Below are 551,535 nucleotides of genomic sequence, written 5' to 3'. Positions count from 1 at the left end.
TTCTAAAGTTTTCCTTCTGGTTGAATCATTGTGAAAACAGTACTGCTTCTTCCTAATAAATCATCTTGGAAGGGCCCAGTGTTTCGGCTCTATTACATGTTAGATGTTTGTGTAGAAGAGAAAAGCCATGTTCCAAACTGGTTTTCAAATAAGCATTGTTTTTCTTTTATCTTTTTGTTTTGACATATTTCAGAATTATAGAAACATTGCAAGGATTGTATAAATTCCCATTACCTTTTACCCAGATTCCCCGAGTGAACATTTGAGAGAGTAAGTTGCAGACATGATGCCATATAGGCCTTGCATTATTCAAGATTCTCCAGAGAAACAAACCAATAGAAGATATATATACAAATCTTAAGAGAGAGAGAATTACTTTAAGGAATTGGCTAATGCAATTGTGGGGTCTGGCAAGTCTGAAATTTGTAGAGCAGGCTGGCAGCCTGGAAATTTAGGTAAGAGTTGATGTTGATGTTGTCTTGAATCTGAATTCCTCAGGGAAGCAGGCTGCAAATTTAGACAGACTTTCTATGTTGCAGTCTTGAGAGAATTCCTTCTTTGGGAAGCCTAAATCTTTTCTCTGGTCAACTGATTGGGTGAGGCTCATCCATAGTATGGATGATAATCTGGTTTACTCAAAGTCTACTGATTTAAATGTTAATCACATCAGGGTGCCTGGGTGGCTCAGTCAGAGCTCATCTGACTCGATTTCAGCTCAGGTCGTGACCTTAGGGTCCTGAGATCAAGCCCCACGTCAGGCTCTGTGCTCAGCAGGGTGTCTGCTTGGATTCTCTCTCCCCCTCTTCCCAATCTCTCCCCTCCTCTAAAAATAAATCAATCAATCTTTTAAAAAATTTATTAATGAGAGAGAGAGACAGAGAGAGTGTTTATGAGCAAGGGGCAGGGGGAGAGGGAGAAGCAGCCTCCCCGCTGAGCAGGAAGCCTGGTGTGGGACTTGGTTCCAGGACCCTGGGATCATGACCTGAGCCAAAGGCAGATGCCACCCAGGTGCCCAAATAAATAAATCTTTTCAAAAAAATAAATGTTAGTCACATCTTAAAAATATCTTCACACCAACATCCAGACAGATGTTTGGCCAAATAACTGGGCATCATAACCTTCATAACCCCTAAAATGGTCCTTTCAAAAAGGCTGCCCAGAAGCTCAGGCTAGGATTTTTCAGCAAAGATAGCAATAGTATTTACAACAGAAAAACTTCTAAAATTCAGAAATCATTTCCAGGAAAGTGACTTTAATGAGGTGGTTTAGAAGTTACCATTATCACAGAACGCTGATCTGGACAACACTTTAGGGGAAAAAAGAATTGTCAAAATACCTTAAAGGCTATAGGCTCAGGAGACCCTTGGTTTAGAGTTCCATTTTACCAGTAGATGTCGCTATAGTCAGACATTATTTTAGAAAAACAAAGAAGTGACCTCATTAGTGTTTAAAGGATATGGGGCTGCGGGGAGCCAACAAACCCTACTGTTTCTAAACATGTGCTCTTCTTTTTTTTTTTTAAGATTTTATTTATTTATTTGACAGAGAGATAGAGAGCACAAGTAGGCAGAGAGGCAGGCAGAGGGAGAGGGAGAAGCAGGCCTCCTGCTGAGCAGGGAGCCCGATGTGGGGCTCGATCCCAGGACCCCAGGATCATGACCTGAGCCGAAGGCAGACGCTTAACCGACTGAGCCACTCAGGTGCCCCGTGCTCTTCTTTTTAAGAAAACACAATAGGCATCTAATCATCATTTGCTGAGTGAATTAATGAGCAAAAAATGTATATTAATTATTCTACCTTGAAATTTTTGTGATTGAGTTATGCTCTGATAGGTGAAAAGGAGAATTTGTCACCCCAAGATGTGGCTTTTCAGTGTAAGGATTATTTTAGGCTGATTCTTTTTAAGAAATTGCAGATTCAGGAAGAGCTCTTTACCTTCCTTTCAACTGCCTAAATTTACATTGGAAAAGGGGCCTGTACCAGGAAGAGAGCTATTATCAGAGATACCTTTTTACCAAAGAAACTTACCTGTAACACAAAGCAACTTTTGTTCTCCAAACATCATCTCGCCCTTCCTGTCAATGGCCTTCCTTCCCTCTGTACCCCCAGACTCCTCCCCCTTTCCTTAGCTCAAGATGTTATATAAGTTTCAACTACCTGGCTGCCCTTTGAGTGTCATATTTTTATAGGGTTCCTATAGATACATTAAATTTTAAATTGAATTTGTTTTTCTCCTGTTAATCTGTTTTATGTTAATTGAATTATTTGACCAGCCAAAGAACCTATAAGGGAAGTGTTAACAAGAAATAGACCAAAAATGGAGCCACTTATGCTAAACCCCAACAAGACTTAACATGCAACCTAACTGCATTTTCAGCCTCTGGGCAGGAGTGGAATTTTAAACCAATCAGTCTGTAATTTCCTGATCCCACTAGAGGTCATCTGCATAATAAGACTTCTGCACTTGCCCTAAGGGAAAGTAACCTTGTCTGAAACAATCCACTCTTATAACTTCCTTGTCACACTTGCTAGATAAGATGCTGCTGATAGACTCAGTTGAATTCTGTCTTTTAACAGAAGAAAGGAAAACTTTTCCAACCCTACATAGGAATGTCAGAGGGAAAGCTTTAGAAATTATATAATGAAACTGATCTCTAAGATACAAGTAGACATGTTTAGAAGAAAACAATTTGTCTAGAGTCCATTCATGAGAAGAAGCAAGAAAATTTAAGCAATTCAATTTCACAGATATTAAATGCACCCACCCCATGTCCACACTGAACTCAGTTCTACTTAAGAGAGAGACATTTTACATGGGAGAGAGTGAAGCACAGGACACTGTTCTGTCTTTCATCCAAGAGATGGGGAAGGGGCAGATCTTCCTGGCACCAGGGAGAGACAAGTTCTAAAATCTGGGAGAAGGAACCAAGAAACAATTCCCACTAGTTCTCCTTCAATACCCACTATCCTTTTTTAAACTGAAGTTTGCCTGCATAAAACAAAGAGATTAGTAAACAGTTTACAATGCTGGCCAATGATTCAGAGGTTTGCTGCTGATTACATATGAGAATATGCATTATATCCATTTTGAACTCTTGCTAAGTAGCACACTCTGTGCCAAGTCCTTTATCTGATTCAATCCTCTCGGAAGCTCTATAAGGCAGGAATTTTTATTGTCCTGACTCTTAGAGATGAAATATCTGAAAAATAATAGCCGGTGGAGAGTGAGGGGTTAAACAACTTGTCCAGGACCACCCAGTTAATGAGCAGTAGAATCAGATCCAAACCCAGCCCTGGGTGAAGCACTCTGCCATGCCCCCTTAGGTCATTATTCCCAGGTAACAGCCTCTAGGCAGAGTCTGACCACAGATAACATACTCTATGTTATGTTTATTTTGCCCCATTCATTTAAAAAATCTTAATTACTGAACTGTGCCTCTGAAGAAGACACTGCTTTGTGCTAGAAGAATGGAAATTTAAAGGAAAGAAGCAGAGTGCCCATATAATTGAGTGGCGGGTGGGGGGGGGAGGGGGGTCTGGAGATGAGGAGGGACTTGAATGAGGAAGGTCACCCAGCCTCTGTTTTCTCCCTATAGCCTAGAGAGTTTGGGGGAAAGTTGAGAAGATTTAGAGCAGCTGCTATGAGGAATGTGTTAGGTTAAATAATATGTCTGGAGAAGAGAAGGATATTTAAGGATCTTTCTCTCCACTCCTTAGAATTAGTTGAGCTTATTTTCTCAGATTTTCCAAGATAAAGTTCACCTCTAGCTTGAGTACAAGTTCAAAGAATTTCAGTACAGAATCTAGTCTTGTCTCTCTCTCTCTCTCTCTTTTTTTAGAGAGTTGGCATTGCTTTACACTTTTTTTAAATTTATTTTAAATTTATTATTTTTTTAAGATTTTATTTATTTATTTGACAGAGAGAGACACAGCAAGAGAAGGAACACAAGCAGGGGGAGTGGGAGAGGGAGAAGCAGGCTTCCTGCCGAGCAGGGAGCCCGATGTGGGGCTCGATCCCAGGACCCTAGGATCATGACCTGAGCCGAAGGCAGACGCTTAACGACTGAGCCACCCAGGCGCCTCTACACTTTTTTTTTTAAATACCCCATTTATTTATTTGAGAGAAAGTGAGTGAGAGAGCAGGAGCAAAGGAAAAGGCGGAGAGAGGAAGAAGCAGACTCCCCACCCAGTGGGGCTCAATCCCAGGACCCCGATATCATGATCTAAGCCAAAGGCAGACACTTAACCCACTGAGCCACCCAGGTGCCCCTCTAGTCTTGTCTCTTGAAAACTTGTCGGTGCTTAAATTTTTTATCACAAAAATAGATCATTGATAATACATAAAGGAGGAGGCTGACTCAAAATGCTTACTCGACTTTCACTGTTGATTATCCATTCAACTTTTTTTTTCTTAATGTCACCCCACTTCTGGAATAAGGAAACAGCCAAGTAAGAAACAGTTTCAAAGTCACACGTTGAAATCACTAGACAAACTTCTGTGTTTGTTAGTATCTTCAAGGCCCATGGGTTGTATTACCTTCCTCCTGATGTTCTGAACAGTGTCATCTGCCTGCTGTGTGTTTCTGCCTCAATGTGGACACATTTTCTGGCCCCACCAAGATGTTGTCATTTCTGCCTCCATTCCACTTAAAATAGTTTGTTAAATTATCTCACTGCATTTTATGTTTAGAAATCTTCTCTTTGAGACCCTCCATCCTGCTTCTAGCAAGGGAGGGAAATCTGCTGGAGTGTTAATCACTAATGGCCTTTCCTCAGACTCAAATCTTCCCTCATACACTGCTTCAGAGCAAGTAGAAAATGTTGCTCTGGAGAAATTACAAGATAAAAACCTCTAAACTGAGGGTTTAATAACCAAGCCCATAACCAGTATATTTTTTCCAGAGTCGCCTTCAAAAAGTGTATAAATTGGTTTTTAAGGCCCCAGAGAAGGGCGGAGCTCCCAAAACAGGAAACACAAATGGCTAATAAATATGTGAAAAAATTTCAACTTTTCTACAAATAAAGTACATTAACACAGCAGTGAGTTCTTTTCACTTTAAGAGTTTTGTTTTTGTTTTAGTAATACTCAATATTGGCAAGAGGGTGCAAATTGCCCGATGGCACTATGGTTTGGCAATATAAACTGTAAAATCTTTCTGAAAATAAATTTGCAATACATGTCACACCCTGTGGCCCAGGAATTCCATTTCTAGGACTTTTTCCTAAGACAACAATTTGAACACAGGGAAAAAAAACCCTTTACATAAAGATAATCCTTTTTATAATTTATAATAATAAAATATAAAGAACTATTCCCCTATTCGAGTCTATTAGATTGGTTTTTTAAAGCTACATCCATAGATTAGGATTTTTTTAATTTAAATTTAATTAATTAACATATAATGTATTATTGGTTTCAGAGGTAGAAGTCAGTGATTCATCAGTCTTATATAACACCCAGTGCTCATTACATCAAGTACCCTCCTTAATGCCCATCACCCAGTTGCCCCATCACCCCACCCCTCACCCTTCCAGCAACCCTCGGTTTGTTTCCTATAGTTAAGAGTCTCTTATGGTTTGCCTCCTTCTCTGTTTTTATCTTATTTTATTTTTCCTTCCCTTCCCCTATGTTCATCTGTTTTGTTTCTTAAATTCCACATATGAGTGAAATCATGGTACTTGTCTTTCTCTGACTGACTTATTTCGCTTAGCATAATACCCTCTAGTGCCATTCATGTCATTGCAAATGGCAAGATTTCATTCTTTCTGATGACTGAGTAATATTCCATTGTGTGTGGGTGTATATATATACACATATATATACACACCACATCTTCTTTATCCATTCATCTGTCGATGGACATCTGGGCTCTTTCCACAGTTTGGCTATTGTGGACATTGCTGCTATAAACATTGGGGTGCACGTGTCCCTTCAGATCCCTACATTTGTATCTTGGGGTAAATACCCAGTGGTGCAATTGCTGGGTCATAGGGCAGCTCTATTTTTATCTTTTTGAGGAACCGCCATACTGTTTTCCAGAGTGGCTGCACCAGCTTGCATTCCCACCAACAGTTTAGGAGGGTTCCCCTTTCTCCGCATCCCTGCCAACATCTGTCATTTCCTGATTTTTTTTTAAGATTTTATTTATCTATTTGACAGAGAGAGACACAGCGAGACAGGGAACACAAGCAGGGGGAGTGGGAGAGGGAGAAGCAGGCTTCTGGCAGAGCAGGGAGCCCGATGCGGGGCTTGATCCCAGGACCCTGGGATCATGACCTGAGCCGCAGGCAGACGCTTAACGACTGAGCCACCCAGGTGCCCCCGGAATTACTAATTTTAGCCATTCTGACTGGTGTGACTTGGTCATAGATTAGGATCTTAAGCATCCTTTTACAATTATGTTTCTAAAGATAGAACTAAAGAGAAAAAGTTGTGATATGACATTAAGTGGAAAAATCAGAATAAAGATGTATAAGCAAATATATATATAGCACATATTAAGTACATATGTACATATATGTATATATTCATACATGTTCTCTTGTAAAATAACTAGAGGCTCTCTGAGGTTCCAAGTATGATTCTACAAGAGATTAGTTCAGAACCTTACCAATGTATTGTCCTCATACAGGTCATTATTCTCTGGAAACCACAAAATGTCAGTGACACTTAGCACTTGTATTAGCTCAGATGCCCTAGAAGCAGAGCTTGAGAATGGGATTTGGGTTTATATGATTTGCGAGGGTGTGCTCTTCAGGAAGAGCCTGTGAAAGCTGAAAAAAACAGACTAGGGAGAGAAAGATGCAAGGATGTGGTTTCAGGTAAAGTCTCATCCTACCTGATCCTGGGAGTGCTCTGGAGCATAAATACCATAGCATTATTGGTAGTTCCCACCCCAGGGCAGTTCTGGGGAAGTGGGGTGGGGAGAGAAGGGTAGAATCTGTGAGTCATGAACAGGCAAGTTCAGAGCAGCAGGGCACAGGGTGCAACAGCAGAGGAGATCCACACTGGTCCTGTTGTCTCAACTAAGCCGTTGTGAGGATTAAATGAAGTCACTTTGTAGGCCTATGAGAACCATCAAGAAACTTAGCTTTGTATACTCTTAATGTTAACTAGCTACTGATTTTCTTTCTTTCCTTCCTTCTTTCTTTCTTTCTTTTCTTTTCCTTAAAGATTTTATCTATTTATTTGAGAGGGTGAGAGAGAGCGCACATGAGAGCATGGAAGAGCAGAGGGGGAGGAAGAGGGACAAGCAGACTCCGCACTGAGCATGGAGCCTGAGGCAGGACTCCATCCCAGGACCCTGAGATCATGACCTGAGTTGAAACCAAGAGTCTGAAGCTTAACAGACTGAGCCACCCAGGTGCCCCACTAGCTACCAATTTTCAAAGACCACACCTAAATTTAATTATGCAACATGGACGCTCAGCCTAGAGAGTGTCCCTTCCCCTGGCATGGGCACCATCCACTGTATCCAAAAGCTTTGGTCACCTTCCTTTCTAGTGGTTGCAGATATGGGGCGGGGGTGGTGGTGGTGGTGGTAGGAGTGAGGAAATGGGGCTGAGCCCTCCCTATCAGCTAATGTGGTGATTTCTCTGGATGGTGTTTTCCTCCTGGGTAAAATAAAGTAACTGAACTAAATCAATAAAGCATCCTTAATCTGGGCCTGGAAATCCCCAGGAATTGTGTCCAAAATTCAGTCTTCCTTGCAATTTTCTGGGATTCGGGTGCCTAACTTTCATCAGATTCTTTAAGGAGACTTTCAGCTGACTTCCAAGCTTCCTTCCACTCCAGCACTCTGATAATGAGTGTGAGAAGAGACTTAGGTCAAGGGAAGAAATCAAGCATTGAATTCTTTGTTCTGGTTTTATAAATATCTTGGATTAGCAGAAGGATTCTTTGTTCTCACTTTCCCTTAACCCCTATTCTGCTTTAGGAAAATTAAATGCAGGCTCCCAAGGCACATCAAATAACTTTCAGGGCTACATTTTCGATGCTCCCCACCCTGGTGAGAGGTGGGTGTTATCTTCATTTTACAGAGCAAGAAACTGAGGTGCCTGGGAAGTGACTCATCCAAAGTCCAACAGCACCCCCTTGTGGTTTGGATCCAGGTGGCAAAGACTTGTGGAATCTAGTGGCTTTCAAACGTCCTGGGGAACATACTTTGAAATATTTTTAAATATATTTTTTTAAGATTTTATTTATTTATCAGAGAGACAGAGGCAGGCAGAGGGAGAAGCAGGCCCCTTGCTGAGCAAGGAGCCTGATGTGGGACTTGATCCCAGAACCCTGGGATCATGACCTGAGCGAAGGCAGATGCTTAACCGACTGAGGCACCCAGGCGTCTCTGAAATATTTTTATTTAAAAAATATATAGGGCGCCTGGGTGGCTCAGTTGTTCAGCGACTGCCTTCGGCTCGGGTCGTGGTCCCGGAGTCCTGGGATCGAGTCCCGCATCGGGCTCCCTGCTCGGCAGGGAGTCTGCTTCTCCCTCTGACCTTCCCCCGTCTCATGCACTCTCTCTCTCTCTCATTCTCTCTCTCAAATAAATAAATAAATAAATAAATAAATAAAATCTTAAAAAAAAAATATATATATATATACTTTTTCTTCCCCACTCTTTTAAAAATGATACTTTAGAAATTCAACAACATGGATGTATAAAATATAAGTGGAAGGCTCAACTCCTCAGTCTGCCTCCCTAAGTGCTAAGTAGTAGAGTGATTGTTTTTTACATATATGTAGTATTCGTTTGATTGATTTTTACAAAAATGGCATTATATTATACACTCTGTTCTGCAACTTCTGTCCAGACACTATATCATGAGCATTTTCCATGTTAGAACATAAAGATGTATCTCACTCATTTAAAAACTATACAAAAAACATCTTATATGTATTTAAGATCCATAACAAGTTCATTTGAATCACGAGGTTAAATTGTGAACAATGTGGAATGAAGCTTCTACCATGGAGAAATTATTCGAACTTCTTATAAACTACTTATGGAGGTTGAGGTTCTGCACTGTTCCAAAAAAAAAAAAAATTGGGGAACCGTTCAGGACCACTCACAGAAATCACCCAAGGAACCATGTACCAACAGCTCCAGCAAGCTGCCCTCTATGAAATGTCAGACAAAGTTCAGGTCCACCTGTTTTGTGCAGGTGCTTATCACATCATCATTATAAATTGTGCAATAGCAAGAGAACAAATCAGATGTTTTATCATGATTATACTGTATTATACATAGTTTGAGCTCTTCCAATTTTGGTATCCTGCCTGTCTAACCAACTATAGTTGTAATATTTATAAGTTTTGGACACTTATGGCTTAGCTTTTAATTTTATAAATGTCATTATATTTTGAAATGAGTAACCTAAAAACTAAAAGTCAAATGATTGATAGATGAATATGGATGTATAGTTATTTAACAAATCTTATTCAAAGAAGGAAATTCAAATAGCTTCAAGTTGAGCTACCTCAGCTCAATTTGACAATGCAGAAATACAACTGTACCAATCTTACAATGCAGACAAAATTCCAGGGTGAAATTTTAAACATAACATTCTTTTATGCAATCTATAAAGCACATAAAATGTGAAGGTTTTATTTATTTATTTATTATTATTTTTTTAAAGATTTTATTTATTTGAGAAAGCGAGAATGAGAGAGAGAGAGAGAGCACATGAGAGGGGGAAGGGTCAGAGGGAGAAGCAGACTCCCTGCTGAGCACGGAGCCAGATGTGGGACTCGATCCAGGGACTCCAGGATCATGACCTGAGCTGACGGCAGTCGCTTAACCAACTGAGCCACCCAGGCGCCCAAAATGTGAAGATTTTAAAACTTGAAGTAAATGCTTCACTGACACAGGAACTGAACATCTGAGTATTTTCAAAATGGTTTTGTTGAACATCTCATAATGTTACAATACACACCTGAAAATATGTTATGCCAAAAGAACAGTATAGCATGATAGTTAATGGTTCCAGCTCTGGAGTCTGATGAACCTGAGTCTAAATCCTACCTTCATCACTAGCAAGATGACCTTAAGCCAGTAACATCACCTTCCTAACCTTTATCTGTGCAGCAGGTTTATTAGTCCCCAAATAACAGAGATGCTGCAAGAATTACGCAAGATCCTGACAATAAGGAGTTTAGCACAATGCCTAATGCTGAATAACCTTTAAGGATTATTATTGTGTTTTTTTTTTTAAGATTTTATTTATTTGAGAGAGAGAGCACATGAGAGGGGGGAGGGTCAGAGGGAGAAGCAGACTCCCCGCTGAGCAGGGAGCCCGATGCAGGACTCGATCCTGGGACTCCAGGATCATGACCTGAGCCGAAGGCAGTCGCTTAACCAACTGAGCCACCCAGGCGCCCAGGATTATTATTGTTTTAAGCAAAGCCTCAAAGAGCCAAGTGAGGGGCGCCTGGGTAGCTCAGTCGTTAAGCGTCTGCCTTCAGCTCAGGTCATGATCCCAGGGTCCTGGGATCAAGCCCTGCATCAGGCTCTCTGCTCCATGGGAAGCCTGCTTCTCCCTCTCCCACCCCCCGTGCTTGTGTTCCCTCTCTCGCTGTGTGTCTCTCTGTCAAATAAATAAATAAAATCTTAAAAAAAAAAAGAGCCAAGTGAAGGATGCTCTTTGAGGTCTCACTGAGCCACACGTAGCTTGTCCGGACTCCCTTGTCTCACGGTCTAACCCCTCACACATGGTATTCTTAACCACTTCACTGCATTATCTCACAATGAGCGTCTGTTCCTAGCAGGGAGATGTCCTTTGCTAAATCTATTTTTCTTCTTTTTCGACATCTTCTGGAAAATGGAAAGAAGATGTTAAAGTTCAGTACGAGAAAAGGCACACGTCAAAAGTCAGAGAAAAGCCTCTTGCTGCTGGCCTCTGAGAAAAGTCACCCAGAGGCATTTTGATGCCAACCTGATCTGAAGGCAAAAATCGCTTCCAGGCTAGAATTCACAGTGCATTTACTTTGTCTTCTTTTTCATGAAGGTAATATGTATAGTTGGTAAAGAAAAAAATTACTTACTATAGAGGAATTAAGCATTATGTTTCCTATCCCCAAACACCTGCAGTCCTGGTCCTTTGCTCCGTGTTAACTATTGGTTTTGGGGTCTTTTGAGGTCACCTCCATTGGAAATGGATTTCAATAGAACAATCTTGTCCAAGCATTTATAAAGTTTGAGGTCAGGATATGGTGAACCAAAGGAAACAAAAAGATTCTGTGTTCTTCTGGTTGAGGCCAGTGTCAGCATTAGGAATTAGCAGACATCATCCTAGCAGAATTTGAAAATGGAATAAATGGGTGGATCATGGTCAAAAGGGCCAGCAGGGTCCAGAGGGACTATGGCTGTCTTTCCTGTTTACCTCTTACCTCACCCATCCCCAGAGCCCCTGGGTAGAGCCAAGCAGAGGACCATCATAAACTGGACAAATGCCCACAGCTGGTCCAAAGAGCAAGGCTTGGAAACCAGATGAGGTACCAGATCTCTTCCTGTAGCAATGAGACACCTAGGATGGTGACAGAATGAACTCGACCCTGGATGGTCCAGTTCTGGCACCCAGACAGATCCCTTGTGAAGAAAGATAGGAGAGTGCCCACCTGGTGGGATGCAGTATTCTCTTAGCCAAGCCAGCCACATGTAAACTCCACTTTTCTTCCCATAGACAGGCTAGCCAATGTGTCACTTACCTAGCAGGAATTTGGAAGCTGATTAAGAAAATGAAAGCGATCCAAGTTCGTTTTATTTTGGTCAGATGCCAGCAAAATAAATCTAGATTATCATTTTGCATTTATACCCATGAAGGCAACAACTTGGCATGGATTGCAAAGTATTTAATTCTAATTTAGACATGTCATGGCATTCAGTGTTTTGTTTCATTATGCCTTTATTTACTGACACACAAACATGACCACATAAAATGCTAAGTTCCTGCCAGTACTTCACTGACCTCCTGTATTGTTAAGAAAAATTAAAATTTGCTGTACAGGAAGAAAAAAAGATTCATTTTCATAAGTAGATTATGGGTGATGTAGTAAGATCAGTGAAGCTCTTTGAAGCTTCTCTGCCTTTTCAAAGGCTATTCTCCCACCTCCACGTTATCCTTCCAGGCTCACCCTCCTTTAGGATTTTCACTTCCCAGTTAGAATGAGTTTCTCCCTCTTTTCTACTTCTGGGGTGCCCTGTTCTTGCTTAAATAATTGTACTAGCAATGTATTTTAAGAATTAAATTAATAGTCTGTCTCTCCTCCTGGTCAGTGAACTCCCAAGAGGGCACAAAACTGCAAGAAATTGCCTTGCTCATTATGGTACATCACCATGCTGCAGTCAAAGACAGTAAGGAACCATCAGGCATCAGGGGTATGAAATCCAAAGTCACAGTGAGATACCACTTCACACCCACTAGTCAAAAAGTCAGATAACAGCAAGTTTTGGCAAGAATGTGGAGAAATCGAAACCCTCATGTCTTACTGGTGGGATTGTAAAATGGTGCAGTCACTGTGGAAAACAGTCTGGCAGTTCCTCAAAAAATTAAACATAGAGTTACCATGAGATCCAGCAATTCCATTCCTAGGCATATAGGCGAGGGAACTGAAAACATTTGTCCATACAAAAACTCGTCCATGAATGTTCATAGCAGCATTATTCATAATAGCCAAAAAGTGGAAACTTAAGTGTCCATCAGCTGAAGAACGGAGGAACAAAATGTGGCATATCTATATAATGGAGAAGTAGGCAATAAAAAGAAAGTACTGATACATAACACAACATGGATGAACCCTGAAAGCATTGTGATAAGTTAGAGAAGCCAGACACAAAGGACTACACATTGTATGATTCCATTTACATGAAAGGTCAGGATAAGCAAAGCTAGAGACAGAAAATAGTTCGGCGGTTTCTTAGGATTGGTGGAACTGGGGGGAATGATCAGTGACTGCTAACGGGTACGAGGTTTCTTTTGAGGGTGATGGTCAAACAACTCTGTGAATATACCAAAGCCATTAAATCATATACTTTAAATGGGTGAACTACATAGTACATGAGTTATATCTCAGTAAAGCTGTTACTAAAAAAAAAAAATAAGGAAGAACTCTAATACTACAAGGTATGATTTCTAAGATAAAGCTAACCAAAAACAGAAACAAAAACCAAGGTGCAAATTTATAATATATGTGTAAGAAACAACGTAAATAGGAATAATGCACGCAACAGCTTATTTTTGCAAAAGGAATCACAAGAAGGATAAACCAGGTATTAATGTTAATGTTCCCTACCAAGGAAGAGTGGGAAAGTGGGGGATAGGAAGTAGAGATAGTGTCACTTCTGTCAGTAAACTTTTGAGTATTATTTGACTTTTGGAACCATGTTAATGTTTTTACATATTCAAAAAATTAAATCAAGTTAGCACAAAAACTAAAATTGAATATAAACAAAACCAAATATATTGGGAGCTCTATGTCAAATGGGTAATATAAGCACATTGGGGAAACTAATTCAGGACTCTGAACATATAAACATATTCTAAAGACAAAAAGAACTACAAATACATTTTGAATTTTGCTCAGTAAATTTGTTATCAGCAGCAATATGAGTGTATTCTCAGAGCATTTTGTGACTATTGTAGGATAGAGCAAAGGATTAACCTTATATTGAAGATTTTGGAAATCAGAGCTTTTGCTGTTGGAAAACAAATGTGTAAATATAAAATGGGCATGGACATGTAGAACTCTGTGCTGCTGGACTGGAATTAGGGAATCATTATAAAGTCATGATTTAAAAATACATAGGTACAGATTTGCTATTTATATTGGCTGAAAGGGTCTAGAAGCAATCACAACCCAGAAGCAATAAGCACACTAAGTGCCCAGATCTTGGTTTCTAAATTCCATTTCCCACTAATGAAAACCAGAGCTTCTTGGAAAAAATGGCTGATTCTAGCACTGTGCCATAGAAAACACAAAATGATTACCTTGTTGTGTAAAGAAGAGTTCAAAGAATATGAGGACATGTCAAAAGTTTCCAAGAATTTCATGTTCAAATCAGGGACAATTTGAGCAATAAAATAAATATCATTGGTAGCAGATTGTAACATGTGAAACAAAATAAGAATCCATGAGCCCATACCGATATAAATAGAGGAAAGATAGAGGATGGATGGATGGATGACAGATAGATAGATAGATAGATAGATAGATAGATAGATAGATAGAAAACCTCCTTACACTGGAAAATCAATTGATGAATGTAGATAAAAAATGGAATTAGAAAATCACTATTTGGCAACCATCATGGTAATAAATTCAGCCAAGAAATATCAGTGAATGTTGAAATTAGTGGGTGAATTTTAATGAGGAACAGAATACTTCCATGATCTCAAAATAACTATAAAATATTTGTTGAGTATCGAGTGAGAGAAAGTAACTATAGTAGAGAAACCTTGCAGCAGATACCGCTTTAATCAAGTCATGAAAGTTAACATCACCATGATAGGACAAACTGAAATTGTATGCTACCTCATAGGATATACTGAAGATACACAGCCTCACTTTTGAGATATCCCTCTCAAAACACGAAACTTGAATCTATCATCACAAGGAAACATAAAGCAAAGTCAAATTGAGGGACAGTCTACAAAATGACTGAACTTTGAGAGTGTTAAAGTCATAAAAGTCAAGGAAAGATACACAGGTAGCAATTAAATGCAATGTGTATTCCCAGATTGGATCTTTTTGTGACAAAGGGCATTCATGGAACAAATGAAGAAATACAAATTGGGTCTATAGATTAGATAGTAATTATCAATGTTAATTTCCTGATTTTAAAGGTTGTATTGTGGTTATATAGGAGAATGTCCTTGTTTAAAAGAATTCTAAAGTATTTAGCAGTAATGGATATTATGTCAACTTTTCCTCAGATGGTTGTGTGATGGGGAACTCTTTGTTCTATATCTGCAACTTTTCTTTAAGTTTGAATTTGTTTCAAAAAGAAAAGGAAAAGTTTCCATAAGTCCATACTTCTGCTAAAAACAGACATAAATAAAGGAATAGGGGGAAAGATAAAGTTTCTATTTATAGGAAAATGTCAACTGCATAATGTATGAGGAATAATAGTTTTTTGAATCACCATTTTGAACCACCATTTTATTAATTGATTCAGGCAAGAATCATCAACAGATGCTAAAATTATTGGTCAAAAATTTGTTGGGGACCAGAATATGTATACAGACTCAAAGCATTTTCTTAAAGATTACTTATTAATTATAGAAGAAGAAATGGTACCTTTACCAAAATACCATAAATAACACTGTAGCCAAGTGATCAAAATTAACATCACTCAAGGTGGGAGGAAGGCACATGAGGTGATCCCTGCTGTGATGCACTGGAGAGATGTATACCATGTTATATTCTTCCCAAGAATGCATCTTCATAATGAAGTCACAGAAGGCACTCAGACACACCAAAGTGAGGGACAGTCTATAAAATAATAGGCAAGCATTCTTTAAAAATGTTAATGTCATGAAAAACAGTGAAAGGCTGACAAGCCATTGCAGATTGAAAGACACTGAAGAGATACGGGAACTAAATGGAATGTGTGTGTGGTCTTGGATTAAATCCTGGATTGGTAAAAAAAGTATTGTTATATTCAATATTGAGACAGTCAGCAAAATTTGAATATAAATTGTATTTTATATACTAATATTTATTGTATCATCATTGTTAATTTTCCCAAATTTGATAATAACAGACAGTCCTAGGGAACCACAAATGACCCTGAATAGCCAAAAAAGTCTTGAGAAAGAAGAACAAAGCTGGAGGTATCACAATTCCTGATTTCAAGATATACTACAAAGCTGTAATAATCAAAACAGTATGGTACTGGCACAAAAATAGACACATAAATCAACAGAACAGAATAGAGTCCAGAAATAAACACACTAATATGGTCAATTAATCTATGACAAAGGCGACAAGACTATACAATGCAGAAAATATAGTCTCAGTGCTGGGAAAACTGGGCAGCTATGCAAAAGAATGAAACTGGACCACTTTCTAACACTATACACAAAAATAAACTCAAAGTGGATTAGAAACCTAAATGTGAGACCTAAAGCTGTAAAAATCATAGATGAGAACACAAGCAGTAGTTTCTTTGACATCAGCTATAGCAACATTTTTTTAGATATGTTGCTAGATATGCCTCCTGAGGCAAGGAAAATAAAAGCAAAAATAAACCACTGGGACTACATCAGAATAAAAAGCTTTTGCATAGTGAAAGAAGCCATCAACAAAACAAAACGGCAATCTACTGAATGGGAGGAGATATTTGCAAGTGATATATCTGATAAAGAGTTAATATCCAAAAATATACAAAGAACTTATACAGTTCAACACCTCCCCCCAAAAAAAGTTCGATTAAAAAATGGGCAAAGAACCTGAAGACGTATTTTTCCAGAGAAGACATACTGATGGCCAACAGATTTTTATTTTTATTTATTTTATTTTTTTTTAAGATTTTATTTATTTATTTGAGAGAGAATGAGATAGAGAGAGAGAGCATGAGAGGGGGGAGGGTCCGAGGGAGAAGCAGACTCACTGCTGAGCAGGGAGCCCGATGTGGGACTTGATCCTGGGACTCCAGGATCATGACCTGAGCTGAAGGCAGTCACTTAACCAACTGAGCCACCCAGGCACCCGGCCAACAGATTTTTAAAAAGATGTTCAGCATCAGTAATCAGGGATATGTAAATCAAAACCATAATGAGATATCACCTTACACCTGTCAGAATGGCTAGTATCAGAGAAGAGGGTGCCTGGGTGGCTCAGTTGGTTAAGAGGCTGACTGGATTTGGGCTCAGGTCATGATCTCAGGGTCCTGGGATCAAGCCCCATGTTGGGCTCCACTCAGCATGGAGTCAGCTTGAGATTCTCTCTCCCTCTCCTGCTGTCCTTCCCCCTACTCTCTTTCTCTCAAATAGATAATTTAAAAAAAAAAAAAAAGAAGAAATAAGTGTTGGAGAAGATGTGGTGAAAAGGGAAACTCATGCACTATTGGTGGGAATGTAAATTGGTACAGCCACTGTGGAAAATGGTATAGAGGTTCCTCAAAAAATTAAAAATAGAAATACTATATGATCCAACAAATCCACGACTATTTACTCAAAGAAAATGAAAACACTAATTCAAAAAGATATATGCAAAAAAAGATATATGAACCCTCATGTTTATTGCATCATTATTTACAGTAGCCAAGATATGGAAGCAACCTAAGTGTCCATCAATAGATGAGTGGATGAAGAAGATGTGGTACACACACACACACACACACACACACACACACACACACACACACAAGAATATTATATAGCCATAAAAAAGGATGAGATCTGGGGCACTTGGGTGGCTCAGTTGGTTAAGTGACTGCCTTCAGCTCAGGTCATGATCCTGGAGTCCTGGGATCGAGTCCCACATCGGGCTCCCTGCTCAGCAGGGAGTCTGCTTCTCCCTCCGACCCTCCCCCCTCATGTGCTCTCTCTCTCTCAAATGAATAAATAAATAAAATCTTAAAAAAAAAAGGATGAGATCTGGCCATTTGTGACTTGGGTGAACCTAGAGGGTATTATGTTAAGTGAAATAAGTCAGTCAGAGAAAGATAAATACCATATGATTTCATTCATATGTAGAATATAACAAACAAAACAAATAAAATAAGAAATAGTTATAATTCTAAGGAGATATCTATTATAGTAAAGGGTCTTAATCTCTTCATCTTACTCTAAAAAATGTCTAATTTGAAAAAAAGAATATGTGTGTGTGTGTGTTTAAGAGAGAAAGACAAATGTATCAAATTGCTAATAAAAAGTCAAGTTTTCAAAATTTTAATTTATAAAGAAATCATCTTGCTCAACTCTGTATCTCTAGCACTTCCTCGTATAACCTTTAGAACATAATAGATGCTTATTAAATGCTTAAATTAAATGACAAAGTCCAATCAGGACTCTTTTAATTGGAGGTGGTAAGATAGCCTATTCAAAAGGCTTAAGTGATGAAGGAAGTCAGTACATTTAACTGTAAAGTCAGAGGGTATATTTGTTTCAGGCATAGCTAGATCCAGGGGTTCAGTCAATGTCATTAAGGTCTGGACTTTTCGCACGTGCTCTCTCTCTTGCTCTTGCTCTCACTCTCGCTCTCCCCTTTGGCCTTATTTTCCTATGTTGGAAATAGTTTTCTCTGTTTCCTTTACTCACTTTCTTAAGCTGACTCTCCATATGGTAGCCCCACACAACTCTCTAATTCAGCAGAAATAAAGATATTTCTGTCCAACTGTTCCATACACTTCCACTACTAAATCTCAGTGAGCTGACTCGAGTAGTCAGAGGATGAAAAATGCTGATGGGCAGATATGAGACTTGTGTTCTCAAGTGTGACCTACATGCCTTGTGGAATGAGCAGCCTCAAAGCTTTCAAAACACAAAGTCATGCAGAGTCTTAGAACATCATCACTAGGATGAGAAGTGCAGCCACGTTCTCCCTTCTCCCCTGGTCCCTTTTGATTAGCTTCTCTATGAGCCCCGTGGCACAAAATGATCAGATAGATACTACAAAGTCCCCAAAGTGAATCTCCAAAGTCCAAGATATTTGCTCTCAGAGTTTAATCAACCTATGCTTTAAAATAAAATGCTGTAATTCTAAAGTTAAAGGAAAGAAAGTTCCATTAAATCTCCCTTTTAAAGAACAGTGATAAGAGGTGCCTGGGCGGCTCAGTCAGTTAAGCATCTGACTCTTGATTTCATCTCAGGTCACAATCTCAGGGTTGTGAGATTGAGCCCCAAGTCTGGCTCTGCACTCAGCATGGAGCCTGCTTAAGAGTCTCTCTCTCCCTTTCCCCCTGCTCTCTCTCTCTCTCTCCCCAATAAACACACAAAACAACAAAAACAGTGATGAGATGCGATTACCTGCTCTAATATGCTCCATTCCATCAGTTATAATGAAATCGGTTCAATCAATCAAACAGTGGATGTTTTTAGACACTTGGGTCAAGATGATTTGGGGGAGGGGCACCTGGGTGGCTCAGTCGTTAATTGTCTGCCTTCGGCTCAGGTCATGATCCCAGGGTCCTGGGATCGAGCCTCGCATCGGGCTCCCTGCTCCACGGGAAGCCTGCTTCTCCCTCTCCCACTCGACCTGCTTGTGTTCCCTCTCTCGCTGTGTCTTTCTCTGTCAAATAAATAAAATCTTAAAAGAAAAAAAAGATGATTTGGGGGAGTGCTATGAGATTCCAAGAAGTAGAAACCATGGTCTCTGCTGTCAAAAAGCTTTCATATCAGTCGGGGGAGAATTTACACACTAGAGACATTCACTGGAGATCTAAATAGTCCCTAGTTGCCAGATGTGGTGAAACTTTGAGTTCCTGCGAGTTCTGTGGGTTCAAGGGCAAAGAGAGCTCAAGAGAGATTAGAAGGTGACATCAATGATGATACAGCTTTTTGCCTATCCTATTCACTGATATGACCCTATGCCCAGAAGGGTGCCTGGCCCATAATAAGCACCAGTAAATATGTGTTAAATGAAAGAATGGACTGAGGATGCCCAAAAAGCCATCAGAGAAAGTGGGAGGGAAAGTAAAGGCTAACACTTAACAGGGAGGGTTGGGGACACACTTGGCCTGAGAAGACATAGGCAGATGGGGCAAAGCCAGGCCGCATTGGAACCAATGATTCACACTGGCGCAGAAGGGGAGTTTGGTGAGCAGCAGATGGTACAGAGGCACAGAGCTGTGCAGGGCAGGGGTCACTAAGCAGCAGCCCCCAGCTACATAAGCTGGCAGATGTGTTTTGTTTGACCTCCCCGGTGTTTTAAAGATTTATTTATTTATGAGAGAGAGAGAGAGGAAGAGAATCTCAAGCAGACTCCCCACTGAGTGCAGAGCCCAATGTGGGGCTTGATCTCACAATCCTGAGATCATGACCTGAGTCAAAACCAAGAGTTGGACGCTCAACCGACCGAGCCACCCAGGTGCCCCAAGACCTCCCCAGTGTTTTAAAAATTGAGAAATCTTATACAGCATCCAGATTTCTGGCTTCTGTTGAACACTCAGAAGATCTGGTGGCCACGAGCCATGTGGTCACACGGGTACAGCTGGTGGAGCTAAGTGTGGTTCCTGGGTGGAACCACACAGGCCTTGCGTCCCCTACTCCCCGTTTCATTACCCCTGGGCCAAGTCTCTCCTTGACGTGACCCACAGACTCTAGGCATTTGAGTTTGTAGCGGCATAGGTGGACTGTGAATTGTCCTCAGTTATCTCTGAAAACCCACTTAGCACTTTCACCTTCCTCTTTGCACTTTTTGCATTATATTCTGTTCTCAGCAAAATTTCACAATATTTTAAAAATAAGTAAAAGGCACTCAGAAGTTTGGCAAAACTAAGCTAATGCTTGAAAACTGTAAAATAAAGAGGCGTAAACAAATGTTTTACCACGATTTGGTTCAAAGGGTTCCCATAGTCTTGCATTCATTTAAAGACTTGAGAAACAAAGTCATTGATGATTTCTACTCCCTTCCCGCACCCCCACCCGTGCATTGTCCCAGAGCTACCGTCTCTTTAAGGACATTGGTATGAATATTTTTGCCATCTTCCCTCTCTAGTATTTTCAGAAACTTAACATATGCTCAATGTGGCAGGTGCTATTCTAATTTTAATATGGGTGGGAGTCCATCCAGCCAACTATTTGAGAAGGGCTTTGGGAATTGTATCAGAGCATCAAGCTGGTTAGAGCATATTGTGCTGCCTGAACAACATCCCGTTTGGGCTCAGGTCCATTGAGTGGGGGCCTTCTTCCAGTCAGCTAAACCCCTGTGAGTTATGAGTATTAAAAAAAGAAAAAAAGTCAGCACCTGTTTCAGCTCTGGCAAGAACCCTAAAATAGAGCAACCATTTCTCACGAAAGCTGAACTTCAGTATTTGCAGCTGCTTACTTCCTTATCAAAAATCAACTTCTGTCTATTATATAACATACAGAAATAGGATGACCCCCCTCATACACCTTTCTAATCCACTGCTTTTCTTCTTGACCAAAGGAACCTTTTTGAATACTTTTGTGTAGATTTGGAGTCAACGGGGAAGGCTTTTTTTCCCCCTATGAAAAGCCATTGACCTACTAAAAAGAAGAAAACCACTTATTAAAAAAAAAAAAATTCTTTTTTGCTTTCTGCTTACTGTTCTTTGTTTGTTTGTTTGTTTGTTTTCCTTTCTCAAGCAACCTGCAAGAGGATGAATGAAAAAATAAAAACAGGAATATAAAACTTTATTCAGTAAATACGACAATCCATAAAACATCCCTCAGTGTGTATCATAATATCCATGGAGGGAGACAGAGCAAATGGGATGGCAGGGAAAGGGTAAGAGAGAAGTAAGGAGGAACAGAGTGGTAATGAGAGAGACAAATGGCCTCAAAGATAGGAAGGGAAAAGCCTATAGCTGACTGCCACTTTCCAGGCTCCCAACCTTAGTCCCAAAACTCATCTTACACCCTCACTGTGCAAATACTACACCTCCTCAGCCTGTCTCCACAAGCCTCCAACACTTCCATCTCGTCTATTCAGTTTGGTCCCTTATGCCTTGGATCCAACCCCTGGGTCACGCTGATGAAACCAGCCACAGAATCTTCTTTCCCCAAACATGTCTGAATCCCCTCGATAATAATGAGCACACTCACAGTAGAAATAGTCCTCTGATAGGTTATTCATCTTAATTACCCAGAGCTTTTCTGAGAGTGGGCATAGTTTTATCGACTACATTTTGGATAGCTCATTTTTAGGAGTGGAGAAAAAAATACATGCCTAACTCTTTATAAAATCAGCATTGCCTCGGGGCGCCTGGGTGGCTCAGTCGTTAAGCGTCTGCCTTCGGCTCAGGTCATGATCCCAGGGTTCTGGGATTGAGCCCCGCATCGGGCTCCCTGCTCGGCGGGGAGTCTGCTTCTCCCTCTCCCACTCCCCCTGCTTGTGTTCCCTCTCTCGCTGTGTCTCTCTCTGTCAAATAAATAAATAAAATCTTTAAAAAAAAAATCAGCATTGCCTGATTTTCTGTTCAGCGCCATCACCATCTGAGATATTGAGAATGACTAATTCAAAAAGGCATTTCTCACCTCCTAAAACATAATTCTCTAGTATTCACACCGCTAGCGATTCTGTCAAAATATCTTATATGCAGCCCTGTTACTTATTTTTTTTAAGATTTTATTTATTTATTTGAGAGAGAAAATGAGAGATGGAGAGCACGAGAGGGAAGAGGGTCAGAGGGAGAAGCAGACTCCCCGCTGAGCAGGGAGCCCAACATGGGACTCGATCCCGGGACTCCTGGATCATGACCTGAGCCGAAGGTAGTCGCTTAACCAACTGAGCCACCCAGGCGCCCCCTGTTCCTTATTTTATTTACATAAATGCAGGTTGTCAATAGTGAAATTAGCTAAGCAAGGTAAAAATCTTAAGAGGAAAAAAAAAATATTCCTTAAACCTCATCTACAGAAATAGGATGCTTTCAAATACGCACGTTAAAAAAATAGTTTAATGTAAAATGTATAGGAAGAAGAAAAAATACAAAAAAATTGTTCTGAAAAACCATAAGGAATTATAAGTCATCAGTAAAGTAAACACATCTCATCACTTCCTTCCTCCCACCACGCCTTCTGGCCCCGTTGATTCTGCGGCCTTTCTTGGTAAAAAGCACACAGAGAGCGGAAGTTAAGGACAGATAAATGGATTCTAAAGTCTGTGAACTCAGTAATTTTATCTTCCTTCAGCCTATCCTTTGACTTAGACAAGGACTCAGAAGTCAGCTTCCACTGCTCATCCCTATCCCTGGCCTCACAGTTATATCAGATAATCATTTTAAGGCTTGGCATTCTCATTGTCAAACACAATTGCTGGTTAATCTGATCACTGTCCCCTCTCCTAAAGAAAGTCTTTCTAAAACCAGATGAAATTGTGTCAGATCTAGCCTCAGAGCTCCAAGATTCTCCCTAGCCCCTGGTTCCAATGGCGAAGACTGAGCGATGTTCTCAGCAGGCCTGGGTATGGGATACCCCTGACCCAGTTCCACCTGTGTTCTGAATTTATGTTAAGCCCAGGAGTGAAGCCAGAAGTTCATTTGAACACTACTATGAAATCAGTTAATTTTCTTCTTTTATTTTTCTTTAAAGGATTTTATTGATTTATTTGACACAGAGAGAGAGCACAAGCAGGAAGAACAGGAGAGGGAGAGGGAGAAGCAGACTCCCCACTGAGCAGGGAGCCCGACTCTGGGGCTCCATCATGATTTGAGCCGAAGGCAGACGCTTAACCAACTGAACCACCCAGGCGCCCCGAAATCAGTTAATTTTCTGATCTACTGTAAGGGTAGCAGAGTGATTTGTCTAAAAACCATGTCATGCCTCTGCTCAAAAGCCTCCAGTGGTTGCCCATCTCACTCAGAGAGAAGCCATAGTTCTTCAGCCAACAAATTCTGCCAACATGTCCCTACCCTATCCTGTTAACTGTCTAACCTCCTCTTCTACTACCTCCCCCATGCTCACACACCAGTCACATGATCTTGCTGTTCCTTTAAAATCCTAATCTTTTACTCACCACAGGGCATTTGCTTTTGCTGTCCCTTCTGCCTGAAATATTCTTCCTCTAGATATCCACAGGCTCACTCTCTCAATTCCTGGAAGACTCTGCTCAAACATCACATTATCTACAAGGCCTTCCTTGACCACCCTTCCTAAAAAAGCAGCAGCCCCCTCCTGCCCCAGTATCCTCCATCATTTATTGAGAAATAGTTCACACCACCATGCACTTTATCCATTTAAAGTGTACAATTACATAACTTCTAGTGTATTCATATAGTTGTGCATCCAACTCCCTATCAATTCTAAAACATTTTAATTGCCCCCAAAAGAAATTCTGCACCTTTTAGTCATGAATCCCAATTACTCCAACTCCCTAGCCCTAGGCAATCACTTTTCTACTTTCTGTCTCCATACATTTGTCTACTCTGGACTTTTCATACAGATGGAATTGCACAATATGTAGTCCTTTGTGACTGGTTTCTTAGTGTCATGTTTTCAAGGTTCATCCATGGTGTACCATGAATCGGCACCTCATTCCTTTTTATTGCTGGATAATACTCCATTTTATTGCTCCAGTCTTCAGTTGATGGATATTTGGGTTGTTTCCACTTCTTGACTATTAAGAGTAGCACTGTTAAGAACATGTGTGTACAAGTTTTTGTGTAGACATATGTTATAATTTTTCTTGAGTATATACCTAAGAGTGGATCCCCATTATTTTTATCCTGCTTTATTTTGAGCACTTTTTACCATCTGATATATGATATATTTACTTTCTTTTCTTTTGCCTGCTCTTTTCCTCCTAGAATATAAGCTCCCCAAAGATGAGATTTTGGTCTGTTTTGTTCACTGCTTAGACTAGGACAGGCACATAGTAGCAGGCAATAAATGTGCACTGCATGAATGAAAGAAAGCTGCTGTCATTAGAGAAAACTGAGTGAGGAAAATCTATTACATCGGCAAGCTGACTGTGTACACATTATAAGTTAATTTGTCAAGAGGATTGGAATGACAGCTTGAGGGATGTAAGAATACTTTCAAAGTTGTCACCAGCCTGCTCCTTAGTCAAATGACTGCTCTGGGGCCTCAGTTCCTCCTGTGTAAAATGTCGGGATTGGACCAGTGTCCCTGACTCCTTGCTGCTCCATATTCCATAATCCAGAATAAAAATTAATAGTTGACTTGATTTGCCCATGCACGTGTTTATCTTTCACTCATTCATTCATTCATTCAATGAATATTTGTTAAGTGCCTTCGTGAATCAGAAAGTATGCAGGTGCCTTATTTGGCATATCAACATTCATAATCTATTTGGATGGTAATTACACCCTTGCTGGTTTAATTTTTTTTCATTTTTTAAAAAAATATTTTTATTTATTTATTTGAGAGAGCGAAAGTGAAAGAGATCACAGAAGGAGAGGGAGAAGCAGACTCCCCGCTGAGCAGGGAACCCAATGTGGGGCTCGATCCCAGGACCCTGAGATCATGACCTGAGCCAAAGGCAGACGCTTAACCAACTGAGCCACCCAGGTGCCCAATTTTTTTTTTCATTTTTTGTGTATCAACAAATATAGCTGAGTTGGGCTTTAAAAAATAAATGCTATCCCTTAACTATTTTAAGTTTCTAAGACATAGGCAGAAAATGGAAGGCTGAAAAAAATCAATATCCAACGTAAGTTTATTATTATTTATTTTAGTGTCTTCCAGTTTCACACAGACAAAAAGTGCACCCATTATCAGGAACAGAGAGGGAGTAAAAGGAAAAAAACACCTCTGTCAGACTCACTGGCTGTGGCTTTTGCTCTGTGGAAAACCACAGAACATTCACCATCAGCAGTCCCTACCTCTTTTCGTGCTTTTCATGGTGGTCATAGACTGAAGCGCTGCCTGAAATGAGACAAGTTTCTCTATCATTTTTTTATCCAGGTAGTTTACTCCTGACTTAGCATAATTCCTCAAATGTCGGGGGGCAGAGAGAGTAAGAGAGTCAAAAGCCTTTTCTAGGAGCACCTCGGTGGCTCAGTTGGTTAAGTGTCCAACGCTTGATTTCAGGTAAGGTCATGATCTCAGGGTCAGGGATGGAGAATCTGGGGACATCACATTGGCCTCCATGCTCAGCGGGGAGTCTGTTTGAGATTCTCTCTCTCTCCTCTCCCTCTGCCCCTTCCCTGCTTGCCTGCACGTGTGCTCTCTCTAAAATAATAAATAAAATTTTTAAAAAAGCCTTTTTACTCCTATTGACATTGTATCAATGAATAAGCCACACAGTTTTTTTCCTTTGTACCTTGGTTTCCTCCTCAGTAAGACTGTGGGCTTAGCCTTTAGACACCAGTCTCTTTCAGGTTAAACACAACTATCTGTAGAAGGAGAGCACTCTAAAGTAGACAAAAAGCCCAAGTAGTAAGATGTCCTATTGTCCAAAGGCCTCGTTTTTGCTGGAGAGATACACTTGCAAAATCACTGGCTAGGTTCCCAGACCAAATACCCCAAAATGTACTTTGTCAGGAATATTTTCTATGATTAAGTCCCAGGGACAGTTTTTCATCATCTGCCTACTGCATAATTTTAAGAAAGTGTCTCCGGAGAGTAAAGTGGACTTGGGAGGTAATACACAAATGCTTCATTCAACAAATGTTTATTTGCCTGTGATGTCCCAGCCTGCAAACAGAAGGTGGTTAATACTTTCTCATCAAACCTGCATTGGGTTTCCCTAAGACAGGTATCACTGGCACACTGTTTTATAAATGAGGAGAACTGAAGCTCTGAGATGTAAAAAAAACTTACCTTTGCTAGGATTATACAAGTCATGGACAAAGTGTATGGGCCCCCAAAGACTGGACACTCTTTCACCCTGTAAATACCACTCCAATTGCATCTTTTGCATTTACTGATGGAGCTAAAGGGTTATCTCTGCATAGGAAGTGGATAATATGAATTGGAGACAGTAGGTGGTAATAATTACAATTCTTTTCCAAAAAAAAGGATATTTTATCCTGTAACTGGAGAGTTTTATGGAAAATTGAAAAATCTGACCAAATGTAAATCATAAGGTACCTCTCTAAAAGGAAAAAAGACTCTAGTGAAGTGTGGAAGCTCTGAAGTGCAGTTTTCAAGAAAATTTAGGTGAATGAATTATTCACATGTTGTATGGGGGAGGGCTCCCTCCCCATCTATCAGAAGTGGTTAATAGATACCTCTCCTAATATGAACTCAATAAGTAGACGACAAGGACACTACATGTTACCTCAATTCCTAAAATATCAGTTTCCTTATCTGCACAGTATGAGGGCTGTATGGGAAGATCTGCAATCTAGTTCTGCTTTACAGTCCTTTCATGCAATCTGGGATATAAATCACATTTTCAGGGTACCTGGGTGGCTCAGTTGGTTATGCGTCCAACTCTTTTTTTTTTTTTAATTAATTAATTTATTTGACAGTGAGAGACAGAGCAAGAGAGGCAACACAAGCAGGGAGAGTGGGAGAGGGAGAAGCAGGCATCCCACAGAGCAGGGAGCCCGACGCGGGGCTCAATCCCAGGACCCTGGGATCATGACCTGAGCCGAAGGCAGACACTTAACGACTGAGCCACCCAGGTGCCCCTTCGCGTCTGACTCTTGATTTCAGCTCAGGCCATGATCTCAGGGCTGGAGGATCGAGTCTACTTGAGATTCTCTCTCCCTCTCGCTCTGCCCCTCCCTCTGTTCACCCTCTCTCTCAAAAAATAAATAAACAAAATCTTTAATATAAATAAATAAAACACACTTTCCAAATAATTCTGTAAAATTGTAAAAAAAAAAAGTTGGCTGTAAACTAGTTGTACCTACTGGTCACAAACAATAGAACCATCTCTTGCTATTGTAAAACAAACACTAAAATAAAGAAACTGGAAATTGAGGTAAAAGCAATAGAATGAAGCTTAGAAAGGGGAATGAACTAGGAAGGTCAGAGACTGTAGGTGTAGAAACAAAAAAGCATCATTTTCCTGCTCAGTAGGCTTGACCAGGGCCACTGTCAAGTTTCAGAGAGACAGCATCTGAATGAGTTAGCTTGGGACTTCTGCCCCGGCTTGGCCAAGGGAGGGACACTTTTCATGCACGGTGGATCTCTGTTATTTCTGATTTGAGGCGACCATAGAATTCCCCAAGCAAAAGTTGGGTGCTGTTCCCAGAAGAAGAGAGAGGAGGCTGGGTAGGAAAAACAACAAATGTCCATGAACCTGATGTCAGGAATTTGGCTTCTCTGTCCCCTTGGAGGGATCTGTGACACGGGTTTGGGGCTAGGGACAAATACAAGCCATGAATAGACATCAGGATAAACCCTGGATCAAAGCTATGGTCCAGGCCAGGAAGGGGCAGGCCGGAGCTGGGGAAGGCAGATGACAAGAGAAGGCACTTGGAGCTCTGAGGGGTGAGCAGCTGTATTTTCTGATACACACTTCATCCAGCCGCCTGCACCGAGAATGCACCACATGGTCAGTGGAATGGAATGCAGGGCAGACACCAGCCCCTCCAAAGCACAGAAATCTGATACAATGCTTTCAGCCTAATGCACGTCCGGGCATTTTCTCTCATTTAATTCCAATTCTTTGTGATGTCCAAGAAAATAAAGATGGCCAGGCTGGGTCAAAGGGTCAAACCAGCCAAGTGAGAGTGGTCAGGTCCAAACTGCACATTTAGGTGAGACCAGGGACCTTAGCTGAGGCAGCTTAAAACTGCCCTCTCCCCTTTTGTAAGCTGAGGAGAGGGGTGCTGGTTTGCTTTGGAGGGTGCTGGCACCCCAGGGGAGGAGGAGACTGCTGTGATAGAGGCGTAGGGCACAGCAGGTTTTGGAGCCAAGGACTGGAGCCAAAGGAGCAATATCAGCTGCCAGATCCAAGAGGTCAGTTTGAGACTGTGGTCAAGAATGAGGCAAGAGACCAGGAGCTGGGATTTAAAAGGTCTGGAAACACAGTGGGAAGTGAGATGGTTTTAAAAAGTTCAGGCTATAGACTATACAGCCCAAGGGCCAAAGCCTTGTTTTCCCTGTGTGCTGGCCACACGGCAGGGGGCCTGGCAGGAGCCAATCAGAATCATTTAGTAGCACAGAGCTGGGCTGGAGGAAGATGGGCAAATACCTGAGGTGACCATGCACCTGATCCCGAGCAGGCAGGGATTGGGGGTCTACAGGCTGGAATCCAGAGTCCCCGAGGTCAAAAAGGTGGCACTAGCCAGTAAGACAGACCTCTGCTTCCAGTGATACCCTCCAAGTGATGACACCAGGTCCTTGGACTTGGTGGTGATGCCATCTTCTAAGTGGGCAAGTTTTTACAAAAAACATGCTGCTTCTGTAAGATCGTGGTTCTCAACCATGGCAGCACACTGGAATCACCCAGGAATAGGTTGATGCCAAGGCTTCACCAGCATCTAGTTTAGTTAGTTTGGGGCATAGCCTGGACTTTAGGGGTTTAGAACTATTTTTAATTAGGCTTAAAAACATAAATATTCAAAACTTGGAAAACTATGAAATGTCAACTAATACTTCTACAAACCAACTAGCTTCTGATCAATAACTCAAATGCCCTCTTCGTGAGTCCTAGGGAAGAAAGAACCATGCCTCATTCATCTCTTTTTCTCTCAGCACCCGAAACAGTTCTGAGCATACATTAAACATTTATTAAAAATATTTCCAATTGAAATATAATATTTCTCAAAGGATATACAACAAAACGTTAAGTGGTTCTTTTGGTAGTGAGACTACAGGTGACTTTTTTCTTCATTTTTTGTCTTCATTTTTGTGTTTTTCAACAGTGAACACGAGCTACTTTTAAAGTTAAAAAATACATATTTTTAAAAACAATCATTGGGAAGGACTATTAAGTCTCCATTAGGAGAAAAGAAGGAATGTTTAATGTCATCATTGCTTAAATATTTCCCAATTAAGTAGTTTAACATTCATACCAAGACCACGAATATTCAGTTTGAGTTCGAGAAACTAATAACTGATGGGACCAAGTGACAGGAGTAATTATGTACATTTTGCAAATGTTTGCAGGCAGCAACAGGAAATAAGAAAATATGTAACTAAATGCTTTACCAAACAGGCCTGAGGTACTGATCACTGCTGGATGAGAACATGTGAACATTTGGTTTGCTTCTTCAATATCTAATTTACTTTCAAAGATCAAATATTCAGTTTCTAAGTTGATGTTTATAGAATACTAATAGAAGTGTCACATTAAGATTCTTCCACCTCAAAGGATTCCTTAAAAAAGCTGAGTTTTGTCTTTTTTTTTTTTAATAATCTGTAGTGGCTCTAATCAAGGATGACTAAACCTTGGGTCAGTGTATTCATTGTGTTTAATCTATTAATGGAACAGTTGTATCTTGTAAACTATTTCAAATATTATTAGATTTGTATTTGCCTGTTTTAAAAAATTCTTTTTTTTTTAAAGATTTTATTTGTTTATTTGAGAACAAGTGAGAGAGAGAGAGAGAGCATGAGAGCACAGGGGGAGGGGGAGAGGCCGAGGGAGAAGCAGATCCCCCGCTGAGCAGGGGGCCCAGAGAACCCTGGGATCGTGACCTCAGCAAAAAGCAGACACTTAACTGAGGGAGCCACCCAGACGCCCCTAAAAGTCCTTCTTTTTCTTTTTAAGGCACTTTATACTCTACTTGCACTAACTATAGAACCCTACCCTGACAGATAGTGGAATCTACAGAGGGCGACCCCAGCAAACCTTCATCTGTAAGGTTGTTATGATGCAGGACAACTCATCACCATAAATGAACACTTTACAGCCACATGTGAGAGCTTTTCTTTCCCCCTGAGAATGGTAAGCAGTTTCCCCTCTTTCTTATAAAGAAGGCACACTTTAAAAACTAAAATTAAAAAAAAAAAGATACAGAATACAGCAAACTGACATTTGTCTATTGTTCTGTTTTGCAGACTATATGTGGTAAGGCACTGTTGGAATACCTAAGTGATGGCTGTTCATTGTTCTGATTAACATGAAATATAAAAAGAGAAGATACTTTAAGAGTACTGAAAGGAGTATTGTCAATGACAGACTTCGGTAATGGCTCCCGCAGACCACAAAGGCTTAGTTTTACAGCAAGAAACTTGGGGTAACCTAGCTAAATATTTCACTCATGTGATGGAGCAGGTTGGGGGGCAAAGGCTGGGATTTGCTTAGCAGTGCTGGTGACTGTGGCTTGGCCAGGCTTGGGGTTAATTTCTCACTCATTGCTTCGGATTGTACAAAACATCCTGCTTATGCCCTGTGTTCTACTATGGAACTTGTCTCACCCCTCGAGGCTATCTTAAAATGGCAAGATTAACAGCACACTGGAGCCAGCCATTTAAAAGGAGGAGGGCTGGCTGGCTCAGGCTGCTGGGTGTGAGAGAGATGACAATGTTCTTGTCAAAAGCCCAGCCAGGATCCTTTCAAATTTCATTGTTATAAATGCTCTGCTTTTAGCCAGCATTTCCTACATTCATCCAATGGAGTAGGTGCTGAGGAGAGGCACAGGAGGAAATGAGAATGCTTAGGACCTGGAGAGTAAGGAGAGGTTTTACACAGGATATGATTTCTCTGGACCCCAGGTGAGTTCTCACTGGGGTTCAACAAACTGACCTGAGGCATCAGAGCTGTTTCCACATTCATTTGAATATTTTTCTCAGTGATGGAACATTTATGCTTTCAGTGGTTACATCTGAATTTTGGAAATAGCTGAGCCCATTCAATTATAATCAAGCTGGGCCAATAATAACCTACATTTTCATTGCACAAGGTACTGTAACAATGCCTTGTTTCATTTAATCTCCAGGACAACCCTGGTGTAGGCATTGTTACTCTCAAGTTGCAGAGGAGGAAAGTGAGTTTGGAGAAGTTAAGGGATGTGCAGAGTTACAAAACAGAGTTGGACTTGAATACAGATATGATTCCAAATCCGTTGCTTTTTATCCCACATCAGAGGTTCTACTTTTAATTTAAAACATATGAAGCAGTGTTATGGGACAACCTAACTAATTTTAATTCACACTTCATAATCTTGTGCTAAAGACAATTCAACAAGAGGATTTCCAAAATATTTTGAGCAGTGGCGTTCTCATCAGAATGAGCATGTGTTTTCCTAAGAAAATAAATGTATGGTTTTCCTATCTTTCCAAATACATGGTTAGATTTTAAAAGTCCCATTATTTTATTGTCACAACTGGTAAGACTTTAAAATGCATACTATATTCACTTCCATAAAAATCATTATGCAGGAAAAAGTACTGGAGGAAAAAGCTATTTAACATCTGGGAAAGGGAAAATTGCAAAGGGCCTTTAATAGAACATAAAACCAGACTTGTGGGCTACTTTTTATCGGGGAAAAGAAAAAAATGCTAGCATAATAATATTTATACCTATACATCTAACAGAAGAACCTCATTATACTTGGAGGTTTTTATTCTAGAAATTCCAAGCAAATAAGGAAATTTGAGAGGGGGTGTTCCCCTAATTCATTTTTTTCCTCCCATCTTTGGTTTTTGGTCATTTGTTCCATTAAACCCGCTTTTCTTTTAGGTGCAGTGACTCTATGTAGGAAATCAGCCTGAAATAGTGTTATATCAAGATAAAAGTCTCCTATATGTGCCATAATTGATCATTGAGTGGCTGGACACTGGTGTGTTCCAGCAGCTCAGACCTGAATGTTAAATATTCACGAATTTTGGGAGCCAACTGTTAAACTGCTGGTACTTCAAACTATAGTGGGAGTATTTACAACGTGGAAATCAATAAACCTGCTACAAATTAGGGTTCCCTCTCCACCCAGAGCCAGTTTGCCAGCACACTGCTGACAGGAGGTATGAGGAACTAGGGAGGGGGGTTTGCTACCCTACAAATATTGAAAGTCAGAGAAGAACAAAGAATGTGCCATCTTGTCCAGTGACTTTGGGCTTGATTTATAAATAGAGTTTTAATAAAGCTGAGAGAGTTGGACTGCATTTAGGGACATTTCTATAATGTCAAACAAACATTTGGCACCACACAAGTAATTCAACGTGCTTACAGTGAGTTGTTTAATTTGCCTTCAGGTTAAAATAATGTAAGATGGTCACTATATATTGTTAAATGGAAAAAAGCAAGTTACAAACTGCACACATATGAGCCAAGAAAAATCACTGTAGACATGTATATTCTGGAAAAATATATACCAAACTGATTATCTCTTACAAGAGCGGGGAAGAAGATTAATGTTTACCCTTTTTATTTCTGAATTCTTTTTCTTTCTTTCTTTCTTTTTCTTTTCTTTCTTTCTTTCTTTCTTTCTTTCTTTCTTTCTTTCTTTCTTTCTTTCTTTCTTTCTTTCTTTCTTCTTTCTTTCTTTCTTTCTTTCTTTCTTCCTTCCTTCCTTCCTTCCTTCCTTCCTTCCTTCCTTCCTTCCTTTCTTCTTTCTTTCTTTCAAGATTTTATTTATCTGACAGAGAGACACATCGAGAGAGGGAACACAAGCAGCGGGAGTGGGAGAGGGAGAAGCAGGCTTCCCGCTGAGCAGGGAGCCCGACGCAGGGCTCGATCCCAAGACCCTGGGATCATGACCCCAGCCAAAGGCAGATGTTTAACCAACTGAGCCACCCAGGTGCCCGTTGCTTTCTTTTTTTTAACGAACATTTAATTTCCTTATAACTAAATAGTAATTTTAAAAGAAAGAAAAGAACCATACAATGTCAGATAAATTTGGTCATGCTGACGATTTGATAATGATCTATTCAAAGCATAAAACTGATCCAACTGACCATTTTCTTCCTCATTCTTCTAGTCTCATTCTACTTTTCCTTCTTTAATCATCTTGACTTTTTAAATTATTGTTTTCAAAGATAAATGCATTTATATCTTTTTGGGCTCCAAATTTTCAGTTTAAAATACTTTAAAATTGTATCTGCTTTAAAATACTTTAAAATTAATTCCTGCATTGCATTGAAAGACATACCAACTCCACCCTTGGGATCAGTTAGGTCTTAAAAGCCCGCCACAGTGTCCGTTAGCAAGCCCAAGGGGACTCCTAATTCCAACTGCTGGCTGTAGGCAGAGCTGACAAAATTTTGTTTTGGCAAATTGCTTTGTTCTTGTCAAGGAAAGTTTGTAAATGGAAAGTTCGTTCGTAGAGGAGTTTCTGGAGAACTCTAACTAAGTTGTATTTCTGGATTGGCCGTATAATGAACTATATTACTTTGGGTTAGTCATTTAATCTTCTAGAACCTCATCTGAAAATAGGGATAGCACCATATTTCCATCACTCTAAGATATACATTTCCCCCCATACTTTATTACCTCTGAAATGGGATGTGTCTAAATAAATTTGCCAGGCCCAGTATGAGATATAACTGTCATTTGTGAGTGTAGGACAACTTCGCAGTTTCCATAAAGGTATCTGTTTAGTTCATATCACTTTAGATGAGTCATTTGCATTTGATAGCATCACATGTGTCTAATTGCATTTCATCTTAAGTAACTCTACATTTACATTACTCTACATTTGGGCCCCGGCACTTGTATTAATAAAACCTCCCTAGTGATTCTAATGAGCATTATGTTAAGTTAGTGGTTCTCAAATTCAGCTGCACATCAGGGTCTCCCACAGCTCAGTTCAGTGCATGAACATCTCAAGGTGGAGATCTAGGTATCAGGTTTTCTTTCCTAAGTGGTAAAGCCCAAACATCAGAATCATCTGGGGCCCTTGTAATTGAATCCAGACTCACATACACCACAGTCCCCAAGTTCTTATTTAGGTCTCAGTGGGAGCCTTGTGATCTGTATTTTTTTTTAAAGTAAGATAAAGGTTTTTTCTATATGTGACAGTGTCTGCTGGTTTATATTTTGTTTTAAAGATTTTATTTATTTATTTATTTATTTGAGAGGGGTGGGGAGAGAGAGAGAATGAATGAGAGCAGAGGGAGAGAGAATCTGAAGCAGACTCCGCACTAAGCACAGCCCAATGCAGGGCTCCATCCCACAACCATGAGATGATGACCTGAGCCAAAACTAAGAGTCAAGAGTCAGATGCTTAACCAACTGAGCCACGCAGGTGCTCCAGCAGTCTGTATTCTTAATAAGTTCCCCAGTTTATGCTGTGGTATGGATTTGAGAATCATCAACTTATGGTCATTCACTGAGTTGGCAGTTAAAAATCTAGTCTTGGTTCTGCTAACTAGTTCTCTGAACTGACCTTCCTCCTCTATGAAATAAGGAGGTTGGATGAGATGGACATCTGAAGTCCGTTCTGACTCCAACATGGGGAAGCCTGGGTCATTGGTCTAGTGTGGGACATCTGTTGTTTTGTCTGGTGAAGGCAGCCTTCTGCCAACCTCTTTTGGGAAGTGCACCTCTACTGTGTGATTCTAATGGGAGCTGCCAATCTTCCTGTAGAAGTCATCTTTGAGGCCACTGTGATGGGTCTAAGTTTGCATATTTTACCCAAATTGAGTCAAATGGAGCAACTGCGCAGTAGTGTTGAGCTTCAGGCCAGAGAACCAAAGACTCAGACTTCGCTGGTGACAAAATGGAAGTTGCCAGTCAGGCAGCCACGATACCCATGTTCTGGCCACAACTGAGGGAATGAAGGTGATGTTCAGAAAAGCTAAGGTGAGAGGCGGAGAGAATGTGGCCCACTTGGAATCTCTAATTTTAGCGCCTGCAGTTTGGTTACATGGGTCAGTAAAGTCTCTATCAATCGCAACCCAAACAAAGAAACAACAACAAAAAACTCCCAACTAATACAACTGATCCTCACTAAAAACGACACATTAAGAGTTTTACAGAGGTTTTGTGTGTACTTTCTCTCTGCCTCCTAATGATAGCCCCGTGAAGTAGCACATGTATTTTCTTTAAAATCTAAGATATAATAGACATACCATAAAATTCACTATTTTAAAGTGTACTATGGTTTTTAGTATATTCACAAGGTGTGCAACCACGATCACTGTCTAGTTCCAGAACATTTCATCATCCCAACAGAGCAACCCCATCTCCATTAGAGGTCTCTCCCCATTTCTTCCTAGTCCCAGCCCTTAGTAACCATGAATCTACTTTCAGCTCTTACATTCCCCATTGGAAGGTAAGGACAAGGAGATCTAGAGATTCTAGTGGCTTTCTTAAGCTTTTCTGAAGATGCTAGAGCCAAGATTAGAGCCTGTTAAACCACTCTGCCTCCTTCTGTGGACATATTTATGCCCAGTTTACTTCCTCAACTTATTATATTTGTTTTCTATTGTAGATGGGGAAGGGGGTTAAAACAACAACGTGTAAATTGTTGCGGTCATTTAGAAATGGTGCCGGTTTGTTCTGAGAGGTCAATTCACTCTGACATGGCTTGTTTTAATTTTGTTAACGTTATGCTTTCTTAATGAAAGAGATCAGTACGCTTCTTTGCAACTGAAACCCACTTGACCTCCCCAGGAAGGAAAACATGGTTATTGAAGTTAAGTCAATTGAGCTGAAATTGACTTTCTTGTAAATCTAAGGAAGAAAACAAGTTTTAGTCTCCTTCAGAACCATATGTCTTAAGTATAGTAATTCCATTTTAGTCTACTAAGCTTCTGAACAGGACAAATAAACCTTATACAAAATTCAGAGTTCAATAGGATTAGGAAAGAGACATCAGAGAGAAGATGGGGATATTATATTTTGATTCATTTGGAGTTCAAACCAGCTTGGAGCCTTTCATTTTGGCAGATATTATTTTAGTAAGAGTTTTGCCTACCGACTACTTTAATCTAATTCTAGAAACCAATAAACAGCAATCTAATTGGGAAATGATGAAAGACAGTGATTCGGAGAAACAAATTTGTTTACATGCAGTTTTGTCCAAGTTCAGCTTTGTAGAAGAGTCAGAAATATCCAATCTCTACTTTGGGGGTAAAAAACACATCTAGGGGTACACACCCATGTAGCCTAGTATGTATCTCCCTTTGTGTGCTTGCTTTCCATTCATGGGAGTCTATTTCTGTCAATGGGATAATACCAGGCCTGCACATCCCAGCCTCCAGGGCCCCTCAGGGTAAAGGGCTGGAGAACAGCAAGTCCCTAGAACAATTGGGGAGCCTGTTCAGTTTTGGCTGCCTGTGTCACTGCTTTGCCAGTCTGTTGAAGCATTTGGGGAACACCCAGTCTTCGCAGAAGCTTGAAATTGGCTCTAGAGAACAAAAATGAATAAAGAATAAATTTTCCCCAAAGCTGAGAACAGGGGCCTTCACTCTCTTGTCTAATTTTCTTGCCACTCAGCCACATCTGTATCAGAAAACTCAGGGCACATGCATGCCAGGAGGAGGGAGCACATATACTTTCCCACCCCACCCTGGACATGCTGGGTTAATGGTCTCTCTAACAACCAACCGTTAAAAGATGTTCATCTTCTCTGATAGACACATGAAAAGATGCTCAACCTCACTAATCATCAGGGAGATGCAAATCAAAATCACAATGAGATATCACCTCACACCTGTCAGAAGGGATAGTATCGAAAAGACAAGAAATAACAAGTGTTGGCGAGGTAGTGGAGCAAAGGGAACCCCTGTGGAAATGCACACCTGAAACTAATATAACACTGTATGTCAACTCTACTTCAATAAAATAGAGATGTTCACCTTCTATTTGTTTCACAAAGCCATGGTGGTTTCATGCCTCTGTCCTTGGTCCATACCGTCGCTCTACGAGGACGTCACACCTCACTTCTCTCAAGACAGTCTCCTAGATTCGGCTTGTGTTGTCCTCCTGGGAAGCCTTTCCTGATCCCTCTCATCTGCAGTCCCAGTTAGGTCCTTCCTCTAGTATCCACCCAGTCTCATTCTGCATTCTCCTATCATGATCACTGTTGTACCCTGTTATTATCTTTTCTTTAAAAATATCCCCTATTTGACTGTTTCTACAGGGTCTGGCTTATCCTGCTTATTCCTGTATTCGCAAGATCTGATATAACACTTGGCTTATAGCAGGCATTTCATTCATTCAAAAACATGTATTGGACACCTACTGTGTGCTAGTACTGCGTAGCGTGCGGCAGCTAATCAGCGTACAATGCTTGCTGAATGAATAGTCTCCCATCCCTTGGTTCTCTACCAACTTTTGCAGTGCGGTGGGAAAGAGAGCTTGCCAGGGGGGTTGGGTACCAAGGTGTGAATGGAAAGGACAAGAGTGATATCCCGCATTATTTCTGTTTACATGTATTGACTGCTTACTGTGTGCCAGGCACTGTGGCTAGGGCTTCACGTACATTCACACACCTAATCCTTTGGTACCATCTTTATCCCCACTCTATAAATAAGGAAACTGAGGTGTAGAGGATGGAGTTTGCTCAAGGTCACAAGGCTAGTAAGTGCAGCTAGAATTCAAAGTCAGGCCATCATCACTGTATTATAGTATACTACTACACTATACTATATTATAATCGGTGGGAGATGAAAGAGAGGTTGTTTTTTTCTGATCTCTGTGAATGGAACTTCTTTTCAACCCCAAGAACATATCCCTCAGATGGAGGCAGACTCAGGATCTGGGCTCTGAAAAGCCAGCTCCAGCTGACCACCACTATGCCACAGAGCAGTGAGTAGCTGTGGTTTTGACCCATGGAGTAGTAGGCAGTGTAGCATGATGATAAAAACCCAGTCTCTCAACTCTCATCTCTACAATATCCCAGCTCTAGGCCTTTAGGTGAGTCCCTTAACTTCTGTTTCCTCATCTGTAAAATGGGACATACAGACTGGAAGAGGGTGATCCAGCCATACTAGCTTGCCTGGGACTGCCCAGTTTTAGCTGAAAGTTCTGCATCCTAGAAAATTTATTAGTCTCAGACAAACCAGGATGGCTGGTCACTCTCAGACAACTGTTTTGCTGCAGGATTCATGGCTTTTAAGGGAACTGTTTGAGCTCAATATTATCAAGCATGGCCACTGAAGAGTCTCTGTAGCAGCTCTCACCCTTAGTCTCTATCAGAAGCACCTGGGGAGCTTGTTAAAGTGCTTATTGCTGGGCCCCACCCCTAGAGTTTCCAATTCAGTAGGTCTGAGGTAGGGCCTGAGAATTTGCATTTTTAACAAGTTCCCCAGTCCTGCTGATGCTGCTGGTCCCAGGACCACACCTTGAGAATTACTGCTCTGCACATTTAAAAATCAGCGCCCGGGTGGCTCAGTTGGTTAAGCGACTGCCTTCAGCTCGGGTCATGACCCTGGAGTCCCGGGATCGAGGCCCGCATCGGGCTCCCTGCTCGGCGGGGAGTCTGCTTCTCCCTCTGACCCTCGTCCCTCTTGTGCTCTCTATCTCTCATTCTCTCTCTCAAATAAATGGAATCTTTAAAAAAATAAAAATCAGTTTTTTATTAGCAAAGAAAGAAAATTGTGTTTGAACTTAAATTTCAGCTGCCAGGATAAGAAAAGGTGAAGTTTCATAAGTATCTTGGTTTATATGTGTATTACCTTGGAGCTACCCAAACTGGCGTTAAGATGAAAATACTGCAGGGGAGGATGTGTTAATAGTTGTGCTAAGAAAATAGGTTTGTTGGTTTAACCAATGAACAGAGTAAAACAGGTTTCTTTGAATTAATCTTTAATATACTAACATGAGATGTAAATCTCTGAGGAAGATATCACATTTCTCAAACTTTTTGACCACAGAAAACTTTGTCTCCAGTATTTGGAAACTGTTGATTGATTTACAACGGAATAATAAATCATCCCATCAGTTTTAAAGTAACATTTAAGCCCCAATTTCTTACTCACTAATTGGCCAATTGCTAAATCAGATTATGTAGTATTGAAGGTAGTGAAAACATTATTTGTCTATGAATTTCCACAGATCACTGTATGTGTCAAATTTAACTTAGGTTATTCATATATATTTTTCTTTATTACCAAAGGTCTCGGGAGCATCTCTACTCTTGCCATGGACACTTTTGGAGATGGCTGTATGGCTCATACAAATTCTTTCTCTGAGCATGGCACCCAATGGCTATGTCAGGGCCGCCAGACCCTCTCAGCAGCTATAGTCCAGGGTGTTCTCCTGACCCAAGCTGGCTGATCTGTCCTGGGAATTTGGAATTGTGAACTAAAAGACAGACTCGAAAGCCTTTGGAGCTTCTTCATATCACTGGCATAGCACTAGTGAGAAGGTCTTTCTGCCTCAGTTTCCCCATGTGTAAAATGAAGCAGATGATAGTATCTACCACACACAACTGATACCAGGATTGAGTGAGTTAATACACATGGAATTCTTCGGGCAGTGCCCGATGCATAGTAAAAGCTTTTTAAGTGTGACTATTTATTAATGCTGTTATTAATTACCACTGCTCAAATCCTTTAAGATGACAAGGCTCCTGCCCTCCCTAAACCTCGGTGGTTCAAATACTCCTTAATTTTCACGAGATAATGCAGTATCCTTCCAAAATATTCCTCTATGGAATATGGTAGGAGGAATAATAGTCACCCAAATAAATATATCCAAGTTCTAATCCCTGGAACCTAATGAACCTTACATACTAAAAGGGACTTTGCAGATGTAATTAAATAAAGGATTTTTACAATTGGGAGGTAGTCCTGGATTCTCTGGGTAGGCCAGAGAAGAGATATGATAATGGAGCAGAGTCAGTGAGATCTGAAGATGCAGCATGGCTGGCTCTGAAGATGGAGGAAGGAGCCATGAGCAAAGGAAGGAAGGCAGCCTCTAGAATCCCAAGAGCCTTGAGAAGGGATGCAGCACTGCCAACACCTTATTTTTAGCCCAGTGAGACCTATTTTGGATGTCTGACTTTCAGAACTACAAGATAATAAAGTTGTGTTGTTTTAAGTCACTAAGTCAGCTGTTACAGCAGCAAGAAGAAACTAATACATGGCATAAGTTAGCCAAAGCTGGATTCTGTTGCTCACGACCAACTGACCAACCAACTAACTAACCAACTAACAAACACTAACCACAGCAACTCTACAATCATTAGAAGAGTTTGAAACATGGGGAGGTCTCTGCTGGGTGATTTTTCAGCTTCCTTTGGCATCTAATACAATCCCTAGGTGGTATTCTACTTATAACTGGATTGGGCTGGCGGGGGGTTGGTAGTCCATGATGGCTTTACTCATATGCCTGGCACCCTAGTGGGGACAGTTGGAAGGCTAGGCCTTTCTCTCTCATCATGTAGTCTCAGGCACTCTCCACATGATCTTTCTAGCAGAATAGCTGGACTTCACACATGGCAGCTCAGAGCTCCAAGAGCAAGTATTCCAAGAGAACCAAGCAAAAGCTGGAAGGCTTCTTATGAGCTTGACTTGGAAGTCCCAGAAAGTCACTTTCACCACATATGATTGGTTAAGGAGCAAGGTATGGAATTAGCTCCACCAAGAAAAGCACATAGCTAACACAGAGAGAGGGATGATTTCTCCAAAGCAAGACTGGAGGTATGATTACCAGTGGAGGGAGAAAGGAAGCTAGAAATAAAACAGGGTCTCCTAATGAAGGTATGGAAGCCAGCCAGTTGAGAGATGAGAGAAAAGCAACCCCCATAGTCAACCTACATTAAAGAGGGCATCTATAGCTTAAAAGAGATAAAACATGTAAAGCAAGTGTTGAATGACTGGTAACTATGAGTTTCATTCTTTGTTTCTCATTTAAATCACTTTTTAATGTACTGATAAAATAACAATATCAAGAGAAATAATAGCATTCAGGATTCTACCACCTTGGCACATAGTTTGGGTTTTCTCCTTTCCTCCCAGTCCATACCCTTCCATACATAGTTTTTGCAAGGTTAATTAATTTGTCACTTGGTCTTTAGAATACGCACAGGGTACACTAAAGTATGGGGCTTTTATCTACCATTCCATGAAAGTTTGTATAGAAATAAATTTAACTGTTGAGAGTTTTTTTCTTTATTGCATAAACTTCAACGGTTTTAAATGACTTTAAAGAAAGAAATTCATCCATAATTCTGACACTGTAATACAATAAATTTAATGTTCGTATATTACCTGTTAGTCTTGGTTCATACCCATTCATGCTTTTTTTTTTAAAGATTTTATTTATTTATTTGAGAGACAGTGAGAGAGAGAGAGAGAGCACATGAGAGGGGGGAGGGTCAGAGGGAGAAGCAGACTCCCTGCCGAGCAGGGAGCCCAATGCGGGACTTGATCCCGGGACTCCAGGATCATGACCTGAGCCGAAGGCAGTCAATCAATCAACTGAGCCACCCAGGCGCCCCCATGCTTTTTTTTTTTCAAAGTTGGAATCACAATGGTTTTGCATTCTTTTTTTTTTTTTTTTTTAAGAACTAAATGCTAACCGTAATCATTTGGTTTTCATTTTAGGAAGCCTTAAAATCGATGTTTAATACTTGCATAATATTCCATCTAGTGGCAGAGCATAATATCCTAAAGCTAACCCTTATTGTTAGAAATTAAAGTTGTTTCCATTTCCAATTTTCAGGCCTAGCATTTTACTTTTGCCAACCTAATTTCTGGAAATGAATCCTCAGGGCAATAACTGCCTCCCCCAGTATAAATGTGCCTCAGTGCTTAGTAAGCACTGCTCCATTCTAGTCCACATAGGCTGAGCCTATGGTCATGCCACTGGCAGTTCGACTATAGCTTCCCACAACCTTGCCAGTACTGGGTATTATCTTAAAAAACAAAGCACAGTGAAGTGGGAGGAACTGGTCTAATAGGCATAAAATGGTATTTGTTTTTCTTGAACTGTTTATTTTGCTATTGCTATTTTACCCAACTTTTTATTTTGAAAATTTTTAAACTTACAGAGGTTGACAGAATAATACAGTGAGCCTCATATTTCCTGTACATATATTCAACTGTTGTCAATATTTTGCCACATTTGCTTTTTCTCCTTCTTTCTCAACACACACACACACACAAATTTTTGCTGAGCCATTTGAAAGCTGTAGACATCACTGATATTGTATTCCTAAATACTCAATCATGTTTTTCCTACATAACCAAAATGCCATTATCATTCACAGGAAATTTAACTGTGATACAAATCAGTGTCTAATGTATAGTATAGAAGAAAATTTCCCCAATAATTACAAAATGCCTTTTTTTTTTTTTAAGTAGGCTCTATGCCCAGTGCAGAGCCCAACATGGGGCTTGAATTCACAACCCTGAGATCAAGATGTGGGCTGAAATCAAGAGTTGGATGTTTAACCAACTGAGCTACCCAGGTGCCCCACAAGATGCCTTTTAAAGCTGTTTTTTAAAATCCAGGATTCAATCAAGGTTCACACATTGCATTTTTTTTTATCACATCTGTTAGCTTTCTTTTGGTCTAGAGAAGTATGCTGCCATATTTTTAACTCTTTAGGAGATTGACTTTTTTTTTTTTAATAGTCCTGACCAACAGTTTCATAGTATATCCCACATTCTGGATTTGCCACATTGTATTCTTCATGATTAAATTCAGGTCAAACATTGTGGTCAAGAACATTATACATGTGATGATGCATGTGCTTCCCATTGCATCCCATCAGGAAGCACATTATATCTATCAGGTCACACAATTATTGCCTATGCTAAGTTTTATCACTGGACTGTCTGTTGTAAAAGGACCTTATCCCTCCCTCTGATACTCAGAGACCTTATGAATATCATGTTTTCCAGCATTTCACCCAGAGTGTTTGGGATCCACTGACAATGCTTCCTAATTAGTTATATTGGTGACCCCAAAATGATTTCTAATTCTTCCTTTTTAACACAATTCTTATGTATAAATGAGCTACAACTCTTTTAAAATACTAATATGAACTCATGAGTTCTTTTTTCAATACAGTGTTAAAATCTATTGTATTGCTACTGCTTTTGAAGCTCAAATTGCCCCAAATTTGATTCGATAAGAGTTTCTCAAGCTAATTCCTGTGTCCTTTTGACATGTCCCCAGTGGTCTTTCTGCACTTGTTTGCATTTTGGCACAAGAAGGCATTATAAGCTCACCTTGTGCTTTCATTACCCCAGACCTGGAATAAGTAATTTCTCTAAGGAAACTTGGTTCCTTTTAGGAGGAAATGTTATGTAGTAACCAAGATCTGGGTGGTAGTTATGCTCATTGCTACTGTGGTTTCATTGTTTCTAGGCCCTGTCTGTGGAAAGGCTAACGTGTGTATTTGTATGTGTGTGTATCTATTTGAAATCATGATTTCACACTGATACCTCCAATTCAAACATATCATCACAAGATTTTTCCTCAGCTTCCGCTACTCCACATTTGTATTTCCCTTCTACCATAGTGAAAATCCTGGTTCCCAAATATATCAATATATTACTCTATTATACAATATGGAAAAAATAGTTTCTGAATTACTATGTCAATATCATTACCAAAATAAACCCTCAAAGTAAAATTCAAGATTTTCTTGAAGATTTTTTTGTTCGTTTGTCCTTTGACTATATCCCATAAGGATGTACTATTAGAATATCATGCTCAAAATTTTCTTAGATTAATTTATTACTTTTTTGTGGGGCTTCTTTCACTTAGTATAATTATTTTGAGATTCATTCATTTTGTTGCATGTATCAGCAGTTTATTCCTTTTTATTGCCGAGCAGTATTTCATTGTAAGGATATATCACAATTTGTTTATCCATTCATCTGTTGATGGGTATTTGGGTTTTTTCCAGTTTGGGGCTTCTCCTAGTCTGTTAAGGCTTCTATTGCACAATACTGTAGACTGGGGGGCCTAAACAACAAACATTTATTTCTCATAGATCTGGAGACTAGGAAGTCCAAGATCAAGGTATCAGCTGATCCACCTCCTGATGAAGGCCTTCTTCCTGGCTTGCAGACAGCCACTTGCTCATATGTCCTCACGTGGTAGAGAGAGAGCAAGCTGGGTTCTCTTCCTCTTCTTTTAAGAACACTAAGCCCATCATGGAGGTCCTACTCTCATGACCCCACCTAAACTTAATGACCTCCCACAGGCTCCAACTCCAAATACCATTACATTGGGGCTAGGGCTCCAACATAGGAATATGGGGGAAGAGAACACAAATATACCGTCCATAACAAGGCTATTACAAGTAAATCTTTTTTTAAGATTTTATTTATTTCTTTGTCAGAGAGAGAGGGAGAGAGCACAAGCAGGGGGAGTGGCAGGCAGAGGGAGAAGCCGGCTCCCCGCTGAGCAAGGAGCCTATCTGGGGCTCGATCCCAGGACCCTGGGATCATGACCTGAGCCAAAGGCAGACGCTTAACCGACTGAGCCACCCTGGCGTCCCAAAAATGAAGCTCCTATGACCATTCATGTAAAGTCTTTGGATATTTGCTTTCCTTTCTCTTGGGTAAACACTTGAAAGTGAGATTGCTGAGTCCATATAGTAGGGGTGTATGTTAACTTTTTAAGAAACCGCCAGAGTTTGGTGTGCCTGAGTGGTGCAGTCGGTGAAGCCTCCATCTCTCGGTTTTGGCTCAGGTCCTGATCTCACGGTCTTGAGATCAAGCTGTGCGTTGGTCTCTGCACTCAGCATGGCGTCTGCTTGATATTCTCTTCCCTCTGCCCCTCTCACTCATGCTCTCTCTCTCTCTAAAATAAATAAACCTTAAAAAAAAAAGAAAGTGCCAGAGTTTATATACGATTTTTCATTCTTACCTATAATGTGTGAGTTTCAACTGTTTCCTATCTTTACCAATAAATTACAACACTTGTATTATCAGTCTTTTTAACCTTAACCATTCTATTAGATGAGTATTGGTATTTCATTGCGATTTTAATTAACTAACATAACTAACGAAATTCATGCAATAACTTGCCACTTATATATCTTCTTTGGATAAGTCTCCATACAAATCTTTTACCCGTTTTTAAAATTGGGTTCTTTGTTCTCTTATTAGAGTGTTTTCAGAGTTCTTCATATATATATATTCTGAATTCAAGTCCTTTATCAGACATGTAATTTCCAAATTTTCTCCCAGTCTTCAGCTTTTCTTTTCATTCCTTCACAGTGTCCTTTGAAGAGTAGAATTTCTTTTTTTTAAATTTTTTATTGTTATGTTAATCACCATACATTACATCATTAGTTTTTGATGTAGCGTTCCATGATTCATTGTTTGTGCATAACACCCAGTGCTCCACGCAGAATGTGCCCTCTTTAATACCCATCACCAGGCTAACATATCCCTCCACCCCCCCTCCCCTCTAGAACCCTCAGTTTGTTTTTCAGAGTCCATTGTCTCTCATGGTTCGTCTCCCCCTCTCACTTATTCCCCTTCATTCTTCCCCTCCTGCTATCTTTTTTTTTCTTAACATATATTGCATTATTTGTTTCAGAAGTACAGATCTGTGATTCAACAGTCTTGCACAATTCACAGCGCTCACCATAGCACATGCCCTCCCCAATGTCTATCACCCAGCCACCCCATCCCTCCCACCCCCCATCACTCCAGCAATCCTCAGTTTGTTTCCTGAGATTAAGAATTCCTCATATCAGTGAGGTCATATGGTACATGTCTTTCTCTGATTGACTTATTTCACTCAGCATAACACCCTCCAGTTCCATCCACATCGTTGCAAATGGCAAGATCTCATTCCTTTTTATGGCTGCATAATATTCCATTGTGTATATATACCACATCTTCTTTATCCATTCATCTGTCGATGGACATCTTGGTGAAGAGTAGAATTTCTTAATTTTGTTAAAGTTCAATTGTAAGTTTTTTCTTATGTGGATCAAGTGTTAAGTGCTGAATCTAAAAAAAATCTTTGCCTAATCCAAAGTCACAAACATTTCTCCAGTAAGTTTTATATTTTAGGCTTTGAATTTAGATCTGTGATCCATTTTGAGTTAATTTTTTATATGGTATATGATTGAGGCTTTTTTTTTGCATATGGATATCCAGTTATTCCATTTTTTTGAAAAATACCTTGTTTTTTTTTAACTTAATACATCCTAGAAATCACTTGATATTTGTTGATAGAAATGTTTAACATTCTTTATTATGTCCACATGGTATTCGGTTATATGAATGTGCCATAATTTTTTCAACCAGCCTCCTAAATAGGACTTACTTTTTTTCAAAATTTTAAATTTGAGAATTACAAATAATTTTATGATGGATAATCTTGTGCATATTTTGTGTCTTATTCATTTTATTTACTTTTATCTTTGAGTGAAATTTAGACTGCCTATTTTTCAGATATTTTCAGATAGAGTTATGTTGATGTTTTGAGGCCTACGCTAAACTCTTGGCCATATTAATTAGTCAAGAACTTACCACTTGCTAGTAAGTGTACTAGGTGCTTTACACATGCAATCTAATTTCATTCTCCCACTCTCTGATTATTATTCCCATTTTAAAGGTGAGAACTCTGGGATATTAATCCAGCAGTTCTGAAATGCTATTGGGTCTGGGCCATTTTAAGAATCTGAAAAAAGCTGGAAAACTTTTGCAGAGAAATTCATCTGCATGACATTTGGCCTCCCATTCCTAGGAACTCACAGACTCACCTACCCTGTCTTGTACGTGCCCACATCCACAGGTAGATTAATAACAGTAGCTGTACTTCAAACTTTTCCTTCAATCCTCTTGCCATGCAGATTTTACATTTTTCTGATAACCAAGTGGTCAGCAGGGGAAGGAAGATAGAGGGTACAGCCTTATTTGTCCCTGAGAAAGCAGTTGCAGAAGCTACAGTAGGGGCTGGGATTGGGGGATGGTCCCAGGTAGATTAATTAAAGTGATTTGATGCTAGCAAAACACTTGCTTAAGCCAGGTCATCTCACTGAGAAGTCCGGGCCATCTGACTCCCTCACAATACTTACAGTCTACAGACACAAGGCTTTGGTGCAAGAGTGTTGAATTAACTAAATGGATTCTAATATTCTAAAGTGGTGTTGGGGAGAACTGTCTAGAACTATGCCATGTACATGCATTGGCTCAGTCAATGAATAATGCTAATTTTTATCAAGTACCTCCATCTTTGCAGCACATAACTGAGCTTCATTACTGGTTCTCGATTCTCAGAAACCTGGTGGCTCTTGATTCTCAGAAACCCATCACTGACCAACAGGTGCATCCACAAGCTACTTGAAGTGTCCATGGTCTCAGATTAGGAATTCTTGGGCTAAGGAAAGTATCTAATCAGAGTCACAGCTCTATGTTGTCTGACTTACCAGAATGCATGTAGCTTAATATAGCTGAAAAATGAAAAACTTTAATGAACTATGGCAGAGCTTCCAGCCTCTAATAAATCTGAGTATGACTGCTCCTCCAATAGTGGAATTATGCTCAGAGTTCAGACCAAATTGCATTAACTGTTGCTTCCATGTACTCAATAAAAAATAGAAGCATGAGTCACATTCCCAATTCTAAAAGTAATACTTTTCAATACTGTAGTAAAGGCTGCAGAAATGAATCTGGTTGGATCTTAAGTACTGAACCCCTGTGGAGTTACCATGATCAGAGCTGGTCATTACCTTTGAGGGGCCAGAGATTTCATTTGGTTGTTGACCCAAACCTGCTTAGGGGCTAAAGGAGGCCCCTGGCCTGTCCGAGGATGCATGTGGCTCAAACCAGAGGCCATGTTGGTGTATCCTTGTGGGTGGGAGCCACAGTCTGAGAAAGATGTCATGAGATGTCAAATGGCTCAAGTGAGATATCACATTCAGCACCAGGGTGTTCAGGAGGAAGATGGGTCATCGAAGATCAAGACGGCAGAATCACTAACTTTAGGGAACAATTGCCTTGGTTCAAATCCTGATTCTCCTACTTAATTTACTTAATCTTCTTCCTATATTATACTAAATGAGTTAAAAATGTATGATATCCATAAATAGTGCCTGACATATTGTGTTATTATATAATATCATAGCTAAGGGGAGGACAAAGATAAGTCAGGACAGCAACCAAGAGATCAGATTAGAAAAGAACCTGGTATTTTACAAGGTAAAGCCCTAAGACTAATTTTCTCTGGTTAAAATCTGCCTGAATAATGGGCTCCCAACAACATCTGCATCCAAATCCCCAGAACCTGTGAATATGTTACCTTATATGGCAACAGGGATTTTGTGGATGTGATTAAGTTAAGGATCTTGAGATGGGAAGATTATCCTAGATTGTCGGGGTCATCCAAGATCATCAGAAGGATTCTTAGAAGAGGGAGATAAGACATCAGAGAAGGACATGTCACAGCAGAAGCAAAGATGGAGATCGTGGGCCAAGGAAGACAGTCAGCTCTTGGAAGCTGGAAAAGGCAAGAAAGATCCTCCCCTAGAGCCTCCGAAGGGACCAGCCCTGCTGACACTCTGACTGTAGCCCAGTGAGACTGAATTTGGACTTCCAACCTCTAGAACTATAACATAATAAACCTGTGTTGTATTAAGACTAAATCTGTGGTAATTTGTTACATCAGCAATAGGAATGAATACAGTCTTCATCACTCAATGAGGTATCGATACTTCCATTTTACCTCTGGGATGATACTTCCTGAGATTATGCTCCCAAATCTCTCCTGTAAGTTGTACCTAGAGAACACTGTCAGATGGCTCTTTCAGGTAGTTTTCCACAAGCATTATTGCCCTGCCTGGTGCATGTTTCTGGCCATTTCAGTCACAGAGGGTGGTGCTTGTTTTACTTTATCCATTGATTGGATCATATAGTGAGGGATTTATATTCTGGATAACATATTTAAGGGTGTTGTAGTTTATACAGTAGCTGTATTCCATGAAAAAGAAAGCATACACCAATACTTTGTGAAATAAGTCATTTTGGGGGTACTTAAGTCATGGTTTTAGGTATTAGTGGGACTATTTAAAAAATCCTACAACGACTCCTTTGGAAATGATTTTGTTTAATTGGAAGCATATCTTTATGAGCAGTATCTTTAAATTATAGATCTCACTTCTGGTTTTTGCTCATTTATACACTCATCCTTTCAACCAGTATCTACTGAGATGCCATTTAGTGCTGGCCTATATCATAGGAGCTGGGAAATGATAATGAGTGGAGTCAGACAATAAACAAATAAATAGGAAAATATATTGGGCTGTTAAAAAAAAAAACCCAGCTACATAGAGACTAAAATAAGGTGATGTGGTAAAATTGAAATAAGTTTAAAAACTCACTACTGATCACCCTGTGGAACGATTACCTCCCATGTATGGGAAGGTGTCTTGAGAAATGCCTTTCCATCTATGAAGCTTTGGCATAGCTCAAAGAGAGGACCTAGGTGGAAGCTGGAGTGTGTTTCCTCTGTAAGTTTGAAGATGAACTTATTTGTTCTTTCTAGGGCAAAATAAGAGAATGTGTTAAAAGACCTTCACACAGGAGACACGCAATAAATATGTATTAATATTATTCATCATTTGTCAATGCCCAGACCTCTATAGTGTTCTAAGTTCACTGGGCAAGTGAAGTTACAAATACACAGCAATTGGTTTCACTTGGGCAATGGTCTATTCCAAGTATTCATGGTTAGAGGATGGGTTACTGGAAAGGTCATCTGTGTCCCATGTTGGGTGCCCACAGCAATGACAACGGCAGCATTCCTTCTTCAGAGGAATGTTCCTGTACACTGTCACCTGCCTGGTCCCCGGGTGTCTGCTTGGTAGAAACCAAGCTGCTGCTCCCCCAGTGAGGCACAGAGGAGACAGTGCCCCATGACTTCTGACAACCTTCAAGTCCCTTGTCCCCAAGTACAAGCAAGAGCTTCCCATACTTGAGTCTGTTGTTTGCTGCCTTAGTTCTGAACCACCTTCTCCCAACTGCTCACTGTTCCATTTTGGTTCTTGTCTTTAATTTTTTAATTTTTTATTTTTTTTAAAGATTTTATTTATTCATTTGAGACACAGAGATACAGAGAGAGAAAGCATGAGCAGGGAGAGAGGCAGAGGGAGAGGAAGAAGCAGGCTCCTCGCTGAGCCAGGAGCCCGATGTGGGGCTCGATCCCAGAACCCTGGGATAATGACCTGAGCCGAAGGCAGATGCTTAATGATCTGAGCCACCCAGGCGCCCCGTATTTAATTCTAGATTCAATGTTCAGGATCATTTTCCCATCACTGACCCTATATCTTCCAAGAATTATTCTCTATCTCAGCTGTGCTGCTGCCTCACATCAGATCAGATAACAGCCCCCCCCCCCCCCCCAGGTTCACTTCAACCCTCTGAAGCAGCTTTTCCTAATACACTTCCCAGGTGAACAGCCCCCCTAGCCCTCAAGCCTTCCCTACTCCATTTCATGAACTTGAAAACTAAGCAGCCAGAGAGTGTTTTTCAGAGACATTAGCCTAAAGGCAGTATAATAATAGGGGTTAACAAAACAGGTTCTGGAAAAACACAGCCTGGCTTTGAAAAGTAGACCTTCCACTTATTAGCTATGCAAACTTGGGCAAATTTAACTTGCAGATTTCTCATCTATAAAATGGGGCCAATGATTCACTGAGGTTACGCCTGTAAAGAGCTTAGCTCAGAGCCTGGCTCATAGTAAGTAAATGTTAGTTACTATGGGTGCCACTCTTGGTCCTTTATCACAGATTTACTCAACAGCATAGTGACCTGAAAGTGTCAAAGGGTGCCTAACTTTCCACCAAAGTATAATCCAATATAAAGACATGCATTTTATAAATCTTAAGAATGGATCCTCCTTCTCTAAAATCAAAACGGAGAAATGTGTGGTTGTATATGGCTCATGTAAGAGATGAGAGGATGATTCTCTGGAGGTTTTTTCACCCAGTAAATGTGACAAGTTACCAATGGCAGAAACCGTTTGATCTGAGGCTTAACCATAGAACATCCTGAGAAAATGTGGGAAAATGGTAGCCCGTGGCTGGGTGAAAAGAAGTGGAGAGTAAGGCTGAAAAGACAGGAAAGGGAAGGTAATGGAGAACCTCAAATGTCAGATTGAACAGTAAGCAGTAACATAGCCAGACTATAGGCATAAGAGACCCACACCCTGGATATGAATACTGGCGCTCTTCATACTAAGTAAGACAGTAGCATTCAAACTTTTCTGAATATGACACACAGCATAACAAATGTTTACATGGTGTTCTAGGACACACACTGTCTCTCTCTCTCTCTCACAGTCCTAAATCAAAGGTTAATAAAACAGTTCTTACCTTTAGTATGCATGATGTATTTTGATATTTTCTCTTCTATTTTATTTCATATTTTTAAAGCTGCTAGCCATGGCCACTAAATCGATCTCATGACCCATTAATGAGTTGCAGCCCACAGTTGAACTAGGAAAATTACTTTCATATCTCTGAACTTTAGATTCCTCATCTATGAAAAGGAGATAATGCTGGTGCTGTAGAGTGGGGAAAGAAGGTAAAGTATGAAGAGTACCTGACAGGGTGCTTGATACATACTGCACACTCAGTAAGTGACAGTTGAAAATATGGTTGCCAATGTATTGATGGAGTTAGAGAAATTCTGAGCAGCTAAAGCTGGTATAAAAAACTATCTCAATTTAAAATATTTTAGTTTTTCCGAGATTATAAATGAGGTTTAGCATGCTTTCATATGCTTATTGTCCTTTCTGTTTATTTTTTTCCTATCAATTACTGGTTCATATCATTTGCCCATTTTCTATTTTTCCTACTGATTTCAAGACAGTCTTTATGTTACAATTTTCCTCTTCCAATCTTTGTATTTTAACTTTGTTAACAATGCCTATGGTTATACAGGTTAGATTAGCCAAATTTACCAATTTTCTCTTATTATTTAGCTTTTTAAAGAACTTTATAAAAAAAACTCCTTTTCTGCTCTGGGAATGCAGACCTTTATCCTACGTTCTTGTCTAAAAGTTATAAAGTTCTTATGTTTGGGAGGGTATGCCTCCTTCCTTTATCCACTATCACAGAGTCACCCTGGCTCGTCTATGTCATATGCCAGAGAAAACAAAACAGTCCTTTGGGCACTGAGGAAAGTGATCACATCATCTAAAAAAAAGAAATTAAGTGAAGATTGGCCTCAGACACCTCTTAAATACATGAAGAAAGGATGCCACAAGCAGAGAAGGCTAAGCAGGTGTGGGAAGATCTCTAAGGAAGATACCCAAGGCTGCAAACATCCCACAAAGGAGGCAAGATGCCAAAGAAAATGACACACCCTGAAGGGAAATCCTATAATTCCATGTTGGAAGAAGCTCAAGAAGTTTGAAAAGCACTTTATTGGAAGAGGTGAGAAAACAAGCACTCACATACATTGCCAGTGGAAATATAAATTGTTACAACCCCTATCATGGTCAGTCCTGCAGCAGTTATTAAATTGGAAACTTCTGAAACCTTTCGAAACCTAGCAGTTCAACTTAGAGCAATTTCTCCTGGAGAAATACTACTCATGAGTGAGTCAAATGATGTGTATACAAGGCTGTTCATTGCAGCAGACCTTTTTGTAACTGCAAAAGGATAGAAACAACTTAGATGTCCATCAAGGGAGGACTGGATACGTAAACAATGGGATGGCTACATACTGGGGTGCAACTGTTAATAAAGGAAACAGTACTCTGTACTATTATGGGAAAATCTCTAAGGCACCCTGGTAGGTGAAAATATTCAAGGTGCATAAAACATAGTGGGTTATTGATACATTTTTTAAAGATTTTATTTATTTATTCATGAGATACAGAGGCAGAGGGAGAAGCAGGCTCCCCGTGGAGCAGAGAGACCGATGTGGGACTCCATCCCAGGACCCTGGGATCATGACCTGAGCAGAAGGCAGATGCTTAACTGACTGAGCCACCCAGGCGTCCCTGATACGTTTTTTTAAAAGAAGGTACAAATAAATGTTTGAATCTGCACAGACCAGCCCTGGGAGTATACCTAACTGGTTGTGTGTGAGTGAGTGAGATGGAGAGAGAGAAACTTACTTTTTGCACTTTTTGAATTCTTGTCTGTGTTCCTTAATCTACAGATATAAAATGATTCAAATTGATCTACAGATTCAATCCCTACCAAAATCCCAGCTGTCTTTTTTGTAGAAATTGGCAAGCCAATCTTAAAAGTCATATGGAAATGCAAGGGACCCAGAATAGCTAAAACAACCTTGAAAAAGAAAAAAAGTCAGAGGAATCACACTGCCCGTGATAGCTATTAAGTAAATAAATTTGTTTTAAAAACTAACAAGAACCAAGGTGCCTAGGTGGTATAGTAGACTAACCATCCAATTCTTGGTTTTGGCTCGGTCCTGACCTCAGGGCCCTAGGATCGAGCCCTGCCTCAGGCTCCACACTGAGCATGGAATCTGCTTGGGTTTCTCTCTCCCCTTCCCTCTGCTCCTCTGCCCTGTGCACGCACATGCTCGTGTTCTCTTTCTCTCTCTTTCAAATAAATAAATAAATCTTAAAAAAAAAAAAAACACAAGAACCTAACATGTTAAAAATTGTCCATTTAATTTCTTTTTAAAATTAATGGCACAAGATTTTTCATAGGGTTGTCATGTGAACTTTTACTCTCTACTATAATTCTACTTATGTCCAACTTCTTTGGAGCCAGACTGCCTACGGTCTTTTTACAACTGGCCGTGAAACTTTAGCAAATTACTTACCTCCTCTGTGCCTCAGTTTCCTATTATGTAAATAAGAATTATAATTGCATTTTTTTAATGGGCCTATTGTGAGGATTAATGCTTCATCTGACACTATGTCACCTTTCAATAAATATAAACTTCACAACTATTCTCACACTATATATTTATGTATTTTTGCTTTTATCTTAATTATTCTTGCTAAAAGCTTACCTAGCTTATTAGTGTTTTTAAAAATCCATTTTTTTTTGGTTTTCTATTTAAATAATGTATTATTTCTCTTTTAGGCTTTAGTCTGTTGTTCTCTGACTAGTTTCTTTGCTGAATGCTTACACAGTTTTTTTACACTTTTCTCTTTTTATTTATTTATTTACTTATTTTAAAGATTTTATTATTTGACAGAGAGGGACACAGCAAGAGAGGGACCGCAAGCAGGGGGAGTGGGAGAGGGAGAAGCAGGCTTCCCGCTGAGCAGGGAGCCCGATGTGGGACTCAATCCCAGGACCCTGGGATCATGACCGGAGCCGAAGGCAGAAGCTTAACGACTGAGCCACCCAGCGCCCTACATCTTTCTCTTTTTAAATAAATGCTTTTTTAAAGATTTATTTATTTTAGAGAGAGAGAAGTGGGGGGAGAGGCAGAGGGAGAGAGAGAGAGAGAATCCTCAAGCAGACTCCCTGTTGAGTGTGGAGCCCGATGTGGGGCTCGATCCTGGGACCCTGAGATCATGACCTAAGCTGAAATCAAGAGCCAGATGCTCAAATGACTGAGCTACCCAGGTGCCCCTTGAATAAATGCATTTGAAAGTTATAAATTTCCCTTCAGTACTTCTTTAGGTATAGCCAACAAGTTTGGGTATGCAGTTTGTTATTTTTTAAAAACTGTCATTCAGTTCTAAATATTTCAGAATTTCTGTTATGATTTTTTCCTTTAGCCTATATATTATTTGGAAATATGTTTTTTCTTTTCTAAACTGTTCAAGTCAGATTTCTTGGTTGCAAACAACAAAAACCAATTCTTGAGAGCTTAAGTGGAAAAAGAATATATTATACCAGAATCACTGGGAAGCCTGGAGAATCAGGCTCAGAAAATGGCTGGAACCAAGAAAGGAAAGACATAGCCATGCTCATATGACAGGAACAGCCAGCTTAGGACCAGCTGCTGGTGCTTCTCCACTGGACACTCACTGCTACCCCATGACTTCTGAAGCCTGTGGACAGTCACTACTGATGTTGAAATGTCACCTTTGCTCTCCACCTAATGTCTTTCCTTTACAACATTCTTTAGCTAATAATTTATTTTTTTTAACGATTTTTTGAAATTTTCAGTCAAGTTTTTTAAAACTTCTCAATATGGACAATTTTATTTTATTTTGTTTTTAAAGATTTTATTTATTTATTTGAGAGAGAGAATGAGATAGAGAGAGAGAGCATGAGAGGGGGGAGGGTCAGAGGGAGAAGCAGACTCCCTGCTGAGCAGGAAGCCTGATGCGGGACTCGATTCAGGGACTCCAGGATCACGACCTGAGCCGAAGGCAGTCGCTTAACCAACTAAGCCACCCAGGTGCCCCTCAATATGGAAAATTTTAAAGGTAAAAAGAGGAAGAATATTATAATGAAATCCAATGTGATGATCACCTTAGTTTCAGCAATATCAGCATTTTCTGGCAAGTTTTTTAAAAAAACCCTAGAGGGATTTTATTAAATATTAAATATTAACTTAGTAGAAATTGACAATTTTTAATCTTTAAGTCTCCCCATGAATGAATAGCATGTCTCTCTTTACTTATCCAAGTCTAATTTCTCCAAAATGATTAGAGACGTGTGTGTGCACACACATGTATATATATGTATTTATATCATCATGATTATCCCTAATTTCCATATTTTAATGCTTTTGTTGCTATTATGAATGAGATCATCCCAATATATCTCTAAGTAGATATTAGTGTTATATAGAAAAGCTGTTGATTTTTTAATATTTCACTTATATCCAGTGACTCTAGTAAGTTCTCATTAATTCTAAGTATTTTGCAGTTTTGTCTTGTATTATCTAGAAACATAATCACATTTTTTCTGCAGGTAGTCATAATTTTACCTCTTCTTTTTCAGGAGGTATATTTTTCCTTCCATGTATCCATGTGGTTAAACCTCTGAAGAAAAATGTAACATCACAATGACTGAGCTCACTTCACATTTATGACCACAATTGAACACTTAGTGCCTGGCATTATATTTCATTATTACAATCGCTCTCCCACTTTCCTAAAGGAGTATTTCATACCTTCCCTCTCAAACTTTTTGCACCTCCGACCATATTTTTACTCTTACCTGAGGACATCGTTTGTCATTTAATTGAGAACATAGAAGAAAGCAGTAAAAAACTTTCATAAGCTTCTAAAAACTCTACCTACCTCCCAACATCCACACCTGTTTTTCCAATTCCTAAAGCTATATAGCAAATTATCCCAAAACTTGTGGCTTAAAAGACTGAAAACATTTGTTTTGCGTACAAACCTACAATTTGGGCAGGGATTGGCAAGGATAGCTTTTGTCTGCTCTACTTGTTAGAGCTAGGATAGCTTGCTCGAAGGCTAGGGCCCCAGAATCCTCCTGAAGGCATACTCACTCACATGTCCAGGGTTAATGCTGGTTGTCAGCCGGGACCCTAGCCGGGACCATCAGCTGGAACCCCTCCTATTTTCTAAGCGCTTCACATAGATGAATTCGTTTCAATCCTCCCAACAGGATTGGGGAGTAGGTATAGTATACAGAAGAGGAAAATGAGGCACAGATAGGCAGGTAACTTGCTTGAGGGGTCCCACCAAGGGGGTAGACAGAGGATTTCAACTCAAGTGGTCCTACACCAGAGTCTGTACCCCTAATGCCGGCTATGCTGAGAGATAACGTTTAGAACTGTCCCTCCCTGCTTGGCCCACTGTTCCCACTATCACTCCTAAGCACCTCAGAAAAGTAGAACTCTCTACTACTTTAACAAACAGGTTGTTTTTCACCAACCTCAAACTGCCTTAACACATCACCATCACATATGAGATAACTCTAAAAAGCTTGTTTCTGGCTCTCTCCCCACTATCTGAACTCACAAGCCTATTTGCAGACCGTTGGTAAACCCAGTACAATCTGATGAAGTGACTTCAAAGGGGAGAAGATGGTGATTCTTTTTTTTTTTTTTTTTTTTAACTGGGGCTGGATTGTTCCTTCGGCTCTTGGTTTTCAAGGCTACCAAGATGTCTGTTGGCAAATACCTCTGCCTGGCAATTAGCTACTGTTTAGCAAAGATCGATACATTTGTCAGTGATGCCTGTGCAGACCTCAGGGCTTGTTTATAAATGGGTTAACCGATGGCTGTCTTGTTGAGTGTGGCAAAGGGCCAATCTTTTTCCTGTAATATGTGCAGTCGGGAGTGTGGGGCCTCCCGTTGGCAGCAAGAACCATGAAGTCAGAGACTTTGCCCCCCCCGCCCCCAATCTGAAAAATTACAGGATGGGAGAGGAAGAAAATAGGGAGATGATTCCATTTCTTAAAATGGCTTTACGACTTAAATTCCCTAGTCCCAACATTTATAACTTATTTAAATCCATTTCCATTGAATGGAGACCATTATGTACCAAGTTCAAAAAAGATGTGTGCTTTCTTCTGAAATTTCAAACACAGACACTATATTTAAATAAAGTTTCCATAGCATTATTTCTTGGACCTTTTGTTTTTGTTGCTTTTGACTATGCAGAATCATCTCGTATACAAAGATGAATAACTTAGTTTATTGAAGCTGAATTTTCCATGGAAATTATCCAGTGCTCCCCCAATTCCCCCACTTTATCTGACATTCTTTCTTCCTCCAGATAATGGCTGGCAGTAACCCACAGCATGGAGGTTATATGCTGCACTTTTGAAAAAGTCTTGAATGGAGCCATTGTTCCCCTGAGATGGTCTGCATGTTTCACTGAAAAGAGAGCAGGGTGTAAAAAAGGCACCTTGTGTGCAACTGTTGGCGAGGTTGGGAAGTGAATTAAAATCTCCAGAAAGTCTGGGCAGTGCTGTTCAGAGGAGCAATGAACCCTCTGGAAGCACTGTTAGCTCAGACATTCCAATGCGGTGAGGCAGCCTCAGGGACATGGCTCCCTCCAGTCTCATTTAGAGAGGGAGTGAGGGGGCGAGCAAAGGACTTTGATTTGGACATGCTCTCTTTGCAAAGATTTGGGGAAGGTGCTCTTTTCCAGGCATGGGATGATGTTGATTATCACACTCAGGTAACTTTCCCCGTCCAATAGACCTAGATTTGCCTTGGTTACTAATGATGCAATGACTCATTTGGAGAATTCAAGGTTAACTGCTTGTGCATCCACCAGTTTGTAGCAATCTAATTCCCATGTGCCTCATTTAAAATAGCAACAACAACAACAAAACACAAGTGTTTGGGGGCTCCAGGTGACTGATGATGTTTGACATTACTAGATTCATTAAATGATATTTAAAACCATAACAGAAAACAATATATTAAATAAACAGTGTACCTTGTTTACTGTCAGTGATGTTTCCTTTTTCCTGGCTCCTGCATTCACCTGCCCAGAGCAGACTCAGGCACTGCAGTAAATGACCACTCTCTATTGCTCTAGTGCTGAGATCTCAAGCTCTTAATGAACAAAGAGTTTCCTCATCGTCCTCTGCAGAGACCTTTCCAAAATCAGCTCTCAAGGGAAGCAGTAATGTTGATTTTTATTAAAATCCTAGTGGTGAGAAAACAGCAAAACAGTTAAGGACCAGGCTGTCATATTTTTCTTATAGGCAGAAATTCTTTGGTGTCCTCCTATGCATCCTTGATCTAACCTCTCCTGTGCCCTGGAGGCTCAAAGGAGGGGAGGTCACTTTTAAGAGCAACCTGAAATAAAGGGTCAAACTTGAGCAGGAAGATAGTGTGTGGGCAGAGATGGTGATTGTCCAGGTAGAGGCTCAGCCTAAATACGGGTACAGAGTTGGAGTGGGAGAGACATTATGGCGGTGGTCCATATTAGCCAGGATGAGGTGGGTCCCTACAGTCGTGGGGAGTTAGTTTGGAAGGCAGTGGGGAGCCTAAGGAGGTTTCTGCACAGATTTAAGTTGTAGAAGAGGGAAAATAATATGGCTGTCGCGTGAGGGACGATTGGGTCCAAGAAGAGGACAGATGGGAGGGGTTATGGGCCACAGGAATTGGTCCTGTTTGAATGTATGAGGAGGTGTCAGACCTCTGGAAAGGTTATTTGTCCATCAAAATAGGTAAAGAGGAACAGGTTTAGGGGAAAGGGGGAGGAATGATAAATTTAACTTTTCTTCAGGTCCGTGGCTCTCCTGTCAACGGGGTATACAAATCTCCCAGCGCCTAGGGAAGGCTCTGCGCAGAGCCTGTAGTTTCTGGTGGTGGTTGAATATCCCCATCATGTTTGCTTCAGTAATGACAGAGCACTGGATTTGGAGTCCACAGATCTGAACGGCCACTATTAGCAGCAAAAAGCGTGCTTCCAGAGCTTGGCACAGCGCCAGGCACGGTATGGCGCTCAATAAAATTTATTAAATTAAGGACTGACCGAATGGGTTCGAGACTTGGTGCTGCCATTTACCAGAGTAACCTTGGTCAAGAGACCTATCTGCCACGAGCCTCAATTTCCCTAAGGGTGAAGCAGGGCTGGTCCCCGGGGAGAAGGTGTGCGCAAAACTTCCCGCGGCCTGAGGTGCCCAGAGTTCCCGCCTCCCCGGAGCCCGGTGGTCCGGCAGCGCTCCCGTGGGCCCGGGCCGCGCCCGGCCGGCGGAGCCCGAGGCCGAGCGGGGGTCGCGCGGCTGGCCGCCCGGGCGGTGGTGGCGGCGGGGTCCGCCCCTCGCCCCCGTATGCTCCGCGCGGCCCGAGCCGGGGGCGGGACCGCCTCAGGCCGCTCCCCCGGCCGCCCGGGGGCCCGCGGCTGCGCTCGCGGCCTCTCACCCGGGGCGGGCGAGTTCTGGGAAAGGCCGGCCCAGGGCGGGGGCCCCGCTGCCGCCCGCGCCGCCGTCCCGTCCCGGCAGCGCGCAGAGTCCAGGGGCGCGGAGCGAGGGAGCGACGCCCGCGGGGGCGCACACGCTAGCGCGGCGGGTGGGGGTGGGGGCGGGGGCGGGGGGGCCCCCGGCGGGCGAGCGGGCGGCGCGCCCCGGGCTCTGCCTCCGGGGCACTTGCCTGGCCGTGGCGCGCTGCTGGCACCCGCTCTGCCGCTGACACACGGTAGCGGGGACACCCGACGCCGCTAGCGACAGGCGCGTCCCAGAGGACGCACTTGGGGACTCCGGAGCGACTGGCCCGAAGAGGAGAGGTGAGAAGGCGACTGTGTGGCTCGGTTCCTGAGGTGGGCGCAGGGGAGAGGTGGGCTCTTTCTGTGAGACTCCCGCGGCTCCGCGAGGGCAGCCGCCTCGGTCCGTACCTGGCGCGGGGCCCCGCCCCCACCCGGAGGAACCGAGGCCCGGCCGTGGGGTGTTGGGAGGGGGCACAGGCCGGCCTCCGCTCCGGCTCCAGGGCACCCCGAGTGCATGCCTCACTCCCGCACGCGTCTGCCTCAGTTTTCGCGGCATTTTCTGTGTACTTGTGGAGGCGGCCAGGACAGAGAGGGAAAACATAAGCTCTTTTTGAGGCGGCACCTAGCAACTGTATTTCAAGAAAGGTGCCCAGGAGATTGTTCTTGGAGAGATCGATCTACATCAAGTCCTAGAAAATACCATATTGGACCTGGGCTCACTTTAGTGACTAGAAGAATGGCCACGTCTTTTTTAATGTTCTCTGGTGCTATGATAATGAGTAACGAGAGCCAGAAGTCCTCCGTTGTGGCTAATGTTAAATGCACAGTATAAATGTATGGGGTTCTCCCCCGCCCCTGTGCCTAGTATTTAAGCCCTGAGACAGTTGGTTCAACCGACTCAACTAGTTGTTCCGTGTATGAAACAGTCTACATATAAAGATTTATCGGCGTCATTTTCGATAGTGAGTTCCCTGAAGAGATGTGATGGGGGATTCACTTATTTAAAAAGTTTTGTTTGCACACTGTTCATAACTGTAGTTGCATTTTGCAGAATTTGCCAGTGGGTCATTTAGATCCCTGCAAGATTAGATACTTTTCCTTGTGTTCCTTGTCGGAACCCCTGGTGGGATTGGGTGGGGCCGCTACCGCAGAATGGGCACAGCGGCCGCTACCGCAGAATGGGCACAGCGGCCGCCAAGAATGCTGGACCCACCAGGGAGAATTTTTGAGAGCCTGTCTTGGGAGGTGGATGCAGGTGGCCCCGTGGATACCCGTACAGTGCGTCACTGCGGGAGATGGGGAGTTGAACTGTCTCTGGATGCTGTCTGTATGCAGCCATGTCTTCACAGATACTTTCTAAAGAATGCCTGAGGATGCTGTCATCTAGAACATCCTTTCCCCTTTCCTCTTCCTGAATGCCCTTCCTGCCCATTTCACCAGTGTAAATCCTAACCATCCTTCAAGCTGAATTTTGTTACTGCTGTGAGGCCCTCCCTGATAAGCCCAGTCCCAAAAAGTCAACCTTCCCCTGCTGGGATTCCTGCAGCATTTTACCTTCCCTACCTTTCTCCATTCTCCTTCTTTGAGAGTTATTTCTGTGCATGTCTCGTTTTCCCTACTGAAGGCATTAACTGTGGCTTTCTTAGCACAGTGTTTGCAGCTATAAGGCCCTCTGAAATAATTGTGGGCTGCTATTAAATGTTAAGACTTTTGTTCTTCAACACAAATCTTTACTTGGGAGGAGATACTATAATTGAAAGTATTTATTGAAAAACATAATATTTACCATTTACATTGTCCTCCATTTACAGGCCCATAGAGGAAATTTTCTTTATATCCAGGAGCCATGCATAATAATTATCTGTGGTCCATGCTCTGGGACCAAGTGAGAGGTGAGAGTAAGCTGAGGGACGTTCTTCCAGTCCTTCTAGTAACATAAGCTCCTTGGATGTGCTCCAAGGTTGACCTGTGTCATTAAAAATTCCATGCTCAAGTGAGTTGTGGTAAAGCTAGATTCCAGTGAAGGTGCTTGGTTTTCTTTTTCTGTTTGCAACTTTTGTTAGTCACAGTCCCTTCTGGGCTTTTGTTGTATACCTTAAAAATGAATTTAATGTGCAACTTGTTACTTATACATTTCCAAATGAATAAAGAATGATTAATGTTTTTATTTATTTATTTATTTTAAAGATTTTTATTTATTTATTTGAGAGAGCAACAATGAGAGAGGGAGAGAGAGCGCGAGGGGGGGTCAAAGGGAGAAGCAGACTCCCTGCGGAGCAGGGACCCCCCCCCCCCGATGCGGGACTTGATCCCGGGACTCCAGGATCATGACCTGAGCCGAAGGCAGTCGCTTAACCAACTGAGCCACCGGCAGGGAATGTTTCCCATGCTTGGGCAAGAGGAGATATTTGCATGGAGCGAGGCTGCTCTGCACGTGTGTGTGTGTGTGTGTGTGTGTGTGTGTGTGTGTGTGTGTGTATGCGCACGTTGACAGTCCTGCCTTCCACACACCTGGCTGGCAAGCAGCCTATGTAGGACAACAGCTGCTTCAGTCCAGACTCCTTCTCTCTGGGCCTGGGCCTACCTCTGCTGGGGGTGGGGGGTGGGGAGAGAAGGGGGTTCCCCGGGGAACACAACAATTTAGAGTTTCTGGATTTAGAAGGAAACGTGGAGAAAAAGCTAGAAAAAGCAGTAGCAGCTTGTTTAATCAAGTGGCTTTCCTGCTGACATTTGGTTGAGATCTTGGCATTGAGCAAGCAGAATTAGGTTGGGGAGAGGAAAGGCAGGTGTTGGGGAGCATGGTACTTTGGGAGAAGGGCTGGGAGGTATTGATGGGGCTTAGGGAAACATGTGGTCCAGATATGTGGGATCCCCACAAAGGAAGTTGGAGAAGCAGGGTGTAGAGAAAAGATGATATCAAAGATGTACTTTGCCATGGACCAACCATGCTGTCTAGGGGCCTAGAAAGGAAGAGAAAACTCTTTCCAGCATCATGTGGTCTTCTCTGCTCTCAGGGTACAGAATTCAGGCTTATTTTTGTTAAAGCAATAATTCATCTGTGTTATGGCTTAAATAGATTTTCATGGGCCAGATCAGAACCTAGCCCTCTGTAGCTGTGCTTTCAGTATGGTAGCCACAAGCCACATACGGTTATTTGCTTTAACTTTAAATTAGAATTAAGTGAAATTAATGAACCACATTTCAAGGGCTCAATAGTTGTGTGTGGCTAGTTGCTACCCTACCAGACAATGAAGATGCAGAGTATTTCCATCATTTCAGAAATCCTGTCCTGGAATATTGTTCTAAATAAAGGGTTCATGCCTGTTAATTGCCAAGATAGTGATGTCAAAACCTAATTCAGTCATAAATTAAAATGTTCCTGTTTATAATCCTCTAGCAAATCTATTTAGATGCAAGTAATAGTAGCAGTTGTTGTTCGTAGTGCTTACTGCAAGCCAGGCAATGTTCTAAGTACTCTACATCTATTAACTCATTTCATTCTAACATGAGGCAGCAAGTGCCAGAGACCTGTTATCCCTTACCTGCAATTCCAAAATCAAAACAAGCTCTCAAAATTGGCTTTCATAAATTCGCTACAAAATTTGGTCTGAGTTGACATGAGGTTATCATAATGTTTATTTTTCTCACCTGGTGAGAACTATTCATACATTTTTATTTCAGAAAGAACGGACGTGTTTGCTGTGGATCCTCCCAACAGTGTTATGTAATATATGGCCTATGGCACTGTCTTACCATCATAAAAGCCAAAAAAAATTATGATTTTGGATAAAGGAGTACGGGCCTCCATTATCATGTCCATTTTGAAGATGGGAAAACTGAGGAACTAAAAGGTTAAGCAACTTGTGTGGAGTCATAGCAAGAAAGTCCCAGAGCCAGGAGTCAGTCAGAGCAGGCTGGCTTCAAAATCTGTTGCCTTGACCAGTGTGCTACCCTGCATCAGCCTCTGGTCTCATCACCCAGAACAAATGACTGGCCACTTTTTTTGGCTTGGTGAAGCCAGATAGCTTTAATTCAACTCATTAGAAAGTTTCAGGTAGGGCTCTGGCTGAACTGTTTAGCAGTTGAGGGTGAAATGCTGTGGATGGTTACACCACCACAATGGGCATTCTTCGCAGCTGTTTAGCTTGCTCCTTTCCACCTTGTGCCAATCACAGTTTATTTTGAGCCATTTGCTGTGTAAGAACCTATAGAAAAAGAGGCCATTCATTGTGGCATTGGTAAAGCTACTGGGCCCTTATTGAAATCATTGGCACATGGGGGTTTATATACTCATAACGATTATGAGGTAGAAGGCAGGGAATGGTTTGGTCCTGGTGTATATTGACTGCTGAGCACTGGTGGGGCCATTCTGGTGGCCTGCAGGGGTTCTGAGACTTCTGGTATGGTTTCAGAGGATCTGGATCCATCTGACTCAGTTGGTTGTCTCTCCAGAGGAGACTGTAAGTTCCTCTCTTCTTTTGGAGGTTGACTAGAACTGCAGAGCTGGTCTGGGGTCAGGAATGGACTTTTCCCTTTCCCTCCAAGTGGTGGCAGGAATAGGTGGTCCCTTGATTTGTAGAAATTCTTTTTTTTTAAGATTTTATTTATTAATTTGAGAGAGAGAGACAGAGAAAGTGTGAGCAGAGTGAGGGGCAGAGGGAGAGGGACAAGCAGCTCATTGGGGAGCTGGATATGGGGGCTCGATCCCAGGACCCTAAGATCATGACCTGAGCCGAAATCAAGAGTGGGACACTGAGCCACCCAGGCACCCACATTTGAAGAAATCCTTAATTACCCCCAAGGTTTCTCCTTTGAGTATAAGAAAATGTTCTGAGTGCTCCACTATCTGTGTGGATCTTTTAGTATGGGCTCCACAGGACCCCTGTCTCTCTGTATCTGGGGAGCATTTTACCTTTTATGGTACAGCCTCCAAGTCTCCTCCTAGTGATCATGGTGCCACCCTTCCCCCCACCTCCCCAAGTTATAATGATTTAAGGTGTAGGGACAAGGCACCCTTGGTGAAATACAAGGGCACTAGAAATCAAACTTACCTGGTTTACACAGGCTTTACCACCTACTAGCTGTACAACCTTAGACAAGTAATTAACTTTTCTGTAGGATAGTAATTTTACAGGGTTGCTGTGAGACCTAAGCAAGATACTCAAAGCACTTTGCATAGTGCCAGGTACATAGTGAGTGCTCACAAAGTTAGCTGGTAATGTTGTTCTGGGCCTACCTACATCTTGCCAGTCTGCAGTTTTACGCTTTGGAGAGATGTGTGTGGTAAACTGACTAATGCCAATAGCCTCCTAAATGTATCCGAGTCTTAATCCCAGGAACGTATAAATATGTTACTTTATATGACAAAAGGGACTCAGCAGATGTGATTAAAGATTTTGAGATGAGAAATAGCTGGATGGGCCTAGTCTGGTCAAGAGGGTCCTTATAAAAGAGAGGCAAGAGGATCAGAATCCCTAGCAGGAGGTAGGAGTAATGAGCCAAGGAATGCAGGCCGCCTAAAAGCTGGGAAAGGCGAGGAAATGGATTCTTCCCTAGAGCCTCTGAAGGAATGCAGCCCTACCAACCCGTTTTAGACTTCTGACCTCCAAAACTGTAAGATAACAAATTTGAGTTGTTGAAGGTACCGAGACTGAGGCAATTTATCACAGCAGCAATACAAAACTAAGAGGGCACGGAAGAGAAACCAGAAAGTGGTCAGGGGTGAAACAAAAGCTCTCACAATGAGGGAACAAGAACAGGCAATGGGTAGTGCAAACCTTGCTGGGTAGTGTACTAAGTACTTCATACCTAGGAAGCCTTCATCCTCACAGCAACCTTCTGAGATAGGTACTTTTGCTATCTGCATCTCAGAGAAGAGAAAACAGAGGCGCGGAGAGGTTGAGTAACTTGCCCGAGGTTACAGAGCTAGTTGTGGTAGAGCTAGGATATGAATCCAAGCAGTCTGGCACTCTTAAGTGTTACCCACCCTGCTCCCCAAAGCAGGCATTTCTGTCGGCTAAGTCTGACAGTATCAGCCACTGAATGGTATGTTACTGTATGGAAGGAAGAGAGTATTTGGATCAGTGAGAAGGAGGGCAGTGTCGTCCCCCCAATGTCCCCCCCGCCCAAGAAAGCCTGGTATTGAAGTGCTTGGTAAGGTTTTGCCATTCCTATCTCATATGATATGTGCAGACAGTCTGAAGCTAGAGGACGCTGGCTCTGGGAGCAGTTCCTGTGCTGGCCTCCCTCTTGTGCTCCCACCTCTGTGCTTACAGCAGCCTCGCTCTCTCACCACAGACCGCTGGCCCAGGCATCCCGTTGGCTTTGCTTCCCACCTCTGCCTGTTTATTGGATTTGCCTCATTCCTGACTCTCTGCTCCAGCCCTGAATTCCACCTCCTTCTGGCCCCTCAAATGCTCAAACTTTAGATGGTTAGTGTCAGGAACCGTATTGTGAGCTACCTTTGTGACTTAAGGCTGCAGGGGGAGGTGATTTTTGCCCTTTTCCTTTGGTTTATCTGGCTCCTGTTGGTTTTCTGGCTGTGCGGTTTTGTCTCTCAAGCACATAATTCCGAGTGGTATTGGTTTTCAAACTGTGTTCTAAGAGTGTTTGGGGCCTCTACCAGGTGAGGGGTATGGTAGGAGAAGACCCCAGCCCTTCACCCTGCTTCTATTGCTAGAGAGACAGAGAAGTTTGAGAGGAACTAAACCGCATGTTAAGGCACTCTGCGTTAAGACCTTTAGCCCAGAGACTGGGGTGTGCAAGATACATAACGCTGTGTTTTCTCTAATTGCATTTTACAAGTTTGGAGTCTGGATGCATGTTGCTTAGCTTTGTTTACATCCTGGCTCCACTACTTATATACAGTCTCCACAACCTTGAGCAAAAGACTTGGCCTGTTGGGGCCCAAACTTCCTCATGTATGTAATGGGAGAGGCAGTAGTAGAACCTACTTAATAAATGAGATAATCCATGTAAAGGGCTTAGATCAGTGCCTGATCACAATAAAAATTCAATGAACACTAGCTCTCAGGATCGTTTTTCTTATTACTAAGTCTCCCAGTGCCGTGGCTGAAGAAGCAGGTAGCCTCATGTCTTCGCGGGGTTCTGCTCTCCGGTGGTGCTGCAGCCAGGGGTCCCCTGTTACTCCTCTCTCTTCCAGGTTGCCCTTGAAATTTCCATAGTCTCTGACTGCAGATGACTACAGGTGCAGTGACACGAGGCTGTCTCTCATGGGTATAGCAGCTGCATCCCCCAAGGCCTCTGAGGCTTCATTGCCTTCTGCCAAGAAGCAGGGTCTCTGCTACTTTTAGGATTTGTAGGACATTTCTTCTTTTCTCTCCCCTGCCTGCCAGATGTAGGGGCTGGGATGGGAGGGGCAGAATGAAACTCCGGTCTCCTCCCTGCTTCTTCTCCAAGGCATTTGGTCTATAATAGACTGAATACTGTTGAATCCTTACCCCTCCCCTTAGGACTTAACAAAATACAAACATAAACAGGGTGGCTAAGCTTGACAGGGTTATTGGTCAGACGGGGCTGGTCAGTGCCATTATCTGCTCAGTACACATTGGTGTGTACTCTATGGCATGATCTGCTAGGTGGTGGCCCCAACAAAATGTGCTCCATTTATAAAAATAAACTGGAAAGTCTCCTTTAGAGGGGCTGATGATTTGTGCTCACAAGTCCAGAGGTATAAAAAAACATGATGATCATCTATATATTTTTAATGCCTTGTTGGAACAGCTACATTATAATAGTAAAACAGTAAGCCTGCAATATGCAGAATTAAGGAAGAGGTAGAAGAAAGGACTCTGTTTTGATGACTTCATTTTAGGTTTAAACTATATAGTATCACTGACTATGGAAAATCCAGGGAATGGAAAAAAATCATTGGGAAAAAACACATGTGACCAAGTGCATACTATACACATCTGGGATTAAAATATCATATAACACAGTTTAATTTGGATATCACTGGATTTGGTTCAAGTTACTGTCATTTCTAAAGAAGTTTTGAATCATTTGTTATTATTAATAACACAAACTCAGATTTCATTGATGAACATATTTTCACCTATGTTATGTTTGCCTGGAAGAATTGAAGCCCTCTCTGGTAGTCTGGTTTGTTAATCTCAGAGAGGTGGATACAATTCACAGAAGTTAAATACTTTTGGCGTGAAATTGTATTCCCTTTCCCCCCCAAAGACAGAATGAATTTGGATGACAGGGCAGCACATAAACCTCATTCTTTCTGCAGTTTGTTAACTGCTGGGTTCTGAGCCGATTCCGATTCACTTCTTTGCCACTCAGCAGGCTCAATAGTCCCTAACTCAGCCTGTGCTTGAGGCTTATTCTTTCATCATGCCTCCGTGTGGTTTTAAAATTCACAGTGGGAGGGATTGGTAAAGCTCCAGGCAGTGGTGAAAGAAATATGCTCAATTAATATTTGAATGTAACAGAAGAAGGTAAGAACTTCTTGAGCTATTATACATTGAAGCTATAGAAATTTACAAAAAGAACTCCAAAAAGTGACCTTTCTGGGCCATCAGTGCAACACAGCAGTCAGCCAGCCCTGTGGGTTCTCCCATGACATCTCTTGGATCTAGGATTTTGACTATCCTTTGCTGACTGAGAAGGGGCCGGGCCTCACCAATGCTGGGTCATGGGATGGCTGACAACAGGTGAAGTGTGTTCCCGACCCAGGCAGGCCAAGCCCAGATCAAATTACTTACAGAGGATAAGAGAGTGTGTTTATTTCTAACCATGCTATATAGTTCTAATGAATTATCACTATCTAAGCAGTCACACCTAAAATATGTCACCTATTTAGGAGGATACTAGTTAAAAAAGAGAGAATTTTTAGTCCAAACAATTTTATTTTAACAACTAAAATTTTATCTTTTACTTATTAATGCAGACATTACATATCCATTTGTGATTTATTTATTACTTATTATATGCTATGTCATCCAACAGTGAGGATTGAGGGCTAGAAAGGAGGGGTCCGAGTGTCCCCCCTCACTTTTAAAGTTGAAAGAACTGGTCTCTTGAGAGACTCAGATTTGACTGAAGCCACCTAGCTGGGCAGTGGCAAAACTGAGACCTTTGTTTCAAACAGGATTAAGACCATACTGTAGAGGTGCGCCTGGGTGGCTCAGTCGTTAAGTGTCTGCCTTTGGCTCAGGTCATGATCCCTGGGGTCCTGGGATCGAGCCCCGCATTGGGCTCCCTGCTCCACGGGAAGCCTGCTTCTCCCTCTCCCTCTTCCCCTGTTTGTGTTCCCTCTCTCGCTGTGTCTCTCTCTGTCAAATAAATAAATAAAATCTTAAAAAAAAAAGACCATACTGTAGATACATAATACACAGTTTTAAATTCTGGATTCTTTTGCCTGACATTCCATCATTAAGATGTTTCCAAACCTTGATTTCAGTGGCTGGGTCTCATTGTATTGTGTGGTCCCGTGGAGGACTTATTTATCACCCTATTGCTGGACATTTAGCTGTTGATCCCTGGTTCTTTTTTTCTATTTAAATACCTCTCCATTGCCCAGATCTCTGATTCTTTCTTTAGCACAGAGTCCCTAGAAGTGGAATTACCAGATCAAAGTGTAGAAGTTTTTTATTTTTTTTATTTTTTATTATTATTTTTTTAATGTTTTATTTATTTATTCATGAGAGAGAGAGAGAGAGAGAGAGGCAGAGGCAGAGGGAGAGGGAGAAGCAGGCTCCTCGCAGAGCAGGGAGCCTGATGTGGGACTCGATCCCAGGACCCTGGGGCCATGACCTGAGCCGAAGGCAGACGCTTAACCATCCGAGCCACCCAGGTGCCCCAAAGTGTAGAAGTTTTTTAGAGACTCCAGATACATACTGCCAAAATGCTCTCCAAAAAGGCTGTACCAATTTGCACTTCTACTAATGATATACTAGGGTGGTTTTTCCAGTGGATGTCAGTGAAAGATACCAGACTTGGTATTTCATAGGTTGAATGTGCATTTCTTTGATTACTAGAAATAATATATCATCATGGTGCTTTCTCTTGGTTATTTAATAGTAGTTTTTTCCATTTGTCTTTTTTTTCTTTTTACGTGAGACTTCTTAATGAATTAAGAATGTAACATCCCTGCATTCTGTATTTTTGCAAGTATTTTCCTATCTTTGTCACTTGATGCTGTTTTTCTCAACTAGTATTTTTTTTCCTGGTTGCAAAATAATACATGTTTATTTTGGATAATTTGGGAACTAGAGAAAAGTACAATAAAGAAGAAGTCCAAAAATCACCCACAATTCTACCATCCAGAGTAATTAATAACATTTGGTTCATGGCTTTCTAGGTTTTTGTCCTTGTTCTTCCCCCCCAAATTGAGATCATGTTTTCATGTTTTATAAGTTTCACCTAACTTTGTTAATCATAATTAAGCAGATTGTGCTTATCTCTGCTATGGGATACTATATAGAAATATTAATGAAATATTATATTTTTGAAATGTTTAGCATATTTTTTAATGTATAGAAAATTTAATTTCTATATGACCATAGATCTATATCCTCCCTGGTAATTACTTCCATGGCCTTTAAATTTGTAGTTTTTATCTATTTTCTATGATTAACTATATTTTTTAGATTTTCAGGCTTTTAGTTACATTCAGCTTTTCATTTGGAATTTGTCCATATTATGAGTTGAAGACCTAAACTGTTTTCTAAATACTTAATTTTCCTTAATAATATATTTATTTCCTCATATATATGTTTATATTTCTTATATAATTTCCTTGAATAATATATTTATTGGATAATCCTAGGCAATTCCTAATCTCATCTTGTATATTCTAAAGTCAGTTTTAGGCCTTAGATAATCTATCTGCAAATGCTTGAGTACCTCACTGTTTTAGTTATGTTAGCTTTATAATGTATATTTGTATCACATAGAGGCACTTCTCTCTCATAATTATTCAAATTTTCTATATTATTTTTTTGCTTATTCTTGCAAATTAAATTTTGAGACATTGTGTCAGATCTCAAAAATCCACTGAGATTCTGATTGGGATTATAATAAACTTGTATATTAATTCAGAAAGAATGAATATGTTTATAGAATTAGTCTTTATATACTTCTCTGTTTCTTTTTCTTTTAAAAAATTTATTGAAGTATAATTGACATACAATGTTGTATTAGTTTCAGGTGTACAACATATTGACGTTTCAATTCTATACATTACTGAGTGCTCACCACAGTAAGTGTAGTCACCATCTGTCACCATACCACGTAATTACAATATTATTCACTATATTCCCTATACCATAATTTTCCGCCCACCCACCTGCCTTCTGGCAACCACCAGTTCTCTGTATTTAAGGGTTTGTTTTGTTTGTTCATTTGTTTTGTTTTTTAGATTCCACATATAAGTGAAATCATATGGTATTTGTCTTTCTCCATCAGACTTATTTCATTTAGCATAATACCCTCTAGCTCCATCCATATTGGTTGGCCAGATTTCATTCTTCTTTATGGCTGAGTAATAGTCCATTGTGTGTGTGTATATGTGTGGGTGTGTATATATGTGTATATGCATATATATACATCACATCTTCTTTATCCTTTCAGAATGTTTCTTAATCTACTCAAATATTTTTATGTCTGTCAGTTAAATTTTATAGTACCCTTCATATTAATCATATTTTTCTTATTTAAAAAATGTTTTGTGTGTTTTGAGACACCTCGGTGGCTCAGTTGGTGTTAAGTGTCTGGTTTCAGCTCAGGTCATGATCCCAGGATCCTGGGATCAAGTCCCACATCGGGCTCCTTGCTCAGAGGGAGCCTGCTTCTCCCTCTGTCTGTCATTCCCCCTGCCTGTGCACATGTGCGCTCTCTCTCTCTGACAAATAAATAAATAATATCTTTAAAAAATGTTTTGTTTTTTTTATTAATCAACTTAATTTTTTAGCTGATTCTCTTGAGCTTTCTGGGTAGAGAATTGTATTATCTGCAAATAATGATTATTTCTCTTTTGAATAAAAAATTCCAGAACATTAATAACTAAGAATAAGGATAATAGACTTTTAATTTAATCCTGATTTTAATGGAAATGCTCTTCATATTCATTAAGAAATATAATGTTGTCTTTGGTTTTAAAAAGTTTAAATCACTTTGAGAAAGTAGTTTCATATTCACAGATTTAAAAAAGAAATAAAAGAGAATTGACTTATGTCACATGCCAAAGAGTTAATCTTTGAAGTGATTATATGCTTTTTTCCACATTTGACTACTAATGTGTTATATTATGTTAACAAATTTCCTATCATTAAACCATACTTGCAGTCTCATTGTGGCAGTTTATTATCATGGTGTTAATGAATTATATCTCTAAGATAGAGAAAAATCTGGAATCCATTTAGATTTTACTTTGGAATTTTTTTTAGTTAGCTTTATTTTAGCTTTGGTCATCAAAGGCTGGTGTTAAAATTAGCTTGCTACTCCTGAGTATGCATAGATTGGATTCCAGGAGACCCCCATGCCTTCCTGAGAGTGACAGGGGCAGCTTCCCATGTGGTGAGGAGCTGGAGATGCTGTTTGTGTGGCAGAGAGTAAGGAGGATAAAGCGCATATCAGAGATTGGTTAACTGAGGCGCTTCCTGTGTCGTGAAAATGCAGTCAGTACCTTTGTTTTGTTTTGTTTTGTTTTTAACACTTTTAACACAAAGAAGCGCTCTTACTTCTTTATGTCTCTCATAACATAGGCAGAATTAGAATTCTGCTATTAACAGATTCCAGGTACCGAATGCAGACCTCCTTTTCTGGAGCAATGGGGTGTTAAGTAACACATCAGCAAACCCACAGGACAGGCATGAGCTGCTGCATCATTGCCTAAGAACCTAGTAGTTGTCAAATTCAGTGTCAAGGCTTAGTTTAAGTGAAAGGTTAAGAAAAAGTGTTCCTGGGGCACCTGGGTGGCTCAGTCAGTTAAGCGTCTGCCTTCTGCTCAGGTCATGATCTCAGGTCCTGGGATCAAGCCCCATATGGAGCCCCGCATGGGGATCCTTGCTCAGTGGGGAGTCTGCTTCTCCCTCTCCCTCTTGCCCCTCCCCCCACTCCTGCATGCTTTTCCTCTCTCAACTAAATAAATAAAATCTGTTAAAAAAAAAAGTGTTCCTAAGGCACATAAAAAGGAAGAAAGAAGGCAGTTACAAAACTTAAAAATATTAAATGGTGAATACTATACGTGTGCATTTGTTAGGTATAGGATTGAGAAGCTGACCCCCAAATGTAGCTACTGTGTGGGTGTCTTTGTGGAGAAGCTGAGGAGAATCTGAGCTTCAGATGTAGGAGATGGTTGGTTATCTCTTCAGCTTTGCCTTCTTCACACTCTTGCTACTTATATGTCACCCTTCATTCCCTGTCTCTTCATTTTTTTCTACAATTTTGTTTTTTCACAACCTTCTTTGCTCATCCATTTGTTGCTCATACATGCCGAGGTCATTTTGAGTCACTCCAGTGTGTCAGGCACTGCATGGGCTGGTGGGATGAGCAAGACCCCCACAGCCACTGCCTCCCTGGGCTTGCTGAGCCACACGGTAATGCAGGTAAGAACCCAAATTTCTGTGATTTGTGAAACAAGATGTTATTAACTCTCTCCCTTTCACTCTATCTCATTTATTTATTTATGGAAAGGTAGTATATAACATCATGAATGAGGAATAATTTATAAGCCATAAAATAAGACAATATTTTGTCAAAGGGGCTTGGTTAAAAGTGTGGCTCAATTCATGGGACTCTTATGCTGCTACTTGGTGGTTTCTTTTTTTTTAATATTTTATTTATTTATTTGAGAGAGAGAATGAGAGATAGAAAGCACGAGAGGAAAGAGGGTCAGAGGGAGAAGCAGACTCCCTGCTGAGCAGGAAGCCCGATGTGGGACTCGATCCCGGGACTCCAGGATCATGACCTGAGCCGAAGGCAGTCACTTAACCAACTGAGCCACCCAGGCGCCCTACTTGGTGTTTTCTTGAGCAAAACATTTTCATCCTCATGTCTTCCCTTTTGAAGACATTTCTTTTCAACTTGAAGAATTCTGGAAGCAAAGGCTGCCAAGATAAAGAACGTGGCCCATTCCACAGAATAGACTAGAATGGGTAAGAAGAAGCAGCAAATAGTCACCCTGTGACTGGTTCTGTTCAGTGCAGAGGCTCAGGGGAAAGCTTGGGAGAATGCCCAGGATATTGGTTGCTGTTGTATTGAGGAAGACACTCAGGTCCTTCTGGAGTATCTAGTTTACATAAATTCTTGGCTATTGATTTAGTTTTGCTTTTTCCTTTTTGAAATAGACTGTTATTGGTTGGTTCTGTAAAGAGAATTTACAAAAAGTAAATTTACTTTTACTTTTCGAAATAGACTGCTATTAGTTGGTTCTGTAAAGAGAATGTTGACTGTATTCCTAATTTTATACCTAGGATTTGCCATCAAAGATCTTTCAGTCAAGTTAGGGAGACAGGACACAAATACTTGAAATTTTCAGTGTCCTTGCAAAGAAACGGCTGAGTCTCTGGCCATTTGTTAAATGGCATGAGTCCAGGAGAGGGAGCTCTGGGTTGGAGTTTTCTGGGGCTTGACTGAGGCAGGGTATGGCTTGATAGAAAGAATGGAAAGGTGTTCTTGCTTGGGAAGAGGTGAAGCAGTCTCAGAAGGTCTGTTCACAGGAGACCATGGCCAGGGTTTCCTTTGAGGCCTTCTTTCTCCTTGTTTGCTCTGCATAAATGTTGGGGTTCCTTAGGATAAATCTACCTCCATGAGTTGAGTTTCACCTTTACATCAGTGGCTCCAGATCTTTTTGTGGCCCATTCCTCACTCTTGAGCTCCAGACCTGCATATCCAACTGCCTGTGTGACATCTTCCCAAAACTCGTGTCTCAAATTGGACTTAGTCTTTTCCCAAACCTATTTTTCCTGTGTTCCTTATTGCAGTGACTAGAACGCTTATCGACCCATTTACCGAGACCAGAAACCTTAACTCTCCAAGGCTATCCCTTCTGAGTCCATGGTCTCGTAGTACTGGGGGCTTCTCCTTCCCATTTCAGTGTCTGTCTTTCCCAATAAAGCATATGCTCCATGAAGCCAGGGGCAGGGACTACTATCAGTGTTCACTTCTCTTATCTCCAGCCTCAGCACAATATTGAACCAGTGACAAATGTTGATTGACTGACTATATTAATTGAATTTCCTGTCCGTTCTGCCTTCTAAATATTTCCCTGGCTAAGCAGACCTCAGTTCTAAATCCAGCTTCGCTGTTTACTAGCTGGATAATGTTGATATTTTTAAAATTTTATTTTGAGATAATTTTTGGTTTATAGAACAAGCTACTTTTAATTTCACTTTACATCATTTTCTAAATCTGTAAAATGAACATAATCATAGTACCTACCTGATTTGTGGTGGATTAAATGAAATAAAGCACATGAAACATTATTACTCTGTTGGACAGGTGCATATACTGTTATAAAGTTAGGTTTGAAGCTAGAATATTGAAGGCCTTTAATGCAGGTTAAGGGGTGTGTGTTTTATCTTTTAGAAGGTAAGAATCCATGAAGTTTCCAGCTGTGTGGTGGAAAAACCATGAGCTCTGGAATTAACAGACATGGGTTCAGATCAGAACTCTACCACTTAATAGCTCTGAGGCTTTTCACACCTTAGTTTTAAAACCTCTAAAATTAGGGGGTGCCTAGGTGGCTCAGTCGGTTAGGTGTCTGCCTTTGGCTCAGGTCATGATCCCCAGGTGCTAGGATCAAGCTTCGCATTGAGCTCCCTCCCCAGCAGGGAGCCTGCTTTTCCCTCTGTCCCTGCCCCTGCTGCGGCTCCCCCGCTCATGCTCTGTCTCAAATAAATAAAATCTTTCAAAAAAAATAAAACCTCTAAAATTAGGACAATAATACCTTGTATCAGGAATTGTTGTAAGGTATAAGTGAGATGGTATTTGAAAAGTGACACTGATCTGTTTTAAAGTTACTTTCTTTCATCCAGTGACAAGCTCTGGGTTCCCTTGGAAAGAGATCTGTGGTACAGAGGCTTGTCTTTGGCTCAGCCCAGTCTAACATTTTTGTCAGATACTTACATGAAGCCTGATTTCCTAAATTTGCAGACGATTCAGCGTTGGAATAGCTGATACAGTAGGTGATGGAATGGAAGCTCAAAATGACCTCAACAGGCTGACATGGGAAGTCAGGCATCTAGCAGGTGGATCAAAGTAGTCAGGAGCAAGGATACCACTTGGAAGGTGATTCCACGGTCCAGGTCATGGATGGAAAGGACCTGACTGAACTGGGGTGGTGTCAGTGACAACAGAAAGGAGTTAACAGTTGGGAAGAACTTTTTTGAAAAATCACTAGAATGTTGCAGTTAACTGGGTGAATATGTGGATAAAGAGGGCTAGAGATGAATGGGAAGCTTCCTTTCTTGGTTCCTGGGGAAAAGAAGGTGCCAGTTAATAGAAAGGAGGAAGTTAGGCAAAAGAATTGAATTAGGGAGAGGAGGGGGGCAGGAGTGTGGTTTTGTACATGGGGTGTTTGCTCTACCCAACAGGAAGTTGGAAAGTCAGGACTGTAGCTTGTGGGAGAGAGGCTGTGTGAGGAAAGAGGCGTTTGGGAGTCATTCACGGAGGTGATAGTTGAAGTCGTGGGTGGGAGGGAATGGGATGGCCAAGGAGTGGCCAGTGCTATTCAGAATCATTAGCGTTGTTGGCTCTAACTTGAGATAAGCAGGATAAACAAACCCTTGCCCAAGTGGGAACTAGTTCTACTGCCTTCCTCAGGCTCTTTAACTCATTCAAGCAAAGTTTTACAGGATGGTAAAAAAATCACATACAATAATTTCAGATTTAAAAAATTGTATTTTTGATTTGTGTATTATTATTCATTTTTAATTATACAAGTAATACATTCTTGATTGGAAAGAATGTAAACATTGTGTAAACACAGATAAAGTAAAAGCCCCCATTAACATTAACCCTTGTCCAACTTTACTTTCTTTTTCAGAAGCAATCACTGTTACAAGTTCAGTGGGTCTTCTTACAAACTTTTTTTTATGCATTTATACATACACACACATACACATAAAGATATGCCTTTGTTTTTGTGTGTGTGGTTTGGTTTTGTTTTATATAAGTGAGCTCATAAAATGTTTTATTCTTTAATTTTTACTTTATTTTTCTTAAAAGTATTTTAATTAATTAATTTTTAAAGATTTATTTATCCATTTGAGAGAGACAGAGAGAGTAGGGGGAGGGGTAGAGGGAGAGAGAGAGCATCCCAAGCAGAGGGGCCCGACGTGGATCTTGATCCCACAACCGTGAGATCACAACCGGAGCCAAAATCAAGAGTCAGACACTTAACCAACTGAGCCATCCGGGTGTCCCAATTTTTACTTTAAAAAATGAAACAATATGCTCTGAAACTCTTTCCAGGTAAATTTATCTAGATCTGAGTCATAAAAACAGAAAAATCTGTTTTCCTGAGTTTGAATATACTATGTTTTATTTAATCATTCCCTTATTGATGGAATATGCCATGTTTCCAACTTTTGCATCTGTTTGTCCTGCAGACACTGATTGCTTGTACTGTGTAGGAGACTGCCCAGTAGATACTAGGATATGTTGGTCCATAGTAAGCCAGGGGTTTGCAAGCTGTTGGGGTCAATGAGAAGCACATCGTCCAGGGTCAACTATGAAGATGCTATTAACCTTATGACAGGGAATTTCTTTGTCAGACTCAGCCACTTGCTGTGTTCAGCTGTGCCAGGGCCTTCTTGGTGCCTTAAGCTGAAGGAGCTGGAAGGAGTGGGAAGAAGGGGAAAGGATGAACCCATGCTAACGAGATGAGGACTTTCACCTCTCTCCCCAAGCCAAAGTTGGAGTGACTGATTTGGGGAGGGGTAGGTTGGGTTTGAGAACGTTTTTCTTTTTACAAATATTATCAAAATGAATATATAAAGTTTTAAATTCCCCCTTGGGAGCTTCTGAAAATATATCCCCCTGTGAGAAACCAATTCGTTGTTCCCTTTTATCTCGAGTGCAGGGGCCTGAGGCAGCTCCAGTGTAAGGACAGCAGGGAAAGGAAAGGAAGAATCCCCTTCTGACCTCCTTTATCCCAACCCACCCATTCTCTTCCTTCTCCCTCCCTCTCTTTTTCTGGTTTTCTTGTCTTTGATGCTCTGAATCATACCACATCTAGTGAGAAGATTTGGGGCAAAAGTGTTTTATGCAAAAAGACCAGGGCCATCATTTTCTTTCTCTTCATTTTTGCTGCCTTCACTCAGGACTCAGAGGAGGGTCCACTTTGGGCTACAACGCAGGGAATCATGCTGGTTCTTCTTTCTCCTCTTCCCTCTGTTCAGGACTGACTCAGCAGCTGGGAGGCTCTGCCAGGCTGTCAGGAAGCACCATACCAAGGCAAGACTGCCAAGAGCCGGGCTTCACAGGCAGCCCTGATTCAATGACCTAGGCAGCCGTGTCCTCTAGCATTTGTGACAAGTCTGGCCGGGAAATTTCTTGGGATCTCTCCAATTCCCCAAGCCAGGCCCCTCCCAACTCGAGTCCTCAGCACAGTGAAGACCAGGGGATCTTTTTCATTTCACCTCTTTCTGCTCCAGGCCAAGCCGAACTGGCCCTTGGCGCTGTTGGACCAATGAGTGGGCTCATCTCCACACCGCTTCCACGGGCATATGTCTGCAATTTAGCTCTGATCTGCTACCTGCAGGAAAGTGGTTGCTACCCACTTCTTTGGGTACATGTCCCAGCCTCCTTTTCCACTTCTGACCCCCACTTGTCCCCTGGCACCCCAGACACCCTGGCAGTAAATACCTAATGCTTTCACTACTTAGAGCTCCCTAAACGCAACACATGGTCTTCCCATTCTGTGCCTTACCTTGGGCTGCTCACTCTTCCCCGCCCGTCTTTCCTCTGTACTTTAAATTCAGTTTAGGCGTCAGTCATTCTAGAAAGCCTTCCCCGACACACACACACACACACACACACATACACACACACACACACCTCCAGTGCCATATTCACCTCATTGACCTTGAGTTTTTCATTTAGTATCTGTGTCTCCCACTCCAGTATGGCAGTCTGAGTCACCTCTCTGCCCCCGGGTCTGAGCCCAGGACCTGGAATATACTGTGACCTCAGTTTATGCTTGTTGAACTCAAATGACCTGGGGCAGGGACTATCTTTGTGGTTCTAGAAGGTTTGCCCACCTGACAGACTCCTGACTTCCTAAGTCACATCTTGTTATTTGAGAAATAATGCCTTATTAGTGAGAAAACTCACTGAGAGGGCTTGCCTTATAATAAATAATTGTGTTGCATTCTATTTGGACAGTTTGCAGGGTGGAGCATCATCGTTTTTAGATTCCAGACAAGTCTCTGCCTAGGAAGAGTGTGGGGAGTAAGGAGGAGCCACATAACGTGTCAAGGTCACAGAGGAGGCTCCTTGAGGTGCTCAGGGTGTCATGAACTGCCCTCTCCCCCACCCTCCCACAATAACCCCACCTAGCGTGTGGAGTCTTTCCTTTTACAAAGCACCTTGGCCACAGCTGATCTCCTATAAATCATCTTGGGAGGTAGAAGGAACCAATTTATACATAATTTAACAAATGAGGCTGATTCATTTATTTATTTTACAAATATTTATTGAGTTCCTACTATGTCTCTGCTTTGGGAACATGGCAGTAGACAAAACTGATTTTGCAGCTCTCAGGAAGCTCTGGTCCTAGTCTCAGGATGCCAACAAGTAACTAGCATACAAATAAGTAATACATATAATTTGCAGTGGTGGTAAATGCTCAGAAGACAATCAGGCAGTGTAATATGACAGAAAGCAGTGGGTGTGGTGGGGAGAGGGGTTGCTTTAGGACTTCAAAGCCTTTCTGAGGTGATGACAGTTGAGATGAAGTCTGAAAGGTGAGAAGGAGCTGGCTAGGTGATGTCTGAGGGAAGTGGGGTGACTTGCTGAAAGTCCCAGGCTGGAGCCGGCGCTGAAGCCGTGAAGCGAGCTTGCTCCCCGATGTCCCTTGAGTACCTCTCTCCTCTCTCTACCATGTCCAGGGACCCCCATGAGTATGTCGGGGACAAGCTGTGGGCAGGAAGGGGATGAGCCATGCTAATGTGCGCCAGGAACTCTCACCAAGCATGGACCCTGTCAGCTCGCCTTGGAGTGTGCACAGCCAGTCCAGAGCTGATGAGGGGTCACCTGGGGGCCAGATGTCTTCACCATTTGTCTCTCAGTAGGTCCCTTTCACAAGGGATCCCTTAAGAGTAAACCTCACCTCTTTCCAGATCAGCAGGAAAGGGGTATGACAAACTCCTCTACAAGGCAGCTAAGAGGTTAGCATCCTGCCCTGCTTTTTTTTTCATTGTTATAAAGTATACATAACATAAAATTGGCCATTTTAACCATTTTTTAAGTGTACAGTTCACATTCTTTTGCAGCCATCAATACCATCCATCACCAGAACTAGTTCATCGTCCCAAACTGACACTGTACCATTTCAGCACGAACTCCCTGCCACCTTTTTTAAGGCCCTGGTGGATCCTGGGTAATGAAATGAATCCCATTTTACAAAAGCCTCTTCCCCGGTAAGTTTAGCCTCCTTGTGTTTAATGCAGTATCATCAATGTAGTCTGAAGACAACTGGCGCCAGAGTCACCCGGTTGGTGGGGAGAAGAAGGGGAAATGCCTGTTGAAATTTAGATCTCCCTTCTCCTTCCTGAATCAGAATCTCTCATCCAAACTTGTGTATTTGTACCAAGTCCCCCACATGGTTATGATGCTGACATAAATGTGAAAATCACTGGTTTCAGCCTCATGGGAAAAACACGTGAGGAAGAATATTAGCTAGGGCATAGAATGCTTGCTGTGGGGAAGTAGCTACTTTGAATTTGATATTTGAATATCTGCTTCCCCAGTGGCTAGCTGAATAATTCTGGGCAAGTTGCTTTGCTTAATCTCTAAACCTGTTTTCTTATCTCTAAGTTGGAAATTGTGGTCTTAGTACATACCTCACGAGAGCTGCTGTGATGATTGAATAAGACACGAGATGCTCAGATGGGTGCCTCGCATGGATGTCCTCAGGTCTTGATGTGGCCCAGAGGTGATGAGGTGACCCAGGAGACTGCTTTACACAGGGTAGTTCTATTTTCTTGAGGAGTTATGGCTAAACTGGATGAAAATTTGCTATTCCAAAAGTGTTTTGTCTTTTGCTGTCATCCCCCTGTAGGAAAGCAACCAACGTTATTAGTCAGGATAGGAAATATATAGATATGCCTGCAGCAATTGATAGGGTAAAATATTTTTCTTGAAAAATCCTTTCAGAGATGGGTTCATGTGGAGAAATTCCTGAGAGGAATGGTTAGGTGATTACTAGTAATGCATGTAGTGCTTAGCTGTGGGAAATAATTAAGAAAATGAGGCTCTGGCACCTGTCCCAGATACTTACCACCACCCCATTTTGGAACAAGGGCAATTAAGTTTGTGTAAAGATGTTCTGGATGGCTGGTGCAATAGTAGTTTGAGAGTGTGTCTCATAGTCATTGGTCAGAGAAGCTTTCTGAATAGAATGTGGCTCTGCAAAAAGGAAGGTAGAGGGAGCTCAGGAGTGATGAACAGGACACAAAAGTGGGGATGAATAGGTAGGTTCAGGGAGCAGCAGACCAGACCACTCTGGCTGAGGAGAGTGTCAAATTGGTGGGTTGGAGAGTCTGTTTTTTTGTTTTGTTTTTGTTTTTTTGTTTTTTAAAGATTTTATTTATTTGAGAGAGAGAATGAGAGAGAAAGAGCACATGAGAGGGGGAGGGTCAGAGGGAGAAGCAGACTCCCTGCTGAGCAGGGAGCCCGATGCGGGACTCGATCCTGGGACTCCAGGATCATGACCTGAGCTGAAGGCAGTCGCCCAACCAACTGAGCCACCCAGGCGCCTGAGTCTGGTTCTTATTAGATCACCTTCAAACTTGGCTCTGTTTGGCCTGGTTTAAATAAAATATCACCTGAACCTAGTATATATCTCCTTGATAAATTTCGATTAGAATCAGTAGTTTTATGGACCATTTGTACTTAGTGCTTAGCATAGGATTTGGCACATAGTTAGGTGCTCAAAAATTTTTTGTTGAATAAGTGAATGAATGAATCATACCCTTTGGTTGACCAGCCCTTGCAAGAAAGATTGGAACAATCTGGAAGTTATTGTACTTCAAGGACAGTATTACAAATATATTGAACAGGTGAGATTAGGCATGATTTCAGGGGGGCATTTTCCATGATTTCCTCCTTTGTAAAATAATGTTTAGAATGTTGGGAAAGGGAGTGTTGATGTTTATATAGATTTCATTATGTCCAAAAATTATTCCTTTGGACAATATAATACTAAAAGCAGGATAAAAATGGAGAATACAGTATAGTTTCAGTTCTGTAAAAGATGTATGTTCATGGGGAAAAACTGGAAGGAAGTTATAAGAAAATTAGGACTTACCTAATAACCTTACCTCATGTTTTCTATTTTATGCTTATCAGAATTTTTTCAAATTTTCTACAGTAAATCTGTTACTTTTATAATCAGAAAAATATAACGTGTTATTTGTTAAACAGTATAGAACGTGGTACAACAGTCTTGCCAAAACTTGCTTTGTTTTTTTAGCCCTGGAAATCATAACAATCATAACTGATACTTGGAATAATGACATAGTGGTAACAAAAATGAACTCTACCTTACCAAGTGTCATATGACATCATTGATTTGCTGAGGAGCCCATACCATCCAGGTCCTGAGATTGGCCATCTCATGGCTCCTTGCTTCCACCTGCATATCCTCACCCTCCCTGGATACCCCCTGCCCTCCATCACCTGTTAGAGGCTCATGAATGTCCCAAAAACTGGTAATGCAGGTCAGAGCAACCTTGCTTGCTTCAAATTGTGGACTCTGCAAACAGCTCTGTACTTTGGGTTACACTGTCCTGAAAAATAGCATAAGTGCCAAGGTATTGGCCTACAGACTAAAAAAAATTAACAACAACAGCAAAACCCAAAAAACTTGTTTGCTTCATTTTCTTTTCAATTAGGTAAAAAGTATTAAATAATATTTCTTCTCCCTTTTGGATGAAGACTTCTTAGTGATAAATCAGGGGCACAGCTAAAATGAACTTTGAGTGTTAAGGAGGCCGTTTGCATTTTTAACCCTACTGAAAACAAGCCATTAGAATAATATCAGCTGTTTGTCGGCTGTTGGCTTGGGCTTTCACCCAGAATTTGATGTCATTGGTGAGCATCCATAGAGAATAGGAATTATTTTTAAGCTTGTTGACCAGAGGACCTCTGAAGACCTTTATTGATATGGTGTTAAATATAATGCAAATATAGGGGCGCCTGGGTGGCTCAGTTGGTTAAGCGACTGCCTTCGGCTCAGGTCATGATCCTGGAGTCCCAGGATCGAGTCCCGCATCGGGCTCCCTGCTCAGCGGGGAGTCTGCTTCTCCCTCTGACCCTCTCCCCTCTCATGCTCTCTCTCTATCTCATTCTCTCTCTCAAATAAATAAATAAATAAAATCTTTAAAAAAAATATAATGCAAATATAAAGAAGAAAATGGCTAGAAATGGTTTTCTTATGCATTAAGTATGTGGATTTAAAATGCTTTCCATCTGTTAGGGCTTTATGGGAGAGCCTCTATGAAACTGGAGAGTTATTTAGTCTGGAAAATGTTTTACTCCATGAGATGATGAAATGTAGGCTAGGTATCAGATGTGGGGTAGCAAGGTAGGAGGGAGATCAAGAAGCCCAGGCATGAAGAAAAGAGTTTGCAGGAGCTGAATCATATCCTATTTTGATTAAATCAGGATCATTTTACTGAGAGACTGTAATGTGAGAATGTGCTAGTATAGTAGAGCAGTTCTATTATGTTTATCTCATCCAGAGTGAGTTAGTTAGTTTTCATCACATGTATTTTTAATTCTTTGGAAAGACAATTACATTAATTGAGGAATGACTTATAGAATACCAGTTTGGAAAAAATAACATTTGGTGAACGGGTGTGTTGATATTACAAACTATTAAAATTGCTTGTAATATGAGCTATAGGTATCCCAGCTGAATGGTGGCAGTTGGCTGTTTAGGGAAGCCTGTTTTATTTTTAATGCATAGGGTAGGTAATACAAGGGCTTCAAGGAAGCAGCTCTGGGTTCTTCCCATTTTTCTCTTCCCCTTCATTGCAAGCCTTCCAAAATGTCTGCCTTGACCTGATATGAGAACTTTTCAGCACCTATCCAGGATGGTTCTACTGCCTCTGCTGCCATTATGCTTAGCGAGGACAGGGTAACCTCCACATGCCAGTCAACCTACAACCTCCCATCCCATCTCCAAGACATGGCCAAAATTCGTTCTCATCTCCATTTTCTCCCTGGCTTCACTTCCCAGGCCAGAGTCCTCTTTTAAAGCCTATGACATTCTCTGGGAAGTCTTTGCTGGTAAGACTTGAGTGCATGCTGATTTCTGCCATCTCATATCTTCACTTTTTATCAGTTGCACAATTAGTACACACACTGTTGAATGATTCTGTCACTTTTTAACTGCCTACCTGGATTATTCAGGATTTTATGATATTAGCTCATATCCTAAGTTTTTTCTTTATGGTTCTGTAACAGTGAATGATTTTCCTGTGTGCAGGGATTGTGCCTTTCTCTTCTTGTGAAGTCAGGTAGTCCCTTGCGCATATGTGCAACACCCAGTAAACTTGTAGAGCTCAACTTAACAAATAATTCAGCTGCTTGCACTGGATGCGATAAAAAATCACCACCTACAAACATAAAAATAGTATTCTACACAGAACTATCATTAGCAAGTATTTATTGAGCCTTTATTTTTATAGTCCTGGGAGGTGATTTAAAAGAAATAAACATGGTTCTACATCAGGAAGGAGTATGTGATGACTCTGGATATAATAATAAGAATAAGGGGTACGTGCACCCCAATGTTTATAGCAGCAATGTCCACAATAGCCAAACTGTGGAAAGAGCCAAGATGTCCATCAACAGATGAATGGATAAAGAAGATGTGGTATATATATATACAATGGAATATTATGCAGCCATCAAAAGGAATGAGATCTTGCCATTTGCAACGACATGGATGGAACTGGAGGGTGTTATGCTGAGTGAAATAAGTCAATCAGAGAAAGACATGTATCATATGACCTCACTGATATGAGGAATTCTTAATCTCAGGAAACAAACTGAGTGTTGCTGGAGTGGTGGGGGGTGGGAGGGATGCGGTGGCTGGGTGATAGACATTGGGTAGGGTATGTGCTATGGTGAGCGCTGTGAATTGTGCAAGACTGTTGAATCACAGATCCGTACTTCTGAAACAAATAATGCAACATATGTTAAGAAAAAAGAAAAAGAAGAAGATAGCAGGAGGGGAAGAATGAAGGGGAGTAAATCAGAGGGGAAGATGAACCATGAGAGACGATGGACTCTGAAAAACAAACTGAGCGTTCTAGAGGGGAGGGGGGTGGGGGGATGGGTTAGCCTGGTGATGGGTATTAAAGAGGGCACGTTCTGCATGGAGCACTGGGTGTTATGAACAAACAATGAATCATGGAACACTACACCAAAACAAATTATGTAATATATGGTGATTAACATAACAATAAAAAATTTTAAAAAAAGTTAAAAAAACTAATGGTGTAATGTATGGTGATTAACATAACAATAAAAAAATTAAAGATTGAAAAAAATAAGAATAGAGGGTATTATATTTTGAGGGATTACCACTTCGTAGGGTTATTGTGAGGGTTATAAGAGAAACTATTATTCCCCCCCATGTTACAGATATAAAAACTAAGCCTTAGCAAAGTTAAATGGAGATGGATCCAAACTCAGATCGAATGATTCCACAGCCCTGGTGTTATGTCAACACCATATTGTACAGTTGAGCAGGTTGTTCCGTGCTTGGAGGTGCCTGGCCAAGGGCACAAGTGGGATTGAAATGCAGCCTGTAGTCCACTTGAAAAGCTAATGGGGGGGGAAGTATACAGTTGGGGAAGTGTACAGTGTGTATACTACCTCTTTGTGCCATTTTATAGTCTTATCGGTGCTGTTTTATACAGTTGCCATGAGCCACATATGACTATTGAGCACGTGAAATGTGGCTAGTGCAGCTTGGGAGCTGAATGTTTAATTCTACTTAATTTAAATTAATGTTTTTACTTAAACTTAAATGGCCACATATGGCTAGAAGCTACTACATTAGCACAGGTCTAAAACTTCAAATAAATGCAATCATTCAGTGCCTGGCTTCTTTCACACAACCTAATGTTTTTAAGATTCATCCACGTATGTTACATAATCGGGAGATCATTCCTTTTACTGCTGAGCAGTTCTTCGATTGCATGAATATGCCACAGGTGGTTTATTTATCTGTTGATAGACTTTTGGGTCATTTCCCAACAGTTTGGGCTGTTATGAATAAAGCTGCTAAAGACATTTGCATACAAGTCTATTTGTGGATGTATGCTTTTATTTTTCTTCTATCAGTGGAATTTTTGGGTCATCTGGTAAATGTATATTTAACTTTATAAGAAGCTGCCAAACTGTTTCGAAAGTGGCTGTACCAATTTGTATTCCCATCACAATATTCCAGTTTCTCCAAGTTTGCACCACCTTTGGTATGGCCGGTCATTTTATTTTATTTTATTTTATTTTATTTTATTTTATTTTATTTATTTATTTAAAAAGATTTTATTTATTTGGCAGAGAGAGACACAGTGAGAGAGGGAACACAAGCAGGGGGAGCGGGAGAGGGAGAAGCAGGCTTCCCACTGAGCGGGGAGCCCTATGCGGGGCTCGATCCCAGGACCCTGGGACCATGACCCGAGCCAAAGGCAGACGCCTAATGCCTGAGCCACCCAGGCGCCCCTGGCCAGTCATTTTAATGTAAGCTATTCTAGTAGGTATGAAGTTCTATCTCACTGTGAACTTAATTGATATTTCCCTGATGAATAATAACATTGGACATCTTTTCATGTGCTTGTAGGTCATTTGTATTCTTTTGTAAGGTGCTTATTCAAACTTTTGTGCATTTTTTAAAATACTGTTGTCTACTTATTATTGAGTTGTAGGTGTTTTTTATGTATTCTGGATGCAGATTCTTTATTAGATATTTATCTTACAAATATCTTCTACCATACAATAATGGCTTGTCTTTTGAAGAGCAGATGTTTTTAATTGTGTTGCAATTTATCTATTGTTTTTTTATTTTGTGGTTTGTGCTTTTGTGTTCAGTCTAAGAAATTTCTGCTTGCTCCAGTGGTTGTAAAAATTTTCTCTTATGTTTCCTGTTAGAAGTTTTATAATTTTAGCTTTTACATTTAGGATCTTCTTTGTGATCCGTTTTGAGTTAACTTTTCTGTGTGGTGTGAGGAGGGGATTGAACTTCACATTTATTTCATACAGAGATTTTGTTGATCTGTCAATTTGTTTATAGGCTATTCATATATGTTATTTTATGAAGTATCTGTTCAAGTCTCTTGCCTATTTCAAAAAACTTATGTTGTTAACTACTTATTACTGAGTTATAAGAGTTTTATGTGTATTCTAGATACAGGAACTTTTTCACATGTATGTTTTGTGAATATTTTCTCCCAATCTGTGGTCGGTCTTTCTAGAGCAGAAGTTTTAATTTTTTAAAAATTTTGATTAAGTCCATTTTACCTTTTTTTTCCCCTTTGTGGTTAGTGCTTTTTGTGTCCTAAGAAATTTTTCTGTATCCAAAGTCATGAAGATTTTTCCTGTTTTCTTCTAGATGTTTTACAGTTTTAGGTTTTAGTTTTAGCTTTGTAATCCATATTGAATTAATTACTGTGTATGGTGTGATATTAGGGGTTGATGTTCATAATTTTTCTATTTGGATCCAGTACCATTTATTGACTATCATTTTTCCACTGGATTACCTCTATCTTTGTTTAAAAGCCAATTGACTGTATATGAAATAGGTGTATTTCTGGATATTCTAGTCCATTGATCTAAATTTCTGTCCTTATGCCAGTAACACACTGTTCAGATTACTGTGGCTTTGTAGTATGTTGAAATTAGATTGTGTAAGTCCTCCAACTTGTTCTCCCTTTAACTATTTTGCTACTCTAGGTCCTTTCCATTTTCCATGAATTTGTAAGATTGTTTCAATACTTGAAAATCAATCGATAAAATTTACCAAGGAGAAAAATCATAAAGTCATCTTCATAAATAGAGAAAAAGCACTGGGCAAAACTCTTTTGTGATAAAAACTTCCAGCAAACAAGGGATGCAAGGGAACATCCTGAGTTTAATAAAGGGCATTTATAAGACACAGCTAACATCATATTAAATAGTGATGTATTGAATATTCTCCCTCAAAGACTGAGAAAAAAGCAGGATATATGGTCTTCATACTTAATTTGGTATCATAATTGGAGATCCTCTCCAGTGCAATAAGGCAAGAATAAAAGGTATGCATTTTGGAAAGAAATAAGTAAAACTTTCTTTATATGAAAATGACATGGATATCTGTGTAGAAAATTCTAAGTCATCTACAAATTATCTACAGAAGTAATAGTTGAATTTAGCAAGGGTATGAGTTATATTGTCTAGACACAATAATTACTTGTATTTCTGCATACTAGCAGCAAACAACTGGAAACTGAAACATAAAATAATTCTGTTTATAATAGCCAACACTAACATAGGGACAAATTTAACAAAAGATGTACAAGACCTCTGTATAGATAAATACAAAATGCTACTGAGATAAATTAAAGAAAAAATATATGGAGCTCCCAGGTTGGTGAACATGTGGAGATTTGGGGAGGGTGGTGTGCTCGGAGAGGGCATGGATGCTATTTGTTATTTTCCCATATCTTGCCCTACGCATCTCTTCCATCTGGCTGTTCCTGAGTTATACGTTTATAATAAACCAGTTATCTTTGTCTCAGCCTCTCAGCCATCACTTTAAAAGCAGCAAATTCATTGTGGAACAAAGTGGCAACAAATGTCAGATTGTCTTCTCTGCACTTCCCTGTCTAACTGCCTTGGTAGCTCTTCAGCACCTTCATGAAAGGTTCCAGTTGAACCAAAGGTTGTTGAGGGACCATGAGATAATCCTTTGTTTTAATAATTTATTAAGAGTTCATATTCAGGGGCGCCTGGGTGGCTCAGTTGGTTAAGTGACTGCCTTCGGCTCAGGTCATGATCCTGGAGTCCCGGGATCGAGTCCCACATCGGGCTCCTTGCTCAGCAGGGAGTCTGCTTCTCCCTCTGACCCTCTTCCCTCTCATGCTCTCTATCTCTCATTCTCTCTCTCTCAAAATAAATAAATAAAATCTTTTAAAAAAGTTCATATTCAGACAATACCATGCATGACTTGATTTTCTTGTGTAGGCTCCACAGAGCTATGTGGTTGACTCTGCTACCACTTCTACACAACCTACAAATTTACTCACCCAGTGTCCTCTGCCTCCTGTGAGCAAACGCAGATCATCTGTGTGACATTCCGTAAGCAGCACACACATTGTAAAAACAGCCTGGCCATGCAGCAGCTCTTTTATCCATGAAATGCAAAAAATAGTCAAGAAGTGCTCTCATCCCCCCAGGATCTACAGAATCCTTTTTTTAATTTTGCTCTGATGTAAATATCACTCATAACTGAGACAACTGCTAGACCCAGCTATCACACAACATGTCATATTAATAAAAACAAGAAACATGCGGGAGTTAATTTACCTAAACACAGTTTAAAGCCAGTTTAATTCTAGGGCATATTTTGTTCCCAGTATTTTGTTTTAAAAATACTATTAGATGTCCATGGTAGTTTTAATATAAAGGTATTTCAACTTAAATATTAGCTCTGAGGATATCAGATATTGTTTTTATACAAAGCTTTTAAATCACAATAAAATAGCAAATGGCAAAGAGATATATGTATATATACATAGATGTGGGTATGCATGTCTGTACGTATATTCTTCATATATATATATATACACACACACACACACATATATGTGGGGAGAAATAGAGCTCTAGTGTTAGCTAGCTATGTCATGTTTATGGATTAGAAACCTCAATATTGTTAAAATATTATTTCTCTCCAAATTGATAAATTAATTTACATTACCAAAGCCCCTGCAGGAATTTTTTTCTTTTTTTTAGTTTATTAATATGATAATTTACATTGATTTTTGAATGTTAAACCAAACTTTCATTCCAGGGATTAAACCCCACTTGGTACTGATGTATTAACCTTTTTATATATTGGTACACTTAATTTATAAATACTTCTTTAAAATTTTTATGTCTATGCTCATGAGGGACATTGGTCTATATTTTTTTGTGTGTGTAATGTCTTTGTCTACTTTTGATCTCAGGGCAAAGATTTACCCTCACAGAATGAGTTGGAAAGTATTTCCTCCTCTTCAATTTTCTGGAAGAGTTTGGGTAGAATTGGTATTATATTTTCTTTAAATATTTGGTAAAATTCACCAGTGAAACCATCTTGGCCTGGAATTTTGTTGTTTGGGTTTTTTTTTTTTTTTTAGGTAAGATTTGAACTGCAAATTCAATTTCTTCAGTAAATTAAAAGCTGTTCAGTTTGTCTGTTTCTTCTTTTTTTTAAAGACTTTATCAGAGAATAAGCAGTAGTCAGAGGGAAAAGCAGGCTCCCCACTGAGCAAGGAGCCCAATGCAGGACTCTATCCCAGGATCCTAGAATCATGACCTAAGCCAATGGCAGATGCTTAACCGACTGAGCCACCCAGGCATCCCTGTCTGTTTCTTCTTGAATAAATTTTCATAGTTTGTGACTTTCAAGGAATTTGTCTATTTCATCTGAGTGGTAAAATTTTGGGGTATAATGTTCATAACATTCCTTTATTGTCCTTTTATTATCTATAAAATTTATAGTGATATCACTTTTCTCATTCCTGAATATTGATCATCTGTGACTTCTCTCTTTCTTCCTGTTCTGTCTAGCAGAAGTTTTATCAAGTTCATTGATCTTGTCAAAGAACCAGCTTTTTATTTTATTGATGTTCTCTATGGTTTTCATTTCAATCTCTCTATATCATTTATTTCCTTTCTTCTCTTACTTCAGATTTCATTTGTTCTTTCTCTAGTTTCTTAAGATGGAAGAAGAGGTCGTTGATTTTTATGTATGTATATACTGCTTTAGCAAATTCTGATATTAACAACTTCATTCAGTTCAAATACTTTTTTCTTGATTTTTATTTTTTAAATTTTTTATTTAAATTCAATTTGTCAACATATACTGTATTATTAGTTTCAGGGGTAGAACTTAGTGATTCATCAGTTGCATAGAACACCCAGTGCTCATTATATCAAGTGCCCTCCTTAATGCTCATCATCCAGTTACCCCATCCCCCACCCACCTTCCTTCCAGCAAGCCTCAGTTTGTTTCCTATAGTTAAAAGTCTCTTATGGTTTGCCTCTCTCTCTGTTTTTATTGTATTTTAATTTTCCTTCCCTTCCACTATGTTCATCTGTTTTGTTTCTTAAATTCCACATAAGAGTGAAATCATATGGTATTTGTCTTTCTCTGACTACCTTATTTTGCTTAGCATAATACTGTCTAGTTCCATCTACATTGTTGCAAATGGCAAGATTTCATTCTTTTTGATGGCTGGGTAATAGCCCATCATATAGTGTGTGTGTGTGTGTGTGTGTGTGTGTGTGTGTGTGTGTGTGTGTGTGTGTATACCACATCATCTTTATCCATTCAGCAGTTGATGGGCTCTTTCCATATTTAGGCTACTGCGGACATTGTTGCTATAGGAATAGGAAATTTTTTAATTGATGATATTCTTAAGGATTAGGGTAAGGTGTGTTGGGGTGCCTGGGTGGCTCAGTCAGTTAAGTGTCTGCCTTCAGCTCGGGTCATAATCCCGGGGTCCTGGGATTGAGTCCTGCATTGGGCTCCCTGCTCAGGGGGGACTCTGCTTCTTCCTCTACTCTTCCACCTGCTTGTGATCTCTCTCTCTCTCTCTAATAAATAAGATCTTAAAAAAATAAATAAAATCTTTAAAAAAAGGGATTAGGGTAGGTTTTTTCTCAAGTTAAGGAATGATATGATTAAAATAATGTTTGGAGAATATTTTTTTGTGCTTGAACCTAGCCAAAGTCCAAGAAGTGATGGGGAATATTTTTCTGAAAATCATATGGGAGGGATTGAAACAGGAGGAGGTTGGGAATTTAGGAGACTGAAAGTTCTTAAGGATCCAGGTCTTAATGAACAAGGATTGGGCTCAAAGAGCCATGGAAAAGAAGGAGAGAATAAAATGTCTATTGAGACTATATACCTTGATACTGTACCAGGAATGTAAGGCGCAGAGTATCTATAAACCTCCTTAAGTTAAAGATGCAAGGTCTCTGTTCTTCACAAGCTTTCAATCCATGCAGGGTTCCTATATAATCAATTGCTGCAGTATAGTGTTTCATGACATGTTGTACTGGTGAAGTGTAGAAAGAACTGTGGGAAACAGGTAAGAGCAATTAATGCTGTCAAGTGGGTTTCAGGTAGGGCTACAGAGGGGAGGTGCCATTTAAGCTGGGTGAAGGAGTCTTAGCAGAGAGAGAAAACAGTGGGAAGGAAAATGCACAGAGACATTAATGCTAGGCTGGTTCAATACATGGCAAAAAGACCAGTGTGACAGGATATCTTCTCCTTGGGGGTATTCGTCATTGATGGAGCTGGAAAAAATAGACTGGGACTGAATCATGGAGGGTTCTATTACCACCTTCTGCTGCTCACTTTTCTCCCTTCTCATCTCTCTTATCAAAAACATGCATCTTTGTGTGTGTGTGTGCATGTGTGTACATACGCATAACTCCAGAATTTCTTGACATGATTGTACTTCAGCAAAGGAGGGGGAGTCCTGTGAGTGTCACAACACTGCAATCCTATCTGCCTCCACTCTTGGATTAAAGTTCTAATATCATCTATGACTCCACATTTCTGGGAGAGCAATAGAGTGAGAGGGGTGATTTGCAGGCTGATCAGAGACCATGTTTACAGTGAGGATTTCCTTTCTTTGTGAGTTTTATAATTGAGAATTAACAGGTTATGAGGAAACTTCTTTTGTGATCCTCCATTTTACTATATTAGCAACCTTATCAATGTATTAGTTCAAAAATATTTGTATAACTTTGGCATTTACCTATCGTTTAACTCCTATTTAATATACACAGAGTTTAAAGATTAGGGTATCTCTGGGTTCTCTGTGTCAACAGTCTAGCATCACAGACTTTGAAACTTTTCTGATAAAGGGAGTGGAAGTCACAATGGGTTAAGTCCGTGGGGTTTTGGAAAAGGACCCAGATTAGTACACCAGTGCCTTTGGGGAATGTTTTAAAAGCTTTGTTTCTTTGTAAGTTATGGGGTTTCCATCATAATAGTTCAGAGAAAGGAGGTCAGGAGGGAGTGGAGCAGCAAACATTCAGTGGAGAAGAAAGAGTGAAGACTGACTCATCATGTAGGGTTTGGATGTGGGTGTGCCTGTAGAAGAGAGAAAGGGAGGAAGGGTTGTGTAGGCAAAATATTTTCTTTAATGTCTTTGCAGAGTGGCCTTTGCGGAAGAGAATGCATAAGTGAATAACTGTGGCATGGTTGTTTATCTGTCATATACATGGTACTATAAGTGAATCTATAAAACCCTTTAAGTTTAAAGATGAAATAGGACTATTACATCCTGTTACCAACTTTGACAGTTGCCCTAGTGTTTCTTCCCATGATGGTGAAATTACAACTTTCACTTTCTTTGATTGAATTAAATGTTCTCCTAAGAACTTCAGATAAATTCATAGTTATGCATTGTATTTTCCTTCTTCTTTATCTTCCTTTATGCTGTTCCTTTTACCCAAGGTCTCTTTTTTGGTTATGGATACAAGTAATTGCTACCTCTCTGTAAAGTTCCAGGTGAAATCCCCCTGCGTCAGAGCTTTACTGATCTCCTGGTCCTTACTTCTGAACTTGGAATGTAACAAGTGCTTAATAAATAATTGATAGTTGTCTGATAGTTTTTGTTGTTGTTGTTGTTAAATCCCACCTCCTCTGACATTTACAATCATAAAAACAATGGGCTTGTATTTAATATTTTTCTCATTTAACTGTTCTTTATGACACAAAGGATTTCATCTGGCCTAGAAACATAAAAGTGGAGACATATTGCCAATTAGTGAATATAACTTTCCCTCCGATGCAGGAATTCTCTCTACAGATTCCTTGTTATATTACATCTCTACTTTTAGATAAGCCATTCAAATACTCTGAGCATAATCCATAAAATGGGAGTGATAATAGTATTTACCTTTATTAGTTAGGAAAAGGTTTGGATGTAAGTGACAGAAAACCTAAAATAGTAGTTGCTTAAACAACATAACATTTTTTTTCTTTCCCCCAAATCCAGGAAACAAGCACCCAGGCTTCTATCTCATTTCTTTACTATGAAAGTTTATGTTTACCTCATGGTCTAATATGGCTGCTTCAGCTCTAGTCATCATGCCTTCCCTCCAGCCAGCAGAAAGGAGAAAGGGGGAGGAGAAAGGCATACCTTTCTGTTCAAAGACTTCCCAGAAAGAGCAAACCACTTCTGTTTATTTCTAGTGATATGACTACATCTAGCTAATAGTGAGGCTGATAGAGGGATGGCCATATGCTTGGCTAAAATTCAGAGGTTCTATTACTGAGAAAAATGAGAACAGATTTCTGGGGACAATTAGTAGTTTCTGCCACCCTACTGATAATGTCATTATAAAGATTAAATGAGATATTATATACACTGTGCTTGGAACATGCCTGACACAAGATACATGCTCAATAAGTATGAGCCATTATTTTTATAATTAACCATTATAGACAGTGTTCATTCACTCTATTATTTGTTCAACATCTATTGAACACCTGCTATGCTGAACACTGTGCCTCTCTATTTAAATCCCTGTATCAACAATGAGGAGAAGACTGCCATCCAAGATAGCTTCTCCTTTGTTAAACAGATCTAAAAGAGAATACTTTATCACAGTAAGCCAAAGCATACCTCCCCAATAATTCATTTGTTTTGGCCCTGATCCTACCTTTTGAAACAATATGTAACCAGCCTATTTCCTCATCTCAGTTCTTCAAATATATGAAGATGGCTTTTAAGCCCCCCACTTAGTTTTCGGGCTCTAACCAGGCATTTTATTAACTCATTTATCTAGCACATGGTTTGGTAAACTTTTTGTAAAGGGCTAGGTGGTGAATATTTCTGGCTTTGTAGGCTGCATGGTTTCTGTCACAGTTTCTCAACTCTTATCATTGTAATGCAAAAGCAACCATAGACATTACATAAATGAATGGCCATGGCTGTGTTCCAATAAAATTTTATTTATAAAAACAGATAACAGGTCAGATTTGGACTTCTGTCTGTAGTTTGCCAGCCCCTGATTTAGCCCATGGAAATTTGTCAACAAGGTTATTTGTGACAGATATTTCTCTATCCTGAAGCTGAAAACTTACTCTATGTCACTCCTGATTCTTCTTAAACCTTTCATTTCTTTTTCTTGTCTTACCATTTTGTCTAGGATTTCCAGCACCCTGGCATCTCCATAGCCATACTTCATGGCCATTCATTTCCCTAAACATATTGCCCATCCCAATTCATCTCTAGTTTGGAAATGCTACCTTGACAAGTTCCCTCTTATTCTTCCATATTCTTAACCCACATATCCTTTGATCTCTCCCGGGCTGGTCCTTCTCTAGTTTTCCCTACAAACCACATTAAGAAAAGAAGCTTTTTCTCCATCTCTTTCTTCTTCAGAACTCTTTGGCTGTGATCTTTATTCAGTGCTTCAGGTTTTCTTCAGCCAACTGTCTAGTGCTAGCTATAACTTTAACCTAACCCATCTTCCTTCACAGACCACCTAGGGCTAACCAAGAGGAGGTAGGTAGAAAAATACGTGTGTTTCATTTTAATGTTATAGAAATGGGAAGTATAATTCAAGATTGATCATATAACCAGCTCATGGTCATGCAGCTGGGATTCAGGGAGTCAGTCCCAGGTATAGAATTAAAATTTAAATTTGAGTGAACCTGCTGAGTGGAGTGGGTGCATCTGACAAAAGTAAATTCAACACTATGTCACCAACAGAACTGCTGAACTTTACAAGGCATAGAATAACAAACATTTGCCCTTAACTTTTGATTCCCAAAGCATTTTCTTTTTTCTTTTTTTTTTCAAGATTTTATTTATTTATTTGAGTGAGAGAGATAGCGAGAGAGAGCACAGGCAGGGGGGAGAGGAAGAAGCAGACTCCCTGACATGAGGCTCGATCCCAGGGTCCTGGGATCATGACCTGAGAGCTGAAGGCAGATGCTCAACTGACTGAGCTACCCAGGCACTCTCCAAAGCATTTTCTTCATAATCTGATGGAATAGGTGATTTTATTTCTCTTACAAGAGAGGAAATCAACCCAAACCCAAAGTGGTTAAAATATTTGCCTGAAGTGCCAGGTGCCAATGTCTTATTGTTTTTTTCCATGAGAATCTTTTCTGAAAAGTCCACAACACCTCTTTATCTAGTGAATTCCTTCTTGTCTTTCAAAACTCAGCTTGATCATCATCTCCTCCAGAAAACCTCCCTGGCAGTCACTCCCACCTTGTCCCCACTATCTGATTTAGAGGCTCTTTCTCTGTGTTAACCCAGATTATAGCCCTACTTGCACTGTACCTTACCTGATGATTTATTAGCTTATGAAGAAATCAAGGACAGATTATTGCCTCATTTAATGTCGTACTCAATAAGAATTTGTTGAATAAAAGAATGACCTGAGATGGAGTCTCCAGTCCTCGGCCGTGATTACAGCTGGAGGCAAAACAAAGATCTCAGCCTTCCAGAGACAAACTCAAATAAAAGAGGATCCTCTCGGAAGCCATGGATCTCTTCAGCTAGCAGACATCAAGAATTCAAACCCATGAGGTTTCAAACTAGGTAGCAAGAAAGCAGCATAACTATGGTGAAGAGCATAGATTCTGGAGTCAGGTTCTTGGTTTTGAATCCTGACTTCACCATTTTCCAGTAGTGTGATCTTTGGCAAGCGACTTAGCTTCTCTGTGCTTTGGTTTCTAATCTGTCAAATGTGGATAACGATAGAACTGATCTGTATTAGTTCTCTCTTGCTGTGCAACAAATTACCTCAAAACAGTGTCTCAAAACAATAAACACTTCTTATCTCATATTTTCTGTGGTTCAGAAATTTGGGAGCTGAGTGCTTCTGGTTCAGCCTTGCTCATGAGGTTAGAATCAATATGTAGAATGTAGACCATGGCTACAGTCATGTGAAGCCTTGACTGGTGTTGGAGAATCCCTTTCCAAGATGGCTCACACCAGTGGCTGTTGGCAGGAGGCCTCGGTTCTTGCCACATGGAACTCTCCTTATGACATGGCAGCTGATTTCGCCCAGAGCAAACAAGAGGAAGAGCAAGGAGGAAACCCCAAGATTTTATGACCTTTTGTGATCTATTCTCAGAAGTCATAAAATTTAACTTCCAACATATTCTGTGTGTTGGAAGGAAGTCACTGAGTACAGCAAGGGGAAGGCAGTTAGGCTCCAGCTTTTGAAAGGAGGAGTATCAGAGAATTTGTGGACATATTTTTTTTGTGTGTGTGGACATATTTTAAAACCATCATGCTATCTTGTAGGGTTGAGTAAGAATTATATGAATTAATAATTTCAAAGTGCTTAGAACAGGAGTTAAGCAGCACTTGCCTTGAATTACCTTCCTCCCATAGGTGAGAAAAGATACATTAATAGTCAATCTGGAGGTTTTGGCTTTAAAAGTTACTCTAAATAATAAAGCAAAGATACTGAAACCAAGTTACTGCCATAAGCCATTAAAATTATCTATATAGTTCTTGACATGAAAAGCTATTCATGAATTGAATTTGTTAAAAAAAAGTAGATGTAAATCAGGATGTACAGCATGATCAGGTGCTTTTGTAATTATATACATATACCTATGTGTGTTGGTGCATAGGGAGCCTTCTGGAAGGAGTTTTCTCAAAGTATTAATAGTGGTTATCTCTGGATAGTGGGATTTATATGTTAAGTTGAAAATTTTTTTCTTTGTGTTTTTCTGCATTGTTTGAATTGTTTTACACTGAGCATATAGCTCCAAAAATAAGAGAGACATTTCCCCAAAGAAAATAAAAAAGAAACCAAGTTGGAAGGAGGATGTGAAAGGTAGAAGGATTAGGTTGAACCAGGACCTTGTTGCTCTTTGTGGGCTTACTGACTCCTTGTGAAGTATCTGATTGATAGGGTGTCCTCTGATTTTTTAAGGTAGTTGTGAAGACTGCATGTGCTGGGAGCAGGTGAGAGTTTGTGATTGCACTTGAGTGGCATATATGTAAGGGAAGAGTAGTTGCTACTTCTTTGGGACAAGAAGAAAAGGAAGAAATGAGGGGAAGAGGGACACCTGTGAGGCAAAGGGCAAAGATAGGTCAAATCTGCTGTTGACAGCAGAGCATGAATGCTCATCCTTTGTCTTGGAAACATCTTTATCTACAAAGGAATAGTATACATGTGATGGGAACCCACGGTCTCATAGTGCCTTATATATCCTTGATAATTACACTTGCCACACTGGATTGAAATTTGTTCAATTTTCCCTCTCTCAATAGACTTGCAAGCAGGTCCTGGATATCTAGCCCATTACACAGTTCCCAACATAGAACAGGGTTCAATAATTTGGAGAATAAAGATAAGCTGAATTATTTTTTTAATAATGCTTTTCATAAATTGAAAATTTTTATGTCCACTGACATTCATCTGAAAAATTTCTTATTCAAATAAAACAGAGGGAGGGACGTCTGAGTGGCTCAGTTGGTTAAGTGTCTGCCTTCAGCTCAGGTCATGATCTCAGGGTTCTGGGATTGAGCCCCGCATTGGGCTCCTTGCTCAGCAGGAAGCCTGCTTCTCCTCTGCCTGCTGCTCCCCCTGCTTTACTCTCTCTCTCTCTCTCTCTCTCTCCCCCAATTAAATAAATAAAATATTAAAAAAAAAATAAAACAGAGGGAGTACACACACACAGTCACATTTGCCACATCTGTTCTTTGTTCATCTTTTCCCTTTTTTTTGCCTTTTGATTCTTTGAAATTTTTTATGATTCTAATATTTTGACTTATTACCTATATCTTTTCTTAAAGTGGTTGCATTGGGGCTTATAGTATACATCTTTAACTTATGACAGCCTGCCTTTAAGTAATATTATACCACTTCATGTAGAAAATAATCTTATAACAATATACTTCCATTTCTCTTCTCTTGACCTTGCATTTTTATTGTCATATATTTTTCTTCTGCATTTGTTAGAAACCCCATAATACATTGCTATTATTTTTGCTTCAAAAGATCAACTATCTTAAGTGATTTACAATAAGAAAATTTGTATTTACCCACATATTTAACATTTTCCATACTCTATTCTTTTGCATTGATCCAAATTTCTATCTGGTAATCATTTTCCTTCTGCCTAAAGGACTTCCTTTAACAGTTCTTATATGCAAGTTTGCTGGTGATGACTTCTTTCAGCTTTTATATGTCTAGAAAGTTTTTATTTTATTTTTGTTTACAAAAGATATTTTTGCTGGGTATAGAATTCTAAGTTGGCAGTATTTTTTCTTTTTTTTCCTTTTAAAGTATTAAAAGAAATAAAGTACTTTATTTTTTAAATTTTTTATTGTTATGTTAATCACCATACATTACATCATTAGTTCTTGATGTAGTGTTCCATGATTCATTGTTTGTGCATAACACCCAGTGCTCCACGCAGAATGTGCCCTCCTTAATACCCATCACCAGGCTAACCCATCCCTCCACCCCCCTCCCAGAAATAAAGTACTTTAGTACTTTCAAGATTTACTCCACTCTCTGGCTTGTATTGTTTCTTATTTTATTTTATTTGTTCATCACGATAAGTGTACTCTTTAATTCTCATCCCCTATTTCACCCATCCCCCCACCCACCTCCCCATGGCTTGCATTGTTCCTCATGAGAAGCCTGCTACCATTCTTATCTTTGCTCCTCTCCACTTAATTTGTCTTCTTTCTCAGTTTTTGTGGCCTTACTGAACTTTCAACTTTTTTTTCTTTAAATCAGCACTCTTTTGGGTTCAACCTGAGTTCCTCTTTCCTCCCCTGTAGCATAGCTCTCAAGCTGTAAGCTAGGGCATTTAGAGCGCTCACCTCATTTGTTTGCTTTTTCTTATTTCAGGAATCACTATTCTGTGTTACCTCTTGTTCAATATCTAAAAACCATTATATCATTTTTTTTTTCTGATTTTTTCAGTTGTTTAAGATGGGGGGATAATTCTGGTCTCTGTTATTACTCTACTTCAGCTGGAAACAGAATTTCTGAAATATTAAATCAGAAAAACAAATACCTAAAACATTGAAAGTAGCTATCAATTGCAAAACTCCTTCCTCAAAATTGGTTCATATTTTGCATTAGCTTAGGATTATTATGAAGTTCATTTAAAAAAATCTATTTAGTGTCACAGCATTGACATCATGTCTTTTTCTTTCAGGAAACATTGAAACTGGATTTTTAAATCATTAGTAAGTCAGTAATGGATCAGAATTTGCAGAATGCAATCCCAAGTAAAAATCTCCAAAAGAATTACTTCAAATAATAGAGGAAAGAAAGTTGAACTGCCACCTTAAAACCCTGGTCTAGAAAAACATACTGCAGATGACAGGAAGTGATAACTGGGGAAATTTATTTGGCTTTTAATGCACCTGAATCAAAGAAATTGTCACACTGTTTCTCAGAGGACTTGTATATCTAAGATTATTATAATAATAAGTTGTTTTATAAACATCTTGACATGATCACCAGAGAGGAGAAAGAGCAATAGCTAAAACCTGTGTGTGCGTCAAGATGACGTCTGAAGAAATGGCAGCTTCTGTTCTCACACCTGTGACTCAGAGAAAAGTGACGTCCACTCCATCGGCTGTAGATGAAAGTAGTGAAAAGGTCTCGGATGTCAGTGTTCCAAGGGCACATAGTGTCAGGCAGAGCGGGCAGACTTCTACCATCCCACGGATGAACAAGCTTAAAGAAGAACCTTCTGGAAGCAACTTGCCCAAGATTCTCTCCATAGCAAGGGAGAAAATAGTGAGCGATGAGAACAGCAATGAAAAGTGCTGGGCAGAAAGCACACCAGTTTCTGTGAAAAACCTTAACATTAACCACAACAACATACTGACAAACCGCCAGTGCATCCTTCCTCAGAGCCAGTGTTATGACACGTGCAATTCTGTCATGGAGGAAGACCCATGTTTGGAAACTGGAATCCCATCCTCACTGGAAAGAAAGGCATTTCCTGGAATTCAACTGGAAATCGATGGACCTCCCATGGACATTAGTCCCTTAGGAAGTCAGTCAGCCGCTGTAGAGACTGGCCAGGCAGACCCTGACAGTAACATGGCAGCATTTCACTTTCATTATGAAGTTGAGAGAAGAGTGTCAGATGCTTTCTGTACCCTGTCAGGCAACTTGATTTTGGATGATTGTGGAAACTGTGTACCACTGCCTGGTATTGGTGGGGAGCAAAAGAAAAATTATGTGGCATATACTTGTAAACTCATGGAATTGGCTGAAAACTGTGATAATAAGAATGGGCAGCTGCAGTGTGATCATTGTGACACCTTGGATGACAAATACTTGTGCTTTGAAGGCTCTTGCCAAAGGGCCAGTGTGGTATGTTCAAGTGACAGCTTTTGCAGGGAGGACTTGACTAACAGTCCACCTGCCAAGACCTTTCTGAGCCATTTTGAGGACTTCCCTGATAATTGTGAAGATGTAGAAGAAGATTTTTTTAAGAGCAAAAAGGAGAGGTCCACTTTGTTAGTGAGGAGATTTTGTAAAAATGACAGGGAAGTAAAGAAATCTGTGTATACCGGGACAAGGGCAATCATGAGAACTCTGCCTTCTGGTCACATTGGGCTGGAAGCTTACAGTTACATCGATCAGAAGAGAAGTGGTCTCTTATTGCCCAGTGGGAGAATTCTGGAAAGGCTGTCAGTGGTGGCGATTAGGCAGGACGGGAGCCGGTGCCTATCAGAAGCCCAGTGGTATCGGGTAAGAGTTAAAGTTTCATTTTTGACCACTTCTCTAAACTTGATCTTTGAAAATCCAGTTTTCCATTGTTTTAATTCATGGAAAGCTTTAAGTTCTGTCAAATTGTGATTCTCAGGGGAAGCATTTTGTAGTTATTGGAAACTAGTAGACCTAACAGATGATACTCCAATCGGTAGCTGTCAAGATTGAGTTAACTTTGCAACGAGGTAAGTATATATGTAAAATACACATATATATGCCATCAGGAGTGCAGAAATTAGGGAGACTCCCTGGTTACTATTTGTAGGATTATAAGACAGACTGCTGATAGTGGGAAAGCAGCTCCATTGACTGATTATCTAGTCGTGTCCTTTGGAGGTACATGCTTATGTCTTCCTTCTGCCCTATTTTTAGGTTGCAGGGCCTAAAAGCACTTAAAATCTGGTTTCCCCCATTTTCCAACCAATGTTCCCAGTTTCTTCCCTTTTCATCTTTTTTGTGCCATGGACCCCTTTGGCCATTTGGTGATGCCTGTGGACTCAGAACAATGCTTTGAAATGCATCAAATGAAATACAAAGTGTTATAAAGGACACACATTATGTGGCCATATGTACGCTTACCAAGATATTGTTTGAAATTGTGATATATAGCAGGGTAGGTGCTTCTTTATTAACACATTAAACAGTGGCATTCAGTGAGGCGATAACTACTGTAATTTCTAAGTAGTGAGGAATGTCAGTAGGGAACAGTTTCCCTGAGACTTTCCCAGTTTAGCCCTGCAAATCCTACATCTAGGGAAACCCCCTCAGTCCTAAGCAGACCAGGGCAGTTGGTCAACCTAAATATAAATACTCTTTTAGGGTTTTGCCATGACTGTAATATATGGAAATATCTGTGATTTCTATCAGTGACAAGATCATAGGTGCTGCTCCTACTACTGAGTCTTATTGCCTATATTCATAACTGAAAGACATGCCATATGTCTCTCACATTCCAGTGTTTCACAATTCCTTAAGACCTGGCCTTGTGAATAAATACCCAGCCTAGAAAAACATCCCTTTTATTGAAACATAACTGGTGTATTTTTACTGTCACCATCATCAGTCACGGGAGCTGATACTGTGCATTTTACACGTACTAGACATTGGCTCACATGATTTACATACTTGATTTCATGCAGTCCTTTCAACTACCCTCTAATACTGGTATGATTATTAACCCCATTGTATTGCTAAGAAAACAGAGTCTCAGGGAAGTCATGTACCTGTCCAAGGTCACTTAACTGCTAAGTGGTATAGCTGGGATTGAACAGAAGAATTATGTTCATTTCAGAGTCTGTTGATTGAGTAACCACACTCATTGATGCTTCTGGACTTGGCTTTGTTCAGTGCGGCAGTTCTAACCTTGGTTCTGTGTTAGAACCACAGTGTCCAGGCCCCACTCCTGACCCTCTGAATCAGAATCGTTAGGGTCGAGCTCAGTATGAATGTTTTTTCAGAGATCCCCTGGGAATTCTGTGATTCTGTGGAGTTGAGAACCAGTGTCCAGGAGCTTTAACTGAGCTCTTTGTTCTTTGGTCGGGACATTTAAGGAATATTTGCTCTCTCCTAAAGACCCTGACCCTGCTTGGGCTGTCAGGAGTGGCAGGGCTGAGCTGAAAGCCTGCCTGAAAAGGGATGACCCACAGGCCCTTCTTTCTGTGCATTCAACCTACCATTCATCCAGCAAGTGTTTGCAGATTTGTTTTTGCCACCTCATCTGATTCTTCATAAAACCTGAGTCACAAGCAAGGTGATGTCAGCAACACACAGGTTCCCCAGCTCTTACAACTGAATTTTGTCCATGCAGGGAGAAAGGACCTCATCACAGTAATGTGTCTTTCCAATTAAAAAGGCAGGGATTTAAAAAATTCATGCACACCTGAAGTTGAATGTTAAGAATGCCACAGAAATTTAAATGCAGCAAAGGGAATGGGAACCGATTGGTTGAGAACCATTATCATAGGCCACCCCCCCACACACACACACGCACTTACACAGGCATGAAGGTCATGCGTCTGCTGTAAATAATTGCAGAATAATTTCTGGCATGACCATACTCGCTCTTCCAAATTCTGGAGCACTGCCCCTTCTCCTGAGAATGTTCATGGGTCCCAGGTCCCTAGTTCCAGTCTGCCCCTTTCTGTCAGTCGGAGGCCCTGGGATGGGTAGTTTCCAGTGAAAAGACCAAAGAGATGACGCAAATCATATCCTCCCTTCTTAGTCTCTGGAGGCTGGGAGAGGTTGCTACACCTCGGTCAGAGTGAACTCCAAGAAGTCCTCTCTCTTCTCTGACTGGGTTTCCAGGAGGCTGTGGGCATATTTATGAACCATTAAGATGAAGCTGGGGAAGGGGCTGACTGTCCTGTCCTTTCTGAAGGGAGAGTTCTGAAAGGGAGAGCCCTTTTTGAATAGTCAAACCATACCATGGCAGGAATGAATCAGTATTTTCTAAAGTATAGTATTCTTTCAGTGTCTCAGTTTTTAGTTTAGAGTCTGGTAGAAATCCTTCTCATTGGCACAGATGAATTTTAGCCCCTTCCCCCAACTCCCCTAAGTGGCTTCCTTCACCAGAACAATGCAGACCCTAATGTAATGCTCCTGTCCCTGACCATTTCACACATATCCATCCTGGTTCCCCAATCAGATAAGTTGATTAAGGGCAAGAAGTGGCCCTACCTTTTTTCTACTCTCCAAGATGCAAGCCTAATGCCAAGTATATAGAAAACAGGACAGTGTCATCTTAGGAACATGGTCTCTGGAGTCAGTCGGCCTGAATTGAAAGTCAACCGCTGTGAGTCCTCCATTTACTGCTGGTGTGACCTCCAGCAAGTTCTTTGACTTCTTTGTTTCTAATTACCTCATAAGTAAATTGGAGGTAATTGTATTATTAGGGGGTTAAATGGAATGGCCCTGTGAAGTTGACAGCACAGCATCTGGCAAGGAGTGGGAACCACTGTTCTCACTCTGGCAGTTTATCATATGCTTTGTCATGAACATGTCCCCACCTCCTTCTGCTTTTTGGAGCTTCTCCCATAGGGGAGTTTATGGTGGTGTGAATTTGAATGTCTGTCTCCCAGCCTATGATGTGGTAGCTTGTACAATCCTTCCTGCACATTTGAAGAATGTGTTGTGTGTCCAGTTAGTTCCTCTGCCTCCCATTGAAATTTTTTTCTTGTATGCCTTCGTCAGAATGACCCAATTAATTTATGTTTGCACAGCTGTGCAGAGAAGAATGGGAGACATTAATGAGGATTAATGCTTGCTGACTGACTAACCATATTGGTATCCTCCTCCCCTTGCATTGTGAGAAATGAAAACCCTAGCCCTTGTCCAGTTACAGCCACGCTCCTCCTGCTCTCCTGCTCTCCATTTATTGGCTTCACAAGATGGCAGATTTGGGCAAGTGGCTGAAGTCTCCAGGTTGAAAGTTGGTTAAGGGTGTTTTTCCTTTTAAAAAATCCTCTCCCTGCCTGAATTTTGCGGGGGAGTTTGGAGTACTCAGAGTTATTCTGAATATGAAGGACAAGAAGTTTCTGCCTGTCCTGGAATCATTCATGTAACCTGAGTTCCGTGTGCCTTGAAGGATGGAACGTGGAGGACGGGAGGGTGGCCGGGGCAGACGGGCCACAAGCTCCCATAACATCCCTTCATTTATGTCCCTGCCATGGTCTGCAAGAGGATTTACTGTCTAAGAATATGTACAGCAAAATAGAAAATAATGAAGTTTTATTTTTTTAAAAAATAAACTAAAGACTAGAAAAACTAAATTAAGAAGGAAATCAAACCAACCTCTGTGTTGCTAGTTCTTACTCTTCTTTCTCCCTTATAAAATATATCTTTCTTATTTACATTTTATTCTTCTCTTTAGCAGAGAGAGTTAAACTTAGGAGGCAATGAAAAATTTTTGAGTGTTTAACATAAATACCTTTGTCAGTATATATGTCTTTGAGTCCATATTTTCTCTGCTAGGTGTCAAGGCACCAACCAATAATAAATTCATCTTCCAAGCTGTAACTTTTAGGGATGATCAGATATCCATTGAGCCCTGCTGTCCAGTGTGGTAACAGATGGCTGCTGAAATAGCAACATGTTTTATTTTCTCCTCCAGAAATTTGGTCTCCCTACAGGTTGGGTACAGTGTGGACCTTGAAATAATTAAAATTTCACAGGGTGTGCAGGCTAAGCTAAAAGGCTGAGCTTGGTGGCATGCCAGGCCTCTTCTTCCATTACTAAGGGTTATGTCAAGTTCATGACATGGGTATAGGACGATGCTGGCCCCTTCCTGCTGAGCACAGTGAAAGGGAATCCAGATCCCGGACGGACAGCCCCTGCACAGTTTAGTCACGTCTGGTGCATCAGTGGAAAATGTGACAGGCTGTCAGAGGCCGACTCTGTGATGATTGGACGACTTTCCCTTATTAGCTGCATCGGGGCAGTTTAGGCTAAATTCATTTCCACATCTCTGTAGTTACACCAGCTCTTTGGCTAGGATTTTGCAAAAAAAAAAAAAAAAAAAAAAAAAAAGTAGTGAACATGAATAATGCTGACCCTGGACACTAATTTAAGGTGAATATATTCATGGCCACTGGTATTAAGATGGTAGCCTTGGGACAGTATCAGCACTAGGATTTTTTTTTTTCCTTTTCCCCAGATGTCCTGCGTAATAGGAATTAGCAGCTGGAAAGGCCTCATCCCTGGAAATGGGCCATGGTTAAAATGCGGTCTGAAAAGAATCGGAACCCATAGGCAAGGATAAGACCATCAGATGGAGTCCTGATCTAACGCACACCCTGTATTTTTACACAAGCTACCCATAGAATGGCCTCCTGTAGTCATGAGTGATAATACTGTCCCTCTTCCGTTGGTCCCTTCCCTGGGTGCTGATTCAAGTATAACAGTCCCCTTAGGGCTTATAGGCCTCCTGGAGTAGTGTGGAGGTTTCTTCCCCAGTGGCCACAGGATTTAGCATCAAGGACTGAAACATCATTGGGTGTGAGGGGTGACCATCCCCTGACCCTTACATGACTAGACTAACTCATGGCTCAGTCAGGGCCCTCCCTGGAAAACCTGTTCTGACAGTGGTACTGGGTCATTTTCTGGTCTTGATGAGCCTTATGACACCAGTATGGTGTTCTCTCTATTGGTTATTTTTTCTAGCAGCTGGCCTGGATGCATGTAGAGCCTCAGATTAAATACGGGTCCTGCAGAGCTCAGGCATCCAAATCCCTACCCTAACCAACATTCAGCCCCTGAGCCCGTGCCCCGTCCCTGTCATTTAGGCCATCACCCCTCAAACGCTCAGTCTTCAGCAACCCAGAGACATCATCATCTTTCAAGGGTAAGGAGAACCCATACTTTGAATCCCAATAGCAGAGCTCTTTGGAGGCAAGGAGAACTTCTTTGATTTCTTCTGTTTTTAATAGATTTATTGAGATATAATTTATATACCATACAGTTCACCTATGTAAAATGCAAAATCCAATTTTTTTTATATATTCACAGATATGTGCAACCATCACCACAATTTTAGAACATTTTCATCACCTCAGAAGGAAATCCTATACCCTCTACCTATCACCCTCCATTCTCCTCATCCCATCTCCCCTCCCCCACCCAGAAGCATCCACTAATCTACTTTGTGTATCTATAAATTTCCCTATTCTGGACCATCATATGAATGGACTCATATGGTATGCACACTTTTTTGACTGGCTTCTTTCACTTTGCATAATACATTTTACAATTTTAATGCCAGTGTAGTTAACATGACAGTATTTTTAAGATTCAAGGTACATCTGTACTGTAGCATGGATAAGTACTTTTTTTTTTTTTTTTACCTCTGAATAACACTCCATTCGTCTGAACATGTAACATTTTATTTATCCATTCATCAGTTGTTGGACATCAGATTCTTTCCACTTTTTGTCTGTTACAAATAATGCTGCTATGCACATCTATGTGCAAGTGTTTGTGTGGATATATGTCTTCATTTCTCTTGGGTACATATCCAGGAGTGGAATTACTGAGTTATATAACTGTGTTTAACCTTTTGAAGAACTGCCAGACTGTTTTCCAAAGCAGCCGCACCTTTTTGCATTCCCACTAGCAGTGTTTGAGTGTTCCAGTGTTTCTACATCCTGACCAATATTTCTTAGTGTCTGCCTTTTTGCTTATAGCCGTCCTAGTTGATATGAGGTGATATCTTATTGTACTTTTGATTTGCATTTTCCTGATAGCTAATGATGTTGAGCATCTTTTCATGTGCTTTTTGGCCATTTGTACCTCTTTGGAGAAATGTCTATTCAAATCCTTTGCCTATTTTCAAATTTCTTTTATTATTGAGTTATTTACATTACTGGATGTAAGTCCATTATCACATATATGATTTGCAATATGTGTCTGCGTGTGTGTGTGTGTGTGCGCGTGTGCGTGTGTGTATAGGTATAGGTATGAATGTGGATATAATAAATGCAAGTCAAGAAAGTAGCAAAGAAGGCTTATAATTTTAATGCACAGTGAAACTTGTTAAATATTTTCTTTGGACATTGATCTCATTCTCAGTCTTTTTCAAACTTATCCCACCAGCAACAACGGTTAAGTCAAATTTTTTATCTTCCTTCTCCCCCAAATTCTTTCCAAACTCCAGTCTGCATAGTTTCTCCCTCCTCTTCTGCCTAAGCTTGTATTATATAGGCCATTTTTCTATTTATCTAAATTCTGTGCCTCAGAGCGGTGGCTGGGAATCAGATTGTCATCTGCAAACTTGTGCATTACATGGAAGGCATCCAAGGCAGGACTGGTTGAGGAGGTCACCACTTTATAGTAATGTACTTCATTATGCACATGTGGTGGGACCAGGCCTAGGCAGAGGCAAGCAAGGTGCCTGGATGGCAACTTTTAAGGAGGCACTCAATCTCAGGGTCTCACAAGTGCCAACTGTCTACTTATCAGGGAGTACCTCCTTAAATTTTGAGCCCTAGGCAGCTCACTTGTCTCACCTTAGTCCTAGCCCTGGGTAGAAGATCTAAGAGAATCTGTGGTTTAGAAATGCCTGTCATCTTCTTAGCTCAGGAATGGCATTGACTAACCCCCCCCCCATACATTCATGCAGATATTGTTAAAATACTAGCTAAGAATGGTTCCTCATTTTTAAAGCATTAAAAAAAATCAAGAGAAGAATAATATTTCCTGGCACATAAAAATTATATGGAATTGAAATTTCAGTGTTCACATATGAAGGTTATTGGAACACAGCTGCATTCATTCTTTTTAATACTCGTATTTTCTGTAGCTGCTTTCTCCTTGTAACAGCAGAGTTGAGGAGCTATAATTGAGACTATATGGCTTGGAAAGACTAAAATATATTTATTATCTGGTTTAGAACATCCCTGTCTACCTGGCTAGTTTCTACCCATCCTTTAGTCCTGAGCTAAGATTTCACATCCTCTTGGTGGTCTTCCCTGCAGGCCCCTCCGCCACCACAGACCCCAGTCTAGAGTTTCACTGACAGTCAGTACTAACACATATTTCTTGAATGACTCCTTGACTTATAAATAAAGAAAGGCAGTTTGCACCCACTGCTGATTTCTCCTCTCCTTCCCCAGACCCAGTTCAGGCTTATTAGCTGGCTTCCCCCTGACCATCGAAGCTTGGAAACACTTCCTTTGAGCAATACCTAGGACAGAATCAGAATTTTTCATTGATATTCAGTCTTTTTCAGTCCTGTGAACCTAGAGACCCATGCCTGTCGCTTCCACAGACTTGGCCTGCAAGACAGAGAGGAGACATTTTTCCATCTCCTTGCCCCTGGCCCTCCATTCCAATTGGCTGCAAAAACCTCTGGGAAAGTTTCCAAATGTTTTGTGTTTACAAGGGGGGCATCTGAGACTGCTGTTATCTACAATGGGCCAGAAAGGAAAGAAGCCCCCTCCTCTCAAGATCCAGGAGCTCTGTCCCTGTCCTTCAGAACCCCCAGTCCTTACAGGCAGAGATTTCCACCAGGAACCAGAGGGAATCTAGCTTCTGTTTCTCAGTGGTGGTCGGGGATGGGGTTGGTGGTGAAGGGATAGGGGCAACATGCTGCACTGAGGAGATCATTCTTGAGTTTGGGAAGTATTTGGTCAGTTTCTTCAAGCCATTTGACCTCCAGTACTCTCAATAATAAACCTGAGGCAGCCCCCTCTCACACACCCCCCCCCAAAATAAGACCTAAGTATCAGTTCCCACTCTCCCATTAATTGGTTGTATGACCTTAAGCAAGCACTTCAGGACCTGAAATTTTTAGTTCCTTTGGGTATAAAACAAAGTGAGGGTAGGGGCGCCTGTTTGGCCAGTTGGTTAAGCATTTGAGTCTTGATTTCAACTCAGGCCATGATCTTGGGTCGTGGGATCCAGCCCTGCATCAGTCTCTGCGCTCAGCACAGAATCTGCTGGAGAGTCTTTCTCTCCCTCTCCCTTGGTCCCTCCCCCTGCTCATGCTCTCTAAATAAATAAATAAATACTTTAAAAAAAAAAAGCGAGGGCAGACTTGTATTCACTAACTGCTATGTGTCAGACATTGTTATTTGCATATATTAGTACATTTTAAGTTACACGTTTCTTCTTAACTCTGAAAGCCCAACAGTCTGTGATTTTCCTGATTTAAGTCTTGACTCTGGACTTATGGTTGAGTAAATATTCTACCTCCCCTCAGCAGTGCCTCCTGGAGATTTGATTTGGAGGGAACGTTGTCACTCTCCAGCATTTGCAGCAGTGGATGGGCATAGGAGAGATGCTTCTTCATCAGTGGCTGAGCCCTGAAATGCCTGTAGCAGTAAAACAGCAAGCACTTGGTGGGCTCTTACTGTGTGCCAGGCACTGGCTTTCCAGACATGACCAAGGTCACACAGTGTGAGGACTCCAACCTGGGTTGGGCTGCCTCCAAAGCCCATACTCATAACCACTCCTCAGAGGTCCTCTGGAAGATTCTGATGTAACTTATCCCTATAACTTGGCAGAGGTTCTGTTCCCTTATTACAGTGTGCAAATGTTGAGCTGGATGAGCCCTTAAGCTGTTTCTGTCTTCAAATGTGATCTGGGTGTGACCTTTGGATGAAATGGGAGACATGGGGAACAATACCAAATCTTAATGTGAGGGGTGTGTTGGCTATTGAAATGGCTAAGATTTATTTTTATGACTCAGCCTGCTAGGGGGAGGAAACCAAGCCCAAAGGTTTGAATTTTTTACTGAATTGCTGTAATTTAGAAGTACATTTTGAAAGTTTTATAAGTAAGCAAGAACAAAGTCCAAAGCAAACTGCACACATCTGACTCAGAATCTATAGCTTATTCATGATCATGCTGAAATGACCCAAACTGGTGGGAACGTAATTTAGTACTTTTCCATTTTATTCTAAAGTTTTCTGTGATCTTCAAGGGTTCTGACCAACTGACCTGAGTATGAAAAACATTACTCAGGAACATTTCTTTCCATAGTCACACCATTAAAATGAAGTTTTCACCTTCTTCACAGGGTTATGAGGCTGGAGAAAAAAATAGGACTGGTTGTGTAGTCAGATGCTTGGCAAACATTATAAAATGTCCCTGCAATTGTAACTTTTCTCCTCTTACTCCAGGCTCTGAGGCTTCAGCGTGAGGTACCTGGGGGAAAAGGGGATTCCGAAACTATTCTGGAGGCAGCAAAACAAAGCCGGAGTCAGCTGTTTCCTTTCTCAAATGTTGCAAGCATCCAGGGGAACCTGCTTACTGAAACCTGACCTTTTGGTTTCCCCATTGTGATGCTGGCCTAGTTTTCGTAACTTTATTTTCAACTTGAGATTAGGTGACTTTTATCACCGACACCTACTTCATCTTATCCCTGTGTTTTAATAAAATAAGGAATCAATTTGTCTGTATACCGTGGTGAGTAGCTTAACTGCAGAAAATTTAGCACCAAATTATAAACAGTGACACTTTAATAGTGAGTGTGGATGTGTCTCGAGAGCCAGCATGTGGGAGTTTGGCAGTTGGAAAACCCCATGGCTTCAGTTTTTCCAGATTGTGTACCCTTCCATCAAATAGTAATTTCTTAGCCTTGAAAAATTCTTCTAGAACAAGGGGAATGTTCATTTGAGCTCTAAATTGGTGAATCCAAAACTTGTTTAGTAGCAAATTCATTATTTTTCTCTTTAATGGGGCCAAATAAAATGGTCTCAGGCCCTGGATGGACCAGCAAGTTCTCCTTTTGATGGCCACATACCAAATAAGGGCACCATAATGTGGGTATGACTCTGCCATGACTAATATTTTGTGAGGGTAATGCCATTATTGTGGCAACCATATTTTCCAAATAAAAAGTTGGGAACTTTTTATTGAGAGGAGAAAGGGGCAGAATATTTGAAATTGAGACTGACTCAGGAAATCCAGAATGATTGGTCTTGGAGTTGCTGTTGATCACAATATAAAGGAAAAAGAATATGAGTGAATTAGAGCACATCTACTTTGTTGCTAGAAAAATCAGGGAGCTTCAAAATGAATGAGTTGGTAGTGGTAGTAAGTGTAAAGACAACACATTAGAAGCCCAGAACAGAATCCAGCAAATGTTTTCCTCAAAGTTTTTTGTTTTTCTGTATTTTTTCCAAGTATTTGGTAGCTACTGGGTTTTGGAAGTATATAGGTAGTAAATGGATTTCTTTGAGACATTAGGATATGCTCAGTTAAATAAGGGTTGTCCCTTTCTAAGAAATCACCTTGAAAGGCAGACTCCATTTTCCACTTGTGCCTCCATTATGCAAAAGGTCTTAATCCTTTGAGCTTGGATTGACATTTTAGAAACAGTCCTTTCAAGCATCCTAGCTAATGCTGGTTTAGGTCAATGTTGATGTATGACTTTGAAGGATAGGGTTGGTTTTATTAGGGGTCCTATAAATAGACTGGAGGTGAAAGCGGGTATCTGGAAATGTTTTGAGCAAAAGTAAAATTGTAAGTTCTACATACGACACAAACTAGAACACAAACTTAGTCATTGCTTCACGGTCTTGCTCAGTGTCAAGGGATGGTTCAGAGGTACCCATAAACCCATAATGCCCCTTTGGTTTGGACTCAGCCTTATGGGCACGAAGCTCATGCCAGAGGTGAGACTGAAATTTAGCTCCATCTCCCCAACCCTTTTTGGCCAGGTGCCCTGGTATAGATCACACCATGCCCAACCATACAAGGTGATCCTGGGGAGTTCCACGTGGAAGACAATCAGAAGAGCTACTGAAGACCAAAGCTACTAATGGATTTTTTCTTGGATTCATGTATAATGTACTCAGCACAGGGGAGTCCATTAAGTTCCAGTGGTCTGAAAGATAAACAAATAGTGTGAATGCTTTTTTAGGTAAATATAAACTAAGTATTTGGTAACTTCATGAACTACAGAATTCTCGAGCTAGAAGGCCCATCTTCTATAACCTTATTCACTCCCTCATTTTATGGATAAAGTAGCCACGTCCTTACACGGTGGAGATTACTTGACCAGATTCACATAGCTAATGATGGAAGACACAGAACTAGAATCTGGATCTTCATCTCTCAAATAAGTTAAAAATATATGATACAGCCTTTCACAAAGTAAGTGCTCTTATTACTGTCAGCTGATTCTGAACCCCAGTGCCTTTGGGGTTCCTGGGAGACATGGATTCCTGATATGGCACCTGCCCTGGCAGAGTTCATGGTGAATGGTGGAGGCCGATGTGCCTGTGCTGTCTTCCGTTTGTTCCACGGTTTTCCCGGATTGTAAATGACCACGGTTGGTGCATAGTTTATCAGCTTTTTTCTGTGTTCTCTAGTCCATTCCAGTTTTCACAGCTTATCCTATCTTCAGTTCTTTAAAAAGCTGGCTCATCTTGTTGCAATAACGTTGTCAGTTCTTTAAGTACTCCAAAGTGCCCTTTAAATTTGAATGTAGCCAAATTTTGTTGAGTTCATTTCTCCCCTTAGTCTAGTTTCTTTCCATCCTTCACTTGGCAGGTAGCTCCCTCTGGTTAATGACCAGTTCTTCAAAGCACATGGAGCAGCCGTGGGATCCCTCCCAGTCTCCCAGGAGGATATTTTCCCGTGTTCTTTTTCTCTTATTTATGGGAAGCAGAGCCAGTGAGAGACACTGAGCCCAGCAGGAGGGGCCAGACCGGCCCAAGGAATTGAGCCAGCAATCCCAGGCTCATAAAACATTAGCGGTGGAAGGGCTTTGGAGACTGTCAAGTCCAACTCTTCATTTTACAGAGAAGGAAACTGAGGCTCAAAGGAAGGCAGTGACTTTGCCCAGGTCTGCTCAGGCATCAGTTTCACAGCCAGACCTGGAGTCTGGGCTGCTCTCAAGCCAACTCTCCTGCCTTGTGACAGATGCCAAACACTATTTCTGACCCATAGGCAAGAAGCTGAATTGATTGTCTTATAACAGTTAAGTTATTCAAGGTATAAGGCTCCATAGTGGTTAAGTGAGCTTGGGAGCCAGATTGCCTATGTTCAAATCTGACTGTACTTAATCGCGTTGTGACCTCATGAAAGTTAATTAACTTCTCTGTGCTTCTATTTCCTTACCTCTAAAGTGGGGGTAATAATTTAACTTACTTCTTGGGATTGGTAGAAAGATTAATAGGTGGTTATATGTTAAATGTTAACATATGTTAACAAAAATGTTCTTAATTTTAAAGCATTTAGAACAGTACTTGGCACTGCTGTTATTTACATTTTGATTCTTTTTTAAGATTTTATTTATTTATTTGACAGAAAGAGAGCACAAGTGGGCAGAGCAGCAGGCAGAGGGAGAGGAGAGGCAGGCTCCTGCTGAGCAGGGAGCCCGACGCGGGGCTCGATCCCAGGACCCTGGGATCATGACCTGAGTCGAAGGCAGCCACTTAACCGACTGAGCCACTCAGGTGCCCCTTCTTTTTGATTCTTAAGCCTCAGTTTTTAACCAAAATTCTGTGTTATCTTCCCTATAAATACAAAGTTTTCTCTAGGAACCCTGATGTAATAAGTCTAAATTGTGGGATATAGTCTCCAAGTGCTGTGAGAGTGGCAGGAGGGTTTGTGTAGTCTGAGAAGGCTTCCTGGAGGAGGTGGGATATCATTTGACTTCTGTCAGGAGTTAGGATTCTTCTGCCTGCAGTGGGCAAAATGTTCCATCATAAAAAAATTGACCACCTGTCTCCCTTGCAGAAGTCCACCTTTGGTTTACTCCAAATGTAATGTTGATTTCAGAGGCCTTCTGCCATCTTGCCTTAGCCATTTTTCCCAAAGGAAATTGCTTCATATAAAATTTAAAGTGACATAATTTCTCTCAATACAATAGGAATTTTCCTGTTTTATTTTCAAAGCACCTTTTGTGAAAATTGCCTTCTACACTTTGCAAAAGGTTGTTGGCAACATCTGTTGATGTAAAGCAAAAAGGACTGCTTTGTTTGTTTGTTCATTTGGCTTTTAGTAATGAAATAAACACCCATCTAACTTACCATCTAAAACTAAAGCTAGGAAAACCCTACATCTAGCCTATGAGTCCCCTCTCTTGGCTCTCCCAACCTCAGTCTGTCCAGGCACCATCACCTGAATCCTGTTTCCATCATTCCCTTACTTTCCTTTGTTTGCAATGTTGTTGCAGCTACATGTATGCTTAAGAACTATATATTAATACTAAATGTCACCGCATTTTATACTTTAAAATTGTTAATTATTGTATGTCACATGATCTTTACCTTAATATAAAAAAACTATGCATTTTTTAAAAAACAAAACAAGCAATCATGGGGGAAAAAGAGGCAAACCAAAAACAGACTCTTAACTATAGAGAACAAATTGATGGTTAGCAGAGGGGAAGGTGGGTGGGGGGGTGGATGAAATAGGTGATGGGGATTAAGGAGTGCATTTGTTGTGATGAGCACCAGGTGTTGTATGGAAGTGTTGGATCACTTTATTATACACCTGAAACTAATATTGCACTATGTTAACTAACTGGAATTTAAACAAAAACTAAAATAAAATAATAAAAAAATTTTTAAATTTAAAAAATAACAAAACTATACATTTTAGTTTTAGTTGTTTTGAACTTTTCATAAAGGCACAGTATGTGTAAGTTTACTTTTTATGCAATATTATATTTCGGAAGTTTTATTTATACTGTTGAATGTTGTTTTAGATTGTTTTGATTCCTGTATAACATTCCTCTGTGTACATGTAGCATAGCTTCCTCATGCATTCTCCAGTTGATACACATTTAGATTGTTTTTATGTTTGTACTATTTTAAACAGTCCTTCCATGACTGTTTTTGTCTATGTTGCCTGTTATACATGTCCAAAATTTTCTCTTGGAAATATACCGAGGAATAGAATTGCTGAAACATAGGGTATGTGAATATTCAATTTGGAAGATAGTGGTAAACTATTTCCTAAAGTGGCTGCACCAATTTAGACTATATGCCCTGCCCCTCCCCCACACCCCCTTGACATATAAAAGATTCTCTGAATCTGCATCCTCTCTAATACTTGATATATTCCAACTTATTTTTGCACAATCAAGCAGGTTTAAAAACATTTCTCTGGGGTTAATTTGGCATTTTCCTGATCACTAGTAATGTTAATCATATCTTTACATTGTCATTGTTTTTTTGTTTGTTTGTGTTTTTTTTAAAGTAGCCTCTACACCTAGCATGGAGCCCAACAGGGGGCTTGAACTCACGACCCTAGATCGAGAACTGAGCTGAGATCAAGAATCAGACACTTAATCAACTGAGCTACCCAGGCACCCCATCATTGTTTCTTTTTCTATGAAATGTCTTAGATCTTTTGCCCATTTTCTGTTGGGTTACTTGTGCTTCTGATTGATTTGTAGTTCTTTATATATTCTTGATACCTGTTTTTGTTTGTATTGCTGATATTTTTTCCCAGTTTTAAATTTTTTTTGTAAAATTAATTTTGATAAAATTTTTAATTTTAATAGTCAAATTTATTGAAGTTTTATGGTTGGTGCCTTTTGTTTTTAAGAAACTTTTCTCTACCTGTAGTCTAAAAGATATTCATTTGTATTTTCTACTAGGAGGTTTTTTTTTTTTTTTGACAATTTAATTCCCTAGTCTGTTTAAACCCTTGATTTTGTATGTGGTGTGAGGCAGAGATCTCACTTTATCTGTTTTCATATCAATATCCATTTCCAGCTCTAATCTGACATGCCTCTCTTGTATATCAAAGTTCCATACGTGCATCAGTCTTCTCTCAGCTCCTAACCTAGTTCTTCGGTTAGTTTATCCATCACTGTGCTAATAACTTTAGGATGTATAACAGCTTCTTTTCAGAATCCTTAGTATTCTTGGCCCTTTACTTTTTTCTATCATGATGATGATGATGATGGTGATGATGATGATGATGATGACTGATGACTGAAGCATCACATGCTTACAGAGAAATATGCAAACAATACAAAGTGAAACACAGTGATGTAATTGGTACCAAAATCAGCAAATGGAACGTTAGCACCCCAGAAGTCTTCCTTGTATCCTCCTTCAGTCTCTCTTTCTCTGTCCCCCCAAAGTAACCAGTCTTGTCTTCTAATGGGATACATTTATTTGGCCTATTTTTGAACTTCATATAAATGAATTCATAATAGGTACTATTTTGTATGTTTTCTTCCCCCAGCATTATATCTGTGAAATTCATCCATGCAGTCATAGTTTGTGCATTCTCATTGCTACTTACTATTCCGTTCCATTTCATAAATATCCTACTCTTTATCCTATTCTTTATCCACTCTCCTGTAAGGATCATTTGAGTTGTTCCCAGTTTGAAGCTATTATGAATAGTACTATTCTCTTCCCTGCCAGCCTCCAAGCCCTTGCCTGGGTTGATTCCGTCTTCCTGTCATTCTTCCATTCCCTCCACTACTTAAGACCCTGGCCATTTTACAAAATCTTGGTAAGTATTGCCCATCCCTTTTGTGAATCTTTCGTAGACCATTCCAGTATACCAAATTATTCTCTGTCAGGGCATCTAACTTTGCAGCCCATGAGTTGAACCCTAAGTGCAATACTTGGAAGGTTTTTTGCAAAAGAGGAAGAAGGAGGAGGAGGAGGGGAAGAGAAAGGAGTTTTACAAAGCAATTAGTATCTAGCAGATAGGAACTAATTGGGTCTAACTACTTGCCAAGGAGGAATTTGAAGAATTTTTTCCTAAACATGTAAACATTGAGTTCACTTGTAGTTGTATGCAAGGAAAGGATGGAGTAGAAGGCTTCCAAGAGTTTGCGTAAGTCAAAGAGATAATTGGATAACCAATTTCCATTTCATCCTTCTTCAGAAGAAAGTGTAGGCCAGGTTCATAGCATGATGTAATGGAGAAAATGACCAAGGTTGTTAATGACTTATATGCTTCTACCCTTAACTATTGCCAGTTTATGGGATAGGATACTTAGAAGAAGTTGAAACAGATTATTAATATTTAGTTGACTTTAATGCTGTCAGATGACTAGGTAATGGAAACTTGTTGAAAAGATTTCCTCAACTACTTTTTCAGATTAGGGACTTTGGGGAAAAAAGGCTCTGTGAATTAGTAGTGGCTTGAAATGTGTCATTTTCTTACTAATGGGACAAGGATCTGAATACATTTAATTAGAATATGCAAAACAAAATCCAAACCAAACAAATAAAAATAATGTGATGCTGATTTGTTCAAACAAGTAAGGATGTTCACACTCAAATTGGATATGGCATTTGAACAGTCTTACGTTCATTCATTTATTCAACAACTATTTATCAAGCACCTGCTACTATGTGCAAGCTATTGTTAAGGAGCTAGAGAAACAGTGAACAAAACAGAAACATCTCTGCACTGTTGAAATGTGTTAGTTGGGACATAGGTTCTCTGTCTTTAACAGTGACCAAAAATAAAAGTGACTTAAGTAAAATAGACGTATTTTTTTTAATCACTTAGGAATGATCTGTAGTTATTTGGAAATTTTATCCTACAACATCACCCAGGGACCCAGGCCCCTTCTGGTATATTTCTCTTATCCACATGGTCTGGATGGCTCAACATTGCATCCATGTTCTCAATGGCAGGAAGAAGAAAAGGAGGAAAAAATGTCATGCCTAGTCCTTTTAGAGGATACACGCCAGAGGTTGTCCACATCACTTTCTAAAGCATTCCATTGGCCGGAATTTTGTTACATGGTCACTTCATAGCTCCAAGGGAAGCTGGAAAATAGAGTCTGGTTCTGAAAGATCATAGACACAGATAAATTCAAGGGCGTTATGTCTATGGGAGAATGTATACTGGAGGAATAGTAGTCTCTGCTACATTCTAGTACAGGGAAAAACACATTAGACAAAAAACAAATATAGTTAGATGATATATGATAAAATCAACATATAGAAATAGAGGATAAGGGAGAAGGAAAGAGATGCTAATATGTAATTCTCACATTTCTAAATGTTTCTAAGCTCACAGACTTACAAAGTTACTTAGAAGAAATTGAAATCATAATTGCAGTAGAGAATCACAGTTTTTCATGAGTAAGAATCATGCTTTAAGATTTTGCTAGCTGCCTTGGCTTATCCGGGTAATCGAACTTCTGCTCCATCGTTGTAGCTCATTGTAAAAGAACCTGATCCTTCCGAAAAACAACTGTGTTCATCAGAAGGATATGTCATTCCATAAATCTTGGAGATGAGCATATGCATCCCAGAACAAGCCAGAAATTTCTGACTATATGGTGAAACGTTGGGCAGTGCTAGAGATCAGTGGGCATTATGAAAGTATATTCTTCATCATGAGACCACTAAAATGAAACTTAAAGTCACCATTAGTAAAATAAACCTGGATAGAGAAATTGAAATGTGCTGGGACTGAATGGAGTCCATAGTGCTTGAAGATCTCTCAGCGTGTCAAACATCATTATTCTCATCAACATGACAAAAATTGAACAGTGACAAGCAAACCACCAGTCACTAGTAGGCTTATGGTCATCTGACTCACTTCTTGAATGCCTTTGTTTATATTTTTATATATTATCTCCCTGACTAAGGCATTAAATTAAAAAAAAAAGGTAATACACATTTCTTATAAAGAAAAAATGGTGTGTAAAATCTTAAACGTGATGGATTTTTCCTTCCCCAACCTCCCCCACCCGTTTTACCCCCAAATTAACAGTTTGTTAACTGCTCCAGACCTTTTCCTAAGAATTCTATATAGATTTTAAGCTTCTTGTTTAACTCTGTAACTCTTTCTACCTGGAAGAGTGCTTTGCTCAGAACGGGTTCTCTGTACATATTGACTGATTTGATTAGTGATTGATTGAATAGAGTTCAGGAGGGAAAATGCCCAAATGGAAACCTAGAGGCTTGTGGGAAACCAAGAGCAATATTTTCAAAGTTGCCTTTAACAAGAAATATTGCTAATAACCTTTTAAGGAACACTCTGAATGCTATTTTTCTACTCCCTCCTTCCCCCTTAGCACAAAATCATGAAGACATCATAAACAAAAGCTTGAGAAAAGCAATGTGTGATTCCCTTCCCACATCCTCCCTGTTAGTGAAGAGCGTGTGGAAGGAGGAGGTGGGCACGGCGGGAGAGGGGCCCTAGCAGAAGATAAATCTCTAACTCTGTACCGGCTGACTCTAAAATTTGCTGTGGGGTGTTTTTATTGGCAATCTCTTTTACAGATGTTTTCAGAGAAAGTTGAAATTATGCTGGTAAAAACACATCTACACTCTACATTGCAATTTAAACATATTGTATTTTATGTCCTCAAGCAAAAGGGCTGGGAACTCTTCCTCCTCCTCCTCCTCCTCCTCCTCTTCTTCTTCTTCTTCTTCTTCTTCTTCTTCTTCTTCTTCTTCTTCTTCTTCTTCTTTTCTTTTCCTCCCTCTCTCTTTTTCTTTTTAATTAAAAAAGGAAATGGACCAAAGAAAGTTCAAAGAGTCTTTTCCTATCTGGACTGAAATATTAGTTATTGCTTTGGGAATAAAGGTAGTGAGCATGATGTCTCATTTCTAGTTAACTAGTAGTTGCCTTTAAATATAAAAAACAATGACTTTGGAAGACTAAAAAATATATAGTTTTAAGGTGTGATTCATATTATTTCCCCAAGGTTTCATTTTTATTTTATTATCCTCCAACTCCATGACTAAACATTTATTTGGCACTTGCAAACTGAAGAAGTCTGGGCTGCAATAAGCCATTTGCTGTATCTGATTAATTGCCATGGATATGCCTTTCATTCCTCCCAGTGAACCTGAAGTGTACTTTCTTGAGGAGTGCTTTCTGAAGGGAAAACTTTTGGAAGGCCCTCCATTTCTCTGAGTTTTCATAATAGTGGAATGTGTTATACAGGCAGCTGAGTGAGCAGTTAAGAGCGAGGCTCTGGAAGCAGGCCCTGTTCCACCGTTAACTCACAGTGGAGCCTTCAGCAATTTACTTGATCTCCTTAAGACTTAGTTTGTCTCACCTGTAAAATGAGAATAATGGAAATACCACTTAATTCAGAGAGTCATGAGGTTGGATATCTGAAAAAGCACTAAACATAGCACGTGGTAATTGTCCCAACAGATTTCAGTGGCTGCTATTGTGATTATGACCTCTCTTTCTGACTGTCACTGCTACTCCTAATGGACTGTGAAGCCCCGTGGTAGAGGAATATGCTGTGTCTGAGGAAATAGTGTGCACATTACTGGTATCTTACGTAGCGCATGTGACATTTTTACCCTGTTAAATGGGAGTCATTTATAGCCTGTTGCTGATCCTAGATTGTAGCCCTCCTGACCCGCTCCTACGCACTAGCTTTTGCATTGCATCTATCAGTAGACCCTCAGGATGGCTTGCACTGAGCAGGTCCTCAAGAAGGATCTATCTATCTATCTTTCTTTCTTTCTTTCTGCCTGCCTTCCTGCCTTCCTTCCTTCCTTCCTTCCTTCCTTCCTTCCTTCCTTCCTTCCTTCCTTTTTGAGAGGGAGAGAGTGGGTGGGGGGTGAGGAGCAGAGGGAGAGGGAAAGCGAGAATCTTAAGCAGGCTCCACACCCAGCATGGAGCCCAGTGCAGGGCTCAGTCTCACAACCCTGAGATCATGACCTGAGCAGAAATCAAGAGTTGGACACATAACTGACTGAGCCATCTAGGCACACCTCAAGAAGAGTTTCTTGAATTGCACTGGGAAATTCTAGGTGGAAGCTGGGCTCCAGCCTGCACCAGAGTAGAGGCTCTGTCTTAGAAATATCCTTACAACTGTTGAATGAAGGCCGGGGATAGGGCTTTAGAATTTCACATTCCAACCCGGAACTGGGGCTGCCAAGGTGCTAGTCACCGTAGTAAGAGCCAGCCTTCCAGTCTCTGAGTAAAGTGAAAAGTAGAGCAGATTTGGGAAGCAGAAGTTAGTCTCTTTTACAGGATGGCCAGATTGGTTTGTTTGTTTGTTTCTTTCTTTCTCTTTCTTTCTTTCTTTCTTTCTTTCTCTTTCTTTCTTTCTTTCTTTCTTTCTTTCTTTCTTTCTTTCTTTCTTTCTTTCTTTCTTTCTTTCTTTCTTTCTCTTTCTTCCTTCCTTCCTTCCTTCCTTCCTTTCTTTTTCTTGCTTTTTTTTAACTAAATATTTTTAATTCAAAAAGTAAATGGACAGAACTTGAGATTCAGATTTATAAGTTGCCATAATCCAGGTTGAAGAAACAGGCAGTAGGAGTGTCCATACAAATGATCAAATCATCAAGGGAAAAATGCAAGTCTGAGAGTCTCAGGATATAATTAAGAAAGTCTTAGAACATGAGGGGTGGGAATGGTCAGCTCCAAGGACTTCAACTGTAGATGATGTCAACCTTGCTGATCTTTCCAGCCAACAAGGATGAAATCAAATCTAAGTAAAATGAAAAATGCAAAATCTCTGTCCAGTCTATAAATGAAGAGGTGGCAGATCCTCCCTGCTAACCCTGGGCTCCAGGAAGCGTTTGGGGAGAAAGAGACCATGCTAAATCCAACAAATTGTTCCCTTCTGCTGGCCAGTGCTCCTTCCCCCAACTCATCTCCACTAAATCTTTGATTTCCTTCTTCCCCTCAGACCTCTGCTATTCTGGGATTTCAGTTAACAACTCCAAATATCCTCAGAGAGGAGTTAATATGGTGAAGTAGTAGGGGGACCCTGAGCTTGCCTCATCCCTCCAACACAGCTAGATCAACATCCAGCTATTTTGAACAACTAGAAATGCAATCTGAGGATTAAGAAAACAGTCTGTGTAGTTGAAAGGAGAGAACATGGCAGATGTGAGGCTTATCTTAACAAATCAAAGCACACCTAGTTAAAGGTCCAAACACTCCCCACTACAAACAAGGAGGACCTCTGTAGAGGACAGAGCAGTGGGAAAGAGCAGCCAAAACACAACAGCGGAGTGTACAGAGCATACACCAGAAACACTTCCTGAAGTTTTTGTTGTTGTTTTTTCTTTTTCTTTCTTCTTTTCAGGACAAAATGATGAGACAGAGAAATTCACCCCAAAAGAAAGAACAGAAGGTAGTACTCACAGGCAGGGATTTAATCAATACAGATATAAGTAAGATGTTTGAACTAGAATTTTAAAAAATGGTTATAAAGATACTAGCTGGGCTTGAAAAAAACATGGAAGACTCTAGAGAATCCCTTATTGTAGAGATTAAAATCTAGTCAGGCTGAAATTAATAATGCTAAAACTGGGATGCAGTCCCAAGTGGAGGCCGTAAAAATGAAGATGATTGAAGCAGAAGAGCAAATCAGTGATATAGAAGATAAAACTATGGGGAAAAAAGTGAAGCTGAGAAGAGGGAAAGAAAACTATTAGATCATGAAGGTAGACTTAGGGAACTGAGTGGTTCTGTAAAGTGCAATAATATCCAATATAGGAGTCCCTGTAGAAGAGCGGGAACAAGAGGCAGAAGGTTTCTTTGACAAAATTATAGCTGAGAAATTCCCTAATCTGGGGAAGGAAACAGGCATTCAAGTCCAAGAGGCAGAGAGAATTCCCTTCAAAATCAACAAAAATAGATCAACACCTGGACATATTACAGTGAAACTTGCAAATTACAAAGATAAAGAGAAAATCCCAAAAGCAGCTTGGGACAAGAGGCCCTTAACCTACAAGGGTAGACACATAAGGCTGGCAGCAGACCTGTCCACAGAGACCTGGCAGGCCAGAAAGGACTGGCATGATATATTCAACATGCTAAATGGGAAAAATATGCAGACAAGAATACTTTATCCAGCAAGGCTGTCATTCAGAATAGAAGGAGAGATAAAGAGTTTCCAGGACAAACAAAAACTAAAGGAATCTGTGAACACTAAACCAGCCCTGCAAGAAATTTTAAAGGGGACCTTTGAGTGGAGAGAGAGACCAAAAAGGAACAAAAACCAGAAAGGAACAGAGACAATCTACAGGCAATACAATGGCACTAAATTCATATCTTTCAGTAATTACTCTGAAAGTAAATGGAGTAAATGCTCCAATAAAAGACATAAGGTATCAGAATGGATTAAAAAACAAGACCCATTGATATGCTGCTTATGAGAGACTCATTTTAGACCCAAAGACACCTGCAGATTGAAAGTGAGGACATGGAGACCATTTATCATGCTAATTGACATCAAAAGAAAGCTGGAGTAGCCATCCTTATATCATACAAACTAGATTTTAAACCAAAAACTGTAATCAGAGATGAAGAAGGACACTGTATTATAATAAAGGGGTCTATCCAATAAGAAGATATAACAATTATAAATATTTATGCCCCTAACATGGGAGCAGCCAAATATATAAATCAATAACAAAATTAAAGAACTCATTGATAATAATACAATAATAGTAGGGGACTTTAACACCCCACTCACAGCAATGAACAAATCATCTAAGCAGAAGATCAACGAGGAAACAAGGGCTTTGAATGATACACTGGACCAGATGGACTTCACAGATATACTCAGAGCATTTCATCCTAAAGCAGAATACACATTCTTTTCAAGTGCACATGTAAATTCTCCAGAATAGGTCACATACTGGGTCACAAATCAGGTTTCAACTGGTACAAAAAGATTGAGATCATACCATGCATATTTTCAGACCACAGTGCTATGAAGCTTGAAGTCAACCACAAGAAATTTGGAATGACCACAAATACATGAGGTTAAATAACATCCTACTAAAGAATGAATGGGTCAACCGGGAAATTAAAGAAGAATTAAAAAAAAAAATACATTGAAGCAAATGAAAATGAAAACACAACAGTTAAAAACCTTTGGGATGCAGCAGAGGTGGTCCTAAGAGGGAAGTATACAGCAATAACAGGCCTTCCTCGAGAAGGAAGAAAAGTCTCAAATACACAACCTAACCTTACATCTAAAGGAGCTGGAAAAAGAACAGCAAATAAAACCTAAATCCAGCAGAAGAGAAAATAAAGATTAGAACAGAAATCAATGATATAGAAATTTAAAACAACAACAAAATAGAACAGAGCAACAAAAGTAGGAGCTTGTTCTTTGAAAGGATTAATAAGATTGATAAACCCCTAGCCAGATTTATCAAAAAGAAAAGAGAAAGGACCCAAATAAATAAAATCATGAATGAAAGAGGAGATAATCACAATTAACACTGAAGAAATACAATTATATGAAAATATTATGAGCAATTATATGCCAACAAATTAGGTAATCTGGAAGAAATGGATAAATTCCTAGAAACATATCAATGACCAAAACTGAAACAGGAAGAAATAGAAAACCTGAACAGACCCATAACCAACAAAGAAATTGAATCAGTCATCAAAAATCTCCCAACGAACAAGAGTCCAGGGCCAGTTGGCTTCCCAGGGGAATTCTACCAATCATTTAAAGAAGAATTAATACCTATTCTTCTGAAACTGTTCCAAAAAATAGAAATGGAAGGAAAACTTCCAAACTCATTTTATGAGGCCAGCATTACCTTGATCCCTAAAACCAGACAAAGACCCCACCAAAAAGAATTACACACCAATATTCCTGATGAACATGGATGCAAAAATTCTCACCAAGATACTAGCCAGTAGGATCCAACAGTATATTAAAAGGATTATTCACCACGACCAAGTGGGATTTATTCCTGGGCTACAGGTGTGGTTCAACATCTGCAAATCAATCAATGTTATACATCAGATTAATAAAAGAAAGGATAGGAACCATATGATCCTCTCAATAGATGCAGAAAAAACATTTGACAAAATACAACATCCTTTCTTGATAAAGACCTTCTACCATGTAGGGATAGAGGGAACATACTTCAACATCATAAAAGCCATATACAAAAGACCCACAGCAAATATCATCCTCAACAGGGAAAAACTGAGAACTTTTCCCCTGAGGTCAAGAACACAACAGGGATGTCCACTCTCACGACTATTGTTCAACATAGTACTGGAAATCCTGGCCTCAGCAATCAGACAAAAAGAAATAAAAGGCATCCAAATTGGCAAAGAAGAAGTCAAACTTTCACTCTTCACAGACGACATGATACTCTATGTAGAAAACCCAGAAGACTCCACCAAAAAATTGCTAGAACTGATAACAGGAATCCAGCAAAGTCACAGGATACAAAATCAACACATGGAAGTCTGTTGCATTTCTATACACTAACAATGAACCAGCAGAAAGAGAAATTAAGGAATCAATCCCATTTACAATTGCACCAAAAACCATAAGATACCTAGTAATAAACCTAACCCAAAGAGGTAAAAGGTTTGTACTCTGAAAACTATAGAACACTGATGAAAGAAATGGAGGAAGACACAAAGAAATGGAAAAACATTCCATGCTCATGGATTGGAAAAACAAATATTGTTAAAATGTCTGTGCTACCCAAAGCAATCTACACATTCAGTGTAATCCCTATCAAAATACCACCAGCATTTTTCACAGAGCTGGAACAAACAATCCTAAAATTTATATGGAACTGGAAAAGACCCTGAATAGCCAAAGTAATGTTGATAAAGAAAACCAAAGCTGGAGATTTCACAATTCTGGAATCAAGCTGTATTACAAAGCTGTAATAATCAAGATAGTATGGTACCAGCACAAAAACAGACACATAGATCAATGAAACAGAACAGAAAATCCAGAAGTGGACCCTCAACTCTATGGTCAACTAATCTTTGACAAAGCAGTAAAGAATACCCAATGGGGGGAATAAAACCAGTCTCTTCAGCAAATGGTGTTGGGAAAATTGGACAACCACATGCAGAAGAATGAAACTGGACCACTTTCTTACACCATACACAAAAATAAACTCAAAATGAATGAACGACCTAAATGTAAGATAGGAATCCATCAAAATCCTAGAGGAGAACACAGGCAGCAACCTCTTTGACCTCAGCCAGAGCATCTCTCTTTTTGAATCCACCTGCTGGAGATAAAGGAGTAGAGACCCAGGAGAGGTGGAAGGCGAAAGGCAAGGAACTTGCTTCCTGAATTGCTACGTAGAAATCTTGCTGAGTGCTTGCAGCTGACTGTGTGGGCATGAGATAAACTATTTTGTGAAGCCTTTGAGGGTTCATGGGTTCAGGGTTTATCTCTTACAGCAGTCAGAATTACCTTAGCCATTAATAGCATCCCCTTATAGTGCTTTAGTCTATTGGAGCAAACAGATGAAAATTAAATGACCCCACAAATTATCCAGGTGGAATTAAAATGCCCTGCTCAGTCAGAGAATATGAGGGCAAACCTAAATAAATGACAGATTCACTTTTGAATAGCTGAAATTTGAGAGCTATGATGTGATGTGGCTTTATTATGGAAGGAGTCTGCATAATGGGATAACATTTGGTCCTATATCATACGGTTGTTCTGAGGACTAAGTTAGTGTTGTGTTGTAAATAAGGAAATAATTACATTTCGTATAAGCAGAATCACACAATAAGCAGAATATGTACTGGCCTTTAGTGACTGGCTTTCTTCACGCAGAACCATGTTTCCAAGGTTCCTCCATGTGTAGCATGTGTGTCACTATTTTGTTCCTTTTTTAGCTGAATAATATTTTATTGTATGGATATACCACCTTTTACTTATCCATTCAGTAATTTTTGGACATTTAGATTGTTCCAACCTTTTGATATTATGAATAATGCTGCTGTGAATATTTATGTACAAGTTGTTGTGTAGACATGTTTTCAGTTCCTTTGTGTATACACCCAGGAGTAGAAATGCTGGGTCATATGGGGATTCTATGTTTAAAAATTTTGAGAAATCACCAAACTGTTTTAAAAAATGACTGCACATTTTCATAACGTTTTATAGACTGCTTTTTCATGTAGCATTATATCACAATCATTTGTGTGTGTCACTAAATTGTCTTTGAAAATGTTATTTTTAATAGCTGATATATACACCATCTTGTGGTTACACAATAATGAAGTCAACTATTTTCCTAATGCTGGACATCTATGATGATGGTGATGATGCAGTGACTTCATTTGCATCTCTACTCCTTTTTATTTTATTTATTTATTTTTAGTAGGCTGTACACCCAACATGGTGCTTGAAGAGTTGCATCAAGAGGTGCATGCATCAAGAAGCATGCATCAAGAGTTGCATGCTCTACTGGCTAAGCCAGCCAGGTGCCCCCATCCCTCTTCCTTTTAGAGTAAATTCCTAGAAGTAGAGTGTTTGGGTCAAAGAGTATAGACATATTTAAGACCCTTATTACTTAGTGTGACATTTTCCTCTAAGAAGGATTAACAACCTACACTCTCACCAAACTGTGTGCATGGCCCTGTCATGTCCTTTGCCCATTTTTCTCATGAGAACCTAGCAAAAATCTGTATTAGTTTTCTGTGCTGCATAGCAAATTGCTACGAGTGTATTGCCTTTAAGCAACACGAATTTATCATCTCAGTTTTTGTAGAGCAGATGTCTGGTGTGGTGTGGCTGGATCCTCTGCTCAGGTTTTCACCTGTCTAAACTCAAGGTGTTAGCCAGGGCTGCCATTCTCATTTGGGGCTCGGGGGTCTTCTTCCAAGCTCACTGGTTGTTGTTAGAATTCATTTCCTTCTCATACTTTCTATTCATTAATTACTTTTTCTTTGAATTAGGATAAGACACACTCTTACTCATCTTTAGCAGTTGAATATCTGTGTTCTGCAGGTACATGTTTGAGAACCAGTGGACTAGATTAATTTTAAGACCCTTCTAATTATAAGATTTTACCATTTGTTATCTATCTGGCCATCTTTCTGCAACAAAAACCTAACTGTAACTGAACTCATATAACACAGCCTTTCAGGGGTACCACTCCAATTAAACAAAGTGACAAAGAAACATTTTTTCAATGGAGAATTTATGCTTCTTCTGCTTGTGACTGCATGTCAAAATGCATTTTAAAATTTCAAGGGCTACATAAACATTAGCTGTTATTATTGTTATTGGTGTGTAAATTTGGGGGGAACTTGGTGCAGTCTCTTGGTTCTCTCCTTTTTTGAGAATTGTGCCTGTCTCTGGAATCAGAAACATCAATGGCAAAGATGTCAAAAACTCTGATGTCCTTTTTTGCAAATGTGTTCTGTAAAGTATTTTTTTGAGCCAAGCATTCCATAATAACCAAGTTTGGGAACAAATGCATTTCCTATTTCTACTCCCCTTTGTGCTCCTCTGGAAAGTCATAGTACACATGAACACTTGAAAAGTCCTTCAATAAAGAGCTTGTTTGAATTACTAGACCAGATTTTCCTTGGCCCTGGAATGAGTATGCTATGGGCAATGTTGCTTTATGCATCTCTTTCTATTCATTAATCAGGTTAAGTAGAGTTCAGTGGGTTATCTAAAACTTGGGTGATGACCAGGGGATTTAGAACGAATAAGCTAACTTGTCTAGGATGCTAGTTCCTCCTTGGTAAAGTGAGGACCGGGGGATTATTTATACTTTAAAGTCTCTGCTCTAACATTATGGGATTCCATCATTTACTTTATTATAAATGTATAAAGGAAAAACTTCTCATAAACATAGCTTTGCCAAAAATAAAATAAAAAAGCCAAAACCAAAAAATTAAAGTCATCCACTGGCCCTCTGAGAAGCAATTGGATCATGGAAATCTTTCCTCATGAATTTTTGAATAGTCCCATAACATAAACATGTGCACATATCAGCATAGCTTGCATTGATTTGTCTAAATGACAAGTTCGGTATGCTCTCATATACCAAACCACAGGGTGGTGACGGTATGAAAGGGGAAGGGAGAGAAGTTTGGCTGAACAGACACAGTCGTGGTGAAAAGCAAGAAAATAGTTGTGTGGAAAGGAATGTGTTGAGAGCCTTGAAAGTCGTGGGGCTGATAGGAGGTACTTCCTGAGCATAGAAATAACATCAGGACAGGTGTAGTTTGGCTGAATTTCTCAGGCTGTGATGCATAGGATAGATCAGGAGAGAGAATTGTTACACAGACCAGGATGGAGGCCATGGCAGCAACCTGCTGGGCAGAGATGGGGCTGTGCCAGGTGAGGGCTAGAGCAATGTGGGGAAAGGGTTGTTGGAACGTGGTGACTCATGAGCTCCGACTCTTGGGGGAGAAGGAGGAGCCAGTGGTGACTCCAGGGTGGAGATCTCAAAAGAGGAAGTGGTACCATTGGTGGTGACAAGGAAGGTATGCAGGAATGGTGACTCAGAGGTAAAATGGCACTTTTTACTAGATATGTTGAGATCTGGAGGGGTACCAAAGCAGCCCATAAAGTTGGCCAGTAAGCAGGGTAGGCAAGTGTTTGGGAAGTATGACAGAAAAAATAGCTCTGTGGCTTCTCTTATTAGATATTTGTGTTACATGCTAATCTTATTTGCTCAGGTACTGTTGCACTGGGAAGGTACCTTTGTACTCCATTTAACATTGTTTGAGGGTGTATTTATTACAGTGCTTCAAAACATTGGACACTTATGCTGCTTTTTGAGCTCCATTTTATTTCTTTATGCTTTGGTGAAATTAGTAAGTGGTCCCTGTTTCAACTCAAGTACTGGGCATGCTCTTCCAGCTCCTGATGGCTTTTTCTGTTTGTTCCCATCGGGTTCTTGAAGGAGTGCCTGTGTTTGATTAAATTTGGCATACTGTTAATTTGCATCAAGTTATAGTGGAAGCATTCTTTGTGTTTTTTGTTTGCCTTCTTAAAATAAAAAGGCAGCTAAAAACAATATCCATATGGAGACTTCTTTAATGTTCATGACTTTAATGGCATGTGGTATGTAAGTCAGGGCTTGGACAATGTGAGAGACCAAGTGGCTTTGAAATGCAGATTTACCACAAGCCTGGTCTCCATCAAGTTATTTTCTCTCATTAGGCTTCAGTTTTCTCAGCTCTAAAATGGAGATAACCATACTCCTTATTTCCTAATATGGTTGTAAGAATGGTGTGAGTTGATATATATAAGGCTTAGCACGGTGCTTGGCACCTAGTAAGTTTTCAATAAATGGGCACTATTATTATCATCATCATCACCATCATCATTATTCCTAGCAATGGAACTGTGTGAGGTCTACAGCTGATAGAACTAGGTAGAAGTTTTAATTATATAGAAGAGAATAAAGACATATAAAAATAAAGGAGAATATGGGAAATAAGATTAGCTTGCTTTTGATGTCTGTTTCTTAGTTTTGTGAGCTTGGCAAAACTTTACTTCCCTGCGCCTTGAAGAAATGAGTACTCTTGTGGCTGGCCTTACAAGAAAATTATAAGGATTAGTGCATTTATGTTGAACTTCTGGATTCTCTGATTGCAAAGTAGGAAATATTTTTTACAGCTGTGATACATTAATGTTAGCATGGACCCAGGCACTTTAACTGGACTTAGATGTTTTTCTTGCCCTTTTTCAACTTTTATGAACCCTTTCTGTGTTTCTCAGTTATGAGACTAAGGAAATGGCAGAAAACATGGCTCCAAGGGTTCAGCGAGGAGGAAGCCATGGGACAAGGGCACACTGGATGCTCCGTGTGGCAAGTTTCAAGCAAAACCTGTTTTGTTTTTTTCTGGTCTGAGAAAACTTTACACAAAACATGTTTCTCACTGAGACAAGCTGGAGAAACCAGTTGTGTAGGAAGATTAGAACAGATTGTGGTGAAAATGAAGTTCCTTTATTGGAGATCAAAAGATTAGCTTGAGCAGACAATCTCTAACTGGTAGTTCTCCCGGAGTCCATGAAAATGGAAGAGACCATAGCAAACCAACACCATGTTTCTGTAGATGGGAATTGAGGTGGACTAAGGACCTCGCCCTTAAGTAAGGCACCCAGGACAAATGAAAAGCAGTGATTAACATCACCCAAAAGAATAGCTGGATTTCTTACGATGTGCATGCCATTAGCCAAAGAAAAATTGCCTCTTATGCTTATGTGATCAAGAAATTATACCCCAAGATTTTCTATCTATTTTTTGTTCAGGCAAGTAATGAAGAAAAGTTTAACCAGTAGTATCTAAATTGTAGCACAATAAAACTCAAGTACAAAAGTTAGTCTTTGTTTTTACATGCCTCCTGTGATGCCATTTGGAGGGACTGCTTATATGAGGAGCCAGTATAGTGATGGAGAGCAAAGACTCTTGAGTCAGCCTACCTGAGATTGAATCCAGGCTCCACCTCTTCGTAGCTGTGTGCCTTCAGGCAAGTTTCTAGACCTCTCTGTGCCTCCATTTCCTCATGGTTGAATAGCAGTATCGACCTCAGGTTGTAAGAATTGAAAAGAGGTAATAAATGTATAATGTTAAGGACAGTACGTGACATACAGAGTCAGCATTAAGTATGAGTTAGCTATTATTATTTTGATAACTTGGTGGTTAAGAGTGTGGGTTCTGGACTCAGATGGTCTGAGTTTATGTTCCAGCTCTCCTACTTGTGAGCTTGACTTTTGACATGTTACCTAACTTCTCATAGTCTTTACATTTGTCAAATGATTATACTAATGGTACCTACTCTATAGGTTTGATGTGACAAGTTTACAAAGCACTTTATAATTCACGCTGTGCCCAGTATGTAGTAAATTCACAAATAAGTGTTAGCTATTGTCAATTTTTTAAAATTTTTTCTTGTCTTCAGATTTTAAACACACCATTTTTAGCCCTCGAGCAGAAAATTGGAAAATCTGAAGGTGACAGCTATGGGGGCTTATCTCTACCTTCCATTGCTGGAAGATCCTTTCCAGATTTTTTGTTGGCCACTGAGCAACAGAGTCAATTATTGTCTTTCTGAATTAACTTTCCAGACCACAGTGTTCTATAGCCAATCTTGGCAATACATCAGGTTCCAGGAAAGTACGTGAATCATCACAGGATGCCCAACTCTGTTCTTCTGAACTTCATAAAAACATGTGATTCTATTAGCAGATCTCCTGAGTCTCCTTCTTCCCTGATATTCTCACTTCCTTTCATCCTCTGCTGGCTCGATCACTGGTTTCACACCCACCACACCATGCTCTCTCCCCTCCTGCTGCCTTTGGCCCAATCCCAAAAACATATGCAGCCCTTTCTCACCTGGTCTCTTTTCCCACCCACTAATTTTCTACCACCTTTCCTCCTGCTCTCTTCTGTGAGCAGACCCTTTATCTCCCTCTACCTTACTCATTGCTCTCGCTCCTTGTCCAATGGGAATGCAGTGGTGAACAAGATGTTCTATCCTTGAGAATAGAAAAGGGAATGAGAAAAAAAGTCCTTCGGTCATACTGTGGAAAAGCAGATGCAGAACAAGTATCAAAAACACTAAACTCTTACCACAGTTATTGCTCAGTGCTCTGCTGAGAAAAGTCAAGAAGAGGCAGAAAAAGGTCTGGGTTACTGTTTATTATAGCATAGTGGCTTTAAATGCTCCTCAACCTTTAAGAAGCCTGGCCATCTAATGAACAGTTAATATGACGCAAGTTCTGTGTTCATTGCTTTTACTGCATTCATTTATTTAATCTTTACCAAGTCGGCAAAGTAATGATTATTATGCTCACTTTCAGATGAGAGAATTTAAGCTCAGAGAGGTTAAGTAAATTGTCCAAGATTACCCAGCTAGGTGATGAAGCTAGGAAGGATCTGAAGCACAGCTCTGCCAGAATGCAAGCCTCATGCTCTTAGTCGTCCAGTCAGCCTGATTTACTATGATAAATCTAAGTATGGTCATTGTGATCACCCTGGGTTGGAGATAAGACAGAAAGTTCTTATAGGGTTAAAAATATATAATGTGTAGGAACTTGTAGAGCAATGAAGCACTCATACAAAGCTGATGGCTATGATGTTAAGGATTATGAAGTGTTATCAAAATGAATGCTGAAGCCGCCAGGCTTGGCCCTTGGCCACGTGTCACAATCTGCAGTCATCACCCCTGCTGCCACACCTCTGGTCTTCCTTCAGCACCTTCACTGCGTGCTACACTCCTTGCTACCTCAGGGCTTTTGCACATACTATTTACTCTGCCTGGAATACTCTTCCCTCCTTCTCGCCCCCGCCTTGACCTACTCAATTACTATTCCCCCTCCTAGTACACAACTGAACCCCACTTCCTTACAAAAGCCCTTACTGACAACCTCGTTCCCCACTAGGTTAGACCCCATAGAACCCTGCACTTTTCTTCATATGTTTATACAATTCTGATTAATTTAAGCAGTATATCTTCTTCTCACTAAATGGCATGTCTCAGGAGAAGAGCACACTCTGATTGGTGAACCACTCCTAGCATCTCTCTTAATATCTACTGAGTAGCTGAATAAATAATGATAAGTAAATGGGGTCAAGGTAGGCAAAAAATGTGCCAATTGATTAAACTCCTTACGGAGAATCATTCACTTATTGATTCTGTTCACTCAACACATATTAGAAGAATGCTTACTATGGCCAGGCTCTGTTCCAGATGTTCAGTCTGGGATTATGGAAATGAGATGTGGCAATACTATGGCAAGGACCTCAGACTGATGACGTGAATATCCTGTAGGAGTTGGGGAGAAGGTGGCAGTTCAATGCCTACTCCCAGCACAGGGCAGTGAGAAAGGCAGATCTCCTCCTTCCCCACCAAGAAGGTGAGGCTTCTATAAGTGAAGCCTGCAGAGTATGTGACATCTTCAGTTAAGAATGAAATAGCCATAAAGGAAAAGATGGGAGGGAAAGAGGTGAGTAAGTTGATGTCCGTGTTTAGTCCTAGCCTCTGATTTTCACTCAGCACTCCTTAGGGAAACTGTTCTTAGGTCTTCTACTAGCTTGTCTCTGTCACTCCCCATGTTTATATTTCCCACTCCAGCTGCTCACTCAACAGCTGCCTCTACCTGTCCTGGGTTCTGGACTTTTGTTTGTCCTAGTCATTGAGATCTGCTTGTCTCTGTCTCAGTGATCCATTATTCTGGTCTCATACTCTTTGATTGCACTGGAAAGGTGATACAATGTATTCTTTTCCCTTCCTTTGGCCTACTGGTTCAGGAGCCAAAGCTTGCCTGTGATACCTGCCATCTGGGGAAATTTAACCCCTGTTTTCCAGTCTTACACCCAGACTCATGTCCAGCCTTCTCTTGGCCTTACTCCCTATGAGTAAGGCCTTATACTGTTGCTGCCTTTATTTCTTCCTAGATAGGAGACAGACCTTTGGATTCCCATCACCAGTTTTGGTTCAACATAACCTAAAAGGGAATTTACGTCCATTTGCCTCATTCTTTCTGTACTTTGGTCAGGTTGCAGACACAGAATTTATTGCATCATATTTGCCTGCCCCATTAAATTATGAAATCTCTGAAGACAGCAATTGTCCTTAATTATCTCTGTGTTCCAGCATTTAGTTCAAGCCCTGAAAAATAAAAGAAGACCTTTAATAAATGATGTTTTCAAAATTAATTGGAAATTGCCACCCTGCCAGAAAATCTAGGGTCAGCCTGCACCATCAGGGAGGAGTAGGATCATTGGCTGCTAGAGGGCAGCAGGGACTATGGAATAACTCCAGAGATGGCACTGTCATCTTCGGATTATTCAGGGGAAGGTTCCATGGTCAGTTAATAGGGTCAGTGACATGGCCTCTTTCTCTGCTTGGAGAGGACTTTCTAGATACCAACATGTACAAAAGTTAGTGTATTGATTTTCACGTCTCCCCCTCCTCTAGCCTGCTAAAGATAAGTTTGTGTTTGTTTTTTTGGTATTGCATTTTCTCTCCCTTCCAAAAGAGGTAGTATTCTGGGTGGTTGAGAGAAAAGCTAAGTTCATCTATAGAATAATGGACATCCAGGGGAAGGAAGACAAGGACAGAAATCACGGCGATCTATGTGGAGAGAAAGGGAACTTGGTGGGGGAGGTCATGTTGCAGAGAGAGCTCTGTAGCTGCTAAAAGGTGAAAAGGAATTGGAGAGAAAAGAGGTGAATAGGCCCCTCTGGTGTTCTTTAAGAAAAACAAATGAAAGATTTGACTTAGGAAGAAACTTTATCTGTATTTTTTATTGCTCTATCCCTTGCCTAGAACATGGAAAGTTCCCAATAAACATTTATTGAATTAATTCCTTAAATATTGGAACCGTATCTTCAACAAATAATGGTGCCCAGACTGTAGGCCCTGTATTCACACCAGTCACAGTAGTGTGGGGCTGGGGGCACAGTCTTTTGATACCATGAATCTTGTATGGTGGGGTGTATGGAGGAGCAGGATAGCGTATACCAGCCCACCCCCAAGTTCACAGTGACATGGCCATGCTTTGGTGTGCAGCGCTAGGTCAGGACCAAGGACAGCATCCATTGGACGCTCCCCCTCATGTTTTACTGCTGCTACTCCCATGCTTGTATGTGATTTAACATCCTGGGCCCCCTGTCTTTCCATTACACCTGTTCTGAAACCCTCCCAACTGGAATCAATCCAACTACTGCCTTCCCCATTTCTAGACATGGACTACCAAGTACCGCCAGAGAGAAATGACAAAACTAAGCCCTCAGATGACACACGAATTCATGGTCTCAGGTCTTAGCTTCACCAAGCAGTCTTAAAATGTTAATCATCACTCTGCCCCATGCCCCACAATGGCTATTCCAAGCCTGCGTCACTGTAGCCCCTCACTTTTGCCTGCCCTTTCAGTCATAGTGTATGATTCCATAGGAAATTGACGTTACAAGGCAAGAATTTCTTTAACTGTTTACACTCTGTTTTGCCAGCTCTCAAAAGAAAAGGTGTCCTTTGGCCTTCTCAAAACAAATTCCCGTATCTTTGCTTCTGATTTTCCTCCCCATCCCTTCAGGCCCTCTAGGACCAGATGGTGTTCCATCAGCTAACCTCTCCCCTCCTCTAGTTCTCTCTGGATCCTGCCCAAAATACTGGTTGGTGTTCCTAGACAACTCTGAGATTCCATCATAGTCATGTAGATTTGAGCACCCTATTCCAGGCCTACTGAATCAGAGTCTTGGGTGGGGTGGGGGGCTGTAATCTATATTTGTAACAATCTATATTTGTATTCTTGGGTTGGGAAGCTCTGCCTTCTTTTACTCTTGTGGCCCGCAAACCATGCTCCACTCAGGAGCCAGAAAGACCTCTCTGAAGTGCAAATTTGCTCACATCATTCTCTGTAAAAAGCCCTTTAGCAGTTTTTTGTTTTTGTTTTTGTTTACAAGTCAGGGTCAAGGCAGGATACACATGGCACCCTCAGAATGGGTAATTTGAAGACTTTGGTGAAGGTGATATTTTAAAGGTATGGCAGAGAGAGGCATCTAAATGAGGGCTAGTCTAAGGCCCCAGGGCTAGCAGTAGGGGCCCTGAAAGGGTAAAGGGAGGGAGTGGTTATTTGTTTAGAGAAAGAGGGCTGGCTGACTTGAGCTGTGTTTAGTGGAAAGATGCATCTAACCTGCAGCAGTGACAGGAAAGGGGAGATGAAAATAAATACTCCTCTCTTCTTCCTCCCTCTGAATTCTTGCCAGCACTCCCAATTGGATAAGGGAAAGAGCCAGTGGCACAGTCTATATTGGTCAACCTCCAGGGCATGGACCATAGTGGAGAAGGGAAGAGTGGGACTTGGGGAAGTAGGGGAGAGAGGTGAGGCACATAAACAGAATTTATCTAGCATGTGTTTCTAACCAGTGCTCACAAGATAGGGACCAAACCTTCGTGGTGGCACATAATGTCCTCTTCTTGTCAGGCTGCCTCCCATCCTCCTTTGTAGCCACTGTAGGTTCCTGGGGCTCTGGAGCAGTCCCAGGCTGTTCCTTTAGTCGTGCATCTGCTCCTATTACCTCCTTTGCCTGGAATGCCCACTCTGTTCTTATCCACTTAACAACTGCCAAACTTTCTGCAAAACTAACTTGAATGACACCATCTTTTTGAAATCTTTCTTCAGCCTCCTCACCAAGTAGAACTGACCACATTCCTTTTTGCTTCCGTAGTACCCCACACTTATTTCATCATCACAATAATAGTTAACATGTATGGAGTGCTTACTAGGTGCTAGGCACTGAGAAGTTTGTATGTGTTAACTAATTAAATCCTCATAACAAATTTATTATCCCCATTTTACAAATAAGTCAACTGAGACACAGAGTGGTTAGGTAAAATTTCAATAGATCACCTAGCTAATAATTCACAAAGCCAGGGTTTGAAGTCAGGCAATCTGGCTCTAACTTCTAATCACTCTGTCATAGAAACTCATCGCACCAGTACCATTTGACTCGATTAAATTAATTTACTTATGTGTCTGTCTTCCTTTACTGAAATATTAACTCACCAAGGATAGGATGGTGTTTTATTTATTTTTTCCTCACTACCACCCTGCCCTCCCCCAATGCTTAGCATAGAACTTGGCAAATAGGAGTTATTTAATAGATGATGAATGAAAGGAATGAGTGAGGAGTGAAGGAAAAGGAATCTTTTGCAAACATTCTGTCTTTACAGTTGAGAAGACTGCAACTCTGAGAAGCTAAATAACTTTCACTGGCATAGCCTATGCTATAATGTCAATCCAGGTCTGCTTGACTGCAAAGACTATGTCCCCCACCCCCCATGATATCAGGTTACTTCCAAGAGGAATACAAAACTTATTAACACAGTACTGTTGTCCCCAAACAAAAACATGGAAAGCCACCTGGTTCATTTTATGGAACTAGCATAACTCAGATAATTCAAAGGAGATTGAGTGCTGTTTGAAGTCAAGACCCAAAGCAGAAACTACTCAGGAATAACAAATTTGTGCTGGAGGGGTGGGAATGGAGGTATGGGACAGGGAGAAAGTTCTGAGCATTCAGGGTACTATCCAAAGAGTTAGAATTTAAGAACCACCATTCTGGAACCGTAGGACAGGCATCTGACCCAAACCTGCCTCTTTTTGAAGCCACAATTTGAATAAACAGAGGGTAGCCATGATTTAAGGAATGTGCCTTCCAAGGAGTGGGGAGGGATTTGACCAAAGTCAGTCCTACAGGATAGCTCTCTGCAGCTCCTGTTCTATAAGGGGTTATTAAAATATTACTAGAAGATATTGGAAATAACATGCCAGTTAATTCAGCTTTTCCATAGTCAACTCCTAAAATGATTAGGGAAAGAGGACTTTGTCTTTTCCCATGGAAGTCTCTTTCCATCAAGTAAAAACTGTTTTAAAGCATGCCCACCAATGCTGGCCACTCCAAAAAGTAAGCAGGTGGGGCGTGTGGGTGGCTCAGTTGGTTAAGAGGCCGACTCTTGATTTCCGCTCAGGTCATGATCTCAGGGTTGTGAGATTGAGCCCGTATCATGCTCCATGCTCAGCTTGGAATGTGCTTGAGATTCTCTCCCTCTCCCTCTGGCCCCGCTCCGCCCCCTGTCAAATAAAATAAATAAATAAATAAATATTTTTTAAAAATGAGCAGGCTGTAACTACAGCCATTGACATCAGCATCAATCCAGCCAATGGCCAACTGTCATCAGCAGGTGCCACCAACCAATTCCAAAACTGAATAATGCATGGCATAATACTTACCTAAATTTTAAGCAGTTAAGATTCCTGGTTTCAAAAAATACACATGCCAGCAATCAGTATAATAAATCCCTTCTTTAAGCATAAAGAATGAGATGTGGGGGCGCCTGGGTGGCTCAGTCGTTAATGTCTGCCTTCGGCTCAGGTCATGATCCCAGGGTACTGGGATCGAGTCCCACATTGGGCTCCATGCTCAGCGGGAAGCCTGCTTCTCCCTGTCTCGCTCCCCCTGCTTGTGTTCCCTCTCTTTCTGTGTCTCTCTCTGTCAAATAAATAAATAAAATCTTAAAAAAAAAAGAATGAGGTGTGAATTTTCTTATTAATAGAAGATCAATTTTGTCTTTGGTCCAACAAATAAGTGTTGAGCAAATGTGTTAAGAACATCAACGTTAGGGCTGTCCAAATGTCTGATATTCCTCCTCTGCACCCACACCCTCTGTCAGTGCCTCATCCTAAAGAGCAGGAGCTGATTCTCTCCCCTCACCAGGAACGATGATCCCCCCAGACCAGGCCAGTGTGTTCTCCTCCTGGTGCCCCTCACTCCTCTCCTTCTCTTTCTTCTCTTTATCTCAGTCCAGGCTCTAATTGCCCAATTACTAGGTCATTTACTTCTAAGACATTTTAACAGGTTGTTCCTTGGCATGGAGATAGCTTTTTTTTGAGCAAAACTTCCTAGCCTTTCCACAGTATGATGCTCATACACATTAGGCATTTTCCCCTAATATTCTTGCTGTTCCTTTTAACTGGGAAAGTTTCTACCCTGAACCTCAAAGACAGAAAATCTGGGCTCATTGCTGCATCTGTGCCTTCAAGCTCTGTCTCCCCAATTCCCACCACTTCCCCATCTTCCCCATTCCTACCATCCCCTAGCACCACAACCTCAATTCTCTTTTCTTATTCCTCTTCAAATCCTACCCACTTTTTAGGACCCTCCCTTTCGATAGTTTTCCTTGACTATACTGCCAATGTTAATCCTTCCTTCCTGACGTAACCTTGTACATGCTATGTGCCAGGCACTGGGCTAAACACTTCATACCCATTGGCATAATCTTGCTAACAATGGGGGAGGAGAGGAGACATTACTATTCCCATTTCAGAGATAAAGAGAAGTTCGTGAGGCTAAGCAGCTTGCTCAAGATCAGTTAACTACGAAGTGGTGGAGCTGGTATGAAGGCCCAAGTCTTGGAATTACTGTCGTTCTATGAAACTAACACTTCTTCTCTTAGGGCAGGTCTGTTCAACTTGGGCATGTCCCATGCAGACTCCAAGGGCTGGAAGGGAGGGCTGTCAGTGGCTGCCTCCTGCTTACATGCTCCTTTCACACCTTGAGGCCATCTTGGCTTGGGATAGTCTCCTCTGTGCCAGGAGCACCACCTGGAGCCTAGCTCCTGGCTCTTCTTTCTCTCCCCTCTAGGGAAAGGCATCCATTACACAATTCCTTCTCACAGCTCAGCAGTCTGCCCTGGGGTGTATATGCATCCTCTTCTTAACTCCGGTCCCTCTCTCCCTACTCTCTTCCAGCCCTTGGCTGGTTACATCTTGCTCTTTCTTCACCACTTCATTACTCCCCTTCCTTTCTGCTTTTTATTGCTCCTGAGTTTGCCCTCTCCCCCCACCCCCTTATATTAACTCTTCTCTTCCTGGTTCTGTCCCCGCTTTTACCTCTCTCTCTTTCACCTGTTTCATTCCATGGAGGAGCTAAGACAATACCTGGATGGTGGCCGAGTAAGAGAGTTGTGCTCCAGACACTAATTAGGGTGGTACGAGTCCATCTGCCTGGATTTGACTCCTACCTCCACCACTCTCTTACCTCAGACAGATGGCTGAATCTCTCCTCCTCAATTTTTTTCATCTATAAAATGGGCATGATAGAAGTTACTGAGGCTGAAATGTGGTAACACCTTCGATGTTTGGCGATTATTGCCATTATTATTTGAGTGTAAATTTGAATTTGAATGTTCTTCAATGGGGCACATTGTTTCTACCTTTTACCTTCCCTGTTTCCACCATTTCACTTAGGTTACCCATTTTGCTTACCTGCTTGGCTCCTAGGTATTTGAGTTTGTGATCCATACAGACCAAAGCTTGGAAGCTACTCAGAATGTCTCCATTTATTTCTTTATTTGAAAATTTCCATTTATTTCTCTATTCTCCAACAAAGAAGCCAATTTTCTATCAAGCATCAAGAGTGACACATTTAATTACACTTAATCCCTAGAATTGCACTAAGAGTTTTCTGTTTTCATTTTTTCATGTAATAAGGGTTAAATTAATGTCATCTGATGTCATTAGTGGCACTCCTCTCTGAGTTTCCCCAGAAGTGACGACTCCGGACACAGAAGCATTGGTGGGCGATGTGGGGGTTTACTGAGGAGAGGGTTGACATCACCTTCCCCTCAGCAACAACTCCGACTTCCCCTCTGGTATCTGCAACTGCAGAGGTGATGCCAGGAGTTCTTTTTCTCCTCCCTGCCCCTCATCGCCCGCCCAGGGAGTACCCAGCTCTCCTGGCTCCTGTCTTCATCCTTCCATACCCAACTTCCCACCTCAAGTTTTGGGCATTTTCTTAGAGTATAACCCCCTGGCCCCGAGCAGCTTAGTACAGTTTATCTTTTTTTTTTAAAGGTTTTATTTATTTATTTGACAGAGACATAGAGAGGGAACACAAGCAGGGGGAGTGGGAGAGGGAGAAGCAGGGGGAATGGGAGAGGGAGAAGCAGGCTCCCAGCCGAGCAGGGAGCCCGATGCAGGGCTCGACCCCAGGACCCTGGGATCATGACCTGAGCCGAAGGCAGATGCCCAATGACTGAGCCACCCAGCTGCCCCTACAGTTTATCTTTAAATGAACATTCTGGCAAATGCATTTTTCCCCCATGTTATTACTTAGATTTTTATAGACTAGCTTAGGATACTAATCAACATTTATCTACCTTTTCATAGGTGAACAGTTTCTGAATTCCAAAACAACTGACTTATAAACTTGTAACTGATATAACTATAATCACATGGAGCTCAGTGAAGGCTGAAAATCATCAGGAATGGTTTCACAGAAAGTGGGTCTTGAGTAAGATTTTGAGGGATGTGCAAGAAGAGTTCAGAAAGGGAGATGTTCCAGATGAGGGAGTGAAGAAACAGAAGCAGAACTGATAAGGGACAGTGAAGAGAAATACAGAGGAGCAAACATGTTGAGAGCGTTTTACCTAATAAATAGTTTCAATAAATTGACCCCAGTTGAATGATTTGTTTCTCCTCCTTTCAGCTTTCTTTAATTTTTAAGTCAGGGATGACAGTGCTGGGCACATATGTTGCTATTTACCCACCCCACCCAGGGCAGAACTTACTAGTCATCATGACACTTTTTTGGGGGGTGGAGTCCAGATATAGCCTAAAAATCCTTCATAATGAAACATCCCAAGCACTTCTACCAGTTGATTAGAGTTGGCATGCAATATGAAATTCATGTTGCTGTTCATGGCCTGCATTTAGTCAACTCGATGATTTTTATCTCTACATGGAAATGTATCATTACTAACTTATTGAAAAATCTAAATATCCGCTTATAACAACTTTAATATAATTGTTCAGATACATTAGGATACTATTTGGCTGAGATATAAATTTCATAGTGATACACCAAATCCCTTTTAACTGGTACATGAATCTATTTGCTTTTAGAAGGGAACATTCAGTCCAGTTACTGATGTTAATGGTTACTGTTCCTCAGATTTCAGTTTTACATTGATCCATTTCCCAGAACTTGGTATTGATTTTTCTTAAGGGTAATTTTTATAATACCAAGTAGAATAGCTATATTAATAAGTTTTACTCCTCTCTTATCAAACAGATCATTTATGCCTGGACAACCTAGGTCTACACATCATGTTTTGCACAAAGGCAGTAGGATTTTAAGTGACTGGGCTTCTGTGGATTCCCTTCATTGCCTCCCTTCTCTCTCTCCTCACATTTAATTCTTACCTTTCAAGAACTGGCTCAAGCGTTATCTTCCCTGGGAGAACTTTCCTCAATCTCCACATCCACCATCAGAATTAGTGTCTCTCTTCTCTGTTCTCTAGCTCTTGGTATTTGCAACATTAACAGAATGGCTAGTTAGCGGGGTACATTCCTGCCTCCTCCAGCTGGGCTAGGAGCTTTTTGAGGACAATCATGTGCCTCACCTTCCCATCACCCAACCCAGTGTAGGGACCAGATGCATCCTTTATATTTGGTGACAGTAATGAATCATTTATTTATTTATTTATTTTTAAAGATTTTTGTTTATTTCAGAGAGAGAGAGCACAAGCAGGGGGAGCAGGAGAGGGAGAAGCAGACTCCCCGCCGAGCAGGGAGCCCGATGTGGGGCTCGATCCCAGGACACAGAGATCATGACCTGAGCTGAAGGCAGATGCTCAACCCATTGAGCCACCCAGGCGCCCCAGTAACGAATCATTTAAAAATACTAGGCTAGTAAGGGCACCTGGGTGGCTCAGTTGTTAAGCGTATGACTCTTGATCTCAGCTCAGGTCTTGGTCTCAGGGTTGTGGACTCGGGCCCTGCACTGGGTTCCACACTGGGTATGGAGCCTACTTAAAAAAAAAATACTAGGCTAGTAGAATTTTCATTTTGTTTGAATGTATCAATGTTTATGCCGTTTTACCTGAGCAGGCCAAATTGATGTAAAATTAGGTGACAAATCCATATATGTGGGCTTCAGGAGTCATTCCTTTTGGAAGACTGAATAGTTTTTGCACGGACTAAATTGCTGGCATTCTGTTTTTTACAATAAAAGTGCCATGGGGTGAAAACATTGGTGTTGGTGTCTGTCTCAAGCTGAGCCTACCTTTGTTTGAGTGAAGGGAAGGTATTTGGATCATATGACTGGAAACATGCATGTCATGAGACAAATATGCAGACATTTCTATCAGGGCAACAGATGATATCCTCTTCCTGAGTACAATGGGAAAAGCAGGGAGTGTGAGGAGGCCTGCATTATGACCTGGATGAGGGAGTAACATTCAGAATGTTCAAAGTTCCTTTCCTCTTGAGCATCACCCTTTGCCTCAGTTTTCCATATGGGAAATGGGTGGAAGTCAGTGGAATTATTGCATAATAAAAATAGCTAGTGTTTATTTCCTGTGAGTCAAGGACTGTGCTGAATCCATGAGCTCATGTAATCCTAACAACAGCCCTATACAGTGGTAACATTAGGATTCCCTCTTCACGGGAGAGAAAATAGCACCTTGGTGGTGAAGTGAGTCGCTCAAGGTTAGCTGCAAAAACATGGGAAAGTCTGTGGCTTGAATCCAGGACTTTCTAACTATAAAGCCTTTCTTTTTTACTTCCATGCTAAGCTGCCTCTGTGGGAAATCTGGAGAGTTTCATAAAAGAGTTCTACGTAGAATGGGAATCCTTATTAGAGTGTTCAGTGGGAAATTAAGATAGTATTCTGTATTTTCTTGAGAGAGCTCCTATCTGTTATGAAACTGTACAGTGCTTGATTTGATCAATCACGTGATCTTTTGAATCTGGTGAAGCCGATATTCCTGCCAGGTGATTTCTGAGATTTTGGTCTGTTGTAGTAGGAGTTCAGAGGACAAAGGTCTTTGCTAGGACTGGAGGGGGGACAGTGCGAATTGTTTGATTGTGGCCCTGCCTCTCCTCAACTGGGCCTTGTTGTCTTCTTTCCTACCAGTAGGTGGAAATAGAACTGAATCTTCTAGCCCTTGCTCTTCCAGCTGAGTCCTGGCAGGATTCCTTTAATTTCTGCCTCAAAAGAACATCAGCAAAAAAAAAAAAAAAAAAATGCCCTCAGGACAGGTTTGGAGTGTGCAGTTAGGGGACTGTTATTCTGCATATTCTGCAAAAAGACTGGAGGATTTCCAGGGTGATGGTCAAATAATGGGTTTAGCCTCTTACAAGGCCAGGGTGCTGGAGGTGGCTGCTGGCAGTCTTGGGCATCCTGTGAGCCTTGCTGGACACCCACCTCGAGTGGGTTTTTTTCCCCCTTTCCTGACCACATGTCCTTTTCCGAGATTTTTATTCCCAGTCTTAAACCTTTGTACTTGCTTTCAATTTGTACATCATTTTATTTCAGAAACACATTTCTGAAATAACTTATCAAATTGAAGTGCATAAAAGGATGAATAAAAGGGGAAAGTCTCCCACTCATGGTCCCCCTCACCTCCTCAGGGTATTCACTAACAGTTTGTGGCTTCGCTATCCAGACGTTTTTCTATACGTCTACCATTATAGATCTCCATTTAAATAAAATTAGAATCATGTCATAAGCATTATTCTGCATCTTGCTTTTGCCGCTCATCAGTGGTTTAGAGCTGCTCATGTATGTGATTGTCTCTAGAACAGTGGTTCTCAACTGGGGCAGTTTTGCCTCCCCCCACTGCCCCACACACATACACACCACATACTACAAAGAATGATCCGGCCCCCAATGTCAATAGTGATGAGGTTGAGAAGCCCTTCTCTAGAGAGCCTCATTCTTTGTAATGGGTGCATAGTATTCTACAGTGTGGATTTTCCATCCTGTATTAATCCATCTTCCTAAAAGCAGACCTGTAAGGCTGTTTCCAACACTTTCCCATTAAAAGCAATATTGCTTTGTGCACTGTGAGATTTTATTTCTACAAGACAAAGACATAAAAGTAAAATGTCTTGAGTATGGGAACTTTATTTTTTTTCTTAGAAAATTTTTTTAGATTTTATTTTATTGTGGGAACTTTATTTTAAAAGTAAAAGAACTAAAAGCAAAACATTGTTTCTTAAGTTCCTAGCCAGCTCATTTGGTGGCAAAACCTGACTTGAACTAGCATGAGGTTAGATACCGTATTTATTCCATTTAATGTGAATATTTAGACATTTATTTTGTGATTAGGGAATGCTGCCTCTGTCTCTGATGGGAATGTTACATAATATATAGCATAAGTACCTCACTGATTTTTTAAAATCTTAAAAATAATTGAATTCCAGAGTTTTCTAAACTTTTAGTATTGTAGTGATGTGCTGCATTTAGTCCCTATAATCCTCATGTGTTAGAATGAGTAGATAGGGATGATTTTGATGATTTTGTATTCAACATCTAAAACCCCCTTTTAAAGGTAATTTGGTCCTATCAAGAAATGCTGCGCATATTCAGGTCCTAACTACTGCCAGTGCCTTGTGGTTTTCCACCCAAATTAGCCCATCAGAAAACAACAAGCATGACCTTGAGAAGCACTTTTTGCCTTGATATTTATGAGTATCATTTAAAATATTAAGCAATAACTACAACTATTGCTTACTGTACTTCATGTTTAAAAAACATTACCAAGTCTGACTTTTACAGTGGTGTCCCAAAGAGGTGTGTTTTTAGCTTCCTTTATACTTGAGGGAATGGGCTCCAGCAGTTGATGACTTGGGCAAAATAACATATCTGGCAAGAAGCAGAACCCAGGCCTGCAGTAGTGTGGAGTGCATCCCTCCCCAGTGTTAGTCCAATTCACTTTCCCCCGTGTGGACAGTTTTAATATTTCTACATTGGTGGCCATTAGAATTTTCTGAGAAAGAAAATTAGTCTCAAGATGCTTTTTGTCTCAAGGGGTTGCACTTGGACTCGAGGGCAAATAGGTGAATGTCACTCGAGTCAAGTGGATATTTTCATCCCAATGTTAAGAGAAAGTCGTTGGAGCAAATCTGAGGTCACATGCTCTCCCACGAAAGGACTCCAGCACCAAGTGTTGTTTGAAATGAGAAAATGTTAATTTCTTCCTTGGAGCCTGGATTTGATATGATATTAGGGGAAAGCTTTCAGTTATATTTATTTCTCTTGGTTTAATCCCAAGAAGATGTCACTTTCCATTATGAAAATTGCAGGTGTAAAATATATTATCTTTTGTTTTCTATAGCAGAGCCAATCTAAGAACCCTCAGGAGAAATTCCTACCCCAAGCCAATTGGAATTTCTGATTCCTAAATTTTTTGTGTGTGACCAGTTTCAGCTGAGGTCACATCCAAGAAGGATGCTGCTAGATTTTTTTTTTTTTTAACTGTGCTGACATAATCCACTTTGCTGCCTTCTGGCTGTAGGAGTTTCTCCAAATATCAGTGGGCAAGGAAACTTCCCATTCCTCAGCAGATCCCCATTCCTCCATGTACCCTTCCCATGCTGTCCTCTGCAGTTCAAACTACTGACTTGTTTTCAAGTTTCAAGTTTATAATTGATTTTATATCAGTGAAAGGGAATATCACAGTATGAACTATATGCAGACCAGTTAAGTACTCCTGTTAATCCTTTTCCTGCCCAGCTTTTATTATTGCTTTTAGATGTCTTTCAACTTTTTACACATGGTCCTTCACCCTGGGTGGGTTCTCTCTGGTTCTTTGATCTTTGAGAAAGACAAAGATAGACTCTCCTCAGTTCCCTGTGCAGTGCCCGTCCTCACAGCACCCCAGAACCTTTCATAGAGGTTTCTATAGATTCTGCACCAACACCCTCACAGCCCTAGGCTCCTTTCTGCCTCAGGGCCTTTGCACATGCTGCTTTCACTGCCTAGGACGCACAATCTACTTACTACCTCTTTGTTCCTGGTGGTTAACTTCAGTTCATGTCCTCAGAAAAGTCTTTCTAAAATCATACCCTTTCCCCTTGCCAGGACCAGCCTTTAGTTTATCTCATAAGTTTGTCTCTACCATAAGACTGGACATTGTGTTAGGCCAGAAACTAGGTAAAATACTCTAATGTAATAAATATTCATGCCCTGAGTGGACAAGCAAGACCTGTACTTCTCTGTGTTTCCAGCGAAGTAGCTCCTCTGCTTTTAGACTTTATTTTCTAGACCAGTGTTTTCTCTAAAATATGCCTCTTTCTTCAAGTCTCTCACCTGCCCTTTCTGCTGCCCCGGCCTGCCAGCCTTTGCACCGTCCCTCTCCAGGACATCCTGGTTCCCATTCTGGACCTAGTCAGCATGTTCGAAAAACTGGCTTATTTAGGCATTTTTCTATTATGTCATTCTTCCCCAATATCAACAGTGTTGTTTTAGATATAGTTCGTTTACTTGTGCTCACTTATTACTGTTATTTCAAGCATATAGGAAAGCACAGAGAAGCTTATGACAAATAGTCATGTATCCACTGCCCAGAGTTGCAAATCCTATTTGCCTCAGATTTTTTTAAAGAAATGAAATGTTAAAGAGACCTACTCCCTATTCTCTCCTCCTTCTTCAGAGATAACCACTATGGGGACAGTTGTCAGACTAGTTATTGGAAAATCTATAAGTGAGGGAGGTGGAGCAAGATGGTGGAGGTAGGAGACCTGGATTTCGTCTGGTCTCAGGAATTCAGCTGAATAGGGATCAAACCATTCTGAACACCTACGAACTCAACAGGAGATCAAAGAAGAGAGTAGCAACAACTCTGAACAGAGAAGCGACCACTTACTGGAAGGTAGGACGTGCGGAGAAGTGAATCCGAGGCGATATTCGGGAGGAGAGATGGCGGGGGAGGGGGCCTCCGCCACTTCTGGCAAGTGATAGAGCCGCGGAGCATAAAATGGGAACTTTTAGAAGTCGGCTCCACTGAGGGACGTCGCTCCAGTAGCTAAGCGGGGGGTGGAACCCTCGTGGGACAGTGTGGTCTCAGAACCCTCGGGGTCACAGAAAGACCGGGGGTGCCTGAGTGCAGCAGAGCTCCCAGGTATCGGAGCGGGGAAGCCGGCTGCAGAGACGGAGCCGAGGCACGGGCTCTCAGCTTGGGGTTGCCATAAACTGTGATCCGCAGCCCAGTTGGGCCACTGCTCCTCCAGCAGGGACCCAACAAGCGGCAGATCCGGGGAGACTCCCCTTCCTCCCCGGGAGGAGCGGCACGGGAGCGCACCGCAGGGATCTGCTGGGTTTGGAGACTCCACACGGGGTCGGGTGCCAGAGATAGAAACACTCAGTCACAGGCCGGGTGAGCACAGAGTGTGGCTGGAGACTGGGAGATGGGAGCAATTGACTGCTTTTCTCTGGGGGCGCACTGAGGAATGGGGCTCGGAGTTCTCGGCTCCTCCGGGCAGAGATTGGGAGGCCACCATTTTCACGGTCATCCTCCAAAGCTGTACCGAGAGCTTGCAGGGAACAAAAGCTCCTGAGAGCAACCCCGAGCAGCTTGCTTAGCCTCGATCGGCAAGGGTGGGGCAATTCTGCCTCGGGCAAAGACATTTGGGAACCATGGCAACAGGCCCCTCCCCCAGAAGATCAGCACCAACAGCCAGCCAAGACCAAGTTTACCGATCAAGGAGAACGGGAGAACTCCAGCGTTAGGGGAATATTGCACATAGAATTCATGGCTTTTTTACCATGATTCATTAGTTTTTCAAAGTTAATTTTTTAACTGTTTTTTTTTTTAATTTTTCTTTTTCCCTTTTTGAACCAACATCTTATCAATCCCTTTTTTTAAAAAAATTTATTTTTCATTTTTAGAGTCATATTTTATCCCTTCATAGTAGTTACCCTTATTTTTGGCATATATATATAAGTTGTTCACTCTTTAAAATTTTGAGATACAGTTTCTTCTAACAGATCAAAATATACCCTAAATCTCTAGTGTATGGCTTTGTTCTAGTCTCCTGCCTGATCACATTCTCTCCCTTTTTTTTAAATCTTCTTCTTTCTTTTTTCAAACAACTTATCAATTCCTTTTATAAAATCTTTTATAATTTTCATCTTTACAGTCATCTTCCATCCCTTCATTGTATCAACCCTTATTTTGTACATATATAAGTCTTTCTTTCTTTACAATTTTAGGAGGCACTATCTTCTAACAGACCAAAATACACCCAAAATCTAGTCTGTGGCACTGATCTATGCACTAGCCTGATCATATTTGATCATATTCTGTTTTTTTTGTTTTGTTTTGTTCTGTTTTTGTTTGTTTGTTTTCTTTTTCTTTTTTTTCCTCTCTTTTTTTTTTTCTTTCTTTCCCTTTCTTTTCCCCTGGTTTCAGGTCTTTTCTGATTTGTTTAGAGTATATTTTCTGGGGATGTTGTTAACCTGTTAGCATTTTGTTCTCTCATTCATCTATTCTCCTCTGGACAAAATGACAAGATGAAAGAAATCACCTCAGCAAAAGGAACAAGAGGTAGTACTGTCTGCCAGGCACCAACTCAATACGGACATTAGAACGATGTCAGACCTAGAGTTCAGAATCATGATTTTAAAGATACTAGCTGGGCTTGAAAAAAGCATAGAAGTTATTAGAGACACCCTTCCTGGAGAAATAAAAGAACTAAAATCTAACCAAATCGAAATCAAAAAGGCTATTAATGAGGTGCAATCAAAAATGGGGGCACTAACTGCTAGGATAAATGAGGCAGAAGAGAGAATCAGCGATCTAGAAGACCAAATGATGGAAAATAAAGAAGCTGAGAAAAAAGGAGATAAACAACTACAGGATCACGAGGGCAGAATTTGAGAGATAAATGATACCATAAGATGAAACAACATTAGAATAATTGGGATCCCAGAAGAAGAAGAAAGAGAGAGGGGGGCAGAAGGTATATTGGAGCAAATTATAGCAGAGAACTTCCCTAATGTGGGGAAGGAAATAGGCATCAAAATCCAGGAGGCACAGAGAATCCCTCTCAAAATCAATAAAAATAGGTCAACACCCCGATATCTAATAGTAAAACTTACGAGTCTCAGAGACAAAGAGAAAATCTTGAAAGCAGCTCGGGAGAAGGGATATGTAACCTATAAAGGTAGAAACATTAGATTGGCAACAGACCTATCCACAGAGACCTGGCAGGCCAGAAAGGACTGGCATGATATCTTCAGAGCACTAAATGAGAAAAATATGCAGCTAAGAATACTATATCCAGCTAGGCTCTCACTGAAAATTGAAGGAGACATAAAAAGCTTCCAGGACAAACAAAAACTAAAGGAATTTGCAAACATGAAACCAGCCCTCCAAGAAATATTGAAAGGGGTCCTCTAAGCAAAGAGAGAGCCTAAAAGCAACATAGACCAGAAAGGAACACAGACAATATACAGTAACAGTCACCTTACAGGCAATACAATGGCACTAAATTCATATCTTTCAATAGTTACCCTGAATGTAATGGGCTAAATGCCCCAATCAAAGACAAGGCTATCAGATTGGATTAAAAAACAAGACCCATCGATATACTGTCTGCAAGAGACTCATTTTAGACCCAAAGACACCCCCACATTGAAAGTGAAGGGGTGGAAAACCATTTACCATGCTAATGGACACCAAAAGAAAGCTGGGGTGGCAATCGTTATATCAGACAAATTAGATTTTAAACCAAAGACTGTAATAAGAGATGAGGAAGGACACTCTATCCTACTTAAAGGGTCTATCCAACAAGAAGATCTAACAATTGTAAATATCTATGCCCCTAACATGGGAGCAGCCAATTATATAAGGCAATTAATAATAAAAGCAAAGAAACACATTGACAACAATACAATAATAGTGGGGAACTTAACACCCCTCTGACTGAAATGGACAGATCATCTAAGCAAAAGATCAACAAGGAAATAAAGACTTTAAATGACACACTGGACCAAATGGACTTCACAGACATATTCAGAACATTCCATCCCAAAGCAACGGAATACACATTCTTCTCTAGTGCCCATGGAACATTCTCCAGAATAGATCACATCCTAAGTCACAAATCAGGTCTCAACCGGTACCAAAAGATTGGGATTATTCCCTGCATATTTTCAGACCACAATGCTTTGAAACTAGAACTCAATCACAAGAGGAAAGTCGGAAAGAACTCAAATACATGAAGGCTAAAGAGCATCCTACTAAAGAATGAATGGGTCAACTAGGAAATTAAAGAAGAATTAAAAAAAATCATGGAAACCAATGAAAATGAAAACACAGCTGTTCAAAATCTTTGGGATACAGCAAAGGCAGTCCTGAGAGGAAAGTATATAGCAATAGAAGCCTTTCTCAAGAAACAAGAAAGGTCTCAAATACACAACCTAACCCTACACCTAAAGGAGCTAGAGAAAAAACAGCAAATAAAGCCTAAACCCAGCAGGAGAAGAGAAATAATAAAGATCAGAGCAGAAATCAATGAAATAGAAACCAAAAGAACAGTAGAACAGATCCACGAAACTAGGAGCTGGTTCTTTGAAAGAATTAACAAGATTGATAAACCCCTGGCCAGACTTATCAAAAAGAAAAGAGAAATGACCCAAATCAACAAACTCATGAATGAAAGAGGAGAGATCACAACCAATGCCAAAGAAATACAAGCAATTTTAAGAACATATTATGAGCAACTCTATGCCAGCAAATTAGATAACCTGGAAGAAATGGGTGCATTCCGGGAGATGTATCAACTACCAAAACTGAACCAGGAAGAAATAGAAAACCTGAACAGACCTATAACCACTAGGGAAATTGAAGCAGTCATCAAAAATCTCCCAACAAACAAAAGCCCAGGGCCAGATGGCTTCCCAGGGGAATTCTACCAAACATTTAAAGAAGAATTAATATGTATTCTCCTGAAACTGTTCCAAAAAGAAATGGAAGGAAAACTTCCAAACTCATTTTATGAGGCCAGCATTACCTTGATCCCAAAACCAGACAAAGACCACATCAAAAAGGAGAATTACAGACCAATATCCTTGATGAACATGGATGCAAAAATTCTCACCAAAATACTAGCCAATAGGATCCAACAGTCCATTAAAAGGATTATTCACCACGACCAAGTGGGATTTATCCCTGGGCTGCAAGGTTGGTTCAACATCCGCAAATCAATCAACGTGATACAATACATTAACAAAAGAAAGAACAAGAATCATATGATCCTCTCAATAGATGCAGAAAAGCATTTGACAAAGTACAGCATCCTTTCTTGATCAAAACTCTTCAGAGTATAGGGATAGAGGGTACATACCTCAATATCCTAAAAGCCATCTATGAAAAACCTACAGCAAATATCATTCTCAATGGGGAAAAGCTGAGAGCTTTCTCCCTAAGGTCAGGAACGCGGCAGGGATGTCCACTATCACCACTGCTATTCAACATAGTATTAGAAGTCCTAGCCACAGCAATCAGACAACAAAAAGAAATCAAAGACGTCCAAATCGGCAAAGAGGAAGTCAAACTCTCACTCTTTGCAGATGATATGATACTTTATGTGGAAAACCCAAAAGACTCCACCCCAAAACTGCTAGAACTCATACAGGAATTCAGTAAAGTGGCAGGATATAAAATCAATGCACAGAAATCAGTGGCATTCCTATACACCAACAACAAGACAGAAGAGAGACAAATTAAGGAGTCGATCCCATTTACAATTGCACCCCAAACCATAAGATACCTAGGAATAAATCTAACCAAAGAGGCAAAGGATCTGTACTCAGAAAACTATAAAATACTCATGAAAGAAATTGAGGAAGACACAAAGAAATGGAAAAACGTTCCATGCTCATGGATTGGAAGAACAAACATTGTGAAGATGTCAATGCTACCCAGAGCAATCTACACATTCAGTGCAATCCCCATCAAAATAGCATCCATTTTTTTCGAAGAAATGGAACAAATAATCCTAAAATTTGTATGGAACCAGAAAAGACCCCGAATAGCCAGAGGAATGTTAAAAAAGAAAAGCAAAGCTGGCGGCATCACAATTCTGGACTTCCAGCTCTATTACAAAGCTGTCATCATCAAGACAGTATGGTACTGGCACAAAAACAGACACATAGATCAATGGAACAGAATCGAGAGCCCAGAAATGGACCCTCAACTCTATGGTCAACTCATCTTTGACAAAGCAGGAAAGAATGTCCAGTGGAAAAAAGACAGTCTCTTCAACAAATGGTGTTGGGAAAATTGGACAGCCACATGCAGAAGAATGAAACTGGACCATTTCCTTACACCACACACAAAAATAGACTCCAAATGGTTGAAAGACCTAAACGTGAGACAGGAGTCCATCAACATCCTAAAGGAGAACACAGGCAGCAACCTCTTTGACCTCAGCCGCAGCAACTTCTTCCTAGAAACATGGCCAAAGACAAGGGAAGCAAGGGCAAAAATGAACTCTTGGGATTTCATGAAGATAAAAAGCTTTTGCACAGCAAAAGAAACAGTCCACAAAACCAAAAGACAACTGACAGAATGGGAGAAAATATTTGCAAATGACATATCAGATAAAGGGCTAGTATCCAAAATCTATAAAGAACTTAATCAAACTCAACACCCAAAGAACAAATGATCCAATCAAGAAATGGGCAGACGACATGAACAGACATTTTTCCAAAGAAGACATCCAAATGGCCAACAGACACATGAAAAAGTGCTCAACATCGCTTGGCATCAGGGAAATCCAAATCAAAACCTCAATGAGATACCACCTCACACCATTCAGAATGGCTAAAATTAACAAGTCAGGAAACGACAGATGTTGGTGGGGATGCGGAGAAAGGGGAACCCTCCTACACTGTTGGTGGGAATGCAAGCTGGTGCAACCCCTCTGGAAAACAGTATGGAGGTTCCTCAAACAGTTGAAAATAGAGCTACCATACGATCCAGCAATTGCACTACTGGGTATTTACCACAAAGAAACAAATGTAGGGATCCGAAGGGGTACGTGCACCCCAATGTTTATAGCAGCAATATCCACAATAGCCAAACCATGGAAGGAGCCAAGATTGTCCATCGACAGATGAATGGATAAAGAAGATGTGGTATATATACACAATGGAATATTATGCACCCATCAAAAGGAGTGAGATCTTGCCATTTGCAACGATGTGGATGGAACTGGAGGGTGTTATGCTGAGTGAAATAAGTCAATCAGAGAAAGACATGTATCATATGACTTCACTGATAGGAGGAATTCTTAATCTCAGGAAACAAACTGAGGGTTGCTGGAGTGGTGGGGGTGTGGGAGGGATGGGGTGGCTGGGTGATAGACATTGGGGAGGGTACGTGCTATGGTGAGTGCTGTGAATTGTGCAAGGCTGTTGAATCACAGATCTGTACCTCTGAAACAAATAATGCAGTATATGTTAAGAAAAAAAAAAAGATAGCAGGAGGGGAAGAATGAAGGGGAGTAAATCAGAGGGGGAGACGAACCATGAGAGACGGTGGACTCTGAAAAACAAACTGAGGGTTCTAGAGGGGAGGGGGGTGGGGGGATGGGTTAGCCTGGTGATGGGTATTAAAGAGGCACGTTCTTCAAGGAGCACTGGGTGTTATGCACAAACAATGAATCATGGAACACTACATCAAAAACTAATGATGTAATGTATGGTGATTAACATAACAATAAAAAATTTTTAAAAAGCGAAAAAAAATCTGTAAGTGAAAGAAAATAGAAAATTTGACATTTTGGCTAGCCTGATGGATAGCAATTTTATCTCACTCTTGTTTTCATTTATATTTTCCTGATTACTAGTAAGGTTGAACATTTTTCAGTTTATTGGCTACTTAGGCTGCTTCTGGAAATTACCTATTAATATCTTTTGCCATTTATATGTTTGGTTATTTGTATTTTTCTAATTGGTTTGTAAAGTTCTCTGTATAGTTGGATTATTCCTCTGCTTTACATATGTTGCAAATACCTTCTTCTACTCCACAACTTTTATCTCTTTTGTCTCTGTTCAAATGATCATATGTTGTATAGAAATTTTAGATTTGAATGCAGTCTAACATTTTCCTTTTTAATTTCTGTTTTTTGTATTTTTATTATATTCCCTGCCCCATGATTATAAAGATATTCTCAAAATGTTAAATATTTTGCTTTTCACATTTGAATTTTCATTCATCTGGAATTTATTTTTGTAATTAGGTAGAAATCTAATTGATTTTTACCAAGCTGCCACGTACAGTTGGGTGTATTTTTTCCTTTGCCATCTTTATACTTTTTGTTTGTTTTTCTTGTCTTATCACACTGCCTAGTACTTTCAGTGCAGTATTAAATTGGTGTGTCCTCACCCCTATGCTAAATCTCATTTAATTTGATTACACTAATAGCCAATAATGCAGGTATTATCTCAACTTTATAGATGAAGTAAATGAAACTTGGAGAGGATAAATAATCTTCCCAGAGTCACACAGTAGTTTAAAGTAAGTAACAGAGTCAGTATTCAAATTGAATTCTTAGTGACTACAAAGTTGAACTGCTTATACTGCCTCTTGTCACAAATGACTTGGGGAAAAGATATTCCTTCTACCTTGCCTGCTCTTGCCCAGATTCTCTATGTATAATGAGGAAAGGAGATTTTGTTGAAGTCATGCCAGAAAAGCACTTCCAATGTGTCTGAACAAAACCAATAGACTTTGTTTAATTTAGACCTGCCAAAAGCAGATTAAAGAACCTTATAAGTATGGAACAGGTCTTATTCCAGATGGTATAAGCATTCACTCAGGTAAAACAAAACAAAACAAAACAAAAAAAAGTCACATCTTGGTGGAACTTCAGAAAGAAGTATATCTTCATAGTAAGTTAACATTCTCAGGAATATTAACAAGTAACTGGAATTTCCTTCCTTCCTTTCTCCTTTTCTTCCTCCCTTCCTCCATTCCTTCCTTCCCTCCCAGCCTCTATGCATAAAAGATTTGAGGCAGCTTGCACATATCTACCCAAAACAAAATAAAATAATAAGATGAGAAAAACAGGAAAAAAAGGAAAAATAAATATGGTGAAATTAATGCTTGCCTTAGCGTCATTTGCAAGAATTTGGCCACAACATAGCCCTAAGCATCCTAGCAACTAAAGCAAAGAAAATCTGTCCAGCTACACAATTCATAGTGACCATGGGATCAAAATAGAACCGTTGCTACGGGGATACATAGCATTTCCTAATTCTACCATGGCCCTCATACAGGGACCCTCTGTGATGATGTGGGCAGTGTTCACCAACATCTTCTCAGTGATGGGGAAGTACACCTCACCTGTACCCGTTCTCCTACTCAACGCCAAGCTCTTGCAGGCACCATATCTATTTAATTCTTCCTTTTATACCAGAGCCCAGCACAGAGCCTGATACCATAGCAGGTGCTCAGGATATATTTTTTGAATGAATGAATATTATTTGTAACATCCACCAATAAAAGCCAATGGCTGGATACAAGATCAATGTGCAGAAATCAATTCTATTTCTTTAGCAATGAACAATTCCAAAATGAAATTAAGAAAACCACTCCATTTATAATATCATCAAAAAGAATGAAATACTTAGGAATAAATTTAACAGAAGAGGTACAAGACTTGTACACTGAAAACTACAGAACAGCGTTGAAAAGTCAATGGCAAAACGTTGGAGCAAATTTATTAAAAGCAATTTTATGTGAAGTAAAAATATTGATATTTTTAGGTATGTAGCTTTCCAATGATTTGATTTGATCAAAGACTATAATTTAAATTTTTTATGGGAATAGATAGGCCAAACATACTTCTGGCAATTCTGTATGATCATTACTTTTTACATCCAAGCTCCTGGTAAGAAGGAACAGGAGAGAATTGGGATTTTCATTCTTCGTCAAGAATCTGAAGGGTAAATAATACATGTTGCCAATAAAGGGTATTGCTAGAAACTTAGATGAATCTATAATATACCATAATTGCTTTGTGAGTTGGGAAAGGGTATATTAGGTAAAATAAAATCAGGATGTATGGGGGAAATGAGAAACTGCCTCAAATGTTTAGCAGCGTCTAATTCATACTAAGGATCCTTGTATTAATTACTGAGTTCAGCCATTAATCTGTATTCTGATACCTGCCTTAAATGTGTCTGCTGTCATTAGCTGATTTTTACTGAGCCCACAATGTGGGCCTACTACTTTTGCAAACAACTTCACTGATGTTCTTGCATGTAATGCCCTCAGCTCTATAAAAGGGGCGCTAAAGAGGAAACTGGGGCTTAGAGAAGTTAAGCCACTTGCCCAGGGTCACACAGGAGACGTGGCAGTGCCAGAAACCACACCCACACCCTGGCCCAGGAACCACACAGCCTGTGCACCCAACCACCTCGCCGTGTTGCCCCCACTTATTTCTAGCCCAGTAAGAGCAAACACGTGTTTCCTGTGATTGGCCAGAAGTGATTTTCCCTGTTAGATATGGCGTGTTGGATGTACTCTTGGGGCCTTGTTTTGGTTTTGTCCTCAGGACACCATGGTTAAAGAATCGCCCAGATTTTAAGACCATCTTTCCAGAGTCTCCTAGAATTTTAGGATAAGCAGCTACAGTTTGTATGGCATTTGCCAAGTGCTGGACTCAGAAACGTTACTGCTCCAGCAGGGGCCTTGACGTGGGCACGATTCCCAGGCTTAGTTCCTGCCTCACAAGGATTCTCATTCTGTCAAGGGAACAGAGTTTGTAGTGAAGACCTTGGGCTCTTAAGTTAACCGATACAGTTCAAATCCTGGTTTAATCATGGAAACTTCCCCACGGTGGTGTTGGAAGGAATAACTAGGCCTGTCATTTAGGGCACTTTGCACACTGTGGGGGCACTTAGCTTCTCAGAATGGTAGTGGCTAAAACACACCACCTTTTACAAAACTGGACATCGGTGTGGGGAGTGCATCTTGACAACAGGCAGACGCGACCGAAGATGGTCCAGAGCCGACAGCCGCTTTGTGCTGCAGACTGAGAAGGCCGCTTGGACACTCGCCAGCCCGGACTTTGAAAATTTAAACATTTTCAAAATTATTTTTAACCAAACTTAAAGAACAGGGATTCCCACAGTGTGAAGGAGGCTGCCGCAGCTTTGCCATTTCCCATGGGGAAAGGGACCAAGGGAAGCTTCCTTTTGTTGGTGGAAGAAAGGAGGGAGAGGGCCACAGTGCAGGGTGGGGACAAGCACAGGACTGGGAGCTCCATGCCCGGGTCCTCAGCCAGCTACCCCTTGAGCTCCTGGCGCTCTTTCCGCCTCCATAAAACCAGGGAGCTGGACTACAGACCCTCCTGATGCTGACATTCTGTGAAACCATAAACGCCTCCGTTGAGCTGCAGTTTAATGTGGGCCCCCAGCTTTTATGGAGGGGGCGTCTGAGCCCTTGCAAAGATGTCTCTGTATCTTTTACGCAAGTCCCAGGGAAGGCATTGTCCTTCCTATTACCCAGTGCCCTATATCCCAGCTTATAAACTACTCTTGAAATTTGGAGCCAGGAAAAAGTTTGTTTCTCAGCTTGTACCCTTAAGTTTTTTTTTGGATTGGATGACATCTGTGCTACCCCCTCAGTGTGTTTCTCTTGTGACTCCCTTTGCCAAGAAGCTCAAGAGCTACATACAGTGGTTAACAATAGTTAACCTCAGACAACTCGGGGCTCTAAATCCTCAGAGCTGGATACTGTTGTTGTTTGACTTTATGTACTATAATATAGAAACCACACCAAATCCTTCTGCAGCATTCAACAGGGCATCAGTCGCTGACGCAGAATGACATAGTGACTAGATGCGGACATACACGAATGCTGTTCCTATCAGTGGCCTCTATTGTCCTGCTCTTTCCCCACACCCAGCGAGCATGAAACAGTAGCAGCACCTGGTACTCGGTAAGGGCCCACTCTGGACCTGGCACGAAGTGCTTTATATGTGTTTTCTCATTCAACAACTTTGTGTTTGCGGCTATTATTATTTTCTTTATTTAAGGGTGAAGAAAGACACTAGAAAGTTAAGTAGCTGGACAAGGTCTCAAGTGAGTGAGAGACCACCCCTTTCCTTCACTGGTGGTGGACAGGCAGGCCAAGGGGGTCCCATTAGACCCAAAGAAGTCCTTTGGCCCTGGGAGGCCTAGTGGCAGAGAGGCTTTGGCCCATCTAGTATTAGCTTGTTTATGTGGACAATTAGTAAGCCAAGCACAGGCAAACAAAAACCAGGAGTAAACACAAGGACGGGAAGGGGAGAATGGATGACCACAGAAGATGGGAGAAACCTCTGGGTTCTGACTCTCCTGAGATCTATTCTGAACTCCCACTGAGCCTATTTGTTTGGGGAACCCTGTGGAGTCTCAGAAATGTCAACTCATTTTTTTGGAATGTGTACGGAGTCAGGCTGTGGTTGGGGGATGGTTCCTGGGACTGCCTGCGTTGCCCCAGACTTGGATCTACTCTGAGTCCAGCTTGGCTGCAGGTCACAAACCCTGCCCACCCCTAACAGGGTTGTAGAAACATTTCCCAGTTTTGCCTGGCTTCCAGGGCTGGCACTAATGGAGGAAACTGTCAGCCTATTCGGTCACCAGCCCTAAGCCGATCCTGCATGGTGGCATCTTTAGCGCCTGTCCTCACTCCTCTTCCCACTGAATACAGGACTGGCCATGAGTAGGGACAGAATGGGAAGTTGTCACCAGGCCTCGTAGATAGACTAGGTTTAAGTACAGCCTTCTTTGGCCATTGGACTCAGCTGGGAATGTGTCCACAGTCTGTATGCAGACATGTAAGTGTGACCAAATAATAAGACAACTTTTAACATTTCACATTCAAAAGTATCTTGCATTCAGTCAACAAATATTCATTGAGTATCCCCTGTGCCGAGCATGATTCCACATGCTGGGGGCACAGCAGCAAGCAAGCTAATCTGGGCCTGCTGATAGGGAGCTTGCCACAAATGATTCTGCAGGCTTTTGTCTCCGGTGTGGTCAGGTGCTGTGCTTGAGAAGCCTTGTCTTTTGGAATCCCTTTGGTTGGCTCTGCCTTTAATCTGGAGATGGTATCATTGCTCGAAACATTTTTGGAACTGCCCTTTAGGAATCGCCTTCAGAGCTAGTCTGGGCCACAAAGGAAAATCCATCTCACTATTTTATAGCCACACCTAGCTTGTGACCAAAAATGGTATTGCCCTGCTTGATGACCCACTTTATTTCCCAGACTTGGCTCTGATTGACTTGCCTGTAAGCCAAAATTACATCCACCCTCTGAGGATGGATATTTACCACCACTGAGCATATTAGCCGTCATTTGGATAATTTTGAAATAATTTCTCGCTTGCCCCAACTCCCATCACCCTTGGCTCTATAGCCACCACTTAGCCCAGGCTCCCTTATGGTGGAATAACCTCCTTCTGCCTCCACTTTCCCTACCAGGTAGGGAGCCCTTGGAAAACAGGACCATATAGTTATACCCTCTGCAGTGCCCAACATGGAACAGATATTCAAAAATGTGTATTTACTAAAATGGAATGTACAGCCTCTGAAGGAAGTTTCCAAAGAGGTGTTCCAGAATTGCTCTGAGTGACAAGAGTGTCACTGGAAGAACGGGTAGTGTTAGCATCATATATGGAGCTCTGGAATCTGTTGGGCCTGGCTCCAGTCCCTATTTGCCCCCTTAACTAGCTGTGTGGCTGACTGCATAAGGCCTTCATTCCCTCTGAGCCTTCATTTCTGCATCTGTGGAATAGGAATGATAATACTGCCTCTTAGGGGCTTTTATAGGGCAAGTGAGAATATTCATGTAATGCCCTTAGCACAGGGCCTATTGCATAGTACACTCACTCAGTAAATGGGAGTGATATTATTATTGTTATTATTACTATGGTGGTGGTGGTGGTGGTGATGGCTCGTGAAGCTGGCAGGAGCAATAGACTGGTGGTTAAGGAGCATACCAGACAACTCTGGTACCATTGCTTACCAGCTCACCACCACCTCACTCCTCTGTGCTTCGGGGGTCTCTTCATCTATAGAACAGGAACCATAGTAGTATCTACGTTGCAGGGTTGTTGTGAGGGCTCTGTGAGGTGTGCCAGTAAAGTGTTAGCACAGTGCCTACCACATGATAAATACTTTGTAAAGTTTCACATTGTGATCAGTAACACATCCAAAGACAAATGATCTGCCTCTGGCGTCCCCACCAGTCTCAAGCCAGCCAGTGAGCAGTTATGAAACCTTAGCTGGTCTCTTCCCCCAAGCAAGGGCTTTCCCTTTTCCCCTCTCTTAATCCCCTTCTCATCCAGCAGCAATGTGGCCTGTCACATCTTCCTGTCCCACCTGATTCAGGGACCGTAAGATCCTGAAGTAATCACTTGTGGTTGCCCGTTGGGAACCCCTGGGCTTTCTTGTTCATCAAAAGTTATAGGAAGACAAATGGACTTCTGGCTTAAAACAACACTGCTTTTCCTGGGAGTTACCTTTACTTTGAAGGCATCTGCACCTTTGGGAGGCTCTCATATCCTGCAGCATGGCAGGCTCCCACATCCCTGGATTGGTGCCTTCCACCATTACCCCCTTGATACAAGATTTTTTGCACGCAGATTCACCTTGGGTTGTTTGCTACCTTTTATTCTCTTGAATAAAACTGTGAGTAATTAAAAAATTCTGAATTTCTATTTGGAAAACATCCTACTCTTGATGAGACCAGAACAATCCAAATAACTCTACGTTTACACCAGAGGCCAGATTAACAAAACCCAAAGATGAATATTTTTTTTTCTCTCCATCTAAAAAAGTTGTATTTCACAGCGGTTCTTACAATACCCTGACTCTGGATCAGGGCCCTCCCCTGATTCTGGATATTACATCATTTTATTTCAGCTAATGTAAACACTCATCACCCTGTGTGTTGCAGGATTTTTCAGTACGGTTTGAGATTGGCCTTCATTCGGTGGGTCTGGGTTGTTGCAGTGATTAATGGTTTCAGAAGGAAGTGCAGCAGGAAGAGGCTTTGCAGGAATGGAAGAGGTGAGGCAGCTCCATGTGAGATCCTGCAAAGGGATTAAGATTTGGCACCGACTTGGTTTCTGTGCAGCCTCTTAGGCAGAGAGCCTGGGGAGAGGGAAGCAGGCTGTCAGCTGGGGCTTTGCACGCTCTCAGCCTGCCTTGAGGGTTGGTTGGCTCTTCCCTCTCTCTGCAGTACCTAATTTTACCTTATTAAAGGATGGATGTGGATGCTGGAGGCTTAAGGAAGACCAGGTAAGGGCTCCCATTGTCCACAAATCCCCCATTGTCCTTAATGCATGGGATCCTGGGGACCATTCCTTCACTCACACCGCTGTGCAGTGTTGGCCAAAACACAATTCCTGTGAGACATTTCACAGAGAAGATCAGGGAAGTTTCTTTCCTAGTTAAGAAAATTTCTAAAATGTTTTAGCCCCAAGTACTTAACTGTAGAGATACAATTTTTTTCTTTGAAATCAGAGCTTTAAGATTACTTATTTGCATTTTAATCTACTAGATTTTGAAAAGAATCCTGATGGTTTATTAGATGTTTGTTTTCCTTCCTTTTATAATGACCTGTGATGTATTATATATCAATATCTAGTTTAATGAAAACGAATGATTCGTTATTCTTTGAATAAGTTGATCTTTTTGCAGATTTGATTTGTTTTTCTCTTTTTTAATCTTTTGACTGTGCATATGGTAATGGTAAGGAATATCCTTAAGTATAGCTAATTTTTAAGAGGAAAAAGTATATACTTAGGAGTTCAATTCCATCATATTTGATAGGATCCCTGTTTGAAATGAGCTACGTGTTTTTTGATGCTTCATATAGAGTTTATTAAAATAATATTTTTCTCAGTGTAAATGTCCATAGCTGGTGGGAAAGGTGATGCAGCTTGTCTGTGTTAAGCTATTTATTTACAAACATTAAAAGCAAGTTAGACCTTTGATAAGATTAGCTCAAGAAGAGATAGTTGGAAGAGTAGTTTTCTGCTCACCACCAACTTAATTCCAAATTCTGTTCCTTTTCTTAAAAAAAAAAAAAATCTGGAGTTAAAAATAACCCAGAATAAAACTTGAAAACTGTTTTGTTTCTCTGTATTTGGCTAACTTCATTGCAAAGTGCTGTGTTTAAGGAATTCAAACTATGAGGACTACTCTTGAAATGGTTCACGCAATTCTATCTATGAGTTTCTATAACCTTTTTCAAGAGCATATGCTGTTTTGTGAGTATTAGGATTAAACTTTTCAGTGAGTCTTCATTCCTTCTACAGCCCTAGGAGATGGATAACAACTCTAAGAAAATAACATGAAAAATTGTGTCAGTTTCCTGACACAAGCTCAGTTTTCCGGTGTCCACCATAGTGTAGAGTTGCCAAAGTGAGGAAAGGGGGGGCATTTGGCACCCCTCATTACAATGAGTGACTGCCTCGGACTGTTGTGGCTGACAGAGGCAAGGACCCGTGATCCCTATTATTTATTGTAAGTGAAATGTTTTTGTTAAATGTAGGAGACTCTGACCCAAAAAACTTTGTTTGGGTGAGAGGAGGTCTGTACATCCAGTTGTTTTTACTGTTTTTGTTTGATGAGCCCTTTAGTTCATGTAGTCCTCTGGTTTTTCCTTTGGAAACAGACTTGCAGTAGACCCTTAGCATCGTGTAGTACTTTAACTTAGCATGCTAGCCACTGTGTTTTTTATTTTAGCGGGATCGCTAAAAATAAGGCACTCTTAAAGCAATTTGAGAAGGTGTGAGAGCAGCTATTATCTTTAAGAAAATAAAATCATGCTGAGGGTTAAAACATGCATGCAAACTCTTAATTGTGCTGTGTACATTCTCTTCTGATTATTGAAGAATCTAGGCAAGCTATCGCTACAAATGCTTTCCCTAATTGAGCTTTAAAAAAAACTGTGCTGTATAGTGTGGAAATGGTATATTGTCCTGGCTTTCCTTTGTCACATTGATATCTTCTTAAGGGACATCCTTAGTCCTCTAATATTTTTAGAAATCTCAAACAAAATATGTTTTGTTAACAGAATATAACTTTGCCAATGTCTTACCTTATCCTCATTCTATCTTCTTCCTCCTTACTTGTCATTTAGGAGAGAGGGGGAAATAGTCCAGCTAAACAGTTGAGGAATGATTACCAGGAACATCCTAGAGTAATTGCTGTGAGTTATCTTTTCCTTTTCAATGTGCTCTTGACAGAGGTGCGATTTATTTGTTTCTTGTTTTTATTTCTATTGAAATAGCAAGATAATCACGTGGCTGAAAAAAAATTTTAAGTACAAAAAGGTAAATAAATAATGAAAAGCCTCCTCCATGGGTTCCAGGCACCCAGTTTCCCCCGTAGGTAATGCCTGAGAGAATTCTGAAAAGGAGTAACAGCACTTTAGATCCATGCTTCTCAAATTTTAGTATGCCTTGGCAAACACCTGCAGAGTTGGTGAAAACACAGCTTTCTGGGCTCCCCTGCCATGTGCCCCTGAGATTCTGACTCTGGAACACTGGGATTGGGCCCCAGAATTTGCATTTCCAGCAGTTTCCCAGGTGCTGACGCAGCTTGGTGGGACCACGCTTTGAACAGAGCCAGTTCAAAGTGAAAGCCTCCTTTTCCTGTGTCCATTTTCCACTGTCTCTCCTCCACTTTTCAGAAGGGCTGCTATTGAAATTAATAGCCACAGTAAACCCCTGGGAGAAAACTGGGGTGGCAAATAAATCCCATGTCTGTAATTAGAATTTGGGTGGAGAGGGGGGTGGTGAAGGGTGAGGGCATTGTGTGTGATGCCCACACACTGGGTAAAGGGCATTGCCTTATACCTGTAAATTCATATCTCGATTACAAACTGAAATGGTGCCATCAACTCAAGTGAGCACCACCTCCATGAAAAATCTCTTTCTAGGTCGTGATTTTGAGAACATTTGGCATAATTGTATGTATACACACACATACACACACACACACACACACACATATGCTGGGAAAATGACCCTGCCTCTGCCCCCTTTCACCTCTGCTTCCCTATGAGTGTCACCACATCTCCTCTGTCCCATGGCAAATGACATACATGAATGTGTTTGACACAAATGAACACAGGTCACACTTTGGTACTGGGCAGTATTTTCCATGAAACTAGCCCAAGTTGGAAAGAGATTTGTTTTCATTTATTTATTGGCTCCATAAATGTTTAGTAGGGGCCTTATGTGCCACACAATGCCAGGCCCTGAGATGCAGCAGTGAGGTGGATGACATGGTCCCAGCCCATGAAGCTTCGGGTATAATAGAGATTCTTGGAAAGGGAGGCAAGTAGCCCAGCATAGAGATGGAGAAGGGAGAGAAAGGGAGAACGGTAATGTATGATGCACGGGCTTTGTAAATGACTGGTTATATGGATGGAGCCCTTCTAGTTCATGTTCAGTTCAATTAAACAGTTACTCAGGGCAGGTCATCTCACATTAGGACGACTAGGGACACCCATGAAAGTAAAACATAGTTCTTGCCTTCAAGAAATTTGCTATTTAGGGGCCTGTGATGCAACTCCCAATTGTTCAGCCCTGTACCATTTTCAAAGAGCTTCTCCATATAGTGTGGTCCCTCAGTGCTAGTGTGATGTGGATTGGATAACAAAATATAATTATTTGTTTCTGGCACCCTCTTCTGCCCCTTCCCAAAGCATCTGTTGCTGCCAGAAGAACAAAAAGGTAAAACACCTACTGAGTTTTATTTAATGCTCATTGCATATGCTGACATGCTCTGCCGCAAGAAGCCATTTGAATTCAAATGGCTTAGACATTAAAACTAATAATCTCCATGTTCTCACCTGCAGCATGGAGACATACAGAGAAACAGCATGTGCGTGTGTGTTGTGGGGTAGAGAGGGGTTTTGCCAGAGGATCTGTATGTTGAATGATTTCTCCATTGGGGTCAGTCCAGTTTAGGAATCCAGTGGGATCAACAGGTTGCACCCATGAGGAAAGAACCATGGCAACCACTGCAAGCTGAGGCAGGTGTGGATGCGGGGAAGAGCCTTGGGGCATTCCAGAGCAGTGACTCCATTTTTGCAACAATTGGCAGAGGGAGTTGTACGCTGGCACTAGCTGGGTAAAGACAATCTGATGAAAATGAAGAGAGCAGAGGTAGGAAATCAATAGGATGGAAACTGTCCTGTGCATGTCTCAGAAGTCACATGCCTTTAGTCCCAGGACTGTGACTTGGGAGTAAAAAATAAGAGGGTTCTGAAGGCTAATTTAGGAAGCTGAGAAAGAGCTGAAGATCAGAACCTTTTGTGGCCATTGCTGAGCCATATATATATGTATATATGGCTGTAGTCCATTGATGGCTATCATACATAGCACAGGTGGAAATGGGTGGAATTTGAAGGTCCTAGTGAGAACAGATATAGGGCTATTGTGTTTCTTAGTCAGGAATCAAAGGTTCTTGTGAGATAGCTGGCAAAGAAGGGTAAAAACCAGAGTCATGAAACAGATTGTCAGAGTAGTAGAGAAATCCGAGGAGCCTCAACGTAAAAATGGCATCAGGAAATGCCCAGTGGGTGGAAATAGCCAACAGTTCATGAAAATATGGCAGTAGAAAAGGGGTTATGAGCCACCTGACAAGGATAATGAGATTGAGCTGGAAACTGCAATAGGACTGGATAAGCTAAAGACTCGGGCCAATTAGTAATAATGAGGGTGTTTACTCATTTGTAAATTGGCAAAATATCTCCCTGGGATGAATTAGGACAAATGATCATTTCCTGCCCTAATGATTTTACAGAAGAAAAGGAAGAGAAGCACCATAGAAAGTGCAGAGAATATCTGTGTGTGACCACTGTGATTTAATAACTCTAATAAGTTTAAGTCGAACAGTCTGGTGTAAGAACGGAAAACCGAGATAATGTATACATAACAAGAGAAGAAAAGCATGTATATTGTAATAGAGTAGGAATTATGAAAAAAAAATGTTAATCAGCCTCAAGAATCTTGCCAGCTAACTTTTAGAAAACACTACCAAACATGTTTTAGGAAGCACAGGATTTGAAAAACCATTTTGGCGGGTGGAGTTGAAAAGAATCAGCTTTTTTCCTATCTCCCCTTCTTTGGCCAACATGGTAAGAATAAATAAGTGTTGGAACTGGAGCGTATTATGCTGAGCAAAATAAGTCAATCAGAGAAAGACATGTATCATATGATCTCACTGATATGAGGAATTCTTAATCTCAGGAAACAAACTGAGGGTTGCTGGAGTGGTGGGGGGTGGGAGGGATGGGGTGGCTGGGTGATAGACATTGGGGAGGGTATGTGCTATGGTGAGCGCTGTGAATTGTGCAAGACTGTTGAATCACAGACCTGTACCTCTGAAGCAAATAATACATTATATGTTAAAAAAAAAAAAAAAGAAGAAGAAGAAGAAGATAGCAGGAGGGGGAGAATGAAGGGGGTAATCGGAGGGGGAGACGAACCGTGAGAGATCATGGACTCTGAAAAACAAACTGAGGGTTCTAGAGGGGAGGAGGTGGGGGGATGGGTTAGCCTGGTGATGGGTATTAAAGAGGGCACGTTCTGCATGGAGAACTGGGTGTTATATGCAAACAATGAATCATGGAACACTACATCAAAAACTAATAATGTAATGTATGGTGATTAACATAATATAAAAAAAATAAATAAGTGTTTGCTAAACACTTACTTTGTGCCAGGCATCAGGCACAACCCTGGATGGCCTTACTGCATTTGATTCTCATGGCCCTGGAGGTTGGGATAATAATCATGATTTACAGAATCAGCCCAAATAGGATTGCTCAAGACAAAGGCACATTCATAAGAAAGAGATATGTTCTGAAAAAATAGAAAGTTAATTCAGTTGGAAAAACAGGGGAACCCACCTAGGAAACCCGCAGAAGGGATCCACACATCATTTAAGGAGCATCCTATAAGGATCAGACATTAGAACAGAAACAAGAGGGTCTTTTAAAGTAATTGAAGTGAAGAAACCAGCCAAAGACCTCGTAGAAACTTTGTAGATGATCAGAACACTCCTCTTGAAATATGAAAAGGAGCCAGTAGACATAATAAATTATTTGCCCTGAAATTTTCAGAAAAACATATCAAAATGAATATCATTCTTCAAGTATCTTTAGAAGCAGAGGTACTAGATCGAGTAGTAGCCAATGCACAGAATGTTCTAGACCTAGTTGACAAATTGGATGTGGATAAATCACGGGGACAGGCTGGCATTCATCCAAGAGTTCTGAAGGAATTCAAGGGTGAAATCGTGGGACTGCTGGTCAAAGCATCTAATATTTAGCTTCCAAAATCCAGCAATCCCCTAACTTTCTTTGTCTCATAAAATTGCCTGGCTCCATCTCTCTGCACTATGTTTTTTGAACATAAATTATAATATATATGTAAAACATGAAATATGGTAAACCAAATAAGGAAATATCTTTTAAACAGCAATGATTTTGAATTGCCAAACCCTGTTGTGTCACAGTCTTGAAAGTCTTTGTGAACGTTTCATTCTTGAAATTGCTGAGAATTACCCAGCCCCTTACGATCATGTAAAATAAGCTTATAATTATTCATGTGAACTCAGTAGCAAATGCACAAAGTAAGAAATGGGCAGTGACTCAGTGTTTTGAGAAAATATTTAGCATACAGAGCTGCATCGCTAAAGGGAGAGAAGAATCCTGCAGCCTCGGAAACGGACGCTCAATGTCCATTAATTACATAAAAGGCATGTGGAGGATTTGAAAACTAATCAGCTTTTGAGCCCCTAACTGCACAGTCCAGCTGCCCCATTTGCCCGGTGGTCTGGCCCTGCTCCCAGCTGGCTCAGGCCTTCTTCCTTTTCTCATGGCCTTCACTTTGTGTAGCCCGGCTCGACTCTGTCCAGACACCCTGTTCTCTGAGTTGTTACAGGCAGACCTAGCTCTCTGTCACCCATGGCCTGCAGTGCACAGAGCACGAGTAGGACGGGGGTCCTGGTCAGAGTCAGAATAGGGTTTGTGCGGACATGGAGAGGCCAGTACAGGGAGTTGGTCAGGGGCAAAACAAGCAGAAGCAAACTAGAGATGGGAGCTGGGGTGAAGGTCATTCAGCCACTTAAAGGGTCTTTTCCTGAGCACCTGGAATGGGCCAGGCATCATACTGGGATACAGATATGAATGAAATAGCCGCTGTGAAAAAGATAAAGAAGTGAACAATTACACTAGGGCAGGATTTCGCAACCTCAGCACTGGCGGCATTTGGGGCTGGATAATTCGTCATTGTGGGGGGTGTCCTGTGCATTACAGGCTGTTTAGCAGCATACCTGGCCTCTACCCACGAGGTGCCAAGAGTATCCTCTCACACACACCATTGTGACAACCAAAAATGTCTCCAGATAATGCCAAATGTCCAAATGTCCACTGGAGGCAAATTGTCCCCAGTGGTTAATTGCTGTGGTAAGGTATGATAAGTGCCTGAATGGAGAAAGAACAGGCAATTAATTATCGGAGCTCCTGGTGGGGAAGGGAGGCTCCTGGAGCAACTCATAGGTAAGGGGAGACCTACAGAACAAGTAGTCCTCAAGGGCAAATTTGCAGGAGGAGTGTCAGGAAGGGAGGTGCTCCCGGATGAGGGAGAGCCAGGCCTGGAGACAGGGGGAGGAAGACCTTGGCCTGCTGGGTAGTGACTCACGGGTGGGGGACACTCTTTTTGGTGCACAACCTTATCCCCAAGAGGCAGCATTTTACTCTCGGGATCAGCCAGCAGGTTAATGCGTTTGGATGCTGTGCTTATACCCAAGGACCTGCCACTGGATGAGGAGCGACATTGGTTAGAAATGTTTAGCCCCATGGTCAGAAGTACAGGGTAAGAAATGGGTAGCCAGTTCCTTTGGTGAAGTTTCCATGAAACTCTGACTAATTGCCCCTTTCAGCTCTAATGTCTACTTTAGATTAGCTAATCTAATCAAATTAGAGCAAGTTTCAAAACTTGTTCACAAAAAACTTTTCTCACAAGGCTACCCCAGGAATTGCTTCCAGTTGCTGGGACTACACACTGTTTCAGGAGCTAACAAAGAATATATTTTAACCACCTTTAAAATGCCTCCCTCTTTAACCAACTCTTTTCTAGAGAGACTGGTTTTATTTCTGCCAGGAAAGGGGCTGTGAGCCACGTGCTAGGTCTACCTCAGGGCTCACACAGCGATGAACACATTTGGGAAAGACAGCACTCTGAGTAACAGGCCTGATTTCATATAGCTACTAAGGGATACCGGTGGGATTTGAGCCCACCTGTTAAACTCTGATCCCATGTGCCTTCCACTTCCATATTCTGGAGGAACCACCTAGGCCCATGGTCCTTGCTAGAGCCCAGCTCCATGCCATGAGGACAGGCTGGTCGGGGGGTCTTCTCGGGATGCATGGCAGATCTGAACTTGAAAGACCTCCAGGACTAAAAAGTGAGGATGTCATCTCCAGCTGTTCTTGGGGATTTCCCGTGATCCAGATATATCCTTATTTGGGCCATCAGTTCATTGATCATTGCTGAGAAGACTTCACAAGGCTAGACCTCAGTTCTCTTCAGCTGTCCTGCTGCTTCCATGGGGCAGTATGGAATGATGCTCAAGAGTCCTGGACCAGGATTTGGGAGACCTAGATTCTAGGTACCCCTGCCTTTTACTTGCTTTTTGGTCTTGAGTGTGTTGCTTATCCAGCTGACTCATTTGTGAAATGATGAGCCAACCATAAACTCTACCCAGTTGTCTCCACTGGTTGCCCTGGGTATGGAATAACATAATGGTTATAAAAGCAGACTGAAAAGATGCATAACTTAACAATTGTCAAGAGGTACAGTGTCAGCAATGGGAGGGACAAATTGAATTGGCGTACAGTAGGAACTTAATACATGTGTATTGAACAAAGGAATGAAAGAAACTCTATCAGGAGGTAAGTCCCAGAAAGGAACTTCATATCAGAGAGTCTCATTTCCCTGTCAGGCAAATAGCTGGAACTTACAATAAAGAGGAAGCTCTCCTAACACTTAGGTAACCTAACATGTTAGGCATAGGGTATGATAGCTTCTGTGAAAGAAAGTACAAGAAGATCATAACTGACAGGATCCCACCAATTACCTTTGACAGATAATGAAACTGAGGATCAGGGAGACATTGGTGGCTAGATCAAGTTCACATGCAGTATCACTGGCTGCCCGGGATAGAGGATGAAGGGGGGAAGAAAGAGACAAAGGTGATGCTGAGGTTTCTAGCCAAAGAGTGGAAGGAGATACAAACAGTCGAGCTGGGGTAGGGGGGACAGTGAGCTTCTTTGTGGAAGGTGACAAGGTCAGTAAGGAGAGGGCTGATGGGGAAGTGGGGACAGAATGGTCCAGGTGAGCGATCATCACAACAGGCACTTTAACCTCACTTGGATGAGTACATTTGGGAAGCTTTTCACATCAAGGAAACTGATCTCTCTTGGAAGAAAAGTAGTTGCAGAACAAAAGAGAAGATTTCTGGGGACTCATACCATTCATTCTTTCTTTAAACAAACAAAAAACGATAAGTGTAGGTTTTTGAACAAACACAAAAATACTGAGACTAGTATAACAAATCCCCTGGGGCCCATTACCTTGCTTCACCATTTAGCAACACTTGCCAGTATTGTTTCATCAGTCACCTCCCAGGAGTATCTAAAATAGACCACAGAATTATATCATTTCATCCATAAATACTTCATTGTATATTTTTTAGAAATAAAGACTTTTTTTTAGAAACAACTGCAGTATTATCCATACCTAAACAAACAAATAAATCCAAATTACAATTTAATAATGAGCCTATATTCACATTTCCCTGATTGTTCCCAAAATGACTTTTTAAAAACGATTTTATTTATTTGTCAGAGAGAGCAGCAGGCAAAGGCAGAGGGAGAAGCAGGCTCCCCCCTGATCAGGGAGCCCGACATTGGGGCTCAATCCCAGGACCCTGGGATCATGACCTGAGCTGAAGGCAGACACTTAACCAACTGAGCCACCCAAGGGTCCCTGAAAAATGGCTTTTAATATTTGATTTTTGGAACCAGGGATCAGATAAGAAATATTACATTTGAATGATATGTCTCTTAAGTCTTTCAATCTAACAAATTCCTCTTCTTGTAGACACCATTTCCTTGTTGAAGAAGCTGTGGCCATTGTCCCATGGAACATTCAGTCTTTTTTAGAGCATTTTCAACTCCCCTTTGAAATTTACTTCTTAGAAGTACAATGGGTGTACGATTGTTAGGTGACTCTGGAATTATCTCTCTTGTATTCCTTCTGTCTCAGGAGTCTCCATCATCATGGTTGATGCTACTTATGTTTGTGAAGAGCAAGCTGGGGACCAGGGTGAGCAAAGGCAGCCGTATTTGCTTTACCAGTGGTGCAGTGAGAACACAGCATGTGTAATGCTGTGTCAGGCCATTTGGGAAACGCAGGGAAAGGGTACTGCCTTTGCATGGCTCCGAGGAGCTTATCACTCAGTTGGAAGGAAGAAGATGACACACACCTAACAGATTAACACAGGCAGCACAGTGTTGGGAAGTCAAATAAAGCTGCACTTGGCTCCATCTTCAGCCCTGACACGTAACAGCTGTGTGATCGCAAACCAGTCACTTCACCTTTCTGAACCTAACCCCTCATCTTTAAAATAGGGATGGTAAACTCTGCCTACCTCAGGATTATATAAGAAGCAGGGAGCATGGGCCCTTCAGTAAGACAATCAGGAGCTGACTCTAAGCTCTGCTTCTTCCTAACAGTATTAAGTACTCACATTTCACTCTGTGCCAGTCCTGTCCCTACCACTGTATGATCCATTTTAGAGATGGCAAGACTGAGGCTTAGAGGAGCAGTCTATGCACATTTACCTACTTAGTGAACTGGGATTGAACCCAGGCAGACGAAATCAGAGCTCACACAAAGTGCTGGGATATATTACTTTTCCCCTCCGGGTTTGTCAAAACTCAATACCCTTGTTTGTGAGGAGGGAGATGTTATATCCATTTAATGAAACTATTATGAAAATTAGACAAGAAAAATATATCCAATGTATAGCAAATGCTCAAAAGTATTTGTTTTCATGGTTGTTATAAAATAATAAATTATTATGCCAGTTGTTGGACAGTGCTGTAGAATATTACATTATGCAGAGCCATCTGTAAATGTATTAGGAGTATGGAGAAAGGAAGCTTTAACTTGGGTTGAAGCCCTATGGCAGGGGAGGAGGCAGGTAGGACCCAGGGGTATTTCACTATCACAGGAGCTAAAGGTGCATTCCAGGAAGGGAGAACAGCCCAAGCAGGGAGACTTGGTAGAAAAGAATATTAAAAATACCTGCTTTAGGCTTCCTAATTGTCTTATGAGTGCAAGTGAGTGTTTAAATGGTCAGGGAGAACACACATAGACACCCCTGGCCCCTTTCAGAAGGCTCTGTAGGAAATTAGAGAAAGAGGTGGTGATAAGGAGCCTGCTGTTCTGCATGTGGCTCAGCACAACTTCCAACCAGTGTGTCTGTGATCTCAGTGAGTCACTGAATTTTGCATTCCATTGTTTCTTCCTAGGTAAAATGGAGATCATAAAGGGCTGACATCTTAGGGTTGCTTGGGGGATTATATGAGATCATGTGGGGAAAGAATCCAGAGAAGTCACGACCCGGAGTTTTTCCTTTCTGGCCTCCATATCACCCTTCCTGCCTCTACTGTGGCCCAGCCTTCCCCTCCCCTCACTCCTTAAAGGGCAACCAGGACTCTGGGTCACCCTGGGTCAAAGGCTAGACTACTAAAGCACCAGGATCGTGCACCAGGAGGATGCTCTCAAAGGCTTATTCTTTTCTGTAGAAACACAGCCCCGGATGAGAAAAGATGTGAATCAAGAGGAGGGATTGGGTGTGCCAATCTGGACCTGGTTAATTGCTCTGCTCCCCAAACCCTGCCCCTGCCCCCAGTATTTGCTTGGGTAAGAAGTCTATCCCCAATTTCTTGAAAAATTTAGAGGAAACTCCTTCAGTCTGAAATTGTGAAATCATTTGTCTGTGGGCTTTTGACTACCCTTGGGACTCTTCCTTTCTTCACGTGCTTAGCACCTGAGTCTCTGCAGTTAGGAGAGATTTTAAAGGTCATTAACACTTTGTTTTGTATGAGTCAACTGCGTCTGCTCTGCCATCATGCTTCGGGCAGACCTCTAAGGGAAGATGGATGCAAACAGGTTAAGGATCTGTTGCAAGACTGGTGAGCAAAACCACCAGAGAGGGCATACAGTTCACTGCCGGGGAAACATAGGAGGGCTCCCTGCCTTTGTGGAGTTGGAGGCTCAGGTGGGCTTTCTGGGGAAAGCACCTGGAGAATGAATGCGACTTAGCCAGAGTTAGCAGGAAGAGGAAACGGCATTGACAAAAGCCGGGCAGTAAGAGAGGAGGAATGAGTCTACAATGGATTTGGGACGCCTGGAGGGAGCTACTTCTGCAGACCTACCAGGCCCGGCGGCGGCGGATCACTCCATAGAAGGAAGTGCAGTCATTGTCGGAAGCCCTGGCATGCGGAACCTGGACCTGGTTTAACAAGGAAATAGGGCATATGATAGGCTGAGAGGCACCAGGAACGTAGGTGTGCATGGTCTGTTTCCTTCCCCTAAGTGCCTTCCCACAGTGTGACCACCACAAAGCTCACCCCCAGGGGCCTGTTTTTTCATGAATGAAACAAGGACTGGATGAGCTCCTTTCAATTCCTCAGTTCCATGGCTCTCTGAAATTATTTTTAAAGCTGAGGAAAAAAAAATCAAGTAACTACTGAAAACAGATTTCAGTCCTTATTAGGTTGCAAAATGGGAACAGAAACAGAACCTGGTATTGAGAAAGAATTAAAAAAAAAACATTTGAGAAGAGACATCTTTGATATTGAGTAGATAAAGATTCCATGGCAATTCAAGTCAGTGCTAAGCTTGAATTACCAAAAAACAAGAGATGAATCACAGGAGAAAGAGGAAGAAAAGAAAAACCCTCCTCAGAAGCACAGGGGCATTTGAAAACAAGGGACCGAGGGCCTCCCCAGGGTGGAATGAGTTACTTGGTGAATATGGTGGCCAGTGGCTGGTGCAGAGGTGCAGTGCTTGGGTGGCAGCAGACGTTATGTCAAAGAGCTTGTGCTCTGCAGGGGGAGGAGGCTGGCTTGTGTTTGCTTGCAGGGAGATGCAGGCCGAAGCTGTGGGCCACAGGGAGGATGTCTCTCCTTGCTCTGTGCTCAGGCACTGGAGGACTCTGGCTCTGGAGGCCAGAAGGCCATTTGCAGAGCTGAGTGAGTGCCAGCAGGCCGGACGGGGCAGGGCAGGACGGGCATCTGACACGTAGTGTGTGTGTGTGTGTGTGTGTGTGTGTGTGTGTGTGTGTGTGTGCGCGTGCGCGCACGTGCGCACACAGTAGATGATGTCTGTGTGGGGCACATACTTGGAGTTGCCCAGGGACCTCTGAGGCCATGGGTCAGGATCCCCTAGGAAACTGGATGTGTGGGGCCACCGCAGCTGAGCAGCTGTCTGCTCTGCCTGCCGAGAAGCCAGATTCTGACAAGGAATCTGAGAAAGGAGAGGAGAATGGGTTTTCTTTCCAGCAGCATTATAATATTATAGAACCAGTGAGAGTCATCATCATCTTTCTCCTGGCAACAACAGGCATCTGGTAGGTGCCAAATGTTAGGCTAGCTCCATTACCTACATTACTTCCAGGCCTCCCAACAACCCATCAAATGGGCATTATTTTTACTATCTCCATTTTACCCATTTTTCCTCCAGTGAGGAAATGGAGTCCCAAAAAGGTTGGGCCTCGAAACTAGTGAGCCACACCAAGTTTACCTCCTTCTCTTTCATGAGACACAATATGAATTGTGGTTTCTAGCCCCACACAGTTATGCCAGTTTGCCAGTGCTCCCAGGAATGCAGAAAAGTGACCTTGTATTCAAATTTATATTTTAATAAATGTAAACATTGTTTTCATTTAATACATAACATAATGTCTGTACCATAATTTGCATTTTTTTGATAACTGGGGAAGGGAACAAAATTGCCTGTCTGTCCTCCCGGGTGATTTGTCTTCCTGGTTTTTGCCCATTGCTGGCCCTCTCATGTCACGAGTAAAGACAATATAGTCTGATAAGTTTAAGTGGCCTGTGACAGCTCTTTGGACCGGCCAAGGCCAGAGCTCCCCAGCTGACTCAGCCCCCGCCTCATGCTCAGCTTCCAGCACCCTCCAACCCACCACCTTGACGAGAGGTGCTTCGAAGCTCTCCTCATTCCAGGGTCTGTCCCAGGGGAAGAAAGAACAGGACAGGCAGCTCCTTGACCAAAGCATCCTGACATGAAATCCTTCCTGCAAAAAGCTTTGGAATCTCTTCTGATGAGTAATAGGCAACCATTCAGACACACTTTAAAATAGCTGGTTTGTTTTGAAATAATAATTTTAAAAAATGCAAAGAAGCAGATGGCATGTTTTTTAAAAGAGTTCTCACTGAAGATTTTAAAAGCTAATATAAAAACCAGCTAATAAACTGCCCATCATCATCCAAAGAAGAAGATACCTAAGATCTCCCTGGGGCACTCAGAGACAGGAACAGCCATTGTTGTGAAATCTGCCATTTAATGAGCACTAATTGTCAGGCATCATGCTGAGTGCTTCTTGAGTACTCTTACTTATTCTTTACAGCCACCTGATGAGATAGACACTGTTATTACCATTATCACCATTTTATAGATAAGCAAACTGAGGCTTAGGGAGGTTCAGTATTTTTTTTCAAGGTCACAAGATAATGAGTGGCAAAATTGGGGCTTGAACTCTTAATTCAAGGTTTGTGCTCTTAATTACTCACGTCTACCAGACACCCTCAGGTCTCAGCCCATGGAGCGGCTGCAGCCCTCTGGCTGACCTGTGGGGGGGGGCAATTGTTATGAAACAAACCATCCCAGCCACTTTGAATAATAGGTCTAGAAAAGATCACCCAAAGGACCACTTGTCAAGAACATTTTTCAGTTCCAGTAATTAAGGCTCAAGAAGTTAGGTAATTTGCTCTAGGCGACAACTCTACGTTTTGGACCTGAACTGATCCAGACTCAAGCATTCAAGCATCAAGTCTCCACCTGGGCTGTTTCCCTTCTCCCTACCAAGCATTTGTGCGTGCATGCATGGGAGCTTGCGCGTGCACACGCACACACACGCACACACACGCACATACACACGCTTATTCAAAAGCCAGAACAGCCAAGAATAAAACGGGTTCAGATAACTCAAGCAAATGGTTCAAATTACAGACTCTGAGGCTGGTGGGCACCGTGCCAGGGCATTCTAATTTCATCTCTATCAACAAAGTTGTATCTCTTTTATAAAGAGAAGAGTCATTTTGATTTCAGCAATCCTGGCAGGAGGTTTTTTAGTGTACATTCTTCCTAGCTCTTCCTAAGTACACATGAAGAACAGCTGATCCTTGTCTAACCTATGGTTTTCCATGGTACTCCTGTGAGTGAGTAGGATGAGCAGAGAGGAAGTATCCTTTAAGAGAATCAATATGCAGCTGCTCTCAGCTGCCTTGTGTTACCTCTAGCAACTAAGATTGATCTTATAAACACATAGCGCTTACTGTACAGCAGGCACTGTTCAAAACAATGTAGAAATAGTAACTTCTCATCACAACCCTGTGAGGGGGGAACTGAGGCAGAGAGGAGGTACGTAACTTGCCTAAAGTCACACAGGTGGTGCGTGGCAGAGTGGGGCTCAGGGCTCAGGCCACCTGGCTTCAGGACCAGCTCCTTGTGGGTAGTGGAAAGTTGCAATTTCTCCTAACATAGAGTTGATTGTCATCGTGCGGGGCTTTTTCTCACGCAGAGAGTAAGTCTGAAGTTCATGTATTCCATGACCCTGTGTGGGGAAAAAGAACCAAACTCCAGCAAGCAATGGGAAGTGAGTCAGAGTCTGTTTATTTTAGTGGTTTACTTTGTGAGAGAGATTTGTTGAATGAAGGAACAAAGGAAAACGTAGGCTTTTTGCAACTACTGTCTGCCACCCTGATATTCCATGATTTCCTTCTTTTCATCTTCTAAGACATCTAATTTAAATACCCCCAAATTCAGATATTATGATTTATAATTGGCCCTCAGCCCCCTGGCTGCATCTGGCACATTGGGCTTGACTACATCTCACCCCTTGTGTCTTTGACCTCTTACTCTAAAAATAAGGGTCAGATGAATGCTCATATTCTTTATAGAACAGATGATGGTTTTACTGGGAGAGTGGCTTATGCTTTAGAACAGCTGCATGTATGGAAGGAAATTATTTGAGTAACCCATTTTCAGACCTTGACACATACATTTGTCTTAAATTTCAATATGTGCTTTCTCAAAAAGGAAGTGAATGTAAACAGTCTTCTCATACATGATCCTGCACATCTGAATCCTATGTCTCGATGGTTTCTCTTTTGACTCTAGTATATAATATGTTGGTAATGGGAAAGGAAGTCCCATTTAGTCGCCACTTTGTAATGACATGAGAATTATAGAATGTTAGAGCGAAAAGGGGCCCTGGAGATCATCAGGAGTGACCCTGTCATCTTATAAAAGGATTTTGAGACTCAGAGAAACTCGATTCTCCAGGGACCCTCACATCAGTGATGGTGGACATGGAACTAGAGCCAGGTCCAGGCCAACTGAGTTGACTGATGCTGGGATGAACTTTGAAAAGCTGGTGTTCAGAGGTTCTCTGGTCCCTACCTGCACCCTCTCCTCAGCTGCCTCACCAACACTGGGGATTGCCTGTCTGTTATCTCTGGCCTCAGGCACCTCTTCTGCACCAGGCCTGGAGTCCCCTTCATGTACCCGGCCTTGGTCACTGGAACAATGCGATGGCCTCCTGACTGACAACCCCCAGTCTTCCAGATCATCTGCCCCCAAGCACACACAGCACACTTTTAAGACGTATAACCATCATGCCCAAAAGGCCAGTCTGGATTACATTGGTCCTTTTCCAAATATGCTGTTGTCTGTTTCCTTCACTGATGCGTCCCAGTCATCTAGAATGGTGCCTGGCACATAGAAGGTGTTCAATAAATATTTATGGAATGACTACTGGACTCTTTATTTCCTACTGAATAAGTTAATTCTCACTCCTTTGCCTGGCGTGCAAGACCTTTTATCATCTGGCGCTAATCTTTTTTTTTAAATTTTTTTAAAATTGAGGTATAATCGACATGTAACATTTTATTAGCTTTAGGTGTACAACATAATGGCTCAATATTTGTATACATTGTAAAATGATCACCACTATAAGTATAGTTATGATTCATCACCATATGAAGTTATACATTTTTTTCTTGTGATGAGAACTTTTACAATTTACCCTCTTCGAGACTTTCAAATATGCAATGCAATATTATTATTATTTTTAAAGATTTTATTTATTTGAGAGAGTGAGAGAGAGACAGCAATAGAGAGAGCACAAGCAGCGGGAGGGGCAGAAGGAGAAGCAGGCTCCCCGCTGAGCAGGGAGCCCGTGGCAGGGCTCAATCCCAGGACCCTGAGATCATGACCTGAGCCGAAGGCAGACACTTAACAACTGAGCCACCCAGGCGCCCTGCAATGCAATATTGACTGTAGTTATCATCATCTGGAGCTAATCTTTTCCCACTTTTCTCCTTCTATCCTCTGGCCATTAAAAAAAAAAGAACCAAATCATTCTTTATCTTGGCCAACAATTTATTGAGTGTTTACTGTATGCCAGGCCTTTCTAAACCTTTTGTGTGTATTAACTCATTTAATTGGCACGATAATCATATAAGATTGGTACTATCATTATTACCATTTTGCAAATGAAGACACTGAGTCACAGAGAAGTTGAGTTACCTATCACTTGTAGGATGAGGCAGAACTGGGTTCAAACTCCAGCAGCCTTGTTTCACAGCCCATGCACGTGACCACTGTGCTATAGCTAGCTTTCTATTTAATTTATGTTTAATTACAAATTTCAACAATCTAGAAGTATCCAAAGTAAAAAGTGACAATTCTCTACCTCTCCGAGAAAATCAAGGCAATCCATGTGTATCTTTCCAGATTGATGTATTTATATTATTATAAAACAAAAATTGACTCATGTTACAACTTGCCTTTTTCACTTAGTGTATCTTTAAGATCTTATCATATTAGTAATGTATCACTACCTCATTGTTTTTCACCGTTGCCTAGTATTCATTGTATGGATACACCATAATTTATTTAATCAGTCACCGTTGAACATTTAGGCATTGTTCCCTTAGGAACAGTGCTGGACTGAACATCAATGTACATCTATTTGTGCAATGTTAATATTTCTGCAAGTTTAGATTCCTAAAAATGTGATTGCTGAATCTCTTAAAACCGTGATGGATATTGATCAATGGTCCTCTCGAAAACTCGTGCCAGTTTATCCTCCTGCAAATATCCTCCTGCCTTGAAGTTCCCCATGACTTTCTTTTCCTCTGCATGTGAGTTCAGGAAGTGAACTCCGGCACCCTTCCTAACAGGAACCGAGAACTCCTGTCCTCTGCTGCTCATGCCTTTCTTTCTGCAGAGGAAACATTTCTTCTCCCCACATGGCACAGCTAGATCAGATCCGCCCTGCTCAGTCCCTCTCACCTGTGCTTGCTCTCTCTCTCTGTCCTCTGTACCTCCCTCAGTTATGCAAAAATATAATAGAGATCCTCATTGTGGCCAAGGGTTCTTTGCTGCAATTTTCCTATCAAGGGAACTTGGAGGCTACTTAGAGAAGAGTAAACTCTGTGTTCCTGGCTGAGATGGTACTGCCCATGGTGCTGGTCGGGGTTGGGGTTCACAGTCTCGCAGTGTTACTCTTTGGCTGTGTAGGTAAAGATGATCCCATCATCTTGCCCAACCTTATTTGGGGCACAGCAATGAGTGTGACTAAGAAAGGAACAAAGGGTTACAATGGAAGGCAAAAGTAGGCAAGAGCCCTTTAAGTGACAAAGGAGATGGAAAAGGAAGGGGCGCCTGGGTGGCTCAGTCGTTAAGCGTCTGCCTTCGGCTCAGGTCGTGGTCCCAGGGTCCTGGGATCGAGCCCCGCGTTGGGCTCCCCGCTCAGCAGGAAGCCTGCTTCTCCCTCTCCCACTCCCCCTGCTTGTGTTCCCCCTCTTGCTGTGTCTCTGTCTGTCAAATAAATAAATAAAATCTTAAAAAAAAAAAAGGAAAAAGAAGGATAAAGGCATAGTGCTTGCTGATCCTCTCCTTTATGCCACCCTCCTAGCTTGCTTGGTGCTTTACATACATAGTTGCATTTAGTCCTCCAGTGAGAAGAGACTAAACAGATTAGGAATGTTCTTTCTGGAAAGAGGAGGAGGATGTGAACAAAGGTTCTGAAGTCATAAATAGTTCTAGTGTAACTACTAGGAAGAAGAAAAGATACCCCGTAAGTGAGAGCAGAGTGAGTCTAGAACAAGAGAAAGGTAGTAAGTCAGTGGTACTTCTCAAAGTGGCAAGAAAGCAGTGGACTCTCTAGCCAGAAGTGTGGTGCAGATGGAAAAATCTATTTTTTTAAAGGTTTTAGAAAACTGCATGGTAATAGTTTGGGGTCCTTAGCCATTCTTATTGATGCTAAGGGGTCCTACCCTGCTTATGGCCGTAGTGTCCATGAAAATATTTAGGTTGGAAATGGGTGGAAGGAGGACATCCTGGGATTCCTTCATCTCTCTTTAAACCAGAGTCTCTCCACTACTTATCTTTTGTAAATTCTGGACTTCTATCTGAGATTTCTCTTGAAAAAACTTTTTTTTTTTTATTAAAAATATAAGTCCACAAGCCATTGCATTAGTTGTTTGATTTCAGTGTGCATATGAGCCCTGGGCTGAATGGACCGTGGGTCTAATCCACGAAGGCGGATCTGACCTGTGGGCCAAGGCTCCACTGTTGCTTCTCTCACTTCCATAGCACAGGCTGGGGTCTGCTGGGCTCCTAGTCCAGTTCTGACCCTGTCCACAGGGGAGGGCAGGAAAGAGAGGGCAAGTACAGCAGCAAGAGCTGTTCCCTGTTCCTGCAGCCCATTTGTCAGACCTCCTCGCCCCCACCCCACTATGCCCCAGGCGAGGTCTGAGCTCTGCAGCCACAGGGCCTCCAGGAGCCTTGCCTGCTGGGTGCCCCAGGACGAGTCAGGGAAGCCTTGGCTTCCGCCTCACTCAGGTTCATGCCTCCTCGGAGCTCCTTCTTTAATGCCTCCCCCTGCCTGGCCTTTGCCCCAGGCTCTGACTCAGAAGACAGGGTTGAAATCTCTGTTTGGCCGTCTTGCAGCTGGAAGATTTTACAATACTCTGAACTTCTCTCCAAGCCTCGGTCACTTGTCTGTCTCTGTAACAAGGTCCTGTGGGGCGGTTGTGAGGACTGGCTGAGATTATACAAGTGACACACTGAGCAGAGGGCCTACAATGAGGGAAGCCCTCGACCGGCCTCAGTGGTCATGGTTGTTGTGGATGGTATGTCATTTTTATGCCTCCCTTCGTCGTTGCTAACATCGTGGTCCCAGACCTGTGACTTGGAAGGAACTTTTGATTCCTACCACGATATCTGATTGTGAACCACTAATTCTCCACGCGGACATCTTCCTGTTTCTTTCCAGTCCCACAGCTTACCTGATCAGTACTGACTTTTCTGTGCTCGACCATACTTGTGTTGACATCATAAAGGAGGGTACACAATACATGGGAATACACAATAACAACCCTCTTATTTTTTTTAAGATTTTATTTATTTATTTATTTGAGAGAGAGAGAGAGTAGGGGTAGGGGCGGAGGGAGAAGGAGAAGCAGACTCCCTGCTGAGCAGGGAGCCCAAGGTGGGGCTCAATCCCAGGACCCAGAGATCATGACCTGAGCCGAAGGCAGACGCTTAACCAACTGAGCCACCCAGGCGCCCCTATAGCAACCCTCTTTGTACTGTTATTGCATTTAGAGAAGTATACTGTATCTCCAAAAGCACTCATATACTGATTCATATTTGATAGTCTTCCTTTTTTGAAATAGAACACCTCAGATGTCAGTGATGAAGGGGGGGGTAGGTTACACATCAAGGCATTGCTTCAAATTGATTTTTATATACTTGCAGGTTTCTCTTTGAACCTAGGAGCAGGAAGAGAAAGTGACAGTTTAATTTCTACTTCTCTGTAGCTGTCCTATAATCAGCTACTAAAACACAAGAGAGAACTGGTTTGGGTGTTAATGAAAAAAAATTTTTATCTTTGACCTTATTCTTGTTTCAAAATGTTCTGAATTTATCCCAACAAACAGCTGCTAAGTTGATTGTCAAAATTATTGCATTCCCAAAAGCTGAAATACCTGAGATAAAGAGAAAATACAACCCCAAATTTTTAAAAATAAAATAGCGAAACTGTTTTAATGAACAGAAAATGGCTTTGTGCTTATAGGAAAGACATTCCAAATAAGATCATTTTGCCTCTGTAACCAGCAAGTCCTGTCATCTTAAGGGCATATTAGTTATGTCTCTTCATGCCAAAAATCACAAGCCTTTCATTCTTGTTCTCATGATCTACTGCAGTCTCTATTCAGAAAGTTGTGGGGTGGATTTTTCTTTTCAGGTTCCTTTGATGTTCCTCAAATGGAGACACTTTAAGTTGCAAGTTTGGAGTATGTTTTTAGACTAGAGCAGAGCCAGGGTCCAGGGGAATGTTTCACATGGGTTTTGATGTTAGATAGAACCTTTTGACAAATCCTGTTTGCCTCTCAAAAATTCTGTGTGGATTATAGACCCTTTTTAAGATTTGTCCAGGAAATAACCACCCAGGTAGAAAAAGTTTTATGCACAAATATGTATATCACAACAGGCTGAAAACCTGGAAACAGCTATAATTTACACTACTAAGAGAAGGGTTAATTACACTGTGGTTGGATTACGGCAAGCAGCCTCATGTAACAGTGAAAGCAGTGTCTTTTAATAACATGGAGAACACTTGGTTGTCATGTTCTTCAGAAAAGGCAGAGTATGAATGGTATATAATACAATCACAGCTATTATATGTAAAAATATAAGGACAGTGGTATCACAGGCAGTCTTCTGCTTTTCTTAATTTTCTAATTTTTCTATAATGAGGGGGAAATGGAGGGGCAATTTTTGGGGGGTAAAACAGGAGCATTATCCTTCTTTGCTGGTGATTTTCAGTTTGATTTGGTTTGTAGTGCTACAGGAGTTTTATTTGATTTTTCTAGAATGGTTTCTCAACCTCAGCCAGTTTTGGGGGCTGGACGATTCTTCCTTGAGGGAGTGGCCCCGTGCATTCTAGGATGTTTAGCAGCACCATTGGCCTCTACCCATTAGATGCCTGTAGCACATCTTCATTTGTGACAACCCAAAATGTCTCCATGTATCGCCAAATGTCCCCTGGGGGGGGGGGGAGCAAAATGGCTGAGAACCACTGTTCTAGAATCATGTGCTGATACTTTACCAAATGTCCACTCCCCTGTGCAGTGCATGAGGGACCAGAGAGATGGTGAAGCAGGAAGGAGAATGTCTGGATCAGGGGGTTTTGGTGAGAGACTTAAGCCTGGAGCTAGTAAGACCTGAAGTCAGTGTAGTGAAGAAGGGACAGAGAGAGGGAGGAGTCCTAGAGACCCTTCCAAGGGGAGGCAGGTGCTGGGCCCAGCCAGAAAGGCTGCCCTGGTGTTCATAGCACATGGTTTTCACAACGAGGCCAAGGTAGTGAGCAGTCCAGGAGCCACCTGACTCCGGGAGATGCACCAAGAGGTAGCAGTATCTGTTCAGTTATGCACAGCCAGGAGAAAGCTAGGAATTCACTCATTCACGAAACACTTGTTTGCCAGAGAGGTGTTCGGCATCAGAAAAGTATGGCAGTAGGTAGCAGAACTCCAGGGTGGGCTTCAAGGAGAGGTCTTCGGCCTCTTGCCGGCAGGGGTAGAGTGAGGAAGGAGTCTGCCAAGCAGCAAGGCTCAGAAAAACAGAGATATGAGCAGTTCTGGTGACCAGAAGGAGGTAGACGCCTGACTTCCCAGCCAGAGATGGGAATGAAAGCAGAAATGCACTTGACTAGACATTGTGGAGCCTGTGCCAGAGACCTCAGCTCCTTAAATTCCTACTGACTCAGGACAGGGTTGTCCTCAGAACCTGGGGCAGCACACAGCTTGCAGGTGGAGGGAGCAGAGCCTCAGAGAGAGAAGGATGTGGTGGGATGGGCAAGAGCGGAGGACACCGCCAAGTTGAACAGTGAGATGGCACAGGGTCTAGATTGAGATGGTTATACTTGGTTCTGGAAGGGAGGAAGACAGAGAGCCACTTTTCCTGTAGGAAAGATCAGAGAATGTGCACTTTTTGAGTTTTGCTGTGCAGTGCTAAATTACCTTCCAAAATGACGGGATAATGATCAATGGGTAAAATATGATTTTAACATTTTATAGGGCTTGAATAATAAATTTATTATCTTAAATGTTTATAGAGGTTTATAGCTGTTGCAGCTTTGTTTTTGTGACCTGTTTTTGATCATATCTCTGATTTATACAACATCTAGTCAGGAACACAATTCCAAATCATAAAAATTTTTCTATGGGAAAACATAACTTACTTTATGACAATCTGCTTTATGGCATGCTTTCCGTAAATAATGTGGCAAAAAGTAAAGATGGTCTGTAAGGTTGGTGTTGTTTTATCTGTTCATGAATTTTCATGCTTTTGTCTTCTTCAATTTCCATCCTCTACTAGAAATATGTATTTGATGAAGCTTGAAATGTTCTTTTTAAAAAGTGTGTAGAGCACAAGGAAGATGAATAGGCGGAATAGTAAGATGGTGGTTTGGATTGAGTATTATATGTATTTTCTCTTTCATGAAGTAAATGCATTCAATTAGTTAGAATGATATGAAGTTTCCATTTTATAGCTCAGAAACAGTCAAATATCAGCAATTTTGTACGATTCAGTCTAATAGTAATGTTGGCTATAAAGAAAATTTTTGTGAAGTGAATATTCTGGTTTTCATTGCTTTCTTAAAAATTCAGAGATTCATTTTCCTGAAGACAAAGTTAAAAACTCCGACTGCATATCATTCTGGGCATGGCTGGAATTCAACAAATTATTCTTGCTTAGTCTGGTTGTTTCCATTGGAACAAGAATTCTCAAACCTGGCTGTTCATAGAGTCATATTTAAAATTGGGCAAGGTTGAAAAGGTACTGATGGTCCCCACTGCGGGATGCAAAATCAGAACCTTGAGGGGGAGGATGGCAAGGGGAGGGCTCGTGCCTCAGGACATTTTGTCCTCTAGGTGACACTAAGGTATAGCCAGTTTTGAGAACCACTGCACTAAAATTTCACTTTGAAGAGTCTTAGCAAAGCTTTTTTTTTTTTTTGTGCCCCAGAAAACAAAACCACAACCCTGTTCCTAATCTATTTTCTGAACTTGCTTTGGACCAAGTTCCAAGGATGAAATGTGAAAAAATTTATCTTTAACTCGATTGAACCCATCTTTTAGTTTTCATTCAACAGCACATTTATTGGGTGCCAACTGTGTGCCTGGACCTATGGAGCCAGGTATTTAGGGGATATAGATTAATGATGAGTAAAAAGAGAAGAGTTTGACCCCTTGAAAAAGCCAGGGGATTATATGAAATGTTCAGAACAGGCAAAACTATAGAGATAGGAAGTAGATTAGTGGTGACCTAGGCCGGGGGAGGTTGGGGGAGGAAACTGCTAATGGGTATGGGACTCTTTTTTTGGGTAATGAAAGTGACATAAAATTGATTGTGGTGATGATTGCACAGATCAGTGATTATACCAAAACCATTGACTGTACACTTCAAATGGATGAATTGTGTGGCTTGTGAATAATATCTCAATAAAACTACTATTGGAAAAAAAAGGCAAAAGTATCCTTCACTGGGAGGACTTCACGCTGAGTCATTGAGTTGGAACAGCAGAGGAGAAACTCAGTGCTATACCTCATTCATTTCAAAATTGACAGAACTTAAAATGGGGACACTGAGAGCAAAATGGAGTAAATCCTGCTTGGTGGCATTGAATTATCACCTGTATTCCAGATAGCATGTGAGTGATCAGAGGGAAAGATGGGCCAGGAGCCGTGCAATGTCCTGGGACATCCAATGGGTGAGAAAGAAACAGAAACTTTCACAAAACTGACTGAGTCCCAGGCACTGCTCTAGGTGCTTTACTTTTATTCATTCACATAATCACCACACTCTTATCCCCATTTTCCTTAGAGAAACTGAGGCACAGAGAAGGTGACTGTCCCAAGGTCATGCAACCAGCCAACTAGTGACATTAAGACTGCTTCGAGGAGCTGATAGGATTCTGGTAGGTGACAATAGGACAGGAAGACTTGGGTGTGCTGAGGTGGGAGGGATGGTGGTAAGCAGCTTGGTTAGGCAAGAGCAGTGGGTCCCTGTAGGACAGTAACTGAGGATGAGGCCAGAAGGATGGACAGATGATGGAGACGCTGTCATGACTGCATCTCAAGGTGCCGTGGAGTGGGCACTGTTGAAGATGATTGAGTCAAAGCAAGGCTTAAGAAGGCCATGTCTTCTCAATGCTCGGGTGTGTGTGTTTGTCTGAAGTGTGCATCTCTGGAGCACCACCTAGCCCCCTGCCTCTCACCTGGTGTGCAGGTAGACACACCATAGGACCTGCCATCCCACCTGGCCCCATGACCTGGCGTCTGGTGGGAGCAGCCACCAAGAGAGAAGTCACAACAGCCTGGGGGAACTACAGAGCCTCCATAAGACCTGCCTTAGAACTTTAAATTCTTTGCTGTGATAGCAAAGTCCTGGCCCAGGGGCTCTCCCCAAGCCCAGAATGCTCAGAACATTTGGCATCAAGCCTCTTGGACTGAAAGGCAAACTCTCCAAAGGGAAAGGAAAAAAACTGTTTTCCTTTGACCTCCTCACTCTCTTCAAAACAGGAGCAAGTTGGGTTTCCCAGCCTTCTCCCCCTTCCCACTGGGGTGGATAAGGACAGACAGTAAGGCAGCTAACAGGGGCAGAGGAGGGAAGGACCTACAGCATCTTAGGCTGACAGTCTGATCTTCAACCCAAACCTGCATTCAGAGCCAGCAACTTTTCATCCCCACGAACTCATCCCATTCCACTTTCCAACCCAGTGTTGTCCATCTCAGGGCTTAGTTCATTCAGGAAGGTTTTTCTTCAGATTGCTGACTGTTCTGACTTCCTCTCCTGCTTTGATTTTTATAACAAAACTCATACCTTACAGGTAGCTTTGCTTCATATTATGATCTCCACATTACGCAGATAATCAGGAGTTCACAGTACAGCTTCTCTTTTCTTATTTCTTTATCCACCGGCCTTACAGTAGGTTCATTTATTACACCCTGTCTCATGCCCTTACATGATTTGGGGGATGTGGTAGCTACTCACTTCCCCATGAGGTCAGCCTGTTCCCACTTGCCTGAACCTCTCTCTTCTCACTTATTATCTCCTGTCGCATCCTATCATTAACTTTCCCTATTACCCGCCTTGCCTTCCAGCTCCCTGTGGCCATGTAAGAGACACTCAATGAAGCAGGGGTGAGTCATTGATTAATCAGTGAGCACTTTATAGGTTAGGGATGGAGGGTGATAATTGTTCTGATGTCCAAAACCAGGCGAACAGCAGGTCCCTCCAGAGCACACTTACATCAGACTCACTTCTGTTCCTCCTGCCCCCACTTCCCTCTTTCCATCCTGAACTTCAGAACTGTATCTTTCTAGGATTCTCTCCTTGCCAGATTCCTCCCCATTCTTAGCTGCTCACAATGTGGATCTCGTTTATCCTCACGTTCGTTATACATACACCTCTTGGCTTTGCTTACTTTTTTACGTCTTGTGTCTGAAAATGATACTATATATGATTTTTTAGAAAACTCTCTGTGAGTGGCTTTTGATGGATTTTGGAAATGGGGAAATGATTCATGGCCTTGATAGGAAAAAGATTGCCCAGTCTATTCTTAAGAATTCTTAGGAATGTGTCCAGGGCAAAATGTGGAAGAGCTGATGAGGAAACCTGTTGGAGGGACTGATGGAAACCAGAATTAGCCCAGCCAAGGATAGCCATGCCCTCCTTCCTGACCCAGAATATGTCCTACTTCCTGCCTTCTCCATGGCTGAAAGGTAAAGAGTGGAAAAGGAGCAATTTGGAGGGAGGGCATCAAAAGAAAGAACTCCTCATGTCATCCCTGCACCCCTGACTTCCTAGAGCCTGTTTTCCAGAACCTGTTTCTTCTCCATTCCCAATGCCTCTACCTCCTATTTTGTAGTACATCATGGTCACAACTGGATCACAAATTAGCAAGAGTTGAGAGGGGTTATCTGTGGTCTGTTTATCAGTGTGGCCCCATGCCAGGTCTCCATATCATATGTGCTTCTTTCTCCAACCATGATGAGCGGAAATAGAGCTCCCTTCCTCTCTCCTTGAGGTTCTGGTAGTGAGGGCACAGATTTTGAGAAAAGAAAGAGCACAGGGAATGAGCTTCCCAGGACAAAAGATAGCCTGACTTTAGGTCCACAGATGAAAGAACCCTCCAGCTGAACCTTCATTTGTTCCCCCAAAGGCACCCATTGATGTCCCAAGAAACCACAGAAATGACTGGGATTTGCACTGAGGTATGGCCCCATCAGAAGGACCTTTCCTCCAGCTCAGCACCACATTCACTAGGTCTCCTTTACCTCCTACCTGCTCTGCTGGAAGTGAGCCTCAGCTGCCCTACCCTCCCTCTAGCCCACCTGGCCATGATGTTGGCTGCATCATCTTTGCCCCCCTGCCTTTGGCATTACTGGTGATGTCCAGTAAATACAGTTGCCAAGAGCCACCTGAAATCAATTCAGGGAATGTATTATGCGTTCCAACTGTATAGTGTACAGCATACCATGGATCACTGGATCATAGAGGGTGCAAAGAAGGGAAAATTCTTGAGACGCCCACCAGTGATTGATCCCAGTGGAGTTGGTCATGGCTCTAGTTAGCAGACACACTGTTGTTGACATTGCCTTCAATTATATGTAGTCACATCTGTATAGTATCCCTTATAAGCTCTTAGAAAATAATGGCTGCATCCAGTTGTTTGGGGTCCACACAAAGTGAAGGACAAAGGTATTTTAGATTGTTGCAAGAAACCCAGAGAATCTGGAGACAGGGAGAGCTCTTAAGTCTACTTTTTACACAGTGGAACTTCATACCATTATTCTGTATATAATCTTTTTACCAAAACACTGTCGCCTGTTTCTGTCAACAAAAGACCTCTTTGTTTTGATAGCCAAGAAAAACCTTAAGCTCAGTAGAGACAACAGAACAGGCTTTTTAAATGACAAAGTGTAAGGGCCAAAATGCCTTATTTTTGGAATGTAAATTAGAAGCTTTTATTTTTTTAATATGATTGTATGAGTCCTTGGTTTTGATGAATTTTAGGTGTTGTTTTGTTTGGTTTTAATAATATCCATGCAGTTCTTTGGAATGTACCTCATAGGGACTGTATCTTTTGTATCTGACTGCGGGGTAGGCACAGATGAGGTGGAAGGTAATAGCTTTCCCACACCCCTGAGTATGTTGTCTTTGACCTTCAGTGTCTGCATATGATCCTATCCCTGAACATATGTGCTTATGCACACTTTAGCCGAGAACCTCTCTAACAGGACAGAAGCTCTCTACCAGCAGATAGAGTCCCTGACTCTTCTTCATGAACTTGTGTACAATTCTAATGCCATCATCTATTTATTGTTTTGTAGTCCTCATTATTTTGGAAACTTCTTTTTTTTTTTAAGATTTTATTTATTTATTTGACAGAGAGAGAGATAGTGAGAGCATGAACACAAGCAGGGGGAGTGGGAGAGGGAGAAGCAGGCTTCCTGCCGAGCAGGGAGCCCGATGTGGGACTCGATCCCAGGACCCTGGGATCATGACCTGAGCCGAAGGCAGACGTTTAATGACTGAGCCACCCAGGTGCCCTATTTTGGAAACTTCTTAAAGGCTTACATTTCCACTGCTATATGCCAAAGGGAGGAGAGCAATGTTTCTTTCAGTCTTTCCCATCTCTTTCTGGCTCTGTATGCCCACCTAGGCAGGAAAAATTCTCAGTCACTGCCCACTCTGTCATTGTTACACTGCAAGTGTGAATGAAGTTGATAGTCTCTCTCCTGTTCCAGGCTGGTAAGTAATGTTGGGCACTTTGTCCATTCCCATTGGGTTTTGTTAATAACAAGGAAACCAGCAAGTTGTAAGAACTCATAGAAGTGATCATCCCGGGGCACCTGGGTGGCTCAGCCTGTTAAGCGTCTGACTTTGGCTCAGGTCATGATCTCAGGGTTCTGGGATCCAGCCCTGCACTGGGCTCCATGCTCAGCAGGGAGTCTGCTTGTCTCTTTCCCTCTGCCCCTCCCCACCACTCGTGCTTTCTCTCTCTCTCTCTCTCTCAAATAAATAAATAAAATTAAAAAAAAAAAAGTGTTCATCTCTATCCGATTGGTGCCTTGAGAGCTAAGACTGGGTCTTGTTTGATGTTGCATCTTCACTATTTAGCATGGTACCCCTAGAAGGGCAATGGGTGTCCCCAGACAAAGGAGATGACATCCTCCAGCTGTAAACTTTTTTTTTTTCTGTTGAAGTTACTTCTGTGGTTGTTAGCTTGGGAAATATTTGTGAAAGGAAATAGTTCCAGGATAATTGCATTCACTTATAAGAACTCGGAAAGACCCTGCCTACCTCCCTAGCCTCATTATACACTCTCAGCTCCAACCACAGGGAGCCACTTTGCACTCGCTGTTCCCTCTGTTTAGAATGTTTTCCTCTGTCTTAACTTTATTCTGCCCTCACCTTTGCCTGACTAACTCTTACTGTCTTTAGGTTATGTTCAGTTGTTACAACCTAGGGGAAGCTCCTCCCCTCCCCACCCCCACAGTGACCTTCTAAGACCCTCTTCTGTGTTCCCAAAGCACTTTGTGCTCACACCATTGTAGAATTGCCTGCTATAATAGAATTGCCCATTTTCTGGCCTACTTCCCCTGATACTTGGTAACTTTCTTGAAGACAAAAACTGTTTTATTCATCATTTTGTCTCCAGTTTCTGGCACACTATTTGGCCCAAAGTATACATTCAGTAAATATTTGTTAAGTGAATGAATGAATGGAGTCCAAACAAGGAAGACATTCATAGGCATAGATTTCTTCTTCAGAGATTAAAGTGCGGCCAGAGACTTTGTCTGCCTTGCACGCCCGTCCATGTGGCTCAGAGCATTCCCCTGAGTGAGCACTCCTGCCTGGGACCTGGTTGTTACTTAGGCCCTCCCAGAGGCTGCCCTTCTTTGCATGTGGGTCCCAGGATTTCCCCACCAAGCTGGGCTACCTCGCTTTACTATACCCTTCCTCAACTCCTCCATCCTGTCCAGGCCCCTGGTGCCTTTTCCTTTCTAGACCCAGCAGTTCCTCTCCTGGGCCCCATGTCCTCCTGACCTGTCTGAGCTCAGTGATGACTCCAGCTCCTGGAAACCTGGTGTGCTGTCTTCACTCAATATGGCCTACTCCGTCTGCCTGAAGCATGTTCACTGGCTGACATGTGGTGGTTGTCAACCAATTGCTAAGCCTGATGCTACCTTGTATGAAACCTGAGAGTCTGTACTGCTAGTTCTAAGCAACTCTCAAGTCTTAGTGGTGGCATGAGGCTCTGAAGTGGGTGCCATCGTGCCTGCAGCCAGCTTGATTAGTTAAGGCCAGGAGTCAATTTACACTGGGTCCTGTGTCTGAGGGTGGGTCTGATGTTGGGTCAACTACCAAGTTTCTGTTCCTTAAGGGTTAGGGGAAGAAATGTCCCTAGCTCCTCTCTGGTGACCATTCACTTGGTGCCCGTCAGAGGAGAGACTTTCAAGAATGAAAGTACTGCAGATTTCCAGTAGAAGAAATACAGTGCATTCAATAATGACAAAGAACTGTCTACTGACAATTAGAGGAGGGTCTCTGCTTACAGACCCTACTAGTCAACACTCTCCCCTTATTCCCACCTTCTTCCTTTGCCCCTGGAAATGAAGCTCAGAGGATCCCCCTCAAAAGGAGGTGAGAAGAAATGAGGGGTGGAGGAGAGACACAGGCAATGGGAATAAAGGGAGGGCAAGGAGAGAGAGTGAGAGAGATAGGAAAATCTGGACAGAAGAAGTTAAAAAAAATGGGAGGAGAGTAAAAAGGAAGCAAAGCAGAGGATTTGAAAGAGGGGAGGAATAAAAGAATTTGAGAGTGAAGAAACCATGGGATCCAGAGAAAGTTGGAGAAGACACCCCCAGGAGCAACCTAGAGAGAAAGAAAACAGAGAAGTGAGAGGAAGAAGGAAACCCGGAGGGAGAGAGGATTCATGCTTGAACTGCCATATGAACGAAGGGGTTAATCAGCCCCCTTTACTGAATGCCACATATGTACCCAGCACTATGCCAAGGTCTGCATTTACAGCATGGTGGGTACACGAGCCCAAACTGAACACAGAGTGTGGCTGTTTAAGGAGCTATGGCCCAGAAAATGCTCAGACACCTCCATATGCAGGAGGCCAAGCACTGGAGAGGCTCCAGCACCCCGGATCACCAGTGAATAAATAGGAGGGGTGGGTGGGGGTGATGGCTTTTTGAGGTGGGAAGTTGCCTCAGGTCTCACAGAATAGCAGGCATGGCCTTGGAGCCCTGGAGATGTGGACATTGATGCTGTTATGACCACTGGTCACTGAAAAGCTGTGTAGCTGGAGACAAGGAACTCATAGCTATCTTGTCATTTAATCCTGGCTTATAACAACTCTGTGATAATCTCCAATAAAAAACACAGGTGATACGCACACACACACACACACACACACACACACACACACAGAGTGGAATATTACTCAGCCATCAAAGAGTGCAATCTTGCCATTTGCAGTGATGTAGATAGAACTTAGACGTATTATGCTAAGCAAAATAAGTCAGTCAGAGAAAGACAAATACCATAGGATTTCACTCATATGTGGAATTTAAGAAACAAAACAGATAAACATATGGGAGGGGGAAAAAAGAGAGAGGGAAGCAAACCATAAGAGACTCTTAATGATAGAGAACAAACTGAGGGTTGCTGGAGGGAGGTGGGTGGGGGATGGGCTCGGAGAGTGATGGGGATTAAGGAGAGCACTTGTGATGAACACCGGGTGTTGTATGTAAATGATGAATCACTGAATTCTCCAGAAATCAATATTGCACTGTATGTTAACTAAGTAGAATTTAAATAAAAATTTGGGGAAAACAAAACAAAACAAACCACAGGTTATTTCCCCACTGCTGCTAAATGGTGGCAGTAGGAGTCCAACATGATCAGTGTGATGCAAAGATCAGGCTCTTTCCTCTCTACCACAAGGCTTCTGTTCTGCTGTTCCACCTCTGGTGGTGAGAGCAGGATTTTCCGGGAGGTCAGCCTCGGGCAAAGAGTAGAGGAAGGAAATGTAATGTTGGTTGGTCCAGAAGCAATGACCCCAGGCAGTAAGGGGTAGAAGAGGCCAGGACAAGGTGAGTGGGGATTCAGTTGGCCCAGGAAGTAAACAGCGTGGCCCTGTGGGTCAGCCTTGGTCCCCTCCACCTGTGTGGCCACACAGCAGCCTGGAGCCACAGGACTTTAGGAACTCTGTCCCTCGGCTTCACATGTGCACAGCTTAGCAAGAACGCTGCCTCTGAGCCTCTGAGCCTCTGAGCCTCTGAGCCAAGGCATCGCGGTCTGCAGGATTTGTGAAAGTTTGTTTTTTTCTTGCAGGGGCTTTGTCCCCATGTGATTCATTAACTGACCCATTGCTCCTTCGAGCCGCAGGGAGCCTGGTGGTTCAGGCCATTAAATCCCTTCTGTAGGCCTAATTCATGGCCTGACATCACAAGCTCACAACATAATCCATTTGTCCTGATTTGATTTTTTCTTTTCAAGAGGCATCCTTGGCAGCCAGGTTTTCTCATTATGATATGATTCATCTGTATGGTAATTCCCATTAGAATTAGTATCTCAGACATGATTCATCCTTGGAAATATTAAGCCAGAAGCATCATTTCAGAAAGGCCTGTTCCAGTCACAGCCACAGGGACTTTCTGTGACAGATGTCCCATCGTTCAGCTAGTATTTGTCCAATTTGCTCTGTGCTGGACTCTAAGCTAGGGGCTTTGGGGGATGCTGATATGATAGGACTTCACCCCTGCCCTCAGGAGCTCCCATTCTAAAAGAAAGGTGACATGGATGTGAGTGTTTATGGGACAGATAATGTAAGAAGTGCAGTCAGAGAAAAGTAACATGTTCTCCTGAAAGTCTTAGGGAGTGATTCTCAAACTTTATCAGGAATCAGGGTCGCTTGGAGGGCTTGTTACAACACATTTAAGAGCCCCAGCCCCAAAGTTTTTGATTCAGTAGGCCTGAGGCAGGGCCCTGGAATTTTCATTTCTAACAAGTTCCTAGGTAATGATGCTGGTCTGCGGACTGTGCTTTGGGAACCTGGCTTGAAGCCTTCAGTTATTTCTCTCTTGTCCCCTCTCTCCACTGCCTACGGGGTGCTAAGCAGTGCGCTTTGTGCTGGAGACAACATGTTAAATAAGACACAGGGAACTCACAGCCTGGATGGAGAGTCGAACAGTAGCTTCCCTACTTCACAGGAAGAGCCTCTGGAGAGTTTTGCAGAGGGGTAGTGAGGGGTAGTTGGAGCACAGAAAGAAGATGCTCTTTTGTCACTGGAGCCTGGGGAAGGCTGCGTGGAAGAGGCAAAATTTAAATGCTGGTAAAATGTGGCTTGAAAGAAGTTATGTGGGAGGGCTTGTCCAGCTGTTAAATTCCCAGATTATCAAATGTCCTGGGGACACCCTTTCACACTCCTTCTTAGATGTTTCCTGCAGTAATAAAGTTTCATCTTACTTCCCATAGAAGCCAGTGGCGGCGGAGCTCTGGTTAATTGGCCCGGCCTTAGCAAAACCTTTATTTTTGGCTCCCTGGAGCTGTGTTTGGTCAGCGTCTCGTGCATGGTCTGAATATTCTCAGTAGAATGGAATTCTCCACACAGGCACTTGAATGGAATGTGGAATCCAGAGCAGAGGAAGCGACTGCCTGCTACCAATATCCTACTCCGGGTCCCTGCCGTTCAGGTCTGCAAGTTGCTTCAGCCCTCACCTCTTACACAGCCTCACTCTTTTCGTTGACTCTTCAGGAAATTTGGCAGTTTTTCGATCATTCCGTTTTGTTTAGACGCACACACCCATCACACTTCCAGTATTTTCAGCCTTCTAAAACACTGCTTTTAGACTCCAGAAGTTAGGAAAGGGACCCATGAGACCAGTAAAAGGGATTTCCAAATCACAGCTCCTAACTGCAATTGTTATCCAGCCTATTAACTCACAGTTAACCCATAGTTCAAATAAATGTGATTATTTGGTTTTCTAGCTCAAGCTAAGGTAAGAATCACATTCTGGGGAGATAAAGGTGCTATTAGAAGTACATACATTGTCACTAGTGACAAATGACAACTGTTATTGAAGAACACTGATAAGATAGAGGGAAACAGAAGACCCTAACTAGGGGCATCTGGGTGTCTCAGTCGGTTAAGTGTCTGACTCTTGGTTTCTGCTCAGGCATGATCTCAGGGTCGTGGGAAAGAGCCCTGTGTGCAGAGGGCTCCGCACTCAGCAGCGAGTCTGCTTCCCTCCCCCCGCTGCCCCTCCACCCATCCCATGCACTCTCTCTCCCTCAAATAAATAAATAAATCTTAAAAAAAAAGATGAAGACCCTTCCTATACACTGTATTAGAAAATGATGATCAAAATTAAAGTTAATATGCTCCACCTCCCATGTAAGAAGGCTAGGAAGCTTGGGTCACTGAACAATAACACTAAGATAATTGGAGATAATGTTGGCTGACCCCTTTATGTTAAAGAACATTCATTGAATTAAAGTGAATTAGGAGAGTCAATATATGAATCCATATCCTGTTGTTTTTAAGCCCCAATATTTCCAAATCAATCATTTTCATGAAGAATCAGGATGGAGAATAGATCTGATTAAGCATTCTCAATCAGCAAATGATACTAGAATAATGTTAAACTATTGGTAAATTTCTCAGAGCAGGCCACATTTGGTTAGTAGCAATTAGGAGCCTCATTTGGGTACAGCTATTCTGGATACTTTGTAAACACTTCATGCCATTTCTATGTGATTTCCACATCTGTTCAGCAAATACGACATTGCAATGTCACCTGTAGTTCAGATGTATCCAAAAGATTCATGACCAAAAAACTGGAGGACTCTAGCCAAGTTCTTGGAGAAGATATAGAATAGAGACATTTATTAATTTAATCAAGAACTTATTGAGAAGCTGTAATGCCAAACACTTCTAAACAGTGGAGATAGAGCAATGAAAAAAGAAGTAAAATCCTCATGAAGCTGATATTCTAGATGGAGACAGACAATAAACAGAGAAGGAAGGATTGTCGCTACAATTATCCCTCTGAAAAGTGATTTGACAACTGTATTATAGGATTCCCTAACTGGTTAGCAGCTCTGGCTGAGATGAAGAATCCTGGTGCTACGTCCTAGCTGTGTGCACACTGGTTCTTCATTTTTAAGTGGTGGTAGTAATACATCTTTCTAGAGCTGTTCTGAAGTTTCAGTGAAATCATGGCTCAATGCTCAGTACCTACTTCATTTTAAGCACTCAGTATATGTTGCAGTGATTACAAGTACTATTGAGTCAATGGACACCTAAGTAACAAGCCACCGTCATTGTGGTCTTCTTCCTCTTCTTTCTTCTTCTTCTTCTTTTTTATGTGGAACATAAGGAATAGCACCGAGGACCACAGGGGAAGGGAGGGAAACTGAATGGGAAGAAATCAGGGAGGGAGACAAGCCACGAGACACTCTGGACTCTGGGAAACAAACTGAGGGTTACAGAAGGGAAAAGGGTGGAGGGATGGGGTAACCAGGTGATGGGCATTAAGGAGGGCACGTGTGGTAATGAGTACTGGGTGTTATACACAACTAATGAATTGTTAAACACTACGTCAAAACTAATGATGTACTATATGTTGGCTAATTGAACATAATAATTATGTTATTCTTGTTGTTGAAAGATTTCCGAAGATATGCCATCAAATCTACGAACATCATAATTTTCCATAACACTGACCCCAGAAAGATAGCTTTTGAAACAGAGCAAGTTATGAAATTGACCCCCCTTGACCAGTACCCTCTTTGACCCCAGTAGAAGTCAAATTAAAGACAAAGCTTTCTGTGGCTGTGTAGAGGAAGGAGCTCTCCTCCTACGTGAGTGCTATGGATGTGGTGTACTGGCTACTTCATGCCTTTCCATGCACCAAAGTCTTTGGCTTTGTCTCCATCTGAATTGCCCCAGCTCTCCTCAGTCTTGGATGTTTCTTTTATTTTGTTTTAGTTCTGACCTCCATGTCCCAGTGCTGGTTTCCACAAGGCATCCCTCTTTCTTGAGTCACAAGGAACGCAAATGTTTTCTTTTTTTTTTTTAAGTTTTTTTTTTTTAAGATTTTATTTATTTATTTGAGAGAGAGAATGAGAGATAGCGCGAGAGGGAAGAGGGTCAGAGGGAGAAGCAGACTCCCTGCTGAGCAGGGAGCCCGATGCGGGACTCGATCCCGGGACTCCAGGATCATGACCTGAGCCGAAGGCAGTCGCTTAACCAACTGAGCCACCCAGGCGCCCAACGCAAATGTTTTCTTAAGTGTTGTCTAAGCATTAGTTGCATTTCTGCAGGTAACTTCATAATATCAAGGTCATCCTTCTCAAAGGTAGCAGCTGGCATAATGGGAATAGTGTACATCTATGAGAACGGTCCACTCATGTCCACAGTGGTTGTTAAACACAGGAGCCATGGGGGGTACTCTTTGCAACATTGATCTATATAGCTATCTATGTAAATCTTAAATCTCTAAGAAATTAACAATGACCCAATGTAGAAACCTTGACTCCTTTCCTTTCCTTATTCTCAGCACTTCAGCAAGTCCTGTGAAATCTATATCCAAAATACATCTTGACTACATAACAGTCTGCAATTTTTAATTAACTTATTTGGCCCACGTATTTATTGACCGCCTTCTGCGCTAAAATGAAGCTCTTCTTGCTCACTGTTGGATACCCAGTAATGGGCTTGATGCAACATATGTGCTTAATAAATATAAATCAATTTTTGAGTGAATAAATGGGCACATACATGTTTGGCAAGCTTAGATGCCGTGTTGTGACATGTTGATTTTATCTCAAAAAAGATATTGGCCCATACAGGGTGGTGTTCTGTCTAGTTTTCAGCACCTTTATTAGCACATTAATCGAGTGAGATAAAGTTTATGTATTTTTTCCCTTGTAATTTAAAACTATAAATCACCATATAAAGGAAACATATTTGGCCATTCATTAGTCATAACTTGCCTATTTTCAAATGTAGTTTAGGTGACCATGAAAGGAATTGTCATGAATCAAAACAATAACAGCAATGTAAACAACACTTAAACCTCTTGCCAAATAACAATATTTTCTTGAATCCCGCTGTTTGGGTTTTTGGTATGACCAAGTTTAGTGCAATGGATAAAGCTGGACCACAGAGCTGGACAAACCAGATTTCAGTCCTGGGCCCAGCCTCTTACTAGCTGGATGAAGTTGGCTGTATTTCTCCACCTCTCTAGGCTTACTGTCTCCATCTACAAAATAAATCAACCTCACAGGGTTAGTGTGTGGATTCAGATCTCACGCAATAAATACCTGTTGCACCCAACACACCATCATTTTGTCAGTTAACTTTTGTAACAAAGCACTCCCCAAATTTAATGACTTTTCACAACAATCATTTATTTAGCTCATGTTTTTGTGAATTGGCTGGGTGGTTCTCCTAATCTGGATCAGGAGACTCTGCTGGTTTCTCTCGTGAATCTGTGATGGCAGCTGGACTGGCAATTGGATGACCTAGGATCTAGGATGGCCTCACCATGTGTCTGGCTATTGGCAGGCTGTCCACCAGGGTGAAAGGAATGACTGGGCCATGGTCTCTCATCTTCCAGCAAGCTAGTTCTGGCTTCTCCACATGACAGTTGTTGCAGAGTTCCCAAAAGCAACAAGAGAAACAAGGTCGAATGCACAAGTATTTTTCAAGACTTGGCATGCATCACATTTGCTAAATTCCCATTGGTTAAGCAAATCACAGGGCTGGCCTAGAATCAGTGAAGGAAATAATTTATGGCCATTTTTACAGTCTACCACAATCAACATTGTTGCCATCATTGTAAAAAACAGTATTTGTTGAGCATTTACTAAGTGGCATGTGCTGTTCTAATCAGTTACATTTATAAAAGTTTGTAATCCTTACCTCAACTTTATGAGGCATACTATTATATTCCCATATTGGAGAAAAGGAGGCACAGAATGAACTTATCCAAGGTGACACAGCTGGGAAGCAGGGGTGCTAGGATTCAAACCAACACTCCAAAGCCGTATTTATAATGACTGTTCTATACTACATCTTCTTCCCACTCTATATATGTGGGACTTTCCATGGTTGCTTCTTTTTTTGTAAGTGTGGATGATCTAATAAGAGTTTATAGCCTGATTTTAACATGTTCCCCGAGCATTGCCATATCTACCAGTACTTGATCCATTTCAGCCTTCTAACAGGTACCTTATTAAAGCTTACCCGGGATTGGTGTGACTGGCAACTGTTGGTCCAGATCTTGGTAGAACCTGTAGATTCTTTTTTGTTTTTAATGGAGTGTTAGCAATGGTGGTAGAGTTTATTCTAGAACTCTTTATCTTTATTTCTTCAGAGAAGTTTGAGGACTTGGAAACAAGGGGCTGATGGCAATGCTGCATGATTATTTAATACATACATAACATTTACATATGTTGGAGATAAACTGCGACACCCCTTGAGAGCAGACTAGCAAAGGGAAGATCACCTAAGGAGGACATGTTGGGGGAACTCAGTACATGTCGGGGGAGCTCGGTTTATTGTATATAGCTACAACCATGTTCATATTCCATTAAGGCATGGATCACACACTTACATACTAATAGTGACCAGATATTGGCAATATGTGATCACTAGAGAGGGGTGGGGACTGGTGCCAACTGGAGAACTCATGCCCCAGGCAACAGGGAAAGGTCTAGCCATTTGATACCAGATGGGAATGTTCAGTGTTGCCAGATTGTTCCAGTTTTTAGGAAATGCTGTAACTTCAAATGTGTATGTAAACTTTCCTGATTTGATTTGATTTTTTAAAGATTTATTTATGTATTTAAGTAATCTCTACACCCAACATGGGGCAAAAACTCAGGACCCTGAGATCAAGAGTCGCATGCTCTACCAACTGAGCCAACCAGGTTCCCCACTTTCCTGATTTTAAAACATTATGTGTCAGATCAGACGGGTCTTTTGATAAATCTGACCCATGGCCAGCCAATATGTCACCCCCCTATATCAGTCACTGGGTGGCACATCTGTATTGTGTTACAGCTGTCCCAAAGGCCCACGAAGGAAGGGGAGCCACAGAATAAGGCAGAGATGTAGCAGTAAGATAATAAAAGAGACAGGACTTCAGGAAAGATGGATGATTGTCTATTTCAGAGATTTCACAGAGGTCAAGGAAAAGAGAATAATTATTTGATACAAGACTACGTTCACATACTATGTTCTTAAAAAAAGAAAGGAAGAAAGAAAAAGAAATCCATGGTCAAGTAACATCATAAATACTCCAAACACTCAGTTAAACAATATAAGATGGATTTCTTTACTCTGACCCTTTTCATTGTCTTTAATATCCTAATATGCAATGTAAATCTTCAAAAGGAGAAATAAATACTGAGTATTTCAGTGATCAAGGAGTCCTTATTTCCTACAGACCTTCTAGATCTAATGATCTGAGGAAAACATTTAGGGAAAGCTGGATAAGGGACTGAATGAGCCACTGGGAATCTCTGAAGGAGTGTTGTGGAAACTGGAATGCATAAGGTAACGAGTGAGGCATGATGAGCCAATGGAGCAGCTTGGCATGTAAAGAAAGTAGGTAATAGGTAAGCCCATTAGTAACTAAGAACCATCAGCATATTAAACTTCTTAAAATAAAGCCCTTTTAGCATCATTCCTCTAATAAAAACAAATAAACCAAAGAAGTGAAGCTTTCTCCACCTCTGATGGATTAAACCTCTTTGCCTGACATTCAAGGCTCTCTTTTATCAGGCCAGCTGACCTTTTTGATTTCCCACTTATTCTCTGCCTTATACTCATTCTCTGCTCTAAATACCCTGCTCTGCTCACTGTCCTTAGGGTATTTTCTGTTTTCCAGCCTCTTCACCCTTGCTTACCATGTGAATTGCCTCCCCCAGGTGCTCTGATTAGAACCATGCCTGTTTTCCAAGGCACAGCTCAAATCTGCTTTCCTCAGAAGCCTTCCTTAGCCATCAAACCTCACAGTGGGTTCTTTTCTCTGAACTCCTAGAGCATTTAAACTTCTGAAGGATTCATCTGAGACTTAGTGTGTTGGAGATTGCCTGTATGATTTGGAACTGAGAGAAGAAAGGCATGTCCTGAGTTCTGCAACTCTCAACCCCAGTTTGCCTTCACAATACACCCAAATAAGGTTAGGATGATATTATGCAGCAGCACAGAAGAGCAAGGGTACAACCCCATCACGGTGAATTTCATAGACTGTGCTCTGTTGTTACACAACCACCTGCTATTCGTTGAGGATGGAAGAGTCCACTCTCTTCTTGCTCCATAGTAATGGGTGCCATTTGTAGACAATAGGTTGAGCACTTTACATATATGATCTTGGTGAATCCCACAGTGTTCCTAAGAAGGGGTGTTAGTATTTCCACTTTACAGAAGAGTAAGCTTTCTCTGAACATTCAAGTCAGCTTGTTCATGTCTATGACCCTCTCTTTAGCTGGTCAAGGCAGAGCCAGCCGTACAACCCCACATACCTGACCCCAAGGCCTGGGCTCTTTCTGTCCCAGCACAACATCTCCATGGCCACACTGGCCACCAGAAATTTAATGACAGAGAATTAAAGCTCAAGAATTCAGACTCTTCCTTTAAGTGGCAAATATCTACCAGTAGGCTGCAGAAGGCGGAATAGAAATCTAGTTAGAGTCAGTGCAGTTTGAATATCAGGGGTGTTCTAAGAACATTCTAGGGTCTCCTAAGGACCTAGCACAGCTCAGTGGGTGTCCTCTTGAGTGCCGGTGGGTCCTGATTAACGTGAGATTTGGAGTGTGCAGCATCACAGGGGCACATGCACAGCCTGCAGGACATGTGAGGGTCTTCTCTTCCTTGAATACTCATTGATGTCACTAGAGGGATTGACCTCCATTTTCACCCTACTATGAACTCTTTGCTTATCTGTCTCCCTTATTAGACTTTGAACTCTCTGAGGGGAAAAGCTGTCTTATTTACCTGGACCTGACACATACCTGGTATATAAATACAAAATAACTACTTGTTGATTTGATGAATGAATGACAAGGCAAGGTGCTCAAGGCGGAGACAACACAACATACTCAACTTTTATTCCACTATCAGAAAACTATACTAACTCACCCATGTTGTATTTCTTCCCTGTTGTTTATATACCATCCAGAAGTCTCAGGCTTCCCAGAGACCTTCACAAAACCCAGAACCTCCCTGCAATACTGTCAAACCTCATAATTTTCAGGCCCCATCTTCTAAATTAGATTGTGCAGTTTTTCAGCACAGGAGGTGTGTGCTGCTCCTTGTGCATGCCCCCCATCTTTCAGTGCACTGCCTCCCACAGAGCAGGATCTGTATAAATGCATGTTGAACAACAGTATTGGAATTATGGCTGGAAGCCTGTCCTAATTGTGCAATCTCCTTGAGATAATTCTTGGTGAATTCAGGTGATAGGGGAGAGGAAATCAGGATGGTGACAGAGACAGAGCGGGAAGAGTGGGCAGGATCTGTCAACTCATTGGATGTGGGAGGTGAAACAGGATGAAGAGGGAAAAAGGATTCAAAGACTTTGAACCAAGCTGATGGATTGAAGGATTATACCAAAGAGAGAAATATAGAACTTCCCCTTCCCTTGACCTTCTCATCCTCACTGCAGTTTGAGCATAGAGAAAAGATTCCTCATGAATGTCAAGCTCAAGTTTCCTTGGAGGCAGACAGACCTGGGACAGTCAGGCACTCAGGAGAGTCCAAAAGGACAAAAAGGGAAGGTTTGACTTTGTCACTCTGCAGAAACGCTTTGCTCTACTAAGGAGGAGGAGGAGAAATTTGAGCTGAATATATTTTTGGTTGGAACAACTTGTAAGTGCTCTGTTTGATAGCAGGGTTGTTTGAATGGCCGATTTCATAACTACACATAGCTTTTCCAAATAAATGGTGTCTGTAGAATGTTCAGGTTAATGCATGAGTCCAAGGCTCAAGAGTGTTTGCGCTTAGAGCAACTGAGCCTTCTTTCTTAATAAGTCATCTTGGCATTTTGTCAACAAACTAATTTGCTTTTCTAAGAAACTAGATTAATACTTCCTGTACTCTGTGCTATTCACAGATCTACAATGCAGTGAGAAGGGGAGAAGAAATAGAAAATACAATTGGATCTCTTCTCCATGTCTTCACAAAGCTCCCAGCCTCCGAGACAGCCCATGAAAGGATAAGCGTTAGTCCATGCTTAAAGCAGTGTGTCCGAGACACCCTATGTGAGTACCGTGCCACCCTGCAGAGGACGTCCATATCTCAATACATCACGGGTTCTCTCCTAGAAGCAACCACATCTTTGGGGGCTAGAAGTGGCCTACTCAGTACTTTTGGAGGATCCACTGGACGAATGATGCTAAAAGGTAATATCTGAAATTTCACTTTTAACTTTCATCTTTCAGTGCAGAAAGGAATCTAAGTTAACATCTGTGCATCTCTTGATGGAAAATTGAGTTTACTTATTGGCAATTTTAAATAAAAGTTGCCGTTTTAACAAACTATAAAAAAGTAGTCCTTTATCAAAATCCTATAAGATGTAAACATTCCAAGTAATAAGCATTAAGATTTTGACATTTCTTTTTCAAAAGAAGTAAATGGTTACAAGACTATCTTTAATTAAAAAAAAAAAAATTCAAGCTTTGCCCAGTGGCAGTATCGTAGCCAATGGGGTTTATCCGAGGTGCGATTATTGCTAATTAAAAAAAAAATTCAGACATAGGGTTTCTCCTAGTGGTAGTCTATGACAGATGTCAATTACTGTGATAAGATGCTTGTAAACAAGTGTGGTCATGTGGTCACAGTGAAAACCAACACTGTTACGGAACAGAGTGAAATGTAGTTCTTCTTCTCACACAGAATCAATACGTTCATGTTGACCAGAAAAGCTAAAGGCCATCTTCCAGTGACTCCCATCTTAAAAAACAGGATAGTCAGGCATCCTGCTAAAAAATTAAAGCCAATGGAAAATGGGGTCCCTGAGCACCAGAACTTCCCAGCTACTTCCCACGAGTAGCAGACAGGCAGGTCAGAAATGGCAGTGCACCAAAGAACCTTGGAGATTTGTGCACTGCACAGCTGTCACAACCCGCTTGGCAGCCTTCCCTGGCAGGAAGCTGCCAGCCAGACAGGGACCATGCAGAGCAATGTTCCACTGCCTGGGGGCTGCCAAGAGCTTGATCTGACATCCAGCTATTTCTCTCAAGGAGAGCAGCTATTATCCCTCCACAGCAAGCCCCAGACCTGTGGCTAGCAGGCCAGTGACCTTCCTCCCCCTCCCCCCCACATACATCCTGGGCAGGTCCAAGAGGAAGTACACACCTCCCTGTGTACCATGTGGGTACCATGTTGGTTTGTTTTCTGGAGTCATTTTAACTTTTGCGGCTTGGTGATAAATGATGAATGAAGGAAGACACAAGGTGTGGGGACACTAATCCAAGAGACCAAAGGGTTTCATATATTTTTCATTTATTCAACATGTTTTCTGAGCCCCTGCTAGGTGCTTGGTGCTGGGTAGGGAACAAAACACAGTTCCTGCTGTCACAGAGCTTGGAGTCTCTAGGTGGTAAGCAGTTTCCCCTGTGCACAGGACTCAGGATTTCTCTACCCCGTTGTGGCTCCTGGTGACGGCCAAGCTTCCAATTTCCATCCATGCTTTTCCTGGGAAGTTGGGCTGAGATTGGTATGTGGAGTTCTTGTTGCTCTCTAAGTCTTGTGACTCTATGTGAGGACATCATCCTGTGATTTAATCAACTTGTGTTTGTCAGATACCCCATCTGTGCCCAGCTGTGTGTAGGTATATGGGAGAATCTTTTTTTTTAAGATTTTATTTATTTATTTATTTGAGAGAGAGAGAGAGAGAACAAGCAGGGAGGAGGGGTAGAAGGAGAGGGAGAAGCAGGCTCTCCACTGAGCAGGGAGCCCAATGTAGTTCTCGATCCCAAGACCGTGGGATCATGACCTGAGCCAAAGGCAGACGAGCTTTAACTGAGCTACCCAGGCGCCCTGGTATATGGGAGAGTCTAATGAAGTGCAAGTCAATTTACTTGCCTTTAAGTTGTTTATGATTCTAACGAGGAGGCCAGATTTGTGTGTACCAAGTATTCAAAGAATAATATGAGACTGGAGAGTTAAGTGCTAAATAACATGAAAGTGGCTCTAAGAGTTCAAAAGAGTTTAGAGAGTGAGTTAATGTTCTTTGTGACAAATGGCTTGGCCCAAAACACGAGATGGCAAACAAAAGTCAATAGAAGCCACTTTCTTTCTTTTCCATTAATTGCAAAGGGACGGATCTCTAGGCTCCCTGACCAAGGCAGCTGCCTCCAGTCCCACACAGACCTTTGGGAAGAAAAAAGTAGGCTGCTTGTTAGCATGTCTATTGCCCTATTAGTAGCTTGATCTCAATTGCTATTTGTACTTACTTCCCTGTTCAGATCAGAACTTTTTTTTTTTTTAAGATTTATTTATTTATTTTAGAGAGATGGGGAGGAAGGGGCCAAGGGAGAGGGAGAGAGAGTCCCAAGCAGATTCCACACTGAGCATGGAGTTTAGTCTCACACTAGGCTCGATCTCATGACCCTGAGATCACAACCTGAGCTGAAACCAAGAGTCAGACACTTAACTCACTGCACCACCCAGGCGCCCCCAGATCAGAACTTCTTCATCAACATCCCCAGCTCAGAGATTCATTGGACCATCAGCTAATGTGTTCTTTAAATTGGCAATTTATGCAAGAGTTGGGAGTTTCTTTAACTTTTGTTTTGTAGCCCTTTAATGGTTTTTGGTATCCCTCTGTATGTTCAGCTTCTGCTGAACAATACAATTAGCTGGCTGGCTTCTGCTTCTGTAGCTCTGACTTGTTCTCTTGGAAAACTTCTCCAACTTCAGAGGCGCCTGGGTGGTTCAGTCATTAAGCGTCTGCCTTCAGCTCAGGTCATGAAACCAGGTCCTGGGATCGAGCCCCGCATCAGGCTCCCTGCTCTGGCGGGAGGCCTGCTTCTCCCTCTCCCATTGCCACCGCTGTGTTCCCTCTCTCACTGTCTCTCTCTCTCTCTGTCAAATAAATAAATAAATCTTAAAAAAAACAAAAACAATCTTTTCCAACTTCAGTGCCCTCTCCCGTGGGGTCTTCAAAGTCTATACGTGCTGTAGTGAACCATATGTTTCTTTAACATGCAGTGCAAGAAAATACATCCAAAAAACCATATAGTTGTTCAGAATCATAGAATGTTTATAGAATCTATAGGTTCAGCCTATTGACTAGTTGGGTCTTGAACTTTATTGGCCATATATTCCAGCAGGGGGTCTGAAGGACATGCTGGTGCTGTGACCTGGTTGTCGGCTTCACTGTGTGTCCTGTGGCATTGAGTTGGCTGAAAGCTTTCAGTTCTGTATTGCTAATGAAAATCTCTGGGAAGTATATAACACAGACTCAGTCCCCTTTTTATAAATAACTTGTATTCCAGAAGTTCATTTCTTAGGGGCTGTGTGGAACTGAGAATACTTTCCTAGAGACACAGTATTAAATGTTGTGATTTGGTTGACTCTCATCCTCAAAAATCTCTTTAACCCACAACACGGTTGAAAGTTATACACTTCCCAGGGTATTCTCTTCAAACACTATTATTGGAGTACTGAGAGCCTCCTCTTCAAACACTATTATTGGAGTACTGAGAGCCTCCAAAGAAAAAGCAATACAAATGAGTTAAAAGACACTTCCTGCTTAAGGGAAATAAGTTTAATCAAGATGAAAGAGTTAAATTGAAACTTTTATGAAGACTTTAAAAAGAACTTCGGGCCATTTTAGAGATTTTGGATGTTGGCATCTAGTTCTCTTGTATGGTTAATCACATTTCAAAACTCATATAAAAGAATCAGAAAATTATTATCCCAGTGGTTTCCCATCCCCCTCTTTTTTTAATGGAGGCTTATAAATGGAATGAAGAAGGGAAGAGAGGCCAGGCAGGGTTTAATTTTTTTCCCCCAGAGGAAAAGAGTAAGGAAGAGATTAAAAAAGAATGACTTCTCCCATGAGAGGGGTCATGTTTGAAGTAAATTAAAGGGATTTGGGAAAGGTAGAGAAAAAGGGGAAAAGACAAGTACTGTTTGATTCCATTTATATGAGGCACTTAGAAAAGTCAGCATCATAGAGACCAAGGGCTGATGGGGGATGGGGAATGGGGAGTCATTGTTAATGAGTATAGAGTTTCTGTTTTACGGAATGCCACTGAAATATACACTTAAAAGTTGTTAAGATGCTACATTTTATATGTATTTAAACCTCCCTCCCCCCCACCCAAAAAAAAAGAATAAAAATTTTTTAAAAGAGGAAGATGTTACATAGGTCTTTGGTCCCAGGTCTATTAAGATGTTAGAATCAAGGTTGTGGAAAAGAAATGTGAAAACAGACAGCTTTTCATGTGAACCTCAGGAAGGGGCACAAGTCATCTCGTCTTGTGGAAGTGGTTGTGATTACAAGATGAGGGTTGGAGCAAAATGCAGTAGGTGAGAATAGGAAGAGAAAATGTCCAGTCAGTTGTTCACGAGTCACAAGGCATTCATAAGTCAGGAACTGGGGACTCAAGGCTTGATTGGCCAGAGTTCTGCAGCCTTGCAGCTTTACCACAGACTACAGGGTTCTGCTGACTCTTTAGTATCTCACTGAGCTTCCACACCTCTAATGGTACAGGTAACTCTAGAAAGACAGCCGACAATCAGGACACAAACATTCCTGGTTTTCTGCCTTCAGGACCACCAAGGATGGTCGGTCTGTCTACGAAGTTGAAAGTTTGCCAAATAACGAACATTTTCTGATGTGAAGCATTGATTAGCAAGGGTGTGCCCTGGATTACAAAGGTGTGCTGTCTCAAAATGGGAAATGGAGCATTTACACCATCTACTTCCGGTCTGGGTCCCTTTCTTCCCCTCCCCATTAACCTTGCTAGAATCTCAGGATCAACTCCCTATAGCAGTGACAGTCAAAAGAATTATTGGCGTCAATAATCAGGAGGTTTTCTAAACCCATTACCTATTTTTGTTTCTCCCCTCCCACCAATGTACTCTCTACTAAAAATTACAAAAACAAGATAAAGTAAGAAGGGAGAGAAAAAAGTGAGATCACTGATATTTATATAAAACACTGACAGTAAAATTAGAAAAAAATAGTGGTAAGGGAAAAGATTTTTCATTAGAAGGCAGCCAAGTGTTTTCAAATGTGCATATTGTATCAGCCAATATAATAAATTTGGTACATTAAACTCAATTTTTCCTCCTCAAACTGTTGTTAAGTAAGTTTACAAATTAAAGGATTAAGTATTTACATATAACCAGGACAAAGCTTAGTTATCCATATTTAAATTATGTAGTAGAAAAGAGAACTCCACTGTTCATTTTAACCAGTTTGAGTGTGTGTATATATATGTAAAGAATAACTATATTAAAGTTATTGGTCATATGTAGAGTGTGAATAGAATATTAATATGAAAACAAAAGTGCCCTACATATTTAATATTCTTATTGAAAGTAGACAATATTTTGTTTCTGATAGAAAGGTCTAATAAATTTTTCTTTTATTGCAATAAGGATATTCTATTTGTGTATTTTTCTAAAATTAGTACCTTCAAGGATAAAAACAAGACATTCTAATAAGAATACACACACACATTCAAACTATGTGACTGTACCTCATAAATAATTTAGTTTATAAAGGCTGTCTTGGTTCACTTCCTCATAATCAGAACAATTACTCTTCACATGCCTACTGAGTAGGGGAAGGCATATGCATACTTCTAATTCCCAGATTTAAGTTTATTTAAAGAAATCCTCTGACTTACTAGTTTTGTGGCCTTGAAATTATTTTCTTGATGGTTAAAAGTATGCTTTATGTAATTTGGGGTATGTTTCTGTACCAGTTAATCAACTAGAAGGTATTTGTTCACTATGGCCCAGTGCTGTGTCACCTCTGGGAAGAATGTAAGGGATTACATCTGGAAGTCTTCAGCTTGAACAATAACTTTTCTCACTCCAGCAAAAATGTAATATTAGGTTTTAGGTCTACTGAGGTAGCTCTTACTACCTGCCAAGAGATTTATGAAGTGCTGGGCTGCACAGTTGATGGTAAGGTCTATAGCTCACGGGGTCAGTAAGTTTGGTGGGTATAAGACAAAGCCCTATGCCTTGGGTCCACAGTAGTCAGGTGTCATCCAGGACTGTGACACTATGCCTGAGTGTGACCCAGGAAAGTGACTCCATGTCTAGGTGTGACCTAAACATGCTCAGATGTGACCGAGGAGTGTGACTCCACACCTAAGCATAACCTCAGAGTAAAACATCGCATGTGACCCAAGCGTGTCACTCTAGGCCAGGTGTGACTAAGGACTGTGTCTCTGCACCCCTGCTTATAACCAGGGGGTGCTTCCAAAGTACCAGGGGAGGGTGAAGTCATGTACCTCAAACGTAACTGGAGACACGATGCTTCTTTAGCCAAAACAATTATCTGTATTTTGAAGGGGAAGAAGGGTCAGGCAGAAGAATAACTTTTTTTTTTTTTAGTTTTTTCAAGATGACATCCCCATTACTGTTATCTCTGAAATTTTAAACTCTTCCATTTGTAAAGAGAAAATTGGGCATAGGAGCAGGTTAGAGTTGGGTAGAATTACAATAATACTACTTGTTAACATTTTCTTAGTTCTTGCTGGGTTCCAGGTATTTCTCTGAGTGCTTTGCCTGTGTAATTTCATTGAAAGCCATTCAGTGGTCCAATGAAGAAGGTACTGTTTGCTAATGAGGAAACTGAGGCCCAGAGACATTAAGAATCTTGCACTTGGGTGTGTAGGTAGGTCAGGAGTAGTGTGAGTACTTGAATCTAGGCAGCCGATTGAGTGCATACCATGTTCCAGGCAATGCAGCAAGCCCTTTTTCTGCATTATTTCATTTAGTACTTATTGTGGGTTGACTTGTGTCCCCCAAAAGAGATATGTTGAAGACCTAACCCCGAGTACCTATGAATGTGACCTGATTTGGAAATAGGATCTTTGCAGACGTACTCAAGTGAAGATGAGGTCATTTTCAGTGAGAGTGAGCCCCAAACCGAGCAACTGGCTTTCCCTGTTTGAGGAAGAGAAGAGACATAGAAGCAGACCCACATTGTGGTGAGTACCATGTGATGATGGAGGCAGAGATGGGAGTGCCGCAACCACAAGCCACGGAACGTCAAAGACTGCCAGCCACCACCGGAAGCTGGGAAGAGGCAAGGGAGGATTCTAACCAGAGTCTTAAAGGAGACATGGCCCTGCCAACACCTTGATTCTTGATGTCTAGCCTCTACAGCTGGGCAAAGATAAATTTCAGTTGTTAGCAGCCATCCCAATTGTGGTGATTTGTTACAGCAACGCTAGGAAACTAAGACGGTCCTTTTGATAGTCCTGTGAGGAGAAAATTGTTAACACCAGGAAACTGAAGCTCAGAGAGTTTAAGTGACTTGCCCAAGGTCACAAAGCCAGTAGGTATGTGCAGCCAACCTAGACCAAGCTTCTCCAAGGCTCATGGTCACCGCTATGGTGGAGACATGTGTGCAACTCCCCAGTAGCAATGTCTGTCTCCACCTCATTTAGTTATTTGGGGTTTTTTCTAGTCACAAGCTCTGATGCTCATCCTCCTCCTATACACACCTTGCCTGGTACAGGACCAGGCACAGAATAGGTTTTCAGGGGGCTGTATTTCATGATAAAAAGCTTGGATTTTACCAAGTAATGAAAGACACTGACGGGTTCTAAGGAAGGATGTGATTTGATCAGATTGGGTTTTTAGAAATACCCATCTGGCATAAACCTTTGTGGAATTGAGCGGTGGGTGCGTTCACAGAATCAAGGAACATGTAGTCATTGCTATTTGATAATACTTAATTGAATGAGGTAATTGTAGAACCAAAAAAAGAAAATACTAATTTACACTGTAGGTTGTACAAACATATCAAACTCATATAAAATGAAAGTGCAAATACATTCAGGAAGTTTTTGAACTGGCACAAAAGCCATTTGTAGTGTTTCAGTAAACCATTCTCAGCACCAGAGCCCTGGAATGGTTGCAGGGCTATGTCTGGGGCCTCCCTTACTCCTGTCTGAACTCCTCTCCCCTCATTCCAAGGCACCAGTTGCCTTTGGGGGGTCCAGAGCTGCCCTGACTGTACCAGCCCATCCACTCCTCACTTGCAGCCCCATAGTAAAATAATTACCTGTTCTTTCTGTAGTGGATCCCAGCTAGGTTTGTGAACAGAGTGACCTAGTGGGTTAGAATAGAGATCTGGAGTGTTGACTGATGAGGGAGACTCCCTGGGATGGACTGGGGACAGATGGAAGAGCTGATGGCAACTGGCAGAGGGAATGGGGCACACAGGTGCAAAGGCATAAGAAGACACACAGTGTGTTCAGGGAACTGCTGGTCTACCAGGCTGTTCTAGCTGAAGCTTGGGAAGTACAAAGGCTAGGTAGGAAGGCATGGGGCTGGAGCTGGGAGGAGAAAATAGGTCTCCAGGGGACTGTATTTAATGATAAAGAGCTTGGATTTCACTTTGTATGTAAGGAGAGAGACGCTGAAGGGTACTAAGGAAGGGTGTGATTTAATCAAACTGGGTTTTTATTTATTTATTTTTTAAGATTTTATTTATTTGACAGAGAGAAATAGAGCACAAGTAGGCAGAGTGGCAGGCAGAGGAAGAGGGAGAAGCAGGCTCCCCACTGACCAAGGAGCTGGACTCAGGGTTTGATCCCAGGGCCCTGGAATCATGACCCAAGCCGAAGGCAGCCACTTCACCCACTGAGCCACCCAGCTGCCCCTCAAGCTGGGTTTTTAGAAAGACCCATCTGGCTACAGTAAGGGGTGGGGCTGTAAAGAGTGTCATCCTTAACCCTGGCATAAGCACCCAAAGTATAGCTTCCTGGGGTTCCCCCCCAAACATACTGAATTAGTCTCTGATACTTCAGGTGAGTGTGCTTGGTGTGGAAGGTGGGTGGAGGGAAAGGGCAATGAGATCCGGAGGCACTTAGGATATTGTTAAGGCACCGTTCCTGGTAGGGTGTTGTTGGCACAGTGAGCCACTGGTAAAAATTACAACAAGGACACCCTCCTCACTCTCCACAGGGTGATACAACCTCATGCCCATGCATATCATCTAGGGCACAGCATGCTGGCTGGATTTCAGACCTCTTTTCCACTCGGGTAAGCACCTTTATGCAGTGCACAGACTTTTCACTGTACCAAAAAGTCTGAATCCTGAGGAAGCAGCAGAGAGGCATATGTAAGGGGTAGAATTAATAGAACATGGGGATTGGATGGATATATTATGGATAAAGAGAGCTGAGCCTAAGATGACTGTTAATGTTATCTTTTAAAAAAAATCATTTCAAATCCTTCCAATTTGGGGCGCCTGGGTGGCTCAGATGATTGGACGTCTGCCTTAGGCTCAGGTCATGATCTCGGGGTCCTAGGATGGAGCCCCATGTAGAGCTCCCTGCTCAGGGGGGAGTCTGCTTCTCCCTCTCCTTCTGCCTCTCCCCCTGCTTGTGCTCTCTCTGTCTCAAATGAATAAATAAGCTCGTTTTTTTTTTTAAGATTTTTATTCATTTGACAGAGAGAGACACAGAGAGAGAAGGAACACAAGCAGGGGGAGTGGGAGAGGGAGAAGCAGACTCCCTGCTGAGCAGGGAGTCCGATGTGGGGCTCGATCCCAGGATCCTGGAACCATAACCTAAGCCGAAGGCAGACGCTTAATGACTGCGCCCCATAAATAAAATATTTTTAAAAATCCTTCCAATTTGTTATTCATGGTTAAAAATTAATAGGATTTGGTGCCTGGGTGGCTCAGTTGTTAAGCATCTGCCTTCGGCTCAGGTCATGATCTCAGGGTCCTGGGATCGAGTCCCACATGGGGCTCTCTGCTCAGCGGGAAGCCTGCTTCTCCCTCTCCCACTCACCCTGCTTGTGTTCCCTCTCTCCTGTGTCTCTCTCTGTCAAATAAATAAAATCTTTAAAAAAAATTAATAGGATTGTTAGATTGTATGCCTACTGCCACCCCCTTCCCCACCATCACTTCAAGAATTCAGGAAGTTAAGGGTTCACTAAATACTAATTATTTAGTATAAGTGCTAAAACCTCTAAAATAGGAAAGTAATAAGTTCTTTATGATTAAAAAAAAAAAAGTCCTAATCACTGAATTCAGAAAGGTGATTGGTGAGGACAGCAACCCCAGATAGCCACTTGGGATCTCCATATTTGAGCTGGTCCTGAAAATGTCGTCATAGGCACAGAATCTCTGAATGGTCCATGTTCCAGAAATTCATTTGCAAGATAGTTATTTGAAACTTTATACCTGAAGACAAAACAGCAATTAAATTCCAAGCCTTCCCCAAAATAACTTGTTTGACACAAATAAAACTGAACTCCTGAATATTTTAAATGAAAAAGTCCTAAAAGATTGTTTTTCTGTGTCAGTAATTAAATATCCCCCCAAAACCAAACTGGAATAAGAAATTGTTGTATTTACCCTGAACAAGACGAGTTTAATTATAAAACAATAAAGAGCAGATGGATAACCCTGGGGGGAGTCAAGAAATACATTTAAATTGAAAGGTAAAGAGAGAAGTTTAAGAATAGTCTTTAAAGCTGAGGCAGTTACCATTAGAAAAAAAAAAAAAAACCTGAAAATATATAGCTTGCAATAATTGGAAAAATGGACCCAATTCCTCATCTTTTATTGAGGTGATTGAATATATTCTTCTTCCAGGGGAAGGGAATGTATAAAGAAATAGGGATGTAAACCTTTTTTAGTGTAAGGACATAACTGCCCAAGAACAGACACAGAAACAGACAAAAATGGTTACCTCCAAGAGAGGCTTTTTACTTGTCACTTTCCACTCATCTATAGTGTTCAAATGTTGATTTCCATGAGCACATACTACATGGATCATGTTTTAAAAGAAGATTTTGGAGCCTATGTGAAGATTCTGATGGATTCAAGCCCCTTGTTTCCAGTACCATTGTTATCAGCTGCCATACTGAAGACCATCTGGGGCTCCCATTCAAGTGAGAAGACAGAGAGGAAGACCAGAGGCTTTGTTGAAGTAGGGTGAGGAGAGGGGCTTGGAGTCAGTAAGACAAGTGTGATTTCAGGCTCTTCTTTGTCCTGATAGGACTGTCAGCCTCTGAGTTGCTTCATGATTTAAAGAAATGCAATGTGAACATCATTCTGTCTTGGATTTGAGACTTGATTTCAACACCGTGTTATCTTGAATAGGTGACTTTTCCTTCTCGAGGCTTCAGTGTCAGCATCTATAAAATGAAAATAAGAGCACAACTTGATAGAGTTGTTTGGAGGATTAAATGAGATAATGTATATAAAGAACTTAGCCTAGCAGCTGACACCTAATATGTGCTCAGTAAATGTAATGATGCTGATGCAGAGGATAATGGTGGTCATGATTGTTGCCACCTTGGAATGCCAACCCTCCACTGTTCTTAATTCCAGTGTTCTGCTTTTAGCTCAGTCACAGATGCACACAGAAGGAGAGACATCCTCCATGTTTCCATGGCTGTAGACTCAGAGCAGTAGCATCTTAAGGGACACTTGAAAGGAGGTATCTACAGGCTGGGGCCACCATTATGTAGTTTTCAGTTAGGTTTTCCTTAGGACCCGTGTAGCAAGCCATTTATTCATTCATTTATTTGTTTGACAAATATTTATTGAGCATTTACTGTGTTCAAAGCCCTGTGCTAGGTCCTGAGGATAAAACAGTGAATAGATACAGTGTTAACTTTCAAGGAATTCACTTGCTGTTGGAGGAGATGGACAGATAAACATGCAGTTTTTGGTGTAAATATTATAGTTGAAATAAGCACAGGATGTAGAGGCTCAGAGGGAAGTTCCTATACCATCTTGAGGGAAGTCTGAGGTTTCTAAAACCACTTAAGAGCCTGGAGAAATGTGAAGCCCTAGTTCGCCAAGGAAAACAAGCCCTCACCATACACCTTCACTGTATGGTGAAGCTTCTGTTGTTTCTACTTCATTCTTTGTTGATATCATCTCTCTCCCCTCCAGAGTGGAAAAGATGCAAAACATTTATACCTGGGATTAGGAGCCATGTCTAAAATCTATGATTGGTACAGAATTTACTGTTCAAGTTAAAATTGGTATGTTTTTATGAAGATGCATAAAATTAAATGAGATTTTGCAGTAAATGTACCTTCTGAGTGTTTTTGTATTATTTATTCTTTTAAAGAACAAAAAGTCATTTTAAACGAACTACAAAAATTCTTGTCCATGGGAACAGTTATAGAACATAATGGAATATGCTTATAATTTGTTTATAATAATGTGTGGGTCAGTAGCAAATATTTAAAGGGGGGAGAAAAGGAATATCTCAAGTTAGTCTGAGTCTTATTTAAACTTCTGTTGGAATTGGGTCTTAAAACCAAGGAATCATAAATTAGTAATACAGTGAAAGTAGTTAAGAGGGCATTTTAAGAGTATTTTGTCTTCAATGAACTGAATTCTAAAAGAAGATAGTTTACCATCTTCAAGAAAGTCTAAAATACTTTGCCAACTATAAATACATATTTGGCACTTAAAGACTTTTAACTCTGTATTTCATCATGACCACAAACTTTTAAAAACATGATTCCTATAATATTAATCCCACAAGTGATTCTATGAAGGTCTGAACAAATGTATGCTTCAGCCCCTCTGAGGCTGTCCCTGTGAATTTCAGTCACCAGAAACATCCTTGGTAACATTGGTGGGTATCTTACCTGTGTATATCCAGAGTTATGTTTTTACATTAATAAGCAGACTCATCTAAAATCCATTTCAAACAGATATTTCTGTGAATTATGAGGAACATAGAAGGGAACTAAGAATACACAAAGTTTCAGAGACCTTGGCAACTCACAAGAACTGCACTTATAAACTACCAAGTTTAGAACCAAAACCTTTAACTGGGGTGATCAGCTAGTAGGGGCAAACCCAGCATGTGATCCCAAGCCTGTCTGAGTCCCAAATCCAAGTTCTTAACCACTAGGAAACCATCCAGGTTCTCTCCCAGTCTCTCTCTCTGTCTCTGTCTCTCTCTCCATCCCTCCCTCCTTCCCTCCCCTCCTCCCCCCTCTTTCTTTCTGTGTACATATGTGTCTAAGTACAACATGGAACCCCTGATTTGAATGCAGGTCCCTTTGACTATGAAACTGATCATTTTCCTGCATACCTGCCATCACCTAGAGACATCTGAGGACTTCCAGGATATCTCAAGCATTCTTTGATATAGGCAGTTTTGAGATTTGGATGTAAAGTGGTCTGGAGAAGTCGGAACGACAAAGGCTAACAGGTCTTGGGTGCTCACTGTGTGCAAGGTGTTATGAGAAGTGTTTTTTTTAAGTATTATCTAATTTAAAGCTAACATTTTTACATATGAAGAAACTAAGGCAAAGAGAGGCAAAACAAATTGCCAGATAATACCAGTTCTTGTTTAGGGCCCTTGTCTCTATCCCCCGAAGCAGTGGGAAGCCATCAGAGGGTTTAAGCAGAAGTGAACACATGGTGTTTCAAAAGAATGATTCTGATAAAAATAAACTAGAGATGCCCCCACCTGCACTAGCCCTTCTTTTGTACTCCAAATTAAAATATTTACATGTAAAATCATCATGGCTATTGAATCTGAAAATAAATGATTATTCTGAAAAAGAGATCTAGATAACATCAACTAATATGCTGGTGTGTGGTGCTTCTGAGGAGTGGGGAATGGCCTAGTAGCCCAGCTCCCTCTACTTTCTGAGACCTGTATTCCAAGAAGTTTAGAAGAGAGCCTGGTATGACCTAGAGAGGGAGGTTAAAGATAGTCCCCTTCCAGGAACAGAGACTTACGCTCCCCACCTTGTGCCAAGCTCAATGAGTACTATGAGCTGAAGTCCTATCTTACTTTTTATACCAGGGAAGCAAAACCTCCTTTGTGGCCCAAATCCAGGCCATACATGTTTTTCTTTGACAGCTGCAATAGTTTAAAAATTGGGGAATTTTGCATTAAAATGTAGAGTTCTGGCTTCTGTGACATTCCTGGGCCACCATTCACTTTTGGCCCCATGGGTTGGCCCCTGACCCACCCTAACCCCCCCCCCCCAAAAAGACATATAAGCAGCTTCATACTCCTCCCTGCTACACCTGGCACCTGCCTGGCCCGGCAGCCATCTACATTTGGGACCCCTGGATTGTATTCTGAGATTTGCACAGGCTCTGGAAGGATTTCAGGTCATGGGTTTAGGAGGCTGGGCTGAAAGTTTGGACAAAGAGGAGAAGGGCTGCAAACAAACAGGTTGTCTTTGAACTGGTTTCTGGTCAGTGTGGAGGGGGGTCTCCCTGGGAGACATAGGAGTTGTTCTAGGCAGGAGAAGCAGGTGAGAAGAGGTGCCAAGGTCAGAATGAGTGCAGTGCCTGGGAAACAATGAGGAAATGATTCTCAGCAACAATCTAGTGGGTTGATACGAGAGATAAGGTTAATTTGGAGATGTGGTTACAGTTCTGAGAGCAAGGTGAAAATCTGGACCTAAAGTCTTAGAGAATCATAGGCTCTTAGTAGGTTGAATATTAGGAAGGTCAGACCAACAGCAGCATGTGGGGGTCAAGAGCCTGGAGGCAGAATCACCCTCTGTAGGAAGGAGAGTGGCAATCACAAACCTGAATGATTATTCCCAGATTAGGAATGGTGCACCCAGAATAAAGAGCCAGAAGCTGGTGCAAGCCCATGTAGTTTCATTGGCACAGGGCAGTGGTTACAGGAAAAAGAATAGTCTTGAAAATTTAGCATCACTGGAAGAAAAATGAAATGCAATAAAAATTACAGTTGGTTAAGAATGGAGGCATTTTTACTACCAACAGAGCACCACTGTGAAAATCTCCAGGCTCGTGCCAGTAGGTAGATGCTGCTAACCTTTTCCTGGAGTCTGGGCATCTGAGTGCTCTTGGCATATTGGCCAAGCCCCACTGGCTGGGAGCAGGGCCTCCTCCAGCTTCCATAAAGCATAGATCTTGCCCAAATGTGGAAAACCTTTAGGGACATGAAAACCATTAGGGATCCGTAGCCCTGATTTGAACCAAGCAGAATAAACAAACCCCTGCCCAAATTGGAACTCGCTGGATGCCTTTCAGAGTTATCCAGGGAGAAAGGCTGGAGGCCTCAAGGGTCTTCAAGTGGGATTATGTCTTGTTTCAGCTGCTCTGCTCCAGTCTGATGAGACCCCATGCACTTTGGTCTTTGTCCTTTTCTGAAGTGTTTTAACACCTCAGTTGCAAACCCACAAATGGATTGTGTTCTAAACCTGTAACATATACAGTATTTTTTTTCCCTGCTAGTGGGATTTTAAAGCCCAAGTTAGATCTTCTGGAAGTGTGTTATATATCCAGGAACTCGGTTGGAAAAGGTCCAGAGAGCATTCACATTTTCCACAGACAGGGTCTTGCTAAGTTCCCAAACCTTGATTTCTATTTTCAATATCCTTTGTCACTCTTTCCAGCCAAATAGTTTAGTTAGTTTTCTATATGCAAAGCTTCATATAATTTTGCATCTTGCTCCCCAGAAAAATTAAGTGGCATATTTTCTTTTTTGATCCCAATTTTTAAATTAATCTGGGGAGGCAGATTCAGAGAGAATTATGACCATTCATTCACTAAGTAGTCAACTCAGTGCCTACTGGGGGCTGGACATGGGCAATTTGGGGACAGCGAAGGGGGGTGGACTGAAGAAGAGGAAACAATTCCCCAGTCCCTCATATTCCTGATCCACTAAACATGGAGATGGACAGAGAGCTAGGAAAGCAAGATACAGAGCAACTAAGAACCCAGCCCTACATGGTCACAAATTCAGAGGTCAGAGAAGCATAATTTGAACTAATCTTGAGCTAGACTGGAGCTATTACCCTGTCTCTAGTCTACTTCTAGGAATTACACTGTAATACAGCACAATATGAAAAACATGTACCAAAGCTGGCCATGGCTTTGTTCTAGCCAGGGACAAAAACAATGAAAAAGGCAGTGTTCTTAATCCCTAGGAGTTGGTGATTTAGTTGACAGACTGAGGTGTGAACATGTGGTTACATTGTACAGTGATACATATGAGGCTAAGTTAGTGTGCCCTTTGGTGACAGACCTAAATCCCATATACAAGCTGTGTGACCCAGGGCAGATGACTTACCTCCTCTGTTCCTAAGTTTCATCATCTTATAAAATGGGGACAGTGCAGATACTTGCCTCAGAGAAGTAGAATGGTATAAAATAAATGAATCTAATGAATATAATGTGATTAGTACATTCAAAAATAAAAACAAACAGACCAAAAAAGACGGAGATGGGACAAAGAAGACATTCCAGAAATACTGAGAACAAAGGCTTAGCTGCAGAATGGTTCTCCAGACCGGACTAGGAACTAAGGGGTCAAGTTTGGCAGGAACAGAGCAAAGGAACCTGGAGAGGACCATGACAAATAGAGCTGTGAAAGGCGCCCTGGTCTACAGGCTTGTCTGGAGCTGCGGGTGGGCCCTGGGTCAAGGCAGACCCCAGCAGGAGGGGGCTCTGGATGGTAATTCTTCCTGGCGCTTGCTTTCAGAGCTCATTTCTCCCATCCACACTCACTCCTCCCCACCATTCCAAACTGCATCAGCCACAGACAGCACCTCACCTGCCTGGAAGGTCTCTTTAATCTTCCTCGCTTGAGCAGTGGAATAATGCACAGAGAAATCCCTTCTCCTTCTCTAGCTCAGGCATGAGAAAGTTGGAATGTTTAATGCCAACTCTTCCTTTCAAAAGGAAAAGAGAGAAAAGATGGGAGGAAGGGAGGAGGAAAGGGATGGATGAAAGGAAAGGAAGGGAAATGGATCCAGAAGCGGGCAGGGAACGGTATACAGATGGATCAAATTAGCGATGTTCAGCTGAGCACAGACTTACCACCTCATTTATCAAAAGCGGGTCCCAGATCAGCCTTGCCAGTGGATTCCACTTGTAGGACTTCCTGTTCTTCCCATCCTTGCTTCTTCCCTGAATATCTGAACTTGGAGAGATTGCATGAGCTATCTGAGGAAGGGTCTGAAGACATGGCTTTACCAACACCAACCCTCACCTGACGGTGTGGTTCCAGAACCAGCAGAAATCTTGGGCCTCACCTGACCTCATGAATCAGAATCTGTGTTATTTTAAACAATGGAATCCTCAGGTAAAAACATGGGTTCAAGTCCCAGCTATACCACCCACTACTCCTGCAACTTTAATCTTTTCTCCCCTACCTTCCATCCTCAGTCCCTTGGTCTCATTCAGTTTCAGGGTCAACTTATAAAGACCTCAAATCCTCTTCATTGATAAAGATGTTGGGAGTTCTCTTTGGTGCCCAGGATTAGTGGTCAACAACTCTAACACTCACTCAGAGTGGCCAGAGGGGAGTTCCAGTTTGTGATTGTTCCTCTAGACACCACAGGGCTAGCCGGTTGGGTCCCTTTAGGTGAAGAAATTACAGGGTAGTTAGATATGACCCACCAGCCTTCGGAGAATATAATCTCCTTGTATTATTTATATTTGTGTCTGTAACCATAGACAAAAAGGAAGTCACCCTGAAAGAAATACACACCTGAGTAATTGGACCTTTAACAGAATGAAGGAGCCACATGTCTTATGGGTATTTATGACCTACTTCCCCCTGTGCCAACTCTCATGTGCCTGTAAACAGGTAAATATAACACACTCCCAGTGTATATGACAACCTGCTCAGAGTTCACGTGGAAACATGCCAGTCTTCCATTAATGGCCCAGACACTGCTGAAAACAACCTGGTGAGGTACGATCATGATTCCCATTTCAAAGATGAGAAAACTGAGACCTAGAGGCTATACGTTGATGCCCCTGTAAGTTTCCCTTATTTAAGAAATTGAGAAGGGGAAAGACAGCAGGTGGCTTTACCCTCTGTTGTCCTGAACCATTCCCTTCTGGCTTTAAATTTGCCTGCCCCAGTCCACAAACCCAAGCCTCTGTGGTGAGGCTGAGTGAGTGCTCCTGTTTTAGAAGACATTTAGGGAAACTCATGGTGATCCCACCCCCTTCCAACCTCAGAGGTTTGCCAAAGTATTCATTCCATGTATGATATTTTACTTGTGAGGCATTTAGGAAAGTTTATTTTCCTCATCTTTTCCTATCTTTGATGATGTTTGTACTCCTTCTTAGCTAGGAGTTCACAGGAAGAGGAGTAGATGGCCTGGTCTGCTCTGAAAGATTAATTACAGGGTTAAGCAACTTGAGACTGAGGAGCAGGGGTTTGAACTTGGCTCCGTCCCACTTCAGAGACCTGGCACTGGAGCACTTTCCTGTGTTGCATCTGGAGCCTAGGGCTCCTCCTTCACCTCCTCCTTATTCCCCCCTGCTTCTGGCAGGAGGCACATGAATGAAGGTGCCCTTAGGGGTGAAGCCCTGGTTGGGATGGTGAGAGCTGGCAATAGTCCAGCAGCAAGTCACGGATACCGATGCTGGTCAGCCGGGACTGTCCATGTCCGGTGGTAGGCACCAGCACCTCCTTTGTCTCTGCTGCTCAGACTCATGGGAGAGAGGCCAACAACTGTTCTTCCAGTTCCTATGACTGTTTTATACCAAATTAGAAAGGAACTGACCTTAGGAAGGAAGTGTGGGGTTTCTCCAGGACATGTATAAACCTGTGTGTTTTCTTTACACATTTTATTGGGCTGGCCTCCACTTTTCTCCCACCTCCCACCGCCATCGTGGACACCACCTCCCACTGCCATCGTGGACACTACCTTCCAGGGCCAAATGGCTTTTCTAACCCCTGAGATGTTGGCCTAAGAAGGGTTTTATAAGGATTCTTCTTGGTCTCTCACAGCTGAGGACAATCAGGAGGCTGTTGCAGACATCCACACAGGTGGTAGTTGAGAGAAAGCAATGAAAATAGGATGGAAGGGACTAATTCTTGGGACAACTGGTGGATGAATGGATTTGAACTCTTCCCAGGACACTGAAGAATAACAGACACCTCCAAGATTTGGGACCTGGGGAGATGAAAGTGGTACCATAAAAAGAAAGTGAGAAGTATAGCCATTTTGGATATCTTGACTTTGAGATGCTAGAATGTTCAAGGAGACACTCCCAGAAGCATCAGCATTGGATCTGAGTGAGAGGTCAGAACTGGAATTATACATTTGCAAGTCATCTGCTTAGCTGTGATGGTGACAGCTTGAGATGAGCTTTTCTGGAGAAGAGAGAGAGCCAAGCAGAGGACTGAGACATTACAGTTCAGACTGAGGGGCTGCAAGAAGGGGCAGAAACCACTGCCATGGCTGAAGAGTTGAGAGGAAAGCCAAGATAGTGTAGTGCCCTGAGCCAGGACTCAAGAAGGTCCATGGTGTTGGGCTTAGAGTTGTGGATTATGAAGCTCATGCTACATAATAACTCTCTGTTGATTTAATGCCCCAAATCATAATGTCCTCAAATCTGTTGTTCGCTACTGTGGCATAGCCATTTTTTCCTGTTAAGGTGGGTTTGCTTTTGTCAATAAATATCTTCTACTTACATCATCAAACATAGTCAAAAAGCCATCTACTTACATCATCAAACATAGTCAAAAAGCGATTAACTGCATAATTAAACACAAAACAGTTCCTGTACAGCCTCATCCACTACTGGATTGAATTCCCATAGTAAGTACTTAATGAGTACTTGACTTGAAATAGTACTTGGTCAACAAGTGAGGCACTGTGAATTTTACCACCTTCCAGGTTTTGGTCCCATTTCAGTTGAAAAGGGAAAAATGACAGTTTGAATATGTGTATAAATTAACCTCAAGTACCCAAAGTATAATCCTAGCCTCACTCTCTACTACCTGTGAATAATATTAACCTGTGTGAGTTTCTTCAGCTGTAAAATGGAATACTAATCTTACTTAGGCCACAGAGTTGCTGATTGGGCTAAAGGAGATAATTAAATAAAATGTTAGCAAGTAATACTATCAGTACCATTCCTATTGCCTTTTAAGGGAAAAAAAATTTCCAGGTCCATATGTGTTTTTCTAATTAAGTGATTTTGACCTATCTAAAGTCTGATCCAGGTCATTTCTGCAATAATATGTACTAAATTAGAAATAACATGTACCAGTTTTCTTTTAAGTCATAGAGCTATTTTAATTGATACTGATATCGTCAAGGGTTGAATATGTGATATAATAACAATAATACAGAGTACATGTTCAACATAGATTTTAAAAATATATATTCCCTTTAAAACAAACATAATTTTTAAAAATATCATAGTGTTTGTGATGTGAAGTCATGGTTACAGTCACATCCCAGTTTGTCATCTATTCTTGTCCAAAGTACAGGTCCAATTTAGGGCTAGACTTGCAGATAGACAGTAAATATCTGGTGGTCTTGTACAAGCCTCTTCTCAGACTGTTCTTAAACATGTAATATAATACTGAATGGACATTTAAAAGGTATGAAAACCAATCAAAGTAACATACCATATTGATAGCATAATGGATAACAACCACATGATCATCTCAATAGATACAGAGAAGGCATTTGACAAAATGTGACCCCCTTTTATGAAAAAACACCCAACAAATAAGAATAGAAGGGAACATCCCTAAATTGACAATGTGTATTTATGAAAAATCTACAGTTAACATAATGCATAATCGTAGAAAACTGAAAGCTTTCCACCTAAAATCAGGAACCAGACAAAGATATCTATTCTCACCACTTCTATTCAACATTATACTGGAGATGCTAACCAGGGCAATTAGGCAAGGAAAAGGAATCCAGATTGGAAAGGAAGCAGTTAGACTACCTCTATTAGATAACATGACCTTATATGTAGAAAATCCTAAGAAATCCACTGATACACTATTAGAACTAATAAATTAGTTCAGCAGGGTTGCAGGATATTAGCTCAGTTGTAATTCTGTACACTAGGCATGAAAAATCAGAAAGTGAGGTTAAGAAAACAATTCCATTTACAATAGTATCAAAACCAATCAAATACTTAAGAATAAATTTAACAAAAGAATTGTAAGACATACGCTAAAAACTACAAAATATTGTTGAAAGAAATTTTATAAGACAAAGAAATAGAAAGACATCCTATGTTCACGGATTAGAAGATTAATATTGTTCAGATGACAGTACTCCCCAAAGCAGTCACCTGATTCAGTTTCATCCCTATCAAAATTCCAGTGGCTTTTTTGCAGAAATTAACAAGCTGATTCTAACATTCATATGGACTTTCAAGGAGAACCAGAATAGCCAAAATAAGTTTTTAAAAGAAGAATGAAGTTGGAAGACTCACACTTCTGATTTCTAAACTTATTGTAAATATATGGTAATCAAACCAGTGCAGTACTGGCATAATGACAGACATATAGATCAATGGAATAGAATAGAGAGCCCAGAAATAAACTGTAGCATATCTGGTTAAATTATTTTCGAGAAGGATGCCAAGATCATCCAGTGGGGGAAGGACAGTCTTTACAACAATAGTGCTAAGAAAATTGAATATTCATATATGAAAAAATGAAGTTGGACCCTTACTTTCCACTATATACAGAAATTAAAATAGATCAGAGACCTAAATGTAAGAACTAAAACTATGAAACACGAGGAGAACAGCTTCGTGACATTGGATTTGGCAATGATTTCTTAGATATGACACCAAAGGCACAAGCAACAAAAGAAAAAATAGATAAATTGGACTACATCAAAATGAAAAGCTTTTGGCATCAAAGAACAAACATTATCAGTGGAGTAAAAAGGCAACCCACAGAATGAGCTAAAATATTTGCAGATTACATATATAAGAAATTAATATCCAGAATATATATAAAACTCAACAACAAAAAGACAATCTAATTCAAAAATGAGGAGAGGACTTAAATAGGTATTTCTCAAAAGAAGATATGCACATGACCCATAAGCACATGAAAAGATGCTCAGCATCATTAGTCATTAGGGCTATGCAAATCAGAACCATAAAATACCACTTCATAGCCACCAGGATGGCTATAATTAAAAAAAAAAATGTTCACCTGGAGGTAGAGAAATTGGAGTCCTATACACTAATGATGGGAATGTAAATTGGTATAGCCAGTGTAGAAAACAATTTGGGCATTCTTCAAAAAAAAATGCTAAACATAAAGTTACCATATGATCTAGCAATTCCACTCCTAGGTATTTACCCACAAGAAATGAAAAAATATTCACACACAAGTTTTTGCATAAATGTTCATGATAGCATTATTCATGGTAGCCAAAAAGTGGAAACAACCTGATTGTCCATCAACAAATGAATAGATAAATAAAATTTGGTATATGCATAAAATGGAATATTATTCAGCCATATAAAAATAAGTGAGGAACTGATTCATGCTATAATGTTGATGAACCTGGAAAATATAAGTGGAAGAACCCAGACAAAAAAGCCCACATATTATATAATTCAGTTACATGAAATATACAAAGTAAGCAAATCCATAGAGACAGAAGATAGAATAATGGTTGTCAGGGGCTGATGTGGCCTGGGGAAGGGGGGCGGGGCATGGGGAATAATTGCTAATGTGTACAGGGGGTGATAAAAATGTTTTAAAATTGACTAGGGTGACAGTTGTACAGCTCTATGAATATACTAAAAAAACACTGAATTGTACACTTTCAAAGCTGAATTTTATGGTATGTGAATGATATCTTAATTTAAAAGAAAGAATGGACATAAATAGCTCAGCGATATTTTAGCATGGAAAGATTTAACTCTGAGACTGCCCTGACATCTTGATAGGGTTTGCTGATAATGCCAAGCTAGAAGGGATGTGAAAGTTCTCTTTACAGAGAGAAGAGATACCAGAGCTAGGAACAGCAGGGGTTTGGTGGAGGGGCTTTTTTAAATTGGGTAATCTGTTAGTACAATGTATAGCAAGATTTACAGACATTTCTTTTTATATGAACAAATGAGGTATCATTAGGGATCGTTAAAAAAAATTTTTTTTTTATTATGGTAGGCACCACACCAGAGGGTATGAGTTGCAGGTTATAAAAACAAAGCAAAAGTTTCCATAGCCTGAAATGATTTGATACATGACAGTCTCTTCCTCTGGCTTCAAAGATGAAAGGCCCCAGAATTCCTTCTTCCTCTTTCAAATGATGACTTAATGATGATGATAAAAATGACTAATTACTGAGAGCCGACTATGTATGAAACCTCTTACACGCATTTTCTCATTTTAACTTCCCCATCATCACTGTGACATAGTTGTTGAGAACTTACCCAAGATCATGCAGCAAGTCAGTGCCAGAGCTGGGCTGCAACCCCACACCTGTGTGATCCCAAGACCTCACTCATAACCACTGGACTGTGCCGTCACTTTCTTCTGGAGGAGAATTCCCCCAAGCATTTATAGCTCCTGAGATTCTAGCCACACCAAATAGGGAGGCAGTAGTGTGGAGAGGAAGTACTGTGGACTGGGAGTCCAGGGCCTGATTCTATTCTACCTTTGTCCTAATCAGCTCTGTGACCTTGGGCAAGAAGCTTGACCTCTCAGAGGCATAGCTTCCTGATTGTAAAGTGTGGAACATTCATCCCAACTACCCCTGTAGTTCCTTCCAGCTCCAGCGTTTGGTCTGAGTCCAGCTTGATTTACCTACCACTAAGAAAACGTCAGATTCAGTTGTAACAGAGACACTAAGGAACAGAACCTTCAAGTCAGTGGCGGGTGATGTGGGGAGCCTGGTCTTTGGTGTCAGTCTGATGTGGCGCTGGTTCCATCACTAATCTTAGTGTGACGTTGAGCAAGTTCCTTAAACTCTGTCCCCATCTGCTAAAATGGGGATAATGATAGCATAGCGTGCTATGCCATCTGCACAGAGGGCTGTGAACACTAAGATTTCTGTAGGTACTAGTACATACTAAGTACTAGGTATTATCTATTTCCTAATAATATAGTAAGTAGCGGGACCCCTGGGTGGCTCAGTTGGTTAAGTGTTTGCCTTCAGCTCAGGTTATGACCCCAGGGTCCTGGGATCCAGTCCTGCATTGGGCTTCTTGCTTATCGGGGAGCCTGCTTCTCCCTCTGCCTGCCATGCCCCCTGGGTGTGTGCTCTCTCTCTCTGACAAATAAATAAAATCTATAATATAATAAGTAGTCATTATTATATACTATATAATAATTGATTTATGATTATTATTATTGATGGTTATAATTATAACAGAGAGACACAAAATCCCTTAAGGGTAATTAGTGTATGTTTAAGTAGCCCAGCCAGGTCGGAGTCTGAAGTTCAGGTGGCCTGCATGGGCTCAGTTCCAGAATTATCCACATCTACTGGGTCAACTGTCCCTGAGGAGTGTGCTGCTGAGTAGAAGGGCATTAGATTATCACCAACACTCCAACTTCCCTCCTGTTGCCTTTGAATTACTGATGCCATTCTCACAACACAATATCCCAGCTTGCCATATGAATTTTAGCTCAATGAATTTTGTTTATCCAAAGTAGTCAGAAATAGGTAGGTAGTCAATGAGAGACACTGATAAAACTGTTAGCTGATGAGCTGTAAAAAGAAAAGAAACTTCTGTTGCCTGGAAGCTTCCCAAAATGAGTAGGGACCTGTTAGTAGATAACATAATAAGCATAATGTGATATATTTACAATAACCTTTATCACGGTGTTATTTATGATGGTAAGACATTATAAATATAACATTGACTACTAGAGAGCCATTAAAAATATTAGAAAGCTAGTTTTAGAGCTGGGGAAATGTGCACCGGAGAGTATGTTTTTTAAAAGTTTAGAAAAAAGTATGTGCTCCGATCCCTAACTTGGTAAATACTGTATTTATAGAAAAAAATCAAACACATGAGATGTTGCAACAGAAATATTAAGAGATTGTGTCTAGGTATGGGATTATTGATTATTTTAATTTTCCTCTTTATGCTTCTCTGCGTTTTTGATACTTTCACAGTGAGCTCATATATCTTTGGAAATCTGAAAAGCAGACGTTATTTTTTATTAATAAGAATTGTCAGATTTTTCTTCTGCTCTGAGGCTTTTCAGGCTACTAAACTGTTTTATCTGAATATGGCTTAATTTTCAATCTAAGCATGTTGTTTTTTCTTTTTTTCTTTAAGTACCAATTTAGAAATAATATGTTTCGTTGATTTTGTGAACTTATCTTTTTCATTGTAGTACTGAGGACAGGCCAGACACATTTGTTACAAGATTGATTTATTACTCTGAAAACCAATAACAGATAATGAGAAAGAATCACCAATTACCTAACCTTTCTCTAAACCCATTTACTTCCCTGTTGAAAAGCAATTTTCAACTCTGCCTGAGATTAGTGTCTTTAAGCCAACTCTAAATCTTTTATAAAAAGAAATCAAATCCTTCCTCTCCTATCTTATTTTATAATTGGAATTGTACCACTCAATGTCCATTAAATGTGCAATTGATAAATCTAATGCTTAACTTAAAAAAAAGACTGTCTACAAAATTAACTGAATCAAAGAAAAATGGATACAGTAGATACGACAAAAAAATTTTCCACTTTCTTCCCTAATTTTAATTTGAAGTAACTTTTCAAGAGCAATATTGTGATATTTATTGGAAAAAAAATCTGAACAGCACAGATGCTGAACCAGGTTGTGTCCGTGATAGGACTTGAGTTTTTTCCTCTGGATGATTTTTTCAGATATCATTTTGATATATTTTTTAAACACTGTCGTGTGTACAGTAGAAAAAAGTTAAAATGTGCAATCGATAAACATTGCTATTAGTTTGATGTGTACTGGACAGATATGCAAACATATACCTACATTTGTAAAATTATTTTCCTCCAATAGGATTGTATTTTGTTGTTCCCAGCGTGATTTTTTTAACCTAAATTTATCATGAAAAAATGCCAATGTCAGTACATATAAATTTACCTCACTTTGTTTATATTTTTGCAAGAATTTCTGTCAGATAAAATCCTAGAAGCGGAATTGCTAGGACAAAGTGTGTACTGTGTAAGTTTTGGTTTGCCTTCCCAGAAAACTTATGCCTGTTTCACCAGCACTCATAGAGAATGAGAATGAAAAGTAATGTTTCAGAAGCAGAGCTACATACCAGGTCCTCCCAAAGTTTTGCCTTGGTTCAAAAACAAACACACAAATAAATGCGAAGTTACCATCAAAATATAACACAAGTACTATGCTCTATATTTCATTGAAGTCAGATTCCTGTAAGGTCTAATCCTGCTATTAAACAATAAAAATCGAACTGAGTCAATTGAAGATCTAGTGGCTTTATTAAGTGACTGATTTGTGAATCGGGCAGTGTCCCATCTAGCGAGTAGAGTTGTACAAAATGGAAATTTTTTAGGGGCGCCTGGGTGGCTCAGTCGTTAAGCGTCTGCCTTTGGCTCAGGTCATGATCCCCAGGTCCTGGGATCGAGCCCCGCATGGGGCTCCCTGCTCCACGGGAAGCCTGCTTCTCCCTCTCCCACTCCCCCTGCTTGTGTTCCCTCTCTTGCTGTGTCTCTCTCTGTCAAATAAATAAAAAAAACGGAAATTTTGTATAGGGAGGTGGGTGAGGCAAGAGGTTATTAGTAAAAGAAAAGGATTGTTGCAATCCAGATCACCTTCCCTTGGGGGAAAGGGCAGGGGGTCTTATTAGGTGGATTACCTCATCTCTGTGTGGGGTGGGGGGGGCAATAGAGAGGCCCCACGTGACAGATGACCTCGTGGGTGCTGACCAGAAAATTCCAGATTGATTGGCTTAAAATCCCATTCCTGGAGGGGTCGACACTGCAGTTAAACCCTGGTTTACTCTCTTGGGGGGCAAATGACTCCACCGAGGGCCTGTGGCTTTTTTTTTTTTTTAACAGACTCAGCAGGATATCGGGAACTCCATCTTCCTTGCCGAAGATCCCTCAAAATGCTGAGGGTAAGAGAGGGCTGACCTTTGGAGTCAGAGCTGAGTTGTAGTTTTATCCCCCTCTCAGTTGCAGAGTGTCTTTAGACAAATTGCTTAACATCTCTGACGTCTGTTTTGCCATCTATAGAATAGGGATAATCACCCTTGCCTTACAGCATTCTTTGTAGGAATTAAATGAATTTCTTGGTGCCAAGAGCTAATAAATGGTGAGGAGCAGGAGGTAGGTGAGGAGCTATTATTCAGATGCTAGAAAAGGATTAGGTATTAGCTGAGGGCATCCTGGATGATAAAGTTATTAGAACATTTGCAAAAATCCTTGATGAAATTGGTGACATTCTACATAGCCTTACACCTTCTTCCTCCATCCCACATTTCCCTCCTCCCCCACGCTGCATTATACTGATCCTCTCCTAGAATGTAGTATGTGAACAAGGATCTTTTCTTGTTCACTAAATCCCAACATTAGTGTAGCCTGAAACAAAGTCTCGCACATTGTAGGCACCCAATAAATGAATGAATGAAATTTCTACTTGAGCCTTTCTTCAACCATTCAGATGTATTGGCAGCTAGTAAGGCTGGCCCTTGGACAGAGATCACACCCAAGGTAACTCAGGCTTGGCTTGGGGTAATGCAGAGTCCCGGGCCAGGAGCCAGAATCTTCTGATTCCCGCTCAGCTTTTGCCAGTTCCAAGGCGGACAACTCACGAACTGGGTCCTTGGGCAAGTCACTTAGCAGCTTAACTCAAGCTTTGTAAAAAATAACATTAGCAATGCCTGCCTGTTATGACATCCTCACATTATGCAAGAGATTAAATGTGATTCCTTGGTAAACTCTAGGTTTTTGTGTAAGGCACAGCAAGAAAGACCAAATGCTTTTCGTTTTGATTGAGACCAAAAAGCAAAATGAGAAATAAATGGGAAGTGGCAGATTTTGCTGGGCTCGAGCCCAAGCCCGAGGCTTGGCCCCAAACTAGCATTTCTGAGCAAGTGCTAACTCTGGGGGAGGGTGTGGATTTTGGGGGGAGGGAGTTCCACGATGGCACTGTATCCCAGGGCATTGGGTGAACAGTTATCAAGGAAAAGTGCTTCCCAAGTTTAGAGGCTTTTCTGGATATTTCTAGACTGCACAATATGCAGACAACCCCTGGAAATGGCAGCTTATAATCAAAATCAGGGGCTTTCTGAGTACCAGAAAGGAAGCCAGGAATGAGGGCTTTGGGGATGGCAGGGGGGTTGCCACTCAAGGGAAGCCATGGGCCAGATTTCCCTCCCTGGAGGCAGAGTGATTGCCTAGATCCAACCAGAGACCCCAAAGTCTAGGGTGATATATTTTTATGTAGATGTTTTGATCCTCCCACTACTCACATGGTTTCTTCATGGACCACACCTGTTCTGTAGTGCCTTCTGGAAAATAAAGCTTCATTCCTTATTTTCTACAGTGATGCTCCGTCTCTTCTAATACATGCTGCAGCCATCAGGAATAACCTGCAGTTTTCTAAATAAGCCACAGTGTCTCTCACCCTCTGACCTTTGCATAGAGTTCCAGCAGCAAGGCAGACTAAACTTCCTTGGACACTAACTAACCTCACAAACACCTTAAGCCCTGTTCCCCCAATGAGAATCACTGAGTATGATGATATAAGTTCTGAAGGGGCTGTAATTCCCACGTAAACGATATGTAGACAAGGTTGAGGAGAGCTACTGTGTGCTATGATAATACAGTCCTCTTGTGGGAATTATTAAAGACTCGGAGAAGTCCTGCAGTTACAATTGAGACTGTGGGGGAAGAATCTTGCTTAAATTTGTTTAACCCAGTATGTCTCTAAATTATTAACCAAGGAACCATGCTCTGCATAAATTCAGTGTAACACTCTTTGGAAAATACCGGTTTAAAGCATGGGAACGTTCTTTCAAACTTATAAGAAGGAAAGGAAAGGGCACCTTAAGTTTCTGGGTCCTATATTCTAATGCAGTTGTGGTGGTTGAAATGATGATTCCAGACTAAGAGGGAGAAGTGTTCACCCTCTAGGATCAAATCCTTTATCTTTGGAGTTTGAAGAGTTTATTTTATCAGATCATCCCAAGGAAACAAGCACAAGAAGTTGATTTAAACTGACTAATATTGCTCAAGATGCCTCTAAAAACCAGAATGAGAGTGTGGCATTCTGTTGTTCCATGAGGTCATATGCTGAGCAATCAGGAACATGAGCTCTGAAGTCCAGTAGACCCTGATTCAAATCCCAGCTCCCAACTTACTTCTTCTGTGACCTCATGTGAGCCTCACATCATAATACTATCTGCCTCCTGAATTAATCCATATAAAATACTTAGTTCAGGAAGTTAATAATTAAGCAGAGAATCAGAACTTGCAGACACTGTGTCTCATGGTAAATATTTCCAGGTTGTGACCGTGTCTAGAGATATAGCCCTATTCTACTGTAGAATAGCTGTTAACTGAAGAACATGGAGCTGAGAGCAAACCTTGACTGTGATTAAGGTGGATAATTTTATTCACCATACATTTTCTAAAAACTTTCTCACAAGAGAAGAACTGCAGCTTCTAGTGGGCTTTATGAATTTTGCTCCACAACTAATGAGGAAGTGCCAGGGGGTCATAGAACTACGGGGTCTCTCATCCATCGCAGAGTTGCCCATCTGGCAGAAAGGAGGGTGTGATGGTGATGCAGAGCCATGCGTTGGGCCATGTGGCATGGGAGGGGGAAGAAGGAGATTATAAGGAGCGCCCAGCAAGAACGAGAGAAAAGTTTTTCACAGTTGCTAAAAGTTTGGAACTTGTGGGGCGCCTGGGTGGCTGGGTCGGTTAAGTGTCTGCCTTCAGCTCAGGTCATGATCTCAGGATCCTGGGATTGAGCCCCATGTCAGGCTCTTGCATGCTTGTGTGCGCTCTCTCTCTCTGTCAAATAAATAAATAAAATATTTTTTTAAAAAAAGTGTGGAACTTGTGGGACAGAAAATTATGTCCCAAGATTTCTGGCATGATATAAAACCCCTGAGTACTTCTGCTTTAAGGAAACCTACACAAAAGGTCTACATTATGTTCAAGGTTTCTAACATCAGATTTGTGTTTCCTTTGAGAGTGCTGTCATGCTTATCCTGAGACACATGGGGCTGAGGCATTTATTAGGTTTACAGTGACCAGTCTTCTTTCTTCTTCTTCTTCTTTTTTTTTAAAGATTTTATTTATTTATTAGAGAGAATGAGATAGAGAGAGCATGAGAGGGGGGAGGGTCCAAGGGAGAAGCAGACTCACTGCTGAGCAGGGAGCCTGATGCGGGACTCGATCCTGGGATTCCAGGATCATGACCTGAGTTGAAGGCAGTCGCTTAACCAACTGAGCCACCCAGGCACCCCTTTTTTCTTCTTTCATTCAGTTTTTTTAGGTCTCCTTATTGCTGTTTCTTACCAGTCACTAGACTCTTTATTCATTGTAACAGCATGTGTTTCCTATCTCAAGATAAATTGCAGTTTATAATATATTATCTTATGTTATTTATATCTTTTATTACATTATCTCTTCTCTTACATGTTAGATAAGTGATTTCACAAAATTTAGGGGTTACTATTATTTCCGTCATAGAGTGTTGTACTTTGAAATCATGTTTCAGAGTTGGTTACTTCTGGGAAGACTTCCCATATAGGGCTAATTCAACTGTACATATATTATCAGTATCCAGAAGCTGCAGTCTGCCTGTCATCAGACGACATTCTGAGTCAATTTTCAGGAAATCCAGTAATTTCTAAACTATTCAGAAAGTTGGAGAGTGAGACCACATAGGTCATGTAGACTTGAGCACTTGCCATATTTTAATTATTTTCAAATAAGAGCTTAGAGAGAACCAAATATAATTTGGCAGTCCTTGTTTTCCACTGAAGTTGATTCTTGGTAGTTTGGTCCAAAAAAATGGATAAAAATGGTTACAATAAATCATTGTACTCATACTCACCCGTTCACCTTTTAGAATCAAAGAGAAACAAAAATTTGGATACTACAGTTTTTATACAGAAGATAAAACAGGGAGTTCTGACTGGAATATATTTAAAATAGAATCAGGCTTGCATCAATGGAGAGCAATATTGTTCAAACTTTACAGTTTTCTCCTCACGATTTTTTGTTAGATTATCACTGAGAGCATTCTCAATGGGGAATTCTCAAAGGGAAACAACTCAATTAAATAGCAAATGTCACAAGAATTTTTCTTGAGCTATGCTCCTGAGGTGGCGGGTGGGCTGCAAGAGAGAGGATGGGGTGAGGGAAGAACATCAGAGCCCAGACCATCAACAGAGATGCCCTGTCAACAGGGTGATCTAAGAACTAAGAGCTCCCAGTTTCCATTTTTCTCTCCCACACCATTATTAATTTATTACTTTGGGCAGAATGTATGGCCTAGTCTTTGGATCAGAAGATATGGTCACCATACTTACCAGAGGAACGTAGATTGCTGTGCACAGAAGGTACACAGTGAAGGGAAGGCTAGAGAAGATTCGGAGTTTAAAAGAGAAGGGAAGTTGTATGGGGTAAGGGTAACCAAACACTTGGGTAGGCAAAGAAGAGTCTGCGGAGAGAAAGGGACTGTTGTTGGAGACAACCACTGAGGCAATTTGAATAGACTTAATCACAAACCTAGGTGTGCCTTGGAGGAGGCACACAACTTTCTCAGAGCAGGAGAAGAAAACAGAAAACATAGAGGCATTTTACCTAATGGAAGGAGTCCCTGACGTTTGTCAGTTACCATCGTGTAGTAAACATGTGGTAAGCATCAAACACCCTAGCTACACTAGTGGTAAGCACAGCATCATGTTTAAATTTGTCAAGTCACTGTGTTATATGCCTGAAACTAGCATAATGTTGTGTCAGCTGCACTCAAGTAAAAATAAACAAACAAAAAAGAAATGATCAAATCAATGTAAGGAAAATAAAGGTGGGTTTGGGAGTGTGAGAATAGAAAGGCTCCACTGCAGAGGTAAAGAAGACTAAGTAAGTTATTTAGGAAAAAAATAAATAAATTCATGTCAAGTCTGAAGCTGCCCTGAGGGCCCAGCTGAAGTTAAATAATCCAGAGTAGCAAGGATCACTAAGTAGCAGCAATGTCAGTGTCATCATATAGCAGCCCAGAAGCCAAGGATGGATGGTTGAGTTTAGGATTGAAGACTGGGAAGTACACGTGGTGGAAAGTCAAGGAGACTTGGGATGGCACCCTGGGTGTTGTGGGCACCATGTTAAAATGCTGACCATGTACACAAACCAAGACCAAGGAACTGGAAGTCTGTCAAGGATGGAGAGGTTTAGTAGAGAGGATGGGAGGGAAAAGGCAGTCAAATTCAAGGTGGAGGATTTCAGAGTTCAGTACTACAGAGATGGAATACCTTGGAGTGACGATTCCAAGGTTGTCTGCAGTAGGGATTTAAAAAAGAGTCAAGGATGCCGAGATCTGAATGTTGATGAAGTCTTCCTTATGAACAGTGCTGTTGTCCAGTGTCCAAGCCAAGTGACAGTCAGCAGTGAGGAATGCCAGCCATCAGAAGGGCTTTATTCTGCCAAAGGGTCAGTGAGAATGTTTTAAGAAATCAGGAATGTGAGAAAGATTCTGGAGAAGTAGAATGTGGTCCCCTCATGGAGCACTATGAGAAGCGTGAAGGGGAGCCGGCCAGGAAGGGACTGTCAAGAAGGAAAAGGCGTGAACTGGATGAGGAGTGAGAGCAGTTTGGCTGATGGGGCAGTGTTTCCTGAAGGGCTCCAAGCCGCACTAGTCTCACAGAGTGACCTAGTAGGTGTGATATAAAGCGTGCTCTGGGGAACACTGAATGAAGCAATGGAAATGGATTTCTTTACTGTAAGACCCCTTAGAGCCTTTAACAGTATACCTGTGCACCTCATGCGTTTCCAGGAAGAGGATTTGTGACATGAATATGTGACATTTCCCCAACTTAGCCACAAAACTGGTCATACTTTGAAAAATTCTGTTGGAGGGCTCATCATAGATTTTCAAAGCTTTTTGAGTGGATGGATGGACAGATGCATGGTTAAGTAGATAAATGAGTGAATGACTCGTAGGCAGGAAATTAAGAGACAGATGGGAGGAGTGGTCAAATAACGTGAATTTGTGCTAAGGGAATAATTTGGAACCTATGAGTGCATTTGGTGCTTCTGTCTAGTGCACTTGCTGCTTTCTCTTCCTTACCACCTTACTGCCACTTATGGAGCAGGGAATAAGATTTGTCTTATTTATTTAGATACATCTCCTTACTACCTATTCCTACCTTATTTACACGTGGTTCTGTCCCTGCAAACCCCCAAATGGTTCTCAGTGGAATCACTGAGGGTAGAATATCAGCAGGTATAATATGAAGTTTTGGACCTTGTGTGCATTGGGTCCCTGGGGTCTCCTGCATGTTTACACACCATGTGCATATGTGTCCACATGCCTCCCCCCACCCCCTGCCACAGCCTTCTTTCCTCTTCCACCTTGGTTGCTGTGCCCACACCCACCCTCATTTTGCTTCACTCTGATCGTTAGCACTGGAGAACGAGGAAGCAAAGTAGAGACTTCTCTACTACTCTGCAAAGTGTCGTAGTGAACTGGTTAGAGAATGGTATGTTAGATCAATTCTCCTTCTAAAAATGGGGAACTGAGCCTTCATGCATGCCCCAGGGTGCAGGAGCAAGCAGGCAGGACATTTATCAGAAGGGTCTCCATACCAAGGAAGATAGTAGAGAGCTTTTCACCAAGCAGAAACTTGATTAGGAAACCTGTTAAGATTTTGAATGGCTCTCAAGTAAATATCTGTTGTAGGGATATCAACCTTGGTGTCACCATAACTTTTGCTGCTTTATTTTAGAACGCCAGCCAGGCACTTCCATGGCCAATTCCAGTGCCCTCCCTTCAAGTTCAGCTGGGATCAGCAAGGAGCTGATTGACCTGCAGCCCCTCATTCAGTTCCCAGAGGAAGTTGCCAGCATCCTGATGGAGCAGGAACAGAACATTTACCGAAGGGTCTTGCCAGTTGACTATCTTTGCTTCTTGACCCGGGACTTGGGCACTCCAGAACGCCAAACATCCCTGCCCTGCCTCAAAGCATCCATCTCAGCTTCGATTCTTACCTCCCAGAACGGAGAGCACAATGCCCTGGAAGATCTGGTGATGAGATTTAATGAGGTAAGAAGCCACCTGGAAATGTACTTGTAATTGACACTCTAGTAAGTGATTTTTAAACGTATTTCTTCTCTTCGGTTTGTCTGTTATTGGTGTCTCATCTGCCTGTTGGTCTTGCCATGTCCACAATGGCTGCTTTGTTTCCAAGCAATGAGATCGATGACACATTGTCATCCTTCCTATCATTGCCCTAGGCCTAACTGTTCCTATCCTTACCTCTATCTTCACCAAGTGCATGGGCCTTCTCCCTTTGGACAACCCAGTCCCTGCCTTTTTCTCTGCTCTCTTGCCAAAATATTCTCTCCGGGCTCATTTTCCAGTATTCCCCCCACCTTGTACAGGTGCTTTTAAGACCAAATGTCTCAATTTTGCGTTTTGACCACGTGATCCCTGGCCATGGGATCTGTCTAACCCACCCTCTCTTCCACTCTCTGGGCCTCTCAGCAGAAATGTAAAAACCGATGCACCTGGGTCAGAAACATGGGGAGGAATGTGGGTTCCAGGGGCACTCAATACCCCCACTTCTGTTCCCTGCACCCCATCAAGATCCTCAACACCAGAAATCCCTCCAAGGCCTCTGAGACCTTACCATAAGCCAGTGCTGGAAAGGACAGCTGTGACCAGAGTCTGGGAATACTTGAGAGGAAGGCACTGTAAGAGGTCAAGGGGCTGGGGGTGGGGGGGAAGAGCCAAGGGTTGGCATCGTGTGGCCCTGGAACAAGGACGAGGGACAGGAGGGAAAGGCAGGTCTCCATCCAGTATATCTGTGATGGACAGAGGGTCTGTCAGACTAAATGTCAGTGACCTTGATAAGGCCCATGGATGCAGAAGTTTTAGAGGCTGAGCCCAAGTAGTTCTGTGCCCATACATGCCCCAATCACCATTCCTCAGAGGGAGGTCTGTTATCCATAGGAATCGCTGATACCGTCTGGCAGTATCATGCTCATCATTTTACATGTACCATTTATTTGCTCCTCACAACAACCTTGGGAGACAGATGCTTTCATTCTGCCCATCTTACCAGTGGAGACACTGGGGCATGAGGAGGTGAAGTCATTTGCCCAGAGTTACATGGGTGGTAGGTAGCAGTAGTAATATTCAGACCTACATAGTCAGGCCCCAAAGCCGGACTGTGAACCACTCCACTCCCACCTGGATCAGGCTCGTGTTGAGGGGTGGCACCTGGCCCCACTCCAAACTGAGCAACACTGACTCTCTGGGAGTTCACTTGAGAGCCCGTGAACCACACTGCCCCTAAATTGCTTTTTAAAATAAATCTGATGTTCTTGATTTTCCTTACTGATAACAACAGGGTAGAAATGGAAGTTCCAGTACATTGAGTGTTTTATTTGTGGATTTACTGTATGTTGTGTAGTACTTTAAACTTCCAGATCTCCTTATTCTCACAGCCTTGGGATCTTATCCTTGTCCATTGTGGTTGTGGGTGTTTTAAATTCTACCTGAAGTTTTGCCTTGCCTGAACTTTTAAAATCTAATTTTAAATTAATTTTGGAGAAAGAAAATTTCGGTTTCTTTCATTCGCTCCCATAACCTCAAGAATCAAAGATGAATCAGTGATTTCGCTAATTCAGAGTTAGTGATGATACAAAGCACAGCTGGGTTGAGGCATGCTTTGGACTATCTCTGAAAATAGTTTAGCTAAGCAACTTCAGAACATAAACAAGATTTCTGGGAAAACACTTAAACTACTTAAGAGAACAGTCTGTTTTCAAGTATTCGCAAGCATCTATTTTCATACAAATTGTGGATACTGATTAAAAATCAGTCTTACGTAGTCATTACAGGCAGATCCGAAACGACCTCTAGTAGGCAACACTGGGCTAGCTAAATTCTAGTTGCTTTCTATACCTTAGTGTAGAAAGGCTGCATTACATTAAAAGAGAATTCTTAAATTAAGATGTTCGCCTATTTAGAAGGATCTTGCCTTCAGAGTAGTGTGGCTTTACCTTCTATAAGGAAAAGGGAGGACAGGAGCCAGCATTTATTTACTAGGTGCTATGGACTGGACATTTTCACATTTTTAAATCCTATTTAATCCTCATGATAGTTGTGTAAGGCTGTTGCCATTCTCCCTGACTCACAGATAAAAAAAGTGAAGCTTAAGGAACAAAATAAATGATAGTATTAGATTATAGTTCATAGAATAAGTATTCTTGAGTCCATACTGATAAAAATAAATGAATAAATTCATTAATGGGAGGGGAGGGGAAGCTCTTAACGAAAGAATCTAATTAATAAATGTAGAGGGATGAAAGAAATAGGAAATCACCTTGAGGACCCCCCAGCAATAAATTGTTACAAGCAAGAACCACTAAAACAAACAAAACAACAACAACAAAAACCAAGAACCACTGATGAATGCTAATATTTTGGGGCAAAAATACGATGAGAAAAAAGATATTGGCTTAGTCTAAAAGTATCTCTCCACAAGACGTGTCTGTTTGACTCAGTTGGCAGAGCATTTGACTCTTGATCTCGGGGTCATGAGTTCAAGCCCCACATTGGGTGTAGAGATTACTTAAGGAAATAACAAAATAAATAAAAAGTCAGAATATCTCTCCATAAAATATTTATTAATTAGGAAAGAAAAAATAGAACAGTGGAAAAACCCAGTAGACACCACCTTAAGTAAATGTTCAAGGTCACCATGACCAGTAAGAAGACATATTGACAGATAACTCTTGCTATGGTGCACTAGGAAGGGCATGACATCATCTCTGTGACATTCTTGACACCAAAATAAATAAATAAATAATGCATAACCTAAATCTAATCACGAGGGAAAAAAACCATCAGACAACCCCAGATTGAGGGACATTCTACTCTTCAAAAGTATCAAGGTCATGAAAGGTATGGAAAGACTGAGGAACTGTCAAAGACTGGAGGAGACAAGGAGACATGATAACTAAGTGCAGTGGGGGAACCTACTGTATACAGGGCTAGGAAAAAAATATATTAATGGGGAAATTAGTGAAATTCTAATAAGGAATATGGCTGTATTATATTAATGGATCAATGTTAATTTCTTCATCTTGATAATGGTACTGTGGTTATGAAGGATGCTAATATTAGCAGAAGCTGGGCGAACTGTATACAGGAACTTTCCACACTATTTTTGCAACTTTTCTATAAATCTAAAATTACTTCAAAATAAAAGGTTAAAAAATAAAAAAGCTAGTGCAGCTCAGAGAGGTTGAGTCACTTGTTCAAAATCACATAGTGGCTGAGTGCATGTCAGAATCCAGATGTCTGTCTTCACAGTCTACTCTCTTCTAACCCAACTGCCTTGCCCCTCCTCTCTGCTTAATTATCAAGGTCAAGTTTGTAGTACCAGAATTGCTGATTGAGAATTTAATTAATTTTGAGTTTCCTTTCCCTTTTCCCTCTCTTTCTACTTCCTTTCTAAATCTCCTGTGCATCTACTCTTTTTCTACTCCTCTTGCTGTTTCTATTTTTATCTAATTTCCTATTATCACTCATCCATTCATTCACTTAAGATTTATTTCCTATTATCACTCATCCATTCATTCACTTAAGACTTATTTATTCACTTAAGACTCCTGTGCTATAGCCTTCTCTTTTTTTGCTGATGTGTCAAACATAATATTCTTTTAAGTAAGAAATTAGCAGTATATGATAAAAATCTACAACATTATAAGACCGTATTTTGGTTCTGTCGAAATTGGATACACAAAGTAAATGCAATTTCCTCAGTGGGAGGAAGATATCTGTTGCTTGGAAGGCTGGAGAATCTCAAAGACAAGATAGAGAATATTGGCTCCATGGCAGGAGTGCTAGTCACTTAGGGGAGAGGTGAATGCATTTATTTATGCAGTTATTCAGTGCACATATTTTCAGCACTTCTCAGAAGCAGGGCACCATGGTGGATAAGCACTGAGGAAAATGAGTAACAGTCTGCGGCTGCCAGGAGGTGCCAGTCTTAAATTGTAGTCAGGCACAAGCACAAATCACTACCAAAAAAGGCAGAAAGTCCGTGCAGTGTGAGTGGCACAGATGTGGAAGCTGAGGTGTCTAGATGGGTGATTAGAGCTCTCTCTGCTTAGCTTTGGAGGTTGGTGCTGGGCCTTGAGGAATGGGTGGGCTAGAGAGGGGACATAACAGGAAATGGAGGATATTCCAGACAAGAAGACAGCCAGTTGTTCTGAACAAGACTCATTGTCTAGGGAGGAAGCTTGCTCCTGATTGTCAATAGAACATTATTCTGAGCGAGAAGTTTCCCACGTTCTAACAACTCTTTACCCAATGACTTAACCGTGATGTGGGGAAAGGGAAGAAAATCCCTGATGCCTTTTGGGCAATGTTGCATAACACTTGTTCTTAGGAAAATATGGTTAAAATGCAATTCAAAGTACAATCATAAATAACTGAAAAAATGGCTTACATTAAGGAAGGCCAGGAGATAAATCATTGAGAATCAATTTAGATTGTGGCTTGGAAGCAGTGTTTCTCCCCGTTCCCCCTTCTCCTGCCCAACATCAAGACTGGTGCACATCAGAGTAACTTTTCAAGGGAGTCAGTTCTTTAACCTCACAAGTAAATGGAAGATGCAGAGTGTCAGCCCCGAAGCCAGTGGTAGTCAGATGGGGCTTGAGGGGTGTGGATAAGCTCAGTCCTGCTTTGCTTGATTTGGGAGGCAGGTCTTCCTGAACGCTTTTGATCTGGACATCTCTCTGTAGTCATACTCTGATCTAATTCTCCAAGAAACCAGTGTTCTTTCTTTCTCTCTTCAGGTTGAGCAACCTCACTTCCTGGCCACCCACAAAGTCTCTTACTTTGACAGTCTCAAATCATCCTGGGGGTTTTCCCCCCACTTTCTTCCCCTATCCAGCCTCTGCCTCTAGCCCAGATTCCTTTTGATCTTACTGTTGTTGGTTTTTTTTTTTTCATTTCTTTTAGAATAAATTCCAGAGCCATTTTTCTTTTCTAGAGGAGCCAGAGAGGCATGTCTTTGTAGATAACGTCACTGAAGAGATTGCATACTTTAGAAGCAGAGACGAGAAGCTATTAAAGATTGAAGACCATCGTTACTCCCTTTGTTCTCATGCCTTTCTTCCCCCATCACTCCTGAGGACGATGGTGAAACATGGAGGTTGGTGGTATTCTGGGATTGAATTTCTGAGTCACTGGTTCTCAAACCTTATGCCTCTTTAATATGGCCTCTGTATCCTGTCTTTATTGTTCACCCATTGATGACCTTAGAAATCAGAACTCGCTATGGTCTGCCTCTACAGCTGGGCCTCAGGACCTGTCAATAGAGTGAATTTTTGGCTCCATAACCACCACTACCAACACCATTACCAGATACTCTTTTGTATAATAGATAGTTGATTTCTCTGACTGGAGATTGGTTTTCAGCTCTAAAGGCTATTAGCAGGTTCGCTTTTTCCTCTGGCCTGAGCAGTTTTTTTCTTGTTGAGTAATTTTTAGCAAGAACATTCCTCTGGGCTCCTTTTTTGGACCTGGTGGTCCAGGGGAAGGTCATGAGCCCAAGATTTAGCCCACAATTATTCTGAGACCCCAGAAGACCATGGAGGGATTCTACTTAGCTCTTTGCCCAGGTGACCTTCCCCAACCTCCTTCTGTTTGGTTAACCTAAGCAGTCATCAATCTGCTTCTCTAGCCACACAAATGCAGGCAGCTCAAAGTGACACTCAGTTGTTACTTGTTCCTTCTGTTTGGTAGGTTTCACTAGATTTCAGTCCAACAGTTTAAAGGCCATCCCCTCTATGAAGAATGCCAAGGTGCATCTTAACTCCCTGGGAAAGAATCGCAAGAATAAGCAAACCATCTGGCCAGAGAACAGCTGTTTCAACCTGGGTCCTTTCAGCCAGAATCCCTTATATACTTCGTAAGTGATGATCAATTTGGCATTTTCCAACATCTAAAACTATGTCTCATCATAGCCAAGGAAAGACCATTTCTGCACAGTAAGGAAAATTCATGACATATGATAATGGTGGGGATTAGGGTAGGGGAGTGTCCTCATGCCCAAATGTGTTCCTTCACTTGAAATATTTTAGAAAAAATACTGTTTTTTATAGTATGTATGTTCAATCATGTTAGAAGAAGTTCCTGTCAAAGGTTTTCTCCCCTCCTTTTATGCAGACAGCCAAGTAAATCATCTGTGTAGGGCTACGATACAAACTTCTTCATATCTGAATACTCATGAGATGCATTGCTAATAAAGCCCCCTCAGCGTAAGGGAAATTTCAGCTCACTGTGGAAAACCAGATTTTTCCTTGGGAAAGCACATCTCTCCAGAGGCACCTCTGAAAGTAGACACTATATTCATTCTCCAGAACATTTCACCATGCATTCCCAAGTTAACAGAAATTTTAGTCCAGAAATTTCTGGACCAAAAAATACAGTAGGCAGTTGAACCAAGACTCAGCTGTGTAGGGCCGTATTCTAAGAGCAGGGTTATTAGTAAGAGGCTAATCTGTCCTGGAGCTGATTGACAGCAAATTGTGATTGGCAGTTCTTGTCAATCAGAACTCACAGGATTCTACTCACTTACAGTAACTGTCAGTGAACAGCAGGGCTAGGAATGAGGAATGGCATCACCGTGCATCATCATTCAGCTCTAGGGTTGGCCTGCCTTCGTTCTAATCCGCCATTCCCAGCTGCATAACCTCAAGCTAACTACCTAATCCCTCATCTCTAGATGGGGACAATAATAGTACCTACCTCAAATAGGTTATGTGAGTGTTCAGAAGGATGACGTGTGTAAAGCAGTGAGGATCTAAGACACAAATGGTTCAATGTTGGTTTCAAAACAAAACAAAAAAAACCCCCTAAAATTAAAATAACTAATAATAATGGATCCCATCTCTTATTATGATGGTCCCCCTACTTAACAGATGAGAAAACTGAGGCACAAAGAGGCTCATTAAATGATTAGCTAGGATTTGAATCCAGATGATCTGGCTTCCAAAGCCAGTGTTCTTGGGTTGTCTACCTGGTGCTATTAAATCAGATGCTGAAGGAGCTTTTTTCCCTCAACTCTGTTCTCTTACTCTGAAAAAAAGCCATTTTCTTCATAGGACGACTCAAAATATTTTTTATGATTTCAACATGTAGAATGAGTTTAACCTCTTTGTTGACTTGAACACATGTGCTCACTTCCTGATATTGAAAACGTAGCATCTCCTTTGAATTGGGAGGCTGTACTCCTCGACATGGGAAAGATAACCATATCTTGAGGTGTCCTAGAATATTGTCCCAGAAGAACATTAGGATAACTTGTCATTTCCACAGATCAGGCACAAGGGTATTTCAGGTATTTGGCTTTTAAATTTCCTTTCATTGTTTCATTGCATATAACACCCAGTGAATCATGGAACACTACATCAAAAACTAATAATGTAATGTATGGTGATTAGGTTAACATAATAAAATTAAAAAAAAATAAAGTTCCTTTCAGCCTTGAGGTACTGGATGCCTGAGAATGTAGGATGCCAAAAAAAAAAAAAAAAAAATCTAAGTTTTGCTTTATTTCTTTATCTTCCTCTCTTCCCCATACCATTGCTGTTATATATTTCTTTCTCACTCTCTACTTCTATTTTTCATGAAACCTATATCCCAACAGAGATGGCTTTTGAAATTCAAGATCTTAAGTCCTATCACACTTCCAAAAGGACCAGGAATGAGGGAGGCTGTGCCCAATGTGGGGACAGCAGGAGAAGGTGGTGGACGAGGGCTGCCAGGAACCTTGGAATCAGGACCTCCATGCCTGTGCTCATTCTTGAAATACCTAATGCGATTTCCTTGAACAGTGGTTTTCACTGATCAGCTGAATAAAGACAAGGGCATCAGAGTATTTTTCAAATATGCATATGCCTGCTGCCCACTGCCAGGAGTTTCTGACTCCATGGATATGTGGTGGGCTCGGGGATCTGTATTTTTCAAAAGTTCCACAAGATAATTCTGATGCCACCAACGCTTGGAGATCACTGATCTAGACCATCAGCCCCACTGGAATTCAAAGAGAAGAACAAAGCCGTATCCCAAAGCATATAGGACAGTGATTCCTGTCTTTGAGGTCGTCCATTATTGCAGATAGTTGAGAATTGTCCAAAGTAAATTTTAATGAATGTCGTAGCTTACTTGCTTGTCTTCTCTTTATTTTTCCCCTTCCTTCCTTCCTTCCTTCCTTCCTTCCTTCCTTCCTTCCTTCCTCTCTTCCTTTTTTCTTTCTGCATTTTTTTTCATTCTTTGGTACTCATGCTACAGTAGAGAACTTGGTTTTGAAATCTTAAATATTTAAACCATTTTGTTACTATGATAGGATTTAGTGACCCTTCTTAAAGCTCCCATCATGTCTCTAAGATTTAACCAACCCAAAAAGAGAACTTCCGGTTGACCATTGGAGGCCTGTTTTATTCCGTTTAAGGCAGGCACCAAGTCAGTACTTCAAGCCTGGGATGGGTAGAAATAAGAATGACTGCGATGGAAATTAGCAAAGAGACAAATAAAAACTTTGACGTATGTGAGAAGTATTATTCTTGTTGTTGTTAATTATTATTATTATTACAAATAGTAAACATGACTCAGAGAAGCAGTCTTGTGTCTCCTTGAGGCCCAGTGTTCTTTACCATCAGACATATCACTTCAATGACACTGAAACTGTGGGAAAGACCAGGTAGACTTTGGTCAGAGAGTAGGATTTTCAGCCTCTCCAAGTCTGCATTAACTGACCCTATTAGGATATTTAATTCAACTCTTTGAAAAACCATTCTCTCAGAGATCTTTACTGCACGTGTAGGAGCCAAAGAGGAAGGTAATTATGCTTTGCCAAGAATCTACATTTGCACAAGAGATTTAAACATTCATAAATCCAGTTGCCTTCTCAATGCCTCTCCTTGGCTTTTTTCATTCGACGAGATTTTATTGCATACCAGCTTATATACTAGGTGCTGGTTTGTGCACTGGGGATACAGCACAGAACAAGACACACAGAACCTCTGCCTTCACAAAGCCTACATTCTAACAATGTCCACAAGGCAGCTCAGATGTGGCCAAAATAGAACTACAGGATTGACTTCTCACTCCTCCATTCACATACCACCCATTGTCTTCCCCATCTTAGCCTCTACCCAGTTGCTCAGGCAACCCTAGGAGTCATCCTAGATTTTACTCTTTTCCCAAGCCCTTAACTTGGAAACTATCAGCAAGTTCCATTTGCTTTACTGACAAAATACATTTGAATTGGCTCACTCCTTAGCGTTTCACCTGCCACCACTGGCCACCACTGCACTCACCTTCAGTACTGCTTTCATGCTTGCATACCCTATAATCCGTTCCCCACCCAGCAGCCAGAGTGATTTTTTTATAAACATAAAGCAGATCAGGTCACCCCTTGCTGAAAATCTCCCCATGGCTTCCCTTTGCATTTGGAATAAAATCCAAAATGCCAAGACCGTGCATGATTTTGCCCACCTACTTGATCCTAACTTTACATCAGCCACCCCCTCTCTGGCTCCGTTCCAATCACATTGACTTTTATTCTGTTCCTAGACATACAGAGCTAGTTTTCTCCACATGGCCTTTGTACTTGCTGTTCTCTCTGCCTAAGACCTTCTTACCCTGGTCATACCACAGCTGCTGCCTTCTCTTGGTCATGTCTCACTTCAAAAGTCAGGGAAGCTATTGCTTGTTTGCTTTTATCCTTAGAAACTTTTTAAACTTGTTCATTGCTGTATGTCTGGTTCTTTGCAAAGTGCCAGCTATAAAGAAGATGCTCAATAAATAAGTATTTATGAATGCATAGTGCTAGTTGGCATTAACAGTTGTTTATTGAAAGAAGTGCCACTAGAAATACAAAGAAAAGCAAGACATGGCCTTTTGTTTGGGGGATTTACAATTTAGTTCAAGGCATTTAAGACCTGAAATACTGAATAAATATACACCAAGAAAAGGCCATGTAAAGCACTAGCTATCATGTGAGAGATCATGTGAGAGAAGTGTCATGGGTTAGTGGAAAGAATATGATTCTATTGCTAAAGTCTGGATATGAGTCCTGGTCTGCCACTCACTCACTGTAGGACTCTGGGCAAGTTAGTGACATAAACTGATTTCAGCTTCATATTTCTCACCTGTAAAACGTGTTAATTTTATCTTCACAGGGTTATTGGGACATTTAAGCAAGGTAATAGAATAGCACAGACTAGTACTCAATAAATAGTAACTAGTGTGATTCCATGCCACATGAGAAGCAAGGACTGTGTGCCATAAGAGAGGAAGAGAGAGGGCACCAGGCACATTGCCCTTGAGGATGACCAAAGGCTTCAGAGCCTTGGAGGTTGGGAAGGCTTTTGCCAGACACAACTATAAACATTATCACTGATGAGTTTTCAGAGGTTATGTTACATACCTCTGTCATCCACCAAATGTAGGAATCTCTCCCTTGTAGATTCTTACCCAGCTTTTGCTAAAAACTTTCAGAGTTCACTCCATTTTAATGAGCCTGTTATGTTGATGGAGCTCAATTTGTTTTAAAATTCTTCCTTAAATCAAACTGAAATCCGCCTCCTTATAAATTCCACCTGTCATTCCCTGGGACGAATAGAAATTGTCTTTGTTTGGTTCTCTTGAGGCTGGACATTCCCCATATTGTCAAAACATAGCATTTTTCAATATCCCTCTTAAAAATGAAGCTCCCTAGTCTGTTCTGAACACTGAGACTCTCCCTTCTTGCAATTAGGTCATTCTCCTGCTCTGAATGCCTGCTAATTTGATTATTTTTTTCTATAAGCTGTGTCTAATTATTAGCCCACCTGAAGGTCAACTAAAACCCCTAGACTTTTAGCATGCAAATGGCCAAGTTCATCTCTTCTCTGTGCATAGATTGTTTTGTTTGTTGTTTTCTTGCATGGATGTAATCTTTTACTACATTTTATCTTTTTGGGGCATTTTGGGGTAAAAGTTTTACTATTAATTTAGTTATATATTGAGTTAGCTAACTATTTCCAATTTATTTCATACTCAGGCTTGATACATGTTTCTCATGTATATTTATTCAAATTGTTAGTAAAAATGTCAAACCAAATAAGAATTAGTAGGAAGCCCAATGGCACATCATTAGAATGCTCATCAGGTTGGCCTTACACCATTAATCCCCTCTTTGCAGAGTGTTTTTAAGCTAAATGTGAATTTCCTTAATTCTGCAATCATCCAACAGAGGCTTCTCATTTTGTCTCTTGGTATAATTTAAGATACTGCATGAAATAATTTCCTAAAACCAAGACACATCCTTGATATATAAGTCAAATTATCCTCTCAAAGGGAAAGAAAAAAATGTGGTTAATTTGTCATTTAGCTAATTGAGGATGTCTAATTTTTTTCCCATTTATTTAGATGATAATGATGGTGATGGTGATGATGATAATGATGATAGTGATGGTGATATGGTGATGATGATGGTGGTGATAAGGATGATGGTGATCATGATGATGATGATGGTGATCATGATGATGATGGTGATGATGAGGGTGATGGTGATCATGGTGATGATGATGGTGATGATGAGGATGATGGTGATGGTGATCATGGTGATGAGGGTTATGGTGATAATGGTAATGATGATGATGATGATGATAGAGAAATTAATAATGTAGCCACTGCTAATTCTTACACTGGGCACTGTGCCAAACACTTTACATACACACTTTACATTTAGCTTTCATACAATCCTGATAGATGGGAATTATTGCTTTATTTTACAAATAAGAAACCTGAGAGGCTACATAAATTGCCCAATATCACATAACTAGAAAGTGGCCAAGCCGTGATGAAACTCAGGCTTTTATGACCCCAAAGCCCAAACTCTCTGTTATATAGCTTTACATATAGAACTATGCATCTAGTTGCACAACAAACATTTATCATGAGCGATACCATGAATAAAGAAATGGGGCAACAAAATGGTTGTTTGAGGGATTTGGGGGGTAACCAAGTGTTGTATCTCCCACAGTGCATTGTTTGGGATGTATGCATTCTGTGGAAAAATGACCTAGCACATATGCCACATGCTGGACAAACAATGATAATGAAGGTGGGTTGTTTTTTTTTTTTCATTGCAGGACTTCTCAGGTCATTCATTATGCTAATGTGTATTGAGACTCTCAGAATGCAGTATTTCACTAACATATTTGAATACTGAGTGCCTGGTACCCATTATAGAACATGCTTTGGAAAACTCTGTCATACAGGGAGGAAGAGGACCTGGGCCTTAATGCCTCAGCCTCCCAAAGCAGTTTAGCCACAGATCCCTCAAAAGCTGGAGAAGGAGCAGAAAAGGAAGTAAGCATGTAAAATATTTAAATTACATGATAGTTGACATATGTTCTAGCCTCCCCTCCTCCCTTCCCCCCATGGGATGAGGGTTCTGGATCAGTAAGGACTAGACAGTTCCAAGGTTGGTCGAGTGAATGAATGGCAAAGAGGTGGACAGCAGGGAGAACCTTTCAAATGAGAGAAGCAGCTTGATCAAACATATTCTGGGCAGGATCATGCATGATACCAGGAGAGGAGACCCATCAGGAGGGTTGCTGTAAACAACGGGGAATGATGACGAGGGACCTGGTGTAAGATGCTGGTGAGCACAAAAGGAGAAAATGGCGCCCAATTGTTTAGAAAAAGAAACCTAGTAGTATAGTGACTAGTAGGGTAGGAAGGCTAAATTCAGGGAAGGGTCAAGACTGACTTCAAGCTTTCTGGGCAGGGCGTTTGGAAGACATGGGGCACCTGTGACATCGTCTGGGCAGTAACAAAGTCCATCCATGATGGTCAAGTGCAGATGCTCTGATTCAGACATACAAAGGTTCAGATCCTAACCCTGTTACTTATTAGCACAGTGGATTTGGCTGAATTACTTTGCTTCTCTGAGCCTATTTCCCCACTTATAAAAGGGAGCTAGGAGTAGTTTCCTCATGGGTTGTTGTGAAAGTTAAGTAAGATAATGAATCCTTAGCTCAACATAGTGCCTGGCACAGTTGTAGATGCCCAACAAATGTTAATTATTATTTCTACTCTTGCTGCTATTATCACCATTATTATCATCATCCCGTGAGGAGATACTTACTTTGAGGCATGAGGGTTTTAGGATAAGAGTAAAGTAAGGTCTTTAATGGTATGGGAGGTGAGAACCTGGAGCTCACATGTGAGGAGATTGAAGCTGCAGATACAATTTGAGAATAATCCCAATAGAAGGGATGGCTGAGTCATGAGAATTCATCTGTTTTCTAAGATGTCAAGTGTGAGAGAGATCACAGACTCCAAGGATCCAGCTTTGGTAACACCCACTGTTGTGGCAGATAAAAGGCTCCAAGGAGAAGGAGAATGTGGGCCTCCCATGAGAATCAGGCAGCATGGGTGATGAAGGCCAAGGGGGAAGAATTTCAAAAATAAGTATCACATTATCCTGAGCCAGGGAAGTTCAGAAGTGTATTACAGAGTCCACGATGGCAAGCAGATCACAGAATGCAATGGCCTTACTAACCTGTCCCCTAAACTGGGCACACCTGAAGTGTAGTCTGAGGCCAGATTTGCAGAAGGATTTCTACAGACCAGAGCAGAGAGAAAACTAAAAAACGCTGTGCAAGCAACAATGGAAACCTGGACTATTGTCCCAAGATGGGAGACTTCACAGGTGGTCAGAATAGGTACTTTTCATTATTTGAAGTGTTACCACAATGTTGGAAGTTGACTTATTCTTTGTGATGTCAGCAGGCAGAACCAGATCTAGTCATTTCATCTCAGCCTTAGAGCAGGCTGCCTCTGAGGTAGTGAGCCTCTTCTGATGGGAAAAAGTCCATACAGAGCCTGGCTGACTGGCTGCAAAGCTGGGAAGAAACTCCTGGTTTGGGTTGGAAGATTGACCTAGATCAAATAATGGCACAGGGGCTAAATCCATTCCACCACCTTTTTTTGTGCAGCTTATGAGCTAAGAATGCTTTTTACATTTTTTAAATAATTTTTTAAAAATCAAAAGAATAATATTTTGTGAAATAATATTAGGTGATGCAATTCAAATTTCAATGTCCCTAAATAAAATGTTATTGGAACACAGCCATACTCATTAGTTTACATATTGTCTATGGCTGCTTTGGCACTGTAATGGCGAGGCTGAGTATTGTGGCAAGATTGAATGGCTCACAGAGCCTAAAATATTTATCATCAGACTCTTTACAGAACAAGTTTGCCAAAAGGTTTGAGATCATCTAGTGGCCTCGTTTCAACTGGGAGATCCTGTGAGGGAGAAAAATTTTTGCCTTAGATTTGGGTGGGAGGTCATGGGTCACTTGGAGACCACCATAGCAATAGCCTTCAGGGCTGCTGGAAATAGCCTGCTGGAAAACCAAGGTTCCGTGGTGAGAAAATGTAGAAATTGGATTGTGTATACTTATTGGAGAAGTCTGACAGAAAACAAAGGTAGAAACCTGGCTGATGGCTCATCAGGCCAGCTCAGGACAGGGAAGGTATTTGTGGGGGGATAGGAAGACGTGTATAAGTTTGTGTCAGAAGAGAGACATAAAAACTTTTCCTGTGCTTGATAAACCTACTGGTATTCTCAGTATCTGCTTTATTTTATGGTTCAGTTAAATATATCTGTTGTCATATCTCTCAGCAAGAGGGGATTTTCTAAATGTTCTTGTTTATAAATGTGCAGAAAATTTTTGTGCAGAGAGTCATGCTTTTGTTGGCCAAAGAAAGTGAACACTTGCTGATTTTCTGGCAATCCTAACAAAAATACTGAAGTGTATTTATACTCTGGGGGCCAGAATGAATTTCAAAGTGACAGTGCTCAGATACATAATCAGCCCAGTTTTCCTCTTCTGCCTCCACTGAGTTTAACAACTTTGTCAAATCCCTTCCTCTGAAATCCACTTCTGCAAGTGAGCTGAAACTAATTCTCTCTACTGCAGAATAAACATAAGGCGGGCTTCCCTGCTAGGCTCTCAAAAGATTGGTCCCCCACCAATGGATGAAATAAGCAGGCTAAATCCATGGAAAGTGTGGTATGAAACTATCTTTTTTTAAAGTACATTTTTTTTATTGCTTCTTACAATGTGATTTCCTTATTAACATCTTGTAACAGTTATAAAAATGTTTACTTCATACTACTTTGAGGCATAAAGTTATTTCAGTAGAATTTCAAGCCAGACAAAGGGACTTAAGTTTCTATTCCTATTCCAAACAAGGCAAGATACCTATTATGTAGTCCAATATAAGTGACTATTGTCTATGCCAGTGAGGGATATTCTGCTAATAAAAACCCACACAGAACCAAATATCCTACTTTGGCTAATAGGGTTGCATCCTTTCCCAGGGAATTATGTGACACCTATGAACAAAGTCCACATTCATCCATTTGGCTTCCACATTTGTTCCTTGTCCCCGTGACACTACTAAGGCATAGCTGTCTGCTCTTCATTTTTGAGGCGCTCCTTATTGCCAAGCAAATAGAATGCAGACATCTTAGCCACATACAAGGGGCTCTATGACCTACCTGTCCAGTTTTCTCCCCCATTGATCCCTGCATGCCCCTTTCACATTCGTCAGCCTGGACGAGTTACTGTTGCATGTTGCACTCTGTGGGAAGTAACAGAGACACCACACCATTCACATGGTGCACAAGATGGCAGCTTGGATGAGAGCATGGGCTCTGAGACTTGAGTTGGAATCCCTGTTGTACTGCTTACTATCTTTGTGACCCCAAGCAACTTTCTTAACCATTCGATACCTCTGTCTCTTCTATAAAATGGTGCTAATGACACCCACCTAACAAATAGGGTCATTTCAGGAATTAAAAGAGGTAATTTTAGGGAAATATGTTTGCCACAGTGATTGACCCAGACTCTAGAAGTCAATAAATAACTAATGTGAAGATAATGATACTAGAAAACTAATAACTCTGGATTACTTACTTTTAGAACAGATGAGAAATTTTTCCTTCCAATTCTGTAACATTTTAAAATCACTGCTTACAAGCTCTCAAGAAGTTTGGGGAAATGGTCCTCATTTTGAACAGTTCAGCACACCTAGGTGGGCTCTTGAATGATTACAAAGGTGGCAGATAGAGATACTGATATTAGGGTTGGGTTCCACTCTCTATATCTGGATTCATAGAACAGAGAAACTGCATCTAAAGTTTTCTAACATTTTCAACTCTTGTCTTCCTTCAAAATGTTTTTTTAAAAAACCCTCATGTGAACATCTAATGCGATTTTGGAATTTCCAAATATAATTAGTAGCATGAATAAAACCATTTATAATATTGAATATACATTTTTAAAACATTACATGTTCTCTCCCCTACCTGCCCTGCCCCAATCCTGGCCAAAACTGTCCTCACTCTCCTCACCAAGGTGAGAATCACAGTCAAAGAGAAAGGGTAATGGACTAGTCCAGTTCCACAAAGGCTCTTCTAGTTCTTGGACTTGGTGATTTAGGGACTAAATGTCCCAACCCTGGAGATCCAACTAACAGGAAAGAAGTGCCTGTGTAAAGGGACACAATGAGAGATGATGGGAATAGAAGTTTGGGTCTGAGAATGTCACCCTAAGAATTGGGGTCTTTATTTATTTATTTATTTTGGGAAGAGGAGGGACATGACATGACATGTTTGAGGAGAGCACCATATCCAATGATTCCCTTTTCTCTTGGGAAAATGAAACTAGTTGGGGGGGCAGGGAGGGGCGAGGAGGAGGACATTTTTCAGCAGTATAACTCCCTGAAGATTTTGAGAATATCTTTCTTAGAAACCCTTGAGAAAACAATACATACCATCTGCTTGGGATGATTTTAGAACCTAAGTTAGATAACTCTGGACTATGGATGTGAGACTCTGATTTCAGGGAATTTCTTCCATATCTGTACCATGAATCTAAAAAAAAGACCAAGGCGACTTTTAATAAGATCATGAGTCTGGAATCTTTGCTTTGCCTCTAGCCAGTCCTGTCATATTGAATAAGTCCTGTAGCCTGGGCGCATCATTTTCTGACCATTAAGATAAGGGATGAGACCAGATGATCTCTAACAGCCCCTTAGAACTTGAGCTCTGGAGTCTGACCTCCCCAAGTTGGAATCCCAGCTATACTGTTTACATGACCTAAGTTTCTAAATCTTTCTAAGCCTCCTTTTGCCCATCTGTCAAATGAGGATAACACTTCCCTCTAGGTAAGATTGTTATGATCAAGAAATGCCATCTATTGTTATTATAATCCTCTGATGCTTAATGTGTCAGGTGAATTGAATGTAATACTGAATCTAGAATATCCTATATGCACTACCCGCTTCCTATACCCCTATTTTGAGGGAAGGAAGAGGGAGGAACTGAGTGGGCTGGTCAACAGCCAAGGCTGTGGGCTCAGGGGGCTTGGGTTCTGTGGGGTGGGAGTGACACTGAGGGTTCTGTTATTGCAATATATTTTAGCATGAAGTGTTCTCTTCCTTCCTTTGAGGTGATGATTTCTAACCCAGTCCATCTTCAGCCTGATTATTACAGCTGGGCAGAGCCACCAAAGGAGAAGCAACTGCACTCCCAGCTCAGATGAGGGAAAACTTTTTAAGATGGGAGGGGAGGATCGATAGCCTGCCTTTTATGAGAGAGATTTAGGGAGAAAGGGCCCCACTCAGGCTTAATTAGGTGGGACTGCCTGGCCAGAGTGCTCAGTCCTCCTTCCTGGCTGTTTTCTCTAGTCCTGGCAACACTTCTTTTGTGTTTGTTGTTTTCAGTATAATTTTTATAAAAGTTTCATTGAGATATAATCCGTATGCCATACATGCATACGCTTAAAGTATACAGTTCAAATAACCACTGAGTAATATATGGAACCGTTGAATCACTATATTGTACACCTGAAACTAATATAACACTGGATGTTAACAACATTGGAATTAAAATTTTTAAAAAAAGAAAAATTTATAATAAAAAATAGAGTGTAAACTTCAGTGGCTTTTTAGTATATTCATAGATTTGTATAATCATCGCTATAACTTTAGAACATGTTCATTTCTCCAAAAAGAAACCCACACCTATTAGCAGTTGTTTTTTATTCCTCACTAACTAGGCCCTGGAAACCACTAATCTCTTCTCTGTTCCTGTGGACTTGCTTATTCTGGACATTTCACACAAAAGGAATCATATAAGATGGGGTCATTTGTACATCATTTCTTTCACTTAACCTTATGTTTTTGTTTTTTTTAAACTTTTTTTTAAAGATTTTATCCATTTATTTGACTTAACCTTATGTTTTTAAGTTTGATCCATGTTATAGCATGGATCAATACTGATTGCCAAATAATATTCCATTGTATGGCATACCTCATTTTGTTTATTCATCAGTTGATTGACATTAGGGTTGTTCCCACTTTTTGGTTATTATAAAGAATGCTCTTATGAACATTCATGTATTTTTGTATGGATGTGTGTTTTCATTTCTCTTGGGTATATACCTAGAGTGGAATTGCTGGGTTATATGGTAACACACTGTTCAGCATTTTGAGGATTTGCCAAACTGTGTTCCAAGGTGGCTGTACCATCTTACACTCTCATCAGTAACAGATGAGGGTTCTGGTTTCTCCCCATTCTTGCTGACACTTGCTCTATTCTTTTTTGCTTATAGCCATCCTAGTAGGTATGAAGTGGTAGCTCATTATGGTTTTGATTTGATTTACCTAACTGACTACTAATGTTGAGCATCTTTTCATGTGCTTATATTTGTATATCTTCTTTGGAGAAATCCTCCACTCAAATCCTTTCTTGCAACATTTCTGACAATGAGGCATGACATTAAGATGTAGTCTCATCCTTCATATGTTGGCTATTGTCATTCCAAATCCTTAAGGATCAACGTGTGTCCTAGGAAGGAAAGTGAGAGAGCTCTACTTCCAAGTGTGAAGAAGAAGAGAGGGGTCAGCATTTAGGATTCCCATTCTGAGTTTGTGTCCATAAGCAGGGAAGACTGAAAATCAGTTCTTTTCTAGAAATGTGTCCAGTCTTAATAGAAAAGCTCTGGACTTGAAGGTAGAAGACCTGGTTCAATTTCTGGTTCCATTTGGTGACTATGCCCAACTTGCTTAGTTGGTAACTAAGCTTCTTTAAACTTTCCTTTCCACCACCTTCCCCTTTCAATTTTCATGCTTCCTTTTTAAAATTGAAGTATAATTTACCTACAGTAGAATTCACCCATTTTGGTGTACCATTTGAATTTTAACAAATGCATACAATTGTGTAACGACCACCACAATCAAGATAGAGAATATTTCTCTCATTCCAAAAGTTCCCGTTGTTCCTTTGTAGTCAGTCTCTTCCCCTGACTGCAGACCTCTGGGAATATTGATCTGATTCCTCTCTTTATCATTTTGCTTTTTTCCAGAATGTCATTTAAATGGAATCTTAAAGTGGCGGATAGACTTTTGAGCTTGGGTTTTTTTCATTTAGCGGGATGCGTTGGAAATTCATCATTGTTTTTTCATACATGAGTAATTTTTTTTGAGTAGCATTCCATTGTACATATATCTATCATAGCTTATTATTCATCAATTGAGAGACATTTGGGTTATTTTCAGGGTTTTTTGTGATTATGAATTAAGCCACTAAAAATATTCTCAGGTAAATATAGGTTTCATTCCTCTTGGGTAAATACTAAACTCCTTTGCAAAGTGATGTGCAAAGTGTCTCTATCTTTTGGCATTCCCAGCAATATGTGAGAGTTCCAGTTGCTCCATATCCTCTTGTCACAAACTCCAGTTTTTTTTCTTCTGTAAATGAAAGAGCAAACACTGCCTTAATATCTCAGGACCGTTCTATCGAAATAAAAGTGAAACTGCATAAGTAGAAGTGCTTTGTAAACTGTGAAGTGCTGTAGCCAAGTAGATGCTGCTGCATCCGATGATCACGATCATGCCCACTTACATATAAAATTGTTTCCCACATGAGCTAAATGTTTCATTTTTCCCTCTCCATCTTGGCAGACAAAGTGAGTTATGGCACGTCTAAAGCAGCAAGGGGTTTGCCTTAGATGCATTGTAGAGTTTGTCTTGGCTCTAGGTTTTGAAATTTTCACAGAAGCAGATAAATGACCAAGATGTAAATCATCAAGTGTGAGTCAGCTTTGTAAAGAAAAATGACCCTATGTGATGGAAGTCAGCAGGACAGATAGTGTGATGTGCTGTGGGAGAACTACATGCAGGCTTCAACCAGGCAGTGTCCCCAGGGCAAGGCATTTAGGACAGCTAAAGCAACTGAGAAGACTGGCTCTCTAAAATGTCCCACAGCAGTAGGGATGAGAGGAGTGGGTAGGAAAACTGACAATAGAAGTAATCTCTTCAACATTTTCCAACTATTGAAATTTACTTTTTTTCCATGCTAGAGAGAGAAAGGCGTAAGAAACAAGCAAAGGTTTTTTCCTTGACATTAGTATGAACTAATACTTACTGTAATATACAGATGGTTACATGTGGAAACGTGTAGAGATATGTATGTATTCACTGGTCAGTATACATACATACATTTCCTTGCTCTGTCATCTGAGGGGACCTAGAAGCAGCTGACACCCCAGTAGCAATAAACACATCTGATCCCCAGATCTTGGTATCTAATACCTTTTTCCAATAAAAAGGAACCTGGGTTCCTTAGAGAAATAGTTCATTCTAAGACTGGGACAGGAGATATCTAAGATGAACCTGGAGTGTCTGGTAGTGTTAGAATGTAAGGAAATAGTCAAAACCCCACCAGGGTGGGGTATGTTGAAAAGGACAGGAGGCAACTGAGAAATGTCCCAATGGTCAAAGCTAAAACAATTTGAACAAAATAAAGTAGTATTAGATTATAGCCTGTTGTGATTTTGTTAAATGATCATTTGTTAAGTAGAACTCTGGGGTGTCCTGTATTTCAACAAAAGGCCACAAGGGAAAGTGAACTAGAGAAGGTTACTACCCACAGATGCTAGAGGAGGAACATGGCTTGCCTATAAGGGCCACTGTGGGAAGTCAAGGCAGGCTACAGGCAGAGAGAGAGGCAGGATGTGGGGCACATGCCTTTATTAGGGTCCGCAGGGGAATGCTTTGGGGTTACTGGGCTAAAGCTGGATTGGTCAGTTCAAACCAAAAAGAGCAGGGCTACAGTAGGCTTCTGAGGGGTCTTATACAAGGGGCAGCCCTGGGTGGCAAGGGAGAGTATTTGTCACAAGGGTCTTTCAGGAAGTCATATCCAGAACTCACATTTACTTGTGACTCTGAGGGCTCTTACCCAGGGTACTGCTTCAGGAGAAGCTAGTATCAGTTCAAGGCCCCAATGGGTTGCTTGGCCCCACAAAATGGATGCTGAGGCAATAATATCATGGAGTAGGAGCTAAACTCTCAACATAGCCCGAAGTATATGATAAATATTCATGAGTCTATTCTGGTAAAAGTAAGGGACTGGGTAAATAAGTGGGAATACAGTTGATCCTTGAACCACACATGTTCGCTTCTGTGTGGACTTTTATCAATAAATGCAATGCAATACTGTAAATTTGTTTTCTCTTTCTTATAATTGTCTTAAAAACATGTTCTTTTCTCTAGTTTTGTTTAAGAATACAGTATATAATACATATACAAAATATGTATTAATTCTACTATTATCAGTAAGGCTTCTGGTCAACAGTAGGCTATAGGTAGCTAAGTTTTGGGGCAGTCAGAAGTTCTATGTGGATTTTTGAGGGGGGTGGGGCAGGATCAGCAGCCCTAACCCCTATGTTGTTCACAGGCTAACTGTAAACAAATCTCCTATGCGAAAGAATTCCAAATAACTTATTCTAGAAATTCCGCCCTCTGGAAGGTTTGGCATATCTCCCGCCCCTTCAGTGTGAGCTGCATATAGTGACTTCCCTCCAAAGGGCACAGTATGAAAAAGGAGGAAAAATGAGTAATTTTACAGGGAGGGAAGTAAGCTAACACTGCCTCAGCCAGGTGATCAAGGTTAACATCAACAGGCATAAGTCATGTTGATAACATGTGCCCTCGATGAGATATAATGAGAATGGCACGTTGCCTCTGTGGTCTTCCTTCCACAAACCCTTAACACCAGTCTAATCATGAGAAAAACATCAGACAAATCCCAACTAAGGATATTCTACAAAACGCCTGACCGGTATGTGTCATAACCAAGGTCATTAAAAATCAGGAGTCTGAAGTGCATCTGGATGGCTCAGCTGGTTAAGTGCCCAACTCATGGTTTCAGCTCAGGTCATGATCTCAGGGTTGTGAGATCGCACCCCAAGTTGGAGTCTGCACTGGGCGTGGAGTCTGCTTAAGATTCTCTCTTGCCCTCTCCCTCTGCCCTGCCCCGTCCCTCCCACCCCATGTGCATTTGGGCTCTTGCTCTCTCTCTTTATCTAAAAAAATAAAAATAAGGAGTCTGAGAAGCTGTCACAGTCAAGAGGAGCCTAAGGAAACAATGATTAAACACAATATGATATTCTGGACAGGATTCTGGAAAAAGACTAAATTAGGTAAAAACTCAGAAAAAAATGAATATAGAATTTAGTTAATAATAACATACCAATTTGTTTTATTAATTGTGACAAATATACTATACTAACTTAAGATGTTAATAAAAGGAGAAAATTGGGAGCTGGGTGTATGGGAATTCTCTGTACTATCATTTTCTGGAAATCTAAAAATATTCTAAAATAATAAAAATTGACTTTAAAAAAAGTTATCGCCTTGCAAAATAAGAACTAGGAAGATACAAAATTTCATTTGTTTATATAGAACACTTTGCCTCACTGAAAATATTCCCTGAGGAATTTCAGTTCAATATTGATGAAATTTTACATATGTTCTTTCAAAGGTTTTATTACATAAATTGTGTGAACTTCAAATGAAACATTTATTATGATTTTTTTATTGTTGCTCATTGAGATACCCCCCAAAAAGATGACTATAGATATTTGGGAGGCATTTCCTTTTAAACTTTTAAAGAAAGATGGAGAAAGAATTGGTAAAATAAATAAATAAAAGTCCAGCAGATAGTTATTCAGACTATCAGACACAAAATCAAAGGCCACTCTTTCTGCCAAGTTAAAAACAAAATCCAGCTTGATTTTTGTTTGTTCTCTAAAATGTTATTTAGTTTCACTTTTCAAATTAACAAATAAGAGCAACTATACAAATAAGATCAACTTAAAATGTTACGGAACTCTATATTTTATAATGTGACTGTGGCATGTAGAATATGTCCACTTAAAAACATCTGGACCATCTGGGTCAGTCCATTAAGATGTTTTATACCAAAGGAAAACTCCTATATTCCTTTTTTCAACTTAATTTATTCTTGGCTGCAAGTCTTCTTTCTCCCCTAAGATAATAGTGATACCTTTAAAGGATATGCAGCAGTTTAATCTTTCATTGCTTTCTAGTGAGCTTCCTATAACAGAAAGTTTCTGGCAGACGTTTTTACATTCAGATCCAAATCACTGTCTGTGATGAAACTGAGCCAAGAACTTCACCATCACCCCCCGCCCCCAAAGAGGCTGATGCTCCTCCACCCCACCCCCCAAGATTCAGGGCTGCCAACCACTCATTTGCTAGGATTTCTTCTCCTTGGGCTCTGACCGTAGGACTGAGGTCTTTCCCCAGGATTACTCTCTAGGGGCACTTTGGCTTATTATATGCTAAGCTGGCCATTTAGGACGTGATGACAAGGTGAGGAAAACTTGCAACTACACACTCTAGAAGTCCTGCAGAGTTAGACAATTACCAGGTACGGAGTTTCTTCGTGGATTTGATTTATCCTAACATAAGTCTGGCTTATCACAATTGCAGTCTGAAAACTGTCCTGTCTGCAGCTGCCTCCACCCCCAGGGAGTTAAGTTTGTCCTCAGCTAAATGTACCCAGGTACTTCACTTCCTTCCAGGACTACTGTGTCCTCTCAGGCTTTTCTGTATGATTCCTGCCTAGTTGGTTAAGTAGAATAGTTAGTGACTGGCTATGATAGCTGCTGTAGCCTGACTCAGACATGGTAACATCCACAGTTAGCTGAGCCCCTAAGTCGGCATCACACTGTGTATTCCACACGTGTGGCCTTATTCCATCCTCTGCACAGTCCTGGAGTGTAGTTACTGTGGTTCCCATTTTATAGATGGGAACACTGAGACTCAACAAACTTGGACAACCTGTCTGAGTCCACACAGCTGGTATATGGGAGAGCTGTTGTCACACACACTCTGTTCCCCCTGACTTGTTACTCCCGCTCCTGCACATCACTTATGGATACCTGTCAGTCTACCCTGAATATTTATCCAAATTAGCAGTCCCAGACCCATCTTTAGACTTGCCATCTTTTTTCCATACAAGGAAACATCAAAGTACCAATAGGATTTTTTACTTTCATATTAATGTTTCAGGCAGAAATTATTATTTTTAATCCAATTGATCATACCTGCTTTGGGAGTATAAACTTCTATAATTTAAACTTCAACGTGTAGAGTTTTTCAGCTTGCATTAAACTCATTCTGTCCTTTCTGCGGATCCCACACTCCACAACAAAAATGTCATACTCAGAAATACTTGGTTTCCTAAAGGTATTTTGTACATATTCCCATTATTATGTCTGAAGTCCCAAGTGAATTTGGTAGACTGCTGGAGGTGGTCCTCTGTAGACAGAAAAGATGTGAGAAGGTATCTCCCTCCCTCCTGGACCCTGCCAACCTGAGGCATTGACTTGATGACTGGGGAAAAATCACACAGAACCCAGCTGTAGCTTCTCTTTCCAAAAGCGGAACACAAAGAAAATCAAGCTGAGTGAATATCCACAACATATGAAGGAAGAAGAAATATTAATGTTTAATTTGAAACAATATAGGATAGTAGGAAGGGTGGGAACCCTGAGGTTTTAGTCTGAAAGCTTCCCTAACCAGCTGTTTGTGGCTCTTAGCGAAGTCAGCCTCTCTGGACCTTATTTTCCTTACCTGTAAATTGTAAAATGTCACCATTGGACTGTTTGTTAATGTATCATTTATCTCCTCCTCTTTGAAAAAAACAAAAAACAAAAACCTCAAGAGGCTTTTAAAAACAGTGGAGCAAAAAGTCTAGAATCATGCAAGAGAGGTTGGAATGATGTGGGCAAGAATGCCTAGGCCAAAGGAAACTTGATGCCATTGATTCAAAAATTGGTCAGAGCTTCCTGGTAGCCTAGACAAAAAGAGAGATGTGATGCGTTATATTGTTCTCATTATCTGAAAAAGGAATGTGGAATGGAGGGAACAGAAAGAAGAAGAGGAAGAAAGGAAAAAAGCAGCAACCTACCAGATTGTCAGAAAATCCAGGCTCAGCCCTGGGAGGAATTGTTTTCTGTGTCCTATAGACAATGGATAGTCTTCAAGAGCAGCTTACAGGACAAAAACATTGGAAACAGTCTTTCTCTGGCCATATTTTATATGGACCCTCAATAAAAGGACATCATGAAAAAACATAGCTCTCTAAAGATATCCATGTAGATGGCTAAGATAATCTGGTCCAGGTGTATTGCTCACCAAAGGTCTTACTTGGCATAGGGCGAGCTTAGAAAATCTAAGGAATGGGGGCGCCTGGGTGGCTCAGTCATTAAGTGTCTGCCTTTGGCTCAGGTCATGATCCCAGGGTCCTAGGATCAAGCCCCGCATCAGGCTCCCTGCTCCACGGGAAGCCTGTTTCTCCCTCTCCCACTCCCCGTTTGTGTTCCCTCTCACTGTCTCTCTCTCTGTCAAATAAATAAAATCTTTAGAAATAAAAAAAGAAAACATAAGGAATGAATGCCTGTTATGACCCTTAGGGTATCTTTCTCAAATACCACTTGACTCAGCCAAGCTTTTGACAGGTGTGATAGGCTGGCTACAGACAGTTGACAATTGAGATTCTTGGCAAGTCCCTTCATATATATAAGTAATTAAGGTTTGTGAACATTCCACTTGCACCACCTTCCTATTCCCCAGGGAATGTGGGGACATCTCCCTGCGGGGAGGGCTGAGAAACTTTATTACCATGGTGACCCATATCAAGGGATGGAGGAAGGGAATTTCATTTTCTACTGTACAGAATGCTGTATTACTGGATTTTTCTTTTTACAACAAACATGTATTACTCAGAATAATAGAGATTAAACCAGGGGCCTTGGGGAGGGGAGGGAAGGGAAGGAGGGAAAGGAGGGAGGGAGAGAGAGTGAAAATACAGTTGCACGCAAGTAGATTTGAAAAGTTCTGTTTAAAACACGAAGCCCTAGTGTGGTCCTGTCACTTAGACATTGCTCCACAAATATTTGTTGAATGATGAAATAAGAAATAGAAATGGAAGCGAGCACTAGCCTGCGAGAGTCTGGAGGCGAAGTTGCCATCTGGCTGCCTCGACTAGGAAACGAATGTACTGTGGCTTCTTTAAAACACTTTGTTGTGAGTAGGGCAGCCTCCAAAGACCCCTTTCAGGATGAGCAGCCCCCAAATGCATCCCCCAGATTCCTAAATGGGTTCATCTGTCAACCAGAGTTCTAGGTCAGAGGCAGATGGCCGGGAGTGCCTCTTCTGATCCAACATAACGGGAATGAGTCCTTCCTCCTGTTATCACTCAGCTGATGTTTTCGTTTGCTTCCTGAGGCCACTCTTGGAATATCATTCAATTGTTCATTCAGTCATTCCCCCAGAAATACTGCTCAAATGCCTACTGTGTGCCAGGCACTGTTCTAGGCTTTGGACATCCTGCAGTGAAAAAACAAAATTCTCGATTCCGGAAGTTGCTTTCTGAGGTAGCGTGTGGTCTTTGTTGGCTTCCACCATGGCGTACCGTGGCCAGGACCAAAAAGTGCAGAAGGTGATGGTTCAGTGTAACCTCATCTTCAGATACTTGCAAAATAGATCTCGAATTCAGGTGTGGCTTTATGAGCAAGTGAACATGCGAATAGTGGGCTGTATCATTGGTTTTGATGAGTACATGAACCTCATATTAGATGATGCTGAAGAGATTCATTCTAAAACAAAGTCAAGAAAACAATTGGGTTGGATCATGCTAAAAGGAGATAATATTACTCTGCTCCAAAGTGTCTCCAACTAGAAATGATCAATGAAGTGAGAAATTCTTGAGAAGGCCATGTAGTTTGTTTTTTTAGATGTCCTTTGTTGGGAGTGTAGTTCTAAAACATTTGTTCGTATTGTTTTGATTACCTTTATGTTATTACCAGAGGATAATAAATGCTGTGGCATTGTTTTTATTAAAAAGGGGGGGCGCAGCTGGGTGGCTCAATCGTTAAGCATCTGCCTTTGGCTCAGGTCATGATCCCAGTGTCCTGGGATCGAGCCCTGCATAGGGCTCCCTGCTCCACGGGAAGCCTGCTTCTCCCTTTCCCACTCCCCCTGCTTGTGTTCCCTCTCTCGCTGTGTCTCTCTCTGTCAACTAAATAAATAAAATCTTTTTAAAAAATGAAAAATAAAAAAAGGAAGAAAAGAAAAGACAATTCTCTACTGACAGGGGTTACATTCTAGTTAGGTGGAGACAGAGAATAAGAAAAATAAGTAAAAAGTATGGAATGATAAGCATTAGGGAGAAAATAAAGCAGGGAAGAGGGATGGGGAGTGTTGGGGAGGGGTGGCTATTGTAAGCTTAAGTAGGACGGTGAGGGAAGGCTCACTGGGACCCTAGTATCTAAGTAAAGACCGGAAGGGGTTGAGGGAGTGAGCTGTCTGGATATACGCAGGAAGAGCAATCCAGGCAGAGGGAACAGTAAGTGCAAATGTCCTGTGGAGATAGGGTGGAGGTAGAACACATACCTAGCACATTCAAGGAACAGTAAGGAGGTCGGTGTGACATGCTACAGGCAGTTGAAAATTAAGATTCTTGGTGATGTATGTAGCTATAGTTGATTCATTTATTATTCTATATTATTCTACTGGGTACTCTTTATCCTTCTACCATTAAAAGATCTCTCTCTCTCTCTCTCTCTCTCTCACACACACACACACACACACACACACACACACACACACACACAATGCATGTGTGGTTCCCCAGACCAGCAGCATCAGCATCATCTGGGAGCTTGTTAGAAATGCAGACTATTGGGGGGTGGGGGAGCAGCCCTGGAGTAGGGGCTGTGGCGGTGCACGGGGACCCAGTGCGGTGGCTGCAGTGGCTGCAGGGCTGACAAGAAACTACTAAAGTTCCTGTGGAAGTAAAGTAGAATTTCATAAGAACATAATGGATGGAGAAGAGAAAACCTATGGTGGCTGTGAAGGCCCTGATGCCATGTATGTCAAATTGATATCTTCAGATGATCATGAATTTATTGTAAAAAGAGAACATGCACTAACATCTGGAACAATAAAAGCCATGTTGAGTGGCCCAGGTCAATTTGCTGAGAACGAAACTAATGAAGTCAATTTTAGAGAGATTCCTTCAAATGTGCTACCCAAAAGTATGCATGTATTTTACCTACAAGGTTCGCTACACTAACAGCTCCACAGAGATTCCTGAATTCCCAGTTGCACCTGAAATTGCACTGGAACTGCTGATGGCTGTAACTTCCTAGATTGTTAAATAAAATAAATTATAATAAACTGTTAACTTTTTTCAGTATTTAAAAAAAATGCAGACTATTAGTTCCGCCCCCATGTACCCACACCCCACACCTACTGAATCAGGACCTACATGTTAACAAAATCCCCAGTGCTTCCTGTGCACATTTAAGTTTGAGAATGGCCAGGGCCCTTGATCAGCAGTTCCTAGGCTTTATCAGAATCACTTAGGAAAACTTTTCAAAAGGACAGGTTCCTACCTCCCTACCCCATACACTGAATTAGATGGTAAGTGGTAAAGTCTGCGATTGGATATTTTTAAGGAACTCTCAAGGGTTGGTCTGATATGGAGCCACATGAGGAACCACTGGGCTCTGAATGATGGTGTCATATACAAGTGACCAAAACGGGGTTCATTCCTCATGGGCCTCGAAACACAGATTGAATAATCAAGCTAATAATCACCAGGATGCCTCCAAGCACTGAGACATGACCCCAAACTAATATTCCAATGCACGGGTGGAATGTAAATAAATATTGGTGGCTCACATTTCAGTTTTCAAGAACATTTAAGTGCATTTGAAAAATACTTTTTAAAAGATTGTTTGTAGAAACATCATACTCTTTCCAGTCCTTCTTTGGCATAGAGTTTAATCAGATTTAAAATGGTGAGTGTTCTTTGTAAGGTTGTGTGTTTCTTTTCTTCTAGGGCATGTAAAACGAGACATCTGGGTTTTATCATTAAAGTGCTAAAACATGTCCAGCATTTTTAGGAAACTTTTAGGAGTTTATACACTATAGGTGTTAGATATATTTGATAGAAGTCTATTCATTTAGAGTTTTTAAAAGTTTATGCATACCAATTTTTTTTGTTTCAGAAAAATATTTGAGTAAACCATTTAAGTTTCTGATTGTATTTTCCAGCACTTAGAAAATTAGGAGAAAATAGAAAGAAATCTTTTAGTCCCACCCTTATGTGAAAATATCTCATTTTCAGATATTCTTGGTTTTATATTATACACTGAATTCTCATCAATTCATAGCAAAATATGCTTTTACTCTCTTACTAGCATCTGTCAATTTATCTGTGGACATAAAAAGCATCCTCTTTGATTAATTTCTTCCCTGCCTGCAGAATTTCAGGAAAGATATAAAAATATAGATTTTAAAGAGTGAGGCTAGGTGTATTGTAGGCATATTCTGTGCATGAGTCTCAGACATGATGCTCCCCAGTCCTACCATGGAGCAGAGAAGTCAGGAGGGAAACATAAGACATTAAAAAAAGTTGTAATTTCTAATTTCAAAGAAATGCCACATTCAATGTAGGTACCTCACAAAACCAAATCACTGGATACATGCCCATTAATATTAGTAAACTTGGCTAACCTTTCCACTGGGCTTATGAATATACAAAGCACTTACCTCCTTTATCTCCTTTAATCCTGCAATTCTGTAAGGTAGGTGTGGCTCATAGGCCTGTTTTAAACTGAAGGCACAAAAGAAGAGAGACTAAGTAATTGGCCCAGTACCACACGGTTGATTAGTAAATGTTAGAGTTGAGACTCGAAAACAGCGCCTCTGACCTCAAACACAGGCTCAGGCTGACCGCACTGCATCTAGTAAAGATTATTTGTCCAGTCAGCATCCCCAAAACATGATCTTGTTTTGGTTTGGTTTGCTTTGGTTTTTTGGTATGAAATGTGTCACTTTCTAATACTTGAACAGTATGGTTTTGGTTGTTGTTTTTTTTTTTTTTTTTTTTTTTTACTTTTTAGTCTCTGTCATCAACACCCTAGGTGCTTTGCAAGTAAATATTTCTCTAAAGAGATTTCTTGAGCCAGAAACTGAACACATCTTTACTCCTCTGGAGTGAAGACTCAGCCCCTCTCTACAGGAAAAGCAAGGCTGGTGTTGGGCCCCCACCCCCTCTTGCCACAGTGCCACGTAACCCTCAAATTACCGACCCCAGACAGGTCATTCACTTTTATAGAGACTGTCAACACACCCTCAAAAGCTGTCAGCACTCTTAAACTTCTTTCACTAACTCTCCTGATGACAAGGAGCAGGATCTAACTTCAGCCCACTCGGCGAAATCCCAAGTCCTCCCAGCCTCATGGCCCCCATCTCCAAAATAAATCCCCTCTTCTGCTGATCTGAAGCTCACATCAACTTCCCCACGTCCAGTGTTTTGAGTTTCTGCAGCTGCTGTCCTGGGATTTGTGCCCTTGAGCTGTGAGTCAGGGTCCCCAACCCATTGTCCCCTGCTGTCACCGCTGAGCAGCCGCCTTCTTCCCTTCCCAAAACAGATCCTGGCAGGATTTTTCTGGAAAGTCTCTTCCTGCTGATACCTCCTCTCCTCCAGGAAACAGAGGAGGCTTCTTGGCTCTTCCTTCGACCTCTCTTGCCATCTGCAGTAAAGACAAATAGCAGCCACATCAACTTTAATGTGTTCTTGCTCCCGTTTTCCTTCTGCCTCAGATCTCCACTCCCCTAGACCCTTCCCCTTTTGGAGCGGGTCTGCAGGGCGCAGCCGGAGAGCGGCTGGAAAGGGGAGAGTTCAGGCCGCCGCAGTGCGTGTGAAATTCTGCAGGCAGGGGGCTGCTGGTAAGGGCTGTGATATGGCAGGCCCGGGGCTAGCCACTCTTGTTTCATTGCCCTGACTCTTCTCCCTTTTGTTCCTCCTCTCCAAGTTTTGCCCAACAAGGATGCGCTGCCACCATCTCTCAGGCCCCCTGAGTCAGCGTCTTTAGCAATTCCTGCAGCTGCCAGCTCGCTTTTTCCTCACCGTCAACTTCTTCACTCAAGTGAGGCTGCCTCTGAGGCCCCACAGATGGAGGGAGAGTAGGACAGAAGGCGGCAGGGAGGGGTGGCCGTGCATCCGATCCTCTTCACAGAGATAACGGAAGCCCAGCAGGCCATGACTCTAGGATGCCCTGAGGTCAGGAGACCTGAGGTCTAGCCCTGGCACTGCCACTGACTAGCTGGGTGACCTTGGACAAGTCACCTCACCCCTCTCCTTCTTGGGGTTCTTCATCTAAAAAATAAAGGAAATGGGCTAAATAACCTCTAAGGTCTTTTGATTTATTAGTTGCCGTATTATGTAGTAGAACCAGATGTCTAAAACCACGTGTCTGCTCAGCTCTTTCCTCATCACAGCCTTGGCTATGAAATCAGAGTTGCCCGTGTGCTTTAATCTCATTTTGGATTATAAGAAAAATCTTCCTGTGTCTTGGCTTTAGAATTCTTCCAATGATACATTGATTCCAAATTTATGACACCAGTTAGAAAATCCTATGCTGCCATTTCTGACTATTTCTACCCTTCAAAGTCCACTCACACCATGCAGTTTCTAGAGATGAAAGGATGTGTTCTTGGGTTGGACAGATGCAAAGAGAGGTCTCCAGGATTGCCAGTGGAGATGAGCCTCTGGCTATGTTCACTTCAGGATAAGGAGTTTGGAGGAACCCAGTGCCACTATTCCAGGGACTTTCTAAATGTAAGTGTTCCTTTGGGGGAAAAAAAATTGCATGGCCAAAAGAATTTGGGAAACTCCAAACATTAGCTCCTTCTTGGAGATTCACCATGTGCATTAGCGTATTTAAAGCTCCAAGAGGGGCGCCTGGGTGGCTCAGTCATTAAGCATCTGCCTTTGGCTCAGGTCATGATCCCAGTGTCCTGGGATCGAGCCCTGTATCGGGCTCCCTGCTCCACGGGAAGCTCGCTTCTCCCTCTCCCACTCCCCTGCTTGTGTTCCCTCCCTCACTGTGTCTCTCTAAATAAATAAATAAATAAATAAATAAATAAATAAATAAATAAATAAATAAATAAAATCTTAGAAAAAAAAATAAAGCTCCAAGAAATCCTGCCAGTGAAGAAATCTTAATTTATCCTAGCATTTTCCAAACTTATATAGCCCCAGATACCTTCTTCACAAAATACTTTAACATCTGGTAGGACATGTCCCTGGAACAGAGTTTAGGAAACATTGCCCCCAAACATTACTGACCTATCTCTATCTGGGTCTTCAGAGCAGAAAGGGATAACTACCGCTGCTAGAATATTTATTAAGCACCTACTGTATGCAGAACACGTGGCAGTAATTCAAAATTGGCAGATCAGCTGTCCAGCAGCCAGGATTTCAAAATCTAAAGCTGCAGAGGGACAGGCACAGGAATAAGCATGCCAGTCAACAAACAAGACAAATGAAGTGTCAAGTGCAGCTTGGGAGCATAGGCCAGGCCATAGGGCAGTTGTCTGCCTTCCCTAGCTGAATTTCCCTGCTCTCAGCTGTCAGTCTTAAGTTCTTTGCTCTACCAGGCAGTTACTTTTCAGCCAGTTACATGATATCGAGGCAGGACATTCATTGTTTATTTTTATAGGTTAGGTGGTTGGTGAGGCACACGGAGTAATTTTATCCCGTGCTGAGCATCCTAGAATTTTTGCCTTACACATACAATTCTGTTGAGTTTTATTCTGAATTGGAATCTGTTCTTTCCCCAGAAAAGACCTCCTTTTCACCGAATAAGAAAGATATTGAAATGGCCAACGTCTCATGCTGCTGTTTAATCCCGGTCTGAATCAAGTTTCATTTCGGTTTGTGTACATGATGTTTCCCGGACAGGGGGCCCGAGCTTCTCAGGGCCCCCTTCTAGGACCTATTTGTGATTCACTGTTATTTTTCCCAGCACTTCCCCTGGAACCAAGCCATACCCATGCGTCCTCACTTCCTCACACAGTCCCCGCCCTGCCCCCTTTCCCCACCACCTGTTTTCCATTCACCTCCAACATTCCTTAGACCCTCTATTGATATGTTTTTTCTGAATTTTTTCTCTTGCTTCATTTCCACCTTTCCTCTGCCTCTTCTTTCTGTTCTCTTTAAAAGAACTGAAGGCTCATTCTTTCTGAGGGTTTAATCCTTAGGAAGTTCCTCTCTGCTAAGCAGAGAAGGGAAGCCAGCACTGTAAGAAAAAGGCCAACAATGTTTCCACAAAGACTATATCTTGAAAAGGAAATTGCTTATTATTTTTTTAAATTATCAGTATTAGTTGACATATATTGAGTATGTGCTGTGCTCTAAGCACTAGGGCCCTTAACATACATTGTCTCTTTTATTAGTCACCACTCCCCTTATGATATAGGACATTTATTATTCCCATTTTATGGATGAGCAGTTGAGTCTCAAGGAAGGAAGGAAACTTGCTCAAGGTCATAGAACTAGTAAAAAGCAGGGCCAAGAAATGATCCTGCATTTCTCTGGCTCCCCATCCTGTCTTCTCCCATCGCTCCCCTGCCCTCCTTTAGAACAGGGAAGTCAAAGAGACAGAATTCTGGTTTTCATCAAATTTATTCCCTAACAAGTTTCATTCACAGAAGCTCACCCCTCCACACATGTACTGCACAGACAGCAGATTGAATTACCTCCTTAATGATCTATTATATGCAACAGTGTCCAGCTTGGCCAGGATGTAATTGATCTTGGTGGGATGCCAACATCCTTTTTTTCTTCACACAGATTTATCTTCAGGGGAACATATGCCAACACATGCAAACCATTTTATTCCCTTCCATTCCCTCCTTCCTGCTTGATCATTAGTGTTAGTTTCATTATTAGTCTGCTGTTCTGGGCTCACCATTTTCATTGCTGTTGGCAAACCTTTGCTGTTGGGCCCTACAAGTGAAAGAGTGACTTGCTGGGCTTACTTTTACTTTCCTGTGACAAGTGTCCACCTGCTGGGGCCCAGAGTGGCTCACAGCATGTCTCAGAACCTCTGGACTTGCTCAGTGGCCCTGAAAGACAGCCTTCACTCTCCTCCTTTTCCCAAGCAGGATGGCCTATGGACAATGACTTCCCCAGCCAGGGGACTTAAGTAATCAGGGGGGCCCCTTCCTGTCCCCCCTCAAGTCCATCACTTGAGGCACCTGAGAACGAGCCCAGCCAATTCCAGAGCAGATGAGAAGGTCACCACTACCCTCACTCTCTGATGCCCAATTATCTCAAGGAAAGTGGAATCTTCCAGTCATGGGCCAAATTACCCATAGGCCTTCTATGTCACAGCTCCCTGGGTATCCTTCCCCAGCACTGGCCTCTTGAGCTTCTTGGATGAAGAGCAAGCTGATGGTGGGGTTGGGGGGCGGGTGGTGGCTGTCAGCCTCCCTTCCCCTACCGCAGCCCCCAGGTACCCTGGCATTCAGGTGCTTGGACGCTCTTCTGAGAACGGCAGCACCAGCAGGGAGCCAGCTGCTGTGGCGGCTGTGCCTTGTGCTTGTCTCAGAACAAGAGGTTATTTAGCCCCTGCCACTCGAGCCGGACCCTGTGCCGGGAGATAGATGAGTAAAACAATCAATACCTGCTTTCAAGAAGCTCATACTCCAGGGGCAGGAGCCCGGGGCAAAGTGGTCACAGTACAGTGATAAAGTTAGCTTAGGGCAGAGGATGGATTAACCATGTGAGGGTTCAGAAAGGCTTCCTGGAGGAGATGACATCTGGGCCACTCAGCAGTCAGTGAGATGTGGGGCTGGAAGGTGATGGAGGAGTTAAGGATTGGGGTCAGGGTGGGCCTCCAGAACCTTTGGGCCCTCCAGCTAGAAATGCCCAGTTAATTCTTAGATATACAGGACAAGAGCTAGATATTCAGAGATAGCAGCTGGGAGGGGGTTGGATATAACCAGGTCAGTGAAGGGAATCACTGAGGGAGAAGATATAGCATAAGAAGAGATCCAAGAAGAACCAAGGACAGATTCCCCAAGAAATGCCAGCATTCAAGAACTGACTTGTGCCAGCAGGGGACAATATTATGGGCATGGGCTCTGGGGCTGGGCTGCCTGAGTTGGGATCCCACCTTCACAACTTACTGGCTGTGTTACCCTGTGCAAGTGACTGTGCCTCTCTGTGCTTCCATTTTATCTATAAAATGGGGTGATGATCACATATACCTCATTGAGTTGTTGTAGGATTAAATTAATTAAACACTTTAAGCACTTAAAGTGGTCTAGTTAAGTAGGTGGTATAAGCACATTTAATAGCATTATTCCTTCACTGATGTCAGAAAAGGGCAAAACGAAAGGGACAGCCTGTGACACGGTCAGGCCCCTCAGTGCCAACTGGCACAGCTCAGTCGAGAGCCTCAGTGAGGAGAGGTGAAGGAGAGCCCCCATGGGAGTGAGATCACAGCTGGGATGGGAAGGAACGGATCATGCCGGGTGGGCAGGGGTGCTGGCTGCCTCCCTCGCTGCATGCCCCAGTGGCCAGTGCGGTGCCCAGTGGCGTATGAGCTCCTTAGGGGTGAAGAGCCCTCCGTAAAGATTTGCTTAATGAGGATATATTTTCTGAAGGTCCTGCAACTCAGCTGGCACGATGAGGCTGCCGGGACCAGGGAAAGCACGTGGGCCACTCCGGTGGTGGCCACAATTTGGGGAGCAGGTTTCTTGGGGGCATCTCTGGACTCTCTTGACTCTCCGTCTGGGACACCTAGTTGTTGCCACGAGTGAGCTGTAGGATGGACTCTCATAGGCCTTCTCCTTCCAGACTCTTTAACCTATGAGACCCTGTGCTGTTGTGTGCATCATAGAAAACCTGGAATTTTAGACAGGTGACAGAACGGGAACATGCGTAGACATTCAATTCATGCTTGTAACACCTTCTCTATGACTTTCAGAACGCCAGCGTTCTGTTTCTAAAGGGGATGTTCCTTATTTGAGCTGAGCTTACTGTAGTTTTGTTAAGTTTCTTTGCTTACTAGATCAGGGTAGATATTGGGGCTATAATACAGTTTAAAAAGCTATAATGAATTCACTCTTTGGTCTCATGCTCGTAAGAGAACATGGAGAGTAATAAAGCATGGTAGTTTAAAAGCATAGGCTTTTCATTTGGCTCGTTCCTAGTTTATAGGTTGTGTAACCTTGGACAAGCTAGCTCTGCCACTCTGAACCTCAGCTTCCTCATCTGTAAAATGGGAACAGTATTAGTACCAGCACATAAGGCTGAGAGGATTAAAAGGGATAAGTAGAGTCCCTCTCACAAGTACAGGCCCACCACATGGAAGTGGTAGTGATTATAAGTATTATTATTAAAATCGTGCAAAGAGGAGAAGAAATTGGTTCACAAGTGGCCCCTGCAATAGGATCAGGATAGTTTGGAGCTAACCTCTCACTTATATCAACTTTTTATGTAAACGCCTAGCCATGGGTTTCAATCCCACTATTAAAATGGAATGAAGTAACAAAGACCCTATTCTAGGACTATCAATAGATACTTTTACAAAAGGAGAGAATACAGATGAGATGAGGCTCACTCTTGAAGACCTTTTAATAATTGGTTTCAGAATGAATGACCTGTTCAATTGAGTAGGGTAAGAGAGCGGAGGATACCACAGCCTGCATGACTCAGCAGTTCTCTGCAGTCCGTTTAACTAGAAATGGCATCTGCATGTTGAAGTCAAAATGTTTACTCTCGTTGCTTTTAAAACAGTAAGTTGCCATAAAAAAGAATGAGATCTTGCCATTTGCGACAGCAGAGATGGACCCAAGGGAATGGAGCTGAGTAAACTAAGTTAGACAGGGAAAGACTATACCTATGATCTCATTTAGATGTAGAACTAAAACAAGAACAACAGCAACAAACCAAGCTCGTAGATACAGAGAACAGATTGGTGGTTGCCAGAGGTGCGGGTTACAGGGTGGGGAAAATGGGTGAGAAGGGTCCAAAGATACAGACCTCCAATTACAAAATAATTAAGTCATGGGGATGTGATGTACAGCATGGTGATTACAGCTAATAATATTGTATTGCATATTTGAAAGATGCTGAAAGAGTAGATCGTAAAAGTCCTCATCAAAAGAAAAAATTTTTATAACTATGTATGGTGATGGGAGTTAACTAGACTTATTGTAGTCATCATTTTGTAATATATACAAATATTGAATCATGTTGTTTGCCTGAAACTAATATGTCAGTTATACCTCAATTTAAAAAAAAAGAATATGGTGTCACAGTGGAACAGCAAAACATTTTCAAAACTTTTAATAAATTTATTCTTTGTACAAAAAGGTAGTTTAAATTAAGTATGTCATGTGGAATTGCACACTTGTCAAAACTTCTAGATTTCACACTGAAAATATTTACATGTAATTTTATTGGCATGAACCATCGGTTAAATGGAACCAAAATAAAGAAAAAACATTTTAAAAGAACAGTAAACAATTCTAAGAAATTTAGAATTCTGAATATTTAGGGAACGTTTAGTTGAAGAATCTTTTGCAAACCATGGGCGAGACATCCTGCAAACAATAGAAGGACGGCCAGAACACTATGGTTTCTATCCACAAGGAGTTGACAATTTAGAGAAGGTGGATATATATACAACAGACTTAACTGCAAGGCAGAACATGCTATCTTACTTTTCTTATACTTGCTCCAGCCCCTCCTGTCCTCATGCCTAATATAGTTCCTGGCAAATGCACAGGCATAGAGTAACTGTTTGTAGGAAGAATTAGCACTGTTACAGAGATATGAATAAAGTACTTTGGGAGAGAGTGGGGACCACAGAATGGTAAAAAGACTGGACTTCCAAAGATGGTAGCATAGAAATGGGTAAGTTGGCCTTGTACCTCCCAATCATAGTATCCACTATAACTACTCTTTATTACTTGCTTATGTTATTTTCCCCCATGAGGCTCCAGCCTTCCCAAGAGCAGGTGCCGTGTCTGTCATGTTTATTGGTGTCCAGCATGGTACACAGGACATAGTAGATACTCAGTGTACTCAATAAGTATTTGTTAAAAGAAGGAGGGTCATCAGATTTATTTGTCAAGACTTCCCCCCACCAGTTACAAGTTAACAGCAACTGAAACCTGCTTAAACAAAATAAGGGCATTTTGGGGTTTATGTACATGGACTCTTCATAGGGCTTCAAGTAGGGCTGGATCTAGGAATCTAAGGTTCTCAGGAATCTATCTTTGTCTTTTTTTTTTTTAGATTTTATTTATTTATTTAAGAGAGTGCACACATACACATACATGCACACACACACATGAGTGGGGGATGGGGCAGAGGGGGAGGGAGAGGGACAAGCAGACTCCACACTGAGCGCAGAGCCTGTCATGGGGCTCAGTCTCAGGACCCCGAGATCATGACCCGAGCCAAAACCAAGACTCAGGCACTCAACCAACTGAGCCACCCAGGCACCCCCTATCTTCATCTTTCTTTTGTGTTATCTTCATTCTCAGGTAGACTCTCCTGATATTGTGGCAAAGACAACTGACTTGTATCTTTACAGTTTACAATTCCAACAAAAAGATTGTGTATCTTTTCCTGATAGTTTCAGGGAATGACTCTGTCAAGGAGGACTCTGGTTGGCCTGGCTTGGTCATATACCCACTTTGAACAAATCACTGACACCAGGCCTAAAGTCAGGGAAGGAGCTGCTCCATGAATTCTGTATAGATTGAGATGCAGAAAGCTGATTTCAACTAAGAGACATTGGAAAGCCAAAGCAAACAAACAAAATGCCCTATGTATTCACACCCCAAGGAAACTGGACAGTAGCATAGAGATAGGAATAGGCTGAGAATAGCAAATGATACAAAGCATAGTAGGGTTGAAATGTCAGACAAATGAGTGGTGGGCAGCTATGGGAATTAATGCTGAAGATGTAAATTTAGATCAGATGGTGTCCGGCTTGAAGACCAAAAAATGTTTAGATTCGTTCTGTAGACAATTATGATGCAATGTGAGGGGAAGGGGAGGGGGTATAATCCAAGATGTATTTAGGGCTTCTCCAGAAGCCACCTTTAGGGGCCTCTCTTTTCCCCTCTGTGTCCCTCCTAAAGCAAAAGTCACCAGTGGAAACATGCCAAGCAGGGCATGGAGTTCAAGAGACTCTCCTGCAGCTACTTCATGTCCAGAGGGATGTCTGAGCACATGTAACTTGCTGGCCTCTGCATCCTCAACACTGAGCCCCTGGCGTGAATAAGTCACAGCCTCTGGTTTAAGGAGCTGACAGCTGGGGGATATTGGTCTCAGACAAAGTACTAGAAATATACCCGCATATACATATATGAAGTATGTACGTGTATATGTCTATTTATGGGACCAGGCGGTTTAAATAGGAACAAAAGGATGTTTGATTCCTCATGAGGAGTCAGGGGAGCCTTCAGAGTGGAGGAAATAGGTGAGTTAGCCTTCTAGGAAAGGCTTGTGCTCAGGACACAAACCCTTCTCAGGGCAATCAGATTCTTCCTGGTCCAGCCTTGGCCTATGTCCTTCTTTGTGGTTAGGAAGAGAACCTAGAGCTTCCTTTCTTCAGGATTTCTGTGTTCTGCTTCCTGGAATTCAGCTTCTCCACAACTCAGATAACAGCACCCCCACGGCAGGAGCAGTCCCAGCAGTAAACAGCTACTGAGGCCGTAACTACACACCGAGCATCATGCTCCCATCTTTGCATAGTCTCCAGTCTCATCCTCATCATCCTTCTAGGAGGTCAATACTATCGTTCCCATTTTACTGAAGGGGAAACTGAAGCTGATAGTTAGGCGGCCTGCCTCAGGACCAGGCACAAGGCAGCGGTGAAACGGGGGTGAGCATGGTCCACTCGGCCTGGTGCCATGTTCTCCACGGTGCTCTCTGCTCCCTCTCTCTGTTCCTGCCTGCTTCCATGTGGGTCACAGGGACAGCCCCAGCTCAGGTAGGTTACAGAGATGGTGATCCATACGTAGTATTGGACTGGTACTAGAGGAAGGATGCTTCAGCTGACTCAAAACTGCACCAGGGGTGTGGAGAGGGACACTGAACCCCTGGGACGGTTCTCAACCTAAATGTGCCTAAGAATCACTGGGGAGTTATCTAAAAATGCAGATTCCTGGGCCCTGCTCTCAGAGAGTCTGGGTGAGACCTTGGAATCTGCATTGGAACAAACACCCTACTACTACAACCATTAGAGGTGCTGAGGCCAGTGTTGCACATGTTGAAGAGTGCTGCCTAAGCAGGGGTGTGTGTGTGTGTTTGTGTGTGTGTGTGTGTGTGACAATGTGTGTACATGCCCACACGCCCACAGTTCAAGGGTTGTTTTTTTTTTTAAGATTTTATTTATTTATTTGACAGAGAGACACAGCAAGAGAGGGAACACAAGCAGGGGGAGTGGGAGAGGGAGAAGCAGGCTTCCTGCCGAGCAGGGAGCCCGATGTGGGGCTCGATCCCAGGACCCTGGGATCACGACCTGAGCCGAAGGCAGACGCTTAACGACTGAGCCACCCAGGCGCCCCTAAAGGGTTGTTTTAGGAAAGCTCCATGGAGGGCAGGTGTCACTGGCCACTGCCCATAAGCTACTTCAAAACACCTTTGTCCAGGTTTTCATTGTCTTCTGTGGATCTCACCATTCGAATCCAGCCCTTGCGGGCAGGGTGACCAGATACCCACTGTAAAGGATCATCTTTCTGTGAAAATCACTCAGCATATTAAAAAAAAAACTTTTTGGCATGAAGACGTTTGTCTCTTCTTTCTGAACCTGGGAACAGCAGTAGGAAGTGTTCAGGCCTTTTCCCAAATATAATCCCTGACTGATTAGAGGCTGAGAATCCTCTCTGCCAGTGGCCTCCTGGGACTCTGGGTGGCCTGCCTGGTGGTCAGAGGCACCGAGCACCCCCACACTGAAGATGTGGGAAAGATGGTCTCTGTCCTTGAGGACGTAAGATCTAGTAGTGGAGACAGAACAGACCCATGTGAAAGAGTCAGACACACAAATAAAAATAAAGCAGATGCAAGTCCTTGCAGCAATGAGAATCCCAGTGCAGACCTAAGCTCGGTCTCAAAGTCTGACATTAAGTCAGGGAGAAACAGGAAGAAGTTGGATGTGAGTTGCCAGGTGAGCCATCAGAACAGCCTTCCTAGAGGAAGTCACACTGTCTCTTTAACCAGATCTCATGGAGCGCTTGCCATAGGCACTGCTACTGGTGCGCACTCTTGAGGAACACGGTGCTGATTGTGTAGGGGGTCTGGGGTCAGGGAGACCAGGGGCATCACAGAGCAGGCCTCCTCAAGAAAGTGATGCTTTTCATCGGATTCCTAAAGGCAGCCCTGCCTCTAAGTTTAGGGGAGTCAGGAGGAAGTACAAAGAAGGCCCCAGCCTGTGACCTGCTCACCTTCTCTTTCCATGTTGGCTTGTGTATACCTGTATGTGGATACCTCAGACCTCAAGTTCAAACTGCATCCACACAACACACGCCCCTACCCCCCAGCCAGCCTTCAGGCCTAGTGTCATGGTCTACCCACAGGAGGACTGATGCCAGAAGTGGGCTTGAGCTGTTTGGATGGGGGATTTGAGGGTCCTGGGTCTACAGGGATGAGTGATCTGGAACTGGGTACACAGCCACTGGGCAGACACTTCCCTCCACCCCAACATGGGCCTTCTAAAGCATGGGGCCCAGGGCAAGGATCCTGATGGCAGAGTCTGAGGGAAGTTTTGCCTAAAGGATAAGTAGGGGTTAGCTAAATCAAAGTCAGGAGTTGGGGGAAGCCTTCCCGTAGAAGACCCCTGAAATGAGAAAAGGCCCTGGTCATCTTCCTAAAAGCATAGGTAGGGGGGAGGTTGGAGAACCAACAGGGGCCTGGTGGCAAATGTAAGGATTTGGCTTTACAAAGGACACGGGCAGGACATGGCGGGCCAGGGAAAGGTAATTATGAATTGAGCAAGAACATTCCTTCCAAACTGAGCTTGTGTGATGCCAACAAGGTGTTTGATGTGAGGAGAGCAAGCTGTTCGGTTTGGCTAGGCCTAAGAGTTCTGACAAAGGCAAGAGTGGAAGAAAAGACACATCAGGAGAGGAGCACTTGTGGAGAAGTTGTAGGCATGAACCTGGGTCGGGCCCTCAGGGGGAGCACAGAGCCTCCGGAGGAACTCTTACAGAACTGGGCTGGGGGCCAGATTCTGTCTTTGTTCTGTGCTGACCATTCAAATAAGGCAAAATAATCATTTAACATGTTCCCTATGCTTGAGTTGTAGTACTTTCTATGTGTGTGATTTTTGTGTTTTTCTGTGTGAATTCAGTGTCCTGAAACTCTTTCTAGATTGGCAACACATCCTGTCTTTCACTTAGTAAATGCAACCACCATTTATGCTTTGGGGCAACATTTTTCAGTCGTTTCCAAATCCTTGTGGGGTTTTTGGTGACATTTATTTTTCATAATTAGTGATGAAACTCTCATCACTTAATGCCCATGAACTTATGAATACATTAGGCCACAATAAGAATTATCCCTGATGTCTGTAAGCAGATGGTGTGTGTGTGTGTGTGTGTGTGTGTGTGTGTGTGTGTGTGTGTGTGTGTGTGTTTATGATAACAGGGCTTACATAATCCCAACAGCAGGCCCTGGGGACTCACACGCAAAGATGGAACGGCTGGTTTAAATTAGGTTTCCATGTGAAATATCATATCGCTATTTTTTTCCTAGCATTGTGGGAAAGTATATGGAAAATGATTTGACCGATAGGAAATAAATCTGGATGCATGATCAGGACTGAGGCACAAACCACGTGGTAGTCTGCGCCTGCTCATGAAGCAGTCTCTCTAAGGGAAAATGAATTAACCCTTTCAGGCCACTAGACTAGTGAGTCCTCACAGTGTCTGAAATAGCCTGAAAGAGCTGTGACTTTCCAGAGCCACTGATTTGCAATCAGTTTCCAATTAAAAAAAAAAAAGAGCTAAAGCCATAGAAAGAATACATTCTTTCTATGAGGTCCAAAGAATTAATGCATTGGGTGTCTGGGGAACCATTTTAACTTTTGGGGATTCATTTTTATTTGTAAGGAGATGGGTTTGAGTTTCTAGCTCAAAGAGTCAGTAATTTTATGATTCTAAGTGTTTGCTCACAGCTTCCCACAGCAGGATAGGTCTCATCAAAAGCAAATCACACGGAAGGAAGAAATGCACCGAGCACCAATGACACTCAATCTTTATTGACAAAACAGTTTCTTGTTCTAGAGAGCCAGAGTCTCACAGGGTGACTTTTAACTGGGTAACCAGGTGATGAGGGGACAAGGCATGGAGACAGTGAGCAAGGGATTGGTCATAGCTGCAGGAGAGGGGTTGACTCTAGGAATCCCAGAAGGTGCCAGGGTGCTCAAAACAGCCCCAGGAGATCAGAACAAATGGTTATCTTAGGTTATCTTCTTCCCAAGAGGCTCTGAATTCCTTGCAGGATGATCTGGACTGAGGCTGGTCCTAGGAGTCTGATTCCAGATCTGTTCTCCTGATGTTGCACAAAGTCCAGAGCAGGTAGAGAGCAGAGGTGCATGCTGGGAGCCCCCTGGGCTGGGGCTGGCCTCAGGGTGGCAGGTGGTCCATCACATGCGTGTCAGCACTGCTGGCTGGTACCACAGGGTGACCCTGTCTTATCACTGAAGGTCCCTGTTGCCACTGTTTCCCTGTTGTTTCTGTGTAGGGAAAGAAAAAGGGTGTTCAGCACCTGTCTCTTCTGTTCTACTTTTTTCATTACTTTCATCATATTTTGGGACTCTTCTTGGCATCTTCTCCTTTTATTCCAACTCTGTGTTCAGAGGTGCTGCTCTTAACCGAGTGCTTAGAAAAACCTAATCAGTGACAAGTTTAAAAGAAACTGTCACCCCTCATCCGATAAAAGAGCACCCCACGGGGAGTCCTCATTTTTTTTCTTTAAATGTTTTATTGTTATGTTAATCACCATACATTACATCATTAGTTTTTGATATAGTGTTCCATGATTCATTGTTTGTGCATAACACCCAGTGCTCCACGCAGAACGTGCCCTCTTTAATACTCATCACCAGGCTAACCCATCCCCCCACCCTCCCTCCCCTCTAGAACCCTCAGTTTGTTTTTCAGAGTCCATCGTCTCTCATGGTTCGTCGGGGAGTCCTCATTTTGACATCAACAAGAATTGGGACCTGAGAAAATCACTTCTCCCTTGAGCCATAGATTCTTAATCTGGAAAAATGGGTTTGGACTGCCTCTCTGATTGCTGTCAGCACTAAAGGCCATTCGTTCCTATCATTTTATAAATGGGGGGCGGGCAGGAGGTGCAATCTACCGTAGACCTTAAACTTGTTTTTTCTGCAGTTGCCAGGGGTAACCGACCATGAACTCAGTTCAGGCCTCCCTCTCCCTCAGGCCAGGGAAATGAGTTGGCCCCAGGTTTCATCACTGTTGCTGAACCGGTGCAGCTCCTGGGCCATTTGAGGTCAAGACCAAGGCTTTGGTTTGTTAACAGCTAGGTTTATCAGCCCAGACATTAGCCAGGATGGAGCAAGTGACTTAAATGAACACTAGTGTCCCAGCACCAAAGTATAGATAGCAGCAAAATAACCTTAGAAATTAAGCAGAGGATTTTGAGGCTGCATATCAGAAAGGGGGGCTTAGTAGCGGGTCATTATTAATCTTGCTGTCCATCAGTCAACTGTATTTAAATGTATTTTTAAAACAATATTATCCTTAGGCCTTATTTTCTTATAGTCCCATGGAATTTTATAGATCAAGAGGGAGTTTATGAATTATGTTTCTGCCTCCATATTTTCTTTTTCTTTTTTTTGACTTTTTTTTTAATTAAAATTCATATATTATTTGTTTCAGAGGTACAGGTCTGTGATTCATCAGTCTTGCACAATTCACAGCGCTCACCATAGCACATACCCTCCCCAATGTCCATCACCCAGCTACCCCATCCCTCCCACCCCCCTCCACTCCAGCAACCCTCAGTTTGTTTCCTGAGATTAAGAGTCTCTAATGGTTTGTCTCCCTTTCTGGTTTCATCTTGTTTCATTTTTTCCTCCCTCCCCCTATGATCCTCTGTCTTATTTCTCAAATTCCTCATATCAGTGAGATCATATGATACTTGTCTTTCTCTGATTGACTTATTTTGCTTAGCATAATACCCTCTAGTTCCATCAACGTCGTTGCAAATGGCAAGATTTCATTTTTGATGGCTGCATAATATTCCATTGTGTATATACACCACATCTTCTTCATCCATTCATCTGTTGGTGGTTCTTTCCATAGTTTTCTGCCTCCTTATTTTAAAGATGGAAGATGAAGAATATGGAGAGGTTAAGTGACTTTCCCAGAATCCCATAGCAAAGCAGTGATGGAGCCTAGAGCTTCACTTCAGATCCCTCAGCTGGGGCCTTCATTTCCTAATACTAAATTGATTTAAAAAGAGAAAAAGAGTTTTCCTGTGAAAAAAATATTCATCGAGTTTGCAGGACCTGGGTTCAGTGGATGCCCCTCTCTGCATTTTCCAGGTGAGCTCCTGGGTGACGTGGCTGATCCTCACGGCGGGCTCCATGGAGGAGAAGCGAGAAGTCTTCTCCTATTTGGTGCACGTGGCCAAATGCTGCTGGAACATGGGCAACTACAATGCTGTCATGGAGTTCTTGGCTGGCCTCAGGTATGGAAGTGGGGAACACAGTTACCTGGATACCAGCCAAATGGCACTGAATTAATTGCCCTGGAAACCACATTTATCCAAACCAGGCAATTGGTTGTGGGTGATTGTTTGCGAGAAATACGTTATTCTTTGCTAACACCACAAACCTTGTCCCTCAAAGATACAGCAGCAGAATTCAGCCCCTGTGGCCAGTCACGATCCTAATTAGCTATGTCTGCTCTGATCCCATGCTGTTGGCCACACTGGGTAAAATTACCTGGTTGCACGACTCCATTAATCCCATCAGCGACCCCCACCTGCCCTCTGTGCCCTGTAAACCCCACGGTTATCAGTCTCTTCCCAGCTCTGCCTGATGAACTGCCTCAGCACTGTAGGCTCCCAGCCACCGACTGGGAATGGCTGACACTGATAACAAGCATTCAGTAATGTTAGCTGTTATTTTCATTGAACATTTACTATGTGTCAAGCACTGAACTATGCATCTCCTATGCATTAAATCTTTTAACTCTCAGAGCAATTTCTTGGTCGATACTATTATTATTCCCACATCATACAAAAAAAAGAAACTAAAGTGAGGAGAAGTTAAGTCCACCTAGCATGGCTGGGATGTGAATGCAGACAACCTTGACTTGAGAGCCCTTGCCCTTAACCTCTCATATCCTGCTCGTATGCTTTCTCCCCTAAGCTAATAATAAGATCACCATTTTATCAATAAATCTCCTGCCTTACTCCCTTTCAGCTTTAGTTATCTGGCATAAAGTAACTGCCCCTCACTCTTGTGGGAGGTAATGTGGTATGGGGCAGAAGGGTATAAGTTGTTGGGTGAGAATAACAGGGAATCAAATCCTGGCACCCCCATGGAATAGCTGTGTGATCTGAGCCAGTTACTTGATCTCAGTGAGCCCTAGTTTCTTCATCTGTAAAATGGGGATGATAATAATAAAAAGCACCTACCTCCTCACAGAGGATTTAGTAAGATAGTATACGAAGTGTTTAGCACGCATGTTTGGCATACAGTAAGGCTCTAGAAAATGAACCTGCTGTTGTTAGTGTCTCAGATCCACCTTCCTAATGAGGGTTCTCCCTATAAATAGATCTTGTTTCATAACATTATTGAGATTTTTCTCTGATTCTCCAGATCGCTGCAAAGGGATTCTGGGTTGGGGGAGGAAAGGAAAATTCTCAGAGTTGGAAATTTTTTTGTCCTTTTGAACTTTCTTAACTAAGAATAAACTCAAACGATAATGTCACTGGCATTTAAAGTGGTCATACAAATGTATCAGGCGTGGCTCAAAAGAAGGAAAAAATAGAAAGAATACTGAGAGAACAGGAGATGATTTGGATGATTGGATTCTCTTTGTGATAAATTTTCTACAAAGGACCTGTGTTACTTTTCTTTAAAAAAAAAAAAAGTATGATCATATGATAAAACAATTCTATTTTAATGATGCTTATCCTCGGTGTTTGGCAAGCCGGTGTTGGCTATTGGCTAGAGACCTCGCTTCTTCTGTTCTGGATGTCATTGTCCTCACAGCATGGCAGTTGGTTTGCTCCAAAGTGAACAACAAGAAAGCAAGGCCAAAGCTGCAGTGCCTTTTATGGCCTAGCCTCAGACATCACACACTGTCACTTCTAACATATTATACTGCACATAAGACAAAAGACTCGTTGATTGTGGATGGGGTCTGTACTACACCAGGAGCTGTGGATCACTGGAGGAAACAATTAGGAATAAAAAGATTTACATAGAACAATATTTTATTCAATCATGGTATCAATTTAAAATAACCCAAATGTGGGGCGCCTGGGTGGCTCAGTAGGTTAAGCGTCTGCCTTCAGCTCAGGTCACGATCCCAGGGTCCTGGGATCGAGCTCCGCATCGGGCTCTCTGCTCAGCAGGAAGCCTGCTTCTCCCTCTCTCTCTGCCCCTCCCCCAGCTTGGGCTCTCTTCTCTCTCTCTATCTCTATCTCTCTGTCAAATAAATAAATAAAATCTTAAAAAAAAATAAATAACCCAAATGAACATCGGTGGGGAAATGAAGGAAATAATATGATGCATCCTTACAATGGAATATTATGTAGCCACCAAAAATGATGTGTATGAAATATGTTTAATATCATTGGAAAACCAGCAATATATAATGCATAAAAATATCTGGGAATAGGGCTGTCTTTACTTAATAACCTCAGCAATATTTATACAACATTTATAAAATATTTAGACCAGGCATCTACAAATAGAATAAATACTGGAAGGAAATATACCTAATGTTGTCTGTGGATGAGAGCACTGTGGGTGGATTTTCTTTATTTTTGGTATTTTCCAGATTTTCTACAATGAACATCTAGTACCTTTATTAACATAAAAAGAAATAAAGGTTTTAAAATAGTGTCAATTATCAATCTAACAAAAAATAATTTGATCTGATCTTGCTGAGATTTGTCTTTTGCCCCCAAATGTACCATGACAACCCCATTACCCATGGAAAGAAGGATGATGTGATAATGAGAATCACATATTCAGTTTGTTTATTTATACTTCCATTTCATGCCCCAAAAAGGATTCTCACCACCTTGTAAGAAATCAGTTGTAGCTGGACTCAGTGGGGTGAGATCCGGAAATAATTTTATTTTTCTGACATCACTGTCTTTCAACCCTGCCTGATAGGCTCTTCCTCCTCCCGACTCTGGGTCTACCTTGGGACGTCCTATAGCTTTCGCAGTCACTGATGTGGTCAATAGCTTGTCTCATTCTCCTGGGCTCATGAGCATGAATAAATCTCAGAAACATACAGCTGTGCAAGAAAAAAGCAGGTTGTCTGAGTACCTACAGTGTGACACCATTTCTATAAAGTTTAAGAGCACACAGACAGTTCTACAAGCTGCTTAGTGATATATACGTATGTTGGGGAAGCATAAAGAATTATAAGGGCACGAGAACGCTAAAGTACAGTTGTGGTCCCCTTCAGTGAGGGAGGGAGGAGTGTGTGCTCATGGAGGAAACCACTGGGGCCTCAACGACATTATTAATGTTTTATTTTTTAAACTAAGAGGTTGGTGCCTGGGCATTTGTCATATTGTACTTTTCTATGTCCTTTGAATGTCTTATATATGATATAGTGATTTTTTAATCCAGTCTGATATAAATCAAAATTTCAACATCTCATTTGATTTACAGCTTCACCCTTTCCCCACATTTCACAACTTAGTCTCAGAAACCTGCAGTAGAATGGGAGGACAGGGTTTATCTTTTCTGCCTCCGACTCAGGGTACCTACAGAAAAAGTGGGTGGGAGAAGAAAGAGGGAGGGAGATGGGGTGAAGGGAACAAAGGTCTCTTTGACTGGGACACTTGTAATCTGGCCTAGGTGCTCCCACAGAGAGGGATACGACGTGCTCTTAGGGTTTCTTCCTAGGTACCCCGCCTCGGTTCCCCCACCTGTTGCCCTATAGGTACCTCCCACTGCACCATTAGCTGGCAAGGGGCAGGGCCCCCTTAGTCCCCAGGATCCAGCTCTGGATTTCCTGCCCTCATAGGCTCTTTCTGCTAGGATCCCCTCCTTCGGCAAGCAGGCCTTTCTAGATAGTTCAGGTGCAACTACACCTCACGGTGTCCCTTCCTAACTCACAGGAAACGCTCAGTGCTTTGCACTCCCAGACTCTGCAAATGCAAGACAGGCCCACTGGAACCTTCAAACAGTTCTAGGCATCCTGTCATCTTTAGACCTTCCCAGGCAAGAGTCACACACCGGGTTCTGTGATCAACAAACTCAGGACATAGGTCAGCCTCTCTATGGAGTTCACGTGAAGCCCTCTGCCCTGGGAGTGATCCTCCTCGCTTCACATACCACGCTCTGACAGCTCTATCCAGAGAAATATCCCCTTCCCGACTGCTTAGATTCAGTTCTTCTGCACGGGCTGATGGACAGTTATAGACCACAGATGGCAGAGCAGTTTGGGTACCCTTATGACGACCTGGTGCCTCTATTTAGGAGGTGGGGTACAATGTCACCTGTTGTTCTCAGCAGCAATTTCATCATAGGAAAAGTCCCATTTAGCATCCTGTTATGTAAATAGTATTTTAAGATAATGTCCCTCAGGATGGGCCAGTGGCTTAATGTCAAAGCTGGATTTAGTAAAAGCAGTTGTACAAAAGAGGCCAAAACAGGGTTTATGTATTTCACTGAGGGACTGGCCTAATCTAAGGATAACATTTAAAAGATCAAGAGGAGTGGATGGACCATGTTTTCTGCAGACAATCCTCCATAAATATCTGTACAAACCATATTACCCACTAGGTTTCCCTCTTGGCTACAGCTGCCAGAAAAGCTCAAACCTAGGTTCAGGGCCCACCTTCCAAAATTAACTCCTTTCACATGTGTTATTTGTATCTGTCCTACTTAATTTTGTGTTTCAGTTTCTAAAAGTAATACATCATTTGGGGAAGTAGGTGGAGATATGAGTCCTAAATAAATATTACAACATAAGGAAAACTGAGTCAAAAAGAATAGACTTGTATGGAATTTAGGCTCTATACTGTGGATGATATTATTTCTCCTTTTATCTAAAAAAAAAAAACAACACCATTTACTTGTAATAGGTCAAGAAAAGTTTTAAAAATGTGGCAGTTTATGGACCAGTCTGACCTGGAGACCATGAGGAGCCTGAAGGACGCCATGGCTCAGCACGAATCTTCCTGCGAGTACAGGAAGGTGGTCACGCGGGCCCTGCACATACCCGGCTGTAAGGTGGTTCCCTTCTGTGGGGTGTTTCTGAAGGAGCTCTGTGAAGTACTGGATGGAGCCTCTGGCCTCATGAAGCTTTGCCCGAGGTACAATTCCCAAGAAGAAACTCTAGAGGTGAGGCCTTTCAAAATCTGAGAGTCATTGTCACCAGAAGAGAGAGCCTGCTGAGCCTGTTATCCATTGTTGCTGTTGTGTTGGGTAACACTTAGGTCCTGGGAAGTTCTGGAGAAAAGAATGCCAGCTAGCACTGTTTGGGGCTTAATCTCATTAACTTAGCTTTAATGGGGCAGTGCTTAAGTACAAGTGGAAATGGGTGTTGTTTTCTGATTTTTAAGGGATGATGGGGTTTTCTTCTCTCATTGGATGGGAATGTCTGGATGCCAAGGATAAAAGAAGTCAAATGAGGTACGCCTGGCAGATGCTTAACGCTCATTCGATTAAGCGTCTGCCTTTGGCTCAGGTCATGATCCCAGGGTCCTGGGATCGAGTCCCACATCAGCTCCTTGCTCAGCGGGGAGCCTGCTTCTCCCTCTGCCTGCCACTCACTCTGCTTGTGCTCTCTCTCTGACAAATAAAATAAAATCTTAAAAAAAAAAGTCAAGTGAGAGTACTAACTTTTTGGAATTAGAGGGATAAAGCATGACGGGAGGTCAGTACTGCCTTGCTTTCCCCTTTTGTGGGAAGATGCTGGAGAAGCTGGCCTCTCCTCAAAAGACAAGCTCCAGGCTCTGATCACAGCCGCCTCAGCTCTCCCAGGCCTGTGACTTCTTGTTCCTGACTCTGAGAGGGGAGAGGACCCTGTGAACTTTGACTCGGGGCATCGGGAATTGGAGAGAACAGGCATTGAGAAATTGGAAAAAGGTGTTTAGAAATGAAAGAAGGGACTGAATTGGGGAGAACTTTCCCAAGATTTTTTTTTTTTTTTTTGGGTTTCAGAGATAAAGTTTAGTGATTCATCAGTTGTGTATAACAACCAGGGCTCATTACATGAAGTGCCCTCAGTGCCCATCACCCAGTGACCTCATCCCCCCACCCTCCCCCCTTCCCTCCCAATACCTGGCAGTTCCAAACCCAAATCGAGGGTCATTTCCACTTGGCAAGAGCACCACTACTGACCTCACACACACACACTCACACTCAAAAACCCCACCCTTCTCAGTGGCCATGAGACAACTCCTAAAACTTCAGCCTCTTCCGTGTCACCTGGGAACCAGGTCATCACCTGCTATCAGGGAGACTAAAGAGCCCCTGGCAGGTACAGGCACCACTACCAGCTTGCATCTCTCTGGCTTATGCAGGAAAATAAAAGTGCACTAAATGGAGGAGAAAGCTTATAGCAAGCCCTCCAAGCTGCACCCACACCGGCTCCCTCATATCTTAGAAGCCGGGAATGCCACATCCCGTGGCACAGTGGGAGCTCTTACGTCGAATGGGAAGAACTTCCTGATCCTGAACACAGACCATGAGAGATTTAAAACCATCAGGAAGCCTCTGTGCTACTATAGGATGTAAGGGAAATAAAGCAAAATGTCATCCTTTCTCAGTGTTTTCCTCGGGCCCCAGGAATTTTATCTGGTTCCATAGAATAATAGACTTTTGTCATGGTTTTGTTCGATTCTCACTACCAGGATAAAACAACCCTACCAGTTTTCTGTAAAGTGGCTATCTTCTCCCTGGGGAACCTTGAAATAATATTGCTTTTTGTGTTGTAAATTTGAAATGGGGTGTTGATTCCTAGAGGGACTAAAGTTGTCTTAGTGGAAACAAGAATAAATTCTAATAGTTCATGTGGTAAAACGAAAAAATGTTTTTCCTGGAGGCTCTTTCTTTTTCTTTCAATAAAATAGACGCAAATGCCGTTATTTATGACTACTGCGATTTTATTTCCCTACCCAAGTAGGTTATTTAGACATAGTACATAAAATTGCAATCACAAATTCTTGGTATGTTTTTCTGTAGTTCGTAGCCGATTACAGTGGACAAGATAATTTCCTACAACGAGTGGGACATAATGGCCTAAAGAATTCAGAGAAGGAGTCCACCGTCAACGGCATCTTTCAGATCATCAGGAGCTGCAGCCGAAGTCTGGAGGCCGAGGACGACGACAGTCCCAGTGAAGGCAACAGCTCTAGGAAAAATTCCTTAAGGGATAAAGCACGGTGGCAGTAAGTTTTACACTTTAAAAAGAGAGATGCTCATTTTTTCTTTCTCCTACATCAGGTTGGTTTTAGGTGGACTCCTAACAAAAACCCGCCACCTTCATCAGGAAGCCATGCTTTCTATTCTAACTTTACCAATTCTGAATTTGAATTCACCTTTCTAAATTGGTTGCTTTGTTCTAGAATTACTGCTCATAATTTGACTTCTTGGCACCTTTATCTCTTTAAAGAGGACAAACTAGAGCTATCCTGTCACTTCTGAAAATTCAACAAATTATATTTTAGGATTAGAACTATTTCATAGCTTCTATAAAGATAGATTTTATTAATCACTGGGCAGGGCACAGGGACGGGAATTAAAATATGTTTAAATCAAATATACTGATTTATTAGGGCTAGAGTGACACCCTGAAATCAGTGCCTTTAGCAGTTCCCCCAGACTTCTGGGTGATTGTAAATCAGGTGGTTCACAGATCTCACTTCCAGAAGCACAGCTCTGCAAGGGGGCATCTGTAGCTTTATAATTGTTCAGTTGCTGCAACCACTCTTGTATCCACAGACGTTGCTGCCCATCTAGACATGCGTACCCACAACCAAATGAGAAGTTCAGAAATCAGCAGTCTCAGAGCATGTGTTGTGCTTCTTCAAGGCCACACTCAAATGGCAGAGCCTGGTCCAGCTATAGGAATCCTCTAGCGCCATCCAAAACCATTAGGTCTGCCGACTTTGACATCGTTGCCAAGGAAGATTTTATCTATAGTCAGTACTCATGGGTCATGCCTTGCAGTTGCCTTGGAGTCTTCATACACACTTGTGTACATTTATGAAACATGGTGGTTTGTTTTGCAAAGCCTTTCCCGGTTGTCTCTGGGAAGGGCACAGTGTTTTTAGAAAAGAATTTCTGTGGAATTGGAGCACTGGATCCTTAGAATCTGTTGTGAACAAAAGAAATGAATGCCTTGTGTCTGAGTCCCTAATGCTGTTACGGAGGGAGGTAAACCTATATTCCAGATTTCTCCAAAGGACCAGATGCTCAAAGAATAATCTTACCCCAGTGTCTTGCCCCTTAAGCAAAAATGTCTCACAAGTAGCTTCTACCAGTTGTTTTTGGGTTTTTTTTTCTAAGATTATCTCAAATCAAAGATTATTTGAAAGTTTTCTCACTAACTGTTGGCTGACATTAGTAGCAATCTCTATACACAGAGAGGACCATCGACAAATAAACACATGTCTGCACAGAAAGCACCTCATAGCCATTTCCGTCCTTAATCTATGTCTACCTCTATCTACAATTCCATGTTTATAGGTATGTAGGTATATACCTACCTCCTTCCACAAAAGATTTCATAGATGCTTATAAGAATAAATATAAATAATTGAGGATATTAAGAGAAAAGGGAAACAGGAGAGGAAAAAGTAAAACATACTGAAGTGTATAGTATCACTTACAGTGACTAAATTTTGTTCTGGGAATTCTTAGTGACTAAAGGAAAGAGAGGATCTGATTCATGATAAGTTTCACAGTATTGGTAAGAAAAATCAGACAGATGATTTAGAGAAGAAGCATGCCTTTTCCTCATACTGAGATGACTGAATTCCTTTGTTAAATCCTGCTAGAAGAGACACATCACCCCTCAGGAGTTCAAATAATGAATTTCGTATGGCTCTTCTTTATAACAACCTTCTCTTGGGGCTGTGTTGGGGTGGTGGTGTTACTTAAAGGTGTCAACCTTTCTAAAGTACTTTTAGGAATACTGCCTTTGATTGAGTCTTAGAGGCCTAGCCTCTGAGTTTCCCTTAACATCTTTTTGTGGGGTGTGGGTGGGGTGCTGGAGTTCCTTCAAGTGATACTTCATCCCATCACTGCTCCTGAAAGTTTTGTTTCCAATTTTCTACTCATTCCCTTGTCCCCTTTCTAATCATCATCCCAAGAATATTGCTCTTCCACTTCCCATCTTAAGTAGTCTTAGAAGGGGGAAAAACCACAAAAATGCAAATATCCGTGAAGCCATATTGAAATCACATTAAAAGCTATGTCCCTCAGTACCCGTAATAGTTTTTTGTTTTGTTTTGTTTTGTGTTTTTGTTTTTACCCCAAGTGACTGCTCCTCTGAAAAGAACCACTGAACACAAAAGATGGGGGTAGGGATGTTTAATAGCATTCACTGAAACCAGATCAGCAAGCACTGTTTCTGGGACCACCTGCCAGGATTTGGGAATCCATTTCTGAACAGAGCCCCATGTTATCATTTCCAGCACAGGGTTGTGTGTAGCAAAGGGATTTCCAGATCCCAAGACCCATAGGAACCATGCTTTATTGTTGATTTGGCTGAAACAAAGACTCGATAACCAATAACCTTCAGCCCCGTTCCTGTGGCAGCTGCCTACTCAGTGAAAGTTACATCAAAGAAAGAAATGACAATCTCATGGTCTTTGCTTCACCCAGCCTGCAGGGTTCTCTTCCAGTTTGTCTCAAATCTCTCACTACTCCTGCCAGAAAACCCATTTGAAGCATTCACAGAAACCTAAAGAGTTCAAGTCCTCAGCAGAAAAGGAATAGGGTTGAGAGAATCTCAAAGTGTCAGTGGGATTGTTAGGTAAACCCCTCCAACTCCCCCGGACAGATGAAGAAGTGGTGCCCAGAGAGGTGAAATCACTTGCCTGCGTGATGCCTATCGAGCTGGGGCAAAGCCTGACGGTGTGTTCAGGGCAGGACACGGGCTTTTCTCCTACGGTGTTCAAGGCATTTCTTGTCACTGTAGAGGGGCTAACCCTCAGCTTCTTTTTATTTCTAGTTCCTGTAGATTAGGAACATCTGAATTCTAAAAACACTCCAGTTAACATTTTGTACAACCTATAAAGCTCATTAATAATGACTTTTTAAACTTACCAGCACGGAGACTAAATAGCTTAGCTTGTGTGAGTACGTATGAGTCACGGAGGCATAAGAGACACATAAAGCCCCACTGTAGGGAAATGGAAATTCAGAATATTAATATGTGTAGAGGGGCACCTGGGTGGCTCAGTCGGTTAAGCATCTGCCTTTGGCTCAGGTTGTGATCCCGGGGTCCTGGGACCAAGCCCTGAGGCAGGCTCCCTGCTCCGCGGGAAGCCTGCTTCTCCTTCTCCCACTCGCCCTGCTTGTGTTCCCTCTCTCGCTGTGTCTCTCTCTGTCAAATAAATAAATAAAATCTTTTTTTAAAAAAAAAAAGGTGTATAGAAAAGAGTATGTGGTCATATAGGAGCTGCAAGTTCTTAATATTGTTGTCCCTCTTTAAGATGCTATGACTTAAGAAGGGTTTGCACATTTGGAGAAATTGGATATAAGTAGATAACGAGTTCAGACCTTAGAAAGGAGGCTGCCTGAAATGATTACAAGCTCAAACTTTGTGGACACATTGCCAGCACTCTATTTATGTCACCTGGGTAGTGACTTAATCTCACTAAGCTGCAGTTTTGTCATCTGTAAAATGGGAATGGCCATAATGCTTTATAGAGTTGTTGTAAGGATGACGTGAGATAAGCAATTTTACATTGTAAAAGCCACATAAATGGGGCTCTTGTAGTTAGTGGCTGCCGTCACACCCTTCAGTGCCAAGCCAAGGCATCTGGGGGCCTGAGCACTCAAATGTGGGCACTGGGCAGCAGTCCCCATTTTAGGACCACCCCTCAGTCACACTCTCCTTCCTTACTGGAGAGAGCCAAATTCTGTGCCTTCCTACTCCCAACAATCTCCTTGAGACTCGCCTGGAAGATTATCCAATCCCACAGGGATAGAAAATAAGGAAACTAAGCAGAAGGAAGTACAGTATCTAGGAAAAAAAATCATATTTACCGGGATTACACACACACACACACACACACACACACACAGACACACACACACAACATGCAGGCACAAAATAAAATGACAGGAAACCAATTATTTTCCACAGAGGATGGTGACAGACCAGTCCCAGTCTTATAAACGCTCACCTCATAACATCCTTTAGATGAAGCTGATGCTTCAGCCCATCCCAGACCTTAACATGATGTCCCCCCACACCACCCGTGGCTTTCCTGGGGTAGCTGGGACCCTCCCATTCTCTCTCTTTCCCGTCTCTATGGCCAGTACGCACCACCAGTCCAATGTCTCTGACCTGCAAAAAAGAAAGCCATTTTCCCCCTGTCTGCAGAACATTCAACTGAAGGTAGTTTATCACTTGAATCCCAACTTGAAACTTGGACACCATTTCCACAGTGAAGCAATGTTTGGGTGGGCTACGTTCTAGAATATTGACTTTGCGAATATAATCCAGATGACAATAATATCAGTAATATTTAACATGCCATGATTTATTGAGAGCCTACTTTTGAATAAACACTGTCCTAAATACTTTACATATATTAACCTATATAACCCTCTCAACAGTTCCATTTGACCCAGGATCTTACACCTCCCAGGGCCAGGATTTAACCTCAGGCAGGCTGGCTCGGAAGCATGATGAATCATGGTCCTGTAATCATGTTAATTTTGTAGGAAGTAATGAACAGTTACTAAGAAAATACATAACCAGATTGATTAATAGCCCACTTATCCCCTCATTTAAGATTTTCGTCAGGGAACATGAGAAAAATATTTATCTGTTAATTTATGGTTTCTCACTGCCCAAAGCTGCAGAACTTCTTCAGGGGGGTGGCATACAAGATCTCCTTCTCTTTCACTCCTCGGTCCTCCTCTTGAGTCATATGACCTAAGTTTGACAAGGTAGTTTCCTTTCTGGTAAGCCACATCTTTGATCTTTGATGATGTTATTTGGTTCCTAAGTAACCCTTTAAGTGCCACCTTACTCCTTCTTGTAAACCCACAGAGACTTGTCTCCTGAAAGAATCAGGCACGGAAGTGCGTAACATTCATCATATGATCTAAGAGACAAAGCTACTAGTTTCCTTCTTGACTTGAACTTATTTCATTACCAACAATTGTCACTTTTATCTTGGGCATTAGTCCTGGGAAGAATGCGAATGCTTTTTTTTTTTTTTTTTTAGATTTATTTATTTATTTTAGAGAGAGTGTGTGTAGGGGGAGGGGCAAAAGGAGAGGGAGAGAGAGAAAATCCTCAAGCAGACTTCCCGCTTAGCTTGGAGCAGAACTCGGGGCTCGAAATCTGAGGTCACAATCTGAGCCAAAACCAAGAGTCAGATGCCCAACCGACTGAGCCACCCAGACACCCCTGGAGAAGAATGCTTTTTAATGGAATTGTTAACACCTAACATTCGTTCTTGTGTTCAAAAATAGAAACTGATGCTCAGAAAGATGGTGTCTCTCCCTCCCAGCTTACATCAGCTCTGAGCAGCAGAAACAAGCTCCAGAAAAGACTCATAATTTTTCTCCCCAGACACCAACTTTTATAATGCTTGTAGTTTTTCACTGAAAAATATTTGATTTAGCTCAGAGCTCAAATTAAATGGAATATGGGAAACACCATTTCTTTTGCTAAGTTAAAATCAGGAGTTCTATGTCCAGATTCACATAGGTTGTATTTCATGGGTACAGACACCAAATGAATTCTTTCTCATCTTAAAAAAAAGTAACAATAAAAACAAGAAGTGTGACATGGAGAATATGGAAATGGTCCCAGAGAAAGGAAATAAAAAGATAAAAGGGCTTGGATGTGACCCTAAAGAAAGCCCCTCTAAAGGAATAGTTAGGCCAATTTAGCATAGGATAAGGAAGGGGGGAAGGAAAGCAGGAGAGATGAAATCTTGGTCTTCCTATATTTAATTAGAGTGGTGTACTTTACTGAGCCAGACACCGTGCCGGGTGCTCTACAAGTATTGTCTTAGTTGAGCTTCACCTGCTCTCTTGAAATGAGCATTATCTTTTTGCCATTAAAGATAAGTAAAGTGGGGCTCAGAGAGGTTGAGTGACTGCCTAAGTCACACAGCAAATAGGTAGCAGAGCTAAACATGAAACCCAGAGTGACTATACAGGGCATGTTCCTAACCACCAGGCTAAATGTTAGACATAAGTATTATAGAAGAGGACATAAGTATTGGTTTTTGAATTTTCCTGACTGCAATTTCAGAGGAATGAAGCTAGGCTAGACACAAAGGATTTTCTTTTTGCTTCTTTACTTTTTATTGTTAAATATAACATTGAGAAAAGTGCATTAGGGGGCAGGGGCTCATTTGGTTAAGTGCCTGACTCTTGATCTCACCTCAGGTTCTGATCTCAGGGTCATGAGTTCAAGCCCTGTGTTGGGCTCCATATTGGGCATGGAGCCTACTTAAAAATCAATCAATTAATTAATTAATTACATGAAATGTCAAAGGAATACAAGCCAACTGAAAGAGTTTCCAATGGCCAAAGCTGGAGCAATTTGAGCTACAAAATAAAGTTGTATTAGATTATAAACCAAAGTATTAAATAAATATCTATGAGTCCATATGCATAAGTGATAAACAAACAAATGGGGGAGAAGAAACAAATCTCCTATGCAGAAGAATTCCAAATAACTTATATAGATACTCCACCCTCTAGGAGATAGAAAATAACTCCCTACACCTTAAATGTACATGGGGATTTTCCAAAGAGGACAGTATGGAAAGGAGTTTTTAAAAAAAGAATAACTTTATAGTGGGACACGACCAGCACTACCTCAGCCAGATCAATATCACCAGGGATAAGTCATGTTAATGGTATGTTCCATGGCTAATGATATTATGAAAATGACACTTTACCTCTGTGGACTTCCTCCCCAGAACCTATAGCCCCAGTCTAATTGTGAGAAAAATATCAGGCAAGTTCTAATTGAGGGACATTCTATAAAATACCTAACCAGTGCTCCTGAGAACAGTCAAGATCATTAAAAACAAGGGAAGTGTGAGAAATTGTCATATCTAAGAGAAGACTTATAGAAATATGACAACTAAATGTAATATGGTATCCTGGATGGAATCCTGGAAAAGAAAAAGACATAGGTTAAAAAACAAAACAAAACAAAACAAAACAAAAATCAACTAAGGAACTCTCTAGAGTATGAACTTCAATTAATAATTTATCACTATTGGTTTATGATTGTGTCAAATATACCATCCCAATGTAAGATGCTAATAACAGGGAAAACTGAATGTAGGTTCTACTGTCTTTGAAATTTCTCCACAAATCTAGAAGTATTCTAAAGTTAAAAGTTTTTAAAAACTAATGTATTTGGATAATTATCAAGTGAATACATACATAACTACCCCTTAGAGTGAAAACATTGCCAGCACCCATAAACTGTTTGTTTCCTTTCTCAATTTTGTTACCACCTTTCCCCCATAGTAGTGAATTTGACAATACCACTTCCTGCTTTTCTTTATAATTATACCACTATTATGCATTTCTAAATAATATAGTATAGTTTTGCCTGGTTTTGAAATTTACATTTACACAAATGTAACCATACAGTATGGGTTCTTGTGTGTCTTGCTTAAGATATGTCCTTTGGACAGTTAGTTATGCGAGGGAAATGCTTGCAGTGGATATACTTGACGCGGAGATCTTCAGGGTAAAACTGCCTAGAACTTGTAAGGGTGACTTTTCTCTATAAAGAAAGAAGCTGTGAGATATATATGGGGTGTGGACTTTGGAGCAGATTCCTTTCCTCCACTTAACAGCTGCATCATCTCAGTCAACTGCCTACAGTTTATGCCATGAAGGTGAGCTAATATCTTTGAAAGATTCAAGAACTAGAGGAGGGGGAAAAGATGGCAGAGGAGTAGGGGACCCTATTCCAACCAGTCCCCAGAATTGAGCTGGATATCTACCAGACCACTCTGAACACCCATGAAATCAGCCTGAGATATAAGAAGATAGATCTGGATCTCTACAAACAGAATATCGCAGGCATTTGGTTTTGAGGTACAAAGCAGGGAGCCATGATTCTGCAGGCAGATATTGGAGGATAAACAGAAGGCGGAGGGAGCCATCAGGATCCTGCACCACCAGTGAGCGATAGCCTCCCGCGCTAGGGACAGGGCACAGACTCACAGACCTATAGCGACAGGAAAAGGAGTTTAGGGCAACCCCCTGGACAGAAACCCGGAGTGGCAGGGCCAGGCGTGTGAACTGGGGGCGGCTGGCAGTTTTAGAAGCACAAAGGGCAGAGACATGCCCCGACCTAGAGGTGAGGACTAGGAGCGCTGCTGAGGGGCGCACAACCCAGGACGCTGCAGTTTATAGCAGCACAGACAGAAACAGAAATAGTGTGGCCTGGAGAGCTCACTAAAGAACAGACTGCGACCTCTCCGCTCTGAGGCAGAGGTTTGGAAACTATCTCTTCTGCTCTGACTCTCGGAAGAGACTCAGAAAGCCACCAGAGAAAGCCACCAGAGAACAAAATCCCCAAAAAACCGATTTTCGCTGAGCCCATCCTCTGCCACAAGGGGCACAGCAACTCTGCCCAAACAGGGTTGCCTGAGTAACAGCACAGCAGGCCCCTCCCCTAAAAGACAGGCTGAGAAAACAGGAGGCCAGCAATCCTAAGGTCCCTATAAAACAGGTGCATCTTGCTTGGGTTGTGGTCAATAATTTAGACTCTATACATTCCCTCAACCACCCCTCAACAGAATGACTAGGAGGAGGAAGCCCCAAAATACAAAAGACTCAGAGACTATGATTTATGCCACAGATTTACAAATGGATACAGATATAACCAAGATGTTGGAGATGGAATTCAGGGTAGCAATTGTGAAGACAGTGGCTAGAATGGAGAAATCGATTAATGGCAACATAGTCTCTAAGGACAGAAATGAAAGCTGAACTGGCAGAACTTAAAAATGCTATGAATGCGATGCAATCTAATGTAGATAATCTAACAGCTAGGGTAAGCTAGGCAGAAGAACGAATTAGTGATCTAGAATACCAATTAATAGACAAGAAGGGAAAAGAGGAGGCCAGGGGAAAACAACTCGGAATCCATGAAAATAGAATCAGAGAAATAAGTGACACTATGAAATGTTCCAATGTCAGAATTATTGGGATCCCTGAGGGAGTGGAGAGAGAGAGAGGACTAGAAGATATATTTGAGCAAATCGTAGCTGAGAACTTCCCTAATCTGGGGAATGAAACAAACATTTGTGTACTAGAGGGAGAGAGGACCCCTCCCAAGATCAAGGAAAACAGGCCAACACCCCAGAATGTAATAGTAAAACTCACAAATCTTAGAACCAAGGAAACCATCTTAAGGGCAGTTAGGGGGAAGAGATTCCTTATGTACAGAGGGAGGAACATCAGAATAATGTCAGACCTATCCACGGAGACCTGGCAAGCCAGGAAGGGCTGGCAAGACATATTCAGGGTACTAAATGAGAAGAACATGCAGCCAAGAATACTTTATCTGGCAAGACTGTCATTTAGAATGGATGGAAATTTGCAGAGCTTCCAAGACTGGCAGAAACTGAAAGAATATGTGACCACTAGGCCGGTCCTGCAAGAAATATTAAGGGGGGTTCTATAAAAGGAGAAAGACCCCAAGAATGATATAAAACAGAAATTTACAGGGACAATCTATAAAAACAAGGTCTTCATAGGCAACATGATGACCATAAATTCATATCTTTCAATAATCACTCTCAACGTGAATGGCCTAAATGCTCCCATAAAATGGCACAGGGTTGCAGATTGGATAAAAAGACAGGACATATGCTGTCTACAAGAGACTCATTTTGAACCTAATGATACATCCAGACTGAAAGTGAAGAGATGGAGATCCATCTTCCATGCCAACGGACCTCAAAAGAAAGCTGGGGTAGCAATTCTTATATCAGACAAATTAGATTTTAAACTAGAGACTGTAGTTAGAGACACAGAAGGACACTATATCATTCTTAAAGGGTCTATCCAACAAGAAGATCTAACGATTGTAAATATCTATGCCCCCCAACATGGGAGCAGCCATCTACATAAGCCAACTGTTAACCAAAATAAAGAGTCATATTGATAATAATACGTTAATTGTAGGAGACCTCAATACTCCACTCTCAGCAATAGACAGATCATTTAAGCAGAAAATCAACAAAGAAACAAGAACTTTGAATGACACACTGGAGCAGATGGACCTCATAGATATATACAGAACGTTCCACCCTAAAACAACAAAATACTCATTCTTCTTGAGCGCACATGGAACTTTCTCCAGAAAAGACCACATACTGGGTCACAAATCAGGTCTCAACCAATACCAAAAGAATGAGATTATTCCCTGCATATTCTCAGACCATAATGCTTTAAAACTGGAACTCAATCACAAGAAAAAATTTGAAGAAATTCAAACACTTGGAAGCTAAGGACCCCTCTGCTCAAGAATGTTTGGGTCAGGGGCGCCTGGGTGGCTCAGTTGGTTAAATGACTGCCTTCGGCTCAGGTCATGATCCTGGAGTCCCAGGATCGAGTCCCACGTCGGGCTCCCTGCTCAGCGGGGAGTCTGCTTCTCCCTCTGACCCTCCCCCCTCTCATCCTCTCTCTCTCTCATTCTCTCTCTCAAATAAATAAATAAAATATGTAAAAAAAAATGTTTGGGTCAACCAGGAAATCAAAGAAGAACTTAAACAATTCATGGAAACCAATGAGAACGAAAACACATCGATCCAAAACCTATGGGATACTGCAAAGGCAGTCCTAAGGGGGAAATATGTAGCCATCCAAGCCTTACTCAAAAAAATAGAAAAATCCCAAATTCACCAACTAACTCTACACCTTGAAGAACTAGAGAAAAAGCAACAAATGATACCTAACCCATGCGTTAAAAGAGAAATAGGGGCGCCTGGGTGGCTCAGTCATTAAGCATCTGCCTTCGGCTCAGGTCATGATCCCAGGATCCTGGGATCGAGCCCCAAATCGGGCTCCCTGCTCGGCGGGAAGCCTGCTTCTCCCCTCCCCCACTCCCCCTGTTTGTGTTCCCTCTCTCGCTGTGTCTCTCTCTGTCAAATAAATAAATAAAATCTTTAAAAAAAAAGAAGAGAAATCATTAAGATTAAAGCAGAGATCAATGAATTAGAAACCAGAAACACAGTAGATCAGATCAACAAAACTAGAAGCTGGTTCTTTGAAAGAATTAGTAAGATCGATAAACCACTGGCCAGATTTATCCAAAAGAAAAGAGAAAGGACCCAAATTAATAAAATTATGAATGAAAGGGGAGACCACAACTAACACCAAGGAAATAGAAACAATTATTAGAAATTATTATCAACAACTATATGCCAATAAACTGAGCAACCTGGATGAAATGGATGCCTTCCTGGAAACCCATAAACTCCCAAGACTGAAACAGGAAGAAATTGACAACCTGAATAGGCCAATAACCAGTAACAAGACTGAAGCAGTGATCAAAAACCTCCCAAAAAACAAGAGTCCAGGGCCTGATGGATTCCCTGGGGAATTCTACCAAACATTCAAAGAAGAAATAATACCTATTCCCCTGAAGCTGTTTCAAAAAATAGAAACAGAAGGAAAGCTTCCAGACTCATTCTATGAGGCCAGCCTTACCTTAATCCCCAAACCAGGCAAAAACCCCATCAAAAAGAAGAATTTCAGACCAATATCCCTGATGAATATGGATTCCAAAATCCTCAACAAAATCCTAGCTAACAGGATCCAACAATACATTAAAAGGATCATCCGCCACGACCAAGTGGGATTTATCCCCGGGATGCAAGGGTGGTTCAACATTTGCAAATCAATCAATGTGATAGAACACATTAGTAAGAGGAGAGAGAAGAACCATATGGTCCTCTCAATTAATGCAGAAAAAGCATTTGACAAAATACAGCATCCTTTCCTGATTAAAACTCTTCAGAGTATAGGGATAGAGGGAACATTCCTCAAGTTCATAAAATCCATCTATGAAAAACCCACAGTGAATATCATTCTCAATGGGGAAAAGCTGAGAGCCTTTCCCTTAAGATCAGGAACACATCAAGGATGCTCACTCCCGCCACTATTGTTCAACATAATACTAGAAGTCCTAGCAACAGCAATCAGACAACAAAAAGAAATAAAAGGTATTCAAATTGGCAAAGAAGAAGTCAAACTCTCTCTCTTCGCAGATGACATGATACTTTATGTGGAAAACCCAAAAGACTTCACCCCCAAATTACTAGAACTCATACAGCAATTCAGTAATGTGGCAGGATACAAAATCAATGCACAGAAATCAGTTGCTTTCTTATACACTAACAATGCAACTGTAGAAAGATAAATTAGAGTAGCACCAAAAACCATAAGATACCTCAGAATAAACCTAACCAAAGAGGTAAAGGATCTATACTCTAGGAACTACAGAACACTCATGAAAGAAACTGAAGAAGACACAAAAAGAGGGAAAAACATTCCATGCTCATGGATCGGAAGAATAAACATTGTTAAAATGTCTATGCTACCCAGAGCAATCTATACCTTCAATGCCATCCCGATCAAAATTCCAATGACATTTTTCAAAGTGCTGGAACAAACAATCCTAAAAGTTGTATGGAATCAGAAAAGACCCTGAATTGCGAAGGAAATCTTGAAGAAGAAAAAAAACAAAGCTGGGGGCATCACGTTGCCCGATTTCAAGCTATATTACAAAGCAGTGATCACCAAGACAGCATGGTACTGGCACAAAAACAGACATATAGACCAATGGAACAGAATAGAGAGCCCAGATATGGACCCTCAACTCTATGGTCAAATAACCTTCAACAAAGGAAAAAATATGCAATGGAAAAAAGACAGTCTCTTCAATAAAGAAAATTTATTGGTGCTGGGAAAATTGGACAGCTATATACAGAAGAATGAAACTCGACTATTTGCTTACACCATACACAAAGATGAACTCTAAATGGATGAAATTTCGACCTCAATGTGAGACAGGAATCCATCAAAATCCTAGAGGAGAACATCAGCCACAGCAACTTCTTTCAAGATACATCTCCAAAGGCTAGTGAAACAAAAGCAAAAATGAACTTTGGGGACTTCATCAAGATAAAAACTTCTGTACAGCAAAGGAAACAGTCAACAAAACAAAGAGGCAACCCACAGAATGGGAGAAGATACTTGCAAATGACACTACAGATAAAGAGCTGGTATCCAAGATCTATAAAGAACTTCTCAAACTCAAAACCCAAAAAACAAATAATCAAGTCAAAAAATGGGTAGAAGACATGAACAGACACTTCTCCAAAGAAGACATACAAATGGCTAACAGACACATGAAAAAATGTTCATCATCATTAGCCATCGGGGAAATTCAAATCAAAACCACATTGAGATACCACCTTACACAAGTTAGAATGGCAAAAATTGACAAGGCAAGAAACAATAAATGTTGGAGAGGTTGTGGGGAAAGGGGAACCAACCCTCTTACACTGTTGGTGGGAATGCAAGTCTGGTATAGCCACTTTGGAAAACAGTGTGGAGGTGCCTCAAAAAATTAAAAATAGAACTACCCTATGACCCAGCAATTGCTCTCCTGGGTATTTGCTCTCCTGTTCATAGAAGCAATGTCTGCAATAACCAAACTCTGGAAAGAGCCCAGATGCCCTTCAACAGATGAATGGATAAAGAAGATGTGGTCCATATGTACAATGGAATATTACTCAGCCATCAGGAAGGATGAATACCCACTTTTACAACAATATGGATGGTACTGGAGGAGATTATGCTAAGTGAAATAAGTCAAGCAGAGAAAGTCAATTATCATATGGTTTCACTTACTTGTGGAACATAAGGAATAGCACAGAGGACATTAGGAGAAGGAAGGGAAAAATGAAGAGAGGGAAATTGGAAGGAGAGATGAACCATGAGAGACTGTGGACTCTGAGAAACAAACTGAGGGTTTTAGAGGGGAGGCGGGTGGGGGGATGTGCTAGCCCGGTGATGGGTATTAAGGAGGGCATGTACTGCATAGAGCACTGGGTGTTGTACGAAAACAATGAATCGTGGATCACTGCATCGAAAACTGGTGATGTATGGTGACTAACATAACATAATAAAATAAAATTTAAAAAAAAGATATGTCCCTTTGTTGCATTGCAGTAACTATTACTATTCATTTTCATTATTGTGCAATGTATTACATTATATGAATGCATAAAATTGTATTTATAAGTTTTATTGTTGCTGGGCATTTGGATTGCTCCTAGTGTTATCAGTGTGGCTTATCAGAGAAGGATATTCTGATCATCAGATTTGTGAGATCTCTTGTAGATTTCTTTTCTTTTTTAAGAATATCTGCTTATGGGGTGCCCGGTGGCTCAGTCATTAAGCATCTGCCTTCAGCTCAGGTCATGATCCCAGGATCCCAGGAGCCCCACATCAGGCTCCCTGCTCAGCGGGGAGTCTGCTTCTCCCTCTCCCACTTCTCCTGCTTGTGTTCCCTCTCTTGCTGTCTCTCTCTCTCTCTCTCTCTCTCTCTCTCCACAAAAATAAATAAATAAAATGGTTAAAAAAAAGAATATCTGCTTATGTGAGGCAAGGAGGAAGAACTTGCTGAAAACAGGAGTGGGATCTTACTCAGGGACCGGGATCTAGACTGAGAGTCCAGGAAGCCCAGTGCTACAGCCCATGCCTTGCCAGGAGACAGTAGTCTGCCCAGGAGTCACATTCCCAAGACGATTGGAACATTCCTTCCCAGAGATGTATGGACCCGCTCCTTCTCAATTTTATCCATCACTTAGCAAGCAATGTCTATGGACCAAACAGCAGAAACCTTGATCTGAATAACAATTCTTCATGCTTTGAAAAAAATGAGTCTCTCTTGGTCACATTCCTACCAAGGTGGCCATATAGGAAGGAGGCAATAAGGTCTCCCATGGCTTCACCCCAGATCCTTCTGGACCTAACAGTCCACATTCCCAACTCAGGGAAGACAACTGGCTAAATTTTCCAAGCAGACAAGTCTTGTATGTGCACATGTGTGCACAATGAAAATCTAGGGTGGAGACCCAGAGAGCTATTCTTGTTCATCTGGCCACCATGACTGTGTTTTCCAATGAATGTCTTTGAACTAATGGTATTTTATTTTTTAACAGAGGCACTTCTCAGGCCAGCTTATTAAGTCTTGTTCTGCCTATTTTAGTACCATTGTGTTCAGGTCACAACTTTTGGTTCTGATCAAGTAGAAGGCAGTCAAACCTAGTGAGCAGGTCCCAGGCTGATGAGTCAGAGTAGAACCCTGCTGAGCTGGATGACCTGGAGTGAGTTACTTACTCTTTCTGAAGCTCAGTTTCTTCAGAGGTTTAAAAAAAAAGGAAAAAAAAAAAACCTTACTTCATGAGTAGGTCAGATTCAGTGCAAATGTATGTAAAGTATTTAACAATTCCTGACACAAGAGGGAAAACTAATACATCATGAAGATTATTGTTGATATTAAAAACACAATAACTTTGGACTCCTGAATGGCTCAGTGGTTAAGCATCCAACTCTTGGTTTTGGCTCAGGTCATGATCTCAGGGTCGTGAGACCAAGCCCTGCATCAGGCTTTGTGCTCAGTGCAGAGTCTGCTTCAGATTCTCTCCCTCTCCCTCTGCCCACCCCCCCTTTCTAAAATTAAATAAATAAAATCTCTAAAAAAAAATACAAAATTTATCTAGCAGTTCCTTTCCTTAGGCCTATGGTCAGACCTATTGCTAAATATAAAGTTTTAGAATGCAGCTATACAAAATCTACTCTGACCTTTAGCATTTTATATTCCCTATGCTAATTTGAATTCATAGTGAAGTGGAAAATGATGTCCAGTGTCAGTGAAAAGCTTTGTGTTGTTCTCACTTCTGATTACAAGACAGACCAAACTTACATCTCTTTCCATTAGGTTTATAATTGGAGATTTGTTGGATTCCGAAAACGACATCTTTGAGCAGTCAAAAGAATGGGACTCTCATGGATCAGAAGAGCCACAGAAGGCCTTTGACCACGGGACAGAGCTGATCCCATGGTACGTGCTGTCCATCCGAGCTGATGTGCACCAGTTCCTGCTGCAGGGGGCCACTGTCATCCACTACGACCAGGACACGCACCTGTCAGCCCGCTGCTTCCTCCAGCTTCAGCCTGACAACAGCACCTTGACCTGGATAAAGCCTACCACTGCCTCCCCAGCCAGTGCTAAAGCAAAACTTGGTGTGCTTAGTAATACCTCTGAGCCTGGCAAATTCCCGTTACTGGGCAATGCTGGATTAAGTGGCCTGGCAGAGGGGGTCCTGGATCTGTTTTCAGCAAAGGCTGTGTACATGGGACACCCTAGCATTGATATACACACTGTGTGTGTTCAGAACAAACTGGGTAGCATGTTTCTCTCAGAGACTGGCGTGACACTGCTCTATGGGCTCCAGACCACGGACAATAGATTATTGCACTTTGTGGCACCCAAGCACACAGCTAAGATGCTCTTCAGTGGATTGCTAGAACTCACAAGGGCCGTGAGGAAGATGAGGAAGTTCCCTGACCAGAGACAGCAGTGGCTGCGGAAACAGTATGTCAGCCTCTACCAGGTAGGGGTGCAGCCTTCCCCACTCCTTCTCAAGATAGTAATCTTGCAAAACCACACTGGGACCACTAGGGTTCACCCTCACACTCTGGCACATACTATATGAATGGTACTGGGCACCTTTGACTTCTCTCTGTGCCTCAGTTTCTGATCTAGAAAATGAGAGTGATAACAATACCCATTCATAGGGTGGCCCTGGGGTCTGAGTTAATATGTGTAAAGCCATAATGTCAGCTGCTATGTGTAAAGAATAGTGTCTGGCTCATAGTAGGTCCTATTATTATTTTGTATGAACATAGCGACCGGTCATTGTACTTCTCACATTGGAAAGAAACCAGTTAATATAAGCATTGTCACTTACTCAGTTTCCATCAGAAGCATTAGAGTGTGAGTATTTTTATTATTAATTAGGGACTAGCTGATACATTGGAAATCTTCACTTTGGAAACTGAAATCCCACTTCATCCCCTAATATGCTATATGACTCTCAGAGCATTAATTTACTGTGTGTTGCTGCCTCACTGTAGAGCTTCTAAGTTTAAAAGAAACTTTCCCAAATGTGGGGTAACTCATGCATGGAGTTCTGCCTCGCCGGGTTATTATATTGGCAGCAGTCCTTACGAGGCCATGCCTCACAGTCAGTTGCTTAACCTGAGTGTGTTTCTCACTAACCCTAAAATTCTCGGGTACTTCAACACTCCAGCTAAGGCTGGCTGCAGGACTGGGCTGCGCGAGGTGTGGGAAGAGACACAGGCATCACCAGAGCGGTATGCTTGTGGAGGACGAAGGGCGGCTGGCTGGGAAAGTGAGTCAGAAACCCTGCCTTGAGGGGACACTGTTGATGGTGCTGCCAAATGAGTTGTATCCAAGTATTCAGTTTTTCTTTGTTATGCTTTACATCTTTTGGGCAAAAAATTCTCTTTTTTACTAATGTCACCACAAATAGAACTATAACTTAAGTTACTCAGATGACTGATTTCATGTACTTTCCACAGTTCTAACATGTTTCCAACAAGCAAAGACTTTCCCCCCCGGAATGCTCCTCTTTCCCCTTTCCCTACACCCATGCAATACTTATGAATAGAGATCATATCCTGAATAACTAACTTATTAAATTGATTAATAAGCACATAGGCCTATCTACACGATGATGCTAGGACTGCACAGCACAAAGCCTGTTTCAGTTAACTCATCCTAAAACGGAAACCAAAATATGAGCTTCCTGTCCACTCTGCAGGGAGATTCCAGTGTGGTCAGCTGCTTGGAAAAAAGGTCTTCAGGAGCTATTGTAAATATTGATCTTTAATTATAATCATTTCTCAGCCTTCCAGAATCATACAGATCCATTCAACCTGGACATAAACCAAAGTTTCTGAGCTCAGGTACAATCACGGTCACAAGCCTGACATGGTTTATTGGCTCCATTTGTTTCCTTCCCCATCTTATAGCATAAAGTAACTGAATTAACACCTAAGGCATACGTGGTTTCTCATTCACCCTGGCAACCTACAGTTTTTGCTGAAAGGAGGCACCAGCTGAGACCAGGAACAGCAGAAGAGGTAAAAGGCTCCGCTGGAGCAGAGACAAAGGAAATGACCTGGAGCCGACTCAGTCTTTCCTAGTTGCAAACACAGCTACACCCCCCCACCCCCATCCCTCCACCGCTGCTTGGAAACAAGCCATTACAGTGTAAAGAAAAAGCAGCTCCATATACCTCAGCCACTTCTGAAAACACACAGGTGATTGTCTTCCTCAAAACATTGTTCTGCATGAGCCACCCAGGAAGATAAGGAAACAGACCCTCAAGATTAAAAAAAAAAAAAAAAAAAAGTGAAAAATGTTAGCGAATGGTTATCTTCCCATTATGTAGACCAGCTCCCAAATTGTCTCAGAGAACATCAGAAAGATGCTGCCAATATGGTACTTGGAGAACAAAAGGTCAAATAGGCATCCTGTTAAATACCCCTCTTGATGATTTATGATACTGCTTAGCACACTTAAGGCTCCTGAGAAGTCCTAAGGTACAAAAGAAATTAATTTAAATGTATCTGTATGTTCAAGAAATTTATAAACAGTCTTGCATTCTTCCAAACTCATGTTAACAGCCCTGTAAGAATATTTCTTTATCCCCAGTTTGGGAAGGGCTTATATAGAGAATAATCTTTCTGGGGTGCCTGGATGGCTCAGTCTGTTGAGTATCAACTCTTGGTTTTGGCTCAGGTCATGATCTCAGGGCCATGAGATTGAGCCCCACATTGAGCTCCACCTTCAGCGAGGAACCTCAGCTGAGTTCTCAGCTCTGCTTAAGACCCTCTCTCCCTCTCCCTTTGCACCCCCCAAATAAATAAATAAATCTTTAAAAGAAAAAAGAAAATTATTTTTCTGACATTGGAGTCCTCTTGAGTGATGAATGTGTATGAAGTTGCTCTTTTCTTTTTTTAAAGATTTTATTTATTTGAGAGAGAGCATGAGGGGGGGGCAGAGGGAGAGGGAGAAGCAGACTCCCCAGTGAGCAGGGAGCCCGACCTGGGGCTCAATCCCAGGACCCTGGGATCATGACCTGAGATGAAGGCAGATGCTTAACGGACTGAGCCACCCAGGTACCCCATGAAGTTGCTTTCAAATGCAAGTATTTTAGTAATAATAAGTGTATTTGATCTAATGGAAATAGTAACAGGAGATAAAGCAAAAGACAAGAAAGAACAGCAACATTTATAATGAAGCCTAGGAATACAGGAAAATAAAAGAAGGTAAGCCCCAGAGATTTGATGTGGGGTATGGAACAAAGACTTGTATCATGAGCTTTGGCTTGAGGTTGCATAGGCAGAGCTGAGAACCCATAATCTTGGGTATTTGGAAAGATCTCTGGGAATCTGAAAAGGTTCAGAACAGGGTTCTCAGGTGAACTTTGGTTGTAAGCAACAGAAACAGATTCTGAAAATCTGTTTTCAGGAAACAGAGAAAAAAGTTTTAAGGCCAGCCTTAAAAAAGCAGGGGGGGGGGAGGATTTATTAAAAGGATTAGATTAGTTAAATGGTCTCCAAAATATCATATGCAAAGATAATGCCAAGGGGTAAAAGTGCATGAATACTTTTTAAGGAATCAGTTTCCTGATCCTAATGTCCACATGAACTTCTTTTATTTTTCTGTATTTCTAGGCTTCATTATAAATGTCACTATTATCTTTTGCTTTATCTCCTGTTACTATTTCCATTAGATCAATTTACATTTACTAGTACTAAAATACTTGTGTTTGAAAGTAACTGTTTGGGACGTCTGGGTGGCTCAATGGGTTAAGTGTCTGCCTTCAGCTCAGGTCATGATCCCAGGCCTGGGACAGAGCCCTGAATCGGGCTCCCTGCTCAGCGGGCAGTCTGCTTCTACCTTTGCCTGCCACTCCCCCTGCTCTCTCTCTCTCACTGTCTGACAAATAAATAAATAAATAAAATCTTTTTTAAAAAATGAAAGTAACTATTTTCTAAAACTGAGAATGTAGTTTCACTCACAATAGACCTTCTCCCAAATTAAAAAGAGAGAAGGTACATCTTTCACCCATCCCAACCAAGTTTATTGTTTTGAACAAATTAGAAGAGTCAAACTACGTTTCAGTTCCCAGAAAGTCTCCTTTAAAGATTAAACAAAGGCATATGCCTTTTCCAGGCCTGAAATATTTCTATTAAAGGTAAAGCTTAACCCATGTTAGGATGTTCTGAATTTAGAATACCAAAGCAGTAGAGGCTAATTATTTTACATGTACATGGTATGGGTCTAGTAAACTTTTGTATTAAAGATTTTCTTTTTTTAGAGCAGTTATAGGTTCACAATAAAATTGAGAGGAATGTACAGAGATTTCCCATAAGCCTCCTGCCCCCCATGCATGAATAGTGACCCCCACAGTCAACATCACTCAGCAGAATGGTACATATTTTACAAAGGATGAATCTACATTGGTATATTACGATCACCCAAAATCCATAGTTTACCATAGGATTCATTCTTGGCGCTGTATATTGTATAGGTTTGTACAAACATATAACATATATCGATCATTATAATATCACATGGAATATTTTAACTACCCTAAAACTTCTCTGTGCCCTGCCTATTAATCTCTTCCTCCCACCCTACCTCACCCTACCTGCCCCCCCAGCCCCTGCAAACCACTGATCTTTTTACTGTCTCCATAGTTCTGACTTTTTCAGAATGTCATTTCATTGGAATCATAGAATATGTAGCCTTTTCAGATTGGCTTCTTTCACTTTTATGCATTTAAGATTCCTCCATGTCTTCTCATGACTTGATAGCTCATTTCTTTTTATGGCTAAGTAATACTCCATTGTGTGGAAGTACCACAGTTTGTTTATCCATTTACCTACTGAAGGACATCTTTGTTTCTTTCAAGTTTTAATATCGTGAATAAAGCTGCTATAAATGTTCATGTTCAAGTTTCTGTGTGGACCTAAGATTTCAGCTCTTTTGGATAACTACCAAGGAGCATGACTGCTGGATTGTATGGTAAAAGAATGCTTACTTTTGTAATAAACCGCCTCACTGCCTTCCAAAGTGGCTGTGCCATTTTGCTTTCCTACTAGGATGAATCCTTGTTGCTATTGCCCCACATCCCCACCAGCATGTGGTGGTGTCAGTGTTGTGGATTTTTCCATTCTAATAAGTGTTGTAGTGGTATCTTCTTTTAATTTGCAGTTCCCTGATGCTATATGATGTGGAACATCTTTTCATATACTTAATTCCCATCTGTATCTCTTCTTTAGTGAAGTGTCTGTTGAGGTCTTCGGAATTTTTTTTTAATTGGGTTGTTAGTTTTCTTATTGTTGAGTTTTAAGTTTTCATTGTATACATGTATTTTTTAGAGTAGTATACTGTGTTTATAAAAAATGCTCACATAAGTGTACAGGTGCTGTTCCAACCTGTATTGTACAAGGTCAGCTGTGGTTTTATTTCTTCATTCCCACACTCTTTTTTGCTCACTTTCAGTTTTTTTTATTATGTTATGTTAATCACCATACATTGCATCATTAGTTTTTGATGTAGTGTTCCATGATTCATTGTTTGTGTATAACACCCAGTGCTCCGTGCAGAACGTGCCATCCTTAATACCCATCACCAGGCTAACCCATTCCCCCACCCCCCCACAACTCCAGCAACCCTCAGTTTGTTTCCTGAGGTTAAGAATTCCTCATATCAGTGAGGTCATATGATACATGTTTTTCTCTGATTGACTTATTTCACTAAGCATAACACCCTCCAGTTCCATCCACATCGTTGCAACTGGAAAGATCTCATTCCTTTTGATGGCTGCATAATATTCCATTGTGTATATATACACCACATCTTCTTTATCCATTCATCTGTCGATGGACATCTTGGCTCTTTCCACAGTTTGGCTATTGTGGACATTGCTGCTATAAACATCGGGATGCACGTACCCCTTCGGATCCCTACATTTGTATCTTTGGGGTAAATACCCAGTAGTGCAATTGCTGGATCATATGGTAGCTCTATTTTCAACTTTTTGAGGAACCTCCATACTGTTTTCCAGAGTGGTTGCACCAGCGTGCATTCCCACCAACAGTGTAGGAGGGTTCCCCTTTCTCCGCATCCCCACCAACATCTCTTGTTTCCTGACCTGTTAATTTTAGCCATTCTGACTGGCGTGAGGTGATATCTCATTGAGGTTTTGATTTGGATTCCCCTGATACCAAGTGATGTTGAGCACTTTTTCATGTGTCTGTTGGCCATTTGGATGCCTTCTTTGGAAAAATGTCTGTTCATGTCTTCTGCCCATTTCTTTTTTTTTAAATTTTTATTGTTATGTTAATCACCATATATTACATCATTAGTTTTTGATGTAGTGTTCCATGATTCATTGTTTGTTCATAACACCCAGTGCTCCATGCAGAATGTGCCCTCTTTAATACCCATCACCAGGCTAACCCATCCCCCTAGCCTCCTCCCCTCTAGAACCCTCAGTTTCTTTTTCAGAGTCCATCATCTCTCATGGTTCGTCTCCCCCTATGACTTACTCCCCTTCATTCTTCCTCTCCTGCTATCTTCTTCTTTTTCTTTTTTCTTAAAATATGTTGCGTTATTTGTTTCAGAAGTACAGATCCGTGATTCAACAGTCTTGCACAATTCACAGCGCTCACCGTAGCACATACTCTCCCCAATGTCTATCACCCAGCCACCCCATCCCTCCCACCCCCAACCACTCCAGTAACACTCAGTTTGTTTCCTGAGATTAAGAATTCCTCATATCAGTGAGGTCATACGATACATGTCTTTCTCTGATTGACTTATTTCACTAAGCATAACACCCTCCAGTTCCATCCACATCGTTGCAAATGGCAAGATCTCATTCCTTTTGATGGCTGCATAATATTCCATTGTGTATATATACCACATCTTCTTTTTCCACTCATCTGTCAATGGACATCTTGGCTCTTTCCACAGTTTGGCTCTTGTGGACATTGCTGCTATAAACATTGGGGTGCACGTACCCCTTCGGGTCCCTACATTTGTATCTTTGTGGTAAATAACCAGTACTGCAATTGCTGGATCATATGGTAGCTCTAATTTGAACTGTTTGAGGAACCTCCATACTGTTTTCCAGAGTGGTTGCACCAGCTTGCATTCCCACCAACACTGTAGGAGGGTTCCCCTTTCTCCACATCCCCACCAACATCTCTTGTATCCTGACCTGTTAATTTTAGCCATTCTGACTGGCGTGAGGTGATATCTCATTGAGGTTTTGATTTGGATTCCCCTGATACCAAGCGATGTTGAGCACTTTTTCATGTGTCTGTTGGCCATTTGGATGTCTTCTTTGGAAAAATGTCTGTTCATGTCTTCTGCCCATTTCTTGATTGGATCATTTGTTCTTTGGGTGTTGAGCTTGATAAGTTCTTTATAGATTTTGGATACTAGCCCTTTATCTGATATGTCATTGGCAAATATCTTCTCCCATTCTGTCGGTTGTCTTTTGGTTTTGTGGACTGTTTCTTTTGCTGTGCAAAAGCTTTTTATCTTGATGAAGTCCCAATAGTTCATTTTTGCCCTTGCTTCCCTTGCCTTTGGTGATGTTTCTAGGAAGAAGCTGCTGCAGCTGCGGTCGAAGAGGTCACTGCCTGTGTTCTCCTTTAGGATTTTGATCGACACCTGTCTCACATTTAGGTGTTTCAACCATTTTGAGTCTATTTTTGTGTGTGGTGTAAGGAAATGGTCCAGTTTCATTCTTCTGCATGTGGCTGTCCAATTTTCCCAACACCATTTGTTGAAGAGACTGTCTTTTTTCCATTGGACATTCTTTCCTGCTTTGTCACAGATTAGTTGACCATAGAGTTGAGGGTCCATTTCTGGGCTCTCGATTCTGTTCCATTGATCTATGTGTCTGTCTTTGTGCCAGTACCATACTGTCTTGATGATGACAGCTTTGTAATAGAGCTGGAAGTCCAGAATTATGATGCCACCAGCTTTGCTTTGCTTTTTCAACATTCCTCTGGCTATTCGGGGTCTTTTCTGGTTCCATACAAATTTTAGGATTATTTGTTCCATTTCTTTGAAAAAAGTGGATGGTATTTTGATGGGGATTGCATTGAATGTGTAGATTGCTCTAGGTAGCATTGACATCTTCACAATCTTTGTTCTTCAAATCCATGAGCATGGAACGTTTTTCCATTTCTTTGTGTCTTCCTCAATTTCTTTCATGAGTATTTTATAGTTTTCTGAGTACAGATCCTTTGCCTCTGTGGTTAGATTTATTCCTAGGTATCTTATGGTTTGGGGTGCAATTGTAAATGGTATTGACTCCTTAATTTCTCTGTCTTCTGTCTTGTTGTTGGTGTATAGGAATGCCACTGATTTCTGTGCATTGATTTTATATCCTGCCACTACTGAATTCCTGTATGAGTTCTAGCAGTTTTGGGGTGGAGTCTTTTGGGATTTCCACATAAAGTATCATATCATCTGCAAACAGTGAGAGTTTGACTTCTTCTTTGCCATTTTGGATGTCTTTGATTTCTTTTTGTTGTCTGATTGCTGTGGCTAGGACTTCTAATACTACGTTTAATAGCAGTGGTGATAGTGGACATCCCTGCCGCGCTCCTGACCTTAGGGGGAAAGCTCTCAGATTTTCCCCCATTGAGAATGATATTTGTTATAGGTTTTTCATAGATGGCTTTTATGATATTGAGATATGTACCCTCTATCCCTATACTCTGAAGAGTTTTGATCAAGAAAGGATGCTGTACTTTGTCAAATGCTTTTTCTGCATCTATTAAGAGGATCATATGATTCTTGTTCTTTCTTTTGTTAATGTATTGTATCACGTTGATTGATTTGCAGATGTTGAACCAACCTTGCAGCCCAGGGATAAATCCCACTTGGTCGTGGTGAATAATCCTTTTAATGGACTGTTGGATCCTATTGGCTAGTATTTTGGTGAGAATTTTTGCATCCATGTTCATCAAGGATATTGGTCTGTAATTCTCCTTTTTGATGTGGTCTTTGTCTGGTTTTGGGATCAAGGTAATGGTGGCCTCATAAAACGAGCTTGGAAGTTTTCCTTCCATTTCTATTTTTTGGAACAGTTTCAGAAGAATAGGTATTAATTCTTCTTTAAATGTTTGGTAGAATTCCCCTGGGAAGCCATCTGGCCCTGGGCTTTTGTTTGTTGGGAGATTTTTGATGACTGCTTCAATTTCCTTAGTGGTTATAGGTCTGTTCAGGTTTTCTATTTCTTCCTGGTTCAGTTTTGGTAGTTGATACATCTCCCGGAATGCATCCATTTCTTCCAGGTTATCTAATTTGCTGGCATAGAGTTGCTCATAATATGTTCTTATAATTGTTTGTATTTCTTTGGTGTTGGTTGTGATCTCTCCTCTTTCATTCATGATTTTGTTGATTTGGGTCATTTCTCTTTTCTTTTTGATAAGTCTGGCCAGGGGTTTATCAATCTTATTAATTCTTTCAAAGAACCAGCTCCTAGTTTCATTGATCTGTTCTACTGTTCTTTTGGTTTCTATTTCATTGATTTCTGCTCTCGTCTTTATTATTTCTCTTCTCCTGCTGGGTTTAGGCTTTATTTGCTGTTTTTTTTTTTTTTTTTTTCTAGCTCCTTTAGGTGTAGGGTTAGGTTGTGTATTTGAGACCTTTCTTGTTTCTTGAGAAAGGCTTGTATTGCTATATACTTTCCTCTCAGGACTGCCTTTGCTGCGTCCCAAAGATTTTGAACAGTTGTGTTTTCATTTTCATTGGTTTCCATGAATTTTTTTAATTCTTCTTTAATTTCCTGGTTGACCTATTCATTCTGTAGTAGGATGCTCTTAAGCCTCCATGTATTTGAGTTCTTTCTGACTTTCCTCTTGTGATTGAGTTCTAGTTTCAAAGAATTGTGGTCTGAAAATATGCAGGGAATGATCCTAATCTTTTGGTACCGGTTGAGACCTGATTTGTGACCTAGGATGTGATCTACTCTAGAGAATGTTCCATGGGCACTAGAGAAGAATGTGTATTCTGTTGCTTTAGTATGGAATGTTCTGAATATATCTGTGAAGTCCATTTGGTCCAGTGTGTCATTTAAAGTCTTTATTTCCTTGTTGATCTTTTGCTTAGATGATCTGTCCATTTCAGTGAGGGGGGTGTTAAAGTCCCCCACTATTATTATATTGTTGTCAGTGTGTTTCTTTGCTTTTGTTATTAATTGGCTTATAATTGGCTGCTCCCATGTTAGGGGCATAGATTTTTTCAATTGTTAGATCTTCTTGTTGGATAGACCCTTTAAGTAGGATATAGTGTCCTTCCTCATCTCTTATTACAGTCTTTGGTTTAAAATCTAATTTGTCTGATAGAAGGATTGGCACCCCAGCTTTCTTTTGGTGTCCATTAGCATGGTAAATGGTTTTCCACCCCCTCACTTTTAATCTGGGGTGTCTTTGGGTCTAAAATGAGTCTCTTGCAGACAGCATATCGATGGGTCTTGTTTTTTTATCCAGTCTGATAATCTGTGTCTTTTGATTGGGGCATTTAGCCCATTTACATTCAGGGTAACTATTGAAAGTTATGAATTTAGTGCCATTGTATTGCCTGTAAGGTGACTGTTACTGTATATTGTCTGTGTTCCTTTCTGGTCTATGTTGCTTTTAGGCTCTCTCTTTGCTTAGAGGACCCCTTTTAATATTTCTTGTAGGGCTGGTTTTGTGTTTGCAAATTCCTTTAGTTTTTGTTTGTCCTGGAAGCTTTTTATCTCTCCTTCTATTTTCAGTGACAGCCTAGCTGGATATAATATTCTTGGCTGCATATTTTTCTCATTGAGTGCTCTGAAGATATCATGCCAGTCCTTTCTGGCCTGCCAGGTCTCTGTGGATAGGTCTGTTGCCAGTCTAATGTTTCTACCATTGTAGATTACAGATCTCTTTTCCCGAGCTGCTTTCAGGATTTTCTCTTTGTCTCTGAGACTCGTTAAGTTTTACTATTAGATGTTGAGGTGTTGACCTATTTTTATTGATTTTGAGAGGGGTTCTCTGTGCCTCCTGGATTTTGATGCCTGTTTCCTTCCCCAAATTAGGGAAGTTCTCTGCTATAATTTGCTCCAATATACCTTCTGCCCCTCTCTCTCTTTCTTCTTCTCCTGGGATCCCAATTATTCTAATGTTGTTTCGTCTTATGGTATCGCTTATCTCTCGAATTCTGCCCTCATGATCCAGTAGGTATTTATCTCTCTTTTTCTCAGCTTCTTTATTTTCCATCATTTGGTCTTCTATATCACTAATTCTCTCTTCTGCCTCATTTATGCTAGCAGTTAGTGCCCCCATTTTTTATTGCACCTCACTAATAGCCTTTTTGATTTTGACTTGGTTAGATTTTAGTTCTTTTATTTCTCCAGAAAGGGTTTCTCTAATATCTTCCATGCTTTTTTCAAGCCCAGCTAGGATCTTTAAAATCATGATTCTGAGCTCTAGTTCTGACATCTTACTAATGTCCATATTGATTAGGTCCCTGGCAGTCAGTACTGCCTCTCGTTCTTTTTTTTTTTTTTTTGAGGTGATTTTTTTTTCCATCTTGTCATTTTGTCCAGAGGAGAATAGATAAATGAGAGAACAAAATGCTAACAGGGTAACAACGACCCTAGAAAAATATATACTAAACAAATCAGAAGAGACCTGAAACTGGGGGGAAAGAAAGGGAAAGAAAGAAAAAAGAAAAAGAAAAAGATAAGAAAAAAAAAGAATATGATCAAATATGATCAGGCTGGTGCATAGATCAGTGCCACAGACTAGATTTTGGGCGTATTTTTGTCTGTTAGAAGAAAGTGCCTCCCAAAATTTTAAAGAAAGAAAAACTTATATATGTACAAAAATAAGGGTAAATATGATGAAGGGATGGAATATGACTGTAAAGATGTAAATTACAAAAGATTTTATAAAAGGAATTTTAAGATAAGAAGTTGGTTGAAAAAAGAAAGAAGAGGAATTAAAAAGAAGGGGGGGAAAGAATGTGATCAGGCAGGAGACTAGAACAAAGCCATACACTAGAGATTTAGGGTATATTTTGGTCTGTTAGAAGAAACTGTATCTCAAAATTTTAAAGCAAGAACAACATATATATATATATATATATGTATATATACCAAAAATAAGGTTAACTACTATGAAGGGATAGAATATGACTCTAAAAATGAAAAATAAAAAAGATTTTTTTAAAAAGGGATTGATAAGATGGTTGAAAAAGGGGAAAAGAAAATTTCAAAAAAAAAAGAAAATTAAAAAAATTAACTTTGAAAGACTAAAGAATCATGGTAAAAAAGCCATGAATTCTATGTGCAGCATTCCCCTAGCGCTGGACTTTTGCAATTCTCATTGATCTGTAAACTTGGTCTTGGGGGGCTGTTCTTGCTCATCTTCTGGGGGAGGGGCCTGTTGCTGTGGTTCCCAAATGTCTTTGCCGGAGGCGGAATTGCCCTGCCCTTGTAGGTCTCGGCTAAGTAATCTGCTCGGGTTTGCTCTCGGGATCTTTTGTTCCCTGCAAGCTTTTGGTACAGGTTTGGAGGACGAGAGTGAAAATGGCGGCCTCCCAATCTCTGCCCCAGAGGAGCTGAGAACTCGGGGCCTCACTACTCAGTGCACCCCCAGAGAAAAGCAGTCAGTCACTCCTGTCCACCTGGTCTCCGGCTGCACTCCGTGCTCACCCGGCCTGTGACTGAGCGTTTCTATCTCTGGCACATGACCCCATGTGGAGTCTCCAAACCCAGCAGATCCCTGCGGTGAGCTCCCGCGCTGCTCCGCCCAAGGGAGGAAGGGGAGTCTCCCCAGATCTGCTGCTTGTTGGGTCCCTGCTGGAGGAGCAGTGGCCCAACTGTGCCACGGATCCCCATTTATGGCAACCGCGAGCTGAGAGCCCGCTCCTCGGCTCCATCCCTGCAGCCAACTTCCCTGCTCTGATACCTGGGAGCTTTGTGCCGCACTCAGGCACCCCCGGTCTTTCTGTGACCCCGAAGGTCCTGAGACCACACTGTCCCAGAGGGGATTCCACCCCCCACTTAGCCACTGGAGCGACGTCCCTCAGTGGGGCCAACTTCTAAAAGTTCCGATTTTGTGCTCTGCTGCTCTATCACTTGCCAGAAGCAGCCAACGGAGGCCCCCTTCCCCACCATCTATCCTCCCAAATATCACCTCGGATTTACTTCTCCGCATGTCCTACCTTCCAGAAAGTGGTCGCTTTTCTGTTCAGAGAGTTGCTGCTATTCTTTTCTTCAATCTCCTGTTGAGTTCGTAGGCGTTCAGAATGGTTTGATCCCTATCCAGCTGAATTCCTGGGACCAGACAAAATCCAGGTCTCCTACTCCTCTGCCATCTTGCTCCTCCCCTTCACTTTCATTCATTGTATATTTTGGATAACAGTTCTTTATCAGATGTTTCTTTGGCAAACATTTTCTCCCAGTCTGTGGCTTATCTTCTAATTCTCTTGACAATGTTTTTTCCAGAGCAGAAGTTTTAAATTTTAATGATGGGATCTATTAAATTTTTAAAGTGTTAGTTAAAACCCATAGATAACATTTTTACAAAATTTCTTTCAGCATATGATATTCAATAAGGTAGTTAAAATTTATTTATGAAATTGTGGCATGAAATGTTGATTCCACTTTAAAGTCAATTATAGTGACTTGTTCACAGGGAATAGGCCTGCATCAGGAAAGAATGATCTCCAACCTTCATTCTCAGTAGCATTGTATTCAGGGTTCATTTTTCAAGGAGGGAGATTCAGATTGACTTATTTGGATCTTATGCCAACCATTGGTCAAGGGAAGATGTTTCATCTTGATTGATAAACTCAAGACTGTACCCAGGGGCTCCTGGGTGTCTCAGTCGGTTAAGTGTCTGCCTTTCTCTCAGGTCATGATCTCAGGGTCCTGGGATCCAGCCCACCATTGGACTGCCTGCTTATCAGGGAGCCTGCTTCTCCCTCTCCCTGTGCCCCTCACCGCCCAGCTAGTGTGCATTCCCTATCTCTCTCTCTCTCTCAAATAAATAAATAAAATCTTTAAAAAAAAAAAGACTGTATTCAGTGGAAAGAGATACAGTAAAATTGAGGTATGGTTAGAGAAAAGAGAAATGATTAATAGAAGGCATAAATCCCAGATGTCCATCAGAGATCACCAAAAGATTTCCCACATCAAGCATCCAAGTCACTCAGCATCCTGGGATCCATAACAGGATGCAGGAAGTGGGAGGTCACACCTCAAATCATAAAATGAGATAGCAATTGAACGTTAGGGTGAAGGAGCCAGCACACACACACACAAAGACCCTTTATTATTTACAGAGCATCTACAACAAAGCAAACCTATTTACAAGCTCCTCTTTGGAGTTGCAAAGGAGAGCTGGCCTTAAAAGCTTGCAGAAAGTAAAGACAGTAAATTGTGGAAATTAATTTTAAAAGGTCCATTTTATACAACCTGTGAAATTTCATCCATATTGGCTTTAATTCGTACATGACTTTTTGTGGTTTTATTAACCAGCCTCCCTGACTTAGAGGGAGAATTGTTGGCAGTTGTTTAATGAGTAAATCCCTGCTGCTCCCCAGCGCATGTAGCTCAGAGTTACCTGGGGAGAAGCATGCCTGCTTCAAGACAAGGATCTTCTCGCTGTTCACAGCATCATAATATGCATGGTGTTCTCAGTGCCCTGGGCTCTCTATCCTTGGTTATCAGTCACTCAAGAGGACAGCAGCCCAGCTATTTTCTTTCTTTATTTTACTGAGTATAGTTATTGACACATAATGTTACATTAGTTTCAGGTGTGCACCAACTATTTAATAATATGTTTTCTCTATGGTTATCTCCCAGAACCCTCTGAAGTAAATGCCACATACTCTGTATTTCAAGTCATACTGTCCCAAGCATCAAACTAGGTAAAAAACAAACAACAACAATAAAAAAAGAAAAACCTTTCCTGAATATTCCTACAGTGGTAATTCTGGAATGTAACCTCTGAAACTGGGAAGGGAAGTCTATTTTCATCCCACTTGCCCGTAGCACATCCTTGGAACTCAGCAGGGATGTGACCAGGACAACAGGATGTGATGAGACTCCCAACAGAGTCTGACAGTTAGGACACAGGGCCACTTGGGTGGCCAGATCTCTAGTCTTCCGTAACTGCCTGTGCTCCTCCACCTCTGGGAATTTACTAGAAGCCATTCATCTGTTGACTTCCCCATTGCTTGCTGTTCCCTCATGCATTCAGAATGTGATTCTCTTACAGGAGGACGGACGGTATGAAGGCCCAACTTTGGCTCATGCTGTGGAGCTGTTTGGTGGCCGGCGATGGAGTACACGCAATCCCAGCCTTGGGATATCCGCAAAGAGTGCTGAGAAGCCCAGTGTGCAGAGAAACAACACCTTGGGCATAAGCACCACCAAGAAAAAGAAGAAAACCCTTATAAGGGTAGAGTGTTATTTATGACGCCTCAGACCCCATCATCCAGGACTGTTGTATGGTCTACATCACCTTAGCGCATTTGGGGTGGGGACAAGATGGAACAAATGAAATGCAAGCACTTGCCAAGCACCTCCTGGTGCCAGGCCCAGTGTTGGGAATTGTGTCAACACCTGAAAAAGTCAGGGGCCTCAAACAGTGAGGACTCAGTAGGAGTCATGGTTAAGCCATCTACAGAGTGCTATGGGAGCAGACATAAGGAAGATCCAGGGCCAGGATGCAGACAGGAGAGGCTTCGCAGGGAAGCCGACAGATGGGTCTTGAAGGATCAGACAGACAGCGCTGTGAGGGCGGGAGGGGAGCATTTCTGGCAGAGGTGGCGGGAGGGAAGCACGAAAGACTTGGCTTGTGCAGGGAAGCATGCGGAGTTCTGGGTTCATGCTCCATGCTGGAGCATAGGCTCTGTGGTGGCAAGCAAAGGCTAAAAAGACCAGGGATCCGGTTATATAGGTCTTAAAAGGCCAAAATGCTCAATGTAGAATACAACTTAAAATACAGTATCAAGAGAAGCAACCTAAATGTCCATCCATGAATGAAAGATCAAGGAAAGGTGAGGTATACATATAATGGAATAGTGTTCAGCCTTTAAAAAAGAAGGAATTCCTGGCACGCGACAATGTGGGTGAACCTGAAGGACATCACCCTAAGTGTAATAAGCCAGTCACAAAAGGACAAATGTGGCATGATTCTACTTAGATGAGGTACCTAGAGTGGTCAAGCTCTTGGAAACAGAAAGTAGGATGGTGGATGCCAGGGGCTGGGGGGAAAGGGGAAAGGGGAACCCGTTTTCCATTGCGTCTAGAGTTTCAGTTTTGTAAGAGGAAAGAGTTCTAGAGATCTGCTGCACAGCAAAGCACATAGAGTTAGCACTACTCTATTGTACACTTAAAAATGGTTAAAGTGGTAGAACTTATGGTTTTTACCATGACAGAAAATATTTGGTTAGTTACCACTACATATTCTATATTCATTATATGGAGATTATCACTATAACATGATAGTGTATTTTCTCCATGGTTATCTAGAAAAAGTCCCACATTTTGTGTATGAAAGGCTGTTGGTGCCTAAGCCAAGCTTTGTCTGCTTCATAATTTGGTCTCTACGTAGAGATGCCAGGGGCTGTGTGTCTGCTCTTGTCAGCCACCTCCCCCAGGGAGTGCTGCTATATCGGGAAAAACAAGTGGGGTAGTGTAACGTAAGACTCCTGGGTCAGCCTTCACAGGGGTCTGTACTGGTTTGGGGTGGGGGGCGTGTGGAAGGTGGGGCAGTCAGAAAATAGGGTCCTGCCTGAACCGCAGCAGTGCCGGGAGGGAGAGAAACCCAGAACGAGGAATATTGGCACGTGTGTGTTCCCAGGGTGAGAGTGGAGAGGCGGCTGACGACGAGATGGCCACGCGGAAGACCAAAATGCACAGGGAGAGTCGCAGCCGGAGTGGTTCCGACCCTCAAGACATGAATGAGCAAGAAGAATCCGGTAAAACCCCCTACCAACATCTGAGGGTTCTTTTTTTTGTTTTATAGGGAAAATATGCATCTGGTTTTCAATTGTGATTTAAGTACTGTGGACATTCTTAACAGAACTATTTGTCTTGTTAAGTATACTTATCTTTATTTATTTTTAAAGATTTTATTTATTTATTTGACAGAAAGAGACACAGCAAGAGAGGGAACACAAGTAGGGGGAGTGGGAGAGGGAGAAGCAGGCTTCCCACTGAGCAGGGAGCCCGACGCGGGTCTTGATCCCAGGACCCCAGGATCATGACCTGAGCCGAAGGCAGACGCTTAACGACTGAGCCACCCAGGTGCCCCTAAATATACTTATCTTTGTATTTAACTAGATAGTAGAACCCAAGAGGTACTTCTGCAAGCTCAGTGTGCTTGGAAGAAAATTCTCATTAATTAACTTGGCCTCATGGACAAAAGATATGAGATATACAAAATCAATGTGGTGGATTAGACCAGAGCAGTGATTCTCAACCACGGCTGAGATTATTTTTTAAAAATATCTGGATGCCCTGGTGGCACCCCAGCCCCACTGAGTCTAACACTCTCTGAACATCTCTATATTTTTAAGCTCCCCAAATCATTCTGATCTGCAGCCAAGGTTGAGAACCCACCACATGAGTCCACTCCTCAGAATATTTTGATGCTTCTTGTATAGCAATTGCTTACATAGAAGGATTTGCTCAGACATTCAGAAACAGCTTTGGTGTTTCTTTGATTTCGAGGGAAAGGATAACCTGGCGTCATTGTCTGGTTTCTGTGTTTCTCTCTCACAGAGGCAAATGCCTTCATGAGCCCTCCTAACACTCTGCCTTCCAGAAGAGCCCACTCTTTGACCACAGCTGGGTCTCCTAACTTGTCTGCCGGGACATCATCTCCCATCAGGCCAGTGTCCTCCCCTGTGCTGTCTTCTTCAAACAAGAGCCCGTCCAGGTGGGGCCTTAACATGATAAAACAGAAGGACCCTTCACATCATTCAAGTTATATAGAAGGGCATCATCTTCCAGTGCTCTGTGTAAAGACTGTCTCTAATTTTGACTTAACAGTTACACTGAAAACTGAAAAAACTCCTATTTTTAAATGCTTCTAATTTTCCTGATTTTACACTCCTGTCTTCTCGCATTACTGTAATTGCTCCTAACCTAATTATTTGACAGACCAATCCTTCAGTAGGACTAACAAAACCCAAGCTGTGATTTTCTGAAGCTGCCTTGTCGAATATAGTAACCACTGGCCACAGCGGGGGAAAAAAGATGGTTCTTTAAATTTGATTTTAAGTCTATAAAAACTAAATAAAATTTAAAATTCAGTTCCTCAGTCACACTATGCCCATTAAAAGTGTTCTTAGCTACAAGTGGCCAGTGGCTGCTATACTGCACAATGTAGAAAGAGAACATTTCTATCATTGCAAAAAATTCTGTTGGATAGCACTGTTCTAACTGAGGAATAAAGTAAGTTTTAAAGTAAGCCACTTTACCCTTTGCTGTTAGGTAAAATATATTTAATACTCTTCTCTATATAAGACAAGATACACCTGTCTGGAGAAATGAATGTATTAGAGCAAGTTAGGTATGTTAAGGTATAATTCTAAAGCTAGTGTTATAATAAATTATTTTATAAGGTCCATGCAAAGTACAGATTTGAAACATCTACCCTCTCAGATGAAATAATATTAAGAAAGCAAAACAAAGGAATTAGAATGCCATACCTTCTTCCTCAACCCCCCAAAAAGTTTAAGAAATGCAGAGGTTCCAGACAGAACCAAGATAAAACAGGTACTCTTTATTGAACAGAGGAGTGGTAGGAGGAAATGGGTCTGTGCAGACACTGGCTTTGGAAACGTTAATTACACACTCATACATGCACATACATACACACACACACACAAACACACACACACTTTCTCTCTCTCTCTCTCAAGGAAGTTTGCTACTGATAAGAATCCTACAGTAAATCATCTTTTACAGGGAAGCCTTCTTTCACGATGTGAATAATGAACATAGTTTAAGCTCTATACATTCAGAGTTCTACACTTGGTGAAACTGGGTCAAAGGTACATGGGAATTCTTTGTACCACTCTTGCAACTTTTCGGCAAGTTTAGGTTTGTAACAAAAGGAAAAGCTACAAAGAATCAGAACTCTATATTTCAGCCTCTACAGTGTCCTGGGTAAATAAAATACCCAGAGAGAACTTGGATGAAGTGGCTTTCCCTTTATTTCAATCACTCAGGAACAGCAATGGGAAGGACAGAGTAAGGGAGGAAAATCTTTTCAAAGAGGTAGAACTAACATGCCAGATGCAAGATCATCGGGCCCTCCCACAAGAGGACAGGGGTCAGTGCCCACCAAGTAAGCTAAAACCAAAAGATAAGACAAGGCCAGAAAAGAAAAATTAGCCCAAATGCTGTTCAAGGAGAAAGCAAGGCTGAGCCTTAGAAGAGGAGAGAGTGGACAGTTCCCTAAAGTCTAAGGGAGAAGGGTTCCTGCAGACAGTGGCTGACCCAGAACGAGAAGGGAGGAACACAGGGAACATACTTGCTTAAATGCAAATGATAAGCAACTTTGTCAGACCTTTTTCCTCTTCCTAAACCTCCACCTGTTGCTTCCAACACCACTTTGGGGATCAACAGCCCATGCCTACAAACAACTACAAATCCATCCTTTGTAATACTCTTCCATGTACAGAGGTGACTTTCAGATATCAACACAAAATAATTCTCCACGAATAAACACTGTTAGGAAGATTCAGTATAAACTGGCTATTCATTACAATAGTCTTTATACTTTCTTATATATTTGAAATATTTCAAAAGTAAAAAAATAATAAAGCCCAAAAAACAAAAATGAAAAGAAAGAAAGAAAGAAAATAAAGAAAAAGAAAGAAAGAAAAGATCGTGTTTATTGATTTGACTAAAGACCAATCAAAACATTTCTTATACTATCCTGTCAGGAAACCAGTATAGAAAATAATAGTGTTGTCAAACAGCTAGACTGAGTTTTGACCAAGTGGACTGATATTTTTATATTGAATATACAGCCTTGGCAGGTGCAGATATGTTCTAGGCAGAATTGGCTTCTTTCCATTCTTAATATTTTTGTGACTCACATTTTCCATTAGTATTAAAAGCCCTTCCTTGTTTTCATCTAATAACTGGTTAAGAAAGGGAAAAGAGAAGACATTGATACGTTCAGGACTTTCTTCCTGAACATGTTTCTGTAATTTAGAATATAGGAAAGAACGTGCAGATTTTTCCACAGGTTGTGCTTTTGAAAAAGCATAGGCACTTTTGAAAAAATGACTTTTCTTCAGAAACATTGAGTTCAAGTTGTGTCCTCCCATTGACCTGTGATTTCAAAGAGCTGTTTTGGTTAGTGTAAGGATATTAACCCTAGACTTGTGGCCTTATTACGTAGCCTATAAATATGAAGTGGTTTTGCTGCATCATATGTCTTATTTACTCTGACACAATGTAGATTAATTTTGAGAGAAATGACAAGAGAGTCCGGAAAAGAGCCTCAATCTTAAATGACTTGCGGTCCATCTTTTCGCTGGTGTTGCTCCCCAGGGGGCGCCCGTTGGGGCAGAAGGACGCGCCGGCCCCGGTTTGCCTGTTAAGGCCAAATGTCTTTGTTGCAGTGCTTGGAGCAGCAGTAGCGGGCACGGGAGGATCAAAGGAGGAATGAAGGGTTTTCAGAGCTTCATGGTTTCAGACAGTAACATGAGTTTTGTTGAATTCGTTGAGCTGTTCAAATCATTCAGGTACGGCGTGCTTTCTTCTGAGGCTTTCTCAGCCCCACGTTTTTGCGGCAATACTAATCGGGAGTGTTTTCCATCCCCCGCCCAGCGTGAGGAGCCGCAAGGACCTGAAGGATCTCTTTGACATCTACGCCGTGCCCTGCAACCGAGCCGGCTCCGAGTCGGCCCCCCTGTATACGAACCTAACAATCGACGAAAACACCAGCGACCTTCAGCCTGATCTAGGTTTGTGCAACCATGTAATATTTCCGTGGAGACCTTTCTACCTAAAAACGAAGGTTGGAAATCCAGTAACACAGCCCCTCAGCCTGTCCCACGTGGCGTGCTGGTACCTGCAGAAGGGGGGACACTTTGAGGATTCCTTCAAGTTGTCTTAGAGATGGGGACTGTTGGCATTTTCGACAAGGAAATTTGTCATTGTGTGAGTCTGTTTAGGCATTCCAGAATATTTAATCAACAGAGACTTCCAGTCCTTCTGACAATCAAAAACCCTCTCTCACCCATGTCCAAATGTCCAGTAGGTGTGTGCTGCACCACCAATGTTTCCCTGCCTGCAGGCCGACAGGTGCTCAGCCCCAGGGTGGGAATTGCCTGCCCTTTGACAAGAAGATCTTTAGTGACCTGAGCAGAGCACTCCTGCTCAGCATCCAGGACACTTTTCTGAGTGTAACCTGGAATGTCTGCCTCCTATGCCCCGCTCACCACCACCACTATGATCACCACCACCACTATGATCACCACCACTGATGCATGGTAAGCCCATTAGTTTGCTCTTCTGTTCTCTCTGGAGACTAGAAACGCAAAGAAGCAAAAACAAACTGTCCTCTTTTATACAGCTGCTTTTTTATTACTCAAAAACTTACACTGTCCTCAACTAAGGCTATTAAATTTTTTCAACTCTAGTCACAAAACATGCATAACTATGGATTAGTCAAGTAGTTGCACTTGTTAAAAAATTAATAGACATTATTTTTCTAGAGCGGTTTTAGGTTTACAGAAAAATGATTGAAAAGTACAGAGAATTCCCATACACAGTTCACTCCTGAACAAGACAAGGGTTAAGGGTGCCAATCCCCCACACAGTCAGAAATCCACATGTTAATGTTTGGCTCCCCCCAAATTTAACTACTAATAGCCTGCTCTTGACCAGAAAATCCTTATTGATAACATAACGATAAGTTGATTACTCCATATTTTGTGTATATATATATATATAATATGTGTGTGTTATATACTATAGTCTTATAATTAAATAAGCTAGAGAAAAGAAATTATTATGAAGAAAATCATAAGAAAGATAAAATCCGTTTACAGTATTATACTGTGTTTATCAAAAAGATCTGCATACAAGTGGACCCACACAGTTCAAACCTGTGTTGTTCAAGGGTCCACCGTACCCTCCCCACACACACATACACTGTTTTTCCTATTATTAATATCTTGCATTATTAGCATGGTATATTTGTGACAGTTGAGCTGATATTGATATATTATTATTATTAACTGAAGTCCATAGTTTAGTGTTCACTGTTTGTATTGTACATGCTATGGGTTCTGACAAAAGTATAATGATCTGTAGCTACCATTGCAGTGTCATACAAAATCCCCTGTTCTCTGCCTGGTCATTCTTCCCACCTTACCTCTGAACCTCTTTTTACTGTCTCCACAGTTTTGTCTTTTCCAGAATGTCTTATCGTTGGAATCATATAGTTCATATGTAGTCTTTTCAGATTGGCTTCTTTCTCTTAGCAAGGTGTATTCAAGGTTCCCCTGTGTTTTTTCATGGCTCGATAGCTCATTTCTTTTTATCACTGAATAATACTCTATCGTATGGATGTATCACCATTTGTTTATCCATCCACCTTTTGAAGAACATCTTGGTTGCTTCCAATTTTTAGCAGTTATGAATAAAGATACTATAAACATTTGTGTGCAAGTTTTGTGTGGACATAAGTTTTCAACTCCTTTTGGTAAACACCTGGGAAGGCAGTTGCTGGATCATATGAGAAAGCCCATCTTTAGCCCTGTAAGAAACTGCCAGCTTCTCTTCCAAAGTGGCAAGAATTAAAATGGCCATACCAAAGTTGGTGCCAATGTGGGACACCTGGAACATGGCTGGTGGAAAGGTAAAATGGAACAGCCACTTTGGAAGTTTGGCAGTTTCTTACAAAATTTAATATACTCTTACTAGCCAGTCCAGCAATTATACTCCTTGATATTTACCCAAACGAGCTGAAAACTTATTTTCACACCAAAACCTGCACACCAATGTTTATAATTATACTTGTAAAGTACAAAACAACTGTAATTTTAAGAGTTCCTCTTCACTGTCTGTAAAAGTAAAAATAAAGTTATTCTCAAAAACCAAAGTTCAAATTCAGCCTGAAGTCCCCAACTGAATGTACAGTGAGTTCTCTTTTAATACCCTGAGCTCATGGGCTTTCAAGATCACTGACCTAGTTCTCTCTTAGTTTCTTTTTTTTTATTGATTGATTCATTTTTTGTTTCCTCAACTATGTGAAGCCAGGAATAAGCACTGAGTTTGATGGCTTGTGTAGACAGATGAGTGAAGAGACTAATTCCACAACACCATTATCTCCAAAATGAACTTTATGAAAGATTCTGGCTAGCTTGCCCATGTTCTGTGGGTGCTTCTATTTCAGATTTACTGACCAGAAATGTCTCGGACTTGGGGTTGTTCATTAAGAGTAAACAGCAGCTGTCCGACAACCAGAGGCAGATATCTGATGCTATTGCTGCTGCAAGTATCGTGACAAATGGCACTGGGGTCGAGAGCACATCTCTGGGCATCTTTGGGGTTGGCATACTCCAGCTCAATGACTTCCTTGTCAACTGCCAGGGAGAACACTGCACTTATGATGAAATCCTCAGCATCATCCAGGTATGTACCCATTTCATATGCATGTGTGTATAAAGCCTCTGACTGTTCTAATGATTTTCTGCTAACCATACTGTTTCTATACTTTTTTCCAGAGCCTTTAAGTCTGGGGCAGAAACAGAAGGGTTTCATTAAATACCAGTAGATGCATTCTTATTTAACATGCAGTTAACATAGACTGCAAGCCTTCTCTTGGTGACTATCATAAAGGGATCAGTACATGATTCCTTCTTGTTGTTCTAGCACACCTAATAAAATGAGTATTCTAGGTTTTCAACCTCTTTGATCATTTAGCGAATATTTATTAGCTCCTCCTACGGGCCAGGTTCTTTCCAGGACCTGGGATATAGTAGTAAATAAGATCACGTTCTGGCCTTCACCTAGTGGGTGAGGCAGACAATAAATAAAGATAGAATGTAATTTCAGGTATTGATGGATTCTGAAAAACTCAAGCAGAGTAAGGGGACGTAGTGATGCGGGAGGTGGAGAGGAGTAAGCACAGACCACCCTGAGGAGGTGACAATGGGGCTGAGCGCTGAATCAAGAAGCCACGTGAAGGTCTGAGGAAAGAGCATTCCAGGCAGGGAGTAGCGAGCTCAAAGACCCAGGCGGGAGCAAGACAATGAAAAGGCTGGTGGAATAGCAGCCCCATGAGCCAGAGGCACAATGGTAGACGTGATTCCAGACAGGTGCCCAAGTCGTCTGGGCATTTTAGGCCGTGGTAAGGAATTTGACTTCAGTCCATGTGACATGGAAAGCTACTGGAAATTTTTGAGCAGGGTAGTAACAGGATTTGATTTATGTAGTCAAGAAGTCACTCTGGCCCCACTGGGAAGTGAGCTGTGCTGGGAATGAAGTAGAAGCAGAAAGACAGGGTAGGAAGCTATCCCAGTAGCCAGGGAAGATACGATGATGGCTTCCTCCTGAGGGTGGCAGGAGATGGGCTAGGACACTCGTTCAGGCCATGCCACATACAGCAGGATCGGTCTGGGTTTTCAACCTCCCTTGTCAGCCGATTGGGAATCAGTGGATTCGCTGCCCAGCAGTTGATCACTGGAAATGCTAACGATGTAAGATTACGATCCCATGGTCCAGTGCTCACTCTACTACTATTGCATGGGAGCACCATACCAAGTACTCCCGCTGAGTCGTCCCATTTAGCCTCTCCCCAGCTCTGTGGTAGCTGCTTACCCCCATGTTCCCCTGGAACACGCCGATAACCGTTTGTTTTCGTATGAATCAGCCTTATCCTAGTTCCTCGCTCTCCCTTTTTCTCTCAAATAAATATGCTTCGTATAATAAACGCACATATAATAGATGTTTTCTTTGGGACTAAAACACTGCCTCTTACCACTGCATAACGAAGTTAGTTCAAATATTTGGTTTAGATGTTTCCTGATGAAAACAGAACACCTTGAAAAAATGATATGGTGGGTTTTTCCCCCTTAGTTTCCTTTACCTAAATAACACTCTTTTTGTGTCCCTTGCAGAAGTTCGAGCCTAGCGTTAGTATGTGTCATCAGGGACTACTGTCATTTGAGGGCTTTGCAAGGTAACTTTTAAAGTCTCTTTTGCCCATCATTTGAGAGTAACTCTTTTCCCTTATGCAGGCCTAAGAAAATGTGTTTCCTCTAGGTTTCTGATGGATAAAGATAATTTTGCCTCCAGAAATGATGAGTCACAGGAAAACATTAAAGACTTGCAGCTGCCCCTCTCCTACTATTACATTGAATCTTCACACAATACCTACCTCACAGGCCACCAGCTCAAAGGAGAGTCCTCAGTGGAACTCTACAGTCAGGTACAGAACTCCGCGTGGCATGTGATTTCCATTAAATCTTATTGATGTAACCCCCAAAGTCACAAAACCCCGATCCCCGACTCCTTTGAAGAACTTACCAGCTATTACATGTGAAATGTGAGGAAACATGACGTGTGGGAAAACTGCCTATACATACAGTTGTTTTCTTCTTTTTGTTTTCTTCCTCCCTCTTATCTATATTTAACCCTTATACTAGGCAAAAAAAAAAAAAAAGGTATTCGTTTGAGACTCATAGCTTTTAAATCCTACTTTGTCTGACCTACTCCTACTAAAATTAGATTTTCCCATGGGAAAATCAATCGTTTCACTAAATGCTAAATAAATCAATATATTATAGTGGGAAAGCATAATAGAAAATGCAACAGAATTTCTATGAAGTTAATCTCAAAGTATGGTTTATTTTCATTTGAAATTTTTTTAGACAATCAGTCCATCCCTACGGTACGAAAATTTACAAAGACTGTAGGCAGTGTCCCTACACACTTAAATTCGTGCAGATGTTCTTGGAAACTCCTAAGGGTCTCTGGAATAGAAAAGGCATATCCTTTTGACCTTAACACCAACTCTCATTGATCTGCATGTCAGTTGCCTCTGTTATATCTTCTGCAACTTTCTCATCTATGCTGCCCGTTTTCTGACCTCCTACAAGAAGAGTTAATCAGGAAGAAAAGCGAGGCTAGACCCCAGGAATACAAGTGTGTGGTTGGGAAGGGTGGGGCAGGGAGGGTGTTCAAGTATGACAGTTATCATCGTTTACACAAACCCAGCAGAGTTGAGGTTCCTTGGTTCTCCACATCAGTCCAGATATTCCTCAAGCATGGGTCAAACTTCTGTCCCAAAGCTCATCTGGTATGGAATTTGTGTTTTAAACTCTAAATTCTAAAGTACTTTTATTATGAAATGAAGATATGTCCTTAGAGTAGTGATTTTCAAAATAGAAGTTCTATCGAGGGACCTCAGCTGGGGACATTGAGAGGAGCAAGCAGCAGAGTAGGAGGGTAGGAGGGCCCCATCCCCTGCCCCCACTGTAGCTAATGTCCTCTTCTTCTTATGTGCTTTACATATGACCCTCCATTTGCACAGAGAATTCCAGGGTTAAAAAGGAGTTTGAAATCCATTGTTCTAGTTCTTGGGGAAAGAAATGAAGTGTGTGTGTGTGTGTGTGTGTGTGTGCGCAGTGTGTCTGTGTGTTTCTCCCAGGAAGATGGGCAGGGGCCAATGTCCTAGCTTTAAGTCCTACCTCACTTCCCTATTTGACCTCCAAGAGGTTTTTTTAACTCCTTAATATTACACCCCGAGTAGAGATTGTCACAGCCTTTGAATGAGGCACAAGAACCCCTCAAATAGACTCACAGATGTGGTTAAACCCAGTGTGAAGATCCCTTGTAGCTTATTTCTTACCAGTCTCTGCTTTCCCTCAGCCCTGCTAGTTACCTCCTCACCTTCCTCCACGGGACAAACCGGGAGTGAGGGAAAGCCCTGTTCTCACCTGGAATTTCCAGCCCTAGTTTTCTTCTTCTAGCCCTATGTGGAGGTCTTAATGTCATGCCGACTTCGGAAAGCCCCGTAGTCTTTTCATGCTGAAAAACCATCTCCTGTGCTGCCAGTCAGCAAGCGAGTTTTCTCCCCAGTGTGGCTCACCACAGAGATGAAGCAGCCTCCAGCTCCTGCTGTCATTCGACACCACAATCCTCAACCCAGAGCAACATACCTCTAGATACTGTAGCTGCTGGAAGAAGCTCTTAGCCTCCGGAGTCTAGGCCCCAGAATCGGTTCCACCTGGGCCATCGGTCACCTGGGAAGACTGGGTGCTGCATGCCATGCAATGGAAAGAATCTAGCAAGGACCTCATAAAAAAGATTAAAATAGGAGGGATTCCACTGAGTTTTGTTGCAGTAACTCTAGCGGCCACTCACCCACAGTATTGGATTGCTGTTGCCTGGAAATAATTATATGGAGTTTTAAATCAGTTGAGTTGGCCCATTCACAGATACATCCGCCTTTTGGTTTGCCTTATCCTTCCAATACATGGAAATCTTTTAAGTTCACAAAGTTCACAAAGAGAGTCTGTGGAGGAAGAGGTTGCTGCACGCAAATATTACAGAGCTGCAACCCGAGCACATGTGCCAAGAGCTCTGCGTCCGGCTCCCCATCTAGGGGAGCAAATAGGTATCATCTTACCTAATTCAGCAATGGACCACTTTACTGAAGAGGTTGTGAGATAGGAGGCACGTGTGTTGTGATTCATCCCTGATGACTGCTGTGGGTATGGCAGAGGGGAGTTTAGGGATTATTTGCCTCTGTTCTAGGACTAGACAGAAAGGCAAATCCTTGATGACTGCTTGCTTCTACTCTTCTGCCATGCTCTATGTTCACAGGAAAGGCATTAGCCAGTGGCAGAATTTGGATCTAAATGGAGGAGATTTTATTCTGATTGGAGTCATACAAATGTTTAGCCAGTTCATTAAGGAATTGGTGGCCTTGTTTGCTTTGGCCTGCAACCTCATCCCCTTCACCTCCACTCACATTTGCCCAGGTAGAGCACTAGCCTAGCTCTCTCATTTCAGGATGTACCCTGTGTATGTCCCTTGAGAGACCAAAGTTGCTGGGAAAATAGTCATATGGTTTTGCTATCAAATTTACCTTCCAGGGATGCCTGGGTGGCTCAGTTGGTTAAGTGCCTGCCTTTGGCTCAGGTCATGATCCCAGAGTCATGGGATCAAGTCCCACATCTGGCTTCCTGCTTAGAGGGGAGTCTGCTTCTCCCTCCGTCTGCTCTGCCTACTTCTCCCCCTGCCTGTTCTCTCCCCCGCCCCCTGCCCTCTGACAAATAAATAAAATCTTTAAAATTTTTTTTTTTTTACCTTCCAATAGTATTGAGCTCTGGTAAACACTCTTTCCACCATAATTTGTTCTCTCCCCTAATTCATTGTGGCATTTGGCCAAAATGCACGCTTTATTTTAGATGTTATGCCCTTCTGCTTTAGCCCTAAACATGAACACTGATATGTAGAAGCATTTGCTGGGTTTAATTTGAGGCTCTGTGTCCATTTGCTCATCTGGGGTGAATCCATTCGTTGATCATACAGGTCCTCCTGCAAGGCTGCAGGAGCGTGGAGTTGGACTGCTGGGATGGAGATGATGGGATGCCCATCATCTACCACGGACACACACTGACAACCAAGATCCCCTTCAAGGTAATGCTTCCCATGTTCCTTAAGTCAGATCACAGAGTCATTGTCTTCATCAGTCCTTTACATGAGTGACTCTTCCAAATTACACCTTAGGTTGGGGGTTCTCATCCTGAGCCTATAGACTTCCCAAAATTGTGTGGGATGTGCACATGTTCATTTTTCTAGGAGTTGATATAGAACTGTCATTAGAGTCTCATTCACCAGAGTTTAATAACCATTACCTTAAATGAGTTATCTTGTAATACTATTGTTGCAATTTTTACATCATAAGATGATATATAAAAGGCAGGGGCTTAAACTGTGGAAAGAGCCAAGATGTCCATCGACAGATGAATGGATAAAGAAGATGTGGTATCTATACACAATGGAATATTATGCAGCCATCAAAAGGAATGAGATCTTGCCATTTGCAACAACGTGGATGGAACTGGAGGGTGTTATGCTAAGTGAAATAAGTCAATCAGAGAAAGACATGTATCATATGACCTCACTGATATGAGGAATTCTTAATCTCAGGAAACAAACTGAGGGTTGCTGGAGTGGGGGTGGGGTGGGAGGGATGGGGTGGCTGGGTGATGGACATTGGGGAAGATATGTGCTACGGTGAGCACTGTGAATTGTGCAAGACTGTTGAATCACAGATCTGTACCTCTGAAATAATGCAATATATGTTAAGGGAAAAAAAAGAAGAAGATAGGAGGGGAAGAATGAAGGGGGGGGAAATCGGAAGGGGAGACGAACCATGAGAGACAATGGACTCTGAAAAACAAACTGAGGGTTCTAGAGGGGAGGGGGGTGGGGGAATGGGTTAGCCTGGTGATGGGTATTAAAGAGGGCACGTTCTGCGTGGAGCACTAGGTGTTATGCACAAACAATGAATCATGGAACACTACATCAAAAACTAATGATGTAATGTATGGTGATTAACATAACAGTAAAAAATTTAAAGGAAAAAAAAGGGCAGGGGCTTTTTTCCTGCTAGGGGAATTAAAAGTCATTTATCCTGGTGTCCCGCTGACAAAGACCAACATCATGTGTTAGAAGATGATTAAATAATTAATATTATGAAATAATGAGAATTGGTTCCACCGGGGGAAGTTAGTCACCCAGAAAGACTAGTCTCATTGGATTATTGTTTCAAATTCTAAATAGTTTATTAGTTCATTGTGCAGTTACTATCCTCATTCAGAGTGGTTTTGGCTGTGTAAAATCACTTTTCTCTGAACTGTGGCTGGGCTGGGATAGAATACTATTATTTCTGTCTTATATGCAGAGAGGATAGCTAAAATGCATTTTCTCTTTAGCTCATTTTCCTATTCATCTCTCTTAAAACTTTTGTACTCTATATTGAGAGAAGGAGGGTTTGAGAACTGTGTTTACATGCACACATAAATATACGTATATGTCTTATTGCCTCGAGTAGATTGATTATAAACTCCTTGAAAGCAGGAAAATATCTTAAGCCTCATTATTTTTTATGTTTTAACAAACACAGGCCTTTTACCTAAAATGTTATCAGTATACATACTGATTTGTTAAATTTGGCACACTAATAGCCGTTCCTTATAAAGTATGTGAACTCAATATGAACAGTTTAATGTGTTTATAGAAAACAGCCTATCATCATGCTTAATTTGAAAATACGTTTGAAAAGATAAAAACCATTTTGGCCAAAATCTTCTGCAAACAGCAATTTAGGTGCTTTCTGTGGCTATAAGTACTTCTTCTGACACCCTGGACAGACATCTGGACTCTAATGAACTGCTCTGGCTCTCACAGGAGGTGGTAGAAGCCATCGACCGCAGTGCCTTCATCAACTCTGACCTGCCCATCATCATATCAATTGAGAACCACTGCTCATTGCCTCAGCAACGAAAAATGGCAGAAATTTTCAAGGTAAGCCATTATAGCTAAGAGTTAGGATGGTATCTTGGCCTTTGTCTTGTCACTGTTTATATGGAGCCACCATGGACCACATCATAGGGGACCTCAGCCACGAAGCACATACAGTTAGGGTCCCTCAGACCTCAGAAATGAGGGTGCCCTGGGAGCTTGGGCTCCCTCTTGAATGGTCCACCTTTTCAGCTGAAGTAATGAAACATTGTTTTGTGGTCTCCTGACCATTTCCAGAAAGCCTTAGAGGTAAGGAGAGACCAATTCTCCAGTGCTTCTGGCACCACAGATCAGTGATGGCACCTGTCAGTTGTATGTGGAAAAGCTGAAAATACCTCAGGGCAAATCAAATTTTCTTGTGGCTAACACTACGGATATGGGGATCCGTGTTGGTAAAGAGCTTAGACTGGCCAAAACAGTTGCTATGTTAACACTTCCTTATACAGGCGAACTATAATGCAGACAGATTTAGGATCAAATATTCCATTATATTTCCCCCTTCCTCCACTGATTGAGGCACTTAATGGAAATATGGCCCTCAGGGGGAGAGAAGGACATAGTCAAAGGAAAATGTCCCCAAATACTTACACCAACAAAACTAATCAGCTTTTCATATTGCCTTTCTTTTGCCATCATTTAGAATTATGGTCTCAACTTTTTGGACTGTGTACGCCATCAGTAAAATACTGTAGTATGTATTCCTGTTGTATGTTTATTGTCTTATTCATACATTATATACATATCCTACTTATTAGCATATTTTATACCTTAATTAAAACATGCAAAAATAGACTGGGAAAGGGAGTTACAGAGAAAGGGTCAAGTAAATAATAGTTCTTATACTATTATTTGTTAATGGTACAAAATCCCTTTTTGCTCTCATAAAAATTTTTAACGGTAAATGTATTATTTTTTATCTAAGTTTTTAGTGGGAGTAATGTGATTGAAAAATTTTTGAAATTTTTTTATTTCCTTTTTTTATGTTCAGTTAGCCAACATACAGTACATCATTAGTTTTTGATGTAGTGTTCAATGATTCATTAATTGCATATAACACCCAGTGCTGAAATTTTTATTAGTGACATGTATGTCTAGCTTTAGGTTTAGTTTATTATTTCAGTATTTGATTTGAACAGCTATAGTCGCTGATAAAGACACCTTATAGAGAAACATGTATGAGATGGAAAGGGGGTGTCGTTTGCTGCTCTTGCCAAATCATAGTACTAATTTCTCAATTCCATTAATGAGGCTAAGGTACATTAAACACTATAAAGCTTCCATTTTTGTTTTTTTTAATTAAAAAATTACTGAAGGGCACCTGGGTGGCTCAGTCGTTAAGCATCTGCCTTCGGCTCAGGTCATGGTCCCAGGGTCCTGGGATCGAGCCCCACATCGGGCTCCCTGCTCCGCGGGAAGCCTGCTTCTCCCTCTCCCACTCCCCCTGCTTGTGTTCCCTCTCTTGCTGTGTCTCTCTCTGTCAAATAAATAAAATCTTTAAAAAAAATAAATAAAAATGAAAATAAAAATAAATAAATAAGTAAATAAAAATTAAAAAATAAAAAATTACTGAAGATAGAAAATGCCATATTTTCTACCCTCACCCCAATGGATCGTCTTGTTCCTACTTCCACCACCCACCTCCTGGAGGGATACACATTCCCCTTTGGAGGCCAATGCTCAAAAAATCTTTTTGAGAAGCGTACGGGCAGTTTTCTATACTAAATGGTGGCAGATTCTCCCCATTACCTTTCATCGTTGTCACCACTCCCTAGCTACTTCAAGGTTTCTATCCTTTTGGCTTCTTACCCACATCTGGAATGGATCATATTCTACAAACCACAGCCTCTAACTGAATCTCCTTTTCTTCTTTAATCTATCAGGCCCTAGAGTATCTTCCTGAACAGTTAGAGCTGTCCCCACCTGGAGAATGGCCTAGATCACTCCTCCTGACCTTCTAGCTGCCTCCCTTCCTTCCAGTAAGAGAGTGTTGGCAGGGAGGAGGGACACCACTTCTTTCCTACTTTCTCTTCCTAGGATTTGTAGAACCTTTCAACTGAGCTGAAATATCTGGTTGAATAATTCAAGTGTAGGTAAAAGGCACTGATTATGTGTTTTCCTTTATTCTTTGTAGACTGTGTTTGGAGAAAAACTGGTGGCTAAATTCCTGTTTGAGAGCGATTTCTCAGATGATCCAATGCTTCCCTCACCTGACCAACTTAGGAGGAAAGTGCTTCTTAAAAATAAGAAGCTAAAAGCCCACCAGACACCAGTGGACATCCTAAAGCAAAAGGTATTCTCCTCTCATTATAGAAGCTCTGGGTATGCAGTGTGCCCAGGACTAAGAAATCAGTGTTATTCTGACCTTTCAGATGACCTGCAGGGTAACCACTTTTTGATGATTGAGTTTCCTGGAATGATAAATTTGAGTTCTGGCTCTCCCGTTAATAGACTAATAAGAATTGTCCTCCCACTCACCTAGAATTTTATTTTATGAAATTAATTTCACATGTAGAATGCACCTCGTTGTAAATTTCATTTACTCTGAGAGAGATAAAGTGTGACTTTTGTCTCTGGACCTGGACTTCACAGCTGTCAATCCCACGGTGGTTGCTGTGGTCCCCTTTAGAGGGGACCCCTAAAGCCCCCTATAGAAAGACCTCCCTCTACACACCGTAGGGAGAGCCCCTGTAGAGAAAGCACATGGTCAGTCAGTATTGGAACCCCAAGACCAGCAGCCCTGTGGTCCCAGCATGGAAGTTGATGTTTCACTGTGGCCTCTGGACTCCAGGGCACTCCCCAATCTGCCTCACCCACAGAGATCTACTCGCCAGGTATCCCAAACCTGCTTGTGTAGAGAGCCTTCAGCCCAAGGATCCAGGAAAAAGTTTAGGTCCAGAGCCGCTGAGGTCATATACCAGGTTGCACATATCCCACAGAATGACAACTGCCAGAATTATTTGTCTTATTTAGGGCTTTGTCTTTATTTTGGGGGCCTAAAACGCCACTTTTAAAACTTAACAACAGCCAGGGGTTGCCACATGAAGCTCAGTACACTGGTGCTGTTCCAGCAGCAGGGACAGTCAGAGCTCAACCTAGGTCCTGGTCAATGGCTCTTAATTTCTGTCTGTGCCATCACCTCCAAGCCTCCAGGCCCTACTCCGCTCCTGCTTCAGTGGATTCCAGAGAACAGAGAAGTCAGCAAAAGGATTCTACGAGCCCAACAAATTTGGAACCTTTGTCCAAAGTCATCAATAAAAAATCTCAAGTCTAGTTGAGTCAAGTGTCCAGCTTGACCTGGTTGAGTAATCAATTTGTAACAATCATCAAATCTTCTAAAAGCCCTAATTTGTAGAACTCACAGGTAAGGGCCTGAGTTTAAAGTCGAGTGATTTATAACATGATACTGGAGAAAGAGCATTAGGTGTGGAGCTAAAATACCAGTTTCCAGTCTCTGGCTCTGTTACAAACCAGCCATGTGACCATAGGCCTAGTCAGTCTTTCTAGGCTTCCATTTCTTCATCTGTAAAATGGAAATGTTAAGGTAACTAGCTTCACAGGACCCCTCTGACACTAAAATCTCCCAAAATCTTTCCCAAAGTGAATCATGGGACCCCTGTCAGAATTGCAGACCACTCTGTAAACATTTCATTGTCCCACTTCCCAGACTCTATTTCCAGTATTTCTTGCCGTTCTAGAACATTACTGCTTCCCCGAGGGGTCCTTAAAGAATCTTGTCATCTGCTGAGTAAGTACCAGGGAGTTCCCAGATTGTCCAGCTCACCTGCAGCGGGATTCCAGGCTGCCCAAAGTCCAGGCTGAGTTAGAGAGGTTTACGTGATTATCACCTAAAAATTCAGTGATTCACCAAATGCTCAATGACTTCAGATGCCTCAGGGTGGGGGAGGAAGGTGAGGTCAGAGGCCCCATCACCTTTAGACTTACCCTTCTGAGCAGAAAAACAGATATTTACAGAATGTCCCCAAACCAATCCAGCCAAGAGATCCCTACTGATCAGGTTTGCCCTGAATGGAGTGGCTCAGGATTACCAAGGATGCTGTAGAAATATGGTCATCAGATTTTTTTGCTCAAATATCTCAAAAATTTTTTGAAAAACTGTATTTCTCACACATATTTTCCCCTTTTATACATTTTTAGGTTGACATTAAAAATTTTATCACAAGTTTAAGTAGTTACAAAGGATTTATTTTCAAACATAACATTTATTATGTATAAATATAGATAACATAAATTATATACCAATATAATGTACAAAACAATCCTCATTGTCAAAGATATCAGCCTAGTCAGCTGGATTATGTTTGGTCAGAAAAAGTGTGACTTTATTTTTTTTAATTCAAATAAACATTCCTCCCTATGATAACCATCTCACTTTTGAATAGTAATTCTAAGATGGATGGATGGACAGACAAAAGGAAGGAAAGGGAAGGAAGATAGACAGAGACAGGGATGGATGGGTGGATGGATGGATGGATGGATGGATGGATAGATAGATAGGCAGACAGACAGACAGACAGACAGAGACAAAGGCATGGAGCCTTGAATGTGTTTGTTGCCTGGGTGAAATAAAATGCTCCGGTCTTTAGTTTTCCAAGACGCTCAGGAGCTCTGCATTCTCAAATGACCCTTTGCTACCTTGGGTGGTTTTCACCTCATCTCATGTATCACAGATTTTTTTTCCCCCTTTGGTAAGTGAGAATTATACTTTTCTTTTGTTAAACAGGAGAAGAGCAATCATGACAAGAGCGTGGGGAAGGGAGAACCAGCCGACCATACTCTTGTTCGCAGGCAGTCTTATTTTTTAAAGAGTACACATAGAGCTTGAAAATCTTGAATCTAGAAGTTGATTCCTTTAAAAATAAATGAAGCTGCACATCCCTAGAAGTCACGTGTGTACCCCGGAGGTACACAGTTTGAAGATCGCACACAGCTCTTGGCCAAGAGTTGCAAAACCAGCCACTTTTGGGGGTCAAGCAGAAACATAAATATGAGGGGCCAGCTCGTTGTATGCCAGTTGGAAGCAGTCAGGATGGGAGTGGAGGATGCATGCCCTCATAAATGAACAGCTCTAATTACATTCTTTTTAAAACACTGCACCAGCCACACCAGCCTAGGCTGGAGGGGAAGTCAGTCCTGAGGGCCACCAGTTTGAGCCCTCGGCTAGGTTTACCTGTGTGCAGGTCTGGACTCTCACAGCTGCTCCAGAAAGCCCGGCATTTGTTTGGGTTCCAGAGACCACAAGATCTATGCTGATGGGCTTTTGTTAGGAAGTCATGTAGCTAAAAGAGTAGCATGTGTTCCCCGGCCCTCCGCAACGGCTGTGTCAGTAACTGACTGCCCGGGACGGGGTGCTTTTTCTTCTACAACACTGTCCCTCCCTGCTGTTTTCTTTCCTCAGCAACTACTGCCCACTCCTGACTGCCAAGCAGACCCAGCCGCCCTGCGCATACCTCTGTGGTCCTCTAGATGCGGTGGGATCTTGTAGCCGTTGCCTCTCCCGTTCTTTGTTACTTATGCAGCCTCCAGTTCACAAATGAATGCATCGTGCTATTTGAGAAGTCTTTATGCTGAGCCCAAATCTTGCTTCCCGTTCCTCCTACTCCTTGGCACTCCTTCCTCCCCCTGCAGCTGCACAGACTGATTCCATATCTAGAGGGCTAGCATGTGTCTCCCACCAGCTTTTCTCTTCTCCAAACTAAACAGTCTTGTGGTATCAACTGTTTCTCACAGGATATGGCTGCTCAGACTCTTTACTTCCCACTAAGAATGTTTAGGATATTCTTAAATTTGTGGATATTCTTGAATTTGTCGATCTTAAGATGTGATTTCCAGAACAAGTCAATACTCCAGATAGGGGTCTGACAGCACAAGGAGGACAGTGAAACCATCGCCGCTCTTAACTTGGACTTTATACCTCAGTTAATGCAGCCTGGGACTGTTCTCACTTTTAAAATTCTTCAGTGCACACTGGGCTCCTGTTGAGTTTGTGCAAAACAAAAAGAGTTCAGTTATTTTCACAGGGACTGCTCTTTGGCTGGTCTCCCCACGTCTTCAGGTTTTTACAGTTAATTTTCAACTTTCGTGGGCAGGAGCCTCACATTTACCTCGGTTACATTTGCTCTTCTTGGTTTTGGTATGTCATTGCAGCCTAAAAGGTTCTTTGTTAATTTTGACTTCTGATATCCAGTGTATTTATTAGCAGTTTTTCAAATTGTGCCTTAATCCTTGAAGTTGCCCTTGAGCCAGATGAGCAAGCAGAGAGCCCCGCCTGTGGTCCTTCTTGCAAATCCTTCCTGGAGTTTAGATGATTATCACTCCTGTGTAGTGCTGTCCTCTCCTGCAGCCCTCATTTCCCCAGAATCTGCTTCAGCTTCTTTATTTAATAGACTAGAAAAATGAGGCCCAGCCATTTGTGTGACTTCCTCAAAGCCACCCAGCTCAGAGTAGCAGAACTAGGATTCAGATTCAGGTCTTTAGGAAAGACTCTTTCAAACGTAATATAGAAGTCAGAATATAGGGGCGCCTGGGTGGCTCAGTCAGTTAAGCATCCAACTCTCGGTTTCAGCTCAGGTCATGTTCTCAGGGTCATGAGATCGAGCCATGCTTCGGACTCCATGCTTAGTGTGGAGTCTGCTTGTCCCACTCCCTCTGCTCCTTCCCCCACTCGCACACACATGCTCTCGCTCGCTCTCTCTCTCAAATAAATAAAATCTTTTTTTTAAAAAGTCAGAATACATTGATAATCACTGGAACACTATTAAAAACATAGATTCTTAGGTCCCAAATCTGCCCAACTAAATCAGAATTTCCACAAGGAAAGCTGGGTAATCTGTTTATTTAAAAATAATTCTTATCATCCTGGAAGTTTGGAAACACTCCTTATTTGTTATTTCCCAAAAAGTGAGTTACCTTACCCAAAAAGTCTAAAGAGTTTAGTGTTCCAGGGACACCTGGGTGGCTCAGTCGGTTAAGTATCCAACTCTTGATTTTGGCTCAGGTCATGATCCCAGGGTCCTGGGATCGAGTCCTGCATCGGGCTCCCTGCTCCGCAGGGAGTCTGCTTCTTCCCCTCCTTCCCACTTGTGCTCTCTCTCACTATCTCTGTCTCTCTCAAATAAATAAATAAAATATTTGAAAAAAAAAGTTTAGTGTTCTAGAGATGTGTTCTTAGTAAACCCATGCTGACTCTTGCTAATAACATCTTTATTTTCTGTGTTCTTCACCAACTAATTAATAACCCATTCTGAGATTTTGTTGGCTATCACCTTGACACTCCCCCCTATATAATTTCCACAATTTAGCTCTTCCTCCTTTTGGAAAAATGGGACAGTAGAATCCCACTTCTAGTTTTTTAAGACCACTTCCAGCCTCCCATGATCTCCCAGGGAGTACTGACAGTCATACATGCAAGGTCTTTCAGTTGCCTGGCAGATTGTGGGTCTAGCCCTAGTGATCTGAGCTCACACGAGGCTGGGTGAGTGAGTGCCTAGAGCTCCAGTATGTTCAGACCCAATCCCTCACTTACCTGGGTCATTGCCATACCAGAAACTCACCCTCCGCTAGGGTGGACTGACTCAGAGCCAGGGGGATTTCTGGAGACTTCTGTCTGCCTCAGACTCATGCTGAGGCTCTTACTGAGTCTCCCTAACTATAACCCATCAGATCTCTAGTTTTCTGACCTTGGTCTCCAGCACTCCAACCTGGTAGACTCAAACAATGCACATTAGATGACAGGGACTATGCGAGGGGCAGTGGAACAGAGCAAAGTAAGACACGGCTCCAACTAGACCCATCTGAGCCAGTCCCCACATCTGACCTCTAGCTCCAACCCCTCAACCTATGTCTGAATTGCCTTTATTCAAGGGCCAGGATCTTGTATTTTTGCCTCAGAGTAAGTAGGATATTGCACAGAATAAGGATGTCAGCTCCTGGTTATCCTTTTGGCCACCTCTCCATACTTCTGCATTGGTAGAAGCGTTTGGGAGTTTAAAGGACCTTGGCATGCTGCTTTCTAACATTGCCAGTCCCCAGATCTTTGCATGGCATCTCTCCCATCATATGGTTCTCACACTTCTCTGCCAGTGGACCTCAGGCTCTTTGCATCATCATTCCCAGACCTTAGCTCTACCTTGAATGCTGGCTGCATCAAGGCCCTTCTCTTATCCACGACAAATAGACTTGCTTTTGTGGCTCCCTTGTGCCTAGAGCACATTACCCAAAGTTTTGAAGAACACTAATCCTATGAGACATGCTGAGAAAAGGGGTGAGGGAGGGAAAAAAATCCCTGGTTAAAAAAGCGTGGGAAATGCTGTACTGAAGAGCTTTGAAGAATCACAGTGCCCTTTAGCATATTAAATGAAGGCTATGTGAAACCCTGTAGCAGGACTGCTTCAGTTTGTTTAAGTGCTGTTCCCAACCTTCCATTGTGTCTTGTGGTTACTGTAATATAGGTCAGTTTTCACCTACCAGGTATTAACACTCATGGAGTTCGTGTTCCATAAAACCCACCTTGAGAAATCCCAGCCTAAACAGTGTTCATTTGTCTCGAGTGGACTGTATTGTAAAATATTTCATGTTGATATAGACAGAGCCTAAATTGTGTCTTCCTTATGTATACATTTTTATTATAAAAGGAATATAACCACATCTCAAAAAATTTAGGGAAGAGAGAATTATTTTAAAACATCCATAATTCCGACACCAAATACAACCTGTATCACAGGGGTTCTTAATCTTGGTAATATATGCACAGACAGAATTCAAGGGTCCATGAGTGTAGATGGAAAAAAAAATTACATCTCCATTTTTACTAACCTCTAGCTAAAATTTAGCATTTGCTCTGGTAATAAACACTGGGAACAAACCACAGTAACACTGGCAGTACTTGGGTCTTCATCAGCAATAGAAATTATAGTTTTTTCTGTTACATTACAGTTGTTGCTAAATCTCCAAGAATTATTTATGCTCATCACTATTTCAAAAATGTTACTTGACCTACCCTTATACATTTTTGTCTGTGTTAATAAAGAAACATATATTCCTATAGCACCCCAATTTGTTTTTTTATATTTGATAACTGTATTCAACATTTTTAATAATCTTTTCTATTTTGTTTTTTGCATTTAAAATGTCGGGGTCCCTGGGTGGCTCAGTCAGTTAAGCGTCCAACTCTTGATCTCAGCTCAGATCTCGATCTCAGAATCATGAGTTTAATCCCCACATTGGGGTCCATGCTGGGTGTGGAGCCTACTTAAAAATATAAAATAAAATAATATAAAAAAGAAATCAAATATCATTCTGAGAAGGGATCCTACCTCACCAGACTGCCTAAGGGGTTTGTGCACAACAACATGTCAAGAATCCCTGCTGTATTATGCACGTCATTTTATATCATTATAATCATTGTAGATAGACACAGAACAAATGATATAGAATTGTATATATATTTACATAGATACATGTATATATGTATATATTTACATGTATAATTATTTATACACACACAATTCTGTATCCTTTGTTCAATAAATATATATCACAATTGTTTTTTTTTAAAGATTTTATTTATTTATTTGAGAGACAGAATGAGAGAGAAAGCACATGAGATGGGGGGAGGGTCAGAGGGAGAAGCAGACTCCCCACTGAGCAGGGAGCCCGATGCGGGACTCGATCCAGGGACTCCAGGATCATGACCTGAGCCGAAGGCAGTCGCTTAACCAACTGAGCCACCCAGGCGCCCTCACAATTGTTTTTTTAAGTCTCATTTTTTTAGGCAGATACAGCATAGTTTACTGACCCCATTCTTCCATTGTTGGATTTTAAGTTTGTTTCTTGTTTTTAATTCTTACAAGTAACTTTTCCTATATTTCTGCTTATTTCCTATGCTCAGTTCCCAGACCTATACTAACCTTGTGTCCTGTGATACCACCTCACAGTAATTCTAGTTGAGTGTAAAGACACATGATCTCCCTCGTAGCACACATCAAATTTCCAGAAGTTTCTAGCCTAGTTTGTTAATCTGATTGACGGTTCAGATAAAGTCTGTTGAAAAAAACTTTATTTAAACTGTTCACTCAATCTCATTGTCCACAGGGACTCTTAACTTTTTCTCAAAGTCAAAGGCCTTTAGATATTATTTTAAGAAGAAGAAGAAAAAAAAAAACAGTTTCTTAGCAGAGACTTACTTTTCCAAAAGTGATGGGCTAATTCACTTCTCCATCATTTGGGAGTGACGGTGGTTCTCCCAAGCACCAGGGTTTGTCCTGGAGGGCTTGGCCCAGGGAGCCCGGGTGGCTGGGCATGCCACACAGATTACCTGTGACTGTTGCTAAAAGCTCCCGGATTGCTCTTGTAGGGATGTCAACATTCGCCCAAGTATTGACACTGAACTTTAGGTAAATATGGATTTTTGGTTTTTGTCTCAAATGAACCAAAATAGGTTAAGCCACTTTTTATGACTGTGGCAAGCATTAGGTGGTCACCTTGAGGGCTATAAATGAAACTTGAGTAGCTTAGCATCTGCGGTCGTTAATTACTGATATCTTACAGGCTCATCAGTTAGCATCCATGCAAGCTCAGGCTTATAATGGGGGGAATGCCAACCCCCCACCTGCTAGTAACGAGGAAGAGGAGGATGAAGAGGATGAATACGATTATGACTATGAATCCCTGTCTGATGGTAAGAGAAATACAACCCCATGCTGTGTGCGGGGAAATGACGGGATGCTTTTCTGTTGTGGTTTTTTTGTGTGTGTCTTTTTTTTTTCCCCAAAAAAAATGAGTCTGGCACGCCACAGGCCAACAAGGCCAATTGTTGTAATCACTGTCCAAGAGTTCCTAAATCCCATTGCTTAGTGAGGAGGACCAAGCAAGGAAAGGGATTCTGTAAGCCGCTACAGCCAACGTTCAAGGAAAGAAGAGGAGGGTGTAGGAAGCAGCACAGGGGTCATTCCTGACTGGGTTTCTGAAGGAAAAGGTGGAAAGGCAGCAGAGAGACCCCATTCTCACCCTTTCAGTTTCTGACCCGGCTAATGCTCTCGCAGGAATGCTGGGGGCTGGCTAGTCTCACTCCTCGCCACCTGCAGGGGGCAGCATCACAGTCCTGTGCTCTCTGCTCAGCCCTCTCACCGCCGTCACTCCTGAAAAAACAAACAAAAAACAGCATTTCGCTTCCCTTTCTCCCTGGTTCTCACATCACTAAAACAACAAGATATTTCCATCTGGCTCCACCAAAGGGACAAAACATGGCTGATGGTTAATGGCACAAATACCACATGAATGAAGTTATCTACAGATTACAGGTGAAGAATTCCTCTTCCATGAGAATTAGACTTCACGTGTGTCTCATTTGTACTAAATTGGCTATAGATTGCAAAATGTTTTCTAGGTACCATTGCTAATGGTAAATGGTTTCATTTCAGCAGCTTTTGAAAAGCAATGCAATGAAAAATTGCCAAAATTTCTATTTACATAAATAACATTGCATGTGTAGAATATATTACGTCTATGTCGGATAATTGTTTTGCTAATATATAGATATGCCCAGACCAGCAACCATTTACCATTGGCATTAAGACAGCCACGCTACCCTCCTCCAAATATCTGCTGCTCATGCTCCAGGACTGCCTGCCCCCTAGTTCTCTTGAGTTCCGTAAGCTTCCATCAGGACCAGCAGGTATAGCCCAGTCTCCTTTTGCCTCCCAAATACAATACTAGTCTATGTCTATTTAATATTTGTCCTCAGTAATAGCTGATTGCTTCATACCATCCACTAAAAGCCAAATTTAGGGGTGCCTGGGTAGCTCCGTCGTTAAGCGTCTGCTTTCAGCTCAGGTCATGATCCCAGGGTCCTGGGATGGAGTCCCACATCAGGCTCCCTGCTCCGCAGGAAACCTGCTTCCCCCTCTCACACTCCCCCTGCTTGTGTTCCCTCTCTCGCTGTCTCTCTCTCTGTGTCAAATAAATAAAAATCTTTTAAATTAAATAAATAAATAAAAGCCAAATTTACTTGACCTGAAATCCTATCAGATAATGTGAGGGGCATATACTCTAATGGGAAGGTAAAAAGAGGGAAAATGAAAAGAAGTCATGATAATTTCTTGTATCCTATTCCTGAAAAGTTGTGGGAATATGAATATTCTCATATTGACTTATTCTTCCCCATGGAACTCTATTATAATTATGATAATATTGTCTCAGAAGAACAAATTTATTCAAATAAGAAACAAAAACCACACACACTTAAAAAATCAACCAATCCAGATGTCATTTGCCCCTGTGAGAAGTTAGTTTGGTGGAAGATAAATTCACTCGCTCTCACAAATTACTCCTATGTTTTTTCTGTACTTTTGAGAACAGGAAGAAGGGACTTTTCTTAATTATTATTATTATAAGAGTTTTTGATAGGCAAATAACAAAATGATCAGGTATTTATTTCAGTTAGGAGAGTAAAATTTAAGCCATACTCCACTGAATATCTAAGATAGTTGCATGCTTGTTTAAAGCCTGCCTGTGCTGGGATGGGGACACATAGAAAGGGGGCCTCACTAGGTCCTGCTTCAATAAACTATGAGACATGGGGTCAATGTCCTATCTCCACTCTAGGCCTTATGACCCTCAAATGTGTAATGAGAAGGTTCTGTTCAGTGTTGGCTGGTGTTCTCCCTTCTTCTAGCACTAACACCTAAGATCTATGACAGCTGAAGGCCACTGCCCCCACGTGGGTATTTCCCATTTCGTTGACAGATTCCTCCAACTGGCTGATTCCCATACAGGCCTTGTAGTTTTACCATGACTAGTTTAAGCTAGTAGTGTTGAGGTTTCCTTAAGCTACTGCTAAATGCCCTGTCAATCTTCCAGTCTTGGTTGTGGTTTGTGTGGTGCCTCCCTCACCTCTGTGCAATCCCTCTACCAGCTTCACATCCTCTAGCTAAGAGGAGAGGGAAATGAACACCTGCCTGCTATGGATAGAACCATTTGGAGCTTATAGGGGGACCTCAAAGGTTTCTCAGCTTCTTGTAATGATGGGTCCCTTTGAGAAGGAGAAGTAGAAGCTGTGACCAGTCCCCTCAGAGAAACAAATGTGCTCTCAAAATTCTGCATACAGTTGCAGGAGTGTGGCTGGCCTTCTGAGGCCCTTACAGACGTCCCAGATGAAGAGCTCACCTGTCGAATCTGGGTAGCCCACTTTATCTCTGTGACAGCTCTGGTCCTCAGTTATCATGTCTATAAAATGAGAGAATTAGTCTAAAGCCTCTTTGAGCTATTAAAATGTGATGATTCCTAACCACAAAGTTAATTCCAGAAGATCTAAAGGAAGTTGCCAATGAGGCCCATGTGTTTCACGAATCCCTACTCTGCTTTTGGCCAATTAGTCCTTCATGAATATTTATTTAATTAAATTCCATTAACTAAATATAGATTAATTTTCTTCCAACCTTGCTGTTTATCTTGATTAGCTTTGAACAAGCAGTAGAGGACAGATTTGAACTTGCAACTTAATACAGACATTCTATGACAGTGACTGCATGATTCTAACAAATTAATCTATGTCTGGGCGCCTGGGTGGCTCAGTTGGTTAAGCGACTACCTTCGGCTCAGGTCATGATCCTGGAGTCCCGGGATCGAGTCCTGCATCAGGCTCCCTGCTCAGCGGGGGGTCTGCTTCTCCCTCTCCCACTCCCCCTTCTTGTGCTCTCTCTCTCTCTCTCTCATTCTCTCTCTCAAATAAATAAAATCTTTAAAAAAAATTAATCCATGTCTGTGACATAGTGCATTACTGGGAATGTTATGATAGTCAGTAACTGAAAATATGTAATGTGAATGTGGCAATATGATTAACATTAACAATGTTTGCATTTCTTTTATTGCTAGCCCTTGCATCCCTAACAGTCAAAATATTAAATCAATAGAGGATTTCTTTCATTTATTTTACAATCTAAGCTATTGTTATTTATGCTTTGCTTCATACCTTAGTTTAATTTATCTGGCTTTTTGTCTTAATTTTCCTTACTTTTATCCCCTTTCTGATTCTGTTTTTCTATAGCAGATGTCCTTACTGCTTCTCCTGCTCCTAACAGTCAGGAAGGTAAAGCCATTTGAAGTGGGCATTTTAACTGCATGAATGTCGGCATTCTGTGTCCAATATCGTAGGCCTATTAGCATGATGAAGTCATGATACTTACATGAGTAAAAATGTAATAAAATGATTGATCTCATTTACTTCTTGGCAGCCTGTGTGGCCTTATTTGGTATAAGGATATGTTGGTCTAAGCATTTATGGTCTGATGAGAGCGTGAACCTTGAGTGAAAAATGAGACCTCTTATTTTTCATTTTAAAAGAGCATAACTGTGTTGTACCTCTAACACCTTTAAGGTCATTTTGAATAGAAATACCAAAACAAGACCAAAGTGTAAGATTATCTGTCATGCTTTAGCTATTGTTAGATATATGTTAATTTCTATCCTCAAGGTTTTCTCTTAATAAATTCATAAACAATTATGAAAACTTTACTTTCCAATTAAGTAGAATCATGAAAACTGCATTGCAAATAACAGTATCTTTTTTCCCCAGGTTTTGACATTTCCAGAGGTAAAAGAGGCTAATAGCTTCATTTTAAAGTGAGAGTGATTAACTCCTGTATGCGCCATCTAGAAGTGCTTCTACCACTAAGTCCTCCCCAGACTTGTGTACTGAGGCTTCTGACACATGTGTGTCTAAAGTAAGGTTTGCAGGGTCCTAATGATCTGTATGGACATGAGCCTTCTCATTTAGATTATGTCTGTAGAGTACCAAAACTACTGGTAAATGAGTCCATTCAATCCAAAATAAATACATCATTGACCAGATTTAACAAATTTTAAAAAATTATACTCCAAACCATCCCTTTGGTAACATGTAGCCAGAGCCTCAATCTTAACAGATAAGCACGAGCGTCTGGATATCCTTGCAATGATATAGACATAGCTCTTAAGTGAAACATCGGGTTCTTGTTTGCTAAAGCCTGCCCACTTATTTTCAGACAACATTCTAGAAGACAGACCTGAAAATAAATCATGTAATGACAAGCTTCAGTTCGAGTATAATGAAGAAATCCCCAAGAGGATAAAGAAAGCCGATAACTCTGCTTGCAACAAAGGAAAGGTGGGTGAATGGTTTCTATTAAGTTACACTTGGGCCATGGTACTCTTGTCAGTTGTGGGTAGAATTTCACTCCCACCCTGTCCCTTTCCTTCACATTTCCCCCTCGCTTTCTCTTAGATGCCAAAGCCCACATGGTGATGCTATGGGACACCCATCTGCCATTTGTAGAAGGTTAGTCACTGGTTCATCCAACCAATAGCTGCAGAAGGCATAGAGCGTGGCAGGCAATGAGGTGGCGCGGAAGGTGGTTTAGTGATGGAGACAAATACACAAACAGTGCTTGTAGCTGAGTACAAAGACCAGTGACTACACAGTGTTATCAGAGGATCAGGGAGGATGATGTTGGAAACGAAGATATGACCAAGCAGACAAAAACAGGGCATTTAGGCCAAGAGGACAGCCTGGTACATTCAAGGAATTTCTAGAATGTTTAAAGTGTTTGGAATGACCAAGCCGATAAACAGGGCTCAGACTGTTAAGTGTTCACAGAGGAATGACACGGAGAATGGAAATCTAAATGAGATACCCAGACCCTGCTTTCAAGTGCCTCACACTGAGTAGACTCTGAGCAGATCTGCAGACATGGTTGTAGTGAGTGACATTGTTGGAGAGCCAGGTAATAAAGTATGTCAAAAATTGGAGCCATAGGAGGGCGGAGCAAGATGGCGGAGGAGTAGGAGACCTGGATTTCATCTGGTCTCAGGAATTCAGCTGGATAGGGATCAAACCATTCTGAACACCTACGAACTCAACAGGAGATCGAAGAAAAGAATAGCAACAACTCTGAACAGAAAAGCCACCACTTTCTGGAAGGTAGGACGTGTGGAGAAGTGAATCTGAGGCGATATTTGGGAGGATAGACCACAGGGGAGGGGGCCTCCGTTGGCCGCTTCTGGCAAGTGATAGAGCCGCGGAGCACAAAATCGGAACTTTTAGAAGTCGGCTTCACTGAGGGACATCGCTCCAGTGGCTCAGCGGGGGGTGGAACCCTCGCGGGACAGTGTGGTCTCAGGACCCTCGGGGTCACAGAAAGACCAGGGGTGCCTGAGTGCGGCAGAGCTCCCAGGTATCGGAGCGGGGAAGCCGGCTGCAGAGACCGAGCCGAGGCGCGGGCTCTCAGCTCCGGGTTGCCATAAACCGTGATCCGCGGCCCAGTCGGGCCACTGCTCCTCCAGCAGGGACCCAACAAGTGGCAGATCCGGGGAGACTCCCCTTCCTCCCCTGGGAGGAGTGGCGCGGGAGCTCACCGCAGGGATCTGCTGGGTTTGGAGACTCCACACCGAGTCGGGTGCCAGAGATAGAAATGCCAGTCACAGGCCGGGTGAGCACGGAGTGCAGCCGGAGACCGGGGATACAGGAGTGACTGACTGCTTTTCTCTGGGGGTGCACTGAGGAGCGGGGCCCCGAGTTCTCAGCTCCTCTGGGGCAGAGATTGGGAGGCCACCATTTTCACTCTTGTCCTCCAAAGCTGTACCGAAAGCTTGCGGGGAACAAAAGATCTCAAGAGCAAACCTGAGCAGATTACTTAGCTCAGACCGGCAAGGGCGGGGCAATTCCGCCTCTGGCAAAGACATTTGGAAACCACGGCAACAGGCCCCTTCCCCAGAAGATCAGCACAAACAGCCAGCCAAGACCAAGTTTACCGATCAGTGAGAATTGCAAAAGTCCAGGGCTAGGGGAATACTGCACATAGAATTCATGGCTTTTTTACCATGATTCTTTAGTCTTTCAAAGTTAATTTTTTTTGCCTTCTTTTTTTAAATTTTTCTTTTTCCTTTTTTCAACCAACATCTTATCAATCCCTTTTTTAAAAAAACATTTTTCTTTTTCATTTTGAGAGTCATATTCTATCCCTTCATAGTAATTACCCTTATTTTTGGCGTATATATATAAGTTGTTCTCTTTTTAAAATTTTGAGATACAGTTTCTTCTAACAGATCAAAATATACCCTAAATCTCTAGTGTATGGCTTTGTTCTAGTCTCCTGCCTGATCACATTCTCTCCCCCCGCTTTTATTCTTTCGTTCTTTTTTTTTTAATGTTTTTTTTTAAGATTTATTTATTTATTTATTTATTTGAGAGAGAGAATGAGATAGAGAGAGAGCATGAGAGGGGAGAGGGTCAGAGGGAGAAGCAGACTCCCCGCTGAGCAGGGAGCCCGATGTGGGACTCGATCCCGGGACTCCAGGATCATGACCTGAGCCGAAGGCAGTCGCTTAACCAACTGAGCCACCCAGGCGCCCTTTTCTTTCGTTCTTTTCTTTTAAATCCTTTTCTTTCTTTTTTCAAACAATTTATCAATTCCTTTTATAAAATTTTTTATAATTTTCATCTTTATAGTCATATTCCATCCCTTCATCGTATCAATCCTTATTTTGTACATATATAAGTCTTTCTTTAAAATTTTGGGAGGCACTTTCTTTTAACAGACCAAAATACACCCAAAATCTAGTGTGTGGCACTGATCTATGCACCAGCCCGATCATATTTGATCATATTCTGGTTTTTTTGTTTTGTTCTGTTTTTGTTTGTTTTTATCTTTTTCTTTTTTTTTTCTCTCTTTCCTTTTTCTTTCTTTTCTCCTGGTTTCAGGTCTTTTCTGATTTGTTTAGAGTATATTTTCTGGGGATGTTGTTACCCTGTTAGCGTTTTGTTCTCTCATTCATCTATTCTCCTCTGGACAAAATGACAAGATGGAAAAAATCACCTCAACAAAAAGAACAAGAGGTAGTACCGTCTGCCAGGCACCTACTCAATACGGACATTAGTACAATGTCGGACCTAGAGTTCAGAATCATGATTTTAAAGATCCTAGCTGGGCTTGAAAAAAGCATGGAAGTTATTAGAGAAACCTTTCTGGAGAAATAAAAGAACTAAAATCTAACCAAGTCGAAATCAAAAAGGCTATTAATGAGGTGCAATCAAAAATGGGGGCACTAACTGCTAGCATAAATGAGGCAGAAGAGAGAATCAGTGATATAGAAGACCAAAAGATGGAAAATAAAGAAGCTGAGAAAAAGAGAGAAACAACTACTGGATCACGAGGGCAGAATTCAAGAGATAAGCGATACCATAAGACGAAACAACATTAGAATAATTGGGATCCCAGAAGAAGAAGAAAGAGAGAGAGGGAGAGAAGGTATATTGGAGCAAATTATACCAGAACTTCCCTAATGTGGGGAAGGAAACAGGCATCAAAATCCAGGAGGCACAGAGAACCCCTCTCAAAGTCAATAAAAATAGGTCAACACCCCGACATCTAATAGTAAAACTTACGAGTCTCAGAGAAAAAGAGAAAATCCTGAAAGCAGCTCGGGAGAAGAGACATGCAACCTATAATGGTAGAAACATTAGATTGGCAACAGACCTATCCACAGAGACCTGGCAGGCCAGAAAGGACTGGCATGATATATTCAGGGCACTAAATGAGAAAGATATGCAGCCAAGAATACTATATCCAGCTAGGCTGTCATTGAAAATAGAAGGAGAGATAAAAAGCTTCCAGGACAAACAAAAACTAAAGGAATTTGCAAACACGAAACCAGCCCTACAAGAAATATTAAAAGGGGTCCTCTAAGCAAAGAGAGAGCCTAAAAGCAGCATAGACCAGAAAGGAACACAGACAATATACAGTAACAGTCACCTTACAGGCAATCCAATGGCACTAAATTCATAACTTTCAATAGTTACCCTGAATGTAAATGGGCTAAATGCCCCAATCAAAAGACAAGGCTATCAGATTGGATTATAAAACAAGACCCATTGACAGGCTGTCTGCAAGAGACTCATTTTAGACCCAAAGACACCCCCACATTGAAAGTGAGGGGGTGGAAAACCATTTACGATGCTAATGGACACCAAAAGAAAGCTGGGGTGGCAATCCTTCTATCAGACAAATTAGATTTTAAACCAAAGACTGTAATAAGAGATGAGGAAGGACACTATGTCCTACTTAAAGGGTCTATCCAACAAGAAGATCTAACAACTGTAAATATCTATGCCCCTAACATGGGAGCAGCTAATTATATAAGGCAGTTAATAACAAAAGCAAAGAAACACATTGACAACAATACAACAATAGTAATAATTATAATAGAAACAAAAGCCCAGGGCCAGATGGCTTCCCAGGGGAACTCTACCAAACATTTAAAGAAGAATTAATACTTATTCTCCTGAAACTGTTCCAAAAAATAGAAATGGAAGGAAAACTTCCAAACTCGTTTTAGGAGGCCACCATTACTTTGATCCCCAAATCAGACAAAGACCCCGTCAGAAAGGAGAATTATAGACCAATATCCTTGATGAACATGGATGCAAAAATTCTCACCAAAATACTAGCCAATAGGATCCAACAGTACATTAAAAGGATTATTCACCACGACCAAGTGGGATTTATCCTTGGGCTGCAAGGTTGGTTCAACATCCACAAATCAATCAATGTGATACAATACATTAACAAAAGAAAGAACAAGAATCATATGATCTTCTTAATAGATGCAGAAAAAGCATTGGACAAAGTACAGCATCCTTTCGTGATCAAAACTCTTCAGAGTATAGGGATAGAGGATACACACCTCAATATCATAAAAGCCATCTATGAGAAACCTACAGCAAATATCATTCTCAATGGGGAAAAACTGAGAGCTTTCCCCCTAAGGTCAGGAACGCGGCAGGGATGTCCACTATCACCACTGCTATTCAACATAGTATTAGAAGTCCTAACCACAGCAATCAGACAACAAAAAGAAATCAAAGGCATCTGAATTGGCAAAGAAGAAGTCAAACTCTCACTGTTTGCAGATGATATGATACTTTATGTGGAAAACCCAAAAGACTTCACCCCAAAACTGCTAGAACTCATACAGGAATTCAGTAAAGTGGCAGGATATAAAATCAGTGCCCAGAAATCAGAGGCATTCCTATACATCAACAACAAGACAGAAGAGAGACAAATTAAGGAGTCGATCCCATTTACAATTGCACCCCAAACCATAAGATACCTAGGAATAAATCTAACCACAGAGGCAAAGGATCTGTACTCAGAAAACTATAAAATACTCACGAAAGAAATTGAGGAAGACACAAAGAAATGGAAAAACGTTCCATGCTCATGGATTGGAAGAACAAATATTGTGAAGATGTCAATGCTACCTAAAGCATCTACACATTCAATGCAATCCCCATCAAAATACCATCCACTTTTTTCAAAGAAATGGAACAAATAATCCTAAAATTTGTATGGAACCAGAAAAGACCCCGAATAGCCAGAGGAATGTTAAAAAAGAAAAGCAAAGCTGGCGGCATCACAATTCTGGACTTCCAGCTCTATTACAAAGCTGTCATCATCAAGACAGTATGGTACTGGCACAAAGACAGACACATAGATCAATGGGACAGAATCAAGAGCCCAGAAATGGACCCTCAACTCTATGGTCAACTAATCTGTGACAAAGCAGGAAAGAATGTCCAATGGAAAAAAGACAGTCTCTTCAACAAAAATGGTGTTGGGAAAATTGGACAGCCACATGCAGAAGAATGAAACTGGACCATTTCCTTACACCACACACAAAAATAGACTCAAAATGGTTGAAAGACCTAAACGTGAGACAGGAGTCGATCAAAATCCTAAAGGAGAACACAGGCAGCGACCTCTTTGACCTCAGCCGCAGCAACTTCTTCCTAGAAACATCACCAAAGGCAAGGGAAGCAAGGGCAAAAATGAACTATTGGGACTTCATCAAGATAAAAAGCTTTTGCACAGCAAAAGAAACAGTCCCCAAAACCAAAAGACAACTGACAGAATGGGAGAAGATATTTGCAAATGACATATCAGATAAAGGGCTAGTATCCAAAATCTATAAAGAACTTATCAAGCTCAACACCCAAAGAACAAATAATCCAATCAAGAAATGGGCAGAAGTCATGAACAGACATTTTTCCAAAGAAGACATCCAAATGGCCAACAGACACATGAAAAAGTGCTCAACATCTCTCGGCATCAGGGAAATCCAAATCAAAACTTCAGTGAGATACCACCTTACACCGGTCAGAATGGCTAAAATTAACAAGTCAGGAAATGACAGATGTTGGCGGGGATGCGGAGAAAGGGGAACCCTCCTACACTGTTAGTGGGAATGCAAGCTGGTGCAACCACTCTGGAAAACAGTATGGAGGTTCCTCAAACAGTTGAAAATAGAGCTACCATATGATCCAGCAATTGCACTACTGGGTATTTACCCCAAAGATACAAATGTAGGGATCCGAAGGGGTACGTGCATCCCGATGTTTATAGCAGCAATGTCCACAATAGCCAAACTGTGGAAAGAGCCAAGATGTCCATCGACAGATGAATGGATAAAGAAGATGTGATATATATATACACAATGGAATATTATGCAGCCATCAAAAGGAATGAGATCTTGCCATTTGCAACAATGTGAATGGAACTGGAGGGTGTTATGCTGAGTGAAATAAGTCAATCAGAGAAAGACATGTATCATATGACCTCACTGATAGGAGGAATTCTTAATCTCAGGAAACAAACTGAGGGTTGCTGGAGTGGTGGGGGGTGGGAATGATGGGGTGGCTGGGTGATAGACATTGGGGAGGGTATGTGCTATGGTGAGCGCTGTGAATTGTGCAAGGCTGTTGAATCACAGATCTGTACCTCTGAAACAAATAATGCAATATATGTTAAGAAAAAAAAAAAGAAGAAGAAGAAGATAGCAGGAGGGGAAGAATGAAGGCGGGGAAATAGGAGGGGATGAGAGATGATGGACTCTGAAAAACAAACTGAGGGTTCCAGATGGGAGGGGTGTGGGGGGATGGGTTAGCCTGGTGATGGGTATTAAAGAGGGCACGTTCTGCGTGTAGCACTGGGTGTTATGCACAATGAATCATGGAACCCTATGTCAAAAACTAATGATGTAATGTATGGTGATTAACATAACAATAAAAATTTAAATAAAATAAAATTGGAGCCATAGAAGATGCATACTCAGTTATCTCTCATTCAACAAGTATGCATTCACTGTTCCACATTTAAGACACTGGACTGTGCCCCAGGGCAAGATGAGGATGAGTTAGGCTCATCACTGGCTCTCAGAAAATCCTGACTCTGGGAAAGGTGTTGGGACATGTATACGGATGGATACAGAGCAATGCGAAACACACTGTGACATGTGAAACGAACAGATAAAGACCTTTGGGGATTCAGAGGTGGGTGGGCATATACTTCCTGTGTAAACTGGGATCATTTTTCCCTTGATAGGTTTATGACATGGAACTGGGAGAAGAATTTTATCTTCCTCAGAATAAAAAGGAAAGCAGACAGATTGCACCAGAGCTTTCTGACCTTGTCATCTATTGCCAAGCGGTAAAATTTCCAGGTAAGGGTGGGCAATATCATCTATAACATTTAAAGATAGCGAAAGGTAAAAATGTGCTGTTGATTTAATTGGACATTGCGAATGCTTTCAAAATAACTAAATTGTGTTACCAAACTCATTGTTACACTACCTTCTAAATATTTATTATTATTATTATTATTAGCTTTGATGGTCATGAGGAAAAATACCATAAAATGTTTATTTTCCAGATGTCATGTCTTTTCATAATAGTTAATAATAATGATAATAATAATATTTATAACATCTAATAGCTAAAATTTAGTAAGCCCTTCAGTGCCAGGATTTGTGCTAAGTATCTTACATACATCAAGTTACTGACATCCTAATAATTCTGTGAGGTAGGTGGGTTTATCCCCATTTTTAAAGAAAATGAAATCTGAAGGAGACACACTGGTCCAAGTTTTTCTGATGTATCATCTAAGACTCTTTTGTTTGAAAGTGGTAGAAATTGACTTAAGCAAAAAGGAAATTTATTGGCTCCTGTATTGAAACATGAAGGGATATACAAGTTTCAGGTACAGCTTGATCCAGGGCTTCTCTTTCCCCATTTCTCACTCTGCCTCCTTTGGGTTGGGCCTGTTCCCTTTGTGGTAGCAAGGCGGCTGCAGCAGGCTAGCACCACATGTTTCCAGATCAGCTTCCATCTTAGAGCCTCTTCCAGAAATTTCAGCACCAGTTTCATTGTTTTCCATTGAGTCCTTTGCCCATCCCTGAACCAGTGCCTGTGACCCAGGGAACGCAGAGCTCTGACAGTCGAGGGCCAATGGCACATTCCCCATCTCTGATCTGGGTAGTGAGGCTCCACCTGAATCACAGGGCCAAGGATGGGATTTCAGTGGGAGAGTAGGTTTTCCCAGCTTGCTATTTCTAGAAGTTCATGATAAACCATTCCTCCCCCCAAAAATGTGCATTTCCGTTAATACAAGGTAAACTGTGATTCTGAAGCCTATCTCCAAAGTCCTGCTCTTAACCCTTGCACGACCATGTCCCTCTTGTTAGGGTATGATCTCAATGCACTCACCCAATTGTGTGTCCCACAAATGGGGCAGCAGGGGCTGCAGGGCAAACAGGAGAGTCCATAAATATATGGAAGTCAGAAAAATTCATCTCCTTAGACTCTGAAAAAGGATCCCCTTGTGCAAAATTTCTGAGGATGGGAAAGCAGCTGGAATCAGGAGATTCATTTAAATGTTGGGAAACGGGGTATACAAACTTGGCCTAGAGAAGGGAGTTGACATTTCAGCCCTGCACGTGAATGCAGATCCTGGCCTCCAGAGGCGTCTCTTAAGCCCCACTTCTCACACTCTGCCCTGCAAACAGGACAAAGGTATTAGGCTATTAAAAAATTAGGTAATAGTGGTCTTTTCACACACATGGAAAAAATCACAGATAGAACTTCCTCAGTTTCAAGCTTTCGCCCCTTAACTGTTTTTAAAATTTGGCAGCTACTGCTGCTTATCTGGTAGCAAATGCTGTTGAGGAAGATGTGAATTAACAAGTAGCCATCAGAGTTTTCAAAGAAATTTAAGTACCTAGCTATTTAGGTTTTGCTTCACAGATCGTGACTTTGTCACGTTAAGTATGATATGATCATACTCGCAGCTGGGGAAATCGTTCTCATGGTGGGATTAAGTCCTCTTCCTGTCGAGGAGCCTTGTGGCCTGCATGTCCTTTATGACTGGAACAAGTGTGAGGACCACTGCATTCACAGATCAATGATCACTCACATGCTCACATTCAAGTATCACTGCATCTCTTGTTCTTTATAAATTCAGCGGACACCACACCCAAACCATTCCATGGGCTTTATCTTTTCTTCTCAAGCACGGATTAAAGAGCACAAATTCCCAAAGATATTTGAAGTCACTCTGAAAGAAAGTTTCTGTACCAAGAGAGAATTGTGGGAGAGCCAAAAGGTCCCTGGGTCCAGCTTCTGACTTGAGGCACAGGCTAAGGGTTATTTGGCTTATGTTTAAAATTCCAAGAATGCTGTTTTTTAAAAGTGTTTATATAGCACATGTTCTTTATAGGTATACTACATTTAATTGGGGGTTGTTGTTGGTTTTAAGTGATTGAAGTTTCTTACATTTTTCTCTCCCCAAATTTATTTCCTCTCAAAATTAACAAAACCATGCTGCCAGAATCTTTGTCCTAATAGTTTCTAAATATTTATGGTTATTATGCTTTGTCTCAATGCTCATGGGGAAAACACCATAAAATGTTTATTTTGCTACACTATCAACTTTAATTTTGCTACCTTATCAGTTTCAATGCATCGCACCTCCACCATTTCGAGTCCCTTCCAAGCAGCCATGTGCAAAAAAATCTTCAGAGCAGTGACACCATGAAGGTCATGTAGTATGACCTTCCCCAGAAGTAAATTAACTTCCCCAAGATCATGATCCTGCTTCAGTGGCAAAGCTCAACTCCTCAGTGGCCTTCACTGGGACAGTTATATAACTTCTCTCCACTTCCAAATTCCATATCTGTAAAAAAAAGGCATATTATGTCCTAACTTGCAGGGTGGTTGTAAAAATTATCAATAAAGTATATAATGTGATTAGCACGCTATCCAGAAAAGAATTGGCTCTCTGGGAGTGGTTTTTGTTGTCATTGGTAAATAGGCCAACAGGGCAGAAGAAGGCTCTTTGTTGCTCTCTCAGTTACTTCTGTGGGTCTCCCCAGATTCCTTCCCTTTTCTTGATCACCCAGCCCTTGTTTTCTTGCTTCCTCACCCCAAGGGAACAACCAGGCTCTTCACAAAAGGGCCCACATACCCTTTGACGCATGCCAGGATGTGTGCAAAAACCCCAGAGTGAACAGGCCCCTCACTCTAGGCCCTTGGCAGAAAACCTACTGTTACATCGTTATGCACAGAGCAAAATTCACACAAAATTTTAAGATAAAGCAGGAGAACCTCCTAGTCCAAGTGTGTGCATCTTTGTGGTTACAGATACTTAAAAGGAAAAAAAAATTAGAAGCCCCACAGCTGCTATGAACTGAGCACTTTCTCTGAGCAAGACACTCTACTGAGTATGTATATATACATGATCTCATTCAACCCTAAGCACGACCATTTTATAGATGAGGAGGGAGTGATGCAGAGAGGTTAAATCATTTATGTGAGGTCACACCGCTAAGAATAGGGTGTAAACCCCAGGGTCTGTGCTCTTACTAAGCACCGCCTTATCCTGTCTTCTCTGCTGATGTTCTTGGAAGGTATATTTTCATCTCAAAGAGGACCTCCTGCATGCTGCTTGGGCTGAAGGAGTGACTTTCTGGTGGTACGGTTGTACACAGTGGAAGGGTTTGGAGGTAACTCTGGCTTCATTAGTGCTTTTAAATGACTCTCCCTGCACTGGAGCCAGGTCTGCCTTCATTTCCTCATTCAGCAAAAGTCTGTGAAGTTGCTGCTGCACACCAGGCATTGTGCCAGGCGGAAAGGGTCAGGCAGTGGTTGGACTAGGAGTAAACTCACAAGAGAAGCCATGAACCATCAGGATCATCATCACATATTTCCCACCAAACCCTCAGACTAACCCTGTGAGCGAGTTCCTATCATCACACCCATTTAATGGATAAGGACAATGAGGAACAGAGAAGGTAGATGTTAAGCCAACATCTCACTTGCAGGAACTGAACCCAGACAGTGTGACGCTGAAGCTCAGGCTTTGACCCATTCTTTTATTGCTCCGAGTTGAGTAATTAGGTTCTGATAATTAAATATTGACTGGGGCGCTTTCTTTTCCTGCAGTTTTTCAAAATCTTTCTGGTGCACAATCAAGCGGGTGTGTGTGTGATTTTGCGATGATCATGCAGTTCTTGTCACATTTGCCTCCAGAGAGAGAGAAGTTTTGCTATCATTGCCTGCAATGCTATTATTAACTGCACTAAAAATGCTAGTAGGTCTTCTGGCCCGGGGCTGCAAGGGAGTAGTAGGACTTCAAAATAAACAGTAACAGGGATGGAAAATGTTGAGTTCCCTTGCTTGTAGTTTTTGGCTTATTTATTTTCATTTTATGGGAACAGGCCTGTCAACTCTAAATGCATCTGGCTCTAGCAGAGGAAAAGAAAGGAAAAGCAGGAAGTCCATTTTTGGCAACAATCCGGGCAGAATGAGCCCTGGGGAGACAGCATCGTTTAACAAAGCATCTGGAAAAAGTAAAGTCACCTTCTTCCAATATTTTGGCCCAATTCTGCATGCTGGATGATTCCAATACTTGACCGTCTAAGCACTTCCCTTGAACTTTTAATTTCTTTTTTTATGTTCATGAATGTTTATGTTATCTACGTGTGGTACCACTATCTTTAAAATTACAAATTTACACTTTTAACTTCCTAAAGAATAACATTTCACTGAAGACGTTCTAACAGTGTTTGCCTCAAAAGTAAAAATTGGAGCCACCTTGGAACATTCTAGTTGTTCTTGGAACTGTTCATCCTTATAACTCCAGAAGATATATCCATTTTATTTCTAATTACTTTTTATTATAAAAGTAATAAATTCTCATAGTTAAAAACTCAAACATTTCAGAGTATAATTAAAATTCCTTTCCACTCTCTCTGTCCCAGTTCTATTCCCCAGAGGTAACCACTGTTAAGTTTATTGTGTTTTGTTCAAGAAAAATAAGATTCTTTTTAAGATAATCCAAACGGGATATAACTGAACATACTTGGATAACTTTTTTTTTTCTTGAGGTTAAATTGGTATATAACATTATATTAGTTTCAGGTGTACAACATAGTAATTCGATGTTTGTATGCACTACAATAAATCTAGTTAGTTATCATCCGTCACCATATACCTGATGCCCTTCACCCATTTCACCTATCCCACCTCCCTGCCCCTTTGAAATCCACCGATCCATTCTCTGTATCCAGGAGATTTGTTTGGTTTTATGTGTTTGTTTTGTTTTTTATATTTCATATATGAGTGAAATCATATGGTATTTGTCTTTTTCTGACTTATTTCACTTAACGTTATACCCTCAAAATCCGTCCATGTTGTTACAAATGGCAGGATCTCCTGCATTTTTATGGCTGAGTAGTATTCCATTGTGTGTATGTATACCATATCTTCCTCATCCATTCATCCTTCACTGGATACTTAGGTTGTTTCCGTATCTTGGCTGTTGTGAATAATGTTGCAGTGAACGTTGGGATGCATGTATCTTTTTGAATTGGTGTTTTTATTTTCTTTAGATAAATATCCAGAAGTGGTATAGCTGGATCATACGGTAGTTCTATCTTTAATTTTTTGAGGAAATTCCATACTGTTTTCCATAGTGGCTGCACCAGTTTGCATTCCCACCAACAGTGTTCGAAATTTCCCTTTTCTCCACATCCTCTCCCACACTTGTTATTTCTCGTCTTTTTGATAATAGCCATTCTAACAGGTGATATCTTGTTGTGGTTTTGGTTTGCATGTCCCTGCTGATTATTGATGTTCATCTTCTCGTGTGCCTGTTGGCCATCTGTATGTCTTCTCTGGAAAAATGTCTGCTTAAATCCTCTGCTCATTTTTTAATCAAATAGTTTTTTTGCTCCTGAGTTATTTGAGTTCCTTATACACTTTGGATATTAACCCCTTATTGGATATATGATTTGCAAATATTTTCTCCCATTCAGTAGATTGTCTTTCCTTTTTTTTGATGATTTCCTTTATTGTGCAGAAGCATTTCAGTCTGCTGTAGTCCCACTTGTTTATTTCTCCTTTTGTTACCTTTAATTTTGGAGTCAGATCCAAAAATTCAACACCAAGACTAATGTCGGGAAGCTTACTGCCTTTGTTTTCTTCTAAGAGTTATGTGGTTTCAGGTCTTACATGCAAGTCTTTAAACAATTTCAAGTTAATTTTTTGTGTATGGTGTAAAATAATGGTCTAGTTTCATTCTTTTGCATGTGGGTATCCCGCTTTCCCAACACCATTTATTGATGAGATGATCCTTTCCCTGTTGTGTATCCTTGGCTCCACTGTCACAAATTAATTGCCCATATATATGTGGGTTTATTTCTAGGCTCTCTATTCTGTTTCATTGATCTATGTGTCTGTTTTTATGCCAGTACCATATTGTTTTGATTACTATAACTTTTTAGTATAGTTTAAAATCAGGGAGACTTGTATAAATTTATACTTGCTATAACTTTCTTCATAGCTTTCTATACATATCTACCTTAGTCTCCTTAATGCCCCCGTGGTATTTCATTGTGTGGGTAGACTGTCATTTATTTAACTGCTTCCTCACTGGTAGAACATTTAGGTTGCTTCCTGCGTGGTGGTGGTGGTAGGTGGTGGTGGTAATGGTGGTGGTTTTGGGGTTTTTGCTTTTGGGGTTTTGTTTTGTTTTGTTATTTTAAAGAGAAAAAAACAATGCTAGAGTGAACACCCTTGGGCATGTGTGGTTGTGTATTTGTATAAATTTATTCATAGAATAGACGAGATGCGGAGGCAGAGGACTTTCGGGCTCTTGATTTAAATTAGTGTTGTTACACTCATCTTAAAACACACTAGCCATCATTTTGTTTCAAGGTAGTGGACTAACAAGGAACAGGCAAGATGTATTCTGATGTGTTATGTGTTATGATTGCCTACTGGGATGTTGTTCAGGTTTATCTTTCTAAAATATTTAAAGTTTTCTACACTAATCAGAGGCTAATCTTTTGGGGGGTTTAGGTTCCTGTGAAGGAATGCGACAGGCCTGGGAGGAATCTTCTTCCCCCCTCAACCCAACCACATCCCTCAGCGCTATCATTAGAACTCCCAAATGTTACCATATCTCATCGCTGAATGAAAATGCCGCCAAACGTCTGTGTCGCAGGTATTCTCAGAAACTGATCCAGCACACCGCCTGTCAGCTGCTGAGGACTTACCCGGCTGCCACCCGCATCGACTCCTCCAACCCCAATCCCCTCATGTTCTGGCTCCATGGGATACAGCTCGTGGCGCTCAACTACCAGACAGATGGTAATGGGCCTGCTTCACCCAGAAGGGTGCCTCCCCACTGCTCTCCTCTGCATCTTATATTTCAGCAAGTGTAGTGCAACAAACAAGATTGTTAGAAGGGGGCCAGATTCCACATGGGGGCACACCATATGTGAGGGGTAAAGTACAGAGGACTGAATTTGATACGGAATTGTGCCCTGGATGTTTCAGTTAAGGCAATAGATGAGAACCATGAAGGGGCCCCTAATTGTCTCCTGTTCCCTGCCCCCTTTTTAAAGCATTTTTTAAACATACAACTGCGCTTGGTAGGGCTGTGTCCAGTTTGTTTTTAAAGATCTTTGGGGTAGAGATTTCCTAATACTCCTTAGGAAGTTCTCTTGCTAAGCTCTTGTTCTTGCCGTCAAAAAGTAGTGTTGCTCTGAACACTTGGCACGCTAAAAACATTTTAGCTTCTTGTCTTCCATTTGAGATTGAGATAGAGAATGGTCGTTGCTCTGGAAGGGGCTAACACACACACATACACAAAAACCAAGTATGTGACCCACATGAACAGAGAGAGTAGTGCCTGTGTTTCTCCACTGTGGATGAGACTTTCCTAACAGGGGAACTGAGGAGACCTAAAACTCCAGGTAAGAGCTACGGTTTATGGCAGGCTCGCTGTGCACCAGGCACTGTGCTGAATTCTTGACCCCTCTCCCTATTATCGCATTTAATCTAAGAGGTAGATACCTTTATGATCCCCATTTCTCAGATGAGCAAACCAAGGCACAGAGTGGTTAATTTGCTGCACGTTATAGAATGACTTATAATAAGAGCTTCAAGGACCCTGTGAGTTTAGAGGATAAAGCGTTTTGTTTCCACTTGATTATGGGGGGTGGGGAAGCAGGGAGCTACAGAACATGAAGAAAGAATAAAAGTGTTTCCTAGAAGCTTATTCAAAAATCAGAGTCTTTCCTTTGAAGAGTGGAGTGGCCTCCCCATGCCTCTCACGTGAACTGAATCAGATCCTCGTTAACCGTGCTGACCCATCAGCACAGCCCTGTCTCCAGCCAAGGTCAAACCACAGTATTAGTCCTGGGACCACCTAGCAGCCTGGCACTGGCACCAATACGGTCCATTCGTGGCTGACCTCACAGACGTATGGTCACAGATATCAGTCCTATTTTTTGCCCTTTAATATTTTTTCTTTCAATTGATATTAAATAAGTCAACACAAGTGAAGTACCATACTTAACATAGTGCTTGGCGCATAGAAAGCATTCCACAAACATTAACTATCATCAGTGTTTTTTGATAAGTTAGGAAAACAGTATGATTTGGACTCACAAGTGGAAATAATAATGAAATATTTTCAAAGTTGTAAAAATTTCTTTTCAATCTGTCCCAAGTGGCTTGTGGGTTCACATCTCTGGCCCTGTACTTAGCCCTGTGTCCACTGGTCCCCTTGGTTATTATGATACTGAAATATTTTAAGTAAACTGAAATAACTAGAAAAAATCTTTTTCTCAAGGAAATGGAAATGCATTTGGTTTTGGATGTGTCCTTTCTCCTGAAGTGCCAAGGCTGCTGCAGATGTACTGGCTCCACCAATGGCAGAGAGAGCCGCAGCTGAAGGGGACACAGGAACGGCCCCTCCTTGAGCCACGCTGCAGTCTGAAACACACACTGAGGCTGACGCGTGGCCTCCACTCACCCCGGAAGGTTTTTCCTCTGTCCCAGGTCAAACCAGAGAGCATGTTGGAGCTTCCCCACTCAGAGGAGGCAGATGGCAGTGTTGTGCAGTTCATCCTCAAGTTTCTGTGCAAAACCTTCCAACTCCCAGGAGGGAGTACTGCCATATATCCTCTCTTGATTTTAGTATGGCAAGCAATGACAAACTTCTCCCCACACTGGACAGAGCACAAGCTACATGCAGTTTCAGTGTGTTCACCTGTAAAAATAGTCTTCATTTCCCCAAACTGGGGGTAGAGCCAGAGCAAGACCTTGCACATAGTAGGTGCTCAATAAATGCATGCAGCACTGAGCTGAAACAGATTGTCTCTATCAGCCCCACTGGGGTCTGAACCTGTGGTTTGTGAGTTTTGGTCCAGATCTCTTCTAGGTACTTCTCTGTGAATGCAAGTCCAAATTAAGAGTCAACATTGGAATAATTATTTTTTAATTTTTGAAAAGAATTTCTAGGTTAGGGAGTGCTTGATTTTCCATGAAATGTCCCAACCAAATAACCAAACCCCCCTCCCAGTGTCCCTCTAGTCTCCAGATATGTTCTATGGATCATCTACCTTACCACTTCCTGAATTTCAGGGAACCCTGATGCCCCAAAGGGGTGTCCATAGACTTAGGCTGATCTCTTCCCAGGATCTCTAATGGCTCCATCAACTCCTGGAAGGTCTGCAGTTTTCTAGAACCAGGAGTATCCCACATCTCCTCAGTAAAACCAGCTCTTGAGTTGGGAAACTCACCTGAGCCTGGTATGCAGACAGACCCTGGTTGTTCCTGGCAACAGTCCTGCAAAGCTCTTTCCATCCGGGGCAGAACAATTTTTGCCTCATGTCGTAGGACCTACAAGTATATATAGACCTTCAGCCCTAATCCGAAGACAAGCTTCTGTTAATATTTATTATGCTTTCTTGAATGATTGTCACACTCTTTATGATGACTTTCCCAGCCCCAAAATATAGGGATAAATATTATGAGAATGGTGTCTACTTAATATGGAGTTTTTAAAAGAACAGAAGACTTTAAAGGTGTTGCTATGCTTGATATGCCACCACATGCATTGACTAAGAGGGATGATGGTGTTACACAGATTCCTGCATGCTCTGTCCAATTGGTTAGAACCAGGATTTTAAAACTATAGCCCTAGATGAAGTTCTGGGACCAGCCATAGGACCGTAGGACGACTGGACTTGAGGTCCCACTTTTATTCCAACTGAGCAGCTCCACGTGGATCTATGTTACATGGTGGATCACCAGATGAAATTTTAGTTAAGAAAAATTGCTTTCAGATTTTGGAAAGCTACAATGATGACACATTGCTAATGCATTCAGACTTCAAACCCAAATGGGTGTTGACATCATAGTCCTATTTAATGGCTACTGTTTATCGAGCACCTTCTATGTGCCACACGCCGGGGTAGGGGCTTTCACACAATATCTCATTTGTCTTTATGATACCACTGTGAGAGCTTCAGCAGTTCAGACTCGGTAGTTAAGATAATATACATTACCTGGTTCGGTAGTTAAGCTGGGTCAGGCTGTCTGGGTGTGAACACCAACGTCCACCACTCACTAGCCATGTGCCTTGAATTTGTTCATTTCTTGTGTCTTGATTTATCTTTAAAAATGAAAATATTAACAGGAGCTACCCCATGGGTTATGGAGGCACTGATGCACATACTGCTTAGCGTTGGGGGCTGGTGCCCGGGAAGGGCCCAGTGAGTGGGAGCTGCTATAACTTCATTAGGAACGTTTCTCCATTTCATGTTTACCAGAGGCGTGGGCTAGTTTGCTTCCCTCCGTAGCCTCGATGAATCAGTCACATGGGGACCAGATGGGCCTGAGAGTGGGGTCTAGTGTGCTAATTTCGTAGATAAGGAGGCCGAGGCCCCTGGAGCTCTCACATGTCTAAGACATCTTTCCCCCAAATTCCGGCACATGGCCCCAGCCAACTCCATGTACACAGAAAAATGTGACACACAAGACGAGTGAAGGCCAACTTCTCCTTGCTCCACGGTGCTGACCACACTATTCGTTGATGTTGGTCCATGTAGCAAAGTTCACTCCGCCCATGGGAGGAATCTATCAGAGAGAACATTTGTCAGGTGTGTCTCGTAAACTCTTTGCTCATTTGGGCCACTTTTATACAGACTGCGCCATCGGATGAGCGTTTGAGTGTGGAAGAGTCCAAAAATAGTGCAGGGGTCCAATCATTCATCAGAGAATGGTGCCAAGTAAAATTTGGCCCCCAAATATTGGAAGCTGTTGTGAGAGTTCCAGGCATTGAGGACTGAGGGGATTGTGTACATGTGGATCACATGTGATGATTTTGTTTTCATATGGAACTACAATTATTAAAAAAAGGTAGAAGTATTGTGATTTATGGGTTGAAATTGAGATTTCAAAGACAAGGTGTGTTTTTCTGGCTCTTCTAGCCTTTTTTTTTTTTCATTTAAAACAAGCGTTTATTTCTTTTTTTTTAACACATAATGTATTATTTGTTTCGGAGGTACAGGTCTGTGATTCATCAGTCTTACACAATTCACAGCGCTCACCATAGCACATACCCTCTTGTATTCCTAAGATTTCATCTTCTATTTGAAAAAGCCAGAATTGTTCATACAATTGTCTGCAATGGTTGGTGCATGGGGATACGAAAATGCCATTATCCCTTTCTAAAATTCAGTATAAAATGAGGTATTTCCAGGATTTTTCCGGATGGATGTTGTGAATTTTTATTTGCAAGAGTTTTTAAGTGGCAGAACGTGGGATGGAGCGTGAGCTCCGTGAAGGCGGATTCCACGTCTTGTCACCAGCTGTGTCTCAGGTGCAGTAGGCACTCAGTCCGTGCCGTGAATGCATGGTCATCTCTTCTTCATGCTTCAGCTTAGGGGAAAATGGATCCAAAGTTCTTTTGAGCTTAAAAGTAAATGTGTAAGATGACACATGAGCCACCAAGTAACAAGCAATATTGACTTTATTTTGCAGATCTGCCCTTACATTTAAATGCTGCCATGTTTGAGGCCAACGGTGGCTGTGGTTATGTTCTAAAACCCCCAGTTCTGTGGGACAAGAACTGTCCCATGTATCAGAAGTTTTCGCCCTTGGAAAGAGACCTGGACAACATGGAGCCTGCCATTTATTCCTTAACTGTAAGCATGGCCTCTGTTTTCAGAATATAGTAGGATCTGTAAGCCTTCCTGAATATGAACTGGTCTTGAATTCAAGGCATTACAAAGGTCTCATGTCACAGTCTTGGTCTGGTCTTGAATTCAAGGCATTACAAAGGTCTCATGTCACAGTCTTGTTCATGCAGATTTAGTTCCCAAAAGCATGTCTTTACCTCTCAGAAAGCAGTGGCTACGGTTTAGGTACGCTGTCACCAGGCCCTGTATCTGCCAGAGCCCAGTTGGTGGACTTATGAGGTCCCTGCTTCAGCTGTGTATTGATGATGGTAATTCTGTCCTCCAGCCCTCGAGCATTATAACTGTGAGTGGATCCCATAAACGTTGAGCTCCTGGTTAGAGCAGATCATCTTAAACTCTGACAAGTTCTTATAAGATCAGATAGGCCTCAATATACAAATCTATTAAATATCTTTTCTCCTTGCAGCTTAACCTCTATCATTACTGGGCCTTTCCTTATTCCTTTTATTATCTATTAACTAATCATCAGAACTCCACAGGCTGCCCCTAACAGCTGAGCCCCGGTAGTTCATCACCCAGATTTATTCCCTGTTCTTTCACTCCCACTTAGTTGATAGAGGGAAAAAGCCACTGGATGGTGATAGAAAAGGCAGAGAGGGACGAAGTTACCTCTTCTCTCCAAGTTCACATCTTGTTTGTCTGGCTGCAAAGGAAGACTGCCGGACAGCCTGGGCTCACGACACCTCAGAGCTGGGAGGGATCCCGCTCACATGTGTCCCCCCCAAATTGCTTTCTTCTGGCCCCAAGACGAGGGCAGCCGCCCCTTTCTGTCTGACCATTTCAGCTGGACTCACATAGAGTCCATCTACTTACAGAAGGCTGTGGATTGATTTTTAACAACATTCCCTGAGACTTGCGCCAAAACCCAACTCTTCAAGAAAAAGATTTGGGGTATATCAAATACATCCACCAAAAACCTTTTGAACAGAATGTTAGGAACCAATTCTCGGTTACATTGCCTATAGTCCCCTCTTCTCTTGTCTTCTTGAGAAACTTAATTATCTTGATTGCTTGGTTTTTGAAAGGAGTTGAACATTTTCACAGTTGAAGGGTTACAATCAGGTGAATGCTGTTGACAAAATAGGCTTTCACATGATTCCAGTCATGTGATGACCTGAATACAATCACTTCTTTTTTTAGCAACTTTATTAACCATTTACTGGGTTCATTCCAGAGTGTTCTCTGTCCCTCTAGGTGGAGGGAAGAAGTGAGGTACAGAGATTGCTCTGTTTCTTTTGCATCTTCGGTGATTTAGATCCTTTCTTCCCCCTCAGATCGTCTCTGGTCAAAATGTGTGTCCGAGCAGCGGCACGGGGAGCCCCTGTATCGAAGTCGACGTGCTGGGCATGCCCCTAGACAGCTGCCACTTCCGCACAAAGCCCATCCACCGGAACACTCTGAACCCCATGTGGAATGAACAGTTTCTCTTCCGGGTTCACTTTGAAGACCTCATATTTCTTCGTTTTGCTGTTGTGGAAAACAACAGCTCAGCCGTAACCGCTCAGAGAATCATCCCACTCAAGGCTTTAAAACGAGGTAGAGTAAAATTGTCAAAATGCTAATCATTATTGTAGCTAAGTGATGGATGCCCCGGAGTTCATTATGCTCTTCCTTCAACTTGTGTGGGTTTAAAACTTCCATAGCACGAAGTTAAAATAAGAGGCACAAAGAAATAATACAGATTTGAACATTGTTGATGCACATCTCAAAAGAGAATTTTCTTTTACATTATCCTAAAATCGGAGGTGTTGACAACATCCCCTAAGAGTGCGGCCTTTGCTTCTGCTTGTGTGGGGAGGCAGGTTTATGCTCCCGTATGCCCCTTCCCAGTAGCGCCCACCACACCCTGGCGGGTTTAGAGCAAGGACTGACGTTAGGAGAGGATCCCCAGGGGCGCCTGGTAGCTCAGTCAGTAGAGCAGGGGACTCTTGTTCTGGGGGTCCTGAGTTCAAGCCCTACGTTGGGTCTAGAGCTTACTTTAAAAAAATTTAAAAATTAAAAAAAAAAGGCTGAGAGGTGGGCTGAGGTGTGCTCGTGGCATTGGCAGGCCGTGGTGGGAGTAGGCCCCAGCCACGTCCAGGGTCGGAAGCCGGGCTGGGTGTGGGGGGCAGAGCAGGGGCAGATGGAGAACGCTGAGCCAAGGCCGGAGCTGTTGGCCTGAGGTGGTGCAGCCTAGCTGCGCTCTCCTGCAGCTTCTGCTTGCGGCCCCAGTCGGCCCAGCTGTATCTGCTCCTCAAACTTTGATGTGTATCAGAGTCTCCTGGGACTCTTGGTAATAAAATGCGGATTCTGACTCAGTAGGTCTGGGGTGGGGCATGAGATTCTGCATCGCTAACAAGCTCCCAGGGATGCCCACCTGCAGGTCTGCTCTGAGTACCAAGGTTCTAGTACTTCTTCCCACAACCACAAACTGCCACAAGCATGTGACGGGCTCCTACAGTTTGTTCTTTCCCTGTTTTTCTTCCGCACCGTGCAGGCAGCCATGGTCACTGCCTTAGTCAGCTCAGGCCGCTATAACAGAACACCACAGACTGGGGGCTTAGACAGCAGACGTGTCTTTTCTCACACTTCTGCAGATCAGTGTGTTGACGGGATTGGTTTCTCCCAAGGCCTCTCTCCCTGGTTTGCAGACGACCACCTTCTCGCTGTATCCTCACATGGTTGTCCCTCCGTCTGTGTGCATGGCTCCAGGTGTCTCTTTCGGTCTTTGTGCTAATCTCTTCTTACAGGGACACCAATTATACTGGTTTAGGGTTCACCCTAATGACCCATTTTAACTTCCTTAAAGGCCCTAACCCTCTTTAAAAGCCCTACCTCCAGATATAGTCACATTCTGAGATCCTGGGAGTTAGAGCTTCAACATAAGAATTTGGGGAGGACACAATTCAGTTCATAAGAGTTATTACAGAAATATGAGAAAGTACAGAGAAGCAAAAACAATTCTTTTTAACCATCCATTTCCCATCCAAAACCATCACTTTTGGTGTATTTCTTTTGCAGGCTTTGTTTTTCTGCCCATGTATTTACATACTATATGTAATAGGCATACATATACATATTACATAATGTATATTTTTAACAAATAGGCTTCCTACTAATCTTAGTGCTTTGCACCTTACTGGTTTTCACTTCCTGATGTATGTAGGGAGCAAATTCTCATGTTGATAGCCATGCATCTTCATCACCACTTTTACTGGCTGCTTGTTATTCCATTTTATACAGACATTCACACCATAACTTACTTAGCCAACCCCCTATTGTTGGAATATTATCACTAAAACTGTTCTAAGAGGGAATATTTGTAAAACAGTGACTGTAGATGACTTGATACAGAGATGGTCAGATTTTCCTAGTATATTTTGTTTTTTAGGATTTCCGGTTTGAGTCTATGTTAGAAACAGTACCTAGACAGGTTGGTTGCCACTGGATGATCCAGAACTGTCCCCAGGGGCAGCAGTCTGCCGACGAAAAGGCATCTCCTGGCTGCCACTCCCCACCAGTCGCAAGGCCTGATTTCCGCCGACCGTTGACTGCCCTCCCTGCGGTGTCTTCTGTGCGGAGCTCTGGGGTGCGTGGCTAACAGGTTTCTCCCAATTCTGCATTATTTCAGGATATCGGCATCTTCAGCTACGAAACCTCCACAATGAAGTCTTGGAAATCTCTAGTTTATTCATAAACAGCAGAAGGATGGAAGAAAATTCCTCCAGCAGTGCCGTGCCAGCCTCTTTGGTAATGAAGTTCTGTTTCACTCAGCACATTTGCAAGGATTGCTATGCTGGGGGTAGGCTTTCTTGTGGCACAGGAACCTGGTCCATCAGAGTTATTGATTAGGTAGCAGTGGAAGTGATAGTCACAATAACGTCTGGCCCTTGACACTTTCTAAGCACTTTACATCTGTCCTCAGTTAATCCTCTCAATAACTTCGTGAAATCGCTATTGATCTCCACTTCATAGAGGAGGAAGATCAGAGCTAAGCTAAGTATACCTGAGGTCACACAGCAATAAATCCAAGTTATTCTAGTGACAAAGCCCATGTTCTTCATGAGTACATAATAGTGCCTGCCGGGGGGATGAACCCAAAATAACGACATGGGGAAAGGACTAAGCAAGCCAAGCATGGGCAGATGCAGAATCGGCCCTCTTGGAAATGAGACAGAACACCACAGAGAGGGCCACCATTGCGGAGTCTCTGTTTTAACAAGCTCCCCATGTAAGTTCCATGCCCACTGAAGTTCGAGAACCACTGGACCAGTACTCACCCCAGTAATGCAGGGTTGTTTACCTAAGTAGCACTGCTTTAATTAACCGGTTGATTCCATTATCTTGCCCTTTAAAGCTGAATTTTAAAGGGTGCCCATTGATTACCTCTTTACATGCTTAATCATCTGTTCACCGTTGCATCAATCCTATCTTTCAACATAGTGCTAACAACCTGTGGAAAGGCACCGTGTATGCTCACAAATGGCGCTGGTTGGCCACTGCCGTGGCCACCTATAAATCCCCCAGCTTTCTTCTCTGCTTCTCTTCCCCTCACCTCATCAGTGTCTTCTCTCTCTGTCCTGACCTCATTTCCTTAGGTTCTCCTCCCTTTCCCTTCAGTGTGTGGCCAGGGTCGAGAACAGCACCTTGGCCAAGGTGGAGGGAGGCATTGCCTGTACGTGTGCAGAGGACTGGGTAGCAGGGGCAGGGCTGCCTGGTACCTAAGGGCAAGAATCAGATGCTTTCACAAGGTGAGGCAGGCTTAGTGCGGGATTCAGGGTCGGTTGCCCTCGATACCTATTAGCAATAGATATGCCACACGTGCCATGAATGAACCATTGTTCCTCACAGCACTTCTGACACCAAATACGTGGTGTCTTTTCCGACGCTACTTCAGCTCTGACACCAGCTGGGTGTCCCGCTTTTCGATCTAGTTCTGACACCATCTACCTTGACTTAGCATCAGATCCCAAAGTTAAGGGGTCAGTCCCATAGGACTGTCCCCACTTCAGGTGCCAGTGGCAAGTCCCAGGCTGTCACTGGTACTGCTGACTGACCACCTATAAATTTGGGAGTTTTCCACAACCTCCTCCTCAGGTTCAGGAATTTTCTAGAATCATTCACAGAACTCAGAAACATGCTTTACTATTACCAGTTTATTATGAAGGATACAACTCAGGAGCACCCAAATGTAAGAGATACATGGGACGACGTCTAGGGAGAGTGGGTGCAGAGCCTCCTGGCATCCTGATGTGTTCACCAACCCAGAAGCTCTCAGAACCCCATCTTTTAGAGGTTTTTATGGAGGTTTTGTCCTCTTTCTGGGGACAGAAATAATAATAAAATAAAATAATAATTCCAAGGCCAGGCATGTCTGATTCAGCTCTCCATCAGTGAATTTTGTATTTTGAATGAATATATCTTAATAAACAAAATGCTCAAAAAGTCATAGTTACACCCCCAGCTTTTCCTAAAACAGAAATGCTTTTCATTTTATAATTATTTGTGTGCCTGGGCAGTGAGCTCTCCAAGGCCATAATATTCTATCTATCATCTTACCAACCAAAATGCTAACCCAGGACCCTAAAGAGAGATGGAACTCAACAGACACTGTTGGAGGTCAGTTCATCATAAGTAATATATATTTCAGATAATATCAGTCTCCTAATTAGGATGGAAAGAGTCACTATTACTTAAAATAAACTATTATTTTGGTGGTATGCTGCTAATATCCTCACTAGACTATTAAGGAAGATGCACCATGGCCTCTTCAACCACAAACAGATGCATCAGGTTATAGAAGAATGGTCTTCTTTTGCACTTACATGTCCCCCTACAGACTTCTAAGAACTAGCACTTCTCCATTGAATATAGCCTAGAAATAACTTGAGAATGAGAATGTATGAGACACCATGTGATCTTCCTTGACAGATGTTTAATACAGAAGAAAGAAAATGTTTGCAGACTCACAGAGTCACAGTGCATGGGGTCCCGGGTCCAGAGCCCTTTACTGTTTTCTCCATAAATGGAGGCACCAAGGCAAAGCAGCTTCTCCAACAAGTAAGTACACCATGCCCATGGTTGGGAGAATCCAACATCTCTATATATGAGTGTGTTTGTGTGTGTGTGTGTGTAAATGCATGTGTAAACATAAAAACATAAGACACAAAGTCCACAATGATCTGCCTTTTGGTTATTTGTGTAATTCAAAACAGATCCACCCTAAGAATGAACTGGGGGAACTTAGTACCACTAGACAAGCTAACCTGTAGAAAAGAATTTTTAACAGTTCTTCAAACATGTAAAAACTTGGGGCTCAGGAAGGATAAAGACCAGAATAAGTAGCTCTCCAAGCATGTGTACTCTTTCCCTCTAAACCTAGACCCAGGCCCCATCTCCCTTTTTAATGCAGAGCTTACTAATCAATCAGAATTCGCACACAAGCCGAATGAAGTTTGTTTGCCATCCTAGAAGTTGGATCAAAGTTTTAGAGCATCAGGGCGCCTGGGTGGCTCAGTTGGTTAAGTAACTGCCTTCAGCTCAGATCATGATCCTGGAGTCCCAGGATCGAGTCCTACATCGGGCTCCCTGCTCAGCGGGGAGTCTGCTTCTCCCTCTGACCCTACCCCATCTTGTGCTCTCAAATAAATAAAATAAAGTCTTTAAAAAAAAAAAAAAGTTTTAGAGCATCAGGATGGAGCACATGGCCAAGACATCTTCAGCCCCTCCAGCCTTAGGCCTTTATTTGCATGTTGAGCATGTTGAGCAGCCCCCTTGTCGGTCTTCCCCTGGCACTTCATCTCAACCCTTGAGGTACCACCCCTCTAGTAGTACAAAGAGGCCAGCAGGGCCTGACACAAGGACGAAAGCCTGTTGCCCCAAACCCTGCAGCAGGCCTGGCCTGAGTCCCTTCATGTGGTCCCACTTCTGCTCGGGATCCCCCAGAGATCTCTGTTGCGTTCTGTAGGCCACTGCCCCATGGGAGGACATGTCCAGGTGAGGAAGCCGGGAACAAAACAGCATCTGGAGGGAGGCAGCTCCTCAAAAGGACGGGCAAACCCATGTGTAATGTCTTTTCTCTTCACACCAAAAGCTCCACCCCTGCTTGGCACAGTGACCTAACATCCTCACAGACTATTTTATCCCTAACCCAATTCAGAATCCCTTCTCCTCCTTGGAGATAGACCAATGGAGCAGTGACCAAGAGGAGTGACCCTTAGGCTCTCTCTGAAGTTAGGGTGTATGATGAAATGTAGCTGGCATCATAGAATGTATGGGGTGAGGTTAGAGATTAAAAACCAGTGAAACAACCGTACAGAGTAAGAGTAATAAATAGTTCTGGTTTTTGAGAGGAAGTCTCTATGGACAGGCAACATTTTGCCCAACATTTTATAATTGACTTAAAATCAGAGGAAACAGCTTAAGTGCCGGATTTCATAGACTATCAAACAGAAGCTACTACCAAGACTCGGGGGGGGGGTATGTTTTTTGGGTTTGTTTTTGTTTTTTAAAGCAATCAGCCATGAACTTCAGTGTCCACTATCACAAAGTATTATTGAGGATTTGGAGACTCTATTATGAAAATATTAAGTACGGCAGTATTTCCATAGACCACCCACAAAAAAGTAGCCCATTACTTTATTGTCACCCCATGTGAATAATGCCATGGATATAAAGCCGGACTGAGGAGGGAGTGATGCCAGCCCTCTCATGGGGGTGACAGGACCCACTGACCCACTCCTAGAAGCTTCACATCCTGAATTACCTGTTGTAGTAGCTGTGTTGCCCCCACAGGAGCCAAAGCCCAGCATTGATTATAGACCCAAGTACTGGAGTGAAGGGAACAGTGTCTTCCTGAGAATCTTCTGCCTCCACCATCCTTGGCTCACTCTGCTTTTCCTCCAAGCGAGACAAAACAGTGCCAAGTGTTGACTCTGGTAGTTGCATCATTGAGGGGGCAAGGAGAAGGGTGTTTGCCTAATCCAAGCCAGATGGTGGCAGCTTTCTCTGTCCCCACTTGGAGTTGAGCCTTTTGACAGTAACCTATGAGTGTGAAGCAATGCGTCAGCCAGAGGAGCCGTAGCGATGGCTAGTGTTTACTGAGTTCTCATAACATGCCTGCATCATGCTTCATAACCGGTGCCTCTGTCATACAACAAGGCTGTTACTCTTACTATTCCCATTTTATGGATGGGGAAACAGCCTCCAAGGGGTTAAATATCTTGCCCAACCCCTCACAGCCAATAAATATTAATGGCAGACCTCAGACCCAGGTCTGTCTGACTCCAGAGCCTCATCTCGGCTGCTCTGTTTGACCGCCCAGGGTCTGTCGCCAACAAAGAAAACAAGCTTGTAGGCACAGTGTCAAGAGTTAATTGAAAGGAGAATTCCCAGGAACTTAGATCAGATGAGATTAGAAGACAAGCATTTCCAACCTGAGAAAAACGGATGATGGTAAAAGCTGTATTAGGGTCTTTGCCACTGGTCCTGAGTGACAAGATCACAGAGAGCTAAATGCATAGATTGAGAAGCCTCAAGTTGGTAATTCAGTAGGAGCTCTCATTCCAGCTGTGGGAAAAATAGTTATGCTGTCTGGGGATTATGAATAAATTGTGTCGTTGCCCAGAATGAACATAAACAATCCTTCTTGGACATAAGAGTTCTTAGGTCTTCCAGGAAGAATTATGCAATGCTGCAGAGTAGGTCTCACTTATAAATGGCACATCGAACCTATGTAAACACCATAAAAATAGGCTTATTTCAGGTGTGTGTGTGTGTGTGTGTGTGTGTGTGTGTATTTATTCAAGTATAGACAGTGTTATATTGATTTTAGGTGTACAATAATGTAATGATTCAACAATTCTATACATTACTCAGTGCTCACCATGATAAGTGTACCATTAATCCCCCCACCCACTTCCCCTCTGGTAACCATCAGTTTGTTCTCTGTAAAAAAAGTTTATTTTAGGGGCGTCTGGGTGGCTCAGTCATTAAGCACCTGCCTTCGGCTTAGGTCATGATCCCGGGGTCCTGGGATCGAGCCCCACATCAGGCTCCCTGCTCAGCGGGGAGTCTGCTTCTCCCTCTCCCACTCCCTCTGCTTGTGTTCCCTCTCTCGCTCTGTCTCTATCAAATAAATAAAATCTTAAAAAAGTAGTTTATTTTGGTTTTGGGGGGATTTTTTTAAGATTTATTCATGAGAGACATGAGAAAGAGAGAGAGAAAGAGAGGCAGAGGGAGAAGCAGGCTTCCCGCAGAGCAGGGAGCCTGATGCAGGACTTGATCCCAGGACCCTGGGATCATGACCTGAGCTGAAGGCAGATGCTTAACTGACTGAGCCACCCAGGCACCGGAAAAATAGGCTTATTTTGAATTAAAGTTTTGCCTTTGCTTTTTCTTTAGATTCTGACTACTGAACAAGACACCAAACCTATTGTCACAGACTATTTTTTGATGGAAGAAAAATATTTTATATCTAAAGAAAAAAATGAATGCAGGAAACAACCATTCCAAAGAGCCATCGGTCCAGAAGAAGAGATCATGCAGATTTTAAGCAGCTGGTTTCCAGAGGAAGGATATGTTGGCAGGATTGTCTTAAAAACCCAGCAGGAAGTAAGTGTGTCCAACACCATAACAACACAGTATGTGATGAACCACTTCACCACTGGCCACCTCCCTCCATTCAGAATTTCTTATAATTGCAACTTGATTTCTGTTGTTCTTCTTAAGTAAATGTAGAGAAGTGATTTTATTCTTCTGCACGTATTCAGAATGTTATCTCTAAGTTACAGAAACCCAGTCTAAAAACCATCCTTTGCAAAAAAACAGAAAGAGCGGGGGGAGCAAGAACTCAAAGGATTCCTTATGCATGCCATCAGCTGTGGGTCCAGGATTTGATTTCTGCGTGAACACTGTCGTAAGCGTCACGGTACTGTCATGCTAGTCCCATTGGTATTTTACCTTTGGAGACTGCTTACCTTCCTGTTCACACCTATTAAAAGTTTTAGCTAATAAAAGATCCTGTGCTTCTAGGTAAAACAATAGTAGTCCTTTGAAAATACTCTGTAACTTCACACACAGCAAGAATAATCTCTCAGCCTCAGTCAGAATGAGTAAAAATTAACATTACATTCACTAACATTCCCAAAGCCATTCCCATGAAGGAAACAATTCAGTGACTGTGTGTCAACTCTACGTTGGTTAGCTCCTGTTGGAGTCTGTGAATGGAGCACTGATTTTTTTTTCCCCAGAATAATAAGAGCTCACCAACTTCCCGCCATTTTTTAAAATTACGTATAAAGTCATTGCTCCACCCATAGACAGTCATGCGTCGTGATATGTCAATAATGAAGGAGTTGAGTAACAAATAGTAACTGAGCACCTACTATGAGCCAAGCCCTGTTCTGGGCACAAAATCTTGCTCCTTTGGGGCACATAATAGAGCTTGCTTGGTAAAATGCCCATCGGAGGTCCATGATGTTGGGACACAGTGGAGATGATAAAGAGCCAATTTTCAGCATCATGTGCTAATTTTTCACTGTGCACCGAGCTGTGAACATGGCGTACATCCTCCACAGAACCCCAACATCTGCTCTGGGAAACCAGAGCCGCCGTCTTTCCTTCTGACCTTGCCTTAGACCATAAAAGGACACTTCATTTAGGCAAGGAAACGTAATTGTCTCCCTAGCCTCCTCACCCTATCAGACTTACACATTGCAGACAGTTAACAAGCAGTTCTAATAATTATAGCTTTATGAGAAAATATCAGAGGGCTTAGCTGGACTTTGGAAGCCATCTTCAGTTTCTCTCTACATTTTTTCTTATTATTTCTCATTGTCTTGCCTCCTTCTCCAGCTACATGTAAAAAAAAAAAGTATCCTTTAAGTGATGATGTCAGCAAGTGAATTTTCAAACCATATAACTGCATGATGATTTACTGTGTTTAAAGTTCTCACTCACCACTTTTGAATGACCTCGTGACAGAATGGAAGCCATTTCACACATAAGAAAATGGAGGTTCACAGAGGTTAAATCATGACAGGGTGAGACACAGAAAGCACTCACATCTGTGGCTTTCCAGTCAGTGTCAGTGCCCAGCACTATGGGGGCAGCAGTCGGCAGCAAGCAGAACACGGGCAGGCTGCAGAGTGTAGAGAAGCCATGGCGCCATATGGCTACAAGGGCTGGGGAGAGGAATGCCCACATGCGATTTAAAATGTTTGTGAGGGGCGCCTGGGTGGCTCAGTCGGTTAAGCGTCCGACTCTTGATTTCGGCTCAGGTCATGATCTCAGGGTCCTGGGATGGAGCCCCGAGTGGGGCTCCGCGCTGAGCATGGAGTCAGCTTGTCCCTCTCTCTTTGCCCCTCTCGCTTTGCCCTTCCCCTCACTGGCACTCTCTTAAATAAATAAATAAATAAATAAATAAATAAATAAATAAATAAATTCTTTGAAATGTATATGAAAACAGGCTGTAAAGACCTCAGGAATAAATATTTCATAAGGGCTGGTGGAAGAGAAGCATTTTGAAGATTAAGGGGGATAAATTAGGGAAGGCTAATAAGCATTTTCTGATGGGGAGAATACAGCAATCTCTCCTGTATAATGCCTTTGTGGGGAGGAGATTTTTTTTTTTAAGATTATTTATTTACTTATTTGTTTGAAAGAGAGTGTGAGTGAGCGAGACAGAGAGCATGAGCAGGGGGAGAAGCAGACTCTCCGCTGTGCAGGGAGCCCCCCAATGCAGGGATCGGTGCTGGGACTCCCAGATCATGACTTGAGCTGAAGGCAGATGCTTAACCGACTGAGCCACCCAGGCGTGGGGAGGAGATTTTTTAAATGACTGACATGTGTCTGCTAAGATAACAAATCACATTTAAAGTGTTTAGGTTGACCTGGTACATAGTCGTACACAGTACATATTTACTGACTGAATAAATGAATTCAACAATTATTGAATGCAAGCAGATACTAGCATAGTTGATAGATTTGGGCTCTAAGTATTTCCATGTATTTCATTCTGTGGAACTAGTGAGATGAATAAGCAGTTTGTCCATATATTCAAAGTCCCCAAACTGCCATCCATGACCTCTGATCTCTGCCTGCCTGCCTTTTTATAGTTTTCTTGTCTTCTAGGCTCTCAGGCTGTCAGGATCACATCTTCCTGTGGTCAGTATGCCCTCCCGGGACACCTGCTGGATTTGAAATCAGACAGACCTGGCTCTGCCACAAATTAGATGACCTTGGACAGCTCATTTAACTTCTGTAAACCTCTGTGCCCTAATTTGTAAATCTGTAAGAGAAACTACTGTGCCTGATTGAAAAAAACATTAACATGAGACTCATGCCAAACATATAGACAATATGTAGAAAAATGCTTAGTAAGCTATAAAGAGCTACAAGTGAGGGCCGTTATTCTGGTCATAACCTGTGCCTTCTAATGTGGGCAGAAAGCTCCTTGGAAATAAATAAACTCTGAGTGAGGCTCCAAGGAGCTCTCTTAAAAGTCATGTTTATTACATAGTTATTGGGGTATTTTATGTGTCCGTTAGAACTTTTTTTTTTCTTTTTCATGCTTGCTTGCTTCCCGGTTTTCAAGATAGATTATAAATTGTGTCAGATGAATTACCACCCAACCCCACTCTCCAACTGGTTAAATATATTATGATCAACACAGTGACATATTACACAACTAAAATCTCTTAAGAAGTGACATGAAATGAACACCACAATCTTTTAAGCGGAGACAAAAAAGTTGCAGAACATTATATGGCGTTTATATAATAAAAACAGACAGTAACTCTCCCCTGCCCAACACCCTTAATATAACAAATGGGGTCCAAAAACATCAGTCCTGAAAATTGTAGGAACCATGATTACAAGATTAATGAAATGATGGCAGTGAGCCTGTGGGGCTGGTTGGCAAGAAACTCCAGGAACCAGTCCTTTCTGGTCCTGGCTGCAGTTTGGCGCCACCTGGTGGCAGTTATCCATTCTGACTTTAATATCAATGGAGACAATTCTGGGTCCTATGGCTGGTTGGAACCTCCAGGAGTGTGGCAGTGATTCCTGGATTTTTCTGGTTAGTTAGCACCATTTCAGTGCCTTGATCTGAGGAGATTAGGCTAGGAGACTGTTGGAGATCGAAGGACCTTTCTGCTAAATGCTCACTTCCTGAGATGGGGTTGCCCCTCCCCCTTCAGACCGCCCCCTTGCAGAAGAGAACTGTAAGCTACCTTTCATTTGAGAATGGGGCTAACAAAAAACAGGAGCCATTCCACGATATTATATCTAAATTCACATAATTCCAGGGTTTCATTGTATATATGTGTTCACATACACAAAAATACACAGATCCATAGCAGATGTTTAGAAGCATATATAACCTAACAACAATGGGGTTTTTGTGGAGAATGAGATTGGGGGGAGGTGATAATGGGGAAAGTTTGGCTTTTTATTGATATATTTCTATACTGTTTCGAAAATTTCAATAAGATTCATGTATCTATAATCTAAATATATATTTAATATATAGTTACATGTGTAAAATTTACTGAAAGCCAGTTCACCAAAAGCCAATTAACCTGATGACCAATTCTCATAATTATTGAGAATTTTGTCAATATTCGTTTCAGTGTGTCCTACCTCCAGCCGTCATTTCAGCCTTTTCACTGCTGGTTCTATCCATCCAGCCTGGCTGAGGGTCAGTTTGCATGCTTCATGTTCAGATTGTCTAGTATTTCTTAACTGCCCAAGGCCTGTGTAGGGAATGGATGGGCTCTCTCTTAAATGTAATTTACTGTGTTCTTATTTGGCTTTTGGTCATTGGCAATATGGTATGTTGTCCTTGTACAAATGTATCTACAGTGACTTGGACTCAAAATCCACAGGTAGTAGGAGCAGATCTACTGGCTCATCGTAAGCCAGAACTTACCAGTCTGTCAACATCAGCAGAAATACCTACATTACTTTCTTCCTCTCAGAAGACATGGATATCCTTGTAGAATCGTTTATGAACTATTAACTAGTGTATGAAATAGCTGAGAAATAGTTTCCAACATTGCCCAGATACAGCTCACGTTTTCACTGGGTTTTTCTTTCTTGCTCTACATCATCTTACCATTTACTCATACTTTTCTTCTTTTTTAACATAGAACCTAGAAGAGAGAAGCATTGTTCAAGATGACAAGGAGGTAATCTTGAACTCCGAGGAGGAGAGTTTCTTTGTCCAAGTGCATGACGTTTCTCCAGAGCAACCTCGAACAGTCATCAAAGCACCCCGTGTCAGCACTGCGCAGGATGTCATTCAGCAGGTGAAAGCCTCACCCTTGCTCTCCTCGGTCTGCTCCTCAGTGTAAATCACTGGCATAAATCAGATGTCAGCTCATTTTATGAGAAGTTCTAGAACAATGGGGATCTGAAAAGGGAGAGTGTGCCTCTAGGTTGGGACATGCTAGTTCATTCCTTCAACAGACACTTGCCTAGTATCTATCATGAGTCTGGCTCTCTGTGGAAGTGTTGATAACAGATTTAGGAGGGGGCTCCACATAGTAATTTCATTGGCCCAGAAATGCCTAAGCCAGTCCCTGGTGACTGTTTCTCAAAGATCTTACAGAGGACATGCTGGAGGCCTTCTCTGGCCCTCTCCCTCCTCTAAGTCATGCTTCTTTGTGTACATGGTTTCAAAGAACTGTATCTCCTTCCTTCAAGCCTCGTCAGGGTTTATTAAATACCCAGTTGAGAAGTGGTGTAGCCATAATGGTTAACACACAGACACTAAATCAAACTGCTCCAGGTTTAAATCCCAGCTGTCCTTCTTAGTGCCTCAGTTCCAGTGGTGTGCTGGTAGACTGGCTGTCTTAAGGGAAAAAAAGAGCCAAACTGATTTTTAGTATTTGTCAATTTCTGTTGTGTGGATACTCCCACCACGTCTGATTTCACCTAGCCCATTCCAGTTGGCTCCAGCACACTATATTATATACTCTGTGGTAAGCTACTACACCTACAACATGGAGATTGTATAATAGTCCTTTCCACACACAGTTGTTGTGAAGATCAAGTCAGTAAATATATGTAAGGTGTACAATGCCTAGCACCTGGTAAACACCGTTTAAGTGCTATCTGCTATTATTACACAATGATGTGGTTAAAATTTGCCTCCTTAGTAGAGTTTGAAAGTCCAAGAGAACCCAGACATATGTTTGTTTGGTTTTTTTCACCTTTATCTCCCCAAAGTATAATACAGTATCTGTGACACAGAAGGCCCTCACTAAACATTTGATGAGCAAATAAATGTATAAATGAAAGATGATCTTGTATTAAATGAAAAGTGAGACCGCGTAAATTACTAAAATGCCTTCCACACCCAAGACTCTGTGATAGAGAGGCTCCTGAGGGTCAAGATTCTGCCCCTCCTGTTCTGTGTGACCTTCATGTCTATGAGCTTTGGTGCATGTAGAAAACCCAGTCGACATCCTTATTCTGTTACTCATTAGCTGTGCATTCTCTGGAGTCTGCTTAATCTCTATACATTTAAGTTTCCTTGTCTGAAAATGGGGTAATAATACCTAAATCACGGTCTGCTGTGAAGCCAATTACAAGTGACAACTACGCAAACATAAACTGAGGAATGGGACGATACAATCTGAGAAAGATCCCCTCCTTCTCTAAAAGTCTGTGACATTTTCCCACCTTCAAGTTTCATTCAGAATGAATGCCAAGTGTTGGAGATACCGTGTATTCAGTGGACCGTAACTTCTCTTTCAGACCTTATGCAAAGCCAAATATTCCTATAGCATCCTGAGCAACCCCAACCCGAGTGACTACGTGCTTTTGGAAGAGGTGGTGAAAGACGCTACCAAGAAGTCTTCCACCCCGAAGTCCTCCCAGCGGGTTCTTTTGGATCAGGAGTGTGTGTTTCAAGCCCAAAGCAAGTGGAAAGGTGCAGGAAAATTCATCCTTAAGCTAAAGGAGCAGGTGCAGGTAAAGTTCAAAGTTCTTTTGCTCTCTCCACAAAGCACTTGATACTCATAACCAGGTGGTAATCAAATCTGGGAACTTATGAAATCTAGGAGAAAGTTTCTGAGGCAAGGGATATAGTTGGGAGAAAATGGTTTGGCTTCACTTTCACTACATGAAAAGAAATGTACTCCCCACTGTGGGTAAGCAGCCCTGAGAGGGGACTCCCTCAGCACTTCTTCCTAAAGCTCTACCTACTACAGAAAAAGAGGGAAGGGCTCCATGATAGCGTGTCAGGTGACTGGGGATCCCGGCTTTCACCTTATACCCATGGAAGGTTCTTTTTTTTCACAGGCATCCCGAGAAGACAAAAGAAAAGGCATTTCTTTTGCAAGTGAATTCAAGAAGTTCACCAAGTCAACTAAACAGCCCCGAGGACTCACATCACCTTCTCAGGTCTTGGCCTCAGAAAATGTCCAAACCAAGGAGGAGAAACTGGTGGGCAGCTTGCCCTCCAGTGACACCACAGAGTACCGACAATAACCAAGGTTGGCACGTTTTACCCAGATAGATCGAGTCATTGCGCCATTCTGAAATGGGGGCCCACTTACCCTACTGTGTAAGGCACAGCAGGCCCAGAGGACGATGTCCCAAAGGCAGATAGGAATCGTACCTAAAAACAGGAAAGGGGCTCTGAAGATCCATGTACCTTCAGTATTTATAATTTTAGACCGACTGGTTTTGTAGATGGCCAAACGAAGGCCCCAAGAAGACAACCAACTTGCCCAAACTACTACATCAGCTTTATTTTATCAGACCTAGAACTGCCTTAACCGTCGCTAACACAAATATTCTCAAAAGATTGCTTTGGGTCATTCAGCTTTCATTCCTTTGGATTTTTTAGTTTCATGCTGTCTATTTTGAGGTTTGATTTAGCCTCAACAACCTCACCTTGGTCTGCCTCAATTAAAAAATAAAAATCTGGCATTCAAACTGTGTAACAGCCTCTATCTGGAAACTGCAGTAAACTCAGCCTTTGGTTGCCTACCCGCTGCTTGGTATCCAGAGTAAACTTTGTTCCATCTTAAAAGATTATATGGAACCCAAATTAAAAAAAAAAAAACAACATGAGGAAACCAAGCACATATATATTTTTTTACTTCTTAATGAACCCAAGGGATTATTAAAGCCCACTCTTTACCTGCACCATTGTAGTTCTAAAATTGAGACTGCTAGCCTAGCAAAGGCATTGAGGCTCACACTGCAGGGCTTCATCGTCTGCCTTTATCACAATAAGGAATTTCTTATATAAAACTGTAGAAGCTCACATTAAAGAATTCATTGATACCTTTTGGCAGGACCTAATCTGATTTATAAGAGCACAAAAGAAGGCCCAATACACTGAGCCCATGTTTCTACATTTGAGAAACTCCTAAAATAATTGGTGCCCTGTACCACACATACAAAGCTCTTTCAAAACAACAGATGGGACCAAATACAGGAAATCCCCTCCAGAATATCGGCATATCCAACTATCCTGAGAGGTGCAAGGTTACTTAGGTTCTGTATGTAAAGGCTCATCTGAAGGAACTCGCGGAACCAGGGCAGCAATCCACATCACACATCGGATAATAGTGAATATGCACAGAACGGCGAAGCCGTGCTGTGCCACACTCAGAGAAGGCTCAACACCCGTTTTCTGTCGAGATACATCTACAATCTTAATTTTTAAAAGTTTCAGACTTTCTTATTTGCCCCAGGTCAATGAGAGTCAGTGCCTTCTCCAAAAGCCAAGTGAGCTTTAGAACTAAGCACCAGTGTTGAGCCTCTCCAGCTTTGAGAGAATGACTCATCTTGGTAGTGGGTTTGTGAGCATACGCCGTTAAGGACAGTAATGAAAATTTAAAATATTGTTTTTCTCGATCAAGAACTTAGTACCAAATGAATCAGAGATGTCAGGTTTACATACCCCTCTATTATGACCTCCATAGTGATGGTGGCCTCACTCTCCACACAAATGGAGCCCTCGTCGTGCTGCAGGATTACGGAAGTCCATAGGAGTACAACGCCACCAGAAAGGTGACTTACAAAGAAGCCTGCTGCGATGAGCGTTAGGAGAGGGGGTGATTTAGAAGTATGTTTTGGACTGTATTTTTCTGTAGCAAGCATTCATTCAGTTGACCTCAGCTTTGCTTAAACCTAGGGAAGTTTTTCTTTAAAAACAGACATGGGTGCATCTATGAGTACATGAATCTCATAAATTACAAACAGTGTCCTCAAAAAGGGGCGCTTGTGAGAAAAGAGACTTTTGGTGCTCACGAGAAGTGAATGTATTCACTGCTTATGAAAACACAAGTTTTCATGTTCTGATTCTAAAACTTTCACCCCAAAAGTTTTAAGTTACCCCTTAATCATTTAAGAACTCATAAACAATTATTTACCTTACTCTTATCTGAAATGATGCAGAGTTGAAGGAATTCCACCTTTTAGAGAAGTTGCAGTTTATCTGATTGTTACTTAAAAAATCTTTCTAAAGGCTGTGGTGTTCCAGGGCAGAAGTAGGCTCACATTCCACCTCCCAGGAACATCGTGTTACAACACTGCAAGTTTATTTTTTAAAGATTTTTTTTTATTGTCAGAGAGACAGAAAGCACAAGCAGGGGGAGTGGCAGGCTCAGGGAGCCTGATGCGGAACTTGATCCCAGGACCCTGGGATCATGACTTGAGCCAAAGGCAGACACAACCGACTGAGTGACACTGCAAGTTTCTAGCCAAGAGTCTCTCCTCCAAAACCAGCCACCAGAGTTGTGGGTTTCTCTTGGTTGAACCACACTAAACCGTTGCTACACTGCAGATGTTGCTGCTCCTTCATTTTAAATATACTCACAAGCCTATGTATACCACTTTACAGGTGAAGATCTTTCGGTAAGAAGTTAAAGTCAAGAGTGAACATGGTGGAAACAAAATTTCCTTACCTTCATCAGACTTAAAACTGGAAATTGATGATTTCTGAACGGAAGCCTTCTTCACACATGATGTGAGGTCCACGCTGTCAAACAAAATGGCACCGGGCTACCTACCACCCAATTTCCCGACGAATGCACCAAAGAAGCCCAGGAGATGGCCATTTTATTTTATAAATGTCAGCAGTCGGAACATTGCTAAGCTTGCAATAACAGACTTAGAACAAGCAAGGGTCAGCAAACTCTGTCCATAAAGGGCCAGACAGTAAGGATCATAGGCTTTCTGGGCCCTACAGTCTCCGCTGCAGCCACTCATCTCGGCTGTTAACAGTGCAAAAGCAGCCACAGACCATACAGAAGTGAGTGAGCGTGGCTGTGTTCCAATAAAAAATTGCAGACGCTGATATTGCAATTTCATAAAACTTTCACATCACTAATAATCCTCTTTTGGTTTTTTTTTCCAATCACTCAAAAATGTTAAAAACTATTCTCAGTTCAAGAGCCATACAAAACCTGGTGGCAGGCTGGATTTGGCCCAGGACCAGAGTTTGCTGACCCGACTTAGAAAACTGGGAACAAGAGCCACAGAGGTCTGAAAACAAGCAAGCTAGTTTAGTCATATACTTCATGGCTGACGATCGGAAGCTTTGGGGCATTGCAAATGTAAATATATCATATAAGATTCATTAAAAAGTAATTCAATGTAGTTTCTATATTATGCACCATAGTAGACTCTTCTTTAGCATTTCTTTCTACGTAGAGAATGATGTTGGGTTTGTTTTTTTTAAGTTTATTGCTTATGTATTCACAGATTATTCTACTTTTGGTTTTCACAAACTGAATTCAGAATGATGTATAAATTAATATCTTCTGAGTTGTGACATCTTAACAAGAAACTTAACCATTTCTTAAAGCAAAAGTAGGCTGAGTTGGTGTTCAGATTTATTTATTTTGCACTGTACTGTACTTATATATTTATTATACATAGCTTTTGTGATACTGCTTATGGATTAGAAGCACTAGTGGTTCTGTCTCACTATTTGAAGACAAATCTCCAAAAAAAAAAAAAGTATGCTCTGAATACCTGACATGGGCCAGAATTTCATGCAAAAAAAAGCTTCATTTTCATTTCTCATTAACTGAAGAGCTATTGATCCAAGTCATAATTGCCATTTAAGGTATATTATCTTTAAAACTTACTGTGTAAACTATCAAGTAAGTGTAAAGGATTTTTATTCTTGGTATGAAGCAAATTATGACTTTTAAAATGGAATGTGTTCCTCTAAAGTAAATCCAAATTTTATCTTTCTACCAATATTAAAATTTTTTCTTCAAATCATAAAGCACACAAAAAATCCTAACTTTTTCTTTGATAAGTCTTTTTACCAATTATAAAAACAAGTCCCCAGTTCTCTGCATATTCTAAAGTCAGAAGTGTTAAAAATACACCAGACAGCTTTCACATTACCGTTTACTGACTCAAAGCCTTAATGCTCGAACAGCCACCATTTGCTTGTCCACAGAAGTCAAGCTATTCCAGTTGGATGTGATTTGCCCAGTGCTACAGGTTTCTTTTCAAATCATCAGTCTATAAGAAATGCACAATACTGCCCCATTTAAAAAAAAAATATTATTCCAGAAACACTTTACCATGCGTCTATAAATTTGACATCTTTTCTCGTTTGGCTAATCATGTATTGAAAACTGAGGTACTGGCCGAACTGGCTAGAGTCAAAATGAAAACCGTGCAGCGTAAGAGGATGAGAAGCAAGACTGGTCTCTCTAGGTTTAGCACTTGGCCTTGACTCTAAGCTCCAGCCCCACCCCACCCCCACCCCAGTCTGTAACACCGTTGACTCGGCTGCAGAACGGAATCTGAAACTCCCTGAGACTAAAGTGAGACTAGGTTTTACAAGTGAATGTATTGCCTGTGTTGAACCCAACTTAGTTGTTCATTCCATTTTGAGGTGAAAGCACATCCTCCGTTGTATCAGTCTTTGGGACCTTCTGAAGGACACTGCTCAAAATGTAAAGCGCCCACTCTATTACAACTAACTGGCACAACCTGGTGTTTGCCAAATATATGAAATTTTTATTTGTAGCTTTTCTGAACTACATAGCTATGTTAGTACACCAAATGAAAGAAATTATCCTATTACTTAGAATAAATCGAAAACGGCCACCCAGACTCTACCCATTACCACTTCATACTTTCAAGACTACTAAAAAATCTGGGTAGCAAACTTTTTATCAGTAAAGTTGATATGGAAGAGTCTAAATATGCAAACTAGGTTTATGACAAGATTTTGAGGAAAAATATTTCAAGACGCTTCACTAAAAACAAAGGAGCATGAGTTCTGTTACTGTGGGGTGATGACAACTTTACAGAATATGTATAGCTGGTGAGAAAGGAATAGATAAGAATCCAACCGGTCTGTGATGCCGAAGAAATAGACTGACTTCCTCCTGGTCACCTGTTCATCTGGAATTGGTTGTTTTGCAAAATAATGGAAGGTCGCGTGAGGTCATCAAGGAATTGAGGGTAAGTTTGCGGGCAAATCTGTAGGCAGTAACAATACTATTTGGACAGAAAGCGCCCTCTTGAGGGAAATGCCTCTTTTCACGTCATCCTATCCTTAGCAAGTAATAGTTACTTACGAATTCTCCAGTTGGGGGTAAATAGGAGTTACAACTCAACAGAAGTGAGTTACAGGTGCCTTGTTTTTAATTTGTTTTCATACCAGGGCTCCCATCTTAGGGGCTCGGGAAACACTAGAGGCTCACTAATGAAGAGGGCCCCCTCCTGCCACACACGTACTCCTTTCTCAAACTACATCTTCCCCTTCCTCTCTTCTCTTTCCCTATCCAGTAGCTCTGTAGACCTGTCGTCCTCTGCCTGGACACCCACAGGCCTTGCTCAATTCTGACAAATAACAGAGCTTGCATTCTGCCTGGTAAAACTGAATTAACTGCCACCACACCAAGAGAAAACTAGGATTCTTCTGGTTGGTGTCTGATCTCCAACTTGGCAGAGTGAGAGGCAGCCTACAGCCTACAGCTCTCTCGATGGCTGCCTCTGACCACTTGCAGTTGCTTCTCTTACGTGTGCAGCAAAGTGAAAAAGGTGAATACCTAAACCCTCCAGAAAGTTATTAGGAAAGGAAGACTGCCTCCTACACTAAGTCCATTCTTGGGTCAGTATTCCCAGGATACAGTGTGCTGTTAAAAATGTATACATTCTTGGCCATCTCTAAGTGTCAACTTCCTAAGGAATCTTCGGCTGATGGCATCCCATGGTCATTCCACATGGGATGACCTAAATGTTCCTGAAGTACTGAATCTCCACAATTACCAAGTTATTCATGTACATCTCTTAGATCCCAAATAGATTATGCTCAAGCTGGTCCATGAGACCTTTCCTAGGTCTCTGAACTTTGACCTAATTCACTCTGACACTGAATTGGGTAATGTTGCATTTGTTTAAATGTTGTGTGAATGATCGTAGTATGCAAGCCCATGGAAGACTGAAACTGTGTCTTACACCCGTTATTACCCCCACTTCACTTTTAAGTGCCTAGCACAATGCTAAGCACACAGTAGGTGCTCGATATTCGTCTAGTTAAAAAAAATATTAAGGCTGTAGCTTGTTATAGCCTCGGAGTGTGTGTATGTTACTGTTAATGACTAGGATATTTAGTTCTGAAAATGAAACTCATCAATACAGGCCATATAAGTTTATGCACAAATAGATTTCATTCTCAAATTCACAGAGCATTCAAACGCTAGATGTAGAATTTTATGGTCCCACTGTGATTCTCTATATGTGTAACTAGAAGGTTAAAAGCATAATAACAAGTGTGAAATAGTTGATGAATTTCTACTTTAAATTGATTTTTCACCTAAACTACAGTTTCTGCTGCCAAAGTTAAAAATAAATGTATTTGTGTATGTTTGGAAAATAAATGATTTGTGACATGTAATGGTCACTTGTGCTCTGATGAGGAAAGACCCTGTTGTCATCCAAAACACTATTCATAACATTTCTGGACTTTGTTTTATATCTAAAATGTGGATTAAAAGCAAATATTTATATGTTAAATCATACATTCTCCTTAAATAAGCCTAAAAAAAAAAAACCACTTTTTAAAATCACATATAAGAATATGCTAAAAGATTAACATGCACTGTTGAGCTGATCTCCCCCATTAAGCAGGAGTAATAAAGGAACTTTCTATTTTCACTTATGTCATGAGGGGAAAAAAGAGCTTTAAGCTCTAGACCAAAAGAACTGGCTTCTACAGTTTTGAAGACATAAGAGATCTATTTAGTTGCGACTCTGTGCACTTTTTTTAAATTCTCACATCGTAAGAATAGGAAGCCAAAAAAAAAAGGCAGGTGTTTTATTCAATTATTCACACTAGAGAGTATTTATAACCTGGTTGTTACAAAAACTTATTTCATAGGCCATTCCTAGAATATGGCGATAGCTCAGGTAAAATATTGCTTTTTAATTATAGTCATAAGAACAAGACTGTATCTGGACAGACAATAACGACGAAGGAAGATGAAGGAAGAAGAGCAGCAGGAGGAGGAGAAGGAGGAGAAGCCCCTCAACAGGCACCATTTATCCTTAAAACAGAGGCAAGTCTTCAACTTGGTTTTTCCACCCATTCTTCCCCCATCGACCCTCCCGAACACGGCAGAAAATGCGAAGAACTGTGAAGAGACTAGAATCACATTCAAACTCTTTTTGCAAGTAGCCATAATGAACACTCTCGTCCTTTTTTAAAAAGATCAAATTAAGTTACTTCTTGAAGTGTATCATTCAGCCAGAGCCAATGAACCTGATCACCAATTTCAAGCTATTTTTTCTTTTCTCAAAAATCTTCCTGAAGGGCACCTGGGTGGCTCAGTTGGTTAAGCTACTGCCTTCGGCTCAGGTCATGATCCTGGAGTCCCGGGATCGAGTCCCGCATCGGACTCCCTGCTCAGCGGGGAACCTGCTTCTCCCTCTGACCCTCCCCCCTCTCATATGCTCTCTCTCTCTCTCAAGTGAATAAATAAAATCTTTAAAAAAAATAAAAAAATAAAAGTCTTCCTGAAAATATACTCAAGTGTAGAATTTTTCTCATTTCCATCTGTAGTATTGCAAAAAAATATATTTATTTCATTTGAAAGAGTTTTGGTTATAAAGAGTAGCTGAGGGGTACCTGGGTGGCTCAGTCCATAAGCGTCTACCTTCAGCTCAGGTCATGATCCCGGGGTCCTGGGGATGGAGCCCCGCATCGGGCTCCCTGCTCGGCAGGAAGCCTGCTGTTCCCTCTCCCACTCCCCCTGCTTGTGTTCTGGTTCTCTCTCTCTCTCAAATAAGTAAAATCTTTAAAATAAATAAATGAAAAAAAGTGCTGAATTTTAAAACGCAATTTCATGGTCTTGATTTTTCTGCACTCTATGCCCTCATTTTAAGGGGACAGCTGTAATCCAATTAAGTTCACTCCAAAGATTCTTTTAAAACTATAACTTAAGATGTATATTAAGTTTTTTGTTTTTGGGTGTTTTTTTGGGGGGGGAGTGCAGGGGGTTGGGACAGAGGGGGAGAGAGAATCTTAGGCAGGCTCCACACCTAGCATAGAGCCCGACGTGGGGCTCAATCTCACGACCCTGAAATCAAGACCTGAGCCAAAATCCAGAGTTGGACACTCAACCAACTGAGCTACCCAGGCATCCCAAGATATGTAAGTTTTAAAAAGACAATGTCATTAAGAAACTTCCAAATATGGGGGTAGGTGGTTTTCAATTCTCCTTTCTTAATCACAATTTCAGAATTGGGGCAGAACCCTGTGCCATGCAAAGCGTAATTCTCCCTCTGCTGTTAATTTTCTTAGGAAGCTTCCCCTGTATAAAAAGAGAATGTTCTAAATTAACAGTAGGTCTCTATATGCATCTAAACAAATATAAGAGAAAGTCCACCGACTCCTCCTTCTTCTACTACCGTAGTGATGTTTTCAAATATTTGGTGAAATCCAGAGGCAAGTGAGTAGCTACTTCACTGCAATGTCTTTTGATTAGTTGATTTAAATCTTCATTCAAAAATGAATCCCCTTGTAAAACTTCACTCTGAAAAAATATTAAAAGTGACTCACATTAAAAGTTCTTCTGTCATAAGCAAAAGCCAAGCTGTGAGCAAAATTGAAAATGGCAACAGCAGACCCCCAACCAACACATGAAACCTGTTATGACAAGCGCTGGGTCAAGTCTGGGACACAGCCTACACTGAACAAAACAGTCTCGTGACATCTCCAGAGTCCCAACCCTACAGATCCAGCCTACCATCAACTCCTAAACATGAAAAAAAATCTACCTATAATACAATTAAGCAAGTTGGAATCGGTTAATAGAGACATTTAGTTTCTATTTCATCTTTTAAAAAAAATGAAAAAGTATCACATACCTTCCTTTTGGAACTTGAAGATTTAACAGGAGGATTGAATGTCATTGCAGCCATGCTGTATGTCTCAAAGAGTTCTGCAGCAGATCTATAATCACAGAAGGAACGTAAGGACATCACCCTATCTGTATAACCTGAAAAAACTAGATTGTACCCAAAGAGAAGGACTCATTATTCTAAACCCATATAGTAAGATATAACATAATCCTGCTCTTGAAACCAACAAACCAACACACTCATAAAATAAATACTAAATTCCCATGTAATGACAATGCCATCCAACTAAATCTACCTCAGAGAGTTCTGGTGTACATTAGAAATACAGGCCTGGACAAAGACAAGGCTGAGCAGAAGAACTCCAGCTCAGTGTAATCAAATCCCAACTCGGCCAGTTATGGGAACAATATGCAGCTAAGTCATGGGGGCCAGATGAGTGAAGCATGGAGTTACCCTCCATGAATTTCAAATAGCTCAACCCCTCAGTTATTGGCCTGGATTAGGAGCAAGGAGAGGCCAAGGACAGACTAAATGTCAATACCACAGCATGTCAATGAATCCTCAGTGACTTGGGGTTGGTTCACATTCCCCGAAGGAGATCAGCAAGGGCCTACAAGGGTTGCAATTAGAGTCCCATCCCAAGCTCCACCCTCCAGGACAAGACCATCATGAGTCTTCTTTCTCAAGCTTTTGGGATAAACCCATTCTTCATCTTCCTCCAGAGAAAGAAACTTCTAGCATGAATGAGGCAGACGTTCAAGATCTTTGACAAAAACATGCCAGAAAAAGATCATGAGTAAGAAAACTGACAGGTAATTGTTGTCTCCTTTTTCTCCCTTTTAAAAACCAAGGCTGGAGGACAGGTGGAAAGTATGGGGGAAGAAAAAAGTCAATGGCCACTTTATCATTTAATAAGGCCAGAAGTTATCTCTTTTAACCAGAAGGAAAAGGGTTCATGGAAAACTGGAGTTTCTGCCTCGTTCAGAGGGAGGAAGCAGCTGACTTCTGCCATGTAAAAATACAGACCTATTTTGCCAAATCTCCCAGTACTTCAAGAGAAGCTGGAACTTTTAGGTGAATCTGTCCAATATTTAAAATATAGCAAATAATTCAATTTTTGTTTAAACTCCGAAGAGGCCAGAATACCAATCTGCCGGCCTACCAGTCACTTGTCTATGATCTCCAATCTAGAGAACCAGTGGGCTGCAAATGAGAATTCTACAGCAGGATATTAATTGTGAATGGTGAGTGTATTACAAGGGTGTCTTTCATGTCATTTCCTTTTCTGTGTAATTGCCTCATTTTGTAGGGAAAAGGGCCATTATTTTTTCAACTTTTCTGTACTTTTGAAATTTTTCAGAGTAAGAAGCTGGAAAAGAAACTTCTCTTGGCAGGATCCTACCCCCATCTGGAGCGTACGGTGGAGGCTGGGAGTACCGGCTGGCCAGGACGCGCTGCACCGAGCGGACAGGGAGGCCACGGAGAGGAAGTGCGGCCCCTCCGTGTAGCAGTGCTCCAAAGCACTTTCTTCTCTCACTTCTCCCCTGCTGGCCCTAGCACAACCGACCATTCAGCAGCAGGGAGGAATCTCACTGTGCTTGGACTCGTGGATCTTCCCAGGGAGCAAATATGGCATTATCTTATTAACTGCTGAGGCTGAGTGTCGGAGGTATGTGTTTTCACTATTCTCTCTACTTACCTGGATGTGTGAAACTTTTTATAACCAAAAAAAAGAAAAGTTAAGCGATTACCAAAAACACACTAACAAAATCACTGTCGGCATGTTTTCTCCTTAGAACAATTCAGGAATATGAAGTGAGACCAAATCCAGATCAACTGGCACTTTCTGTTTTAAAACCTATCACTTTATAAATAGAGCAGACTTCTCAGAGCAAACAGAGACCAACTGCAGTCTGTGGTCTGATTACCTCCGGCTCAACTCCGGTTTGAGTGCTTCTGAGCCTTCAGAGGGGGCTCCAGCGATCAGGTGAGCTGCAAATCTCTGCACAACAGGATGGTAATGTCTCTGAAGGACAAGCAGGACAGCCACATTTTGCACGGGTCAGTACTTTATAAAACATTGGCTACAGCAAAGATTTTCTCTAATGAACACTATTTTTTTAAATCATATATGTATATGTAATTCACATAACCACATACCGACAGAAAAAATACTCTCTGCTCACATGATAACAACATGAATCTGATGACCAGGTTACCAGTCTTGCTTTTACAGCATGAAAAGAAAAATCAAGAAGCAATTTCTCTCTTAGAGTGAAAAAAGTTAGTTCACAACAGGTTTCCTGAAACATTATTTGCTACGAGTCTCCCTCTAACATGTCTGCACTGTAGAATCACAACAGTGCTGCCCTCTTGAAACTGAGGGGCTACCAGAGTCTCCTTGGGCAGGACCCAGTACAAATCTTCCATTCTGAATAGTGCTGGGGAAATAGTTCAATTTTCTAAACCTCACCCCACAAAAATGTTATTTTCTGCCTCCTTAGAAAATGTACCTCAACATCTTAAAGAACAGTAAGAGCAAAGTGAAATGTAGACAATTAAAACAGGAATTCTCCAAAAAGCCATCCCAGAACAAAATTATATTGAGGACTCTAGCAATAGTAACGACTTGGGGAAAAACTGAAAAACACTGCTCACAAAGAAAGGGCCATCCTTGTTGGGTGTTATATGCAAACAATGAATCATGGAACACTACGTCAAAAACTAATGATGTACTATATGGTGACTAACATAACATAAGGGCCATTCTTACCCGTAGTGTATGCAATTCCCAAAGCGCAGTGTTCTGAGCATTACAGTACTCGGGTTCATCCAGCTCAGGAAGGAAAACCCCACTTCCCTGAGACTCATTGTCAAGCAACAGATCTGTTTTTGGGAAAGTCTGCAAAAATGTCACATAAAAATAAGAATTAATTTAATTAATACTGGTAAAGAACGTTATTGGGTTCTGTACTTTTATTTTAATTTAAATTTAATTTGGTTTTTATGCTTAAATAAAAGCTGTAAGCGGGGAACCTGGCTGGCTCAGTAGGTGGAGTGACTCTTGATCTTGGGGTCATGAGTTCGAGCCCCATGCTGGGTATGCGTAGAACCTACTTAAAAAATAAAACATTTTTTAAAAAGAGCTATAAACACATGTACTTTATAGCTGTATTTGTACTGACACAAAAATGTGTCCATCACCATTAGTGTTAAAAAAAAATGTTGTAGAATAATGTATACTATAAAAAAGCTGTGTTGTCTGTGTATGTGTGTTGTACATGTTTATATATGAATAAAAAAGTCTGCTGGAAGAAAACCCAACAAATGGTAAAAATGATTACCTCTGGAGAGTGTCAACAGGGGTGGCAATGCTTTGGTTTTGTAATTTTATATACTTCTTTTCTCACTGGATTCTACCATTTTGCCTTATCACAGTAATAACATAAATAGGGGGAAAAGATGCAAACAAGATAGCACTGTTGTACTACCAGAACTTGGCTTTGTCTCATTACTTACGTGCATTAATATTCTGTTAGTTGCTAAAATGCCAATGCTTGAATTTGGAAGAACGTGAAGAGCAAGGGTACAAAGACGCTTGATGAAAGCAAGGGCTCTCTGCTGAGAAACCTGCTTCCTGCGCTTAGTTAGCATGACATCAAGGCACTGGAGCAGAATCTCGACACCTTCATTGGTAGCACCTAAAACAGCAGATATACCCTTCAAGGCTGTTCTCATTTTTTTTTTTTTAATTCAATTAACCAACCTACATTACATCATTAGTTTTCAGATGTAGTGTTCAATAATTCATCAGTTGTATACAACACCCAGTGCTCATCATATCACATGCCCTCCTTAATGGCCATCACCCAGTTACCCCATCCCCCCACCCCTCTAGCAACCCTCAGTTGGTTTCCTGTACTTAAGAGTTTCTCATGGTTTTTCTCCCTGATTTCCTTCCATTTATTCTGTTTTCCCTCTCTTCCCCTACGGTCCTCTGCCCTGTTTCTTATATTCCACATATGAGTGAAACCATATGATAACTGTCTTTCTCTGACTTATTTCACTCAGCATAACACCCTTCAGTTCTGTCCACGTTAATGTAAGTGGTAAGTATTCGTCCTTTCTGATGGCTGAGTAATATTCCATTGTGTGTGTGTGTGTGTGTGTGTGTGTGTGTGTATCACATCTTCTTTATTCATTCATCTGTTGATGGACATCTTGGCTCTTTCCACAGTTTGGCTATTGTGGACATTGCTGCTATGAACACTGGGGTGCAGGTACCCCTTCGATCACTACATTTGTATCTTTGGGGTAAAAACCTAGTATCATTACTTTTTCATTATACAACTTCACTGCATTCCAGAAAAACCCAAGACAAACTGTCATATCTGTCCCAAATCATTTCCCTAACCAATGAAGTAGTGCTATACTGCTCAGGAGATGCAGAGGGTTCTACCAGAGCTCCAGTCAATTCCAGAAATTCTCTTTCTCCAACTCTTACGTAAGGCTAAATACAGATGTGTGGCCCTCAGAGGCCAACATTCTAATTCTGATTTCTCATTTTTCATTGACTATACCCAAGATAGTCTTAAAAGATAAGTATTTATTAAAGATACATTATCTAAATGTACATACCTGCATGTAACTTGAACAGTGTTTTATACAGATGTGTATAGAATTTCATCGGATCAATATTCAGAACATCACCTTTGAAATTGCAACAAACAATTAGGTATATTACAGCCTCCAAAGGTAAAGCAAACAAAACTTGATTAAGAAAATATTTTACCTTGCCCAGAAAGAATATGAAAAGCAGTCTGGACGCAGTGAAGGCTTTCTCGATAGCTCAGGTCCTTGGGGACAAAAAAAGGGAAAAAAGGACACTAAGGATAATAATCACCATTCATATCTTAGAAAGGAATTCATTAGAGTTACTTACACCAGATTCGATGAGAGTATGCAGTACTACTAATAAATCATCAAAAAACTCCACGTTTATAAGGTGAGCAAACCTAGAATCAAACAGAGCTTAGTCAATAGGTGACCTAAAAACAGAAATAAAACAGCCAGAAATTAAATTTGACTTTAAAGCCATATTTTTAATATTCCCGATTTCAATGTTAGTTATGATGCAGATGGTGGTAATTATTGATACTTCTCATTAATTCAGAATGACCTTTCTAACAATTCACCCACAGCTGGACACTACACTCAGCAGGAATATATGAGGCACTAAACAAACTGAAAATATCTCAGAAATACTTCTGCCCTACAAAACAAGCTGTTAAAAACAACTCTCCAAGGAAAGTTTACCAGCTACCCCGTGCTGCTCTAACTCGGAAGAGGGCCAAAAACATCAGCTTCTGGAAAAATGGGAAGTGGGAAAAGGGAGAGGAGGAAAGAGACTGTTATTTATAGGAATATGGACTCTACTAAAGCTTTAAAAATAAAATGGGAAGAATATTGGACCTAGTATCTAGTTCAGGCTCTGAAATTAATTGCCTGTATGATCCTAGGTAAGTCACTTGTCAGTCCTGGGCCTCTGTTTCTAGAAATAACTGAGATCACTCAGTAGAGTGAAGAATCATCTGACCTACTAAATGTGACAGCACGCTGTACAGTGTAAAATCCTAGGCACTGACGTAATTAAAGTCAAGATCTTTCTTCAATATCAGTGCAAGAGCCTCTGACACTACATAAAGCTTAGAATAAGAAAGAATCTTAAAAGTGATAACATTCCCCATGTACCAGTACAACTTTTCTGTGAAGCAACTAGGCAATATTTATCAACATTTAAAACGAGCAGACCCTCTGACCAGGCAATATATGCACACAAGTGCATGAAGGTATTTCCAGTGCAGCACAGGGGACTGGCCAAATAAAAGTATTACCGATCCATAAAATGTAATATTCCAAATGTAAAAAAAAAAAAAAAAGATGGATATAATCACGTCAACATGGGAAGATACCCAAAGTAACCATTTTATCAAAACAGAACAGTCTACGTAGCAGGATTCCATCTGTGTGACAGCAGACAGACAGACTTATGTATATATATAGGAGAAATTGTAATTTTTTAATTTTATATGCTTCTGAATCATTTGAATTTTTAAAGTAAGTAGATATGACTAAAAGCTTTTTTAAATAAAGGAACTGGTCATTGAAAAACAAACAGTAGGTCCTAATCCCTTCTCTGACCAACCTCCCTTTGAATCTTTTCAATAACAAGGTCCAATTACTTTATAATCCCATTGCCAAACAGCTCCAGTCATCACAAAGAAATTTCCTGTACTAAACGGAACTTGCCTTTGCTCTTTCTTCCAACTGTTAAGTCCTGTTTCTAAAGCTGCGCTGTCCAATGAGGGCAGCCACTAGCATACGCAGCTATCAGGCATTTAAAATGGGACTGGTCCAAACTGAGATGCACTGTGTAAAATATCCATTGGTTTTTATGAAAATAAGAATACCAAGTATCTCAATAACTAATACCGATTACACGTCAAAATATTTTAAACTGACTTTGATAAAATATGTTAAAATTAATTGCACCAGTTTTTTACTTTTTTAATGTGGCTAACGGAGAACTTTAAATCACATAAGTAGTTCACATTATAGTTCTATTGCACTGTTCTACAGGATACTACCTCACATACCTGGAAAACCACCACAACCACCATTATTCTAGCTCACATCCCCCAACAGGTTCACTAGAACAGACAGAGAGATTTCTCTTTCCGGGAAAGACCACACAGGACTCGAGAAAAGGATGTGCAAGCAGGGTCAGAAGAGACTGAAGAGTCGCCTGCACAGGCCGCTCGGAAGTCCGACAGCGGGGAACTGACCACAGTGCAAAAAGAACCAAGAACTGAAGAGATGAACTTTCAGGACCCCCAGAACTTAGTCAGCAGAAGAAAGGAGTTACTGAAGGAGATTTAAAAAATAAAAGGCTTGAGATGAGAAAACTGAAAAGACAGCATTATGAACAGTTTCAAGGAAAGGCCGGTGACAAAAAAGGAAAAGGACATCGGGTCATCATTAGTGAACGCTGGTTAAGAGTCATGGGTTTTTTGGTCTTACTTATTTAGAAAGAACTGAAAAGGCTTCAATCTACACAGCCCTTACTTGGCAAGGCCTTCTAGAACTGATGGCAGGAGAGGTGACCTCTGGGCCTTCTTCAATATTCTGAAGTAGGTCACAAACACAATATTCAAAGTCTCCGTGTGCTGGCAGAAGAAGCAGACAAAATGACTTGAGTATAACCCCGTACCCTTTCTCCTGAGTTACTGCAGCGATGACGGTCAAAGCTCAACCTTCCGTCCTTTCCCAACCCTTTCCACAGTCCAATCTTAGGAGCTTCAACAAAACAGAATGAAGATACGCACCTTGCGATTTCATGAGACCAGCAATGATCACATTGAAGACTCGGCAGATAAACCAAGATTATACAACCCCAAGTTGAAACAATAATCTCTAGTTAAAACCATTTAACAAAACATTTTAAAAGCGTGAGAGAATGTGAAACTGCCTACCAGTTTAAGTTTTCTCTCCGTGCTCTCTGAAGCTTCTGCCTCCAGTAGCTCTCGCTCTAGTTTCTCTTCTGCTTTCTTCCACTGGAAAGAGACAGGGAAAGAAAAAGTAAGAGTATATAGTGCTGAGTGAAAAAGCAAGCTTCAGAGGCATAATATGTCAATATTCTGAAACACATACCCTAACCTGTCTATGAATACAAACACAAGCACAAGTACACAGACCTGAAGAAGCAGCAAACACACACCAAACTGAGGACAGCAGCTGCCTCCTGGGAGGAAGGCAGAACAAGACTGGGGAGAGGAACAAAGGGGACTCTCACTCTATCACTGATGGTTTCTTCTCAAGAATGAAACTGAAGTCTATTAATATTTGCTCACTGTGAATGGTAGATACATGGGATATGCTGGATTATTCTCTGTAGTTTTCTATAATTTACGTTTTTTTCAAAAGAGAAAAAAGGGAAGAACACACTGAGCCCAGAAATAATTCTTACTGTTAAATCATCTGTAACACAGAAATTAGTCATCAATGATACTTCCTAAACACATTTACATACAATGCATAAAACCAGACACTATAGAGAAATTCAACAAAATATAAGTTTTTCCACTTTCTTACACAGTATGAGCAGCAAATTATGGCTGTTAAGCTGCCTAAGACGCAGGGGACCAACTGAGGGAGAGTTTCCTTCCTTCAGGCGCCATTTAAGGAGCTGCCATGTTCTTAGTGGGTCTGTTTCCCCACCACAGATACGTACATGCTGTTTCTAACAGGGATATCCAATTTATATGATAGTATGATATAAAAAATTAAAATATTTACCTTCATTTGTTTCCAATTATTAAGTCTATTTTGGTACTTCTGTCCCATTTTCAAAATTTATTAGGACCATTCAAAGATGGATATCCCTGAAAACTATTTTTTGCTTTGTTTTGTTTTGATAAGCAATTTGATAACCCTAATAAACTATTTAGAAATGTTTTGAGAAGTAATAATAATAACGATGCTGGTAGTGGTAATTCATGTTTATAAAGCACACCCAGTGTCACGCACTTGCTAAATGCTTTACCTGCATCATCTTACTAAGGTGCACGGTGACCCACGAGGTAGGTGCTATTACTAGCTCCATTTCTCAAAATTTAAAAAAAAAAAAGGTTACCAAAGTTTCATACTAAATAAACAAGGGGCTGGAATTTCAACCTAGGTTTCAAATGCAAGCCAATAAAGAAACGTGTTTCAATTAACAAAAACCCACTTTGTTGCCAAATTTACATGAATATCACCTTCCTGGTTAAGGAAGGGATCTGTGTATCACAATGAATCTGAAGAGCAAAAAAATTAAAACCCAGCACGACAAGGAAATTTTTTCATCAACTGCTCTTTTTGCCAATGAATTGCCAGTTTAATTAATAAAGCACTTCTTTGCAATAACTGGAAAAAATAAAATCTTCTAAATATTAGGTTTTGACACATTTGTATTTATGATTTAACTATGATTTCTGCCTGTGCCTACACCATGGTTTTAATCTCAAATCAAACAAAAAAGGAAATCAACCAAACCTTTCTCTGCATTCTTGATAGACTTTTTCTCTTTTCCTTGAAAGTCATGAACTTTTTTGGTTTATTAATGTCCTCTGTATCTTTTTTCACTTCCACCTCTTTGATTCTTAAGCACAAGAATGTCTTTAACATCTAAGATGAAGAAAACACAATATACACCTTAATATTTATAGTGCCATCAAAACCTTTATAGAGAGAGGTTAGCATTTAACAATGTTTTTCCTTCCTTTGTGCCAAAAAAAAAAAACAAACAAAAAACACCTCTGACACATCTTTTGTCACACTGCACACAAAGTTCTATTCTCTTATTGCTAAACATATTCAGTAATCTGTCTAATAGGACACTAGTACTTGGCTAAATAAACACAACATTGTTTTGCAGTACAACGCGTAGAAGGCAGAGAGAACACATCACCTGGCCCCGGTAGACAGGATGACGGAAGGTGGACAGGCAGAAAAAGGATGGGACCAGTATGGGAGGAGAGGATGTAAAGCAGGTATTTCTAAACCAGCTTTAATTTACCAAACCAGCCTCCATTTTGCAGTCAGTAGTTCTAATCTTCATTTTTCTCCCCCAATTAAAAACAAAACACAATAACCAAAAAAAAAAAACCCATGTAAAATTAAATTTAGTGTTACTAATTTTAAGACAAATTATTTTCCTTTAAACCGATGGGTCTCCAGCTTCAGCAAACATGAGAATCATCAGGAGGGCTTGTTAAAACACAAATAGCTGGACCCCATCCTCAGTTTCTGATTCACTAGGTCTGGATTAGAGCCCCACAATTTGTATTTCTAATTCCTAGCTGATGCTGGTCCAGGGACCACAATGGAACTACTCCCTTAAGCCATTCAAAAAATCCAGAAACTAATTTGGAAATTGGTGTTTTGTGTACTACAGCAACCATACAAAGACAAAAGGGGTTCAAAATTTGAACTTTGTCTGGAAGAAGCCACTCTACTGACCTCCTTCAATCATAGCAGCATTCCTGGAAAAAACATGTGAGAACTACAGTTTGTATTATTTTGATGTTCTAATATGTACATTGGAAGAAAGCAGAATATTTCAGTTTACAGGGCTTAAAGCACAGAATGGAAACAAGAAAGAATTAAAATTAGAAACGGTGAACATGAAGTCATTCTACGTACCAGAAAGATCAATGAGTATTCTGTAAGTATTCTATGTGCTCATAAAATATCACCCACAAATAAAAAACATAACTCCAGATTAAAGATGGTCAACTAATCTTTGGCAAGGGCACCAATAATACACAATGGGGAAAGGACAGTCTCTTCAATAACATTAAGAAAACTGGATATCCACATGCAAAAGAATGAAACTGGACCACTGTCTTACACCACTCAAAAAATTAACGTGAAATGGATTAAAGATTTAAATGTAACAACCGAAACCATAAAACTCCTAGAAGAAAACACAGGGGAAAAGCTCCTCAGCACTGGCCTTAGCTAGTGATTTTTTTGGAAAGGCATCAAAAAGTACAGGCAACAAGAAGTAAAACTAAACAAGTGGGACTACATTAAACTAAACAGCCTGCACAGCAAAGAAAACCATCAATGAAACGAAAAGACAACCTACTGAATAGGAGAACGTATGTGCAAGCCACGTATCTAACAAAGAGTTAATATCCAAAATATATGAGCAACTCCTACAACTCAACAGCAAAAAGCAAATAACCCGATTCAAAGAAAGGGCAAAAGACCTGAACAGACATTTTTCCAAAGAAGACATACAACAAATGGCCAGTAGATACACAAAAAGGTTGGTTCAACACCACTAATCATCAGGAAAATGCAAACCAAAACCACAATGAGAAATTGCCTCACACCTGTTAGAATGGCTATTATCAAAAGGATAATAGGGGCGCCTCAATGACTCATTCAGAGGAGCATGTGACTCTTGATCTTGGGGTTGAGTTCGAGCCCCACGTTGGGTGTAGAGATTACTTAAACTTTTAAAAAAAGATAAGAGAAAACAAGTATTAGGGCATGAAGAAAAGGAAACCCTCGTATACTGCTGGGAGGAATGCAAACTGGTACAGCTGTGGAAAACAGCACGGAAACTCTTCAAAAAATTAAAAGAATTATCATTTGATCTAGTAATCCCACCTGTGGGTATAGATCCAAGAGAAATGAAGTCAGTACCTCAGAGATATCTGCATTCCCATGTTCATTGCAGCATTATTTTTTTTTTTTTAAGATTTTATTTATTTGACAGAGAGAGACACAGCTAGAGAGGGAACACAAGCATGGGGAGTGGGAGAGGGAGAAGCAGGCTTCCTGCGGAGCAGGGAGCCCGATGCCCTGGGATCATGACCTGAGCCGAAGGCAGACGCTTAACGACTGAGCCACCCAGGTGCCCCTCACTGCAGCATTATTCACAATACGAAGCAAAGATATGGAAACAGCCTATGTATCCACTAATGAATATAGAACCTGTGCTATATACATATAATGGAATACTACTCAGCCACTAAAAAGAAGGATCCTCCCATTTATGACCACAGAGATGAACCCAGAGGACATCATGCTAAGTGGAATAGGCCAGACACAGAAAAACAAATATTGTACAATCTCACTTACATGGGGAATCTAAAAAAGTCAAATGCATACTAAAACAGTGGTTGCCGACGGGAGGGGGGACATGAAGAAATGTCAGTCAAAGGACACAGACTTTCAATTATAAGATAAAGAAGCTCTGGGGATCGAATTTATAGCATAGTAAATAAAGTTAATAATGCCGTATTGTATAATTTGAAATAAGGTGAGAGTAAGTTTTTAGGATTCTCACCACAAAAAAAAGGTGAGAGGTGATAGATGTGTTAATTAATTTAACTGTGGCACCTGGGTGGCTCAGTTGGTTAAGCTACTGCCTTCGGCTCAGTTCATGATCCCAGGGTCCTGGGATTGAGTCCCACATCGGGCTCCCTACTCAGCGGGAAGCCTGCTTCTCCCTCTCCCTCTGCCACTCCCCCTGCTTGTTTGCTCACTCTCGCAAATAAATAAAATCTTTAAAAAAAAATTAATTTGACTGTTGTAATCATTTCACATATTGATTAAATCATCATGTTGTATACCTTAAAAAAAAAAAAATCACACTGTACAACCTAAATATATACAAAAAAAGAAAAACCCAACAAAGAGTTCAGAAATAAAATTCTGGGTAGGGATTTAAAATAAAATAAAGGCAGCTAGAAACATCGCCAAAGGCACGGGAAGCCAGGGCAAAAATGAACTATTGGGATTTCATCAAGATAAAAAGCTTTTGCACAGCAAAAGAAACAGTCCACAAAACCAAAAGACAACCGACAGAATGGGAGAAAATATTTGCAAATGACATATCAGATAAAGGGCTAGTATCCAAAATCTATAAAGAACGTATCAAACTCAACACCCAAAGAACAAATAATCCAATCAAGAAATGGGCAGAAGACATGAACAGACATTTTTCCAAAGAAGACATCCAAATGGCCAACAGGCACACGAAAAAGTGCTCAACATCGTTCGGCATCAGGGAAATCCAAATCAAAACCTCAATGAGATACCACCTCACACCCGTCAGAATGGCTAAAATTAACAAGTCAGGGAACAACAGATGTTGGCGGGGATGTGGAGAAAGGGGAACCCTCCTACACTGTTGGTGGGAATGCAAGCTGGTGCAACCACTCTGGAAAACAGTATGGAGGTTCCTCAAACAGTTGAAATTAGAGCTACCATTCGATCCAGCAATTGCACTACTGGGTATTTACCCCAAAGATACAAATGAAGGGATCCGAAGGGGTACGTGCACCCCAATGTTTATAGCAGCAATGTCCACAATAGCCAAACTGTGGAAAGAGCCAAGATGTCCATCAACAGATGAATGGATAAAGAAGATGTGGTATATATACACAATGGAATATTATGCAGCCATCAAAAGGAATGAGATCTTGCCATTTGCAATGACGTGGATGGAACTGGAGGGTGTTATGCTCAGTGAAATAAGTCAATCAGAGAAAGACATGTATCATATTACCTCACTGGTATGAGGAATTCTTAATCTCAGGAACAAAGTGAGTGTTACTGGAGTGGTTGGGGGTGGGAGGGATGGGGTGGCTGGGTGATAGACATTGGGGAGTGTATGTGCTACGGTGAGCACTGTGAATTGTGCAAGATTGTTGAATCACAGATCTGTACTTCTGAAACAAATAACGCAACATATTTTAAGAAAAAAGAAAAAGAAGAAGATAGCAGGAGAGGAAGAATGAAGGGGAGTAAGTCAGAGGGGGAGACGAACCATGAGAGATGATGGACTCTGAAAAACAAACTGAGGGTTCTAGAGGGGAGGAGGGTAGGGGGATGGGTTAGCCTGGTGATGGGTATTAAAGAGGGCACGTTCTGCGTGGAGCACTGGGTGTTATGCACAAATAATGAATCATGGAACACTACATCAAAAACAAATGATGTAATATATGGTGATTAACATAACAATAAAAAAATTTAAAAAAATAAAATAAAGGCAGCATTTTAAATCAGCAGCAAAGGGAAAACAGTATTGGAATAACTGGCTATCCATTTCAGAAAGTATATATACGTACTAGATCTGCAACTATACCACACACACAAAAAGATGTCAGATGGATTATTTAAATATAAAAATTAACACTCTTCTAGAAGGAGAGAATCTATACTTGGGATTGAAGAGGTTCTTCCATGCGTGACAAAAATACAATCTCATCTATAAAGGGCGAAAAAATGACAGTCAATTAAAATGTAAAACTTCAAGACAAAAAAGACAATACAAAATCAAATGGCAGAGCAACAAACATTTATTTGCAACTTACTATCCTTTATATGGAATATAACCTCAACAAACACCAGAGCTTTTGTTTCTTTTATTCACTACTTTATACCCAGGACCTAGAAGAGTGTCTAGTACACAGCTGATATTTACTGAAATAAATATCAGAAAAGTATTACAAGTCATTAAAATACCTGAGGAGAAAAATTAGCAACAATGCAAATGGGCAAAAAAATTCAAATGACTAATAAATATGTGAAAACAAAAAAATATGTATGAGATGTACAGAATGATTTGCCCACCAGACTAACAAAGATTAAATGGTAGAAACATTCAGCATCGGGTAGGTTGTGGGGAAAAGACACGCCTGTCACTGTGAGAACATAATAAAATGTATTTGCAGGACAATGTGGCATTACCTCTCAAATTTATAAATGTGTATACTGTTGGATCCAGCATCTAAACTTTAAAAATTTAACTCACAGAATACTCCTGTAAGTATGAAAAAATAATATGGCCAAAATGTTCTCTTTCATGATCGCTGTAGAAACAACTCAGCTGTTCATCAAGTAGGGGGCTACATTCACATAATAGGAAACAGACATTAAAAAGAATGAGACAGCCCTATACAACACAAAATGAAAACAGCTCCAGAAGAGCTTCCACAGAATAAATGCATTTTTATTTTAAAATCTACACGTGTATTAAATAAACAAATAATTAAAAAATATATAAACAAGGGGCGCCTGGGTGGCTCAGTCGTTAAGCGTCTGCCTGCTCAGGTCATGATCCCAAGAAGCCTGCTTCTCCCTCTCCCACTCCCCCTGCTTGTGTTCCCTCTCTTGTTGTCTGTCAAATAAATAAATAAATAAAATCTTTAAAATATATATATGTGTATATATAGAAACAAGTATGTATGTCTATATAAACCTCTAGAATTCATACTAAATTGTTAAGAGTAGTTACACTTGGGGAGTCTTCTACGTTATATACTTCTACAAAGAATAAAATTCCTCCTAACAACTGAAAATTAACTTTGTAAAAAACATATAAAATGCAAAGTGAGAAAAGGCTTACCTCTGGCCTAACTTCGTAATTTCTGCCCTTCACAAAACCAGAAATCACTTTAATCACACCAAGGGAAGCTTGGCCTAATTTATCTTGTTTAAACAGTTTCTTCACTGCCTCACAACACATTTCAGATATCTGAAAAATAAAATGTTACACTCAGCCGGTGTTTCTCAACCTCGGCACCACTGGCATTTTAAGCCAGACAATTCTTCGCCGTGGGGGCGCTGTCCTGTGCATGGTAGGAAGTTTAGAAGACCCCTAGCCTTTACCCACAAATGCCAGTAGTAGCCACTGCAGGGGTGACAATCGAAACTGCGTGCAGACACAGTCTCATGTTCCCTGGAGGGCAAAACCACCTCCTGCTCAGAACCGCCACTAAACTTATGTTCAAAGAATTTTCTTAAAGAGGCAGTGTTTAACAAAGTGATGCTATTTTAGCAATAAATGATAGCTCCAAAAGAATTCTGAGAGAGAAAAAAAATAATCACAAGGTCTAGAATTTTGCATTCAGGAGGACAGCAACAATCACTTAGCAACCCACCGATTTTGACACGTCATTCATGAGAGGGACGATCAACACAATGATGTTGTTGTGAAAGTTGAAATGAGGTAGTGCCACCAACAGCTCACAGAGGCTCCTCACAGCCACTTCCGCCAGTCCTTTGTAGGCCTTTAAGGAAACTACATTACTTTTCTTCAGTTTCCTTTGCTTCCAGTCTAATCAAAAGATAACTGTAGTTATTCTACTCATTGATCAAAGTTTCAACTAATTAGCTTTCTTTTACAAGAATATGCAATAATACACTGTGCAAATTCTTAAATGAGTTGTGTCCACCTTTAGACACAAGTACAAACGTTATCATTAAAATTTATCTGCCATCATCCACCCTCTGACTCTAACCATAATGTTAAGAACTTTGGCTTTCCATACATTTTTAAAGATTTATCATTAGAGGATAAGGGTCTCAGGGATAAATCAGGGCAGGGGGAGACAGAGAGCTGGACACCTTAAGGAATCCCTGGGCTCTACCAGGCTTTCCCCAAAACACTAGATTTCAAAAAGCCTGGGTTCAGGGCGCCTGGGTGGCTCAGTTGGTTAAGCGACTGCCTTCGGCTCGGGTCATGATCCTGGGGTCCCGGGATCGAGTCCCGCATCGGGCTCCCTGCTCGGCGGGGAGTCTGCTTCTCCCTGACCCTCTTCCCTCTTGTGCTCTCTCTCATTCTCTCTCTCTCTCTCAAATAAATAAATAAAATCTTTAAAAAAAAAAAAAAAAAAAAGCCTGGGTTCAAATCCTAGTCATCCACTAACTGGCTAGTGAATATGAGCAAGCTCCAGATTCTGAGCTCTGATCTCTTCCACGTTCCAAAAATTCTGGAGAATCTAGAACATTATTTCTCCTGACTTCTTGCTAATGCTCACTGTGGTATCTTTACCCAGGAGGTCCAGAAGGTTTAAGTTTTTCTTCAAAATAGCCGATGATTCACAGTACCTCTTTCCTTTTCCTTAAAGATTTTATTTATTTGACAGGGAGCAAGAGAGAGAGCACAAGTAGGGGGAGTGGCAGGCAGAGGGAGAAGCAGGCTCTCCACTGAGCAGAGAGCCTGACATGGGGCTCAATCCCAACCTGAGCCAAAGGCAGACACTTAATCGACTGAGCCATCCAGGCGCCCCGCAGTACTTTTCTAGAAATTTCTACATACATACTCTGCTACCATAACATAGCATCCTGAATATGAAAATATGCTGGTTTTTCTAGAGTAGGTTCGACAGTTCCCTCTACATCATACACAACCAGAGATGAGAAACAGTATAGATGATAGTGCCTGTGTTTTAAACTTGCTTCTCATGTATATGAGTTTTCCTCAAACAGGCTGTATTCATCATAAGAACCATATCTTCTATTTACCTGAAGCTGACGAGACTTCCTAGTGGATGGATGAATAAACAAAACGTGGTATGTATATACAATGGAAGGTTATTCAGCCTTAAAAAGGAAGGAAATTTTGACACATGCTGTGAGAATCTTGAAGACATTACGCTAGGTGAAATAAGGCAGTCACAAAAGGACAAATATTGTGTAAGTCTACATAGAAGACGAGGTTCCGGGAGCAGCCAGATCCATATTCACTTGAAATCAGAAAGCAGAATGGTGGCTGCCCTGGGCTGGTTACGAACTGCAGCTGGGGAAGACGCAGAGCTGCGGGCACATAGCGGTGACGGCTGCGCCACACCCATGTGTTTACTGAATGCCGCACAGCTGCACGCCTGCAAAACTGCTAAAATGATAGACTTTATATTTTACCATAAATTTTTTAAAACTTAAAAAAAAAAAAAAGACTTCATAATGGTTCCATCAGCTGAGAAAAGGCCTACGCCTGAATGGTGCGATACAGAGGCCACCAGCCACATGTGACAACTGAGTACTTGAACTGTGGCTAGGCCAAATGCAGATGTGCCCTAAGTGTGAGATACACGTCAGATTTTGAGCTTAATACAAAAAAAGGAATGTAAGATACCTACTTTTTAAAATCAATCACATGTTGAAATAGTAATCATATACATAATAATTTCATTACTTTTTACTTTTTTTCTTAGTGTGGGTACATATTTTTCAAATGACGTACGTGTCTCATGTTCTGTTTCTCTTGGACGATGCTGGTCTACACAAAGCTCCCAGGCCTTGGAATGTATGCGCCTAAGTAGGCTCCAGTTGGGAGGCCACAGCATAGAAGCAACATCCACAGCACCCACCCCCCACCCCCACCATCTCCTTCCTGCCCTTACTGGGCCAACACAATTCGGTAATCCTGTTCCAACTGAGACAGAAACTCAAGTGATCCTTAGGCCCTTTACTGAGTAAAGGAGCCCAACTGAGTAACGTGAAAGCACCTGACCTAGGCAACTGAATGTCTCCTCCATTCATGCTCCAATTTTCATATGCCCTTCCTTTTTTTTTTTTTTAAGATTTTATTTATTTATTTGACAGAGAGACACAGCGAGAGAGGGAACACAAGCAGGGGGAGTGGGAGAGGGAGAAGCAGGCTTCCCGCCGAGCAGGTAGCCCGATGGGGGCTCCATCCCACGACCTGAGCCGAAGGCAGACGCTAAACGACTGAGCCACCCAGGCGCCCCTGCCCCTCCTTCTCTGAAGAAAAAGAGAATAAAGGTTTGATGGAAGAGTTTATCATCCAGTATGATTGACTTCTCTCTAAGTCCATTTTCAAGGCACTAATTTCATCCATTTCAAGTCATCCTTCTCCCCTGCCATCTCCAAATAAAAACCAGCAGCATAAATTTCAACCATTCACGAATTCAAGAAATATACTTACTAGGGAAAGGCCTGGAGCAACAATACTACTAACAGCTGATCAATACAGGGCCTGTACAGGCCAGCCACAGTTGTAAGCAGCTTTTATCTATAAATTAATTTACTTCTCACAACAATCCTATGAAATAAGTATTATTATTTAAAAACAGAAAAATGGAAACAGAGAGATTAAGTGATTTGCCCACCACATAGGTAGTAAATAGAGAGCCCAGATTTGAACCCAGGAAGTCGGACCGTAGACTCTGCTCTTGATGACCCGCTATACTGACTCTCACCACAGAGCAGAGAATATACAATTCACCTTCCTGAACAAAGCTAACTATGTTATGTATTTTAAAAATGTTCAATATACCTTTAACCACTTGCTCCAGATTTTCCAAATAAAATTTATATTGGCTAACCAGGCCTTCTTCAAATTCTCTTAACTTCTGGGTTTCTTTGCGGATCTGAAAAAATCCAAAAGACCACTCATTTTTTAAAATCAAAATACCAGAATCCTTAAATTAGCACAAAATGTGAGTGCCTTATACCCAGTCCTATAAAAACAAACAAAAAAAACCCCTACTATTTCTCCCATCTCTAGCTCTCCAAAATGTTCAGCTTATTTTGTACAGTAATTGTATCTATCATTACCTTGGTAGATTTTTCTGCTTCTGTGAGGGGTCGTATTTTGTATGAAGGAGTAATGTCTTTAAATAACTCCAGCAGGGAAATTATCACCAGCTTTCGAACAGTAACAGCCACATCAGGATTCTGTTCCATCAGCATGGAACGCAGTTCTTTCAATTTTTTAATCTGTTAAAGAAATATATGGCAGAGGGACAGACAGAATCTTAAGCAGGCTCCAGGCCCAGTGCAGAACTAAATCCATGATCCTGAGTCATGATCTGAGCTAAAATCAAGAGTCACAGACTTAAAACGACTGAGCCACCCAGGCGCCCCTCAATACCTTCATTTAGAGATGAGGAAAATAAGACTCAGAGAGGTGACTTTTCTAAGATTACAAAAAACATTAAGTGTAGATATAGGATTAGGCTAAGGTTCTGTCTACTCTTATTCTACTTCAGTCACTATTTTAATGCTTTTCCTTCTTGTATGTGCTTATAGGTAATAAGGGAATCTTAAAATATTAGACATTCACACCATATCTAATATGAAGAGCTCAAAGAAACTAGTACCACTTACGTTACTTTCTGGGTCTGATAATATGGCAGATGCCAAGGCTGCAATATGCATTTTCTTCTCCTGTAATTTCTTCCTTCTCTCAATCAAATGTTCTTCTAATGTCAGCTCTCGAATGGGATCTTCAACGATCTCTGAAACAGATTAGATTTCCTCTTAAACGTTTCTTTATTTACAAGTATCCAAGAACCTTAATCAATACAATAATATTCCTATAGTAATAAATAATAATAATAATAACTAAGTTTCATTGAACACTTGCCATGGGCCAAGATTACTATATATGATCCTCTCAAAACTGCTATGAGGCAGGTACAATCATCATATCCATTTTGTACATAGAACATGAGGCAAAGGGAGAGTAACTTGCTTATACTCATCAATCTGGTAGAAATGGAATTCAAAACCCAGGTAATCTGACTCGAGAGCTCATATTCTTAACTACTATGCTAATAAACTTATAATAATTCCATGAGTCAAGGGAAAACGCAACCTGATTTAGTTTTTTTAAAAAGTACAGAATATTCTCCCTTGTTTCCAACTCTATACAGTCCTTTGCACTGCAGAAAATATGTCCATTTAAGAAAAGAAATTGATAGGAAACTAGATTTAATAAACACACAAGCATAATCTCTAATGAGCCTATGAAGAATGAATGAAAACAATTAGCTGACCTGTAATCTCATTTACACCATTAATGAGGTTTGCTAAGCTAAAGTAAAATTTAACCAGTTTGTTCTATTGCAAATTCCAAACAAATATAATTTCAAACCATAAAAATATGTTCTTTCAGTTTAACTTTGATTAGAACTATCTTAGCTATTAGAAAACCATATTCAATTATCTAAAACAGACATCTACACAGACATATATAAGTATAACAGCTCTAAGGGGGGGTTGCCTGGGTGGCTCAGTTGTTAAGTGTCTGCCTTCGGCTCAGGTCATGATCCCAGGGTCCTGGGATCGAGCCTCGCTTCGGGCTCCCTGCTCCACGGAAAGCCTGCTTCTCCCTCTCCCACTCCCCCTGCTTGTGTTCCCTCTCTCGCTATGTCTCTGTCAAATAAATAAATGAATAAATATCTTAAAATATATATATAACTGCTCTAAGAAGTGAAATGATTTCATATCACAAAATCATTTTGTAATTTAAAGCTAAAAAGTTAGTATTTGTAGGCAGGTCCTTCACTTAAAATTAAAAATTCAAAATGGTAATAATTTATAAGACTCCTCATGCAGGCCTAGACATCACAAACATAACTGCATAAAATTCTCCATAATGAAGAGCAACAAAGAATCAAATTCTACAAGGTGAGACTTTCAACATGTGGGAAAACGTTCAAAATGACCTTGAAATGACCAGTACTCTAAAATGCACATTTCAGACTTGATCTAAAATTAAGTCACATTTACCAGTATGCAAAAAAAAAAAAAATGTAATTCTCAATTAACAATTTAGTAACTACAAAAGTACATTCCATTACCTTCCTCAAGTTCCAGCTCTTCTTGATCTTCTTCATCTTGGTTACTGTCTGTAACTGTATGGAAAACATGTATATTAAAAAAATCTGACAATATACTTTAAGTGATCAAACTACAAAGAAAAGCAGGAAAGTGATTACCATAAAACTCGGCAAAGTAGTTACTTTTGTGAGGAGGAAGCAACTAATGATTGAGGGGAGCACAAAGGATGCTGGTGTGCCGGCAGCATTTACTTCTTGCCCAGATAGGAATTTTATGGGTGTGTTTTTTGTGATAAACCACATAACTTCACAAGGCAACTCTGATTCTAGACTTTTCTGTGTGTTTTATTTCACAAGAAAAAAGATAGATGTAAGAAAAAAAGGCTAATAAAGGATAACTAATATTCTCATTTTAGAAACAAGAGTATTTGGTGAAAAAAACTGAAAAGAAAAGCACCTCAAGATTATAGCTTCAGCTATCTCATGATACAACAGACATCAGAGATAATCATCTGTATTTCTGGCCAAAATCATCAAGCTTGCTAATATGACTAATTGCAGCTACCCCCTATTTTGTAGGTAAAAGTAAGAATAAAATTAAATCCTGGGTGCCTGGGTGGCTCAGTCGTTGAGTGTCTGCCTTCGGCTCAGGTCATGATCCCAGGGTCCTGGGATCGAGCCCCACATCAGGCTCCCCGCGGGAAGCCTGCTTCTCCCTCCCCGACTCCCCCTGCTTGTGTTCCCTCTCTCGCTGTGTCTCTCTCTGTCAAATAAATAAATAAAATCTTTAAAAAAAAAAGAATAAAATTAAATCGAGTGGAAAAAAAACGTGATGATATTAGTAAGGAGCTAAAATTTTTACTAATACACTGGATGACTGATTAGATTCACCTGGCTTCTCCCTGGTCCGTGGGATTATACCACTTTTATCCTTGATAGGAAGTAAGTGAATCAGTTCCTTCTCTGGTGCAGTTTGCAGAGTTCTTGGTATTTTTTCATATTTATCTATAACACGCTCATGCTTTCGTTTCTTGGCGTGAACAGGTTCACTGCAGAAAAAAAAAATTCCAGTTTTAATGTATTTAAAAAGGAATCTAGAGATCACTTAAAAAGTACAGAAAAGTAAACTACTGGCCAAACTTCCAATAGGTACTTTGAAAAAAATAAAAATAAGAATAAAAAATAAAAAAACAGGTACATAGATATTAGCACCTAGACCGGACACATAGCAGGCACTCAAATAGTAAATGAATAAAAGAATCATATATTCTGCCCCGAAGACTACGGCTGCATGTAGTTTTTCCCTTCAGATGCAAAACAGAAGTGAAAGTTATGGCAGATTCTTTTTGAAAACTATTCCACAAAGCCAAGGGTGACATCATGCTATTTTACTTCCCCAAAATCCTCGAGACCATGGCACGGGCTTAGGAGTTAAAAAGATCTAGGTTTAAAGTTCAGATCCACTAGTTGTGATTGCAGGAAGCATCAGTTTCCTCTGTAAATGGGAATAATACCTCCCCAACAGGGTAACAAGGACTGAGATCGTGGCCATTAAGAACTCAGGACTGTTAGGCCAGTTCGCCAGAGAACTACATTCTTCCCCAGTGCACTCTACTTCACTATTCAGACTCAAAAAAAAATCAAGATGTACACTAAATAAAATCAGTTTGTTTTATTCATGAACTTCCTTTATTTAGGAAATAAACTGAGTCACAGGGTTTACTCTCTTACGTTCCGAGCTGAACATCTTGCACTAACCACCTAACTAAAATTCTGAATCAAGTTTTTAACACTGAAAGGATGTGAATGTTTATAATCTAAATGAAGTATTACCTAGAAGAAAGATCTCTCGTTAGAAAAGACGCTCTTTGTCCTAAGTCTCTCATTAACTGTAAGTCATCTTCATCCATCATATCCAAAGGAAGGGCTTCCTCTTCTTCCTCCTCTTCCCGCTCAATCCTTTTACCTGTTCCAACAACAAAATCAGAAACAAGCATGAGAGGTATAGAACTCCGCGGTTTTGTGTCAACAAGAGGTAAAGTTTATGCTTTTCTCGTATGTCAGCCCAGTGTTTCTAAATGGGAGCACTAATAACATGTTGGGCCGGACAGCTCTTTATTCCACTGGGGGTCTTGAGCTAAGCAAAATGCTCCCATCTCCAACACCTGAAATTTAATGCCAGGAGCCTTCCCAGGTCACTGTCACAATCAAGAAATAAAATGCCTCCACACAGTCTGCAATGTCTCTCAGAGCATGCGAGAACCGATGATTTAACCACTTCGCTCCTTCTGATCCCCACGGACTCAATTCCATTCCACTTCAGCCACCCCCTCCACGGGCCACATCCCAAGCCTTGGTGCTCACCCCATCCCCTGACCACAACCATTTGTCCTTGCAGCTCTCATTCAGTTACTTCCACTGCACTTCTGTGACCAAATATATAGACCTTCAATCCTCTAACCACTCTACTTCTTTCTTCCATTGTGTTCTATCTTCACTCCCGGGCTTCTCCAGTATGGTAATCATTTCAACTGTCCTCTTGATAATATCCTCAACTACTTTCCCTTCTACAGTTTAGGCAGACATCCAACAAAACCCCAACTGATCACTCTTATCTTCTCCCTGTCCCTCACTCTCTTTTTAAATATAAAAATGAATGTCAACTAAGTGACAAGCACTGCTCTAAGTGCTAAGGATTCAACCATGAACAAGACAATCTTAGCGTCTTCCCTAACAGAACTTATAATTCTCCTTGACTGCAATAACACTTGTAAATATTGCCATATAAATGTACACATTGCACAGAATGGAACTCCTACCTACTTTAAATGAGCTTCCCATTTCTCAAAAGTGACCAGCAACTGGTTTATTTCCCTGATCAGCTTTCTCTCCTCCTTAGCCTTTTCAAATCTTTTCTCTACCATCACACTTCTAACCCCATCACCTACCTCACTTCATAATCCTCAGAGGAGCTAGCTTCCTCCATCACTGAGAAAAGAAAAGCCAGAAGCTAGAAACTCCTGCAATTTCCCACAATGAATTCAACAGCATCTGCATCCATCTCTTCTGTTTTCCTTCTCATAACATTGGAAGAGTGCCTCTCCTCCTGGGCTCTGGATTTAACTTCTTGCCCTCTCTTGCCTTGTTCTATCATTTAAGCCCCCTCCCCCTTATACCTGCAAACTCTCTAATCCATTAAGTTCTTTATATCAGCATTTTAAGATGGTCAAGTCATTTTCCAGTGGGCAATTTGTCAACCTTCGCTTCACAGATCATGTAGATCATATTGACAGACTACAGCTGTCAGTCTTAACAGCTGTATAGTATTCCACCATAGATAAACAACATTTGTGTCATTTAACAATTCCTGTTGATGCACATCTTACTTTCAATTTTTGATCACAGTGGCATTTTTGTTTGCTACTATTAATAATGTTGAAATGAGCACACTTGGAAATACATTCTTGGCAAATTTTTTCAAATATAGTCATAGACTGAATTCCTAACAGTAACACTGTTAGGTCAAAGGAAAAGCATTTTCTGAAAATCTTTTTCTGTGATAGTGTATTTGAGTTTATAAATATATTTTTTCCTCCTTTTTATTCAAATGGTACAAGCATCTCATACATGTGGCAAAAGCCTATAATTTCAAGTGAGTGAAAGCATCAATGCACACTACTTTTCACCTTTTTTAAAATTAACTATTTTGTAGACAATTTTTTTTAAATATTTTATTTATTTATTTGACAGAGAGAGACACAGCGAGAGAGGGCACACAAGCAAGGGGGAGTGGGAGAGGGAAAAGCAGGCTTCCTGCTGAGCAGGAAGCCCGATGACCTGAGCCGAAGGCAGATGCTTAATGACTGAGCCACCCAGGTGCCCCTGTAGACTATTTCATGTTGGAACATAAAGAATTTCATTCTTTCTTTAAACACCCTTTTTCTGATTTCTAACACTGTACAGTTCTGGTTTTCTTCCTAATTCTCTGGCTCCTCCTCAAACCCTATTACAGGTTTTATTCATCCACCCATTTCTTAAATGCTGGGGTTCCTTAAAATTCTTTCTTGGCTCTCTTGTTCTCACACTACACAGTCTTCACATTGATTTTACCCAAGTCTAAGGCTTCAATTACCATCTATATGCAGATAATTCCCAAAGCTGTTCTCTCTAACCCAGATACTCTTATACCTAACTGCCTCATAGACTTCATTTAGATGTTCAGCATGTAAAAATGAATATTTTGCTTTTTATATATATTAACATATCACATTTTTAAAATTCTACTGAAATTTAGATAGAAGAGATCTTAAAAAGCATGTAACTCAAGCAACATTTTTTTTTTTTTAAACAGATGAAGTACCTGGAGATTAAGTGACCAACTAAGGCCACTTTGCTAATAACAAAATTAAGACAAAAACCCAAGTTTCCTGACTTCTAGTCCAACGACCTTTTATACATCACAATAATATGCAGCCAAGGGATCAAACTAAATAGGTCAGGTTTAAGAGAATGAGATACATACATGGGAAGACTGCACAGTCAGGTACAATCAAATATGAATACCTGAAAGTACCAGTAACATTATAGAGGAACTGGTCTGACTCAAAATGATCATATTCCTTACCTGTTTTGAGTACTTGGGAGTTCTTGGATAGTTTTACAAAAGAATAACCCTGACAGTTACAGCTCAATTTCACTCCAAGTTTCCACATGAAAAGAAAGCCAGACATTGAGAAAACTCAGTGAACCTTGGCAACACTGTGAAGGATGCCCCAGAGAAAAGCTATGTTCCTACCTTCACTAACTGCCAGTGAATGGGAAAGTGGCAGCCCTGGCATGCTCCCCAACATTTATTTACACAGCTACTCTCAGTTTGTTTTCCCAAGTATTCTCTCTTCAGATCTGCTTTCTAGACAACCTAAAAGCAGAGACTAGCTCTTTCTCACAATGAATCCCGTACTGAAATGTTTTCTCACACGGACTGTGATAAAGCACATAGGACTCCTACCCTTACTCACTCTTGGGAAGATCTGAAAACAAGAGTGATTACTAGAAAACAATGTTATTTCATGAACATTTTAGGATAAATCAACAGAAACTACAGGACATGAATGCTTTCACAATTACCTGGTCGTTTTTCCTTTGGGTCCTCCAGTGGGATCGGTTTCTTAGACACAGCATCTTTTACAGCTTGCCTTAGTTTCCTCTGTTCTTTTCGGTACTTCTTGAGAGTGCTTTGTTGTTTAAATTGCTTATTTTTTAGCTTGTTTTCAAGCTTGACTTTACTAGTTTTTAGTAACTTCCGAAAGCTGGGGATCTGTTTTTTATTTCTTCTCTAGAAAACAACAGGAGTACTGCATACCCAGAAATTTAAACTGCAAACTCAGAACAAAATGTTGTCTTTAAAGTAAGTGCCATTCATACATCCTCTGTTTGCAAAGTTCTCCAACATATTTGATTCCAACAGCCTAGTTAAGCAGTTATTGCTGTTACCTTCAAATTATTACTGAAAAAGCTAAAGCTGAGAGAGATTATATGACTTGTTAAAGACCCCTGAACTAAGGAGGGCAAAACAGAATTCGGATCTTTGGATTTCAACGCTTGCTAGTAACCCCTTATTCAGAAATGCAAATCCCAGCTCTTGTTTTCCGTGAGAACCAGGGCAAATCACTTACTTTCCTATCCCTTTACCCTTTAGGGAAGAAAATGGACTCATCTCGCTTCCCATGACTCACATTATAAACTCGTTGAGAACAGGACCCTGTTACCCATTTGTAAAATAAAGGGTACGAAAGACAGACTCGAAGAACCCTTTCATGTCCGACACCCTACGGACAGAAGACTCATCGCGGCCCCCTGAAGCCCAGTGCGAGCACAGGGGGCGATCAAGGAAGCTCCAGATCTAAGTGCCGGGAAGCTGGCAGAGCACAGTGAGGAGGGAGCCCCGAATCCAAGCCACCGCCCCCTATACAAGAGCAAAAACTCGCCGAAAAACTACAGGCAGCGACTGTCAGCCAAAGGGGCCCTAAGCCGCGGAGATCGAGCTCCTCAAGACACTTACCGCCTTCATCCTTAAATATGAAGAGTCCCGACCCTACACTTTCACCAGGGATAGAGTTAACCCAGGAATCGCGAGTCGGCAATTAACACACGTGCCCAAGTCCCAACACTGCGCAAGGCGGAAGCTACCGCTGGCTCCTCCCCATCCTCCGCCGCCGAAAATAGGGGTGGGACTTCCGCGCCCGGGCTCGGCCGCGCGCCCTCTTGCGGCGCGGGGCGGGCGGCACACCGGTGAACGAGCGTGTGAGCCTGCAGTGTCCTAGAGCGGCGCGCTGGCCGAAGGCGGGTGGCCCCGGGGGAGCTTCACAAGGTCTGTCATTCCTGTCCTGTCGCCAAATTTCCTTTAAAGTTCTGGAGGAGTCGGGCTCCACCTTTCAGAACGAAAGGGCTTGATTTTTATCAATCGCCTTACTGCACGTCGTGCCTGTCCTCGCGCAGCGTATCTGATCTTTCTGTCAGAGATACTGACTTTGGCCGTTAGTTTTCCTCCGTCAGGGCTTGAGGGCAGGAAAGGTTTATTCCTTTTGTGTAATGCCTGCCCCCTCGACGGGCTCTCTGGGCGTGTTTGTGGAATGGCGAATGACTTTTCCTGACCTTCCGGAGCTCAAAATTCTCTTGATGCTTGATACTTCGATTTTGAAACATTTCTTGCCTTCGTTTTAACCATTGTCTGATAAAGAGGTATGTCGGTGAGACTCTGCACTTCAATATTTTGCAACTATTACCTTTGTGTAAACTTTTCTGTCTGCTTATTAATTCCGCCAAAGTCATTAATTCCAACAGGAAGATTTATGTACTGCAAAAATGTGGTTTTCAAAATGTTTGTCCCTCAAAGACTTTTTTTCCTGAATAAATTTAAGAATTGCCCTTCAGTTTATTTTTTAAAGAAGTGAAGTCTGTGATTCTTGAGCACATCTCTCAGCTGAGACCTGACCGTGCAGTCCTAAGCCAGGAGAGACAGGCTCAGGAGTCTGAGCTCCCTGGTGGGTGTTAGTGTTAAATAGATTGGGAGGAAAACTGCCAATTTCTGGGTTCCACTTCAGAGACCAAGAGTCCCATTTTGTCTGGAATTCTTTCCCTCCCTCCCAAGTTCACCAGTTTCCCCCGTCGTGCGCTCTCCGTCCGCACACACACCCTCAGAAACAGCAGCGCCTGCCCCACTGGGGTATTACGTCATCAAACACACTGCCTGTGCTCTTCCAAAGTGCCTAAAAATCCCTTCCCAAACAGCAGTCTTATCTTTGGTCACTCCCATCCTTCCAGCCTTCGCTCCAGTCTCTCCAAGGGTGAGGCATCCCCGCTTCGGTTTTTCTCTCAACTTTATCAGACTCCTGTATCACCAATTAACGCTTTTCTGTTTTCACTCTCCGATGGATACCCTCAACCTGTTAGCACATTCAAGTCTCTTTCATAATTTTCTTTCGAATGACTTATCTTTTTTTAAATTTTTATTTATTTGAGAGAGAGAGAGAGAGAGAACGAGTCGGGGGGGCAGAAGGAGAGGGAGAAGCGGGCTCCCTGTCCGAGGCAGGACTCGATCCCAGGACCCCGGGATCATGACCTGAGCTGAAGGCAGACGCCTAACAAACTAAGCCCCCCAGGTGCCCCTGACTTTATCTACTTTTAATTGCTGTTTCATTTTCCTCCTTTCCTACTTGTCCTTATTAACAAAAAAAAACTAGTATTCTGGTGTCTCCACTTCCTCTTTTCTATTATCACAGCCCAAGTTTGTGCTCTTTTCTTGAGGAATTAAATCATATGCTTGGCCCATTTTAAGTTTATAATCAGCTTGAATCCCTAGATCATTTTTAAGCAATTGTGCCAAGCTAAATCCCTCCCATCTTGAATTTGAACAATCTGTTATTTGAACACAAACTTAAAAATAGAAGTTTACATGATTCCTACTAATTTAATCTTAATGGTTTCTCAATTCTATGGTCTCCAGCTTTGTGTCATTTCCCATTAGCTCAACCCACTGCTAAACTCAGTTTGGGTTCTTGTTTGTTTTTTTTTAAGATTTTATTTATTCATTTGAGAGAGAGAGAGGGAGTAGCAGACGCCCCTGCTGAGCAGGGAGTCCTATGCGGGGTTTGATCCCAGGACCCCGAGATCATAACCCAAGCCGAAGGCAGATGCCCAACTGACTGAGCCACCCAGGCCCCCCTCAGTTTGGGTTCTAACCTTTGAGTTCTAAACCCTGCTGACAGCGTGATTTCAAGGTCCTCTTGGATCCTCCAGAGCTTTCCTGAACTCTTGGGCTAAGAGTCCCTGGGCTACCCCAAACTAGCTTCACAGGGATTGTACTCAGAGATTCCTGTGAGCGCTTCTGAGCAGTCTGTTAAGAACCCATCTGGATCTGCCCGTAACATTCCACTGTCACTCTCATTGGGGTCACTAAGAATCTCCAAAATGTTTTTCTTTTTGAAGTGTGCACTAAGCTATATCATTTCTTTTTACTTTTTTTTTTCTTTTTAACCTCACTAGATTTCTCCACTACATTTGATGCTACACATTTCTTCTTTCTCACATTACAGTGTCCATGTCCTTGGCTCTCCTAACAGCCTCTTCCCTGGGTTCTTGTCCCACCTCCATTCCTTCTTCCTCATGCCTCTTTAATGTAGGTGATTTTCAGGGTGCTGGTCTGGGCCCACTTTTCTACTTCTGATTCTACTTGCTCTTCCAGTGTGATCTCATCCATCTACATATTGCAGAAAGATTTCCAAATCCTTTGTCCAGTCCATACCTCTCCCTCCAAGCTTCCATTTTATAGCTGCCTCCTTCAGGACATCTCCACATAGTTACCATAGAACTTCAAATCACCATGTTCAAAAGCAAACTATTTTCTTCACTTGGGCCTCTTCCAAGATTCCCTATTTCATTCATTTACCCACAGCTAGAATCCCAGTATTCCAGAGATCTTGGGACACAAGCTAGGGCTTTCTTGGCCATTCTCTATTAATAAACTGATTTGAAAAATGTCACTAAATAGGCATGGAACAATAAGGCTTCTGGTGTTCCTGTCCCACAAGATAATTCATATAAGTTGTAGTAAGGGACCTTGAAACTAAAAGCACATAATAGGCTCAAAGGAGATGTCCTATTTCCTAATGAGAAATTACTAAATGGTGCCATATTATAAATGTAAATCTCCAAAATTCAGACATCAAGAATTCGAAAATATATGTATCATGGCCTCTTCCTTTAGCAATGTCAAAAATAGTTGAGAAAAATGTATATATAAGGTGCCTTGGTGGCTCAGTCGGTTAAGCATCTGCCTTTGGCTCAGGTCATGATCCCAGGGTCCTCAGATCGAGCCCCGCATCGGGCTCCCTGCTCAGCAGGAGGCCTGCTTCTCCCTCTCCCACTCGCCCTGCTTGTGTTCCCTCTCTCGCTGTGTCTCTATCATATAAATAATCTTTAAAAAAAAGTATATATAGTTGAGAAAGATAATTATGCATGACCAAATAGAGATTAATAGAAGAGTTTGTAGGGGCAGCTGGGTGGCTCAGTCAGTTAAGCATCTGCCTTCGACTCAGGTCATGATCACAGAGTCCTGGGATAGAGCCCCGTATCTGGCTCCCTGCTCTGCGTGCGCACGGCTTCTCCCTCTGCCTGGCGCTCTCCCTGCTTGTGCTCTCTCTCTTCTATTTTTTAAAAAAATATTTATAGGTGCTAAAAGAGAAAGAAAAGCTTGGGAAGAAATGACAGAGCAATGTATACTTAAATGGACCCTTATAGAAAGGACAAAGTTCATAGACAAAGTTCATAGAGATGGGATATTTTCTGAGCAAGATCACACAGGTAATACAAATAATTTTTATTGTGACCCATCAGGAAATTAGCTTAAAATAGCTAATAACCATAATTACAACTAATGATTAATTATGGAATTAAAATTGTAATCAAAAGACTGATGCCAAAAAATAATAATGTAGCAGATGTTGTTGGTATCCTATCAACATCCTCTCAGCACTTATTACACACATGCAGAAAAAAGTCCTCTACAAGTGTTTGCAAATTTTCACTTGAAGACTTTTTCACAAAGCATGCAAAGCAGGCCAGAAGTGCCAAAGAATTTTCACTCCTGAGAGCAGCCTTTGCAGTGATAAACTGAAGTTGAAGGATACATATACTAATTGTGGTAGGCTGAAAAATGTCCTCCCCAGATAATGGGACCTAATCCCTAAAGCCTGTGAATATTACTTCAGATGGCCAAAGGTGTGATTAAGGATCTTAAGATGGGGAGATTATCCTGGACTATCCAGGTAGGCCCTAAATGGAATTACATGTGTCTGTATATGAGCTAGGAGGAGGGAGATTTCACAGATAGAAGAGGAAGAGGCAATGTGACTACAGAGCAGAGATTGTAGTGATGTAGCCACAAATCAAGAAATGCCCCAGCACCAGATAGGGGAAGAGGCAAGGGACAGATTCTCCCCTAGATTCTTGGGAAGGAGCGCAAACCTGCTGACAGCTTGATTTCAGTGATAATGATTTCTTGATTTCTTACCTCCCAACTTGTGAGACAATGAATTTTGTGGGCACCTGACTGGTTCAAGTATAACATGTGACTCTGGATCTCAGTGTTGTAGGTTCGAGCCCTACATTGGGAGTAGAGATTCCTTAAAAAAAAAAAAAAAAATTTAAATTTCTGTTGTTTTCAACCACCAAATTTGTGGCAATTTGTCACAAGAGCCATCAAAAACTAAAACACCAATATTTTACTAATCAGTATGCCAGTATCCTCATTCCACAGAAGTAGGATGACTCTGAGGCATCTTCTACATTGTCTCCCAGAGATCCACAGAAGGAATGATCTCCACCTGCAAAGCTAACCTACTCATCAGCCCACTCTCTCATTGTCCTTCTTTTCCCAGTCTCACTTCCCCACCCTTCTATCAATGGTTTCTGGACTCTTCTTTGAAATAAACCGTTTGCACTGAAATCCTTGTGTATTAGTTTCCTGGGGCTGCCATAACAAAGTACCACAAGTTGCGTGATGTAACAAATTTATTCTCTCGCAGTCTGGAGGCTGAAAGTTAGAAATAAAGGTGTTGGCCCAGTCGGTTCCTTTTTAGGGATCGGAAGGAGAATCTCTTCCATGCTTCTCTCCTACCTTCTGGTGACAGCTAAAAGTCCTAGGAATTCTTCAGCTTGTGAGTGCAAGACTCCAATCTCTGCCTCCATCCTTACACAGCATTCTCCCTGTGTCTATGTCTTCACATGGCTGTCTTCTCCTCATAATGGATTAAGGGAATCACGCTAATGACCTCATCTCAACTTGATTACATCTGCACAACCCCTGTTTCCAAATAAGGTCACATCCATAGGTACTGAGGGTTAAGATTTTATCATCTTTTGTGGGGCGCACAATTCAACCCATAGGACCTTGGCTCAGGGTCAAATTCGAGGATCCCAACCTAAGACTTATCACTTATTAAGCACTTTTTATGTTTCCCTAAGTACAAATTATTTCATTTTATCCTCAATAATCTTATGAGATAAATATTAGCTCCATTTTAAAGTTAATGAATCTGAGGATTAGGTATACTGTAACAAAGTCTGTGTTTCACCAGGTAGGAAATGTAATAAAATGCTAGCTCCACCAGTGGGAGTGCTTTTTCAGCAAAGGGCATCAAATGCCTTAAACTCTTTTCCTAATCTGCTATATTATGGAACAGGAAAAAATTAAAGAGGATCTTCCTAGGGTTTTTGATATATGTTCTTTTCTGCTTAGGATTTTTGTTGACAAATTAAACTTATAACACATGACATTTCTTCTTTCTTGTATTAGTTGTTCAGAGCTATTATTTATTCATGGCTTTCCAAAATCTCTAGGCAAGGGGAAGTAGATTCCATGCAGAATGTCATGTACAGTTTCTGATAGTCCCTGTGGCAGCAACAGTTCCTCTCTCCCCTCCCTGTACCAGACTCTGCTAGGAGCTCTCTATGAAAGAATGTTCTGTAAAACAAGGACACTTTGTCTCTAGACCTCTATTCCAAAGCTGCTGGGAAGTATCCCTGAGCAGGGAAGGAACTATAGAGTGAAACTAATATCTAAAGTAACATGTAGGTCATCTCACACCTCCCACAACATGCGCCTGCTTATTCTAATATTCTCTCTTACACCTATCACCAAAGCTCAAGTCCTCCCTCTGGTTACGAGTTTGGAAATACTTCATTCATGGGCTTATCACATACACACAGAGGGCCTGCTTATGTGGCATTTAAGTTTCTGATTGCTTTTCTTTTCCAAGTTGCTGCTGCTAAAATCCCCTTGGGTGAATAAATGGATACATAAATGAAATAAGTGGATATTTATGAATAGAATTTTGAGAGGCCTGGATGATCTAAAATATCTCCTCCTACAGCTGTCACTCCAGAAAGAAGATAAAAGATCTGCCCCTAAGGAATCTCTTTCTTGTGCCCATTAGGGGCAAAAGAGACTTTTTAATATTCTATTTGGGACCTTTTAACACCCAGAAAAAAAGGAAATTGCTGGTTTCTGTAGGTAGCAAAAATGGGACGTGAAGGAGGGGAAGGATGTAACTGGAAGGGACAGGCTCCTATAAAGTAGCTAGTTTTTAAACATAATTTAAGGATGTATATTTATATCATAATAGAGTTATAGTTTTAGTGGGCATATGAGTTACCTATTTCTGCTTAATAAGTTACCCTAAAACTTGGCAACTCAAAACGATAAACATTTATTATTTCACAGTTTCTGTGGGTTTGCAATTTAGGAGTGGCTTAGCAGAATAGTTCTGGTTCTGGAAGTTGAAGTCTACGTGTTGGTTAAGGCTGCACTCATTTGAAGACTTTACTGAGGCTCCAGGATTAACTCCTAAGATGGCTCACTCATATGGCTCTTGGCAAAATGCCTCAGTTCCTTACTGGCTGTTGGCAGGAAGCTTCAGTTTCTCACTATGTGGACGTCTCCTTAGGACTGCGTCAGTGTCTTCATGACATAGCAGCTGGTTTCCCCCAAAGCAAGTTATCCAAGAGAGCAAGGGGAAAGCTCTAAAGCCTTTTAAGATCTAGTCATACAGGGTGCCTAGGTGGCTCAGATGGTTAAGCATCTGCCTTCGGCTCAGGTCATGATCCCAGGGTTCTGGGATTGAGTCCCACATCGGGTTCCCTGCTCCTTGGCAGCCTGCTTCTCCCTCTGCCTCTCTCTCTCTCTCTCTCTCTCTCTCTCTCTGTCTCTCATGAATAAATAAATAAAATCTTAAAAAGATCTAGTCATACAGTGGTGTTCAGACCTGGCTACATATTTAAGTCACCTGGGAACTTTGGGAAACTAACAATACCCCATCCCACACAGATGAAATCTAATCCCTGAGGGTGATGCCCAAGCATTGGTGTTTTTTTACTCTTCTTAAGCTACCCAGGTGACTCTAATACAGCCATGTTTGAGATTCCTACATGAGGCACTGACTCTCAAATATAGCTGCGCATTGGAATCACTTGGGGTGGGAATTGAAAACACTGATTCTTTAATCCTGTTATGGGCTGAGTTGTGCCCCCCCATTCATATATTGAAATCCTACCCCTACTACCTCAGAATGTGACTATACTTGGAGATAGGTTCTTTAAAGAGATCAAATGAGGTCATTAGGGTAGGCCCTGATCCTTATAAAAATAGGGGTCCTTATAAGAAGAGGAGATTAGGATACAGGTTTAGAGGTAAAACCATGTGAAGGAACCAAGAGGAAAAAAACTCTTGATTTCAGCTCAGGTCATGATCTCAGGGTCCTGGGAGCATGGGGCTCCATGCTCAGCAGGGAGTCTGCTTGAGATTCTCTCTCTCTCCCCCCGCCTCTCCTCCCACTCATGCTGAGCAGGGAGCCTGACACAGGGCTCAATCCCAGGACTCTGAGATCATGACCTGAGCCAAAGGCAGACTCGTAACTGTAACCGCTTAACCAACTGAGCCACCCAGGTGCCCTGACACTATGTTTTTAATATCCATCCAGGTTGCTCTGTGTATCTAATCTGTTGTTACAAATTGTTGCATTGTTCTCCATCATGGTTCATTCTACCACTTATTATATATTTACTCCAACTGGACTCTCTCCAATTCCTTTCCACCTCAAACAACAACAATAACATCAATCACACTCTTTAATGAGCATCCTCTAACATGTCCTTTTAGGGATCTCTGAGAAAATTCATTTGAAGGGTATAACCAGAAGTGGAATTGCTGGGTCATAGGTTACACGTGCACTTGATTTGACTAAGTCATGCCGGCCGGGTCTCCAGGATAGTTCTAGTTATGGGAGGTTTTCTGTTCTATGGTTACTTTATCCCTACTGCTTTCTAACAGTGAGTCCTGGATTCTTCTATTCTTTTTTCTCTTCTATCCCTTTTACCCTTCACAAACCCATTGTGAGCAAGCCACCAGGGTACTATTCTCCCCCAGTAGCCTAGACACAGATTTAGTTGACCACATTCCCTTCAGGAATTCACAACATACACTATATCCTAAAGATAATTGTATCTTCTAAAGGAGATTTCTGTTGTATTTTTGTAAACATTTAAAGCACTGTAAGATTATCTTTCAGCTCATAATTTATATGCTTCTCCATGGTCCCCTTTCAATTCACAAATATTTCTTAGGATTATCTAGTCGCTAAAGTGGACTGGAAATAGGTTGGACCAAATAAATTTTTGACTTAGTCTCAAAAAAAAAAAAGCAATGTAAATGGCTAAGTAAAATGGGAGAGGAATGAGGTGTGGGACAGGTTCAGCTTCATTACTAGTCAAAGAAAAGTAATTTGAAATCATTAAGAATAGCTTAAAAATACTTAAAAATTTGTTTTCTATATTTTTTTCTATTATAAAATGGCTTCCTATTATACTTTGGTAATAAAAATAAAGACATCATTGAAATATAAAGGGAAATATTTAATCTACTCCAAGTCTGGCCCCAAACATTTCTGAAAATACTAACACTTGACAAATTTAGTCCTCCTTATGCCAAATTTATGTAAAAACTCTCATTTGATTATAGCAGTAGCAACTATTTGCAGAACCTGTCACTGTTTTTGCAAGTCTGTCAATAGCTTTTTTTTTAAAAGCTCTCCTCTTTATGAGGGGGAGAGAGAGAGAGAGGAGGGGCAGAGGGAATCTCAAGCAGAATCTAAAGCAGAACTTGAAGCATACTTCCTGCTAATGCAGGTCTTGATCTCATGCCCCCTGAGATCATGACCCAAGCAGAAATCATGAGTCCCTCACCTAACAGACTGAGCCACTTAACCAGGTGCACCTCAATAAATGCTTATAGATGCTTTTTCTTCCAAATGTAACTGAATGCCCTCTTGCAGCATAAAAAATATTTGCAACTCTTGTTTTGTCATAACTCATAGCTGTGGCATGTATATGGAAACAATTTCAAGAGCATTCTTGTAGAGGGTTACCACTGAATCAGTTTTTTAAATTTCATAAAAAGGAAGAGTATAAAAGTTTTAAAAACCTCCATTAGTCTTCTTTAATGTCTATCCTTTGTGGCCTTATCAAGCTAGAAATGCAGTTTTAGACATCATTGTCATTATGATATGTAATTGTATATCTCTACCTTTAATATTACTTTGTAAAATTTATCCATATTTTTACATTTTTATCATTTTAATCATCTGCCTATTTCACTGATACACTAATTTTTCCTACACTTCCTGTATTATTGACAATTTCAGTAATCCTTTTTAAAGATTTTATTTATTTTAGAGAGAGCACAAGCAGGGGGAGGGGCCGAGGGGGAGGGAGAAGCAGGCTCCCCGCCGAGCAGGGAGCCCGACGTGGGGGCTCGATCCCAGGACCCCAGGACCATGACCTGGGCCGAAGGTAGATGCTTAACTGACTGAGCCCCCCAGGCGCCCCGACAATTTCAGTAATTTTTCATTTTTAACTATCAAATATGTTGCTATAAGACATCTTTGTATAGTTTTTATTTTATTCTTTTGAATGATTTTCCTTATGACAGATTCCCCGGAGAAGGATTACAGTGCCCCTTAATATGTGCCATCAGTTCGTGCCTCCAAAAGATCCGTGTGCACTTCGAAAGCATTTCATCTGTCTCTTGGTTTGTGGCCGTCCCTCTGTGGCTTACCAAACAGCAGCTGCTTTGTGATTTTGTTATCATTTCTTTCCCACACATAACTTATCCTGCTGAGTTCATCTGTAATACACATCCTTTCAATACTTGTTATCTAGCTATAATCCACAACCTTAGACTTACTCACCCCCCCCCCCCCCCCCCCCCCCCGTTAACAGCTGAGGCTTTACCAGGCATGCATGGAATTTAAACCATTTGTGGACATTGAAGATGATTTCAGTGCCAATCCAAGTCACATGGTCCCACAGAAGGTTGTTCATTCCCATTGCTTTACAGAACTTTCTTTTGGATTTTGATATCAAATTCATTCTGAGTCTTCTCAGCGAATTTCCCGATGAACATATTGACCACATTTTTGTTCAATCAGTTTATCATCAAACCTCATAAGCTCATCAAAGCTTTCAGATCAGTATACAGTAAGGATAACCTATGGTTATTTTAGATCTCACTAGGGCCTACTCATACAACACAAGTCATCTTTAGGTTAAACATTTATCGATGAAGATGAAATTGTATGCATTGAAGAGTATAAATAGGAATCAGCCTCAGGCAGTTTCTGAACAATGGCTTTGAAGATTATAGATATGCTTAATCTATTGAGTTGGGAATTTCCTGGGTACTACATATGTATTTTTTTTTAAAGATTTTATTTATCGGGGTGCCTGGGTGACTCAGTCGTTAAGCGTCTGCCTTCAGCTCAGGTCATGATCCCAGGGTCCTGAGATGGAGCCTCACATTGGGCTCCCTGCTTCACGGGAAACCTGCTTCTTCCCCTCACTCCCCCTGCTTGTGTTCCCTCTCTCGCTGTCTCTCTCTGTCAGATTTAAAAAAAAAAAAAAAAAAAACCTTTAAAAAAGAAAAGAAATTTTATTTATTTATGTGTGTGTATACAAACGCCAGTCCAAAATGCTATAAGATTGGAGCTGTGACAGTGGCTACAAAGAAAAAAGGTGCTTTGAAAGCATATAACTTAAGTCTAATCAATTAGAGGGAAAGTCAGAGAAGAGTTCTCTGGGGAGGTAACATTAAAACTGAATCCTGGGGGTACTTGGGTGGCTCAGTCAGTTAAGTAGCCAACTCTTGATCTCAGGGTCATGAGTTCAGGGCCCACATTAAACTCATGCTGGGCACGGAACCTATTTAAAAAATAATAAACAGACAAACTGAGTCCTGAAGAAAGAGTAGGAGTTAGCCCAGGTCATCAAGGTGGGGAAGAGCCCTTTCTAGGCAGGGGGACCAACATACATGAAGACCCTTAGGGAGAGGGGGCTTTGCACATAATTTCAGAAACATAGAAAAGAGCAATTTGTCTGAAACATGATGAGTGGGGAGAAGAGAAATGAGAAAAGAGGCTGGTGAGACGGATAAGAGTTAGTATAACAAAAATCCCAGGTCATTATGCAGAACATCCTAGATATATGAGCTTGCAGAAGAAGTTTTGTATTAGCTGGGATGAAAAGAAGATCAATATGACTACAGCCCAGGGATTTTGGGGAGAGAAGAGGGAGAGGAGGCTAGATAGGTACATAGACTGTGAAGAGCTTTGTAGGTCATGAGAAAAGAGTTTGTCTTTGGTCTTAAGAGAATAGGAAGCCATTACATTTAGATTAAGGAAGAAGAACCCTCCCCAAGTATACTCAGAAAAATATAGCCAAAAATGTAAGAGAAAAAAAAAATGGAGACAGTAGGGCAATGAAAACTGAGGAAGAAATGTTTATTTTAAAAGGTCGAAGTGGGGGGAGGCGCCTGGGTGGCTCAGTCGTTAAGCATCTGCCTTTGGCTCAGGTCATGATCCCAGGGTCCTGGGATAGAGCCCCGCATCAGGCTCCTTGCTCAGCAGGAAGCCTGCTTCTCCCTCTCGCACTCCCCCTGCTTGTGTTCCTGCTCTCGCTGTGTCTTTCTCTGTCAAATAAATAAATAAAATATCTTTAAAAAAATAAAGGTTGAAAGGTTAACATGATGATGACTAAAAAAGCAGGGCAGTGACATGATCAGATTTGTGTTCATAAAAAAGTGCTTTGGCTGCAGCCATGGAGAATTGTTTGGATGTGCCCCCAGATGAATGTGGGGAGACCAGCTGGAGGTTAATTCCATCACCCAGGAAAAGATGATGGCATTTTAGTCTGGGTAGGTGGATATAGTGTGAAGTGAATAAATTTAAAGGATATTTACATTAGATCCTCAGACTTTATTCATATTATAGCTGAAAGTATGTAAGGATCTTTCAGCTATCCAATTTCAGAGGATCTAATGTAAACCAAACGATGACTACAGTTGATAACACCGTATTATATTTTTTAAAAAGAACAATAAAAACATTTTATATAAAAAATACAAGACACGTAAGAAGGAAAAAAGACAAACTTTAGTAACTTCTTTGTGTATTAGCTTCCTAGGGCTGTGATAATAAATTACCAAAACTTAGGTAGCTTAAAACAACAGAAATTTATTCTGTCACAGTTCTGCAGACCAGAAATATGAAATCAAGGTGTTGGCAGGATTGATTTTTTATGAAGGCTCTGAGGGAGAATTCACTTCATACTACTCTCCTAACTTATGGTAGCTGTTAGCAATTCCTTTTTTTTTTTTAAGATTTATTTACTTATTTATTAGAGAGAGAGCACGCAGAGTGGGGAGGGAATCTCAAGCAACTCCCTGCTGAGCATGGAGCCTGAGGCAGGGCTTGATCCCATGATCCTGAGCCAAAATCAAGAATTGGATGCTCAACCCACTGAACTACCCAGGTGCCCCTAGCTGTAAGTAATTCTTTGTGTTCCTTGGCTGGTAGACATGTCACTCCAATCTCTACCTCCATCTTCACATGGCCTTCTTCCCCAGGTCTCTATGTGTCTTTTTTTTTTTCTGTCTTTTTAAAGGACACCCATCACACCTATTTATTAGCTCTATGAGGAGGGGAGAAGTCTACTCTGGGATGATCTCATGTTAAGAGCCTTACCTTATTACATCTGCAAAGATCCTTTTCTAAATAGTCACATTCACAGGTACTAGGGGTTAGGACCTGGACATAATCTCTTGGGAGCAGATAAGGAAGAGAGAAGTATCAAGGATGACTCTTGGGTTATAGGTTTGTGCCACTAGATGTACAGTACTGTTATTCAGTAAGATATAGATTATTATAATAAGAATAGATTTAAAGGAGGCAATTATGAATTTAGACTTGTACATATTAGGTTTTAGGTGGCTTTGACACCAGCAAGCAGAAATGTTGGGTAGACAGCATGTCAGATCTAGAGTGACTGAGTGGATGGTGGTGGTACATAAAAAGATAGAAAACCAGGAGAGACTCCTTTTAGTCATGTTATGTTTATGATGCCTAGAAATATCTGTATGGAAATGTCATATATTTGGATTGTAATGTAGGAGCAGTAGGTTAAATTCTAGTCATCAGTTTATAGATGATCATCTAAATCATGAGAATTAATGAGATTGCCTGGAGTACAGAGGGTTGAGTGAGAAGAGGCTTCAGACTTATTCTGTTAAGAAATTTCATTAAAGAGGAAGAAATCCTGCCTTCCCAGGAAGAAACTGAGAGGAGGTGGTCAAAGAGGTAAGAGGAAAACAGAGAGACTATGGCAACAATAGAGTAATGAAAACTAAGGAAAAAGTGTTTCTTTTATTTTTTTTAAAGATTTTATTTATTTTTTTGAGAGCGAGAGAGCACAAGTGGGGGGTGGAGTGGCAGAGGAAGAGGGAGAAGCAGACTTCCTGCTGAGCAGGGAGCCCAATGCGGGACTCAATCCCAGGACCCTGGGATCATGACCTGAGCCGAAGGCAGATGCTTAACCAACTGAGCCACACAGGCGCCCAAAAAGTGTTTCTTTTAAAAAGTTAAAAGCTAGGGAAAGGAGTGTTTCAACATGGAAGGAGTGATTAACAGTATAAATGCTATTGAAAGATCAAGCAAGATGGAGACCTAAAACTTTCTACTGGATCAAGAATAACAAAGTCATTAATGAGAGTAAAGAATAGTATACAGAAGCTAGAACAGAGTAAATGGGAGGTGAGGAAATTGAGACATCTTTAAAACATTTTTTTGGAAATGACCTTAAACTTAGAAAAAGTTGCAAACATAGGGGCACCTGGGTGGCTCAGTTAAGCATCTGCCTTCAGCTCAGCTCATGATCTCAGGGTCCTGGACTGAGCCCCCACATTGGGCTCCCTGCTCAGCTCTCCCTCTGCCCCTCCCCCACGCGCTCTCTCTCTCACACTTACTCTCTCAAATAAATAAAATCTTAAGAAAAAGTTGCAAACATAAAAATAACACAAAGAATACTCGTATATCTTTCCCAGATTTCTCTACTGCTAACATTTTATCCCATTTCACTTTGTCACGAGCTCTGTGTGTGTATGCATGAATAATTTTTTTTCTGAATTTTTTGAGGGTAAATTACATATATCCTGGCCCTTATCTTAAATACTCCACTGTATATTTCCTAAGAATAGAAATATTTTTTTATAGAACTGATACAGCAATTATAAATTGTAAATACCAATTATAATTGTAACTATCAATATTTACATTGACACCTTTATTTAACCCACTGTACATATGACAGTTGTGTTGGTTGATGTAATAGTGTCCTTTGTAGACTGTTTTCTTTTGTCTACTGAGTACAAAGTCAAGTTTATGGGCAGGTATTACATATAATTGTCATTTTGTTTTAATCTTCTTTCATCTCAGCTATGTCCACAGCTTTTCTTTGTCTTTCATGATACTGGCATTTTTTTGAAGAATAAGAATCCCCCATTTCCTTTTTTAAATAGAATTTTCTTCATTTTAAATTTGATGATTTTTGTGTGATTAGGTTCTTATACATTCTCAGCCACAATGTGTCTTTTTCATGGTATCACATCTAAGTGTACACAATGTGTAAACAGCTTTTTAAAGAAGCTTGCTTGTTCAGGGAAGCAGAGAGATAAGGTTGTAGCTATAAGCCAGTATTTCTCAGCGTTGGTTGTAAATTAGAATTACTTGAATAGCTTTTAATATCAGTGTAAGGCTCCTCTTCCAGAGATATTGACTTAATTGGTCTTGGGTGGTGCCCAGACATAAGCATTTTTAAAACTTCCTAAATGTTACTAATGTGCAGGTGAGTTTGAGAAACATTGCTCTAGGAGTATGTGGGTGGTGATAGTGGTTATTTAACATAATAGAAGTTAAAGCATGTTTGAAAGGTTTTTGGAAATCCAGTACATAAGAAAAAGGTTGAGGATTAAAGAAAGATATGAAGAGTTTTTTTTTTTAAAGATTTTATTTATTTATTTGAGAGAGAATGAGAGACAGAGAGCATGAGAGGGAGGAGGGTGAGAAGAAGAAGCAGACTCCCTGCTGAGCAGGGAGCCCGATGTGGGACTCGATCCTGGGACTCCAGGATCATGACCTGAGCCGAAGGCAGTCGCTTAACCAACTGAGCCACCCAGGCGCCCAAGATATGAAGAGTTTTGAGGCCTTTTTTTTTTCTTTTTTGAGGCCTTTGTACTCTCCTTGAGTACAATTTTGGCAAAATAATATTATGGGATAATGGGACCATATTTACTGTTCAATAATGAGGGGAGGATCATACAGGTAGAATATGACAAATTGTATGTATTTTGAGAATTTCTATGAAAGTCGAATTTTCTTAGCAAATGTAGGAATCCAAAGTATACTCATAGTTTTCCATATTTTAACTGTTAATTAATATTTTATAACAGAGAGATTAAGAATATCCTTTCTCAGGAGAACCCTCTTATGTTGTTGGTGGGAATGCAAGTTGGTGCAGCCACTCTGGAAAACAGTATGCAGGGTCCTCAAAAAATTGAAAATAGAGCTACCCTATGACACAGCAATTACACTACTAGGTATTTACCCCAAAGATACAAATGTAGTGATCTGAAGGGGACCTGCACCCCAATGTTTATAGCATTAATGTCCACAATAGCCAAACCATGGAAAGAGCCCAGATGTCCATCAGCAGATGAATGGATAAAGAAGATGTATATTTTTATGCAGTGGAATATTACTCAGCCATCAAAAAAGAAATCTTGCCATTTGCAACGACGTGGATGGAAATAGAAGGTATTATGCTAAGTGAAATAAGTCAAACAGAGAAAGACAATTATCATAAGATTTCACTCATATGTGGAAACTAAGAAACAAAACAGAGGATCATAGGGGAAAGGAGGAAAAATAAAACAAGATGAAATCAGAGAGGGAGACAAACCATAAGAGACTCTTAATCATAGGAAACAAAGTGAGGGTTGCTGGAGGGGAGGGGGCTGGGGGGATGGGGTAACTGGATGATGGACATTAAGGAGGGCATGTGATGTAATGAGCACTGGGTGTTATATAAGACTGATGAATCAGGGGCACCTGGGTGGCTCAGTCTTGAAGCATCTGCCCAGGTCATGATCTCACGATCCTGGGATGGAGCCCCACATCTGACTCCCTGCTAAGCAGGGAGTCTGCTTCTCCCTCCCGCTCTGCTGCTCCTCCTACTTGTGCTCTCTCTCTCTCAAATAAATAAAACTTAAAAAAAAAGACGAATCACTGAACTCTACCTCTGAAACTAATAATACACTAAATGTTAATTGAATTTAAATTTAAAAAATTAAAAAAATCCTTTATCATGATAATAGTTTCACCTGATTTATAGGAATGTACCAGGATATTTTATTTATGCATACAGTTGTAGTAATATAATATGGTATCAAAAGTTTTAATGTTGGGGGACCTGGCTGACTCAGTTGGAAGAGCACATGACTCTTGGAGTAATGAGATCAAGTCTCAGGTGGGGTGTAGAGATTACTTAAATAAGTAAAACTAAAAAAAAAAAGTTTTTAATGTCAACCTTTTTAAGGACCACAAAAAAAAAGGATATGCTATACCTTGAAAGTAGATTTTCAAAAAATTTATAAGATGGCATATATTACTTATCAGGTAACACAGAAACTTTTACTGTTAAAAGTGGAAAATATAACGACTAACCAAGAAGAATGCCTAAAATAATTTATTATGGAATACATATTATTGTAGACAAAGTACAAAATATAAATGTGTTTCAGTTTTGAAGTCTTCACTGAGAAAACAGTAGCTATGGGCTATTATTCATAAAACTTTTGTTGCCATTGACAAGGGGAGAGGAAGGAGATGAACTCAATAAACCATTTAGAGAAATTGGAGTTTAAAATACTGTAGTATGATTTCATAGAGGCAGAAATAGAGCAATACCTAGAAAGGAGTAAGTCAACAAGTTAGAAAAGTTTGAAAGGGGCGCCTGAGTGGCTCAGTTGGTTAAGCGATTGCCTTCAGCTCAGGTCATAAGGTTCTGGGATTGACCCCTGCTTCTTCCTCTCTCTCTGCTTCTGCTTCCACTCTCTCGCTCCTGCTCTCTGTCTCAAATAAATAAAATCTTTAAGAAAAAAAAGAAAAGGTTTGAAAAATTAGGAAGTTAGAAAAGAAAAAAGTTGAAATGAAACAAGATTGTGATTAGCCTCTTTCAGCTGTCCTCATCTTTACCATCATATTAACTATACTTATGTCTAGGTATCTTAAATTAACTTAAATTTCTTTTATTGAAGTGAAAATTTACATAAAATACAGCTATTTAAACATGTACAATTTAAAAAATGTAGAATTCAGTTCTATTTAGTGCATTCTCCATGTCATGCAACCACCATCTGTATCTAGTTGCAAAACATTTTCATCACCACATATCCATCAGGTAGTCTGTCCCTATTTCTCTCCTACCCACCCCCTCATTGGCAATCACTAATCTGTTTTCTTTCTCAATGGATTTAACTATTCTGGAGAGTTCATACAAATGAAATTATACAATGTGGACCTTTTGTGTCTGGTTTCTTCCACTTAGCATAATGTTTTTGAGATTCATCTACTTTATATATCAGTATTTCACTTCTTTTTATGGCTGAATAATAGTCCATTGTATAAATGTCACATTCTGTTTATTCATTCCTCTGTTGATGGGCATTTGGGTTGTCTCTATCTTTTGGTTTTTAATTGTGCTGCTATGAATATTCATGTGTAAGTTTTTGTGTGAACATCTGTTTTCAATTCTTTTGGGTACGTATCTAGGAGTGGAATTTCTGGGTCATAAGGTAATTCAATGTTTAACTTCATTGAGGAACCACCAAACATTTTCCATAGCAACCATACCATTTACATTTCTACTAGCAATGTTTGAGGGTTGTAGTTTTTCCACATCCTCTACAACACTTACTTTCCACTTTTTTGAATATAACCATTCTAGTCAGTTTGAGTGCCATGTCCTTTGGTTTTGATATTGAGCATTACTTCATATGCTTATTAATAGCTATTAACATATTCTTTGGAGAAATGTCTGTTTAAGTCCTTTAAAATTGGGTTGTCTTGTTAACTTGTAAGAGTTCTTTACATATTCTGGATACTAGACTCTTATCAGATATATGATTTACAAATATTTTCTCTCTTCCTATATTAATTTTTCCACCTGTGTCCTGGAAGTCATTTCTTCTTCTGAAAAATCTTGGCAATAAATATATTGTTAACTGTGCCTTTGACACTTAGTCCTTCCTTAAGGCCTTCAGATATGCTCATTGTAAAAGACACTTGATGTTTCTTAAACTGGGTGCTGGGTACGTGGGTGTCCATTTTATTTACATTTTTTAAAAAGATTTTATTTACTTGACAGAGAGAGACACAGCGAGAGAGGGACTACAAGCAGGGGGAGTGGGAGAGAGAGAAGCAGGCTTCCCACAGAGCAGGGAGCCTGATCAGAACCCTGGGATCATGATCTGAGCCGAGGGCAGACGCTTAATGACTGAGCCACCCAGGCGCCCTTATTTACTTATTTTACTGTTACTCTTATATATAGGTTATATTCCTTCTTGCATATATAAGAAAAAAAATATAAAGGCTTGGCAATGCTGCTTCCTCTCATTACTACCCCATTCTCCTATTTCTTTCCTCTCTTTTCATTGACATACCTCTAGAACGAGTGGCCAATATTTTCCCCTTCATTTTATCTACAGCTAATTCCTCTTTAATCCTTTGCAATACAACTTCTTTGCCCATCTTGAAATAATAACACCTTTGAGTCTCTGCCCCACCTCCATCTTTATTCTTTCTTCCCAGGAGAAGTCACTAATGACTCACCTTGTTACAATATGCAGATGACTTTTCAATCCGAGTCTCCAAACCTAAGCCCTAACCCAAGTTTTAGATCTCTAACTATATCCTGGATAGTCCCAGTCTTGTCTTTACCAGATATATTTCCCCTATTAATTGAGGTTTTTTTTTTCTAATCCAGATCCCATTTCCTCAAACTACATTAGTTTCAATAACAAGAGTTTTGTAGTAATTGCTGGTTCCTCCCTCTTCAGTCGCTCCTTATATCAGTTATCACGACTTGCGATTTCTTTAAACGCCTTTCATTTCCACTCAGTGGCTATCACCCCATTTCAATCCATTATCACAGGGTGCTGGAATTATTTCAACGGCCCTTCTCCGCCTGACTCCACTTCTTTTCCCTCCTTGAGTGATGATGGAAATTTTTAAGAAAAGTGATATGATGAAACGTGGTGCTAGATAAGAAAGATTCCTTTGGTAGTATCCTGGAAGATAAAGTGGAGAAGGGAGGGTGTTGACATAAAGCGACGAAGCTCTAGATTGTGGCAACGGCGGTAGGGAAGATGTATGAAAAAGCGTAAAGTCCACTGGTGACCAGTTGGAGCTGGAAGGACTTATATCTAATATCCTGTAATCAACTCCCATAAATTAAGTACGTCAAGTGAATTTTTGCTAAGAGAGGCAAACCCGTGCCTCTGTAAGAATTGTCACGCTCGGAGTGAGCCAACCAGCCTCCATCATCCAGATGGCCGATCCCAGATTGGCCGCCGGAGTGTCAGGGAGCGGCCTCTCTAGCTACTGTCTCTATGGTTCGCGGAATCTCCAGGTCGCGGTTTGACCGGGCCGGCGTTTGCGCGTGCGCGAACTACGGCGCGTGCCCGCCCTCCCGCAACTGCCCGGAGTCCCGGGTGGGAGGGGTGGGTCTGGGAAGGTTGCGGCGGCGGCCGCCGCGGCCCCAGCCCCTAGGGTTATTCCCGGGCCGAGCCTGTGCCGGGGACTCTTCCGTCGCCTCCTCGGGCGGCACTCACCCGGCCCTAGATGGTGGGTCCGGAGGATGCCGGAGCCTGCTCGGGAAGAAACCCCAAGTTGCTCCCGGTGCCGGCGCCGGAGCCCGTGGGCCAGGACGGGAAGATGATCCGGGCCACGGGCGGTTTTGGCGGAGGCGTCGGCGCGGTGGAGCCGCCGGCGGAGAAGGAGGAGGAAGAGGAGAAGGAGACGCCGCCTCAGCAGCTCCTTCGGCGGTACCTCGCGGCGGCCGGGGGACAGCTGGAGCCGGGGCTGTGCTACTGTCCACTCCCCGCTGGCCAGCCCCGCGCCCCGCCGCTCCCGGCAGCTCCGCGCTCGGACGCCTGTCCGCGGGACTCGGGCTCCAAGCACCGAGACACGGAGGTGGCGGATGCCCGCCCGCCGCGGCACAGAGGCATGACCAACGGGGACTCGGGCTTTCTGCCGGGCCAGGACTGTCGGGACCTGGAGGAGGCTCGCGGGCTGGCCTGCGCGAGCGGCCGGGATCCGCGCCACCGTCGCCTCCGCCCGGAGGGGCCTGGCGACGAGGGCGCGGACGGCCCGGGCAGTCCGTCCGACTGGGCCGCGCCGCTCGAAGACCCGCTGCGGAGCTGCTGCCTAGCAGCGGCGGTCTCTGACAAGCCCCAGGGCGCGGGCAGCGGCTCGGAGGGCAGCCCGGCCAGCGACGGCAGCAGCAGCGAAGACTTGGAGCGGCCGGGAGCCAGCGCTGGGGGTCCCGAGGAGGGCGCGTCCGCCGCCGCCTCGGCCGAGAGGACTAGCGGGGACGCCGCCGCTGAGGCGCGCCCTGGCGTCTCGAACGTTCAGGTGAACTCTCGGAACACGTTCGAGGTGAGCCGCGACCACCTGCCCCCCGCCGGGCCGCCGGTGCCCGCGCCCGCCACGGAGCAGGGCGCCGCGGGGACCTCGGCCCGGGCTCGACGGAGCGGCGGTTTCGCCGACTTCTTCGCCAGGTACAGCGCCCGCTGCGCCGGGGCTCGGGGCGGGGTCGGGGCCGGGACGGAGGTCGAGGCCGGGCGCTGGCCGAGAGCGCCTTGCGGACCGCCTCCGTGCGGACTCTTTGCTGGCGTCAGGACTTAGCTTTGATTTGTCACCGGGGGAAGAGGAACTGGGTCAGCATTGTGTTGCCTGTATAAGTTGCCAACTTTGTGGGGAGCGAATCTTTCTGTTCCCCTGTGGGCAGGAGGCTATCTATACCTGCTATTCACACCTGGTTTCCGTGTATTTAGGTCCTGGCAGTGTGCTCATGCTACAGCTGCAGTTTTGCCTCCTCCGGAAAAGCAGACAACCTGCTCGGCTCTCAGTTTATTTTTACTGTACTACGGGGATTAGGGGTGGGGGTGGGGGTGGGGGTGGGCGCGGCGGTATGTGTGTACGGGTGTGGTTGTGAAAGAGAAAGGGAAGTCATTTTGCAGAGATGTCTATTTGTGTGTAGTCTAACCCATTCAAGTGGCTTGGGAATTCTTGAAATTAGAAGTGATTGTGTTTCATAGTGTTTAACTGTTTTAATGGCCTTTATTAAAATGCAGTCAGTTTCGAGTTTAGAATTTGATCCCAGCCCTTAAAGCCAAATTACTATGGCGCTTTATCTAGAAAATCCCTCTTCTCTACTTCTGCCAAATAGGCCTACACTTTTTTCAGCAACTTTTTAATTTTTGGTGCCATTGTATTTGTGTTTTGACCTGCCATTCTTGAAATCAAGTTATGGTTCTGGACATTGCAGATTTCGGAATAGGGCTTTGATAGGGATAAAATGCTCATCCTATTGCACATTAATGAAATGCCAATTTTCCCGGAGTTAGATCTTGCTTGATACGCTTTTTTTTTCCTTTTAATCTCTAGGCAAATAGGAGAGTATTCCCAACTTGTAAACCCTCCTTTTCAGAGTTCTCCTGTGTTTTTGTTTCCTTTTCAGGGATCTTGATAGAAATGAAAGAAACAAATTATGCAGCTCCAGTTTTAGAGGATTATACAATCTGTGTGCATTTTTGTAGACACAATTTTCTGATTGTAATTATTTCTTTTTCTATTTTATTATCGCTTATTTTCCCTTGTATGAATTTACAAAAATTTATAAAGTTGTTTACATCAAGATTGGGAAATCCTAATTTTGTGTTACTGGTGGGACAAAATATATAGTAGTGACAATTGTATTTGTGCCTATAGTTGCAAAAATATACAAAAATATACTTAAAGCTTAGAGTGGCAATATTTTTTTTAAGATTTTATTTTATTGATTCATTTGAGACACAGAGATAGAGCATGAGCAGGGGGAGAGGCTGAGGGAGAGGGAGAAGCAGGCTCCCCGCTGAGCCAGGAGCCCAATGTGGGGCTCGATCCTAGGACCCTGGGATCATGACCTGAGCCGAAGGCAGACACCTAACCATGTGAGCCACCCAGGCGCCCCTATAGTGGCAATATTTTAAAAGCTTGCAAGGTGAGCTAAGTTTATACATTTGTGAACTTTGGGTGTTTTTTGGTCATGTTTTGATGTCAGGTGTCAGGCAATTTTAGACCTGGAAGGGGCTTTGGAGATTGCTAATTCAATCAGTGTAGCCAGAATACCTGCTTGTGCCACCATTGGGAATAGAGATGATTTGGACAGTGGAGTGCAGGCTAGTAGGTATTAAGTTTGAAGACAGATACATATATATGCATTGCAAATTATGAACAATAGCAAGGCAAATCTATTATGAGGTTTTTCATGTTAACAGTAGGGAGGATTTTTGATATAATTAAAATTTTTTCTTAATCCGTACACTAATAGGATTTCAGTTAATGTAACTAGCTGACATTCATAAAGCCACATTAATCATGTGTATCAGAGCATTGGATTTCAAGTCAGAAAACAGGTACCAGAAGTTAACTTCTCTAAGCCTCATTTTTTAATTTTTTAATTTTTATTTTTTTTAAGATTTTATTTATTCATTTGACACAGAGAGACACAAGCGAGAATAGGAATACAAGCAGGGCGCGTGGGAGAGGGAGAAGCAGGCTTCCGGCCAAGCAGAGAGCCCGATGGGGGGCTCAATCCCAGGACCCTGGGATCATGACCTGAGCCGAAGGCAGACGCCCAACGACTGAGCCACCCAGGCGCCCCTAAGCCTCATTTTTTAATTGACATCTGAATGTCAAGATTCTAGGTGTCAATTGCTTCTTTGTATAACATACTTAGGAAAGGACACAGAGGCACAATTTTTCTTTTAGCATTTAACCAAAACCTTAACTGGATTCAGAACACCGTAAAGGCAGACACTATGATAGTCATCTCTGAGTCTACAGTATCTAGCAGTGGTATTGAGAACCTTGCTCAGTTTGTGTTGAATTGGCAACTTTTATAGGCTCTTCCTCTTCACTATTCTCTAGCTAGTGTAATTTTGTTTTTTTGTTAGTAAGCCAGTCGGGGTTTGAACTCATGACCCTGAGATCAAGACCTGAGCTGAGATCAAGAGATCAACTGACTGAGCCACCCAGGTACCCCAAGTAATTTTGAAGAAATCTCCCATTCCCGGGCAGAATGGTCAGAAATTTCCTTTGCCTTGACAACCTATGAGGGTTTTTTTGTTTTTTTCTTTTCTCTTCGTGTGTGTAATTGTTATTCTTAACTCCGAAGCTCCAGATGAGGCATCCCTTTGGGGATATCTTGTTCTAGGATGTATTCTCATTCTTGAGTGCAGGTGCTACCTACTGCCACTTCATTTTTTGATGAGGAAATTCACTGTCTACATAAGGTATTTTAGGTAGCTGATGGCAGAGCTGGAATTGGAAACCAGGATTCTTGATTTTCAGACCAGGTTAACATTCGATCACAATTTATAATCACCTGTGGCTTTTTTCTCTCCCACCTGATTATCCTCCATCTTTCCCTTCTTTCTGCTTCTTTTCTTCATCTTAACCTGGCAAAAATCTGTAACAGAAAGACTTTTAGGGAATAGTTTCATGTTTTAACTTAAGAGAGGGGAACATTTTACAATGGTTTATCTATTACTACAAAGTTATCTTCAATTAAGACACATCAACAGAAGCTTCATTGAATAGGGTAGAAATTCTGTAGGAGCTAAAGGAATTTGGTCGAGGATGGACTGCTCTCCATCTCCTACTTCTCTTCCAGATGAGGTGAGTTCTGGTTCATTCCCTTTGGTGGGCTTGCCTCAGCCTCACATGGGCATCTCTCTGTGAATGGTGACTTGACCTTGGGAGCCCTAGAAGTAATATTCCCTCAGATTCGTGGTCTTTTCCTGTCCATAAATGTTTTTAAAATGCTAGGTGGGGAGCGCCTAGGTGGCTCAGTCATTTGAGCTTGGACTTTTGGTTTCTGCTCAAGTCATGATCTCAGGATTGTGAGATCCAGCTCCATGCTCATTGGGGAGTTGGCTTGAGATTCTCTCCCTCCCCCTGTGCCCCTTTACTGCTCGTGTATTCTCTCTCTCTCTCTCTCAAATAAATAAGTAAATCTTAAAAAAATAAAATACTAGGTGGGTACACTACCTCTACTGTCACCAACTTAGCAGTAAGAAGGAGATGAAAACTTAAAAAAAAAAAAAAACTCTTGTGTTTCCAGGCTGGCCTTGGTTCTTTAAGGATCTGTTTATTACTCTTCAAAAATAAAATAAAATTTTAAATTATTTTTATGGGTCCTTAAGGCAAACTCATGTCTTAATTTTTTTCAAACTAGAAAGATTTATTTTTTAGATAGGTACACCCTTTATAGATGTATTTTTTTAAGCCATTTAATACTTTTGAGTTTTGCTTAGATTGCACTGGCAAGGTACTGTTATTTAGAAACACACAGGTATCTGTTGCTGATAATTTTTTTTTTTTTTTTACAAAGTCTTCATATGAATCATGAGAATTTGGTGGCCTTAAAGGGCATAGCTAAGGTAGAAAAGAAAGTATTAAAAAGAGAATTGACGTAGATTATGAAACATACAGATCCATGTAGCTTTTTCTATAATTATTGACTTCTGAAACTTACTAAATGTTGTGGTAAAAGATTATTTTCACAGAACTCTTTTATTACAGTTAGGCTGAATAAGGAAGACTAAAGGCTCTTTTAGTGATTTCTTTTCCTTTTTTAATTTTTTTATTTTATGAAGTAGGCTCCACACCCAACGTGGGGCTTGAACTTACCACCCTAAGATCAAGACCTGAGCTGAGATCAAGAGTCAGACATTTAACTGACTGAACCACTCAGACGTCCCATACAATTTTTCTTTATTGTTCTCAGAAACAACAAAATCAACCACGTTCCTTTTTCCACTTAGAATTTACAACTGGTTGGCAACATCATAATTCACCCAACTGAACCATCATAGACCTCTGTCAGATAGGGCTCCCTTATTTGTTGCACAGCATGTATTCCTCCCAACCAACTAAAATAAAAACCTATTTTTCAAAAAATTCCTTTTTCAACATTTCAATAAAGAAGAGGCAAAACATCAAATTTCTGATAAGTTTTAAAAGATTTTTATAGCTCCCCAAATCAAGCATTTAATATAGGTGTGGTATAATTATTTGTAAGAATGAAGGAACTGCAAGAGATTAAAAATATGTGAAAATACTCTTCTGTGTCACTAATGAAACTCCTTTAACATTCCTTATATAATTAAAATATTTGAAATTTTTAGAAAAGCTGAAAATAATATGTAATTCATTGCTCTAGAATAAAAATAAGGCTCTTTTTAAGATTTTAGGGTTATGTGAAGCTACCCATCATATTAGATTGAGGAGCTAATGGCTCAAGAGCCTTTTGTATTTGTTCCCTATGTCTGATACCCCCCCCCAATCCAGTGTTTTCTTAAAACACTAAACCACTGGAAATCCAGCTCTGGTTCAAGGATGTTACCTTAGAAATTTGTGGTTTTAGGGTGGATGGTTAGAAATGTGATAATCTAAATATAAACCAGGTAGAAAATACTGGGGAACTCTAATTTTTCTGAAACTAAGATAATTTTAAGATAATGGGGGGATGGGCAGAAGAAGAGGGAAAGAATCTTATGCAGGTGCCAGGCCCAGCGCAGAGCTGACATGGGGCTCAATCTCACAACTGTGAGATCATAACCTGACTGAAATCAAGAGACGCTTAACCAACTGAGCTACTCAGGGACCCCGAGACTAAGATAATTTTAAGTGCTCAAATATTATTTTGAAGTGCTAAATTAACATTTTTAACACTAGATCCCAATAACAAGGCAGACTATTACTCCAGTATTAACTTGGAGTTACTTGTTCAGTAGAAATTTTCTGAACTATTAAAAATGGGCATAGAGATTTATTTTTAAAATACTTTTTATTTTAGGATAGTTTTAGATTTACAGAAAAGTTGCAAAGATAGTAGAGAATTCTAGTATATTCCTCACCCCGTTCCCCTATTGTTAATATCACATTACTGTAGTACATTTAACACAAGTAAGAAACCAGCATTTGTACATTGCTGTTAATTAAACTTCACACTTTATTTAGCATAGAGATATTGACTAAAAGATTTTTGTTTGGGGAGCAGTTGTGTTTTATGTACAATAAAAAATGTTTAAAGTACAAGGGACTTCAGGGATCACTTTATTCATCATTTAATATCCTATGGAAAATCAGCAGGGGCTTCTGAGTGGCTCATTCGTTAAGCGTCTGCCTTCGGCTCGGGTCACGATCCCAGGGTCCTGGGATCGAGCTCCGCATCAGGCTCCCTGCTCTGCAGGAAGCCTGCTTCTCCCTCTCCCACTCGCCCTGCTTGTGTTCCCTCTCTCGCTGTGTCTCTGTCAAATAAATAAAATCTTTAAAAAAATAAAAAATAAAATCAACAGTGCTGTTAATCAGAGAAATCTTTTATTTGCTAGACATCACCTAGTAAGGTGGTATTAATTTAATACCGGAAATGAGTTAGACATGGTAATGAGTTGTTCTTCAGGTGGGCCGAGGGCATTGATTTTCAAGGCTTTTCAGTTCAGACTATTCGGGGCAGTATTTAACAACCAGTACCTACCCATTTGCCTCTAGAAAAAATTATGAAAGCATATCTTAATTCTACATAATTTCATATTTTTCCAAAGTTACATTGATATGTGTTTTCTAATTCTGGAAATATTCCCATGACCTACTAAAGGTGGGATTTATTTTTATTTTACAATTATTTGCCCACAGTCAGATAGCAAATGAATAAAAGAATCAGAACTAGAGCAAAGGAGCGGCCTGGGTGGCTCAGTCGGTTAAGCATCTGCCTTCGGCTCAGGTCATGATCCCAGGGTCCTGGGATGGAGTCCCTCGTTGGGCTCCTTGCTCAGCGGGGGGCCTGCTTCTCCTCCTCCCCTCTTGTACTCTCTCACTGTCTCTCTGTCTCTCAAATAAATAAAATCTTAAAAAAAAAAAAGATCTGATTCCTAGGGCTTGAAGCTAATACACTGATTTCTCCAAATCCTCAGAAGTTTACAAACAAAAACATAATTTTTGGGGTAGTAAAAATACTATTGACTTGAGAGATAAGAAATTTGGTTTTTGTCCTGGGTAGCTTCTTCTGCCACAAATAATTGTGTGACCTTGGGCAAATAACTAAATTTGTCACTTCAGTTTCCTCATCTGTGAAATTAGGAGATTCAGAGTTCCTTCCAGCTCCAATATACTGTGATATTATGTTACATGATTTTCTTGCAGTACTATTGTGGACCTCAAAATTTTGCCAGCTAAATATTGCAAATGTGAACTGAGTTAAAGATGGTACTTTAAAAAAGAGGGTGATTGTTTCACCTGTAAAATGAGAAAGTTGCCAGAGATAGAAGTATCTCCAACTCTAAATTCTACCTTGCAACTCTTTCCACCATCTTTCTGTCCCTCCATAATGGTGTGCATGAATGTCATGGTAGATCCTCTCAAGAGCATTAACAAAGCTGAAAAGAGAGGCAAACGCCAGGTTCTTATAGGCCATGCTCCAAAGTCGTCATCTGGTTTCTGTGATGATGCAGCATGGTTACACCAGCGAATTTGAAATCATTGATGATCGCAGAGCTGGGAAAATTGTTGTGAACCTCATGGGCAGGTTAAACAAATGTGGAATAATCAGCCCCAGATTTGATGTACAACTCAGAGATCTAGAAAAATGGCAGAATAATTGGCTCCAGTCCCCCCAGTTTGGTTTCATTGTACTGACAACCTCAGCTGGCATCATGGACCATGAAGAAGGAAGTTGAAAACACAGGAGGGAAAATCCTGGGATTTTTTTTCCTAGGGATGTAATACATATGTGCAAATAAAATGCCTCAATGGAAAAAAAAATAAATTCTACCTTGAACATTTCTTTTAGTAAAGGTCTAACTCTGCCCCAGAATAATCATGCTGAACATCAGTAATCTTTGTTTAGTTTCTTATGTATAGATAATATAGACCATCTGCTCTAATTAGAAAATTCTAGATTTTTTTTTCTTATAATTTCTTTGGAGTAGGAGAGAAAATAGGATAAGTAAATTCTAGTTAATCAATGTGGTGGAATTTGAGACCTTAACTTCAGGACCATGAGTTATATCTCAAAGATTGCTAGGGTTCCACCATGGCGAACTAGTAGCCTTAGTGCAATAATTCCAGCTTTTGTTATTCTTCAAAATCACCTAAAAGCACATTTTTAAAAATGAAATTCTCCAGAATCCACAACTTTAGATTTCAGGGGACTTGCTTTTTTGGCAGATGGCATATTCAAAATACAGGATAGTGTAGTGTTAAAACTGCTGGTTCTGGAGTTAGACTGCCTTGGTTGAATTAGCTTACCTAGCAGTATAATTTTGCACAAGTTACTTGACCCCTCTAGATCTTAGGCAGTTCATCCATAAAGTAAGGATAATGGTGATACCCGCCTCATGAGATTGTCCATGGGATAATGTTCTAAGTGTGTTGTGTTTCTTATCTGGCATATAGTGAAGGTTCAAATGTTATTATTCAAACTTCAGTATGACAGCCGCAGTCCCTTCCCCAGCTTCATTACTGAAATCCATTGGTTTATTTATTTATTTTTTTATTTTTAAAGATTTTATTTATTTATTTGACAGAGAGAGCAGGAACACGAGCAGGGGGAGTGGGAGAGGGAGAAGCAGGCTTCCCGCTGAGCAGGGAGCCCGATGTGGGACTCGATCCCAGGACCCTGGGAGGCAGACACTTAACGACTGAGCCACCCAGGCGCCCTGAAATCCATTGGTTAAAGAAGGGAAGAGATGAATGGATTTTTTGTGTACTACCTGAAGAAACATTACACAATTAGTAGATTTTTATTGGTAAAATTTGTAGTAGATTTATAATTGGTATTCGGGATTGTATGGGAATTAAAATGGACTGTAACATTATGATCTAAAATTTCCAAAAGTCTTGAAGCTTTGACTAAAAAGTCAATCTGAGAAGGAATTGAAAGGAGGGAATGTTGAGAAGTATTAAAATATTTGTATCTTTTATTGTTTTAAGGAACTTATAGACAGGCAAAGCCAGTTTTTTAGTTTAAATTCATGAAATGTTTAGCTTGGCTCACTCACACATTTCCAAGTTAGTATGTTGTGGTGGGAAAGCTTTGGGAAGAGTGGAAACATTTGGAGATTTTGAGGTGACACATCTGTTAGGCGTCTCCAAGTATATCGGGAAGGGGAAAGTCGGTCCTTTTTGAGGCAGCTTGTTTCTTCCTAGGAACTCTGCTAGCTACCCTGAGTTGTCCCCAGGTAGTTCTGATTGATAGTTGCTTGGACCCTACTACAATAATTCTTAAACTTTAGTGTTTAAAATTACCTGGAGGGAGGAGGTTGTTAAGAATGCAGATTTCTTGAGCTCCCCCTCCGTTTTTGATTCACTAGATCTTGGGTGGGGCCAGCAGGAAACCAAGTATTTAACAGGGACCCCCTAGTGATTCTGATGCAGGTGGTTCCCAGAATATAATTATTGAAATAATTGTTGATAGGCAGGTGTCCTCAGATAATAACTGAAAGAAGGTACAACATGCATTTATAACTCATATTACCTTATTGATTTAAAATTGGGTCGTATGCAGGTCCTCTGTAATTGGTGAGTGTAAGTACAGGTACAGTAGAGAACGGGTAAATACAAATGTAGAAGTATTTTGCTAACTTTCACTAGGTTGAGAAGTTATCTCTGCCTGATTAAATCTTAGTTTCCTTTTTATTAGTGGGAAGGGTCTTTTACTTTCATTTTATGCTGTGTAGATAGTCATGCTTGCCTATCCTGTGAAAAGCTTTAACTTTTAAAATTTTACTCAGATCTCTTTAACCTGGAGACATAACTTTACCTCTCCTTATTTATAGCTTATCAAAAAAAGGTGTTAATTTTCGTTCCTTCTGCTGCTAGTTGTAACTCTTTTCCATGCCTTTAAGAAAAAATCCTGCATATTGAACATGGCTTATTCCCCTCTAGAATTTGCTGCTTCAGCCTTTCTTGGACTTCTTATTTCTGTGGCCAAAAGAAGAAAGAGAGGGAAACCCATGTGACTGTCTGGGTTTTCAGCAGGCTCTTTCCTGCAATTAAGAGAAGTTTACCTTAGGAAACCAAGCTACAAGTTATGTTCCTAGTTAGAGCTAGTTTGAGAGTGAACTTGGTAATGTGTTTAAATTTACCTTTGAATTTGGCTTTTCACTTTCTTTTTAATTTGAATTTTATTTTGAGATACATTATTGGCTAGAAAATATTTCCATCTGCCTGTTTCTAACCCCACAGAGATTAAAACATTCTGAGTTTGGAACTGAACATGATAGTTTTGAAATCAAATTATGTGCTATTTTCTCATATTTTCACAAATACTGTAATGTATAACTACCCATCATACACTGGGAATTATTTACAGTTTCCAAATCTGGTTTTCATCTAGACTGTCTATAGTCATCTTCTAGTCAAGTAGGGGAAATACTTTTATTGCCCCCAGAAAAAGGTACTCAGAGTCTATAAATTTAAATTTTTTTTGTAAGAAAAACAGAAAATGCTCATCTTTTTTGGCTTAAAAAATAGGAATTCATTATCTGATAGCTCTGTAGGTTAGAGGTCTAACGTATATCTCAATGGGCTAAAATCACGGTGTCAGCAGGACTACTTTCTTCTCTAGAGGCTTGAGGGGAGGGTCCATTTCCTTGTCTTTAGAAAATGCTCTTATTTGCTTTTGAAAAGCAGGGCAGGAAATATAAAATAAAACTACTAAGGCTAAATACGTTGTTTCCATACTATTTCAGTTAAGGTGGTAAGGAAATAGATAAAGAAAATTGGAGAGTGTGAAGTTACAGTTAGAGACAGGAAAAGCTGTTAAGAGAATGAGTTGGAAGATGTTTCTACAGAAAAAAAATTGCTGAGGAGAATACATGTTAGCCGGAAGTTAGCTCTGTACTTTGGCTGCTAGGCTTCAGAGTATTACTGCAGATTATTCCCATATTTATTTTTCTGCCCTGCTTACCTCAGTGCCTTTGTAGAGGTTTCTGGCAACTTCTTGCCTTAAAGATATCTGCTGTGTCTCCCTCTTAACTTCCCTAATGTCCTCATCCTCTCATGGCTTCTTAAGAGGTCATATTGTGCAGCAGAAATATTTTTTAATGACAGGTTTTATATATATATATAACCTGTAATTATCTAATGTATGTAATATATTTAGGTTAATATATATAGTACATATATAATGTACATAATATAAAATAACCTATATGTGTGTGTGTGTGTGTGTGTGTGTGTGTATGGTTTCATTTAGGTTCTAAAAGTTTAGGTGCTAGTATGATAGATTCAGATATTAAAAAGTAGTATTTTATGCAATGTGTTCTTCCTTGAGTTTCATTGTTAAAAGGAGAATTTTCTGCAAGCACCATGGTAAGTCTAGAAAACAGAATTAAAATCCCTCTCACCCATAAGGAGAAAATTAATTGCTCATTAGCGGGAAGATATATTGTGTAGGTTTAAATTTAAGTTCTGAAGTAAACTATTGAAGTTTTAAGTCAGTAAAAGATCTCAACTGAGCAGTTTCTGTATTTTTGAAGAGTGATAAAATGTGGGTTTTTAAAATGTAAGTGATAGGGACGCCTGTGTGGCTCAGTCGGTTAAGCGTCTGCCTTTGGCTCAGGTCATGATCCTGGGATCGGGTCCACATCAGGCTCCTTGCTCCGCGGGGAGCCTGCTTCTCCCTCTGCCTGCTTCTCCCCCTGCCTGCTTCTCCCCCTGCTTGTGTTCTCTCTCTCTCTCTCTGACAAATAAATAAATAAAATCTTTAAAAAAAAAATGTAAGTGATAAAATGTAATGCTCTTTTTTTTTTTCTTACATGGCCCTTGACACCCTGTTGGATTGACTTTTTAACCTACCTCATTGGTACTACCGAGGATCGAAGAGATTGAAATCCTGGGTGTTGTTTGGAAACAGAGATGTGTTGTGATTCAGAATTGGGTGTTGGGAACCAAACTTTGTTATCAAAGACTAATACAATTTTTGATAGATTATTATATAAGGTAACCAGCACGATAATTGAACATGTAACCAGAGAATAATAGCCATCTTTGTGATATACTCCCAGAAATGCATTAATACTGTCAAGAAGACCTAGGATAGCAATTACATTTCAAAATTGGACGTACAAATAACTGAGAATTGTACTGCAGAAAGGAACAATTGTAGAAGATAACCATTATTACATTTTCCCAAATAAAATAATAACTAGCTATATATTTAATGAGATAAGATTGTTTTGTTCTAAGAGACCACCAAAATACAATCTTTTGATTTAGTTGTACTTTTAATGGAAACATCATAACACCTTGATCACTAGAGGGATTTCAACTATGCTACTGGAAGATAAGTTCTATCGCATGCCATCTGTTCAAGAAGTACTTCTAGGTCAGGCCTGAGCAAAAAGGTCAACAAAACAAACCAACCACCACCACCACCACCCTAGAGCTAAGTGTGTTTGCCTCTTTATTCTTAGAGAGTTTGGGCACCTGATGGATATTGTTTAGCCTCTGCTTGAATTCTTTCACTAACGAGGAGGTCAATTTCCTCAAGGCAGCCTATTGAGGGTATTAATTGTTAAAAGGTTCTTTATGTGGAAAACAGTGTATCTCTTTGTAATGTTTCTGGTCCTAATTTGCCTTTTAGAGCCACAAAGAACAAGTTGGTTTTTTTATATAATCACCCTTCATAAATTTAAAGATAGCTTCTGAGCCTCTTTTTTGTTTTTGGACCTTCTGACCTAAGCATACACAGTTCTTATGAGTTAGTTTGCAATTTTCTTACCATTTAGTTATTCAAACAAACGCTTTTGAGCCCTATTATGTATATGAGGCACTAAGGAAATTAAATAATATTAAACAATAAGAAAAAGTATTAAACTTAAGATGGGGGAGTCACATAAATCAGTACTTACACAGTATTACCTGATTAGTGTTATAAAAGAAGATACAGGATGTATCAGTAGCACTGCAGGAGTGATTAACTTTGGGGTAGGAAGTTAGGGAACTCTTCACGGTAGATGAAACAAAAAAGGTTGGTGTTTTACTAATGAGAACAGTTGGGATTGGAATGAGGCTGACTGAGGACCATACAGGCACACAACAGCATGTGCAGAATTTATGCATGAAATAGCACAGTGCTTGGGACTGCAGATACTCAGTATGACTGCCCTTAGGGCAGGTGAGGCAGTGTCAAAATCTGAAGGCAAGAAGTTGGAGCTAAATTGTGAGACAGTTTGTATGACAGAACTAAGCAGTGTAAACTGACTCCATGAGGGGTGGCAGTACACAGGACCTTTGATGGACTTTTTTTTTTTTTTTAAGGATTTGATTTATTAGAGCAAGCATAAGCACTGGGGGAAGGGCAGAGGGAGAAGCAGACTCCCCACTGAGCGGGGAGCTGCACGCCAGGCTGGATCCCAGGACCCTGGGATCATGACCTGAGCCGGACGCTTAACCAACTGAGCCACCCACGTTCCCCGGTTGGGCTCTGAAAACAAGGGCAGCGTGCTCAGAATTGCATTTTTTTTTTTTTAATTTAGGTAGGCTCCACACCCAGCGTGAAGCCCAATGTGGGGCTTGAACTCAGCACCCCATGATCAAGACTTAAGCTTAGATCAAGCATCTGATGCCTAACTGACTGAATCACCCAGGCACCCCGCAGAATTGCAATTTAGAACAATGACTCTTGTGGCAGATGATTTGGGACTTGTGAAACCAGGCTTGGATACACTGTGGTAGTTTATGGGTGCTTGTTGGTCTGTTAAAGTGTGATATCTGGTAGTTGATGTAAATAACATTATATTCAATCCTTGTCAGAAGGAATCACTAACAAATTGAGTGACATATGCTTATACCAGATGCCTTTTTGTGAAGCTTTAATGGAGAAAAACCTTGAATCTGATTTTTGTTTTGAGGGAAGTGAGATGACATGAAAATGGAGAGTCATATGAAAAATTATATGTCTACCATGTTTTGTAAGGAATTTGATGAGGCAGGGGAAAGAGCCAGAATAGCTGTTAGGCTGGTTGTTTTACTGTAATGAATCAGAAAGGAAACAACTTCAGGGAAAACCCTGCAAGTGTTAAGTTGTTGTAAAATCAAGTCTTTACATTCAGTGCACATGTTCTATACATCGCTTCATAAAAGTGGATGCTGGCAGTCTATGCTTCAGCCATTTCAGGGATTGAATGAGGTAAACACAAAGTCTTGAGACTTCCAAACTCCCTGGAGATAGGGAACATGTCTTTTTTGCTTTTTTGTCTCTGCAGAGGAACATAGGGCCTTATATGTAATAGGAACACAAAGATTTATTGGGCTACAGCCTTTAAAAAGGTACAAGAAGGTAATATAACTAAATGGAACCTTTGAAGTGATCACTCTGGGAGGCTCTCCACTTGTTACTTTAAAAATATCATTTCTCAAACTATTTTGGTACCTGTCTTTGGGGAGATGTTTCTGTAGGAGAGAAATCGGTTGGGCCAATGTAAAATAGGGCTAGAAAACTGAATGTTGGAGGGGATCAAAGCTGAAACACATTAGGAAGCCAACTAAACAAGTTCAGTTGTACATTAACTATAGTAAGTACTTTAAGTAATATCTTAGTTATAATAGATTTGTCCCCAGGCAAATAGTTAGACATAATATGTAAATAGTTGTGGTTTGTACAAACCGGCATAAATGATTTCACCTTCATATTCTTTTAAAGGATTAAATAAAGTCAGAGACTTGGTGTCTGCCACCCTTAAATTTGGTCATCTTGGGTAGATCTGGCAGTATCAGTTCAATTTTGGTGGAACCTAAAACTCTTTTGTTACTTACCACTGTGTTTGCAAAAACAGTCCATGTTTAAAGGACTAACTTTTTTTTTTTTAAGATTGATTGATCTTGAGGGAGAGCGAGCGAGCGTGGCGCACACAAGTGGGAGGGGCAGAGGGAGAAGGAGAGAGAATCTCAAGCAGACTCTGTGCTCATCATGGAGCCCAGTATAGGGGTGGATCTCACCACCCTGAGATCACGACCTGAGCCAAAACCAAGAGTCAGTCGCTTTACAGACTGCACCACCCAGGTGCCCCTAAAGGACTAACTTTTATATAGATCATGGGAAAATCCATAATATAACATCTGTAACTGGCAGTGTCATAATGTAAAAGAAATATTGAACTCTGTATGGTAAATGTTGCCTTAATGATGTTGCAAGTTTTGAAATATCCTTTATGTTTTTTCCACTTGGGAAGTAAATAATTTTCTTCAGCTTTTCTTTTTTTTTGAGAGAGAGGGAGAGAGGGTGTGTGGGTGTGCCCATGGAGGGGGGTGAGGGCAGAAGGAGAGGGAGAGAGAGACTTAAGCAGGCTCCATGCCCAGCATGGAACCTGATGCAAGGCTTGATCTCATGACCCTGAGATCATGACCTGAGTGAAAATCAAGAGCTGGACACTTAACCGACTGAGCCACCTAGGTGCCCCTTCTTCAGCTTTTCTGATTAGCAAAACAAATTATTCTCAATTTCAGTAGAAGTAGATTTATCTGGCTTTTTCTTGCACTCTGTCTTGTATTTTTGATCCTTTATTAATAGCAAACACATTCATCTTTTGTCATTTTGTTCATTCTTATTCATTCTTACAAATCTATATTAAATAACATTTGTTTGCCATCGCCAAAATTTTTAATAATTTTAAATATTAGCCTTCATTTTAGATTTTTTTTTAATTTTTATTTATTTATTCATGAGAGACAGAGAGAGAGAGAGAGAAGCAGAGGGAGAAGCAGACTCCCAAGGAGCAGGGAGCCCAATGCGGGACTTGATCCCAGAACCCTGGGATCATGACCTGAGCCAAAGGCAGACGCTTAACCATCTGAGCCACCCAGGCGCCCCATTTTAGATTTGATAAAGCTTAAAAACAGCTCGTGTAGAATAAACAGCTTTTGATATAAACAGTCATTTTTGTATCTTGTTTAAAAAGCCTTAACCAGTGGGATTTAGTTTTCTGTGCAATATATTTAATTCCAAACACTGCCAGAAAAAAAATAAAAGTGAATTTCCTTGAAATAGTTCTTACTTTACAAAGTTGTGTGGTTTAGACATGGTTTTTGGTTTGGCATACTTATTACTACTTAAAGATATGGGTCTAGTCTTAATTAAACTGGTGACCATGTTTTAAAAATTGATAATTGGAAATTCAGTTTTAGAAACCTGTTAACATTTTTTATTATGGTAAAATACATAGGAAATTTACCATTAGTGACATTTAATGCATTCATGGTGTTTAGTCATCACCACTGTCTAGTTCCAAGACATTTCATTACTCCAAAAGGAACCTCCATACCCATTAGCAGTCACTGCACTCCCCTCTCCCCCCGAGCCCCTGGCAACCACTAATCTGTGTCCTGTTTCAGTGGGTTTGCATATTCTGGATGTTTTGTGTAAAAGAAATCATACAATACATGGCATTTTGTGTCTTTCACTTAGCATAATGTTTTCAAGTTTCATCCATGTCGTAGCATGTATCAGTACCGTTCTACTTTTGATGGCTGAATAGTTTTCCACTGTGTGGCCATACCAGAATTTTTTATCCACTTATCCATTGACAGACATTTATTTGGGTTGTTTTTATGTTTTGGATTTTATGAATACTACTGCTATGAACATTTGTGTATAACCAAGTTTTTTTTTTTTTTTTAATACCTCTAAAGTTATTTTGGGTATTAGGCCTAGGAGTGGAATTGTGAGGTCATATGATAATGTTTAACTTACTAGGGAACCACCAGTTGTTTTCCACAGTACCTGCACCATTTTACATTCCCACCGGCAATGTACAAGGATTCCACATTTTGCACATCCTCTTCAACACCTATAATTTTCCTTTTTTTTCCCTAGTTATAGCCATCCTAGTGGGTATGGATGGAGTGGTATCTCACTGTAGTCTTAATTTGAGTTTCCCTAATGACTAATGATGTTGAGCATCTTTTCATGTGCTTGTTAGATAATTGTGTATCTGTTTTGGAGAAATGTTTATTCATATCTTTTGCCCATTTTTAATTGGGCTGTTTGTATTTTTGTTGAGTTATGAGCTCTTTATATATTCTGAATACTAGCCCTTTATCAGTTATATGATTTGGAAATATTTTCTCCTATTCTATGGCTTGTCTTTATACTTTCTTTTTTTTTTTTAAAGATTTTATTTATTTATTCGAGAGAGAGAGAATGAGAGATAGAGAGCACGAGAGGGAAGAGGGTCAGAGGGAGAAGCAGACTCCCTGCTGAGCAGGGAGCCCGATGCGGGACTCGATCCCGGGACTCCAGGATCATGACCTGAGCCAAAGGCAGTCGCTTAACCAACTGAGCCACTCAGGCACCTTTGTCTTTATACTTTCTTAATAGTATCATTTGATGCACAAAAGTAGGAACTTTTTAGATTGGCTATATTTGGGGTGCCTGGGTGGCTCAGTGAGTTAAACATCTGATTCTTGATTTTGGCTCAGGTCATTATTTCGGGATTGTGAGATCAAGCCCTATGTGGGGTTCCCATGCTCGGCGTGGAGTCTGCTTGAGATTCTCTCTCTCTCTCTTTCCCTCTTCCTCTCCCCCTCCCCCTGCTTGCAGGTGCACACGCACTCTTTCTCTCTCTCAAATAAACTCTTTAGATTGGCTATATTACAGTTCTAAGTATGTGTGACCAACTTAGTTTATCCTTTAATAGGAGAAATAAAATGTGTATATAAGCTATATAGAGCATAGAGGCAGGAAAGTACAGAATGTGTGGAAAAGGATATAGAGTTTGGCTAATATGTTAGGGTTAGTGTCCATAATTTTAAGGAACAGAAGCCCACCTAAGCTACCTTAAATGAAGGAATGTTTATTGTAGGCATGTAATAGGCATCTTATGTTTTGAAAATAGAAAATAAAATATACCTGGGCTGTGGAGTGCCTGGAACAGTGGTTTCTCCACTTTTCAAGAGATGGTTTTTCTCATCTTTCTGTCTCCTGGTTGTTCAATGCATGGTTTCCACCTGCAAAAGCCCTATATAGCTGTCCCGGCTCTACCTGATTTATCAGTTCAAGCATCTACCAGCCTTCAACTCACTCAGTCTCTCAGTTTCCTATCTAAAAATCCTGGGACCAAAAAAAAGGGGCCGCCCCTTTGGGTCCCCTCCTTCCTTGGGAGCTTTGTACTGTCACTCAATAAACTTTGCTTTGCTGCCGACCCCACCCCCAAAAATCCTGGGAATCTGATTGTCTCAGCCTATGAATGAATTTGTTCTGAAGGGCAAGGTCGTAAGATACAAATGCAGTCATATTGGGCTACTGCTTCAGTAGGGATTGGGGCAAATGCACAAAGAAGTGGGAGTGGGTTGCAGGTATGCTAAAGTCACATGTATTTCTCTTAGTTGTGGCAAGAGTAGTAGGAACTAATGTTGGACAGATAATTTGGGTTCAAGTTGTGAAGAGCTTTTAATACTAGGATAAAGAATTAAAAATTTTCCATAAATATTAGGGACTGTTGAGGGTTTGAGGGCAAGGAAATGAAATGCTCTATTCTTTCCTGTTTGTACTTTATAGTTTATTCTAGCCAGAATGAGTTCTTTAACATTCTCCTCTCTAATTTCTGTTTGTCTGGACCCTCCCTTGCTCATTCCACAAGCATATTTGTACACCAACTATATTCCAGGAAAGGAAGGAACTAGAATAAGGCCTTTAGTGAAGTCAGCGATGATCACATTGCCAGACATAAATTGAAATGCTATGATTTGATAGTAGCAGGGAGCATGAGATGGGAGAGGCAAGATTTACTTCTCAGGCACTGAGTCGGCCTTGCAAGTTTATCTTCAGGTTCATTGCAGTACTTTACAGGAGTTAGGGGAGAGGGCGATTACCAAGAGGTAACATGGAATTTTTGGGGGTGATGGAACTGTTGTATACCTCAATTGTGGTGGTAGTTATGCAAATCTATACATGTGGTGAAACTTGTAGAACTTAACATCAAAAGAAAAATGGCCAATTTTCATTTTGTGTTAGTTTAAAAAATATTTACTGAGTGTTTTAGTTTTACATAGCTTATGTGCAGGGCATTGTGAATGTTATACAATCCTGTTCTCAGTGCATTTATAGTTTAAAAGTTGCATTCAGGTCAGTATAGATGATAGAAAGTGGAAAGTATTAGAAGAGAACGATGCAAGAAGTGGCTCCTAAGAGAAGGGTTCATGGAAATAATGGCTCACTAGACTGCACTCCTCCATTAGACTATGCTGTAGGACTGCATCTTTGTCATGTGCTCCCCCATCGTATGTTGGAAACCTAATCCCCAGTGTGAGAGTATTTGGAGTTGGGGACTTTGGGACGTGCTTAGGTCATGAGAGTGGAACCCTCATGAATGGGATAAATGTCCTTATAAAAGAGGTCTCAGAGAGCTCTCTCATCCCTTCCACCATGTGAGGATACAATCAAAAGACAGTATGTGAACAGGAAGGAGGCTCTCACCAGACACTGAATCTGCCAGTGCCTTGATCTTTGACTTCTCAGCTTCCAGAACTGTAGGAAATAAGCTTCTGTTGTTTATAAGCCACCAAATCTATAGTATTTTGTCATAGCATCCTAAATGGACTAAGACAAGTAGGAATAGAAGTGATTTTTTTTCTCTGTAGCTGCCCAAATTAGTAAACTTTCATTCATGTGTGTAAGCACAGCACTAGGGGTACAATGATGAACACAGAGGTCACAGTCTAATACAGTGACAGCATCATAGAGCTTGTATTCAAATGCAGAAGATAACTAAATAAATTTTCAAAATTGTTTTGGGTATGTACTTTGCCTTTACATATCAATTTTAGAATCTGCTTGTCTGTATCTACAGATAATCCTTATTAACTTGGGAAGAATTGACATTTTTAGTATGTTGAATTTTCTGTTCCTTGAGTACAGCAGGTCTCTCCATTTATTATGGTCTTGTTTGATTTCCTTCATCAGTGTTTTGTATTTTTCAGCATATACATCCTGCTCATGTTTTGTTATATTTATATGTAAATACTTAATATTGGAGATACTGTAAATGATATACTTTTTTTTTTTAAGATTTTTAAAAATTTATTTGACAGAGAGAGACACAGCGAGAGAAGGAGCACAAGCAGGGGGAGTGGGAGAGGGAGAAGCAGGCTTCCCACCAAGCAGGGAGCCCGACGTGGGACTCGATCCCAGGACTCTGGGACCATGACCTGAGCCGAAGGCAGATGTTAACGACTGAGCCACCCAGGCGCCCTAAATGATATACTTTTAAAAATTTTAGTTTCCATTTATTCACTGCTAGTATATAGAAATATGATTGATGTTTGCCTTACATCCTATAATCAAGCTAAATGTATTTATTAGTTCTAGGAGATTCTTTATGTATCCCATGGGATTGTTTATATAGATGATGTTTTGTACAAATAGGGAAACTTTTTTTTTTCCTTCTCAATCTATAAGACTTACTTTTCTTATCTTATTACACTGGCTAGGACTTTCAGTATGATTTTGAATGGGAGTGATGAGAGTGGTCATCTTTATTTTGTTCTAATCTCCAAAATATTTGATCTTTCACAATTTAGTATGATAGCAATAGGGGTGTGTGTGTCTGTGTGTGTGTGTGTGTGTGTGTGTTTTAAGATGCCCTTAACCAGGCTAAGGAACTTCCATTCTATTCCTAATTTTCTGTGTATTTTTTTTTGGTCAAGAATGGACTTAGGATATTGTCCAGTGTATCAGTTGATATGATCATGTGGTTTTTCTTCTTTAGACCGCTAATACGGTTTTTCTTCTTTAGACTGCTGATACAACTGCCCAAGAAAAATTTACATAATCTTTAGATTGACTTTCAAGTATTGAATGAGCCTTGCATTCCTGGGATAAACCCCACTTTTCTTTTTGCTTTTATTTTTAAATATTGTCACCTTTTTATTTTTTCACTTAAATAATGCTTTATTTTGTTATAATTCACACACTACATAACTGATCCACTCAAAGTATACAATTCAGTGGCTTTTAGTATATTCACAGAATTGTACAACCATCACCACAATCAGTTTTGAACATTTTTATCACTCCAAAAAGAAACCCTGTATCCATTATTGAAGATAACAAAAACACTAACATAATTTTTTTGTTTATGCAAGAGGCATAAATGGAAACGTATTCACAGCTGTGATTAGCTTTACTCATCATCATCAGTCGTGTTCTTGCCTTTCTTTCCCAATTTTCTTTTAGGTTAAAAGATAGATTACCTCCTGGTGATTGGAATACCTTTCTCATATTTTGCTGATGTGTTGTTCCTTGTTCCTGCTCATGTTCTTGTTCTAAAAGTTCTTTCCTATACTCTTCCTCTTTTCTTCTGGTGGTTTCTATCTTCCTCTGAATGTCTTAGGTAGTACATTGGGTGTAGAGAGATGGAGATTTTCTTCATGAGGCATTCAAACATGTAATTAGTATATAGCACAAAAGCAAAAATGTTTTTAAGTTTTTTTCTTTTCCCCTTAATTGTATTCTATTTTGCTCTGTGCAACGAAAGAATAAAAAGATCTCTATTAGTAAGATATTGCCCAAAACTTATTATGGCTGGCTCAGTTGGTAAAGCGTGTTACTCTTGATCTTGGGGTCATGAGTTCGAGCTCCAGATTACTTAAAAAATAAATATTTGCTTAAACAAGAAATAAGGTATACCATAAGGTGACTTGCTGACATGAACATAGGAGGAAGAAGAAAATAATTTGTATTTTTGAACTTTAAATGAGTATCAAAAAGCATTTTGGCAATGTGTAGAATGAAAGGGAATAGGAATATGTTATGTTATGAAGCTCTTACATGTTAATCGTTCTGTGAAGGACATGAACAAGTTAAGTGTGATTAGAAAGAAGAGGTGATGGGTATTAAAGAGGGCACATTCTGCAGGGAGCACTGGGTGTTACAAACAATGAATCATGGAACACTCCATCAAAAACTAATGATGTTTATTATGATGGTGATTAACATAACAATAAAAAATAAAAAATGTTTAAAAGAAAGAAAGAAGAGAAACTCTTCAAGAGATCTGGCTCAGGTCTCTAGTGATGTGACTTTTGCAAGTGATTTTATAAGCTTTCCCGATGTGGTGGTGGTGGCATATTGAATACTTTGAGAATTTGATGGAAGTTATAGACAACTCCCCAAGAAAAATTTACATAAGTACATCATTTACTTTAAATTGTGCATGCAGTTTGAGGAGGCTGTGGACCTCCTCTAGCTCATTCATGTAGGTTCATTGATTCATGATGAAGAACCTTTGACCTAGTTACTCTCTGTAGTCCCTAGCAGCCCTAAAATGCTTAACAACAACAACAAAATTATAACCTTTACTTTCAGCCTTGAAATTCTGTGTGTGTGTGTGTTTTGACAAAGAGTAAATTATACTGAATTCTGTCCCTTTTTGATAGTTCCAATTTCTGAGAATATGTAGGTTAGTTTAGCAGTGTATGTTAAATAAAAATTCTGTATTTTTTTATTTTTACAATTTGTAATAACAACAAAGAGAAGATCCAGAAAAAGCCTGAAAAAGAGAATTCTTGGAATTAAAAAAAATCCTTCATTTTCTGGCAGAAAAAGTATTTTTTTTGCATATAGTCAGCTGAAAGTCTTTTTCAAGTGAAAAATGATTGAGGTTTGGAAAGAATGTAAGTAATCTTCATGCCAGATCTTTAATCCAAAATACTCAAGGGTAGCCAAAGTACTGAATTTTAAAGAGACAGTACTTCTACTTCTTTGAATTAATTATGTAGTCAACTGTGGCATTCCATGATCACTAGATAATGTTTTCTTTTTGGCCTTCTGTTATGCTTCAGGGAAACTTAAGTACAAAGTCCAGGAAGTTCCTGTGTTTTCAGCAGTCCAGTTTCTACTGAGACAGAGTTCGAAGATCAGGTCATGATTTCTAGTATTGTTTTGTTTTTTAACTGATTTTACTCTTTTTTTTTAAGATTTTATTTATTTGACAGAGAGAGACACAGTGAGAGAGGGAACACAAGCAGGGGGAGTGGGAGAGGGACAAGCAGGCTTCCCGCTGAGCAGGGAGCCCGATGCGGGGCTTGATCCCAGGACCCTGGGATCATGATCTGAGCCGAAGGCAGATACTTAATGACTGAGCCACCCAGGCGCCCCTAACTGATTTTACTCTTGATTGAATTTGGATTAACTATTCGGAAAAGCATTTTAACCCCTTTTTATGTACAACCCCATTTAAGTGATGATTAGAATTTAATCTGAAAAGTTAAAATAGTCATATAGGTGTAAATGTTAGGCAAAAAGAGTGATTTTTTTTCCTGGAGCTGACATTGTTGGCAATAAGAAGATTGACGACTTAGGCAGTCCTAGTTTTCTGTAATTGTCAAATTCCATAGTGTGAGAAACTATGGAATTTACATGGTTTTGTCATGTTTACATGGGTTTAACAGTTCTTGAAGACTGAAGCCCTGGAGATTCTGCTACTTTAGAAATCACGGTGTTAAGTTTTGCCCCTTTTTGGTTAGCTTTATCCTTTAATATGGTGTAGTAGGCAAGTGGTCTGATTGTTTTATTATATGTAACTCTTTTTGTGTGGTAAAAGAATTGAAATCTTGGAAAAATGAAATGGACTCAGATACACAGATATGTGAAAGCAAATACTAGTATTAATAAGCAAGAATCATTCACCAACCTTTATTATAAAAGCCACTGCGAAAAATGGCTAGGCCTTTTTTTTTTCTTTTTCTCTCTCTAATCCCCATATCAGTTTTTTCTTGGTGTGCCTCTTTTTCTTTTTTATGTTTTCAGTGATATGGAAACATTGAACTGCTACTTCTCACCTAGTGCTGTTTCTTAGCTGGTACAGCAGATTTTCTCATTTTCTTTTTGCTAAAAAGAGCGGACACAGATTAGAGGAGAGAGTGGAAGATGGTGTGTTTATGTCTGTGTGTGTGTAGATAGTTGTGTGTGTGAAAGTAGTGTTGATTGGGGATAAGAGAATGAACTTAATGGAGAAAAGATGGATTACCACTACCATTTCCTGTTCTTTAGACAACATGTTGTCGCAGAATGGGGGGAAAAAAAACCACAAAAGCCAAAACACCCAAACTAGAAAAATAGTTTTTAATATCTCCACTGTATCTGAAGCCATAAGATACTTTCAGCTTCTAAAAACTCGACTTTTGGAATTTGGGGAGAACCAGCAAATAACACTTCTTTATCAGCCCATCTGAGTTTGGAATCAGTAGGGAAAAAAAAAACGTAGGACACAGACAAATGGGACCTTAAAACATCAGCTTTATGCTGATGAAATCTGGATTGAAAGACATGCCTTTGGCTGCAGTGTGCCTTCTAAAACTTCACCTGATGTATCCAGCTGGTCAGTAGCATCGCAGGCCTTTCCTTAGGGGGTCGGAGGCAGAGGGGTACAGAGGAAACCCAACCTCATATTATTAGGAAGGCAGAGCAAACTGTATCTTCTTCTCTGCTGTTAGGCAGCAATGTCTGTCACCAAAATTTAACCCCTCAGGTGGAGGAGATGAATCAGGGAGCAGAAAGAAGTCAGGAGGGTCCCTCCTCTCCATCTCTCCCCTGAAGCATGAAGAATACAGAGTAGGAGTGACCTTTTCCTCCCAACACTGCCATATAAATTTCATTCATACAGTCAAGCTCTACCCCTGAAATCCAGAGAGGAAGAACTGTCCTCTTTTTTGTGTATGGGTGCTTGAACACGTTTGGTTTGTTTTGCTAAGAACCTTAGTGTTGACTTAAATTTAAGAAATTTGAATATGTTGGGGGATAGAAAAAAGGGAACTGTGTGTGTGTGTATTCAGTTTGAAAAGGTGGTGAGGAGGAACCTAGTCCCACACATTTATTTGCACTGAGACCTCAACTCCACCAGTGCCCTGAGAGTGGATTGGGAGACGAGGGATGGGGTATGGGAAGAATGGCAACATATGACATATATTTGAACTATTAATGTGCCTTTTTGTTGTGTTTTCCCTTAAGACTTAACAGAGTGGTACTCTTTTTCTAGATTGACTAGTAGAACCCATCTGATCTGTACTATTTTAATACAATTTCATTTATTTGTAACAATATCTTAAAATTACTTTTTGTTGCAGTTGTATGCCTTTTAGTTACATTATACACAGTTTTTGTGGCAGGGGATAACCTGAAAACCTAATCCAAAATTTCTTAGTAGCATAAGAAATTAATGTGGAACATTATCTGGTGGCCTTTCTTAGCAATTGGATACCTGTTGGCTCATATTTCTTTTATGGAAATTTCTTATAGTAACCAAAGTTTATTGGATATGTAAGCTTAAGGTATTTGGCTTTCGTTTGTTTTAATGATTTAATTAAAATTTAAACTTCATGCTGAACTTATTATCATTGTAATATTATGCTATAAAACATGTTGAAACCAGGCTTTCTATTGTGGGGGTTATGCATTTATTTTGCTTTTTTCCTTTTTATCCTTTCCAATCGTATCAAGATTCTTCAGAGACTACATCCATAGAAAGGCCTATTATTGTTTGGTTTAAGATGTTAGTATTCCTTGACTTCAATTTTGGAAGTCTAAAATACCCTTATAAATTAATTTCAGACATAAACCCACATCTTAACAGGCTTTTTGTGATGCAGGATTATTTCTAAAGGTCTTTGCTAAAAGAATCATGTGTATTTGGTATTTTGGCTCTGATTTATAAAGAGTTCTGTAACTTATAGGTGGCCTGATGCACAGTATTACTATGTATAGCCTCTAGTTTTTTATATGAGAATGTGTTTGGTAGTGATTACAATACCTTAATTGTAGGTAAAAGTATAGAGATGTGACCACCCCCAAGGGCTCTCTGTAAAGCTCTGTGCATGGAGAATTTTCTGATTTGTGATTATTACTCTCTCTTGGTATAACTGCATCTTATGCCTGTGGTCTCCTCATTCTGCTGCTATGTCTGTCTTCTCAGCCAGGTCACATTATTTGAAGCTATATTTCATTGTATTTGAAAACACTGCATAACCCCTTCTATTTTGTTAGCCTGTTTTAATTATATATGTAATTCTACATTTCTAGTATAGAGAATGAAATGCTGTTTTTTTCCCCATCATAAAACTACCTTATTTATACATTGTGAGGAGGCAAGCGATTTATGGGTTTTTAGATTTGAAACAATTAAGATTATAGTGAAAGATCTGATTCTGGTCAATGATTAGAGTTGGTGGTAGTTGTAAAAACCAAACAAACAAAGTTATTGTTCATTGTATATACTTCTTTATCCCTCCCTCCCCCAAGAGCTAATTGTTAGCGTGGAGTCTTCTGACCCAGTAACTACCTCAGTACAATGATTGAGACAAATTTATATAGAGATGTGAATTGACCCTAAGAGGAGTACCTAAAATCTGAAATGTTTATCAACTTTGGCCCAAATAAGTATACCTAAGCCTGTGGCAAAAGCGGATACCCAGCACTATGTAGGAAAAGGCTCTTTATAGCTCCCCAATGATGGATTCAGAATATGCAATCTTTTAACTGTTTATATGATGCTCTACAGTTATCAGGGAGTTCCATTCGGGATGTTGGGTTTACATAACTTAGTAAAAGCTAGTATTTTGGGGTGCCTGGGTGGCTCAGACGTTAAGCGTCTGCCTTCAGCTCAGGTCATGATCCCAGGGTCCTGGGATCAAGCCCTGCATTGGGCTCCCTGCTCAGTGGGAAGCCTGCTTCTCCCTCTTACACTCCCCTTGCTTGTGTTCCTCTCTGGCTGTCTCTCTCTCTCTGTCAAATAAATAAATAAAATCTTAAAAAAAAAAACTAGTATTTTTTTTGGACACATACAGAAGAAAACATGTAACAGACACATGAGTTGTGAGGCGTGGTATACGTTGGCGAACCCTTTGCCCAGTCTCAGAAATAGAACATTATCAGTACTGTGGAAAATATACCTGTGTGTCTTACTGTCCTTTTTCACCCCAAGAGGTAAAAACTAAACTGAATTCATTTAGTGATTTAAGCAATAGTTTTTGCCAGAACATTTTTCTTACTATTTTATTATATTATTTTAGAGCTTCGTAAAAATGGTATAGTTTGTACTCTTCTGCATCTTGCATTTTTGTTTGTTTTTAAAACTCAGCATTGTTTTTAAGATTCATCCATGTTGATGGATGTAGCTTTGATTTGTGTTTGTTGAGGAACAATATTACATTTAATAACATGCCACGATTTAAGTTTTCCATTCTTCTGCCAGTGGATTATTAGATTGTTTAGGATTTTTGCTCTTTTGAATAGTGTTCCTTGAATGTTCTTAAATAGATCTTCTAGTGCACGTGTCCAGAACTTTCTCTACAGTATGTGGCTAGAAGTATAATCACTGCATGGTAGTATATGCAAGTGTTCAGCTTTATGAGATAGAAACCAAGGTGTGAACATTCTTCTCCCTCCAAATCTGGTATTATCAGATTTCTTAGTTTTTGCCAGTCCTGTTATAAAATAAAAATGTTATTCTGGTTTTAGTTTGTGGGCTCACTAATTATGAATGAGGCTAAATATCTTCTGATAGATTTCTTTATTTGCCATTTGTTTGCCTTCTTTGTGCAATACTTTTTAATAGTTTTTATCTTTTTTATTAGACATTTTATCACTTATGAAAATGATTAGTTGGGGTTCTTTATATTTTCGATGTACGAATCTTTTGTCACTTATTTGTGTTGTAGTTTCTGTTGCATATTTTTTGTTTTTGTTTTTTAGGATTTTATTTATTTGACAGAGAGAGACACAGCGAGAGAGGGAACACAAGCAGGGGGAGTGGGAGAGGGAGAAGTGGGCTTCCGGCAGAGCAGGGAGCCTGATGAGGGGCTTGATCCCAGGACCCTGGGATCATGACCCGAGCCGAAGGCAGACGCTTAACGACCGAGCTACCCAGGCACCCCTTGTGGGGTTTTTTTTTAAGATTTTATTTATTTATTTGAGAAAGAGTGCACATGAGCAGGGGGGAGGGGCAGAGGGAGAGAGAGAAGCAGACTCCCTGCTGAGCTAGGAGGCCGATGTGGGACTCCATCCCAGGAGTCTGGGATCATGACCTGAACCGAAGATGGACGCTTAACCGACTGAGCCACCCAGGTGCCCCAGTTTTGTGTCTTTTTACTTTTTCTATACTGCCCCTTGAATAGAAGTCCTTAATTTTAATATTGTGATTTAATTAAGTTTAAAAAATGATAGTCCTTTGGGTCCTATTTTTAGATTTTTCACTGCTATGAGCTTATTTTAAAATTCTCTTGTATTTCTTTCTAAAACTTTGGAAGTTTATTCACATCTAACTATTTAATCCATTGGGAACTGACTCTTATGTGTGGTAGGGATCCAGTTTCATTTCCCCCCCATTGATAGCCAAGTGTCCCAGCATTTTTTTAAATATATATATATATATATATATATATTAAGATTTTATTTATTTATTTGAGAGACAGAGCCCAAGAGGGGGTAGGGTCAGAGGGAGAAGCAGACTCCCCACTGAGCAGGGAGCCCGACGTGGGACTCAGTCCCAGGACTCCGGGATCATGACCTGAGCCGAAGGCAGTTGCTTAACCAACTGAGCCACCCAGGCACCCTTTTTTTTTTTTTAATGTCAGCTCCATGCCCATTGTGGAGCCCAGTGCAGGGCTCAAATTCTTGACCAGATCTCAAGACCTGAGCTGAGATCAAGAGTTGGATGCTCAACCAAGTGAGCTACCCAGGAGCCCCCTGGCGTCATTTTTTAAATGATCTGTCCTGTCATCATTGATTGCAGTGCCATCTCTGTTTCCATTTATGCTTTTGTGTATTTCTGAGTTGTGTATTGTTTTTCCAATGATCAATTGTATACACACAGACACACACACACATTTTTAAAGATTTATTTAAGTAATCTCTACACCCTATGTGTGGTTCAAACTTACAACCCTGAGGTCCAGGGTTGAAAAACTGAGCCAAGCAGGCACCCCTAGGTACCTTATATTTTGTTGATATTGATATTGCTTTCAACTTTTTTATTTTTAGCTGCTATTGATAAATACAAAGTCAAAGCTGGATTTTGTTTTTTGATCTTACAGATAACCACTTGCTAAACTCTTTAGTTTGTAATTTGATAGTATATTATGGAGTTTGATAGTAATTTGATAGTATATTATAGAGTTTTTAAATACAGATTTTCGGGGTGCTTGGGTGGCTCAGTTGTTAAGCGTCTGCCTTTGGCTCAGGTCATGATCCCAGGGTCCTGGGATCGAGCCCCGCATCAGGCTCCCTGCTCCGCAGGAAGCCTGCTTCTCCCTCTCCCACTCCCCCTGCTTGTGTTCCCTCTCTCGCTGTGTCTCTCTCTGTCAAATAAATAAATAAAATCTTTAAATAAATAAATAAATACATACATACATACATACAGATTTTCATATTGTCTATGCATAATGGCTTTTGCTCTTCCTTTCCAATCCTTCTACCATTTATTTCTCTTTCTTACCTGATTGCACTAAGACCTTCGGTACAAAGTTGAAGAGAAGTGAGAATAGTGGCATCTTTGTCTTGTTCCTGATCTTAAAAGACTATGTTTCTGAAATTTTATTAAGAATGACATTTACTGAGGCAGCTGGGTGGCTCAGTTGGTTAAGCATCCAACTCTTGATTTTAGCTCAGTTCATGATCTCAGGGTTGTGGAATTGAGCCCTGCATCAGGCTCTGTGCTCAGCTGGGAGTCTGCTTGAGATTCTCTCCCTCTTCCTCTGCCCCTCCTCTCTCTCAGATAAATAAATAAATAAATAAATCTTTAAAAAAATGACATTTACTGTAGGTTTTTGGTAGGTGTCCTTAAGTTGTCTTCTAGTTGTCTTTTGTAGTTTCTATTGTGAACAGAATGTTTGACTTTACCATCTTTTTTTTTTAGCTTTGAGATTATCAGAGTTTTTTTTTTCCTTTTTTTCTGTTAATGTATTGAATAACATTTAAGATTTTACAATGTTTGACTACCTTTGCATTCCTGAGACAAATCCAACCTAGTCATGATGTATTCTTTCTTTACAGATTATATTTAGTTTGCTAATATTTTGTTTAGTATATTTCTTTTGTGTTCATGAGTTAGATTGGTCTGTAATTTTACTCTTAAGCTGTTCATGCCCGGTTTTGTTACTAAGTTCATATTGGTCTTACAGATATGATTAAAGATTATTCTCTCTTTCATTCTCAAAAATAGTTGATACAGTGTTGGTGCAATCTGTATCCGGAAAAATTTGGTAGAACTCTCATGTAAAACTAACATGCCATGGGGCATCTGGGTGGCTCAGTCGTTAAGCGTCTACCTTCAGCTCAGGTCATGATCTCCTGGGATCGAGTCCCACATCGGGCTCCCTGCTCTGCGGGAAGCCTGATTCTCCCTCTCCCACTCCCCCTGCTTGTGTTCCCTCTCTTGCTGTGTATCTGTCTGTCAAATAAATAAATACAGTGTTTTTTAAAAAAGTTTTTTAAAAAAGGATTATAGGTAACATCTTAAACTTACAGCAACCAATTTTGAATAATACCAAGTTAGTTTCACTCGTATACACTTATACATCTCTGTCCCTCCTCCTTTATATTGTTATTGTCAGAGATTACATGTTTATACATTGTGTGTCTATTAGCATAAATTTATAAATATTTTATACATTTGTCTTGTGAACCATAGGAAAAAAAAGTGTTGTTACAAACCGAAAGTACAATAATACTGGCTTTGACATTTACCTATGTAGTTAATTTTACTAATGTTATTTATTTCTTCTCATGGCTTTGAGTTACTCTCTGGTTACTTTTCATTTCAGCCTGAAGAGCTCCCTTTAGCATTTCTTATAGCTCAGGTCTGTTGGTAATGAACTCCTTCAACTCTTGTTTATCTAGAAATGTCTTCATTTCTCTTTCATTCTTGAATGATAGATTTGCTGCATATAGAATTTATAGTTGCTACTTTTTTCTTTTAGAACTTTAAATATATTATCCCACTACCTTCTGGCCCCCATGGTTTCTGATGAAAAATTAGTCGTTAATCTTGTTTGTGGTATTTGCTTCTCTCTTGCTGTTTTCTAAATTTTCTCTTTATCCTTGTTTTTTTTTTTTTTTTAAGGTTTTATTTACTTATTTGTCAGAGAGAGAGCACCCACAAGCAGGAGGACTGGCAGGCAGAGGGAGACAGAGAAGCAGGCTCCCTGCTGAGCAAGGAGCCCGATGCGGGACTTGATCGCAGGACCCTCGGATCATGACCTGAGCCTAAGGCAGATGCTTAACCAACTGAGCCACCCAGGTGTCCCCAAATAAATAAATAAAACCTTAAAAAAAAAAAAAAATTTCATTTTAGTTATGCTAGTTTTCAACTCTAGAATTTGTTTGGTTCCTTTCTATAATACTTTTTCCTTGTTGATATTCTTATTTTGTTCATGCATTCCCCACTCCCTATTTCTTTGTGGTTTCCTTTAGTTTACTGGATATGTTTGAGACAGTTAATTTAACATCTTTGAGTAGTAGTTCCACTGTCTGGACTTCCTCAGGGATGTTTTTGTCAAATCTTGCTCCTGTGAATGGTTCATACTTTGTTCTTTCTTTGTGTGTATTGTAATTTTTTGTTGAGACTTGGATATTCTGATTACTATAATGTGGTATTGTGTAAATCTATTAACTCTTCAGTGATTGCTGATTTTTGTTTGTTGAGTGCTAGAGTCATCCATTTGTGATGTTTCCAGACTATTTTGCAAAGTATATAATTCTTTTTGTGTGATGTCACAAGTTTCTGGTTTTTTTTTTTTTTAAGATTTTATTTATTTATTTGACAGAGACATAGCGAGAAAGGGGAACACAAGCAGGGGGAGTGGGAGAGGGAGAAGCAGGCTTCCCGCCAAGCAGGGAGCCTGATGTGGAGCTCGATCCCAGGACCCTGGGATCATGACCTGAGCCGAAGGCAGACGCTTAACGACTGAGCCACCCAGGCGCCGCACAAGTTTCTGTTCTTACTTCTGCAGTCAACTGGTAGCTTGAAAAAGATTTTTTCCTTAAATGTGTGGCTCAAAAAGAGAGACAAAAAGAGTTTTATCTTTTTTTCTTTTAAGATTGTATTTGTGAGAGAGAGAAAACAGAAGCGGGGGGGGTGGTGGGAGTGGCAGAGGGAGAAGAGGGCTCCCAGCTGAGCAAGGAGCCCGATGTGGGACTCAATTCCAGGACCCTGGGATCATGACCTGAGCCAAAGGCAGATGCTTAACCAACTGAGCCACCCAGGCGCCCAAGAGTTTTATCTTTTTTAATGTTCCGGTATACACCACCAGTAGAAGCCACTGCTGCAAGATGACTGAACTGATACAGATGTCTGTGCTGGGCCCTCAAGGCACTGCCAGGCCAACCAAAATTCATAACTCCAAATTTTAGAAAGACATGAGCCCTATTATCCCTCCTGATGCATCAACCACTTCAGAAACGTGGGCTCCTAATCCCCACTGCTATGGAAGGAAGGGCTGAGGACTTGAGGGAAGGTGGTTGGTTTACACCCGTAGACTTATTAGGAAGGATCAGCACTCTCTTCCTTCATGTACTTCCCTGTTTGTTAATAGGTTTCTAGAGTTCTGAACCGGTTGATTACAATTGCTCTTTCCAGCTCAGTTTTTACTTTGGGGAGGAACTGACCTCTAGATCTTACTATTCTTATATTTTCTATCAGTGATGCTTTTGAACTGCAAATTTGATTTAAATTTGTTTTAAATTTGATTAAGGCCAGTTTTTCAATGTTTTATTTTGCCTGGGTGGCTCAGTTGGTTAAGTGTCTGCCTTCAGCTCAGGTCATGATCCCAGGGTCCCAGGATCGAGCCCCACATCAGGCTCCTTGCTGAGCGTGAAGTCAGCTTCTCCCTCTCCCCCTGTTCTTCCCCCTGCTTGTGCACATGTGCACTCTCTCAAATAAATAAAATCTTTTAAAAAAATTAAAAATTTTTATTTTATGGGTAATGACTTTGATGTCATAGTCAATAATTTTTTGCATAAACCACGGTGACAAAGATTTTTCTCCTGTGTTTAGCATGGCTGGATGGCAAACCTTTGTGATACAGGCAAGCCGCAGAGGGGCTGGTAGGGGTAGCATAGCTTGGCTGGTGAGAACTGTCCAGGGAGTACAGGTGAGCTCTGTGGGGCTTACCGAGGGAACTGGTATATCCCTGCCAGCAGGAAGCCTTTGGGATGCTAGTTTCTATATCAAGAGGGCTGCAGAAGCCATCTCCAGGTTGAGTTTGCCAATGCTGCAAATTTTCTGAAAGACTGCATGTCCTGGGCACATGACTGAGTAGAGTTATGCTACCCACTCTGCAGCAGCTGGAAACCAGAGGAGACCTCCTTTCTCCTTCTGTGCCTTTTTCAGTTCCCTCTATTAAGAAAATTTAACAGTTTCATGTTCATTTTGAAGGAGAAATGCTCATAGAAATCCTGTTACTACACACAAGATATCAAATATTATTTAAATTAATAGGCCATCCTTTGAGGCTTGAAATTGTATGTTATAAATATACCAGTCCTCAGTATAATCATTATTAAAAACCTCCAATCTAGAGATCTTATTAAGTAGAGAATTGAGTCACTATATATAGTCTCAGAGATGAAACTTCTAAAGCATCCTAAATAGAAATTACTCTACATTGTCATCAGTTCACTTCCATTGCACACACAAGGAAATGGGAGTGTCTCTTTATTAGGGATTAGTCCACATTCTTTTGTAGGAGTCCATAGATACCTTTCTAAACTCAAAGAATGGCTTTAACATTAGGCTTTAAAAACTTAACTCCTTTTTATCACAATAATTACTTTTAAGAATAGGTATATGATCTTTTGAATGTAGATAAACCAAGTCACTTAGGACTTCAAATAATTTGTAACTATATGTGCAAATTAAAAATTTGCTTAATGATCACTTATATCACAGCTTATAAGAAGGGTTCCTATTCGGTTGGATTCATCGGTACTTTCTGAGGGTGCCCTGGTCATGCTTTATTGATAGATACATATTTTGAATATCATTCCTCCTTATATCTGCTATAGATACTTATTTTGGTTGGTAAGGGCCTAGAGATAAATAAGTAAAATCCTTGATCCTTGTGGGCACCTGGGTGGTTCTGTCAGTTAAGCGTCTGGCTTCAGCTCAGGTCATGATCCCAGGGTCCTGGTATTGAGCCACGCATTGGGCTCCCTGCTCAGCAGAGAATCTGCTTCTCCCTCTCCCTCTGACCCTCCCCCTTCTTGTGCTCTTGTGTGCTTTCTGTCTCAAATAAATAAATAAAAAGTCTTCTAAAAAAAAATCCTTGATCCTTGTACAGGTTTCCTTTAGATTTCAGTGAGAGATAATTTCTTTCCTTTTTTAATCTTTTAAATATTTATTTATTTATTTTAGAGAGAAAGCATAAGCGGGAGGGGCAGAGGGAGAGGGAGAGAGAATCCCAAGTAGACTTCACATTGAACGCCGAGTCTGATGTGGGACTCAGTCCCATGACCCCTGAGATCAGGACCTGAGCTGAAACCAAGAGTCAGACACTCAACTGACTGAGCCACCCAGGCGCCCAGGAGATACTTTCTTCCAAGGCTATTTATTGAGTCTTTGGCACTAAGCTTTCTTGTACATATCTGTCCTAGGAAAACAATTTACATAAACATATATTCTAGCAATGGAGGATCAGTAGATGCCCTGTTATTGCAAATAATAACAAATTATTACTGAAAATAATTAAAGAGTATTTTCCCAAAAAATTTTATTACTTTACCTATTTTATACAGATTCTTTTTAACTTTTTTGTTCTCAGATTCTTGGCTTTTATTACCAAGTACAGGTATAGTCAGTTCTAGTATACTTTGTAACTGATCCAAAGCAGATATTTACATTTTATTTACAGCTATCATTTTTCTCCCAATTTGTTTATCTAGTATCTCTGTTGATAATTTTTCTAGAATTTCTCTATAAGTCAGGTATTCTTAAATAAGTCCTGTTAGTCTAATAGTCAGTTGTATAAGTAGCAGAAATAATTTCATTTAGAGGCACCTGGCTTGCTCAGTTGGTGGAGCACAACCCTTGATCTCAGGGTTGTGAGTTAAAGTCCTGTGTTGGGTGTAGAGATTACTAAAAATAAAAAAATCTTTAAATAATAGAAAGAATTTAATTTAAACGTATTTTGTGTTTGTCTTGGGTATAAACATACTTTAAAAATTATTAAATAGAGCTCTGGTTACCAAAAACACAATTCATGTAACTTTTCTGTGTTTCAGAAACCTTTTTCCAAAAAGGACAAAGGAACTCAAATCAGTTGTTCATAGTGCTCCTGGCTGGAAATTATTTGGTAAAGTCCCTCCTAGAGAGAATCTTCAAAAAACTTCCAAAATCATTCAACAGGTAAGTACTAATATAGCCACGTGGTTTGTCTTAGCTTTTCAAATATTTTTTCTTAATAATCATATTCCACTTTCATTCATACTTTTTCTACATATAAAATTTAGGGATTATTAGATATTTATAGTAACCTTAATTTTTTAAAAAAACACTATTTTCAGTTATCTTTTATGGTTGTGAAAATTCTCAAAAGTGATAGAACATTGATTTTTGTTTTTCCCCTGGTTATTCCTTGGAGAGCTTTTTGGTTTTTTGTTTTTCTTCTTAGCTAAGCAGTCTTACCACGTACTTTGACTTCTAATTGAATATGGTAGCGTTTGCCAGTGGCACAGATTTTATGGATGCAGGGAGTTGTCAATCGGTGAATCAGTAGAAAGCAAAAGCTGAGTAAATTTTGAGGTTGAACACCTTCTTTGGTCACTTTTCTGGTGTTCTGACTGAACCAAGGACTTTGTGAGATAGGTGGATGTATAATCTGTTTCTAGTAATTTTGGAGTCAGTTCTTCCAATATCTGTATTAATGTACATGTTCTGAAGCTCTTAAGAATTTCAGATCTTGCTTGACTCCTGAACTTGGGCTCCATCAGTACTAGGAGATAAGTGAGACTGGATCAGTTTGCAGGCATTTCTAAGTTCTGAGAAGTTGTTGCTCAGAAGGAGATATGTATGTAATACATTTCCTATCTCTCTCCTTCCCACTTGTAGTTTTTCAGATTCAACACAACCATTGTGTATAAAAATAATCACATCAAGACAATAACCATTATTCAAATTGGAAAAAATACCTTCCATTAAGGATTTAGTATTATTCCTTTTATTGCTCAAAGAAAAACTGGTTTCCCTGGTAATAGAAGAAAAATTTTAAATCTCTAAAAACATTTGTTGTAGTTAGTTTTATTTACAATTAAAATATTGACTAGTTTATATAGCTACTGGGACTTGAAACTGTAGTGTTGTGTTTTCCAGCCTGTGAACCTGGGTACTCCATGTGCTACAGCTAAGGCACTGGGGAACAGTGGCTGACTCAGTGATACTCCACGTCTGGTGGTTACAGTGCAGACTGTTAGCTTGAAATTATACACAATTTTGACATTAAATGGCACTATATTTTTTTTCTGTGGCATCATATCTTTGTAAATCTGGTTTTCTGAGGTTGCTGTGATGAAAATCAGATAACTGTGCAAAAATCAGTGTTCAACAGGAAATGAGTGTGATCAGGTCCAATCTGATTTCAAGATTTGTGAAATTATACAGTGCACAAGAAGCATACATGCCTAATTAGTAATTGTGGTTATTTAAGAATGAAAACCTTTTTCCCTTCAATTTATGTGTATTTTTTCAAATGACTACTAAGTGGTAGGACATTAATCCTTATTAAATTGTTGGGCATAACTACTTACTAAACAGAATACTTAGGTATTTCTATTGGTTTAGGGGAAGACTTGAAAAAATTAATGGTATGCTAAGGGTACTGCTACCCAGGAAAGTTTGGGAATTTTTGCTATCGCAACATCTTAAATTTTAACTTTTTTTTGTAAAGTCTGAAAGTAACTTCTCTTGTCTAGAGTTTTCCAGAAGACCAAGTTCGCCCTCTAGAGGCAAAACAGTGGTCTTGCTATTGAAGGTTTGTATTCTTGACTTTATGATAGTTTACGTTAAATATGCATGTGCATACTTTTATATCTTTATGTAAACTAACATTCTGCAACAGGTCTCTAAGTAAATTACTGGTTGGATAATTATCGGTTTACTTATATGCTGTATACTTTTAGCCATTTTCATTTTGGAAAGCTAAGATGTCACATTCTCTCTTTCATATATATTGTGTGAAAATTTGATGAGGGATCAGGAAAAGAACAACTCGTATTTTCATGTGGGACGAGGGAGTGGAGTTGATGCAGTTGCTCTCCTCTGTAGTCCTTTGGCCTTTTAGAAATGATGATATCTCCTACCTGCTACTTTTAATTTTTGAACTTTCCAGTGATGTGTAGGTTAGTGTGTTATTTGGGTGCTTTTTCCATGATTGTTTGTTTTCTGGGAGGTACGATAGATAGTGAAGTCTTTGTTCTTCTGATCCTTCCCCCCCCTCAAAATATGTATCTCCCCATGAATGGAGCCTGTTTCTGCCTCTCCCTTTCTGCTTTCTCTTTCCCTGTTTGTATGTTTGTGCTCTCCTCCCCATTTGTCTGACTTTGCTCTGCTCTTCCCTGCAGTTGTCATTTTCAAGGTGGGCATGATTTTCTTTTCTTAGTAACAATAAATTTATAACTTTGTGTCACTGTTTCCACTTGAAAACATGTTTTTCACAGCCCTGACTTTTAAACTCTTTAAAACATTATGAAAATAAAAGTTGTTTGAGATCCTTTACCATGTACTCCTTTTGAATGAATATTATATGTTGAGAGTCAGAAATCAAAAATGAAGGATCAGTAAAGACATGAAGAATGTTAGGGCACATCTTTCATTCATTCTTTCTTTTTTTTAAAGATTTTATTTGAGAGGGAGTGCTCGAGTGCGGTAGGGGGAGGTGTGGGGAGAAGCAGAGGGAGAGGGAGAAGCAGCCTCCGTACTGGGCTTGGAGCCTGATGTGGCACTTGACCAGAGTTGAAGGCAGATGCTTAAATGACTGAGCCACCCAGGCGCCCCAGGATACATCTTTCATGTTTTAGGGAAGGGCCTTATGCTATTCAAGCTGTAGAAAATGAAGGGAGCTAGTAATTCCAGTGTAAAAGTGCCTGAAAAAGTGAGGCAGTGCTAAAAATACAGAAGGAAAGTACATTCTGCTGGGCTTTCTAAGGATTCCTTACTTGCTTTTTGAGGGGCAAAATAGTAAGATTTATTGAGAGATTAGAGGATGAGGAGTATTTCATAGGATAATAATTTTTTAAAGCAGATATTCAGAAAGGAGTTGATATATTCTTAAGTATGACTATATTATTGGGCCAGAATTTTCTTTTTAGTAGAAAGACCTCTATAAGATTATAAAGTAACTATATAGAAAATTAAGGTTTTATTTACAAACTTTTTTCTTAATTATTAATTATACAATTAACACATGATTACATTCTCTATAAAAATGTAAGACATTATAGGAAGATATGTCTCATATCACTTTCCCTTCACATTTTTAGGCCTTTTAAAATTCATTTTTTGTGTGGAAGCACATATAATTATGTGTGTATATTTTTACGTATATGGTGTTATATATATATTTTTTTTACTCCAAGAACAGAATGTTACTATATATATATAAATTTTTTTGCCTTATTTATCTTTCCTTGTTTTGCACCTGTAACTTTTCAGAGATACATGAAGTTCATAAGTGAAAGATATTTGTAGGTTAAATTTTTTTTTTAATTATAGTAAATTTTATTAAAGGTCTGATCAGTTTTAGTGCTTTTCATGTTAACATAAAGCAACATAAAAATCATTTTAGGATAATAGCAAAGTCCAGCTGACTCACGTTTGGCATTTAACTTGAATCAGTTCCCAGATCACATGAATATTCATAATATTATTTTATGAGGATTATCACATGTGTTCTCTTGCAGGTGTGAAATTCCTGCTTGTGGCCTTTTGAACCAGTTGGTGAGCCATGTTAAAAATTGCATCTATTAATAATAAATAGTATTTCAGTTATATTGTAATTCAATTGACCTAAGTTTTTGGTTTTTCTAAATTAATTGGCCAAAGTTGGAATGTAGCTACATTGTCGTCTGATCTCCAAACTGCAAGTAAGAATGATTACAAAGGAGCCATGTTATGTATAATTGTAACATGATTGCATACTACATTGAATATACCCTATTTATATCAAACTGACAGATCTTTTTTTGCTAGATACTGTTTTTATATTGGCATCTTTAAATAAGAAAATGAGATTGTAATACTTAGATGATGTTTCCAGTTTTTCATCACTCATGTCTTTTTCTGAGTGAAGTTCAGTTGAGAGGTTGAAACACTTTCACATAACTTTTGATAGGTAAGGGAAAAAACTTTTAAGACACTGATTTCTTAATCTGAGCACTTTAAAATGTCTTAAAAATCTAAAAGAATAGGTCGCTCTCCTCAGTTAAGCCATTGCCTTTGAAATGTTTTACTGCAGGAACAATAACATTATGAAAAGGACTAGAATATGTGTGCTTTGTGAGCAGTACTTAAATATATAACATTGTGAACGTGTTAGAGCTTAATATTCTGGTTAATAACTTGATTGGTGTGTGCAGCATTAGAATATTTGAAAACAATTTGTTGGCTTTAATTATGCTTAAGTATAGATACCTTTGGTGTAAAATTTGAGTAGTGCAAAAAGTACCTACTTCCTTATTTGTGGTTAAATTGTGGAGGGGCTGGACTGTGTTCAGAATTTATTTTTGAAAAGTCCTTAAAATTGTTACACCCTTGCCTGTTTTATTTTCACCTTTGTTACCTAGTGTAATGTTGCCTTGAGAAGCTAGTCAATAACTACCTTTCTGGCTGCATGTGTGTTCTTTATTTTATAGTTAATGATAAAATATTGTCTTTCCTATGTGTGAATAAATTGATTTCATAAAAGTTAATTTGTATGGTCTGAAGGTTGAGAGAGGAATTCATAATAGCTCAGCCTGTGCTTCTTGGAGAGGAGAAAAGTATAAACCTTAAGAAAGAAACTTGCTTTGGTTAAAGAAAATTAAAAGAATAAAAGCAGTAAGTTCTCACAAATTGAACTGGGTGGGATTTGGAGGAAAGTTTTTTGCTATCATCAGAGACAGAGACTTGGAAAAGGGTTACAGTCTGAAAATACTACCTGTTATTTGATTCTGTAAATACAGTTTGTATCAAAGTTATATTAAAAGTTGTATTCATTCTGTCTTTATGTCAGACTTGTATATGATGTTAGGCATCAAATTAGACTAAACAAACAAAATTGTGCTAATAACTTTACCAAAATGAAGTTTACTAAGGCATTCCTGTTTGCCAAAGGGCGATTAAATGTTTTGCCCCAAGGTTTCAATTAAGATTGAGTTATGTGATGGATTTTATTTCTCCTACTTCACAGATTCTGGAATAAAATTTAGAATCAGTAAAGGCATCATAATTGGCTTTATCCTCTCTACTCCAAGTGTTATGGTTTCCTGGCTCTTGGATCAAGTTGTGTAAGAGAGCCTCTTTATCTTGGGCAGGCATGGTCTTGAGGTGGTAGAGAGGTCCACATGGGAAGTTACTTCCATTTCTAAAACATTATTCTGGCTGTCTATAAACTATTCATAGCATATAGAAATATTGATGCAGCTTTTTTTATTTTTTTTAAAGATTTTTATTTATTTTTTTGACAGAGACAGAGCGAGAGAGGGAACACAAGCAGGGGGAGTGGGAGAGAGAGAAGCAGACTCCCCACTGAGCAGGGAGCCCGATGCGGGGCTCGATCCCAGGACCCTGGGATCATGACCTGAGCCAAAGGCAGACGCTTAATGACTGAGCCACCCAGGCGCCCTGATTGATGCACCTTTAACATTAGCTCCTTTAGGGAGTTGTTCTCACTGTCTACTGAAACTCAAAGTCAAGTCAGTTTATGTGTCAGGCTATTTTGGTTTTCATGTTGTCTTTGGAAGAGAAGCTCCTATTTTATTCTTTACTCTCCCCAGTTCTAGTATTTTACTTCTTTAAGAAGCTATTCCAAGACACTGGCCACCCTGCCTTTGAACCTATAGTCTGATCTTTTCTCACATTTCTCTCCTAGTCACCTTCTTTCTGGTAGATAACCTTTAGCTACAGAGCCCAAGACATCAGAGTGTGGCAGAATACCATTCTGCTACCAGTTAACAATGTCACCTCATGTTAGCAAACTCTAAGCCTTTTCTCTAGCAGATATTGAAGGACAAAATTCTTGAACTGATTCTAGATTCTTCTCTAGGATTGTCTGGCTTTTATTTCAGTAAATTCATAATTTATTCAACATACATTGACTGTGTATGTTGGTTCAGGTTCTTGGGATATAAATATGAGTCCTAGCCTTTGAATTATTCCGGTATAACTGTGGGGGGAGACATAGCTTCATATATAATTTTAATGATTTTGAGTGCTATAGTAGAGTTGTGAACTAAGTATAAGAGTACATATGAAAGAATAGTTAATTCTTTTCAGGGATGACATAATAAGTTGTGTTCTGAAGTATACTAACTGGTAGGAGTTCATAAGGTAGACAGGATGGGGAAAGCCATCCCAGAAAGAGGAAATTGAATGAGCAAGCAGGAATGCACAAGACTTTTTTAGTTAGTAGGCTAGTATATCAGGGATATAGGATAGATGGTGAAAGGTCATTAGCCACAAGATTAGAGAGTTGGATTTTGTCCAAAATACCTTTTTTAAAAAACATTTTATTTATTTATTTATTTATTTTAATGATTTTATTTATTTGTCAGAGAGAGCACAAGCAGGGGGAGCAGGCAGAGAGAGAAGCCGGCTCCCCACTGAGCAAGGAGCCCGATGTGGGGCTCAATTCCAGGACCCTGGGATCATGACCTAAGCCGAAGGCAGATGCTTAACTGACTGAGGCACCCAGGGGTCCCCCAAAATACTTTTAAATAAGGTACTGAGACATCAAATTCATATATTAGAAAAGTAATTCTGGAGGCATTATAGAAGCTAAATTAGAAAAAAGTGGGTTGGCAAACAAGGACATTAAGATTTATTGTAATAGTCTATGATTCTGGTTCCTAAATACAGTGGATTACCTAGAGAATGTGTTAAAAATACAGCCCCATACATTGAGTTCCTAATGTCAGATTTGTGTTTTTCAAATCTCTGTGTTTCTAGCTGGTTCTTTTTCAAATCTGCTATATCACTTTTTACAGTTTACAGTTCCCTGCTGAAATTTCAAGCTTGGCCTTTATCTACTTTAACATAGTAAGTATAGTTGTTTCATAGCCCATGTCTGATAACTCCACTGTCTGTAAATTCTATAGGTCCATTTATATTGAAAATCATTTCTGCTAATTTTTTTTTTAAGATTTATTTATTTGAGAAAGAGAGAGAGAGACAGTGCAGGCATGAATAGGGGGAGGGGCAGAGGGAAAGGGAGAGAGAATCTCAAGCAGACTCCCTGCCAAGTGTGGAGTCCCACATGAGGCTTGATCTCATGACCCCAAGATTGTGGCCTGAGCCAAAATCAAGAGTGGGACACCTAACCGAATGGGCCACCCAGGTGCCCCTCTGCTAGTTTTTGTTAGATGCTATTTTATCTCTGTGCATGCCTAGTTACCTTTGCTTCGCTACTGGATATAATATTTGGAACATCATATGGAGAAAACAGTTTGAAGGCTAAGGTGATATCATCCTTGAGAGATTTTAATTTATGTCTTTCAGGTACCTGATGGTGCTAGTTATCTAGTTTTCTCATCCATTAAAATGAGGCAAAGCTCAGAGGCAATCTGTTTTTCTTATTAATTTTTCTTATTAATTTGGAAAACATTTTTTGATTGTTAAATCAACTTTTCGTTCCTGGGATAAACTCCCAGTTAGTCAAAGTTATTATCCATTTTGTATATTGCTGGATTTGGTTTGCATATATATATTTTTTTAATTGATAAACTTTTTTAGAATAGTGTTGGATTCATAGCAGAATTGAGCAGAAAGTACAGAGAGTTTCTATATACCTCCTGTCCCCCGCCCCACACACAACGTCCCCACTGTTGACATCCTGTACCACCATGTGGTACATTTGTTACAATCAGTGAATCTACACTGACACATCATAATTACCCAAAATCCATAGTTTACATTAGGGTGTATTCTTGGTGGTGTACATTCTAAGAGTTTTCACAAATGTATAATGACATTATAGTATCATATGGAATAATTTCATTTTATTCATTAATGAATAAAGCTGCTATAGACATCCACAGGCAGGTTTTTTTTTTTTATGGATATAAATTTCCATTTCATTTGGGTAAATGCCAAGGATTCTGATTGCTGGATCATTTGGTAAGGGTATGTTTAGTTTTGTTTTTTTTTTTAAAGATTTTATTTATTTATTTGACAGAGACAGACAGCGAGAGCAGGAACACAAGCAGGGGGAGTGGGAGAGGGAGAGCAGGATTCCCGCTGAGCAGGGAGTCTGATGTGGGACTTGATCCCAGGACTCTGGGATCATGACCTGAGCCGAAGGCAGACGCTTAACGACTGAGCCACCCAGGCGCCCGGGTATGTTTAGTTTTGTAATAAGCAGCCAAACTGTCTTCCAAACAGGGTATACCATTTTGCATTCTTAGCAGCAGTGAATGAGAATTCCTATTGCTCCACATCCTCATCATCATTTGTTACTCAGTGTTTTGGATTTTGAGCATTCTAATGGGTACACAGTATTATTTTACTGTTGTTTTAACTTGTAGTTCCCTATTAACATATGAGGTGGAGCATCTTATGTTTACTTGTTGTCTATATATCTTCTTTAGTGAGGTCTCTCTTCAGATCTTTTGCCATTTTTTACCTGGGTGGTTCATTTTAAAACAGTAAGAACAGGGCACCTGGGTGGTTCAGTCAATTAAGTGTCCAATTCTTGATTTTGGCTCAGGTCATGATCTAATAGTCGTGAGATTGAGTCCCATGTTGGGCTCTGTGCTAAGCAGGGAGGGAGACTGCTGGAGATTCTCTCCCTGTACCTCTGCACCTCCCCCCCACTTGCTCGTTCATGCTCTCTCTCTCTAAATATAAGTAAATTTTTAATATATATATAACAATAAGAACAGAACTCAGACTTTTAAGAAGTTTTTATATATTTTATCTAATAGTTCTTTATCAGATGTATCTTTTGCAAGTATTTCTTGCCAGTTTGTGGCTTGTCTTCTCATTTTCTTATGGCATCTTTCACAGAGCAGAAGTTTTTCATTTAAATAAAGTTCTGCTTCTCAGTGATTTCTTTGATGGCTTGTACTTTTGGTGTTACAGCAAAATAAAATGATTACCATGACCAAGGTCATTTAGGTTTTCTCCTATCTTCTAGGAGTTTTATAGTTGGGATTTTTTGTTTTGGTTTGTTTTGTTTTGTTTTTACATTTATGCCTATTGAGTTAATTTTTGTGAATGGTGTAAAGTCTATGCCTAGATTTATTTTTTTGCATGTGGATGTCCAGTTACTCACTGTTTGTTGACAAGACTATCCTTGTTTGATTCTTTTGTCTTTGCTTCTTTGTCAAAGATCAGTTTACTGTATTTATATGTGTCTATTTTTAAACTGTGTGTTCTGTCCCATTGATACATTTGTCTTTTATCAGCACCACACTGTATTAATTTTTGTAGTTTTATAGTAAGTCTTGAAGACAGGTAGTAGCAGTCTTCCAACTTCATTTTTCTCCTTCAATATTAAGTTTGCTATTCTAGATATTTTGCCACTACATATGAACTTTAAATCTTTTATTTTTATTTTTTTAAAAGATTTTATTTACTATTTGACAGAGAGAGACACAGTGAGAGCAGGAACACAAGCAGGGGGAGTGGGAGAGGGAGAAGCAGGCTTCCCACAGAGCAAGGAGCCTGATGCGGGGCTCGATCCCAGGACCCTGGGATCATGACCTGAGCCAAAGGCAGACGCTTAACTACTGAGCCACCCAGGCGCCCCTACATATAAACTTTAGAATCACTTTGTTAATATCCACAAAATAACTTGCCAGGATTTTGATTGGGATTGTGTTGAATCTATAAATTTGGGAAGAACTGACATTTTGACAATACTGACTCTTCCTGGCTATAAACATGGCATATCTCCCCATTTATTTAGTTCTTTTTGATATCTTTCATCAGAGTTTTGTAGTTTTCCTCATGTAGATCTTGTACATATTTTGTTAGATTTATACCTAAGTATTTCATTCTTTTGGATGCTAAAATGTAAATGTGTTTTAAATTTCAAGTTCCATTTATTTATTGCTGGTATATAGGAAAGCAGTTGACTTTCCTTGTATCCTGCAACCTTGCTATAATACTCTAATTAGTTCCAGGAGTTTGTCTATTCTTTCAGATTTTCTGCAGTGATAATCATGTCATCTGCAGACAAAAACAGTTTTTATTTCTTCCTTCTCTGTCAGTATACCTTTTGTTTCCTTTTCTTGTCTCATTGCATGGGCTAGGACTTCCTGTATAATGTTGACAAACAGTGGTGGGAGGGGACATCCTTGTGTTGTTCTTGATCTTAGCAACAAAACCTTGAGCTACCATCAGATATGATGTTAGGTACAGTTGTTTTTTTTTTTTTGCTATTATAAAAAAGTGTGCGTGTGTATCCCATTATATATCTGATAATTTCTTTGGGATAAGTTTTTTTTTTTTAAAGATTTTATTTATTTGAGAAAGAGAGAGCACGAGAGGGAAGAGGGTCAGAGGGAGAAGCAGACTCCCCGCTGAGCAGGGAGCCCGATGCGGGACTTGATCCCAGGACTCCAGGATCGTGACCTGAGCCAAAGGCAGTCGCTTAACCAACTGAGCCACCCAGGTGCCCTTTTTTTTATTATTATTAACATATAATGTATTGTTTCAGGGGTACAGGTCTGTGATTCATCAGTCTTACACAATACACAGCACTCACCACATAACACATACCCTTCCCACTGTCCATCATCCAGCCACCCCATCCCCCACCCCCCTCCCCTCCAGCAACCCTCAGCTTGGCTAGTATCCAAAATCTGTAAAGAACTTATCAAACTCAACACCCAAAGAACAAATAATCCAATCAAGAAATGGGCAGAAGACATGAACAGACATTTCTCCAAAGAAGACATCCATATGGCCAACAGACATATGAAAAAGTGCTCAACATCACTCGGCATCAGGGAAATACAAATCAAAACCACGTTGAGATACCACCTCACACCAGTCAGAATGGCTGAAATTAACAAGTCAGGAAATGACAGATGTTGGCAGGGATGTGGAGAAAGGGGAACCCTCCTACACTGTTGGTGGGAATGCAAGCTGGTGCAGCTACTCTGGAAAACAGTATGGAGGTTCCTCTAAAAGTTGAAAATAGAGCTACCCTATGACCCAGCAATTGCACTACTAGGGATTTACTCCAAAGATACAAAAGCAGTGATCCGAAGGGGGCATCTGTACCCCAGTGTTTATAGCAGCAATGTCCACAATTATCAAACTATGGAAGGAGCCCAGATGTCCATTAACAGTGAATGGATAAAGAAGTGGTCTATATATACAATGGGATACTACTCAGTCATCAAAAAAATGAAATCTTGCCATTTGCAAGGATGTGGATGGAACTAGAGGGTATTATGCTAAGTGAAATAAGTTAGAGAAAGACAATTATGATTTTACTCATATGTGGAATTTAAGAAACAAAACAGAGGATCATAGGGGAAGAGAGGGAAAAATAAGACAAAATTAGAGAGGGAGACAAACCATAAGAGACTCTTAATTATAGAAACAAACTGAGGGTTGCTGCATGGGGGGGAATGGGGTAACTGGGTGATGGACATTAAGGAGGACACATGATGTGATAAGCACTGGGTGTTATATAAAACTGATGAATCATTGAACTCTGCCTCTTAAACTAATAATATACTATATGTTAATTGAATTTAAATTTAAGAAAAAATAGTTCCTTTCCCCTTCTACCGCTAGAAGCATGAGGGGATTTTTCTCTAATCTTCACTCTAGACCTGGTAGAGTTACTGGAGGTAAAACTAAACAGAAGGATGTGGGATTGGGTTCTCTTGTAGTTTTAGCTCTCAGACCTGTGCACGCTGTGCCTCCAGCCATTTTTCAAATGATAGAATTATAGTTCCTGTTTTCCTGCCCTGGGATTTGTTCCCACAGCGGTTTGTGCTCGTGGCTTTCTGCTCTGTTTCTTTATATCCACCTACCTGTCTCCATTTTGGGGGGCATAGTTCACCCTGTGACTTTACTTCTCTGATAGGCCCAAGAAAAGTTACTAATTTTTTTAGTTTGTTTGACTTTTTTACTTGTTAGGATGGAGTGGCAACTTCTAAGTTTCTTCCATGCTAGACCAGAAACCAGAAGTCAATTTGCTAATATTTTGTTAAGAATTTTCATTTAAGATACTAGTCTGTAATTTTCTTTTAATATCTTGGTCTGATTTTGGTATTGGGATAATGCTGGCATCATTGAATGCATTGAGAATGATTTCTTCCCCCTCTATTCTGAAAGAATTTGTGTAGAATTAGTATTATTTCTTCCTTAAATGTTTGGGAGAACTTGTTAGTGAAATTATCAAAGGCAAAGTTTGTCAACCTCAGTGCTATTGACATTTTAGGCCTTGTAATTATTGTTGTGGGAGACTTTCCTCTGCAATGTAGCATATTTACCAGCATCCCTACCCACTAGATGCCAGTAGCCACACTCCACCCCCACCCAGAGTTGTGGCAACCAGAAATGTTGCCTGGGGGCCAAAGTTGACCCCTGTAGAGAACTACTGACCAAAACCAAATATGGAGGTTTGTTGTTATTTTTGAATAAATTTTTAAATATAAATTCATTATTTTAATTGCCATAGGGTCATGAAGTTTTCTATTTCTTTTTGAGTCCATTTTGGTAGCCTGCTTTCAAGAAGTTTTTACATTTCATCTGTTGTTGGATTTTATTGGAATAAATTGTTCTTAATATTCTCTTATTCTTTTAAAGTCTACTGGATATGTGATATGGATAGAGATCATCTCTTACATTTCTGATTTTAGTAATTTGTGTCTTCTCTTTTTTCTTGACCAGTTTTACCAGAAGTTTATCAATTGTACTGATTTTTTAAAATACATGCCTTTAATTTCACTGATTTTTACCTCCTCTCTGTTTCCTATTTCATTTATTTTTGCTCTTCATTGTTTACTATTTTCCTCTTACTTTGGATTTGTTTTTGCTTTTTTTCTAGCTTTTTTTAAGGTGGATCACTGATTTTAGGCCTTTCATCCTTTTAATATAAGTATATTAAGCTTATAAATTTCCCACTAACCATGCTTTAGCTATATTCCACAAGTTTCAGTATTTTCATTTTTTTGCTCCATTTCAAATGTTTTTTTTGTTCTTGTTGTTATTTCCTTTACTAATGTTTATTTGGAAGTGTATCATTTTAATTTTCAAATATTTCAGAATTTGCCAGATAAGTTTCTGTAAATGACTTCTAATTTAATTCCTTTATGGTCATATAATATACATTATACAACTTGAGCCTTTTTCGGTTTGAGACTTGTTTTATGCGTCAGACATAGCTTGTTTTAGTGAATATTCCTTGTGCACTTGAAAAGATTGTGCGTTCTGCAGATGTTGGGGGAGTGTTAAGTAAATGTCAGTTACGTCTTGTTAGAAAATAGTGTTGCGAGAGTCCTGTATGATTTTTCTGATTTTCTGTTCTGTGAATTACTGAAAGAGGAATAATAAAATCTCCACCACAGTCTACTTTGTTGTTTCTCCCTTTCCTACATGTGTTTTGAAGCTTGTTTTTGTCTTCTTGATGAATCAGCCTATGAAGTTTTTGTCTGACTTTAATTTAGCCATTGCAGCTTGCTTTCAATTGGTGCTTTCATGATGTTTGTTTTTCTGTTCTTTTCCTTTTTATTCATCTTTATATTTAAAGTGGGTTTCTTATACAACATATTTGAATCTTTTTTATACCATCTGAAATGCTGAGCTTTTTATAAATGAGTGTCATTTAATGTCATTATTGATGTGACTTGTTTTAAATTTACCATCTTGCTATTTCTTTTCCAATTGTCCCATCTGGTCTTTGTTTCTTTTTTTTCTCTTTTCCTGCCTTCTTTTGGATTAACTGAGTAATTTTAGTACTCCATTATATTTCCATTATTAGCTTTTTAGATATATCCTTGTTTTAGTTTTTCAGTGGTTGACTTGACCAACAGTTCTCAAGTGTTTTAGTTTTACAACTCCTTTGGATTTGTAGTTATTAACAACCTCAAAGACTTTTTGCTTAAGTTGATTATCGTTTATTGCTATACCCCAAGTTAAAACTGAAATGTTGAGGTATTTATTAATTCATTTTAAAATAATGGTAGTAAAGTCATTACATGTTAACATAACACGTTAACATAAGTAACATTTATGTTAACTGTATTTTAAAAAGTATTTTTAAAAAAACTGGTAGGGGGGTGCCAGGGTGGCTCAGTCGGTTGGGCGGCTGCCTTTGGCTCTGGTAGTGATTCCGGGGTCCTGGAATTGAGCCCCACGTCGGGCTCTCTGTTCGGCAGGGAGCCTGTTTCTCCCTCTCCCTCTGCCCCTGATTGTGTTCCTGCTCTCGCTGTCTCTCTCTCTGTCAAATGGATAAATAAAATCTTAAAAAAAAAAAAAAAACTGGTAGGAAGAGTGCCATTGTTTTACTTTTTCTTATCTCTTTGAAGTCTGACTTAATAAAAGAAGGCTAGATTAAATATCTACTCTTGCTTTCAGTTTCTTGCTGTATGTTGTTTTGGTTTACATCTGTGAAGAGAATCTGGCCTCAAACTGATATGTACACAGTGTTTAAAAACAAAATGCAGCCAAGTAAATGTGAAGATCTAATTGGCTTTATTAAGTGATTTATGAATTGTAAAGCATCCCATTCAGCAAGTAGAGGGGAGCTCTGAGGAGCTGTACAAAATGGAAGGTTTTTGTAGGAAGGAGGGTGGGTCAAGAAGTTATTAGCAAAAGAAAAGAAAGGATGGTTTCAGGCAAAGTTGCCCTTTTTTAGGGAAGACCCTTTAAGGGGTCTTATGATGCAGATTACTTCATCTTCTTTTGGGGGAGACGGGGAGAGAGGATGGAGAGGGCCCAGTGACAGATTACCTCATTGGTACTGACCAGAAAATTCCTGACTGACTGATTAATAAGACTACATTTCTGGGGCAGGTTGAAACTGCAGTTAGGTTAGGTATCAAGCCTCTGTGTGGTCTAAGTGACTCCATTTGGGGCCTGTGGTTTTCTTTTTAACAACTGTAAAGGGAAGAGCATTTTAATAGCCTTTTCAGATATTTGTGGATATTTTTCTTTGGTACACTCAAACTCATCAAGTGGTAGTTTCTTAAAGGTTAAGTTCTATTGTGGAATCTGAAAATATGTAACTTTGTTATATTAAAATCCACTGGTCTCTCTTGCACTTTGAATGGATATTTTTATCCCTATGTGGTTTCATAATATAAATTGATCATTTGGAAAATACTGGTTTGCCATATTGCAGATCGTTTAAATGTAATATTTTATTATAGACTATTTAAAAATTACAGTAATATCATTACTGACTTCATCTGAAAAATTTATTGGAAACTGTCAAACATGTGGCATTTATAAGTTTTGCAGAATTTCAATTTCACTTGAAAGGTTGACTTTTATTATTGACAGTAATTACTTTCCGTTGCTTTCCTTGAAATCACTAGCTCACTTCATCCTTTTTTGTTTTAATAAACTTTATGTTGGAATAACTTTAGATTTATAGAAAGGTTGAGAAGAAAATACAGTGAGTTCCTGTATAATCATTCATTCATTTTTCATTAATGCTAATATTACTTGCATTATTCTGGACTTTTGTCAAAACTAAGAAATTGACAATTGACACTGGTACATCGCTGTTAACTAAACTCCAGACTTCATTTGGATTTCACCAGTTTTTCTACTTAGGTCCTTTTACTGTTCCAGAATCCAGTCCAGAATACCACATTGTATTTTGTTACCGTGTTTCTTTGTCTCTATGGCCTTTGACAATTTCTCAATTTTTCCTTGTTTTTATGACCTTGACACTTTTGAGTGGTACTGGTCAGGTGTTTTCCAGCATGTTCCTTAAAAGAAAAACTATTTTATCAACTACCCTCAGTATTTCTGACACCAGCTGTGTAGGGTTTTTCCCCCCATGCTGACCAATTCTTTGACACCAGCAGGGTGTCCTACAATTGAATTCAGTTCTGACACTGTTTACCTGGAGTCAGTGTCAGATTCCACAGCATAAGAGCTCAGTCCTGTGTGCCCGCCCCACCTCCCAACCCCCCAGAAGCCAATTCCAGGTCTGGGCTTCTAGTACTTCTGACCATCCAACTATAAATTGGAGACTCCCATGATTCCCTCCTTGGGTTTGATAATTTGCTGGAATGAGTCATAGGATTCCAGAAAATGGTTTACTTACTAGATTTAGATTGCCAGTTTTATAAAAGTTTAAAACTCATGAACAATCAGATAAAAGAGGTACATAGAGCGAGGTATATGGAAGGGGCGTAGAGTGTCAATGACTTCTCCATGCGCATCACCCTTGCACACCCCCATGTGTTCACCAACCCAGGAACACTCTATAAATTGTTAGGGCTTTTTATGGAGGCTTCATTATGTAGGCATAATTGATTGACTCACTGGTCATTAGTGATTAACTCAACCTCCAGCACCTCTCCCCTCTCTAGAGGTAGGGGGTGGGGCTGAAAGGTCCAACCCTCTCATTACATGGTTGGTGCCCCTGTCAACTAGTCCCTATCCTGAGGATATCCAGGAGACTTCAGCTACCCATCATCTCATTAGCATACAAAAAAACCCCACTTAATTCAGAGATTTCAAGGGTTTTAGGATCTGTGTGCCAGGAAACAGAGACCAAATGTATATATTTATTATGTCAGGTCCTCAATTTGGGTTTGTTTGATGATTTCCTCATGACTTGACTGGGGTTGTATTTTTTTGGAGGAATAACATGGAGATGGCGTGCCTACTTTGTACAAATTTGAGAAAATATCTGCCAGATACTCAAGTCTGGATAAGTATAGTTTGCTCTTAGTTTTCTTTTAATTAAAAAGTAGTGTCCAGGGGCGCCTGGGTAGCTCAGTCGTTAAGCGTCTGCCTTTGGCTCAGTTCATGATCCCAGGGTCCTGGGATCGAGCCCCACATTGGGCTCCTTGCTCTGCGGGAAGCCTGCTTCTCCCTCTCCCGCTCCCCCTGCTTGTGTTCCCTCTCTGGCTGTCTCTCTCTGTGTCAAATAAATAAAATCTTTAATAAAAAAATTAAAAAATTAAAAAGAATGCAAAGTAATTAAAAAAAAATAGTGTCCATGATAAAAGAGGTTTGGCCTCTTTACCACTCAAATAATTGCACAAGTGCTTTTTCTCTAGACAACCATTGTACTTTGGTGTGCAACAGAAGTTCCTTCTGTATACATCTCCTTTTATCACATAAATTTTTTTTTTTTTTGGAGAAGGAGCACACTTTATTAGGGACAGAGCACTGCACATGACCAACAGATGAAGGCAGCCTTGGGGGCATCCTACACATCACACTCAAAAAGGTACACAGATTTTGCTAATAAGAAAGATCAACTGGAACATGGGTTCCTCTGGGCAACTTCCCCAACCTCCCATCCCTTCAAGGGGTCAGGACAACCCCAATCATTTCCTTGAAGGCAGCTGTGGTCCGCTAGAGATACAGTCCCTCAGGGGTGCCTTCTTGTTTTTTATAAAGAACATTTTCTTTAGATTTCTTGAAGTCTTCTTTTGTTACTTTCATTGTACGTTCTCTCAAGGCCATCAGACCAGCTTCTGTACAGATTGCCTTGATGTCGGCACTGGAGAGGTCATCTTTAGCCATGATCAAGTCATCCAGGGTCACATCATTGGTCAGCGTCATCCTGCTTGTGTGGATCTGAAAGATGCGCTTTTTAGTCTTTTCGTCGGGTAGGGGGAACTCAATTTTCCTGTCAATGCGACCTGGTCTGATAAGGGCCGGATCCAAAGTCTCTATTCGGTTTGTGGCCATAATAACTTTCACGTCACCCCTTGAATCAAATCCATCCAACTGGTTCAGCAGTTCCAACATTGTTCGCTGAATTTCTTTCTCACCACCAGAATTTGAGTCATATCTCTTTGTTCCAGTGGCATCAATTTCATCAATAAACACGATGGATGGTGCGTGTTCTTCCACAACTCGAAACAATTCCCGAACGAGTTTGGGTCCGTCACCTAGGTACTTCTGAGTAAGTTCAGAGCCAACCACTCTCAAGAAAGTGGCTGAGGTTTGGTTTGTTACTGCTTTGGCTAGTAAGTTTTTACCTGTGCCAGTATTTTACCTGGACTATAGAGAATGACCCCTTTTGGGGGCTTTATACCCATCTCTTCATAATATTCAGGATGAGTGAGAGGAAGCTCCACAGATTCCTTAATTTCCTGGATTTGGTTGTCCAACCCCCCAATATCAGCATAGGTTTCTTGGGGCGCCTTTTCTACCTTCATCACTGTGACCAAGGGATCCGTGTCATCCATGAGCACCCCTATGACAGCATGCACCTTGTGGCTGAGCAGGACAGAGCAGCCTGGTTCCAGCAGATCCTTGTCTACAAAGGAAAGAATGCTGACGTAGTGTTCTGAGCCCACAGATGTAGACACGATGGCATGATTGTCATCAATGATCTCTTCCAAGGTTCCTACTGACATTGGGGTCCCCCTCAGATCATCCACCTTAGATCTTTCCCCCTTTGCTTTTCTTCTAAAGTCTTCATTTGTTCCTGATTTCTGATGAATTCTTCCTCCATGAGAAGATAGTCTTTAATTCTCTCTAACTTCAATAATTTTAACTGGCACTGAGTGTGAGGTGTCACCAGTGGCAGTTTGCTGGCAGCATCTGGTCCCTTTGTTTTCTTCTTTTTCCCCACTCTAGTTGGTACAGGAGGTTCATATTTCTTTTTTTTGTCCTTGTCATCCTTCTTGCCACCTCCAGGGCCATGACCACCACTCTGACTCTGACCCATCTTGCTTCGGCCGCTCAAACCTATCACATAAAATATTAAAGAGATGTTTATTATAGGTCAAGATTTAATATAATTAGTAATATTTACTGTTTAATCATAGATATTCTTAAGTGAAACTGACCAGACTTCCCCCATTCCCTTTTTGTTTTTTAATTGTGAGTACATGCCATGATGAATACAGTGATTAGTAGTACAGTTGGAGTCTGCCTTGATTTGTGATAGAGTGCCAACAGTTTTATTTAACGTTGCTTTAGCACCAGGAGAGCTAATGTTAATACATTGAGAAGGACCAACTATTCTGAATATCGTTTTGACTTTGCAGGCCCAATGAAAGCATCTCTGGAACACTGTTGAGAACTGCTGCAGTAGGGCTTGTCATACTTTACCACAATCTACCCTCAAATAGTGTTTTATTACTTTGAGTATGATGTAATAACCTTACAATGGTATATTGCCATTCTTTCCCTTCTGATTTTTGTGCTGTAAACCCCTTAATACATTGATAATGTTTGCTTTAAGTAGTCATATATCCTTTAGAAATATTTAAGTGACTTTTATATTTTTGTCTGTTCTTTATGTCTTTTCCAAAATGTCTTTTTATATTTTTCCATATTTACTATTTTAGTACTTTTCCTTTCTTTGTGTAAACTCATGTTTTCAAATGATATATTCTTTCTGCCTGAAATTTCCTTTAAAATATAGTTCCAGTCTACTGACAACAGATTCTCTCAGCTTGTTTGAAAAATTTTATGCTTTCTTTTTTTTTTTTTTTTGAGTAAACTCTGTGTCCAGTGTGGGACTTGAACTCACAACACCAAGATCAAGATTTGCATGCTTTACCGACTGAGCCAGCTAGACACCCCTATTATGCTTTCATTTTTGAAAGATATTTAATCTCGGTATAGAATTCTAAGTCAACAGAGTTTTTTCCCCCTCATTGTTTTATTTTTTTCTTTCAGCATTTAAAAGATTTTTTTCCATTCTCTTCTGACTTGCATAGTTTCAGATGGGTCTGAACATTCACGTCTCTCCTGAGTGTCCTGTGTATTCAGTGATGACTTTACATTTTGGTTGGTGGGAATGTGAACACTTCTCATCTCTGAGTGAGCTCTGCAGACTGTTTTTGCTTACTGCTCCCCAGTAACTGTTCTTTTCCCAGATGCTGTTTTTTGCCCTGTCTTGTGTTTTGCTTTACACATGTGCAGGTTAGTATTTAGCCGAAGACTCAACAGGCCTCCTGTGCAGATTCCTGGAGCTCTTTTTCAGTGGAGGGCTTTCTTTTCTACTTACTCTGGTACACAGATTTTGATCCCTCTCAGCCATTCTAAACTAACAGCCAGTTTTTGTTTGAGTTCCCCCTTTCTCTACTGATGTCTAGAATAGCCTTCATGCGCAGTGGAGTGGTATTAGGCTTACCTTGTTTCCATTTGTCAGGGATCATCACAAAGGCTTTTTTCAGCAAGAAAGTTGCTATGAATTACCTAGTACCCCATGTGGGAATCTACCCTATCCTTCAAAGAATTGGCCAGTTTGTGTGTGTGCATGCACACATAAGTGTAATTTTTAGGAATGTAGGTGAAAATAAAATGCTTATTTAAGTTTCTAATTACATATTCAAATCACATAGTATAAAAATAATGTGTGATAATGTTTTTTATTCAGAACTGTTTGCCTACATCTTTGAGATCAGTATGTTCAGAATCACTGTGACCAGTTTTGGAGTCTCTAACCCCAGAGCACATTATTTTCACTTTTGTCCAAGCTGTAGAAGATATAGTTCTTTTTTTTTTTTTTTTTTTAAGTAGGCTCCGCGCCCATTATGGAGCCCAGCATGGGGCTTGAACTCATGATCCTGAGACCAAGACCTGAGCTGAAATCAGGAGTTGGACATTTAACTGACTGAGCCACCTAGGTGCCCCAAAGATATAGTGCTTTTGATTCTGTATTTATCTTCCTATGAGAAATTTTGTCTCAAGCCATAAATTTCCAAATGCATTACTTTTTTTCTTTCATTCTGTAGGTATAAAATTATCATCTCTATGGCAAAGTTTTTACTATGTTGTTTTTTAAGGTAATATTTAAAGGTTCTTTGTGATAGTTTGCAATCAGATGGTTAGACCTTCAGGAATCCTTACTTATTTTACATTGTTTCTTCCTTTCCTACTCCAGTTAAGCAAACAACAACAAAAAACCCCACTAATCAACAAGTGACCTTGCACACTAGCATTGATTGAGATAATTTCAGAATAACGTGTCTTCTCCAAAAAGTAATTTGCTGTCCAAAATTAATAGAGAGAAAGCACCCATAATATGAGAGATACTGTTAGCAAATGGGCTACATCTTTTCTGAGCGATTATTTTTGGGAAAAACATCTTTTCTCTATGTGTATAGAGTATCTCTTTTATCTTGGAATTGGAAGACATTTTTTCTACTTTACTCTTATGGAGATGCCAACAACTGCCTGCCATCTTTTGATCAGGCTTAGAATGATTGACTGATGCAATTTTTTTATAGTAGCAGAATAAATTATTCTACAGATCTATGCCCGCCTGCCCTTAGCACTGGTTTCACCTACTATTCTAGTTATCTCAATTAAAGTAAACATATTTCATAGGACAGAATATGTTGAGTGAAAAACAAAGAATAAATTAAATTACAGAAAGAATAAGTAAGCTTCATTACAACATCCTGTAGAAATACATTCCATATATTAAGTGCTTCTTGTCTTAAATTTGGCAGGTAGATTCTAACTACTCATAAAATAGGTCAGTTAAAACAGCTTTGTTGGCAGAAAATGAGGCAGAATCTTACAGTATTTTCAGGTGGTGAATCTACTGTAGCTAACATTTATTTACTGATTTCCTTGGACTATGATATTTCCAGTTGCTTTTTAATATCGTGAAGTTCTTTTATAACCTATAAAATTATCAGTGTTTAGCTCATTATTAAACTTCTGTTGAAGAAATACACGGGGGATTTTTATGACCTGATAATACACGTGGAATTAAAGTGAATTCCACCCATGAGATAGTATTTGTTATATTTTTAAATGAAGTCTTATGTATTTCAATTAAATTTCAATGACTTGAGCCGTATGATCTCCCTACTGCCCTTGACTTGAGTTACTTAAGAGTCGTGTGATTTGCTTCAGCTACAGGCCATGATTGACTCAACTGGTAAGGCTTATTTCTCAGGTCGTTGTGATACTTGTGGAATGAGATACTTACTGAGAACTTCCAGGAAGGATTTTTTTCCTTCTTTTTTGTGAGAGTTACTAGAAAAGCAGCTGGAGGATCATGAAAGTTACATTAAGGATGTGACAACTCATATTCAACCAAGCCGTGAAGCCCACACATGGATGAAGACGTGGCTGAGGGACTGGTAGAGAAGTGGAGTCCTTGACTAATGCTCTGAACCTCTTGGTCAAAGACCAAAGTTAGCTGAGTGTATGGAATATTCAGTCCTATGACCTGATAAATTCACCTAAAACTGTTTGAGTTGGATTTTTGTTATATATTATTTTTTTTTAAATCCTAATTTTTAAACTGAGTACTGAAAACTTAATATTTTACTATTTCTAGTATAATTTTAATTCTAATCACATTAGAGTAGCTTTTTTAATTCAGCAAATATTTTAGTCATTCCAGATACATAAACCTATACTATTTTCATATAAGGGTGGATTGATACCATGTTTTTTTAGCTTTTCTTGTTCATACTACCCTCTAGAAACTAAAAGCATTTTTATGCTAAGGATCTGTGATGGAAATTGCAGGAAATACGACTTCTTGTGAAAAATACTTGAATGACAATTCTTTATAAAGCCCATTTGTAAGGTAGACACATAAATGATATTTAGGTACCTCATTTTGTGTCACCTTTTATATTAAATGTATACTTATTCAGTTAATTTTTAATAAAAGACTACTTTCATCAAAGCTACACTTTAGGGGCACCTGGCTGGCTCAGTCAGTAGAACATGTGACTCTGGATCCTGGGAGTCATGAGTTCAGACCCCACATTGGGTGTAGAGCCTACTTAAAGCCTACCTCCTTTTTTTTTTGTCTTAATCTAGACTTTTAGTGGCTCTCCATTGTGTTCATGAATTCCAAATATTTTCATCAGTGGAAGATTCCATAATTTAGCCTACACGTTTCCAACCTTATTTCCTATCCTTTTTCACGGTCAGTGAGATTAATGGGTTTCCCTCATCCATGCCCTTGCTCCCCCCAACTTGTTCTTTCCGATCCTTTCTGCCTATGGAATTAAAACCCATCATTTTTGCCCCAGTTCTGATCCTACCTGTTCAGTAAAATCTTTGTCAATTATCTACCATGAATGTAAGTGATCTCTCTTACAAAATACTTTATTTCTTCTTGTAAGAAAATTCAAATAATACTGAATACATTAAAGTAAAACAAATGCCCTTCATTCCTAGTCAGTCCTCCAGAGGAGAGCCTCTTAATAGTTCAGATTCCTTATTGTTTTTCTACATATATTTAAGCATATGTGACATACTTGGTTATTCTTTTGATTACCATATTGGAGAGCACAGTCTAGAGGCTTAATCATATTTAAGTTTGATTTTTCTTTTGGCAAGAATATTTCAAGAATGGTGGTATATACTTCATACTGCATCATAACAGGAAACATCATCTGGTGGTCTTTTCTTGTGATGTTTAGTTGGATCAGTGAATTGTTAGCCTGATCTGCGCATTTTAAAGATCCCCATTATTCTCTCACTGAATGATTTTATCTATCTCATTTTTTTAAATTGTAATAGAAAGCTACTTGACTGTTAATATAGTAAAGTAGTAGATTGTTAAAAGGCCAGGCTCTGGAGCTACACCATCTCCCATTTATGACCTGCAGCAAATGACTGCCTATCTTTGTGTCTTAGTTTCCTCTGTTGTGAGTTAGGTGCCTCACGGGGTTTTTTTCAAGGATCAAATGTATTAAATGTTTATAACAGTGCATGGTACATTGTGTCAGTAAATATTGTTAATATATTGATTTAGAAGTGCTATTTTGCTGTCTGTGCATTGGCATTTATTTGCATGGGAAATGCTTTATTGGGTAATATTTATTGTATTCTGTCTGGCAATGAGACCAGCTCACATTGTAGGAAACAAAGTGCCATTTAAATGATTAAAAAAAAAAAACTTCATATATGTCTAGTATCTATGATTTTTTTTAAAGATTTTATTTATTTATTTGACAGCGAGAGAGAGAGAGAGAGAGTGCACACACAAGCAGAGGGAAAGGGAGTGCATGCTGAGCAGGGAGCCTGACGTGGGGCTCCATCCCAGGACACTGGGATCATGACTGGAGCTGAAGGCAGTCGCTTAACCAACTGAGCCATCCAGGCGCCCCACATCTATGATTTTTAAGAAGAAAAACATGAGCAGATAAGGGGATTTGTTACATTTGAGTTTGTAACAAAGAAAAAAAACATTGATCATAATTACATATATCCTATATATTAGGAAAAAGAAAAAGAAATGAGTGACCTTTGAATCTCAAAAGCTGTATAGTTCTTTGGGATGGGAGATAGTATAAATGAGCATACATAGTCTTTAATAACTTGAGAAAGAAGTCTCTAAAAATCCGGTGCAGTTTTCTAAAGGAGCTCTCAGATTAACAGAGCATAGATTTACTAGATGGAAGGGGAGATGCACAACTAAAGAATTAAACAATAATACAAACCTTTATAAACACTGGCAGTAACTATAAAGTAAGCTAGAGTTTATAGAAAATGCTTAAAACAGCATAAATTTTTTAAAAAGTAATATCTCAAATTAGAAGATTAAGGATCACAAGACCATCAGATTTTTAAGGGGGATAGAACCATCAATTTATTATTTTACAACTGTTTGATTCAATAGGGAGAAATAGTCTTTGAGTTGGAAAAAATAATAATATAAAAAGAATTATAGGCCATGGTAAGAAAGCAGCTAGTAAGTAAAGCACTTGATCACTTTAATTGCTTTTCATTTTCTTCATTTAAATTAATGTTTTCTGTAGCTGCCAGTAAAGACTTGCAAATCTACCCATGAAATTGTATAATCTTTAAGAATTTTTTTTAAAAGATTTTATTTTATTTGAGAGAGGGCACGTGTGAGTGTGGGTAGGGGCAGAGGGAGAGGGAGAGAAACCTAAGCAGACTCCCGATGAATGCAGAACCCTACGATGTAGGGCTCGATCTCAGGATCACAAGATCACAATCTGAGCTGAAACTTAACTGAGTTACCCAGGCGCCCCCTTGAGGCTTTCATGAAAAATGTATTTGTTACCTAGAGATGATCAAATCTAGATTGATTTATTTTTTATTATTTTTTTAAAAGGGAAAAATGTGGATTCTGGAAACTATAAGCCTGTAATTTGTTACTGATTTGTTAAATTTCTGGAAATAATTTCAGTAGAAGTCTGTGAACATTTATGAAAAAATGCTCATCTAGAAATTTAAAGGTATCCACCAAGAACATACCATGTCAAATTCATTTCTTTTGCTAAGATTATCTGTTCAGATGAATTAGAAAAATACTGTAATAATAGTTTCTTAATTTTAGTGGTGTATTTGACAATCTTTTGCCATATTTTTGGATAAGAAATGGTGAATTATTGTTTACATTTAAGTAAATAGGTAGATTTATAGTATTTAGATTCAAAGTAGGTCGAAATTGAAAACGAGCATTTGATTACAGGTTTAGTGTTAACTCTTGGGAGAGGTCTTCAAGGCATTACAGTAGGATTCTGCCTGTGTCAACATTTCCATTATTGATCTGACTGAAGGGTTAGAAAGTAGGTTTATCTGCTTGTAGATTATTCAAAGCTGGACTTGGATAGCTGATACCATAGAAGGCAATCAGGAACATCTCCCTAAAACCTTAACTCATTAATGTACTGCATTCGTATCTTCCCCTTCTCTTAGCATACTTTGATACTTTATATGTAATATAAATTCATGATTTTGATTGCTTCAGAGAAAAAATTTAGTGGCTTTTTTTTATCTGCCTCATGGTTTCACCAAATTAATGTATGAATTGTATCTTTTATTATAGTGTAATATCCTTAATGATACAGATTTAATAATACAAACTGAAAATTGGAAAAAATTCTGCATAAAGTATATTTTTATCTGTTCTAGGAATATGAAGCACGAACTGGGAGGACCTGTAAACCACCACCTCAGTCTTCAAGACGTAAGAATTTTGAATTTGAGCCACTTTCTACCACTGCCCTAATTCTTGAGGATCGACCATCGTAAGTATTCTGGTCATCATCAGGCACACTTTATATTTTAAACTTCAATTTAATTTAAACTTCAGTTTAAATTTCAATTTAAATATATTGAGAAATTAGATATAGAAATGGCTTTTTTAAAGAAAATTTTTAAAAATCTCAGTCATGTATCCTAAAACTAATAGGGAAGAATATATTATTGATGTCCAGACTTTATACATATTTTCTTGACGTATCTCTGAGCCAGTGTTTGAAATATAAAATCTTTGCTTTTTTCATATCTATACTTATTTCTACCATCCTGCCTTATCCTAAGAAGATAAGGCAATTATTTTTCCTTTGTTGACATTTAATATGTACTTATGATGTATTTGTCCTTGCCTTTTGGACAAATTTTGAAATTACAACTTGAAATAATAACTACTGACTGTCAACTAGTTGGTTTACTATTATAGAGAATATATATATATATATTTTTAAAGATTTTATTTATTTATTTGAAAGAGAGTATGAGTGGGGGAGGGAGGAACAGAGGCAGAGGGAGAAGCAGACTTCCCGCTGAGCAGGGAGCCCCACATGGGGCTTGATCCCAGAACCCTGGGATCATGACTTGAGCTGAAGGCAGATGCTTAACCAACTGAGCCCCCCAGGTGCCCCAAGAATATATTCTTAATACCCAGCAAAACATTTTAAATTCTTCCCTTTGCTTTTTCTGCCCTTCCCACCTCAGCCTTCCACAAAGAGGGTGTTCTTCCACATACTGTCTTTGATTTGTCATTAAACAAAAGACACCTTCCCTAAAGCAAGACCCCTTGGTTCTTAACTCATTTTCCCCTTCTTGAGCTCTCTGGATCTCTTCTTTCTCTTCTTCTAGACTTCTCTTTCCTTCCAAAGTAAAAATTCCTAACCTGTTTTGTCATTTTCCTGGTCTGCAGCTTTTTCCACCCATTATCAAGAGGAGCATAATAAAAGAATCTAGAGCCAAACAGGCAGAGGTTGAACTGAGTATTTTTTAGACATTGTGAGAGAAGAAAGGTTGGACATAAGTATATATTTTTTTTCATTCCTGTTGCATACCTTCACACTATAAGAATTGTGATCATGACACTCCTTTTAAAGGACTTGGTGAACATGTTCATATTTATTTTTCCATTGGCTTAAAAAAAAAAAAGATTTCCAGAAATTTAGTTATGAGAACATGTCAGAGTTTTATTTCCGTCTTACTGCCAGGGAGGAGAATGAACCAGGCCAATTCAGAGTGGTTAGATAAGCAGGAAAAGAATACCTGGTTAAAGACCTTCAGACGCCAGGCAGCCAGCTGAGCAGGTAGATGACTAGGTTCCCAGAAGAGTTTTCTTAAACTTGTTAAAGTTCATCCAAAATGGATTAAGCTCTTTACCAGGACTGTTCATTTCTTCCCAGGAGTTCATAAAAATTCTATGCAAAAAGGTCTGTTCTAAACAGTACTGGGGACATGTTTTTCTTTACGCCATATTTTCTCATACAGCCAAACCTATTTCTGTAAGTCTTTAAGGACTAGGCTTTATCTTTGCCATCCAATCAAGTCTTTGACTTCAACCTTCAGTGACTTCTGCTTCTCTTAAATTTTTTTTGTAATTTATACAAGCATTTCCACAAAATTGGAACTTGAAATAGTACACTAGACACAGTAAATTTATAAGATTTCAGTGTACAGAAAATGTATAAACAACGGAAAGAATGACTTTCTTTTCCACACTGCTATCTGAAATTAATATGGGAATTATAATAAATATAGCTTCTATGCTGTTTCTGTGTGATTTTGTTCATCTATAATATAGAGATTCAACTTGATAGCATCTGTTCCCCTCAGTTCTGAGATGCTGCAATTTAATTAAAAAATTTGTTCACCTTTCTAAAATTGGAGGGGTCTTTTTTGGGGAAGTGATTTATATGATTTACCATTTATGTACCTAAAGCCAACAAACAAATGCTTTAGAATATGGGAGTACCTGATCACTCATTCCTCCTGTACTTCAACAGTTGAAAAACAGATCTAGAGAACCAATGAGAATGAAAACTTTGACTTTATTAAGGATAAAACGAGATGAGAATGCATGGGTGCAACCTGCATATTAAATGGCACTCCAGGGCACCTGGGTGGCTCAGTTGGTTAAGCATCCAACTCTTGATTTCAGCTCAGGTCATGATCTCAGGGTCATGAGATCAAGCCCCACGCTGGGCTCCACACTCAGCCTGGTCTGCTTGAGATTTTCTCTACTCTCCCTCTGCCCCTCCCTCTGCTCATGCACATTCTCTCTCTAAAATAAACAAACTTTTAAAATAAATAAATAATAAATGGCACTTCCTACTTTATCCTCTCTCAGAATACTCCCCAGCAGATCTGGGCCAGTTCACACACATCCCTTCATAGGCTGAGAAGTTGGAGCAGAGACTTGTATAATCTGTAGTGTTGTTCTGTTTCTGGATGCAGCCAAGTTCTGTCAATACCACTGCTTTATCTATGAGATAGCATCTGGGTGGGGGTAGAGAAAGGGGCAGAAGTTTTTCCTCAGCATGAAATTGATGTTGGAAACTTCCTCTTTCATAGGTCACAGTGATAGTGGAAGGAGGAGAATTTCCTCTTGCAAAGGGAGTTTGTGAATTGGTGCTACTTTTCCTTTCTTAGCCTTTGTAATTTTGCAGAAACATCCAGAATCATTGACTGCATAGGTTTGTTTTTTTTTTTAAAGATTTTATTTATTTATTTGACAGAGAGTGAGACAGCGAGAGAGGGAACACAAGCAGGGGGAGTGGGAGAGGGAGAAGCAGGCTTTCCGCCAAACAGGGAGCCCGATGCGGGGCTCGATCCCAGGACCCTGGGATCATGACCTGAGCCGAAGGCAGACGCTTAACAACTGAGCCACCCAAGCGCCCCGACTGCATAGGTTTTTATAGTCGGAACTTCCTTACATATGAAGCAACTCTAGAATTTAATCATCTGAAGTCTCAGAAGATTTCAAATGTAGAAATTTCTGTAATTTCATCCTTTGGTTAATTTTCTCTCTGCCTATTGCTATCTTAATCCACCTCAAAGTAAAGCCTTAGGAAGGTAAGAGCATCCATACAAGTTGACTCTTCTATGTTTTAAATCACTGATACTTAGAGGACTTTTTTAAAACCACCAATGGATAGAGCTATCTCCTCCTTCTCTTCTGGCTTGCTGAATTACTGCATACACAGTACCAAACCAAATGGAGAAATCCTTAAGGTACAAGTGAAGGCTGACAAGAATGTAAAGCATAGGCTTTTATGTGATACCTTTGAAAAGCAGCAAATGTTCATATCATGTATTTTAGCATGATACGCCATCTTAAATATTCATTAATGGTTTCTTCTCTTGACCACATAACTGATTGACACTTTGGGGCGCCTGGGTGGCTCAGTCAGTTAAGCGTCTGCCTTCGGCTCAGGTCATGACCCCAGGGTCCTGGGATCGAGCCCTGTGTTGGGCTTCCTGCTCAGTGGGGAGTCTACTTCTCCCTCTCCCTCTGCCACTCCTTCTGCTTGTGCTCTCTCTCTCTGTCAAATAAATAAAATCTTAAAAAAAATAGATTTATAGTTCAAAAACTGGAAATAAAATTTGAATTAAGTTGTTTCTCTGTTGGTAAGATACAAATTTCCAAAGGTAGATGAATTATAGCTATCAGTCAGATAATTTTCTGTATCTTAAAGGTTCAGAGTCCAATCAGGAAAAACAGACACCAGTATAGTAATTTCAAACAGAGGGACTTTAATAGAGGAATTTATTACAAGGATGTTAGAAGGACTAGAAAAGCAAAAGAAGGGAATATGAGGTCAAAAGATTAATAGATTCAGAAAAACACTTACTCTCTGTACTGGAGGGAGCAAAAGAGAAAACAGTATTACTGAGTCCGGATCACTGTTAACTTGAAAACTAGATTTATATTTAGCTTCTTTCTCTTTTTTCTGTGGTCTCATTTTCTTGCAATAAATAAGGTTTCTCCTTTCTTTACATAGTAGTAGCATCTGAAATTTAGAAACCATTAAACCTGTTTTCTTGTGGTACCAAACTATATCCAGAGAGACAGGCAGGATAGTTTGTAAAAGGAAATGAGAGAGACTTAAGGTTGGGATTGGGCTTAATGGTTGGTTAGGACCTGGGTAGGAAGCAGCTTTGGACAACATCAGTTTGTAAGGTTTAAGGATAGGCAATACTAGGAATCATAAGATTAATTAATCTAGTGTAAGGGCTGAACTCAGTGGATTTTGAGAGTGGTTGGAGTCAGATAGGTGAGGTTTGTGATGGTCCTTGCCCTTTAGAGCATTATTGTTTAACTGGTATATCACTCAGCAATTACATTCAACTATAAGTAAGAGACTTAATAGGGGCTTAAACATGCAAGGATTTATTCCCTCATATATACATGGCCCCTCAATTTCATGATATGTTTTGGTGTGGTTCTCCTCATGTTCCTTTTGTTTGGGCAGTTCAGAGCTAGTATGGTGTCTCCATGCATCAAGTACCCAGGTTCATACCTTTCTATTGCACCACCTTCAGGAATTGACTTCAGTCTCATGCTGACCTTGCACTTGCAGTTGGGACAAACCAGGTAGAACAAAAGGTCTCTTGTGGCTGAGTCAACTCTCCTTTTAGAAAATCTTCCAAGAGATTCCACACTTTTCTTTAAATCTTAATAGAAAGGATTCTGTGTTTAAACCTAGATGGAGAAATTTGTCTTTATTGTAGGATGGCAATCAAATTTCTACTTTTTTATTTTTTGGCTTTCTTTTGCATAAAATATTTTGTTGACTTTTTATTTCATCTATTGGTGAATTGCCTATATTTTTAATATTAGTAGTTTATAATATATATCTTGACTCTTCATGGACTACCTTTAAGTGATATTATACCATTTCACATATATAAGAACATTACAGCAGTATGCTTCCACTTTACATGTTATGAACCTTGTGTATTAGTGTTCTTTAGAGAAATGGAATGCCATGTGTTAAGGTTCTTCTTTATATATATCCTATATGTAAGAGATTTATTATAAGGAAGTGGCTGTCATGAATTTGGAGACTGAGAAGTCTGAAGATCTGCAATCAGCAAGCTGGAGACCCAGGAGAGCTGATAGTCCATGTCCAGTTCAAGTCCCAAGGCTGTGAAATAGGAAAGCTGATAGTGTAATTTCCAGTCCAAGTCCAAAGGAAGGAGAAGACCCATGTCCCATCTCTAAGGCAGGCAGGCAGGCGTAGAAAGAGGGAGAGCGAGAGAGAGTGAGAAAGTTTGACACACAAAAGTAACCATCACATCCCTCCATACATTTTTATTTTTTTCGTTAAACCTTTTATCTGCTAAGAATTTGAGTAACTAGATTTCTTTTTTTTTTTTAAGATTTTATTTATTTGAGAGAGAGAATGAGAGATAGAGAGCACAAGAGGGAAGAGGGTCGGAGGAAGAAGCAGTCTCCCTGCTGAGCGGGGAGCCCGATGTGGGACTCGATCCCGGGACTCCAGGATCATGACCTGAGCCGAAGGCAGTCGCTTAACCAACTGAGCCACCCAGGCGCCCGAGTAACTAGATTTCTATCTGCTATTATTTCCTTCTACTGAATGTCCCTTTTTAAAAAAGATTTTATTTATTTATTAGAGCCCATACATGCAAGAGAGCGTGAGCAGGGGGGAGGGGCAGAGGGAGAGGGAGAAGCAGACTCCCTGCTGAGCAGGGAGCCCCACGTGGGGCTGATCCCAGGACCATGACCTGACCCAAAGGCAGACAATTAACCGACTGAGCCACCCAGGTGCCCCACTGAATGTTCTTTTAACAATTTTTGTAGTGCTGGCCTGCTGCTGAATTCTTTTACTCTCTGAATGCTTCTAAGACTTTCCTTTATCTCTGGTTTTCCTCAATTTCATGATATGTTTTGGTGTGGTTCTCCTCATGTTCCTTTTGTTTGGGGTTCATTGAACTCTAATGTGTCTGCATTTATAATTTTGTATCAACTTTGGAAAAATTGTAGCCTTTATTCAGCTATTTTTTGTCTGCCTCCTCTCCCTTTCTTCTGAGTCAAACATACATTGCTTGATATTGCTCATATCCCACAGCTCAGGCTGTTTTGCAGAGGTTGAGGGATATTTTTTCTCTTTGTATTTCATTTTGTCGAAATTTCTATTATATCTTAAAGTTCACTTACTTTTTTTTTTCCTGCAGTTTATAATCTGCTGTCAGGCCCATCTTTTGTGTTTTTCAGTTTAGAAATTGTACTTTTCATCTATAGACGTTTGATTTGGATCTTGAGTTTTTCTTATCATGTTCCTTCTGTCTTCTACTTTCTTTAGTATATTCATAATAGCAGTTGTATCATCCTTGAGTTGCAATCCCCTTATCTGACATTTCTGCACTATCTCTGTTGGTTTTTTTCCCTCAGTATAAATTGTATTTTCCTGCTTCTTTGCTTCCTTGGTAACCTTTATTGGACACTAGATTTTGTGATTTTACATTGCTGGATGCTGAATTTTTTGTATTCCTTTAAATATTGTTTGGCTTTAGTCTCGTAGAAAGTTCTTTGGAATTGGCTTGCCCCTTTTAATCTAATCATTGTTAGAGTGAATCTAAAAGAGTCTTTAGTTTAGAACTAGTATCCTTACTATTGAAGCAATACCCTAACGATTCCACGGGATACGCTATCTATTAGGAGGTCTTTCCACTCTGGCTGGCCCAGTGTGATCTTTGAGAATGTTCTACCTATTCCTTTCTGGTATTTCTTTCCTTGGCTACCATAATTTAATCACACACATGCACAAATAGTACTCGGCCAGAAATTTGAGATGACCCCTCGGTAGCTCCCCTCTCTCTGTACTCTGATCTGCCAAGTCTAGCTGTGGACTCACCTCAGCAAGACTGAGGGACTCTGGGTACTTCTTCCAGCTCTGAGACCTGGAAACCCCCGGCTGTGTGGTTAGGCGTTTGTAGCGTTACCTTGTTTGTTTCCTTTCTCATAAGGATCACTATCTTGTGCTGCCTATTGTCCAGTGTCTAGACAGTATCTGCTTAGAATAGTCTGTTCATTTTTCCACTTGAGGCAAGAGGGTAAGCCTGGTCCCTCGTATTCCATTCTGGCCTAAAGAAGCCCTGACCATCGTTCCTCCCTATTACAACATACCTGAGGAATCTAACTGGAGAGGAAGAGGTAAAATGTATGATTTGAAAGTTTGTCACATATCTTTCCCCATCCTAACCTGTTGAAATAATTCAAAACGCTGAGGGTCACCTGGCTGTCTCAGCCACAGAGCACGTGACTCTTGATCTCAGGGTTATGAGTTCAAGCCCCACGTTGGACATGGAGCCTACTTTAAAAAAAAATTTTTTTTCAATTAAAAAACCTGACTCCCCAAACTGGACATTATTACGATATATTTGGGTATGTGATAATATTCAAATGTACTTCTTTTGCTTAATCATATAACTAAATCACCTGCCCTGTAAAGCCATTAATTTTAATAAGCCAAAATATTGTATATGCAAGTGATTAACTGATCATCAAATTTGTAGGTAGAATGTTCTGTTAACACTCTGAAAGTAGGAAGCAATTTATAAAAGTAAACCTGCACTTACCATATAACCCAAGAATTCTACTCCTAGGTATTGACCCAAGAGAAATGAAAGCAGATGCCCACACAAAGACTTGAAGTGAATATTTATAGTAGTTTTATTTGTGGTGGCCCTAAACTGGAAACAATCTAAATGTTTATCCACATGGATAAATAGAACACTACTCACCAATTAAAAGAAATACTAATTAAATACTAATTAAAAGAATTACTAATATGCAGAATAACATGGCTGAATTTCAAAAGCATGCTCAGCGAAAGAAGCTAGACACAAAAGAATCTATTTGAAATTCATTAAAAGGCAACCAGGGTAGCTCAGTCAGTTAGGCGTGGACTGTTGGTTTCGGCTCAGGTGGTGATTTTAGGGTCCTAGGATCCAGCCCCGTGTCAGGCTCCACATTCAGTGGGGAGTCTGCTTGAGGATTTCTCTCCCTCTCCCTCTTCTCCCCCGCCCCCCACTGCTCACTCTGTTTCTCTCTCTAAAATAAATAAATCTTAAAAAAAAATTAAAAGGCAACCAACTAATGTATAGAGATAGAAATCAGAGATGTAATTGCCTAAGGTAGGAAGTGGGTAAGTATTGAGTGCAAAGAGGTCATAAGGACACTTTGTAGAATGATGGAACTGTTCTGTATCTTGATTAATATGTTGGTTGCCCAGGTATATACATTTGTTAAAACTCGTCAAACTGTATTCTTGAAATATGTTCATTCATTTTATTGTATGAAAATTATACCTCAAAAAAAAATTGACTAAAAAAACTAGTAAGTGGGTTTAACAAATAACCTAGAAATATTGGCTGAAATCTAACACATTTAAATAATATAGAAACGTGTACATCGGGGTGCCTGGGTGGCTCAGTTGGTTGAGCGACTGCCTTCGGCTCAGGTCATGGTCCTGGAGTCCCGGGATCGAGTCCCGCATCGGGCTCCCTGCTCAGCGGGGAGTCTGCTTCTCCCTCCGACCCTCTTCCCTCTTGTGCTTTCTATCTCTCATTCTCTCTCTCTCTCAAATAAATAAATAAAATCTTTAAAAAAAAAAAAAGAAACATGTACATCAGACATATAAATATAGTAACATTTGTATAACAAATACTAGCAACCTGGATTCTGATTCTTTTCGAAAATGCAGAATTCTTTTCAACCTTGTACTTCCTTAAGGTATGAAATGAGAAGGTTAAGATAGAAATTCTTTGTATTTGGCTATAAAAAGGAAGAAGTTTATACATTTAAGTTAGTTTTTTAAAAACTGACTTAAAACTTTTCTCCCCCCCAGAAATCTACCTGCCAAATCTGTGGAAGAAGCTTTACGTCACCGACAAGAATATGATGAAATGGTGGCTGAGGCTAAAAAACGAGGTATAAAATTTAACTCCAATTGGTATATTTAATCTACTGATGTCAGTTAGGAAGCTAACCTGTTGGTTAATTTCAGCAGGAAGGTAGATGATGAAAGTTTGTTTAAGTTCATCTTTAAGATGATGCTGATTTCTTATTTTTCTAACTAAATCTGTTGTTAAAAACAAAATGTCAGGGATGCCTGGGTGGCTAAGTCGGTTGAGTATCTGTCTGCCTTCAGCTCAGGTCATGATCCCAGGGTCCTGGGATCAAGTCCCACATCGGGCTCCTTGCTCAGCGGGGAGCCTGCTTCTCTGCCTCTGCCTGCCGCTCCCCCTGCTTGTACTTATGTGCTCTCTCTCTCACTCTCTCTCTGACAAATAAAAACCTTTATAAAAAATGTCATACTTTTTCTACAAGTACTTTTACAAAACTAATAGGAGAAAGGCAGCAGACTATCTAAGAGGATTCTTGTAATTGCAGTCATAAACCTTGGACTATTATTTTAACTTATGAATGGACATGATATGAATTTATTTCATGAAATTCACTTTTACAGTTTTTAAACTTTTAATATTTTATAATTTATTAATTTTAACACTTTAAGGTAACTTCCTGTATGACTCTGAGAATATGATTTGAAATTAGAATTTGCTTTTGTGACTTAATGGAGTCTCTGTAGAATCCCAGTTGTGTCATTTTGGCAGGCACATAAATGTATTTACTGGTATATAAATATGCACATTTATTTATTTGTTCTCTCCTCCAACCAAAAAGTATAACGTAAGTATAATTTAACAGTATTTATTTTACTAAGTACTGTTAGTTCAGGATACATTTTCAGAAAATATTACACAGCTGTATATATTTGATTTAACTTAGTGGAATACTATCATAGTATAGATTTCTATTTTGTGGCACTATTTTGGAAATAATTTTTTAATGTTATTAGAAACCTATAAGGGCAGTTATATCTTTCTGAAAGCCCTAATCATTTAAACATTGATTGAGTTTATTTTACTGTCTAGAATTTGAAATATTCCTGACATACCCAACAAATTTTAATTGTCTCTGAATTTTGACTTTACTAGTTGATTAATGTTTAAGATCATTATTGATAAATACATGATCCTAACAACATGTATGGTAGAAATAACATTAAATTGGCAAATTAGAAGGTAATAAGTTTACATCAAAGAACAAAACATACAGCATGATCTGATTAGTAAAAGAAACAAACATGGGAAAAATAAAACGAGATGAAATTGGAGAGGAAGACAAACTGTAAGAGACTCTTAAATCATAGGAAACAAACTGAGGGTTGCTGGAGGGGATGAGGGTGGGAGGATGGGGTAACTGGGTGCTGGGTGTTATATAAGACTGATGAATCACTGAACTCTGCCTCTGAAACTAATAATACACTATATGTTAATTAATTGAATTTAAATTAAAAAGAACCCCCCCAAAAAGAAGGTAATAGCTTAATCTTCTTTGACACTACTTGGATATGATTCTGTAAATAAACCTAATGTTAGTTTCCTCAAGTCTGAAGTGCAGAGGTCAGGTTGACTAGATTTCGTCTAAAATCTTTTTTGGTTTAGTTCATTATTATTTTTTTTAACACTTTTTTGTTTTAAAAGCAGTGGAACTCTCTACAGAGAAACCTTATATAGGGGCATCTGAGTGGCTCAGTTGGTTGAGCTTCTGACTCTTGGTTTTGGCTCAGATCATGACCTCATGAGTTGTGGGACTGAATCTCAGTCAGGCTCTGTGCTCAGTGGGGAGTCTGCTTGAGAACCTCAGTCAGGGTCTGTGTTCAGTGGGGAGTCTGCTTGAGATTCTCTCCCTCTCCGTCTGCCCTTCCCCCAACCCCTGCTCACTCTCTCTCTCATAAAATAGATCTTTAAAAAAAAAAAAAAGAAACTTTATATAGAGTCTGAATACATACGACAAATAAAAGAAAGAGGAGCTGCTTACTTGGCCTCCTGCTTGCCCCTTAAAATGATTTCTGAGGCATTTGTGAAACACAATTAGTAAACATTTTGGCTAGCTGACTCCGAAGTCCTCACTGAGTCTAAAATTATAACTATAAACAAACATATATATAAAGCATTATATATAATTATATATTTATATTAATGTGTTAATATATGCTATGATCTATGGTATGTAATAAATGTATTAATATGACATGTTCTATATCATTATATATGATTATAATATATAACATAATTCTATATTTATCATATATAATTATTTTATGTACATATCTGTTCTCTTTTTGAGGCATCTCTTATTTCAAAATTGTGACTTCTGATTTTCTGTTATGTATAATTATATCCTATGTAATAAAATATATATAAATATGTATATATTTACCACTTTTGTTTTTGAGGCATCTCTTGTTTCCAAATTGTGACATCTGATTTTTAGAGGAGTATTGTGTATGTTTGTATGTTAGGGTTTTTTTAAGTTTCAATCTAACGAGTAAAGTGAGACATCGTAGTAGAAAGGGTTAACTATAATAGTGCCATTGGCAAAATTATCTTTTAATGTCATTTCATGTCATTTTTTAAAAAGATTCATTTATTTATTTTAGAGAGCGTGAGCAGGATGAGGGGCAAAGGGAGAGGGAGAGAATCTCAAGCAAACTCCCCCCACTGCGCACAGAGCCCAGTGAGGGGCTCAGTCTCATGACCCTGAGATCATGACTTAAGCAGAAACCAAAAGTTGGATGCTTAACCAGCTGAGCCACCCAGACACCCCTAATATTATTTTTAATGCCTCTTTTTTAGACTTAGGTAGAAGGAGAAGGGCATATGATCTTTTTTGTATTGAAATAATTTTTGCTTGTTTAAAACAGAAATTAAAGAAGCCTATAAAAGGAAAAAAATAATGAAAGAACGATTTAAACAAGAAGAAAATATTGCAAGTGCAATGGTAATTTGGATCAATGAAATACTGCCCAACTGGGAAGTAATGTAAGTAAGCAGACTTTTCCTGAATTCCAGTCTGTCTCCAAAGATCTCATGTTTCTAATCCTCTATTTTTATTACTTCCAACATGTATCTTATGCTTCGGCTAAATGATACTGTTAATCAGTGTCTGAAAAATTTCGTGATTATTTCTGTGCCTTTAATTTTATAAATCCCTCAATCTCCAATACCTCCCTTCCTCACCAGCCTCTGTGCCTGTCAGAGTCTTACCTGTCCTTTGATGATACCCATCTGAAGTGCTAGTTGATCCATGAAATGTTAATTTCCTCGGTTACCATATTAATTCTGACATATCCTCTGTCACAAGATGCACTATTGATGTAATAGCAGGTTTTTGCAAAGAAAATATTAAATATGTACATTCATTGTAAGATGCATTTATTAAATGTTAAAGATTTTTAGTATGTTTTCTCATAATCATAACTATGCTATATATGATCTTTCCCTTCTGTAACGTCCCATTATAGTTTGAGACTCAAGTACTTCTTGCTTTACTTTGCCTTTTATTTTCTGATAATGTTTTTGTACATGCCTTATCTTCCCTCTACACTGGAGGGTAGGAGGGAGATGTATTCTGCAGTGCCTAGTGTAGGATATGCATAGGAAATTTGTTGAATATTGGTACAATGTGACAGCAAATTAGGCTCTTTACATAAGTAATCACATTTGATTCTTACAGCCTTTACTCCCACTTACAGAGAAGCTCAAGGTCAGAAAGGTTAAATGATTTGCCCAAGGTTATACAATTAATGAATAGTTAAACCAGATTTGAACTCAGGTCTCTCTAACTCTAAAGCCTACACTTTTCAGCAGACTACACTGCCTCTCAAAGACAAGGGCCTTACCCATAGTAAATACCTTGTGGTTTTCTTTTTGGTACTGAGTTGACAACAGATTTTTATGTTCCTTTTATCCTGATTTTTGTGATTGTCCACATATTTCTGATTCTCTCATTGTGCCCTATAAGTGGCAGTTGTAGAAGGCAGCTCCCTTTAAATTACTATTGTCCTCCTTTAGGGTGCTGTATGTTCTTTAGGTTTCTGTTGCCTACAAACATGAACCCCACAGAAAGAATGCATCATATACTTAACCATGTTCTTAAAAATCATTCAGTCACTTGGCCACAGACTGGGTAAACCATCATGCAACTAGTGTTTTTGGTATAAAAAGTAACTCTCTCCTTTTTTTCTCCCCCTTTAATTCTAGGCGTAGTACGAGAAGAGTTCGAGAATTGTGGTGGCAGGGATTGCCCCCTAGTGTTCGTGGGAAAGTTTGGAGTCTAGCTGTAGGAAATGAACTAAATATCACTCCTGGTTTGTATTCTATATTCAGTTACTCCCACACGTACGAATAGCCATCTCCAGAGTTACAAAGCAGATTAGTAGATTGGCCATTTAAAAAGACATTACCATATATAATGTCATTTTAAGAGCATGCTTCATTCCTACTCCCTCTAAAACCTGGTATGATTTAATGAGTAAGCTATTACATAAATAAGATTTATGGGCTTTCCTTTAGTTGACAACCATCAGTAATATTATTGACATCCAGATATCTTCACTGCAGGTAACTTCTGGGATTCTAGGTAGCAGTGGATGTATAAGTATATAAAGTATATACAAGGAAAAATAAAATAGTCTAATTGTGGAAAGATTTCCCCTTTATTCAAAAAAACATAAATATTGGTGGAAGGCCAGAAGTTTCTTTTCCTACATCCCTTTTAGATTTTTTTAATTTGAAAATTTCAAATTTAAAAAATAGAAAAAGAAGTAAGAAGACTCTCAAAGAACTGTTTTATTTTCTTATGCTTTTTAAAAACCTTAAAAGATAGAAGTAAAATGTAAAATAGTTTTGATACAGTAAAAAAAGTTAGATAAAATTAAGGTAATATGTGATAGAGGAAAATATAAAGTAGTTAATAATAAAAAGTGCTAAATAGGTCTGAGTGATAATGACAGTGCTAGACAGTGGTACCACAGGAAGACTTAGGAACTCTGGTATAATAATGGGTATAGATTGTTGCTGTTACTTAAAAAACGTTATTTACATACTGATTTTTTAAAAGTCAAGCAATAGTAGGGTACAAATTGTATGTTTCTTCCACTCTTCTACCCAAACTCCTGCTTTTGATCCTACTACAACTACAGGTTAGCAGTTTAGTGTTTTTTATGCACGTAAAAAAAAAGTGTGCATCAACATATGATATGTTTAAGGCTTCTCTTTCTTTTCTTTTTCCCCCAAAAAAGAATGTATGCCATAAGCTTATTCCATGGCTTATTTTTTTCACACTATAATCTGCCATGAACATCCTTCCTTGTCACTACATACAAATGTACATTATGCATACCATAGCTGCACTGTATTCCACAGTTTGGCTGTACTATAATTTATTTAATCATTTTCTGAGTGGTAGCCAAATCAATGATATATATGTTAAAAGAACATCCGGGTACTGTTTTTTACCTCTCAAAAGTGATTAAAATAAATGAGAATTACCCACATAGGGTCTGACTGATAATAATATAGAAATATTTATCAAAGGCCTCAAAAAATCATCTTTGACCTATTTATTCTCGTTCTAAGAATAAGAAAATTATCAGGATTGGGTACAAAAGCTTTTTTACAAGGATGCCCATTGTAGCAAATCAGCATTATATATATAACTGGACAGAATTATAACAAAAATCTAAATATTAATCTTTAGTCTTAAAAGTGATGCCAACTTTGAATGGCATGGTTATGATTTTTTTTTTAAAGATTTACTTAAGAGAGAGAAAGTGAGAGAGCATGAGCAGGGGGAGGGGCAGAGGCAGAGGGAGAGGAAGATAAGCAGACTCCCTGCTGAGTGAGAAGCCCGATGTGGGGTTCAATCCCAGGACCCTGAGATTATGACCTGAGCCAAAATCAGTAGGCACTTAACCAGCTGAGTCACCCAGGTACCCCTATGAATGATTTTTAACATTGATTTTCACAAGTATCCCATAACGAACATGTTACTTTAACCAGACTTTTTTTTTTTTTAATTTTAAAAATATAATTTAAAGGAAGAATTAAGTGGGGTACCTGGCTGGCTCAGTCAATAGAGCATGCAACTCTTGATCTTGGGATTGTAAGTTCAAGCCACATGTTGGGGGTAGGAGTTTACTTTATAAAAAAATAAATAAATGAAGGAAGAATTAAGAGTTTTTAATTTAGCTTAGAAAAGGTTGGAGTCTAACCTAACCTAACCGTTCCCTCCAAATAAAACAAAGGTTTGTTTTGCCCTCTGTGCTTGAAACTAATTAAAAGGAAATATTTTTACATTATAGTCAGAACTCTCAGATAAAATCCTTGACATTAAGGATTGTTGGACATATTGTAATTGTTTAAAGTCTTAGGAATCGGTTTTACATACAGATGAGGTGATAAAATATTGAGGGCTATTTGAAATTTGGTTTGTAGTTTTGTTGAAAACTTTGACTTTAGATTGTTAACTGTCCTCATACCTTCTACATTAAAATATTGGTAAAGTTGGTATTAACCTTTTGTGATAGTGTAATCAAAAAGTTCTTTTCCAAGCTCAAAATTTATAAAGTTGGTAACATAACTAGGTCATTTACTTTTGAAAGTAATTTTATATTTTCTCCACTAAACAGTTCTGTATTCAGGAATGGACTAGGTGATCATTCTTTTTTATTAGTGGTAGGAAGGAAGCTAAATTTCAATTGAAGTAAATTTACTTTTTTTAAGGTTTTATTTCTTTTCAAGAGAGAGAAAGTGAATGGGAGGAGGGAAAGAGGGGGAGGCAGAGAAACTCAAGCAGACTCCGCCCTGAGCATGGAACCCAGTGCAGGGCTTGATCTCACAACCCTGAGTGAGATCATGACTTGAGCCAAATTCAAGAGCAACTGACTGAGCCACCCAGGCACCCTGAAGTAAATTTACTTTTGATGACTTTGTTTCCTTTTAATGACTTTTAACAGTTTTTGACTTTTTACCTATTTATTTTAATCATGAAATTTATAACCATTAGAGAATAGTAGAAGAAGGGTTAGTAGAGTAAGAATAGAATAGTAGAATAGAGAATAAGAATAAGGGTTCTAAAGTCAGTCACATGTGATTCAAATCTTGGTTCCACTATGCATTAGGTTTGTGACCTTGGGCAAATTACTTAACATCTAAGAGAATTAGTTTTCTTCATCTGTAAATGGAGTTAGATTACTAGCTGTCTCAAAGGATTGCTCTAACAGTTATTTATGGTAATATAAAATCATAGTGAAAGTGAAATTTGCTAAGAGTATGTACAATATCATCATTGTCAGAAAATGAGAAAGTGAAACATACACTGATCTCAAAGAGTTCTCAATTCATATCCAAGATACATCTTTAAGTCTGCTTCAAGTTCTACATTTGTAGATTCAGAATAACATAAATGAGACATGTGGAGTCAGGAATGGAATTGAACTGAGGTGCAGGTCTTCTTATTGTAGATAAGCACTGTAAATCTTCCCTGGAGAGATGTCCTTTGATGTTTTAAAATGCATTACCATATTTTTATTATTAGATCAATTTTGTGACTCCCAAAGGTGAGGATTTATTCAGTGAGCCCTTCTTCTTCCAGGACAGCTTTAAAATATGAGTAGAATAGTGAAACTGGATGTGGCTTGTTATCAGTTTGAAATCAGAAATTGTGAACTTCAGTTTGGTACCTGATAACTGCAAAAAAATTGTATATCTAAATTAAAAAATTATATCTACCTCTTTTATCAAATTATTGATGGACTCAAATAATAGAAATTTTGACTTTTTTAAAAAAAATGTTCTTTCTAAACGATTAGTAGTAATGAAAAATGAACAGAAGGGAGAAGAGATCAAAATAGTAAGAGTCTGTTTGAAATATATCTAGTCAGCTTTTTTATAAAGATCTGATTCTTGGCAATATAAGAATACTTATTATGGTACAGTCATACATTGGAATACTGTGCAGTTGCTTAAAAAAAAAACTGAAGCAGATTTATTTTCCTAATAAGAGGTAGCTTCCAATATAATAAAGCAAGATGCAGGTCAGTGCTGTAATATGTTGCCACACTTTTTTTTTTTTTAAAGGAAGATAGATCTGTGTATACTTGTGCCTGCATATTTTCATCTTTAGATTTCTGCATAGTTACATCTGAGGGAAGGAAATTTATTTTTCATTTTACACTGTTTTATACTATTTGAATTTTTAAAAAATCATATTTGTTATATTGCCTTTAAACTTTTTAAAAAAGATTAATCGAAGCAAAAATGTTCTTGGCATTTTAGGCAATATATAAATGTTGGTGTTTGGTAAGAAATATTTTTTGCTGTTCATCTGTCATTGAAATCTTTTTTTTTTTGTAATTTAGAGTATCAGTAATGGTTAGTTCGAAAGTAAAGACAATTAAAGTCTGAGAATTGAGAAAAAAAGTTGTTTCTTCTGTTCTTAAAGTTGTATCGAGGTCCTGCATATAGATGCATAAAGTGGTAGTCTCAAAGTAATTGGGCACTTAAAATAAAAAGATATGAGTAGAGATTTTTTAATGTAAGCCCTCTGACCAAATCTGAAGTTTAGGTAGCTTTAGATAGCAGTATCATTATGGAGAAACCAGTTTCAAAAGAGAAGGAAAATAAGCACTGGCATTTATTGAGGGTCAGTAAGTTGTCAGGAGCTTTATGAAAATTATCTTGTTTAATCATCAGTATTCCCATGAGTAGGCATTAATTTACAAATGAAGAGAGCCAAGTTCCAGAGTAACCATGTAACTTTCTTAAAGTCCCAAATACTGAAAATTTGGTATTTGAATGTAGGTCTGACTGACTGCAAAAATCATTTTTCTGCTATTCCACAATGGTACTCCTTTTGCAAAAGCATCTCTTCCTGCCTCATATGTACATTCTCTGTTGTAGCTATTTGGATGACCACTGTACAATATTTTTATTTTCTATCTTTCCAGTTGTAATAGTTTTGGTAGAATCAAGTTCTTCAGTTTGCCACATTTTTTATGCCTGCTATGTAAAGGGAGACCTGAGCTGTAATAGGATTTTTCTCTATTTTTAAAAGTAAAAGTTAAATGAGAATTCATTTCCCCCCATATATCCAGTCTGTTAGCTAGAAGGTATATTCTATAGATTCTTCAGATCTCTGCAATTGGGCTTCTGCCCCCTCCCCCCTCAGATGTTCCTCCCACCAGGGTCACCCATGACCTTCGTGCTATAAATTCCAATGGGCGCTTTTCATTCAGATTTTGTCTTGCTATATGATACTGGATAGTTGATCACTTCCTTCTTTGTGGCTTACATCTAAGTGCTTTCAAGATTTTGCATTTATTATTTCATTTAATGCTTAAAGCCCCAGGATGTAAGTACTAGTACTATCTCCACTTTATGAATGAGAAAACTGAGGTTAGAAGAGGTTAAGAAACTTGTGCAGTGTCATGCAGCAACTCCCTATCCTATGTATACTTAGTGAAATGCTCTTTTCCTTTGGTTTCTAGGACAACTGGTTCTCTTTTATTTCTTTGCATTTCTTATTCTTCGGATGTGCCTCTTCCTGTGTCTACCCTTTAAATATTTGTCTTTCCTGGAAATCCATATTTCTCATTTCTTCTTGCCATGAATAATCTCCCTGGACACACTTTACGAATGGTTTTAATCATCTATACTGATGGCTCCCAAACTCTTTCTCCAGTGTGCATGCACCACCTTAAGATCCAATTTGTCTGAAACGGAACTTACCACCTTCCTCCTTCCCACAAATCACAAATTTGCTGCTTCTTCTGTGTTCATTCTCTCAGTGGCATTATTAGCTACCCCAGTTACCCCAGCCAGAAACCTGGAAGTCCTAATGAGTCTGCCTTCTTCCCCTTACTCTCCTTCAACAAGTTTTGCTTTTTCTACTTTCTGAGTTTCTCTTGTGTTCATTTCTTCTCTCCAGCTGCACTGTCACTGCTCAAGTTCAAGCCTCATCTTTTGCTTGGGCTATTATAATAAAACTCTTAACTTCCCTTCAGCAAAACTTCAGCTTCAACCTACCCACAACATAACTGCTGGCATAACGGACACAGATCAGAGTGTGCTATACCCTTGAACCTCTGGATAAAATATAACCCCCTTAGCATGCCATTCAGGTCCTGTCCTGTCAGCAACTAGTGCTTGCCTCTGTCATCCAACCTTATCATCTCCTCTTCCTCCCTCACCCCTTATAATCTAAGAGTCCTGAAATCACTTGTAATTCATGCATATAAGTCATGATCTCTTTTTTCTCTTGGTGACTTTGCCCATGACGAGAATTCTTAGAATGCCTTCTTCCACCTTGTTCACTTATAAAACTCGTATTTATTCGTTATGGGACAGCTCGGTCATCACCTCCTCTAAGAAGTCTTCCTTTATCCCCCACCTGAGTTAGGAAACTCTCCAAGTGATCCCATGGTTCCATGTTTTTATTTCTCATGGCATTTAACTCTCAAAGCTGCCTTGTTCCATGTGTGGCCCCAGGTTTACAAATGAACCTTTTCCATAGCCAGGAAATAAAAGAGTAAAAGTTAAAATATACGAATCTATTTTTCCTACTATTTATTAATTTTTATTTTGTTTTCCCCTAGAACTTTATGAAATCTTCCTCTCAAGAGCAAAAGAACGGTGGAAAAGCTTCAGTGAAACAAGTTCAGAGAATGATACCGAAGGTGTGACTTACTTATTTTTTTTTTTTAAATAAAAATTTCTGGGTGAAAATCCAGTCAGTGAAGATACTAGTGTGATTTTTATCATGTGTCAGGAACTGTAGTAATTGCTTTACAACATTATCTCCTTTAATGTTAATAACCCTTTTAAGTAGGTGGTATTATCCTGAATGGTGTAAGAGGAAACTGAGGCTCAAAGTAGTTAACTTGTAAGCAGTGAAGCTGTGATGTAAACCCAGGTTTTTGGACCTCGGAACCCAAGATTTATTCACAACAGTAAGACTAATAATTAAAAAAAAATGAAGTATTTTTAAGCCAACTTTTAACTTAAAGATAGGTGGTCTTCTCTCCTCACTTAGGACCTATCTCCTTACTCACTGACTTTCACTCCCTAATACATTATTTATAATTCTTATCATGCCTTAGCCTTTGTTCATTTAATTAACTCATAGACCTCATCTTTCCCTCCACTCAGTTTTTTTCCCTAATCATTTTGGAGAAGATAGGAACACTTTTTTCCTGTTATCATTATTTATTAAATATAGATAAATTTATTCAGCCATCTCTTGTTCTTGAATAATGGAGAGCTATTTGTCTATCAGTCACCTTTCTTTCTATATTTGTTCTACTTCATAGATAGCAAACAATCGTCTCTTGCCAGTAAGTAAAACTCTAAAAATGAACATGCATTAGAATAGAGAAGTGGTATATATGGCAGAGTGGTTTTCTATGAGTATGTAAACAACTCTATTAAATTCCTTGAATACTCATCTTTCTATTTTAGAAGAGTGAACAGTAAGGTGGAGAAAATTGACTAAACAAGGTTAGAGAGAAGATTTGATTTTGAGAATGGTTCATATAAGTGTCATCCTGAGACCTGTTAGCTGTCAGCTATTTGTGGGAAACTAAAAGTGCAGGGAAGGTGAAGATGTAAGAAGCTTTACAATGGAAAGGCCTTAGCTGTTTCATAATTCTTTTTGAATTCATTTTATGAAGTATTGAAAGTATAAGAATTAAAATAGTCATTTACTTCTGAGCCATTTTTGTCATGATTAAGTGGTAAAAGTTGCACTTTAGTGGAAATTAATTGCATGTAATGAAGAATTGTTCCAGATAGAAACAGTACTCTGGGGCGCCTGGGTGGCTCAGTCGGTTAAGCGACTGCCTTCGGCTCAGGTCATGATCCTGGAGTCCCGGGATCGAGTCCCACATCAGGCTCCCTACTCAGCAGGGAGTCTGCTTCTCCCTCTGACCCTCCCCCCTCTCATGTGCTCTCTCTCTCTCTCTCTCACTCTCGCTCTCAAATAAATAAAATCTTTAAAAAAAAAAAGAAAAGAAACAGTACTCTGTCTAAATTACTTATTTCTTATTACCTATGTATTTATAATTTGCAGTTGTCATTTAACTTTTTTTTTCAAATATTACTTCTGCCTCAATTCTACTCTTTTTTGGACATGTATGTTAGACCATTTATCAGTGTCCTACAAGTCTTTCACTTAAAAAACAAATTTTTTTCTTTCTGTGCCTCAGTTTAGATGATTTTTATTGACCTGAAGTCAATTTTCACCAATCCTCTTTTTTCCTATATCCAGTCTATTAGATCTCTCCAATGAGTCTTTAATTTCAGATAATGTATTTTGTAATTCTAGAATGTCCGTCTGGTGTTTTTTATAGATTCTTCTATTTCTCTGTGGAAATTCTTCATCTTTCCATTCCGTACATTTCTCCCCATCTTTTTCTCTATTTTCTTTAACATTTAACAGTTAATATTCTTGTTTGTTAATTCTAATACTGGGTCATCTTCAGGTCTGCTTCTGTTGGCTTGTTTTCCCCTTGATTATAAGTCATATTTTCCTGCTTCTTTGCATATCTTAAAATGTTTTACTCTCTGTCAGTCAACTGAAGTTGATGTTTCCCCTGAAGAGGAAGCATGCTGTTTTCTGTCAGGCAGTTGGATTATCACCTCAGTTCAATCAGTAACTGAGCTAGATTAGGCCGAGGTTTCAGCTTTAGATAAACTTAGTTCATCATGGGTTTCAAACATCTTGGTAGGAAGAACTGTCCTTTTTTCATTATAGGCTTCTCCCTCTCCTGAGATACTCTCCCAAAAGCCTGGTAATTTTGGGTGATTTCCTTCTGCCTTTCCAGCCCAGCCTTTTGCACTACTAACACTCGGCAAAAGTCCCACAGGGGTAAACAAGTTATACATTCAGGTTCCTCCAGATTCTATCACATCAGTCATATTTGGCCATGAAAAAGCTCTTCTGGTTTGTCTTTTCCCAAACAGAGTACCTTTGTGGACGCTCAATCCCGAACTCATGCCCAGACGTGACACGTGCCTCCAGGAAGAAAAATGCCTCTCTCTTTCTGGGATTTAAATCCTCTGGACCTCTCTGTGTCCACAGCATTCTTATGCCTTTTTTTTTTTTTCCACTTAATGCCTTTTTAAAAACCTTGTGCTATTTGAAACTTACTTGTTTTTTTTCCCAGTTGTTATTGTGGGAGTGATAGTCTGCTCTTACCTTGTATAAAAACTGGAAGTAGAAATCTTTCATATACCCTTCTGATAAATATATAAATATTTTTTTCATGTAAGAATTGCTCTAAGTTCCAGCAAAAGCTATGTGGCATTTCTTTAAATTTCTTTATTATTCATCTTTTAACTTTCCTTAAGTAACATATCGTCAATGCTATGTGATCATTCTGTATGTACAAGATTGAACTGGGTATAGCCAAGTAATCATTTTAATTTTATCTACCTGACAAATGCAGGTGTATCTGTTGCTGATCGGGAGGCCAGTCTGGAGTTAATTAAATTGGACATATCCCGTACATTTCCATCCCTTTACATCTTTCAGAAGGTGGGGGTTTCTAATCAGTTGTAACTACTTTTTAAATTTTTTTGTAATCCAAGGCAACAAATTCTCAAATGCCTTTGTAAAAGGCAAAACTATAAAAATTAGAGACATTTATATAAAAGTGTGAAACTAGTAGGAAAATTCTAAAGGAATTTCTGTTATTTTGTCCCATTGACTGAATGCACTGCATTTAGCATAGCCCATAATATCTTTATTCATTAAGGTGAATTTCTTTGTCTTAGTTTTTATTCTGTAAGATATTTGAATTTTAACATTTTTGATTACTCAATTGGTAAAATGTAAAGAACATTTTCCCAAATCTTAGTTTTCCAGAATTACTATTGAAATACGAAAAAATGGTTCATAAAAATGATTTTGTGCATAGGCTGTCATGAGTTGCTTATACTTTATGAGAAGTGATTACATTTTGTATGTACTTTATATTTCACACATGGAATTTATTTAGATTGATAAAATGAAATAAAAATTTTTATCCATTAAGATTAAAATTATTAATAAACTTGATGTAGCTTGATGGTTTCCTTTTGCTAAAATTGTATTGTATGAAATGAAACAGTCTGTTTTCATCATAATCTTATTGTACCAAATCTAGAAATCTTTAAAATAGTACACAGACTGTATAACTTGCATCCATCAAGTGAGTTTATTTGGCTTTTTTTGTTGTTGTTCAGGATTAAATATTTTTATTAATTCTTTAGAGAACACATCTTACAGAGTGTATTTAGAATATTTCTGACAGTGATACAATATACTAACTAAAACTACTCATTTAGGAAATGCTGAACTTTATTTAAAAATTACTTATTTGGGAATTAACTTACAGACACGTATTTGTATAGTTTGACGTTTCATTTTTCTCTCCTAAGGGCGGCCCATATCATGATGTCTTACATAGTATCTTAGGGGCATATACGTGTTACAGACCTGATGTTGGTTATGTAAGTATTTGCTTCAATCTGGTTTTTTAATATAAACATTTTATCTATCTTATCAAAGTATCTTATGTTGTACTAGCTCCCAAATGTCTTTTTTTCTTGGGCCTGTCAACTGACCCAGAGACGAATCTTCCCAGGGGCTTGCGAGACTGCCTGCCAGGTTTCTGGGAGAGCTACTGGGGGCTTTATTATTCAGTTTGTAAACTTGTATTAATTGCCACTGCTGTTGGTGTGGTGCCTCCTCCCTGTGCCTGTGCCTCTAGAGAGAAACTTCTTCTATTATGTTGGGTTTTGGGAAAGATAGACACCTGTCCGTACAGAATAGAGGAGGGGATTTGCTCCTTTTATAAATTTTCAGCCGATCCTTTGGTTGGAACTTTAGTCTTACCCCCCAATTTCAGAGTGGCATGATAACTCCAGTTTCTGACCCTTCCAGATTTGTGGCAGAATTGGTTTGCTGCTTATTGGCTTCCTCTGCAGATATCTTAGTTTCAACATTCTCCATTTAGTTACAATTTCTAGAATGCTAGTGACATTTTTATTTACTGTTTATATTATTTTCCATTCTCTTTGTCCTCCTAGGCTAATATTTATTTTTTTTCTTTAACGTCATTTTAGTTGGATTTGGGAGGGATCAAAGAAAAATGTGAGTGTTCAGTTTGCCATGTTTAATTGGAAGTCATAAAACCTCATCATCTCACCTTTGTCTTTTTTTTGTTTTAGATTTTATTTATTAGAGAGAGTGAGCAAGAGAGAGAGAGAGAGAGTGCGCGCAAAAGCAGGGAGGAGGGGCAGAGGGAGAAGCTCCTGGTGAGCAGGGAGCCCAATGTGGGACTCAGTCCCAGGATCCTGGGATAATGACCTGAGCCAAAGGCAGACACTTAATAACTGAGCCACCCAGCCATCCCCAAAATAAAACCTTTTAAAAATGTGAAAATTACATAATGTTTTTACTATTCTATGACATAATACATGAGCAAGAGAGTTTAGACTCTTCATTCAGATTTCACTTTCTCCATAAGGACTACTTGGACCATCTTCTTAATATAAAACTTGCCCCATTCCCAAACTTGGCACTTCCCCCCTTTATTTGTCCTGTAGCACTTGTCACCTTTTAATGTAACATGATTTATTTGTTGTTTATACAAAGGTCATGATCCCAGAGTCCTGGGATCGAATCCCTGCATCGGGCTCCTTGTTCAGCTGGGAGTCTGCTTCTCCCTCTGCCTGCCATTCCCCCTGCTGGTTCTCTCTCTCTCTCTCTCTCTCTCTCTCCCTCTCCCTCTCCCTCCCCCCCGATAAATGAATAAATAAAAATCTTAAAAAAAAAAAAAAGGTTTTATTTTTAAGTAATCTTAAAATTACCCAATATGGGGCTCAGATTTACAACCCTGAGATCAAGAGTCACATGCTCTACCAACTGAGCCAGCCAGGTGCCCTTATAATGTTCACATTTTTAAGTTGACATTTAAATTTCTTTCATCATGAGTTTATAAAGGATTTAATGTTTAGCACTTGCTAAGTATTATTTTAAAATAAAACTCTCGTATCTCTTTTAAAAAGTGTAGCCAATGGAATTTAAACAATGTAATGATTTTATATATATCATCCATTTAAAAAAAAACGTATGAGATATGTAGCTGTCAAATAACTATGTTGTACACCTGAAACTAATATATGTCAAGTGTACTTTAATTTAAAAAAAAAAACAAGAGAAAACAGGCGCCTGGGTGGCTTAGTCGTTAAGCATCTGCCTTCGGCTCAGGTAATGGTCCCAGGGTCCTGGGATTGAGCCCCGCTTCGGGCTCCCTGCTCAGCGGGAAGCCTGCGTCTCCCTCTCCCTCTCCCACTCCCCCGCTTGTGTTCCCTCTCTCACTGTGTCTCTCTCTGTCAAATAAATAAAATCTTAAAAAATATATATATATGTATATATATATATATATATATATGAACAAACCCTACATTAATATTTTACAAATTATGCAGATTAGCTCTTTGAATTCATGTAAAATGACCACAATATAACCTGATAATGCCAAACCTTAATGGCACACCAGTCAGCCAAATCAGATTTATTTTATGAGATAAGAGAATAGTATAAACTATGTTGGAATATATATTTCATGATATTATTTGACGAAATAGGTTTTTAATTAATTACATTAATGAATAACACATGCTGAATCAATAAATCACACAAAAGTTTTATTTCTGGAATTTATTCAGTATATCTTGAAAAAAATTGGTAATGGTTCATATTCCGGTTGTGAACCAGCTTAAAAGAAGGGCACCGAGGGCACCAATCTATATTACTGTTTTCTTTATTTGTTCTCCCTGGGACTCTCCCTCAGTGGCTGTGCATTCTTTGATAGAAGGTGGTATGGAAGAGGTGAGGTCACCAAATGAAAGCTGTTATTGCTCATCTCTGTTCTACAAGTAATGAAATTCAGTCCTATTTCTATTCACCTGTGACAGGAAGCCATGGGCTTTCCCCAAATGGTATTTCAAATTATCCTTTTGTTTCACATTTCATTTTTCAGAGCAGTTCCCCATCATAAATTATAGGATGAGTGAGGACTGTGACTTTCACTTGCTGCTGTGAATGTAGTGACATTCTTAGGCAAACCATGTTAGAAAGCAAACGTGTAAACATTCTTAGGCAAACCATGTGTAGAAACAAATGTGTAAATGGAGGATATGGGAATGGATTCCTTTAAAATAATCCATGATGGTGTACCATGGACTCTCTGTAAAGTATTCTTTGTGTTTCCAGGGCGCCCTCTTCCCAGTTTAAGACCACTGCTGTCTAGATTGTTGAATTGTATTCTTTTTCTGCTGTGAGGAAATGGTTATAAGTTCCTTCTGAGTAGAATAAAACTCTAGAATCCTGAGTATCAGCTGTCTGTAGGTCCTCTAACACAAGCTTTCTCCTTTGCAGCAAGGGAGTAGGTAGTTATTATTTTGCCTGGACTGTGTCTACTATAAACTGGGGTGGGGCTGGAAGTTCGGTATATCGTAATCATAAAGGTGGAAGTGAGAAGACACATTTCCCAGTATCTCAGGGGGGGTCAAACTGTAGCCCAGGATTCAGATATTACTGTAAGAACTTTGTAAGCTTTGTAACTTTCCCACGTTGATTTTTTTCATGATAGCTCTCCATTTATCTATAGTGATTATCAGCAAAACTAAAACAAGAAAGATCCGTGTGCATGTGTGCAAAGGGAATAAGGAATGGGGAATCTCAGTAGATGACCTCCTCCTATGACCTAGGCAGGCATAAGGGAAGGAAGAAAGACTTCAAGAAACAGAAAGTTGGTGGGTTACACAGGTACTTCAATGGGTGAAGTTTTACTACTTTTTTTTTTTAAGTAACCAAATGCCCGATGTGGGGCTTGAACCCACAACCCTGAGATCAAGAGTTGCATGCTTTACTTACTGAGCCAGCCAGGTGCCCCTAAAGTTTTATTTCTTAAGCTGAGTGGTCTATACATCAGGTGTTGTTGTTGTTGTTGTTTTAATTGTTTGTGGGGTTTTGGTTTGTCAAATTTTTATTTTGAATAACTTCAAACTAACAGAAAGATTGCCCTAGCTTTATCCCACCCCCACTTCCAAGATTCTTTCAGAGTTATATGTGGCATATTGCTTTAGTCTCCTTTAATCTAGAACAGTTCTTTAGCCTTTTCTGTCTCTCAGAACTGTAACAATTTTGAAAAGTCAAGCCTGTAACACTTTTTTTTTTTTTTAAGATTTTTATTTATTTATTTGACAGAGAGTGAGACAGCAAGAGAGGGAACACAAGCAGGGGGAGTGGGAGAGGGAGAGGGAGAAGCAGGCTCCCTGGAGCCTGATGCGGTTCTCCATCCCAGGACCCTGGGATCATGACCTGAGCTGAAGGCAGACGCTTAACGCCTGAGCCACCCAGGCGCCCCAAGCCTGTAACACTTTTGATACTTTTACAGTAGTTTCCTGACCATTTCCTCATGATTAGATTAAGGCTATACATTTTTCATAGAAATACTACATAAATGATGTGCTTATTTTGGTACATCACATCACAAGTTGATAAAACATTCAGAATATTCAGAAAAATTGGACTTTGAAGATACTGTAGAAATAACTTTATTTTTCTTATTTTCTTGTCATGTATGCAAACGAGTGATACATGATAAATCTGAATGAGCTTCAAATAGCTCTGTGATTTGATGCATCATCAAATAAAAATTCTGGGAAAGCATTGTCTTTAATAGGCAATATTTTCCTTTTTTAGTGTTATGTAAAATAGTGTTTCTTAAACAGCATCTTAGATTCAATTAAATATATTAATTCCTTTATTTGCTACCCGTCTGTTAGAGACAGCTAACAGCTTGCCCCTTGCATCTATCCTGCAAGTTTTGTGGCATTAAGAATATAATTGTGAACAAACAGACATGCTCTTGTCTCTGTACTGTTTTAGTTTCCTATTGTTGCCGTAACAAAATGCCACAAACTTAGTGGCTTTAAACAATACAAATTTATTATCTGGCAGCTCTGGAGATGAGAAGTCTGAAAGTCAAGGTATTAGCTGGGTAGTTTTCCTTCTGGAGGCTCTAGGGAAGAATCCATTTCCTTGCCTTTTCAAGATTCTAGAAGCTGCCTACATTCCTTGGCTCTTGACCCCCCACCTCTATCTACAAAGCCAGTCGTGTAGCATCCTCAAATCTCTCTGTGACTCTCCTACCTCCCCATTTCCCTCTTTCATTTGTAAGGACCCTCATGATGATTACATTGGGCCCACCCACATAATTGAGGATAATCTTACCATCACAAAATCCTTAATTTAATCACATCTGCAAAGTCCCATTTGCCTTGTAAGATAACACTTTCACAGGTTCCAGGGATTAGGATGTGGATGTCTTCCTGGGCATGTTATTCTGCCTGCCACAGGCTCTATCCTCATGGAATTTATACTCCAAAAAATCAAATAGGGGATTACTGTAGATTTTGTAAAGAGCACTCAGAAGAAGCCAGAGAAGTAGGAGGAGAACAAAGAAATACTGGATCACAGAAGCAAAGGGAATTCTAAGAGTGTAGAAAGTGCCCGTTGGGTTTTCCAAGTTATTGGTTATCCTGACAAGAGGAATTTCAAGATCTGCTAGTAATGGAGTGGGAATCCAAACTGACATACTGAAAATAAAAATCTCAAAGGGAGCTGAGAAAGTAGAAATAGTGATTGTAGGCAAACCTTCAAAATATTTGGATGGGAAAAAGAGACAGTGGTTTCATTTTAAATACTGTTAGTGTTGTTTTTGGGTAAGTGTATTATGCAAATCTCTACCAGAAGTAAGTGCCTGATGAAGTTTCTTTAAAGAATGAGCAGGAGTTCCATATAATTTATCTGCTCAGAAATGTACAACAGTTGTCCATAACTCACAAGCAAGCATCTGTGTAGCTGAGCTTTTTCCTCAAGGCTTTCCACTGTTTGTAACTGCATCCTGCTTAAGTTCTACCAGTATAAAGATTGTGCTCCAGTTGGGCTGGTCATGTGTGTCTTTGCTCATATTTCTTTCTTTCTTGGGAAGGTTTTTTTCTTATTTCTTTGTCCTGCTTTTCCAGGAACCCAGCCTTCCTGTCCACCCTCCCACCACCTCTTCTGTCTTAGAACTTAGCACTTCTTAGATATTTCTTTTATTCTTGGTTCCTCACTTTCTACCTCAGACAGATGTGCTGTGACAATGAAAACAGTCACCAGATTTTCACTATCCTCTACTTTGAAAGACTTCAGATTGAGAGAAAAATCAAAGCGAGATTAGTACACGGAGATAGGCTTTTGTAGCAAGTAAAAGCTGATACTTTCTTTTTTTCCAAAAATTTCCCTAATTCTTTTTAAACCACAGCACATGAACAAGAAATTTAAGATTAGGGAGATTTCATAGTTTTTGGCAGGTCCTCTGTATTTACTTTCATTGACAAATAAAAAGAAAACTTGATTAATTCTACTTTAATATCACCTAATAAGTTTTAAGCAATACAATAATATAAACTGTTCAGAAGTATTGTAAGCACATTTTGATTAATTTCTTTTCTCTTTGAAGGTCCAAGGGATGTCCTTCATAGCAGCAGTTCTCATTCTCAATTTGGAAGAGGCAGATGCCTTCATTGCATTTGCAAACCTCCTCAATAAGCCTTGCCAGTTGGCCTTTTTTCGTGTGGATCACAGCATGGTATGAACATTTGGAAGGAATCGTGTTTTCCTTTGACTGTCAGTTTCTATAGTCTGAATGCTCTTTTAGAGTGAAAAGCAGTAATTAGAAGACCAAACTGATCTAAAATAAGTTTTTCATTGAACTATAGTTTTACAAATGCTTGATGAAAAGACTTAGAAAGAAGTGCTAAGCAAGATTTTCTTTTAATTTTATTAAGGATTTAATTTCTCTATTTCTAAAGTATACTCTCTAATAACTTTATTGATATTTCTATCTTTAGATGTTGAAATATTTTGCAACATTTGAAGTATTTTTTGAAGAAAACCTCTCCAAACTATTTCTTCATTTCAAATCTTATAGTCTTACACCAGACATATACTTGATAGACTGGTAAGTCATAACATAAATAAAATACAATTAAAAGAAAAACTTCTTGTGTATTTTAGGAACTAGAGTAAATCTCACGCACATGATTATACATATAAAAACTCCTTCCCTTACAAAGAGAGAAACTCTGACATTTTTGTGGGGAGGCATTTGATTAAGAACATGGACTCTGGGCTAAAACCAGAATCCCTCAATTTGTGTTTTAGTTTCTTATCTATAAAATGGGAATAATATCTGTATCTTGGGTTGCAGTGAGAGTGTTTTACTTGACTTACCTCCTTCAGTGCCTGCATGCTACACTCTCAGGGGAGAGAGCCATTTCTTTATCATTCTTAACACACAAGAGCTTATGATAGTTATGATAGTGTTTTTTTGTTTTGTTTTGTTTTGTTTTTACCGAGGGCTTTGTGTTTTTCAAGGCTTTATCATGCTTTTTGACAGAGGAATGATGCCTTATTTAGGTGCTAGTGTCTTTTTTCAACATTGCAATTACAACTCTTCCTTGCTGAGGAGTCTTGTGAGCCATCACCAGTTGATTATACAATGGTGGGGTGGTGAATTTTGCCAAAGGGATGGAGCAGTTATCTTAAGATAGGTTGTTAAGAGTACATATGAAACATTCAAACCTTAAATCCCAGTCATCAATTCAGTGGATTTCGTGAAAATACTAAGTTTCCATATAGAAAAATAATTAATGGCCTTGATCAAATATGCTATATTCCCAGTTGTTTGGGGCTTCTTTTATTTAAGCTTTTTTTTTTTCCACCTGGAAAATGATTTATAATTTTTTTCTTTAAATTTTTTATTGTTATGTTAATCACCATACATTACATCATTAGTTTGTGATGTAGTGTTCCATGATTCATTGTGCATAACACCCAGTGCTCCACGCAGAACATGCCCTTTTTAATACCCATCACCAGGCTAACCCATCCCCCCATCCCCCTCCCCTCTAGAACCCTCGGTTTTATTTAAGCTTTTTAAAAAACTTAGTTATATTTCAGTGTGTTCTTTATTCCCCCAGTGCAAAAAAGGTGGTTTTATTAAAGCATGGGGACAAGACACAAGGGTAGAAAGAGCTGCCTCAATGTATATTCTTTTCTATTTCCACTAGGAACATTAAGAGTTCTTCTGGGAAGGCCCCAAGATAATGGGGAGAAGAAAGGTTTTATGTTATGAGACCCAGAAGCCCAAGGTCAAATACTAAATCTGTAGAGAAAGGGGAAAAATACTCAATTGTCAGTCTTGAGGAGTGTGAACATAAGGCAAACCAGTATCACAGTTGGTAATAGGGAGCAGAATGTAACTAATAGTACTGTGCACGTCCTAGGCACTGCTGGTACCTGCTGTCATTTTGAGCAATGAATTACTATTCTCTGTACTACCAGGGGTGTGCTTTTATTATGCAATTAAATACGTGTTTATAATTTAAGAAATAGACATGGATTTTTGTTTCATTGCCTTTGTTGAACTTACTACATACAAATCCCAGAATCATGCAAGAAAAAAGAGGAATAAATAAGTGGCAGTGCTAAAGGTTAGGGGTAGGGAGGAGGGGGGCAAAGAGCGTTTAGTTCCCTTCCTCAAGTTTCATCAGCACTGCCTCAAATAAACACAGTCTTTGTAAAGAAAAATGTGTACTTTGGGAGCACCTGGCTCAATCAGTAGGGCATGCAACTCTTGACCTCAGGGTTGTAAGCTTGAACCCCACATTGGGTGTAGAGATTACTTAAAAAAAAAAAAAAAAAGGTGTGCTTTGCCAAGGCAACTTCAAGAGAAGTTCTTTAGCACCTACTGTCCCTATTTCCCCAACCAGAATGCCACCCTAAAGCACCACTGGATAAAGAATGACATGATCAGACATTGTCAGAAAAGATGGGAAAAACCATTTTGGTGATTCTGTTGGAGCTATACATGCTCCAAAAGAAGTAGTAAGTAAAGTTTGGTAAAGGGGAAAAAAACCAGTAGATGTTTGTGGTAGGAGAAAAGAGAGAAGTCAGATTATGATTTTTTTATTTAGGTTACTAAAAGGTGATACTTGGATTCCTCATACAATAAGTAACTTTTATTGAGCCTTTCTTATGTGCCAGGCACTGTTCTGAATACATTTGTTCCTTTAATTTTCAAAACAATCCTGAGAGGTAGGTAATGTTATTCTTTGTTTACTAATGAGGAAACGGAGGCACAGCAAGGGTGGATATCTTGCTCAAGGTAACATCACTAATGTCAAACTCAGACATTCTGGTTTCAGAGCCCATCCCCTTAACCACTAGGTGTTTTTGCCACTCTTAATTTGTATTAGGACATGTCTCTGTGGAAGGTTGTAAATTACTTTTACTTACTTTCCTACTATTCAAATTCTTTGAAGCAAGGAGTCATATCTTATTTATCTTTTTATCCCTAATTAAGCACTGTTCTTTTTATAGAGAGATGATTAATAAGTGAATGAATAAATGAATGAAAAATTTCAATGACTATTTTCTCCCTAATTTTAGGATCTTCACACTATATAGCAAATCACTACCACTTGATCTGGCCTGTCGAGTCTGGGATGTATTTTGCAGAGATGGGGAGGAATTTTTATTTAGGACTGGATTAGGAATCCTCCGATTATATGAAGATATTCTCCTACAAATGGACTTTATTCATATAGCACAGTTTCTAACTAAATTGCCAGAAGATATCACATCAGAAAAGCTGTTCAGCTGTATTGCAGCCATTCAGATGCAGAATAGCACCAGAAAATGGACTCAGGTAGAGTGACCTTTTCCTACTTCTTCTAATGGATGTGTTAAAACAATCAGTTGACTTCTTACAAAAAAATTTATTTCTCAAATGGTAGTGCTTAATTAAAAAACAGCAAAAAATAATTTTTGACTTTGAAAAGGTAAGAGTTTAAAGCAGATTGCACCTCTCTCAGCTATACAAACCTATGGTTTTATTTTTATGTAAGTCCAGTAACTTTGGTTTGTTTTTTTCGTTCTTTTTTTTTACTTTGGTATTTCAAATAGACAACAATTGTATCAGTCACATACTGGATGGCTAAGTTGGTTAGACATCTGACTGGGTGGGTGGCTCAGTTGGTTAGACGTCCAACTCTTGGTCTCTGCTCAGGTCTTGATCCCAGGGTCATGAGTTCAGGCCCCATGCTGGGCTCTACTCTAGCATGGATCCTACTTAAATAAAAACAAAAACCACCTACCTTATGCTAAGTATTTGCAATAGAAAGAATATAATGCATGATCCTGGCTTTTTAGATGCTTAGTCCTGTTAGGGAAGCAAATATTGGCAGTCTAAGTTAAGTGCCATAAAAGCATTATCACTTGCTCCTTGAATGATAGACAGTAGGCATCATAAGCTCACAGTTTTATTGCTTATGAAAATGAAATGTAAGAATATGGATCCAGAAAATGTTCTGTTACCAAATAGTAATTTCAGAATATTTGGCAAGTGATGAAAACTGAAATCTAATTATATACCATAAAATTGGGCTGAAACGAACAAGAGGATTTAAGAATAGCAGTCTTCCAGAGGACTTCCAGAGGAGTTAAAGATACTAAAGCTTTTTCATATTAATAAACTATAGTTACTTCAATCTCTTTAATCTATGTGGTAGTTAATTTTGAGGATTAATCTTTCCTTTATATAATTTCCAGGTCTTTGCATCTGTAATGAAGGATATTAAAGAAGGAGACAAGAATAATAGTCCTGCTCTGAAAAGCTAATCTTCAAAATTAACAGACTAATTGAAACATAAATAATGTGGTTTTGATAAAAGTTTTTCGTTTCCTATGTAAAAAGCATGGAAGAAAATGTTGGCGAAATCTAAAAGAATCAAGACATGGGAAACCGCTGATTTTGAATTCCATGGCTGAAGTAAATGAAATGAGTAACCGATTGACAGTATTAATAAAAAAGTATTTTGTAGGGAGAGCCATTTTACAAAAGGGGAAAGTTTAAATGGCTAGTTCATACTCCATAATTTGGAGTGGAACAGTTTAATGCAATAAACTTTTTTAACAGCTTTGGAGATTATTCAAATTTTTACATCTTTTCTTTTTTTAACAATTACCATAAAAGCACTTTGGAGGTCAGAGCAGGATTGTTAAATACTACTTTAACTTCCAAAATACTATTTGAAATAAACACCTTAATACAAATATTATCTCCAGTTCCAACCTTTTGAAGATATTAGAGACCAAGAGAAAGCAAGTTTGATTGTAAATTATTTAAGTTGCTGAAGTTGTTGCCTTCATTCACAGGTTGGGGCAAATTTGGGTTTTCTGGGAACTGGAAATACTGGTGGGAGCTTGTTTCACATTTGTTTAGGTGTTTTTCCACAGTATCATGTCTGTTTGTTTTTGAAGGAAAATTGTTTCTTAAGTAATTCCTATCACTCAAAGAATTTCAGCCTTTCTGTTTCTAGTCTGAGGAGTTATTCATCTAGTAATTTAAGGAAGCTAACTGGTAGAAGGAAAGTTCTTTGCACTTTAGTGGACTGAAGACTTGATTTTGGAAGTAAGTCCATATATATAAATGAGATTTTTCACTGGTAAGAGTAAAACATATGAATTCTGAGAGTTCTGAAATAGCATGCTACTTGGCAAGACTTTAAACTTTTTAGTTAAAATTCCTTCACTGTCTGTAGAAACAAAATTTAATTCTAGTTTTAAATTTGAAATCTTAATATGTAGCCAAGTCTATGACTTGTAAAACACTGTGCATAATTTTCTAATCAATGGAAATAAGCATAAAAGAAAAAGATAAAATTAACTTTTTTCTAATGAGTCTAACTTTGATGGTATAGTGGATAAAAAAATTAATTATTGGTAAATCAATATGAAATTTATTATAACATGTTTAATCCTTGAACCTAAAATAAATCACTTGAGTATTGTAAGTGATATCTCTATAATGTGCTCTTTGGTTAATAATTAGATGTACAGTGTGCTTTTATGTTTGCAGTTTGGTTTAAAACAACACTTGAGCATACTATTTCTGTTAGTGGTATATAGTCTTCAAACTAACAAGCCTGACAACCTTGTTAGTTCAGTGACTGCCTCTGTAGGACTGTGGGACCAGATGGTGTCCATATATTTTTACCCCATGGGTCATTCTAGCCTAGGGACCACTAGTGGAACCCTCAGCAGTTAACTCCTATCTTAGGAGCTTACTTAGTGGAAACTGGTATTGTAATAAATATTGAGGGAGTACCCAGGGTCTTAATAGGTTTTAGAGTGACATTTTAACTCTGGTAACTACTTCCTTGATATTGGTGACCCTGATCAGAGGGAATGTAATCCCTGGCAGTAATCTCATTGAAGTTATATTACCTGCTTAAATTTAATCTTAACTTGTGCGTATTTGTTTCCTGAGTTTGACCTGAATTACTGTATTTCTTTTTCTCATTTTTATTATTGTACAGTTTCTTTACCTTTCAAATATAAATGTGTATATAAAATGTAAATACAAGGAATTCACTAAAAACCACTATTAATAATTACTGTGTAAATAAAACTTGTAAGCAGAGTAATTACTTGAAATGAGTCTTCATTACTTCGGGGATAACTGGTTCATTTAACAACATTTGGACGAAAAAAAAGGAATTTTTTCCCCCCAGTTTCTCTTCCAAGGGATATTCTAGTCCTTCAGCCTCTTGAGACTCTCAATACTGGCAGCTCAAATATTACCCTGCATCTTCCTTTGAACCTCCTCTACAGGCAGTATAGGGTTATATAACACGGTCAGTGTATGACAGGAGTTTTTTTGGTTAAAGTATATTTTCAATTAAAAAATAAGTTTTCCTAAAATCTTCAAGATTATGTGAAATTTAATATGTATAATATGTTTCATTAGTCTGTTTTATATAAATATAAGTATATATATAATTTCTTACTTCATTGTCCTTTCAGCCCAGGTATACATTGTATTATTTAAGTGCTACTTAGAAGATCCAAGTAACGAGCGTAGTTTTCTAAAAGTCGTAGAACATAATCATAATTTTTGCTGATTTATTTTGTAGTGATGATCTTAATATGATGTTATTGGTTTGGGTATGTTTGTTTGGTTTTACAAAAGTTAGGTAGCATTTGCAAAAGGGCATTGAGATTTTCAAGCCTCTGACTTCAGGATAATAGCTTTCATTGTAGCTTAGGAATTGATGCTATTTTTATCTAGAGCAGTCAACGTTTTAGAGTCTATACTATTGGAGGGTATAATTCTAAAGCATATAATCATGGAATAATTTATATTCATAATGCAATATGGTTTGATTTTTCTTATTTTTGATTGGATAAAACTATTTTATATTCTATGAGCATATATGGGTGTAAAAGAGGCAGAAAAAACCATGTGACAAAATAGTATTCGGAAATCAACTTTTAATTTGCCATGACTAGTTGACATAAACAGTGTCAGAAAACAAAGTCTTACCTCTGGGGAAAAGTGATTTTTGTATCAAATTCATATTATTTTGATGTTGTCAAAGCAGTGTCCAAAATATGAATTCCCAGATGTAGTAAAACTTCATTAGAACTGCACTGCTTCACAACATGTGAAAACAAAAATTAAAATAGAAGATTTTAGGGAAACTAGTGACTTCAGAGAGAGAAGAAAACCTGGCCCTTTAAAAATATTGTTTGTTTACTAACAGTGTAATTGCAGTAGAAGTGAATTACTTGGTACTTTGAATGGAAGTAGGAACGTTTGCTAAGCCCTGCTAAACACTGCCTCTTAATATTTTGATAGGCTAAATAAAATTGCAAGACTTAAGAAGTTAGCAAAATTGCTTTTCTTTCCAAATATTCTACCATTCATATTTATCTTCCCTCAGTTCCAATTAGTAAGGTTTTACTGTTTTCATTTCATTCTGTGGGTTGGGTTTATTTTCTAATAAATACCAGAAAGAAGTTTTGACTTTTAAAACAATTGCATTACAGGGCGCCTGGGTGGTTCAGTTGGTTGGGCCACTGCCTTCGGCTCAGGTCATGATCCTGGAGTCCCGGGATCGAGTCCCGCATTGGGCTCCCTGCTCGGCGGGGAGTCTGCTTCTCCCTCTGACCCTCTCCCCTCTCATGCTCTCTCTCTATCTCATTCTCTCTCTCAAATAAATAAATAAAATCTTTAAAAAAAAAAAAACAATTGCATTACAAAGTGTTTTATTTGTTGAACATTTACATAAGCAGTACTTTCATGATTTTATTTAAAAATGACTTGTAGGGCACCTGGGTGGCTCAGTTGGTTAAGTGACTGCCTTCGGCTCAGGTCATGATCCTGGAGTCCTGGGATCGAGTCCTGCGTCGGGCTCCCTGCTCAGCGGGGAGTCTGCTTTTCCCTCTGACCCTCCCCCCTCTCATGTGTGCTCTCTCTCTCTCTCATTCTTTCTCTCAAATAAAAAATCTTAAAAAAATAAATAAAATAAATAAAAATGACTTGTACTATTGCATTGTATTTGGAAAATCATTTTTATAATAAAAATGTAAATGTAAGCTAACAGATTTGAAAAAGTATATAAAATTGACAACAATATTGTATATATGTTCTCATTTTTCATCTTCAGGCAGAATAGTATACATAATGGTATTATAAAAGCAGAAAGTGAAGCTTCACTTTTTCCCATTCTAGGCAATATTGATAATCAATATTGTAAGTAAATGATGTATTTTGATTGTTACATAAATCCCAAGGCTTTTAATTTTAGCATCTATATTAAGAAACTTTGAAAAGGAAGTAGTGACTTGATTAAAACCTTGTAGATTATATGTAGGGTGCCTGTGTTTGGACTTTGAAAGTGAGAAGAAAAATTGGAAAGTGTTTGAATGGTAGGGTTTGTTCTATTCCTAAAGTAAACCAAGTGATTTTTATATAAATTTTAGTGTAGAAAGGGAATTTCTCCTTGTTATATTTCTTCTGATTTAATTTTTAAGGGCATTTATGTGAGCCCTGGAAAAGTAAACAGTTCTTACAAATTTTTAATTAGACTACATGTTTTAGTCTTTTTTTTTTAAAGATTTTATTTATTTATATGAGAGAGAGCAAGCACAAGCAGTGGGGAGGAGTAGAAGGAGAGGGAGAAGCAGGCTCCCCGCTGAGCAGGGAGCCTGATGTGGGACTCAATCCCAGGACCCTGGGATCATGACCTGAGCCAAAGGCAGACGCTTAACCGACTGAGCCACCCAGGCGCCCCTGTTTTACTCTTTTTAAAAAATGCAAATCAAGGGGGTGCCTAGGTGGCTCAGTCAGTTAAATGTCTGCCTTTGGCTCAGGTCATGATCCCAGAGTCCTGGGATTGAGCCCCACATTGGGCTCCCTGCTCACTGGAGAGCCTGCTTCTCTCTCTCCCTCTGCCGTTCCCCCTGCTTGTGCTCTCTCTCTCTGTGTCAAATAAATTTAAAAAATGCAAATGAAATTCCATCATTTCCTTTTTTAAGACCCTTTAGTGGCATTCCTAATAATAACAATCCAAACTCTTTTACCCAGGTCCTATCTGCTCTGGTCTCTGCCCTTCTCTACAATTTCAACCACCACTCAACCTTACTAACTCTACTGCAGACCTCTGGATCTCTTGCCATTTCTCAATCCGCCAACATCCTATCTGCCTAATATCTAAGGGCTTTTACTCTTACTGTTTCCTCTGAAATGCTCTTTACCTAGGTCTTTGTATGGCTTATGTTCTTTTCATTCAGGTCCCTGCTTCACATCACCTCCTCAGAGGTGGACCTTTCTGTAAATATCCATCCTCTATCATTCTCATGACCTTATTCTGCTTCATATTTTTTTCTAGTGTCTTTCACTTATCACTACTTGACATTGTTTTATGTTTGTTATTTCCACTACAGTGTAAACTCAGGTCAGAAACATTGTCTTTGTTTACCACTGAATTGGTAGTATGCAAAGTAGTGCTTGGCACTAGTCATGATGGATATGGATGAATAGAATGTTTTTATTTTAGTCCATCCGTCAGTGAACTTACCTTTCATTTAAAATATATGTTCGATTATGCATGTAGCTAGAAACCCAACTCATAATATTTCTGGTTCATTCAGAAAGAAAGTTCAGCATTTAAATGTTGGGTAGAAGAGAGTGAACTAATAGATGTCAGAAATAGGAGTATCAGCAGACTGTCGGGGTCAGAAAAAACAGGAGACAAGCATGTTTCTGTAAAGGAGTGATTGTGTTAGTGTACGGTGGCAGTGAGGTTGAGATGAAGACTGAGACATGCCCATTAAATTTAGCAATGTGTAGATCATTGATTTCTCTAGTTAGTTTGGTGTATGTTGAGTGTAGCAGCCAGACAAATGGTTGAAGAATCAGTGGGAGGCAAGGAAATAAGATTGCTAGGGTAATAATTCTGACGTTATCTGTAAAGGGAAAGAGAAAGCAGATAGTAAATAGCTGGTGGGGGAGAAAGGAGGTTGCCTCTCCTTTTTTTAAGATGGGAGTGAATTAAGTATTTAAATATTAATGGAAGATATTCAGTAGAGGTTTAAGAAATAGAGAATGGGGTAATATGTAATCTAAGATTCCTGAACAGGCTGCAGGGAAATGGATGCAGAGCATGACATAAGGGAAAGTGGAAAAGGTGTTCAGATGAAGGTAGGTTTGTAAATTTGGTGTTTGGAATCTGAAAGGAGAATTCTGACTGTAGCTATTATTTACTTTGGGAGGTAGGCAGGAAGTGGAGCCATCTATTGTAGGCAAGAGGGAACATGGTTTTTTGATTTGGGTTCCCCCCGCCCACTTCTATGACTGGGTGGATATGTGAAACCATTAATATGAAAGGGATTTCTGAGAGAGGAAAACATTTTATGTGGGTGGGGAAAAATAATGACTGTAACATCTTAGAAGTAAATATCGGTGCTTCATCTGGACAGTCTGCTTCTGACTTTTGTATCCCACCCTCCCCTGCCAACTCTGCTCCAATCATACTGGCCACCTTCTAATACTCAAACATGCCCGAGCTTATTCTTGCCTTAGTCTCTTTGCACTAGCAATAGCTGCTTCTTGGACTTCAATGAGGGGTTCAGAACAAGGCTCCCCAGAATGTGCCTATTTTACATGCTGATTATTTTGAGCTGAAGACATGTAAGGCCCAAAAGCCTCAAGAAGAGTTTTTTAGGTTCCCCCTCAACTGCCTGAAAGAATTTAGGTAGAGGGCCTGGTCCAGGAAGAGAAATATCACCAAAGATAGTTATAATAAAGAATATGGACTAGATATGGTGAGCTGGTAAGCTGGGTAGGGCCTGTTTGTTCAAAGTTTTCTCTGTGTCCATTTCCCTATGCATGGCCTGGGGAACATTTGTTTACCAAACATTTGTTCCTCACATTTTCGTGCATATTGTCTTCCTTCCCTTTGAAGTCCCAGATCCCAACCCCTTCTTTGTACCTCAAATGGCATATAAGCTTCAATTGCCTGACTGTTGGGGAAACTCTTGTTTTCATTGTGGGGTTCCTGTATGTATGTAAGTAATTAAATTTGGTTCTCTTTTGTTAATCTGTCATAAGTCAATTTTTTTTTTTTTAAGATTTTATTTATTCATGAGAGACAGAGGGAGAGAGAGAGAGGGAGAAGCAGGCTCCCAAGGAGCAGGGAGCCCGATGCGGGACTCGATCCCAGGACCCTGGGATCATGACCTGAGCCGAAGGCAGATGCTTAACCATCTGAGCCACCCAGGCGCCCTGTCATAAGTCAGTTTGATTAATAGCCCAGATAAAAGAACCTAGAGAGGTAGAGGAAAAATTTTTCTTCCCCTACAGTTGGCTACCACAAAGGGAAAAACTTCTCTGGCTGGACAGTGCTCACTCTGAGGCTGCTACAGCTGAGAAATCCTGGGACCTCTGAAAAAAATCTGGCAGAAGGTAAGAATTCTTACCTCATCAGTCTCCCAGATCTTTGCCTGCAGGGTCTGGTGGAAGCAAGAGTCCTTTCTTTTCCTTTTCTAAATTTAGATTAACAGGAAGAAATATTTATGGAGCTAGTTCCTTGGATATAGCAACTCTGGTAAAGATTTATTATGAGTACTCTTGATTTTTTTATTGATCCTTTTCCTCCCAGAAAGGGTCACTGTTTTTCTTTGTCTCTATCTGTCTCTGGCATAGGCCCTATAAGTCAGCTGTTCAAGCCAACCTTACAGACTAGCAAGTTCACAGTCCTCACCGGACCAGCGTCTGTGTAGACAAACTTTGTTGTGGTCTAATGGGTACATGAGATAAAGCCTCTTGCTAAGGGACATCTATGAAGCCAAAGCTGCAAAATTGGTGGGCATGGGTCGAGCACTTAAGAGCTGTTAGAGTGCTCACCACCTAACTCAAAGACACATGTGTTAGGATAAGTTGGTCAACCTCAAGAAAATACCCATGCAACAAGGAACACACCACACAATCCCCAACCCAGCACACATCCTCCTTAGGTATTAGTTTAGCTCCAAGATACCCAAGGATTAACGAAAGCTGTTAATGTGCGTATGAGAAAAACCAGATGGAAGTTTTCCTTTTGTCTTACTCTATGTCTTTGTTTTTTTAAAGATTTTATTTATTTATTTGACAAGAAAGAGATAATGAGAGCAGGAACACAAGCAGGGGGAGTAGGAGAGGGAGAAGCAGGCTTCCCGCCAAGCAGGGAGCCCAATGCAGGGCTTGATCCCAGGTCCCTGGGATCATGACCTGAGCCGAAGGCAGATGCTTAATGACTGAGCCACCCAGGCACCCCTGTCTTATTCTATGTCTTGAAAGCTTGGCTTTGTGACTAGTGAGAATATTGTCTCTGGTCTTGGACAACTGGAAGGTGCACGTACCAATGTGCATCTTGGTGGCCAGTTGAATCGCCTGTGGTTCCCAGTCACAAAGTCACAAGCGGCATTCTCTTCATCTGACTGTGCCAGCTTCAGGGGAGCTTATCATAAGGGGCTTTTGTCATCTCGATCTTCATTGTTTTGTTGGTGCTGGAAAAAATCCCATTCCACTAGTGTCTGCCCCGTGTCACAGATTAGTGGGTTTAATAACTGGAGGCAACCAAGACATTGTTTTCTCTGCACAATTCTTAAACGTCTATAACCCTGTGATGAGGGGCTTTACTTTCCTAGACTATCTTTGGAGTGAACTTTTTGGATCATGGGGGCTGCATCTAATGCACCCACTCCAGGGATGCCTGTTGTGTTCATGGTAAAAATTTATTCTGATCCCGAAAGTTGCCTCTAGGTCTTCCCACAAAAAGGCTTATTGAATTGAGTTGCTATTAGAATAAATATGCCATTGTGGTTCTTACTCATCAATGGCCAGATGATGGATTTCTGGAACTACAAAAACTTTTACATTTGAAAAGTTTTTAAAAAGCTCTCATCCTAAACAACTGTCTTAACTGGTACCTATGGGGAGACCAAATTGAAGAGGACACAAAGAAGTATAATGGCTAGCCTTAGGGATTCCCTTAATAAGAGAAAAGAACAGAAATCTATCTTAGAACAAAAATTAAAAACCACATCTTATTTAAGTCCTCCCTTCTCTTTCCTCTTATACATACTTTTATGGCCAACTTTCTGTCTCTGACCCTTCAGATCTTTCGGATCTCTTGGGCCCTGGGTCCAAGCCCCTCCTTTCAAAGCCCTACTCCATCTCCTCTTAGATCCTAAATCTTCTCGAATTTCTCCAGAAAATCCCTTAAATACCCAGCTGCCTGTGTTCACTTCCTTTTATTTGCAAGATTTACAAAGAGCATTCTGGCCTGATCTCCAGGCCCAGGATATGCAGGTTACTCAAATACTAAAAGCCAGGAAGTGAACTTAGCACAAGTACCTGAGAAGGGCGGTAGGGCTCTCTTTGCTGTTCCTTATAGC

At 40.5% G+C, this 551,535-nt stretch overlaps 3 protein-coding genes, 1 non-coding gene and 4 pseudogenes across 6 annotated transcripts; 6 read left to right on the top strand and 2 right to left on the bottom strand.

Moving 5' to 3' along the window:
• Positions 1–101,095: 101,095 nt before the first annotated feature.
• PLCE1 (phospholipase C epsilon 1) lies at positions 101,096–390,812 on the top strand. Of its 3 annotated transcripts, XM_088020229.1 has the most exons (32): positions 101,096–102,298; positions 206,384–206,672; positions 240,144–240,460; positions 286,288–286,433; positions 291,033–291,291; positions 293,137–293,342; positions 309,152–309,827; positions 324,598–324,780; positions 326,188–326,305; positions 327,111–327,267; positions 329,972–330,094; positions 330,180–330,316; positions 332,755–332,993; positions 334,481–334,542; positions 334,626–334,791; positions 337,902–338,009; positions 339,786–339,902; positions 342,031–342,189; positions 350,466–350,595; positions 353,962–354,003; positions 354,938–355,059; positions 362,330–362,447; positions 366,498–366,629; positions 369,142–369,432; positions 374,119–374,282; positions 375,611–375,872; positions 377,947–378,065; positions 380,247–380,375; positions 383,718–383,927; positions 388,466–388,624; positions 390,078–390,293; positions 390,624–390,812. In XM_088020229.1, exons 1-32 carry the CDS (start codon positions 101,096–101,098, stop codon positions 390,810–390,812), a joined length of 6,948 nt encoding a protein of 2,315 aa, XP_087876355.1. The 3 variants fall into 3 exon arrangements, with proteins under 3 accessions (XP_087876355.1, XP_027954523.2, XP_027954522.2); XM_028098722.2 differs by lacking the exon at positions 353,962–354,003 and having other exon boundaries at positions 327,111–327,219; XM_028098721.2 differs by lacking the exon at positions 353,962–354,003.
• Positions 206,945–207,082, top strand: LOC114205506 (U4 spliceosomal RNA). The gene has a single exon (XR_003608401.2). It is a non-coding gene; the product is annotated as a U4 spliceosomal RNA (small nuclear RNA).
• Positions 267,291–267,566, top strand: LOC114205327 (small nuclear ribonucleoprotein E pseudogene; annotated as a pseudogene).
• On the top strand, positions 268,620–269,045 carry LOC114205326 (elongin-C pseudogene; annotated as a pseudogene).
• A 6,804-nt stretch (positions 390,813–397,616) lies between the features above and the next one.
• On the bottom strand, positions 397,617–426,779 carry NOC3L (NOC3 like DNA replication regulator). The gene is made up of 21 exons (XM_028098720.2): positions 426,672–426,779; positions 425,738–425,945; positions 422,444–422,576; positions 421,502–421,659; positions 420,632–420,685; positions 419,154–419,284; positions 418,602–418,763; positions 418,321–418,414; positions 415,181–415,356; positions 414,646–414,774; positions 408,771–408,902; positions 407,210–407,290; positions 406,803–406,903; positions 404,620–404,692; positions 404,470–404,533; positions 404,316–404,387; positions 403,197–403,378; positions 402,451–402,579; positions 401,606–401,703; positions 399,684–399,768; positions 397,617–399,349 (listed from the first exon to the last, which is right to left on the bottom strand). The coding sequence occupies exons 1-21, from the start codon at positions 426,678–426,680 to the stop codon at positions 399,221–399,223; spliced, it is 2,400 nt and encodes a 799-aa protein (XP_027954521.1). The 5' UTR covers positions 426,681–426,779; the 3' UTR covers positions 397,617–399,220.
• Positions 426,780–446,784: 20,005 nt separating this feature from the next.
• Positions 446,785–543,351, top strand: TBC1D12 (TBC1 domain family member 12). Its single transcript, XM_028098931.2, has 13 exons — positions 446,785–447,887; positions 482,648–482,771; positions 508,599–508,714; positions 517,586–517,668; positions 520,511–520,628; positions 521,850–521,956; positions 528,245–528,325; positions 531,095–531,183; positions 532,068–532,139; positions 538,208–538,336; positions 538,599–538,708; positions 541,201–541,459; positions 542,362–543,351. The coding sequence occupies exons 1-13, from the start codon at positions 446,950–446,952 to the stop codon at positions 542,428–542,430; spliced, it is 2,295 nt and encodes a 764-aa protein (XP_027954732.2). The 5' UTR covers positions 446,785–446,949; the 3' UTR covers positions 542,431–543,351.
• On the top strand, positions 454,763–455,157 carry LOC148162152 (small ribosomal subunit protein uS8 pseudogene; annotated as a pseudogene).
• On the bottom strand, positions 500,064–501,464 carry LOC114205448 (26S proteasome regulatory subunit 4 pseudogene; annotated as a pseudogene).
• Positions 543,352–551,535: the final 8,184 nt, after the last annotated feature.

This window comes from Eumetopias jubatus, unplaced genomic scaffold (assembly GCF_037043125.1).
Source record: "Eumetopias jubatus isolate StellerSeaLion01/CBP00866 unplaced genomic scaffold, mEumJub1_p1.0 scaffold_17, whole genome shotgun sequence".
In the NCBI taxonomy this organism is placed as follows: Eukaryota; Metazoa; Chordata; class Mammalia; order Carnivora; family Otariidae; genus Eumetopias; species Eumetopias jubatus.
The sequence above is the reverse complement of the archived record's forward strand: the minus strand, read 5'-3'. Positions and strand labels throughout refer to the sequence as shown.

Excerpts from the sequence above, each read along its gene's own strand:
- PLCE1 (XM_088020229.1), top strand. The coding sequence starts at position 101,096 with ATGACGTCTGAAGAAATGGCAGCTTCTGTTCTCACACCTGTGACTCAG. Across the intron at positions 291,292-293,136 it reads CCCAAGAAGAAACTCTAGAG|TTCGTAGCCGATTACAGTGG; the intron begins GTGAGGCCTTTC and ends GTTTTTCTGTAG. Across the intron at positions 380,376-383,717 it reads CAAAGCAGCTTCTCCAACAA|ATTCTGACTACTGAACAAGA; the intron begins GTAAGTACACCA and ends CTTTTTCTTTAG.
- NOC3L (XM_028098720.2), bottom strand. Across the intron at positions 399,769-401,605 it reads AAACCGGAGTTGAGCCGGAG|ATCTGCTGCAGAACTCTTTG; the intron begins GTAATCAGACCA and ends CTGTGATTATAG. Across the intron at positions 399,350-399,683 it reads CTTCAAGTTCCAAAAGGAAG|AGTGAAGTTTTACAAGGGGA; the intron begins GTATGTGATACT and ends ATATTTTTTCAG.
- TBC1D12 (XM_028098931.2), top strand. The coding sequence starts at position 446,950 with ATGGTGGGTCCGGAGGATGCCGGAGCCTGCTCGGGAAGAAACCCCAAG. Across the intron at positions 521,957-528,244 it reads TGAACTAAATATCACTCCTG|AACTTTATGAAATCTTCCTC; the intron begins GTTTGTATTCTA and ends GTTTTCCCCTAG. Across the intron at positions 538,709-541,200 it reads GACATATACTTGATAGACTG|GATCTTCACACTATATAGCA; the intron begins GTAAGTCATAAC and ends CCCTAATTTTAG.